This window comes from Anolis sagrei, chromosome 5 (assembly GCF_037176765.1).
Source record: "Anolis sagrei isolate rAnoSag1 chromosome 5, rAnoSag1.mat, whole genome shotgun sequence".
Taxonomy (NCBI): domain Eukaryota; kingdom Metazoa; phylum Chordata; class Lepidosauria; order Squamata; family Dactyloidae; genus Anolis; species Anolis sagrei.
In genome coordinates this window covers 178,777,873-179,254,045 of record NC_090025.1, presented here as the reverse complement: position 1 = coordinate 179,254,045, position 476,173 = coordinate 178,777,873, and the positions used below count along the sequence as shown (strand labels likewise).

Here is a 476,173-nt window from a genome sequence, read left to right as displayed (position 1 = left end):
TTTTCAAGGAGGCTTGAACTTGGCTCATAGCTCAGAAATTCCAAACTGGTGGAATTTGTACTCTAAGCTATTTCAATTGTGCCCATTTTGCAGAAACATACAATTTGTGAAGTCTTCTGGAAGATCGCTAATGTTACCTTGTACTATAATATGCTGTCAGCCATCTGAAGTCTTCGAGATTAAGAAAAAAACATTTTAGTCAAGTAATCTTGGCACAATTGCACTTGCAGGTGTTCAGGAAAACTAAATCAAAGCAGATCCTGACAGTAAGTGTCCCCCAAAATCTGTTCCCTAGAATTGTTTATCTTTTGAGAGTGCATCTGCTCCTACTATCCTTCAAATGACAGATTTTACAAGCTCTCCTAGACATAGGCTGTCACCTAGACAACATCTTGAATATGGGGGAAGCGACTGAACAAATATGTATTTAAAGGACACGTCATGAGTGCCTTTCGTAACTGGAATCTGCAGTTTCCAGTTTCTCATCAAGAGGCACGACATATTATCAGTCTAGTTTCAAATTGGCTTGTGATGCATCTCCATATGGCTTAAAAGCTGTAATCTGCAGTGTAAGGTTCATTGGAGAGGAAATACATTTTACCAAAGCAATTAACAAAAGCAGAACATAGTTGTATTGGAGTATACTCGGAAAATACACAGACAGTTCAAAACATAGACTCCGGCAGTTCATTTCAGAACAAAAATCTTTTTCAGGGGGAAAATATGTGGAAGTACACCTTTCTGAGGGGTGGGAAGGCTTCCCCATACATCACATGAAGGTAGTTAAAAAGGACAGCAAAAGCACAGCCAAAATAGAGGGAAGAGAGTGCGAGCACGAAAGAAAAGCACTCCAGGAAATTTTATGTAAGTACTGTTTTGGCAGAAAAGAACAATTTATTGTAATCTCTATGACTGGTTTTACTCAAGTGGCAAAAAATATAATTTCAACCACTATCAAAATTTTGCCATTTCTGGAATATTTCTGATTAGAAACAAAGAGTAATGTTGTATTTTCCCTTCTGTGAGTTAAGGTTCATTTCAAAATAGGATTGCTGTTCAGGGTGTCTATTATCCTGTAAAGCATGCTTGAGACTCAGCAAAAAAGAAGGCCTGGACCAAAAAAACCATGAGTGGATTTGTGCTTGCACAGCGGGGTTTCCTCCCCTGTTATTCTTATAGCTACCCACATACTCTGTACAATCACTCCTGAAAGTCAGCCAAATCTCCGCTTCCACCAACTTGCATCATGAACAAGTACTGCCCAAATGTCAAAAGGCATACAGTTCACGGTAGCTGCAGATAAAATTAATTAATGTTGTTTAATGAATTACTTTGCTTAGCAAAGGCCAGACTCAGCAATTAGATCTCTAATGCACCTTCTCTTTTTATCTGCTGGCATGTATTTAATTTAGCTTGAAGGATGAAAATTTGGATTCAGTGGGTAAACACATTAGTACAGCAAACTTTCATCTGATTGTACTGCAAGTCTTGCATAAATATCTACTCTGTTATATTTGAGTAAGTCCTGGAAAATCATGGAATCGCTAAGATGAAACATCAAAGTAGAACAAACCTTTAAGTGAACCTGGATTTAGAAAACTTATTATAAGTAAAGTTCCAAGATTTGAGATGAAGAAATTTTTGTATCCTACTCCTCTGACATATGCATCTAACTGATATCGCATCTAGTTTGGTCCTTTAGGCCAACAAGCATCTTAAGCTTATACTTAGTAGATACAAGGTTATATTCACTGTATGATTGACATCTATCCAATTGTTAAATGTAATGTTCCAACCCATCTGTATTATGAGCAGGTCATCAGCCGATATCAGAGTCCTCCTACAACAGCTCTGTCACTACTGATGTCCCCAGTTGTGTTTAGTCAATGTGCACCGGTGCCACTAAAATCAAGTGAGAGCGAATGGTTTTGTGAGCCAAAGAGCCCTTTTTAGTTTGTCTTCTTATGCCTGTGGAGAACTCCAAATCACCTGTATGTAAACACCAATCCATTGACAAAGTGGCAGGTGATCCATGCAATGTTAACATTTCTCACCTGTGTCTATCTACTCTTTATACCTACCTGTGTCTATAAGCTTTGAGGCATAAGCATTTGCAACAAGTAAACTTTCATTTGTCAGCAGGTTTTCTCTGGCAGTGTTCTGCAATTTGGTGTGAATATTTATACACCGAGAACAGCCTGCAATCGTAGATTGCGTGTCAGAAGCCAAAAGTATCCATATACCCCAAAGTTTCTTCCATCTGCCTGCTCTCCTAGTTTAGAAAACGCAACCTGTGTGTGGCTCTGTGGAAGAAAGTGTAAAGAGAAGTCTCTCCATGATCTCTACGCATTTCTCTGTCTTCTCATGTTCCTCCTGCAGTAGTGGGAGAAAAGCAATATCTATAGAATCAGCAGGAAATTTGGTGACAGAAGGAGATTCAACCATGGCAGTAATGGGATCAAAGACATCCATCTCTTACAATGTTCCATGCAGGTTGTGTACTCCAGCTCTAGATAGATACTTCCAAGATATATCAGCTTGTTTTGATATCAAAGCTACTTCTCATTTTTCCTAAATTTCCTCATGAGCCAGCCTGTGTATTGTGAAAGCCACAACTTTTGGATGCCTTTATCTAGGTCCTTATCACCCAAGCAACTATCCCACATCAGTTGCACAATTACAGATAGGAGCAATATACAATGATTTATTTATTTATTTATTTAATATCAAAAGCACTCATAAATTAGTATAAAACTGATAAAAATAGAAGGAGCACAAGTGGCTAAATATTTTTGACCAAAAACGGGCAACAACAACGGCATTTTCTGTAGCCTCCAACAATTCTTCCTCTGAACATGAGGCAGGGCATAGTGGACAAGCATACAGATGTGGAGTTGTCTGTTCTCCACAATCACACAAGGTAGGGGATTCTTTCAGGTAGTGCCATTTTGCCAAGTTGTCTTTTGATCTGCCCACTCCGCTTCTGAGTCTGTTCAGGGACTTCCAAGTTGCCCATTCTTGGTTTGCTCCTGGAGGAAGACCCTTGTGGGGAGTCATCCAATTGGGATTTCCTGGCTTAGTTGCCCAGAAGGTTACTCTTGCTGTTGCTGGGGGACATTAAGCGGAGTGGTGGTTCTCATGAAGCTTTTCCTTGATTTGAGTCTACTGGGAGGAGGCTGATAGCCATGCAGTGGGTGGCTTTCACAGTGTTCAACCTTATTTCTTTCAGTAACAGTTAGCAGCAACTTCCCATCGCACATCCAGGGGGAGGGGGGGGGGACTATGCCAACTAGCTTGTAGAGTTTATCAACAGGTGTAGGTTTAAGACATCCTGTGATTATTCTGCATGTTTCATTCAATGCTATGCTCACCAGCTTCCGACTTGTGCCAAATAGGGCAGGCATACTCGGCAGTTGAGTAAGATAAGGCTAGGGCTGATGTTCTTATTAATTTTGGGTCTGCTCCCCATGTGCTGCCAATAAGTTTCTGCAGGATATTATTGCCTGCAGCTACTTTGTGCTTGGTGTTCATGCAGTGTTTCCTATATGTTAGCGTTTGATCTAAGGTGACACCGAGATTTTTAGGATGGAAATAATGTTCAAGCTCTTGACCTTCCCAGGTAACTTTCAATTTCCTGTTGGCTTCATGGTTGTGTAGGTGAAAAGCACACACTTGTGTCTTGGCAGGGTTAGGCTTCAGGTGGTTATCTTCGCAGTAGCTGGAGATATCTTTCAAGGCATTAGGAAGTTGGATTGCAGCTGTTTCAAAGTCTTTTGCTTGTGTTAGGTCAAGGTCATCGGTATATATAAAGCTCTTTGTGAGTGGTGGTTGTGGCTGATCGTTAGTTTTTTTAGTCGTGTCAGGAGTGACTTAAGAAACTGCAAGTCACTCCTGGTGTGAGAGAATTGGCCGTCTGCAAGGACGTTGCCAGGGGGTGCCCGGATGGTTTGATGTTTTATCATCCTTGTGGGAGGCTTCTCTCATGTCCCCACATGAGGAGCTGGAGCTGGTAGAGGGAGCTCATCCGCCTCTCCCCGGATTTGAATCTGCGACCTGTCGGTCTTCAGTCCTGCCGGCACAGGGGTTTAACCCACTGCGCCACCGGGGGCTCCTGATCATTAGTAAAGATATTAAACAAGGTCGGTGCAAGAATGTTGCCTTGGGACATGGAAAGAGCCTCCTCGAAGACTGAGTAAATACAGTCAGGCAACGTTTCCTGTAAACGGCTAATATTTCCAAACCGAAGAGCATTGCTTTAAAACATTTTATACCATGATTATTATCCTTGCTATCTAATCTCTCATCACTTACACAACTGTGCAGATGTGCTGCTACATGGTCCTGCAGTTGTACTTTTGCTTAACAACAACAACACCAACAACAACGTATTTATTACCCGCCTCTCCCTTTGGATTGAGGTGGGGTACAATAGTATTAAAACAAAGCTCAAACACTATTAAAACAATACAACAAGAGACACGGTGTTAAAATGCAAGTTAAAATCAACTGATGAAATGCAGATTAAAATTCACAGCTTAAAATAGACCAGGTAGATTTGCTGGAAGATTCTTCAGCTAAGTCTTACATTCTGACAGCTGATTTAGCTGTCAGAACTCTTCTGGCAGGCCATTCCACAGTCTTGGGGCAGTCAATGAAAAGGTCTTCTGGGTGACGGTCACCAATTGGGTTCTGGCCGGTTGGAGTAAACACCCCCACAGAGAACCTAAGTGTGCTTAGAGTCATAACTCTGCCCTCTCGCAGTTCTGCTGCTCCAATATTTTTGAAAAATAATTTTTACAAAGCAGTTTCAGTATTCTAGTGAAGATAAATTAAAAACAGGACAAAAACAACCTGAAACTGAATTAATTACTGCGAGAGAAAGAATCCCGCCCCCTGACATCACTTCATCACTGGCATGCCAGCACAGAAGCAGAATGGACTCGTTGCAACTGGCAAGTGATTTGAATATGGCATGATCTGTTACTATTGACAGGTTTTCCCATCAACAGCAGAAGATGGGTATATCACACAGAAGTGGCATATTGGCAACGGTCCCATTTCAATCCCAGTTTGCCAACTGCATGTGATAAGCAGCAGAATCATACAGCTGAGTATTTGAGGCTGTTATGCCCTTAGCAAACAAGCAAAAAGGGGGAAAGGAAAAAAGGGGAGAGTTAACCCTATCTATTATTCCTACAGCTTTCCAACCATTATCTAAGGCTCCCAATGGAGCAAGAAGCAGAGTACTGATGCAAGGTTGGTACAGATCAGAAGCAACACACTAATATTTCCCTGCAGACTCCTGCAAATGGTGCTCACTGGGAATCTCTTCCAATCAGATGAAATAGCAGCATGGATCATGCTTACAGCTACCATTTTACTGCAGTAATATTTTTTATCCTCATTTTCTCCAAGTTGCGTAGAACAACCTTCTAGCTTCACAAAATCCTTATGAGGCTAATTAGGATGACAGCGTGTAACATGCCCACAACCACTCTGAGAGCTTCATAAACAAGCAAAGATGTGAAATTGGATTTTCTAGTTCTGTGGCTGCTACATCACACCACTTCTAGTGAATTGGATCCCATGCCAAAATATGTGGAATTAATGCCTCTGCTGTCTTTTTATGGTAATCAGTTATATGATTCTTTCTCCAGCATGATGTCAGCAAGAGAAAAGCTGCACAAAATAAGCCTGTAGGAGGCAAAAAATTCTTAGTCAAATGTTTGTGATGTCTCATGTTTGACATTTAAAAATAACTGCAATCACATAAAATGATTTCTATAAACCTTGATCATGGTGTTCATTGGCAAGTATATGTCATGCCAAGAAATTAAAGAGCATCAAACGTAACAGAGCCAGTGTGGTATAGTGCTTTGAGTGTTGGATTACAACTTTGGAGACAAGACTCGTGGCTCAGTCACGGAAACCCATTGGGTGACCTTGGCCAAGTCACATTCTCTCAGAGGACAGTAAAGGCAAATTCCCTCTGAACAAATCTTTCCAAGAAAACCTCATAATAGGCTAGGTTCACTTTAAGTCAGAAATGACTTGGCAGTGTGGGCAGACCAAAACAACCACAGCAAACCCATAACACTATGTAACATGATTTGTGTTCCTGGGTTATAACTGTCGTGTCCTAATTAGTTCTATCATAAAAAACTTAAAAAATGTTATTAAACTGCAAAAACATTGTTTCTGTATGACATCCTGCAGCACATTTTGCTATAGATTTTCAATTAATGCCTCGAGTCTTAACCAATTCAACACAATTTGTGGCACAAAAACAAAGTTGCTTGAGTATAACAACTGCTTTCAAAGGACATACCACATAATTAAACAGGAATAACCCTTTCAAACAAGGAACAGAAACTTTGTTACATTGTGTAATGCTTCCCTGGGATTGAGACTGGGCCACAACTTTAAATATCCTACAACCCTTTTCTTAGGTTCTGTATCAGTTTGTGGTTTATATCAGTTTACAAAAAGATTGATATTTTGTGTCTGCTACTCTCATTCTTTGATGTATTTCTTTTTTTAAAAGTGGAATTTTTCTTTAACCTAGGTACTGTGTTAGATTGTTGTTTTCCAAGGCAGATATTCTTGTATTATGCAACAGGGAAGGCTATCTGTTGGTGAACACAAGATGGCAGGCTAGGACTGTTGTTTAGGAATATAATGCTGCTGTGAAAGCCCTTGATGGGGACAGATTGCTTTTCAGAGAATTAAAACTGGCATAAAGGAACCATATGCCAGTCCCCTTGGGGAGATAGGACAGGATATAAATAAAGTTTTATTATTATATTATATTGTGGCTGGTGGTTTGCCCACTGTAATCTCAATACCCAGGTCTAAGTGATTTGGAAACCTAAAAACCGGTTCCATCAGAGAGGACAGCAGGGCAAAAGAAATAACGCCATACTATATAGCACACGAATTGTGCCTTTCCCCTTTCACTTTTACTATTTATTTATTTATTGTATTTATATGCCTCTTTTCTCAACCCCTGGGAAGACTCAAAGCAGTTTTATAACATACGAATGGCAAAATTCAATGCCAGATATAAAAAAGGTAAAGGTTTTCCCCTGACATTAAGTCCAGTCATGTCTGACTCTGGGGGTTGGTGCTCATCTCCATTTCTAAGCCGAAGAGCCAGCGTTCACCATAGACACCTCCAAGTTCATGTGGCCAGCATGACTGCATGGAACCTGTTACCTTCCCGCTGGAGTGGTACCTACTCACATTAGCATGTTTTCGAACTGCTAGGTTGGGAGAAGCTTGGGCTAACAGCAGATGCTCACGACGCTCCCCAGATTCGAACCTGCAACTTTTTGGTCAACAAGCTCAACAGCTCAGCGGTTTAACCCACTGTGCCACCGGGAGCTCCAGGGGCTCCCAATGCCAGATATACATGTAGAAATTCATAAAATCTAAACAATAACATATAACTATGAGTTAAAATCAACTAAGACCTTAAACATAAGACATAAACAACTTTTAACATTAAAAACATAGCATTAAAACATCCTAATATAAACATGAAAATCACATGATCCAAAATCGTAAACCGTTGCTATTTCAAATTGTCAATTGAACATATTCCCTAATTATTTCTTTCACTGCATTACTTTACTTTTGTAAAAATGATAAATAAATTGGTTTCCATCCATTGGCATTTTGCAGCAAGAGACTGTTTTTTCTTATTATTTTTAATGTCATGGCATGAGACAAATCGAGGCTCTTCCTGCAGAGATAAAATGGGAAGCGTCACACATCGGGCTGCCAGCAAAGAGTAAACCAGATCCTGAGATTCTGGGTCCAAACATGAGACCTAGGGCTTTTCTACACAAACTAACAAAATTGTAGGGGCTCTGGTCCTGATACATAACATCTGCAATTATTTCTTTGCAATGTGGGTTTTAAAGCATTTCAAATAACCTTGTCTTTCAGCATGGGGTTTTATAGAAAATCCAGACTTCTGGGCATGTGGCTGGCCATCCAAGTGACATTACTTTGGGGGAAGCATTAGTGATGGTCAGAACTGGCTGGTGAGAGGTGAGCATTCCTGCCAGGAAGTGGCCCCTTCCTGGGTCGATTTTTCATTTTTTATAATAAAATGTTGTGTGTGCAGATACATGCTTATTAGTATATTAGCATTAGTGCACCTCCACTTAGCAGAAAATATGTTTATTTGCATGAATGAAATAAAAACAAAAATAAAAGTGGAGCATCCACAGCCATGTGGCTGAAAATAACACATAGAACTGGAAGTGCGGACAGTCCCTTAACAGCAAGGTGAGTTCGACAGGGGAAAATGTGTAGCTGATTATGGCAAGCTGACTCTAATGTTTGTGATGGAGTTAACAGGGTCACTGCAAGGCCAATGTGTACCAGGAAAATGCAGAATTTTTTTTGCTAGCGTCAACCAGCCCCTTAGGGACCACCCCAAAATGGCACAGGGGGTTGGCCCTAATGATGCAGTTCCAGAGAGTGTCACAGAGGTGGGAGTTAGTGATATAATTAAGCAGGATGCATTACACATTAATGACAGTTACTGAGTACATGTCACTCAAATGTCTATAAATTCCTATGGGGGGATTTTACGTTTTTGGCATTGAACTGCATGTGGAGAAAAAAAATACCAATAAAATCAGTGGGAACAGTTAAGATTCCCACTGATTTCAACTTCAAAACAAAACTACAAAACCTATCTTGTTTATATCTTGGGGACTGCCTGTATTTGGATTACCACTGCACAGCCCCACATTTTTGTCTTTTCAAAAAGCTGCTTTTGTAAAAGAAGCAATTCTCTTTATTTATCAGTTATATTAATAACATATGATGAGATTAGGAGCCCCCAATGGCGCAGTGGGTGAAAGCACTGAGTTGCTGAGCTTGTTGACCGAAAGGTCGCAGGTTCGAATCCAGGGAGCGGCGTGAGCTTCTGCTGTCAGCCCCAGCTTCTGCCAACCTAGCAGTTAGAAACCATTCAAATTTGAGGAGATCAATAGGCGGTAACGACGCTTCGTGCAGTCATGCCAACCACATGATCTTGGAGGTGTCTAGGGCAACACCATCTCTTTGGCTTAGAAATGGAGATGAGCACCACACCCCAGAGTAGGATACGACTGGACTTCATGTCAGGGGAAAACCTATGATGAGATTATATTCCTGAGAAGGTGACCATTTGCTTGTACCTGTTCTTGCCATTTTGATGTAAAGGTCAGTGCCAGAGCATGATGCTTCTATATGCGTTTTATGGATTGCTGCATTACTTTTAAATGACAGAACTAGTAAAATGATAAATAAATTTATTTCCACTGTGTTTTCTATGAGCAGATTGGACAACCTTTCAATTATTTATTTTGTAAACAAAATAAAATGGATCACATAGCTTGTGCTTTGTGCTTTGAATTCAACGTATTATGACAAGGACTAAAAGATTTTGGGCTCTTGGTTGAATGCTTTTTAAGAGTTATGATTTTAAATTTCAACATACATAACACTTGACTAAACATAATTCATAAGGTGCTTCTTACATTAGTGCAAAGCCATTTATAATGGCACAAGAAGCAATATTTTGAAGTATATGATTCTTGTTTGTTAAGAAGAATTATTTGCCCACCTTGGTAGCTGTAAATTATTTATCTATAGAAAATTGTGGGACTTCATCATAGGAGAGGGATTATATCAAAGAAAGTTTTTTGATCTGAAGAAAAAAATTGAATTGTTGTTAAGGACAGAAGCATAGTTTTTAATTCAACATAGGATAACAATATCTATTGCTTTCAGAATTTGCTCCATTTGGGCTTAAATATGACACAAGGTTTCCTGAAGCAAAGGTTGCAGGATATTGCCCTGGGAAAGCTTAGAGCCCGCTCAAATTCACCATGCTCCTGCAGAATCTTAAACTTACCATAAAGAGAACCATTTAAGACACGTGAATACCTGAAAAGCCTTACAGTGATTAAATATTGCAGATTCTTTAGAAAGGCGAGACTAAATGTATTCCCCTCAGAGCTGCTATGAGGCAGACTGTCCAGAATTCCTTACTCCCAAAGACTATGCCCCTGTGAAGGAAATGAAGTAGAAACAACAGAACACATTTTATTGCAGTTCCATTATTACACAGTGCAATGTAGCCAACTTTTATATCCAATTATGTCCCACATGACCAGACTTCCCACGCAGAGGATTGTTAGCTTTTTTTAGAGGACAAGTGCCACAGGTTGACTCTCATAGTGGCAAAATTCCTTGCAGTGGCAGCAAGGATGAGAAAGAAACTAACATCCAATAGGGGTATTACTTGAAACCATGTAAATATATCTCGTACAATGAACTTTTCCTAAGATGGGAGAATTTATTAATGACTGTTTGTCCACTGGTGGATCTATGGACCATAATAAATATTGCTGCTGTTGTTGCTTTGTTGTTGTTGTATTGCTTAAAGCTGTGCTTCTTTGGAATGATTCAGAATAAAGTATGAGGATTAATAATGGATGCCAAAGACTTTTGGATAATAATTTGTTTTAAGAAAGTATTGAAAGAAATAAGACAGGGATTCTGGGAACAACTTTGATAGCCAAATGTGGTGAAGTTGTAAGGTACACCGAGAAAAAAAGTGTGGAAAATATTGGGAGAGTTTTAATGGCAGGTGAGCTTTGAAAAGAGGAGGAATAGACTGAGTGGGGCCTTTGATCTAAATCCCTTTGACTGCACAAGGAATTGTACCCTATGAAGCTCATATGTGTGTAATGTTGGAAATGAGCAAAGAACTATGATTAGTTCAGTACAAACTACTTCTTTTTACTCAGGGCCGTAGCCAGAAAAAAATTCTGGGAGGGTTGAAATTTTTTTTGGGGGGGGGGGGGGTTGAAACCTGCCTCTTAGTTCACACTGATGCAAAGAGCACAGCAGGGGCAGAGCAGCTTTCAATAGCCTGCAGCTCCGCCCCTGTCAACCACCCCCACCAAGTCTGGCCTCCTTAATGAGAGCATTCAACACTCTCCCCCCCCCCCCCCCAACTTGGTTGCTTCGCTACATCAGCTTTTGCTACAAGTAATGACAGTGTAAATAAATTGTCAATATTTGCTTGAGATAGTGCTTGCAGTTCTGGAGGAACTCTTAATTTTTTGCGTCTCATAGACTTAGCATGGGGATTTGGTTAACCAGTGAAATTTCGGGGGGGGGGAGGGTTGAACCCCTAACCCTCCCCCCTCGCTACAGGCCTGTCTTTACTATACTTTTGATTCTGCATTGTATTATTTTGTGTTGTTTTGTTGCATTGTTATGTTTTTATTTATTTCATGGTGATGGTTGTTTTGTTGTTTTGATTTTATTTTGTTGTAATGTACTGTTGGGCTTGGCCTCATGTAAGCCGCCCCGAGTCCCCTTTGGGGAGATGGTGGCGGGGTATAAATAAAGTTTATTATTATTTTTATTATTATAACCAAATCAGGATGCCTGGTGATCCAACATAATGTAGCACAATGCTTGAGAGTAGTTTATATTCTGGATAGACTAGCACCAGGTTAGGAGAAGGCAGTTTCTATTTCATGTATTACATTTCCTGGCAGCTTATTTTTGTTTTTTGTTTTTGTTTTTTTTTTTGGTTTGTTTAGAAATATTTAACAATTGGCTTTTTCAAAATTGTACCTGGAACTCAGGCAGCCTTTCTTCCATCATCCTGACACCTCTTTCCCCATGTCCTCTTTAAAAACAGTTTACCTGTGACTTGAAGGCACACACACACACACACAAGCTCACATTTTTTCCCTTTTGTACAAAACAACAGTGTCTTGGGGGACCGTTAGGGCCAACAAATTTGTTATGGCATAAACTTTCATGAGATGCTGTGAAATGGTCTGTAACTACAAAAACTGACACTATAATAAATCTGTTGCCTTTTAAGGTGCCACGGACTCTTGTGCAGCTCCTAACTTTAAAGAAAACATAAACCTTTTCTCTATGATATATGAACAAGGTTGCATGGATGTGGCAGGGCAAGGGAGGAATGGGACTGAGGCAGGTCTTGGAAGTCAAGACTCATTGCTTTTGAATCAATTTTCATTTCTTTCAGTGAATAACTACAAAATTCATTCATTGTTTTCTCTAAATATATTTTCACCATCTTGGCTACGTATCTACTACCTCATAAGAACAGTCTTTTCTGTTGCTTCAAACCATCTCCTTTTATAGCAACCAATAAAGGTTACATTTATAATCATCTCATGATATTTCCATTTTTTCCAGAATTAAAAGAAACATTCTCACTAATCCATAAAACCAACAGGGAGATTTTGGACTAATCTAAACCACCTCACAGAACTATTGTGAGGATACAATAGAGAAGACAAGAGCCATGTGTATTGCATTGAACATAGTGGAATGCAGCATGATATAAACAAAATGAATACAAATAATAAAATCATTCTGTTCATTAATTGCTCCTTCCTACTGGATTTTTTTATTTAAAAAACATGAATTTCCAAACAAAAGATATCTATCTGATTGATATTCTGTCATAATTCCCCCACTTTGATCAAAATTCCCCCACCCCACAACACACAATAGTGACCTGAAGAGCTTCTCTCAGAATTGTCCTTAGAATTTAGCTGGGATTTTATGCTTATTTGCAGGGGCGTCTCAACCCATTGCGCAAAGTAAGCATTTACAGTATAGTTTATTTTGCCCAGGGGCACTCTTGAAGCGCTCTTGGGGGAAAATAGACCTTGACATATGCGAGTTGTAGTTACTGAGATGTATAGTTCACCTACAATCAAAGAGCATTCTGAACTCCACCAATGATGGAATTGAACCAAATATGGCACACAGAACTCCCACGATGAACAGAAAATATATATCAGTGATTGGTTGGTGGGGGGAGGGGGTGCAAAATACTGTTTGCTTACCATTGAAAATTACCTAGGGCCGCCTCTGCTATTTGTAACTGTCAGCATTCCACCATTTCATCCGGTTGACAGACTTTCTTCTACAGTATGTGCTAACAATTAGCACATTATTATTAGCACATTCTTGAAGCTTCAATAAATATTTACCCTCAGTGGCTGTACAGATATTTGTGGGACAGTTTCAATCCATCTTGTCTGTTTGTGGTAAATCCAGAAATACAACCTCCATGTCGCGGGAGGATATATTCCAAGATTCCGTAGATACCTGAAACTGTGGATAATAACAAACCTTAAATGTTAACTCTACTAGTTACATCTCAAATAGACTACTGCAATGTGTTCTACGCAGGGTTGCCTTTGAAGACTGTTAGGAAGCTTCAAGTGGTCCAAGGGTGGCAACCAGATTTCTCACTGGAGCGGTGTACAGGGAGCATACAATTCCCCTGTTATGTTAGCTCCACTGGCTGCCAGTCAGCCAAGCAAAATTCACAGTGCTGGCTTTAGCCTATAAAGCCCTAAATGATTCTGGCCCAGCATACCTGTCCAAACGTATCTCCCTCTATGAACCATCTCAGAGGTTAAGATCTTCTGGGGAGGCACTGCTCCCGGTCCTACCTCCTTCGCAGGTATGGTTGGTGGGGGACAAGAGACAGGGCCTTCTCAGTGGTGGCTCCTCCTCTATAGAACTCTCTCCCCAGCTAAATTAGATCAGCTCCCTTCCTCCTGACCTTCAGAAAGAAATTAAAAACATGACTGTGGGACCAAGCCTTTGTACAGTAATGCAGTGCTATAAGTGAAGATGGAATATGTGCAATTACGACTGGAGAGGCTCCTGGACTCTGATTTCACATTATGTGGTCGTTAATAATTGGTTTTAATTTTTATATGTTTTTTTTTAATTTTAGGTTTTTTCATATATATGTTTATTTTATTATATATCTGTTTTATATGACATTGAATTATTGTCTATTTTAAGGCCGCTCTAAGTCCCCTTCAGGGTGAGAAAGGCGAGATATAAATACAGTAAATAAATAAATAAATACTTGAGCTGGAGTATACCAGAAATCATTCTGAAGAACTTGGAGAGGCACACAAACATTTGCAGAGAGGAATATTTTTCTTGTGTGTGGATTTGTGAAACTATGGATATCTAATACATGGATAAGGGAGCCCTACTATATAGGTAACAATGAGTTAACACAAGTGAAAATTACCCTGACTTATCATTTATTATTTTCCAACTGCAATCTCTTAGTTCATCTTTTATTTTTATTGTGTTCTGATAAACTACGTATTTTTCCTCCAATTCATGAAAGGCGCCTCAAGGAGTTCATTCCAATTAATGCCAACTGACAGGTGCTTTCCCGCACTGTGATCTAAATATAGATTTGTTTAAGTAGTCCAGCACAACGCAGGCGTTTTCTCACCCGCAGCATCTTCAGTCCAGGATATCCATTGTTATTCTTAGCAACAGCCGCAGGAAACCCAGAGCAAGAAGGGGCAGTTGGGGGAAATACCAAGTGAGCACAGAACCTAGGGAGCAAAGAAGCATTTGTCATCATTAACTGAATTAAAATACATTTTTTTTCAAATAAATAAATAAAATAGGGAGAGCAGATGTTTCCATTTTTTTTTTCGGTTGGGTAAATGGTAGCTCCTTCTACGTGCTGTAAGGCAGACCCTCCCTTCTCCCTGCCGAATCAGTGGCTCTCTCCTTATCTAACAGCCGTGCAAAGCTCTAAACCTAATCTCTTTCACTTCATGTCAACACAACGAAAGCACAATGTGATTGCTAAGGGGAAATGCATTTTAAAAAATAAACATAAAGATTAATATCTGCTCTCAAGTGGTAAAACAGATATTTGGAGAGAGAATGGAAGTGTGTTGCTTAGATTTCTGATAAGACAGCATCATATCGAAAGCCTATTCCGAGCCGTATAATTTGATATGGAACAATGTTATAATATGGAAGATTTACAATTGTTATACATAAAAATATGCTTGCTTTTACAGTGCGAGATGATCACAAGCTAAAGGTTTGATCACATCTGAAAACTAGGCCATTACCACCTACAAGGTTGGAAGCTGCTCAGCCAACAGTTGCTGTCTTCTCAGAGTTTGTACAGCGTAGCGTTGAAACCTGGACTCACATGGTTTCCAAGTGACTGGTTTCCTGCAGAATGACATATTTGGGTCTGCTACTGCAAACCACTGTAGTGGTAAGATAAATCTCCCCACAGCCATGCTCTCCATAGGAAAAATCCTCAAACACTGGCAGCTGTATTGAGTCACATCAAGAAACCAGTTCTGGCAATTTTAATATCATAGAATGACAAACATTTACATGAAAATTGTTGCTGCTGTGTGTGTCTTCAAGTCATTTCTTACTTATGGTGGCTTTAAGATGAACTTATAATGGGGTTTTCTTGTCAGAATTTGTTCAGGGGGGTTGTCCTTGCCTTCTTCTGACTTCTTTAAGTCAGAAGAATTTGATTTGACCCCTGGTTTATTTGTGTCTAACCAACACTCAAACTATACCACTCTGGGGTCTCAATTTAGATAATCACTCTACATTTTATTTTATTTTATTATTTATTTATTTATTTACTTATTTACTTTGAACATTTTTACCCTGCCCTTCTCAACCCCTGGGGGGACTCAGGGCGATTTCCAATTGGCAATAATTCAATGCCGCATCATAAAATACAGAATAACAAATATAACAATTAAACATGAACATTAATAAATAAAAATTAAAACAGTATACTTAGACTATGATTAGCTATTGCCTGTCTGGTGGCTGTTTAGCTAGCCATCTACTACTGATTACTCTGCTTAACTTACCCAAATCCTCTTCCATGCCATAGTCAACATTATCAATTGTCCTTTAACCTGATTGCCCGAAGGCCTGGTCCCACAGCCACGTTTTAACATTTTTTCTAAAGGTAAGGAGGGATGACAATGACTTAATTTCCCGGGGAGCAAATTGCCCATTCAAGACTAATCTACTCCAAATAACCCCCCTAATGAGACAGGTCCCAACACTATATAATTCCTATAAGAACATGTAACCATCTACAGTAGTGGTTCCCAATCTGTGGTCCGCAGACCACAAGTGGTCCACAAGAACTAAAATATGGTCCATGAAACTTTTAAACCTTTATTCATTTTAATGAATCTGTTGCTACGCAGGTGGCATCAGTGAGTAGGACATCAAGCAAGCATTGGAGGCCAAGGGGAGGGCAAGCAATTGATGTCACATGTCACGTACTCACGCCACCCAGCGTCAGTCAGTCTTTTGTCTTGCTCAGCTGTGTCAAGTGATTCTGTTTTGCTGTTTAGTGATTCAATGGCTCCAGTAGGTTTACTGACTGTGAGTCCTCAATATTCATATTCATTTTTGACTTATTTAATTATGATTTAAATGAATTTCATTTAATTATGATTTAATGATATTATTTAATTATGATTTAAATGCCTCTAGAACATGGCCATATAGCCCGAAAAAACCTACAACAACCCAGTGATTCCGACCATGAAAGCCTTGGACTATATCTTTTGTTTGTTCCATTATACTTAATTGTGTCCAGGAAGAACTCATTGAATTTCAAAATGATATAAACTGCAAGGGCGTGCCATAATCTGATTCTCTTGAGGAGTTTTGCTATAAAAAAACAATTTTTATACTAAAATTCAGTGAATCGCCTTGCGCTATCTTATGCTCTTCTCTACAACATAGTTATTAAAACAAGGGTTTTCTGCTTTACTGGTAATTAAAAACAAGTCCAGGAATTAATTGAAAGTAAGTGATGATATGCATGTAGCTTTGAGCAATAATATTAGCCCCAGGATTGCCCAACTTGTAAAGAAGATGCAAGCTCAGAAATCACATTACTGCAAACCAAATTTAAAGTTTGGAGAAGATAGTGATGCTGGGGGAAATTGAAAGAAAAAGAAAGATGTTCTGACCAAGGACAAGATGGATGGATGGTATCCTTGAAGTGACTGGCTTGACCTTGGAGGAGCTGGAGGTGGCCACGGCCAATAGGAGCTCTGGCATTGGCTGGTCCATGAGGTCACAAAGAGTCGGAAGCAACTCAACGAATCAACAATAACTAAAGAAAATTTAAAATGTTCTTTTTTATATTATAATAGTACTATTAAGTTTAACAAGTTTTGGTTAAAGTTTACTTTTAGATTAACATAGTTTATTATTCTTGAACATCGTGGTCCCTACTAACAATTAAAAAAAATCAAAGTGGTCCCTGGTCAAAAAAAGGTTGGAAACCACTGATCTATACCCAGCTAGTGTGAGGTCTCATGTTTTGAGAGAATACAGATGAATGAAGATCTTGGTGGAGGATATAAAATTAAAACAGCATGGCATTTTGACCTCATTAGCCTGGGCTACACTACACTACTGTTTTAATATATGAGGTCCATTATGACAGACAAAGGGAGCATTTGGTAGTGACTAGTCCTTAGTTATAAATGTCCAGTCCCTAGGTCACCAGATAGTACTCTGTTCTCTGCATTTCATCCAATTCCAAGGTCCTGTGTTATGTTGTTTTGCACTATCCCATGACCGGCCCTTTTTATAGCATGGTCACACACATTTTAATATCTCTGGTTATTGGGCCTTGTCGAGCATTGTTTTCATAGAGTTCAATGCTACTGTTTTATACTCTTATTTAATTGTGTTTTTATCTGTGTTGTTATATTTTATTATGTTCTTATTTTAATTGTGTTTTTGTTTTAATCGATTGTTTTGCTTTTGTGTCTTGTGGACATTCTGTCCCATATGTAAGCCACCCCAAGCCCTTTTGGGGAGATGGTGGTGGGGTATAAGAATGTTATTACTACAAGAAAGGAGATTCCATCTAAACATGAGGAAGAACTTCCTGACTGTGAGAGCCGTTCAGCAGTGGAACTCTCTGCCTCAGAGTGTGGTGGAGGTTGGGCAGGATGGCCCATGAGGTCTCTTCCAACTCTTTGATTCTGTGATTCTATGATTCTACTATTGTTGTTGTTGTTGTTGTTGTTGTTGTTGTTATTTATCATTCTCTGCCAAATACTGCTGGTGCCTCACCAAAGTACACCTCCCATAATTACATAGCATTAAGCCATGGTGGTTAAAATGATGTGCCACTGCTTTCATTCTACAGTGTCGATGCACCCATGGTCCAAATGCCTTCCTTCTAGTTAGCAAAGACAGTGTTAAGGAGATGAAGTTAACATGGGTGTAACTTTTTAAAGAAAATGTTGTTACCTGACATGGTTCCTACACCAAGAAGGAGTCAAGATCTTAAATAAATAACACGAGAAGGGGATTCTAAGGCCTTCCAGATGTTGTTAGGTTGCAACTCCATCAACCCTAGAAAGCACATCCTGTGACAAAAATGATGGGCATTATAGTTTAACAGCATATGGAAAATCAAATAATTGCCTGTCCCTGTTACAACATTTTAAAATAAACCCAAGCAGTCATAGATAATAGGAACCCACATTCATAAAATTGCAGTGTTTCCCTCCAGCTGTCTTGGGCTGTACTTTCCAACATTTCCAGTATGATGCAACTGACATATTTGGAAGATGGTAGCTTTGGAAAGGCTGCATGAATACATTGGAATCTTTGGCATTAAGTGATGGCTTTAAGTTCAGCTTGCTTGAGCAATATTGGAATTAACATCATTGAACATTCTTTTTTCTGCCTTGAAAACCAGGATGACCTCTGCTGCTTGTTAAGACTGAAAATCTATAAGAAATGAGAATATTACCTACTTCTTTGGGTGTACTTTACTGAATAGGTATTTCACTTTGACAACTTCTAAGCTATTTAATATCTGCAGAGTGGCCAGAATGCCAGAATATGCTGTAAGGAAATACGGGTACCATGTCACCTTAGTCACAAATAATAATTTTGACAGAGTTCTCCTGCTCTAAAGACTTATGAGAGATGTTTAACACTCCAGTCTTCTTTATTCATTTTCAAAAAGTGTATTAAGTAAGGAATGAGGAATAAAATATAAGTGTGTGATGATGGCTTGAAGCAAACAGCCTTTAACCTACAGAGAGCTCTGGTCTGCATAATTTAGTCAGGCAACCCTTTACTAAACAACTTGCTCAATAAATAAACTCCAATTCAGATTTGTTTGTTTTATTCAGACATTAGGCACAAAAAGAGACCATGTTTATGACAAGGAACTCAAAGAGCAAATTTGTAAAATGAAGACACACAACATAATGGATGATAAATAAAATCAAGTTCAACAGAAGACAAAAAGCAATGTCAGAGGCAATAACAGATTGATGCAAAGCCAGAAGAAATAGCTTGTCAAAGCAGGTTGAGCTCGAAAATGTAAATATGTTTTTCTATAACTATTGCGAGGAGTAAAAGGAGAAGCATGTGACCCCTGAACCCCACTTTTGCATTCTTGAACCCTCTTGTGACAGCACCCCTACATTCTGGCAGTTTAGGAGCAACTGGTGGTTCAGTAAAGGTATGTAAACTGCATATAGATATAGTGTTGAGATTAACTTCAGAATTCAGAAGATCAGTTGCACAACTTCAGCACTTTCCAGTAGCTTCTTCCTGCACAGTATTTTCAGTCAACTGCTCCCACAGCCTGCAGTCACTCTGGAACCTTTTACAGACACTTGAGCACATGCCCGGCAATTATCAGTTTTACCATTGTCTTTCCCCCAGTTTAGATGACATTACAAACTTACCACAGCATACAGCTATATCTTGTCTTAGCAGACAGGTTCTTTTAATTACATACAGCCTTTGACGAACAACATCACAGCACAAGGAGAAATATACACTGTACATGACTTCCTTATATACAATTCTATACAATTACACATAGCAACCTCTGATTGGTTCCCAACTCATTAACTTAACTCAGACCCAGGATTACATCATTCACAATCACCTGGACTAGGCCAGATCACATTCCCCAAATGATTCCCTATATACAGTTAATGCATGACTCAGTATTTCCAATAGAAGCCCATTAGCAGTGCATGACTCAGCTATATTACAATACATTGTAAAATCTGACATATGGTGATTTGCCTTCCTCCCAACACCCTAAATGCCCCTCCCCCACTTCCAGTTCCAAAACGTCCAAAATTGTGACTGTGAGTATGGTGTCACCTTTGGTATGTTGTAAATGCCAGTGTCAGCAAAAGGTGTGGCTGTGTGAAAAGTGTTCTCTGTCCTCCAGTTACTTGCCCACCACTAAATTATGGGATAACCATATCCTGCAAAACTTATTGGAGTCAAATACAAATAATTGGTTCCATTGCTGAACTACTCTTACTATCAAGAAGTTCCTTCTAATGTAACTTCAAATTGCTGTAACTTCGAGCAATTAGACCTGAGATTTCATCCCATGAGTTGTAGAAAGCAGGAGGAAAGTGAGGGGTATCATCTTTGTACCATAGGGTATCGTCCCATTGTGTTTGAAATAAAATTGGATAATATTTCCAACCCATCACACACACTTATTTTTTTACCCTTTCTACCAAAATAATCTGCGTTCTGAGCTCTCACACGAGTGAGTATAGTCTGCGCCCATTCTGCATCCCCCCCCCCCTTTTAAAAAAAAGCGGGGGGAACTTTAAAATTACAGAAGTCTGCAACATTGCATTACTGGGAAGATGGTAGATTTAAGGCAAAATTAGGTTGTTATAAATTGTTCCAGGACTTTCTAGAACACAGGCACTAGTACTTCCTATACTTGTAATGAAAAAAGTTTTTTAAAGTATTAACAAGTTAGATATAGTGTAGTTGTTTAAAGTTTGAACAGGTTAGATATAGGGAAGCCAAGGCTTCAGGGAAGGAGAAAATACAACAACAGTGATATCTTGTAATTGCAACATGTGTGATGATTAATTTATTTTTTTAATTACCATGAAATGATAATGCAACAGGGTTTTGGGCAAGAAATGGAGTATCTCGGCACCCTTGTTTTCACAATTGATCTCTCAGGTGCACCAGAGTGAATTCTTTGAATCCTTATTCCATCAGCCCGCTTTGGTTGGGATTGAATATTTACTTTTAAGCTTTTTTTGTATTTATATTTGAAGTATTGTATGTTTACTTTTAAGCTTTTTAATTGTATTTCTATTAGAATTACTTTTAAGCTTTTTATTGTATTTATATTCGAATTATTATGTCATGTTTATTATTGTATGTTTAAATTGATGTGTTAATTGTTTAAATTGATATGTTATGTTTATTATTATATGTATAATGCTGCATTGTATGCCATGGATTGTAAGCCGCCCTGAGTCCCCCACTGGGGTGAGAAGGAAGGGGCATAAATGTAGAATAATAATAATCATCATCATCATCATAATCATCAATGCTTAGTTGGAGACTGCCCATAGGAACACCCATACCTCAACGTCACTGAAACGAGGTAGTACGGGCAAATCTGATAGATCCCATCCCAGGTGTAAATAAGTGCCTTCTGGCATTTCTGCATAAATCAGGAGGTCAGAAGAAAATTCCCCCACTCCACCCCCCCCCCCCCATCTCCATACTTTTAAAACAGTTCACATATGAAATAACACAGAGGACAGGCCCATTCCCTCCATAAGAAGATATTGAGGCTGAAGTCTCTTCTAGCTTGTATTTTCTTCCTCATTAATCTGCTGCTGTGTCTGAGTCTGCTGTGCTGCTGTAAGGGGCAATAAAGATCTCCAGCCTGCTCCCAGGACTCCTTGTGAGTAGCCAGCAGCCCAGGTCTCCTCCAGTGGGGTCTGACTCAGCACCTGGAAGGAGGCCTCTACTTCTATAAAGCTGAGCCCACAGGCCTGCCAGGGACTGAGTCTGCTGTGCTGCTGTAAGGGGCAATAAAGATCTCCAGCCTGCTCCCAGGACTCCTTGTGAGTAGCCAGCAGCCCAGGCCTCCTCCAGTGGGGTCTGACTCACCATCTCACCATCTGAGACGCCTGTCATCGCGTCTTCCATCTCCACTGTCATCGCGTCTTCCATCTCCACTCCTGGAAGGACTAGCATTGACCATCCCACCATCTTAACTTGCTGCCATCCGACTGTCCATCTCCATTTCCAGTTAAGACTGGTGATAGAGTTTTCCCCCCTTGGAGCCTGCACTGGTTGAGGACCGGCGACCACCTACTTCAGCCGGCGGGGTTGTCTGCAGCAGCTAGAGGCCAACTGGTCGGGCTGCAATACCTACGACGACTGGTGGTGCTGTACTATTGGGGCTGTGACAGTGTGCTCCATCTGCAGTTAAGAACTTCTTGTGCAGTCCTCCAGGACCCCCTAATGTGCGGTGGCGGCTGCGGGCTTGCTATCCATCCTGGCTTGGTTGTGGTGTAATTGTGAAGCTGCTTTTTTACTGCTTACTGTTTGTTTGAGACCAGTCGCCAGTTGCCAACTGTCATTATAGACACCCTCGGTTTGCCAAGGGTCAGTTGCCCTTCCATCCACCCAACAAACAGGAATATATTCCAACCTCCAGTAGTACAGCCGTACTCCATCCTGGGCAGTGGCTCTAGGGGGGTTATTGTGTGTTTGGTGCTACTGTTCCACCTATGTGCAGAGAAGACTGTCAACAGCTGCAGATTGACTGAAGGCATCAGTAGAGGAACTATACGGCTCCCTCCTGGAGCCCGAGGTCCTGCTGCGAATATCTCTCAAGCTACTGTGATTTGCACCTGGCACTTTTTCCTATGCCCCTACTTAATGTCAATTACACTGCCAATCTGCCAATTTCTTGCCAATAAGAATTGCACTGTGTAGGAATACCTCTGTAGTCTAATCCCTCATTGCACTGTTATGAAAGATGACTTGTTAGCACTCCAGCACTTTAATTAACGGTGAGATCTCTGTTAGTTACTAATGTCAATGGTGCTATTGTGCGGTCACTTTAATTTTGCATTTGCACTTTACATCATGTATTATATAATCACTCCCAACAATGGTCGAATGGCCGGGGAAAATTGGAGATGGTTTTATAAGGCGGAGGAATTGAACTACAACAATGGCGGAAATGATGGTTTAACAACCGCCAGGGCTATTGACATATCATATAATAGCGCACTAGTGAACTACCAGGATATGGAGAATGATAGAGGGGGGAGGGAGGGAGGGAGTTCCGGTGCTTGGGGGGCCCCCATCGAGGTGATGATGGGGAGGGGGAGATACGGGAAAGGGAGAGTTAAAAAACCAATTCGGCCAATTCGTGAGCAAACCTTAAGAAAAATTCCAAAATGTCCTCCCGACATGGTAAACTTGGGTTCCAAGGTAGACGGTCCTCCCGGATTAAAGGTGGTGCTGTTGAACGCCAGGTCTGTCAATGGTAAAACATCAACCATTCAGGATTTAATCCTGGATGAAAAGGCAGACCTGGCGTGCATCACGGAGACCTGGTTGGACGAGGCTGGAGGGGTTAATCTCACCCAGCTTTGCCCACCAGGTTATGCCGTGCAACACCAACCGAGATCCGGGGGGCGGGGAGGCGGAGTTGCAATAGTCTATAAAGATTCCATCTCCTTGGTCAGGGGCCCGGCCTTACAGTCGACCTTGTTTGAATGTGTCCACCTGAGGCTAGGAGACCGGGACAGAATAGGGCTGTTGTTGGTGTACCGACCACCCCGCTGCACCACGGCCGCCCTACCTGAGCTTGCAGAGTTGGTCTCGGGCCTGGCATTGGAGTCCCGGCGGCTTGTAGTGCTGGGGGACTTCAATGTCCATGCAGAGACCACTCTTTCAAGAGCGGCTCAGGACTTCATGGCTTCCATGGCAACTATGGGGCTGTCCCAATTAATATCTGGCCCTACCCACTGTGCTGGACACACACTTGACTTGGTCTTCTGTCAGGGCTGGGAAGAAGGTGGCGGTGTGGAGGAGTTATCAATCTCCCCTTTGCCATGGACTGACCACCACCTGATCAAGTTTAGACTTGCTGCAACTTCTAACCTCCGCAGGGGTGGTGGACCCATTAAGATGGTCCGCCCCAGGAGGCTTATGGATCCAGAAGGACTCCTGATGGCTCTTGGGGATGTTTCCGCTGCCTTGGATGGTGATTCTGTCGATGCCCTGGTCGCTCACTGGAATAGGGAGTTGACTAGGGCAATAGACACGATTGCTCCGGAGCGCCCCCTCTTAAGTCGCCGAGCAAAACCGGCCCCTTGGTTCAACGAGGAGCTGGTGGAGCTAAAGCGAACAAAGAGGTGGCTAGAGAGCGTGTGGAGGAAACAGCCCAGAGAGTCAAACCGAACACGCCTACGCCTCTATCTAAGGGCGTATGGCGCGGCAATAGAGGCCGCGCAAAATGCTTTCTACTCGGCCAATATTGCGTCCGCAAGGAACCGTCCGGCAGAGCTGTTCCGAGTAGTCAGAGGGTTGTTGAATCCCACCTTGAGTGGGTCCCCTGACGACTCGACAGCGCGCTGTGAAGCATTTGCTCAGTACTTTGCGGACAAAGTCGCTTTGATCCGCGTGGGCTTTGACACCACATTAACTGCAGTCTCTGAGGATGTAACTCAAGCATCTGCTTGTCCAGTTTTGTTGGATTCGTTTCGATCTGTTCAACTCGACGAGGTCATCAGGGTTCTGGGAGAGGCGAGGCCCACCACATGCATCCTAGACCCCTGCCCTTCCTGGCTGGTAAAAGAAGCCAGAGGGGGGTTGGCAGAGTGGGTAAAGGTGGTGGTTAATGCCTCCCTTCGGGAAGGCAAGATTCCAGCCAGCTTAAAACAAGCTGTCATCAAACCGCTGTTGAAAAAACCATCACTAGACCCCACTCAATTCGTCAACTTTCGGCCAGTCTCCAATCTCCCCTACTTGGGCAAAGTCCTGGAACGTGTGGTGGCCTCGCAACTCCAGGAATTCCTGGTGGACACGGACTATCTAGATCCGTCACAGTCTGGCTTTAGGCCGGGACATGGTACTGAGACAGCCTTGGTCGCCTTAGTTGATGATCTGCGCCGGGAACTGGACAGGGGGAGTGTGTCCCTGTTAGTTCTGCTGGACCTCTCTTCGGCCTTCGATACCGTCGACCACGGTATCCTTCTGGGACGCCTCGCGGGAATGGGTCTCGGGGGTACTGCCTTGCAGTGGCTCCGGTCCTTTCTCGAGGGTCGCTCCCAGAAGGTGTCACTAGGGGACTCCTGCTCGACTCCTCGGCCATTGTACTGTGGAGTCCCGCAGGGCTCAATACTGTCCCCTATGTTGTTTAACATATACATGAAGCCATTGGGAGAGATCATCCGGAGTTTTGGGGTGCGATGTCATCTGTACGCAGATGATGTCCAACTCTATCACTCATTTCCACCTGCCACTAAGGAGGCTGTTCAGGTCATGAACCGGTGCTTGGCCGCTGTCACGGACTGGATGAGGGACAACAGATTGAAACTAAATCCAGACAAGACAGAGGTACTCCTGGTCAGTCGTAAGACCGAACAGGGTACGGGGTTACAGCCTGTGTTGGACGGGGTCACACTCCCCCTAAAAGCACAGGTACGCAGTCTGGGAGTTCTCCTGGATTCATCGCTGAGCCTGGAACCCCAGGTTTCAGCGGTGGTCAGGGGAGCATTCGCACAATTAAAACTTGTGCGCCAGCTGCGTCCGTACCTCGGGAGGGCTGACTTGGCCACGGTAGTACACGCTTTGGTTACATCCCGCTTAGATTACTGCAACGCTCTCTACGTGGGGTTGCCTCTGAAGACTGCCCGGAAGCTGCAGCAAGTACAACGCGCGGCAGCCAGATTACTAACGGGTGCGGGATACAGGGAGCACACCACTCCGCTGTTACTCGAACTCCACTGGCTGCCGATTAGCTTCCGAGCACAATTCAAAGTGCTGGTGTTAACCTATAAAGCCCTAAACGACTCCGGCCCTGTTTACCTCTCCGAACGTATTCTCCCCTACGAACCATCAAGACCACTAAGATCGTCTGGAGGGGCCCTGCTCTCGGTCCCTCCGCCTGCACAAGCACGGCTGGTGGGGACGAGGGACAGGGCCTTCTCGATGGTGGCCCCTCGACTTTGGAACTCCCTGCCATTAGAGATTAGAACTGCCCCCTCCCTCATGACGTTCAGGAAACTAACAAAGACCTGGTTGTGGAACGCGGCATTTGACAACTGATTTAATTCTTTGCCCACATGAAAGGAGGATGATGAATGTGATTGTGATGGTGTTGGACGATTTGGCTCTTTTAACTAGGATGTTAATATTTTAATGTGTATGGTGCTGATATTTTAATCGTGTAATGAAGTGGCATTGTGTTGTTATTGTATATTTTTTGTATGTTAACACATGTTGTGAACCGGTCCGAATCCCTCTTTGAAGGTGAGAGGGTCGGTATATAAAACCTCGAAATAAATAAATAAATAATAAATTAATAACCTTTACCTTCATGACCACACTCTGATGTTGTTTGGCTGTATCTATGAAGTGTTGGAGGGTATGCCTTGTTGGCAGGTGAGAGCTTTAAGCTAAAATATGTTAGTATATTAGGTGCCCTCTTTTGTCAAGAATGTTGTCCCATAAATTTAATTTGGCCTTCATGTTGAAGGACAGTCCCAACCTTGTACTTAAATGGCGAAAAAGACTGTCTCAGAAGGTAGTGAGCGCTCACTCCTTAAAGATTTTGACTAACCATCAGGGATGTTTTTTATAGCACTGGTTTTCCTGAATAGGCAGTAAATTCTTAAGATTCTATTTTTTGCATTTTACTGTAATCTACCTTCCCATAATAAAACTCATCATTTCTGTAAAAAATATATTAGAGAAAATGAAGGCTTATAATCTCTTTGAAACCTTTATTGTATTTATTCCACTCTTGTCCTAAGGATTTATGATGTGCCACATGTGAAAGTGAAATATACAAATATATATATAGATTTAAATGAATGTTACTCTTCAGACTCCTGAATACACTTGACAAGAAGCAGAAAATCGGTGATGAGCAAAGTGCATCAATCAAAATGAATTATAAACCATATGAGCCATGAAATCTAATTTCAAAAATTGAAATGTGTATGAGCCAGTCTGTAGAAAGATCAAAATTCTTTATGTATATTTGAATTGTAAATATACTGACAAGAAATGATGTAAAATCAGAGATTCTTTTCAATACTTCACTGACATTTTGGTACCATCTTCTGAATGCAGCTTAAAATATACAAATCCTCACAGGAAATGTTAGAGATAAATGCTGACAATATAGGTGAGCATTAATGCTAAGATTCAGATATTAAGCAAATAAACATTCCTGAATTATCTCCCTCAACCCAAGCAGTAAATCCTATCAACTGAAATTAAACTCATTGCTTGTCACTGGATTTCCACTTCTGAAAACTTAGGAATCAGCTTCCTTGGCAACATGAAAGGCTGCAGCGAGGCTACTGCTCCAACATAGGTAGGCAAGGGGCCAATTGACCAGAAAAAACTTGGTAATAGACAGGTTGGAGACCAGGTGGCAAGGTAATCTAGATTAACTATTAAGTTCAACTTGTTTTGCAGAATGAAGAGCTGGCATAGAAGAAAAGGCTTCAATCTATGGTATAATGTTGGTTTTATCTTGAACAGGCATGGGTATCACACTGATCTTCAGAGGTTGTTGTATTGCAACTTCTTCATCCCCAGCCTTTGTTGTTGTTAACTACTTCCAAGTCAACTTCACTCAACCACATGAATGAACATTGCAGGTTTTCTCCTAATTTTTATCAAAATTTTGCTGGGGTTTGCTCTTTGCTAGGGTTCTTGGGTAATTCTGCAGATACCTAGAAAAATATGCACTGGGTTAGGGCCATGTTCCTCTGTTATCTATTGTGTATGGCATTTGAATTCTTCTCATGTCTGAATATCATTAACATGCCTTTTCTTTCTCTCTTCCAAAAGAATGATGAGGAAGCTAAATGAGAGGGATTTCACAGCGATAACTGCTGCATCTCCCTGGATGTTTCCCACTAATTCAGCCACCTGCTGTGGGCCATTACTCTTCCGTTCAGTCTTCCAAACAGGCTTCAAAGTACAAAGCTGGCCAGCTAGGCAGGCCATTTTTAAAAATTAAATTTCCTTTGGACTGTAAATGATCTAATATGAGCAGAGAAGAAGGCAAAATGGATTCTGTCTTTTCTTGCAACCATACAGGGAAAACACAGAACCACAAACCTTCCAGTCACAGATGAGCAGCCATATTAATCTACGAAGGCAGTGGAGCAAAATACAAAATAATATGGAGGCTAGAAACATTATATATATATAGTGTGTTGGCATAGGTACTCCTATGGTGGTATCTGCAGCAGATAGAAAAAAAACAGTTCAAATTAGTTTCATTATAATATTATAGTATTTTTTTGTGTCAGGAGTGACTTGAGAAACTGCAAGTCGCCTCTGGTGTGAGAGAATTGGCTGTCTGCAAGGACATTGCCCAGGGGATGCCCAGATGTTTTTGATGTTTTACCATCCTTGTGGGAGGCTTCTCTCGTGTCCCTGCATGGGGAGCTGGAGCTGATAGAGGGAACTCATCCGCGCTCTCCTTGGATTCAAACCTGCGACCTGTTGGTCTTCAGTCCTGCCAGCACAAGGGTTTAACTCACTGCACCACCGGGGGCTCCTAACATTATAGTATAATGCAATATAATACAATTTATATAAATGATGGCATGACATAAAGGTTTGAATGTTGACACTGGGAGGCCCCATAGGCTATGGAAACCTACTGGTTGACTTTGAATGAATTATACTCTCTGCTGTTTCGATTGTAATTTTCTTTATGTATTGGGAGTATTTTTATTTGTTGGTTTTTTATTTGTTGTAATGGTAGAGATAATGGGAATGTATTTTGATCCCCCCATCCCTAAAAATGCTTGCATCTTTGTTGCAGTAATACAGACTGTTAGACGAGAATGATTTAGAGGCAATTACATAAAGCCTCTAAAGTCAGAGGCAGCCCTTTTCTGTTTGGAAGCTGGGAATCCAGCAGCCAGTTATTTAGAGTTACGTGCAACTAATAATTCATTAAAATTGAAAGCTCAAATTATATTTTGCCTCACATGATTTTTTTCCCTCTTTGCTTTCACTGGGATTATACACATCTCTTCATAAACAAGATTTTTTTTTGCAGTCATATATTTAATACTTCCAAGGAGATGAGAAAAGGCATAGAAATAAAGAATCAAACTAGGTTTGGAGGGAATATGGAAGGTAAGCAAGCTGATGCTGCCTGCTATATCAAAAGCAAGTGCAGGGATCAAAGGTCATAAAGCTTTTTTATTTTTGAAGCCATGATGCCGTGTCCCTTTAAAGTAGGGTTGGAGTTGGCTAGTTCCAAGCTCTGATTGGACAGACTGATGCCTGTCTTTGAAAATCAGAGTAATCCTGGCTGATTTTATCCCACTCCAGTTCCCTAAATCTGCTGCTGTTGCTGCTCTACCAGAGGATTAAAGGGCCGGCAGTGGATTACGTAGATACTGCTGCTTCTGCTGTTTGCAGAGTTCCCCTCTGAGTCTGCCATTTCTGCAGGGCATGGAAGCTAAGCTCCCTCTGTAGTTCATTGCTGTCATGGGGTGGTGGATTTCTTTGAGTTTCCCTGTCTAATTCTGGAGATTCAGATGCTGGGCCCCTCAGGGAACTGCAGCCTATTTGGAAAGAGGTGGGAAGAAGTGGTATTTCAACATAACCTAGGATGAAGACTTAAATGTTCCCAGGCCCCAGCTCTCCCAGCCTTACCCCAGCAGAGCATCATGCTGGGGCCTGCACAACTGATGCCAGGACCATCCTGAGGGAAGGAAACATCACCAGGAATTTCTGTGTCTATGCCATTGATCCTGCTACTGAAGGTTTTGGTGTGGAGGATGCTGCCAGGTGGCCCCTTGTGGCTTTTTCTCTCACTCACCTGCCTCCTGCCCTTCACCAGGTCCCAGATAAAGATACCACTTGAAACGTAAGTGGCCTTCCCTTTTCCCTATTCCCCATGTCCCTGCTAGTTAGCCCTGGGCAACCACCACTTTTGTTGGTATTTTGTGTGTCCTCTGAACAATACCCAGTCTCTCCTTTCACCAAATGGAAAAAAGGTCTTCCCACCCCGCTATCCACTTTTATATTGTTGAATGCAGTTGTTCCCAACCTCTGGTCCTTAAGGTGTTTTGGACTTCAGCTCCCACAATACCAAACAGTTGGTAAGGTGGCTGGGGTCTCTGAAAGTTAATGTCCAAAGCACCTGGAGGGCCAAAGGTTGGGAACCACTAGTTTCAGGTGTGTAATGTCAGATTTCTGTCTCAAGCACATTTACTCTTTCTTCTGGTATTAAAAATGATTGGGTAGTCCCAAATTCTCATTTTTCTTCTCCTTTTCAAAAAAGCAAATGACTATTATGAATTGGTTTATACATATTACTGATTTATTCCAAATGATTTTGTATTTTATTCAGGACACTATGCTGGCGTTTGGAGGACATGATAGTTTAAAGGGGAATTAAACAGGTTTTCAGTGTTGAGCCAGTACAATGCACCCAATAACCTCCCTTTTTTGGTGTAACGGTTGTACACAATTAGCCAGTCCCAGAAATGATCACTTTCTTCTCTGTAATTTGGTCTGCAGTTACTGCGAAAGGATTTAAGGGAATGTACAGTTCTATATACATTTTGCAGTTGACAAGGTACAGACGTTTTTAAAAAGCTTATACCTGATCAGATCCAGAAGTGAATCATTTAATCAAGTGGTGAAACATGGCATGTTTTTTGCAGATCATAAGAAAGAGTGATTCGGTAGTAACAAATGGGCTTTCTTCCCACCTCTGCTCAAAACCACTGATACATTCAAACCAATACAGGCAACAATGTTTAAAAGCTTGGGAAAATATACAATAGCTTGCAACAAGAGTGCAAATCACTTTAGTTTACAATATATTAATTTTCATATGTGTTTCTGAAGGAGTATGCCAAAGCTCCCATCCAATTTCCCTGTAGTTTCAAAGAATAATTTCCCTAAGGGCTTGCTGTCTATTTCTGATTCTGCCTTGTATTTTAACTTAGAACTCCAAAAAGCCAGGAAGAAGATTTGCGTCTTGAAGTATTCAGCATAAACATAATGGCCTACAATTTGCAAATAAAAAAGGAGAGAAAATGCTTCTGCATTGCCTTAGATGGCTATGCTTAGATTCCATGTTCCCAAACATTTCCAGATGAAAAACATGACAAGATGTCAAGATAGTAAACATTATTAATGAAGAAAAATTGGCATACTAGAAGAGGCTGCAGTAACTACCTTTTGCATGAGCACACTGGGAAGGGTAACCATCTGACTCCTTCTCTCCTCACCTTTGCCCTTTGAACTCAGTGCCCTTCCATACAGCCCTATATCCCAGAATATCATAGTAGAAAATCCCACAATATCTGCTTTGAACTGGGTTACCTGAGTCCACACTCAGATAATGTGGGATTTTCTGCCTTGATATTCTGGGATATAGAGCTGTGTGGAAGGGCCCTCAGTTCGCAACAAGAAAGCTGAGAATAAAAGGGGAAAGTGAGAAAAGGGGAGAGTAACCAGGATGTTTTAACACAACAGAAAAGTGGAATGACGGAAGATTTATTTGGATTATCACTGCCAATATTTTGTGAGGTTCCCTCACAAAATAGCACTTTATAGTCGTAGGGCCTAGTTGTCCTTAGCTTTTTGGTGAGACAGTTTAGAAGTAATGTTAGTGGTATGCAGGCATGTAGCCGGGGGGGAGGGGAGGCTTGAGGGGCTTCAGCCCCCCCTCCCCCAAAATTCTCATGGTGGTTCGCAAAAAGGCCTTACTGGTGCATTATTTAAACTGTTATGTTTATTCATATCATGATCTGATCACCATACTCAATATATCCCATATGCATGGGGGTATTGGGGTAACGATACAAAAGGTTTGCTAGGCTAGACCCTCTTTCACTTAGACTCAGCCCCCCCCCGAAACTCATCCCCCCCGAAACCCCCCCTAAAAAATTCACCCCCCACCCCACCCCGAAACAAAATCCTGGCTACGGGCCTGGTGGTATGGAAACATAGGAAACAGTACAGCAGTGGTTCTCAACCTGGGGTCCCCAGATGTTTTTGGCCTTCAACTCCCAGAAATCCTAACAGCTGGTAAACTGGCTGAGATTTCTGGGAGTTGTAGGCCAAAAACATCTGGGGACCCCAGGTTGAGAACCACTGCAGTACAGGAACACTGAAAATGAAAAGAAGGGTATTTGTTTTGGTTTTTGGGTTTTTTTTAACCAGCATGTAATAATTTATTTATTTGACCAGTCATATGACCCTTTCAAAATACAACATGAGTAAAAGACAAGGCAAAAAGGAGAGAACGGCAGCTGACCTTCTATTTACTGTCAGAAAGAGTAAATGTTATACTACCTTTTTCATTGGCACCTCCCAGATTTCTTCAGCATTGCTTCTGAGAATACAATTTTTCAATTTGCACAATTCTGAACTCTGTGTTACGATTGTATCGATGCTAGGCCTATGAAATTAGTTCCTGATTCTGCTTTGGTTACAGCTCGATACCACAGAAGATAAAAAATATTATGAAACAAACCCCCCACTGTCTTGATTTGGCAGGAACAATCCTGATTACGTAATTCTCTGTTGTTCCTCTTTTTGGTTGTTTTTCAAATATCCCAGTTTCTTTCTCCTCCTCCCACTTTCTTCCATTGTCTCAGCATACTTCTGTTTCTGCAAACTGATACAAAATGCAAAATAGCTGATATTCAATTGAAAAACTACAAACATATATCACACTAACAAAATACTGTCTAACAAAATAATAATAGAAGGGATTTGTTGAACTACTCTTACTGTCAAGAAATCCCTTCTGATGTTTGAAATCTACCCTTCTGCAATTTAAAACCATTCGACTTGGGCCTACTTTCTGGGCTAGGAGAGCACAGGCCTGCTCCCTGCTCATGCCCTACATTAGGCCAAACTACCAAGGCCTGATGGGAGTTAGAATCTAGTGTGTATCTGGAAAATCACACTTACTCTACCTCCAATATCAAAGAAAGATGGCACTATTTTCAAACTATTCCAGTTTTTTCATCTGGAGTCTGGGACATATATTTGAAATAGGAAATTAAAATGAATGAAAAGTTCCACTGACTTTTGAAAAGGCTAGAGTCTCAAAGTTTTCGCTTGCTGAGGAGATGAGGTGAAGGGAGTGCAAATACCATACCCTCCAACAATTCCTTTTTGACAGGGGCAATCTCAATTTGTTTTCTGTCATCCAACACTTTTGCTGCTTTAACATTTTTAAAATGTCCCAGTTTCTCTCCATTCTTTCCACTTTCCTCCTTTGCCCTTGGTTTGCTTCATTTGTTGCAAACTGAATTCCAATCTGAGAAGTAGTTGGAAGAGAAGAGGGTGGAATTTTGTCCTTTATATTAATTTGGGAAAATTAAGTACTGCTATTTTCATTGTGCTCTGATCTTGGCTGGTCACATGTATTCTGATTTTCATCTATGAAATTTTTCAGAGTATGAAATAAATTTCTTTTTTACATAGAGAACAAGAGTTTGGGGGTAACACAGTGGAAGTGATGGCAAATTGCTTTAAAGATATTGTTAATGGCCACTAGAATTGATGGTGTTAGAAAAGTACACACACACACGTGGAAAAGTTACTCTTCGTTTTTTGAGCTTCTCAATTATATTGTAACTAATAGCAACAGGAAATAGGCAGGCGGCTCAAAGACAGAGTAACTTCCCTTCTGGTTCAAGTTGCTTCTGACTTACTGGGTTCCTCTGAGGCTGAGAAAGTGTGACTTGTTCTAGGTCTCCAAGTGGTCAGAAGTCCAATTGGTTCATAGCTCAGCAGGAATGTGAACTCTAGTCTCCAGAGTAATCATCAAAACTCAAAACGCAACACCATGCTGACTCCTACTGCATTCCCTACCCACTGTTAGTTGGAGTTGTTGGATAAACAGGGTTCCTGTACCTTTAAGAGTTGAGCAGAAGAAGGAATTTCAGCAGCGGTCACTTCAATGATAAGTGACACCTGCTGGTATTTCTATACAGCCCTTTGAAACAAGTAACTTTGTCCTGTATCCCACTTGGAAACCCCAGTCACTTACTTAGAGAATGACATCCAGTAGTTTGAATGTTTTTGGGGAGCGAGAATTTTTTCTGAAGTTGTGAATTTGTTAATTTCTTGGGACATGCCTGTGATTTTCCAAACAGTTGAGGGATATGGCATTTTCTGTGAAAAGCTACTCATTTACCTTCATTCTGACTAAGAAGGATTTTGCATGGGTTTTCAAAGCTAAAGCAACTTCTCATTCTGCATTGCAGGGCCTTTGCGCTCACTTTATATGATCAGTGCTCCCATTTGTAGATTCATTATGAATTGCTACAATTACTATTCTGCCTCAGTTGGGTAATACGTTGGATGTAATATTGCTCCCTATGTAGTTAGAACTATTATAAGTTTCCCTCTATAAATCTGCCAGCAATTGATCAGCCTTTACTGCCTTTTGCCACATATACATTGCTTGTTCCTAGGAAGAACTTCTAATCCTGTTTTGGCCTGTTTTCCTTCAATAGAAAGGAAAGACTTTCTGTGCCATTATGTGATGCAACTTTGAGTTGCAGGCTTGACATTGCATTGACTTTTCATCTCATCCATCCCATTGTTTCTACTTCCATCAACTGTTTTTCTCTACTATGGTGACTGACTCATAACCTTCATCTTTTGCAGAGTCCACTGTAAACACTACACAGTAAATTCATGTAAATGTCTAAAGCAATCCCTACGTGATGTTCAGATGTTGTTGGACTTCAACTCCCAGAAATCCCAGCCAGTTTACTAGCTGTAGGGAATTGTGGGAGTTGAAGTCCAAAACACCTGAAGGGCCAAAGTTTGCCCATGCCTAATCAGGAGTGATCCACTGTCTCATTAAGTTAGAAAAAACCCACCGGATTCTATGGGCATTTGAAATGGAATAACAGCAATGTAGTTGTGAAGTGTGAATAGATCCCTGGTTCAGAATACAACAGGGCTCTTGGTTCTGATTGCTCCTAAATGCTGAGATGCAGAAAACATCCATTTACTCTCCTTCAGTGACAGCAGGAGTCAGTATTGCCAGACACATATTGCAGCATGCAGGTCACTACTGAACCCCATAATTAATCATCCCTCCTCACTTCTATCTCTGCCTTGGCTTCCTATCCAAGCAATATTGTGATTTGCATTCAGAGGGAAGGCAAATGAATAGTGGTTGAAATGAAGGAACAGGTCAAATGAGAAAGTTTTGCACAAGGACACCTCAGAATCTGGAGATGCCAAGAAAATCATAATATTTGGAATGACCAGATGGACCTTCCTGAGCAGAGCTTGGAAATAATATTCATTTGTATCACAACTTATACAATACCATCTAGGAAGTAGTCCAAAAGGGCAAAAGTATGATAGCTGGGACCCTACGCATAGCTGAAACCTGTACACTGGTTGTGCAACACTCATTGTAATTAATGAAGGGAAGTCTGCTTGGACTGCTCCCAGCTGCTGGGGCTGTTTTCTTCGAAGGGCGGAAAGTGTGTTGGTGGCTGGGGAAGGTTTTTACAAGGCCCTGGTGTGAACAGAGTGGCAGGAAACGGATTCCCCCCTTCCCCTCTTCTTGTGCTTTCCCCTGCCCGCTTTCTGATAGTGGAGGAGCCATGGCTCTGGTAGAGCAGGACTTGTGCGCCATACACCCCCTCCTCCTCCCTCCCTCACAACTGCATCTCTCACTCTCTGTGCTGTCTCGCACACATGTTCCCTTCATTAATTCTAACCTGCAGTGCACAACCAGCGTAGGGTTCCAGCTATCATACTTTTGCCTCCAAAAGTTTGTAATCCACTTTTTTGTAGTCCAAAAATGTAGTTGGCCAAAGTTCTGCTTTTGATCAATTGTCTAATTTGAGATTATTGATGCTACTTTTATTTGTTTTTTTAATGTAGAGTGAAATCCTGGGCAGATGCCTTTGGTGGGGACTTATTTTACCTTGTTTCGAAATATTCTGGTTCTCTTCTATTGCAGAAGGTAAGTGATATGTCAGTTGCATAAACAAATACTGGTAAATATCCACAGAACAGAAAGTACTCTTTTAAAAGTATAGAAAAGAAAATGGTAAGATGCTCAGCTAGTGTACAGAGCCTGCTGCATTCATTTCAATGTTCTTGCCTTCAAAATCCGAGAGTTACTCAACACTGCCATTCCAGTACAGAACTGCTTAAAAATCGAAAGAGTGCAATGCAGTAGTCAGAGATCTTGATTTAAGGAGCAAGCATACCAAAGACTTGGAGAAAGAAACTAAGCTTTATTGCAAAAACTCCATTGTAAAAAGCCGTACTAAATCAGGAGGTTGATCTAACTTAGCTACACCTTGGAAGGTCACAAGAGAACTCATGGGGAGATGAAGAGGTGGAAAAGATCCCCAAGAATATCAGTTTACATCACAAAGAGGTCAGGATATGTAGATGTAGAGGGAGGACATTTTAAGGACTTCTTCACATGTGCTGCTGGAATTATTCTGCATCACCACAGATTCCGGAGATCTCGGCAGCACCCACACAGGGTGCATGGAGACCTGTTGCTCTGCACCCTGCTGTGTCTTGGCTTCCCCCCTGCCTCATTACATTGGAGGAAACCTTCTTGAGTTGGCTCAACCCATCTTTCCTAATGGAAAGATGGGGAGCCTCTCACAGACCGCTACTGGTAATTTGGCGGCGGCGGCGGCAGGGTGTTTGTAGTAGTTCAGCCACAGAGCCACCCTGGAAATACTTTTCCAGGTTGTGATGGGAGCCATCAAGATCCATGGCTAAAGTAAAAAAAAACTGTCAGCACCAAATTTTGGACTGTGTGAAGAAGCAGTAGGTCACTCAGGCTATCTAACTCTATTATTACTGTCCAGCGCCTTCCAAGTCACTCAGTCTTCTGTGTGCCCAGGGGGGGAGTCTCTCATCTGGTATCACCCACGGATTGAGGTGCTGGGTTTCAGCCTGCCACTTTTGAACTCTCGCTTGCTGAGGTGTTCCAGCAAGTGTCTCTGTAGATCTAAGAAAACTATTTCTTGATTTAAGTCGTTGACGTGCTGGCTGATACCCAAACAAGGGATGAGCAGTGCTAAGCATTGCTGTATTCACAACAACAAAAGGATATTATTTTTATTTAGGTGAAATATTCATGCCATATCCTTTTTATGAGATTCTCAAGTAGATTTATAAAACTTCCTCAAAAGTTAAAAAGCCTGAGAAATGGGAAAGGTCTTTATCAGGTACTAGATTCAGTATAAATCAAACCTACTGGAGATTTTTCTATGTAGGGCATCATATCTAAGATAGACCACATTCAACAGAGGTTAATATAAAAAGAATGGGAATACAAGATGTCGTGATTTAATATCTTTTTGGATATTTGAGGATCTGTGAGTTTATGGGTCAGAGAAAACAGTCTATCTCAAATCACATTTTGGTGGAATGTGATTTTTTTAAAATCCAAGGAAAATGACCTTAAATGTATATGTTTTAAATATATAGTCATTACAGATTATGAAATACTTTATGGCTTGAAGTGGCATTGTTTGTTTATGGGAGAAGACTGGTTTTACTAGATAACATAGGGAGCACCACCTCTGTTATGTCCCTGTCTGAATGGATTACTACATTTTGATTAGTTGACTGACTATATAAATTAACAAATACCACTAAAAGGGGAGAGAGGGAGAAGGAACCCCAGGTTTTGACATTTTTCAAGATGTAAATTATATTTCTTACCTACTGGGAAAAAACAATTGTTAGGATATCATAAGTCCATTTACTTTGTTTTAATTCCTTTATGTTCACCATATGTTGTTACATGATTTTTTTCACCTGGCTACGTCACACTATTTCTGTGCAGAATAATGTAGAATGCATACATATTGCAGAGTGTTATTGTATTTTTGGAGAAATAAATGCAATAAAAACTACTGCCAATAGCTTAAGCGGCTGAGGGGTAAAAGAAAAAGGCCTGAGGCTGTTAGGAATTCTGGGAGTTGGAGTCCAAAACACCTGGAGGGTCTAAGTTTGCCCATGCCTGAGCTAGAAAAATGTATGTAAAAAGAAAATGGTATGGAATGAATATGAAAAAATATGCAAAAATTGAAATAAACAACCAAAACAATCTTGGCATTGACCTTGTGATATTCTAAAATATTCCAGTTTCATGCTTTCATCCTTAAATTCCTCCCCTTTTGTAGTTTGCAAGAGGAAATGTTGTTCTCTTGCAGTCTTTGTAATAGTACATTTCTGTCTTCCTCCTCCTCTTCTTCCCATTATTATTATTTGGTTGCTTCTTTGCATCATTCCATGATATGGTAAAGAAAATTGCATGATATTCCAGTATTAATCCTTGTCATTGTCATTCATGCCAATAAAATTACCCGATTTCATGACGAGATTAATTGTACATTCCTTAATTTAACTTGATTTTTACATTTATTTATTTTTTTAGCAGAGACTTTGTTATTTGCAGCTAAAAGGAATGGTCGAATGGTCTAGTCCATATCCCTGAGATAGTTTACAAAAATAGCAATAAAAGAAAACTTTAATTTATGCCTAGTCAGGATGTTAATTCTGTCCAGATCGTTTGTGCAGCTCTATGCTGGCACCACATACAAAAGTAATTAGTTTCTTGGCATTTCCAAGACTCATTAATATGGAAAAGAATGTAGAAAAGAAATCAAATGCAAAATGTAAGCAGTGGATGGTCTGATTTTTCCCCTCCTAATTCTTTTTAATGCTGGTATTATTATAGCTTCTTTTTCTCTTTTTTTTCTTTTTCTGTTAACAACATCACCAGATACACATTGGTCCAACAACAGTTAAGAGCATCTGAAGTAGGATTGCTAGATTGAAAACTAGAGAAGGCCCTTATTCCTTTCATGGTTGTGCAGAAGAGTGAATTGAAGCAGGCGTTCCATGCTATCTGGCCTTGTGACAAACAACACCTGCTGAAATTCCCTTTTCTACACAACCACTAAAGGAACAGGAGTTGTTTTCAATTTGACTCTGGCAAATGATATCTGAAAGACATTTCCTCTGCACTACTTCCTGCAGGCATCAACATTTGTGTCAGCCATCTTGTTAGTTTCTTACTAGCATGTAATGTAACTTAGGTATATGTAATTCCCTTTCAGGACAGGGAATAGAAGGCTATTCACTTTTCATTGTGCGCTATTGGGTCCCTGCTACTGTCACTCACTGGTAGGCAGAGAAGGGAGAGGGGAGGTGGTTCAGACCATAAAGACCTGGGGCACACCTTCACTGATCACTTATCATGAAGAGTGGGCAGATCAGATCCATGGTGGACAGATTTTTTTCTGTATCATGAGCAACTTGAGAAACTGCAAGTCGCTTCTGGTGTGAGAGAATTGGCCATCTGCAAGGACGTTGCCTAGAGGATGTCCGGATATTTTGATGTTTTACCATCCTTATGGGAGGATTCTCTAATGTCCCCACATGGAGCTGACAGAGGGAGCTCATCCATGCTATCCCCAGATTTGAACCTGCAATCTGTCAGTCTTCAGTCCTGCCAACACAATTGCATCACCCGGGGCTCCTTCAGACAGAAATGATTCAGATTAATGAGGCTCAAGGCCACCTTAATATGGCCTTGGACCATGTTAACCAAAGTTGCAGGCTTCTCTGAATTCTTCAAACAGTGGGGCCAATTGGAAAGTGGTTGCAACTGTCCACATGGTCATCTCATGAACACAGCATTGCTCATGTCAGTCGCTCATCTCCCGACGTGAAGATGGCCGAAGTGACAAGGGAATGGAGAAGGAAGGAGGAAAGGGAGGAAGCAATTCCTCCTCTCTCCCCCCACATCTGCTGCTCAGGCTGGTGTTATTTAGGCAACGAGTGACTGACACAAGCCATGTTGTGACCACTAGTCTAGCTGCAGCAAAAGGAGAATGGAGAGACAGTGAGGGTAGCTGCCTAGCAGTACAGGACCATGTTTTGTGCCATTGGATAATCAGGACTCCCTCCAGTTTCCACCTTGGGAGTGATCTGGCATTTAACACTCTGGATCAGCTTGAGAATATGTGGTCAATATAGATATGCCCCTGGCTGTTCTGAGTTTTCAGGGAAAGGGAAAGGCAGATGCCTTACATTGAGAGCACACTCTAATTTCTTCTCTCAAGCAACCTGAGACCAGCTGCTTCTCTATGGTCTGAATATCCTCCCTCTCTCTGCATCAATATGCAACAGAAATAGGCAACATTTTTCAGGTAGCGGGAGTGCACAGAACTACATGGATTCTTATTAGAAGAACTGTAATTCTTATTCTACCTGTCTTGTTTCATTCTGCTTAAACCAGGCATCAAAACCCACTCATTTTCAGCAGTTTTAAGGCTGTTTGTTTTCTTTTAGATGCTGCCATTTTTAAACTTAATTAAATCTTCATAAAGGAACAGAAGCAAGTTTTCTAGATTTATAATGTGTGAATTGGTGCTGCTAAGCCCTGTCAAAACCCTCCAGTGCTAAACTTGTATCTATTGCAGCTTACGGGTGAAACTGTCTTTTGGTAGATATATTACTTGATCAATCCTCTTTTTCTAAGCTAATCAGTCACTTTCACTGTCATTGCTTTGCTGCTAAATTTCATCATGGGACTGAGGCACTCTGCTCAGGTGGTTTGGGGGAAGCAACATATATCATCTTTGCTTTTGTCCTCATTTCTCTGGAATCATTAGAGTTGGATCCTGCAAGCCACAAATCAGATTGTTGTTTCTGACAAATTCTTATACTTCCCAAACTATCAGAGGGACTGATGGAGAATCAAGGTGCCTCCTGCAGAACACATTTGTTTGCTTTCTCGTGGAGCCCAGCATGATGTTTCCATTCTGAGTTTTACCTTTTTCTCACAGTGGAGTAGCAAATTGAGTCCTCAGTTGCTGAGCTGTTTCTTGGGCTCAAACTAAAAGTCATGACAGACCAATTCATTTAAAGGCCCCAAATCACATAACAAGTAAGGGATGAGTGTTGGTGATTGTGACATGATGAATGGAAATAATGTTAAGAGAGCAGGTTTCCTGGGGGAAACACTATTGGAACAGCTTCGTTTTGAACAAAGTGTTCACTTTCAGTAAATCTTTTCTAACACACCAAGCCTTTTCTGCATCTTTCTGTTTACAACTTGAACAAGATGGTTGCAGTGGGAAATATAACTTCTGGAACATGGCTGGGCAACTGGGGAAGGAAAGGGGACATTTTTCTATATTTTTCTTCTTAAAAATGCACACCAAGGTACAATCGCTCAAAAAATCACCAACCAGCTTCTCCATATCCACCCTGACTTGTCTTTATAGCTGAAAACATGATAGCATAAAGGAGAACTGTCCAGCATTAAGACAATGCTGCAGGGGAAAAGACAAGCTGAATCACTTTAGTAATATCTGCAAAAGCAAAAGAAAGCATAGGATGGGGATGACTCATCAGTCACTAGTGATAACTGAAGAGATGCCATTAGTCATGGAAATGGCATATTGAAAAGTGCAATATTTCAACAAACCTTCTGGAAACTTGGATCTTTACAGTCCTTGATCTAAAATAGGGATTGATAGGGTATGGTTTGCTGTATGTTCCCCTCGACTATGTTTGTGGATCTCAACCCCCTAATCTCTGGGGGGGGGGGGGGGGGAATTGGCAAAAATTGATTTTCTATTGTGTGTCACCTTCAACAGTGGCAGACTGACTGACTGAAAGATAGACTGGACTAATCTGATAGCCCGCTTTCTCCTTAAACAGGACCCAAGGTAGCTAACAACAACTATTAAATTTTTAAATCTTAAAGCAAAAAGTGAGTAAGTGAATGGCAAGAACTTTTTCTATTATTACACTTGGGGATCTTATATAGTTTTTTCATAGTTGCCCTTCTGATTTCTTGACTTCAGTCTCCATTTTAATTAATGACTGAGTTGGGATGTCTAAAACCTTTATTTCTATTCCAGTTTCTTCAACATAGAACACTTGTGTTAATTATCCTACCTCGCCACAAAACATTTGACTGCAACCTTGTTGTTGAACTTTCTTCTTTAATGTTTACCGGTAATCATCCAATGTTTTTGCTGTAATCAGGCTATTGTAAATTGTTTTACCCAATTTTCTTTTTTTTTTCCTGAAGAGTCTAATCTTACTGTCTGCATGAAATACATTAAATGGATGAGGTGAAAGAGTTTCAGGGTTCAAAAGCAAAAAGAACTCAGGGCATTTTATTAATTATCCCCATTTGAGGGCACCACTATTTACAGGAGTGGGCAACTGCAGATAACCTTGGTGAGCCACTTATCTCATTCTTGTAGGCCTTTGCAGGTCAATTGTGTGTGTTTCAAAACAAAAGTAAGTAAAAGACCAAATCCTATTTTCAAAAATGGAGAGATAGTGATTAAATGGAGAGCCATGCCCCTTTATTGTATTGGACTTCTGTCTTATTCAGATCCCACTGGAAAAGAAAGTCATGCCCTAGAGATTACCCATTAATTGCATGTATTATCCTCCCCCCCCCAAAAAAAAAAACTTAGACAGTACCTAAAAATTAACCTATTTAAAGTTTACACAGATCAATGCCCTCTTTTGTCTGTTTGATTTTGCTTTTCATCATCTCCTCTGTTATGTAAATCTCTGCTTAGAAGTGGGTTCTGTCTATCTTTCTTACCTTTAAAGCTCAGCTTAGCTTCGCTTACTCAGCTCAAAGTTCTGCTGTGATTTGTATTCAGGATAAACATTGAGAATGCATAGTCAGTGTTGTGACAGGGAATGCTAGCGCTAATGATTTTTGTATCTTCTGAACAGGCAGTACACCTGAAGGGTTTACTTGTGCTCTGCAAGTTATCAGGTTTTGAACAATAAGTTTGAATTGAGACTTAACTTTTTAGTTGATGTTTTCTTAAAACTGGGAGTAGCCTTCTTAGGGGCAGAGGGTGTACCCATTGCTCTCTGACATTTGCATGCAGCCTATAATGTTTGTTTATAGGAAGGCCATTTATAACTGCAGGGTGGGAGGAATCAGGCCCAATTTCTTTTTCAAATTTTGTGCCCAATTGTATTTTCTTCTTGAGGTCAGGGAGAATACAGGATTACTTGTTCCAGGTCTCATACGTATATGAGATGAGTATCATACCTGGAGAGAGTCACATCATCATTGGTATTGCTTCATTGCTCCTTACCCTCTCCAGCGGTGGCGCAATGAGTTAAACCCTTGTGCCAGCTGGACTGCTGACCTGAAGGTTGGGTTGCTTACATTAAAGTTGCCGATTCGAATCCGTGAGACAGGTCTGTCAGCTCTAGCTTGCAGGGGCATGAGAGAAGCCTCCCAGCAGGATGGCAGCACATCCAGGCATCCCCTGGGCAATGTCACTGTAGATGGCCAATTCTCCCTCACACATAGCTGGGCAACTTTTTTTTATTGCATCAGAAGTGACTTGTGAACAAGTCACTTCTGACACGATTTTTAAAAAGTTGCCCAGAAATGTTCCAGAAGTTATATTTTCAGGCACAACTATATTGTTTAAGTTGTAAACAGAAAGATGCAGAAAATGCTTGGTGTATTACAAAAAAAATTACTGCAAGGGAAAACTTTGTTCAAAATGAAGCTGTTTGCTTAGAAATAGTGTATCACCCAGGAAACCTACTCTTTTAATGTTATTTCCATTAATCATGTTAAATCATAAACCCATTCCTCACTTCTTATGTGATTTGGGGCCTCTATTTCAGCATAACAGAGGACTTTCGCATAAATTGTTTTAATGATTTTCCTCCTTTTTAGTCTTGAGTTGTTTTGGAATTGAGGAGGAATTCAGCAATGGATTTAGACCATTCTTATATCTCAGTAACTTCTTTTATTTCATAAACACTTATGTTTAATCACACCCCATTTATATCAGTACACGTTATAGTTGAATATTCCAAGTATATGCTAGCTGCCCACGTAATTGGCTTCTCATATGGCTTGTGAAATCTCTTCTTCGCCAACTATTTTCCTTATTTCTTTCTACAGAAATACAAAGATGTGGAACCAACTCTGAAGATTAAAGAAGTAGATGGCTTGGAGCTGGTGAAGAAGTTCTCCGAAGAGATGGAAAGCATGCTGCGGAGAAAAGTAGAAGCAGTTGAGGTAATTCATTTTTCTCCCAAATTTTTTCCAAGGCAATAGTGAGAGAGGACAAGAATGAATGAGAAGAAATCATGCTCCTATTCAGCATGCACTACTTTTACCAAATAGCATTGAAGGATGTTGCTGAATCAAAATCCAGTATGGATTTTTGATTTATGAAGGAGCCATAGCTCAGTGTTATGGGTCATGCTTTTTATGTACAAGGGCCCAGCTCAATCACTGGCATTTCTAGTTAAATGAATCCAACATTGACACTTCTAGTTACATAAATCAGACCCTGGAGAATTGGTGCCATCAAAAGGGCTGATGAAACTGTGCTAGATGGATTATTACTGTGGTATAAGGCAGTATTTTTATGCCCAAATGAATCATAGGCTCTGTTTTTTCAAAACCATATGTTATATTACTGTCTTTAATAATTGTCTATAAAATTTTTGCTGACACTAAGCAGCTCTGCCAAAATTCCCTCTCCTGCAAACTATTCAGGAGTTCAGGAGGGTACTGGGGAGGTGTTGTAGCTTAAGTGTTATTTATTTATTTATCGTGTCAGTAGCAAACCAAACAGTTGTATTGTATTAAAAAAAACAAGTTTGCAAACCTGGCATTCTATTAAGTGTCCTTTAAGAAGGTCCTCCATTGTGCATGTAGGTTGCATTGTAGTAGGTGGTCTGTGGTTTGCTCTTCTCCACACTCACATGTCGTGGATCCCACTTTGTAGCCCCATTTCTTAAGGTTGACTCTGCCTCTCGTGGTGCCAGAGCGCAGTCTGTTCAGCGCCTTCCAAGTTGCCCAGTTTTCTGTGTGCTCAGGAGGGAGTCTCTCATTTGGTATCAGCCATTGATTGAGGCTCTGTATTTTAGCCTGCCACTTTTGGCCTCTCGCTTGCTGAGGATTTCCAATGAGTGTCTCTGTAGATTTTAGAAAACTATTTCTTCATTTAAGTCATTGGTATGCTGGCTGATATCCAAACAGGGAATGGGCCAGAGATGTCACTGCCTTGGTCATTTCACTATTGGTTGCTACTTCCCAAATTATCAAATTGGTAGTTTTCTATTGTTTTCTTTTATATGGTTTCTCTATATCCTCTGTAGTTAAGCTCTCAGTTACCCATTATAAAGCTGTACATTGCCAGTTGTAAAATTTGGTTTATACATTCCAAATATAGTTTTACTACATGTAAAATACATTTCTACTACATGTACAGTGGCTTAGCTGATATGGCTAGTGACATTTATAAATTATGCTTGCTCCTGATTTACTAAACTCAGGCAGACTATTCATTGAAACTTTCACAATGTGGGGAGAGGGCCACTTGGTTGTTTTTCCTCTGGCTTGCATTTCAAGAGAAAAATACATGTTGATGTTACTTCTCTGGTACATTTATTTTCTCTCTATAAATAGTGTACTCAGTACATTTGTAACAGTCCATGGCACTGTTGGAACCAACCCTGAGATATTCAGAATACAAGCTGCTAAATTTAGCCATGCAGCAGGACAGACTTGCATAACATTTGAAAACTCCCTCTAGTTTTTTATACCGCCTTTTGAGGAAGTTGAGCCAGATCTGGAGACAGGCATGAAAGTACCATGGTTAAGTTTTTCCTCCCCAACAAACATTTCATTCTTTTAGCTGCCTTATGACAGATATCCAGTAGGTGAGGCCTTCTTCAGCAACTACCACATCTCCATTTTGGAAAAAAACTGAATCTGACATGAAGCTGTGAACTGCACAGAAATCTCCATTGAGCGAGAAGTTGATTCTCCTAATCAAGGATCACTTGTCCTTTCATTAGTGTTAATTTATGTTCCTCTCTGTGGATAATGCTTTCAAAAATACTTTCCCATCTCTTCCTGGACTGATTTTCTTTGAATTGTTTAAAATATTTCTTTTGTAGCGGTTGGTTGAAGCAGCAGAAGATGCAGATCTGTACCACGAATTCAACGCATCGCTGGAGGTAAGCTGTGCATTTATTCAAGTGTTTATGTCCCATGTACATATCTTGCAATGTCAAGGACATAATTTATGTGACGTGTAGTGCTAGGGAGGCACATCAGAGAAAAGAAGACCATTTTGATCACCTGATCTCTAAAGTTATCTATGACAGTTTTGGGGAATATTGGACCCTCCATATTTTGCTGGCGATAAGGTCCAGCAGCTCCAGCCATCTTAACTACCATTCTGAGATTATAGCAGTTCCTTATACCAAATTATGGCCTAGTTTTCACATGCCTAGTACAGTCAGCCCTCCAGCTTGAAAATACTTGAAACAGATTCCAAAAAACAAAATCTGATTTTGCCATTTTATTTCATTTTACTATGGCATTGGATTGAATGGGACTTGAACATTCACAGATTTTGGTATCCACAGGGAAGGGGAGTCCTGAAACCAAATAGTAGCATAGACCAAGGGACCTATATCTGACCTGCATTACTTCACTCTGCGAAGCCACTGTATTTACTGATGTTTGATTTAAAATAATCGTGCCACGTTACCATTTTAAAAATGATGTTGGGGCATATTTGGAACATAATGTTATGGCATGAAGGAATTTAAAAAATCTTAATTCTTCTGTATTCCACCCTTCAGTCTGAATCAATACAGTCCAAACTAAGTATACAGAGATCAGTCTGATTCTAGTCCATGACAATTTTGTATCTACTTACTCATATATCTATGGATGGTATCCTTGAAGTGACTGGCTTGACCTTGAAGGAGTTGGTGTCTGCCGACAGGGAGCTCTGGCGTTGGCTGGTCCATGAGGTTATGAAGAGTCAGAAGCAACTGAACAAATGAACAGCAACACTCATACATCTGTTCAGTCCCACTTCTGCGGGATCTGCTATTTTTTTAAAAAAATGGACAAAATAGCATAAGTTTTTTTCCTTGCACAATATATCATGTTTGCTGCAAATGCAGTCTTTTTTACACCCAATATACAACATTCCCCCCATTGTTGCAACTACTAAAAACATTGGTGTTTTGCTCTCATGTGAGGCTGAAAACATCCCATGTTGTGCTATGTCTAATCTATCAAAATACCCCTTTTAATCCAGGACAAGCAAATATGTGTATATTCAGCACAACCATACTAAACAGTAAGCCATAGTGAATAACTGGGTGTTATTTTTGTGCTTGCAGCCCTTTGGCCACATTACTTAGCTATTTTGCTTCCAGGACTCACTGTCTAGAGGATGCTCACAAAACTATTCATTATTCACAAAGTTTGTTTCACAAATGATGAACAGCCCACACCTAAATGGTCTGATTCCTGGATGACACTCAGAAACAACACTTGGTTCTTGTGGGTTTTTTCGGGCTATAGGGCCATGTTCTAGAGGCATGCCTCTAGAACATGGCCCTATAGCCCAAAAAAAACCCACAAGAACCTAGTGATTCCAGCCATGAAAGCCTTCGACAATACATTAAACAACACTTGCTTATTGATTTTAACAAAAAGTGTGTGTGTGAAGAGGGACTAGTACTTGTAGTATGAATATCCTCAGCCAAGTAATATTGATGTGACCCCTGGGATAAAAAACACTGCTGTAGGCCAGGCTTATTTGAAAGTTTTGTCTATGCTATTGGCTCATTTACACCTTACCAGCATTGGGCAAGTTATTAATCATGTATGTGTGAACCCTTCCCCAATATGATTTTGCTTCAGTGTGGAATTATAGGAAAGAATGTCTATTTAAACAACGTTTTGCATTTGACTTGGAGATCTTTCATTCATGGGGTTGCCAAAGTCAACGTCTGATTGATGGCAGTTAACAACAAACCATAACATTTATCTCATCCATATGGAAGTGGCATTGGCTTTTCTCAGTAGCACATTGGGGGCCTTCCCAATCCACTCCCTTCTGATTGTGGAAATGGCTTTCTTGGTAGAACACAATAACTGGCTTTCCCAAACGCAGAAGTAAAAAACAATATTAAATTAAAGAAACGAGATCTAAGAACAATCCTAGCAAAGATGGCCAACTTGCCATCTTTTGATTTATCTTTCCTGTAGTGCATGAATTACTATTAATAGACCTATATACATGGTATTAAACTCAATTTCCAATTACAGGAACAAAATGTAATTTAAAATAATATGACTTTTCTTTCAAGTACTGCTCTGACAACTCAAGGTACATCAGGTATTCTACTTGCAGTGACATATCTTTAAATAGAATGATTGAATCAGATTGTTTAATGTATGACCTCATCACATGGAGCATTTTCCCCATCGTAGGACACTTTATCTCCATTTCAAGGACAAAGAGGCATGGAGCCCATTACATGACGATTGCCTATTTCAGTTGTCATTCATTGCCCTTCATCCATGAAATGGAGATGAAGTGTGCTGAAAGGAGGAAGCTCAGAACACAGATAAGTAATCGTGTTCTGAGTCCCGGTGCATCACAGAACAGTAGCCAATGCGAAAAAACACATGTGATGGGAACTGACAGATTTGCCTGTGTTGAATAGTTTCAGTGATGTGGAGGAATGGGTGTTCCTTGCCACTTTGCTGGCACTATATTTTCTCCGTAATAGTAATCTAGGCTCCATAGGGAGTGGTGGATTTCTTTGTTACACTCCATTATAGGAAGTGCCTCTTCATGATCCTTCTGTTGTTTAAGTGGCTTAAAGACAGTGTGGGTCCTATTGAAAGAAGAATTTTTAGAATGTGCTGATCTCATCTAGAGGGAGACCACCAAATTGAAAGGAGTGTTAAAGTGGAGGGAAGATTTCATTGAAAAAGTGTTAAAAGTGGAGTTAAAATTATGCTGGTATACTCAAGGGGAGGAGGTCAAACAGAAGAGGGGAAGATCCCATTGAAAGGAATGTTTTAAAACATGACATGGGTGGAGACATTGCCTCCTCTGGTGTTCAGGGCTTTGGGGTGGGCAAGGGATCCCATTTAAGGAAGAGTTTTAAGAACTGTGTACAATCTCCTTCAAGCTGACTTGAGTCCCCTCGGGGTGAGAAAGATGGAGTATAAATGTGCCTTTCCAGAATAGGAAACCCCAGCAACACGTCCCAAAAGCACTTTATTAGAGATTGAGATTGTCCGCACATTGCACCTATCCAAAAATCCTTATATATCACTCAGCATACTCAGCACTTTTTAATCTGTACCCATTACATTTGCCCGGCCTAGTTTTCATTGTATCACGTTGTGCTGTTTTACTGTTTACTGTTATTGCTTTAATGTTTTTTATTTGCCTTTGGTTTATATGCAATTGTTATATTGTTGTTTTAGTGTGGCCTTGGCCTTTGTAAGCCGCATCGAGTCCTTCAGGAGATGCTAGCGGAGTACAAATAAAGATAATAATAATAATAATAATAATAATAATAATAATAATAAATGAAGCAAATAAATAAATGTAAGGGGTTTGGGGCAGGTCAATTTTATCCCTTGGAAAGAAGATGTTTTAAAGTGTTGCCAGTCTTCTTCAATGTAAGAGGCTTTGGGCAAGGCAAGGAATCTCTTGGCTTTTGGATACTAAAGTTTTCCCTGATTAAAAAAATTAATATGGAGAGAGGGGAGAAAGGATTCCCTGTGTGATGCGTCCAAACACAGGCAACAATGGGCGGAAACCTGAAGAGAGAGATGTGTGATGGGAAGACAGAACTTGAAACAGGATGATTGGGGAATTTAACAGTACTATTTCCTTTATTTGTTTATTTATTTACCACATTTGTACACGGCCTTTCTCAGCCAGAGGTGACTCAAGGCAATTCACAGTCGGCAGCAATTTGATGCCATAACAAATATCAAAATACAGTTAAAACAATTATAAAAACAACTCAACGTTTAAAATGTAATATAAAAAAGCAAATATATCTGCAAAAACAAGATCCTCGGCATCTCCTTACTAAAATCGTTGGCCAGTTGCATCGTCAGTCAATCCATATATTCATTTACCTCTAATTATGCTCCAGTAGAAAAAGCTTGCTCGAAGAGCCAGGTCTTAATCATTTTGCAGAATGTTAGAAGGGAGGGAGCCAATCTTATATCCCTGGGGAGAGCGTTGCAGTAGTCTGTATGGGATGTAACCAAAGTGTGGACTACCATGGCCAAGTCAGACTTCCCAAGGCACGGGTGCAGCAGACAGACAGTCTTTGCTAGACAGACAGTCTTTTCTTTAACTTCGCCTGGTTTGGCATGGTTCTGTGAGTGTCAAGTCTTAGCAGAAAAGGATAAAAAAAGATTAAATTAACTATTTAACATTATTATAATTACATAACTAGCATTTTACCATATTTGATCAGTTGTATGGGAAAGCCTCAACTATGTCTGCTGTCCACTCTCCTCATATCCAGGTGGAATCTGAAAGACTAATTGGAAACTAGCCATCTATACAAATGCATCCTCATAGGCGTTGCACACATAGGGTGCATCTATATTGTAGAATTAATGCAGTTTGGCACAATGGCTAAAAGTTATGGGTTCGTGGGATTTATAGTTTGATGAGGCACTGGTACTCTTTGACAGAGAAGGCTGAAGCCCTTGTAAAATTAGAACATGCATGATTCCATAGCATTGGGCCATGGCAATTCAAGTGGTGTCGAACTACCTTCATTCTACAGTATATAGATGCATCCATAGTTGGGCCCTTTTATAGTTGGGTCCTTATTAAATAAAATTGATCTTAATAGTTAAGCTCCAATGAAATTTGCTAAAATAAATTCCTCAAAGTATTTGGGAGAATAGAATTTCATAGTCTGTTAAAGGCTTGGAGTAATGAATGAAAAAGCAAATGAAAAGTATTATTGGTACCAGGTGCCCTGACAGTAAGTGGAACTTTTGGAGTAGGAGATGCAAGCAAGATTTTTGGATGAAGGGTTAAATAAACGGGGTGGGGGAGGGGAGATGCATTCTACTGTAGGCTGACATTTTGTTTGTAATCAACTAGTGCGTTCATGATAGACGCAACAGAAAAGATTTGGAATTGTTTGATAGGAATAGGGTAATCCCTAACAATCTGAGGTCAGTCTGGTTACAGCTGTCAAGATAATGAACTGATGTATTAAATTGAATCCTCTGTGCTTGTTTGCTTTGATGCAGACCTTAGTTCACTGGTTCAATGTTTGAGCCAAAGGCAAATAAAGAAATGATTCAGTTAACTGCCAAGACCCAGAAATATATTTTTGGAAGGTCTAAGCAGGATACTGATTCAAAGGTCAACTTAAAGAGGGTCTACAAATATATATAATGAATCATTCACTCCTAACTGTTCAGGTCCCTACTTATTTAATGAACTTTTGCTATGCTTTCTTGCATCTGCAGGCAGCCAGTTAGCAAAACCGCCAATTATCTAGGCATTCTGTGTTACCAAAGTTGTCTGAAGGATTGGAATCCAGCTATATGTTCAGCAAATTCGTCAGTGTTAAATCCAGTAGAATATAATATGAGTCTGAGAATGTAGGTCAGTGGAAAATATCCAGCATCTGTGTGGAATTTATAGCACAGGCAGGAGAAGCATAGCTTTTTTCAAAAATGAGAGGGTTCCTATATATTTAAAGGGAGAGGGAATTTCACTTAGTGCAAGTTAGTTCACCTCTCAATGACTATGAAGTGCAGTTATCAAAAATCCAGCAGTAATGCATTGAATGATATTGAATATTACCCTCCCTTTTTCTATAGTAAATAAATTAGCAGTAGCCAATGATAGCTCCATTTTCCAAGAATCTTGGGGCTTGATTAGATTTGCTAAGGGCTGCTGTAAATTTGTCTTAAGTGAACAGGTGTTATCTATGTTTTTATTAGCTCTGAATCAAAATGTTGTATAAGCAGGGATACAGATTTTTTGTTTTAGTATTGTGAAAGATAATGGTGCTCTCCAGGATTTATTAATGCATGGAAGTATCTGAAAAGGGACATGCTCCAAGTCACTCCCATCTCTGTACTGTTTGCACAGAGCCATATACATATGTACACACTGGAATATGGAAGTCCAGACTCTGAAAAGAGGAGGATACCAGATCACACAAATTTAGGCACACGCATGTAGATGTGATGCCAGACCTAAGAGAACAGGCACTCAAGGCTCAAACTCAAATCATAAAACGGGTGATTTGGGGAACAGTCTGTAATAGTTTTGGAATTACATGCTCAACTGAAATTTTGTTTAGGCTTCTTTGTTGTGGGATGCTGGTACATGAAATGATTTATAGTTTCCAAATCACGACCTCTCTGAACTACTGCACTCTGGATAGCAAGTGTTCCAGAAGGAACCAAAAATACAGCAGAGTCCTTGAACAGCAAAAGGCATGCTTCAGCCCATCTATCAGCAGAGTCCCAACTGCCATCATCCAACCTTATCTACACATACTGTTTAGTAAACTCACAGATTCAGGTTTCACCCAAAATATCCGAAGGCTTTAATCTTCACTGTTGTAATATTTACAAATATACAAATTAGGATTCATAGATCCTCATTCCTTGTACTTGCAAATTGCACTTTTCATTGCTATCTCATCCAGAGTTTTATCATTTTATGTTATACATTTGGCCTGCCCACTGTGTTTGATTTTATTATATTATTTTGTACTATCTATTTTATTTGATTGGTTTATTTTTATTGCAATGTTATTTTGTTGTTTATATTTTCTGTTGCTGTAATGTATTGTTGGGCTTGGCCTCATGTAAGTTGCTCCGAGTCCCCTTTGGGGAGATGGTATAAATAAAGTTTATTATTATTATTATTATTATTATTATTATTGACACAAAACCACAGTATGTCACAGCAAACGAGATCTATATGCTGGATTTCAGGATTTTGTATCAAAAAAATCACAAGTCGAACACTTCCCAAGCGTCTAGGACTGTGTGATGTATTTCCAAATGATGCATGCAGATCCAAGTAAGGTGGCCTTTTGCAGTTGACAGATGGTGATTTTGTCAATGTTTATTGTTTCCAAATGCCAGCTGAGATCTTTTGGCACGGCACCCAGTGTGCCGATGACCACTGGGACCACCTGTACTGGTTTATGCCAGAGCCTTTGCAGTTCAGTTTTGAGATCTTGATAGCGGCTGAGCTTTTCCTGTTGTTTTTCCTCAATGCGGCTGTCACCCAGTATGGCGACACCAATAATCCAGACTTTTTTCTTTTCCACAATCGTGATGTCTGGTGTATTGTGTTCCCCCCACCTTGTTGTGGCGGGGGGCTTAACTACTCCAAGAATGCTGAGAGCTGTGCTGCCGGTAGTGTAACTACCAGCAGGTCCAAACAAGCCAGAGAGGTCTCAGCTGAGAAGTGGAACCAAGAGCACCTGACTCATTAGCATTATGGAGAAACAAATCAAAACAAAGTCTATACTGGCTCAGTCGTCACCCAGGATAAAAAGGGCCATGGTGGATGCTGCTGATTCTGGACATCCATCGACAAGTGGGCTACAGAATCAAAATACAAATGAACAATCACAGAAGCAGCAGAAATATACAATGCAAGAAAAACGCACAATTATTATTATTATCATCATCATCATCAGACAGTCACATACAACATAGGCAGATACTCAAACTGAGTCATACAGGAGAGATGGAGAGAGAGAGAGAGAGAGATTTATTCTTTCATCCTCCTTATAGCCACCTGCTGATAGGTCATCAGTAAGGGACTTTGGCTGATGCCCCCCCCTTGCAATAAACCTCACATAGTTATGATTCAGCCATTACTACACCCCCTTAGGTATTGTATCATGACATTCACAGTAATTATCCAGGTATTATCAATATACTACATGTTCATCAAACAGTTTTTTTCTATGATTACAGTTGCTATGCCATTTCTATCTACCATTCTTCTCAGAATAAAGAAGGCTGGCTTGTAATATATAGAAAAGAGCACACACAAAACACTGGAATATTAGTTTTCACAATTTTCCAGAGAACATCGGCTTCCCAATATTGAGCTTTCCTGAGCCTTCGACTTTGTTATGAGGCCTTCTCTCCCCACTCTGTTATTTAGAGACTTCATATTCAGCTGTAGCTTATTTGTGTGTGGTAGTGGCAGGGAACTGGATTATATGGAGTACCTGTGGATTTGCTCTTGATCGATACCTGTTCAATAACTTTTGGCTTAACCTTATTATAAGGTTGTGTTGAGGATAAAATGACAACTATGTGCACCTTAGAGAAAAGACCACCTTGTAATGATAATAGTTATCACAATAGTATAGACGTTAGATTAATTAGCTTTAAATCTAGTTACTAATATCAAGTAGAGTAGGCTCTTTGAAAATTGCTTAATGCTACACAATAATAGCATTCATTGAAGGTAGGTTCAGGACCCATGGAAGCTGAACAATGCCACCTGAAATGTCATGTTTGTCTCTCACTCATCAATTATTGATGTCTGAAGGAACCAATTTTGATATTTTTCCCATTCATCAACACTGGTAGTCCAATCCATCAAAAATTCCTCATGCGTTTAACCACTTAGACTGAATATCTGTACTTTAATGCCAAAGAATAAGCTTCACTGAATTCATGGAGGCTCAACTCTGAGTAACAATATAGTGCAATGCAGTCTTAAACCTACTTCTGGCAAGCCTACTCACTCAATTTCAAACGAAGAATTCTGCCTTTATATTTTATTTGTATTGGTGTTTGTTCTATGTATTTTAAAATATGCAATTAATGTTAATGTGTTTTCTATGTGTGTTTTAACTATGTTGTACCCTGCCTCAAGCCATGAGAAGAGGTGAATAACAAATACAATTGGTTGCTGTTGTTATTTTTCTGAGAATAAACTCCACTGAACCCACCAGGCCATTACATTGGCAAATATTCTATTTGTTGAGTTACCAAATTATTGTTATCCATATGCTTGGTTTCAACTGGACTGAAAATTTCTTCTGAAACTCTCAAATTAAAGTAGTGTACATAAAGTTATATGTAAAAATTTAGTAGTGAATCATATAAGCTGTCCCATATTGATTGTTTAAACTACTCTGTGCTTTTCTTCTTTGGCAGTTTGATTATTACAATGCTGTTCTCATTAACCAAAGGGATGAGAAGGGTAATTATGTGGAGCTTGGTGATGAATTCGTTCTGGAACCAAATGAACACTTCAATAACCTGCTGGTGAACACAACGTATAGTGATATACAGCTTCCTACAAATGTTTACAACAAAGGTACAGCATTTCGGCTTCCTTTTTGTTGACAAAGTGACAGCAAAGCCATGGAAGAAAGAGAATATAGCTTGGCAACCTTAGGAATAGACGTTTACAGGTTGTGTGCTGTATCTATTCATGAATTTATTCTTGTTCAGTTTCTGCCTTGAATGTGGGATTTCTGAGTATTAGGTGCCAGGTGCCCACCTAAGAATGCTTCTTCATTCAAGGAAAGGGCACATGCTTTGTGCCTTTAGACTAAAGCAGAGATGTTTTGAGCTTCAGCTCCCACAAACAATAGTTAGCCAGAGGGAATTATTTTTGTGATAAATCTGTGCCATTTGCCCTTTAGATTCCAAATATAATCACAAACATTGCCAGTTAAAAGATTTCAAATACCAATTCAGAAAAAGACCTGAAGCCAGAGCCAGTGGAGAACCTTCACCTTTTATTCCTTCATAATTCACTTTTGAAAGAAATTGCTGCATTATTTCCTTGTTTTGGCACAGATCCTGCTATTTTGAATGGGGTATATATGTCTGAGGCATTGAATCCTATTTTTGTGGACAATTTTGAAAGAGATCCAACTCTCACGTGGCAATACTTTGGCAGCTCTACGGGATTCTTCAGGCTTTATCCAGGTACAAGATCTCATGCTTACTTGATCTTTTAACAGAAATCTGCATTTTTTAATGCTGAGAAAAGGACTACCCAATGCTGGAATCAGTTTAGAGATGTTATGGTAGAAACATACAGTGTAAGTGAGCCAGTTATTGTTTACACCTTTGAAGCTATAATGCCCTGTGAGTACTGACTTGGCAGTTGTTAGTGAACATGGATATAAACATGCTTATGACATGAAAATCCTGTCAATTTCAATAAAAGAATTGAATGGATGCCTAAGAATGCCTTTCTGAAATCAATATAATTTAGAAGAGCTTCACTTTGCCTTCTTTGTGCCTGTTTTCTGTCAGTCAAATGTGGAGTATAATAATAACTTTATTTTTATACTCCGCCTCCATCTCCCTGAAGGGACTCGGAGTGCCTTACATGGGGCCAAGCCCAATCAATAGAGTTAAAAATGTAGCACATTAGAATGCATAACATCACTTTAATACAGTGGTTCTCAACCTGGGGTCTCCAGATGTTTTTGGCCTTCAACTCCCAGAAATCCTAACAGCTGGTAAACTGGCTGGGATTTCTGGGAGTTGTAAGCCAAAAACATCTGGGGACCCCAGGTTGAGAACCACTGCTTTAAAACAACATTATAACAAAATATAAAACAAGCATCAAATCCAACAACAATTGGATAATTCAGGTATCATTGTGGGTGAGCAGACTGGTGCATAACAATTCAAAGGATAGGGCTAGTGAGTAAAGTGCATAGGTCATGTAGCAGCATTAAGGGTAAGAGCAATATAACAGGGTCATTCTAACTTTGGATATAGCAATAGTAAAGTGTGTGGCCAAGATTTTAGATCCTAGTTGGGGCCAGTTAGTGTTGCTGTTGTTATTTGCATCAAGTTGGTTTTGGTTAATGCTGAACCTGTGAATGATGCAGATCCATGAGTTCCATTCATTATAATTATTATATCTTTATTATACGTCGTTGTCATAGCAGCTACAACATAGTTATGTAATGGAATTACATTCACTCTTATTAGAGAAGAAAGTCAGCCCTCTACATTCTTGGAGGTTAGGAGGACAGGAACCATGCAAAAATGAGGAAAATGTGAATGCCCCTTGGCCCTCCCAAACTGCCATCTATGGGGAGCCTGCTAGTCTCTCAGTTGTAGCACTTCTGCTTATTCCTTTGCAAGGGAGCTGGCATGCTCACCAGATGTGGGGAAGCATAAAAAAACAATAGCTGGGGTTTGTTATCCTTAAACCTTTCACTCTGCAGGAATGGGTCCTGCCACAACCACAGTCTATGCCCCATCCCCAGTGTCATTATTTCTCCTGTTGCCCCAGTATAGTTTTGCATTTTTAAGTGTAACTCCAACCATCCATATATATATATATATAGAGAGAGAGAGAGAGAGAGAGAGAGAGAGAGTTTTGGATAGCACAGGGAAGGATGAATACCCCTGTGGTGTTTGTTTTGCTATCTGTGCCCCTGTTCAGAAGATTTCACTAACTTTCTGTCCCTGTGATAACTGGATTTTGAAAAATCTGGCTTGTTGTGAAAGCAAGGATTGGCAATAAAGCTTCAGTGGAGACACCTTTTCCCCATGATAACTCTTCCAGGAGTGGATTTCCCTTCTGAGGGGTAGATTTCTCTCACTTCCTTTGTCTCACCCCCATTCTTAACTATGAGTCATTTGTAAGTTGGATGTTTGTAACTCTGAGACTGGCTGTATAGCTATGCATACATACAACTGAAGGTCCAGATACCACACCGTAAACATAGCCATGGGATCAAAGTAATTGCAGTCCAACAAACTGGGTAGGCACCAGGTTGGGAATGTCTGATTAAATACATATATTTCTCTGTGTTGCATTTACTCCTAGTGGAATTAATGTGCTTAGAGGGAAGTCACAAAACATTTATTTGCTTTAAATATATATATTGCTTTATAAAACCAAAATAATTACTCTTGCTCTTGGACAATTAATTGTGACTTTAATGTTTTCTGATTTTGTTCTGCTCTAAGGCGTAGAGGAATTGCCGTTATGCAACTCATGCCAAGAGAGAGTTGTGTATTTATCTAATTAATACATTTTTATCTTTTCTGTATAATATTGAGGACATCTCACAACGCATTAAGAGCACTCAAAATGAAAGAATGTCAAAAGTCATACAATCACAATTAGAACAGCTAATAAAATATTCAGTGGATGGACCACATGCTAACTGTCAAGGGCCTGCTTTGACCCCGCTTTAATGTAGAAAGGAAAAGTCTGTTCGCTTTCCCCAGAAAATGCATTCCAGATTTAGATGTCTCCATGTCAAATACCCTGGCTGTCATGCTTGGCTTGACTAGTGATGAGCCTTCTTCTGTGAATCAATGCCCTGTGGAAGGTGATGGGCAGAACCAGAGCTGAAAGCAGATCTCTCCATTATGCACAGCTCATATCTCCTAGATTGGGATGATACGGGATAATAAAGTAGATGGTTTGCATGGAGAGGCTGAAAAAGAAACCGGGTACAAGGTAATCTTGTAATAGATAATTGCTAACTAGATGACCCCACTAGTTTAAGATAGTTATAATATAGGGCCCTTCCAGACAGGCTCTATATCTTAGGATCTGATCCCAGGTTTTCTGCTTTAACTGGATTATATGAGTCTGCACTGGCAGATAATCTGGGATAAACAGAAAACCTGGGATCAGATCCTGGGATATAGGACTTGTCTGGAAGGATCCCTAGTAAGTAGGACATGACCCACACGTTTTTGTGCTGATATATCCTTACAACAGGGGTGAGAAATGGAGAAATTGTGGGCTATAAGATGGTTTTGGACTGCAAATGCTTTTTGTTATTCTAGATAGGATAAGAGTTACAGACAACAACAAAAGAACTGTTGTGGGGGACATGTAATTGTCCTGCAATTATAAGATTTCCATTGATTTTAACTTCTTGCAGCTGCCATAAAAATTTACTCTCAAGATGGGCTTCCTCTATAAGACTCATTTTCTTTATAAAACTTTAGATACATGTGCTAGCATTCATTCTTTGTCATCCTCACTTTTTCTCTTGCCAAATTCTGGCTGTTCCTTCAAATCAGTTTGTGAGTTCTTTGGATACAAGCACCTGTTTCTTGTGCATATATAATTCCTTAAAGCAACATACTAGTATAAAGGCAGGATAATCTCAGGATACTGAAAATGACATTGTGATAGAAAAAAGGCAAATTCATCCTCAGGAATTGCTTTTAAAATTAGCATAATTCATAGAATATAATAAGCATTTACATTTGCTCCATATCAAGAGGACATAGAAATAATGATATTATAATACTGTGAAGTGTCACAAATAATAAAATCATAGAGATGGAAGAGACCTTGTGGGCCATCCAGTTCAACATCCTGCCAAGAAGCAGGAATAGCATTCAAAACACCTCCTACAGATGGCCATCCAGCCTCTGTTTCAAAGCCTCCAAAGAAGGAGCCTCCGCCACACTCTGGGGCAGAGAGTTCCACTGGGGAACAGCTCTCACAGTCAGGAAGTTCTTCCTCATGTTCAAGTGGAATCTCCTTTCCTGTAGTTTGAAGCCATTGTTCCTAGTCTCCAGGGCAGCAGAAAACAAGGAACCACATTCCTGGCTTAAAATGTACAGTGTATTGTTTCCTTTGTGCACCATATCCACAGCAAAGTTATTTTTTCATGTTTCTTCAGGAATAAAATGGACACCAGATGACAACGGAGTCCTTTCTTTTGACTGCAGAAATCGAGGCTGGTGAGAGAGTTGGAAAAGATTTCATGTTTTTCTCTTTAATTTAAGTGATGGTATTTCTGTATCTTAAAAATATCGATGAAATCTTATCCTGTGGATGTTTAACTTAACTGTTGTCTTCTCTGCCTCCCTTAATATTATTTCAAGAATAAAGAATGGCAAAGAAGTATGCAAACTTTGACATGAAAATATTCAACAGAGTGTATAAAGTGCTCCTCATTGCCCCTTCTTTCAACATGCAGAGTTTAAGTGCTTAAGTCTCTTTCTCAACAAACTGCATGAAGATATACTTTTCTACTTTTCACTTCTGAATCATGACCTAAATATTGTCAAAGTGCTCTGTTCTGTTTTATCCTTTCCTCCTTCATGTCATCATAGGCTTCCTAGAGTCTAAAGGGAATGTTGAAATTTCTTTCTATTCATGTCCACACTGATGCACACACACAAACACATAAAAAGTGGAAATAGCTCTTCTACCGCTATAGGCAGATGGCCTAGTCTGGATTTCACTACTGACCTTATAACACCTTTTCTGCATGACTCTCCTTACAGCCACCCACCTCTGATTTTTGTAATAATTGCAGCCAACTAGCCCCAAGATTACATGAGGACAGTCGTTCCCATCCTGTGGGTCCCCAGATGTTTTGGCCTTCAACTCCCAGAAATCCTGACAGCTGATAAACTGGCTGGGATATCTGGGAGTTGTAGGCCAAAACACATGGGGACCCACAGGTTGAGAACCACTACATTGGAGGTATTCTCAGAAGGTTCAGGATATTTAACAGTATAGGAAGGAGACAAGCTACTGTTCTTTCCGTATAGGAATATATAATATAAAGGCATTGAAAGTCACTTTCAAGTTATTGGTTTCTCTTGGTGGAACATTATTTGTTAAAAGTAGACTTTCTCTTTTAGTTACCCAGATATCATTATTTTTCTTTTGTTTGCTAAGCTCTGCAGCACTCCAAAGGAGCAGAGAAATTACAGTAGCACTCCAATCCTGCATATGTTTGCATAGAAGTACAATTCATTGATTTCAATGGGACTAACTTTCTAGGGCAGTGGTTCTCAACCTGTGGGTCCCCATATGTTTTGGCCTTCAACTCCCAGAAATCCTAAAAGCTGGTAAACTGGCTGGGATTTCTGGGAGTTGTAGGTCAAAACACCTGGGGACCTACAGGTTAAGAACCACTGCTCTAGGGTATGGATATATGAGGGTTGAATGAAAAGTAATGCCTCCACCTTCGTAACTCCTCAACATATGACAGTACTGGTATGTGGCAGGTACTGGCTTGTTCAGTAGACTCTCCTCTATAGTTCCATTTTGGTGGGAAGCCTTAGCATTGAATGGTTGTGTTGTTAAAGTGCAAAGTATGGAACCCTGCAAAGTATGGAACCCTGCGTTGGTCAGTGCAACTTAAGCAACATGCAGTCATTGAATTCTTGACAGCAGAAGGTGTCACCCCAAAGGAGATTCATCAGAGAATGCAGGCTTTTGATGGTGATTGTGTTGATGTGAGTACTGTGTGTCATTGGGCAAGTAAGTTTAAAGATATTGAGGTGGGAACATCTGGCTTGCATGACGAACAAAGAGTTGGATGTCCTGTGACAGCAACCACCAAGTTTCACAAGCAAAAGATTGACAGATTAATTCAGAATGATCGTCGTGTCACTTAGAGAGAAATTTCAAGCGTAATCGGCATTTCACAAGAACGTGTGGGTCACATTATTGCTTTGCTTGACTATTGGAAGATCTGTGCACGATGGGTACCCAGGATGAGAGAACTGTGAGACGCTGGTTGTGAAAACAGAGTGTTGACTTCTTCCGTGACGGCTTCAGAAAAATCGTTCATCATTGGCAGAAATGTATACAATTGTCTGGTGATTATGTGGAAAAGTGAATAGTGGTAGTTAAAGAGCACATTCTAAGAATTATTTCTGCGTTTGATTTATTAAAATATTCCCATCCAAACCCAAGTAACGAAGGTGGAGGCATTACTTTTCATTCAACCCTCGTAGGATTGCATCCTGTATCAGTAGGAGATACATCCTAGAATCATCAAGTGAAATGTGAAAGGAACAAATTACTTTTGATTAAACCTTCCTTTGGTCAACCAAAGGGTGGTAGAATCTACCATGGTTGAATCTACCATACTTCAGGTATTCATCCTTTCTAATCAGTGTATTGTATTCCATGATATCCATGACATCTTCCTGTTTGCCTTTCTTGCACATTTACTTTATATTGATTGCTTCCTTTTCCTGTTCCTGACAAGGTATATCCAGGCAGCCACATCACCCAAAGATATTGTAATTTTGGTGGATATCAGTGGGAGTATGAAGGGACTTCTGCTGACCATTGCCAAGCACACCATTGTCACTATTTTGGACACACTGGGAGAAAATGACTTTGTGAACATAATTGCTGTAAGTGTTTAAACATCCTCTTTGTAAATGAGACCCTTTTGAGTTTTGGTTTCACCATTTTGTGAAAAAGCTTTCTGCCCAGAAAGGACCGTGAACTCAGAAAACACAAGTTTCTTAACTGAAACCCTTCCCTTAGTTTGTGCTTGTTTCAGGCAGAAAATGTTTTGGAACATAGACCCCAAGGCACCTCAGTTTTTGGCTGTCTATACCAGAACCTAATGCCAGTTGCTAAATTTAGTCTGTTGCTATTTGATTAAGACTTTGAACAGGCTTGGACAAACCTTTTACTCTCAAGAGCAATTTTCGTGGGATTAAAAGACAAGAGAATCCTCACATCCTCAGCCTTCAAAAATACAAATAATAATGAACAAAGCAGCTAGTTTGAACTCTCTGTCATTCAGGAAGCAGAAAGGAAAGGCACCTGGGATGGGACAGATAAAGATGCCAAAGATTTACTTTCTAAAGATCTCCTTTGCCCTTGGATTTGGAAGAGACCACAAGGGCTACTCAGTCCAACCCCCAACCATGTAAGAGTACACAATCAAAGCACTCCTAACGGGTGGCCACTCAGTCTCTGTTTAAAAACCTCAAAGAAGGAAAATCTACCACACTTGGAGGCAATGAATTTTAAATTCTGAGCAGCAGTTTAAAATCTGAGGCAGCAGTTGTTTTGTCGTTTTACACAATAAAGCTCTAAACCAGAGCTTTCCAAACTGTGTGTCGTGACACATTAGTGCGTCAGCTACAGTGTGTAGGTGTGTCACAGGAGTGTAATGAGAAACGGTGAGCCTATGTGAAATAAGTAACAAATCATATATTTTCAAAAATATAAATGAAAGGTTTTCATAAGATACGTTACATCCCCATGCATTTAATTATTATAATTTTAGTATGTGTCCATATATTTTATAAGGGGTTGGTTTCACTTCAGTTTACTAGTAACACTGAATTACTGTGTCGTGAAATGATGCATGTATAAAAATTATGTCACCAGCATGAAATGTTCAAAAAGTTCTGTGTTAATACATTGGCAGCAGTGTGTCAATATGTTGTGCAAACATAATGAGAAACCTCTGAGTCTGTATGAAATAAGCAATGTCAAAGGACTTCTTGAGAGATGTGTCCGTGTAGATTTCATTGTTCCAATTTATGTATGTGGCCATATCTCTTATAATTTATTTGTTTGTTTGTTTACTTCACTTGTATATCACTTTTCTTACTCCAGGGGGGAACTCAAAACGGTTTCCAACATATTTATGGCAAAACTTAACATGAAACAACAATAACATATAACTATCAATTAGTTCATTAAAATGTAACAACATTAAAACATGGAGTTAAAAGCATATTAATATAAACATTAAAATCACATAATCCAAAAATCATGGTCCATGGCCATTTCAAATGTCAAATATCAATTGCACATAATCCCTGATCATTCATTGTATTGCTTACTGCCCAAAGGCTTGGTCCCATTGCCAAGTTTTTACTTTTTTCTGAAGGCCAGGAGGGAGGGCGCTGATCTAATTTCATTGGGGAGAGAGTTCCATAGTTGAGGAGCCACAACTGAGAAGGCGCTGTCTCTCATCACCACGAGTTGCACCTGGGAGGGGGTGGGACTGAGAGCAAGGCCTCCTTGGATTGTCTTAAGGGGTTTAATTACTGTGTCACAAAATAATGCATATCTAAAAATATTTCACGCACATGAAATGTTTGGAAAATATCTGCTCTACACATTGAGTATGCAATTTCTCTGTCAACATCTTTCACATATAAGCACACATATATAATGTTGTTGTAGGCCTTCAAGTCTTGTCTGACCTATGATGATGCTAGAGTGAACCTATCACAGGGGGTTCTTAGCAAGATTTATTCAGAGGGGGTTTGGCTTTGCTTTTCTCTGAGATTGAAAGAGGTTATCAAATCATGCCCAAGGCCACCCAGTGGATTCCCGTAATTCAGTGAAGCATCAAATCCTGGTCTCCAGGATCATAGCCCAATGCTCAAAGCACTACACCATACTGGCTGTATACACACAGATGTATTTATATTCTGATAGATAGGCATAACTTTGTCCTGTTCTCCGGGGCCACTGCTCGGTATTCATTCCCTTGCTCACCTGCGGTCCAACAATCATTGGAATCATTTGCTGGTCCTTCCTTCCTCTCTGTGCAGCATGGGGCTCTCTTTCATTTCTGTGCTTCTTGATGATAGCAGTCAGTTGAGCATGTATTTTAATCCTTTGGCTAGTCAAGCTCTTATGGATGATCAAGGCTGGAATGACCTTGCATTTCTTGCTCCAAGCTGAATAGGAACTCTGCTGCTATTGGAGTGGTGCCTGACACTAGCAGAGCTCCTGTTCAACCCCTTGTAAATGCAGGTGTGGTCGCAGTTAATCCCAAGTGAATTAGCTGCCCCATGGCAGCAGATCTACCAGCTGCGCTTCTCCTCCTCTACACTTTCCTGACCCCACGTCAGGAAAAGCATAAGCAGTGTTTCAAGCTTCTGTCCTCAAGTAACCAGCTTTTCAAAATTATCCTCATTTGCTACGTAAGTAGCTTGCTTTGAGACAAAGCTGTCTGCAGAAAATTATCCTAATGTGTCCCAACCCACAGAATTGGCTCGTTTTCTCTTTGGTTTAGGTTTGCTCTTGCTATTTGCTGTGAATTGTTCAAATTTTAAGAGCTTTCACCACAATAACCTCATTCTTATTGTAAACTACGTCTCATAATATTAAAAATCTGCATATAATTTTTGTAATTGGATATGTAGAACACTCTTCAGACATTTTCTCTGTTCTTTGTTGCTTTTGAAAAGAAATGAAATCCCACAGCAAATTCCACATGAACATCAAGTTGAGGCTCTCTTTTCTCAGCAGTTCTTACAGTTTGTATCAGCTTAAGGAAAGGAAGGAGGCAACACCCAATAATTCCCAACATCTATAGATTCAATGGGGAAAAATAATAATTGTGGGACTGGAAGAGTACATTTAACTGTGAGAGAGGACTGACTGGAAATGATGGGACTGGAGGACATGATTATTCTGTGATCACAATGTTTCTCATAGTGATAGTTTATCCAGAATAATTATGTGTTACTTTAGAATAGGCACGGACAAATGTCGGTCCTCCAGATGTTTTGGACTTCAACTCCCACAATTCCTAACAGCCTACTGGCTGTTAGGAATTGTGGGAGTTGAAGTCCAAAACATATGGAGGGCCAAAGTTTGCCCATACCTGCTTTAGAAGGTGCAAAAGTTCTACAAGCAACATACACAATTGTATCACAATATGGTCACATTCAAACTACAGCCAAGTAGCAAGATGTTCATTCAGAACCAAATTATTCAGGTGTCATCTCCTGTTCTCAGTGCCCCAGGTATTCCCCATGTTTTCCAGTGTTGTCCTAACTCTCTCAATTTCTGAATACATTTTGCACCAGCAATGGTAATAGCCACCAACTGAGTCAGAAAATATTCTGTAAGAAGCAAACTAAGCTGCTTAGTTCATATCAGGAATGGTAGGGAGACAAACACAGTCACAATTCTTTTTTATAACCAGGGAAATTTATGTGAGGAGTTGGAGAAAGAAAGAGAAGATTAGCAGCCCATTTTGTTGCCATTGCATACTCTTGCATTTTTTCTGGAAAAAAAACTGTTAACTATGCACCCACTTCTAGATTTATTTCAAAAAAACACTGAGAGGTACTTTGTAGAATCCTTCATTGTAAAATATGTACTTTGCTGTAAAAGCTATGAGAATAGTGTGCAGCTGTAAGGGCTATTCTTTATTCATGACAGTATCTGCTAATGCTTTAGTAACTTTAAAGAAATCCTAATATTGAGTGCATTTTTTTCTTTTTGTCTTTACAGTACAATGATTATGTTCATTATGTTGAATCCTGTTTTAAGGGGATTCTGGTTCAGGCTGACCGAGATAACAGAGAGGTAAGTATTGGATAAGTTTTTAATTGCAGCCTAGAGATGCATAAATAAATCAATGTGCAAGCTAAGAAAAAACGAGGGAGATAAATAGCATGGACAGTTGGACACACTAAAACAACACACTTATACAGTAGAGTCTCGCTTATCCAACATAAACAGGCTGGCAGGACATTGGATAAGTGAAAATGTTGGTTAATAAGGAGGGATTAAGGAGAAGCTTATTAAACGTCAAAATTTACAAATTAAGCACCAAAAACATCATGTTTTACAACAAATTGACAGAATAAGCAGTTCAATACACAGTAACGTTATGTAGTATTTACTGCATTTACAAATTTAGCACCAAAACATTGCAATGGCTGTGGATCCAGGTGGGAGGCAGACTGCGTTGGATAATACAGAATTTTGGATGAGTGAAGGTTGGATAAGCAGGACTCTACTGTATTGGCTTTCAGGCGGTTTAAAATGCACAGATTTCACCTAAAGCTTATAAAAGGTACTTTGTTGTACAACAACTACAAAAAACTCCCAGGAAGAACAACAGATCTTGCAATCTTACTATAGGCTCATGCTTCCCTGGCATGGAAATGCCTCAGTACCTGAATCAATGGAGATGCCTACTTGTGCATTATCTCTGTGTTAATACACAAGGAGACTAGAATATTTCCCCCCTCCTGGTATGTAACTGTCCCTGCATTGTCCTGTGTTTTATGCTTCTACTCACTGCCGTAAGAATATCTTTCTGGTCTTGTTTATTTAGCATTTCAAGCAGCTGGTGGACGAGTTACAAGCAAAAGGAGTTGGGACAGTGAACAAGGCCCTGACAGAAGCCTTCAGAATATTGAGAGAGGTAAAAGAAATTGTAAAAATGTGGGCTTTGGGATTTTTCCTTTTTAAAAAAGGACATGCCACCTTCCTTCTACGTCCTGAAGCACTGCAGTGACCATGGCAATGCTTGGGCTTTGAAGGAAGGGTGACCATGACGGAAACCTTTTGTGACAGCACCAAAAGCTGATGATGAGCATATTGGCTGAAACTACAAGGGAAAGTATGATGGTGACATGATCGGACACTGTTATTTTAGGAACATTGATGTATGAATATGTGTGTGTGTGTGTGTGTGTGTGTGTGCACGCACACACATACACATAAATTTATTAAGGGTATGTCTCAAGATAGCTTTGAAGTGGTGATGTCTCTGTGTTGTAAAGTCTCTGATAAAGAAAGATGGTTTATAGATTTGACTTGTGAGGTCAAGCAGTAAATCCTGTAACTAACAGTAAACTATGTGAGAACAGGTGACTTCAATAGGTCTTGGCACTTCCCAAATTTTATTTTCTCAGTGCTGATATTGTTAAGTTGGGCACTGAATTTAATTGGAACACTGTCCTTCCTATTTCAGCATTGTGCCAATTCTTCAGTGGTTTGTGAGCATATAGAGATTGATTGGGTCTGTTTTCCAAATGACAGGAGAGGTGAAAAGGGCTAGAATGGAGGCATTTGACAGCGTGAGGAGTCTTTCATTGCTAAGACTGTCAGTGGCATAATTAAAGTGCATATATTCCCTGAGCCAAGTTCACTCACACAGTCAAAACCTGGATCCTCAGCCTAGTATTTCGCGAATGGAGTGAGCTAGCTTGGAACTACTCTGTTTTGCAACACTAGGACTCATTTGCACTTTTAAATAATGTACAGCTACACCAATTGTGCTTTCTTTTAAAATGACATAATCAAAAATATTTCATTAAATTCATACCCATAAAAATTCTGATCCCCCATTATGAAGATATTTGCAAATGTATTTAAGAACCATAATGTTCCAAAATGTCATGGGGAGAGATAAGTGTTTGGTGGCAAAATTATTACTCTTGTTCCTGACTTGTAGGAATATTTGGCCAGAGGTCAGGTATATCTATCCTGCTTTCCTATGGAGAATAGGCACTTAAAATATTCTGTAGACTTAACAAAGAACTGGTATTTCTCACTGCCAACTGTCAAATCATTTAATACGTTGTTGTTCATTCGTTCAGTCACTTCCGACTCTTCGTGACCTCATGAACCAGCTCACTCCAGAGTTCCCTGTCAGCCTCACCACCCCCAGCTCCTTCAAGGTCAAGCCAGTCACTTGAAAGATGCCATCCATCCATCTTGTCCTTGTCCAGCCCCTCTTCCTTTTTCCTTCCATTTTCCCCAGCATAATTCTCTTTTCTAAGCTTTTCTGTCTTCTCATTATGTGGCCAAAATACTTCATCTTTGCCTCTACTATCCTTTCCTCCAATGAGCAGTCGGGCTTTATTTCCTGAAGTATGGACTGGTTGGATCTTCTGGTGGTCCAAGGCACTCTCAGAATTTTCTTCCAACACCACAGTTCAAAAGCATCTATCTTCCTTCACTCAGCCTTCCCTATGGTCCAGCTCTTACATCTATAGGTGACTTTCGGCTTTGAGCTAGCTGCACATTTGGGGCTAGTTGAACTTATCCTCTGCTCCTCCCCAGTAGCATTTTGACCATCTTCCAACCTGGGAGTCCCATCTTCCAATGGCATACCGACATATCTCTGGTTGTACTGGTCCATTTAGTTTTCTTGGCAAGAATACTGAGGTGGTTTGCCATTGCTTTCCCCAGGGATTGCACTTGGTCTGACTTTTCTGCCACGATCATCCCGTCTTGGGTGGCCCTTCACAGTTTCGCTCGTGACTTCATTGAGGTGCTCAAGCTCCAGTGCCACAACAAGGCATTAATCCTTTACTGAAGACATTTAGTACACTGCTTCTTAAACTATGGATCCTGACCCCAAATGGGTCCTCTTGGCTCAATGTTGGGGCCACAAAATATTTGGCCACAGTAAAAGATTTCTGTATGCGACTCATTTACACAAATCTATTATCAACAGCATACAGTGTTTATAGTGGACTCTGCTGAAAATGCTTCATCTGTACTCCACAAAAAGGAAAATCATTCCGTTTAGCAAGCTTTGCAAATGCTAATTTATTATCAGGAAATAGTTGATTTGTATATACATTATATATACCTGTAAACACAGGTTTCTGTATAAATATCTTAGAATCATAGAATCATAGCGTTGGAAGACACCTCATGGGCCATCCAGTCCAACCCCTGCCAAGAAGCAGGAATATTGCATTCAAATCACCCCTGACAGATGGCCATCTTGGGCAGAAAGTGGTCACAAGTGAAAAAAGTTAAAGAAGCCCTGATTTAATAGACATCAGTCTTGCAGAAATTCACATTAGCAATATGTATTCTATTTGAGAGGGTGCTTTAATTTTTGCATTCACAAAATAATGGATTTTGGTTGACGTGCCTGCATTAGAAGAGCAACTTTGAAAAAAAAGGCACGTATGCTTTGCCAAGCAAATAAGATTCCCTGGAACAGGGCTTAGGTTGAGCCTGGGCTGAGTCCCAGGATAGATTTTCCATCCCACAGCTCATTTGAAATAATCACTAAACACGCGCCTCTAGAAATGTGCAAAGTTCTTCCTTACTCCCCACAGTAAGTAATCACAGTAAGCCCCAACATATCTTGGATTAAAGAGAATTTTCACTACAAATGCCTTAGTTTCTCAGAAGGCCTTTCAGAAATCAATCATCAGTCTGGATCCTTGGGTAATAATGCATTCTGAATCATGAGGTTTTTAGCAAGGCCCTGTTTCACAGCAGCATTCTCATTGAGATAGATGGGAGTTTTCCCTAGGTCTTAATTAAGGGTTTTTAAATAACTGTATAATCTAGCAAACACTCTTAATAACCTTTCCAAGTACCTTTCCAAGTGAACTAATTTAATCCTCTTCTGTAGCAGTCAGATAAATGCCAAACAGTGTAAGTATTTCTCACTGTAGTTCCTTTCTGTTTGTAGTTCAGAAATGCTGGTCAAGGAGGCCTTTGTAACCAAGCTATCATGCTGATCACAGATGGCGCTATGGAAGACTATGAATATGTCTTTGAAAAATTTAACTGGCCAGATCGAAAGGTTAGTTTGCAGAGTGACAAATGGAAGAAGGGCTGCTTTGATGATCTGAATCATGTCTGCAAAACGAGGAAGGAAAGTGTGGAGTAGCATTTGAGATGTTTATGTTCCCAACTAAATATTGCTTTAGATTCAATGTGAGATTAGTCTTGCTAATGCATTTCAGCAAGCATTCGATTTATATGGCATAAGAAAAAGGTTTTAACACTTAAATCTTCTCAACAGCAAATAGGAATTCTTGATTAATTGATTTATAAAATTACTCTGTGTTATAAGTGACTGGTTTTAAGCTATATGTTACTTTAATACAGTGGTTCCCAGCCTGTGGTCTGTGGACCATCAGTGGTCCGCAAGAACTTAAATATGGTCGGTAGCCTCACCATTACTACACCGATGCCTCAAAATCATGCAGCAACCCTCTTATCGTGCTGAGACAACGGGGATGTTGGGAGGGGAGAGGCTGACTACCAACAAAAGATTACTATTACCACATCAGCTCTAGATTATTAAATATGGTTTTCTGTGGGTGTGCAGATGGCAACTAATGGATGGCATATGTTCTGTATCAGAAACTGTTTTCTGAATCAGCACCCCAGATAACCAAATCTAATCTAAAGTTGACCAAAAACTAATTTGTAACCCTTTTGGAACTAATGTTGGAGAGTGGTCCCTTGTCAAAGCGGTCCCTGGTCAAAAAAAAGGCTGGGAACCACTTTTTTAATGTTATGAGCCACCCTGCATCCTGCAGTGAGAGAAAGGCAGGTTAAGAAAGAAAGAAAGAAAGAAAGAAAGAATAATAATAATAATAATAATAAACTTTATTTATACCCCACCACCATCTCCCCCAATGGGGACATGAGGCCAAGCCCAAACAGCAAATTACAATAAAATAAAAACAAAAACATAAGCAACAATACAGTAAAATAGATAAAACATAAATAAAATGGTCAATATACAATATCCACAATCACAATGACAATGAGTGGGCCGCATGTGCACGATGAAATGTTAAAACTCAAGGTGAGATAAAAGAGGAGTAGGTTATTTGCGAGGGAGAGCTCATAAAGAAATGAGGCTGTAAAAGCGGGCCTTCATACAAGTGGGGGAAGTGTACTCTAGGGACAAGAAAGAAAGAAAGAAAGAAAGAAAGAAAGAAAGAAAGAAAGAAAGAAAGATCTTATTATAACAACTTCACTGGCTGTAGAGCTGTTTATAGATGCAATTCAAAAGGTTTGATCTGTAAACCCTGTATGACGCAAACTCAGGCTAATAAATGGGAGGTATATCTTCCTACCTATATGTGACAGCATGAGCTTTATTTGCATCTTCATGTATACATATACACATGATCTTCATAACACAGATTTGGATCTTTAGCCAGTATGGAGAAGCAGGATTTGGCATGTCCATATGGGAAAACAAGCAGTAGATGGAATCAGAATAATATAATGTAGTGTCTTATAAACATAAGAAGCATGTAGAAAATGGACAGGCATGCATATGCATGAGACCATTATCTATTTTGTTAGGTCTGTGCAGGAATTTGGCAATGGACAGATGAATTGAGAATGTTTTGGAAGGGAGTAGAAGAGGCTGTCTCCAAACTGAGAAATGGGAGAATTCAAGGTGTACAAGACAGACGTGTATAAGATAGACAGGACTAGACATGTGAGAGGTCTAATTAGGTAGAGATAGTGCAGAAAAGTAAATCCACAGAGTTGTGGGTAAATCTTATTAGCATGTGTGGGAAGAAGGAAGGAAAGATTAAAGGGAAAGGGGATTGAAATGCAAATTTCAGCCATTTGAAAGGGAAAGAATAGAAGTGAACCTATTTCTAGCTTTGCTATGATCCAAGAATTTGCTTTGTGGGCCAAAATTCTCAAATATCATGAATCACTGAGTTCACATGATGGGATATTTAGGGTACCAGCTACTGTCTTGTGCCTAATTCAGATAATTAATCTTATCAAATGCTTCTTGGGTATTAATACTTTCTGGCATAGTGTTTTTCCATTGGAGGGCATGAAATGACCAGTTAAAAGGGTGTATGTGGGATGGCTTGAACATGATAAGAGCTAGGCAGAGAATGAGTCATTTACATTGATCTAGATGTCTCATACCTACAACAGAATGAGAACCCTACCTGTTGTGTATCTTAAAAGGATACATCCTGTGTACATCAGCTTTATTTTTAAAGTGTTTAATTTAGATACTACATGAAAACTAAATGGAAATTGCTGAAGATGGTATGCTAGGAGATACTTAAAATGGTTGGAGCTCCTCTTGGTCGGAAGACATTTTGATTCCCACTTAGATCACATGGACTGTGTAGTAAGTGTTCCCATCTGGGACAGATTTCGGTTTGGGCAAGTCTTGGTGACCATCTTGTGGAGTATGACAATTTTGCAAAACATTGCACAATCTACCCAAAAGTGATGTGCATATGATTGGGGAGATAATTCTTTGAACAAGGAAGAAAGGGATTTCTATAAGCAGAGCAGTTTGGTTTATGTTTTTTACCTGATTAGTTGATGAGAAGGAGACCAAAAACCTCCCAGGGAATGAGATGATCCCATAACATCTTGAAAAAATGTATTAGGTGTGCCATTTGACAATGAAAATCTAGATAAAACATGAAATTACTAGGTCAAAACAAACATTCCCGGGTTAATATGACATAGGATTTAGTCCATCCAAGGAATAGCATTGTTTTGCTTCAAGGTGAAATATTTATTTATCAAATTTATATCATAACAACTGGATTACATGCCTTTGTTTTATTTCTCACAACAATTCTTGGAGATTGACTGAGGTTAATCAAAGAAAGGATTATGGTGGAAAGCCACAATATGCCTATGTTTAGTGTTTTTAATGTCTAATGCTAATATCTGTACTCTTGAAACACAGGTTCGAGTTTTTACATATCTTATTGGGAGGGAAGTCAGCTTTGCGCAAAATGTCAAATGGATAGCTTGTAATAACAAAGGTAAAGTACATTTCTTTGCCTTCATATTTTTCTGTGAGTCATTCATTGTAAACAAACAATAGTCATCGGTTTTTGGACTGACCTTTGCATCCAAGCATAATTTGAGCCTGGAAATGTTTTGAAGAAGGGACTAGAAAGGGAATAGATTCTCAGCCAAGTTTTCACTCTAACTCTTGAAACTGCATAAAAATGGGAATTGTCCTCACAAATTGGCTGAGATGCTGAGATTCTACTCTGATGGATACCCAAATTAGCTGAAATCACACTTGCCAGAATATATGGAAACATCTAGGGGTGTGTGCTAGCTAAATGGTTGCATGTACTTATAATGTTGCCATATTTCCAGATATGCAATTAACAGAAATTAACTATATTGTGTGTGTGTGTGTGTGTCTGTGTGTGTGTGTGTGTGAGCAAGTTTGGGCAAGCTACCTGCGTCCCGATTTTGGGTCCCTTAGAATCCCATTTGGGGTGGGGGGAAGCATGATGGTAATGATGATGATGGTGATGATGATAATAACAATAATATAATATTTCTTTGTTTAAGGCTATTACACACAGATATCCACTTTGGCTGATGTCCAGGAGAATGTAATGGAGTACTTACATGTACTCAGTCGACCGATGGTTATCAACCATGATCATGACATCATATGGACTGAAGCATACATGGACAGTGCAGTAAGTATTTTTTGAAATAACTTTCCAACTGGCAGATATTAAGACATATGAAAGAGAGAGTCACCACATAATGTTTTCTGAAATAAGCAAACAATATTGCATTCCAAAAAAGTATTATAGATTCATAGAGATTGGGAAGTATTCCAAGGGCATCTAGTACAACCTCTGCTATGTGAAAGAATCCACAGCTAAAATATCCTTGACAGAAACATTTGTCACTCTTCAGTTCTGATTTATATCCTTCAAATTCCACCGTGATAGAGGAACTCAGATCTAATCACCTGGCATAGCTTGATTTAAGTAACATCCCTGTCTCCTGTGAACTATATAGAAACACTTACAGGGGATTACCTACAGGAAGAGAGATTAGTTTTATCTCAGGAAATGGGTCATTGACTCTCCAGACCATTGCAGCTGCTGGAAGGCACTCCGTTATCTGTTATACAGGGAGAGGTGACATGCATTGAGGTGCCATGTATTGTCCTTAATGATCATGGCTAGGATTGAAAGGAAAGGTTTGTCTCAGGGGAAAAAAACTACAAACAGCTGTATACTCCTAGTTTTATGGCATTTGTTTCTTCCACTAAAGAGACAAGCTACTTCTAAAACTAAGCAGTGGCTTGTCTCTCTGGTAGTGCGACTACTGTGACACAAATTAGTGCTCCTGCTTAAGTTTAACCTCAGGTGAAATATGTGGAAGTGAGGTTTCATCTTAAACTAAATTCTGAATTAAGGTAAAAATATTTTAAAGTGAGAGAAAGTTCTTTGGTGGATTATGGCCATCCCTGGCAAAAAGAAAAACTCATTTGATCTTATTGGATATTGTTTTTCTTCCAGCTGGAAGAGAGTTATTGAGAAGCAATGCCAATGTGAGGTTTACCCTTCAGTTCTGCTACATATGGAAGTTTTGTGAGCCAAAGAGATAGCCAAAGATGGTATCAGGAATGTAGTCCTTTTGGAAGATAGGATATGGATTTTTAGCTACTTGGCAGTTGGGTAGCTTTTGTCCAAGCCTCTATTTTATGCCCTATAAATTCCTCAGTAGCACAGAGCCTTCACCTTGGCTCATTTCAGTGTTTAGCCATTAGTCCTTTTATAAGGGATATATCTCTTGCACTCAGTGTGTCTGTCCCTGCCCATCATGCGTAACTGAAACAACCACATAATTTCTCTCTTGTCTGTGAATTCATGGACATCTAGTCTTTATATATTATCCCAATTTTAGCAGATTTTCTAGGGAAAATTGATCATTTCTATTCTAATCTCTTCTTTTAGTTTCCATAATTGAAATTTCATTTGTGTTTTAACAACTTCTATTAGGTATCAACTTATTAAAATGTCTTAGTAATTTTACCAATACCAGTAGGCTCTAATATGTTCCTTACACTTACGTTTCTGTCACAGTACAAGGGGCTGCTGATAAGTCTTTGGCTTTGCGTTCTTTTTTTTTTTTTTTGTTTCTATGGTAATGAATGTTACATCACATGAAAGCCTTATGTGTCTCATATGTGTTTGCAAAATTTTGTGGTTGAAGCTTATGGCAACAGTGATCAAGGCACGTGGGAAAACAAAATGACGGAGTCTAAGGCAATATTCACAGCAAATGAGAGCAGAGGAGTGATAAAATTCTTGTTTCTGCAAGGAAAGAAGGGATATTCATGGTGATATGTCGCAGACATTGGGAGATAAATGCCCTTCATATTTTACAGTTAAGAACTGGGTTGCCAAATTTAAAATGGGCCACTTCAGCACCAATGATGAGGAACGTCCTGGACAACTGAGAGTGGTTGTTTTTCTGGAGATCATCGATGCTGTGCACAACCTCATACTGGAGAATTGGCGAATTTCAGCTAAAGAAATAGAAGACATTGTGGGGATTTCTCGTGAACATGTTTGCGTCATTATCTATGAACATTTGAACATGAAAAAGCTCTCTGCAAAGTGGGTCCCCAAATGTTTGACAACAGATGAGAAAAGCATGCGAGTGAAAACTTCCCGGTCCATTTGTCAGCGTTTCCGGACTGATAAGAACTTCCTGAATTGACTGGTCACTATGGATGAGATCTGGGTTTATTTGTATAACCCCGAAACAAGGAGCAGTCAAAAGAGTGGAGGCACAGTGGTTCTCCTCGTCCAAAGAAGTTCAGGGTGCGAAAATCAGCCACTAAGGTGATGGCGTCTGTGTTCTGGGATAAGGAGGGTGTGCTGCTAGTGGACTACCTTCAAAATGGTTCCACCATCAATGCAAGGTATTACACTAAGCTTTTGGAGCAATTGAAGGCAGTTCTGAAGGTCAAAAGGCACTGCAAGCTGTCCAAAGGAATCTTGTTCCTGCAAGACAACGCCTCCGCTCACACTGCACAAGTGACCATGGCAAAACTAGTGGAGCTAGGCTTTCATTTGGTTGACCACCCACTTTATTCACCAGCTCCCTCCAACTATCATTTGTTTCCAAACCTGAAGAAACACCTCAAGAGTACCAAATTTCACACTATTTCTGATGCCATGGCTGCGACGGATGAGTGGTTTGAGGCACAACTGAAATCCTTCTTTTTGCAAGGCTTACAGAACTTGGAATACCAATGTAAGAAGTGTGTTGATATCAGTGGAGAGAATGTGGAATACATGTAAAGTTTCATCTTCCTATCTCATTTCTTTCTGGGTAAAACCAAAGACTTATCAGCACCCCCTCATACACAGCCTGGAAAACTCACAGCAACCCAGCATAAACATACCTTGGAATTTTCCCAGACATGTAATTTGTACCTGATAATTTTAATATTATTTATTCTGTAACTATGGATATATGTGGCTGTCATAAAGTGACTGACACACAGACACAGAGGCTGGTCTTTGGACTATAATTAAGTCATATATTCATGTGTTTGATATTTAAAATGCAAATCGCTGCTGGGGTGTACTGATAATAACCAGAATCAAGGCAGGTGAGGAGGAAGTTTGTGTCTCTGACAAAAGTCACTCCTCCCAAACCAGAGAGGGATTTCATCTGAATGAAACATCAGTTTCCAATGAGTTATGGCTCAGGTTGCAGCAAAGTAGTAAAGAGTTAAATGGCAGCTAGAGGCATTTTTCTGGACCTGGTTGGGGTATTTTTAATGTGTCCCTTGTCACAGTTGTCACATAAGCCCACAATTAGGGAAGGGCTCCACCAAAGAGCCCCTCTCATTAGACCTGAATTTGACCTTGAAATCTGTGTAGCTATTTCCTTATCTAGAAAGCAGAGATGAAATTTTCTGTTTTGCCATCCTTTGTGTACCTGAGATTATCAGATATGCAACCTGCTATTCGTCTTGGCTCTGGGCTGTTTGGAATCTGCGTGCAATGGTTTTGCTCATTAGTAATCAGTCTCTTCCTATTATGTTTCTTGCTTGCATTTGTCTTGTTGGCTGCTGCATGTTTCATTAGCTTGCCATTCATCCATTCATCTAGTTGTCTATTCATTAATGTGTCCATTCATTTGTCACCCACATCTCTCACTAGCTGCCACAATCCGAGGAGGTAACAACTTGCTCTGTGTTCTGTGGACAGCATCTGTTTATTTATCTTGTGTCAGTCTGTGTTCTGTACTAGTTTACCTAGATGTAGCCTAATCATACATCCAAAGTGGAGAAACAAAAGGCAGTGCAGCACTGATAGAGCTGTACAGCATTGGAAGGAAGCATTTAGTTCTGGATGTATCTGAAAAGTTGTACTGTGGTGTGGTAGTAAACATGTGTCTGTTCAAATGTCTACTCAGCTTGGAACTCATTGTATTGTCCTAGGGTGCATTTATAAGCCCAGTTACTTTGGAGTAAGCCCAGTTAAACTCAGTATGTTTTTTAGTATGTATAAGACTGTGTTGCTATTTACTATCGCTTTGACCTTCTATATCTAATGATAGTGCTCTACTTGAATGTATTCGCAAGGATTAAAGAGATAATGTGCTTTGAAGACTTACAAAAGTGTCTCTGTAGACACTACAATAGTAATAGAATTAATTAAGGAAATGCATGAGAGGGACCTCTTAATATTACAGCATAATTATTTATCTCGAAGTGCACACATGCGTTTGTGCAGGTAATAGGCACTATGTATTGGAGCATAATAACATAATATATTTTAGACTATGCTCATTTGTGCTGCAGTATTTCAGTAATATGTACTCAACCAATATAAATTGAACTATATTATATACGTTGCTGATAAGACTTCCTTCAATTTGCTCTTGATTTTGCTGAAGGAAACCTTAAAAGTAGCTTGTGAGATCCATATCAGTAGGATGGTGACTCTGTTCTGGGTTTTGTCCAAACTTTAAAGGACTTATTCTACTTTGTGGCTGGGATCCATATTTTGCCTGGCTCCTTTAAAGTATAGAATAAGTCCCAGAATGGATTCACCACCCACTGCCATCCATGAATATGTTTTCCTAAGTAAGTTGCATCTCCTCTGAGAGTATATTTGTTGTGATATTTGTGTTCATTTTTTCCCCACACAGACCTTCCATTACATGTTTCAGTCTTCTGTTTATCCAGCTGCAATTTCCCTGTGTAGTCCAATGTTATCCTTTCATCACCAGATCTTGTCGGACTTAACTCACAGCTGTCCTCATAATTGGTTATGCCAACCAGGGTTGCTGGAACTTGCAATCCATCAACATGAAGGGCTACATAATTTGCATCCTTGCTTAAATCCAATTGTTTGTCCAGCAAACAATTAGATCAAATGAATCAATATTTTCATCAGATTTATATATACCTTGTCTTTCCACACAACACATTTATTTAACAAGTCTCACTGATCCAGTGGATCTCCTCTTGGGACCAACAATTGGATTTAGTCCACTTTTCTAATGTTGTGGCTGCCGCTTTTTCTTGTAGAGGGTTTGTATTGCTTGAATATTGCCATTTGTAGTCCACCATGTCTTTTTGTATTGTCATTTGTTCTCTGCCTTCTCTTTTACTTGTTTGGCTTTGTGTTTGTAAGTATGCTTGGAATATATTATTAATTCTACATACTTGAACGATGCATCTGTGCCTCTGACTATGCTATGTTAACCTGAACATGCATATATGTGTGGTTATGTGTGTGTGTGTGTATATATATATTTGAATATTGTCTTGAATATTTCTCACAAATGCCTTTTTTCCTTTAACAAACCAACCATACCCTTAGCATCTTTTTTTCTTTTTTTGAAGTGTGCTTTTCAATTATGCTTTTCAGTGATTGGCATCCTTCATGTTATTACGACTGTTCCACTGACTAACGCACTACTCCCTTTTATTTTCTCTCCCCCCCCCCCCCCCTCCTCCAAACTGGATAGCTCTTTGCATCTCAAGCTCAAAGCCTCTTGCTCATGACAACGGTGGCTATGCCAGTCTTTAGCAAGAAGAATGAAACGGTAAGCATGATGCTTTCAGGCAACTTTTAACTCCATTTAGAATAAGAGAAGATATAAAGATACATATATACAGGCTAGGTAAGTGTTAATGATCCTCTTAGGCACAACTTCATTTCTTAAATACTCCATCTTAACTTGTTGTGTTGCTGCGTCTCAGTGCTGCTGATTATGGATACCATCTATATAAATAAAAATGTAATGTTCGTTTGTGGGATTAACAGAACTCAAAAATCACTGGACGAATTGACACCAAATTTGGACACAATACACCTACTAATCCAAGGAGTGACCATCACTCAAAAGTTGATATTGTCATTTGGGAGTTGTAGTTGCTGGGATTTATAGTTCACCTATAATCAAAGAGCATTCTGAACTCCACCAACGATAGAACTGAACCAAACTTGGCACATAGGACTCACACAACCAATGGAAAATTCTGGAAGGGTTTGGTGAACGTTGACCTTGAGTTTGGGAATTGTAGTTTATCAACATCTAGAAAGAGCACTGTGGACTCAAATAATGATGGATCTGGACCAAACTTGGCACCAATATTCCATATGCCCAATTGTGAACACAGATGGAGTGGAGGGGGGGGGGGGAGAGACCATGACAGTTGGGAATTGTAGTTACTGGGATTTATAGTTCACCGACAATCAAAGAGCATTCTGAACCCAATCAACAATAGAATTAGGCCAAACCTCCCACACAGAACACCCATGACCAACAGAAAATACTGTGTTTTGTGGTGGTCTTTGGTGACCCTTCTGACACCCCCTCACGTCCCTCCCCAGGGGTCCCGACCCCCAGGTTGAGAAATGCTGCCTTAAGGCCACCCAGTCCAAACCCCTTTACCAGGGCAAGAAAACATAATCAAAGCCCTCCTGACAAAGAGCCATCCAGCCACAGATATAGATAGATATATATGACACACACACACACATGTATATGACAGATATAGTATCATAGAGAACTTCATTAGCACCTTTGAGTTGGATAAGCTTTTGTGGACTCAGTCCACTTCATCAGATGCATCCTTCCTCTGGTGAAGTAGACTGAATGTACCAAAGCTTATGTAAGAATTTTTCTTCCCAAATGTATTAATGAATTTTGATGTCTTTTTATGCAAAAACATATTACTTCTGCTATCTCTTTGACTACCAGCCTTTTAAGGTTCTGTCTCTGCTGAGTCTTACTATACAGTTTATCATCTCATAGGTATAAAAATATAAAAATTACTCATAAAATGTGGGAAGCAACTTTTGGTATAGTGTCCTATTTAAATATTCACAATGCTTTCCAAACCAGCATTTGTAGGTATGGACAACATTCTGGATATTTAAGAGAATATAGTAAATTACCGTTTAAATGTTCAGAATAAGTAAAGGTAAAGGTTTTCACCTGACATTAAGTCCAGTCGTGTATGACTCAGGGTTGGTGCTCATCTCCATTTCTAAGCCGAAGAGCCGGTGTTGTCTGTAGACACGTCCAAAGTCGTGTGGCCAGTATGACCACATGGAGCGCCGTTGCCTTCCCACTGGAGCAGTACCTATTGATCTACTCACATTTGCAAGTTTTCAAACTGCTAGGCGGGCAGAAGCTGAGGCTAACAGCGGGAACTCATGCCGCTCCACAGATTTGAATTCAGAATGTAGTAGTAAAGCTATCTCTATTATTTATTTATTATTTAATTCATACACTGCCTTTCTCACCCCTGGGGGGACTCAAAGCAGTTTCCAACATAAGCATGGCAAAATTCAATGCCAAACATACATGTGAAAAGCCAGAACAAAAGAATCAAACAATAACATGTAACTATAAATTAAAACTATTAAAAACATATAAAACCATAAAGCATAGGCAACATTTAGATATTAAAACATAGGATTAAAGCATATTAGTATAAACATTAAAATAACATAATCCAGAATCATTATCCAAAGCCATTCCATTTGTCAATTGCACATTTTCCCTATTCCCTATTCATTTCTTTCACTGTTCACTAACCAAAGGCTTGGTCCCACAGCCATGTCTTTGCTTTCTTTCTGAAGGCCAGAGAGGAGGGGACTGATCTAATTTCACTGGGGAGGGAATTTCAAAGCAGAGGGGCCATCACAGAGGTGGCCCTGTCTCTCATCCCCACCAACCGTACCTGAGAGGAGGTGGGACCGAGAGCAGAGCCTTCTTCGAAAATAGGTCTAGCTGGTGAGGTGGACAAACATTTAAAAATCAGCACTTAAAAATCAAAATGGACACATCTGCATGCAATTTGCACTAATGATAAGACTCACTGCAGATATTGCTTATCTCCAACATTATAGTGTTGTGAGTTTACTGGTAAATCCAGTGTGCCCTTCTTTGTCTGTAAACAACTACTCTGTTAGACTCAGATGATGGTTGAAACAATAATGGTGGCTTTAGCTTATGGAGGATGGGGTCTATGTTATTTGTTCTCACTTTTCTATTATTTTTCAGAGATCTCATGGCATTCTCCTGGGTGTGGTAGGCTCAGATGTTCCTCTGAGAGAACTCCTGAAACTTGCTCCACGATACAAGGTAAGAACCAATATAATACCATCCAACTATTACTGTGATATTCAATAACCTACACAGAAAGCTACATTATCATGACAAAAACATCTTGCAGGGTTCTTCTTCTGCCCGTACAGTACATAGCTACAAGATGTGGTCCCTACTTCAGGCCAGCATTAGGCTTCCAGCCAAAACTGAAGCAAGTTTTGGCTGGAAATTAGCAAATTAACCAGGTTTGTTTACATAAGCTTCCATTGACTGCAACAGATTTTTGTTGCTCTTTTTTCCCCAAGGGTTTCATTACTTTAGTTCCAGCTAGCAATCCCCAATGTGGCATTGATGGGCTCCAGTAATACACTGTTTGACCTAATGTCAGTTTCTAAAACCTTCCTGACTGTCTAGAGTTTGACTACAGTGGACCTGTAGTATCCACGGGGGTTTGCTTCCATCTTGCATTACAAAAAAATCAATGAATGCTCAATTCCCATTATATACAATTGCATAATAAAATGGTGCCTTGTATAAATGGCAAAATTGAAGTTTGCTTTTTGCTTTTTTTTGTGGGGATAATGTTTTCACATCATTAATAGTGGAATCCATTGATACAAAGGGCTGGCTGTAGTTTGTTTGTGCTGCTTTACAATGTTATAAATAGATTAATTCAGCTGAAGTGCTTGAATGGTGATGTGCGTTAATATTTCACCTGTGACCAACCTGCCTTGTGGGATTTGTATTTAGGGACTGGAATCCTGTTGATGCTCTGCACTTTTTCATTATTGTGTAGCAGTGGAAAGAAATGCAGACAAATGCTGTTTGCTCCTAATAGTTTAATTCTCAGGTGCCTTACTTGCTCCATGGCAGCAGCCCCTATGGCTCTGATCCTTATGCCCCTACAGTAGTTACATCTGCAAAGTGCACCATAGTGGCTAAGAAATTAAATTACAAAGCAGAAAGTTCCTAATTCAATTTCACTGCTTCCATGAACTGGAAAGAACAAGGATAAATACAGGAAATACTGGCCATATACTCCTGATTCTGTTTAGACACCATACATTATTCCTGTGCTAAACTTCTGAGTGTAAATTGCCCTTGCCTCCTGAAATAGAATGAACATACTACAAGGATACAAAGAGTACAGTGTAATTTTACATCTGCAAGTATTTTGATGCAAAGTTATTGTAAACATTGATAATGCCCAGTCACATTCACTGATTTCTTAAAAGCTTTATAGATACGTTGATTTCAGAAATGTCAGAACTGTAATATTCTGCTTATTGGTATGAAAATCTAACTGAAATCTATTGCTGGTGTCTGAGTTTTGTAGAAAGAGATGATGTCATAAACACTTGTAAATATATTTTTAAGTAGTTTTTAATTGAAATATGAATTACAGCAAAAGAGGACGAATATTTAAAAGATAGAACAGTAGGAAATAAGTGAATAAAGAGAGAGGAGGGGAAAAAAGTGCACCACAACCCACCCCCACCCCCAAGTTCAAAAAATAAAAGGGGGGAGTGAAAAATGAAAACAAAATGAAAATAAAAAATAAAAATAAAAATGGGTTGACTTCCATCTCCTCATCAGGTTTTGTGTCTCCTAAAAAAAAAAATGCTTTCGTTGCTTCCACCAAAAAAGTTCCTCTTACTTTCTTCTTTCTTTTTTTTTGTAAATATATTTTTGAGGAATTGTTTTGTGTCATTTTTCCTCTTATGTAAGGGACATAAACATACTTAAACATACTTAATTCATTATGTTTTATTTAAAGCTGGGAGTCCATGGATATGCCTTTCTAAATACCAACAATGGCTACATTCTGTCTCATCCAGACCTCCGACCATTGGTAAGTAACACAGAAAGGTCTTTTTTTTCTTTCATAGGATACACTGGTATCCTTCCACCACATTAATGTAAACATAATAATTCTGTATATTGGCATTGTGATATTTGAAGTGGAACCACCATATTACCTTTAGTATTGGATCCCTGGGATGGAAAGTTTGGGCATCTGGACTTGTGTGTTTCTGATCTTTTCTGATCAATAATTAAATACATTGGGAGTGCAGACAAACAGACCGATTTATTTATTTATTTATCATGTCAGGAGCAAACCAAACAGCTGTATTGCATTTTTAACAAATAAACAAACAAAACACAAAGTTTGCAAGCTTGGTAGTTGATTAAATGTCCTTTGACCAATAGCTGGCCACTTTTAGTGCATCTGGTGTTACTATAAGAAGGTCCTCCATTGTGCATGTGGCAGGGCTCAGGTTGCATTGCAGCAGATGGTCTGTAGTTTGCTCTTCTCCACACTCACATGCCATGGATTCCACTTTGTAGCTCCATTTCTTAAAGTTGGCTCTGCATCTTGTGGTGCCAGAGCTCAGTCTGTTCAGCGCCTTCCAAGTCGCCCAGTTTTCTGTGTAAATAAAGAGAGGACTATCTACTGATCAAGCTCCTCTTTGCTATTGGAGGGGTACTTCACTCTTTTGTAACACACACTTCGCTGTCCAAATGATTTAAGGGTTGCTCTGCCTGACTCATTGACTTTAAGGTATATTGACTTCACCACTGTAATACTGTCTACATACTTGCATTAATCTGTTGCAATGTTGAACATACTCTTATGCTCCTGAGCTCGTCTCACTAATTTGATTGTCTTGCCAAATTTGTGCATTTTTCTCTGCACAAATATACATAGAAGCTGTCAGACCCTGAAGATGTGTTTCAGTTGTTTGGTTCTGAATGAGATTTAGATTTGTGTTGTCGATTGTGTTCATTGCTGGAAGGCTTTTGTGGCTGAAAGTTTTCAACAGCCTGGAAAACGCAACAGCAACCCAGATGTAGATTTCTTTTTAATGTTCTTGTGACTTACATTTTTATTTATGTTAATGCAATTCCCCTAGTTCGGAACACAAAGCAACTTAAAGATTTACCATATAGTAAAGTTAAAAGCGTTATTAAATTACAAAGTCCAACAAAAAACCTCACAACCTCTGAGGATGCCTGCCATAGATGCAGGTGAAACGTCAGGAGAGAATGCTTCTAGAACATGGCCATACAGCCTGAAAAATCTACAACAGCCTAGTGATTCAAGCCATGAAAGCCTTCGACAATACATTCAACAAAAAATATATTGGTGTCTTGGTTTTTAAGCCTGTTCCTGGGCTTATTTGAGGTGCTAATTAAGAAAATTGCATTTGATATACTGCATCAGCTCTAGTTTCTTAGATATGGTGATCATGATTTTCTATGGGCAAGCAGATAAAGATTGGTATGTGACATACATTCTGTATCTCAAAAACTAGAGCTGATAGGGTGAAAGTGGTGCCACTTTTGGAATCAGCAGGTCATATATACCCAGAAACAAGTCTAACATTTGAAGCACCAAAATGTGTGTTGGCTAGTGCTATCAAAGAATCAAAACTTGCTGAAACATAAACCATTGATGGGTAAACAGCAAATAGAAAACATTGCACATTATACAAGGCCCTTTTCTCGTGAACAGTCTTCCAATGGCTGCTGAAACAAAAATAAGTTGTTACTACTCTGTGGAAAGATAGCAAAAGTAGTGCCAGACTAACCTCTTTGGGAAGGGAATCCCAGAGGCTATGGGGAGGCACCAGGAAGACCTTTATTCCTACCAGATGTATTTGTGAGAGTGGGTCACAGAGAAGGACAGAGAGAAGAGCTTCCCTGCCAGGTTCATGTGAGATAATACAATTCTTCAAATGGTAATTGTATGTTTGAGTTGATTTTTTAATGAAAGGTTGAGATATAACAAATGCAGAGTCAGTGAATTAAATTATAAATAAGTGCCAGTCTGATGAAATTGCTAGTTTGATTGGAGTGCTAAAATTTGTATTGGGTCCAGTGCAGCAAGATAACATCCTGGGACACTGTACCACGGTGACCTTCTTTTTTGAACTTGAGTGTTGTGCTGGGAGAATAATTGATTTTCACAAATTACAATAGCTTCACAAAATGACATGCATTGGTTGAGAGAAAAGCTCTTATCTCCCATCGCCAGTAATATTATGTGCGGCACAGCTATTCGGTTGTTCCTCCACATAACCTTTAAAAGTTCAGTGGCTGCAATATATAAGGCGTGCAGCTCAGTCCTTGTGCAAGGTGTTTGTTGAATGCTCTGTGTAGGGATGAGCAACAACCCAACACTGAAAATAATTTTGTTTTTGTCATTTTTAATTACTCAAAATGCTCCCTTCTATGGAATGTGAAGACAATTTTGAATGCTTTATATTTATTGTTATTTCTTCTTATGCTGCCTTTCTGCAGTTTAGGACGGATGAGGTCTACAGTAGTAAAAACAAGCATAGTTTGAACATTAATAACACAAAAGTTGAAAAAAATCTGTAACCAAAAATAATAGTGTTTGGAAATTACTCAGGCTCCTCATTTCTCTCAGCTAAGTAGACAATAGTTGACGTTAGATTTGCCTACACTGGAGCTCCTGGTGATGCAGCGGATTAAACTGCTGAGCTGCTGAACTTGCTGGTCAAAAGATTGGTGATTCAAATCCATGGAGTGGGGTGAGCTCCAGCTGTTAGCCCCAGCTTCTGCCAACCAATCAGTTTGAAAACATGCAAATGTGAGCAGATCAGTAGGTACCACTTTAGCAGGAAGGTAACGGTGCTCCATGCAGTCATGCAAGCCACATCACCTTAGAAGCATCTACGGATAATGCCAACTCTTTGGCTTAGAAATTGAGATGAGCACCACCCTCAGAGTTGGACATAACTAGACTTAATGTCAAGGAGAAACCTTTATCTTTTTATTGCCTAGTTAGATAAGATAAATTAGTAGCATCTTTGTACAGTATTTTAAAGAAGAAGGTTATGTTTAATGGATTTTTCTGCTTCTTTTCTGAACTTCAGTATAAAGAAGGGAAGAAGCTGAAGCCCAAGCCAAACTACAACAGTGTTGACCTTTCTGAGGTGGAATGGGAAGATGTGGATGAAACTGTGAGTGTCTAAAGTAGAGTAGCAGAGTTTTGTCAAAAGGTGTAATGGGAATAGGGCCATATTCTCAAGCTGTTCCACTTTGGTAAGAACAGTTAATTAATTTTTTGTATCCCATTTTTTCAGCTGTTTTAAAAATGTCCCAGTTTCCCCCTCCCCCTCCTCCCACTTTTTTCCTTTATCTTCAGTCTACTCCAGTTGCTTCAACTTGAGTTCAGAGTGCAAAAGGAGTTTGCACTTAGTTCACTCAGCAGGAGAGGAGGAGGCAGACTCAGCCTTCCTTGAACATGGCCCACATGCCTCCTACTGAGACTTTCATTGTGATTTATGTCGACACCCAGACTTCTCTCCCACATCCTAATTTTGCCATCACTGAATTCTTTCAAAAGTTATGCTCCAATAGGCTACTGCTTAGATGTTTCACAGGCTTGAAGGAGCATATCTTTCTCAGGCATTAAGCTGTTTGGAAGTGACTCTTCCAGAGTGCAGACCTCTCCGTGTAAATTACTTTTTCCAGATGCCAAATAGGTCTGTAGGGAGTATTGCAGACATGGAACACATGGACATATACACTTGGTGTCTTGACCATGAAAATTGTGCTCCACTAGCCTGCCAGACAACTGCTTTGCAAGCTGGAGAGAGCAGTTTACATGCAGCATATTGAGACTGGGTGGTTAATAATTCCTCTTCATCATGAGGGTGTATTTGTGTATGGGACAGAAAAAGAGACATATGGACTAGATGCATATGGGGAATGTATATGAAGTGTGTATGAATTTGAGAAAAGCTCTGGAAGGCAACAGGTATCACAATCCAGCCAACTACCATCTTAGACTGTCCAACATTCACTCTAACCACATCTATCAAGAAATCATAATTGTTTGTATCTTAAATCTGCTAAGTGTTTCAGGACACTTGAAGACGTTAATAGTAAAATTATATTCCCTTGGCAGCTACGGACAGCAATGATCAATGGAGAAACAGGTTACCTCGCAATGGATGTGAAAGTGCCGGTAGATAAAGGAGTGAGTATTCATACCTTTGTATGTTGTCCTGTCTGTCCTGTCTGTCTTTGGATCCAGTCCACTTGGACAGAATAGAAGCAAAATCACATAAAATTGAAAAATAGCAAACTATATGTGTATTACCCATAATTAATTTTTTAATTCTTATATATCAAGCAGAAATGAGTCAATGACTACAGTACACCAAAATATCACAGCATTGTAAGAAAATGCTTGGGTTCTTTGCTTCTCCTGGACCAGCTCTAATCAGAACACACAAGTTCTGAAATTTAATTTTAGGTGGTGGTGCACAGGGAGAGAATGTGGTAACTATCACATACAGAATATGCAGATATGAATTGTTGTTAATGATCTTCAAACTGAGTGTGATTTATGGCAATCTTATGAATGAGAGATCTGCAAATCACCGTATCTTCAGCAATCCTGCTGAGATCTTGCAGACTATTGCTTCCCTGATCGAATCTATCAATCTGGAATGTGGCCTTCTCCTTTTCCTACTTCCTTCCAGTCCTTTCTAGTCATCTCTTCCCATGATATGGCCAAAGTCTCAGTTTAGTTACCTTGGCTTCTTGGGAGAGTTCAATTCTGTTTTTTTTCCTGGGACCCATTTATTAGTCTTTTTAGTGGTCCTCGGTATCTATATGAGTGGCACGCCTAACATTTTCCAAGGATATACTCTGATAGGTCCCCTTTGGCTGAGCAAATCAACACTTCAGAGTCAAATTGGATGGCTCGGTCCTTCTCTGTTTTATTGAAAGAATGGATGTATGAATGAACAAACAAACTCTTCTATATTGTAAGATGACCTTTGAGGGTGCATTTTATTGTTGTTGTTTTTAAATCTGTTCATCAAAACATCTTCAGTGACATGATTCCTACACCACCAACCAACCCATTTTTCTGTTGAACTGAAATAGCTGTTGCACAGTTCTTCTGCTGCAGAAGTTTAAGAATTATTCCTCACACAGCTCCCTAAACGCAGTGCAATGTTTCATTTCTAATTGCTGCGTGACATTTGTAGACATCTAATTAGCTCTCTCCCATACCTACCATCAGGTCTCTGCCTCTGTCTGCAATATTGTTCTTCAGGGTTTTCTTTCTCGTTATAAAATGTGTTTTAGATAATGTTTTAAAAATCCACTTTAAAAACTGGATTTCTCTTGCCTGGAAAAAGCCAGTTTTTGTTAAGAGAGCTGAAAAATGGTTCAAGGAGAGAGGTCAGTTTTTATTGTCTTATATACACACTTTTTATTTCTCCCTCTCATACCTCTGCTTAAGCAGACCTTGCTGGTTATGAAAGCAATACATAAGATTGTAATGCCTGTTGAATCAGAGGTCAAGATTAGAAAAGTGTATACGTAACACAATCAGCAACTCTCTTTTAGCGTGTCTACAGCTGTCTTACAAAGGCCAACAGTCTGAACTACTATATATATTCACGTCAGGCATGTAGCCGGGGGGGGGGGGGGCTTTGAGGGCTTCAGCCCCCCCCCCCCCCGAATCAGAATCCTGGCTACAGGCCTGATTCACATATAAGTCTACCTCATGTATAAACAGGGGCGGCTCAACCATTACGCAAAGTAAGCACTTGCAGTATAGTTGATTTTGCCCAGGGGCGCTCTTGAGGCGCTCTTGGGGGAAAATTGGCCTTGACATATGCAAGTTGTAGTTACTGGGATGTATAGTTCAAATCAAAGAGCATTCTGAACTCCACCAATGATGGAATGGAACCAAATACGGCACACAGAACTTCCATGACAAGCAGAAAATATATATCAGTGATTGGTGGGGGGGGGGGGGTGCCAAAATACTGTTTGCTTACCATTGAAAATTACCTAGGGCCACCTCTGTGTATAAACCAAAGGTAGGTTTGGGGGCCAAAGTTATGGACTTTGAATCGTTATGTTATGTCAAGAAAGGAATAAAACAATGCCACTTCGGAGGAATGGCCACCCCTGGCTGCCCCCACCATTTATCTTCCCAGGTTTTCAAAAAGGCAATTTAAACAGAGGCTGGATGGCCATCTGTCGGGGATGCTTTGAATGTGGTTTCCTGCTTCTTGGCGGGGGTTGGACTGGATGGCTCACAAGGTCTCTTCCAACTCTTTGATTCTATGAAGAAGTGGAACCATGTCAGAAAGACATGCTTCTATTATTATTATTATTATTATTATTATTATTATTATTGGCCTCCTGGGATGGACTAAGCTCTTGCCTTTCACCATTGCACTCAGGAAAGCAGCTGAGGGGGAAAAGACCCCTTCCTTTCCCCCCTCAGCCACTTAAGCCTGAGGCTGTTACAAGTTGTGGGAGTTGAAGTCCAAAACACCTGGAGGACCAAGTTTGCCCATGTCTGCTATAGAGAATAGTCTTTGTTGCCCACACCCCTCTACTGTTTTCTTTTGGGAGAGTGACATGCATTTCTTTCCAATTCTGCATGGATTTAATTAACTAACTCTATATGCCTCTCCTCTCCTAGATAATAATGAAATTTATTTTAAAGGTTAGCCATGAATCCCAAAGGAGATCCTTATTATTCCTGACTTGTATTCCCTTTCTCCCCCACACATACAAATACTTCAACTTTGTTTGCTTTCACTTTATGCTTTTTGCAGATCTTCAACTTTCACATGTGCAAAAGCTTAACTGACCTCTTCACCTACATTAATTATAGTTATTAATTAATATTGAGATTTTGAGAAGGCAGATCAAATCCTCTGTGTAATTCCAGCCTTAACCTTGTATGCCTCACACTTAATAAAGGTGGTTAGGAAAAATAATAATAAAAAATATGGAATTTGTTAATGTACTTGTATTTATAGTTTTATTGTATATGCACTGAATGTTTGTCTTCTGTTGTTGGAATTCGCCCTGAATCCCTTTAGGGAGATCGGCCGGAATACAAATAGTTATTTAATTTTTATTAATTTATTAAAGTCCTTTCCTTCTTTAATAGTAAACAAAATATTATGAACCATATTACTATTGTCTTCCTTGGCTTACCATTATGATATCTGGCAGAAAAAAATACTCAGAAAAAAATTAACATAGAAATAAATTATGGAAAAATTATTTTTCACTCCCTGTAAAACAGAAATTTAATATTTTTGAGTAATCCAAAAAAATCATGCTTTTAGCAAATATAAAAATTAAGATGCAAAAATTATTCATTCATAATTTCTGGAATTTCTATGGTACCTTTCAGGACAAAAGAGGCCTTTACAAGATAGCTGGCATACAGAATTGATATACCATTTGTATGATTACAGAACTAAAGGAGCAGTCTAAAACACTTTCTAGATTTTTTTCTGATTTTCCCATCTGCTTTATTTTGATTATTTTAACATGCAATGTCTCCCCACTTCCTTTTAGTATTAGTTCTCTTCAGACCCATTTTTGCTTCACAGCAACCCATTGAGAATTCAGTGAACCTTCAAGTTACCTTAGAATCATAGAGTTGGAAGGGGCCTCATGGACCGTTGAGCTCAGCATACTGCTCAGTGTAGTATCTACAGCTAAAGCATTCCCAGCAGATAGCTATGGCAACTACATGAATTCCATAGAGTTTTCTTAGGGAGAGACTATTCATATGTGCTTTTAGCAGTTCTTCCCTCTGAAATATAGCCCACAGCACCTGGAATTCATTCGCAGTCAACCATCAAAATACTAACCAAGGTTGACCTTGTTTAGCTTCTAAAAATAGACAGGATCTCTATTTAGGTAAGACTGAATGAAATTGGTTAAGAGGCAGTAATTTTTCCCAAAACAGAAATCCAAATTCACAACTCCAGGTTTTAAACATCTTAGTGAGAAGACAACCAAACCCAAGCCAGGGGTAGTCTGCTTGATATTCTGCTCATATCTGTGCTTCACATCTGACATAATTCCAGAGTATCTACACAACAGACATTTTCATAGAATCATAGAGTTGGAAGAGACCTTGTGGACCAACCAATCCAACTCCCTGCCAAGAAGCAAAGCACCCCTGACAGATGGCCATCCTGCCTCTGTTTAAACGCCTCCAAAGAAGGAGCCTCTACCACACTCCAGGGCAGAGAGTTCCACTGCTGAACAGTGAGGAAGATCTTCCTAATGTTCAGATGGAATCTCCTTTCCTGTAGTTTGAAACCATTCTTCTGCATCCCAGTCTCCAAAGCAGCAGAAAACTAGCTTGCTCCCTCCTCCCTATGACTTCCCCTCACATATTTATATGTGACCATCATGTTTCCTCTCAGCCTCCTCTTCTGCAGCTGTTATTTTCTCTTTTATCACAAGTTTATTATTATTATTGTATTATTCTGTTTATTTTAAAATGTTGTATTTGAGTTGTGCATTGAATGGCTGCCTTTTTTGTGCGTAAACCGCCCAGAGTCCCCTTGGGGAGAGAGGGCGGTTTATAAATATAGTTGTTGTTATTGTTGTTGTTGTTGTTGTTGTTGTTATTATTATTATTATTACTATTACTACTACTATTAACATGCCCAGCTCTTTAAGCCGCTCCTCATATAGCTTGTTCTCTAGACTCTTGATCATTTTAGTCGCCCTCCTTTGGACACATTCCAGCTTGTCAATATCTCCCTTAAATTGCAGTACCTAGAACAGGACACAGTATTCCAGTTGTGGTTTTGAAACTATGGATATAACATGGGACAGTCCCGTTATGATCTGCCTTTTTACATTCCTCTGCTTACTCAAGCTTAGATTTCATTAAGAAAACTTATAAGAACATTTCAATCCAGCAGATGTTATAGGGAATCTTTATTATTCTCAGTTCTCAATAATTGAGCTATAGCAAATATATATTATCTCTGCTGGCTGCTCTTGTGTCGCTTTCATGCTGTTTTAGAAGAGGGTTTCAGTATGTGTTTTTCTTGTTGTGGCTTTATTGGTATTTGTGAAATATATGCTGTGCGGCAGGGTAGAGATCCCAGAAGACATAAAATATTAATAGTGATCAAAATGCAATAAGCAGAATCAAATCGACTTGTGGCTGTAGGTGAGGCCAGGCCTTTCCAACTCGGCAGGGTGGAAATGGGGGAACCAGCCGATGTGTATGGGAGCGCGCGCACAGAGTTGTCCCTTGGGGGCTATTGGGCTGGCCCTCCTTGGCCAGTCAGTGAAGTTAGCCGAGATATTTTTGAAATGCTCAGCTGGCAGCCAGGTTACAAATCTGCCCTGCAGCAGCAAGCTGTCTTTGTGAAGCATGGCTGCTCTTGCCTCGAGTCCCCTTGATGCCTGCTGTCACCGTGCCAGATGGATTTCCAGAGCGCTGCAGATTAGTGCTTTATGGACAGAAGGAAGGGTAGCAATAGGGTGAGGGGGAAAGCAGCCTCATGTGACTGCAGCAGGAATGGGAACGAGCCACAAGGATAGACAGTCGTCCTGCTGTCTGCCACCTTCTCTTCTGTGTCTTCAGCCAACCCCACCTGTGCTCCATCTTGCCCAGCTGCTGAGTGAGCAGCTCTGCTTCAGCCAAGTTACTTGGGAGTGCAACATTTGAGGCATTAGAGCAGAGCCAAGGGATATTTCATCCAGGCGTATTGCTGTCAGCTGGCTTTTCCTTTCTAAGCCTTCCTATTTCTCCAATGAGGAGGGTGCTGCTAGTGAACTAGAGATTGCTTGGGGATAGTTTCTTATCACCACAGGTATTCTTACAAGGAAAGATCTCTTCAGTGAGTTATATATTCCATTTGGGTATATTTGATAGTACAAATATATCTCCTTGAATTGCTGTGCACAATATTGAGTCCCCCCCCCCCATCCCTTCCCACCTGCCACCTGCTAATCCTTCCCTGCAGACAAAAAAAATCACCTTGGGAGAAAATGATGGATTGATAGATAGCAGAGAGCTTGTCTGTTGGTGAGGGACAAAAGAAGGTCTCCTTGAACAAGAAATATATCTTCCTGCAAGGACAAATGCATTGTCTGCATTGACTGCATAGTTTCTACTTGGAAGAGAAGCTTGTTCAGGCTGCTTCTGTTTTTGCTGTGGCCCTTCACCTCAACCTCCTCCTCTGCACACACACACACACACACAAACACACTTTCCAGAGAGAGTTGTTTCTCTTCTTTAGGAAGCGATTAGTAGGCAGGGGAGGACTGGCTTTGCATCCCTTGAGCCATAAAGATGAAAGCTCAGAAAACTCCCTCAAGAAATAATTGATTTTAACATCCAGTGTGGTCTCGAGTTTTGTCACCCACACATTTCTCAATTTTTCATTCTCATATTCTTACACTCCTTATAATATTATCCTAATTATTTGATCTTTCAGCATGGCTATTACTCTTGTTTATCTGCTATGGTGGCCCAGATAGGAGACATCCATGATATGTATGACATCAGCTGCTTTAAAGGGCTGTAGATTATGTATTTGAGTGTTAAGGATGACTATAAAAACTTTAGAGTTCAAATTATGTTCATTGAACTGCCTGTACATATATTGATATTTCCCTCTGGGCTTTCAGATGGTGCCTTCCTGGTGATGATTTTTTGAAGCTGTTTCTATAAACCAAAGGAAAATGACACATGGTGTTGCTGTGATATGTGCTGAAAATGTACCAAGTCATCTTTCATACATAATAAAATACATGCATTTTGAATAAGACTGTGGTCTTTAGTGAGATAATCTGAAAAGTATCTGATGCATTTTAAAGGCAGACTCAAATAGTTGAGCAATATACGTTTTCAAAATATATGTACAACAAATGGCTAGAAGGTACTATCCAAAGAGACATTTCCACTTTCTTTTCTTATGCAAGGTGATGTTTGTGTGCAACATGTTTGTGTATCATCTAGGATAGGCATGGGCAAACTTCAGTCCTCCAGGTGTTTTGGATTGCAACTCTCACAATTCCTAACAGCCTACTGGCTGTTAGGAATTGTGGGAGTTGCAGTCTAAAACACCTGGAGGACTGAAGTTTGCCCATGCCTGATCTAGGAGCTATATAAAGATCCTTGGCTTGCCATTTGCAGCATGCAATGGGGAAGAATAGGAGTCTATACATTTTTCCTGGCACTGCAGCTTTTTCCAAGGTCCTCTGCTATGGGGCAAATGACTGTGCCATGGTTTCCTCAAGTGCTGCCAAGTCAGGAGCTGACTGGGGCCAGTCAGGGTCACGCCTCCCCAGATGGACAAAAGAAAGAAGGATCTACTTAAGGAACATAAAAGTGCTCCTAGCTGTGCAGCTGGCATATTCGTTTGTGTTGTCTTAAATACAGGCTTAGTAAATTAATATCTTAAAATGTATGCAGTTAATTGACTAAGGATGCAGATTTGGATAAATTTACCGCATTCCTGCCTAGAACTAAATCTTCCCAAACTCAATAGGACTTAATTCTATATAAACATGTAAAAGATGTTTATCTAGTAAGACTTCTTTAAACATTGAGGTTGTTACCCATATGATGGGATTAACTAGTGCATGTGCCATGACTTCTAAATTCAGCTCCCATCTGGTGTGGAAAATGCAAACTCTCTACATGGATGTTCTGATATGAACATTCCACTTGTTAGATGTGCAAATATGCCCTTTGGAAGATGCCAGCTGTCCCTTGAGATCTACTACTTGGACATGATCAGCAATGTCATTCAAGGGACAAACTTCTTTTCTGCTTCTGACTGTACTACGCACAGCTGCACTGCCTTTGTATCTGTAAAATAATAATAATAATAATAATCATCATCATCATCATCATCTTTGTACCCCGCCACCATCTCCCCATGGGGACTCGGTGTGGCTTACATGAGGCCAAGCCCAAAACAACAATTACATAAAATAAAACAAACCCAAAAACACAAGCATGGCTGGCGGGGACGAGAGACAGGGCCTTCTCAGTGGTGGCCCCTCAGCTGTGGAACGCCCTTCCCGCAGACATTAGATTGCCCCCCCCTGCTGGCGTTCAGGAGAAGAGTGAAGACCTGGCTCTTTGAGCAGGCGTTTAATTAAGCAGTGCAATTAATTGATTGATCATGGAACATGGAATAATGGACAAGGAGATCGGATTATAACTTTGCTGATGAGACGTGATGGATTAGTTATATGGATATATTGATGTTATATTGATGTATCGATGTATTGTTATATTAATGTAGTTGCCTTGGTTACTGTTTTAAATGCTAATGTTGTGCACTTTGTATACTGACTTGGTTGTAAACCGCTCTGAGTCACCTACGGGCTGAGAGAGAGCGGTATACAAATGAAGTAAATAAATAAATAAATAATGAACAATAATAACGCAATTACATAAAACAAAAGACAACATAACAATATAAGATTACAATAAGAATCTAGCCTTTCTCTTAATTTGCAATGTAGTGTTCCTTTTAGAAAGTATTTATTTACTTACTATATTTATATTCCGCCTTTCTCGACGCCGAGTGGGACTCAAGGAGGTTACAGCATAGGCAAAAATTCAATGCCGTAAAAAATATACCTCCAATATACAATTAAATAAATATTTCAATTAAAAAAATGAGATTAAGAGAATTAAAACTTATAAAACATTGCAATCCCAAGTATAAAACCAGTGACTTACAGGATTTTTTATTATTTTTCTGTTTTTCCCAGAAACGGGTTCTCTTCCTCACTAATGACTATTTCTATACGGATATCAGTGACACACCCTTTAGGTAAGTAAGCAGACCCTTCTCCAAAGGGTCTGTGGAATTATTTCTTAAGGGAGCTGATATTGGCTTTGAGGGGTTGGCTTAATTCAAGTGAAAAACACACATTCAGTAGAGTTTCACTTATCTGACATAAACAGGCTGGCAGAATGTCGGATAAATGAAAATATTGGATAATACGGAGCCTCCTATTGTTACCTGCCCAACGTGGCGCTAGAATACTAACAACAGGGACACAAAGAGTTAAGGCAAGGCAAGGCAATGCCTCAAGGCTAGAGCAGCCCAGCAGAAAGTGTCCGAATGCAGAAGAGGAGTGAGGATATCACAGAAGGAAGACAGGAGGATGCTTCCGCTTCCGGTCCTGCCTCTTTTCCCCTTTTTCTCCCTCCTCATCCTCGTTCTTTTGCCTTTTCCCTTATTGGGAATGGAGAGAGAGTTGGAATGGAGAGAGGGGAAAAGCTGGAGGGAATGGGGGGCATCGCATAAGAGCGTCAGATAGTACAGAATGTTGGATAAGTGAAGGTCAGATAAGCGAGACTCTACTGTATATGTGAATCAACAAGGCTGTCATTACCAACCAACTACGGCTCCTCACTCTATTATAACCTTGGTGAATAAGTAACACTATGAAAGTTTACCTTCCCCTGATGTCTGCTTCATATATGAGAAATCTGTGCTTCTCCTTCCCAAGCGAGATCTGGGCAATAATGTGTGGGTTTTCTTGTCACAATTCTGTGAGTAGTAGGGCTGCCAGTAGTGGAACCATGCACTTGCAAAAAGGGAAGAGTGACTGTTACTAGCACTGCCATGTGTTTCCATGGGGACAGATTTAGACCACTTTCCCCCAAGTCCTCACTACTTCTGCTCAGTGTATGTGATGCATTTCTCCCCCTCCCTAGTACAACCTGTCCGCCTACTGAGATGATCATCTTATTTATCTGGCATTCAGAGGGTTGGTAAATTATGCTCTGGGAGATGATGTCATTGTCCCTGCTGTGAAAAATAAAAGTAATTCTCCGTTTGTGCCACTCCATAGTATACTCGTTGTATTTATGTGTAGCCAGTAAAAGGGTTATTGGGCACATGGGACTACAAATAGAAGCCAAAACGCAACAGCAACATGGAAGAATAATATGCAATTTCAAATTATTCCTCTCCTTTGGCATCTAGGAGATTAGTACTATGAGTCTAGGCATTAATATCAGACTAGGATCTTAGTTGAGATTTAACTTTGAGGAGGCCTTTTAAAACATAACAGCAAGCAAATTCCTTCTATATAGCATGGATCAATATAAAGGCCATCTTGGGTAGAAAATCTGTGGATGGGCAGATTTGAGTTCCAGGATGTCGAATTAAAAAAATAAAACACTTTCCAGATTGTGTTGAATAGCAACAAGGAGCCATCTGCGTGTCATATGGGTTATTGAGTGAACACATGAGAAATACGCTTCAATTGTTAAATGCTAATGTTTCTTACAACAATAGTTTCAATATGTCATGTAGGTCTTTGTAAGTCTACTCACTAGAAAATATTTTTCCTCCAAACCACAGTTTGGGCGTTGTTCTTTCACGAGGGCACGGTGAATACATCCTGCTTGGGAACACTTCAGTGGAAGAAGGTATGTTGAATTGACACTGTTTCATCAAGCAGTGGTGTGTGAGAAAAGGGGGAGCATTTCTTTGTTATAGTACACTTGGGCTTTAATTATATTCCAGTTTGCTCATTGCTGTAATCTCCACAGCTTTCTGAAGTATTTATTTCCTTATTTTAATTAGTGGCTTGACAACAGAAACAGATCCTGCTAAATACCCAAAGCTTGATTCCTATATACTTTGGAAAAGCTGTGTGTGTTTAAGTGTGAGTAAAATGTAGACATGAATCTAAAACATGGGAGTTTTTAGAGACATTTCCCGTATCTCTAAAATGGTATGAGCTTGACCTCCACCCAACTGTCTGGCCAAGATTGGTTAGGATAGTCTTGTACTGACTATAGTCCTTTTGCAAGTGATCTGTAAGAGCAAAGCTTTTAAAACAATTTGGACTTTGACTTCTGAATTTTCTCTACCATTCGAATTTCTTTTCCAAGGCTTACAACAACAATCTGTTCCATAGATGAATGGATACTTATGCATAGGCTCACATGAACACTTCTGGAATGTGAAGTGCCTGAGTCCCCATTGGGGATATAGAGTGGGATACAAATAGATTATTATTAGTAGTAGTCCACAGCACACAGGATCACTATGCTGGCTTTTGCATTGGATCACACGTCGGGCACCTCCCAGGTGTCTACGGCTGTGTGATGTATCAGCGAATAATATGTGCAGATCCAAGTAGAGTGGCCTTTTGCAGCTGACGGATGGTAATTTTGTCAGCGCCAATTGTTTTTAAGTGCAGGCCAAGGTTTTTAGGTACTGCACCAGTGTGCCTATTATTATTATTATTATTATTATTATTATTATTATTATTATACCAGCTATTTAGCTACGGTACTTCAGTCAGTTTGTTAACCATCAGAGGAGAGATAGACATGTACATAGAATCATAGAGTTGGAAGAGACCTCATGGGCCATCCAGTCCAACGCCCTGCCAAGAAGCAGGAAAACTGCATTGAAAACACCCCCGACAGACGGCCATCCAGCCTCTGTTTAAAAGCTTCCAAAGAAGGAGCCTCCACCACACTCCAGGGCGGAGAGTTCCACTGCTGAACATATCTGAAACCAAACAAAAGAGCTTTCATCAGGAAAAAATAGCCCACTTTCTTAACCTCTTCTTCTTTTTTTAAAAAAACCCAGATTTACTGATGAACGTGGTGTTTTTTAAAAAAGGTGTTTTCTCATACCTCATGCATTATTTGAATGTACCTTCAGCCTGAACTTGAACCTATATTGATTGAAAGTAGGAGAGCTCATCTGCCATGCCCATTCCCCCTTCCCCAGATTCAACATGAAACGTGTGCAGAAATGAATAGGATCAACAAAAGTTGTGATGAAATAACTAATTACAGTATCATTTGTCATTTGACTTCAGGTTTGCATGATCTGCTGCAGCCAGATTTGACCTTGGCAAATGAGTGGTAAGTGGAGAATCTTGAAATGAAGAAAAAATGCCTGTAGTTACTGTTTGACTTTGAATGTTCTCCATTGAAAGGATCAAGAAAAAAATAGTTCAATGGTTTCCAGGAACCATCTTTAGTGATATTATTCCAGTTAAAATTTAACCATATTCAAGAAAAGGAGACATTGCATATCCCATGAAACAGTATTGAGTCTACAAAATAATTGTATTGTGTTTTTAATTTTTGTAGAGCTTACTCATTTTAGTTACTAATACTGAAAAATCAGCAGATTGACTTTTTTCTCATGTCAGGAGAGACTTGAGAAACTGCAAGTCACTTCTGGTGTGAGAGAACTGGCTGTCTGCAAGGATGTTGCCCAAGGGATGCCCGGATGTGTGAGATTCACTAAACCCAGTCCATCCTGTGGGAGGCTTCTCTCGTGTCCCCGCATGGGAAACTGGAGCTGACAGAACGAGCTCAACCTGCTCTCCCCGGATTCAAACCGCTGACCTGTCGGTCAACAATCCTGCCAGCACAAGGGTTTAACCCAGTGTGCCACCGGGGGCTCCTGCGGGGTTTAATGAATCTCTTAGGAAGTGTTAGCACTGGTTCTTAAGCTTCTTTAATCTTACTCAAACTGAAGGGATTTCCGTCTCTCTTTCTTGTGTACACACACATATACAAATGCACACACAAATACCAACTGAATTAGTGTAATAAGCAATAGTTACTTCTCAGACTTCCATTTCCGTTCATGGAAGAAGTTCTCAAGTTTTAGTTACTTGAGTGTGCGTGATGTAATTTTCAAGATGGGACCCTACAGATCTCAACCACTGCAACTTACTTTGTTTCTGAAATGAACACTGTTGTTGTTTCAGCTGGAGTTTATTTTGGTCCCAGGCATGTAAATCTGCCAGAATAGCTCGTAGTAGTGCACAAAGGTAGCTCAAGGGAACATCTAAATCATGTTTTTTCTTCTGCTCCCTAGGATTTATTGCATTACAGATATTGATCCAGATCACAGAAAGCTGAGCCAATTGGAGGCTGTAATTCGTTTCCTTACAGGAGAAGAAGCTGACCTAGAATGTGAGTGCTGAAAAGAGTAGATATTGGCCTTTTTCCTGCTAGAGTCTTTTACTTAAATTGTTAAGAACAGTCTTTTTATGATAGCAAGGTATTCTTTTCCTGATTTTAACACCCAGAAGTAAAAAAAAAATTGAAACAGAAAAGGGGCTAAATGAGATTATTGGTTCAAACTAGAATAGATGGGTTGAATCAGTGGGAATTCTTATTTTTTCAGTAGAGTCTATTCTAGTTGGGAATAACTATTTCATTTAGTCCAAGATTCCTAACTTGCATGTCTTACCCATAATTCCTTTATGATTAATCAATACAAACACAGGTTGTTTCACTTCTACTTCCAGATTTTCCCTTCAACTTTCTTGTTCATTTAACACAGCGGTTCCCAATCTTTGATATTCCAGTTGTTTTGGACCTTAAGTCTCAGAAATCTCAGCCATCTTACCTGTTGTGGTTCAGCACCAACTTGATGGGAATGGGAGTGAGGAGCTTGATGGGAATGGTAGTGCAGATGTGGGCTCTCAGTTTTCTTCCCATGAATTTAGAGACAGGCAATTTAGAGACAGGTCTGTGTCTTCAATGCTTTCACAAGATCGGAATGTGGTTGATAAGGCAGTTGCTGGGAAGCAAGGTCAGACAGTTGCGGGGCGGCAAGGCCGCCCAGGCCAGGTGTTGCAAAGGAGTTCGCGGCTGGCAGAGAAGTGTTGACCTCATCTGTGGGAAAACTGCTCGTTAAGGCTTGTTTGATGTTTGCTGTTTTGAAGTGTAACGTATAAGTAATCTGCCTGGAGATTTCTCCTGTGTTAGTTTCAACGTTGCAATATGGCTTGCAGTAGCTCCAGCTCGGGGGCTAGGGATTTAGAAACGGCCGGCTTCATGTAACCTTAAGCTACTTCCTGGTGTTGGCTTCCTGCTTTGCTCCATGTCTCCTGCTCAAACTCCAAAGGATTATATTGAACTTTTTACCTTGTAACCACTGAATTTGTACTGCTTTTACTTGATTGCTTCGATAAACTTCCTACCTCTCAAGATTGGCTGGTTTTGTCAGAGAAAGCAAGGTGAATCTATTCTGAGGCACAACATTACCAGCTGTTAGGAATTGTGGGAGCTGAAATCCAAAACACCAGGAGGACCAAAGGTTGGGAACCGCTGATCTAACCATTCCTGCTGTTTGCATTTCAGCATGCTCAGAATCATATATATCCTGGTGTATTGGATCATAGTGTTGGAGTAGATCCCAAACATCACTACATCCAAAACTTTGTGGATAGAGGAAATCCACTTCCATAACACATCCCTTGTTATAAGATCTTTAATGGAAGAGGCCTCGGCACCTTACATGGCCTCCTTTCCCATTCCTGAGTAGCCTGTACCTTTAGGAAGGACTTCCTGCTATTTCTGCATTTTTCTTCAGCATGTAATTTTAAACCTATTGGTTCAGGTTTTGCCCTGTGGAACGCCAGAAAACAAATTAACTTCATAATCTATCTGCTAACCCTTCAAATATTTGAAGATGGGAGTCATATCACCTCTTAATCATCCCTTCTCCAGGCAAAACGTATCAAACGATTTCATCAGCGCGCTGCTGTGGCCTAGTCATAATTAATTCTGACTTTGCCTTGATTTTCAAATTAATTGGAACTGGAACTGGCCTGGCCCAGGCTTGGGCAGATTGTGACATCTACCTCTTGTCATTAATCTCCCAGCTCTTTTTGGCTATTCATTGCTTTCCTAAAAATGAAAGTTGAGCTTTTCGCTCTAATGGTTTGGCGGTTAGCAATCAACTACTGATTTGCTGATTTGTCTCTCATCTGTGTATTAATTGAACCTTTTAAAAGTTCATACCTTCCAATGTTACAGACTTTTTTTCTTATTTATTCCTCTCTATAAGGCACCTTAGGAATTGTGCTGTCTTGAAAGCCAGCTAAGAAAGGCATTAAATAAACAGAACTTAGGAAACTGCCCTTATATTGCACTTGCTGTCAATCTAGCCCAGTATTATTGCTGTTGATTGGCAGCATCTACCCAAGGTTTCAGACAAGATTTTTCAGTTTTGCTGGAGATCCCTGGTAAACTCTAGTGGTCTCTCATCCATAACAGACCTGAGCCCGGTAAGGCACGGTTTCCCAAACTGAATGTTTTTAGATTTATTCAGATAGTATTTTATGTGCTTCTGATCTTCACTGTCATTTCCTTCTCTCTGATTATACTGTAATGATGCTGTTGTGGTGCATAAATGATTCAAAATCCACTTATAAAACCTTTCTTCCCTTCTTTTCCAAACCCTATCCCCAACTGCCTCATATCCTAAACTAGCTGAGCTTCATGGCAGAATGTAATACCCAGTCATTCTGTTTTTGTTGGATTTTGGTTGTAGACAAGCTCCATCCAAGCAGTGCTCCTCACTGATGGTAAAGCAATAGCAGAAGAGGACAAAATGAGAGTTTTGTTCCCAAATAAGAATCTACCCCCATTATAATTTCCTTCAGATCCAAAATGTCTAATATTGCAAAGAGTGAGAACTGCAAATTATACACATCTAGAACTTTCATCTAGAGCCCAGAGGGTGCTCACCAATGCTTCCTCTTCATCCTGGAAAGAAGTGATGAGTGGAGTGCCGCAGGGCTCTGTTCTGGGCCCGGTCCTGTTCAACATCTTTATTAATGACTTAGATGAAGGGTTAGAAGGCATGATTATCAAGTTTGCAGACAACACCAAATTAGGAGGGAGAGCCAATACTCGAGAAGACAGGAGGAGAATTCAAAATGATCTTAACAGATTGGAAAGATGGGCTAAAACTAACAAAATGAAGTTTAACAGGGAAAAATGCAAGATACTGCACTTAGGCAGAAAAACTGAAAGGCAAAAATACAGAATGGGGACACCTGGGTCAACAGCTGTACATGTGAAAAATATCTTTGAATTCTCATGGACAAGAAGTTAAACATGAGCCAGCAATGTCATACAGCAGCTTTAAAAGCCAATGGGATGTTGGCCTGCATAAATAGGAGCATAGCGTCTAGATCCAGGGAAGTCATGCTACCCCTCTATTCTGCCTTAGTCAGACCACACCTGGAATCACACTGTGTCCAATTCTGGGCATTGCAATTGAAGAGAGATGTTGACAAGCTGGAATGTATTCAGAGGAGGACAGCTAAAATGATCAAGGGCCTGGGGAACAATTCCTATGAGGAGCAGCTTAAAGAGCTGGGCATGTTTATCCTGCAGAAGAGAAGGGTGAGAGGAGACATGATAGCCATGATATGTGAGGGAAGTCATAGGGAAGAGGGAGCAAGGTTGTTTTCTGCTGTCTTGGAGACTAGGATGCAATGGCTTCAAATTGCAGGAAAGGAGATTCCACCTGAACATTAGGAAGAACTTCCTAACTGTGAGAGCCATTCAGCAGTGGAATATTCTGCCCCAGAGTGCGGTGGAGGCTCCTTCTTTGGAGGCTTTTAAATGGAGGCTGGATGGCCATCTGTCAGGAGTGCTTTGAATGCAATTTTCCTGCTCCTTGGCAGGGGGTTGAACTGGGTGGCCTACAAGGTCTCTTCCAACTCTATGAGTCTATATTTATTGTGTTTGCACTCCCTTGATATCTTTGCCTTGCTCTTTTCTTTTGATGGCTAAGCCCAATACTCACAGGACTGGTATCAGTGGTTTCACTTGTCTATGTATCACAAAATATGTGCTCTATAGGCATTTTCTAAGTCTTTCAACATGACTATAGTAATCTTGGCCTGGAAGTCTTTAATTTCATTAGAATTTGCTATGATCCATGGTTTTCTGTATCCACTCAACATCTGAGAACATATATCCTATGGATATGGTGCTTGTACTGTATATCTAAATGCTGAGTTGACATTTTAGGTAACTTTGATGATTGAAATTTGGGGAGTGCAACACTTTTCATGGGCTGGCAGAATTCTTCTTTGGGGGGCAATGCCCTTACCCTTTCCTCCATAGAGCATCAACATGGCACCGAACTCCTACCCAGCCATCAATACTAAGAGGATGTTTGTAGGATTGTACTGTAAATCAAAGATTATCATATCTACGTGCACCATATGAAAACAAAAATTTAGTCACTCTCTTTTTAAATATCAGTCTAGCTATGCTTTTATTTTACATACGCTTTCATTCATTTTTCACTCATTTATATGGCTATGGCTATGTATTGACTTTTGTTCCAAGATATAATATAATTTGACAACCTTCAACAAGTCTGTTATTTTCCTGCCTTTCTTCCCTTACCCTTATTTTGACAGTTAAATTTGTGATTAATTATGAGTATGTTAATTTGAATGCTTGTGCCAAGTGTTAAATTGCAAATCAGCAGTAGAAAAATCTGTTAGTGAAGGAGCATTGTTTTCCTTCCTTTTATGGATTATAGCTATCCTGCCAATGATTAACAAATGTAGCAGCTTGCGGGTTGTTTTCATATCTACATAGCTAGGATAGATCTGTTCCATAAAAAAAAAATTACAAGGCTTAAAAGCAATGTAGTCCTTTTGTATTAAAAAAAATCTTTATCTTTATACTGTCATTCAGTTTATCTCTTCATCCTTCCTTTTGCCCAGGTGATGAGGAGTTAGTTCAAGAGGTGCTCTTTGACGCTGTCGTGACAGCGCCCATGGAGGCCTACTGGACAACCTTGGCTCTCAACCTGTCCGAGTAAGTTTGTGTTTTAAGACTGAAGATGAATCTTACCAATCACACAATGCTTTAGTAATTCTCAGGTTACATTGGTGAAGGAGTGGGAAATCTTTGGCCCTTCAGGGAGGTTTTGGATTATAATTCCCAGAAGCTGTTAGCAATAATAATATTAATAATAATAATAATAATAATAATCCAATTTTATGTGTATACCGCTCTATCTCCCCCAGGGAACTCAGGGCGGTTTCCACATAAGCAAGCAACACAAAAAACATACAGAGTAGCCATTTAAAACATAGATATAAAACTATTAACACAATCCTATATATTAAAAACCAATTCCAACACTATTCTTTCATGCAAAATAAGCAGCTTGCAATTTGTTTTTACATCTACATCGCTAGGATAGATCTGTGTCTTTTAAAAAATTACAAGGCTGAAAAGCAACATTGTCCCTTTGTTTCACCGAACCATCTTTGACTTTATACTGTTATTTAGCTGTGCTGGCTGGAGATTTGGCCTAAAATTTATGGAAGGTCAAATGTCCCCAACCCTGGGATGGTCTAATCTGAAATAAAAACATGAATAAGATACTGTACTTATTCTATTATTAGCCTATTGCAATCAGATAGAGAGTCTGGGATTAGATACAGAGAATTTATGTTTTATGTTTTATTGATGTTATTGTTTATGGAATTTTATGATGCTTATATGCTTTTAACTGTTTATATTATTGTGGCATCGAATTGTGCCGGTTCTGTAAACCGCCCTTAGTCGCCCTTGGGCTGAGAAGGGCGGTATAGAAATATAGTAAATAAATATTATTAAGAAATGTTTAGAAATGCAACAACTACCCTGCTGTCAGAAGCTACTTTTGGGTCATGTAACATATATAACATCTGTTTATGGGACCCCCTATTGGCACAGCAGGTTAAACCGCTGAACTGCTGAACAAAAGGTCAGCAGTTTGAATCCGGGGAGCAGGGTGAACTCCTGCTGTTAGGTCCAGCTTCTGTCAACCTAGCAGTTCAAAAACATGCAAATGTGACTAGATCAATAGATACCACTTCAGTGGGAAGGTAATGGTGCTCCATGCAGTGATGCTGGCCATGTGACCTTGGAGGCATCTACGAATAACCCCAGCTCTTTGGCTTAGAAATGGAGATAAGCACCATCCCTCAGAGTCGGACTCAACTAGACTTAATTCAAGGGGAAACCTCTACCTTTACTTTAACATCTATATTACATGAAGAATCGCCCCAGACCTTAGGAAAATTCCCAGTCTTTGGTCTTCCAACCTTTCTAGTGTTGTCGAAGTGTACATTACTTAAAGACAAATCGAATTTGTCACCCTATACACATGCATAGTTTCTTCTCTACCACTGAGCTTGGGCTTTTGCCTTAACTGGATATCATTTGGCTGGAAATTGCAATAACTCTACTGACCCCTAACACTCTTTCTCTCTCCAACTATGTCCAATAGTGAGACTGAAGGGGGAGTGGAGATAGCTTTTATGGGAACTCGGGCTGGTCTCATGAGAAATTGCCTCTATGTTGGCTCTGAGAAACTCTCTAACAGGTAAGTCCTCTAAATGTACATTTCTCTGTTGCCCTTGTTTATAGTTTAGATAGATAAAGATGAGAATGAACTAGCTCCAGGTTAATTGTTCAACGGTGATACGATGTCACATTTGAAATACTTATATAAGTTTTCATAAACACTTATTTCTGAAAGTAGGGCTTTCTATATTGTTTTGTGATGAATAAAATCAGTAAACATCAGAATTGGTGGAAACCAGAGAAAAGAATTCTGGGCTTTCAGAAGTTTTTGGAGTGCAAAAACATCAGCCTAAGTTAACAGGTAATTGCTGATGAGGTCTAACGACATCTGTAGGATGACATATTTGCAAACTCTGATATAGACTGCAATAGAAGGCACTTACGGTTCTTCTGGAAAGAGCAAAAACTCATTTTGGGACTGAATTAAAAATATGTTTGTCAATTTTTCACCCAAGCGGTAAAAAAATGTGTTCGTCATAGCATATGGTTGCCCTCACCTGTGTATATTGCATTTTGTGAGTGTTATTTTGTCGTTGGTTTTAGGAAGTTAAACATGAATTGAATTTGTAAGTCTGATAGCTGAGGCATGTGTCTCCAGGAAACAGTGTTATGGAGTGGGAAATGAATTAATCACAGAAAACACATATTCCCATTAATGTCTAGTTTGACCTCCAGCCTTCCTTCTGAACCTGGTCAGTGCTTCATTGAATTCAGATCCGTATAACTATGGAACCATGGAGCTGTCTGCAGTTTCACTTACTCATGCATGGGAAAACTCTCTTTAGGAATTTGCTAGGTCCTCCAGGTTGTAGATCATCACAAATTTGAAGAGAGAATAACTCTCTATAAATTTCCACATCTTCCAGTACAGTTCTCTTGTATGTATGTTGCTTTTGCGGTATATGGATGTGTTAGAGTCTTTCAAATACACTAAATTTTTCTAAAGATTTTGAGCCCGAAGGGCTGCAATTCTGAGCACAGACAGATGTAGATAAAGGCATTTCTTAAAGGGAAAACATGGATGAAGAAAGGGCAGTGATTCCCTGGGGACAGGTAGCAGAAAATAGGCAGTGCCCTTGGTGAATATATTCAATGGAGCCTGCAGGAAGCTGAGTTTCTGTGTCAATGAGCATGTCTTCCAAGCAGGCTTTTCCTCTCCCTTTTTCAAATAATGCCTTGTTAAAGACAGGAAGGAAATAATTGGCAACCCGTTGGCTGGCTATTCAAACACTCATTCATGGAGTAAATGGATGCCTCCCACCTGCACAGTGAAACCTGTCAGTGCAGCAGTCTTTTTCTGGAGTAACTATATATCTCAGCTCGAATGTGATACTTGCTGCGGCTGCAGTATTCTCATCACCAGATCCCTTCCACTTACCTGTGGCAACATCTGTTAGTACATGCTCAATACAAACGTCAGAAACAACATCCCTCAGGTAACAGACATTACTACAGCTGCTCTTGCATAAAATGACTGGACATTCTGGTCAGAACAAGAGAGTCCCACGTTGCATGTCGTGTCTTATCATTCAAACAGCTTTTGGTGCGCTGACAAACCATCTCAGTCAAAACATTTACAAAACATTTTGGGCAAGTCTGCTTAGCAGAATCACACAAGAAGACAGGCAGCGAACAATATGTATCTATCTGTAGTTAGTGTAGACAGAGTGCAAATCCAATCAACTGAGAGTTTGGTGTGAAAACTGCACCTGAACTAACGTAGCAATTCAGTTGTGTTTCTCTGCTACATGTATTTGAACGTTGTGTCGGCTTGATAGCTTTCCTTGCCATCCTGTTGGGGAAATGTTTAACAATGTTGCTGTGGAAATTTACACACATTATAAGCATTTCTACTAAGCTTGACTCAAGGAAGCAATTCTTTATTTATTTCCTATATTTATACCCCGCCCTTCTCACCCCCAAGGGGAGACTCAGGGCGGCCTCACAAAAGCACCATATGGTGTCATCATCACAAAACAATCAACAATACAATAAAAATATTTTTTTAAAAAAAACAATTAAAACAGTAGTTAAAATAATTGATTAACACACACCTATTAAAATCAAAATCCAAAATCTATTCCGGGTCGAATCATTGCCATAAGTGTTAAAATCTTCTTTCACTTGCTGCTCACTGATCGAACGCTTGGTCCCAAAGCCAGGTCTTGATTTTCCTTCTAAAAGACAAGAGGAAGGTAGCCACTCTGATGTCTCTGGGGAGAGCGTTCCACAGGCGTGGGGCCACTGATGAGAAGGCCCTGTCTCTCATTCCTGCCAGTCGTGTTTGCGATGTTGGTGGGATTAAGAGCAGGGCCTCCCCAGATGATCTTAAGTTTCGTGATGGTTCGTACCAGGAAATACGTTTGGACAAGTGGTCTGGACCAGAACCATTTAGGGCAGTGGTTCTCAACCTGGTTTTAAGCCTACAACTCCCAGAAATCCCAGTCAATTTACCAGCTGTTAGGATTTCTGGGAGCTGAAGGCTAAAAACATCTGAGGACCCCAGGTTGAGAACCACTGATCTAGGGCTTTAAATGCAACTTGCAACCTAAAGCAATGGCTTTAGGTTGCAAGACCTAAACAGGGCATTTGATGACCAGGGCCCTAGATTTTATTTTATTTCATATCAAAAGCATTGCATAAATTAGTATAAAACAGATAAAAATAGAAGGAGCACAAGCGGCGAAATATCTTTTGACCAAAAATGGGCAACAGCAACGACATTGTCTGTAGCCTCCGAACGTTAAGACGAGTGGTGGTTCTCATGAAGCCCTAGGTGATCTCTCATTCTTAGGGTCACTGGAAGTCAAAGTTGACTTGCTATCAAATAATAACAAATAATAACACACAGCTTGCCTAAGAGAGCACATCCCACAGTAGCTACATTTCAGACAGCTTGCATGCTACTCTGTGTGTGTGTGCATGTGTAGTGGTTTCAATTCCAACGTGTTGCACGTGAGCAATCCGGTTTGTTTGGTGTGGGCAACAGCTCCACCTAGTGAGGGAAAATATTTCACTCCGGACCTTTGCCTGAGGGCTTAGGGATTCTTGTACAGTGAGGCATGCCACCTCTAATATTCAAAAGAGAAATAGGTACAGTAATGTATATATTTTTTTAAAGAATGAATTAGATTTGCTGCTTTCTGAAGAAGATTTATTTTTAGTCTGATTGACTTGCTTGCTGGTTAGATACAATCTCAATGGAGGCTTAAAAGCGGCTGTACCAGTAATAAGTAGAGAACAACAGACCTCATGCAGCAATGCAGAAACTCATCTCTTTCTGCATACATTATCTGATGCAAAACAAATATGCAGCAGCAGTATGCAAATGTCACCATGCGCTTACGTCTTCCTCCTGAAGGGTATAGTTGATTGCTCGCTGCGGCTCTTTCCAGTCTCTAGATTTGGGCAATTTGCTATGTTTACGGTCCTCAGAGAAAAACAACTTACAAGGATGCAGGTGTAACTGTAGCAAGACCCTCCTGATCCTGTGTAGGAATTTCAATAGTCGTTTCATTTATGTATACACAAGATGAATTATATTTGCTCTTTATGTTGGCAAATGTCTAATTGACAAACACTTAGTAGCATTCAGCTCAAAGCTTTAATCTTCTCCCTTTCTGTCCCTGAAGGACAGGATTCTGGCATGGAGTTATTATTGTAGCATAATTAATGGGAACATCTCTTACACAAGGCCTCGGTTGATGAAAGCAAGTCGCTGAGCTTTTCAGGAAGAGACAAGGAGCCCGTCAAATTTTGCCATGACTAAATTCTGCCACATTCTTCAGTGGGATTTAAGCATGACTAACTTCAGCTGGATCAGGCCTGAAAAGTCAATGGCTCTTGAATTAAAATGGATTCCTGCATTCATACATCAATTCTATTGATTTTATTAGCAGGGAAATTGTGCTAGAGACTGAAGGCTTTTCTACCAACAGAAGGTGACCTAATATTTCTCTTAACTCTAGCAGTATTTGTAAAAACATATCTTCATACCATCACCCCTCCATATCCACGGATTCAACCATCCATGGCTTAAAAGTATCCTCCCTACCCCCAAAAAATACCAAAGAGCAAACCATTATTTTGCCATTTTATATAAGGGACAGCATTTTACTATACCATTTTACTATGCCTCTGGCAGCAAAATATCTTTGTGTGGCCCTACTCCATTGGCAAACATCTCATCTGGATATATAGAATGTGAAATGCATTTGCCATAGTTATACAAGACAATCATTTCTGTGAGATGGGCAGCTAGACCAGGCATAGGCAAATTTCTAATTTATGGGCCGCAGGTGGGCCAGAGCGGGGTGGGTGGGCCAGGAGGGAGGTGGTTCTTCCCAAGTCCCCTCCCTGCCATTTCCTCTCCTTCCTCTTCTCTTTCGGAGGCAGAAAGTGAAGAAAAGATGAGAAATGTTTGGATCCCAAAGGGGTTAGCCTTGTTCAGGATGAGATGGTGGATAGGAGAGAAAAGGTGTATCCATTAGACCCTGTATTGCCTGATAGAGAATCCTAGAATCCTAGAACTAGAAGAGACACCCAACGGCCATTCAGTCCAAACCCCTGCCATGCAAGAAGGCACAATCAAATCACTCCTGATAGACTTCCTCTGCAGAAAAGGCTCCAGAGGAGACTTCACCACACTCCCAGTCAGCCTCGTCCACTCTCTAACAGCTCTTACACTCAGGAAGTTCTTCTTAATCTCTTTCCCTGTCATTTGAACCCATTGGTACCTTGGACCTGGTCTCTAGAGCAGCAGAAAATTGGTTTCCCTCCCCCTCAATGGGACACCCTTTTAAATCTTGGTTCTCATGTTCCCTCTCTACCTTCTCTTCTCCCAACTAAACATCCCCCAGGAGAAAAGAAGGAAGGAAAAAAGAAGGGAGGGTGGGAGAGAAGGATGGAAGGAAAGGGTGGAAGGGAATGGAGGAAAAGGAGGGAGGGATGGGGCAAATAAAATGAAGGAGAAAGAGAGCGGGGGAAGGAGGAAAGAAAGAGGGAAGGAAGGATGAAAGGGTGGAAGGAAAGGAGGAAGGGAAAAAAAGGACAGAACGATGGGACAGTGAGAGAGAGGAAGGCCTGAGGAAAGAGCCCAAGGGGCCACATCTAGCCCCTGGGCATGGGTTTGCCCATACCTGAGCTAGACCCTTGTCACAGATGCAAGCTTAGAAATTATTTGATGAATTTTTAACCCAGGCATGGGCAAGCTTCAGCCCTCCAGGTGTTTTGGACTTTAAATCCCACAATTCCTAACAGCTGAAGTTTGCCCATGCCTGATGTAACCAGTTCTGTCAGTCTTTGTTCCTACAACCCCATGTCTCAGAACTGTTTATTTGAGCCAGTTATTGTGTGCCCCAATATTTTGCTTTTGCCTATTGTGACATTTAGAAGGTTCTGTCAAATAATCCAATCCTGCATGTAAGAATGATGGGTATTGTGGACTCATTAATGTAAGATTGTGTATTGGTTCTGACTGGAGACGGATGACATTCAGAGAAATAGCAGGAACCTGGTATAAGGAGCGACAAGACGGAAAAGTTATCAATTTCCTATTATGCCTGTGTTTCTGTGTCACCTATTTCCAAGGCTCCCTGTTGGTGCCATAATCAAAGTGCCTGTCAAGCATGCATTAACTATGTCACCACAATGGCTGGTGGAAAGCTCAATAGTGACATAAAAAACCCATACCGTGGCAGCCTTATAAGGCAAACAGAGTTCCAAAAGATAAAATTGGAATTGAATGTAAGACACCCAGCACTACATTGCTCTGTTGTTATAATTCTAAAAGACCCAAGATCAGGGTTTCTGAAGGTTTATGGGGAGAACCAACAGTAGCAGGCACTTTATTTACATGCATGTTTTTCTTTTCTCACAACCAAGCATTCATAGAATCATAGAATCAAAGAGTTGGAAGAGACCTCATGGGCCGTCCAATCCAACCCCCTGCCAAGAAGCAGGAATATTGCATTCAAATCACCCCTGACAGATGGCCATCCAGCCTCTGTTTAAAAGCTTCCAAAGAAGGAGCCTCCACCACACTCCAGGGCAGAGAGTTCCACTGCTGAACGGCTCTCACAGTCAGGAAGTTCTTCCTCATGTTCAGATGGAATCTCCTTTCTTTGCATCTCTTTATTCTGCACATTTTCCCTTCTTTTCAACTGCAAAGAGAGTATCCTTTAAAAATGTCAGGTGGATCTTTTACGTTACCAGTACCCATGACAACTTGAGGTTAAGAGTACAATTGTGTATATGTGTAGTCGAAATAAGGTCAATTGAGTGTAATGGGATTTGTCCCAGACAAATATTTCAGGATTAGGCAAAATGTGATCCCCACTGCTACTGATATTTGGTGATGCTACATTACAAAATACCAAGAAGGAAGGGTAGAACAAGAACTCTTCAAAACATGGGTTTCTTTTCAAGCAAGGGATAGAGCTCCTATGCAACTAACTTGGTTTTAATGTATTGTCAATTCTTTCATGGCTGGAATCACTGGGTTGTTGTAGGTTTTTCGGGCTATAAGGGCATGTTCTAGAAGTATTCTCCCCTGACGTTTCACCTGCATCTATGGCAAGCATCCTCAGAGGTTGTGAAGTTGTAACTTGGTTTTGACATGGAATTCATCCCTCACCATCAGATAGATGTACAGCATCATGGATTACAAGCTGCATAGTAGCCATGGTGGGGACTGGGGGCTCCAGGGGATTGGCTGGTTACACGCTGGTGTTTTGTATCCTGAGAATAGGATTGCTGCCTAAAAATGGGAGCATGAAAAAATGTAAACAGAACCTTGTCTGGGCTGTTGTGAGTTTTCTGGGCTGTATGGCTATGTTCCAGAAGCATTCTCTCCTGATGTTTTGCCTGCAACTATGGCAAGCATCCTCAGAGGTTGTGAGGTCTGTTGGAAACTAGGAAAATGGGGTTTATATATCTGTGGAATATCCAGGGTGGGAGAAAGAACTCTTGTCTGTTGGATGTTGGAATGTTTCAATTGGCCACCTAAAATAACATTTAATGGCCTAGCAGTTTCAAGGTTTGGCTTCTTACTGCTTGGGGGAATAATTTGTTGGAAGGTGATTAACTGGCCTTGATTGTTTCTTGTCTGGAATTCCCCTGTTTTGGAGTGTTGTTGTCTCTTTTTCCCTCCGTGTTATTCCTTTGTGCTTTACTTTATCTTGTTCACCCTCACATTTACAAAAAGCAGCAGACAAAAATGAAATGCCATGACTATTAGACAGAAGCAAGGCTTGGCGCTGACTGGATGGACTAGAGCCAATGAAAATGAAATAACCTTTATTTAGTTTCTAGAGTGCAAATATTCATATCAGAGAAACAATCAAAATGGTTCTTCCTTGACAAAAAAAAAATTGTCTTTAAAATCAGCTTATGGAATATTTTTGCAATTGTAAGTGCAGATTTAGCATGTTTGCAATGTGATCTAATTAGATTTTATGTTCTTATAATTTTTTAAAAAAACCTCTAATTATAACCTGGGTTATATTATTATTTTCTTTCTAAATATCACTGCAGGGTGAGGTCTGGTTAGTACTCGGACTGGGGGCACCAGTAAATGTTAGCTAGTCTAAGTTACATTTCAGAGGAAATTAATGGCAAATCACCTCTAAGTGTTTGTTTTTTACCTAAAAATTCCAAAGGGTTGCCAAAATTTAGCAGGTAACTTAAGCAATATATGTGCACGCACACACACATTCTCAAAATAGGGCTTAAGAATGTTCCATAAACATAGGAATGATGGGATAGATTGATCTGGTTACTTCTCTGCTGTTGGCAAAGCAAGTTATTTCAATAAATCAGTTAGATAATGGTAATTTTATTGATCTAAACAGCTTTTGTGGATTCCAGACACTCAATAATGAGGGGAACAGATGAATGTAATTTCTCTGTATATGAGGTACATACCAGGAGCCAGTGTAGTTTAGTGGACTGAGTAATGAACCGGGACTGTAGAGAAGAGGGTTTCCACCCAGCAATGGAAATCCACTGGGCAATTCTGGTCACACACTCTCAACCTTAGAGAAACACAAGGGCAATGCCTCTCTGAACAGATTGTACCAGGGAAACCCTGTGATAGATTCACCTTGGGGCCGACATCAGTCAGAATTGACTTGAAAGCACCCAAGAATACCAAGGAGCTCTCTAATAAACCAAGAGTTCCTACAGTATTGTCATACACAAGGATTTTGCTCTGAACATTTTGTTCCCATCTCTTACTTTGATTGCTTCATGTGCTTTTAAAATAGCAAGGGCTCCTAATGTGAAGAGGGAAACAGACCTTTTTACATAGCCAAAAGACCAGCTTGTGAGCTTAACATGTCTCTCCAAATCTCCCCTGATAGGCACAATTCACTTTTTGTGTCCTCAAATGTTTGTACAGCATAGCTATGAGCTGTTTTTAAAAAACAAGAACTGTCCTTCTGTGCCGTAGTTCTGTAATGGACGATGAAGTCACTCTCATTTCTGCATGCAGCCTGGTTTTTAAAAAGTGATTTACGGTCTTTTAAAATAAGAGATGGATTTGACTTTTCAATTCACCTTGTAGGTAGTGTTATTATTCTCATTAGTGTTGAAGGGCCACTGGTGCAAACAATAACAGAAAACGAATGAAACTGGCAAGGCCATTCCTGAGTATTCCTTGCCTAAGAAAACCTCATTGAGTCAACAGGCAACTTGAAAGCACATACACACACAATAGAAGGCAGTGTAGTATAAGAGTGTTACGCTATATAGAAGTAAGTCAAACATTGTGCATGTGAGATTTGCTGCTAGGTAACTGCAGTGTTTAGACTGCACTATGAACCAGGACATCTTTGGTTCAAAACAGATTTCTTTTCTACCACGACCTCACCATCTGCAGTGTCATTCCTCGTATTAATCAGTTGAAGTGGATGTGCCGAAAACAAAAATAGCTGCATAAAGAAATTGTTCCTTATAGCAAGAAGGGACCCACAAGGTATGCAGAAAAAGCCCTTTGTTGGACAGAGTATTTCATTCAGTTTATCCTTGAACTCCAGCCATATATATTAAAGTACCATTCACATACTTGGTGTGTTTCAGGTATGTTGGACCAATTCATTGGAAGGCACTAGACTAAAGAAAGATTTTTCAAATCAGAGTGAGGGCTGTTTTAGGTTGTAAATGTTAATAAACAGAAGCTTTACCACTGTTCCTGAACCAAAATATACTCTGCAGTATAATAATGTGTCACTCAGATTGGTGTAACGAGTAACAGTAACTTTACTTCAGTTCAAAAGGTCAAACAGAGTAACAATATATACAGCAGTCTCTCTGAATTCTTACAGAGAACAGAGGGAATAAACAGTCCCTTTAAACAGTCTTTAAAATACGCTTCATGTTTTAGAAATGATCAGGCTTCAGAGAGTTGGCAGCCATTTCCTTCCTGGTTGTTTCCAGTCAGTGCTCTCTTCACTCTCTGAGGTGAAAAATGGCAGTTAAAACCATTTCTATCAGCAGCAAGCTAAAGTAGCCAATCAGAATTCTGGCTCCTGGCATACTCAGCCAATCAGTTGCCGACACATGACTTTCCAGTCAACCCATTACATCATGGTGCCTTTTTGCAAATCCCGACAAGGGCTGACAAATATATATATATATATACATAAACCTACATTTCTGAAAATGGTATATAAATAAAGATATATATTTATATATATCATTACATAAATTCACATTTCTGAAAATGTACAGGGAGATAAACAGAGTTTGAAAGTATTGGAGGCCTACAATGAAATGATCAAGCCAACTTGGGAGTGGGAATATTTTGTGATGTGGGTCAGTATAGATTACTGAGATAATAATTTGGAAATAATGGGTATCCTGGCCTTGTCAGCACAGGAATTAGCAGGGGTATAACCTCCAAACGTGATGTTGGGAAGAAATCGATGTGTGTCCAGCAAGGAGGGAAGATTAGGACACACAATACAAGAGATAGCTATTGCAGCAACAGGGAAACTGGCTGTGAGTTAGTTAACACAACAAGCTGATGCAATATATATTGGAGCAATACAAGCCAGGCAATAACTGTAGGCCGTGCATTTGTGTATTTCCTGGTACTTTCTTAGAAGCTCTGTTATTCTAAACATTTATCACCTGGAAGACCTTGTCCTGGCAGGGCACTATGTCATCTAATGATGATTTCTACCTGGTTTTATTTCCATCTTGAAATTCTGGGTTCTGTGACAAGGAAAAAGTGCAAGGGTAGAGGCTGTGTGTGTGTGTGTGTGTACCCATACCCATATCCATGACCCTTGATTTAGCAGAATCTTTCAAAATGGAATTTCCTTCACAGTTACCCAATTAGGGTGAGCCCTACACTCTTTTTATCCCAGCATGTACTGTGATCCATGGGAAGCTCTTTCTCCTGTGGAAACTGGATCTATCTCTGAACCTGGGAGGCAGTAGCAAATCCTGACTATGAACCTGAATGGGAGTACTATAGATTTGCGTATGCTGTAGGGCCTGTGGAGGTGTTTCTTGTCTAGATGCACAGCAAAACCAACAATAGATAAACACAGGGAACATAGGTGGTAAACAAAGGAGCAAAAATGCAGCATTTTGGTAAGTGAATGACATTTAAACAGTTTGCCTGTAATACCATTTAGCAATAAATGGAATCTTTTAAGATGTCTTAGACAGTGGGTGTGAGCAAGCAAAATGAATGAATCCTTTAAAACAGTGGAGCAAAGAAAAAAAATAGTCAAAGTAGATGTGAAAAAAGAAGATCGCTGATTAGATCTTGTAGCCTCCTGTGGTTTTATTAAAAGCAGCTGCATTTGAGGGACTGTGGGCTCTAGGAACTGACAGAAATCTAAAAGGGAGAACTTCTTTGCACAACATATTTTAGAGTATCTAAAAAGGTTCGTAGATGTTTATAAAGTGATTTGAAGAATGTTTTACAGCACAATAGGATTCCTAAAGGAGAAGAGAAAACCAACACATTATGTTTTCCCTCTTTTCCAGAAAGTTCTTTTTTTTAAAGTTGTTTTTATTTAGAATATGTTGCTCCTCGAGATTAGAGCAGAAATAAATAAAAATAAAAGATTACTGGTTTTCCCCTTAATTACATAGAAAGAGTGAGAACAATGGATTATAGTAAAGTAGAAAGAAAATAGATAAAGAAAATGAAAAATGAAAAAAAGAAAGAAAAAAAATGAATGGGTGAGGTGAGTAAGGTACTCCCAGGGTCCTCCTGGCTAAAAAAGTTATCATAATTTTACTTGTCTTCGTGTAGTTAATCGTCGGTTTCTTGGTGGTAATCCTTCAAGTTTCGTTCAAAAGTTCCAATATAGATTTCTTTATTTTTTTTCCAGTAAGTTCTTGACCCGTGAAGATAAGGAGAGCATTTTCACCATGGACCACTTCCCCCTTTGGTACCGTCGAGCAGCTGAACATCCACCAGGAAGCTTTGTTTACAGCATTTCTTTTGAAGGAATTTCAGGTACATAATCTCTTTTAACACAGTAAAAAAAATTGATAATTTTTCATCACTATTTGAATCCCAGCTGAAGAATAACAAATTCTTGCTCACAGTTCTCTATGTGTATAGTCTTCTTCTTCTTCTTCTTCTTCTTCTATTCAAGCAAACATTACTTAAATGGGTTGTTGTAGGGTTTTTTTGGGCTATTTGGCCATGTTCTAGAGGCATTTCTCCTGACGTTTCGCCTGTATCTATGGCAAGCATCCTCAGAAGTAGTGAGGCCTGTTGGAACTAGGGAAAAGGGTTTATATATCTGTGGAATGACCAGGGTGGGACAAAGGACTTTTGTCTGCTGGAGCTAGGTGTGAATGTTTCAACTGACCACCTTGATTGACTGAAACATTCAACCTAGCTCCAGCGGACAAAAGTCCTTTGTCCCACCCTGGTCATTCCACAGATATATAAACCCTTTTTCCTAGTTCCAACAGACCTTACTACCTCTGAGGATGCTTGCCATAGATGCAGGCAAAACCTCAGGAGAAAATGCCTCTAGAACATGGCCAAATAACCCGAAAAAAACCTACCACAACCCAGTGATTCTGGCCATGAAAGCCTTCAACAATACATTACTTAAATGGATGGAAGTGCCATATGTTTTGTCACCACCGGTACTTTGTGCCTCCCCATCTTCTGCCTACAGGAAAATTATTGGGCCATGGGTGAGGCAGGGGAATTGGTGGAGACTGAAGCCAGCAGCTCAGATATTCATGAGAGTTGTGTTTGTACTTGGAGTGGATGCAAAAGACGTGAGCTCCTTTTTGAGTGGATAGTTGTGCTATTCTCATTGAATATACTTTTTGTGCATATAAGTTTTTGTGCATCAGAATTGTGCCTGCTGTCTTGTGTATACTTGTCTGTGCAATGACCTATATATGTAGGGTGGAACATTTTCTATGCATCACAATCACAACAAAGAGGCACAGATTTATCCTCAGATACCCTACCCATGTTAGGTTGGATTTTCAGAGATATCAGAGAAGACAAGATTTTTTTGAACCTCATGAAATGCAGGGATGGTGAAGGTCCAGGGATTATAATCCTATCCTCAATTGAACAATTTTGCCTGAAAGTCATCTTACTCTTCAAGATATTAGTATTCTGGATGGCGGATTGAAGCTGTGAAGACAGAAGAGAGTGGTGGGCAGACCTATTAATCACTGCAATTACTTGGCAACAGGTGGTATGTTGCATAGATGATATCTTAGTGCCTTTGAAGATAAGAATATGTTTTTCATAGTTTTAGTGTACATTTCAGCTTTTCTGCTAAAAGAAAACTGCTATGGCACCATCAGATTTCAACCTTTGCCATAGCAGTGTAGTAATGTCGGTTTTGCTCACCATGAAAAATGACACAGTGAAGGGTACATCAAAGCAGCCAAAATTAGCCCTACGCAGAGGTGCTTTGGGGGCAATTTGTGCCATATGCTTCCATTAATCAAGCAGTAGGTGTGACAAAATTCCACTAAAGTAATGGATGGATTGTGAGGCAGCATGTTCAGGATTGAAAAGAGGAATTGCACATGTCTTTCTATCAGTCACTTAACAATTTGACATGTGTTTACCCCCAAGGTTGTACATGTCAGGTAATCATTAGAAACCCTTTTATTCTCTCTCCCCAAGTCTGCAGCTAGTTTTCAGTGGATGAAAATGCCTGTGATTGAATTGTGGGAGGGGAGGGGGGGGGTATCACTAACGTCAGTTTTTTAACCAGCCTTAGTATTTCAATGCAAAGTCTTGGAGTTCATAGCTTCAGGAATTGAAAGAAGAGATGGTGTTGTTAAATGAGCAACAACAGCAACCAAAGAATAAACGGGGGATCTAGTTTGATGTCTGGAAACTACATGGCTGTTTAAAATTACTTTGAAATGCTTATCTCTGGTCTCTTGCTCAACCCTTCGGTGCTTTGGCTCTGTCGTCTCAAAGCACAATGCTTTAGCTGTAAGGCTTTTTTTGGCATAATAGTGGGAGAGAGGAGAAATCAGCCGCAAGGAAGGCAAGATTTAGTGGGGAGGGTGAGGAAGAACATGAACCAGGCTGTAGAAATGTGTGTACATATGCATATACATATATACGTGCATTTTGAGACAAAGCCCCCATACTCTGCTTTCCTTGATAGAAATAAGAAGTAAGATAAACAAGTACTATTTAGTGACACAAACAGAATGGTTCACTGCTACTTTAATACCAAGCTGGTGAACATGTATTTGTTGAATACATATTAATCTGGTTTGGCACTAAGTGAGGTCTATCCAAAGTCAGACATACGTGCATTCTTTAAAACTGTGGTTCTCAACCTGTGGGCCCCCAGGTGTTTTGGCCTCCAATTTCTAGAAATCCCAAACAGTTTTCCAGCTGTTCGGATTTCTGGGAGTTGAAGGCCAAAACATCAGGAGACCCACAGATTAAGAACCTCTGCTTTAGAAAAAATGAGAATCATTACTAAAGTAAATAAATAAATAAATAAATAAATAAATAAATTACTGTTCTGTCATGCGCTGGGCCTGTAATAGCTGTACTTTTCTATAGGACATATACTTTAAGCCCAGCGGGAAGCCAGGGGCACCTCAAAGAGAGGTTGTCAGGGATTTTTCTGAAGTGATGGTCTTTAGAGTCTTTAATGATGCAACAAAGTCTTTATTATGGAACAAACAACAAATCTTCAATAGTTCAAACAACACTTCAAGGCTTTCTTAGTCTAGTCTTCAATGGACTGGCACCTGACTTCGATCAACTGAACCTTCTCGGTAGGAAAAACCCTTTTAACCTCTCCCAGGCTGCTTTCTTTCTATGCCTCATCGGTGTGGGACCTACTACCGACTCCAAATGCATCTGGGTATCGAGTAGATCTACCAGCCGAGGCTTGAAGATATTTCAGCTGGAGTTCAGTGGATCTGTAATGCTGTCCTCCCTCCGAGAATTCTTTGAAACTTCAGGGCTGTTTTCCCTCTGTTGCTGTGAGGCTGAGAGGCTGTGAGCTCTCAGCCAGAGCCTTTGGGACCTTTCTCCTGGAATTTCTGTTTCTGTATCCCCGGACGTTACTGGAATTCCCTGGACTTCAGTTTCCCTGGATGGTCTTAAGAAAGGAAGCTTTTCTACAGGACGAGCTGGTCTACGTCCTATAGCTTAGCTACCTTGTGTGAGACTGTCCAAAAAATGGCTCCTTTCCCTCCCAGAGCCCAGAACAAGGGGTGGAACCAAAGCTTAATTATGATGGAGAGGGGGCCTGCCCTATGACTGCAAATAGATAACAGAAAGAAAATTAAGTTGGAGCTCCTGGTACAGCCGTACCAGCACAATTACAGGTAGATTAACTCTTTGGTCCCATTTCATAATTTCTGGAGGCTCTCTCTGCTTTATATAAAATATTATCTTGAAACAATAAACTATGGAAGAAAAAAACCTCCCAGATAATTGGAGACATATCCAAAGAACACCTATTAATATTAATATTCGGTGTGAAAATTAAATGCATCTGAGGAGGAATTTATGAAAGCCAGAAAAGAATATGAGTAGAGATTGGCAACAGTGGGAGATTATGTATGCATGTATCTGTCAAAAGGACTTTCCAGGTTTTTATGCATTTCAATTCAGGCTGCAAAGCATGCTTAGCCAGATTTGATAGAGAGAACAAAAAAACAAACAAAATATTAGTAAACTGTAGAGGTTTTGCTTGCATTTCTTTACACTGTCTTGAAAACTGTCTGTTTCTAACCAGAGTATGAAGGTTGTCTTCAACTACTCTTCAGTTAGGCCATGGACATACATTAGAATATATATTTACAGGGCAGGGTATGGTAGGGAAATGTCATGTTATTCTTGTTATGTATTTTCTCCTGGGGATATAATATGTAAAAGGTTAAAGTCCAGAAGCTGGAATTAGCAACATGGCCAGTGAATGAACTTAAATCTCATATTTCCTATGCTTTCTGTTGTTTCTATATGTATAACTCACCAGAACATCACATGGCATCTGCTAGAGGCTTTTGATGTCCTTTGCCTGTCCCTAAAATTGCACATAGGACTGAGTCAGGGAGGGAGAGAGGATTTTTGAATGCTACAAGGACAATGTTGAGGCATATAAATCTAACTGGAATGAGAGTCCTTGAAATGAGTATATTCTCCCTTAGGTCTATGTAATGCCCTTCCACAAATCAACTTAATTTTGGATTTTTTAAAAAAATAATGTACAAGACCTTGAGTTGAAGCAGGATGCAGCTGCAAAGTCATGTTCAGGACACATGGGGTGATCAAGACGAGAATGAAATGAAATGACAAGTGCTGGAATTGTGAAGAAAGAAAAAGGAATCCCCTCATGTCGAGACAGGACATTTTGTAAAGCAATTCCCCTTGGAAAGAATAGAAATAAGAAAAACGCATGTTCAGAAACTGTGACCTGGAGAAGGTTCTTGTTCTCACAGGAAACAGAACAGTTGCAGAGCACAATGAAATATAAGCAAATTATCCTACACTTGTTCTTTTCCTTCAAAACAGCAGAATTAGGAGATGATCCTTTTCATCAACTTCGGACTGTATATGGGTGCTGACATGCCTGAACCCACCTTTGTACCCCCTACCCAGTGGCTCAATGGGTTAAATCCTTGTGCTGGCAGGACTACTGACCAAATGGTCAGCGGTTCCAATGCAGGGAGCAGGTTGAGCTCTTGTCTGTCAGCTCCAGATTCTCATGCGGGGGCATGAGAGAAGCTTCCTACTGGATGGTAAAACATCCAGGCGTCCCCTAGGCAACATCCTTGCAGACAATTCTCACACCAAAACCTTTGTACTACAGTGACAACATCTTGCACTTAGAAGAGTAGATGCCAAGGAGTTCAAGTTCAGTCTTTTCCTTGATAGTTTTGTGTTGGATGGATTTGAAGTATACAAAAGCACATCCAGTCATTGAGCCCCAACCTGCAACCTCAATTTTTTTCCCCAGATTCAAACTAGCAACTTTTCAGTCAGCAGTCCTGCCGGTACAAGAGTTTAACCCATATAGCAGAGTTTCAAAAGTGTTCTTTCAGTAGCCTCAATAAACCTTCTCTCCCTTACAAGATCAAGAGACAAAATAAGTAGACTTCTTAAAAATTGAAGAAGAAATGAACTTTTAAAGTTGTTTTACTCACAAACTTCATACATTCAGCATACAGGTATATTGCATATCAATCCAGTTACAGATAGAATTTGAAGTAGTTTCTCTGTGTAGAGAACACAGGGCATCTTTCTTATAATCAACAGTCCGTAGTCTAAAGCAGGGGTCCTCAAACTAAGGCCCGGGGGCTGGATGCGGCCCTCCAGGGTCATTTACCTGGCCCTCACTCAGGGTCAACCTAAGTCTGAAACAAGTTGCAAGCACACAACAACAACAACAACAACAATGTGTAGGCATCGAATTGTGCCCTTTGTAAGCTGCCCTGAGTCTCCCCTCGGGGGTTGAGAAGAGCAGGATAGAAATGCATGAAATAAATAAATAAATAAAATAAACAACAATAACAACAATCCTATCTCATCAGCCAAAAGCAGGCCCACACTCCCCATTGAAATACAAATAAGTTTATATTTGTTAAAATTGTTTTTCATTTTAATTATTGTATTGTTTTTATGTGGTTTTTGCACTACAAATAAGATATGTCCAGTGTGCATAGGAATTTGTGTTTGTTTGTTTGTTTTTTCAAATTATAATCCGGCCCTCCAACAGTTTGAGGGATTGCAACCTGGCCCTCTGTTTAAAAAGTTTGAGGACCTCTGGTCTAAAGCATCGCTCTGTTCTGAAAGTCTAATAGAGTCTCTGTCTTCTAAAGCATTCTGTTTCTACTGACTTCTAAACTGTACTGTTTCTAAAATGGAATCTGAGTCTTGAACAGTCCCAGATCTGATCACATGGTTTTGCAGCCTCTCCCACAACATAGAGTTAAGGAAAACTGCAAACCAACACACGCATATACAATACAGTAAGCATTTATATGCATAACAAATAACTAGTGGAGGCTTGAAGATTGCTATTTCCAACATAAGATCCTGGGGTGAGGGCTTTCTCTCAACCTCACCACCATCAAAGATCTCTCTGGTGCAGATACAAGAAGGAGCATTTTCAGTGATTGTGGAGAGTCTTTTTACATATGCGTGCTGTATTTTTACTTTAAAATTATTTTGCACTTTTTAGTATTAATGGCATTTTAATATAACATCATTCTTAATTGTGTTTTAACTTTTTATCATTAGACTCTTCGCTTTATATTGATTTAATTTTGTGGTAAGCTATGGTGGGTCCCATGTCAGGTGAAAGGTGGAACATATAAAAAATATATACATGTTTGAATTTTCAATACTGAGTGTATGAGAAATAGATATATACCCAGTGACACTTGTCCTAATTTTGGACAGCAGCCCTTTTTGAAAATTGAACAAGCATGAGCTTCAAGACATTTACACAGACCATACATGACAGTTCCCTTAGTCATGTTTAAGAGCAGCTTGGGCGACACAAGCAGAAGGGGGAAAGTAAGTATTAACATGGAGCATCCTTAACTAAATTCCATAGAAGCTGCAGGCAGTTCTGTGGTTGTCCCTAGCAACCAGTTAGGCTTACCTGCATCCCTTCCAGCTAAAGCCTATGGTATTTATTTCTGTGAAATTTCATTAGTAACTATAGTTGAAACTCATAATAGTTCCCTGTTAAGGACATTTAGGGTCCCATTTCAGGGAATGGAATGGATGTCTGAAGCAGTACACACAGTGACTATTTCTCAGAAGCCTTCACAGGCAATTTTACAGCTCACTATACATGAATGTAGAAAGAGAGATTTCAGCTGAGTCCTTTGGTTCTTGCCAGAGAAGATCGCTCTGCTTTTTCTTTAAAGTGAGAATTTTCCCAGCATTTACCATAAGTCATTAGAACTTTCTAACAAGAAAACCACAGATAGGGCTAGTTCATCAATAAGGCAGGAGGGGTGTTGGTTTACTTTGGGAGATGCAATTGTAAAAAAAATAATTATTACAGTATTCTTGCTTATCCAACCTCCGCTCATCCAACGTTCTGTATTATCCAACGCAGTCTGCCTCCCTCCCAGATTGGTTTCAATACATTGCGATTCCTGACCAAACTCTGCATAAAATGTCCTTTGAAGCACTTTATTTTCCGTTCTGTGCAATTAAATCCTACCTTATCCCCTGGATCCCCTGTCCTGATACATTACATTGCCCTATCACCCAGCGTTTAAAAAAAATATAAAAAAATGCATTTGGCCCTGCCCATTGTGATTATGTCAGTGTTTTAATGTTCTGATTTTATATTGTTGTGCTGTTTCTTTATATTGGTTTTTGCATCTTATGTTATTTTCTTTTCTTATTTTCTGTTGTGTTCTTGTGTTACATTGTTTTTCTGTATTGATGGGCGTGGCCTCATGTAAGCCACACCGAGTCCCCTTGGGGAGATGGTGGCAGGGTATAAATAAAGTTTTTATTATTATTATTATATTATTGGTGCTAAATTCATAAATACAGTAATTACTACATAACATTACCGTGTATTGAACGGCTTTTTCTGTCTATTTGTTGTAAAACATCATGTTTTGGTGCTTAATTTGTAAACGTAATTTGACGTTGAGTGGGCTTTTCCTTAATCCCTCCTTATTATCCAACATTTTTGCTTATCCAACGTTCTACTGACCCGTTTATGTTGAATAAGTGAGAGACTACTGTACTACAAATTAAAAATCGAGTAATGCCCATTAAGGTGATATCACTGATAATTTAGACTCAGAATTGATTTAGATCTAGTTTACCAACTCAAAGAGTAATGCTATGTCTATATCAAACTTGGGCCCTCCAGGTATTTTGGACTTTAACAGTTAGGAATGGTGGGAGTTGATGTCCAAAATATCTGGAGGGCCCAAGTTTGCCCATGCCTAGTCTATACCAATTCCAGCTGTAGCTAGGAAAGTAAATGCATGCATAGTTTCACTTGGGAAACATCGATATATGTAGACAGCAGGAGAAACATCTGAGGCTAGCCACCTCCTTAACTTTTTTGTTCCTTGAATAGATACAGGATTTCTCTGCTGCAGTACCAGTCAACTGAATCATCACCAACAGTCTCGGAAAACACACCATCTATATTTGAGTTTGCCACCTCAGCTGTTGTCTGTGAGGATGAGGCCTCCATCTTCCCTATGTTTGAGTTCTGTGCTCAATTGTGAAAAGTGTTGGCAGTGTCACCATTCTGAAACCCACTTCCCTAAGGATATGGGCTCAGGTATTGAATGTGTTACATCTATTTCTTGACAGAAGGAGGTCTGCCCGAGGCGGTAACAGTGAGCACATCCGTGGCTGTGACTGTGGATGGAAAGACAGGAATCGCTGCAGGTAGGAGCTTGTTTCAATTCACTTGAGGCATCATGTTGGGGATATCATTTCATGCTAAAAGATGCCCCCTTTAGCTTGAAATGATATCAAAACTAGTAAAAATTCATTTCAATTGACAAAACGTCTCCAAAAATTGCAAAAAAAACCACCCCACAAACAAATTAGAATTGAGTTTGTGTAATTGTGCTCATTTGTATGGTTTCAGTGACATGTTTCTTTCAGCAAATGAAACGTATTCTTTTTTCTGATTATTTTTACAAGTCCACCCTTCAACCTCCATGCTCCCAAATGAAAACTAACACCTATAGTGGGGAAAACATTGCTTAATTTTCATTGGGAAGTATGGAGTTCCCAGATGTGGCTGAAAAGGAGAAAGCGCTGGCTAAGAGTCTGGGATCTTTAACATCTCCAGAAAATATCATTTGCTTTTTCCGTGATTGATTCTCCTTTATTAAAAAAGCAATTTTCAGAATAAAAACTAAACCTAAAATGCTGAGTTAATTCTATTTTTATGTTTTTGAGCATTTAATCTGGTAGAGAGTTTCTTCTGCAGTGTGCAGTGTTTCTTTCACATGCAGCATGTAGTTTGCAGGCATCCAAAGATATGTTTTTGTTGTCTCCTTGAAGTGCCCCCTCCCCTTTGAAACCAAGTTGTAAAAGTAGGGTAGTGATTGGTGAGTCAACGCAAGGTAGGTATCGGGAAACAAGAGGAGACATTTCTTGGAAGAGCAGTGTATGAATAAAGCAAAAATAAACCCATTACAACAGTTGCTAAGGCTGACTTCAGACATTTCACAGTCCTAACAGCCAAATGCTTAGTCACTTTTCTGGTCGCAGTTGTCTGCAACATCTAAAGAGGAACCCAAATAGGAGATATATACAGGCAGGTGACATAATATAAGTTTATGTGAATTTCGATTTACTATGAAGGCACCCAGCCATATGATCCATGATGAGGGAATCACTTGGGCTACCGCTTCAATAGCCATTGCAAAGCTGGGGACCTCGTTCTGATCTCAGACCAAGTAACTTTGGATGCAGGGCTATGGCAGGGATCATTTGGCCGGGAAGATAGCAGGAATATATACGAGAAGGGAAAGTTAAATGCAAGGGCAAAGAGCAGCTACCCACCAGGGACTGGTTTTCTTTTTCCTGTGTGGCAGGGGGTTGAGAAGCTCCTTTTCATGGAGCCAAAGAGAGGAAGAAGATATTGCCTCCTCTTCCCATTTTTCTTGTCCTTCATTCTCCACCTTTTGTTCCTTTTCTGCCCATCATTCCTCAGCCTACCATAGTTTTGCACTTTGTCTATCTCCAGTTGTATTAGTCTTCAATGGAAATTGATCTAATGGGCAAAGGGCAATAATGTATATCAGGCATCCTCAAACTACCCTCCAGCTCTTTGGGCCTCCAACTCCCAGAAGCCCTAACAAGCTTGTTCAATTGTCGGGAATTCTGGGAGTTGAAGGCCCAAACAGTTGGAGGATACCTGATGTAAATAATGAGGGCTGGTGCCACAGTGTTCATGGTTGCTGAAGAAAAAAAGTAGCACAGATCTGAATTTGGGCAAGGAATATGTGTGCAATCAATGCAATTTCAGTAGAGTATACTATGAGCAGGTGTAGTTCTAACGGGATGAATATGCGGCAACTCCAGGACAGAACTCGGGAGACGACCGCACATTGGAGCATTGTGTATTATAAATATTGATCTGTAGTACTCATATAAATATTATTTAAAATGCTGAATCAAACAGAAAAGAGAAGCATTTCTCCTTTGCTACTTTGTACCCTGAATGTACTGAATTTTCTGTCCATAAATCTGATCCAGAGTTGATTAGGGCCATGTCTAGAGCAAAACTATATGGTGGTAGCTTTGGTTGCTGCGGCCTCTCCTGCACCTTTTCTAGTGATTTAAGAATTTCCTTGTGAATTAGGAACCCATTAGTTACTATACGATGCCTAACATCTTTTTGATCACTGTGCAAACATTAACTAAGACATCATTATTAATTATAGTTTAATTGAGGCTATTTTGTCTCAAGAGAGATAAGCCTGGAGCTTTTTTTGCTAGCAAGATCCGCTCTCTACATATGACAAATATGAAGTTGTATAATATCTGGAATTCCTAACCCCACTTCAACTAATGTTACTGACTGTTCTCTCATGTGAATCAATAACCTGGGGCTTTATTCTTCACTGGGGAAAACTGCTGCAGTTACATTGCAGCTGATGACAGATTTAAAGTCCCAGTGAAACTGCTGGAATCTATGTGGGAGTTCTGCTGTCGCCTTGGTCTTTGTATATGATGTTTCTTTTTACTGGGTGACCTTCTCAAGTGAGTTATTTGCTTGGCATCTTATCATTATTCCAGGCATGTGCAAACTCTATGAGTGTGTGTCCATGCGCTGTTTATTTTAAAGAGTTGCTTTTAGTTGCTGCTGCATATGGGAACAGAGTTTGTGGTTCATGTCCTTATAGATCCGCCCTCCGCAGAATACAGAATTTCCAGATATCAGGAGCATTTGGTTTTCTGTCTCCTCAAACCGTTTATCTTTTCATCTAAGGGCCTTTCTTTTATCGCTCAGAAAATTGAAGGCAACGATCAGTGCAGTTATATGGGCAGAGAGAGGTTTTTTTTTTCTTGAATAGCTGCCCTACATGGTACTTGGCCAACTATTTTTGAGTTTAGATCAATTTCAAAAGTAGTTTATGAGACAGAGCAAGAAAGTACTGCAGGGAAGAAAAATGAAAAAAACTTTCCATCCGCACAATGCATACTACTGCAGGCTCTGTGAAAGTCCACAAATGCAGAAGATTCTCTGTTCCAAATTTAAAGGGATTGTGCCTGCACTAGATGACCACGAATTTGTCAGGACCAGCATAGACAGGGTCGGCTGTTTAACTGCAGCTATGTAGAATGGGTTGTCGAAGGCTTTCAGGCCAGAATCACTGGGTTGCTGTGAGTTTTCCAGGCTGTATGGCCATGTTCCAGAAGCATTCTCTCCTGATGTTTCACCCACATCTATGGCAGGCATCCTCAGAGGTTATGAGGTCTGTTAGAAACTGGGCAAGTGAGGTTTATATACAGTGTTCCCTCACTTACTTCCAGGACCACCCGCGAAAAGTGAAAACCCACAAAGTAGAGATGCTATATATATGTATTATCACATTCCGAGAGTGAGGGAAAAGTGAGGAGAGATTTAAAGGCACTGCACACTTTTTTTTTTTTTGCTAGCTATCTCTCCTTTGCTTTGCAATCTCTCTTGATTGGCTGCCTCTCTCCTGAGGGAGAAGGTGAAAAGGTGGGAGGCAAAAACCCACAAAACAGTGAGTCCGCAAAAAGTGAACCATGAAATAGTGAGGGAACATTTTATCTGTGGAATAATATCCAGGGTGGGAGAAAGAACTCTTGTCTGTTTGAAGCAAGTGTGTATGTTGCAATTCACCACCTTAATTGACATTTCATGGCTCTGCAGCTTCAATGCCTGGCTGGTTGCTGCCTGGGGAACTCCTTTGTTGGGAGGTGTTAGCTGTCCCTGCTTGATTCTTGACCAGAACTCTCCTGTGCTTTTTAAGTGCTTTTTTACTGTCCTGATTTTAAGAGTTTTTTAAATACTGGTAGCCAGATTTTGGTTATTTTCATGGTTTCCTCCTTTCTGTTGAAATTGTCCACATGCTTGTGGATTTCAATGGCTTCTCTATGTAGTAAGACATGGTAGTTGTTAGGCTGGTCCAGCAGCTATGTAGTATTATAACTACAGTATGACCTTGCACCTGTTGAGGGATATGTTCCAAGACTCCGTGAATATGTGAAGAGAATGGCAACCCCTATATTTTGAGTGGCTTGGGCTAAAAGCATAGCATGGAATTATCCTGAAGGACCTAGGGAAGCCTACAAATACTTTTGGGGCATAATCTTGGATAAGTGACACTGTGGATATTGAATCTATTGATAAGGGAGTGATAATCTAGGTTTTTTTGACATACTATTCTTGTGTTTTTCGGACGGGAATGTGTGATCAAATTGCTTCTCAACTTTTGGGGAGGGGCAATGGTGGTGTGGGAGACTGCCATGGATTCTTATACTTACAATTCTTTCAGGTATACTTTCCATTAAGAAGCAATTTTTTGTTCTATTGTATTTTTATCTCACTTTAAGGGAAAATCTGAAATCAAAGGGCTGCCTTTTCCATTAAGAAGTAAAAGCAGAAGCTGGCTTTAGATTTCGATTTTCCCACCCAGGAAATTCTATAGATATAAGGTAAAGTTAAGGTTTTCCCCTGACATGAAGTCCAATTGTGTCCGACTCTGGGGTGTGATGCTCATCTCCATTTCTAAGCCGAAGAGCCAGCATTGTCCGTAAACACCTCCAAGGTCATGTGGCCGGCATGACTGCATGTAGTGCCATTACCTTCCCACCGGAGCAGCACCTATTGATCTACTCACATTTGCATGTTTTCGAAGTGGTAGGTTGGCAGGAACTGGGGCTGACAGCAGAAGCTCACGCTGCTCCCCGGATTCGAACCTGCGACCTTTCGGTCAACAAGCTCAGCAGCTCAGTGCTTTAACCCACAGCACCATAGATGTATAAACCCAATTTTCCTCATTTCCAACAGACCTCACAACTTCTGAGGATGCCTCCCATAGATTCAGGCAAAACATCAGGAGAGAATGTTTTTGGAGCATGGCCATACAGCCTAGAAAACCCACAGCAACCCTTGATTCTGGCCATGAAAGCCTTTGACAATACATAGATTTAGATTCTTTGCCTATTCCTTGTGTTTTGAATTTACGTGGGATGAGAATCATATAGTGAGTCCAATTTACTAGAAATGGAGTTATTTTGGGTTTGGCCTTTTGATATTTGTGGGGAATTTCCTTGGGAAATCTCCGTTTCCAGTCCACTGGCTGAATGCCCATTCCGGATTTGGGATTGCAGCCCAGGAGCTGGTTTAATCTCTCATGCAGCAGACACTGTCTCGCTCAGGGTTATCTGTCTCTTGCTGTCCTTGTCAGTTTGTCTCCTGATTGCTCCCGTTGTCATGCTTGAAGGGGAAAGAGACCCTCCGCGGCCCAGAGGAAGCTCACATACTGCAGGACATTCTGAGACGACAACCCCACAGACGTTGCCACATTCCCTTTGCTCCCAAATTGTTTGAGATCGTTTTTAATACGAAGGAGAATTAGAGCAGTGAGAGTGGTTTCTATGGCAACTGTTTCCTTCTGCCTTTTGGTCTGACTCATTTCAGACAATTACTCTCACGCTCCAGGATTCACAGATGTGATAGAGGAAGAGTCATGTGCTGGGCTTTCAACTTTTCACTTTTAATTTCCTCTTCTTCCTTTCCCTGATGTTAACTCCTATAATAGTGCCCACCCTTTGGAAATGTCTATTTGCAGTGCAGTTCCTCTCTGAAGGTAGTTGTTTTGGGAACGTCAGTGGGCATTGTGATGGTACAACTCTGTGTTCATGGGATTTGTTGTATATAGGACACACTCTGAGGTATTTGAAAGCATAAATCTAATTGCTAACATAAACCTATGCCTTGTAGTTTGCTTGTGGAGATAGCATTATTTTGATACACAAATATATTGTTTCTGTGGGTCTTCTGGGCAATACATGGTCATTATACAACAGGTATGAGGCAACTTGGGCCCTCCAGGTGTTTTGGACTTCAACTCCCACCATTTCTAACACCCTCAGGCCCTTTACTTTTCCCCCTCAACCACTTAAGCACTGGTATAGACTATATTGATTTAGATCGATGATACACACAATGTGGTCCTCCAGATATTTGGGACTCCAACTACCAGAAGCTCTAGCCAGCTTGTCCAATGGTCAGGAATTCTGGGAGCTGAAATCCAAAAAACCTGGAAGGCCACAGGTTATGCACCACTGATTTAGATGTACTCTCCATCTGACTCGGTATACACTTTCTGTATTCACTATTTGATGACTACAACTTCAAGTGATGTAGAATGTGTGATTGAACAATTTCCTAGTATGACAGATCTTTCATGTGCTTTCAAACATAATGCTCTTCAATAGCTCATGCATTCATCTGGCAGTAATCAAGTGTCCAAAAATCTACATGAGTCAGGCATTCCTAGGATCTCTTCGCACTTTCCAGAGCTGTCCACACCATTTCCAGTAAGTTTAAAGAATAAGGTTAGAGTGGTCCTAAATATACCACCTAACCAAGCAATTCTCGCATGGTTAGCTGTAGTGACACACTTTTGTGGTGTGGCTTGCAGTGACCAGATGTGGTGAAACCAAGGCTTCAAAGCAGGCATGGGCCAACTTGGGCCCTCCAGGTGTTTTGGACTCCAACTCCCACCATTCCTAACAGCCTCAGGCCCCTTCCTTTTCCCCAGAAAAGGAAAGGGCCTGAGGCTGTTAGGAATGATGGGTGTTGAAGTCCAAAACATCTGGAATGAAGGCCCAAGTTGACCCATGCCTGTATTCAGTCATTGGGCAGAATGACTATGCAATGGTATATGTATATGTACATGGTATATGTATGGAGGTACAAATATGTCTTATTTCAGGCTTGTAATAACCATTTGCCCAGTTAGTTCTAGAGAGCAAAAGCAGAGTAACCGTTTTCTTAATGATTTCTGATATATAGTCTTTAGAAAAGGCCATTGCAGTCTTGGTTGTCGTTCTTCTTGCAGTTTACAAGGGTAACAAATAGGCTGTTGAGGAGTACAGGACGTTTCAAAGCGATAGACCCAATTTCAAAGCAGTATATTTCACAATGGCAACGTGTTACAATTACACAAAAAGTTACACATGGTTTAATAAGTTATCAAGTTTTATTAAATATTTTGAGCCAGTAATAAATCTACAAAAATTAATAATAATAATAACCTTGCAAGTGGAGAATAACTGGTTTGTATTGTCAAAAGCTTTCATGGCCGGAATCACTGGGTTGTTGTAGGTTTTTTCGCGCTATATGGCCATGTTCTAGAGGCATTCTCTCCTGACGTTTTGCCTGCATCTATGGCAAGCATCCTGGTTTGTTTATTTATTTATGTACTCTATTTATACCCGCCTTTCTCAAACCTGTAGGGGACTCAAAGTGGCTTACATATCAGCAATTATTCAATGTCTTAAAGTAGTGTTTCTCAACTTTCCTAATGCTGCAACCTCTTAATACAGTTCCTCATGTTGTGGTGACCCCCAACCATAAAATTATTTTCGTTGCTACTTCATAACTGTAATTTTGCTACTGTTATGAATCATAATGTAAATATCTGATATACAGGATTTATTTTCATTTACTGGACCAAATTTGGCATAAATACCCAATACACCCAAATTTGAATATTGGTGGGGTTTGGGGGGGGGGCAATTTTGTCATTGGGGAGTTGTAGTTGCTGGGATTTATAGTTCATCTACAATCAAAGAGCATTCTGAACTCCACCAATGACGGAATTTAACCAAACTTGGCATACAGAACTCCCATGACCAACAGAAAATACTGGAAGGGTGTGATGGGCATTGATCTTGAGTTTTGGAGTTGATCTCTTCATCCAGAGAGCAGTTCCCAATCTTCAAACAATGATGTTTGAATAGACTCAAACAATGATGTATTCAAATAATGATGGATCTGGATCAAACTTGGCACAAATACTCAATATGCCCAAATGTGAACACTAATGGAGTTTGTGGAAAATAGACTTTGGGAGTTGTTGTTTCTAGGATTTATAGTTCACCTATAATCAAAGAACATTCTGAACCCCACCAACGATAGAATTGGGCCAAACTTCCCACACAGAACCCCCATGAAAATACTGTTTTCTGATGATCTTTGGTGTCCCCTCAGACATCCCCTGGTGACCTCTCAGGGGGTTCTGATCCCCAGGTTGAGAAACACTGCATTATAGCAACATACAATTCCAATGAACATAATTATAATTATAATTATAATGATTAATGCATATTAAACATTTTAAAAATTACATTCAATATTAAAAATTATGCCATCCATAATCGTAGTCCAGGGCCGTTCCAGTAGTTATTGTATTTATTCCATATCTATTATGGCACTGCAACTATTATCTGAAGGCTTGATCCCAAAGCTACATTTTCACTTTCCTTCATAATTAAGCCTTATGTTGTGGGGTTGCCATCTTGTGAATGACTGAGGCTAGTTTGTTTGCTGATCTAACAGTAGTCATTTAAAACTCTATTCCCTACCCTTTCAAGTAGTAAGAGTTAAATTCATGAGTGGTTTGTGGTTGCAGAGATATAGCAATTTCAAACTAGGCTCGTCTGTTTAAAACACCCTGTACAATGTTTTATGAACTATGATTTTTCTGAATTAAGTTGGAAGTTGGCACGATTGAATGCACATAAATATATATATCAGGTGCTTGAATGAATTCATGCATTAGAATCCAGTTTACATTATACAAATCTCAGAAGTATTCTTTTTGGGTCAATCCGAAGGTCAACACAGCCCAGGATCATGCTTTCCAGAGTGGTCTATTAGTCTTTGGAATGTCTTCCAGAACATCATGAAAGCCTATTATATTTACTCTCCTAAGCAACTAGTGTTTAGTAGTATGTTGTGTATGAATATGAGGTTTTCATGTACTCATCATAGCAGCTGTTAGTAGATCTGACCTTCATGGATTTGTCATCATCTCTTTAAGCCATCTAAGATAGGTGCCATATTACAGCAGTACATTCCATAAGATGTTTGGATCTCATTTGTAGTTCTTTTAAGCTTTCATCTGTTATATGTTTGTCATGGGCATGTTTTGTTTTCTTAATTCCAGCAGAGCTTGAAGCAGAAGAATGACTTTAGAGTGCTTTATGTTTGGATGTTATCTTCTGCTTCCATTAGTAAGCCTTTGTCATTTTTATCAGCTCTGCTTCCTTTCTGGTCGTCTTCTCCTTTGTTCAGAACCTAACTCACACTATTTTGAAACATCTGCTCAACATTGTATGGCTTTGTTCTAGTTGTGATGTTTGCAGAATGTGTGCAACCACGTTTCAGGAGCAGATTGCAGATTAAACATAGGTACTAGTGAGAATGTATGAAGTGCATAGGAAAATACAATTCTCCAAGTTTTTTTTTAAAAAGATGCATTTTAAATAAAGAACAAAACAAGGAGGAAGATGAATGCAGCATTAAAATCCAATACAATTATTCTATTTGTTCTTTCAACATATGGAGCTTCCTTCTGCTGTGCGATTTGTCCGTATCTCCCAGTACTGCCTACTTCAATTGGCAGCATCTGTGCAAGTCCTCAAGCAGAGGTCTTTCCAAGCGTGGAGGCTTTTAGATACTAGCAGTTGAAGATACTAGCAATTAAACATTGTACCTTCCCCATGAGGATGGAGAATGACTGTGGACAGAGATACAGAACTTACGGTTCTGTTAATATCAGTGGCAATACTGTGTGGACAAATATAACCCATTTGAGTTATAGCTATTCCTTTGTAATATAAGTAAACCTGGGGTTCTCTGTAATACTTCCTTGTAGTGCTGGGACCTATTACAGTTTTTTACTCAAAAGGCCACGTGGCTTCAGGGAACATATTTTCAATTTCTTTGCATCCTTCATATCTTTGTTTAATCAAAGATTACCCTTGGCTAGCCTAAAGGCTAGATAATTTTAGATTGAACCTTGTATCTGAATTTGGATCCAGCCCAAAAGCACCTTTGTGCGCCTCTGTCTCCAATAGCCCAGATTTATGTCAAGCACAGAATGTCAAAAGAATAGCCCTGCCTGTGGAGGAGAGCAACCTTTTTATAAAGCAGATGGTCTGTGGGGGTTGAAATGGTCTGTTACAATTGATAAATGACAGTTGAGAAGATGAGAGAAAGGAATATCTGAAGAGCAGCTGCTCATGAAGAGGGATAAGAGAGAGAACATGATGATGAAAGAAAGAGCTAAAAAAAGGAGAGTGAGAAAAGAACAATCCCATATGCTGGAAGTGAGAGATTTGAAAGTACAAATGGATATAACTCTACATGCATTTTTGCCAGTGTACTTCTAATTTATTGAGGAATACATGGGAATGTGAATATGAGACCACTGACCATCTTCATTGTCCTCCTCTGAACTTGTTTTGTTCTTGTTGCTCATTTGTTCAGTCGTTTCCAACTCTTCATAACCTTATGGACCAGCCCATGTCAGACCTCCCTGTTGGCTGTCACCACCCTCCGCTCCTTCAAGGTCAATCCAGTCACTTCAAGGATGCCATCCATCCATCTTGCCCTTGGTAGGCCCCTCTTCCTTTTTCCTTCCATTTTCCCCAGCATAATTGTCTTCCCTAAGCTTTTCTTACTTCTCATGATGTGGCCAAAGTACTTCAGCTTTGCCTCTACTATCCTTTCCTCCAATGAGCAGTCGAGCTTTATTTCCTGGAGTATGGACTGGTTGGATCTTCTGGTGGTCCAGGGCACTCTCAGAACTTTCCTCCAACACCACAGTTCAAAAACATCTATCTTCCTTTGCTCAGCCTTCCTTATGGTCCAGCTCTCATGTCCATAGGTGACTATGGGGAATACCATTGCTTTGACTATGCGGATCTTTGTTGCCAGTATGATGTCTTTACTCTTCACTATTTTGTCGAGATTGGACATTGCTCTCTTCCCAAGAAGTAAGCCTCTACTGATTTCCTGGCTGCAGGCTGCATCTGCAGTAATCTTTGCACCTAGAAATACAAAGTCTGTCATGGCCTCCACGTTTTCTCCTATTTCCCTGGGAAATAGAAGGAGAACTTGTTTGTGGTATGCAGAATTGGACATAGTACTGTGTGACCTCTGTATCCATGAGATTGATACCCACTGTTTCACTTACCCATGTCTGAAAGATATATTCTTTCTAGGCCAATGTTTCTCAAATTATTCTCTTCCAGGTGTTTTGGACTTCAGCTCCCAGAAATCCCAGCCATCTTGCCAGCTGTTTGGAATTGTGGGAGCTGAAGTCCAAAACATCTGGAAGAACACAGCTTGAGAAACTCTGCTCTAGGCGTTTTCTAGATCCTCCAGGCCAATTCTACGATATGCTTCTGCCAGAAGTTGACCATAAAGTCAACCAAAAGATCTAGAAAAGCTAGAAAAGTATTCTCTTTAGCATTTTCTAAGGCCTCCAGCGTGATTCTGTGGTATGTTTTGGATAGAAGTAATTAATTTCAACAGTGCTTGCTATTTATTTATTTATTTATTTATTTCATTCACTTATACCCCGCCCTTCTCACCCCGGGGGGGACTCAGGGCGGCTTACAGGGGAGGGCACAATTAGATGCCCGAACACATAACAAGTAATACAAAAAATAACAATTCAACACTTAAATTAAAACATCAATACATAGTAAAATCCTAAAACCTAAAACAATCTCATGTCAGGGTCCATATATCAGAGTCCATAAGTCCGTTCTACTCCGTTTGTCTTTGCCTATTCCCAGGTCCTTGAGTTAATTGACAGAGTGACCAAAAGCTTGGTCCCACATCCAGGTCTTTAGTTTTTTCCTAAATGCTAGGAGGGAGGTCGCCGATCTAATCTCCCCGGGGAGTGCGTTCCACAGGCGGGGGGCCGCCACTGAGAAGGCCCTGCTCCTCGTCCCCGCCAGCCTCGCTTGAGAGACTGGCGGGGTCGAGAGCAGGGCCTCCCCAGAAGATCTTAAAACTTCGAGGTGGGATGTATCTTCATTTTCACATTTCCATGATAAGTCCAAGAATGTATTCTCCCATGGATATGGGATCTTACTGGATTCCAGATACAGCCTGACTAGTGCAAAATAAATTAGATCCTTCGCTACTCATGAATTGTAAATTATTGTTCTATTAATGAAGCTTAATATACTACATTAACCTTTTTTGCTCCATCACACTGCTGACTCATGTTTTATTTGCGATGTAGACTATAATCCTAGGGTCTCTTTCACAAGGTTTCACACTCTTGCTGCAAATCTTCATTGAGAGGCTGGTATTCAACCTTAGAGAATGCTGTAGCTTTATATTTCCGTTGTTCCTAATATGAACAAATCCTTTTTAAAAAGCTCTTTCGGATTGGGATGACCAATGAAATGTAGCTCATCTATAACAGTCACACTACTTCGATGTCTCTGGATAAATGTTTGAATGAAGCATGGCTTGTATGAATGGTCTCCTATCTAAATTAAGCTGATGATTCTCAGATTGCCGGAAAGTCTTGCAGTGTGTTAAAAATAACGTAGAGTCTTGTGTCACCCTAAAGGATTTTATTCTAGGACATGGCTTTTGTGGGCTAGAATCCATGAGATGTTATTACACATGGTAAAACACATTGTACATAAAAAGCACATTGTGCAAAGATTGGAGTGGTGTCTCTGTATGCATGCTTGTGTATATCAAATGAGGGTAAACAAACAGTCTAATGAATCCATGAAAGCTTATGCCAGCCTTTAAAGCAGTGGTTCTCAACCTTTCTAACACCGGGACCCCTAAATATGGTTCCTCATGTTGTGGTGACCCCCAACCATAAAATTATTTTTGTTGCTCCTTTATAACTGTAATTTTGCTACTTTTACAAATAGTAATGTAAATATCTGATATGAAGGATGTGTTTTAATTGTTACAAATTCAACATAATTAAAGCATCACGATTAATCAGAGAGAAAAATGGATTTGCAGTACCTTCAACCAATTCAGCGCTGACTTCCACAGACCACTGAAACCTCCATAAAGAACTCCCGGATGGCGAGAATGCGAGGCAGGTGAGGCAGGCTTTGCACGAGGCCAGGCCTTGCGTGGAGGACCCCTCGCCTGCCCCACGCCCTCGCCAATGGTGAGAACGTGAGACAGGCGAGGCAGGCTTTGTGTGAGGCTTTGCGGAGGACCCCTTGCCTGCCTCGCGACCCATCCGAAATGGCCAGGCGACCCCCCTGGGGGGTCGCAACCCCCAGGTTGAGAACTCCTGCTTTAAAGTATAGCAAGACTTTATTTTTTGGTTGTAACATGTCTGCCTGCCTTTTATTCACAGGCACATGATTTAATCAAAATTAAGCAATTCACTTAGCTTCACTTCTGAATCCTTGTGTATTTGTGGACATCACTTTTATGTCAAAGAGCCTGTTGTTTTTATGGAATTCCTACAGCAAACCTCCAAATAAGTAAAAGTAAAGGTAAAGGTTTCCCCTTGACATTAAGTCGAGTTGTGTCTGACCCTGGAGGGGGTGGTCGTGCTTATCTCCATTTCTAAACCAAAGAGCTGGCGTTGTCCATAGACACTTCCAAGTTCATGTGGCCTCATGACAGCATGGAGCGCCGTTACCTTCCCGCTGAAGCGGTGCCTATTGATGGACTCACATTTGCATGTTTGCAAACAACTAGGTTGGCAGAAGCTGGGGCTAACAGCAGGAGCTCACCCCACTCCCCAGATTCAAACTGCCAACATTTTGGTCAGAAAGAAGTAGGAGTGTGTTACTTCCACAAAATAAAACATGTAAAACATGAGATGCTTAGGAAAATACATTCTTTATTATTCTTCTAAAACAACAAGCCAGAAATATAATATACCTTCAGCTGCTTTTTTAAAAAACAACAACATATTGTTCTTTCTTAAATTCTAACAGAAAGAAAAAGGATTGTATGCACCACCTGTCCATCCCTCTTGCCCCTTTCCCCAGGAGTTGTGCCTATCCCTGTTTCCTGGGTCTTTCTAACCGTATTAGAGAGAGATACATTTTCTCTGGTTGCTGTATTGACCTACCAGCACAGGAGAGCATATTTCTTGCTTATGACACCTTTCTTGGTGGAATTAAATGGTCCTTCATTGGGGCTTCTGGCCAGCTACCAAGAGCCATTTTTTGTTGTATCCTCTCAGCTATTTGTTATCCGTACCTGATAGTCTGGAGCGCACAAAGAACATTTTCACAAATGATGTTGAAATCTGTATTGATATTCTATGCATGCATATTTCCGCAGTGATATCACATGCCGCATGCATTATAGATGTTAATATTGCAGCATTTTCACATTTATAATAATCTTCCAATTAGTTCTTATTGGGACAGGTCAAGGTATTAAAGCAGGCTGTTTCATCTTCAGTGATGTCATGGCCATTTGTTTTTTGAAACCTGGTCTAGTTCATACATAGAGTGGGAGGAAAGCTTTTGTTAGATTGTTACAATTATTACAATTGATAGCTGGATAGTTACAGGCTTCTGTATGCAGTTATCAAAACTGTTTCCCATGTTAGACCATGCAACAATAACGTTCCAAAGTGCCACATTAATAATCAGCGTGCATTGTTTTCATCATTTGTGAAAATGTCCTTTGGACTTGTATATACAAATTCTAACAGTGGTGTCATCTTATCACCAAACTCCTGAAAAAAACCTCCTTCACATATGCTACACAACCATGCACTGCTGGTAGTATTTTGGACTTAGTATAGGTACTTTGTTACAGCCATGCATACTAGAAGGATTATACTGACTCTGCTGAAGGGCCCCATTGCTGAGGTATTTACCTTCTCCGTTCCACCTGACTGTCAGTTCTGAATTATTCTACATGTGAGCTTCTATTCATATGGAATACATCATGTGGATTTGGAAAATCCATACTTTTATCTTAATTCTTTACACTGTCGACACCTATGATCAATTCTAGTTGCATCAATACAAAAAAGATGATATTCTAAATTCTTGCGTTCTCAGCAGGTGGATCTTGGCCGATGGGCTGGGAAGATGATGAGATGCAAGAACGTTTAAATAATTTCTGTGGTTTTAGATCTAGTTCAAGAGTAGTAAATTATGTATGCTCTAGAACAGAGGTGTCAAACTCATTTTCATCAAGGGGCACATCAGCCTTGTGGTGGCCTTCAAAGGGCCATTGAATCAATGGACAGAGATGCCGTAGATAGAGAGACAACTATAATTTTTTCACATAGTGGTCAGTACTCTTTAATTTTTACTCAGATGTTATTGAATGACAACTCCAATCACTTTTGATTATCCACCACGCAGATTAAGGATAATGGGGATTGTATCCCGGCAGCACTTGTGGCTCTGAAGTTGGGGAAAAGTTAAAGGGCGTTTTAAAGTCAGACATCATATCCACAAGCCTTGTATTTAAATTCAGACTCAACTATCCTGATTGAACAGAAGAACCGGAGCCTTCCAGATGTTACTGTATCACAACTCCCATCAGCTTGTCATGATGTCTGATGATGAGAAATACAAGAGTCCAACATCTCGAGGGCTACATAAAAAGACATCGAGGGCCAGATTCAGCTGATGGGCTTTGTGTTTGACACCTGTGCTCTAGAACTTCAAATTACAACTGAAGGCACAGTTTCCCAGTAAATTCAAAAGGACATTTCCCAGATCAGTTTATTGCATTCTGCAGTCACTTAAAAGTTTCTCCACAAACAGTTGTGCTCCCAAAAATTCTCTAGCATATTTGGGACCAACCAATGTCCATTCGTCATCCTCTACTTTGGTCTACAAGCTATTACTTTATCCCTTCACTTACTTCCCTTTTATGAATTTCTAAATGTGGAAGTATCAGGGTCAGCTCTACGCCATATCAATGAGAAATTAGAACAAAATTTAAGGTTGTAATTAAACACAAAACATGGAAAACAAGAGATTATTGGCAGCAAAGGGGAATGTGTCATAGGTGAAAATAGGGGATGGGAAGAGGAAAGGGTTTTTCTCGCCTCTCGCTTCCTCTTGTCATTTCATTTTCCCAGTTCTTCTCATCCCCTAAACACAAATGCGCACATCATTTCTTTTTGTGCAAACATGTCATCATTATTCCTTACAAGTAAAATAGAGATCTATAAATATACAGCTCTGACATAAATCCCATTTCAAGTATGATTGTGCTGTCCAATATGTTACAGAGGTAAGTTCCTTTGGGAAAATGATAAAGACAGTAATGTTGGAATTGTATATCCAGCAAGCAGAGTGCTAGTCCTGTTTTGCTGGGTATATAAATAGTAGAAGCAGTATAGACATAACACACACTGTCTAGATTACCCATCAGATAGGGATGAAGCAGGAGCGGAGTTGGGTGTTTGGAGGAACTGCAATATATAGATGGTACATAATAGTTAGACAGTCCTTATGCTCCTTCCTTGGAGTTTGTCCCTTGCCCTAATGTTGACTTTCTTCACATGCTCCATAAACTGAAATGCCACAATTAGCTTCCCACGGTGGCCTCCCTGAAGTTCCATGGGATGTTTTCTCTGTACTAGAAGTATATTCCATCTTTTTGGATCTGGTAGTCCTTGGCAAATAGGATGAGAAAGGGTTGAATTGTTGCTCCGTGAAGGAGTCTCAAGTCTTTCACAGTGTTCCTGTTTGCTGATAGAGCATTTGGGGATGAATTAAAAGGCAGCGAGCACTACTTCTATTCAAAACCATCAGGAACAGCCAAAGTAAGAACTACAGATCATCTAAAGGCATCAGAAATACAAGAAAAGAAGGAAGAACTCTGGTAACCGGGTCCCTGCCCAGCTCAGGTGATTGCTGGGCTCTGCTCCTGAGTTGCTGGAGAGATATTTCAGAATCTGGGCCAGCTGCCAGGTTGTTTCATGACTGCAAGGATCACAGTATCCAGAAAAACTGCGGCTGCACGACCTCTTGTGTCAGCCTCCTATCCCAGGAATACCCGCTGTGACGGGCTAGAGCAGGTTACCATGGTAATATGTGCTCTCCCCTGGAGACAGCACTTTATCCCACTTCCACTGATATAAAATGCGTCCTTATGCTGATTCTCCGCCCCTCCCCTTCCGCACCTCTGCCATCAGTTGGAAAAGAGATGAGGCTAATGTGATGTGCTACAGACCTGTAAAAGGTATTCAGGGCAGGAATTCATATGGTCACGGAGGGATGTGCAAATGCCTGTGCTCATATGTGCCTCTGTGTGTTTGAATGCATTCATGTATAATGTCCATAGATGTTGCTCAGAACATTAATTTCATCCATGTTTTTAGGTGGACTCTTACATGGGTTCTTGGTATATTAACCCACAAGTGAATATATTATATATGTATGCCTGTATCAGCTGTTTACATGAAAAGCTGACTAACATCTTCAGGTCCATGAACAGCTTCTCCTTTTTTCATTTTACACAGAGTCCCCTTGTTTTTCCATTTTTAGCTCTAAATCATGCCCCCAGTCCTCCCCATCAGACCCACCCTATGTTGCACTGCATACGTGGAAGCAGCCGCATGGCTACACTAATGATTCTTGCTATGACCTCCAGGGTGTTTGATATACTCACAACCACTTCAGTATTTCTCCCCAATATACTAAGGAGATCAGAAAGGCAAGAGCAGCCTCTTAATCCTTAGAGAGACCATTTCTGCCACAATGACTGGTAAGAGCCTTTCAGATTAATTCTCCAATGTCTTGGGGAAAAACATTTTCCCTTGTGCACCAATCATACTAGCCTTCCCAAAGTAACTGCTTGTTAAATAGCATTCTTCGTGTTTCCTCTCATGTACCGCCTTTCCTTTTCCAGCACTGTTAAATGATAATTGCCGGGTTCATAAATTATCCATACGACGAGGATGAGCTGGTACATCTTTTGTGTTTAACAAATAGGCATGTACAGGTGGTATGCAATGCAACATAGGTATGTATAGGCATGTTTGTATACATAAGTGGTAATCAGCCTGTGTGAATGTATTTGTCCCAGTCCTTTAGTATGTTGACGAGGGTGCATCCAGGATGAATGTGCAAAGTGCTGCTTTTGATTCTAAAGAATGTTAATTCCTGTCTTGTGTCAAAAGTAGGGAAGTCAGGCTCTCTGTTGCTATAATGCACTCCTGGAGTTGTTGTGAAATGAGTTGCTCCCACCCATATAGCTGGTGGGTGTAGTGGATTTCCATCTGGCAATGTCAGTGACCCAACTCATAGTGACCTGTGAAGTTTTAAGTCAGATTTAACAGGAAATGTCTCAGTGCCTTGAGCTGCTCATTTTGTTTGCACAAGGCTCTGTGATGCTATGGGAAAGTGAAGCAGGGATGAAAAGTAGTCTGGGTTGCCTGAGCTCCCCAGGTGAAATTATTAATGGGGAGCCTTCTGCAAAGAAGAGAAGTGATGATGAGCCTTTGAGGTCTGACTACAATTTATTCTCTTGGAATTACATGAGAATAGAGAAAAGTGAGATGGACTGAATCCCGAGCCAGTATCCTCATAAAGCATATTTGACTAATTGAATAAAGAGAAAGCAGCACAATCCATCTCCATGTCTGGGGAAAAGCAAAACTGCCCAGGCTATAGGCCTCTGTTGTATCCTGCTCTTTTCTGCCACCAATTTCTAGATTCATGCCACAGAGGAGATCTGTTTTTGTTCCTCGTGTTCACCCTCAGTATCGCCCATTAATGGCTGCCTCTTCTTCAGCTCCCGATGGTACTTAGCCATGAGGGATGCATAGATACAACCATAGGCTGCTGCCACTACCATCATGATACACACAATGCCACAAACCACTCCTGCTATGATGACTGTGCCAATGGCTCGGCGCACACTGACAGGTCGGTACCTTTGCTTCTGGGGGCAGCCCACACTGGGCTCCTCTTCTGTTTCAGAACTGGCTTTAGGTTTGGGAGCAGTTGTTCCTTTACTGCAAGGAGGGCCAATATTGTCCAATACAGTAGAACTGTTCTCATCCTCCAGCTGGGAGCAGTAGTTAAACATCTCCATGGGCACCATGCGCATGTCCTTCCCCCGCAGCTCCTTAGGAAGAGTACATGCCAGCTGGTCTATCTTGCCTCCTATCCCACAAAAAAAAAGTTCACTTAGTACCTTATTTTAATGTCATATCATACTATATTCAATGTAGCAATTGACTTCAATAAAAGTATCATGGCTAAAGACTTAAATATATGATGGTTTTCACTTCTCTACACTATTATAGTATTTAATATTGTAGAATTACAGAATGAATTATTTCAAAAATATTTTGCTGTTTAATTCATTAGAGTCAAACAGGTGTTCCCTGCTTTTTTTATAGTGGTAAGCAATAAATAATTGAAACAACAGAAATAATTAAAACAAAATAGCAACCAGATAAGTAGGAACAAACATTCCAGAGCAATACTCAGTTTACACAATCACTGATAGCCTTCCAAATAAAGCAATGTATTCAGCAAGCGGTGAAAAGTAAGTGATAATGCTGCCAGGTAGACTTCATTAGGAGAGTCAGTGTGGTGTAATGGAATGAATGCTGGATTACAACTCTGGGAAACAACGTTTTGAGACCACAAACTTGGGCAGGTCACATTCTCAGTGCCATAGGGGAAGCAATGGCACACCTTTGAATACCTCTCCCCAAGAAAGTCTATGACAAGTTTGCCTTAGCATCTCCATAATTCAGAAACGACTGGAAGGAACATGTCAGCCATAAGTCCTCATTGTACAGCAGTGGTTCCCAACCTTTTTTTGACCAGAGACCACTTTGACCAGGGACCACTCTCCAACGTTAAGACCAAAAGGGTTATGAATCAGTTTTTGGTAAACTTTAGATTCGGTTTGGTTATTTGGGGTGCTGAATAAGGAAACTGCATTGGATAGACCACATCAGCTCTCGTTTCTGATACAGAACATATTCCATTCAGTAGTCGCCATCTGCGCACCCACAGAAAACCATATTTAATAATCTAGAGCCCACAGGTTGGGAACCACTATTGTACAGGGATTTCATAGCATAAGTGACACACCTCAAAAACCCCATCTCTGGATCTCAGATGGCAGTGACACAGAACAGGATATATACAAAGATGCATATAGTACAGGAGAAAGTATATAAGGTGAACTGGTATGAGGTTTTCAGGGCTAAGATTTAAGACTAGCTAAGAAAAAAATTACTATTTGAATAGAGGTTGAATACTATGTGGTCTGCCTATCCAGCACCAATAAATATTCAAAGCATCATTTTGGACCAGCTTTTCAATAGCAGCCTCTTGTAGAATCTAATAATACATGAATGCACAGGTCTGTTTTCTTCAAATCTGGCTGCAATTTAAATAGTCTGTCTTAAGAATGTAAAAAGCAATCTCTGTTGTATGAATATCCAAAAGAAGTACTGTATTCTCTTGTCGCACTCCTGTATTTTTATGAGAAGTAGCCCATCAAAACTAGGGAGTACCTATATTCCTGTTCTTGGTTTATTTGATTGCAACTGGTAATGGTTCTATCTCACCCATTAAGTTTCAATATGTTGACCAAAATCTAGTTCCTCATTCCACCTCATAGTTATTAAATGTTTCCACTGTCTCATTAGTTCTGAAAACACTTCAGCCCAAAGAATACTAACTCGTCTATGGCTCATACCAAGAATGATAGTTTGCTCAGGTCACAATTACATATACATTGTAGATATGCAAAAATTACAAAGAAATGGGTAGATCTGGAGAGATTCAGGACATGTCTGAATCAAAGCAAAGTTGCTTGAACATGGACCAAATACAAATACTTCTGATTTAATGGAGACACAGAGACAGAGGGCATCCCCCAAAAGTAATAATTTTTCTCTTAAGCTTTCCATACAAGAGAAGAAAGAGGATGCGGGTGTTTTTATGAGTGACAGATCCATCTTCTGTTGTTAGCAGATTGTGTTGACATGGCTTTCCAATATTCATGCTTTGAAGAAAGGATGCTGAAGTACTATAGCAAGGACTATTCGAGTACTCAGTATTTACTCCTGGGACTAAGAGCCACAGAATAGGAATGTTTACCATGTTTTTGTACAGTCTGTGGTACTTGAGAGAAAGTAGCAATGAGTTCTTCTTTACAAAAAATGCAATCTTTCTGCATTTGTCACTGTGCCGTACCTATTATCCCCTCCATCCTTGCACGTTTGGTGAGGTTGATGCCAATTGAACAGAACACAAAGTCCTGAGCAGTTTTTAAAGTCATCATAACTCCCTAGCCTGCCACCTGTCCTTCTAAAATTCTGCCTAGAGACAACAAATATGCAATTTTCATAAAAAATGTCAGAACATGACCAAACATGGAAAAGGTAACAAGAAGTGAAAATTCCTTTTTCAATTAATAACAACAACAGCAACCATGCCTGTTTGGCTACAATTTTAGCTATATTAACTGGGGCCACTTCTAACCATATTTAATTTTCAGAACATTTTCATACAGAAAACCTAGTCGGAATAAATATATCCTGTTTGACAAATCTCTGTACTATAACAGGTTGCTTTGATATAACGCCCCCAGCCATGGCTTGATCACCTGAGAAAGGACAACTAGCCATGCAGATTCTATCCAGTTCTGCCAAGAAACAAATGCTGATAGTAACTGCTTTAGAAAATATATAAAATCATGCGGTGGAGGTTCTTCCTTTGGAGGCCTTTAAGCAGAGGCTGGATGGCCATCTGTCAGGGGTGCTTTGAATGTGATTTCCTGCTTCTTGGCAAGGGGTTGGACTTGATTGCCCACAAGGTCTCTTCCAACTCAAGGATTCTATGTAGTGCAATCATTCATGTGCCTACTGGGTTCCATTTTGGAATATATAATATTCTGCTAAGTGGCTGTTATGCTTACACATTTTATGGAATCCTGACAAACCGAAAAGTTACTGTCTTGGAGATATGAAGGCTTGAATTTTGAGATCAAGATTCATATTCAAACAGGAATCAAAATTAGATTGTCCTTTAATTGATCAGCTGAGGTGAAGTGGGTTACAGGCATACCTCAGTTAACAAAGCATCTGCTAAAGAAGACCCTTTTTACAAAGTCCTTTTCTGCTGATCTATCCCTCCACCTTTTCCCTTTAGTCCTCCATATAGCTGTAATATTTAAACTGTATTATTGTTGCGTGGGTGGTGATAGAATGGAGAAATATAGATACTCGATTCGCAAATTGCAGAAGAATGTCTGTAACAAACTGTGCAACAAAGCTTGAGCTTGGAAAAGTGATATATTTCTCAGCTAATACTCCTCTAGTTGTCTGTGCCTGCCTACTACAGGTAAAGTAACCACAGCTGCTTCTAGAGCACTGGTTTTCAACCTGTGGGTCCCTAGCTGTTTTGGCCTACAACGCCCAGAAATCCCAGCCAGCTTACCAGCTGTTAGGATTTCTGGGAGTTGAAGGCCAAAACATCTGGGGACCCACAGGTTGAGAACCACTGTTGTAGAGCATGAGTGAACAGCAAAACAGAAAGGAAGAGTGAATTAGCTCTCAAAAGCCCTCACTGGTATGTTAAAAACACATTGCTCTGTGGCTTTTAATGAAGGGGTTTGTGGAGCTTATTAGGTGAAGAGATGTTAAAAATGCTGAAATACAAGCCTAAGAGAGAGGTTTGTCCTTTGGCCTACAGAAGAGCAAAAGAGAAAGAGAGATAAAAGTATTTGGAAAACACAGGATGATGCTGTGTGGTTCAAGGATACAGAGAAGGATGACATCCAAGAAAGAGTCTGATGTCATAACGTGTATGTTTGCTCTAAGTGTGTAGAAGGTTATCAGTTTTAAGAGGCGCCGAAGTGACAAGAAGGTGAAAGTACATGTTTTTGAAACATGGATCCGGAGGTGGATCCGGAGGTGGATCTGTTTCATGACACAGCAAGAAAAGTGTATAAAGAATGAACTGAAAAATCAAATGGCACACACAGCCTTTTTGATAGACATATGACTTGTCTGGCTGTCTGTGCTAGTGTGGCCACACTTGAAAATAAAAGGATTTTGCTTCATTCATGGAGATTGTTTGCCATTCTTTGTCACCAACCATTGGTAATTAAAATAGTTCCCTACATTAAAAGATCTGTAGAAGATTAAAATCCTTTTGTTTGTTTACTTATGCAAGGCTGACCTGAACTGGTTGTTTCATTTCTCTTGTGTATACTGATAGCTTTGAATAAAAATCTTGGTGAAATATACTGAACTGGTCTTCATTTTTGTGGAATAGGAACCTAACCCTAGTCTTTCTATGTTATTTGAACTTCAGATACAATTATTTTGTTCAATATGTTATTCCAGAAAACATCTCCTTTGGTAACTGAGGTATATCTTATTTTTCTAGTCGCCAGATCATAGTCCCTGCTGAATCTTGAAGGGAATGCAGACCCCTACCCATAATACTACAGAGAGACTTGGTATTGCAAAGGATAGCCAAGGGGCATTTGTTTAGCTGTCTAAGTACAAGTCACGTTAAAATCTCAAGTTATTTATGGAATATCCAGTTAGACATTGAAAATGGGAGCTTAGCATGCTTTTTCTTTCCATCGAATGTCCTTTGAATCACCAAAGTGGAAGTGCAGGTCTTATGGAAATGAGATTCTCCTCCATGGAAGTAGGAAGCTTTAGACCCCAACAGGTCAATCTTTTGAACAATCTCTAGCTAGAATAGAAATCCTCTTTATCCATTATTTAAAAAATTAAGTATTTGACACCTCCACTCTTGCCCATTCACTTTGTGTTCAGTACAATACTAGCAGGATGCCCCCAAAACTGCCACTGGCCCCAAAAATGAGCTTTCATAGATGAAGAGTCTAAATATAAATCATTAAAACAATTTTAAGAAAAAATAACTAGCCAGTAGCAAAAAAAAGTAGCAACAACTGTAATCACAGAAGATGGTGAGCTAGCAGTTAGAAACACTTAACCTTAATCATCCAGTGATAACACATACATTGCCAATTAATTGACTGAGAGGTTACTTCCAATTAACACATTATCAGTGACATTTGTGACACTGGTATCCTGTATTTACAGAACTAAATGGGGGATCCCTGTTAAAAGATCAGAAGCTACAGTTCTGCTGTGAGCATCTTGCATGTGAACGGTACAGCTATGCTGACATTGTATGAAGTCAAAAGCCTAGCCACAGAAAACAACTTCCAGTTTAACCCTGTTTTGTTTGACATTTGGTATCAACTTAAACCTTCCTCTTTATGAAAACTATCTAAACACACTTGGTTCCGTTCTCTGTGCACTCTGGTAGTCTTTTTCCAACATGATGATCTACCATCAGTAAGTTCGGAAATTTCTAAATGATCAGATTTAATGTTCTCCCTATCTTGAGTCCCTCAAAATAAATCCACCTCTGGGAGGCCGAGTGACTGTCAAGCTCTGGCAAGAGAACAATGGCTTAAGAAGGCACTTGCTACCTAAATAATACCATGCATAGTACATAAGGTATTGTTTAGATAGCAAGAGCCTTCTTAGTATTACATACTATGTCTTATAGGTGGATTACAATACATTGTGGCTATTCTCCTGGTCCAACAACTAGAATTTAGGTCAGCCTGACATGTCTAAATTGTTTCTCTTTTCTCTGTATGTGTTTATTTCAAGCTCCCTATTGCCACAAAAGAATAGCTGCAAACAATTTTCTTCATTAATAACCAACCCTTTCCCCCAATAGTACTTACCTCGATAAGAGAACCATTCCATCCAGTATTTGAAATCTCTGAGGTTACAATCACATTCCCAGGGGTTGTCCCCTATTTGCAACTGCTGCAAGCTGACTAATGGCTCAAAGGTTACCCTGTCCAAATTCTGCAGGCGATTAGACCTGAGAGAGAGCCAACGAAGAGAAGGGAGGTCATCAAAAATGCCTGAAGGTATTTCAGAAAGTCCATTGATGGAGAGATCCAGCTGACGCAGAAGGACAGTGTTCTGCAGAATATCTTTGTCCAAACTCCTGATGCTGTTGTTTCTCAGTTGTAGTTCAGTGAGGTTCCCTAAGTCTCTGAACACATTCTCAGGAAGTTGGTCCAAAAAGTTGTTGGAAAGATCCAGTCTCTGGAGAGCAGTGAGATTGGCAAAATCTTGTTCTGACAAAGTGCTTAGTTGGTTGTTGAGGAAAAAAAAGGTCCTAGTATTTGAAGGAATATCTAAGGGGATGGATGAAAGGCCCAAGCCACTACAGTCTACCTCCAGAGTACCACTGTTGCACTTGCAAGAGGACGGACAACCAATGAGGGACTCTGCTGCACAGAATGAAAGCCAACAGGCAAGCACTGCAAAAGAGAACAAATACAGATTAAAACATTCTTAGTGACTATATTGATGTGCAGCTTCATTTATGGAAGTTATCTGGCATTGTAGAAAGTTGCAGAAGTATCTTCATCATAGCGATATACAGTGAGCAGAATCTGTTTCCTGACTCAGGTCTCTTAGTTCTAGCTTTAGTTCACCAGTTACTCACCACTTTGTTTTAACTCTTCTATTCAGGTGAATAGCAGTATATTCACTTTAAAACAAAGCGTTCCCTTCTGTCTTAAAATAATAACATGAATCAGATTGGGAGCCAAATGAGCTTTCTCACAGATGAGTCCTTATACTGCCAGATGGATTCCCACTGTGTGAGCTTCCTTTCGGTCTTTCGTTAGCTAGCGGGACTAAGGAGTAAACATCCTTACAGTAATGTGGAGAAGAAAGGTCATTATGCTCCAAAGGGCTTTGCTGCCCTAATGTCATAGCACTCCAATATCATAGATAAAATGAAGTCAAGCATGTTTGAGGGACAGTCCATACATAACAGTCAAAAGACCAACTATATCTAAATGCCTTTGAGATACAGTTTAGGGCACAAATTATCATTTGATGTTTTCCTGATGATGAAAAGTAGAATGGATAAGGATGACTTGGAGTCCAGGAGCTGCTTGGTTTAAATGTATGTTTTGGTTCATATCTCAAAAAGGCCTAGTTGCCTGCAAATTACCAAAATATAGTTTGAGTATTTATCCAACACCAACTAAAGGTCACAAAGATATGAAAGGCAGCCCTTAAAAAGTGTTGCATGGTTTCCTTAAGGTCAACAAATACCATACTCAAAGGGCAGAACACAGCATGCAGTAAATTCCAAAGACACAATTCCACCCAAGAGAAGGTACTGTCTCATGGCTCCCATAAGGAAGGAGACAACTATAACAAAAAGAATTCAACCCAGTTTTTTGGTGGGGAGATTACTTGCTTCATTTATTTGATTTAAGACAGAAGTTTCTACTGCATTACTTGCCTAAGCCTTTGACAAAGCTGATTTTAATTACTATAAAGACAAAAAATGTGCTCCGTGTTTACTCCTCTTGATCTATGTTTTTGAATATATGAATTTCAATCTGTTTACATTTTCTAAACACGTCACAGATATTGGTTTAAGCCCAAAGTCACTGAGCAGGACTACAAATTTGTATGTTGGTGGTTCTAAATCACAGTTAAGCTTTTATCCTCTTTATTATTTCAGAATTTTGATACTCTAGGCAATATTTCCATTTGTACCTAAAATATTGGCATTATTTCAATTACGTGATATAGAATCATAGAGTTGGAAGTGAATTCATGGGCCTTCCAGTCCAACCCCCTGCCAAGAAACAGGACAATTTCATTCAAAGTACCCCCGACAGATGGCCATCCAGCCTTTGTTTAAAAGCCCACAAAGAAGGAGCCTCCACCACACCACTGCTGAACACCTCTCATAGTCAGGAAGTTCTTCTTAATGTACAGATGGAATCTCCTTTCTTGTCGATTGAAGCCATTGTTCTGAGCCCTAGTCTCCAGGGCAGCAAAAAACAAGCTTGCTCCCCACTCCCTATGACTTCCTCTCACATACTTTTACATGGCTATCATGTCTACTCTCAGCCTTCTCTTCTTCAGGCTAGACATGACCAGCTCTTTAAGCCTCTCCTCATAGGGCTTGTTCTCCAGATCCTTGATCATTTTAGTTGCCCTCCTCTGGACACATTCCAGCTTGTCAACATCTCCCTTTAATATTGATCCTTACAATATTAAAGTTCCAAACAGAGGAACTTTAATTTGTACGATTAATCATAAATTTATCTCTTGGAATTAATGGAATTCTTCTCTGTGTATGTCTATAGGAGATTTGATTTCAGGATGCTATATCATCTGTCATAAAGGAAAGTAGGAACAAAACAGGGAGGCCTGGAGTGTACTTTCAGAGACCTCGGAGCTGCTTTCTTTCCAAACAGAGGTCATCTCCACAGATATCACAAAAGATGCTATGTATCCTGAAAGGAGATCCTATTGGCACCAGAGCTGATATTGTCTGGCCAGAAGGATTTAATTCCCCTTGAGGCCTCTCACTCTATAGAACTACGATGATGCTTGAAAGAGCACGAAGGAAAGGAAAGTGACATGAATCGTTCAAGTGATCCTGTCTCTCTTGGATGCTTGACAGAACTGCCATATTAATAATACAGTGCTACCTAGGATGATGAGAGACATTTAGCTGCTTTAAGTACAGAAAGGTGAGAATATATCAGGAAATGCTATATGGGAGCCACTGTTCTGTGTTCATTTAATCCAATGTTTTCCTGTTTGCTAGTATTTCACTATGTTCTCGTGGAATACTATCATGTACTTCTCTCCCTTCCAAAAACCTGGGTGCATAATTTATGTCATCCAAATAATGGCCTAGAGAAGGAGTGTCCCTGTTACATAGTGAAGCACAGTCTCCAACTTTATCAGCTATCCAAAAATACTGATAAGACTATGGTCTGATTTAGTAAGAACGAAGGTAAACGCATTTAGATCTCAAAACTCATTTTACTGGTGAGTGTTCAGCTACAGAGTTTTCCTCCCATGGAAAGCAGTGCTGGCTACCAAACAATAGTCTAAGTGAAATATTTAACATACTGTATGTCAAGAAAAGGTAATGTTACTGCATGGGGCGTTCAGGACTCTAGTAAGCTGATCTCGGAATATAAGATTAGGCCAGGGCTCAGTGGCATTTAGAGTAAATAATTGATAACAGCAGTCTAAAAGGCAAGGGCGTATAACAAAGGCAAGACTTCTGGGCGAAAGGAACTAATTCTCTTAGCAAGTTTCATTGACATCTAGCATTCTGACCTCGAGTCACACCTTTCGAAGGGAGTCTCTACCTCCTGCTTGGATTAACTGCATGTATCCTCACTAATGAACACTTTTCACAATGCCCTGCAAAGATTGCTGGATGGTTCACTGAAGTACACTTAGTTTCCCTTTAAGTTCCAGTGCTTTTCATTTGGAGTCTCATCAGCTCTGGATCTGAGGGTCCAGGATGGATTTTGCACTGTAACGATGGGCAAGATAGATTCATGTTGAAGCTATTAGTTGAAAAAGGGAGTTGAGGTGCTTGCACACTTTTTAGTGAGCATATCAGTGTTAAATTCTTACAGGTAGTGGCTTAAACATTTCTTCTGCCCTATTCAGAGTTCTTCGTACATAATTTTTGTGTTAGGAGTGACTTGAGAAACTGCAAGTCAATCTGGTATGAGAGAATTGGCCGTCTATAAGGACGTTGCCCTAGAAACACAGGGATGTTTGATGTTTTACCATCCTTGTGGGAGGCTTCTCTCATGTCTCTGCATGGGGAGCTGGAGCTGACAGAGGGAGCTCAACCTGTTTTCCCTGGACGAACTGCTGACCTGTCGGTTAGCAATCCTGCCGGCACGAGGGTTTAACTCATTGCGCTACCGGGGGCTCCTCAAACACAATAATATGGCATCTAAGCTTTATTCCCTGAGAATTTCCCTACAATATAAAACAGCAATTGTGTGGTTTGTTGTTTTCAAGAGAACAAAAAAGCATAACTGAAAAATGAATGGCAGGGGTTTGTGTTTCATGGGCAAAGAACATTTTAGAAAATGAGTGTTGATTATGAAAATTTAGGGAACCTTTAAAGCTTGTTGTATATTCTTTTGATATTAGGAGCAAATTGTATCCACAATTTTGCAGCTCTCAAGTTCAGTCAGTCCAGAAGCTTTGATTACATATTATTGGTTTTAACTCATGAACACACTGTAACTTCACTCCCTGAAATTACACTTCTTGTCATTCATTATGTAGAAAAGGTCTGGGAACGACACCAGCATTATAATTCTCTTGTTATTAAAGGAAAACGCTGGTTGTTCCCTGTCCCCACGCATTTTTACTCATTATTTGAGAAGCAGAGAGTGGTCCCCTGTCTGAAAACAAACAGGACAATACTTACAGCTGGTTTCTTTCCATCTTGAGGAAAGCCTGTTGCTGCACCAGTGGCCTCCACTCAGAGACAGCATGATGGGTGCTCTTTCCCCACCGTGCCTTGTGCCTGCCTGCCAGGCTGGTACGCGTTCTTCCAGGATTGAACAACAATCTGGCTAATCTAGAAGACAAAAGCAGAGCACAAAGCATATGGCTGTCAGGTGTCTAACATATAGATCTAGAAGAAACCCCAGTACCACTGGATGGCTGTTAAGGCAAGAAAGGTACCTATAGTGGCCAATGGTGGATTAGAAGGCAATCGAAGTGCCTCCAGAATGGTGCTAGGTGGGCATGCTGCCCCCAGATGTTCTAGAGCAGTGGTTCTCAACCTGTGGTCCCCAAATGATTTGGCATTCAACTCCCCGAAATCCTAACAGCTGATAAACTGGCTGGGATTTCTGGGAGTTGTAGGCCAAAAACACCTGGGGACCCACAGGTTGAGAACCACTGCTCTAGAGCATTCCCAGCAACTGTTCTAGGCTATCTCTTTGCAGGGGTAGGTATTGCATCCCAATCGCTGGAGAAGGGGGGAAAGTGGGGTAATTCACCCAGAGTGAATTGCACTCTGAGTAGCAGATATATCACATATGGGTATGATAAAATCAGGTTTCATGCATTGAAAGCAGAGAGCAGGAATGGCTGAAATGTATTGAACAAGGGATGTCCACAGTGCTTTAAAGGCCAGATCAGTGAAAGTGTGTGAGAGTGGCATGATTTATATTGAATGTAATGTTTTAAAATGTTTTAAAGGGTTAATATGCATTAATTTTAATTTTAATGTTACTGGAATTGTATGTGTTTTAAGGCATTGAATAATTGCTTCTATGGCATCCGCCTTGAGTCCCCTTTCGGATAGAGAAAGGCAGGGTATAAATAGAGTAATTAAATAAACAAACAAATAAGTGTGTCAGAGTTTTACAATATGGAAATGTTCAGATGTGTAAGGATTTTTTAATGTCACAAAATGAGGTAGAGATGGATGGGAGGGATTAAAATGTAGTGTTATGTGGTGTTGGTCACTAAACATATAACAAATGATACCCAATGATTCTTAACATTCCTTGTATCTACATTTGAAATGAAAAATTGCAATGACTGTAAACGTGCTACCTGGAGAGAATATTGTGTTTACAAAAGAACACTTCTAGAGTGGAAACAATGCATTGGATCTGCAGGAGAGACATGCATTATTGAGGGAAGATGAGCTAATTACAGGCAACAACTCAGAAACAAACACGACTTTATTGACAGGAGTGGAGTTAATTGTGCAGAAAGATCTCAGCTACCCCCTTTTCCACTCTAGGCAAGCCATGCCTCGCTGGATCCTTGTTTTCAATGTCTTGCCCACTTTTTTGAAAATCACTGTACAGAATATGAGAAAGCCCTCAAGGAAATATCTGGATCTGCCCTGTGCCTGTTTTTCATGTGGAGTATGAGTGCAAGTGAAATTCAAAATAGGATGATATATCATTAAAGATCTTCCTTACCACATTGAAATAACCCTCTATTCAACAGTTTTTTTAGCAACCCAAATTGATCTGCTTCCCAGTAAGTGCTACCTTATTCCTTATATGCAAATAGGGGGGGGGGGGGCTGTGCCTTCACTAATTTGCAGCAAGATAACTCTTAGTCATGTTTAAGCCTTCCTGTGAGAGGAACTTTCTGATTTGAATATCACTGGCACTTTAATCCCAGATATGTGCCAATATTTGAGGAGTCACTCTGTGGTGGTCGTTTCAGATGTCCTTCATGAAGAAGATTCCAAGTCTGATACCTGGCATTTCTAGTTGGGTATGGGGAAGATTCCTATGTGAACTCCTTAGAAAGCCATGGCCCGTTAGTATAGACCAGCACTTCTCAACCTGGGGTCAGGACCCCTGAGTGAGTCGCAGGTAGGGGGGTGTCAGAGGGGTCGCCAAAGACCATCAGAAAACACAGTATTTTCTGTTGGCCATGGGGATTCTGTCTGGGAAGTTTAGCCCAATTCTATCATTGGTTTTGTATTGTGTATATTTAAACTGTTGTTGTTAATCGCTGAGTCACCTAAGGGCTGAGAAGAGCGGTATACAAATAAAGTAAATAATAAATAAATAAATAAATAAATAAATAAATCATTCTTGGGGTTCAGAATGTTCTTTGATCGTATGTGAAATCCCAGCAATTACAACTCCCAAATGTCAAGGTCTATTTCCCCCAAACTCCACCAGTTTTCACATTTGGGCATATTGAGTATTTGTGCCAAGTTTGGTCCAGATCCATCATTGATTGAGTCCACAGTGCGCTCTGGATGTAGGTGAACTACAACCCCTAAACTCAAGGTCAGTACCCACCAAGCCCTTCCAGTATTTTCTGTTAGTCATGGGAGTTCTGTGTGCCAAGTTTGATTCAATTCCATCATTGGTGGAGTTCAGAATGCTCTTTCATTGTAGGTGAACTATAAATTCCAGCAACTGCAACTCCCAAATGACAAAATCAACCCCACTCCAACCCCACCAGTATTCAAATGTGGGCGCATCGGATATTTGTGCCAAAATTGTTCCAGTGAATAAAAATACATCCTGCATATCAGATATTTACTTTACAATTTGTAACAGTAGCAAAATTACAATTCTGAAGTAGCAACAAAAATAATTTTATGATTGAGGGTCACCACAAGATGGGGAACTGTATTAAGGGGTCGCGGCATTAGGAAGGTTGAGAGACACTGGTATAGACTATATTGATTTAGATCGATGATACACACAATGTGGCCCTCCAGGTATTTGAGACTCTAACTCCCAGAAGCTCTAGCCAGCTTGTCCAATGGTCAGGAATTCTGGGAGCTGAAATCCAAAAAACCTGAAGGGCCACAGGTTATGCACCACTGATTTAGATGTACTCTCCATCTGACTCGGTATACACTTTCTGTATTCACTATTTGATGACTACAACTTCAAGTGATGTAGAATGTGTGATTGAACAATTTCCTAGTATGACAGATCTTTCATGTGCTTTCAAACATAATGCTCTTCAATAGCTCATGCATTCATCTGGCAGTAATCAAGTGTCCAAAAATCTACATGAGTCAGGCATTCCTAGGATCTCTTCGCACTTTCCAAAGCTGTCCACACCATTTCCAGTAAGTTTTAAGAATAAGGTTAGATTGGTCCTAAATATACCACCAAACCAAGCAATTCTCAGATGGTTAGCTGTAGTGTCATACTTTTGTGGTGTGGCTTGCAGTGACCGGATGTGGTGAAACCAAGGCTTCAAAGCAGGCATGGGCCAACTTGGGCCCTCCAGATGTTTTGGACTCCAACTCCCATCATTCCTAACAGCCTCAGGCCCCTTCCTTTTCCCCCTCAGCCGCTTAAGCAGCTGAGGGGGAAAAGGAAAGGGCCTGAGGCCGTTAGGAATGGTGGGAGTTGGAGTCCAAAACACCTGGAGGGCCCAAGTTGGCCCATGCCTGCCTTAAAAGGGTGGGAGTCGATGGTGGGAGTGGAAACTGGGGAAGGGGAGCAAAGAAGTAAAGGAAAGAAATCTTAATTATGCACCGGTAGTTGAATTGCTGAAGAATCAAAAGAGGGTTTTTCAAGTGCCGAGAGAATGGCAGGAATTGTGATTTAATTTAAAGGAGGTGTGTGAACACTTCACTGTGAGTACATGCGCACATCCTCAATTGAAATCCCCAAGATGATCAATTTTTTTTCTCCCTTGATGATCAGAATGAAACACCATGACAACAGGTCCTCCCCTTGCCCTTCCGATGCCCAAAACAGTAGGAGGGGGTGCAGGCAGGGGTCTTCGCTTCTGGGAAACATCACTTGCAACTCCTCCTTCTGCTCTTTCATGTTCGTTTTGGGGGGGCCTTTAGGGGTTGTTGGCTCAGGTGGGCAAGAAAGCCCAGGAGCATCAGGCTTCCTTCCCCCATCCCTCCTTTTGCTTCCTCTCCCCTTGCCCCCACCCTGGTCCTGGAAAATGTTATGTCTCCTTTTTGGTTTTATTTTTAGATTTGTATAATATGCCTGGAGCTGGGTCCACATCCATCACTTTTCCCTCATTCTTTTATGTTGATGGGCAATCAAATCCTCCCAAAGGCTCTTAAATTTACACAGTACTGAGGGCGAGAGGATTTGGTGCGGGTCCTGTAAGCTTTTCAGAGATAATCAGGCACAAGAACACAGGGGTGAAAGATATTAGGAATATTTACAAAAGATTTGCTGTTGGTCCTCTGCCTTAAACACACACACACATCACCTTCCTCCCCAAACCTGATTTGGAATCTGTCCCTCCACTTCCCTGCAAAAGGCAAAGCCTCAAGTCCTTCTTGTGCCTTCCAGACCTCAGAGATCCCACCCAAGGCTCTGAGCCAACCGCTGAATTGCCCCTCACGCATCCCTCTTAAAAAATCAACACGAAGCAGGAGCGTTTACCTGGAGATGCTCTCTTTGCCAGCCTAGGCTCTGGCCAGATTCCACCTTCTTCTCTCTTCTCTCTCTCTCTCTCTCTCTCTGCCTCCTTAATTCCCAGCAAACAGGCTTGCTTCTCTCCGAGTCTGTGTCCTATTTAACTCCCCTACCACACAGGAACCAGCAGCAGAGTTAAGCTGACAGCCACAGAGACTTAGCCGGCTGCTCTGGATGGCTGGGCGAGAGAGTTGATCAGTTTCAAATCCTGTTGTGGAATGATCCGTCCTTCTTTCCCTGAGATATTAGGAACTGCCTGCCACTCTCTTTGCCTGTTTTGTTCCTACCCCTACCGCTCAGCTCTGGCTGTGCCTGGGGTATTGCTGTTACAAGCTGGCTCTGATGCTATCGCTGACCCACCTGTAATGCTCAAGTGCAAACAAAGGGATGCCTTTTCCATTTGAAACTCCCTCCTACCAGGCTGTGTTCAGAACTTGGAGACAGAAAATGTCCATATCTCAACCAAAAAAAAGTGTTGGAATTTAAGGCTGCCTGGAAACCATGGTATTCTCTAGCCTGGAAACTCTGTACTTGATCTTGTTTAAACAGATCGTTCTTGTTGCCAGTTCTGATTTACACACATGAGGATTTGCCTCTTTGAACAGGCCATTACACAGTGGTACATTACCTCACATCACATTGAATACAGTACTTTCCAAGGGAATCCACACATTCACACATATTTTGGGTTTTTTTAAAGATATAATAACATTCTATGGATGCATTGTTGTTGTATTCAGGCACTGAATGTTTGTCTTTTATGTTTGTAATCTGCCCTGAGTCCCTCCGGGGAGATAGGATGGAATATAAATAATGTATTGTCAAAGGCTTTCAACAGAAAGGAGGAAACCATGAAAATGAACAAAATCTGGCTACCAGTATTAAAAAAACTCTAAAATTACAACAGCACAACAACATAGAGGAAACAAACAAGAACATCTAATCACCTCTCAACAAAAGTTTGCTCCAGGCACTGTCAGGCCATTATATGCTAATCAAGGTGGTCAGTTGAAACATTCACACCTAGCTCCAACAGACAAGAGTCCCTTGCCCCACCCTGGTCATTCCACAGATATATAAACCCCTTTTCCTAGTTCCAAGAGACCTCACTACCTCTGAGGATGCTTGCCATAGATGCAGGCGAAACGTCAGGAGAGAATGCCTCTAGACCATGGCCATATAGCCCGAAAAAACCTACAACAACCCAATATAAATAATGTTTGGGTTGTTTTAAGTTTTTTGGGCTATATTCTAGAAGTATATAGCCTGAAAAACCTACAACAACACAATGATTCCAGCCATGAAACTCTTTGACGATACATAAATAAAGTTTATTATTATTGTATTGTCGAAGGCTTTCATGGCCAGAATCACTTGGTTGTTGTATGTTTTTTCGGGCTATATGGCCATGGTCTAGAGGCATTATTATTATTATTATTATTATTATTATTATTATTATTATTATTATTACACTGACACAAAAACACAGTATGTCACATCATCATCATCATCATCATTATTATTAACACAAATTGAAGGAAAAACACCCTGTAAGTTCTTTAAGGATCTGTTTCATTATTAACTGTATATTCTTTAAAGATCTGTTTTCATTGAATCCTGAATAAATCCTGCCCCCATTCAAATGCCATGATCCTGCTATGAAACGTTTGAAGAAATAAAAGCAAACAGGCTGCTTCTGTGCGCATGGAAGGGGTATTTGCTGTATTATGAAGTGACAACACACTTTTCTTTTTCAAACGCACACATACCAAAATATCTCTGGTCAGACAACATGGCTTCCAGGTTAGCAAAAGATATGACATCCAAACTGCTCTCAGCCACATCATCTTCCTTCTTAGCAACATGATGCTTTCCAAGTTGCCATCCTTTCCCTAGAAGTTGCTATAAACCTTTTTGAAACAAAGTTTATATCTTAAGACATTCTATAACAACTTACCAGGAGCATGTTATATGTAAATAGGAATAGTTTTGGCTGACAAGAAAAGAGATTTAAAGATGGGCTTAAAGCCAACCTTAAAAACTGTGGCATAGACACAGAGAACTGGGAAGCCCTGGCCCTTGAGCATTCTAACTGGAGGTCAGCTGTGACCAGCAATGCTGCAGAAATCAAAGAGGCATGAATGGAGGGTGAAAGGGAGAAACATGCCAAGAGGAAGGCGCATCAAGCCAACCCTGACTGGGACTGCCTTCCATCCGGAAACCGATGTCCTCACTGCAGGAGAACATGCGGGTCAAGAATAAGGCTCCACAGCCACCTACGGACCCACCACCAAGACACCACATCTGGAAGACCATCATCCTCGATCTATGACGGATCGCCGAAGCAAAAAAGTTTTGAAATGGCAGTGCTCCACTATTATAATTGATACATATTTCCATCCATCATCATTATTATAGTTTATTATTGCTACTAATGACTTTTACAGTCCGTATGCAACATTATAGTGCTAGCCGCCCTGAGTCCCCCTTAGGGGGATTGAGAAGGGCGGGGTAGAAGTACCCGAAATAAATAAATAGTCCTTTGACTAGCATACATATTACAAAATAACAAAGTAATCTGGTTTTTGACAGTATTGGAAATATACCTTATCTAAACATGATCAAATGCTTTTTCAATAACTGGAGAACTATTCTTTCAAAACCATGCATTGACTTTTTCTCTGTTGGCTGGGGAGTCGGTGAGTTATTTATCATGTTCATCCTTCACAGACATCTTCTACAAACATCAGCAAAATTAATGTAATGGAAACAGAATATCTTTAATATCTGTGGTTTTAATATCCATATGACATGAAGAAAGATAGCTAGGGTAACCTTGTGATGGAATAAAGATACAGTCCAGAGAAAAGCTGCATCTGCCGAATGTCTGATTGTTATACCTGAAGATAAATGGAAGGAGCAGCACAACCTTGTTCTGTTGAGATCTGTATTAAGTGGTTGGTGCCACCAGTGTGGTAACTCATGATGTCACTCTCTTCCAGATCTCCTCCAGACCATAGAGAATTCTTAGTAATGTTTTTATATTAATGATTTTCACAAATTGTAATTCCCATATATCTCTGAATGTAATGACAAAAGTGGTGATTAAAAAAGCACCAACGACAGACAGAAAAGTGTGTGCTTATAGCATGTGTAGACAAAACTACATGATTTGTAGCGTCATTGTACAAATCAAACCCTAATTGACTGTAAGATTGAATCTCAGCACTTTACCCAAGGCCTGGCCCTATATAATCTGTTTTTTCACAAGCCCTCTCTAATTTTGATCTGCCCACCATAGTTCTGGTTCTGTTTATTGAGACTGGCTTTGACTTATTCTAATTATGTTTTTTATATTTGACTGTTTTGTGTAATTAGATTGTTGTATGTTTATTGTGTTTTTAATGTGTTTTTACTTGTTTAACTTTGTGACGCAGTGGGTTAAACCACTGAATTGCTGAACTTGCTGACCAAAAAGGTTGGCAGTTCGAATCCGGGGAGCAGGGTGAGTTCCCGCTCTTAGGCCCAGCTTCTGTCAACCTAGCAGTTTGAAAACATGCAGATGTTGAGTATTTATTTATTTTCGTATCAAAAGCATTGCATAAATTAGTATAAAACTGATAAAATAAGAAGTGTGCAGGCAGCTAAATATCTTTTGACCAAAAACGGGCAACAGCAACGGCATTGTCTGTAACCTCCAACAATTCCTCCTCTGTACATGAGGCAGGGCACAATGGACAAGCGTACAGATGCAGAGTTGTCTGTTCTGCTCCACAGTCACACAAGGTATGGGATTCTTTTAGGTAGTGCTTGATCTGCCCACTCCGCTTCTGAGTCTATTCAGAGACTTCCAAGTTGCCCATTCTTGGTTTGCTCCTGGAGGAAGACTCTTGTGGGGCCCATCCAGTTGGGATTTCCTGATTTAGCTGCTCAGAGGGATACCCTTGCTGTTGCTGGAGGGACACCAAGAGGAGTGGTAGTTCTCATAAAGCTTTTCCTTGATATGAGTCTATTCGGAGGAGGCTGGTAGATCAATAGGTACTGCTTCTGCAGGAAGGTAACGGTGCTCCATGCAGTCATGCTGGAGGTGTCTTTGGACAACACCAGCTCTTCGGCTTAGAAATAGAGATGAGCACCACCCCCCCAGAGTTGGACATGACTAGATTTAATGTCAGGGGAAACCTTTACCTTTACCTCACTTTGTTGTGATTGGGCTTGGTCCCACTTGTAAGCCATTCCAAGTCCCTTCGGGGAAATGGTGGTGGAATATAAAAATAACATTATTATTATTATAAGTTGTTATTATAATAGAGTAATAATGACAACTCTGACCAAAGCCTATGAGCATTAGAATATTCAAAACTAAATCAGCTAGAGCAGAGGCCCTAAGGCCTGGGGGCCAGATACGGCCCTCCAAGGTCATTTACCCGGCTCTCGCCCAGGGTCACCTTAAATCTGAAATTACTTGAAAGCCACAGAAACAACAACAATCTTATCTCATCAGCCAAAAGCAAGCCCACACTTCCCACTGAAATACAAATAGGTTTATATTTGTTAAAATTGTTCTTCATTTTAATTATTGTATTGTTTTTAAGTGTTTTTCACTACAAATAAGATATGTGCAGTGTGGATAGGAATTCATTCTTTTCTTTTCTTTTTTCAAATTATAATCCGGCCCTCCAACAGTTTGAGGGACTGTGACCTGGCCCTCTGTTTAAAAAGTTTGAGGAACCCTGAGCTAAGAGTATGAGGTTTGCATGCAGGGGCGGCTCAACCCATTACGCAAAGTAAGCATCTGCAGTATAGTTGATTTACCCAGGGGCGCTCTTGAGGCGCTCTTGGGGGAAAATAGACCTTGACATATGCGAGTTGTAGTTACTGGGATGTATAGTTCACCTACAATCAAAGAGCATTCTGAACTCCACCAATGATGGAACTGAACCAAATATGACACACAGAACTCCCACAACAAACAGAATATATATATCAGTTATTGGTTGGGGGGAGGGGCGCCAAAATACTGTTTGCTTACAGTTGAAAATTACCTAGGACCGCCTCTGTTTGCATGTATATTGATACAAGACGTGGAAGCTCACTTACACTAACTGTTTTGTTGACAGAACTAATTACAGGGAATTTTATTTTTAAAAGATCAGCTGAAACAATGCACAGCATTTTTATATAGTCATTTTGGCTCCACTCTCCCTCTTATGGTATCACCTGGTACCCCACACACTTCCCTAGTGGCAGCACTGTCTATATTACATCAGAGGTCATTTTCATGGAGTGGATGTGTGCAGGACATGTCCCATCATACACTTTCACTTCCTCCCTCTCTTTAAATGGATCATCATCCCACATTCTCTCTATGTCACTCCAGCCAATCATCCCTTTTCTCAGTGTATCATGTACGTGCAAACTTTCTGCATAATGCTGGCCTTCTGTAAATGCCTCAAATTCCTGAAATTGTAGTATATTATTCCCTCTCTCCTCTATCTTTTTCCTCTGTTACCTCTCTTTGTTTGTTTCTTGCCTTCTGCATTTTTTGGGTGTCGCCAGTGCACATTGATCTATATGTTGCTGCCACAATAGCAACAAGAGAGACCAGGAGAAAGAAAACAGAATGTTGTAGGACAGGAAAAGAGATTTAAAGATGGGCTCAAAGCCAACCTTAAAAACTATTGCATAGACACTGAGAACTGGGAAGCCCTGGCCCTTGAGCACTCCAGCTGGAGGTCCGCTGTGACCAGCAGTGCTGTAGAATTTGAAGAGGCATGAATGGAGGGCAAAAAAGAGAAATGTGCCAAGAGGAAGGCGCATCAAGCCAACCCCGACCGGGACCGCCTTCCACCTGGAAACCAATGCCCTCAGTGTGGCAGAAGATGCAGATCAAGAATAGGGCTCCACAGTCACCTACGGACCCACCGTAAATACACTAATCCTGGAAGACTATCCTCCTCGGACAATGAGGGATCACCTAACAGCAACTACATGCAAGTCTGGATGCCCATCCTTGCAGAGGGAAATCAGGTTATCTTCCTGAAGAATGCTGTGCTGCTCTAGCTGGTGTGTCCTGTGGTTGGGCCTCCTAGAATCATAGAATCATAGAATCAAAGAGTTGGAAGAGACCTCATGGGCCATCCAGTCCAACCCCCTGCCAAGAAGCAGGAATATTGCATTCAAATCACCCCTACAAATGGCCATCCAGCCTCTGCTTAAAAGCTTCCAAAGAAGGAGCCTCCACCACACTCCGGGGCAGAGAGTTCCACTGCTGAACGGCTCTCACAGTCAGGAAGTTCTTCCTAATGTTCAGATGGAATCTCATCTCTTGTAGTTTGAAGCCATTGTTCCGCGTCCTAGTCTCCAAGGAAGCAGAAAACAAGCTTGCTCCCTCCTCCCTGTGGCTTCCTCTCACATATTTATCCATGGCTATCATATCTCCTCTCAGCCTTCTCTTCTTCAGGCTAAACATGCCCAGTTCCCTAAGCCGCTCCTCATAGGGCTTGTTCTCCAGACCCTTGATCATTTTAGTCGCCCTCCTCTGGACACATTCCAGCTTGTCAATATCTCTCTTGAATTGTGGTGCCCAGAATTGGACACAATATTCCAGGTGTGGTCTAACCAAAGCAGAATAGAGGGGTAGCATTACTTCCTTAGATCTAGACACTATGCTCCTATTGATGCAGGCCAAAATCCCATTGGCTTTTTTTGCCACCACATCACATTGTTGGCTCATGTTTAACTTGTTGTCCACGAGGACTCCAAGATCTTTTTCACACGTACTGCTCTCGAGCCAGGCATCACCCATTCTGTATCTTTGCATTTCATTTTTTCTGCCAAAGTGGAGTATCTTGCATTTGTCACTGTTGAACTTCATTTTGTTAGTTTTGGCCCATCATCTCTCTAATCTGTCAAGATCGTTTTGAATTCTGCTCCTGTCCTCTGGACTATTGGCTAACTCATGTTTGTGTCTGTCTGGTCTCTGGTTCGCCTCACAGCATCAGTTGATGTGGTAATGTTACAGGAAACTTGAGAGATGCATGAAATAATTCTCAGAGCCACATGTGACCTATGCAATAGAGCTTTTGCAGAGGGAAAAGGCAGTGTGGCAAATTGAGCCTTCATCCTCTAGTATCTTTCACATCACTGGTCTGCATGCGGTGAGTAGGAGGAACAAGACTGATACACAGGCTATGACTCAAAGGATATCTGGCATCGGGAGCTTATTACTATTCCTTTTTCATTTGTTTGTTTCTTGCCCATTTAGGCAAGAGAGAAAGACAGCAATTGGGTGCCAACATCTAAATAAGTCTTCTGCCTTAAGTAATTCTGTAGAAAATGGGATTTCAACAAGGCTAGCTTTTTCCTACCCAGCATATAACATAATTCATTTATCCAGATCTACTCTTCTGTATGGCTATTAGAAGTCTGAGACAGCCTTACTATCTTTTATTCCTTACAGCCTCAGAGACAAAACACAGGAAGGTTTTAAACTGAGGGCCTTTCCACACAGCCCCATATCCCAGAATATCAAGGCAGAAAATCCCACATTATCTGAGTGTGGACTCAGATAACCCACTTCAAAGCAGATATTCTGGGGAGTCCCTGCTCTCTATCCCGCCGGCTTCACAAGTGCGGCTGGCGGGAACGAGAGACAGGGCCTTTTCTGTGGTGGCCCCTCGGCTTTGGAACACCCTCCCCATAGAGGTAAGATCAGCCCCCTCGCTGATGGTGTTTCGGAAAAGATTGAAGACATGAATGTTTAAACAAGCATTCGGTTAATCCGTTGCAACGAATTATGATGACTAAAGGACTGGTAATCATGGACGATGAATTTGGATTGCGACTCCAGTTACGAGATGCATTGGATGGTTATTGGTGGCCCAATAATTTGTATTGTATATGTGTTTTATGCTTTTAAACTGAATATTGTTGTTTTTTAAGTGTTGTAAACCGCAATGAGTCGCCGATTTAGGCTGAGATATTAGCGGTATACAAGCGCATTAATAAATAAATTAATTAATAAATAAATATTGTGGGATTTTCTGCCTTAATATTCTGGGATATAGGGCTGTGTGGAAGAGATCTGAGTCCTATGTTGCACATTGTGGTTCAAGGAGGGTCCTTGTTCTGAAACATTGCTACTTTCCATAACCTTTCTCACAATTCACAAATGTGAACATCTAGATCAGTGGTTCTCAACCTCCTTAATGCCGCGACCCCTTAATACAGTTCTCTCAAGTTGTGGTGACCCCCCAACCACTTCACAACTGTAATTTTGCTGCTGTTATGAATCATCATGTAAGTATCTAATATGCAGGATGTATTTTCATTCACTGGACCAAATTCGGCACAAATGCCTGATACGCCCAAATTTGAATTTTACTGGGGCTGAAGGGGAGATTGATGCTGTCATGTAAGAGTTGTAGTTGCTGAGATTTATAGTTCACATACAATCAAAGAGCATTCTGAACTCCACCAATGACTGAATTGAACCAGTCTTGGCACAAAGAACTCCTATGACACCCAGTAAATACTGGAAGGGTTTGATAGGCATTGACCTTGAGTTTTGGAGTTGTAGTTCACCTACATCCAGAGAGCACTGTGGACTCAAACAATGATGGATCTGGACCAAACTTGGCATGAATACTCAACATGCCCAAATGTGAATACTGGAGGAGGTTAGAGAAAATAGACCTTGACATTTGGGAGTTGTAGTTGCTGGGATTTATAGTTCACCTACAATCAAAGAGCATTCTGAACTCCAACAAGGAGAGAATTGGGCTAAGCTTCATACACAGAACCCCCATGACCAATAGAAAATACTGTGTTTTCTGATGGTCTTTGGTGACCCCTCTGATACCTCCTGGCGACCCCCCCCCCCCGGGGTCCCAACCCCCAGGTTGAGAAACACTGATCTAGATTAAACCATGGAGAGCACATGCTAAGACCTTATATTAAAAACTGAGAATTGGTTGGGAATTTAGTGTACAGATTCAAATACCATTACTACCAGCATTAGTAATAGAGAGAACCATGTACCCCAGCAGAGCATGAATTGTGATTTTAAACACTTTTCCCTGAAATACACTCATCTAAAACTTTAAGCTTGTAGTTAGGCATTACTATGCAATGACGTTAGTATGCATAGTCATATGTCTCTGAGCATACAGGGTATAAATCTGGAGAAAGATATAGCATAAGGTTGCAGACGTAAACATATTTGATGTGAAAAACCTCTCTTAAAATCAGAATGAGTCACATCAAAATAAATGTATTAAATCAATGCAACTGACATATGTATATGCAGTCATCCATAGGTATATGGTGATTTTGTAAGCTTGCTTCAGAACAGGTACTTTTATTACTCATAGTTCTTCAAATGTAAAAATTCTGTGACTTCCATGGAATTTACACCCTGATCTTAAACAGTTTTACTTAGCAGTAAGTCTTGCTTAGTCTAGTAAGACCTTTTCCTAATAAGTTTGCAATACTGAGTATGTTTGTTAGAGAGTGAATTCCATTGAACTGATTTGTTTCTGAGGAGTGTTTCAGTATTGTACTGTCCATGTGTTTATAATTGCAGTTGTAATTATATTTTTGATAGTTCTTGGTACATGGGCTTGTTCCATATTTTAAAATTATTCTCATACTGTAGAGTAAAAATGTGGATATAAAGAGTCATCCATTCATGCTGAATCTATACAGACACCCACCCACTTGAAATAATTCAAATATTCATGTGTAAATACATGACGAACCATCTTGTCTGTTGATATATCAGGAAAAATTACAGAGACAGCTGCTCTTTGAGCTTTGGATCTGTGGATGCCAACATAATTACTAGGGGTAAAGAGAAGCAATGGTTTTTGAAAAAGTTAGAAATAATTTGGAGGGGTGCCACTTCCTGTGCTATGCACACATATATAGTTTGTCCCTTCTTGTGTGTAAATAAAGACATTTCTCCATTTTTATGCAAACAAACATCAACTGTGGGGTGATGTACACATCATAAGATGAGAAGCATCATTAAAACTCCACCAAATCCATATAGTCTCATTTTAGCATCTTTGCTGTTCTGTGTAAGTGTAAAGCTGCAGGATGTAATCCTCTAAAGATTTGGATGGAAATGTCATCTGATGCTGATAGAGTCATCTCTGTTGTTTGTTTTTGCCTGGTGCTGGGAGGATATGGAAGTGCTGCACTGTTGTCTGAACGTAGTAATGAACTAGAAGTGAAACAGCAAACTGAACCTTAAGCCAGAGAAAGACTGGACCTCCACTTAAAATTCTGATTGTTGATGAGTACTCTTGGAAGAACTTTTGGATTGCAGCAGTGGTCAAAACTATGGCTTATGAAGCCGTGTAGATCTGTAAAGACTTGTTTTCTCAATAATGTAATTATTGTTCATTGTATTGCTTTTAATAAGTTTGGATTTTAATGTTTTCATATTGAAGGAACTAGCAGCAGTCATTTCAGAACCACTGGCAATAATCTGAGAATTATTGGAGAACAGGAAAAGTCCCAGCAGACTGGAGGAGCACAAATGTTGTCCCTATCTTCAAGAAGGGGGGGGGGGGAAGAGGACCCAAATAATTACCATCCAGTCAGCCTGACATCAATCCAAGGAAATACTTAAGGAGGCAGACTGTATTCACTTAGAAAAGAATGCTGTGATTACTAAAAGTCAACACTAATCTTATCTCTTTTTTCAATAGAGTTACAAACTTGGTAGATGCAGGGAATGCTGTGGATGTAGCATATCTTGATTTCAGACAAGGTCCCCCATGACCTTCTTGCAAACAAACTAGTAAAATGTGGGCTAGATAATACCACTGTTAGGTAATCTGTAATTGGTTAAGTGACCAAACCTAAATGGTGCTCACCAATGGTTCCCCTTTATCTTGGAAAGAAGTGACTAATGGGATGTCGCAGGGTTTGGTCCTGGGCTCAGTGCTGTTTAACATTTTCAATAATGACTTAGATGAAAGTTTAGAGGGCATGCTTATCAAGTTTGCAGATTACACCAAATTGGGAGGGATAGCCAATACTCCAGAAGACAAGATCAGAATTCAAAATGACCTCAACAGATTAGAAAGCTGGGCCACAACTAACAAAATCAATTTTAACAAGAACATATGTAGGATACTTCGCTTAGGTAGAAAAAAAATGAAATGCACAGATACAGGAGGGGTGACATCTGGTTCTACAACAGTACATGTGAAAAAGATCTTAGAGTCTTAGTAGACAACAGTATGATGTAGCAGCTAAAAAGCCAATAGGGTTTTGGGCTGCATTGTAAAAAGTATAGTGTCTAGATCAAGTGAAATCATGATTCCTCTCTGTTCTGCTTTGGTTACACCTCACCTGGAATACTGTGTCCAATTCTGGGCACCACAGTTCAAGAGAGATATTGACAAGCTGGAAGGTGTCCAGAGTAGGGCAACTAAAATGATCAAAGGTCTGGAGACCATGCCCTATGAGGAGCGTCTTAGAGACCTAGGTATGTTTAGCCTGCAGAAGTGAAGGTTGAGTGGAGACATGATGGCCATGTATAAATATGTGAAAGGATGTCATAAGGAAGAGGGGATAGGCTTGTTTTTTGCTGCCCTGGAGACTAGGGTTCAAGTTACACAAAAGGAGAGTCCACCTGTTCCACAGTGCAACTTTCTGCCTCAGAGTGTAGTGGAGGCTCCTTCCTTGGAGGATTTTAAACAGAGGTCATTTCTTGGGGTTGTTTTGATGGTGCGTTTCCTGCATTGCAGGGAGTTGGACTAGATGGCCCATGTGGTCTCTTCAGGGGCGGCTCAACCCATTACGCAAAGTAAGCATTTGCAGTATAGTTGATTTTGCCTAGGGGTGCTCTTGGGGGGAAAACAGACCTTGACATATGTGAGTTGTAGTTACTGGGATGAATATTTCACCTACAACCAAAGAGCATTTTGAACTCCACCAATGATGGAATTGAACCAAATATGGCACACAGAACTCCCATGATGAACAGAAAATATATATCAGTGATTGGTTGGGGGGAGCGCCAAAATACTGTTTGCTTACCGTTGAAAATTACCTAGTGTCACCTCTGGGTCTCTTCCAACTCTGATTCTATGTTTCTATATTATAAAATACCATTCCTCATAACCATGTCTGTTTGCAAACTTAAATGGTTAAAATAATTGTTCAGTACAATCCTTGTACCAATGGGACTGATATCCGTGGTTTCATCTAGGTCCTTCAGCCATTTTAGGGTGTGCGTCTTCTGGAAGCTATCATAATGTTACCCTGAAGGGCCTGGGAAATTCCTAGGAATTTTCTAGATCCTCCAAGGTGTCTTCCTGCAGAAGATATTCATTTGAGCAGAGTTTGCTATTATCTATGAATTCCTGCTTCCACAGTAAATTCAGAAATGTATCCCCCACAGATACAGGGATCATACTATATTAATTTTCTCACTCTCTGTCAGTGCAATGTAATGTCTATATTATGAACACTGAAATCTCAATCTTTACTTCTAGCTTCCACTTTATATGAAATCTAGCCTCTGGACTTTCACAGCTCCAAAGTTAAAAACAGGCAGACCATTTGACCTGTGGTCCGTCCTGCCCAGCATGTTGTCTCCACCAGTAAACAACAGGGTACTTTAGAATATTTGTAGCAAAGTGTATTGAAATACCTTTCATTTTGTGCTAGTTCAAGGTTCTCTAACGCATTAGGAAGACTACGGGGAGCGTTGTATATTGGTGCCCTTCGTGTTTCTATTCTGTAGTCATCTACTGGCCATTACTAATTCTGATAGAAGAGAGTTTTGCAGTTCAGCTCAGTATATAAAAATCCTCTGGTTTCATATGTCAAGAATGCTACAGTTTTTACCTTATGTATTCTTGTAATCTCTTCATGTGGTATAAAACTAACCCACTAATAGACAAGAAAGGGAGATGTACTGAACTATAACCAAGCAGGGGTTAATATTCAAGTTAACAAACTGTAATCTCAGATTCTAACATTGGCCCACATACACTATGAATATGAAAGATAAAGTAATTTGATGATGGGGGATAGAATAGGAATCCAGGAGAGTGCCCAAATCTTGCATTACAGCAGTCTCCAAAATCTCAGCAGAAAAATTCATTTGTCAAAGGAGCAGAGATTATGTCTGGAAGACTAGTGAGATGTAGCTTTAAAAGGCTGGAGCAGATGCTAGTAATGATATAACACTGAGTGCATGGCAACATATGCACACACATCAGAGAGTGGCACTAAAGTCCTCAATTGCTTTAGTCTTTTATCAAGAATCCAGCCGAGTTAGACATGGAATAGAGAATGCTTTAAGAAGATTATCTCCCACTCTCTCTCTCTTCCTTCCCCCCTCCTCCCGTGCACATGTAAACATTTGGATGCTCTTGCTTGTCTTTTCTGTGTCATAACAACCCCGGAGCTATTCACAGAGGACAGGGGGGATTTGTAACATCCTATTTGTAATGTCCTCTTTCAGTGCATGAAAATATGCACTTGGCCAGTATAAGGCAGAGTTTGGGTCTCTTTGGAAGGTTTTTCAAGCTGTCATTCAACATGCAGGTCCTTCAGTGGAGTAAAAAAAAAATGAATATCTGACATTCTAGGAATCCTTTGAATGTTCATAAGTTGCTAATAATTTCATTTAGGGCAAAATGAACTCTTTTTCAGATTTTTCTTTCCATGAACGGATTGGCTTGTTGTTCTTATATTTACCTACAGTATCAGGAAGTGCCAGGTTTTATTCCTGAACAAATTACTTTAGGGTTTTATTTTGGAAGTTCCATATGATATTTTCTCCATCTTAAGCATTTCCTGGGTATCCCCATGTTATCACTTCCCAGATCATTTCAAATTGGGCCCAGTTTACCTGTCCGAACGGATTCTCCCCAACAAGGTTGTTAAGATCTTCTGGAGGGGTGCTGCTCTCAGTCCCACTACCTTCGCATTTGCGTCTGGTGGGGACAAGCGACAGGGCCTTCTAGGTGGTGGCCCCTTGGCTCTGGAACTCTCCCACTGGAGATTAGAACTACCCCTTCTCTCCTGACTTTTAGAAATCTGGTGAAAACTTGGCTTTGGCATTTAGCATTCGATGAGTGAGTCAATAACTCTTGACAACACAGACGGATGGTGATGAATTGTGATTTCATTCTGATGACTTGGCCTTATGTAATTATATGTTTTTATTTTAATGTATTTTATGTATTAGTGTATTATGAGATGTGATGTTTTGTTTATGAATCTTTTGTTGTGAACCGGCCTGAGTCCCTCTTCGGAGGTCAAGAAGACCGGGTTATAAAAACTCTAAATAAATAAATAAATAATAAATTAACCTAGTATTTTCTAAAATGAAACGCATTGGAGACTTCTCTCTCTCAGGCCAGTAAAGTTGGACACCAAGTCAACACAAGTAATGCTTTCAAGCTCAAGTGAAAGAAATATCACTGAAAGAAAACCATGCTAATGTTTAGCTAGTATCACATTGAAATAAGAGAATGCTCAAAAAGTATTGACTTCTTACAAAAGAGATAAAACTTCAGTTCCTGCATATACTAAAGCTATAAAATATAAAATGCGGATCCCCCAGCACTTTATTATTTTTATTATAATTTGTGAATTAAAATAGGGCTCTGTAAAATTGGAGAAAATTAATTTCTGAAATTATGCATGGGTCATTGAATGTAACACAGTAGTAGTGGGAGGAGTAAGAGGAGGAACACTAGGGAGGAAGGGAAATGAATCATACTGTATATCAAGAGATGAATCCTAAAATGAGAAACTCTCAATGTTTTGAGATGGTCTAATTGTGCTCAAAGGTAATTTTGAAGGCCAGAAAAAAAGTTGCACCAGTGTTGCGGGAGTAAATATAAACAATCAAAACAAATACCAAACAATCAGTAGATAAACATTGTAACACTATTGTAAAACATTTCACTGATACAACATCAGTAATACAAATTGTATTATTGATATGGAAATCTTCCACCCAACCTACTGCCTGATTGAGAACCTTATCAGGATTTTCTGATAATAACTAAACCCTCGGCTTTATTATGTAATAGTCGGTGGAGCCATGGGGTTGTTTGTCTGCATGCAGATCGCTCTGAAAAATCCTGGCTTATGTTTTATGTGCTTTAATGAGGAAGGGGTGCTGTATTGTAAATACCATCTTCTTCCTCTTGAGTCTTAGATTTTTTATTATATGATTTATTCATAAAAACACAGAGCAGCAAGCCTGTAAACTGTGGAAGTCACCATTTATCAGGAACAAGCTACAGTAGTGCCTGTTCACAGGAGCAGAGGCTAAATCATCTGTGGAACTTTGCTCAAGAATTGATTTACTGCATCACCTAGCAATTGAGCCTCCAGTGGCACAACGGGTTAAACCATGTGCTGGAAGGACTGCTGACCGAAAGGTTGGCGGTGTAAATCTGGGGAGCAGGGTGAGCTCCCATCTGTCAGCTCCAGCTCCCTATGAGGGGACATGAGAGAAGCCTCCCAGAGAATGATAAAACATCTGGGCATCCCCTGGGCAACGTCCTTGCAGTCAAACAATTCTCTCCCACCAGAAGCAACTTGCATTGTCTCAAGTTGCTCCTGGCATAAAAAAAACAACCTAGCAATAGACACCTTCCCTTCCTTTCTTTGCTCCCCACCTGTTTTAGGTATATTTTATAAATGGTTGCACTATTATAATTTGCAAGAGTGAGCTGTTCTAGTACAGTGATTTGAGTATTTAACAAAGCCTCTGGGAAACCAACGTTGAAGTCCTTGTTCAACTATGGAAATCTCCAAAGTGACCATGGGAAAGTCAATATCTCTCAGCCTAAGAGGAAGTCAATGGCAAACCTTTCCAAGAAGAAACTACGATAGGGTTGCCATACATCATAGCCAGTTAGAAGGCATGTGCTGATGTGCTCATCAGCATCCAAAATATTTCTGATTAAGACATCTCCAGCCTTGATTTTCTGACTGATGTCTGCAAACATTTTTGTTGTATAGGCTTCTTGGCCACTGGATTTATGTTTTTGATTACTGTTGTTATTCTTGAGTCCAAGTATTTGTCCTGATTCCAAAATAATTTTTTCAGACCAATTTGATGTGAATTTTCATATCAATCTGAATAGGAGCATCTATTCTTTCATGTTTCTAAGAAAACAGGTTGAAGGGAAGAAATGGGTGTTCTCATTTATTTGTTTCCCCCTCGTGTTGCACAAAATCCCTGACGTGGTCATATTTCAACCTTCCATGGTCCACTGTTTATAATAATAAAGTTTAGTTGCATCAGTAGATATATAGGGCAAGCACAGCTCTTGCTGTGACCTTTCTGGTGCTAATGTAAATTCCGTTTTCTGTGGCACTTAGAGCATGTAATTTGCATGGTGATGAAAACCCCTTACAAAAATGTTTCCTGAAACTTTCACACCGTGTTCATACTCAAAGACTTCTTAATTTTGGGGTAACAGTATGTCATTCCTACATATATTATCTTCAGTTTAGTTTTATCTAAATGCTTCTAAATTTTATGTTACCATTAGCCTGAGAAATTGAAGAATTAGATATTATGTATATCTCACCATGGTTTCACTGCTTTTCTATGAGCAGCTATGAGCTACAAAGCCTCCAGTCTGAAACTTGCTTCAGCCACAAACTCTCTAGGCCACTGCTTCTTACTGTGGGTTTCAACTCCAAATGAGATCCTCTTAACTGGTTTTCCACTGGACCATGGACAACCAGAGGTCCACAAGAACTAAAATATGGTCTGCGGCCTCACTGTTACTACATCGTTGCAATGAGTGCGACTAGTCTCACAAAACCCTTTTACAGTGCTGAGGCTTATTAAATATGGGTTTCTGTGGGCGAGCAGATAGTAACCACTGGATGGCATATGTTCTCTATCAGAAACAAGAGCTGATGTGGTATATCCAATGCAATTTTCTGAATCAGCACCCCAAATAACCAAACCGAATCAAAGGTTGACCAAAAACTGATTCGTAACCCTTTTGGTACTAATGTTGGAGAGTAGTCCCTGGTCAAAGTGGTCCCTGATTTTAAAAAAAGGTTATAAACAACTGCCTTAACTCAATGTTGGCGTCCCTAAAAATATGGCAACAGTCAAAGTTTTCTGAACATCACCTAGTTGTTGTTTTAGACATTTGCATGAATCTGTTGTTTACAGTGGACTTTGCAGAAAATGCTTCAGGTGTACTTCATAAAAAGGAAAAGCAGTCTCTTTAGCAAGCCTTGGAAATGCTGATTTTTTAAATCAGTAAATGCTTAGTTTTGATATCTATTTTATATACCTGGGGTAGTGTAAAAATGTATCTGCCTGAAAGGGATCTTGAGTGGAAAAGTTAAAGAAGCCCTGATCTAGGGGACTTTAACCAAACCACTGATATGTCAGATTTAATTCGCTCTTTCTTATATAGAGATAATAATATTGTTCTATCTATCAGCCCTGCTTTACAGAATTTACAGAATTGCTAAGATATATGAGACACTTTGAACATTTGAAACATAATGTATAAATGTGCTAAGCCATGAAGTGCCTCAACCAAGAGGTTTTTAAGGTGATGTGGGTCAAGGTGCTGATGCCTACAAAATGTCCTCCTGGCAGCTAGAATAGCCTCTGGGGTTCCTACTGCAAGTGCATCTCTTACTGTCCTCTGTAACCAAAAGAATGCTGCAGATGGCACCTCAGAAACTCCTCACCTGAAACACTGTCTTATTGAAAAGGTAGGCCATGTTTGGTCTTTAACAACTATAACCCTGAATCCCCAAAGTTATGAGATCATAAGTGCAGCTTACAATCTCATAACTGCTGAACAGCATGCCAGCCATTATGTATATCAAATAGAGCTATTAGTTAATGCTTTAGAAGGGTAAGAAATAGAATGTGAGCCATTTAGGATTTGAAATAGCTGTTCAGTTTTAAAGCCCAGACCTAGAGTGCTTAGCTTGGCATTCCTTCTTAATAGTTATAACTCCATGGTCATCCAGGGCACTGATTTGTTGAGTGGGTGGATTTGTAAGTCCTCCCTTCATAAAGCAGTGGATCTTTCTTTAAGCAGAGACGTGAATCCCACTCTACCACTGTAGGACAGGACAAACGCCTACCTGGTTTGGATCATTAGCAGGAGAGAATGAATCAAAAGTTTAAAAACAAAATGAAAACAATGCTGTTGGAACAATATTTTCTTTGCTTGCCTGCATCACTCCCTTGGAATCCTTTCCACAGAGTTGCTGGGATGCAGAGCGTCTCTGAGAAACCAGAGCTTTAAGAATAGTTCAGAAGGAACAGGGTTAGTTTTCAGTTCTGATAACCATGCTTTCTGTCCCTTGCTTCAGATCCAAGAGAATATTGGTGAGACAATGCAAGAGCAATGGCACTCTCAAGATTTGTAATATCAAAACAAAGAAGTCAAATATCGTATTTATAGTGTGCAGTGGAGTCTTAAAAGTTTTGCAAAACCACATTGAATTGCCATACTTGATCAAAGCTTGAACAGAAGACTTTTTTGGACAACTCCCAGAATGTGCAAGTTGAGTATCCCTTGTCTAGAATTTTGAAATCAAAACTACTCCATAATCCAAAATTGTCTCCATGAATGCTTGAGATCATGGCATCTTTGCTTTGTGGTGGTACAATGTACATAAACTTTGTTTCATGTACAAAATTATTTAAAACATTGAATAAAATGACCTTAAGACTATGTCTGGAAGGCATCGGTTAATATTGTGTTTTGACTTGGGTGCCATCGTATTATATACATATATGATTTTGGAATATTGGTATTCCAAAATCAGAAATCCAAACACTTGTGATTCCAAGCATTTCAGATAAGGGATACCCAGCTTGAATACAACTTTTAAATAGAACAAAGACAGATTGGCTGGGCAGGTCACTGCTTGTTTTCCTCTTGCTTCGGACAAATATAGTTCTCTAAAAAATAATACCCATTGAGGGACAGGGAGAGGGATTCCATGTGAAACTGCAGAGCCCTCTTTTCACATTCAGATAGCAACTGTCGCATGTGGGTGACAGTTTCTCGCTGGCCCTGCCAATTCTAATCCAAATCCCAATTTTTGTCTCTGGGCTCCAGAGGAAAGGGCCTTTGCGGAGGCACTTTAATTTCCTGCAGAGGTTAATCTCATGGTCAGTAGTGGCTCAGGACTCTAATCCTCCCTTTTAGCCCTGGACAGAAGGTTTTGGTGTCCATTCTGAGCTCAGCAGAAATGATGAGATTGGCGCTTTGCATGTGTGCGTTTGTGCAGCGGCACCTCCCCGCTCATGTTTTCATAGTTCCTGCCCACATTTCTCTCTACAAGGAAGGGATAATTATTTCTCATTGCAATAAAAAGAAAAGCTGTCCTAGCTTTGGTGATACTATTTACTTATAAATTTGTATTTCGCTCTCGTCTTTGTGGATGCTAAGAAACATTTGCTTATTAATACATTGGAAAACTTGGTGAAAAGTGGGAAGAAAGGATGGTTCAATTACTTCTAATTGTGTTTTACAAATTACTAACCTCAGGGCCTTTCACTACTGTTTATTGTTTCTGTTACTTGATATGTTTGGTTTTAAATGTGTTGTTGGTTTTAATGTTGATATATTGTATTTTATGTTGTATGGCACCATTGTGTGCTTTGTGAGCTGCCCTGAGTCCCTATGGGAGATGATGGCAGGGTATAAATAAAGTTTATTATTATTATTATTATTATTATTATTATTATTACTATTACTATATTAAAAAAAATTAATCCAGCCATTTGGGTTGTGAGAATAAGAGAGGTAAAGGGAGTTGAATTGAAACTTTTCTTAACTCAACAAAGGTTTAAAATAATAGAGAGTGAGCTCTCATACTGTATTTCTTAATGATGAATGATTGGTGGGCATATGTGTGTTGGAAGGACATAGATAGACAGACGGACAGACGGCAGGAGATTTTTATTTATTTATTTTTTGTCGTGTCAGGAGCGACTTGAGAAACTCCAAGTCGCTTCTGGTGTGAGAGAATTGGCCATCTGCAAGGACGTTGCCCAGGGAATGCCCGGATGATTTGATGTTTTTATCATCCCCCGGTGGTGCAGTGGGTTAAACCCCTGTGCCGGCAGGACTGAAGACTGAGAGGTCGCAGGTTCAAATCCGGGGAGAGGCGAATGAGCTCCCTCTATCAGCTCCAGCTCCTCATACGGGGACATGAGAGAAACCAGGAGATGATAATAGTCCTTTTCTCAAACTCAAAAATTTAGTGGGGAAGTTTGAGTGGACATTTGCAAAAAATCTCCATGAATGAAAAATTCAGTCCCACTTGTGCAGCAATTTGACATTTATTTAGCACCCAAATTTGTGCTATTGCTTGTACAGAATATAGACATGATCCCTATTAAAAATACTGTGTGGGGAAAAACATGATTCCTATTAATTGGACTTGCATGAGATATAGTTTAAAAGTCCACACACAGCTAATGCTTGTAGGAGTGGGATATGCTTCCTTGTTAGCCAGAAATGAAGTAATCCTCTGACAATGTATATTGTGCCTCTTGCACTGAGACATCAGTCATGCGTCTCTGTAGTCAAGATTGATGAACAGATCCACCATAGAACACAAAGAGGGAAAAACATTTCGTAAGGGTGGCCTGTCAAAATCTCATGTCAGAGCACTGGCCCAGGCAACGAAAGGAGAAAGGAGAGAGCACATTTGAAGAAGAATGCCAACAGTGCCCAAATGTATACTTGGACTCTGATGATAACTGACTTTAGGCTGCAATGCTTTTGCTATTAGTTTTTGTTGACTGGCATGTGGGCTACTAGACCATTCCTTGGCTCTGTGACATATTTGTTGCTTACCGAAATCTCCTACTGTGACTTTTGGCGCTGTGCCTCAGCCGAACACAAATAAATGGATTTCCATGACAACACCTGCCTGTTCTTATTAAATCATACAGGTGGCCAAGCAATTACGGGGTTAGAAAAGCTCCTGTACCCTGTGCCCATGATGAAAACAGTCATTCTTGCCAGCTTATTTATCTTTAATGTATACGTACTATGCACAGAACGCTGACTGTGGTCCAAAACAGAAAGTCATAGATGGGGATGGGAACAGTGTAGGGCTGTGTGAAAATTTCACTAAGGGTAGAGACAAAGTATAGTTTCTAGATGAGAGAATAAAAAATATTTTAGAATATGATGAGTAAGTCAGTAAGCAAGGAAATGAATATTAATTTTAAGATGTGATATCTTGGTAGACAAACCAGATTTATCACTAAAATTCATACCTCCACCCCAATACTATATTCAAATTATAGTATTTCTGAATTATTTATTTATTTATTTACTAGCTGTCCCCTGCCATAGCTTCCATAGCTGAGGGGCCACCACTGAGAAGGCCCTGTCTCTCATCCCTACCAGCGCGCTTGTGAAGAAGGTGGGATCGAGAGCAGGATCTTCCCAGAAGATCTTAATCTCCAAGGTGGTTCATAGGGGAAGATACATTATGAAAACATAGGCCATGCTCCTATAGACAGTCACCAGCTGAAGCTAATGAAGCTTATTTTATGGATAGATATGTTTTGGATTATTCTATCCAGCACCACTTATGAAATATGTCATATTTCTCCTCAAACTACTGATTTATCCTGTTTCCATGAATTGGTGTTATATATTCTTTCAAATTCTGTGCACCTAATGATACATTCTCAACTTTTGATGTTAAACCAATTTTCAGTCTTCAAAAGAAGGTCCCTATGTCTCTTAAAACCAGAATACTCACTGTAAAATGGTGAAAAATAGAACATATGGACACTTGAAACAATCCAAAACATCATGCAGAGAGTGTGATCACAAAATCCACAGGTTTCTCCTCTTCTTCTGCACATAATGGCTGGTTCAGATAACATGGAAAACAGGAAAGTTGTGTGGTAGTTTGAAGAGAAAATCCCAGCAGAGGTATACCCCAGTGCTGGAGGAAGATAGTACTCAGCTGCCCAATAAACTAATGTTAATCTTTTGTTTAAAACAGCAAATGCTCACAAAGTGTTAGATCAGTGTTGTGGGAGCTGTGATTTGCTATGGATAAATAGATGGATGGAATACATTCTCCGATATTTGAGTAAAAACATGAAGCTACTCAATAGGGAGCGGTCAACCCTCCTGTTCAAGGAGCTCCACTGGCTGCCATTCATTTACTGGACCCAATTCAAAGTGCAGGTTCTTACCTAAAAAGCCCTGAACGGTTTGGGACCCGCCTACCTGCATGACCACATCTCTGTATACGAACCCACACGATCCATTCGATCATCCTGGGAGGCCCTGCTCTCAATCCCACCAGCATTGTAGGCACGGTTGGTGGGGATGAGAGAGAGGGCCTTTTCAGTGGTGGCTCCTCGACTCTGCAACTCACTCCCTAAAGACATCAGACAGGCCACAACCTTCGCAGTCTTTAAGAGGAGCTTGAAGACGTGGTTGTTCCAGTGTGCCTTCCTGGAATAATGATCCCATAGCACTTTGTCCTCCAAAGCACTTTACACTTTTTAGATCTACTCGTATGCCCTTCCACAAACGCCACTATCACCTTTCGTCCATGTCCCAGCATTATTTCCATTTTAACTTTACATTTGGCCTTCCCACTGTTTTTAATTGTGTGTTGTATTGTTGATAATGTTGTATATTTTATTGTCTATGTTTTATTTTAATTGCTTGTACTGTTGTTGTTTTGCTTGTATTGTTGTATTCGGGCTCGGCCTCATGTAAGCCACACCGAGTCCCTTGGGGATATGGTAGCGCGGTACAAATAAAGTATTATTATTATTATTATTATTATTATTATAGTTAAACAGTTCAAGGCTGTCAAATATTGCAGATATTGGGGAATGGGCAGAGACAGGATTAAACAATTGTGCTCCATAAAAATGCATAATTCTGGTTTGTTGTAAGTTTTCCGGGCAATATGGCCATGTTCCAGAAGCATTCTCCCCTAACGTTTCACACACATCTATGGCAGACATCCTCAGAGGTTTTGAGATCACATCACAACCTCCGAGGATGCCTGTCATGGATGTGAGCAAAACATCAAGAGATAATGCTTCTGGAACATAGCCATACAGCCTGGAAAACTCACAGCAACCCAGTGATTCCGGCCATGAAAACCTTCAGCATTCATAATTCTGTTGGTGGTGCTAGTAGTGGGCAGTTGACATCACTTCTAAGTAATTGAATGTTTTAATTTGATCACCTCTATAAGAATAACTGCATTGTTTAGCAATGAGTTTGGAGTAACAACGCTAGACTTACTGTCCCTAGTCCCCACAACTATCCAGAACCACATGAAAAATCCCCAAATGAATCAAATCTCATTTTCATTTCTTGGAGCAGAACGTGTGGTAGGAAATCTCATCACTTTATAAGCTTTCTAATTTACCATAGAACAATTCCGGTGCATTTCAGAGTACTCCCATTGGCTGTGATTCCCCTGGATTTCTTCCTGCTCAAATCAGACTATCAGCAGCATGAATAGTTATGAACGACTCTGTGTGCCAGGGAAACAGGAGGCTTGGGAATAGCAAATGGCCACATTTAGGACTTGGAGACTCGCAGAGCCTGGATTGTTGCCTTTTTGTTGGAGGCTTTTATGCATAAAGGCATAATGGCTTTCAGGGAACGGTGTAGCAAAAGATGTCAATGCCTGTGTGGCAGCCACTCTTCATTTCTAAGAGGTTATTAAAAATTGCATGTATAGCTGCTAGCAAAAATCCTGGAGGACGGCTCACCCCTCCTTAAAATACACTGTATTTATACTGAACCATGAAAAGGCCTTTTACTTGTTTCCTTTTCTGCCTCAATTATCTTCATTAATTTACTTTGCCTGATTAACCTCTGTAGCATAGATGCCCTGCGTGCCACACCTCAGGGGGAGCCCTGGGGCATCCACGGGGGACATTTCGAGGCTCCTAGAGCATCCCCTGAGGTCACATGGTGCACTTCAAAACCAGCTTCTTCAGAAGATAAAATGAAAGGCTATAAGGAAAATTGGAAGTAATAATAATAAATAATAATAAACTTTGGGTTGTTGTAGGTTTTTTCAGGGTATATGGCCATGTTCTAGAGGCATTCTCTCCTGACGTTTCGCCTGCATCTATGGCAAGCATCCTCAGAGGTTGTGAGGATTTCACAGCCTCTGAGGATGCTTGCCATAGATGCAGGCAAAACGTCAGGAGATAATGCCTCTAGAACATGGCCGTATAACCCAAAAAAACCTACAGCAACCCAGTGATTCCGGCCACGAAAGCCTTCGACAATACAATAATAAACTTTATTTATACCCCACCATCATCTCCCCAATGGGGACTCGGGGCGGCTAACATGAGGCCAAGCCCAAAAATACAATACAACACAATAAAATACAGAATGCAGAGAACAAAAAAATTACATCAGAAAATAGCTACAGTAGCAAAATAAAATAAATAAAGCAAATAAACACAATATAAAATCAAAACAGGATGAGCAGGCCAAATTGACAAGATAAAATGATAAAATCCTGGATGAGGTATTAATAGAAAATATGGAAGTGAGGGGAGCCCAAGAAGGATAAAACAGTGGGATAAGGCTTTCAGTTTAGGATGGGGGGAAGTGCATCACAAGGGCCACACTATAGATGGAGCAAACAGAATTGGGATAAATGGTTACTCTCCAAAGGCACATCGGAAGAGCCAGGTTTTCAGGTTTTTCTTGAAGTCTGCTACGGAGGGGGCTTGGCAAATTTCACCAGGTAGTGAGTTCCAAAGACGGGGAGCCACAATGGAGAAGGCTTTCTCCCTTGTTCCCACAAGTCTTGCCTGTGATAGAGGAAGAGGCGAAAGGAGGGCCTCCCCAGAGAATCAGAGAGATTGTGCAGGTTGGTGGTAGGAGATGCGGTCACAAAGGTAGGCAAAGGTACTCTGAAATGTTGAGTAATGTAACAAATGGACTAGTAGGGCTTTTGACTGTGGTCACAGCTGGAGCTGTAGAAATTGAAATGGGAGAGCTCTGTAGTTCTGGAATCTGCCCCCCTGATACCAAAGCAGCAAATAAGGGCTCGTTCATGCCAATTTGAGGGAACACAAGGGCTATTGTGTGCCAGCATACCATTACAGCTTCACACATGCAATAACTGACTTCCTCTGTTCTCTCAGTACTGTCATCATAAACCATATGCTTCCATCTAGCCTGTTCATCACCCACCATTCCATGGTTGACACTTTCACACCTCCTACTACAGAATCTTGTTGCCGCAAAGGGCTTAGAAAACAACTTAACACAGGTTTGGAATGATGAATGGCAGTAATCTTGATATTAAGGAATCAACAATTAATCTATTATACTGGCAGGCAGAGCACTGGCTGAGTGCAAAGGCATATTACGAGGATGGTAAAAACTGAACTTTCCTTCACTCGGGTTTTTCCCCCCTTGGATTTATCTTTACCTGCTTTGGGTGAGTGACGTTTGTTTATAATATCTGCAATACTGTCAGTCCAGGATGCAATACCCTCGGGGCCTTTGCTCACTTGGAATAAATTCACTAGCAAACATTGTCCACTCTCAGCAGTTAGGAAACAATCCAATCTTCCAAAATGGACCCTAGAAACAAAGCTCCTATGCAACATATATCTCCTTCTGGATTGAACTCAGCTGATTAAAGTTTGGGGACCTTTGTTCAAAAATTGTGTATACCATTGCCAAAAGTATATAACAACAGCTACCTTGGCTTTTAGGAAAAACCAACTCTGATAAGAGAATCGAATACAGCGATGTTGTTTGTTAATTGGTTTATTATAACATTTTGCAAGGTCCAGTGCACCAGAATATTGTCAGAACATGGAGCAACTTGGATTTCTGAGAGGTGACATGGCTAAGAATGTGAATTAGGAAAATAAAGTTCTTGTGTTGGCTGAAATCAGCTGCTACCTCCTTAATCCTGGCCTTAATGGGTAGGCTGGCATTTTAGGCTACCTAACAGGCTCATTATAATGATTACATAAAATTCAAAATAATCTGACGTAAGGGTCAAATCACTACCACAACCAGAAATTGCAAACCAAACGGCACTACTATATGATAACATTCCCAAATTCTTAGGTGGATGCTTGGCACAACATCCAAACGAAGTCTAAAGCATGTTCTGCTTTTTAAAATTAATTAAATCATTAATGATGGACAATGAACTGGATCCACTATGGCATTCTATTATTAGGAAGGCATGTATATGTGCACTGTCTTATGCAGTATACTGGTGTTGTTACTGCTTGTTTACATAGACATCTTCACATGTAGAAATATATTGGGGGGGGGTGCCTTTTGCTCCCTTTACTCTCTCCCACCCCCACCCCCCCTTCTCCTCAGTGCCTTCTCTCTCCTCTGAGCAAATTCTTCCTAACTGCCTCAAAAGGGAGCCTGGGTCTTTTCCGTCTCCCTGTTTCCTCTCCCAGCATGACACCTTCTCAAAGGTTCACTGATCTCCGAGACCAGCCTCTGGGGCAGCAGCGGGGGGCTGGCAGAGGGAGAGGGATGTCTCCTTAGACAACTATTTTTGGCTTCTCTTGTGGCAAAGCATCTCTGGGTTCATGTTTTGGAGCATGCATCTCCTGTGGAGAATAAGGGCATGAAAAAGCAAACCTAAGAGGAAGTGTCGTATCCCATTAAAATCCAGTTAGCCGGGATCTCAACTTTCTACGGACAAGCCACACAGACGCCTTACTTTTTCTTCCATCATCTTCCTTAGTCATAGGTTAATTTGACCCAGCTATTCTACCTGTTTAGAAAATGTCCCCGTAAAACAGATACAGGCTGGACTGTGACCCTCCACCCTCCATTTCATTACTTAAGTTACTTTATTAAATTGCTGATTATGAGGACATGTAAGGAAACAGTGGTAAGGAGAACAGAATGAGCTTGCAATGAACATCTGAACCCAAAACAAACGACTCATATCTGCATTTTCATAGTTGGCATGCCTCTGCCACAGAGAAAGTGGAGTACCTTCTCCATGACTGGCAGGCATTGTTTTTCTAGCCCTTTTCATCCAACTTGGATTAGCCTTGAGTGCCTGCTCTGAAATAATCATCTGTCACTCTGTCAGTCAAACGGCTGTCCAGTGCCCTCCCCCAGCTAAGTTTTTTTCTCAGAAGCTCCCTCTCTCTCTCTCTCTCTCTCTCTCTCTCTCTCTCTCTCTCTCTCTTTCTCTCTCTCTCATACATACAGAGTATTTCCTCAATGTCTGGTCAGTTCCTCCCTGTGACAACAGGCAATAGGCAAACACATGTGTGGAAGCATTTCCCCCCAGATGTCAGATGACACCACAGAGACAAGACCCTCTACTTACAGTTTTCCTTTGGCTGGGATGGAGTCTCTTTAGAGTTGCCAAATTCCAGCGCAAGCAGTCAGCAAGCAGGCGGGCTTGGCATCATCATCCCCCTTCACCCTGCATGATGCTGAGGCTCCGGAACCATTGGAAGTGCGGCAGAGGAGCAAAAGGGAAATGCCTGTGTGCAAAAGGGACGGCAGTTCAGTGAACAATCGAGAAATCACTACATGGGGAGGAGAGAGAGAGAGAGAATGAGAAAAGAAGGAAGGAAAGAAGGAAGGAAGGAACTGAGAAGGGTGGAGTGACAGCTCGGGGTACATCTGTGATGACAGCAGTGCACATACACACATACACATAGAGGATCATGCATGCATGCATATTCAAACACACTGGCTTACCCACAGTGAAGGAAATGATTCTGACAAACAGGCAGAGTCCATTCTCAGATCGTCTACATCCTCAAAGTCTGGCAGAAGCATCAAAGTCCAGCATTGCCTTCATCTTTTCTTAGAGAAACAGCAGGTGTAGCCGTGGGGTTTAAAGTCCGTTCACCTCTTTTTGAAACAGATCAAGTAGGAGCTGATTATCAGGAGGGGTTTGAACATCATCTTTCCTTCCTTCGTTCCTTTTGTTATGAGGGGAGGAGCAATTCTGCATAATAGCAACTCCAAAGTAAAGAGTGGGGTAATTAGCTTTGTGTCCCTGTTAGTTCCTGAATGAAGTTCCTGAGTTGGGGGGAGCAGCACAAAATTGGTTGGCAGAGCAGAATGGAAGGCAGCTTCTGGCCTCTCTGGTAACCTGGAAGAGATGAGGCAAACTAATTGTGTGCCAAAGCGGAGACTGAAACACTGGACAAGGGACAATTATACTGACTTCATAGGAAAAGCATCCCTACTATGAAGCTTGAAAACAAATTAGCAAAGAATACTCCTGGAGCAGGAGAGATCTGTGCAACATACTTGAGGCACGAAGCAGGCTCCGGACAGATAGAAACCCTAAATTTGCTGGACATTAGTGGATTAATAAATAAAAACACATTGACCTGCAGTCTAAATGCTACATTCACACTACTCTTAATCTAGAGCGTCTCCTGAAAAAGCTGAGGCACCTTTGGGTTGTTGTAGGCTTTTTGAGCTATATGGTCATGTTCTAGAAGCATTCTCTCCTGATGTTTCACCTGCATCTCTTGCCATAGATACAGGCGAAACGTCAGGAGAGAATGCTTCTAGAACATGGCCATATAGCCTGTAAAACCTACAACAAGCCAGTGATTCCAGCCATGAAAGCCTTCGACAATACATTGAGGCAGCTTTGTTTGCTTCTTTGTTGTTCACTGTTGTGGCTGATTGCTGTGCCTGTACTTTGTGCCCATACAACTGTACCTGCAATCATTTTGCCACTTTAATCTGCCACCTTAGTCTACGTAATCTGCAGCCAGGCTCTTAGTCCAGGAACTTGGCCAGCTGCCTCTTGTTGTATGGCTTGTCGTTTCCTGATTCCTGCGTGTTTTCCTCCCTGACTCAGCCACCAGCCCCCTTCCTCTGTCTCCCCTGCCCTTAATTTCCACTCCCCAGGGCTAAATCCTGCAAGAATTACTCTTCATCTTATCAGCTTTAACAGCCTTCCCTCCAACTTCCCCCCTCTCTCTTTTGGGCAGATTGCATTTGCTTTAGTTGCCTTTTATTATTTTTAGGCTTTCCTGAAGTTACTTTTTAAGCTAAATGGCTCTTGCACATTCAGCAACAATAGGGCAAGGGCTTGGGGAGGAGAGCTGATGGGTAGATACATTTCACTGACAGAAAGGATGAAAGAGATCAGAGGTGTCTTTCTGCTACACCGAGGTGCTCTTTTCTGAAAGGATGCTTTTTAAAAGAATATGGGCAGGCCAGCTGCCTTCACAGTCGAATGAGGGCAAGCATGTAATGAATTCACAGAATGGACTCTGCTGTTAATATATAGCCTTGGGTTTGCTGTGCTTATTCAAGTTAGAAAAACAATGTGTGGTTGGAGCACTTTGTAGTCTAGTTTCTGACTTGTTCCTTCCCAAGGATTTAAATAGGTAACAGATATTAAACCAGATTTTATTTCATATCAAAAGCGTTACATAAATTAGTATAAAACTGACAAAAAATAGAAGGAGCACAAGCGGATAAATATCTTTTGACCAAAAATGGGCAACAGCTGTGCCTGTATTATGTGCCCGTACAACTGTACCTGCAATCATTTTGCCACTTTAATCTGCCATCTTAGTCTACATAATCTGCAGCCAGGCTCTTAGTCCAGCAACTTGGCCAGCTGCCTCTTGTTGTATGGTTTGTCGTTTTCTGATTCCTGCATATGGCATTGCCTGTGACCTCCAACAATTCTTCCTCTGTACATGAGGCAGGGCATAGTGGACAAGTGTGCCGTCGCGCCTGGGGGCTATAATTCTTAATGAAGGAGGCATGGATGCGGCATCTTTCCCCAGGGGATTGCTTCTTGCCCTCCTATAGGAAACTGGAACTCTCAAAAATCCAAAATGCTGTAAATAACTCAAAATAAGTTTTATTGGTCACAAAGAGTTATTTCTTTAAAGCAATGAGCTGGAAACTTCAGAGGGGTGAAGGAAAATATATGTTACAGTCTCAGTTAGTCCTGGGTCCAAGGTGTTTGAAGCTGAGAAGCCTTTCCAGGTTTCCTCTTTCCTCAATGGCTGTGAATGCCAGAGCAAACCACAACCCCAGTTCAGATGGCCTATGTTTGAAGACTCAGGATCTTCCTCTGGTGCCAAAAGAACCGGATGGAAGGCGCTTGAGACTTCCAACGTCGTTCAGGTTGGTCTGAACATGAAGCACAAGTCTCAAGGGTAAAAAACCTCAGAACTGGTGCTGAGAGGTAATTTAAATCAGGGTCTTTTAGAGTCAAGTCTCTTACTCACGTCCATCTGGTAGAAACTCTGATGGCAGAATGAAAAGAAAGGAAGCACTCCCCTCCTGCAGGAAGAGGTGGAGCCAAACAATACTGATTGACAGCTATAAGTAACCAATCCATACAACTATACATAAGCAGGGTAAAAAAGGCAGGATTAAGCATGATACAACAGTTTAAACCTTGCAACTAACAGTTCTACACATAGGTACGCGACCACTTGCACCGTCACAACAAGCATATAGATGCAGAGTTGTCTATTCTGCTCCATGGTCACATAAGATGGAGAATTATTTTAGGAAGTGCCATTTTGCCAGGTTGTCTTTTGATCTGCCCACTCCACTTCTGAATCTGTTCAGGGACTTCCATGTTGCCCATTCTTGGTTTGCCTCTGGAGGTAGATTCTCATGGGGGGGGGGGGGCATCCAATTGGGATTTCCTGGTTTAGCTGCCCAGAGGGATACTCTTGCTGTTGCTGGGGGAATGTTAAGAAGAGTGGTAGTTCTCATGAAGCTTTTCCTTGATTTGAGACTACTGGGAGGAGGCTGATAGCCAAACAGTGGGTGGCTTTCACAGTGTTCAACCTTATTTCTCTCACAGCAGCAACTTCCCATCGCACATTAGAGGTTGGGGGGGGGGGGCATTGCCAGCTAGCTTGTAGAGTTTATCAACAGGTTAAACCAGTCGAAATACATGATTTTTAAAATGCCCTGTTAAACTGCAATTATTACTTTATAAAGTCGTAGCCTGATTGAGAATCCTTTGTAGTATTTCAAGAATGGAGAAGAACTAAAAGTCTTATGAAACAGAATATTATTCTGTCTCAAAAAGATAAAATGGCAAAACAAAAGTGTCTAGCCTAGTAAGAAGTCAGTGAAATGATGGGCAATGTCTATGCCATAAACCATATGGAATGAGAACATAGTTTAGTGATAGAAACTGAAAGACAATTGTGCAGACTTGCTTAAGTCTGAGTGAATGTGGACATTTGCAATATATCATTAGTAGGGTTATTATATAAAATTGAAGAATAAACTAGAGTTGTGTGATGTCTTGCTGCTTTTTCTCTACTCTTTCTGTTTCCATTTCTTCACATACATTCACCTTTTATTTGGAGAAATATATTAGAAGCTCTTAATAAGTATGTGACTGCTAAGCCAAGATTCAGTGGAATAGTTCCCGGTAGCTTCTTGTGCACCCCATAAATGGACCTGGCTGTGATGAGGGGAATAGTCCCTATTTGAAATTGTTTCAGTATATAACAGGGGATTTAATGTATTGTCGAAGGCTTTCATGGATGGAATCACTGGGTTGTTGTAGGTTTTTCAGGGTTTTATGACCATGTTCTAGAACCATTTTCTCCTGATGTTTCCTCTTCATCTAGGGCAGGCATCCTCAGAGGTTGTGAGACCTCATAGATGCAGGCAAAACATCAGGAGAGAATGCTTCTAGAACATGGCCATATAGCCTGAAAACCCTACAACAACACAAGGGGTTTACTTTGTATATCATACCCTCCCACTGCCCCAGTTTGACAGAAACAGTCTTGATTAATCTTTTGACATCCCACTTGTTCATATGCCTTTAAAATGTTCCAGAATCTTTTTCCTCCTCCTCCTTTGTTCCCAGCTTATTTTAATTGTTGCAAATATTTATTTATTTAATTTATATATCGCTTCTCTAAATCCCTAGGGGGACTCAAAGCGGTTCACAACAAAGCAAATGGCAAAATTCATTGCTTCACAATATAATAGAGTTCAAAATGCAGAAATGGGTTGCACTCATTTCACTCAGTGATGAGAGAAGACGGGAGTAGAGTCATGCCATACAAAAGAAACCAAATCAACACCCTGCAATTTAATTTGCAGTGCATAATGTGCGCCTCTTACACATGCATAAACTTGTACTATAGAGATGGCAGGAAAATATTTCCTATAGTTATCTTCACTTTCAGCAAGACTCACCAGCTTCATCCCAGAGGGAGTTGGGAGGGTCGGACTCTATCTTTGCTGAATGCTGCTTAGCACTCAAACTAAGATTGCCTTTTTCTTATCTGCTAAGATTCTTACTGCATCCCCAGAGCAACTCAATTAATATTTAGCGAAGAGTGCCTTGGCAAAATTCAGTTCTATCTGTTCAGCTTCCATTATGTCCTTAGAACTTAGATCCAGATGAATCTTGTGTCTTGTCTTGTTGTGCATGTTCTGGAGTTCAGGAAGAAGGCAGCTGTAGGAAGTAATCCCTTCCCCATTTCACAGCAGTCAGATTCATTTTATAATAAGGATGCTCTAAGATGTACCAGCAGTAGAAACATGACATGAAGGACACTGACACCATGGCTTTAAGAGTAGGAATGATGTATTATGCCCCAGATCCCAGCTGCCAGGCTCAATGGCAACATAGCACGGAATAAAGATTTATCTGTAGTTTCTTTCCCTCTTTCTGAGTACTGTGGGACCAACTATTCAAACCAAGTGCATGTTAAATCTCAATATATCACTGGGATATTGTATCACTTTTTAATTAACTTTTAGTCTACTTAGCTAAGTAGCAGAGACACCAAGTGACATTGATAGTGAAATGCAAAGATGCATATTGGGACACTGGCAAGAGATACTGATGTACATCAGTTTCACTGTGGATTGGTCACTGTGCCTGTTCTGCTGTGTAGTAAAGTAACAGCAGCCCTGTAAGGGATACACACCTTATGAAACTGTCCAGTTCGTATTTCTGCATATTTAAGTCTACTTATGCAGGCATAACTTATATACAGGATGTTGTTGTTCATTCGTTCAGTCGTCTCCGACTCTTTGTGACCTCATGGACCAGCCCACGCCAGAGCTCCCTGTCGGCCGTCACCACCCCCAGCTCCTTCAAGGTCAGTCCAATCACTTCAAGGATGCCATCCATCCATCCTGCCCTTGGCCGGCCCCGCTTCCTTTTGCCTTCCACTTTCCCCAGCATAATTGTCTTCTCTAGGCTTATATATACAGGATACTAGCCTATATATTTAACAACAAACACCAGATTATGTATTAGATTTGACATATATGCACTGCCCCAGAATTCTGATGCAGGACGTGATTACCCATGTTGTTCAGTATTACTTCAACACTTGGGTGCAACCTTAAATTCCCTTTTCAAAGTAGAAAGGCCCTTCTCCATAGCCCTGCAAGTGCAGCTCATGTCCAGCTCTCCCCTTCCTTCTTAACCTAATCAGGAAATACAGCCCACTGGTTATTTGTGTTCCTTGAAAGCAGCATTCTTATATCAAAGACTTGAAAAGACTAATGCAGTCTCATAGTTGAGAGGCCTAGCTGTCGTTTCAAGGCAAGTTCAGGAAAGCAAGAGGCACAAGGGGTCTTACTGCAAATATAGGCTGAACAATGGAGTCCACCAAAGAAGTCAAAAGACAATCAGCTTATGCTTTATAGATGACAACAAAGCCTCTGATTGTGTAGATCAAGAGAAAGTGTGAATTGCTTTTAAAGCAATGTAAAGAAACAGAATAGTTTCCAGTTGGCAAAGGGATCAGGCAAGGCTATGTTTTATCACTGAGTACAGAGATACCGTGAACCTGCAAGTATAGTTATCCCACTGTTTCCACAGAATCTGTGTACACAGATTTAACCATCTATGGAGTGATAACATCCCAAAATAAATTAATAAAGGGAAATTTTGATTTTGCCCTTCTACTTATGTGCTGGCACGGCAGTGCCAGGAGATTTGAATTTCTTTTTCTTGCACTGCTAGTTTGAATGAATTTATTTAGCCACACATTTTGCAATCGAGTAGCTTCCCCAGTTTGCAGTCATAGGGCCAGCAACATGGCTATCGTTGTTAGAGTCTTTAGACCCGTCCCTTTTCCCAGGTTTTTGGAGGTAAAAGAGGACTTTTGTTCAATCTCACTGTTCAAAGCCTAACAGCAGGACGTGTGGGTTTCTCTATCCCACCTGCACAAAGGCTTCACTTCTCACAGCTCTGCTGGGGGAGTAAAGGAATTTCCACAGCTTTTGCTAGGGGTAATACAGCCAGCCTTTGCTGGGGCAACAAGACAGTTTCTATAGCCTTTGTGGAGTAATCTAACGGACACCTTTCAGCTTGGCAGATCTACAGAAATCTTGTCTGGTAAGGGACCACTCGGGCTATCCATAAAGTAGCTTGGAGCCGGGAGTAGGGGCCTCACGCCAGCAAGGTAAAGAAAGATTGCCCAGGGAAGGGTCAGAAGATTTCCCTAAGGAAGAAAGGAACAGTTTACCACCAGTTGCCTGCCCTTGATAGCAGATTGAGGAAGCTACCCGTTTTCCATGGTTATAAAGTATTTAATTCATTTGTTTGAAGATTTAAGTCCAAATAATGAACTTTGTTGAACTTATTTTGAGCCTCAATAGAACTTTGTGTTGGGAAATCTAAGAGGCCCTTCAGCTGAGGCACCCCGGCGTCCCGTTGGGCATACAGAAGGCACGTCCTGTAAACAGACATTATTTCATGCCCAGTATGCGACAGCACAACTTAAGAAACACAATTTTACAACTTTATATATAAGGAGCATCCATGTATTTTGGGATCCACAGGGAGTCCTGGAATCAAACTCAGCAGATCCCAAGGGTTCACATTAGTTGTGCACTAGCCTTCCTTATCTAAGTGAAAAAGATGTTATACAAGGTAAAGAAAAGAGGACCAAATACTCAAGAGGCCAAGTCAGTGAGGGAAAACCATCCAGTTTAGGGATTTATAGATTCAAAAAGGCTGCTAAGCAGACTTGCAAAAGTGTATAGAATTATATGTGGTGTCCAGATAATGGATGGAGAATATACTTCATAATTGTGAAGTCTGAAGTCACCCAATGAGGCGAAATGGTGAGAAGTTCAGGGCAGACAAAAGGAAGCACTTTTTTACATGGCATGCCATCTAACTATTTCAGTTTTGAATCAGGCTTATATCTGGTGGCTTTTATTATCTTCTTCACCAATCAGAGGGGGGACCATTTTAGCAGTGTTTGGTGTTTAGTGGGAGGCAAGTGTCAGTATTTCAGCACAACAGTTGACACTTGCATTTCCATTACCTTGTTAAACCCCTGACTCTCACTTTATGGGCTGATTTAGCACTTTCCTGTCATTTACACTGGGAAGTAGTGTGATTTCTTTTGGTTGCTCCATAGAAATATTTCTTTCCTGTTTCTATCACACATCTATATTTTTTCTGTAACCCTTCCCTTCTTGTTTTGTTTCCTCCAAGCTGTGGGCGTGCAAATTAAGCGGGAATTACTCCAACGCAAGTTGTGGATGACTGCACAGCAGGTAAGAAAGCTGATATTTATGCTGAGGCACTGTATAAAACAGAGAGGCCTATTTCCCTTGGCTAGTCTCACAAATTGTATGTTGATATAGTTTGGGACAGATGTTGTTGTTTTTTTCTTTGCCACATTCCCACAAGAATCGTTGTGGAATACGTATTAAACAGATTTGTGCACTAGATTAGTTTTTAAATTACACATTTTGCTAATCCTTTGACAACTTTAATGCTGTATCAGCTGCCAGTTTGTTCTGAGAATATCATGTTAACTGTCACAAGCTTGGTGTGGCATTAAATTCACTGGAGCTGACACATTTAATTGTGGAATTATGCCAGTACCAGTTCAGGCATCCAAAATCCTCTTCCTTTTCAGGCAGGGTGTGTATACCTGTTCCCTTCTACTACCTTGATTGCACTGTGCTACATTACTCTTCTTTTGCTTAATTTAGATAGCTAATCTTTTTCTCCCATATAATTTTCATTAGCCTTAATTCAAAAGATTCGCAGTGACACAATCCAGTGTTATTGTAGTGCATTTTGGAGTGTTTTTATACCGGTGATTGCTCAACTTGGAATTTACTTTTCCTTGTTTACATTTAAGATACTGAAGCCCATTTAAATTCAAGACCAAGAAAAAGTGCTTGACTACGTAGATGCAGCTGTCAGGATTCTAGTGCGCTGCATTGTAAACAAGCCTTGAATATCATAGCCTGACACAAAACTTCATATTGAAGGACAGCCTAGATGTGGTGATACATATTTTTGGATACATGTTTGATAGCTTTCAAAAAGGCCACGAGTGGGGCAATTACACATAGTGGCAAGGATTGTGGCCCATAGAGCCAGGGGATTTACCCTCCTCCTGTCCCCACAGCATCCAAGTGATTCAATGTTTATGTATGTATGTATGTATGTATGTATATAATCTATTTATGTCCCAGCATTGAATGTTTACCGTTTGTATGTTGTGCTCTGCTCTTCGTCTCCTTCAGGATGAGAAGGGCATAATATAAATGTTTTAAATAAATAATAAATAAATATTTTTATTTATTTACTGCATTTATATGCTGCTTTTCTCCCCCCTGAGTGGACGCAAAGTGGTTTCCAACACAATGATGGCAAAAATTCAATGCTGTACACATGTGAAAAGGAATGTGTCCAGAGGAGGGCGACTAAAATGATCAAAGGTTTGGAGAACAAGCCCTATGAGGAGTGGCTTAAGGAGCTGGGCATGTTTAGCCTGAAGAAGAGAAGGCTGAGAGGAGATATGATAGCCATGTATAAATATGTGAGCGGGAGGAGAGAGCAAGCTTGTTTTCTGCTTCCCTGGAGACTAGGACACGAAACAATGGCTTCAAACTACAAGAAAGGAGATTCCATCTGAACATGAGGAAGAACTTCCTGACTGTGAGAGCCGTTCAGCAGTGGAGCTCTCTGCCCCAGAGTGTGGTGGAGGCTCCTTCTTTGGAAGCTTTTAAACAGAGGCTGGATGGCCATCTGGCAGGGGTGATTTGAATGCAATATTCCTGCTTCTTGGCAGAATGGGGTTGGACTGGATGGCCCATGAGGTCTCTTCCAACTCTTTGATTCTATGATTCTAAGGCATATCACAATAATATGTAACTATAAATTGAAAAGCCTAACCATATTAAACATAAAACATAGAATGACATTTGAGCCTAAACATAAAATTAAAACATTGATAATACAATAACATTTATATTAAAAATCCACCTGTTAAACAACACAATTAAAAATCATGCCATCCAAAATCAAATCTGTGGTCGCTCCATTGGTCCATCTGACTTGGATCGCATCTCCAAGATATCTCATTATGTATATGCGAGCATTTCAAAATCTGAAAAAAATCCTAAATGTGGAACCCTTCTGGTTCAGAAGACTTCAGACAAATAATACCTTTCGACTATGATAAAAATCAAAAGTAATAGCTGTGGCAGATGCAACTAAATTTTAGATGTTGTTCTTGTTACTGATCATCAGTCCATAAACCAAAATACTAGTAATGATGGTAAAATATTTTATAGTAATAATAATAATAATAATAATAATAATAATAATAACTTTATCTTTGTACCTTACCTCCATCTCTCCAGAGGAACTCGGGATTCCTTACATGGGAGCAACCACAAACAAACATAAATTAAAAACGCAACACAATAAAATTTTAAAACAACATCATAATAACATAAAACAACATCATAAAACAACCAATAGCCTGAATAGTAACAAACATTGGTTTTGGCTATCAGAAATATAGACATTGGCAAAGTAAAGTAGGAATCCCTATACCATTTTAATGAAATGAAATGAAATTAATCATTTTTAATTGAATAAGATTTTGTGGCAGTTATCCAAATTTTGAAAGCAAATGGTATCCCTAACTCATCTACATTATATAAGAGAACCCAGCAAGTTTTGATTCAAATCCAACTGCATAATATCAAACTGACACAAAATTAGTACATAAATGTGGACACTTAATTTTACAGAGAATGATGTGTCTAAGTGAACTGAAATCAATACTTTTGTTTGTTATTTCAGTAAAGCTCAAACTGGGTAATAGTGGCCTCCTGGTTGTCAACTCTGCACATCATGGATTTTGTCTGTTCCTTATTGCTATTTTGAGCAATATCCTCTGTTATAGTGATAGCTTTTTGTCAGAGAATTGGCAAAAAAAAAAAGCCAATGAGATTTTGTCCTCTATATATAAGAGTATAGTGTCTAGATCCAGCAGTGGAACTCTCTGCCCTGGAGTGTGGTGGAGGCTCCTTCTTTGGAAGCTTTTAAACAGAGGCTGGATGGCCATCTGTCAGGGATGATTTGAATGCAATATTCCTGCTTCTTGGCAGGGGGTTGGACTGGATGGCCCATGAGGTCTCTTCCAACTCTTTGATTCTATGATTCTATGATTCTAAGTCATGCTACCCCTCTATTCTGCCTTGGTCAGACCACACCTGGAATACTGTGTCCAATTCTGGGCACCACAATTGAAGGGAGATGTTGAATTTAGTCGCTGGAGGGTGACTAAAATGATCAAGGGTCTCAAGAACAAGCCCAATGAGGAGCAGCTGAAAGAGCTGGGTGTGTTTAGTATTCAGAAGAGAAGGCTGAGAGGAGACATTACTGTGGTCTCATCTGCCACATAGTCTTTACCCTTTCTTTACCTTGAGACTAACTATTTGTAGTTTCCATGCCAATCTTCTCAGTCAGCATGTGGAAAGTCAAGGTACAACATGGTATGAACATAGAGGGAGAATATTGCATTGCTCAACATCAGCTCCTTCTTTGGAGGCTTTTAAACAGAGGCTGGATGTCCATCTGTCAGGGTGCTGTGAATGCAATTTTCCTGCTTCTTGGTAGTGGGTTGGACTGGTTGACCCACAAGGTCTCTTCTCTGACTACAGGAAGCTGCTTATAGAGAACCAGGACATTAATTGATCAGCTCAGTATTGTCTTCAGGATTTTAGGCAGTGATCTTTCTTGCCAGAAAGTGGCTGAGGGGGAAAAAGAAAGGGACTAAGACTGTTAGGAATGGTGAGAGTAGAAGTCCAAAAAACCCGGAGGGCTGAAGTATGCTCATATCTGCATTAGTTGAACTATTTATTCATAACCATCCAAACCCTGCTTACGTTACTCCTCCTTCTGTGTAGGAAAGTGACAGGGCTGATGCTGTTAGGAATGGTGGGAGTTGAAGTCCAAAACACCTGGAGGGCCGAAGTTTGCCCATGCCTGATCTAAGGGGAAAATATACTAACTGTATATCACTCTTGAAAACCACAATTTAGGTATTTATCTTTATGAGCTATCAAATCTGAGTACACGTACGTATGTATACTTATATACTATATAACATTTTGCTTTGGGTGATGGTTAAAAGGTGTTTTGTTCATGTTTCAGTCCTTCTATCGAATCTTTGTGGTTCATGTGTAAGGAGCATGAATGTTCCTGTACTCACTTGCTCTCAGTAGTGATTCAACAAGGAGTGACTAATACACATGTTTCTCTCCCCCTCCCAATTTCTCTTCTATGTGCTCTGTATGCTGATGCTTCTTCACTTTATCATCTTCCAGCCCAATGATACTGATGTAAGTAAAGAGCTCTCAAAGTACAAGAGATTTCCCAAATGCCCTTCCTTGTGTGCTTTGATAATCATGTGTCATTTGTGTCAGATGTTAAGTCAAACACATTTCTATGTATAAGTAAATGCAGCCTGGAAAGCAGAACAAGTATCGGAAGACATGGAAAGTTGTGAGCCCAAGAAAGTGTGTTGGATCCAAATTTAAAGCAGTGTAATTGTCTTCATTTACTCCTTTCATGCCAGTCCTCACTCCCACACCATACAACACAGTTGTGGGTTGTTGTTAAATGGAGCATGCAGACTGAAATCCTGAAAATCAAATGGAAGCCTGTCCTTAGAGTATAGGCCTGCAGGGAAGGAGTAAAATAAACCACGTGTAGTTCACATTTGATAAGTCCACACACTGTCTTGCCAGAGAAAGAAAATATGCCACACAGGTGATCAATAAAGAACAAACAGTTTGTTGTAGGTTTTTTCGGGCTATATGGCCATGTTATAGAGGCATTCTCTCCTGACGTTTCACCTGCATCTATGGCAAGCATCCTCAGAGGTACTACCTCTGAGGATGTTTGCCATAGATGCAGGCAAAACGTCAGGAGAGAATGCCTCTAGAACATGGCCATATAGCCCGAAAAAACCTACAACAACCAGTGATTCCGGCCATGAATGCCTTCGACAAAGCAGTTTACTCTTCATAATCCAGAACAACATATTTGCAATCATGTGATCAGTTATGTTGACTAACATAATGTCCTTTTTGAGAGATTTAAAATGCTCTTTTTTTGTCCATGTTGAGAATTTTCCTCCAGCAGCTCATGTAGCAAGAATACACTCCAAACTCTGTCTCTCTCTGCTTCTTTCTGATAGTCCCTTCACAGCTCAAACCTGAAAAATGTAACAGCATCCAAAAGTCCCAGGCTCAGCCAGCTCCCCGGGCATAGCCTAACCAATTGGCTTCGTGCATCTTATTTTAGTTGTCCCTCACAAACACATTATTTAATTTCTTACATGCTCTAACAGGAGTCCCCCCTCAGGGGTAAAGAAATGATGGGGTAGAAATACAGGAAATAAATAAATAAATAAATAAATTTTCCCATACCACTGTCTGTCTCGATCCTCTGTGTAGGTCTTCCCCTTTTTCTTTCCCTCCATATTTTCATTTTTAGGGGTTTTTTTCTTTCTTTTATTCCTCATTTGGTAGACCAGAGGGGCTGCCGTGAGAAGAAGGGGGGCAGGGGAGAGAGAGGTTTGCTCACCAGTTCAGATGTATGTGCCAGTGCCTAAATCTGAATCCAGACCAACGGCTTAAGTAATGGGGAAAATGTAAAATTCAGAAATGGATCCAAACCTAAGTTGTTGCATAGAAATAAATGGTAAACTACCACTGCCCTAGAGGGAATGCACATCTGAGCTCACATTCCTATTTGATCATGTCTTACTGCTAACTAGCCTTGCAAATACATTTACAAGAGTGATTTGTGGCACATTAACTGCTTGAATGAAAGAGAAAAAAGAATATATTTCAGCAGCAAAAAAAACCCTGCATCTGCCTATTCTCTGGAAGCAGCACTTGTTTTCTTTTGGCAGTTAGGCTTGTGCTTATTCACAGGTATCTAAGACACACACAAAAAAAATCAGGGAAGAACAAAGTAATACTTGGATCACTATATACCGCCCTGAGTCGGTATATAACTCATATCTGGGTTCAAGACAAATTAGTATATGGATATTGGAATTCTTTACAGAACAAAAGAAAACACAACATCTATATTGTAGACTTTATGCAATTTTACCCCAGTTATAGCTCAATTCTAAGGAATCCTGGGAGGTGTAGTTTGGTAAGGCACCAGCACTCTTTGGCAGAGAAGGCTGAAGACCTTGTAAAACTAAAGCTCCCATAATTCCATAGCATTGAGCTGTGGCAGTAAATGTACTGTATATGACTATATCATTGTGAACCTTTCTCTATAATAATAATAATTTGAGGATTTAAAGATTGAACTGCAAAGACTCTGGCACAAGCCAGTATTTATTATTTATTTACACTATTTATATTACACCCTTCTCACCCTGCAGGGGACTCAGGGCGGATTACAATGTACACATATATGGCAAACATTCTGTGCCAAAGACACACAACAGATGTGCCAAAGACACACAACAGATATAGACATACAGTCAGAGGCTATTTAACTTTTCTGGCCGCCAGGGGAGCTGTCGCTTTCATCGTCCATCTGTGACACTGATGAAGTACTTCCGCATTCCGCACATGATTTGCTGGAGTGCTTTGCTGGAGTCTTTTTTATGGCCTTGTAAAGTAGTTAAGTTAGCCTCCCCACACATAGGTGGTACCTAATTTTCCTACTTGACAGATGCAACTGTCTTTCAGGTTGCAAAGGTCGACAACAAGCTACAGAATTGGTCGGAAGCTCACTCCGACCTGGGCTGGCTTCGAACTCATGACCTTTGGGTCAGAAGTGATCTTAATACAGCTGGCACTCAGCCAGCTGCGCCACAGTCCCGGTGCTAAAGGTGGTCCCAGCAGTGACCGGCACACTGGGTGCAGTGCCTAAAGACCTTGGCCTGCACTTAAACACAATCGGCGCTGACAGAATTACCATCTGTCAGCTGCAAAAGGCCACCTTACTGGGATCTGCATGCATTATTTGCCAATACATCACAAAGTCCTAGACACTTGGGAAGTGTCCAGCGTGTGATCCAATACGCCAGCAGAGTGATCTTGTTTGCTGTGGACTCATCTTGTTGTGTTTCAAATAATAATGATGATGATTATGATGATATCATAGCAATTAAAGTCATGTCAAACCACATTCATTCTTCAGTGTAGATGCACCACAGAGGGCCTTTCTGAATGCACTCTTGTCTTCCAAAAGAACGTCATCTAAGTTGCACTGAATCACTAAGGCTGAAGTTATCTGGACAAGAGCTTCAAAGTCTTAGAAAAGATTTAGCTCTGTGTCTTCAGACAAAAGGTCCATATGGTCCAGCAATCTTCTTCCCAATGTCCGTGGGAATCCAGTACCATCTCTTCTAGAATCTTAGATTAGATATTGAAGAGTATAAGTACTTCCGCATTCCGCACATGATTTGAGTATAATAATAATAATAATAATAATAATAATAATAATATAAGGCAAAAATTCTTGTTTTGTATTCCTAGATTTTAGGACTAGCATGTCACTTTTTAATCTTTACTCCTTTTGTCATGTACCAGCAAGGGTTTAGGTGCAACTAATCATAAAGAAACACAGCTTGGCTGAGGGAAACAGCCTTTATACAGAGGTAATTTTGTCCATGTAATACATACGCCGTGTGGTACAAAGCCGCAACACAAAAGGCATTTTTATTAAAATGCACAGATGGGCACAGGAACAGTAAACAGGCTACTGGGAATCTGATTATCACAATCAGATCTTGTCTCCAGGAGATATTTGCATTCCTATTTGACAGGATGGTGCAGTTTAATCAAAAGAACAGGACACAGTAAGTGCTGATTTGAATCTCTATCTAAAATTAGCTTTGTGGATTCCAGAACTTCTTGGTCTAATATACAGTATCAGGACAATAAGCAAGCAGACAACAAGAAGGACAGCTTGGCTTACCCAATGCAAATCAAGGCAATGCCTATGTGAAATGAAAGGCCATTGCAGTATCTGTGCCATTGGGAGCAAAGACCAGGCTGGAGGAAGAAATAATTGAGGTTGTTGTGAGTTTTCTGGGCTGTGTGGCCATGTTCCAGAAGTATTCTCTCCTGACATTTTGCCTGCATTTATGGTAGGAATCCTCAGAGGTTGTGAGGCCTGTTGGAAATTAGGAAAATGCAGTTTATATATCTGTAGAATGTCAAGGGTAGGAGAAAGAACTCTTGTCTGTTCAAAGTAGGCGTGAATGTTTCAATTGGCCACCTTAATTAGCATTGAATGGCCTGACAGTTTCAAGATCTGGCTTCTTACTGCCTTTGTTGGGAGGTGATTAGCTGGCCCTGATTGTTGCTTGTCTGGAATTTCCCTATTTTTGAGTGTTGATCTTTATTTACTGTTATGATTTTAGAGTTTTTTTTAAATACTGGCAGCTAGATTTTGTTTATTTTCATGGTTTATTTCTGTTGAAATTGTCCACATGCTTGTGGATTTCAATGGCTTTTCTGTGTAGCCTGGCATAGTAGTTGTTAGAGTGATCCAGCATTTCTGTGTTCTGAAATAATATGCTATACCCAGGTTGGTTCATCAAGTGCTCTGCTATGGCTGACTTCGAAACTGGCAGGCCATTAAATGCTAATCAAGATGGCCAATTGAAACATTCACACCAACTTCGAACAGACAAGACTTCTTTCTCCCATCCTGAACATTCTACAGATATATAAATCCAATTTTCCTAGTTTCCAACAGACCACACAATCTCTAAGGATGTCTGCCATAGATGCAGGCAAAACGTCAGGAGAGAATGCTTCTGGAACATGGCCATACAGCCCAAAAAACTTACAACAACCCAATGATTCCAGCCATGAAAGCCTTCGATGATATAAGAAATAGCCTGCTAAGAATACTGGACTGGAGCTTGTTCGTTCTTGCTCCCATTTTTCTTTTTTTAGACTCTTTAATGTCCCTGATTTTTGAGGACTGGAAGTTAAATTTTAACTCATTTCTTTCTTGTCTTCCTTCAGTTCACACTTTTGAATTTTTATATTATAAAGAACCACTAATGAAGTATTTTAAAACTTTTGTCCTACCCAAAAAAATGAAGGAGCGGGGGGAGAAGCTCCATTGTGATTCAGCCACCCACTTTTCTGTATATCTTTCCAAAAGAATGAACAGGCCTGTCTTTTCTGTCTCGGTTGCTGTAAGTCATCTGTATACCTTCCCACTTGCTGCCTTGATTGACAGGAATCAGTAGAGGACCAATGGTGATATTTTTTATCAATATAGTCTTCCAAGCGTTTGAGTCAACCTTATATGCTGTGCTTTCATTTTAGTTTTGAAAAACAACATAGCTGATCAGCTTTAAAATGTTTTCTTTCATTACTGTTGCTCCTTTTGAACTGAGAAAAGGGCAGGATTTTAATCAGCTTTTTCATTCTGAAGCCAATACTACTATTGCTCTAGTTTCTGCATAGTAAAGTAACACAAGGATAATTATGAAACACACAAGCGCTGGTAAGATTTTTCTTACCATTTAACCCTTCATACACTATTCAATTCATTGTTTTGGCATATGTCAACATTGGTTTGTTGTAAAGCTCCAGCTGAAGCAAATAGGCAGCGCCAGAGGCCATTGTACACTATTCATGTATAATTTGTCACAATGTTACCAGAAAACTAAAAGAAGCCAACAGTGCCACTGCTCCCTCCACTTTTGCTAATGCTGAGCAGGTCTGGTTTTGCCATGTTTACGTTCCCAGGAAATTTCTTTGATGCACGGAATATCCCTTGGTCCTTATTGAGCAGCCCACTGAAGTCACAATCAACTTCCTACCACAAGCATGAAGCTGCTTTCCTAAAACAGTTACCTCTACTGTTGTTCCAAGAGGAGAGAATAGTTTTTTCCACATCCAACCAGAGAAAAATGATAAAATTCTCTGCATTACTTTTTAGAAGAAAAGATATTAGAAACACACCTAAATGTTTACATATTTCCACTTGGTAAATAGTTATCTGTGTTATTTATTTATTTATCTATTTATTTATTTACAGTATTAATATTTAGTATTTATATTCCGCCCTTCTCACCCCGTAGGGGATTCAGGGCAGATTACAATGTACACATATATGGCAAACATTCAATGCCAAAGACACACAACTGATATAGACAGACAGTCAGAGGTTATTTAACTTTTTCTGGCCGCCAGGGGAGCTGTCACTTTCATCGTTCATCTGCGGCACTGATGAAGTACTTCCACATTCCCCACATGCTTTGCTGGAGTCTTTTTTATGGCCTCATAATTTAGTTAAATTAGCCTCCCCACAGATAGGTGGTACCTAATTTTCCTACTTGACAGATGCAACTGTCTTTTGGGTTGCAAAGGTCGACAACATGCTACACAATTGGTCGGAAGCTCACTCCAACCCAAGCTGGCTTCGAACTCATGACCTTTTGGTCAGAAGTGATCTTAATGCAGCTGACACTCAGCCAGCTGCGCCACAATCAAGAGTCTGAAGTAGCATCATGATAAAAAGGCATTGGTATTTGTGTTTAAAACTAGAGGATTTAGACATTGATTGGCTTTAAAAGAATTTACATATGACACAGAGTAGTCTTGTCAAATCAAGAGCATCACATTCTCAAGGTTTCTTGTCCTAAATCTGAGACCAAAAGCAGGTCTTTATAAAAGCATGAATATCGGTCCCAGATATGTCATAGAAGCAGAGCAGACAAGGGTTGACACATGGACCAGAACGGCTTCTGGGTAAGCTGATCGTGGAAAAAGGGATACATGGGCAGCCTAGGCAAATGGGCATATAATATGGTTAAAACACAGAACATTGTGATTGTGTGGTTTTAATAATGTGTTTTAATCTTAAATGATTGTTCCCTTTGTAAGGCCACTCTCAGTCCCCTTCAGGATTGAGAAGGGTAGGGTCTAAATACTGGAAATAAATAAATAAATAAATAAATAAATAAATAGGTACTATGGCAATACATATTCCCAATAGGGCTGATATACTATGTAACATACATGCCACAGTGCAGGTCACACGTGGAGAGTTTTTCTCGGCATTGTCTTGGTGCTAATGGCAGTAAAAGTTCCATTGCTTTCTCTCAAGTAGTTTTCTCATTGAGTCCTTTGTCACTACTGCCAGAGCTTGAATGACAAGAAATCAAATGCACATTGGTCCAAATATATCCATTCACCGTCTTTTTCCAGGCTTCACTTCTAGTATTTTCATGCAGGAATTTTGAAAAAAGCCAGAGAGCATCTGGTGCCAGCTGAATTGAGAAGACTTCTGCAGTATTTGTTTGTAGCTTTACTACAAGATCTTCCTTGCAGGGAAAACAATAGGGCATCCTTTCTCAATCTGGCTCCTTCCTGCAGTTCTCATTAATCCCAGGTGGTCAAGAAAGAAAGGAGGTTTATTTTAGAACATCTGGAGGAAGCTAGGTTGTCAAGCAAGATTTGTGCGCCAGTTGTGCCCATACCTTGAGAAGTCAGACTTGGCCATGATGGTCCATGGTCTTTTTACATCGCCTATAGACTACTGCCACACGCTCTATGTGGGGCTGCCTTTGAAGACTGTTTGGAAGCTTCAAGTAGTCCAACAGGTAACAGCCAGATTGTTCACTGGAACGGAGTACAGGGAATGCACAACCCCCCTGTTACGCCAGCTCTACTGCCTGCCCGTCTGCTACCCAGCACAATTCAAATGCTGGCTTTAGCCTATAAAGCCCTAAATGGTTCTGGCCCAGCTTAACTGTCCGAAAATCTCTCCCTCTATGAACTACTTCGGAGGTTAAGATGTTCTGGGGAGGCCCTGCTCTCGAACCCACCTCCTTCACATGTTCGGTTGGTGGGGATGAGAGACAGCGGTGGCCTCTTGGCTGTGGAACTCCCTTCCCGGAGAAATTGGATCAGCTCCCTTCCTCCTGTCCTTTAGAAAGAAACTGAAAACATGCTATGGTACCAAGCTTTTGGAGAATAGGAGGCCATGAAGTAAGCGTAAAATGATTGGAATGGCTCCTGGATTATGACTTCTGATCTTGTGTAGTTTTAATAGCTGATTTTAATTTATTAATATGATATGACTTTTTACTTTTTATTGATTTTAATGTATGTGTATATTTTATTTGTATATTTTGTTTGCATGGCATTGATTATTGCCAATTTGGAAGACGCTTTGAGTCCCCTTCAGAGTGAGATAGAGCAGGTAGAAATATAGCAAATAAATAAATAAATAAGCACTGCATCCAGAATGTAACTTGCCTACCTGAGTTATATCAATAACAGATCTACTTCCTAATACCTGTAGAAGTGCTTAATGTTCAGGTAAATGCAATTTCAAATGATAACAGTATTTGTTTTCTCTTCTCTTCCAGTGTAGTGGTGTGGAGGGTCTCTGTCCCATGAACTGTCAGGATGATGTAAGTTGCTAGGATTTTAACATATATTTTTTCAGATAAGTATTTCAGTGATCAAGGGCTATATATAGTTTTTTTTTTTTTCATTTGATTACATTAGGCACAAGAACACTTTTATCTGTTGTTGAATTTTGCTTGTTTTTCTGGCTTTTATTTTATGTTTAAATGAGGTAAGTAGCCCGGCGACTTGCAAGCCATTCTATGTCTCCTTTGCCTGTGGCCAAATTAGATGTGTGGAGCAGACATCCATATGCCTGCTTCTTTCACTGGTAAACTAGGAGAAACTACTATTTAAATGTAAAAAAGTGCTTGGGGAAGGAAAGCGAAACCTATTGTGCTCTGTTGCTTCGAGCAGTGTTCTTCCGCTTCATCTTTGATACTGGAAGTGAGCTGGACTGGGAGAAAATAGCTTTGAGCTCAGAGAACCAAAAGACGGGAAGGGGCAGACATATTCTTTTGATGTAAATAATAGACCTCACCATCCATCCATCCATTCATCCTTTATATATGAACGAGAATTAGATTGTCTGTATTCCTTTTTCTAAATTTCTGTTTAAAGTGTCAAAGAAGCTTGCAGACTAAATCAGGAATGCCTTCATTTTGATTTATCTTTCAACTATAAGATTCCCAGGAAAAGGCAGGGGTCATCGTGTTATCCCCTCAACAGTTCTGTTAAGCTGTTTAGGAAGGGAGTATGTAATTTTTATCAGGGGGTACAGGCAGGGCCATAGACAGAAAAAAAATTCAGGGAGGGGTTTGAAACTTATTTTTAGCAAATCATGAAGAGTAGTTTCACAACACAAAATAATTTAAATAAAATGCCAAGGGCAGAAACTGCCCGAATTGTAAGGTGAATCTCTGGGCAAAGGCATAGCAATAGGAACCCTACTATCTGGAAAAGTGGATGGGAGGGAGCAAGGAGGGAAAGGCCTAATTCCTCATTAGGAACGTACCTCCTACCTCACACTGGGAGGAACAGTAGCCTGGAGCTCAGCTCCTGTCAACCACCCCCACCAAGTCTAGTCTCCTTTATGCTCTTTCTAGTCTCCTTTATGAGGGCCTTAACCCATGCCTTAGGCTTTGCCTGCCCGTTGGGCCAACTTGGTTGCTTCCACTATATTGGCTATTGCTGTAAGTAATGACAGTGCGAATAAATTGTCGATATTTGCTTGAGATAGTGTTTGCCATTCTGGAGATACTTATTTAATTTTTGCTTCTCATAGACTTAGCATGGGGATTTGGTTAACCAATTAAAATGCATGAGTAAACCTGAAATTTAACCTGAAAAAAAATCAGGGGTGGGGAGTGGAACCTCTAAACCCCCCTCCTCTTGGCCATAGCCCTGGGTACAGGGCACCTTGCTAATACACATTGCTTAATATGTGCTCTTGGAGCCCCCGGTGGCTCGGTTGGTTAAACTGCTGAGCTTGTTGACCAAAAGGTCGCAGGTTCGAATTTGAGGAGTGGCATGAGATTCCGCTGTTAGCCTCAGCTTCTGCCAACCTACCAGTTCAAAAACATGCAAATGTGAGTAGATCAATAGGTAACAGGAAGGTAACAGTGCGCCATGCGGTCATGCTGGCCACATGACCTTGGAGGTGTCTATGAACAATGCCAGCTCTTCGACTTAGAATTGGAGATGAGCACCAATCCCCAGAGTTGGATATGACTGGACTTAATGTCAGGGAAAAACCTTTACCTTACTTTATCTAATACGTACTCTGCAAATAATATAATTGATCACAGGTCTGCTTGTGATGTGTTTGTTGTGATATATGAGCTCAACACTGGCTTTTCCCTTCCTGGACAAGCCACAGAGAAGGAAGCCATGGTGGGTGGGGGCAAGGAGGGGGAGACAGAGCAGAGAGCTGGTTTCAGGTATCACAATAAACAAACCATGGATAGAAGATACAAGGTGAGTATTTCCTGGTTCTACCTTGGAGTAGCAGCAATAGGGCAGCGTGCACAGCCAGGGTTCTTCGGTGTGGCTTGGAAAGGCTCCAGGGTTATCTGGTGATCTGACAAGATATCTGAGCTCCTCTAGATCCTTTCCAACCAGGGATTTGCTTGGTTAAAAAGCAACACATCCAAGGCAAGACGCCAGGAAGATAGATCTTTGAAGTGCCTCATCAGACAATTAGGCAATTTGCAATGGGAGAGAGCAAAAGAAAACTCTGAGTCTTCAGTGAGAACTGAAAGGACTTTTAACTTCCATTACAATTCCAGAATAGATTTAGGAAATGTAAAAAAAATTATGGCATCCCGTTTTTTCCAGATGTGAAATGAATATCAAGAGTGTTGTTACGCTTAATGAATTTTTGTGAAAGCATTTTGAAATCCATAGCTGTGACTAATGATGGGGATAAACATGAGCAAGTGAATTTTGTTTACAGATGCTCTTTAAATATTATCCTTGTACATTGGAGTAATATACTACTGTGTTTACTATGTTCCAAAGATGGCACAGTGGGAGTGTGGGGAGTGTGGGGGGAGGAACTCTTGTTGTTGTTGTTGTTGTTGTTGTTGTTGTTGTTGTTGTTGTTGTTGGGGGCAGTATTCGTTTTAGAGAGTAATATTTGAGGAACTGCTCTCTGGGGGTGGGCACTATCACAAACAGCCATTGGTTAAAACAAAGTGGATTTGATTTTTTTAACACCCCAACTTTTTTTCAGAAAAGCAAGTGAAGAAATATCATCCCATGAATTCAGATTGTACCCTGCTGAGAGAATAGATAATGTAACATTGTATTACCATAGTGACATAGGAGCACCTGTAGTCATCTAACTAGTTTCAAGAAAGGTCTGAACAAAAGTATAAAACAGCATAGCATCATATATGAAGACCCTAGCAATTAAGGGAGCAAAACTGAACCTTTTAAACTGGCCAAACGCCAATACTGGCCTCTGCAGAAACTGACATTGTTTCCTCACTCTTGCTTCTCTCTAGAATCTGAACTGCTTCCTCATTGATAATAATGGATTCATACTTGTATCTAAAGTTCCCAAACAGGTAAGAATGAATTAATGAATGATCACAGTTTTCTATGCCTGTTTGAAAAATAACAGGGTGGGGAGAACAAAAAGGAGTAGATGAAAAGGGAAGGAACAAAGTGAAGAAATCTGCATTTTTTAGATTTCTGAAAGCTCTTTGGAATTTTCCCAGAGGAGTAATGAATGCCTGCCTCAGTCACATTTAGACTTTGTACAAACTACTGAAACAAATTGATTAATGGGGAGAAGGCATAATTGCATTCTGCTGTTCCTACAAGGTGTTCAGATTGGCTTATTTGAAACTTTATGAGTCTGGCTGCTGCTCTTTGGACCAACTGAAATTTCCAAGCACTTTTGAAAGACAGCCCCATGTAGAGCACATTACAGTTGTCCAACTGGGATGTAACCACGGCATGTACTTTTTTTTTTTTTGGTCGTGTCAGGACTCCTGGTGTGAGATAATTGGCCGTCTGCAAGGACGTTGCCCAGGGGACGCCTGGATGATTTGATGTTTTTATCATCCTTTTGGGAGGCTTCTCTCATGTCCCCGCATGAGGAGCTGGAGCTGATAGAGGGAGCTCATCCGCCTCTCCTCGGATTCAAACCTGCGACCTGTCGGTCTTCAGTCCTGCCGGCACAGGGCTTTAACCCACTGTGCCACCGGGGGTTCCGGCATGTACTGCTGTGGCCAGATTTGACTTCTCCAGGAACAGGCACAGTTGAACACTAGCTTTAACTATGCAAAAGCACTCCTGGCCACAACCAATACCTAGGCCTTCGGGTTCGTAGCCAAATCTAGGAGTACTCCCAAACTGTGAACCTGTGTTTCCCTATTCCCAGATCTTTCTTACGACTAACTAGGAGCACCTCTGTTTTGTCTGGATTAAGCTTCAAGTTGTTTGCCCTCATCCAGTCCATTACAGCTGCCAGGCACCAGCTTAGCAAAGGAACCCCTTACTTGGAATTAGGTGAAAAGCAATGATAGAGTTGGGTGTCATCTGCGTATAGATGGCACTACACTCCAAAACTCTGGATGACCTCTCCCAGCGGTTTCATGTATATATTGAATGGCATGGGGGATAGCACAGAGCCCCGAGAGACCCCACAGGCCAATGGTCAAGTAGTCAAACAAAAGTCCCCCGGCATCACCCTCTGAGAATATCCCTCCAGGAAGGAATTGAGCCACTGAAGAAGAGTACATCTGAGTCCCATCCCAGAAAGGCAACCCAGAAGGATACCATGGTCAGTGATATTGGAAGCCTTGGAAAGGTCCAGGAGAACCAATAGGAACACATTCCCCCTGTCTAGTTCTTTGCGTAGGTCACCAACCAAGGCAACCAAGCTGTTCCTACTGGGAGCTCCATTTCTCCATCCTGCAGCATTCCAGGACAAGAGTCAAATACTACTCCCAGGCCTACTGTCTTGGGGGACTTGAGGCCAACAAATTTGAAGTGAGGAATGTGGGGCATTCTGTCAATCCAATGGTAATACAATCCAGACATCCCCATCATCAATGAAAACATATTGGTTATGCATTGTCCTATAGCTACTGGCCTGTAGATCGAGGGATTGCATCCGAATCTGAGGTGACCTGGGGTTCTGCAGACCTTTTCCAGTGAGAATACTCCTTCCTGGGGTGGAACACATCTTCGGAGTGTTCTGGGGTAAAGTCTTCGAAATTGGGAGTTTGTTGTTTGGGGATAGATCTATGGTACCAGAAGAGACTATGGCTGTATTACAAGTTGCCAACAGGATTTCTCTGGAAGACATCCAGTCATTTGATGATATCAGCCTGTTCTGAGAGAGTAATGAAGGAGTTGATACTACTGCCCAAGTCTGAGAGACAATGTGAAGAAGTGTTCGAACCCATAATTGCCATAGTTAAACCTAGTGAGAAAGCCTGGGATCTGATCCAGCAAATTTCTTCTTGTATTGTTAAAACAAAGTATTCTTATTTAAAATACATAGTGAAATTAAATCAAAGATGTGAGCTGCTCCTTGCTGAATAAACACTTCCCTTTGAAAGAGTGAGTGCTTTCTCCAGAGCTACATGTACATCCAAGTCAGAAGTGGACAAGTACAGTGGGTTTGCAGTGTAGCAGACAAGCTCTGATCTATGGAACAACTGGACAATGCGATTGGATGATGATTTCAGTAATGAGATGCTGAGAATTTATTGGTTTTTACTGTTTCATCTGATGTTATTTATGCTAAATGTTTTAACTGTTTTTATGTTATTGGGGGCATCGAATTGTGCTGTTTGTAAACCACCCTGAGTCTCCCTCGGGTTGAGAAAGGCGGTATATAAATATGGTAAATAATAAATAAATAAATTTGGGCTTCAGTTCTGCAACAGAACTTTCAAGAAACCCCTAGATTGGTAAAATTACCAGACAAAAAACCAAAACCAAAAGTTGCTAGAACTCTACCTTCAGTTTTGTTTAATTTTCAATAATGTTAAAACAGTTTGGTGGCTGGAATGCATTTAAAAGTGAAATGCCCTTCCTGGCGACATTTAAGAAAATAAACCATTCGTGAATTTTTTAAAAGTCTGGAGAGTCTGGAGGGTTCAAGTGCCACAAAGAAAGTCAGGGGACTGAGCCTAGGTTAGGGTTGCACTTTGCCTGCCAAAGTCTAAATGTCTCTTTTCTTGTGGCCCTGCCATTCTGGATTTTGACACAAGCAAGGGATTATAAATCAGGATGTAGTGGTTTGAGTCTTGGACCAGGAGTTGGGATATTAGGGTTCAAAAAATCACTTAGCCATGGAAGCACAGTATGTGACTTTTGGCAAGTTCCATTTTCACAGCCTTGGAAGTAAACAAAGGCAAACCCCCTCTGAACAATTTTTGCCAATAAAACCTTCTAATAATAGCATAGTCATAAATTGGAATAACAAAATGGAATAAAGTAGTGTTTATGGGTTTTAGCTGGAGCCCCAACTTGGAGGGCTATTTCCCTAGTTGCTGCCCACCTAATTTCAGAAGGCTTCCAATAAGTATATAATAATAACAATAATAATAATAATAATAATAATAATAATAATAATAACAACAACAATAACAACTTTATTTTTATGCCCCACCTCCATCTCCCCAAAGGGACTCAGGGCAACTTATACATGGGACAAAATGTCCACAAACATCAAGGCAAAACAATCCATTAAAAACAAGAAACACAATTAAAATAAAACACAGCAAAGCATAACAATCAGATAAAACACAATTAAATAAAACATAAGGTTATAAAACAGCAGCCTTAAAACTCACTCAAACAATACACAACCAAAAAACCAATAACCAGAAATACTAAAATGGGCATGATCAGGCTATAAAAAGGACCAGGTATGGAATAGTGCAAAACAGCATATTATAGGATTGGGAGATTGGCAGAAGTACAGAGTACTATAAAGATTGGTTGGTGTGAAGATAGGCATTCCTTAAATCTCGAGTTCCAAATCATGTTGGGCTTTAAAAGCATAAGCACTTTATATTGTCCTTTAAAACAGATGGTATCACTAAATCTATTTCAGAATCAGTAAGATATTTTTCCAGTGACTGATGTTTGTGTTTTGAATGAGCTGAAGTTTCTGAATAGTTTTCAGTAGTGGCAGAGGCGGCCTTAGGTAATTTTCAACGGTAAGCAAACCGTATTTGCCCCCCCCCCCCCCAACCAATCACTGATATATATTTTCTGTTCGTCGTGGGAGTTCTGTGTGCCATATTTGGTTCAATTCCATCATTGGTGGAGTTCAGAATGCTCTTTGATTGTAGGTGAACTATACATCCCAGTAACTACAACTCACATATGTCAAGGTTACATATGTCAAGAGCGCCTCAAGAGCACCCCTGGGCAAAATCAATATACTGCAAATGCTTACTTTGGAGCCGCCCCTGAGTAGTGGATCCATGTATGTACATGTATGTACATTGCAAAAACAGATTACATATTATGCTGAAATAGGATTCATGCAAAATATACATATAAGAAAGTGGTAATGAATTGGAGATGATAGCAGTAATTTTCCAACATCGGGAACTGGAAACTGGCAGAAAACTACACCCCGTTACCTATCCCATAGATCAAAACTCTCTGGGTGAAGTAACTTTAAAATATAAAAAACAAAAGTTGGGCATGCATTGGTATTCATATTTCAAGTGTTCAGATACTTTGCATATTTTCTTTCTGTAATCCTTACAACCCTCTTTTGAAGTTAACCATTATTATTATTATTATCATCCACATACTGCAAATGGCAGACTGTGGCTTGCCTAATCCTTTTCTAAATTTATGATTGTCTCTGTATCACCCAATAAATTTGAGGCAGAGCTAAGATTTGGCTGTAATATTTCCTAACTTATGTGGCACTCTTCTCTATCACTCTGGATTAGCCAGAGTAATTCAAAGCTGAGAAGATTTAGTACCAACAATGTTTTTACCTCTCTCATTATTATCTCCCTCTTCATGCAGACTGGAAAATTTTTTGGAGAAGTGGATGGCTCTATTATGACTCAACTCATAAACATGGGAATGTTCAAACAGTAAGTGCCAACATCTTCTATGTGACGGTCTCCTTTCAGAGGACCAACTGATAGAAACAAATTGTCTTTTCCACAGTAAGACTCATATAGCTATAGAAAGAGGTAGGATGAAAACAGTGGTATGCAGCATATTGCCTCGGTTATTAAGGTTTGTTCATATTCAGCATCCACAGGAAGCCTCCCAATACAGCAAACCTCCCAGTATTTGCTCACTTTGGCAAATATAAGGAGAGAACAGAAGTCAACAATTGGCAGTGATGGCAGGAACTGAAGACAATTTTCCTGTGATCATAAGAACAGATACTGACTACAGCTGTGATCACACTGTTCATGTGTCACGTGAGCAAATCCACCGTGTTACATGCAGTATTCCCCTACCTATTTTCTGAAAATACATGACGGAAGATGGCAGGGAAATAGCTACAGGCACATATCTTTTAAATATGGAAACTCTCAGAAGTGAGCTTCCTAATCCTGCCTTAGTTAAACAAAAGAGCCAATGTTTTATTATTTATTTTCTCTGCTAGTCAGATGGTTTTAGTCCCTTCGTGCATTGCCAGAATAGAATTGGAACCTAGAGTGAAATAGACAGGTCTGATTGAACCTACTCTTCTCTACCGATGATTAGAAATGGGTTCATGTTTTCATGTTGTATAACATTGCTTCCCACTGTTTCTAAGAAACTTCTGTGTTGCTGATGTAGCATAAAATGGTCATGCATATATGGCACAAATGGGTCTCAAAATTCGACCAGATATATCTGAAAGATTTCATATGAATCTGGCCAGAGAAAACATATATAATATCACATTTTTGATAGCTTGGAAAACTTTGTAAAGATGTTATTAGTTGATAGAAGGATATATCTGGACCTTACATGAATAAATATAACAGCTGAGGATACTCAAGTGCATATAAATGAAAACATAAAATTGTATTACTATGAGTGGCATGCTGTGAAATCAGTAAGAAATATCTTCCAGAAATACAGGAAATGTTTTATAGAATGAAATCATGGTGTGAAACATTCATCAAGCATAGGGTGAACTAGATTTTAAGCATAAGGACATTTGTCAGTACTGTTTCTGAATGTATGCATGATATTTGGATATATTTCCTTCTCCTGTGTTCAGAGAAAAGTGCTATAACTTACCGTATTTTCTGGAGTATAAAACTACTTTTTAACCCAAGAAAATCTTTGCAAAAGTCAGGGGTCGTCTTATATGCGGGAGTCGTCTTATACATGGGAGTAGTCTTATACGCTGGGAGTCATCTTATAGAGTGGCTGCTGAAACTTCCAATCCAGATTGGAGAATCTGTGGTTGCTGCATGTGGTGGGGGAGCTCAAAAATGGCAGTAGCCGTGTCCCTGCCGTATTCCGCGACTGTATGAAAGCATTAAGGGCAACGTTGTATAAGTACGGTAGAAGAAAATCCATTCATCAGGATTCATGGACTTAATGCGGTCCTGATGGTGAGGTGAAGGGGCGCCTCACCGGGAAGGTGTAAGTGAAGGGCGGAGCAAACTGCAGGTGCCTGGGGTATGGAAAAAAGAGATAGAGTGGCTCTAGGCCCAGAAAAACACACGTCTTTTACCTGTCTGGCCCGCCCTTGTATCCTATTACTGTACCTCCTCCTGTGCCTCTCAGATCTCGCTCCTGAAGACTGCAGTGAAGTGGTGCAGGTGCGCATGTACAAGATCTGAGAGGCAGAGAAGGAGGTACAGTAATAGGAAAATTACCATATTGAAATCAAATCTGATGCTTTTAAAAAATTTATTTTGTGTGCGTTGGAAGAGGGGTAGTCTTATACGGTGAGTATATCCCAAACTCTATATCTTAACTGGAAAAGTTGGGGGTCGTCTTATATGCCCGGTCATCTTATATGCCCAGTCATCTTATATACTGGAAAATACGGTAGTTGTAGAGCCAATCAGAGTAGATAGACACAGGCTGGATACCCTCGTAGCTTTTCTGTATAAAGCAGTTTCCAAAGTTCTACTCTTAGACTCGTTTGTCACTTTTGTCTCTTTTTAGGGTGAAAATGTTTGATTACCAAGCGATGTGCAAAGCACCGCACCACCACCATAGTGGTGCCCGACCTCTCCTTAGTGTAAGTATCTCCTTATCAAAAGCCAAGAGGAGCTTCTATAACAGATCAAAATCTTATAGCAGTTTGTGTGTTTACACATCATACTCAAGAAACACTAAACAGTATATTTCATATTAAAAAAACAATAGAGTACTCCCTAAGCAGTTTTGTTTATTGAAGGCAGAAACATTTTTACTCATCAGTTCAGTGAGGATGGTACCTCTCCTGCTACTGTTTTGAATGTGAGTGGTTTTCCTGAGCTCCTAAAGGACCAATCAAGGGAGGAAGTTTTTTTTTCATGTCAGGAGTGACTTGAGAAACTGCAAGTCACTTCTGGTGTGAGAAAATTGGCCATCTGCAAGGACGTTGCCCAGAGGACGTCCAGATGTTTGATGTTTTACCATCCTTGTGAGAGGCTTTTCTCATGTCCCCTCATGGGGAGCTGGAGCCGACAGAGGGAGCTCAACCCGCTGTCCCCAGATTTGAACTGAATTTCTCTTCCAAGGGGCAGATTTGTCTCACTTTCTGTTGTCCCACTCTTCGTTCTTAACTATGAGTTCCAAGTTGGATGTTTGTAATCCAGGGACTGGCTGTACATCTCTGTAGCTATATCAGCATTTAGATATGCTGAGAAGGAAAGATTTTAGCTGCTTTGACAACACAGCACAGATTTTGACTGTGTTCCACAAATGTTTTTGTTCTGGGATCATAGATACATTACTGCCATAACAGAGATAGAAATTAAAACTTTATGTTGATGCAAGCTTAAACTCACACATTCAAACTGCTGGGAAAGGACATTCACGTTTATTATCCACAAATAATTTCTGCTTCTTTTTGCACTTATCTAGTTGATAAGGCCAAACAGAATAGTTCCATGCAAACAAGAAAATAAAATAGGAAATAAACTTTAATATATATAAAAATGAAAGAGAATTGCAGAATTATAAATCAGCAATCAGCATCTAATATAAAATGATAGGCTTTATATCAAAAGGTAGCTAATATGCATAAAATAAAATATCATATAGTATTGTCAATATCATTCATACATGTATTGTCGAAGGCTTTCATGGCCGGAATCACTGGGTTGTTGTAGGCTTTTTCGGGCTATATGGCCATAGTCTAGAGGCATTCTCTCCTGACATTTCACCTGCATCTATGGCAAGCATCCACTACCCATAGATGCAGGCGAAACGTCAGGAGAGAATGCCTCTAGACCATGGCCATATAGCCCGAAAAAACCTACAACAACCCACCATCATTCATACATATTTGTTTCAGCTTAATCAATGAAAATAATCATGCATACTGGGGGTGTATGTCATATTTCTTATAATTACCATCTATATAAATAAAAATGTAATGTTCATTTGTGGGATTATCATAACTCAAAAACCACTGGGTGAATCGACACCAAATTTGGACACGACACCTCTCAGGCCAACGAGTGACCACCACTCATAAAAACACTGAAAAACACAGTGGAAGGCACTTCAAAAGCAAAAAAAATGCATTACAGTGCATGCACAAAACCACATATACACAAATATATACACACACATATACACAGACTGAGCCACAGCAACACAGGGCAAGGGATAGCTAGTAGCTAATAAATAGCTGAATATAAAGTGATACCAAGAAAGTTTCAAATCAGGATCACTTTAATTGATCACTATTGGATTTGCTTGTTAGATTTAGATTAACTAATTAGCTTTATATGGTTGAAAGTAGTTTGAATTGGATTACATTATATAATTAAAGTTGTATTAGCTAAACAGAGAAACTTTTGGTAATTACAGTTGGACTGCTATGGTAAATCTTTGTAAGTAGTTAGGTTCACTGTATTTGCTCTAGAGAGCTAGGAAACTTTCAGGCAGAGCACTTGCAAAGCACTGTGCAATTCAGTATTCAATCTTTCTTTTAAAACTGATTTTTCATGATGAAGAAAATGATGAAGTACTGAAGGAATAAAAGAAGGCTACAATCAGAAGAGATTTTCATGGCGATCCAATAAAATTCAGTGTGATGGTGAGATTGCAGCCTTGTCAAGAACTAATCCTGGCCTCTTCTTTCTAAAACGAAGTTGGAAATCATGTTGTCTTCCACGTGTTGTCGAACTACAAAGGCTTGCAGCTTTAGCCAACATAGCAATGGTGCAATCCAACAATTGCAGGAGGAATATCCACCTGTGTTTAAAAGGAATGGCAGACTGCAGAGCCTTTTTTGTCTGTGGTCAGTAACAACCTATATTTTATAAATGATAGTCAGTGATTTACCATCAAATGAGTTTTGGCTGAAGGAGTAAATTATGCAGATTTGCAGAAGACTAGTAAGAGTTTCCTAAACACCCCTTGTGGGGAACTGGTCATATAATAAACCATCTATATGTGGTTGCGAAAAATGGACAGTGAAGAAAACCGATAGGAAATAAATCAACTAATTTTAAATGTGGTGGTAGAGAAAAGTTCTATAGATATCATGCACTGCTCAACAAAAGGAATGGTGCATAGAACAAATCAAGCCTGAATGTTCACTAGAAGCAAAGATAACTAAACTGAAGCTATTGTACTTTGGATTTGGGAGACAATATGGAACTCATTAGGAAAGAGAAATAATGATTGGTTAAAGTGGAAATAAAGTATGCCCTGGAGCAGCCCCAGATCCAGGGCCATCGCATAGCTCAGTGGTTCTCAAACTGGGGTCTCCAGATGTTGTTGGCCTTCAATTCCCAGAAACCCTAATAGCTGGCAAACTGGCTGGGATTTCTGGGAGTTGTAGGCCAAAAACATCTGGGGACCCCAGGTTGAGAACCACTGACATAGCTGGTGCAGCACACATCATTGTTGTTTATTCACTTGCTTCCGACTCTTCGTGACCTCATGGACCAGCCCACGCCAGAGTTCCCTATCGGCCGTCACCATCCCCAGCTCCTTCAAGGTCAAGCCAGTCACTTCAAAGATATCAACCATCCATCCTGCCCTTGGTTGACCCCTCTTCCTTTTTCCTTCCATTTTCCCCAGCGTCATTATTTTCTCCAAGCTTTCCTGTCTTCTCATTATGTAGCCAAAGTACTTCATCTTGGCCTCCAGCTCCACATTGGTCCTTCTCTCCAATGAGACCAGTTCTTGCATCCATAGGTTACTACGGGGAATAGCATTGCCGATCTTTGTTGCCAGTGTGATGTTGCTACTCTTCACTATTTTATTGAGATTGGTAGTTGCTCTTCTCCCAAGAAGTAAACGTCTTATGATTTAATGTATTGTCGAAGGCTTTCATGGCCGGAATCCATGGGTTGTTGTAGGTTTTTCCGGGCTATATGGCCATGTTCTGGAGGCAATTGCCTCCGGAACATGGCCATATAACCCGGAAAAACCTACAACAACCCATGTCTTCTGATTTACTGGCTGCAGTCGGCATCTGCATTAATTTTCACACCTAGAAATACAAAGTCTGTCACTGTCTCCATGTTCTTACGTGCTTTATATTGCCACCATGCCACTGCTCTTAACTAGCTATAGAGCTCCATACAAGCTCTTAGCCATTACACACACCTGGACTGGCTTCAGAACAGCAAACTCCAGAGTCCCCCTGACTTTGCCCAGGGCAAATCAGGGCTAGTTTAAACCAAAAACCCTGTCCTACTCACTGGAGGTAGCTGTGCACCATGGAGACATTTGAGGTGAGTGAGTATGAACTTTTTGGCTACTAGACAGGTCCTTACTTGGTTGACTTAGGTACAATTCACTCTGGTTCTTAGAGTCTACCTTCTACTTGGTTGTTTTGATGAAGGAATGAGTGTGGAATTGTGAACTAATACTCCTTTTCTTCTAAGATAATTATCCTTTGTTCTTTTTGGCAGCCTCTTTATGCCTTATTGGCAGCAGTAAGGTGGCTTATAACTGACCTCCTCATGTAAGTACAAAACTGGGGGGAAGGGGGGTTGCTGGGAGGAAATCACAGCAGTGGCTGCCGTTTCATTAGATTTAATCAGTACATTAATCAACAAATGTTTGATTGTATTGAGGGCAAATTATAATTGGCAGGGCTCCAAGTTCAACCTGCGCTTGTGTTTTTTCATACTCAACTTTTGCTGTTACCGAAAAAGAACAAACAATGTTAAAGGAGATTTGAAGTTGAGGACAGTTTTAACTTAATCATATAAGTAAAGGGAAAAATATAATTTTAATAAATATGTGAGGGGAAGTCATAGAGACGAGGGAGCAAGCACAAGAGTTTTCTGTGTGGGAAAACGAAATGCCACTCCCTAAATTGCAGATCCCAGTTTTCCATAGGATGTCACCAGAGCAGTTAAAGTGGAATCAGAGCACTATCATAGTGTGGTGTGAGAAGTCCCTGTGTGTCACTGAATTTTGAGTTTGGGGTCCAGAGGATGGAAGTCTCATATTTGACTCATTAATAAAAACAAAGTTATGTCATTGGATCTGCTTAATAACCTAACTAGAAGATATTGACACGTAGGCCTGCTACTTGCCTTGCTCTGTGATTTAGCCCAAATGCCAGCAGAACTGGAAACAGACATGTTTTCCCTTTCTCAGTCCTGAAAATGCTACAGTGCTTGCAGGGGTAGAGTGTGCTGAATATTTCCGAGTTTGGCCTCATAGTGTGCTGCAGAATGAATTTAGCCTCAGTGCACATGCTGACTCACATGTACATGTATTGCTTTGGAGCTCTAAGGAGGGCAGATCCCAGCTTGGCTTTTTATAAAATGAAGACATTCTAGAGTACCACAATTCCTGTGAGATCCAAGAAGCTTACAACAATGTATCAGAAAAAACAGCCTAATTGTCTTCATCTTCCAGATAAGGAGGCATTATTTTTCCAAAATCATATGAATGCAATATGTTGTATATTATGTAAGCCGCCCCGAGTCCCCATCAGGGAAATGGTGGCGGGGTATAAATGAAGTTTATTATTTATTATTATATTATTACATATCTATGGAAAAGGAGACCAGAATACCTAACTTCCAGTGAACGTCCACATCTTAATATACAAATCTACATACTAGAGTTGAATTTTCCCATTAGGATTTGCCTTTTCAGTGCATCTGTTGTGTGTGTGTGTGTGTGTTTGATCATCCCATGGGGCAGGGATGCCATCCATCACAAGCCACAGAGAGCTTGCTGTGTCCCTTTAGGCCTTCTGCAGCATTTACAACTCCATGAAAGCAGAGTTCCTCATTCATCAGGGAGCCTTCACAAGTGCAGCAAGCTCCTCGCTGTAGATGTTCATCTTCCAGCTTCTGAGTAGAAAGGGAAGGGATGGAACTAGCTATTCATCCTGGGTTTCCTCTTAGAATCATAGAATCATAGAATCAAAGAGTTGGAAGAGACCTCCTGGGCCATCCAGTCCAACCTCATTCTGCCAAGAAGCAGGAATATTGCATTCAAATCACCCCTGACAGATGGCCATCCAGCCTCTGTTTAAAAGCTTCCAAAGAAGGAGCCTCCACCACACTCCAGGGCAGAGAGTTCCACTGCTGAACAGCTCTCACAGTCAGGAAGTTCTTCCTCATGTTCAGATGAAATCTCCTCTCTTGTAGTTTGAAGCCATTGTTCCGCATCCTAGTCTCCAGGGAAGCAGAAAACAAGCTTGCTCCCTCCTCCCTGTGGCTTCTTCTCACATCTTCATCCCACTAGATCACATGGAAAAACAAATACTCAAATGAGACTAAGATAAACATGGGAAAGGACCTTACAGGAATGACATGTGAAATCAGAAAGTCATATATATGAACCTGAGAAGGCAAACCTATCCCTTTTGCCTTGGAAAAAGACCTGCACCATCTTTCCGACGTGATATATCTTCCTTGAGAAATGTTTTTATATACAGATTTGGTATCAATTATCCAAAATGCTTAGAACTGGAAGTGCTTTGGATTTTTGATTTTTTTCCCCATATTTTGGGATTCCTATATTTCCATATCGATACATAATATGATATCTTGGAGATGGGACTTAAGTCTGTCACAAAATTATTTTTGTTTCATATATATCTTATATACATAGCCTAAAGGTATTTTTGTACACAAGTTTAACAAATATTTTTATGCATGAAACAAAGTTGATAGATATTGAACTATTAGGAAGCAAAGGTATCACTGTCTCAGTCACCCATTTGGGCTATTTTGGAATTTGGAGAACTTTAGATTTCAGAATTCCAAATAATGGATGCTCACCTTGAATGATCCATATTTATTTATTTGTTTGTTTATTTTTTAAAGCATTTTTATTCCGCTCTTTTCAGCCTGAAGGCGACTCAGGGTGGCGTACAGATTGGCAACAATTAGATGCCATAAACATACATACATACATATCAATTAAAAACATTTAATATCACATAATAAAAATCCATATAAAAACCAATTAAAACTATAATAATTAATGTCTACCAGTTTGACTCCTAATCTATTTGCTTCGTCTAAGCCGTTCCGTGTTTGTTATTTCATCTAATTACGCCGAATTACCAAAAGCTTGCTCGAAGAGCCAGGTTTTTACTCTTTTCCTAAAGGTCAGGAGGGAACGAGCTGATCTAATATCCCTGGGAAAGGAGTTCCACAGGCGAAGGGCCACCAATGAGAAGGCCCTGTCTCTCGTCCCCGCCAAGCACACCTGTGAGGAAGGCAGGATCAAGAGCAGGGCCTCCCCAGACGATCTTAAATTCCTGGATGGTTCATAAGGAGAGATACGTTTGGACAGTTAAGCTGAGCCAGAACCATTTAGGGCTTTATAGGCTAAAGCCAGCACTTTGAATTGTGCTCAGTAGCAGACTGGCAGCCAGTGGAGCTGGCACAACAGAGGAGTTGTATGCTCCCTAAGTGCTGCTCCTGTTAGCAACCTGGCTACCTCCCACTGGACCATTTGAAGCTTCCAAACAGTCTTCAAAGGCAGCCCCACGTAGAGCACATTGCAGTAGCCTATACGCGATGTAACCAGAGTGTGGACTACCATGGCCAAGTCAGACTTCCCAAGGGCTGAGTATATTTCCCATATACTCACTTAATTTGAGTATTGCATTGTTCTCAAATATGTCATAGCTCTGGACCACACAAAAATATAAGTTGAGAGTTTTATATAATCTCATCGGAGTGAGCCCTACATGAGTGTCAGCAGCAAGAAAGGCAGCGTCTTGAGTACATCTGGTACAGCGGAGGTCAGTGATTACATTGGGCCCAGACTTCAGTGCTGGATCCAAACACCTCTGAATGTGGGACAACAGCCAGCTCCCAAGACTTCGATTGAGACGAGCTTGCCAAGCATATTCCACAGCTGTTGCTGTGCAGCAAATACCAGCACTGCATTGCCGAGCAGATGGCTTTCAAGGTGACTGAGTGCATTTCCCTCTCAGTCCCAAAGAGCACAATGTTAATGACAGCCTTGCCACAGGAACTGCTAGTAATTCATTTTCAGGTTAGGGCACAATTATCCATTATTTAAAAATAACAAAAAACAATTTTAAGTAACTGGATCAGATGTGAACTGGAAGGAACTGCAAGGTAGGTTTTAGACTCCCTCTGAAGGCTATTAAGTCAAAGTACAGCCAGTCATCCAGATTGGCTGCCTTTGCAACACCTCTACCCCTTCTGGGCTAGTATAAAAAACATCTTCTTTTTCTTATTTTGACAGATTCCTTTTGGAGTTTAATATATCTAGCTTCTGGCATGCAGACAACTTGGCAGATGGTGAGTATGTAGAATTACAGCCAGCCCACAGCACACAATTTTTGCAACCACCAGGCTTGGATGAAGACGTTACACATAGTAACATGATTTAGCACAGCTCAAAGGCATAAGTTGGCAGTGAGAATGGAGTCTCCAGGTTCCATTTCACCTGTGTTCATCCCCACTGGAATACACTAGTGAGATTTGATATTACTGGTAACTATGGCAGCTCATGCATATAATTTATGGTAGGATGTTCACATGGTGAGAGCCAACATGGTGCAGTGGCTTGAGCATTTGACTACAGCTCTGTAGACCAGGGTTCAAGTCCGCACTCAAGCATGGATGGACTTTGGCAAGTCACATTCTCTCAGTTCCCAGAGGAAGCCAAAGGCAAACACCCAATCCAGCCTCCACCCAAACAAACATTGTGGGGAAAAATCTAGTGATATGAACACCTTGGGGTCACCATCAGTCAGAAATGACTTGAAGATGGACACAGGGTGGATGAGAGATGACGGGTATCTGGTTACTGTAACAGCTTACCAGTCCTATTTCCCAACCTCCAATGAGGTGTTTTGATTGAACTGTGCAGTAGCGAGATACTCAAAAGTCTCTGGTGCTTCGCCTAAAACAGTGTTGGGAAATACAATCACCTATGGATTAAATGTAATACGAGTAGGTCTTGCTTCCTCTATGAACTGTAAAAACTACATTTATTTCTTTTTTTAAAATTATAGATGTAATTTTGCAAATATAATTGCAATGTATTCTAAAAGTAGAAAAACACAGGCTAACTTTTAACTTGCCAATTAAACTTGTTAAATATTTAAGTTCAAGTCCATTTTCTTTACATAAAAATTAGGTAAGCATTTCAAAAGAAACAAAATTTGGTGGTGTGATAGATGCAGATGCACCCAAAGATTGGGAGCGATCAGATTAATCACATAATAATAATAATAATAATAATAATAATAATAATAATAACAACAACAACAACACTTTATATTCCACCCTATCTCCCCAAGGGGACTCAGGGCGGATCACGGCAAACGTTCAGTGCTGTTTTGGATAGACAAGATAAAGACAGACCAGTAAGGAGGTATGTTGTGTTGACATCCAGCTTTTTGGCACCTTGGAGGTTGTGCTCGAATTCAGCTGTTGTTGCTCCATCCTCCATGACAAAGCGCCATCAGGACTTCCTCCTTCCTTTTGGTCACCAGGCATTTTCTGATCTTTTTCTTTATGGTGTTGTAAAATACCTTCCCCACTTGTTTTAGTGGTACCTAGTTTCTCTACTTACATCTCAAGCTTCTTTCGAACTGCTTAGGTAAACAGTAAGCTGGGTTGACAGTCAGGAGCTCACGCCAATCTGGGGCTTTGTATTGGCAACCTTTTGGTTCATAAATCTTATAATTGCTGGTGATGTACCAGCTGTGCTAAAATTGCTGGAATTTAAGTGGTGAGAATAGTTATGTCATTAAGCAGTCAGAGTAGGGTATATTTCCATCATCATACTGTTCTTTATGTTTTTGTTTAATTTATAGCCTTCCTTTCTCCCAGCATGGACACCAAAAACATCTTACTGCATAAGTTAAAACAAATGTAGGAAAAAATATCTAACAACAGTAAACAAACAATCGTACCAAAATATTAATTTAAAAGTGTTAGAAGTACGCACAAAACCTTTAAAAAGGGTAAAACCTCAGCACTTCATTAAAAGTCCCTTCTGTCACTGCAAGTAAACAATGACCTTTGTTTTTTTTAAAAAGGCATTGCCTGTTTTTTAATTTGAAGCTTTCATTTCTTAAATATGCTCTGCTTCTTGAAGCGTACTACATAACCCCTCCCTTAGAAGTGAAGGGAGCACTGAAGGAAATAGGCAACTGAAGGCATCACTCATGTAACTACATCTCGGTTAATTGTCAAGCATGTGAAAATTACTTTCATAGATGAGTATTCTTCCATCAATCATTGCTGTCATCAAAGCCATTTCACCATCATGTCATTTTTTCTCTCTTTCTCCTTTCATTTCCCATTCCTCTCATGTGTGTGTCTTCACAATGACATTGTGACAACAACTTGTGAACATGTCATCATGAATCGACATCTTCTTCATTTCATATGACCTACACAGCCAAGGCTGTTTTCCATCATGGTAAGTAAGTATTAATATAGCCAAAAAAAAATCTGGAAACAAAAGCACACCCATAACAGTTTTTATTCAAGGCAGTTTCTAATTATAATTGTTCAGACAGAAACAGATGTAACTTTGCTTAATGATCAGGCAACTGCTCAGGTTTTGGTATACGTACAACAAACAAATATTGGAATATTTATTGATCCAGGTATGACCTTGAAATAAGGAGGCATATACTTGCAGGGCTGTATATGTTGCATGTAGAAAGAACAGCAAAGCGTGGGCTTCTTCCACACAGATCTTATTAAAATGAACGAATGTTACATAGCAGCGGAAGGTTGTTCTCCATATGAACTCAGGTAATGTAAATATGGATAATGCAAATTGAATGTAGGTAGAGATACTCTGCTAAAATGAACACATAAGTAAAGGTTTCCCCTTGACGTTAAGTCTAGTTGTGTCCAACTCTGGGTGTTGGTGCTCATCTCCATTTCTAAGCCGAAGAGTCGGCGTTGTCCACAGACACCTCCAAGGTCATGTGGCCCTTACCTTCCCGTCAGAGCAGTTCCTATTGATCTACTCACATTTGCATGTTTTTGAACTGTTAGGTTGGCAGAAGCTGGGGTTAACAGTGGGAGCTTACCTCTCACAAATTTAGAAAAGAAACAATGCTGTGATTACATGTTGTGCAATTCTCTCCAGGGTTAATTCTACTTACTAGGTGCTGCTCTGAAAATATCAGGAATGTGAGCATTCAGCTCAGAAAGGGCATTCTTGTACTTTCTATAGGTATAAATTATAAATTGAAATCAATCAGTCAATTGAATGTATGTCCAGGTTTCCCTTAGGAAGAATGAAGAATCATTGAAGCATTTCTTGACTAGGGATAAAGGCCCTATGTTGTTGAAGGCTTTCATGGCTGGAATCACTTGGTTGCTGTGAGTTTTCTTCTGGAACATGGCCATACATCCCGGAAAACTCACAACAACCTAGATATGAAGGCCCTTTCTCAACAACAGCAATTACAAAGGTTTCTTTGGTTATCATTACACTAAAAATCACCATATTATTTTTGATCAACGGGATTCATTGTATTATCGAAGGCTTTCATGGCTGGAATCACTAGGTTCTTGTAGGTTTTTTTGGGCTATAGGGCCATGTTCTAGAGGCATTTCTCCTGACGTTTCGCCTGCATCTATGGCAAGCATCCTCAGAGGTAGTGAGGTCTGCTGGAAATGGGGAAAAGGGGGTTTATATATCTGTGGAATGACTGGGGTGGGGCAAAGAGCTCTCTGCTGAAGCTAGGTGTGAATGTTTCAGCTGACCACCTTCATTAGCATTTGAAGGCTTGGCTGAGCCTGGGAAAATGTTCTGTTGAGAGGTGTTAAGATGTGCCTGGTTGTTTCCTCTCTGCTGTTTTGCTGTAGTAATTTTAGAGTTTTTTAATACTGGTAGCCAGATTTTATTCATTTTCATGGTGTCCTCCTTTCTGTTGAAATTGTCCACATGCTTGTGGATTTCAATCGCCATGAAATGACCATGAAAATGAATAAAATCTGGCTACCAGTATTAAAAAACTCTTAAAAGGTGGTCTTTTGCTTCCTTTTGGTGCTCTTACTCCAGCATAATGTTAACAGCCGTCTCTAGAGAGAAGCTGAGGCATGGAGTGGAAATCCTGCGCTCTATCTGTTGTGATGGCAGCCCTGCCTCATAGCCCATCATTAGCAGCTGAATGAATTCCTTCCAACTCTTCAGGCTCAATGGTGTGCACTCTTGTCATTGCCGTTACTGTGTACGAGGAACTCCTCGGTCTGTTTGGGGGGAAATTACCTCTGCTCCAGTTAAAAAGTGGTTAGAGGGCAGAGAAAAATGATCTTGCATAAAATCAATCTCTATCACTTTAAAAGCATATGTGTCTGGAGCACAATACTTGAATGAAATAGCCAGGATCCTCTCTGTCTTCTACGCCTTTACCTTTGCAAAGAATTCGTGAAGAGGGGAGATATTTTTTTTCCTCCTTCTGCCAATCTGGACATCAATTGTTCCAAAAACTCCTCACAATAAAACAATTGTTTCAAAATGAATATGGTGAATGTACATATATCTTAACTAGCAATAATGATGATTAGGGTTTTTGGAAAATGTTCTGGTTGAAGTGGTTGGTATTGATAGTGCTGCTTCCTATGTGCAAATTACAAAAATTACCAATGCTACAAGGGAAAAGTCTGGGGATCCAGCTGAATAGTTATGAGGGTTGGCTGTGTTTGTGCAGAAAATGAGTTCCACAAAATCTGAACTGAACATACAGCTCAATCTGAATACAACCCATCATTCATAATTAAGGAGTTAATGAGCTAGGATCCCCCAGGTTCTGTGTAACTATGAACTCAATAGGTAAATGTTAGCAAAATAACCATAATTATAAAAGAGGGATGGAAAATGTCCTGGTGGCAGAGTCAGGTCTCAAAAATCTCTTTTTTATTGCACAGAAGACTTGAAATGAAACTTTAGGGAAAAGGTACTGTTTATAACACTAACTGCTGTGTAAAGATAGCCTGCCTTCTTCCTTCCCATTTTAAAGACTGAAATAGAGAAGTTACTATATAATTGTGCTGTAGGGAGATTTGGTTTAAAATGTTATGAAATTTTAGTAGTGTAAAAAGTAGAGTGAGTAAAAGGGAAGTGAAGACTAAGGCAGGAAATAGAAGTCAGAGGATGAGCTGATAGTTTGGCTTCGAATGATCATTTCTTTCAAGTATAAAGGGTTGAAAGATTCGAATTAAGACCAAAGCAACACGCTTGTGTGCTAGCAGGTGGGGCAGAATAATTTCTGTGAAATTTGAAACAGGGTAGATTCTAATAGTGAGCATCTACAATGTGAAATCTAGCAGAATTAGGACAATATTATCTTCATTTCCATTGTCACTCTGTCTGGTCCTCCATAACTATCACTATTGTGGATTGTTGTAGGTTTATTCGGGCTATATGGCCATGGTCTAGAAGCATTCTCTCCTGACGTTCACCTGCATCTATGCCAAGCATCTTCCGAGGTAGTGAGGTCTGTTGGATCTAGGAAAATTGGGTTTATGTATCTGTTGTCCTAATTTTCCTAGTTCCAACAGACCTCACTACCTCTGAGGATGCTTGCCATAGATGCAGGCGAAATGTCAGGAGAGAATGCCTCTAGAACATGGCCATATAGCCCAAAAAAACCTACAACAACCCAGTGATTCCAGCCATGAAAGCCTTCGACAATGCATTATCACTATTGTGTCAGGAAATCCTCCAGAGCCAGTTGTGGGTGGAAGGGCTAAAGGAGAAGTAATTCTGTGTTTTCAATATCAGCATTAGTTAGCTAATAGATGTATTATTTGAAAAAGATTGTATGTATATCTACAAAGTACTGCCTTGAGAATAGAATTATGGATGACCCTTGCACCACGAGGAACCTCAGTCATTTGGATGTATTGTCAAAGGTTTTCATGGACAGAATCATTGGGTTGTTGTAGGTTTTTCGGGCTATATGGCCATGTTCTAGAAGCATTCTCTCCTGACGTTTCGCCTGCATCTGTGGTAGGCATCCTCACAATCTCTGAGGATGCCTACCGCAGATGCAGGTGAAACATCAGGAGAGAATGCATCTAGAACATGGCCATACAGCTCAAAAAACCTACAACAACCCAATTATTTGGATGTTAAGGCCATTGTTTTCATGTTACCTGTGATAGGCAACTGCTTCCTAATGTTTACTCTCCAATGGAAGTAAAGGAGGTATAGAATTTTACAGTTTCCACAAGTTGTGCAACAAGATGGCAGAATATCAACATTTATGAAAACCAAGGGCTTAGATTAGTCTAGACCAACACTTCCTAGCCTTTGGTCCTCTAGGTGTTTGGACTTCAACACCCAGAAATCCCAGCCAGCTGACCAGCTGTTAGGAATTGTGGGAGCTGAAGTCCAAAACACCTGCAGGACCAAAGTTTGTACTCAGTTTGTACTCGGTTGTACTCAGACATGTAGGTTCACTCTCTTGTTGGCACTACAGCTCCTAAACAGTGGTTTTGGAGTAGTCATTCTCTCACAGTCTAATCTACCTGATGGGATTTGTTGTGAGAATCAAAAATGTGCTTAATCTGGTATCATTTATTACAGCAATTCTGCTTGTTTAAGAGTGCACTGTGTTTAAATTATCCAGCATTTCATTTGCCCTTCTCAGAGAGAGGTGGAGACCCTGAGGAATACGAGTATTTGTTGTACTATACTTCCCATCATTTTTTATCACTGGCCAGTCTGACTGGGTCTGATGGGAGTTATAATCACAAGCTTCCCGCCCCATTGCATAGGGTTAGGCTCTTACACTTCTGAATTTGCAATTTCTAAAACAGAGAGATTTCTAGTAAGTCCAGTCGTGCCTGACTCTGGAAGTTGGTGCTCATCTCCATTTCTAAGCTGAAGAGCCGGCGTTGTCCATAGACACCTCCAAGGTCATGTGGCCAGCATGACTGCATGGAGCATTATTACCTTCCCACTGGAGCGGTACCTATTGATCTTCTCACATTTGCATGTTTTTAAACTGCTAGGTTATTTATTATTTATTTTATTTATTATATTTATATACTACTCTCAGCCCAGAGGCGACTCGGAGCGGTTCACAAATTGGCAACAATTGGATGCCATAAAACTTATAACAAATAAAAGCAATAATAAAATTCAGTTAATACAATAGCATATGATATAAAAATATAAAAACCGTACAAAGCCTTAAAACGATATCATGAGCGTCTCTATGTCAAATCATAGGTTGGCACAATTAGGAGCATATATAAAAAAAATAGCTCATCTTAAAGATGCTGATACATTTCTTTGTTTCAGCCTCTCTCCTTAGTAGAATTAGCATCATTTTACTAAAATTTGGAACTGTGATAGTCTTTTTCCCCTTCCCCTTTGCAACCATAGTTATGAAGCTAGAGGAAATTTCCTTTGATGAAAAGGGAACCCTTTTCCACATTTAGACAATATGCTTCTTTAATTGATACTGAATTTTCACTTGTCCGAGCTTTTAGTTGTAACCTCACATGTAGTGACTTTCTAGAAATGGAAATCTTGTCACAGGTAGCTCCTTATATTCCCTTTTTGCCTGGAGTGGAGAGGGTCCACAGTCATGTTTCCAGGACATCCTCATAGACTGGTTCTTTTGCGCCACCCAGTGGCTTCTAAAATCCATGCGCTTTGTTTTGGAGGTCAGTTACCTTCTGCTGCCTTTTTACATCTCCCCTGCCTCCAATCTGTCTCAAGTCCCAGCTATATCACTTGTCTGATTTTTTTTCCACTCTGCCTCTTTTTTTCTGTTGCAGCTCACAAGCATAAGAAACATGACATGCTGCAGCCTTGTGATACAGAATACCCCGTGTTTGTGTACGAACCTGCAATCCAAGAAACGAATGGGATCATTGATTGTGGAGGATGTCAGAAGTAAGAAATGTGCTGCCTCCCCGCTCCTCACTCTTTCCTCTTGAGTGTCCCAGGTTAATTTGCTTTGAAAACTGGCAAACTATCCCTTGTAATCTGATCCAAAACATCCCATTCCTGTCCACTTCAATGTGGTCATCCCAGTATTGCAATGTTTTTATGTTCTATTTCTTGTTTTGGTGGTCATCTCCATTTCTAAGCCGAAGATGTCTGGCTTTACCCATTTATGTCTGGCTTTACCCATTCCATGTTCCTATATGTTATGCAGTTTCTGACTTTTCTTTAGTCTCTGAGCATGTCGACTGATTAATGCCTTTTCAGCTTGAGTCCAGTTAGCCAAAACACTACTTGCATTTGTCCTTTGCTGTATTTCACTGTGTGTGTGCCACGGTGGCGCAGTGGGTTAAACCCCTGTGCCAGCAGGACTGAAGACCGACAGGTCGCAGGTTCGAAGCCAGGGAGAGGCGGATGAGCTCCCTCTATCAGCTCCAGCTCCTCATGCGGGGACATGAGAGAAGCCTCCCACAAGGATGATAAAAACATCAAATCATCCAGGCGTCCCCTGGGCAACGTTCTTGCAGACGGCCAATTCTCTCACACCAGGAGTCACTCCTGACACAACCAAAAAAACAAAAACAAAAAAAAACAAAAAAAACTGTGTGCCTTCTAGCACTATCTCTTGTTTCATTTTGGATTGTTGCATTATAGGGCTTTCATGGTAAAAGACATTCAAAAAGAGTTTTCCATTCCTGCTTCTGCAGTATTAAATGTTAGCTATGGTGCCACTGCCATTGTAGAATCATAGAATCATAGAGTTGGAAGAGACCTCATGGGCCATCCAGTCCAACCCCCTGCCAAGAAGCAGGAATATTGCATTCAACGCACCCTCGACAGATGACCATCCAGACCCTGTTTAAATCCTCCAAAAAGGAGCCTCCACTACACTCTGGGGCAGAGAGTTCCACTGCTGAACAGCTCTCACAGTCAGGAAGTTCTTCCTAATGTTCAGATGGAATCTCCTTTGTTGTGGTTTGAAGCCATTGCTCCATGCCGTAGTGGAGCCCCCGGTGGCGCAGTGGGTTAAACCCCTATGCTGGCAGGACTGAAGACCGACAGGTCGAAGGTTCGAAGCCAGGGAGAGGCAGATGAGTTCCCTCTATCAGCTCCAGCTCCTCATGTGGGGACATGAGAGAAGCCTCCCACAAGGATGATAAAAACATCAAATCATCCAGGCAACGTCCCCCGGGCAACATCCTTGCAGACGGCCAATTCTCTCACACCAGAATCAACTTGCAGTTTCTCAAGTTGCTCCTGACACAACACAAAAATGCCGTAGTGTCTAGGGCAGAAGAGAACAAGCTCGCTCCCTCCTCTCTATGACTTCCCCTCACATATTTATACATGGCCATCATGTCTCCTCTCAGCCTTCTCTTCTACAGGCTAAACATGCCCAGCTCTTTAAGACGCTCCTCATAGGATTTGTTCTTCAGATCTCTCAGAGATCCATCAATTTCACCCCCAACTAATGCTGATGCTCATACATTTAGCAAAACCCATCTCACATAGGAGACCCTACCAATAGCACTTAGTACGACACAACTATTTGAACAACCTTACCCAATGAGATCTCCTTAAAATACCTCTAACTCTGTTTGGACAGGGGCCTTATATGCTCTGTCTTGTGCCTTTTGCCATTCACCGTTTTTATAAATGATTTTGGGAAAGTGGTATTAGGAATGCTTGTCAAATTTCGAAAATATATTATATCAAGACAAATATCTTACATCACAAACAAGATAATCAAAATTCAGAATGATCTCAAGAGCCTGGAAAACTGCATTTAAACAAAAAATGAAAGTAAACAAAGATAAATTGGTTTGGTAAATAATTAGAAGATGTAGTTCATGTTCATGAAGGATCTATATATCTGAGTAAATTACAAGCTGTGAGCTTGTTTAGGAAGTTAATGTAAATTTGGATTTTTGTAAACAGAAGCATAACGTCCCAATCACACATAGGAAAGTTTGTGTACTAATCAGGCTATATTCAGTGCACTGTTGTCCTATTCATCCCTGGTACCTTTCAAGAATAATATTGAAGGTGTCCTACAAGGTATTCTTGAAAGTGCTGGATATATTAAACCTGGGGGGGGGGGGGGGGGGGGGAGAGAGAGAGAGAGATTAAGGGGTGAAAAAAGATTGGTCTTCAAATACCTAAGATTTGTTCATGGAAATGTTTTAATGTTGATATTATTTATCATGTCAGAAGTGAATTGAGAATGCAGAAAAACCACAAACAAAGTTTTAAATTTTCTTTGACCAGAAGCTGGCCACTCCAGGTGTTTCTGGTGTAGCTGTGTGAAGGTCCTCCACTGTGCATGTGGCAGGGCTCAGGCTGTGTTGTAGTAGGTGGTCTGTGGTTTTCTCTTCTTCACACTCTCATGTCATGGACACACTTTGTAGCCCCATTTCTTAATGTTAGCTCTGCATCTCGTGGTGCCAGAGCACAGTCTGTTCAGTGCCTTCCAAGTAGCCCAGTCTTCTGTGTGCCCAGGAGGGAGTTTCTCATTTGGTATCAGCCACTGATTGAGATTCTGGGTTCTAACCTGCCACTTTTGGACTCTCGTTTGCTGAGGTGTTCCTGCAAGTATCTCTGTAGATCTTAGGAAGCTGTTTCTTGACTTAAGCCATTGGCATGCTGGCTGATATCTGAACAGAGGAGGGGCTGGACATGTCAACGCTTGATCCTTTCATTACAGACTCCTACTTACCAATGGATGTCCGGTGGTGCAATACTGGCTAAACAGTATAATTTCTCCAGTGGTATAGAGTGTTGGAGATAGTGATAGTCACAACATTATAACCACTATCATGTTGATAGTGACAACATTATAACCACTGGATGGAAATCATAGAAAAGCAGATTTTCAAAAGAGTTAGTTGTAACAGCAATGAAGCCGACTACACCAGGAGATGATCGCCTCTCTATCACTTGAAGGATTGAGCAAGGACTATCTGGTTATGTTGAGGGGGTGTCAGAGCTGTATGCTGCACCCCAAATTAGGCACAGAGCAGGGGGTACACTTTCATCTCATAATACATATCAAGAATTCCACATGTTATCATGACACATTTCTTCTAAATATAGTCTCCACTTAAATTCTTTTTAGAAAATTCCAGTAACACAGACGATGTTCCTAGCCATACCAAGCTGGCACATCAAGTTGCAAAGTCTGTTGGAATGAATGAAACCTACAAAAAGAGTAATGCAAAAAACTGGAAAGGTGGTGCCAAATATACATATCAAGCTAGCACCCTCCCTTAGCTTTTCGGGGGACTTCAGTGCATGATGTACTCATCACCAAAGGGTTCCCACAAGAGGGCAGCAAAACACCATTGCAATCTCTGGCTGCCAGAAATAGCAGAGATCTGACACGTCCTCTGTATTTCTGTTATCGAAACATCAGGTACACTTTCCGCTTTGTGGTGCATTAAGTGAGAAAATAACTCAAAGTAACTATGCAGCAAAAAAGGCAATTCAGTACAACAAAAGCACATGAGCCCAGGGCTCAGACACACTGTATGCCACTCATAGCCTTCTGGCCCTAGCAATTGCAACAGCTTAAAATAGAGATGAACCCTTTGCACTGTAATCCATACTTAGTCAACCCACTTCACCCTCAGACCAAATACTGTTTGGATGCTTTTTGGCTTTCAGTGGAAAGGACACTGAAGTCAGAGTACACTGGATGCTATAATCGTGCTTTGAATGTAGCTCCTCTTCTGTAGATTGACTCATTACTTTTTATATCCTTCCTTTTCCCCAAGGCGCTCAACTCATGGTACAAGGCTCTTTCTACTTCTCCATTGTATCTCTACAACAACCCTGTGAATTTCAATGATTCAGAGCCAATATCCAGGAGTCAAAATATCATTTATTAGCATAGGGGACTTCAATATGTGTCTCCTCAATCCAAGCCTTGCGTACTAAGCATTAGACCATGCTGACTGTATATAATTTAGCAGGGTTGACCATCCATATGTGTGATTTAATATACAGATACATGTACAGATCTGTATATATTTATCTTAGGGACACGCTTGGAATATACAGTCTGCCATGAGCCACTTACATGGGCACATAGAGACAGGCCTGGCCATCTTTTTACCCATTACTGTGTATGCTGATCAGGCCTGCTGATGATGGAGTGACCTGGAGATCTCTCATTCATCTAGTCCCTAGAAGTCGAAGGCCACTAGACAGCAATTAACAAAGTATGTATGGATCACCTTGCTTATAATACTAAATCTATTGATTGCAAACACACTTTTAAGCCATAGTCAACGAAATACATGCACACATGCGGTGCACACAGAAATATATAATTTATAAAGATGTATCACAGAGTCAGCTGCATACAGTCTACCATATTACCTGGGACTATGATTTTACAAAAACTATCCAGGCACTCCTAGAAAACTGCAACTTCTATGTGGAGTTTCAAAGCAGGAAAAGTAGATGGAGAAGGCCAAATAATGTTTACCTCAAGGCAGCGTTCTTGCACCGACCTTGTTTAACATCTTTACTAACAATCAGCCACAGCCACCACTCACAAAGAGTTTTATACATGCTGACGACCTCGGTCTAACAACACAAGCAAAATAAGTTGAAACAGTTGAAAACCAACTTACTAAAATAACTAAAATAATAAAATAATAAAATTACAAAAATAACCACTTGAAGCCCAACCCTGCCAAGACACAAGTGTGTGCTTTCCACCTACGTAACTGTGAAGCCAACAGGAAATTAAGTTACCTGAGAAGGCCGAGAGCTCAAACACTTCCCATCCTAAATATCTCAGCATCACCTTAGATCAAACACAAACATTTAGGAAACACTGTGCAAACACCAAGCACAAAGTAGCTGCATGGAATAACATTTTGTGGAAACCGCATGGAGTGCAGACCCAAAATTAATAAGAACATCAGCCCTGGCCTTGTCTTACTCAACCGCTGAATATGCCTGCCCTATCTGGCGCAAGTCTGCCCACACGAAGCATGTGAATATAGCACTGAACGAAACATGTAGAATAATCACAAGATGTCTTAAACCTTAAATTGCTGCCAACTGTGAGAGAAATAAGGTTGAACACAGAAAGCCTTCCATTGCATGGCTGTCAGCCTCCTCCCAGTAGACTCAGATCAAAGAAAGGTTTCATGAGATCCATTACTCCTCTTAATATTCCTTAAGCAATAGAAAGAATATCCCTGTGGGCAGCAAAATCAGGCAATTCCAACTGGATGGCCCCCAAAAAGGTCTTCCTCCAAGGGCAAACCAAGAATGGGCAACGTGGAAGTCCCTGAACAGACTCAGAAGTGGTGTTGGGAGATCAAAAGACAACCTGGCTTAATGGCACTATCTAGAAGAATCTTCCACCTTGTGTGACTGTGGAGCAGAACAAACGACTCAGCATCTGTATGCATGTTTACAATGCCCTGCCTCACGCACAGAGGTAGAACTGTTTAAAGCTACAGAAAATGCGGTCGCTGTTGCCCGTTTTTGGTCTAAAATTTAGCCGCTTGTGTTCCTTCTATTTCATCTGGTGGGGAGGGAAGTGCAAAAACATGTTTTATCTGTTTCCATACAATACCTTGTCTAAATGGGGGCACTTTCTTACCCTTACAGGATGTTTGTAGTGCAGCAAATTATAAACAGCAACCTCCTGTTCCTGGTTACCGATGCTGTTTGTGACTGCAGCATCTTCCCGCCAGTTCTTCTGCTCCCTAAAGAAGTCAAATATATCCTTTTGTTTGCAAAGGCTGTGCTGAACTCTATAGCTGTTTGGCTTTTAAGTTCTCAAATGTCAATAGATTTAGAAACAGAGTTGGCTCTTAGAGGAAGTGAGAGTACAACACATTTTCTAGTGAAAAGCATGACATAGCCGTTGTTTTGCAAGTGTTTGCTGTTACTGAATGTTGTTTAAATATGCATAGGTAACTTTGTTGACCATAAGAGAGATTCCAAATTCTATGTTGTAGTTTCTTCATTAGGTAGGCCAACCAGAAGTTCACAAAAGTCTTGGTGCTAGCCTTTGAAACCAAGTTCTTTCGCCAGGTAAAGATGTTGTTTTAAATATCATACAGGAAAAGGAGGGAAGAGTAAAAAGTCACAGTATACATCTTGTTTGAGATCCCGAATGGAACATGTAGCTTTGATTCTCCAGCTATGGATCCATCTCTTGATCTAACCGTTCCCAAATCCACCTTAAAAGCCAGGCAGCGATACCAACTGAAGTACTTCTACAATGCCGTTAAGTGCAGCACTGAAGGAAGAGGAGGATGGAGAGAATGATCATGATATTCAATGTATTGTCGAAGGCTTCCATGACCGGAATCACTGGGTTGTTGTAGGTTTTTTCAGGCTATATGGCCATGGTCTTAGAGGCATTCTCACCTGACGTTTCACCTGCATCTATGGCAAGCATCTCACTACCTCTCACTACCTCTGAGGATGCTTGCCATAGATGCAGGCGAAACGTCAGGAGATAATGCCTCTAGACCATGGCCATATAGCCCGAAAAAACCTACAACAACCTATCATGATATTTATTTCTTACCCGTTTCTTACTGTGGATCGAGGTATGAAACAACGGATTAAAATTCGTGATGCGTCTTTCCTCTTCCCCTTCCAGCAAGCAATGGTGCAACAAACAGAGGTCGAGACCCCTGCAGGGTCCTGGCAAACTACTCCTGACACTTAAAATCACTGATGACATTACCCTTCAATGCTGGAAGCATCATCCTTCAATGCACCCATTCACCAGCACTGAACTGTTTGGTGTGCTCTCTTGATTTTAAAGTAGTTTTCAGGAGGCATTAATAATAGTGGCAATGTGTTGTCGAAGGCTTTCATGGCCAGAATCACTGTTTTGCTGTGAGTTTTCCAGGCTGTATGGCTATGTTCCAGAAGCATTCTCTCCTGATGTTTCACCCAGGCATCCTCAGAGGTTGTGAGGTCTGTTGGAAACTAGGCAAGTGAGGTTTTTGTATCTGGAGAACATAAACAGATGCGTAAACCTCACTTGCCCAGTTTCCAACAGACCTCACAACCTCTGAGGATGCCTACCATAGATGCGGGTGAAACGTCAGGAGCGAATGCTTCTGGAACATGGCCATACAACCCTGAAAACTCAGAGCAGCCCTATAGTGACAATGCTTCTACAAATGTAGATATGACCTGCAAAATTTCAATGTTGTAAGTTGAACTTAAATAATCATACATGATGCCCAACATGCCAGTTGTCTTTAATTGACTTTACCTTGTTGAGAAGAAAAGTGCATGAAATAGCAAGTGAGGTTCCACAAATCATTCCCCTAATGGCACATAGTCACAAGAAAGAAAAAAATAACCATTGAAGTGGAGCTGCATATTTGGATCTGTTTCAGAATATTAAGTGTACCTCTGGAAATTGAAACCCATTACACATTTTTGCAGAGTCATTTTGTCTTTTCTAGATTTCCTGTACTAAACATAAGAAACTGAAAAAAATGGGAGAGTAACATTGAACGCAAGATCTGGCAAATCAGATATGATAAAGTTCCCTGGCCTTTCAATGTGTTTACTTGTGGCTTCCTTCAGTTGGGTTATGGCTTATTAAGTGTGATGGCTACTTATGCAAGCTCACATGATACACAACCACACAAGACAGCTCCTGTCCAATTAAAGTCTGATTGACATCAGCAGAACAAGTGAGTTGTGACTAACTTAAGTCCCATTGGCTTCAATAAACTCTAAGTACTATTTGTATTTAGTCAAGCTTACAGACTTTAGCTGATCTCAGCAGTAACCACATACATGCCAGATGTGACTTAAATATTTGAGAAACACCTTTCCTCTGGAGGCACTGCCCACCTCTTTGCTCTTGTTTCAGTCCAGATTTATTGCCTCTGCTATACATGTTGTGTAATACATACCCAATGCTCCATGTGAGCAGAGGGCTCCTCCCTCAGGGGAAGTTCTGTCCATAGACTGGAAATGTATTTACTTGGGTATTTCCATATACCTAGCTGAACACTGAATGCCTTGGGTGATAGTATTGTAATTTCCCCTTACGGAATTTTATGAAGGGCTGTTAATGTCTTCTCCATTTTCCACAATTGCTCTTAACCTTAACAACAATGTACATAATGCCTCAGTAAAATGTGACAGGATGCGCTCCCAGAAGCTGAGACGACGACCAGATAGCTGCCATGCATTTCATCCTGAGGTAGGAAAAGACCTGTTACATTTGACAAAGTACGGTCTGTCCCAACACAGCTACAGTAACATTAGCTATTAACTTAAGTAATACTTGTAATTAAGATATTATCATTTCCTTATAACCGTGCAAGAAGCTTGAGGAAACTTTTTGACTAAAGGGTGGGATACAAATGCTTTAATCATTAAGCATTTGTATATTGTTGTTGTTGTTGTTATTATTATTATTAGTAGTAGTAATAGTAGTAGTAGTAGAATTACAATAATAAAAATGTAATGTTCGTTTGTAGGATTAACATAACTCAAAAACCACTGGACTAATTGACACCAAATTTGGACACAATGCACATATCAGGCCAACGAGTGACCATCACTCATAAAAACACTGAAAAACACAGCATAAGACTTAAAAGCCAAAAAAAAAAACATACAAAAATACATTACAACACATGCACAAAACTACACACACACATACACACACACACACACACACACATATATATATGCAAACACACATATACACAAATATATACACACATATATACAAACACAGAACACATATACACAGACTGGGCCACAGCAACGTGTGGCAGGGGACAGCTAGTAATAAATAAATCTATATAAATAAAAATGTAATATTCGGTGGGATTAACATAACTCAAAAACGACTGGACTAATTGACACCAAAGTTGGACACAATGCACATATCAGGCCAACAAGTGACCATCACTCATAAAAACACTGAAAAATACGGCATAAAAGACTTAAAAGCAAAAAAACCTCCACAAAAATACATTACAACACATGCACGAAACCACACACACACACACACACATATATATATGCAAACACACATATACACACATATATATATACACACAGAGAGAGAGACTGGGCCACAGCAACACGTGGCAGGGGACAGCTAGTAATAAATAAATCTATATAAATAAAAATGTAATATTCAGTGGGATTAACATAACTCAAAAACCACTGGGTGAACTGACACCAAATTTGGACACAATACACCTATCAGGCCAATGAGTGACCATCACTCATAAACACTGAAAAACACAGCGGAAGAGACTTAAAAAGCCAAAAAATAAAATAAAAATACATTACATTACAACATATGCACATAACCACATAAATACACATATACAAAAATATATATACACACACAAAACACATATACACAGACTGGGCCGCTGCAATGCATGGCAAGGGACGGCTAGTAAAGTAATAAAAAGACAACTGGGATGAACATTTTCAGATTTTAGTAAAAAGGAAGAAGGGGGGAAGTCTGTAGAAGCCAATATAATAACACCTTTTGTGAAGGGCAAATTTGCTTCTTCATGGCTGCAACCTCACTAAGATTAATGTGGCTCATGGACTGGTTAACAGTCTCTTTTATTCAAGGTTATGGAGGTGTTGTATCTGTACATTATGCCCCAGTATGAGCTCAGAAGGAAATAAAGTGAAGACATAGGCAGTAAGAAAGTTTACAGCTGTTTTCCTGTGGATGCTGTCCTTCATGCCATATGCTACTAGCAGCTTCGTGTGAAGGCATACTGGTCCTGATGCTTGGATGCTTTCTGTGGCCAGTTTCCTATTCAGAGTTCAAGCTATTCAGCTATTGGAGCAGGTCTTAGGCAAGACAGAGAGGCGCTGCCCTGAGGCAAAGTAAATCCTTCTACTTTCTCCCTGCAAGTCAATTACTACTGCCATATTATGGTGCTTTCTGGCACTGGTATCCTTGTTATGCAAGATTATTAAAGTCTATTACCTTTATTTCCTTGAATCTTTTAGGAAAATGCACAGGACTGCGGAGGGGCAGCAGAGATTTCTGCTTCATTGAACTTACTGCTTCTTCCTCTTGGAGCCACAGCTCTTCTCCTGCGATGACAGCATCCCTCATTGCCCAATTCAGAGGCAAAAACTTATAGACCATGGTATTCTAAAGCAAAATCTACTTGGGTGTTTATTTGGTTATTGCACATGTGCTGAGGACAAAATAAGTGGTCCATTCGCTATATGAATTATAGCCTTCCCAAAGTTTGCGTTGCCTTTGCTGCTGAGGCAACTACAAGAAGCATGGCACTTAGATCGAGACATTGTGCCAATTGGAGCAAACACTGTAATCTTGTTACATGATCTAGATCACAGACGACCATCCAGTCCTCAGCAGCATAGAGACATTTACACAGAATCTCTGACGATGACCAATTCTTGCCAGAATGGATGGATTTTTATTCTGCCATTTATAGTACAGTGGCTTTCCCTGCAACAACAGAAGAAGAGGTACAGACTTCATACTGCTATCTGCATGCAACTTGTTTGAGCAGCACTATTTGGATATATCTCACCCTGATGAAGGCAGTGGACCAATTTTGTTCCCAAAGTAATTTCTCTGATTTGGCAACCAGCAATGGATTTGCACTGTGGCTATCAAAGAGCTGGAGAACAAAGTTGCCAGGCCATACAGCAGAAGGAAGTTGCTGCAGGTGCTGGTTCTGCAACTATGGAGCCTCATGATTGGTCACTATGATTTCAGCTGCTTGATCTATGACACTCTAAATGGGATTCTTTCCAGGACTGGCATATTTTTTATATCAGTGCATATAATGTTTAGAGATACTAGTATGGTATAAAAACCCCTCTGTTCCACTTCAAGAGTCATAAAATACTGGTTGGGCCCTCTTTCTTTTAAGCTGTTGAAATTTCCAGTCTGGGCATATCAATGTTCCTAGAATCCATTATCTCTCAAAGTTTCTGACAAGTTCCATTCTATGGATCTAACAATTAACAGCTTTAAACATGGTTATACTGATATAATATTATGAAGCTAACAATGGTTTGACATTTGAAACAATCTGAAAATAGATTGGGGAAAAGTCAACAGATGTGATCCAGATTTAATCCCGGAGTCTCATCTTCTTAGGGCCATTTTTTTCTGAAGACTGCATGGATAGGCAGGCTGCAGGAATGGGCATGTATGGCAGTTTTCTTCCTGCAGAATCTGCCAAACACTGCCAAAACACCAGTGGGAGGAACAAATCCAGAAGTACCCAAACCACGTCTGGGTTTGAAAAACTGGTGATTTGTAATGCTCCATGGAGAAGGGCAATTCTGCTAACTTTATGTAAACTGAAACTTCTGAAGGCTTCAAAAAGAGGGTCACTTTGTTGCCAGAAAAATGGTCTGAGGACTCTGGAGAGGCTGCATTTTGCCCTTCTGCTGCAAAGTCTTTTCAAGGAGGGGATTGCAAACACCCAAAGGCCTAAACTGTGTTGTGTCCTAACTTGAGTAGACCCATTCAATCAGTAGGATTGACTTCTGTATTAACTTACCATTCAACAGTTAGTTGAATGGGCCTATTCCAGTTGGAATTAACAGGATGCCAGCCAGAGAGTGACGTACAGTACCAAACGGTATTTCAATGTCTGAAAGCCATTATGCCTTATGAGAGGATGTGAGGGAAACCTTGATCAGATTAAAATCTTGTCTGTTTCTCAGGAGTCTTAGTGCCAGTGCTGGGTCACTGACCAAAACTTAGGACAGCCAAACAGCAGATACTCGTATCATAAAAATCTCAAAAGTTTCTCATCCTCTGAACAGGACGACGCTACTTCCTAGAAAGTAATTACTGAATGGCTTGCTTAAACTTGTTGACGGTACTAGAATCTCAATCCCCAAAAGATTGTCTACACAGGAAATTGTTGGGCTTTGGGAGGGAGGTTGTAAAATTATTCGTAACATGGCTTTTTTAAAAATATAGCATTTTCACAACAACTTTTGTGTCTTTTTTCATGTATGGTGTAACATGATATATCTCAAGACCTTTACCTTTAGCCAAAGATGGAACAACACTGATTTTTATCTCATACTTCCATTATTTCCACCAAGATGTAGTTTGACATGATTCACACTATGGCTTACATAATAGAACTCTTTATAGATTCAAGTCAAATCATGCAACATCCCTCTTACTTAAATTCTAATATAGCCATCTCAATCACATTGACGAATATATCAACCCCATCCTAGAAGAAGAAGAAAACACCAAGCCTTCATTGCATTTCTTCTTTTTATTAGAAGTCAATAATACAACAAGGAATGAGATCCCATTGCCTGGAGACCCCAATCTTCAGAGTCCAAGATGTGCTTTGTTGCCTCCAACAGTAAGCAATTTTTAAAAAACAAAATACTGAACAAGGCCACTAGTTAATGGGGGGAGCTGAAAATCTCAACTATATTATGCTGAAAACCTGCACACACAGAAACAGAAAGCAAGCCAACCTCCAGCTGCTGAGAATAAGGCAGTCAGGTGCCAACCTGGGAAGAAGTCTCAGCAAGCACCCATAAAAGTGCACAGCTAAGCATTATTTTTTTCAAAAATAGGGATACAAAATGTCCTAAACAGAAACCAATGAGGATTGAGAACAGCAAGTGGGGTGTTGTGTTTTTGTACATGTTATGTGCTGTCAGACCAGGCTATAAAAACCCCTTTATAAGAGTGAACATGAGAAGATCCAGAATAAAGAGATGCAGCTTTTGCTGGTACATACAGAGGTACTCCCCCTCACATGCACACATGTGAAAAAGTGCTTTTCAGACAGGTAGGTTTGGGTCTGATATGTATTCAACTAACATCCTTCATTATGTAAGCCATCCTTCTGCAAACTGGCTGCATAAGCCCTTTGAGAGGTTTCAATCATCACTGCACTCCATTTTACGGAAGAGTTTCAATTAATACTGTTCTTTTTTTTTATTTGGGGAGAAAAAGCCCCAACATATTTGAGTACCATTCTGGTCTATGCATTCAACATTGTGATCCTACCTAGAACACACACACACACAGAGAGAGAGAAGTTGCCTACAAGCACCAATTAAGCACCTCTTGTAGGTCTAAAGATTTCAAAAAGTCTATTTGGAGGGAGTAAACTTAGAAGAATCCATTCCAGAAGGGACTGAAAGACTTTTGCTGTGATGATCCCAAGTAGTATTAAAATGTGACCAATTCTACCATCTTACAAATGAAAAAAAAATCTTGATACCTTTTTCTACTATGAACAAAAGCAGTTGTCCTTAGCATGAGATAAACCCATACTCTATGTTTTGCCTCAAAGCTTGTTTTCAAATCCAACAGGCCACATCAGTCCCAGCAAGAAGTAATAACTACATTTCTCACTTGCCTGACTGAGTATTGCTTAATAAATAATTCTCTTCATAGATGTACTTCTGACCTTAGTGAAGCTTTCAGAGAAAAACGGGAAGGAACTAACAAAATTCATTTAGGCTTTGTGTAGTATTTTAACGAAGAGAAAATCTTTTTACATCCAAGAATACTTCTGTGGGCTTTTTAATTCTATTTTTGTTAAAAAGAAGTGCACAGGGCCGTCCTTGATACCAAAAGGGAGAGGAGGAATGACAATGTTACACTGGGGGCAAATGGAGTTAAGTGGATTTAATACAGGCAACCTTAGTGCTATTGTAATTCAGCAGCACATACAATAATCCAAAACAGGTTTAACAGCCAACCAGTCCTCTTCCTTCAAGCACACATCTCCTTTCTGGTATATTCCTCTGGGCCCTTTGAGACAATTTCTTACTTGCTCACCTAGAAGGAAGGTGCCTGACTCTCACAATTGCACTTGGATAAAGGGAACAGCAGGCTCTGGTGAAACACCGACAACCAACCCTCCCACGAGGTCAGGATATATACCACACTGAAACTCAAAGCAGGAAAGGACTGTTGAAAGAAAGACGACCTAACAATATTCCACACACACACACACAAAAACAGAGGTCCCAGAAAATCTGCCTGCAAAGGGAATGAGCTCGGATGCCCAGTGCCTCCTCTGCCTTTGCCTTCTGAACACACACAGGCCCCAAAAGCAGCCTAATTAAATGGTTAAGTGTCCATTTGCTCCCAACCCTGTGTGTAAACAAAACCTATTGGGGTAAGCTGCCCTATATATACCAGCACTAGAGGGAACCTACGGATCCTGATGCTGACCCTACAGGGGTTTCACCTGGCCTTCTTGCACTTAAAAAGTCAGTGCAAAATTGAAACAGTGTGTGGCAATTGCATGTTGTAATCTATACAAAACCCTCTCTTCTCCCCTCCCCCAATTTTTAAAACATTTATATAAACTTTTCAATTCAACAGAAAGTTAGAAATCTTATATACATTTTGTCTCCCAAAAGATTATCTAAAAATCAACTTACCTGAACAAGATACAAGTCTTAAGCTAGATTTCTTTTAAAGGAAAAAAAATCACTAAGCCACCTCCCCATAACAACCTCTTTTGTTTTCTACAAATAAATATGGCATTGAATGGAAGCTGCTGAAGAAAGGACTTTCTGTAGCTTAGGCTGTAGATCCAAAGAATAAGTTAAGCGTTTAAGAATTTCCAGATTTTCAGAATCAATTCACTCCAATGCTTGAGGTATGAATTTCTCTTCCATTTTATAGTTCAATTTCCCACAAAAGCTACCACACCACTCCAGGCAAGGCGTTGCCTCGCTGTTCCCACTGTTCTCTTTTGGTTATGATGCTTGACACAGGACCAGTTCTAGAGCATCTCATCTTCTGAGCAGCCTCCCCCAACGGTGAAACGGAACTCCTGAAGGTTGGAAACACCATGGAAGTGCACAAACGCACCAGCCACTACAAACACATGGAAGAGCTGATGGGAATGGAACTATAGGAAAAGAAAGCAGAGCAGTGGATCACCATAGAGAACAAGCATCTCCTACTTTACAGAAAAAGCATCTCAGAATCATAGTGCTTTGGACTAGTAGCAGCAGTGACCGCATAGTACTGGCCTGCAAAAAAAAGCTACCAGTTTGATTTCTAAATAACAATGCAAATTCCCCATGCAAGCGCCTGGAGCACCATTTAAACCTTCCCAACCTTGGTCAAGTTGGCATAACCATCTGGAGAACAAGAAAAGTGTGCACAGCTTCATCAGTTCTGTATCAGAATAGTACTGATTTTTCAGTTGTACACTGTTCCACTTCCTCAGCCAGATATGCCAAGACAGGAACAGTGCAAATGTTTTTCATTGCTGCAAAGCCCAAGATGAAAAGGCTGCCACATTTTGTTAGGTGTCAGTGTTAGCAGCTGCACAACTGGGCTCCACTTTTGCCTAAAACTGAGCAATTGGAAGACAATTTCAGAGTTGTAGTGTTGTTTCTGTTGCCTGCCACAGACCTTCAGCTGTTTTGATCCATCACTGGGTGCCTCTCCCCCTCTTTGTGTTGTATACCTGGCACCTATCAGCCATACTTACCCAGATGTCACACTTCCCCGGGAAGAATCTCTCCGGGATACGAGCAGCATACAGTGCAGCGCCAGTGATATAGAGGCAGGCCATGAGTGCCAGCCACCCTATCTGCCCCATTGTGGCAGCCTTAAGGAGCCCTTCCGAGATGACAAAATGCAGGGTGGGGATGACCCCACTAAGGCCCAGAGCCAGAAACACGCCTAGAAGATAATAAGGGAAGTGTGACAGTTTCAGCCATGGAGACAAGAAAACCAGGGGGAGAAATGAGGGCACTCTGCCAGCACTTAGGATCCCAACGCAAAATCATGAGGGCTTCTGGTTTCATCTCTGTTTGTTTGTTTACCTGATCACGTTTACTAGTTAAAATTGAAATTCTGATCAGCTAAAGAGGTGCCCTGATCAAACTGATAGTAGGCATCGTATCAGAAGAGACATTCTCCCTTCCACCACAAGCAAAAGGCAATGAATACTTAAAGAAATTGGGCTGGGAGTGTTCAACCATGAATTACAACTATCACTATAATATGCTCCCTCTTCTTCTCCTCCTCCTTCTCTTCCAGCACAGCTAAGAAGAGAACAACTTAGGCAGAGGGTATTTTCACTTATCAATACTCATTAAATCTGATATGTTATAGTGATCACATGTGTTTGTTTAGAACCAATTAGAACCGGTTTATAAGCCAACTTTAATTGTTAAGTTATGAAGCTAGTGTTGTTAACTAATTGAAGTTTGTTTTAAAGCCACGAAATGACAAACCAGACTAGGTAGGAAGGGAAACTAATAATCATACCAGAGGAGTAAATGGGCACAATGTTGATGAACATACTGGTAAATTAAGTTCAATCTGTGCATGTACTAGTAATCCATGGTTTAAGATTGTGTAGGAACACAGCCAATGAGTTCTACATACAAAACATATATAACTGCCTAAACACAAAGTATTTTTCTCCCCAAAAATAATTTTTTTACAAGAGTGTAATAACCCAGAACAGCAAAAAATAGTACATAAACCTAGGATTTCTTTAATCAGGCAAAATTGTATGCATTGCAAAACACACACAGAGAGACAGCATATTACTGGACTATAATTATCCCAAGATTACTACTGTAGCAAGTAAGTTCATAAATATACTGAATGCAAGCCAGAAAACAAAGAATTATTGTCAGTAACCCATAAGAGGCCTTTACATCCTACTCTCAAAGAAAGATAATCACTGCAGTCATTCATGGAAACAAACTTTGAAGGCACTTGCCTGTTTCACTCCAGGATCTGAACTGAGAAATCACAGAAGATATTAAAATGCTAAATATTTGGGCAATACCTACAGTATAATTTGCCTACTACGCATCTTTTCTTTAGGTAATTTGTATCATTGTAATTTAGAGCTTCCTGAAACATTCCAAACCACTGGGAGGCAACTCACATTTTACCACATGAATTTAGCAGGAGGTAGATGTTCCTCCATACCCTTCAATCAATCCCTCTTCTTCTCAAGTCCCACACAAACTGTACAGAGAGTCTCTCAGGAGTTCTTCCTGTGCACTGCAAATTTGAGTTATGCAAATCACTATTCCAGGTATGCCTCCTGGCTGGGAGGGCAACACAGATATGCAGCAAGAGGACTCCACTCTCTGGACTGATAATCCTGTTGACTCTGCCCTGGCATATATCAATAATGTATACATCTGTATTGCAGAAAGGTGGCAGGACTATGCCTTGATACTGTCATAAGGTGTAGAAGATAGAAGGACCAACAGAACAGCAGATATGTACAGAGATATAGCACATCACTTCCCCTAGGAATGGATGCCATCAACTCTTTTAAGCCCTTACTTTCTTGCAGCATGCTAACAGTTCTTACAGCAGACAGTTTGGGAATAATTGCACTAATGCATCTTCTTTGTTTCTGAAAACCTATTTTTGCACTAAATTACCCCCTCTTGGGAAAACAATCTTCCCTTAATACATACTCATTAATATTATGAAAATAAAGACCAAGATATGTGCATGGATGATTTTCACTAACTGCATCCGTCAGATATTCACAGCCAGGTTCTTGTGTTTATTGCCATAATCTGCCATCTAATAAGCTCTACAATTTCACCATAAAGAAAAAAGATGCAAAGTAAGCATGTATAATACAACAATACTGTGTGGCATTGTGAAATACTAATGGGAACACCGTTGCACAAGTGTGCATGTCAAAAGATGAAGCAGGTGTTACCTAGAACTGGCATATTTTCTCTCAAAACAAGTATATACATTATCATGCTTTTTTGTTGTCTTTAAGATGCCACAAAACTTTGTCGCAAAAGGACAGACACGGTTACCTCTTTTGAATCCAAAATCAAATTGAATCAACTATTTACTAATATCAAAAATTCTGCTACACCCGAGTTGGGGAGCTGTTAGGGACACTTATACAAAAATTGAAAAAAAACAAACATTTTTTACTCCAATGCCTACGTCATTTCCTGTTGGAAAACAATTTCTCTTCAGGCCCTAAAACTGCCCTGGGTCAGCAAAAAACAGGGCAAAATTACCCCCGTGACCCATAAAAATTAGCTGAAAAAACTGGATTTAAAAGACAGCAACACCTGTGTGAAGTCTAGTATTTCAATCCAATCCAGCTGATTAAACTTTCAAACAAAACCACTTCCTGTATATGTAGATGTGGTAAACCATGTCAAAACTATGAATCTTACCTGCTCGAAATCCTCGGTACTGAGGTGTAGCAAATCTGTCCCACTGGGAAACTATAATGGCTGCGATGCCCAGAACACAGATCACAATCAAGTAGATAAAATAGGGCTGAGGGTTGCAGTAGAATGAGTAATACAGCCATGGGACAAAGCTGCCCATAATGAGGAGAGCAATGCCAGAATAGTCTAACCTAAGGCAGAGGGAAACAGAAATGAATCTGGAAGCTCCCACTTTTCATTCCTCTTACCTAAGAGCCTGTCCTCCAGCCCACTTCTACAGCATGGAATAGTCTCAGGGAATTATGGGACTAATAGTAGCAAAAATTACCACAGTAGGAAGGCTGATTATGCTAACACAGAATAACCCCTGTATCCACAGGGATACATTCCCAAGCTTATTGTGGAAATAAGAAACCGTGTATAATAGCAAAACCTATTGAAATGAATTACTTCTGCCAGAAGTGAACAGTGTGTCACTCTGGAGGACTGGCAGAAGCATACCACAGAATTGCCTGGAGAAGATAGAAAATTCCTATAGAGGACATTTTTGTTAGATGCAAGTGAATACCAGTCTCGCAGCTACAAGGCTCATGCTTTTTTTCATTTTCCACCTTGGTGCCAAACAACTAAACATTTTGAAAATTGCATTTTCCAAACTGCTTCACATATATTCAATCAGCAATCTTTAAAAGAACCCCCTTCAACAATTGGGTGTGATGGATACTTTGGGAGGCTGTTTACCTATTAAGCCTCAACCATCAATCGTAAGTTCTTTACAGAGGTGAGATTTCAATTATGGATCTTCAGATTCAAAACTCACACTGAGAGTCTATTACACTTACTTGGAGAAGACCCTCGAGACACCTTCTGAATGGCAGTAAACTGTGTGAAACAGCCATGAGAAGGAGAGGCAGAGGATGGCTCCCAAGAAGAACACTCCAACCACCACCTTCTCTTGCAAAGGTGCTACAAAAGTCATGTTTGGCCGGAACATGTAGAAGATTCCCAGACACAGAAAGAAAACACAACCTAGGCAAAGAAAAACAAGGTTATGAGAGCAATCCCAGTGTAAGAGGGCAAAGAGAACTCAATACACAAAAATAATCATATTGTAGAAAAATCTGTTACATTTGCCTCCACAGACTGGGGATCCTGCACTTCCTTACTTTATGTACATATTTTATTTAGTGCCTCAACTTTCTCTTGGCACAACATCTAAGATGGCTCACCAGCATCATCAACAAGGTGCAATTAAAATTATTAATGCAAACATTAAGATAAACAAATAATCAATCTAAAACAAGTTAAAAAATAGATTTTAAAAATAGAAACACAACAAACACGTGCCCATCATAAGTTCCACTGATCACTCAGGGATTTCACAACTACTTATACACAGAGTTTTCCAGGTGTTACTGATGGCTAACTTCTATAAGCCCCAGCTGCTATGGATAGGTCTGCAGTTGTTGCCCATCAGTCTTATGTGAGCCAACTAGGTCCATCTCTGTGACTTCTATTTTGCCCTAAAATGGCCTTGAATACACTATAGTGATCATGGGGAGACATTTTCACTATGGCAGGACTGGACCTTTATAGGGTCAGGAGACGTCTTTTTAAGAAATAGGAAATTGTTTTCTAAAGGTTTATTTATCTTGGGCCTTAAAAACTGAAGAACTAACAACATCTATAAGATGCCCCACATACAACAATGAAATGCACCACACCATCTTGAGGTAACTGGGGCATCTGAGGTGAAAAAAACAAACATTTTAATTGGATTGCAATAGAGAAGGAGAAACCCTCCAAGGCCTACTGGTGGTGTATGTGGCCCTTGTTGCTCCCACAGTTACCCATCCCATTGTAGACCGAGGGAGGACAACTAGTACCTCCAGATGTTTTTTTGTATAGGTCTCTCAAGTTAATTGTGTGTGTGGAATGATTTGCTTCTACTGCTGATTTTATTTGAGTGTTTAGTTTGTAAATCAAACTACTCCCCACTGCAGGCTTACTTTCAGGTGAAAAATAGGAAGTGGCAACAGTATGAACACCTAAAGATGGCAGATCTTGTCTGATCTTGGAAACTAAAGATTGTTGGTCCTAGTTAGTATTTGGATGGGAGAGTATCAACAAATACCAGTTGCTGTAGGGTGTGTTTTAGAGGAAGAAACTGGTAAAACCATCTCTGAGTATTCCCTGTCTAAGAAAGTACCGTGAAATTTGTAAGTGGACATGCAACCTGAAATGCTGACAGGGTTTAAACTACAAAAATCAATCTGTTTTGGGGCCAGCCTTTATAAGGTAAGTTTACTTTGTGAGTCTACTGCTCGGCCCAACCAGAACTAAGGAAGAGCGGGTGCAATGCCAGCCCCATTCACAGCTGAGGGAGTGGCCTTATTCCTTTCCTTTCCTTTCTTCTTTCTTTCTCTTCCATTTCCTTCCCTCCCCACATTCTGTACCACCACTAATAAAGCAATGGCCAGAAAAACAAGTATTTGTGGTGTCCATGTTCTTCCCACAGAAAATTGTATATGCTGCACATTCTAAAAGTTTTTAAGAACAGTGAAAAATTATAGGCTCACCTCTCTGGTTGAACCATCCCTAAAATCGAAAAGCTAACAATGAATATTTATAATAAATATCATTAGAAAATTTATTCCATTTAGTCATAAAAGATAATAGCACTTTTAATATTTATACGAAGTTTGATACCTAGTAGGTGTGTCCAGATGTTGCCAGTCTCTGTATGTATTCTGAATATGCTTTTGAAGCAAGCCCGGAAAGAGGGCATGGGTGGCCGATGCCCATGTAACAGGTAGTCATTATCCTTTAGCCAATCAGGCAAGACGTCAAAGGGAATAACACGCCACCGACCCTCCCATACCTAAAAAGGAGGAATAAGGAGATATATTAAATCTTCAATCTCTACCATTCCAAGATTTCCATGGTATAATTCTAGAAGATAAAAAGAGGTGTTCCAAAGAATGGTTTAGCCACCACACAAATATACACAACCCACAGCAATTATGTTATTTAAATTTTATTTAGCCTTATCTGAAGCTATTTTTGTAGGGACAAACATGGGAGGGGAGGATGAGTGAGAGTAGGAAAAAAACAAGCAGTTCTTTAACGTGGCTGATTTTCATCTTCTTTTACAGTAAAGAATCTCTGGAATGACTGTGAAGCAAGCTTTTGAATGCTGAAGAAACCAATTTAATCCAAGAGCACAAAACCAATTAGTGATGCAATCAGTCATGACCAGGCATCTTTCAAGCACATCAGTTATAAGGAAAGCCTAGTACTATGTTAGTCAAGACTCTGCCTTGACAAACCCTCTATGATTACTAAATTGCTGTGGAAAGTCCAACACAAATGGAGATGATGCAATGGAACTTCTCAATTCACTTCTTTAAGGAGTAGCTCAAGAGTACAAAGGAATGGGCATGCTAAGAAGTCCCTGACTGAAGCAAGAGTCTTCATGTATGCTGGAGATTCAGATGTATATCCTGAGTTCTCCTATGTACTTCCAGAGCAGAGTGATCATGCTTTTGCTTGGTCAGAACATATTTCAGAGTTGTTTTTTTATGTACTCCACAGAGGCAAGAACAAACATCACAGCAAGAACACAGTTGTCAAAATGCATTATATCACCAGAATAGGTCAAAAGAGCACAAATACAAGAGCTTATCCACATACAAATACACAGGCTTAAAGCTTATAAGATAAACTTTGTGGTTTTTCTAGAAACACAAGATCCACCTGTATTTGAAAACCTGTGGATCAAAAAATTATTATTTATTTATTTCGGACATTTGTATCCCGTCCTATCTCGACCTCCGCAGAGGAACTCAGGGCGGCTAACAACCGGCACACCATGGTGCCCACAACCAAAAGCATAAATATACAATTTAAATAAAAACAATATAAAAACAGCATAAAAATATTCAACAATCGCCAATTTGAGTCATCATCCCAAAAGTTGTCCATCTTGGAATAAATATTAGTAGGCCTAATGCAGTTGAAAAGTCTGAAAGTTTAAATGTCGCTTTAATTGTGACTTTAGTTTATATCCTGTTTGCTTCTCTTGACTTTTCTTTTGTATTCAAGGAAAGGATTGTCTCATACAATGCTCCAGCAGTAGTCTGACAGCATTGACGGAGTCCATTTACCTTGATACTTTTTTTCCATAGTGCTTTATTTACACACGTGCGAGGCATAACTACAGTAAAAAGAACAATGTAAAACAATGTTTAATGATACTGCCTCAGTCTTCAACTGACTGACCCTCACCGTTCAAAAGTCTGGCCTTATATAGGGCTTTCTGGCTTTTGCACACGGCACTAATACTGCGTCATCAAACTTTCTAGAGTATTCTAGAATCTTCCATAGTGTAAGTTGCAACATGCATTTTTTTCAACCATATGTGATCACGTGATTGCTTATATCATAAAAACTAGAGCCAATATACATTTTTAAATGTCATTTTCGTTTTCAGCACCCCAAAATCATAAAAGAACAGCTATTTTCAGGCCCGCAACTTTCTAGAATCTTCCATAGTGTAAGTCGCAACATGCATTTTTTCAACCTTACGTGATCACGTGATTGCTTATATAATAAAAACTAGAGCCAATATACATTTTTAAATGTCATTTTCGTTTTCAGCACCCCAAAATCATAAAAGAACAACTATTTTCAGGCCCGCAACTTTTTCTCCGTTGAACAGTGTTATCAGATCCAGATAGCACTCTTATGCAAGTAGAGGAGTTTGTGAATCATCAGCAAGAGCCACCCGAATGCCTATTACAAATCCTCTTGCTAAACTTCAAAACATTACTAATTTTTCTGTTAAACTTTCACCCATTTCAAGAACAGGCAAAAATAAAAAGTAGCTCAAACCATCACTTTTCTAAACTGGGGCTTATCATAAACTGTACTGGATATCCTGGGTTGCCAGGGTCACCCTTCTAATGATGGGTGGACAACATTTAAGCAAAAACAGAGTTTACTCTAGTTCTAATGTTGAAGTTAGCACCAGCAGCTAGACTTGAGTATGAACTATTCCCCTTTAAGTCAGCTAAGGAAAGTCAAGACCAGTAATATTTACACAGATCACAAAGGATTTATCCAGGGTGGAATTTCATTAGAACTTGCTTTTCCCCCACTTGGAAAGTGGATACAATGAGGCTACTACGCAAAGGAGATAAATGGTAATCCGAAAACAAAGATTTGCAAGGCCTGAAAGACAGAGTGTGGAAAAAAAGATGACCTTGTAAATTAAAATTCTTTGACCCAGAAACACTAGAAGCTGAGAGTATTATTCTGCTTGGACTTCTACAGATGTTTCCAAAAAGAGACCCAACAATTGTACCATGATGTTTAATCCCACATTTCAACATGTAATCCCTATCGTGCTAAACTTTCTAATTCATCCAATTATGGGAGGCCCACAGTCTTCCCCCAACACACATAGAGTGACAGAATCACTCAAGACAAGAAAATGCCTTGGCGGCCACCCAGTATGGCTTGGCTCTTTTGTTGCCAAAAGTGCATGGGCTGCTAGTCACAGGCCCACCAGCTGCTTCATGTTCACCAGTGCACAGTGGATTCTGCTTGCAACCTCTTACCTTAAATACAAACTCTTCCATTCTTTCCATGGCATGGTGTGCTTGGAGAAGTGGCAGTCTTGCCATAAAGCCCTCATCTTCCTGTGTTGGACTGTTGCCTTCATCCTTATTAGAATGCTGAAACAAAATAAGTAAAGATGGCTAAGCAAAAACATGTTTAAGTGACTCAACACACAGTGGAAGTATTGAATGTGAAGCAAAAGAAGCATAAATATATATACACACAGAGAATCCACAAAAGACAGATTCTCTGGCCAGATGAAGAAATCTGTGACTGATGAGGCATAATAGGGCATAGCTTCCTCTCAATGCATGTAGCAAAGTTTTCCAATGAAGACAAAGCCCTGGAAATTATAGGGTTAGTTTTAAAATGAAAGCAAAAGAAAGGCACACAGCATGAACATATTTTATTATCTCATATGTTTGCTTATTTAAGAAGAAATCCTAACAAAATACAATTTGCATTCACCTTTCCTTGGGAAATGCAGTTAAACTAAAATAATGTTCAGGAAAAATCAAAGATATGCTAAACATATTTGCTTTTTAATTAATCTTTGCTTTGCAGATACTGTATAAAGTGCCTAGTTCAAATTGTACATATTACACATTGGCCTATCTAGTCTAATACTGTCTAGCATACTTTAAACCAGACAGAGGTCGTTCTTCATCAAGCCAGTTGGAAACGATGAAATAAAAATGCCAAGCATTTGACCTGGAACTTTCCGCATGCAAAATTTATGTAGTCACAAAAATTATGTTGTTGAGTAACATCAATATTTCCATCTTATGATGACCAAAACACAACCCTAAGAAAACCCTGAGGAGTTTTCTTTGCAAAATTTGTTAGATGAAGTTGCCTTTTGACTTCCTTTGAGACTGAGATCATGTGATTTGCCAAACGTCACTCAGTGGGTTTCCACAGCCTAACAGGGATTCTAATTCTGGGTTGCTGTGAGTTTTCCGAGCTGTGTGGTCATTTTCCAGAAGCATTCTCTCCTGACATTTCACCCCCATCTATGGCAGGCATACTCAAAGGTTGTGAGGTCATACTGCCCGGAAAATTCACAGTAACCCAGTGATTCTGGCTAGGAAAGCCTTTGACACTTCTAATTCTCATCACCAGTCATAGTTAAATGCTCAAGCCACATTAACTTTTGAAGTTCAATTCGTACTTAACATTTCAGCCTCCTATTCATAAGGAGCAAGTGCATCAATGCCAACACTTATCCTTCTTAATTACTGCTGGCTCATATCTAGTTTGCAAAAAAGAAAGAAGTTGAATATGTGCACGCCTGTACTGCCACAAACTCCTCTCACATCCATTCTTCTCACAATTCTTTATTCAAATAGAACTAATTACTAATTTTAAAAGATACAAATAACTATGATAAACCCAATTTTCCCAGTTTCCAACAAACCTCACAATCTCTGAGGATGCCTGCCACAGATGCCGGCAAAATGTCAGGAGAGAATGCCCCTGGAACATGGTCATACAGCCCAAAAAACTTACAGCAACCCAATGATTTTAGAGCCTTCAACAATACACACCAATCCAATTATGATATTATGTTCATGATAATTACTAATTAGACAAACATATAAATGTTTAATCATCAAAATATTTTAAGTAGTAAACTCAAAGGGAACACATTATCATTATAGCTTATCATATTTAGAGAACTATTATCTTGGATATATTTAATCAGAGAAACCTAACTTGGCTTTTAACATACGATCTGACATGTTGCTCCTGCCTTTTGTTTATTAAAGACCACACTACAAGGGGGAAAACAGATATAACTTTGTTTCATTAGCCATATGGCTATGAGGTCATAAATAGATATATCCTATATGTCCTGTTTTTTTAGCAAAAAAAAGCTGCCATTTCTAGAAAGAAAGAAAAACAATGGCAATGAAACACAGCCTACTTTCATAGAGCTAGAAATGTTCCAAAGCTATAACAGAGAATCCATTATCTTGCAGCAGCAATGTGACTCTGGAAGCTGTTCATCTAATTGATCACAAGGATATTTTGAGTGACTGCCAAATGACTATATGGGCTTGTTCTAACTCTAAGGGACTCTGCAGCCTCATCACAATAGAGGTGAAGTGGGTAACATGTCCCTTTGCAAACATACATCTGCATGCAGTTAATTACAATTCTCAACTCAAACACAAAAGAGAGCAGCCCTTCCCACTTTTTGCTAGATCCTCTTTTAAGTTTTATAATTTCTTAAGTATCAAAAGGTTAAACAATGAATTTTCTCATAGTTTTCGGGAAGAAAATTAACTAATGGCTTTGAGCAGAAGGATAGCAATACTTTGCAGCGATGATGTAAAGACTAGGAATTGGAACTCTTACAGTTGGCATTTTTCAGACCAATCAAGGTGCTTTCTTTTGGAGAGGTGAGAGCTACCACCTGTATTCTAGATCCTTGCCCTTCCTGGCTAATCAAACTGGCCAGATGCAGTCTGGTGAAAGTGGTGGTGGTCAACGCCTCCTTGGAACAAGGCAAAATTCCAACTTATTTAAAGGAGGCAGTTGTGAGGCCTATATTTAAAAAGTCATCCCTGAACCCCTCCAATAATGGACAATTATCAGCCAGCGTCCAACCTTCCATTTTTGAGCAAGGTTTTGGAGTGTGTGGTGGCCTCCCAACTCCAAGAATATCTGGATGAAATTGATTTAAATCTGGTTTCAGGCTTGGCTATGGAATAGAAACAGCTTTGGTTACCTTGGTGGATTACCTACAAAGAGAGCTAGACAGGGAAAATCTGTCCCTATAGGTTGTCCTGGACCTCTCGGCAACTTTCGATACCATCAACCATGGTATCCTTCTGGGCCATCTTGCTGGGATAGGACAGAAGAAACTGTTTCACAGTAGCTCCATTCCTTCCTGGAGGGCTATACCCAAAAGGCCACTGTCCTGTGGGGTTCCTCGGAGTTTTGTTTTGTCCCCCACGCTATTTAACATATATATGAAACCACTGGGAGAGGTCATCCAGAGTTTTTGAGTACAGTGCTACCTATATGCAGATGACACCTAACTCTACTACTCTTTCCAACCTAAAGCCAAGGAAGCTGTCCTGACTCTAAACCAGTGTCTGTCACAGTAATGGACTGAGTGAGAGCAAGCAAAATGAAACTTAATCCAGACAAGACAGAGGTGCTCCTGGTCAGTCAGAAGGCAAAACAGGGAATAGGGATCCAGTCTGTGCTGAATAGGGTTACAATCCCCCTTAAGACATAGGCCTGCAGTTTAAGTGTTTTCTTATGTGCCAACTGCTCCTGTTCCTTGAGAGGTCGGTTCTGGCCACTGTGGTACATTCCTTAGTTAAATCCTGTCTGAATTACTGTAATGCACTTTACGTAGGGCTGCCTTTGAATAGTGCTTGGAAACTTCAGCTGGTCCAAAGAGTTGCAGTCTAGTTGCTAACTGGGGTTAGCAACAGGGAGAAAACAACCTCCTTGTTGTAGCAGCTACGGTGGCTGCCAGTTTGTTTCCAGGCACAATTCAAAGTGCTGGTTATGACCTTTAAAGTCCTAGATGGCTCAGGTTCAAGCTATTTGGCTGACAGCATCTCCTTGTACAAATCTGCCCTGGCCCTGAGATCTTCAGGAGAGGTCCTTCTTTCAGTCCCACCTTCACCTCAAGCTCAGTTGGTAGGAACAAGAGAGCAGGGCTTCTCGGCAGCTGCCCCTCGGCTCTGGGACTCCCTGCCCAGGGAAGCCAGAATGGCCCCCTCCCTGCTGCCCTTCTGGTGGCAGGCTAAAATCTTCTTATTCAGGCAGGCTTTTAAAGGAGAAGTTTAAAAAATCAAGTCAGGGGTGCTGTGGTTTTCAGCTTTGAATATGTTTTTATGAATATTAACTGTGAATGTTGAAATGCCATTTACTGTATATTTAATTCTGTTTTAATGTTTGTATATTTTAGATTTTAAATTGTATTGAAATGCTTTTTATGTAAGCCATTTTGAGTCTCCTTTTAGAGAAGAAAAGCGGGGTATGAATAAACATCATAATCATCTTTTTAAATGGAGACACTTAAAAACAATATTTCCATTTTCACTAGTTATAACTACTAAACATTAACATTTTAGTACAGAATTCATTTTCCTTACCTACTAAAGACTTGGAATCCAAGAAAATGAGGAAAAACAAAATTTAGGAAAGGAGTGAATAGGGATTGAGCTAAGATGGTCATTAAAATCAGAGAACTGGCTTGATGGAGAAGTGCCCATGCCCATTATGGAATAAGAAGCAAGTCATTTGAAAGCAAAAATAAAAGCAAGTGATTGAAGAAAGGATAGCCAATCAATTATAGGTTTTGAGAAAGAACTATGGGGCTTTTTTTAAGTCAAAAGAGAACAAACTTGGTCAGTCAGATTTGGACATAAGAAACCATGTTATAATCTTAATTTCAAAGATTTTTCCCTTTGTGCATTCATGACATGTCACTACAGATAGTTTGTTCAAGTTCAACAGCAATGCAATAGGAGGCTGTGTATCTACTTTATGTAGAAAATGAGAGCGAGAGAGGCATTCTGACACTGGGTTGGCTGAAGAATTGCACCTGCCCCAGAAAGCGTTCAAAAAGTCTTCCCCCACCTCTTTTGTCCATATGCTAATTCCAAAAGCAGCTGTGCATGAGACTGACAGGCAGCCTAGCATTTGACTTGCTAACTAAAACTATTCTGTGTGCAAATGAAAGACAGTTGCAAGGGGGAGGGGAGGGGGAGGAAATCAGAATTATGAAATATGCTGAAAGGAAAGATACGTAAAGGATACAAACTGTTTTTGACAGGCCAACAGTTGTTGAAATGTCTTTGCTAGTTCCCCTTCCTATTTGTGGACAAATGGGGAAAGTGTGATCTGGGAGTAGGCATGCTTAATGTAGTTGGCTTTAAAATATTGCTACAGAGGGGGGAAAGAAATCTGATTTTTAATCCCAACTCATACTCACTGAATTAGTGGAACATATATGTGTGTGTGGATTTACTGATTCAGTGGCTTTACTATAGTTGCAGGATAGCAACTTGATTTAGGTTAACGTGGCTACTGGTGTTTATCCTAAGACCACATATGCATCTCAGTGAGGAAGAGTTTATAGAACAGTCTTTCCCCAGCCTGATGCCTGCCATATGCAGGATGCTCATTCCCAAACAAGCTGCCTGAATGATGTGAGTTGAATTCTGATGCCTGAAAAGTACAAAGTTGAGAAAGGCTCATCTATAAATTCAATAGAAGGACAGATTTTGCAACATAGGCTGGGATTTCCAGAGCAGTGCTAAAGCATCTCTTAGATAACCAGCTCCATATGTCAACATTTGCAGTTTTGAATTTTTTTGATTTGAATATTAACAGATTTGTTCTCACTAAGGCACTCTAGGTTCTCCAGTGTAATTCTATGGTTGATTTTCTCAGGTCATGCTGGAGGACCTAGAGATTTCTAGAGAACACCTAGGAATCTCCAGGTCCTCCAGTGCAATTCTATGGTCAGCTTCAGCAGAAGTCAACCGCAGAGTCATGGTGAAAAACCTAGAAATTTCTAGAGAGGTGTTCTCTTAAGTTAAAAAAAAATACCAATTTCTTTATTCAAGTTTTTCACATCAATGGGATTCCTGTATCACTGACCCCAGTGAAAATGGAGAGTTGTCTGTAGTGAGGTGTAATTGGGTTTCAACAAGTTAAAAACAAGAAATAACCAATTATGCAGATTTCTAGGTAAAGTGAATAACTGTGTAAGAGTGATATGCAATAACAAAATGATTACTCAAAGCATCAACCTGCTGTGTATGGGGATATGCTCAAGAGGACAAAATGGAGAGATTGTCCTCTCCTGGGCTGAACCGCACAAACTATTGCTTATTCATGATAGTAAGCTCCCACAATCCTACAAGAGTAGGAGATGACACCAAGGATATAACCCAAACCTCCTACTTGTGAGTGACAGCATTGTGCAGCAATGCACTAAATTAGCGGGACCACCAGTACCAAACTCACAGCATTGGCCAATAGTATGCCAATTGTTCCCAACTATAAGGCCTCAGGAAGTTCGATTTAAATGAAGATTCAACTTCAGAAAGGCAGATTGGACTAAATTCGCAGACATGTTTGATGACATGATCATATTGGTTGCCCCAATCTGGTAGGAATACAAGAACTTTATCAACCTGCCCTTAAAGGTGAGGTTCTGTTCACCCAAATTAGGGCTGAGCAATTGCATCAGGTTCACTCCAAGTGAGTTGCACAAACCTCCTTTTCCAAACTCGGAAGCAACATGTCATATCTCAGTTTTTATCATTTGCCAACCATTGGGGAGATGGAGAAAAGTGTAAAGCAAACGGGTCATCATTTTTGGATGCTGTACAGCATTTGAGAATGAAAACTGATGGCTGGAGATTTGGGTTGCTATTTTTGTTGCTATTTTCTGCTTATTTAAAAAAATACCTAGATAGTTCTTCAGTCACTATTTAGACCAGTGATTCTCAACCAGTGTGTCCCCTGGTGTTTTGGCCTACAACTCCCAAAAATCCCAGCAAGTTTAGGATTTCTGGAAGTTGAGGGCCAAAACATCTGGGGACCCACAGGTTGAGAAACACTAATTTAGAATGAAGAGTGAGTTAACTTATTTTTCTTATCTAGCAGATTTTCTTTTGTAGAAAGGGGAAAGAACTGCATGAACCTGTTATTCACATTAATACAAAAAAATGAGGGAGAGAAAGTGCCAACTGTAGTACAGGCCTACTACATTTCAGATCAGGGACTGGAAATATGTACCTCTTCAGATATGGTTTGCATAAAACTCACACCATCCCTTTCCATTGGCTATGCTAACTATGGCTGATAGGAGCCACTCTCACATAAATTTTAAGAGCAAAACTGGGGTGGAAATGTTCTTCTCTATTAGTACACTAAAACAACTAAAAATCTCCAGGTTCTTCCTTACACAGAATTCAAAGTATCAGTGGGGGGAGGCTATCTGCTCTCCTGTCTTCTTTCTCTAACCTATAACTTACACATACTACGGTATCTCTCACTTTGCAAACAGGCTCATTGATAGACTCTTTTTGAAAGGTCAAACAGCTGAATTCAGAAGTCACTGAAGGCCTGGTTGCTTAACAAATGTTCCAGCTGGGCTTTTGCCATGAAGAAGAGTCAAGTGCTGTGCTTCATTATTCTCTGCATAGTGCCAAATGCTACAGAGCAACAGATCCAAAATTTCACAGATACGCTCCTAGGCCACACACTGCAAATGAACGGAGAACCACAGATGCAGGCATTTTAGACAAAAGCCATCTTCAATTAGGAGTTGAAGGGTCTGGTAGCTAGAAAAAATGTGACGAAAACAGCCTTTTGTCCCCTATCTGTCACTGGAGGATTATAGTTTTTAAAAAAGGAGACTCAAGTGCAGGTTTTCAAGGCTGTACATAAAAAGCCCATTCATCAGGTGATAAAAGTCAAATGCATTTGATTGTGTCAGTTTAACAAAGTCACAGTAAGAGGCATTTCTTTAGGAGGTATCAGTGACTGGAGAACAGCAGGGGGAACAAAGACACTTCAGCCATTCAAACTGCAAAGGCCAGAGCAAGATAAATGCCGTGAAGGAGGCCAGACAGTCCGGCACAGGACAGAAAGCAATGACTGACAAGAAAATTAATATTCACTAGAAGTGCCAAAGAAATTAAAATGAAGAAGTAACCCAATCACCGCTGGTGTGCCTGAAATTAGTCTAATTTCAAATCTTTACTCTATACTCTTTCCATACTTAACACAAAAATCTACACTGTGGACTGCTAAGCATTCAGCTTAGAAGAGAATATAATGAAATGCTACATTTTTCCCACCCCATCCCTAAACAGAAATATACATTCTTTACCTTACAATAACTTGAGAAAAATCCTCATAGATTTTAGCCTGAAAGCCTTACTGTTTTAAAACATAACTTAATCAGGCTGAATACTACAGTTTTGAAAATAAACACTGAAATTTCACCTTACAATGCAAGCAATGCCAAGAACAAGTGCATAGTACAACATCTTATGACAACAATATGAATAATTGATATTTATTTTTTCAATATATTTTGTACAATGCCTGAATATTAAATGGGAAAATTGTGTCTAGTCTGCAAACTAACAGAAAAGTTACGATAAAAAGAGCTTTTCATTTCCTATGTTTACAACACAACCCTTCAACAGGAAACAAACAATAGTGTCACAAAATTAGAAATGCTCATTAAACATTCATGTTATGGGTGTCTATGAAATGTATCTGAAGTCTTGAAGTATTGCTTTACCTTTGAAAATCTATTTTCTATAAACATACAAAAATATTTCATATATTTTGAGTCTACTTGATTGCTTTTTAAACTTTATATCCAGCCTGATTGCACTACCAAATGCAGTGAGCAAGCAATCAAAATACATTTTTAATACAGAATTATTTTGGGCTGATCATTTTTTTTCTTATAGCAACTACACAAGCAGATAAACATTTTGCACTAGTAGTGTTCATATTCTGAACACAAACCAATGTAGCTAGCAACATATATTTTCAAATAACTAAGGTATACAAGTTGTAAATAGTTGTAACGTCAGAGGAAAAAACTACTCTTTTTGTTGTTGTTAAGCTTATTATTACAGAAACGGCTTGCCCACGCTGATTTTTTTAAAACTTTTTTTTAAAAAAAATTAAGTGGGACTGGCTAAGTGGGTAAGGGAAATGATTTAACGACTCTGTATCAAGAAAGATGCACTTAATAAGTCTCTAACTTCCATTTTGGAGGCATGGTACTAGAACACTGGTGTCTTCCCAACTCCAGGCAATGAAGAATAATGGATTATTTTTTTCACTGTCTCGACAAGGTGGATTCTGTAGATCCATTTTAGTCAGATCTCAGGGCTGGACAGATACAATGCTGGTCACCTATGCAGATGACCAAAGCAAGGAACTGGATAGGGAATGTGTGTTCCTATTGGTTCTACTGGACCTTTTCAGTAGCTTTCACTACATCAATCATGATATCCTTCTGAGTTGCCTCTCTGAAGGAACTTGCAGGTACTGTTCTTCACTGCTTCCATTCTTTCCTGGATCAAGCTCTCAGAAGATTGTGCTAGCTAGAGGATTCTGGGTCAGTGGAGTCCCCCCAAGTTCAGTCTTGTTCCCCCCATGCTATTGAACATCAACATGAAACCTTTGGAAGAGGTAGTCCAGAGTTCTGGAGTAAAGTGTCATTATTATACTGATGACTCCCAGCTCTTTTCCATCCAATTCAATGTGAAGTGGCTCCATTTTCAACATGACATCCTTTCAAATATTTAAACAAGACAATCATATCCCCTCTCAACCTTCGTTTCTCCAAGCTAAACATACCCAGCTCCCAAATTCGTTCCTCATAGGGCATGGTTTCCAGACCTTTCATCATTTTGGTCAATCTCCTCTGGACATATTCTAGCTTGTCAATATCTTTCTTAAATTGCGGTGCCTAGAACTGGACACAGCATTCCAGCTGAGGTCTGACCAAAGCTGAATTGAGGGGTATTATAAAAAGAGCAGTGTGTACAGTCATGTTCCTGGAACCATAGCTCTACAAACTAATTCATAATATATGTATGCATGGCTTTACAAAAAGATTCATGGTAATGTGGGTGTGAAGTTTTAATGTATTTTAATATTTTAATGTTTAATGGTTTTAAGGACACAAATGGCTAAACTGGTTTTTAATGTTTATATTTACATGTTAATGCATTTACATTGTACTAATTTGAATCATTTTATATTTATTGTTAGCTGCCTTGAGTCTCTATATCGGAAAGAAGGTGGGATAAAAATAAATACATACAAAATAAATAAATACACAAATAGCCACTGCAGATATCCATACTACTACTATGTCTTACACAAGCTCAAAAGTTTCCCCTCTGTTGCAATCGACAAAAGCATTCCCATAAATAAGGGGGTCTCCAAGTAGTTTTGGGGAACAGTGTGCACTCATCAATTTGGGGGAATACCAACAGGTTGTGGATTAGCTTATATTTATTTCGAACATTTATATCCTGTCCTTCTCAACCCCCAAAGGGGGACTCCGGGCGACTTACTGAAGGGGAGATACAGACCAAAGGTGGGGTTTTTTTCCTTGTTCTTGGAGTGGGAACACTTACAAGCCTCTGTGTTAAAATGGGTTGCCCTGTTCAAAATCACTTCAGAATTGGAGGACGTTTTTAAATTTGTCAGATACATTTGTAGGTTGCGTGTTCAAATTTTGACAAGCATCTGGTAGATGCTGAAGTTTATCCAAGTGTGGTGCAGCATTGTGGAAATGGAATAAGTATCTCACTGATTTAGAAGGCTATGAATGTAATCCCGCACCCACTTAATTGAGATTAAGTCTCACTGAATTTAACTGGATTTATTTCCAAGTACACATATACAAGGTGTGAATTTCTAGAAAACAAATGTGAGCAATCAACTTTTTCTTTTACTGCATTTCCTCTTCCAAAATTTAGCTCAGAAACAATTCCTCTTCTTGTGTGGAGACTTCTACTGATATACTGTAATTATGTTCCTGATAATTTTCTGAGATAAAAACAAGATCTCATATTTCACCCTTCCATCCAAATGAAATGAGAGCTGAGCTGCCATCAGCCACAAACACCACTGGAGGCAAAGGTGAGAGATTATAAGTGTTGCAATTGAACAACATCTAAAAGGTTGCACATTCTCCTATCCCTATTTCAAATGTCCAGTGACAAGGATCCATATGGACATCTTTCTTTCATAGGAATCCATACCGTCATAACTATCAACTCATCTCAATCAAAGGGATGGTGTGGTTCACTATAATGCAGCATAAGAATGATTTACCTTTTCATTTTGAGAAGATGTAGTTGGCTCCACTAAGAGAGACCCCTGCTCGCTTGACTGATCACTGGCATGATTTTCCTGCTCAGCAGGATCTGGTATATGTCCCTTCCTGAGCCGCAGGACTGGCTCCAGAAAGTTAGCATCCCCGAGATCTGTTGATTCGTTCATGAGACCAGGGATCTTTGTTGAAATGTCGTTATCTTCTCCAGTAAGAGTTGATGACAAACAACTAGCTCTGAAAAAAGTAAACAGAACTGATATTAATAAACAGTCCAACACATGCAACATGGCAGTATATTCAAGATATGGAAGCCATAACCAATTGGAAACAACATTTTGGTTAGAATGAAGCATTTTCTGGGGAGTTTTGGCATTACTCCTGGATAAAGTGAGTAATGAACACTGGATAATCAAAGCAACACTGAATTATTAGACATTCCACTATGCACAGCACTCTCCACTTTGTCTCCTATTATCAGTCTAACATAATGTGGTTTACTGACTACTTGAATTTTCTATGATTAGCAAGGGCATGTTTTGTGAGCAGGATGTGCTAGCCAATATGAGTAATTAAAAGTAACGGAGAAAGGTCTCCCACTCCACATCTAAAAAAATACTCTAAATGGTAAGAAGCTATTGTAAGTAGAAGACTTCTACTGTAAGTAGAAGAAAGTAATACCAGACTCTAAAAACAAAAGTTGTGCCTTTACAGAAATGTGTTTTAAGGCAAGACAGTTAACTACTTTTTAAAAAACCTCAACCTTACTTCTGCAAATAGGGTGGCTCTAGAAATCCTCAAAACCAGAATTTATGGATCACCATGCTCCTGACATATTAAAAAACAAAAACTTCCCAGTCTTTTAGCTTTATTGAGCACCATATCCAATGTGTTCAGCAATCATTACAGATTATGATACTTTCAATCTAGAGTAGTTTTAAAATGAGAGTACATGTGTTCTCTTAGCAGCTGGAAAGGGGAAAAGAAAACACTTTACTAACAGACAGACATCAGCAATACCTATTCTCCTGCAGAGGGAATCAATGTTCCCAACAGTTGCTTTTTTGTCATCTGTAAATTGTCAATGCATACTGCACATTGTAGGCAGGCTTTCAACAGCATGTTGCCTAGGTACACAATGAAGCATTCAGCGAGAACTAAAAGGAAGACAAGGACTACCATTTTCACTAGCAAAAAGAACGTATGTAAACATGGTTCCCAAGAGCTCTTTCAATGCAGCATGGGCAGTAAACCAGCTTCTAATGTCTGAGGTTTCTTTTAAGAGATAGGTTATTTAATCAAATGCAGGGATATTTGACTAAAGAGAAAAAGAAGAAACAGAATCTACTCAACTGACTAGACCTGCAGTCTTTGCCCAAAATGGGAAAAACTTGGGTGCTTAAAATGGCTTTGAGGAATTACATATGGCCCACAATTTCTCCACATTATTTTCAAAGATTCAGAATAGGCAAGGTCACCTGTATGGTTGCCAATAGATGGCTTCTATATAATACAGCTATCTCTCAGGATTTTCTAGCAGTACTGACATTTCAAGTGCATTTTAGCAAGATAACTGCAGTCTTCTGAAGGCTCTCGGCTCTTCTAGCAATCAAAAGAGCTTATGTCTATCAGAAGAATACAGTCATATCACACTTCCTGTTCAAAGATATGCTTACTCTTCCTTCCCTGTCACTCAGAATTATACTTTATCCATAATTCTCTTTTGCTCTCTTGGTCTCAGCTCTCCATTAATTATATATCCAATTGATTTTTGTAAATTGTGTCGATGGGAAATTGGAATTTTTACCCTGACAATGTTACTTGTTCATTACTTAAATCTAGAGAAAACTACAGATTCATTTAACAATTTAAAATTGTGAATGTTCATCTTAGAACATCTTTCTTTCGCCAGTAAACAATGGAACAACACCTGTGCAACTCAGCTAACAACTTGATATTTGAGTACCTAAAGGTACTCAAGGGACCCTAAAGGGAGCCTGCGGTGGCACAGTGGATTAAACCCTTTAGTAAAATTAAACCCCATTTAATTTCACATTTTAGTGAAATTAAACTCCATTGTTTGTCCCATCCGAACCTCCCACCAGATACACTACCCTATTCACCCCAGGCTTTTAAAATTCTATCCTTTGTAATTGTCCCTGCCCACTCGGCCCAATTTTTTTGTTATTTTATGTTATATCCTGTGTTTATTTTGTATTGTATTCTTTTCCTATATTTTATTGTATTTTGTTTGATATATTATTGTATGTTTGTATTCTTTTGCCTTGTTCTAATTGATGGGTTTGGCCTCATGTTAGCCTCTCCCAAGTCCCCTTGGGGAGATGGTGGTGGGGTATAAATGAAATTTTATTATTATTGTTATTATTAAACCACTTAGCTTCTGGACTTGCTGACCAAAAGGTTGGCAGTTCAAATCCAGGGAGCGGGGTGAGCTCTCGCTCTTAGTCCCAGCTTCTGGCAACATAGCAGTTCGGAAACATGCAAATGTGAGTAGATCAATAGGTCTCTGATGGGAAGGTAATGGTGCTCCATGTAGTCAAGCCAGCCACATGATCTTGGAGGTGTCTACGGACAATGCCAACTCTTCGACTTAGAAATGGAGATGAGCACCAATTCCCAGAGTCGGACGCAACAACACTTAATGTCAGGGGAAAGCCTTTACCTTACCTAAAGGTACTAGATCTGATCTTGGAAACTAAGCAGGGACAACTCTGAGTAATATTTGAATGGGAGGCTATCACAAATATTGATTTTGTAGGCTATATTTCAAAGTATAGTTGAGTTTTCCTTGACTAAAAAGACCCTACGAAATCCTTGGTTTGCCATAAGTCAATAGGCAAACTGAAGACTTGCACAGATGTCACCACAAAACACCAGTTTGTGCCAGCTATATAAATCATGCCATAGTATACTCGTATAATGCTGACCAATAATGTGTGGGGTGCCCAATCGTTTAGCTGTACAAGTACATGAGGACACTGTTTCATGGAAATGTGTTTTCAGATGGCACAACTTTTTAAAGTTGTGGAATCATGCACCATAGCCTTCCCTTCCAGAATTTTGCAGAACTATTCCCTTAATCTGTCACAATTACGAAATAGTTCTGTAATCCTAGTGAACATATAAAACCCAACTAACTCAGTACTCTAAAATTACCTTGTCGAGCATAGCAAGTTCTAACTAATCAGATCTTTAACTAACTAAAACAGAAATATGTAATGATGCACAGCAGCTGAGAACAGGAGGGAGAATATTTGTCCCCTGTAAACCAGATCTATTTGCTGTAGCTTCTTGCGTGCTATTTTAGCTATAGCTTGAGTTTTCCCTAGGTTGCAAATTTAGGATTGAACAGCATATGACATAAAAATGCAATGGCCAAAATTTACACAACATAATAATTTCTATAAACTATTTCTCAGATGGCAGTGAATGACTAAACTAAAGGCACAAGGACAAGGGTTAGTGTCCACCAGGGCAGAATGAGTAATGAAATAATCATTTTATTATAGTGATAAGATTCAAAAAACATTTTCATGAACAACTGAGGCATAATTATTACCTGAACTTTAGCCCCCACTGCCTACACATCAAGATAAGCATCACTGGGTGCATTAAAACACACACACTTTAATCATGACAAATAAGCACAAATAGCTGTGAGCAGAAAAATTCTTCAAGCATTTCAAGTTTTCTCAATTTAAAGAAACAAAGGCCTTATAACTGATATTAGGCAAGCAATTAAAAGGAGAGATCTGAATAAAGAAAACGTAAATATACTGGTAAATTATCTTGGTTTTTAAAAAAAACCTATAGGATCACATTTTCCCTCTAGTGAACATTTAAATATCAAGAGTAACCTTGAAATCCACACAGTCAAACAAATGATTACTTACATACACATAAACAATGATTTCTACAAGTCCTGAGACCTAGATCTGAAATAGCAATTTTGCTTAAAAATAATTAATAAAACTCAAGGCAAAGAAAAAAGTAGTCTCAACAATCACATGGCTCAACAATCAGTTCGTTCAAAAGGTACAGTAGCAAAGTCTTATAAAAATCCATTGGGGCATCAAACCACATAAAAATGATTTACAAGCTAGTATATTTCACAAACTCTGTGGTCATTATTATTTAAGTGAAAGTTGCACTAAGAATTCAAACCTATCCACATTTACTGGAAGTGAATTCTACTGATTTTAAGAAAATGTACTTTATGTAATGTTAAGAAATTGAACCACACCTGAAATATTAAACACCAATGAAAAGTGAGAAGGGGAAAATAAACAAGCAAACAGCATGCTTGTTTATTTTCTTTTAGGAAGTGTTTGCCTATTATATGCTAGACATTGCCTAGTAAGGAAATTTTTTAGAGTAACTTACCACAACGATTGTGTCAAATGAAACGCCACTTCTGGAAAAAAAACTGAGCCTGGCATTCACTATGTGGGAGAGATTACTACTGGTCATCAGATAAAAGGCAAAGCCCCACCTACCTAACCACAGAAAAATTCTATTGGTGCTGAAGCTGTCTTTTCCCCATGACATACTGTGCAACATTCCTATGTATTATGCCTGTTAAGAATCAGAGTCGTCAACACAGAACTACACCTCCAAACCAAGACTCTGTAACCCACATATGCAATTATATTTGATTTATCGTATTAGTTTACTAGGTAGTTCAGCACACTGTCATTAAGGATGGTACTATTGCAAAGCTAGTCATTCAAATGGATTTAGTCAGTCTGAGGGTGCTATTATTCTAAACTACATGCTTGTACAACTAAATGTATAGCAACCATTTCTGCAATTATGCAGGTAAAAATTGTGGCAATCCCTTCACCCTGTTTGGAAATACAGGTGGCATCTGCCCAACATGGTAAACCAAATGAAATGAGTAGTTCTATGTCTGGTCATGAGATGAGTGTAAACATATGTCTAATCAACTCATATTTAAGTGATTATGCGCAATTTTTAATATGCAAGTCTAATTTGAGCAAGCTAGGGAATATTTTAACTCAAGCAGAGAGAGATGAGATTGTAAGAGTTAAAATATAATCACAGAAATAGTTGAAGTCATCTTTATTTCTTTTTGTGAATCTTGGTTTTAGTTCTACCTTTACGTTGTTTTGTTTATACTGGTTATATGGTAGGTTTCTTTTTTATTTTGTGTATCTCTTAGCATTTATAACTCGGTTTTGTTACATGTTGTATTCAAATGTTATTCTATTTCAATTTAAACTAAAAATAATTTGAAAGGTAAAAGAAAACTACCATTTTCTAGATTTGTCAAGACCTTTTACTATTTGAGCCCTCCCTAAGGTCAGGCTTCCTATATGAGTCCAAATACTATAAAATTAGTCATCACTACGAATCTATATAGTTGCCCAATTCAGAACTTTATTATTTATTTAATTAATGCATTTATGAAATAATCATCCATAATCTTCTTTAGAAGCCACCGGATATGGGAAAGGATCGTGATTTAAAAGTACCTAGTCTTTAAGTCTACTTGGGAGTAAGCTTTGAGTTTAAAGGGACTTATTTCTGAAGAGGCAGGCAAAGGATAGCACTGTTAGTCACTGTAACTGGTTTCTCATTTCAGCTGATCTGTTGCTTGTTGCCAAGTCACTACAATGGTAAAATCTTAACCTGACTGTGAACAAATCTAAGATATCTTTAATTCAAACATTTTTAAAAGTCAAGCAAAACAAACATGGAAATCTTCACATATGATAGAAATCTCAGAGAATACAAAATAAATAAACATTAAATAGACTGGACAGCCCATAAGTCACAATGTGCAAAGGATGCTATGTTGTGATCAATCGGCCGGACATTTCATGAAAATGAGCTGACATATGCGAAGTTTTATTCCACAACCAAGATTATCCTTATATCTTACATAATGCATCAGGAAATGTTTCTTTAACATTAGTGGCAACACAGAAGTTTTGGGCAAATTATTTTCTAGTTGTTTATGCAACAAAAAATTAACCAGATTTCCTTCTAAGCTTTGACCTAATGAGACTTTAATACTACTAGGAGGCTGTTCAATATACTGCTACAGCACCTTCTTCCCCTGTTTACACATGCTCATATTCCTGTCAAACAAGGCCACTAAGCAAACAGGAGGTTCAGGAATTAACACTTTATTTAACACCAGTACTGTGAAACTAGACCACATGAACCCTTAGTCACATTACTTTATTCGCTTTTCAACTCAACTAAGGGTCCAACTACACTGCTATATGAAATCCGGATTATCTGCTTTGAACTGGATTATACTAGTCTACACTACCATAGAATACAGTTCAAAGCAGATAATCTGGATTTTATATGGCAGTACATCGTTTGACTCAACATTATATTATTTAAACTGAAATGCAATCAAAAGACACATGACGAAACCCTTCCCTTCTTTGAACGGCAATACTGTACTAATTAAACAGTATCAGTGGTGATGTAAGCACTATCCTTTGAACCCAAGATTACATACTATGCAGGTTGGAGACAGTTTTTAAACACATTTAGTTCACTGCATTTTTTTTAATTTCTCAACCTTTTTGAATTTATAGCCCTCTTACAAACTTACTACCCTCTTGCTGTGCAGGTATTACTGTACATGGCCAGCAGCCACTAGTTTTTATTTGGCCATAGAATAGGGAAAATAAATTTACTATGCCACTGTATTAGAAGTCAAATGTAACAACCCTCCTGATACATACAGGTTGTAAAAAAAATAGTGAACACTGCATTTTTAAATCGAGCCTAGCAGTGAGGGTAGACAGAAAGGTGATATGCATTAAGATGTTGACATTATTCTTTCTGGACCAAACAAACCAAAAACAAAAGTAAAACTGAGACTTCGCTGTAGGCCTCAAGCAAAACTGCATGGAATGTCCTGTTATCAAGAAGACCAGATACATTTTAACTTCCAGTTGAAATTAGAACTCATTTGCACTACTGGCACAACAGGGATCAGTCGCTTAGTTCTTCTGGCAACAAAAGACTCACGGGACGTAAAAATTGTGCAGATAATTTGGAAAACAAGGAATACTAATGATATTGTTTGCTATCAATACAACTTACTACAGCTTCACAAGTGTAAAAGAAATGCCAATTTTCTGTCATTATTATCTACATACACCAACCTAAACTCCTTGAAGAAACAAGTCATATTCAGCACAATCATATACATATACACTACAGTAAAACTGGGTAAATATGCAATATACTATGGACTGTGAGCATGCTCTCTAGACAAGGACATATACATTTGGTCACTGAAAAATGCGTGGAGAAAACAAAGAGTGCACTTCTATGTCAAATAACCTGTGAATTTAATTTTCAAGCATCTCACAATTTGGGAACTGAGCATATATCCAGAGACACCCAGTATCACGGAGGAAATCTGCCCGTCTGCGCCAGGAAGTGGTTAGTAGATTTCTAGGTTCTAATAAAAAAAAGTTTCAAATTCTTCTGGTTTGCCCACACTATTATAAAATGTCACAGCAAAATTATTCTTTATTGTTACAACCAAGAGTGACTAACTTATAACTGATCAAAGTTATTACTGACCAGCTAAGTTAATTTAGTCCTTATGACATTTATAGCTGCTAACTTTAAGCACTTTTGAGGCTTTACTCTGACCACATGTGGATACCAAAAATTCCACATGGATGTACACATGATATGAGTACAGTCCATTTGACATTGTAAGAAAAAGATCACTATAATATCTATTTTAAAAAAGAGACATGTTGAGGCATCACTAGATACATGGGATTTCTAAGAGAAGTGTTGTATTTCTCTTGAGGAATATAGGCTAGCAATTCACATTTATAAATACTATCCCTACATATAGATCATCTATCACCATATGTAAACAAAGTATTTTTTGTCAAAGATAGTGAGGAAAACTGGAAGCTGAGATCCCAGAACTCAGCCTTCAAAACCAAGTTCTACTCAATTCAATAAGCCTTACTCTAAAGTAAGTGCACAAAGATTACAGTTAGACGACTACTAGACATTTTATTTTTCCCAAAAGTTAACAATGGCAACAATCTTTTAAAATATTAGTTTTTTCCTTGAAAAGCAACACCAGCTATAAATGTTTGTTTGTTTGTTTATTTATTTACTGTATTTGTATACCACCTTTCTCAGCTAATCGGAGACTCAAGGCGGTTTCCAAGAAACAAGTACATATAAAACATAATATAAATTAAGACATTAAACTGTATAAAACACCACAAGAGCAATAAAAACATCATTAGCGTCTCCTTGTTATCAAGCTTTGTCCAGTTGCATTGTCAAGTCATTCGATTTCCTGTATTAGCTACTCTGCATTTGTTCGAACAGCCATGTTTTTACTTGCCTATGAAACGTTAAGAGTGAGGGAGCAAATCTGATCTCCTTAGGCAGGGTGTTCCATAGCCGAGGGGCCACGACTGAGAAGGCCCTGTCTCTCGTCCCCGCCAAACGTACTTGTGACAAAGGCGGGACCGAGAGCAGGGCCTCTCCAGACGATCTTAAAGTTCTTGATGGTTCATAAGGGGAGATACGTTCAGAAAGGTAAACTGGGTAAATTGGACAAGAACCGTTTAGGGCTTTATAGGCCAAAGCCAGCACTTTGAATTGGGCCCGGTAGCAAACCAGCAGCCAGTGGAGCTGGCACAACAGGAGGGTTGTTTGCTCCCTGAGCGATGCTCCAGCTAGCAACCTGGCTGCTGTTCCTTGTACTAGCTGAAGCTTCCGGACCGTCTTCAAAGGCAACCCTACGTAGAGCGTGTTGCAGTAGTTTATAGGGGATGTAACCAGAGCGTGGACTACCATGGCCAAGTATGTTCTAAGTTGGGGCAGGAATGATACAGTCTCCAGAGATTGCTTGGACTGATGCTCCCAGCATTCCCCACCATCAGTTACACTGGCTAGGCTGCTGGGAATAGTGCTCCAACATCATCTGAAGGGATGGATGACTCCTATTCCTGTTTTAAAGCAAAGGTAAACATTCACAACTAAGGTAAAGAAAAAATACCCATAAGACTTTATGATGCATGTTGTATTCTATTTACGCAGAAGCTATCCACACTGTTCAATGGCATTAACTTCTTGGTAAGGGCATATAAAATTACAAGCTTGGTTACTCAGAAGGTAAAGAACATGTGAAGGCAGTTATTTTAGAGTTGGCTTACAGATCCAGTCCACAAAAGGTTCATACTGTTTATTAGAGTTTAAGACTCTCTGCACATTGCACTTGTCCGGAAATCCAAAATACCACCTGCCACACCCAGCACTTTTTAACCTGTACCCATCACTGGCCCTGGTTTTTATTGCGCAATTGATGTATTGTTTTGTTATTGCTTATGTTTTAATTTGCTTTAAATTGTATTGTTACTGTTTTGCTGTTGTTGTGTTGAGGCCTTGGCCTTTGTAAGCCGCACTGAGTCCTGCGGGAGATGCTAGCGGGGTACAAATAAAGTTTAATAATAATAACATTGTAAGCATTGAATTTTACCCTGTTAACGGGCTGAGAAAGGCGGTATACAAATACAGTAAGTAAGTAAATAAATAAAAATACAGCAAATTATCCTATGAACCTTTGGCAGGCTCTGCTCTGGTGCTCTATAAGTTAAATTAAGCCAACAACTTTCTTTTACTACCTTCAGTGAAATACCCACATAGAATCATAGAATCATAGAGCTGGAAGAAACCTCATGGGCCATCCAGTCAAACCCCCTGCCAAGAAGCAGGTATATTGCATTCAAATCACCCCTGACAGATGGCCATCCAGCCTCTGTTTAAAAGCTTCCAAAGAAGGAGCCTCCACCACACTCCGGGGCAGAGAGTTCCACTGCTGAACGGCTCTTACAGTCAGGAAGTTCTTCCTCATGTTCAGACGGAATCTCCTCTCTTGTAGTTTGAAGCCATTGTTCCGCGTCCTAGTCTCCAGGGAAGCAGAAAACAAGCTTGCTTCCTCCTCCCTGTGGCTTCCTCTCACATATTTTATACATGGCTATCATATCCCCTCTCAGCCTTCTCTTCTTCATGCTAAACATGCCCAGCTCCTTAAGCCGCTCCTCATAGGGCTTGTTCTCCAGACCTTTTATCATTTTAGTCGCTTTCCTCTGGACACATTCCAGCTTGTCAATATCTCACTTGAATTGTGGTGCCCAGAATTGGACACAATATTTCAGGTGTGGAACTTTCCTTGTAACTCTTGAGCATTTTAAAAGCACATCACCCAGAGCAGAGGTTCTCAAGCTGTGGGTCCCCAGATGTTTTGGCCTTCAACTCCCAGAAATCCTAACAGTCACTCTCATTTCAACAGCGTAATAACAATGAGTTGGAACCACTGCCCTATACAGACAGGTTCCCCCTTCCTTTTCATGTCCACATTTGACAGAACCCCAAATACGTTTACATTGGTAATACTCTTGTTTCTCTTTCCAAGTTGCTCATAACTAGGGTTGCTAGGTGGAAAAAAAACCAGCCCTCTTAATAGCTATGTAGAAGAGGGAATTTCAGCAGGTGTTTAGTGTTATGTATGTATCATTTGCTGAAAATCCCTGTTGCTGTTGTGAGTCTTTGAGTCATTTCCAACTTATGATGTACCTACCATAGGTGTGTGTGTGTGTGTTCGGACTTGTCCAGAGAGAACTTGCTTTCTCCTTCCTCCGAGAATAAAAAAGTGTGACTTGTCCAAAGTCACCCAGTGGCTTTCCTAGACAAGCGAGGATCCAAATCACAAATATCTTCACCAGTGGTTCTCAACCTGTGGGTCCCCAGATGTTTTGGCCTTCAACTCCCAGAAATCCTAAACTGGCTGGGATTTCTGGGAGTTGTAGGCCAAAACACCTGGGGACCCACAGGTTGAGAACCACTGACCCAGAGGTTCCCAATCTTTGGTCCCTCCAGGTGTTTGGGACTTCAACTCCCAGAAGCTCCTAACCTTTTAAGAATTCTGGGAGCTGAGGTCCAATCCAAAACACTTGGAAGGGCCCAAATGTAGGAACCACTGACTGGGAAACTTCCCCAAGGTCAGCAGCAACAACTGACGAGGAGGGAGGCGAAGGAAGAAGGAGCCATGGCTCCTGGCTGCGGCCTAGGCCTGTGTCCCTCGCCTGGGCCCACCGCTGACTCCCCAGACCCACCTTACCACGGGCTTCAGCTGGGAGACTGCTCTGACGGGGCTCGGAGGGAGGGAGGCAGGGCGGGAGGGAGTCCCCACGGTGCCGCCGGCGCCTCCGGGAAGCCCGCCCCCTCCTCCTCCGCCGCCTCCTTCTCTCCTCGGTGCAGGCCGCCGCCCCTCCCCTTCGCCCTCACGGCGTCATCATCGCAAGAGGCACCGCCAGCCAATCGGAAGACGCGTTGAGAGGGGGCGGCGCGTGCGCCAGTCACGCCGTCGAGACGTGGCCGCCGCAAATAAGGGGAGGGGGGGAGAAAGAGAGTGAGAGCGAAGGTTTGCCCCGGTGCATTCTGGGAGGTGTGGTTCTTTTCCGGAGAGGGGCTTTGAGCACGTGACATCGCGAGCGCGCTGAGTGGGAAAATAGGGCGCCGTTGGTTACGCGAATTGCGTAACAGGCTACGCCGCCTGCGGAAGGAGCGACCGTTGGAAATGGAACGCCTCCAATGGAGGGGGAGGGGTGGATCCAACGGTCGCTTCTCCAGATTGGCTCTTTCAAAATACAGTTAAAAAAAAAACCACTGAAAGGGAGGGGCAGTATCCATGACATGGCTACCAGTATTAAAAAAAAAACTCTAAAATTACAACAGCAAAACAGCAGAGAGGAAAAAACCAGGCACATCTTAACACCTCTCAACAAAAGATTCCCCCAGGTTCAGCCAGGCCTTCAAATGCTAATGAAGGTGGTCAGCTGAAACATGTCACTTAGAATCATAGACTCAAAGAGTTGGAAGAGACCTCATGGGCCATCCAGTCCAACCCCCTGCCAAGAAGCAGGAATGTTGCATTCAAATCACCCCTGACAGATGGCCATCCAGCCCCTGTTTAAAAGCTTCCAAAGAAGGAGCCTCCACCACACTCCGAGGCAGAGAGTTCCACTGCTGAACAGCTCTCAGAGTCAGGAAGTTCTTCCTCGTGTTCAGATGGAATCTCCTCTCTTGTAGTTTGAAGCCATTGTTCCGCGTCCTAGTCTCCAGGGAAGCAGAAAACAAGCTTGCTCCCTCCTCCCTGTGGCTTCCTCTCACATATTTATACATGGCTATCATATCTCCTCTCAGCCTTCTCTTCTTCAGGCTAAACATGCCCAGCTCCTTAAGCCTCTCCTCATAGGGCTTGTTCTCCAGACCCTTGAACATTTTAGTCGCCCTCCTCTGGACACATTCCAGCTTGTCAATATCTCTCTTTTATTTATTTTATTTGTCGTGTCAGGGCAACCAGTCAATTGTATTACATCTCTAACGGAACAAAACAAAAAAACAGACAAAATACAAAATTTGCGAGTTTGGTAGTTGATTAAATGTCCTTTGACCAGTATCTGGCCACTTGGAGTGCCTCTGGTGTTGCCGCAAGGAGGTCCTCCATTGTGCATGTGGCAGGGCTCTGGCTGCATTGCAGTAGGATGTCTGTAGTTTGCTCTTCTCCACACTCGCATGCTGTGGATTCCACTTTGTAGCCCCATTTCTGAAGGTTGGCTCTGTATCTCGTGGTGCCAGAGCGCAGTCTGTTCAGCGCCTTCCAAGTCCCCCCATCTTCTGTGTGCCCAGGGGGGAGTCTCTCATCTGGTATCACCCACGGATTGAGGTGCTGGGTTTGGGCCTGCCACTTTTGGACTCTCACTTGCTGAGGTGTTCCAGCAAGTGTCTCTGTAGATCTAAGAAAACTGTTTCTAGATTTAAGTCATTACCCAAACAGGGGATGAGCTGGAGATGTCACTGCCTTGGTCCTTTCACTATTGGCTGCTACTTCCTGGTGGATGTCAGGTGTAATTTCTAGACAGTGTAATTTCTCCAGTGGCGTAGGGTGCAGACACCCCGTGATTATGCGGCATGTCTCATTAAGAGCCACATCTACTGTTTTAGGTGAGGTGTGCTCCACACTGGGCATGCATACTCAGCAGCAGAGTAGCACAGCACAAGGGCAGATGTCTTCACTGTGTCTGGTTGTGATCCCCAGGTTGTGCCAGTCAGCTTTCGTATTGTAGGGGCAACAAAACCAGAATATTTCCCAAAAGACAGAAGCCCCCTTTCCAATAGGGAGGGCAAGGATGGACACCACGAAAGTTGAATCTTTTAAACTGCAAAAAAAAAACTATTTATTATTGTGTGGCCATAGCAATAACGACAAACAAGCATACAGGGATGCAATCAAAGGGTTTGTCGCAACCCCCAATGGGGCTGCAGAGCATTTATAGTAAATGAAATATACATTTTAATTGGTTCCCAAAGACAAATCATTTCATTGGTCTAAGCTAGCTATGCTGTTGTTCATTAGTTGTTTATGATTTTGATTGACATTATAGCACACGTGGGATCCTAACAATGGCACAACTATGGCACAACTATGGTCCATTGTTCTCTGACCATGACTGTATCTTATCTGTTAGTCTGTTGCAAACATGGCTCCAGAGCGACTGGGAAACTTGGGGGTTCTAACTAGCCAACTGCTAGCTGGTTTTGTCCGGATATACTGTTATCCTTGAATAGTAACTTCTTCTTTGGAGTACTGATTTTTCAAACAATCAGCATTTTCTGTGAACATAGGCCTACTGCAGAAATAGGCCAATATGGCAGTAAATCATGACATATGGGCATTGGGAAGATCTCTGAAAATTCCCTTTTTAAAACCACGTCCCCTCCAAAAATAGGTTGGGAACCACTGTTGTAGAGTAAATGCCTGAAAGGCCCCCTCTGATCTTGAAACCTAAGCTAGCCTTGCTTAATACCTGAATGGTAGGCTCTATTTCAGAGGAAGGAACCAACAAAACAACTTCTGAGTCTTCCTGGCCTTAGAAAACCCTATGAAATTTGTGGGGTTGCCATACATCAAAAAGAGATGTGAAGAAAGGCCGAAACCAAGAGAGAAAGAGCTGTTCCTTATGGGAAGGAACAAGGAAGAAAAGGAACCAGTGGGAGGAAGCTGGCCCTGCCCAAAGGATGTCTTGGGAGTAACCTGTACCTGCCTGGCAATTATTATCTGCTTCTGTATTGTTATGTACACTTTCATTAATTGATGGTGAAATCTGCAACCTGTATCTTCAGCAATTCATGCCGCAGGTAGGAGCTCTAAGGATTGGATGTTCCTGTCTCTGTGTGTGTATGCCTGTATGCTTTCAAGTTGCCTGTTGACTTCTGACAACCTATTAATTTCAAGGATTTTGCCAGTTCCTTCTTCTAAAATATAGCCTACACCACTTGGTATTTGTTGTTGGCTTCCCATCCGTGTACTGACCACAGCTGACCCTGCTTAGTGTCTGAGATCAGGTAAGATCTTGAACCTTTAGAGTACATAATAATGTAATTCCCAAATACTGAAAAAGTAATGCTGTGATCCCACGTGTGCTTGGTGCATGCCGTCACATCCGCTTTAGTTTATAGCAGCCCTATGAATGATTAAATGCTCTAAAGCATGCAGTTAGGAATTGTGGGAGTTGAATTCTAAAACGTCTAGAGGGCCGAAGTTTGCCCATACCTGCTCCAAAGGCATCAGATTTCAAGAAAATCCTATGAAATTCATGGGGTCAACATCATTTGACAGGTGAATTGAAAACATGCGCAAACAACATCCCTCCAAATCACCCTCTTTTCTACTATCCTGCTCAGATTCTTGCACACTCAGGACTGTGGCTTCCTCTATTGAGTCTGGCATGTGGTCTTCCTCCCCTGCTTACTTATGAGTAAATCACATTAGGCTTAAGGGATCTTACTTCTGAGTAAACTCTGTTTAGTGTATTGTCATCTGCACACGGGAGTCATTATATGCTCACCTGCTTGTTAAGTCACACAAAACATAGATCTTGAGAAACATGATTCACCATCTCTTATACAGCAACATAGCATAGGTTTTTAATAGTGTGTTTTAAAGCACAGTGTGGCTTCTGAATATAGAGCCTCGTCATTGTTGTTGTGTGCCAAGTCTTTTCTGGTCTATGGTGATCCCAAGGTGGAGCTTTCATGAGTTTTTCTTGGCAAGATTTGATCGGGATGGGGGGGGGGGGGGAGGTTACATTTGCCTTTTCCCTCTGAAGATTAGAGAATATGACTTGTACAAGTTATCTAATGTGTTTTCATCGCTGAGTAGGGGTTCAAATCCTGATCTCCAGTCATGGTCCAGTACTCAAACCAGTATACCATTTTGGCTCTAGCACCTTTTGCCTATAAATATTCTTTATCATTGATTTCCTGGAAACAATTAAGCCAGAGTGTTTCTGGAATAAAGGTTGAGATCACGGGGGCTAGTAACAATATTTGGAAGCTGCTGGCTGTGGCTCTAACACACACACACACACACACACACACACATAAAATCAGAGAACTGTAGAGATGGTTTGTTTGCAAAATCTGTAATCAATTCACTTATTTTAATAGCATATGGAATATATGGGATCATATACATACTTTTAAGCATTGCCCTTGTGGATTTCGTATGAAGGTAGCCTGTAGAACTATGATTGTGTTTGCATGAAGAGTTCTGCAAGCAAATCAGTAGTTAACCTGTAGAACTAAGACTGTGTTTGCATGAATAGTTCTTCAAGCATATCATCTTCCTCATGCTCAAGACCTTTCACAGCATGCGGTAACAGCTGACTAGCTGCTGCAATTTAAGGCCAAAGCAAACATAAAATCCAAACAAAAATGCAGTTAGTGCTGATTCTATTGTTCAAGTAACTCAGGTAACCCAAGCAATATTCTTTAAAGGGGCCAATGGAACATCAGTTCCAAAAGTTGCGCCTCATCATGTAGAACATTTTAAAGGATACAAGAGAGTAAATTTCATGGATGGTGCAATCCACCTGAGACGTCAAAGTATGGTAACTTGAGCTGAACCTGACTAGAGTTAATTTATGTTATTATCACAACCAGGAGGAAAAGAAAACTTACGTGAGCATAATGGTAATAGGAAATGGAAAATGAAGAGGAAGAAAACAGTCTGTTCCAAGGATCATTTGTAGCTTGCACTGAGACTATAGTTTACTTTAATGTAAGCTCTACTGAGTTCTATGGACCACCTGACGCAAAGGTTTGCAGAACTTTGTGGCATCGGAATGAGACTAAAATGTCGAAATAAGTTATTTTTCAAAAAATTAGAATAAAACGGTGTATGAGGTAAAGGTAAAAGTTTCCCCTTTACATTAAGTCTAGTCGTGACCGACTCTGGGGGTGGTGGAGCTCATCTCTATTTCTAAGCCAAAGAGCCGGTGTTGTCCATATACTCCTCCAAGGTCATGTGGCTTGCGTGACTGCGTGGACCGCCATTACCTTCCCACCTATTGATCTACTCCCATTTGCTATGTTGGCAGAAGCTGGGGCTAACAGTGGCAGCTCACCCTGCTCCTGGGATTCAAACCACCAACTTTTCAGTTATCAAGTTAAGCAAATCAGCAGTTTAACCTGCTGCATCCACTGGAGACTCCTAAAACAATGTATAAATAAAGCCAATAATTGAAATGTTTTATGTAGAAAAATGTTAGTTGGCCTCCTTAGTTATGTGACTTCCTATGTGAATATCTGATTTCCATTCATTGCAACGCAGCAACAAATACAAGGGTGCATCTTGAATAAAGAGGTACTGGAGAAACAACTGTAGCTCAAAGTCGAAATAGACTCTTATTAGTACTCAATTACCTTCTTATACAAACAGAGAGAAGCATACGTTCACACCTTCTTTGAAGTTCATGCCCTCACCTACTTAGCATATAGACTCTATTCATAAGAACTTTTCATCTACAAAGTATTTCCTGATCTACTAATAGGTCTGTCACCATACTCTAGACCAGGGTTCCTCAAACATTTTAAACAGAGGGCCAGGTCACAGTCCCTCAAGCTGTTGTAGGGCCGGATTATAATTTGAAAAAAGCATGAATGAATTCCTATGTTCACTGTATGTATCTTATTTGTAGTGCAAAAAAATTAAAAACATACAATGATTAAAGTGAGGAACAATTTTTACAAATGTAAACTTATTAGTATTTTAATGGGAAGTGTAGGCCTGCTTTTGGCTGATGAGATTGGATTGTTGTTGTTGTTGTTGTTGTTTTGTGTGCTTTCAAGTCGTTTCAGACTTAGGTTGACCCTGAGCGAGGGCTGGGTAAATGACCTTGGAGGGCTGTATCCGGCCCCCAGGCCTTAGTTTGAGGACCCCTGCTCTAGACTGCCTTTAAAATTTTTCAAGCATCCATTCTCATCTTTTGTACTTCTTCACCAAAGCCCTCTCTCTCATTTTTTTACCTTTGCCCCCTTCCATGTAGAATCAGACAACTAGATTATGTCAACACTTTATGTCAACACTGTATTTTGTAAAATGTCTGATAGCTGCTGGCATTAAACCAATAAAGAGAACATTTTGCCCTGTCTGGAATCCTGGGTCATGCCTTGTATTAGGCAGAGAAAGCCCTCTGCCTTGGACAGCAGATTTGGGGTATTGTGAAAGCAGTAAGCATTTATGTAATTTATCGTTGTTGTTTCACTCCTAGAGATGGGGAAATTGCTTGTCTGCCTCTTATGGGGGGAAAAGGCAATAAAGAGAAGCAGAGTAGGTAAGTCTTGCTGCCTATAGCATACATTGATTTGTTGAACTCACAAATTAACAAGAAAAATAGAAAATTCAGCTAGTTTATCCAACAAGCTAAAACATATTTCCTATCGTGTTTGTCAGGCCCCATTTAATCCAGTTCAGTGTAGTACAATCTGCATTATATGAGACATATATGTTTTTAAAAATAGCACTGCTATTAAATAATGACTGACAACTCCTTTATCACAGAATCATAGAGTTGGAAGAGACCTCGTGGGTCATCCAGTCCAACCCCCTGCCAAGAAGCAGAAAAATCACATTCAAATCACCCCCGATAGATGGCCATCCAACCTCTGTTTAAAAACCCCCTAAGAAGGAGCATCCACTGCTGAACAGCTCTCATAGTCAGGAAGTTCTTCCTAATGATCAGGTGGAATCTCCTTTCTTGTCGCTTGAAGCCATTGTTCTATGCCCTAGTCTCTAGGGCAGCAGAAAACAAGCTTGCCCCCTCCTTCCTATGAGATCACCTCACCATCATGACATGGCCATCATGTCTTCTTTCAGTCTTCTCTTCTTCGGGCTAAACATGCCAGCTCTTTAAGCCGCTCCTCATAGGGCTTGTTCTCAAGACCCTTGATCATTTTAGTCTCTGAACACATTCCAACTTGTCAGCATCTCTCTTAAATTGTGGTGCCCAGAATTGGACACAGTATTCCAGGTGTGGTCTGACCAAGGCAGAATAGAAGGGTAGCATGACTTACCTGGATCTAGACACTATACTATTGTGTCTGTCAAAATCCCATTGGCTTTTTAAGCTGCCACATAACATTGTTGGCTCATGTTTAACTTGTTGTCCACAAGGACTCTAAGATCTTTTTCTGTAACTTTGCATTTAATTTTTTTTTCTGCCTAAGTGGAATATCTTGCATTTGTCCCTGTTGAACTTCATTTTGTTAGTTTCGGCCCATCTCTCTAATCTTCATGAAAAATTCATTTTCATGAAGAATTGCCTGTGCTGTCTATTAAGAACTACAATGAATCATTGAGAGACTTCCAACTTTATTAATGTTATTGATTGATGAAAATACCTTCCTATTCCAAGAGCCAGTGGTTTAAAATGAAGATGTGTGTGGTCTTAACTCAACGGAAATTGTTTAATCTAGAAAGCATAGAGCAAGTTGCATTCAGTACACATTATTACTGAAAGAAAGCAAAGAAGGCTGATCCTTTTACATATGACATATTTTAGTGGAGACCCAAAGTTTTTTTCTGTTTGAGAAGAACATACATTATATTCTGGGCACATATATCTTGCAGCCTTTGTGGGATTTGGGGACCATTTTACTTCCCAGTGAGCTTTTAAGAGATCTGGATCACACCATTATCCTCTCAATTTTTCCATGAGTGGAAAACAGTTTTCATTGCTTGGAATAACTGTAACCATTGGCTTTGGATTTTATATAAAAGAACATAAATCTCTTTCACTTGATGCATTCTAATAAATTTCTTTATGAGATGACAAAAATGCATGGATTAATATTTTTAAAATAAAATAATATTTTTAAATTCAAATAGCATTCTGAAAGCACCTTAATGTGCCCTTCTTTTGTATTGTGGGTCTCTTATATTTATTTCCTATGACATATGCATTATTGATATAATTAGAAGCAGTGACTGTAAAAAATAATACTTAAATCATGCAGGCATAAAGAGAGCCTCTGAGATTCAGAACTACATTTTGCTGCGTTCTAGCTTTTATCTTCGATTTTGCACTTCTGAGCTCAATTCAAAGTGCTGGTTTTGACCTATAAAGCTCTATATGGTTCTGGCCCAGCTTACTTGTCCGAATGCATCTGCCTCTATGTCCCACCTCATAACTTAAGATCATCCGGGGAGGCCCTGCATCTCACTCCCGCCAACATCACAAATACGGCTGGCGGGGACGAGAGACAGGGCCTTCTCGGCTGTAGCCCACCATCTGTGGAATGCGCTTCCAAATGAAATATGATCGACCCAATCCTTCCTGGCATTTAGGAAGTAATTAAAATCTTGGTTTTGGGACCAGGCTTTCAGACAATAAACATAAAGCAGCACTTTGACTGGAAATGGATTGGCAAGACGATATATATGAGGATACGGTTTTATTGTTCTATCAATGGGTTTGTGGACTGAGTATTGTTTTAATGACTGTTATGATAATTTGGTTATAATTAATTGCTATTGTTTTAACTCTGTATGTATTTATGGTTTTATACCATGTTATTGATTTGTGGCATCAAATTGCTTCCTTTGTTAGCCGCTCTGAGTCTCCCCCCCCCCCCCCCCGGGGGGGTTGAGAAGGGCGGGGTAAAAATTCTGTAAATAAATAAAATAAATTTTTGTCCTATGAAGGTTGTTTATTTTTAAAAGGGACACGTTTAAAATGAAATTTGTACATCTTTTTGATCATTCGTAATTAATTTATAAAAGGAAAAGAATTCAATTTTAACCCAAGACCAAGCTTAGGATCCTATTATATATGGTAAAGCTCTAAATCTAACATTGTACTGGATCAATGGTTCCTCAACCATCTGATTTAACAAACCAGCAAGTTTCTTTTTTCCACAGTGCGCGAAGGACCAGCTTCATACTGTGCCATTGACTACAATGCCCTTTCTTTTTTTCTTTCTTTCCTGAAAACTAACCACCTAATGGCAGTCAATAGCTCAAGATTAGAACCAACCCAAGGACCAGCACTTTGAATAGCACTGTGCTAATTTCTATTTCCAGCTCCATTTCAGCCCCACAGTATCCTGTGTTGTATCAAATACTGTCCTTAAGAAATTCACAGCCATTCCGAATCGGATTTGAAGGGCTGGAACAAGCCCACTGGTTGATAGCCAACATTTTGTTCATAAAGCATAGGAAACTTCATGAATAAGATCTAATCAATGACCCACTAGTCCAGTACCATCTACTTTGACAAGCTCTAATGCCCCCAGTGGTGCAACAGGTTAAACCCTTGTGACAGCAGGACTGCTGAGCCGAAAGTTGGGTTTCTGACCTGAAAGTTGCCAGTTGAGTTTGAATGAGCTCCCTCTGTTAGCTCCAGCTCCCCATGCAGGACATGAGAGAAATATCCCACAAAGATAGTAAAATATCAAAACATCTGGGCGTCCCTTGGGCAAAGTCCTTGCAGATGGCCAATTATCTCACACCAGAAGCGACTTGCAGTTTCTCAAGTCGTTCCTGACACACACACACACAAATTATATTCTTAGGCTTAAAACCAACTGAATGATGTATACCCACTGAATCAATGGGATTTACCCATGTGTTGATTCTTTATTCAACAATTTCTTGGTCTACCATAATTGGGAGTAACCAACAGAATACAAACATTAATGGCTCTCAAAAATTGGCATAATGTCTTTTATTGCCGTATGACTTATATGTGCACATGCTTCCACAATCAATGCTGGCAAAAGCAATAGTTAATTCATGGTATGCAGTATGACCTATCCTGTGAAAAGTACTGGGTAAATCAATAATGCAAGGTCAAAGCACTCAGAGGCCAATGCACTCTAACATTTCCTAATCTCTATTAAAATGTCATTTGTCATGCCACCCCCACCCCCATTTGTCTAAAACAACTTATATTATCATCCCCAAAGATAAATAGTTCAGACTATTTAGATCAGTACTACTCAAGGTAGTGGTCCACAGGCAGCTGTCAGTAACTGAGCCATCAACTGCTGGTCCCTGGTGAGTTTTCAGTAAAGAAAACGGTTGAAGCATGGGGCACAAAAATGTGGTACAACTTTCTGGCACATTGGGTGAGGAGGAAGATGCACTCCCCCACAATGAATAGCTTAAGATGCACTGATTTAAACTATCACTTAGACCAACTATTTCCCCATAATCCTATACATTCTTTCTCTATTTTAGGAACCTGTTGGAATTATAAACCTTTGGACACTTGAGTATCCAAAGTTTCCCTGCCCCCCCATGCCATAACTCTGATCTGTCCAGGCCTCCTTCAGCAATTGGACTACAATATTCAAATGATGATATGATCTCTCCCTCTGACTCTATTCTCTATTTGACCTTGGAGGATATTACGTACATGTATTCTATGAAGTAAACCGGAGGGCAAAGGGGATTTGATGAGTCTGAAGCCAATTTTGCCCAGCTGGAGCTAGCTGTCTCTCTCTCTCTCTTGCACACACCCATACACACACATACAAAGTTAATGTAAACCCACTTTGTGGTGTTTCCTTTAAATCATCTTTTTTTTCTTTTTCTTTTTTTTTACTAAAGACTATGCCACTGTGCACCTTATTTTGACAATGAATAATGATTCCTGGAGTGTCTTTCTCAATGTTTACATCAAACAAAATTGGTGGTAGCATTCCAGGGACTGCAGAAAAGTTTGAGGGAGTTGAATGTGTTCTTTTTAATGTGTCTCTCACCTTTGGATTAATTCTTTCCCTGTGTGCTTGACAGAGGGCTGAGGGGACTCTGGATATTGCAGAGACATAGAATTGTTTGCTTAATTCTTACATGCTAACCAATAGTGGACAAACATTAGTGGTTGGCCTAAATACCTTAAAAGCAGCAGATCCTGACTGATCTTGAAAGCTAAGCAGTCAATTCTCCTTCATAGTTTGGTGACAGATCAATAAGGAAGACCAGTTGCTGTAAATTACATTTCAGAGGAAAGAACTGACAAAACTACCTCCTGAGTATATCTGGTCCAAGAAAACCCTATGAAATTGTTAGGTCACCATAAATTGACAAGTGACTTGAAGGCACACACAGAGCGAAGCTGTTCCTTAAAGGAAAAAAAAAAAACAAGGAAGAAAGGAGAACCAGTGGGAGGAAGCTGACCCTACCCAAATAATGCCTTAGGGGTAACCTGCACTTGCCCAGCAATTATTTGCTTCTGTACTGCTATGTACCATACACTTTACTTTATTATAAAATCTGCAGCCTGTGTCTGGGCTAAAGCAAGTGACTTGAAGGCACATACTCACCCACACACATCCTGTTAGTGACATGTATATATGCAAAACTCAGATATATTAATTTTTGAATGAAGCACTTGAGAGACTATTCTCTAGCTTCTTGGGCCCATCCAAAATCTCATCTCACATCAGTCAACCCTTATGTAGTCAATGCTATGGAAGAGGAGATGGGTGACTGGGAAGCCAGGACTCCCTGTCCCCCTGTGGTTTGTATATATGGGAGGCACAATACTGACACAAGAATGTTATCCCTCTGTCCCTCTCTGTAACAAACTACAGAAGAACAAAGGTAGTTTCCCTGCTACCCAGGCACTTGCCTCCCTCTCCCATACCATTTAATAGAAGCAGTGGTAGCTCCATGGGCTAAAGCATGGTGATGTTAGTGGAGGAAAGGCATGGATCTATTCATGAGTAGTAGTTATGCTCTATATTCCCCATTTAGGATCTCAGTCAACATACTGGGCAAAAGGTGGAGCAACTGCCTAAAGCACCAGCATTGATATTCAATGCAGAACAGCTATTTATGAGACCATAGGCTACTGAACAGGTTACTGTCATTGTTTACTAGTGAAGACTGGGAATTCCTGCATACTTTTAATGCCCTGACTGAGAAGAATAATTCCTGTCTGCATTGATAAGTCTGAGGATGTAACCGTGGAGCTGTATAAGACCATACAGTTACGAACCAGCTTGCTATTCTTGGGAGCAAATAAAAGCTGTTGATATCGGTGATTACAACGAATATCAACAGCATCAATGTTAAGATGCATCTACATGTAGAATGAAAGCAGTTTGACACCACTTTAAGTGCAATGGCTCAATGCTACAGAATCATGGTGGTTGTTTGTAGTTTCTAAGGTCTTTTGCCTTCTCTGCCAAAGAGTGTTGATGCCTCACCTAACTATGAATCCCAGGATTCCATAGCACTGAGCCATCGCAGTTAAAGTGGTTTCCAACTGCATTCATTCTACAGTGTAGGGCCAACCTAAGTCTTATAAGATAGCTTTAATATATCCACTCCATATGATGAGTATTTTGTTCTGCTTCCTCACTATGAGAAATTTATCTCAATATGTTGAACACCAGCAAGAAAGAATGCAAACCTCTTCAAGTAACATGTAACACTGACATTTAAAAAAAGGCTCTTGGTCATATTACCATTTTAAAAAAGTAACATGAGAATTGGGTCTGGCACTCAGAAAATGTCCAACTTGGCAAAAGGCGCCTGTCCTGTGAAATACATCAGTAAGCAACAGAACACAAACATGTGCACAAAACAAGGGGAAGGGTGAGAACAAGGGATATTTAATGTCAAAAAGAAACTGTACATCTAGGACCGTGGCAAGGAGAATGGAAAAGAGTTTGTCAAAATGATCATCCAAGTCGAAGTTCACACAGAAAGTGGGGTGTTGTGTTTGTTGAGTCCCCTGTGTGACACTTACTTAGAACATAGTCTCTATTGCAAAACAAGTCAGTCCAAGAGACAGATAGCCAGTTCTTTCCCCACTAGATTCCCTCTTGCCTGCATTCCACCAAATGCAGAAGAACCAGATGCTGGAAGCTGTGACGGGATATAAGGGTAAAGCAGCACTTGTAGGTCAAAGGTAATGTTTTCCTTCCCCATTTGGGGCGGGGAAGCCATCTGTCACTGTGCAACAGTCTTTCTTCAATCCTCATGTTGACTGCACCATGCATAGGCTCTGTCTTCGAAGCCATCTTTCAACATTGAACACAGGTCATTAGCCTTGTAGTTTGGTATCCCACAGTGTGTTTTGACAAGAAGCAGAAAAAGTCTCAAAGTCCTTTTGAAAATCAACCTGAGCATCTACAGCACTTCCTTTGGCAGTGCCCAAAAAGCACTTAACACCCAATATGAATTTTAGCCGTAAGGTGACAGAGACAACCTATCTCATCCTCCTGGTTTTGGAATAAAGGAGCTTCAGTCAGATCTTTTTTCTCCACTGACCCTCAGGTTTCCCTTTTATCCCGACTACATTATTTCAAAGATAGAAGGAAACCAATACACAAATTCCTCTCTGTTTTGTTGTTGTTGCCATGTTTTGGCTCCTCAAATGATTGAAGAAGGAAAAGGAGCAACCCAACCAGCCACCTCTTCTAAAGGAAACATTTTTAGGCCCTTTCCCCCAAAATGTCTCTTAAATAAGATTCTTTAATTATTATCATTAACATCAACATCACCATCTATTTATTTATACAAATATATAAAATATATTTATATAGATTTATATAATATAAATTTGTAGCTCTTGTGGACCTTTCATTTACAGACGTACTGGTCAACGATTTCTGTGCACTTTTTACACTTGACGTAACAACACCAGTGAAACTTGCAGTGGCAGCGTTCCACTTGCACGCTCTTGAATTGGTCATAGCCCCGGCCACAGCACATGAGCTCACAGCCGTCCATGCCCTCTGAGGTCTTATTGCAGAGCCGTCCTTGGGTGCCCAGGGACCCAGTGGTCTCATTGCGGAGGCAGTAGTCAGGGCTGGGATCAATGTAAACTAGGTCTTCTGGAGTCGGCGCATTGAAGCGGCTGTTCACTAAGTCCAGCTTGCCCTTGCGGTTGATTCTCATAGCAGCAGCACTGTCATACTTCTCTTTCAGAAGATCACCCACTTTGCGGAAGTCCGCCAGCTGCAACCAACAGGTCTTGAGGCTGCAGGAACCTGAGACACCATGGCATTTACAGGCAACATCTGCCAGTTTGTATACTGCCTGCAGATGGGAACAGAGAAAATAGAAGCAGATAAATACCTCACCAGCATTAAGGGCTTTATTAAAATTATCAAATAATAGTGCAAAGTGATGCATGTTTACACAGAAGTTCCACTGAGATCCATAGATAAATGTCCATGAATCCCTTCTTTGCGTTATTAATTTTTTTTGTTATTGTGTGCATTCTAGTTACAATAGAGTCTCACTTATCCAATCTTCACTCATCCAACATTCTGTATTATCCAGCACAGTCTGCCTCCCACTCGGATTCACAGCTGTTTTGATACATTGTGATGTTTTGGTGCTAAATTCGTAAATACATTAATTGCTACATAATGTTATTGTGTATTGAACTGCTTTTTCTGTCCAACTGATGTAAAACATTATGTTTTGGTGCTTAATTTGCAAAATCATAACATAATTTGACGATTAATATGCTTTTTCTTAATCCCTCCTTATTATTTTCATTTATCCAACGTTCTGCCGGCATATTTATATTGGATAAGCTAGACTCTGCTGTATTTTTGATTTATGGTGATCCTGTAGTGAACCTATAATGGGATTTTCAGAGAAGATTCAGAGAAGATTAACCATTGTTTTCCTTTGAGATTGAGAGAGCGTGATTCACCAAAGCCCACTCAGTGGGTCTCCATGGCAGACTGCAAATTCAAACCTTGATGCTAGTCTAACGCTCAAGCCACTATAACCATGCTGGGTGTGTATATCTGTATACCGAGAGTACATGAGGTGTGCACAACCTGTTTTGGATTTCAGCTCCCATAATTCCTGACCATTGGCTAAGCCGGCTAGGGCTTCTGGGAGCCTGCAGTCCCAAACACCTGGAGGGTCACAGATTGTGCAGGCCTGTTCTACATGAATACTATGTCTAAGGATCTGCATTTTGGTCATGTCAGGAGCGACTTGAGAAACTGCAAGTTGCTTCTGGTATGAGATAATTGGCCGTCTGCAAGGATGTTGCCCAGGGGACGGCTAGATGTTGCGATGTTTTAAGATCCTTATGGGAGGCTTCTCTCATGTCCCTGCATGAGGAGCTGGAGCTAACAGAGGGAGCTCATCCACACTCTCCCCAGATTTGAACCTGCAACCTCTCGATCTTCAGTCCTACCGGCACAGGGGTTGAACCCACTGCGCCACCAGGGGCTCCACTGGATCTGCATGGAAGATATAGCTATGGTGATGTGACTATAACCCATCTCCCAATTCAACTGCAAAAATTTGACTGCAACTTAAGTTGTAGGTTTGGTTTACTGGATATCAGACACCACTATATTTAAATTCACCCATCCTCCAAGACAAGTAGCAAACATGGCTTCTTGTTCTTCATGAAAGCCTTGCACATCAGGATTTATTGTATTTACTTTATTTTATATCATGCCCTCTCTCCCTCAATGAGGGACTCAGAGCGGCTAACAGCATCAATTCAACATCATTCAAACATCTATTTATTTCTCTATCTAACTATATTTATATGGCTGTCCTTTATTTATGTTCTCTATGTGGCTCCAAGGCAACTAAGCTGAGAGCTGTCATAGACCACCAATTTCACACAATAAATAAATCCTGGGGGAGAGAAAAGGAAAGGACTCAGAACCCCTCCTGCCCTTTAAATCCCAGCCACCCACCCATTGCATAGGAAATTGGCAAAAACCACATGTTGGGGGAATGTCACCTTCATGTCTATGTACTTCTTGAGCTAGAGATAACACAGACACAATCAACAAGAGTGTAGATGCAGCAGCTACAGTAGTTGCATCTTGCTCGCCATCTGGTGGTAAATAACCTGTTTGGTCCACATTATTACTTTTATAGCTTGGAATGTTTGGTGCTTAATGAATTTTGTAACAGCAGATACACGACATTATTTGAGCTGTTCCAGACACAAGGATCAAAGTCAGTCCAAGTACGCTGACTTGAACCTTGTTTCCAAGAACAATTTGAATAAGAATTGTTTGAAAATAAATATTACACTTTGGAAGCCCCAAACTAAAGTCTACCACTGAAAATATATACTTTGATGAAAATGTACACAAAGGAGAATGTTTATTTCTGTTGAATCATCTCCATGCATTAAAATTTTAGGGTTTTTTATTGTGTAATACTGTAATTTGAAAATAAGAGGAATTCTTTACATTTAATATATCCTCTTAACAGTTATAATCACGTACTGTTCTGCATGGATAAAAATGCTTCTGGATAATCAGGAAGGACATGTTTTGTAAAATACTTTCAGACTGAGTATGCTGTGCAGCTCCAAAAATTTCACAGCCAGTGACCAAACTGATGATGTGCTAGAAGTTGTAATAACTAAAAAAGTAGCTTGCCCAAGTTCTGTTAAGTTTGAAAGCACATAACATACCAAATTTTCTGAAGTTACCAGTCAGTACATCTTACTACCTAAATAGGATCTCTCAGTAGAATTCCACAGATATCACCTTATGGTTTTCATGAAAGATGAGATATAATATAAATTTATCTTACAATCAATTAATATGCAATAGTGATTTGTATAGAATTATTTGCTAGCGTGGTGGGTACTACATGACCTTCAAGTAATAAATGGGCCACTGAAGATGCCAGCCACAGATACAGGAGAAATGTCAGAAGAAAATGCTGCTAGAACATGGCCATACAGCCTGGAAACCATGTAACACCCCAATCTTGTAATACCTTTAAAACTAACCCAAACATAGCAATAACGTTTGTTGACTCTAGTCCACTTCTTCAGAAGGACTGGACCCAAGAAAGCTTATCTTGAAATAAATGGTGCCACTTCCTTCTACTTATATTGAAATAGACCAACACAACTCTCTCTCTCTCTCTCTCTTTTTTTCTCCCTCCCTCCCTCTCCCTCTTTCTTTCTCTCTCCCTCTGAAAATTGTTCAGTGTTATATGATGCTTAAATCAGAGATGAGAGATCTGTGGTAAACTGCTGGATGTTTGCTGCTCCAGAAGTTGTATTAGCCCCATGGCAGACATACATGCATCTTTTCATAAATCTGCATTTCAGTCTGGAGACTTTATGATCATTTTTCGTAAGGAAACTGACATTAATCCTAATGGGAACAAGAGCCATGGGTTCTTTTTAAATCCACCTCAGGAAAAAGGAGAGCTGACTTGGCTATAGTCACAAACATCCTGAAACAATCTCTCTTCTCTCTGGCAAAGTTAAGCTCTGCTCCATTTAACCATGGTGTGATGTGTGGCTTGCATCCATCATGAGCAGAACCGTGATAATAAGAACAGTCTACAGAGCAATTTAAAATGATAGTTGATACTTGAAGGATGCAAATAAAGCTTTTGGAGCTCTCTCTGGCCTGGGAATGGGTGGGTTGGAACAAGTCATTCATACACAAAAGTGGCACATTTCGAAGTCTGCAAGCAGCAGAGAAACTTGGAAAGCATTTTTCCTCTTCATGAAGAAATATTGATATGCTCTGAATATGAGCCCTTGCTTTATGAGATCACCACATCTTTTCTTTTAGCAACAAATATTCTGCTTCACTTGGGGATTTTTCTTCTTTTCTGTTCATACTAGCTGCTCCCACCAAGACAGGAAACCTAAGAGCATTCCCTTCTGTTTTTTCCTTGCAGCATAGCTTTAATCTAAGCTCAGCTTTGCAATGATAATAATTGCTCAGTAAGTTTTTAGCCTGTTATGTGACTTTTTTAAAAGTCTGAATAGTTTTAAACTGTTTAATGATAGCATAAGCTTTACTTTTAGTCTCAATTAGAGTACAGCCATTTGATCTACTGGATTTATCTGTGTATCGATTCAATGAGTTTATTCTAGTTGGGATGACACAACATGATTCCAACCATGACTTGTATGCCACCCTGAAATTCCACTGTAAAAAGCAGGATATATATGTTAATACAGACAGACAGACATATGAGTGGAGATATTTAGGAGAATGGAGATGTTCTATTGAAGCAGTTTCTCCTATTTGTTATGAGCCAGCAGAACATTATTCTGCTGAGCTAGACACTAGACATTTTAAGAATGCTCTAGATAATCTTATGATGCTTAGGGCTGTATGCCATCAAGTTGGTTCCAACTTATGGTTACCTCAGGCAAAACCTATCCTAGGGTTTTCTTGGCAAGCTTTAGTCACAGGATGTTTACCTTTGACTTCTTCTAGGGTGACCCACTGAGTGATCTTGAACAAGTCACAAGGTCTCAGCCTCAGAGAGAGGCAAAATCAAACAAATTTTGCCAACTCTTACGGTCACCATGAACCAGAAATGACTTGAAGGCAAAAAAACAAAAACAAAAAAACAGCATTAAGCTTTGGAGAGGGTTCAACAACTCCAAAATTAAAGTCTTCAAAATAGCAGAAATGGACAAATTAGCAATGATGAAAACTTTATCAAGGATTGGGAAACATTTCTAAACTATGTAAAAAAAAAAAAAAGAAGGAAAAGTTTTGATAGAAGGCTTTATAATTTAACCTGTACGAATCTGTGTAGGGAATTTATAAATAATAAATATCAGGCCAGAAGGAAAAATAGAAAAACAATGTCATAAGAAGGAAGAACAGATTTATATATGAATGTCTCCAACCCAAGGGGCAGAAAGTCACTAAATTGGGAGGGGTGGAAGGAGGGGAGAACATAACCAAATATGAATATTGTATGGATGTTAGAAAGTATTGTATTGGTTCATGCATAGACACATGTATATACATTTATTTCACTATTTTATGAATATGTAAATTGAAAATAAAAATATATTAATCACAGAAATGTCAAAATAAAACCTCAAGAATTCTGCAACACAAAAGCAGACGTACTAGGATCTACAAGTATCTATTTTAAAACTTCTCTTCCCCCCCCTCCCCCGCCCTATTCTCTTTCTCACCACTTCAAATTGCTTTCTCCTACTTTCTTCCTAAAGAGCGAGATGCAAAGGAAGTTAGCAGTGACTTCCTGGGTGGTTGATTAGGAAAGTCTCCTTTCAACCTTCCCTGGCTGAGAAGATGACTGATGATGGAGGTCTGCTACATGTTCAATGGGTAAACGAAATGGCAGGGCTGCCAAAGCCTGAGACTCAGAGGGACAGATAAGGTACAGAGTGGTGGGAAAAGTGGGGGAAATGGACACAAAATAGAGAAAGGGACTGAAGGAAAGGGCAGACTGAGATAGCCGTCAAAAGACAAACAAACAAGGGCAATAAAACTAAAAGCTGGGCCCCAAAAAATCTGAGAGTGCAATGAAGCTGTGATGGGGTCAGGACCGTGTCTAAAACTGAAGCAAACACAGTTCAGTTCCCACCACCACCCAGATAGCTTTTCTGCCTGAGAACCAAAGTGGAATAGAATTCTTGGTCTGCAAAAACATCATGGAAAGATGGGTGCAAAGTGCTACTTGGGAATCAACAATGTTAGCCTTGCTAGTCTCAACAATTTATAGCCTCCACGTGAGAATGAACCTAAGGGAGCAAAACTGCTCATCTGATGATCAGAACATCAGATGTGAATTTGGGAAGGCGGAGGAGAGAGGAGGATCTTGGAGGAAAGGAACCTAGAAAATCCCAACAGACTACCCTACTACAGTAAAAATGGCACAAGCAGCAGTTTATTTCATATCATGTAGTAAACATTTAATCTGTTATTTTTTCTGCTGGCCATACACTGTTAAAAGTTTTGAATATGTTTGTATGGATGTTAGCTGAATGTTTTAAAACCAATGATATTTAATTTTGTTTTAATGTTTATATATTTGTAGATTTTAAATTGTATTGAAATGCTTTTAATGCAAGCCACTTTGAGTCTCCTTGTGGAGAAAAAAGTGGAGTATAAATAAACATAACAAGAACAGCAACAGAGCAAACATTTTATCACCAAAATAAGGGGATCAGCATTAAACGGAGAATACATTCATACAGTATGTATCCAGAGAATTTTATCATAGTTGTTCATTTCTTAGAAATTACTCTATATATTTAACTGGGAAATAACTATCCTCATAAATATCGATCCACACTGAATAAGGTTGGTTCCATGAAGACTGAAAAAGGCAATGGTGTGGGGGTATGGTTCCTAAACCGTCTGCTTCTGTTTTGTTTTGTTACATTTTTCAGGTTGAAATGAAGTGTTGGATTCACACTGGCTTTACTAGGAAAACAACATACTAGTCTCAATTTAAACATGTTTCTTCTGATTTGAAAGTTCTACAAATCCATCTTACCCTGCGTCCTGCCTCATTGTTCTGTAGGTTCATGAGAGTACGGGCCTGTTCATCCGATCCCTTGGCATAGTTTCTTTCCCTCTCCCTGGCATCCACAAATTCCTTGGCGAACCGGTAGCCATACTCCACATTGTCCCCGCATCCACCCCACAGCCAGTCTCGAGGCAGGTCCTTTGGCCGGGGTGTCCGGCTGCAGCCACAGGAAGAGAGCTCCCCTTCGCGACAGGCACGGCTGATGGCATTCACCACTCCGGCTGCGCTGACCGCATATGTGAATGCAGTCTCTCGGCTACCTGGCGGGAAGAATGGGGAGATGGTTAGAAGAGAACCCATCTCAGGTAATGTAGAAGCTGAAGGACTAAAGAGGGAAAGTAAAACATGAATGCAAGAAGATCAATGTACCGTAGGATCAGAACGAAATTCTTTTATCAGGGATAGAAAACTGTGAGGGGCTCAGGGGCCACAATAACTTAGTTCAGTGATTCTCAACCTGTGGGTCCCCAGGTATTTTGGCCTACAACTCCCAGAAATCCCAGTCAGTTTACCAGCTGTTAGGATTTCTGGGAGTTGAAGGCCAAAACATCTGGGGACCGACAGGTTGAGAACCACTGCCTTAGATGCATATATACTATAGAATTAATACAAGTTGACACCACTTGAACTGGTCTGGCTCAGTGTTATGGAGTCACGGAAGTTGCTATTTTGCAAGGTCTTTAGCCTTCTCTGCCAGAGAGTAAGGGTGCCTCACCAAACTATAACTTTCATAATTCCATAGCATTGTGCCAAGGCAATTAAAGTGATGTCAAACTGCATTAATTCTACAGTGTAGATCAGTGGTACCCAACCTTTTATGACCAGGGATCACTTGACCAGGGACTTGACCAGGGACTACATGACCAGGGACCACTTTGACTAGAGACCAACATTAGTACCAAAAAGGTTACGAATCAGTTTTTGGTCAACTTTAGCATCAGATCTAGTTTCTGATGCAGAACATATGCCATGGTCGGCGACAAGGAAAGAATGGCAGGCGAAAGGAGCAGAAATAAATAAAATAAAATAAAGAGGAAGGAGGCTGGCGGACTAGATTTTCCTGTCTGCAGCCCACAGGTTAAGAATCATTGGTGTAGATGCACCCCTAGAAGGCTGCACCAACTTCCTTTAAAAAGCCCTAAAAATCAAGTCCCCAATTGCCAACTAATATCTCATAGGTAGTAGAAGAGATACCTTCGCGGCATATTTCATGTCTTCTGACTATTTTAGAACAAGGGGAGGCCTGAACAGAAGTCATTTGTGGTTTGATTCCAGTTTTAAAAGGTATTCTGAACTTGGTAGGGGAGGGGGCATGGCAAAAATGGTCCCCAAGACCCCAGTGGGTATTCTGGGGGAGAAAGAGTGCAGCCTAGGGCCCCAGTTTTCCCAGAACGGATACATATAGTCCAGCATTCAATTCACTATCGCTGACAACATCTCCTTTGGGGAAGCCTACTATGAGAACAGGAGTACAATTGCATTTTCCATCTCCCACGCTACAGCAACCACTGAACAGGAACATATTGCTCTTAATACAAGAAGTGATATATAGCCATTCTTTCTCCATCGTCCTAATCTCGCTCCAACTTGGCAGCCATAAGTTGGACAATTCTGGCAATGAATTCCACTTTATGTGCTGTATGAAGAAGTGCAGATTAACAAAATAAATGTGTTCATAGCCTTACTTATTTAAAAGAACATTTGGTACAAATAATATGGAAAATTAGGAATAGGTTCCTATGCTACAAAAAAGATCAGTTCAGTGTATTTCGCCAGATCTTTACATCAAAACAAATAACACACACATGTGAAACGAAGCAACATTACATATGCAAACAAAAACATTTTGAACCTTCTAGAGACCACTAGGAAACTTCTTCCAAAATTCATCAAGAGATGAATTATTGAAACCACCACCCCCATACTTTTCTTATGATTTCCATTTTGGTGGCTAGATCTATGCTTTTTAACCAAGGAGTGTATCCACACTGGAGGATTAATGCAGTCGGATACAGCCTTCTCTGCCAAAGAGTACTAGTGCCTCACCAAACTACAAATCCCAGAATTTCATAGTATGGTAGTACAGGTGGTGTCAACCTGCATTTATTCTGCAACGTGTGCACAACTGGTAGAGCCATCTTATCCCCTGTCTTCTTTTTACTTTTGCTGTTTCTGCATGCTCAGTAAGAGATTGTAGTGACAGGTAGCATTTACCTTGCCTGTTGTTGGCAGCTGCACACACAACTACAGTAGGATGAAGTAGAATGCCATTCTTTCCTGGCATAAGTTTGCTTGCATTGTTTATTGTAGACACACTGCTGCAACCTGATACTAAAAGTCTGTGTTTCTATACCCCTCCTTCCCTACTCTCTTAATGCTTCTTTTCTCGTGTCAGGTGCAACTTGAGAAACTGCAAGTCGCTTCTGGTGTGAGAGAATTGGCCATCCTCATTGCCCAGGGGACACCCTGATGATTTATGTTTGACCATCCTTGTGGGAGGCTTCTGTCATGTCCCCGCATGGGGAGCTGGAGCTGACAGAGGGAGCTCAACCCACTCTCCCTAAATTCAAACCCCTGACCTGTTGGTCAGCAGTCCTGCCGGCACAAGTCAGCATCTGTTGCACCACTGGGACTCCTTTTAATGCTTATGTTGCAAAAAAAATCGAGCTTGATAGAGGACAAGGACATAAAGGGCCTGGGCCAGCAAAAAGCAATTTGGAAATGAAGCTTTATGCCTGTAGTATCTGCTTTGAATTTTTCATCTGGCTTCTGTGGATAATCCTAATATTATGAGAAAAAGAAACCCTGCATATGTGAGGTAGACATGTCCTCCTATTTTCTACACTATACTTGATTTTATATACCTCTACCATGACTTTCTTGCATCTCCTCAAATGTTAGTGTTGTTGTTTTCCTACCAGTAGTTTCTGACTTATGTCAACCCTGAGGTGAACCTATCATAGAATCATAGAATCAAAGAGTTGGAAGAGACCTCATGGGCCTTCCAGTCCAACCCCCTGCCAAGAAGCAGGAATATTGCATTCAAATCACCCCTGACAGATGGCCATCCAGCCTCTGCTTAAAAACTTCCAAAGAAGGAGCCTCCACCACACTCCGGGGCAGAGAGTTCCACTGCTGAACGGCTCTCACAGTCAGGAAGTTCTTCCTAATGTTCAGATGGAATCTCCTCTCTTGTAGTTTGAAGCCATTGTTCCGCGTCCTAGTCTCCAAGGAAGCAGAAAACAAGCTTGCTCCCTCCTCCCTGTGGCTTCCTCTCACATATTTATACATGGCTATCATATCTCCTCTCACCCTTCTCTTCTTCAGGCTAAACATGCCCAGTTCCCTAAGCCGCTCCTCATAGGGCTTGTTCTCCAGACCCTTGATCATTTTAGTCGCCCTCCTCTGGACACATTCCAGCTTGTCTATATCTCTCTTGAATTGTGGTGCCCAGAATTGGACACAATATTCCAGATGTGGTCTAACCAAAGCAGAATAGAGGGGTAGCATTACTTCCTTAGATCTAGACACTATGCTCCTATTGATGCATGCCAAAATCCCATTGGCTTTTTTTGCCGCCACATCACATTGTTGGCTCATGTTTAACTTGTTGTCCACGAGGACTCCAAGATCTTTTTCACACGTACTGCTCTCGAGCGAGGCGTCCCCCATTCTGTATCTTTGCATTTCATTTTTTCTGCCAAAGTGGAGTATCTTGCATTTGTCACTGTTGAACTTCATTTTGTTAGTTTTGGCCCATCTCTCTAATCATGGGGCTTTCTTGGCAAGATTTGTTTAGAGGAGGGTTGCCTTTGCCTTCCCCTGGAGCTGAGAGAGTATGACTTGCCCAAGGTCACCAAGTGGGCTTCCATGTGTGAACAGGGATTCAAACCTAAGCTAAATATCCCCAAATATTGTAACCTTTACTCACTTTTGTTTCAATCTCTTGATCATTTTGGTTAGTGTTTTACTGTACAACTGCAATATCCTTGGGCAGTCATAGTGAACAAAACATTGCAAAGTATTCAAGACGTTGTTACACTGCAGATTAGGCAGTTTTCTGTTTGATGATTTTATTTATTTTTTCCAGTTATGACCAATGTGGCAGGGTATAAATTATTATTATTATTATTATTATTATTATACTTATTAATAAACTTAATCATCTAACTACACACCCCAAATTCCAGATAATTTATATTTTAAAAGTACTGGACCCAATTGGTTGCATAATTGATATGTAAATACAGTACTGCTTCTATGCACAAGGCATTCTTCATTAACCGCAATGAACCAGAGTCATCAGCCTACAAGAATTCACATATACATTGAATCAGCTATCCTAAACTACACTATTCTTCCCTTGAATCACATATTGCATCCCATTTTCCACATGATTTGTAACACATCTTTCACTGCTGTGTCCAGTTTGTCCTTAAGCCTTAACTTCTCTGTGCAAGCTCCAGTGAAACTGTATTTGACAAATATCTCACAGTAATTATAATAGTAAATATTGACACTAACATGTAGTTGCAAAGCCTTGTATCTTTACAGAGAATACTATGTAAGCAGACTGTTGATTTAGTGGGCAGCCTCAACTAATACGAAATTCCATACATGCTTTGAAGCCTCACAACTAGTGTGGTATCATGGTGCTGGACTGGGACATGGCAGATCGAAGTGCCAGCAGAGCCAGGAAACTCACTGTGTCCTTGGCCCAGTCATTCCATGTCAGTCTGACCGACTTCACAGGGTTGTGGTATAAGAATGTGTCCCTATTTTTTCCTATTTATTTCTACTTCTGGTTTCAAATCTGTTGCTAAAGAATATCCAGGAACATATCTACTTCCTGAATTGGGGTATACCTGTAACAGAATCACCCTATCTGTGTCTTTCGCTAATAGAGATAATACAACAATCCCACACAAGCTCTGGCAATGGTTGGTTTTGCATACATTGAGCCAAAAATACAGAAAACTGTTCCCACAAATCTGCATCATGACTCATGGTTTTTGAATCTTTGGGTGGAATTGACAATGAGGAGACAGATGGTATCTGATTGCTTTACTTCATCAGGCACTCCCTTATCCTCTGATGTTTTGTTCCTCTGAGTTGACTTCTCTCGGGATGACTTATTGACTCCTTGCTTTGGATCCAAACAAAGGATGGACCACGCCTTGCCGACACTGGGGAGTATGCAGATTGGGCTAGTTATTAGCATTGCACATCTCCGGCAGAAATAATTGTGGCTGAAATCATGCAAATATGCATGCATTGCATTGGAATTTTATTGAGGCTCTTACAGTTTTGCTTCATTCTGAACAGCCCCAAGCAGCAATGAAGAGAGATGTGTCCTCCAAGATATTCAGAAATAAAATAAATAGTGAAAAAGACATCATTAACCTTGGAGAAGCATTTTGACTTCAAACCAACTGGGACCAAGAATTGCCTTCATACTTTTACTTGTCATCATCCCAGAAGAACATTGTGAGAAAGAGAATGCCAACAACAACATTTGTTGTTGATGATGTTTAACTGTCCTTCAGCTTTTGAACAAATGTATGTAAGGACGTATGAGTCTACAAGTTATAAACAAGATAGGCTCTTTAGGTTTGTTCCTTAATTGAATTAATATGTATGTCCAACAGGTACATTTTTAATATGTAAGTCCAGCCATAGATAGATAGATAGATAGATAGATTACATTTTTAGCGTTGAACTGTTTTTATAATTGGTTTTAACTGTAGCCTGATATTTGTCATGGCATCAAATCGTTGCCGATTGCCGATTGTGAATTGCCTTGAGTCGCCACTGGCTGAGATAGGCGGTAAACAAATGTACGTACACACACACACACACATATGTATAAAGCTTTGTATAGCATAGGGAAGGGTTAAAACACCTGTGACGTTTATTTCGCTGTCTATGCCCCTGTTCAGAAGATTTCACTTTCTGCCCCTGTGATAATAGGATTTTGCTTTTGTTTTTCCCCATAACTCATTCAGGAGTGAATTTCCCTTCTGAGGGGCAAATTTATCTCACTTCCTGTTGTCTCACCCCCGTTCTTAACTATGAGTCAATTGTAAGTCATATGTTTGTAACTCAGGGCCTGCCTATATGTATGCCTATATATATGTCTCCACACACACGAACACTCACACTCACAGTGTGTGTGTGTGTGTACATGGACAAAGTGTATGTTTATACATACCTTGTTCTTCACTAAACAGGGTATGGATAAGATCCAAGCTGCCTTGGATCTTGTACAAGAAGAAACATGAGATATAAACACTTTTAAATAAGTAAATAATGTGTGTGTGCGTGTGTGTTTTCAATTCACTTGTCAATTTATCGTAACCCCATGAACCTAACATATAGTTAGTTGCACCAAACCTGACATTCCTGATCTCTCTTCCAAGGAGAGCCTTTCCTCTGCTGATAAAATAGTTACTGAATTCCTTTCCCAGGCAAGTTCAGCAAGAACCCAAACCTATTTTTCTTTAGGGCCAAGGCTGCATCTTTAGAAGGATCAAGGAGAAATTATTCCAAGGCTACACTTTAGGCCAGCTTTGACATTCTTTGACCTAATTTTATATGGCCTGTAGTCTGAATTCAAAAGCCCTCTGCAAACAATGAGTTTGGCCCCTATGGCAAAACCAATCTGTCTGGGAGGGAAAGAAAGACAATGATAAGAAATAAGGAGAAAGGGCTGACCCTGCCCATTTTGGGCTCTGACTTCAACCATAGGCTGTCTACAGATCCTAACAGATTACTACTAATGCCCAAGGGAATGCAAGGTACTGAAAAGGTTCAGGGCATAAGCTCCTAAGAATGTATCTGCTAAGAACAAATATATATTCACTCATATATACATATGCTTTTGAATAAAAGATTTATTTTATCTAGTACATTAAAGGTAAAGGTTTCCACTTGACATCAAGTCTAGTCGTGTCTGACTTTGGGGGGTGGTGCTCATCTCCATTTCTAAGCTGAAGAGCTGGCATTGTCCGTAGACACCTCCAAGGTCATGTGGCTGGCATGACTGCATGGAGCGCCGTTACATTCCTGCCGGAGCGGTACCTATTAATCTACTCACATTTGCATGTTTTCGAACTGCTAGGTTGGCAGAAGCTGGGGCTAACAGCGGGAGCTCACCCCGCCCCCCAGATTCAAGGGTGTTAATTCTGCCACACTGAATTCACTGGATCAATATGAAATACCGACCATATATGCTGGCCCGCGATTCAACAATTGTTTCTATGGGCCTAATCTAACTGAGATTAATCAACAGCATTCCAGCTAAAGTTACTCCAATCCCTGCCAATATTTCTCTCTCCTCTGCATAGTGTTTAAATCATTTGTCTCTGGTCTGCAATAAAGGAAAAGCAAAAAAAGTGAGAGTGACTATAACACAAATGCTTTTTGCATGACAGTGCATGACAGTGCCAAGCCATGTTTGTTCCCTATATTTACTCTTCCCTCGCTGATTGCTAAGTTCCTCTTTCCTCCTTTCAATCTCCTAAAACAGCACCATTTATTCATGAAAGTGGGACTGAGGAAACAGGATGAGCAAAAGGTGTGGAGATAATTTTATCCATATCCAGTTAAGGGTGCATTTAGACTGCAGAATGAATGTAGTTTGACACCATTTTAACTGCCATGGCTCGGGACTATGGAATTCGGGGATTTGTAGTTTGGTGAAGTACTAGCCCTCTTTGTCACATAAGGGTAAAGACCTTGTTAAGCTGTAACACCCATGATTCCATAGCTTAGGCCTATGGCAGTTGAAGTGGTGTCAAACTGCATTAATTCTACAGCTCAGATGTATCCTAAGAGGAAATATAGAATGTAGATTACAGCTACAATCTACACACTTGATGACACAAACTATATACTGCATATTTAGCACAAGGGCTCTTCCATCTCACTTTACTTGTTAGCTACTTAATCCTGTACATATCTATTCTGAAATAAATTCTACGGAGTTCAGTGGGATTTATGCTCAATTACTCAGACAGAAGACGGCAGCCTTGAACAATGATTAGCAAAGGGGAATAACACTTGATACTGTAACATAACCCTGGAGCATCTTCAGAAATCATAGGGTCCCTTATTAATGCTGGGTAAATTGTTCCTAAGAATAACACTAAGAGCCTTCCATCTAATGCAGGCACTCAAGGTATTTTTCTGCTTGAAGCAGATTGAAAATGCCCACTCCTCACGCATTGTCAAGTGGCACCAAGGGACTGGCTTCATTTATTCTAGAGCCTGAGACTGAAAATCCCTTAAGCACATCTCTTAGGAATAAAAACTGAATCTATAAACAACGCTGTGTCTTATCAGTTAGTCCCAGCTAAAGTAGATGGATTAATTCAAGTGCTGGATGGTGAATCAATATCTACAGATATATCATTGGATCAATGGGTCTACTCTAGTAAAGATTAGCAATAGGATTCAGACCATAATACATTGAAATACACAACTGTTGTCCTCTTATGACAACCCAAATCACTTGCCTGAATTGACTGCTTCTGAGGCTGGATCTATACTGCCCTATATCCCAGAATCTGATCCCAGATTATTTTTTATCCCAGATTATCTGGCACTGTAGATTCATACAATCCACTCCAAAGCAGATAATCTGGACTCAGATCCTGGGATATAGGGCAGTGTAGATCCAGCCTGAGATAAATCCAGACAACTTTTTTTGTTGTGTCAGGAGCAACTTGAGAAACTGCATGTCACTTCTGGTGTGAGAGAATTGGCTGTCTGCAAGGATGCTGCCCAGGGGACACCCAGATGTTTTGATGTTTTTACCATCCTTGTAGGAGGCTTCTCACATGTTTCCACGTGAGGAGCTGGAGCTGTTAGAGGGAGCTCATCTATGCTCTCATCAGATTCGAACCTGCGACCTGTCGGTCTTCAGTCCTGCCAGCACAGGGGTTTAACCCACTGCGCCACCGGACAATAAGCTGCATCTACACTGTAGAATTTATGCAGTTTGGTACCACTTTAACTGCCATGCCTCAGTGCTAAGGCATCAGATAAATTGTAGTTTTACAAGCCTTCTCTGCCAAATACTATGGGTGCCCTGCCAAACTACAACTCTCAGGATTCCACAGTATTGAGCCATGGCAGTAAAAGTCGTGTCAAACTGCTTTAATTCTACAGTGTAGATGCATCCCAAAAAGGGCATGACAACAAGTACTTTTTCTCTCTAGAAAAACTAAAGAAAGTAAAAGTGAAACTTTGAACAATTTGCCTCTTTCAGCCATTCCTCCCATGCAAGCATCCAAGACACTTTGCAGTTTGAGACAGATAATGGAAAGGCCTCCTCTATTGCACTTAAATCAAAGCTAAAATAATCCTTGTGCAAAACATGCCTCAATTTTTCTGAACAGTGAGATGAGTTTCAGAGGGACCCTGGTATTCCTTTAGAAGATTTTCCTTCAACTCTGGGAAGTCCTTGCTAGGAGGGGGAATTTGGGAGGAGTGGAGCTGGCTGCCGTTTTAGCACCTTGTCGCTATTATCCTCCCCGTCGGGCACATCAAACCTGATCCCGGATTTCTCCATTTCTTGCCCGTCTTGAGCTGCATTTCAAACAGAGCTGGGACAATGTCACCAGCTCACACCTCAATTCAAGTCCAGCAATGACCTGTCAATGAGCCTCTTTGCTGCTCAGCAAATGGCACCCTGGGAAGCCCAGCATCCTCCTGGCAGCGGAGGCAAGACTAGACTCCCCGCTGCACCCGAGCCTTGAAAGGGAAGAAAACATTCCTCAAACTATCCTTGCCTTCTTGGCCAAGTGAAGCCAGGCAGAATACATCATATTTTGGAGAGGGGACAAGAGGGATAGAGGTAAATGCCGACTAAAAATGACAGAGAATAGTAAAAAGTCAGGGATTTCTTAGCAGGCTCCCTATTGAGAGTGCAATGTGTTTTTTGGCTAGACCAACAGTCCAAGCAGTAGCAGTAGATAAATAACTCATGAAAGTGAGTTCAGAGTTGCAGATTTAACTTGTGACTGTTCCATTCCTTAGCATTCTTGATATCTAACTTTCAAACATCCCAACTTGGCATCTTTCTGATGTACTGGACTATACATCATCCCAAATGAACATGGCAATGCTGGCTGGGGATAATAGGGTTAATAGTCCAGCACATCTGGAAAGTCCCAAGTAGAGAAATCTGCACTAATGTCTGTAAAAACCTTCTACTGTTGTGCTCATGTTATACTCCAAGCTGATTTCTCCCTCATGCTCTCCTTCCCATTTTGGGTTACAAAACCTCCAAATGGGTGGGGAGGATGGAACTGATTAGCAATAGCTTCCATTTAGCAGTGCCTCAGAGTATGATGGAGTCTCCTTCTCTGGAGGTTTTTAAGCTGGAGCTGGATGGCCATCTGTTAAGAGTGCTTTATTTGTATTTTCCTGCAAGACAGGTTGCTGGACTGAATGCCCTTGTGAACTCTTCCAATTCTTATGATTCTATGGTTACAGTGAGTTACTGGATAGGGAACAATTCTGAATGGTGAATCTGAGTGGCATATGCATATGTATAGTTAAGGTAACGGTTTCCCCTGATATTAAGTCTAGTTGATTCTGACTCTGGGGGGTGGTGCTCATCTCCATTTCTAAGCCAAAGAGATGGTGTTGTCCGTAGACACCTCCAAGGTCATGTGGCCGGCATGACTGCATGGAGCGCTATCTTCCCACCAAAACAGTAACTATTGATCTACTCACATTTGCATGTTTTTGAACTGCTAGTTTGGCAGAAGCTGGACCTAACTGTAGGAGCTCACTCTGCTTCCTGGATTCGAACCACCAACCTTTCAGTCAGCAAGTTCAGCAACTCAGCAGTTTAACTCGCTGCAGCACCCAGTATACATTTCACCATATGCTGTTTTCTCACTACAACCATCTCTAACCCACTCCTTTTCTCTGGTGACTTCCAGATGTGTATTTACCTTCAAACCAGACAGATAATAGAACAAGATACCCAGGTATATTTTGGAATCAACTCCCAAAGTGCTTGTTACATTCACATTGAACCTACAAGACTCAGGTACAAATAGAGAAACTCAAACCTGGAACCGGTTTTCACTGTTAGGACTAGGCCCTGGAACAAATCGAGCAAAATAATGTATCTGAGGATATGCCAATTGCATCTCTGCTGGTGGTAAAAATTGTAAGGCCAGTGGTTTTGCAATTTTTTGGCACACTTTTGAGAGATTTTTGAGCCACATTTTGTTTAAAAAATAATTAATATATGTTCATGTGTTAGCTTACTGGTAAGCACTTAAAGGTGCATCTGCACTGTAGAATTAATGCAGTTTAAGGCACCACTTGAACCACTATGGCTCAATACTATGGAATCATGGGAATTGTAGTTTTACTAGGTCTTTAGCCTTCTCTACCAAAGAGTGCCGATGCCTCACCAAAATTTAAACCAAATGTATCATGTTCTTAGATCAGGCATGGAGGGTGTGCACCCATTCAGATGTTGTTGGACTGCAAACCCCAAAATACCTCGCCATTGCATACACTTGCTACAGCGAATAGGAGTTTCAGACCAACAGTATCTGTAGAGCTATATAATTTATCTAGGTTACAAATAGAGTACATATAAATACAAATACAAACTAGATACCAAGTCCACCTGGGGAGATAGGGCAGAACACAAATAAAGTATTATTATTATTATTATTATTATTATTATTATTATTATTACTACAAACACAACAAGATGAGTCCACAGCCGACACTCTGCTGGCTGTTGTATTGAATCACACGTCAGACACTTCCCAAGTGTCTAGGACTGTGTGATGTATCAGCAACTAATGCATGCAGATCCCCGTAAGGTGGCCTTCTGCAGCTGGCAGATGGTAATTTTGTCAGCGCCAATTGTGTTTAAGTGCAGGCCAAGGTCTTTAGGCACTGCACCAGTGTGCCAATCACCACTGGGACCACCTTGACTGTCTTGTATTATTATTATTATTATTATTATTATTATTATTATATTATTTTAATTATTGAAATTAAAATAAAATTAAAAATATTTTAATTTTTTTATTATTGTATTATTATTATTATTGTATTGTATTATTATTATTACTATTATCATTACAAATATAGCCAACGGACATTACAGGATTACATCATAGAGAGGGATTTCCCCAGAATGTAATTTCTGATGCTGTCTCTTATCCGTGCAAAAAAAGTTGTGCCTGCACTGTAATAAATGTCAAAGCACATATACCTAGCATGTATATTCACTTCTACTGTAGCAATTTCTATCACATCGCTTTCCACTCTGAACAAAGGCAGCTATTCTATGCATCTAGAGAGGGCAACAGGGGTTTTCCAATGTAAATGTTTAAATCACTTCAGGCAAGTCACTCCCTCCCTTTCAAAAAAGTTGAAAGAAGAAAACTTTTAACACTTCCAGTAAGTGACACCCCAACCAGCACGAGGTTGCAGACAACTGAAAAAGTGACTCACAGTTTCTATTCAATCCATATCTCCTCTCTATTCAAGGTGGGTGAGCTGCAATCCCAGGTGTATCTTTTATATACATTTTACAGATCTTCTTAAAATAATAACTTTGAGGCCAGAGTGAAAGTGGTATGCTTACATATACCTTGTGAGAACAAGGGTGGCAGAGCTGCTTGAAATCTGGCACCACAGAATCAGGGATTCACCAGCTTTTACGAATATCTATTTCCATTATTCTAATCCTACCCTCGAGGCAGGTTTCTATGGTTCGCTCACCTATCCATGTCAGGTTTCACAATTATACTTTCGCCTTTCTTTTTTCACAGCAGTGTTCCTGGGGCTTTATTCAGCTCCCTTTGTTTTGTGGCTGTTTCTCTGTCCTTGCTTTGGAGATCTCCCTCGCACAAACTGGTTTCCCCTTGGCTTTTTAAGGACCATACCATTTTTCCTATGATGTGTATGCCATCTGCAGTCTGTCCCTTTTCTTATAGGTGCACTATATTTGGAAAATACACCTTCTTGCCTACTTATACAGACAGTCCTTGAGTGACAAACATCCGACCTACAAACAACTCCTAGTTAAGAACGGGGGGGGGGGGGGTGAGGCAACAAGAAGTGAGAGCAATCCACCCCAAGGATGGGAAATTCACTCCTGGAAGAGTTATTCTCATGGGAAATAGGTGTCTCCACTGAAGCTTTCTCACCAATCCTTGTTTCCACAACAAGCCAAATTTGTCAAAATCCAATTACCACCGGGATAGAAAGTGAGGTTAAATCTTCTGAATCAGTGAACAGACAGCAAAACAAACACCACAATGGTGTTCACCCTTCCCTATGGTAGCCAAAGCTACATATAATTATAACATAATATGATATGTTATGATATAATATAATTATCTATACACATAATAAAAGTCCACTTACACAGACAGCCTCCTGCCTCCACAAACAGGCTTTAGTTCCAAGTGCTGAGAAACCTCCAAAGGCACTCCCTCAACTGACATTGCAGGTAGCCCAAATGCTGCCAATGTCCTCCCCAAACACTACGGCCCACCACCCAAGGAATGCTTTCATTCGGGGAGAATTTCATCCTAGATTTGACATGTTTCCTCCACCACAGACAGGCATCCCAGGGTTCCTTGTGTGGAATTTGCATGACCTCACCCACTGCATCTTCCTTAACCCTTTCCTACCCTTTCCTATGGCACGCAGCAAACACAGAGGAATTGGTCAGCAACTGAACACACTGGAGGAGTTTGGGGGACTCAATAGGATGGAAGTTGTAGTCAAGGCAGAGCACTGTGACCCCCTTCATTAATGCGCCTGGACCACATTAGGCACTCAGAACTCCCATGACCAGGTTTGGAGAAATTGATCTTTGATTTATTGGAGTTATAGTTCACCTACATCCAGAGAGCACAGAGAACTCAAACAATGTTGGATCTGAACCAAACTTGCCATGGATGGTGGGACTTGCAGTACCTTCATTCGCTTCCAGAGACCACTACAACTCACATGAATGATGGATTAGGACCAAATTTGGCACACAAATAACCTGGGCACCACCTGGTCCCCAAGCTAGTAATATAATATAATATAATATAATATAATATAATATAATAATATATACTGTATGGCTGGAGTGACACTTGAAAAATGTACCTGTTCTGACTTACATACAAATTCAACTTAAGGACAAACCTACAGAACATAACATGGGGACTGCCTAAACTTGTGCCTATCACTGTCTAGCCGCCTTGAGTCCCCTCAGGGGTAGAAATGCCATAAATAAATAAATAAATAAATTCTTCCATTCATTTGTACCACTTTCCTCTGGCTTGAAAATTTCTCATCCATCACTCCTCCCTCACTATCTTTGTTTTTAGAGCTCATTTTTCTCTGTAGTTTGTTTAAACACATCCTTTCCGCTCTGTTCCTAGGAACACCCTTGATATTGATCAGAATAACCCCCTTCTGCCTCACTTACCAATGCTCATGACTCTGCCGAACACAGAAGTGTTGTCCACCGTGCTGCAGTTCCACCGCCTCTGCCGAAACTGGTACTGGCACTCCTTGATGGCGTTCTTGGCCCCCTCGCCAATATACATCATGTGTTCCTGGTAAAGCTGGCACAACTTCCTCTGGCCTGGAGACAGCCCTGGCAGTTGGCTGCAGACTGGCTGGGCTCCGATGATGTACATCTCAGGTCTGTGGATTGGATTCATCGCCAAGGACCTGAAAGGAGGGGCAGAGGGAAAAACACAGGGAAGGAAAGAAGAGGAAGGAAGCACAGTGAGACCCGGTCTCAGAAACCTATTGCTCTGCTCTGTCTCGGAAGCTTCTTGCCTCTCAAAAAAGAAGCCAGACTACTGGAAAATGAGAGACCCTACCTAAGTAAAGCACAAAGAGACCTCTCAGTCAGTATCAAAGAGGTCTCAAAGGAAAGAAAAGAGAACTGGAAATGGATAACAGCTTTACCTTTCCTTAGGCAACAGTTTCCTAATCTGTTGCACTTGGTCGCCTGGAATTAATTAAAGCAGGAGAGGCAAAAAAGTCACATCTGACATTCTTCCCTCCAAAAAAGAAACAACTACAGGTCCCATCTTTAATGTCTGCACTTTGGAAAAGCACCATCTTGGTGTGGATGAATGGGTTAATAAAGAGAGGTAAATAACAACAAAGGCAAGGTGATAAAGCCCCTGGAGCTCACCGTCTGCACTCCAACGGGGAGTCCAGAAAGGGCTTAGAACAGCCATGGGCCAGCTTGGGCCCTCCAGGTGCTTTGGACTTCAACTCCCACCATTCCTAACAGCCTGAGGGAACCAAGTTAACCTATACCTGCTGTAAAAATCAATGAAGTTTGATGCCTCTTGCACTGCCATGCCTCAATGCTACGGAATTATGTTGTTGTTGTTCAATCGTTCAGTCGTTTCCGACTCTTCGTGACCTCATGGACCAGCCCATGCCAGAGCTCCCTGTTGGCCATCACCACCCCCAGCTCCTTCAAGGTCAATCCAGTCACTTCAAGGATGCCATCCATCCATCTTGTCCTTGGTCAGCCCCTCTTCCTTTTTCCTTCCATTTTCCCCAGTATCATTGTCTTCTCTACGCTTTCCTTTCTTCTCATGATGTGGCCAAAGTACTTCATCTTGGCCTCTACTATCTTTCCCTCCAATGAGCAGTCATCATACAAGCTGACATTTTACGAAGAGTGCTGATGCCGCACCAAACTACAACTCCCACGTTCCCATAACACTGAGCCATGGCAGATAAAATACAGTGTTCCCTCACTTATTGTGGGGGTTACGTTCCAGGACCTCCCACAATAAATGAAAAACCTTGATCTATGGACGCTATATTTATTTTAATATTTATGCATTATTTTAGTAATTATACACTATTTTAAGTCTTTATAAACTTAAAATAAAGTGAAGGAAAGGAAGGAAAGGCCCTTCAAAGCTGGACTGAGGAGGGAAAGCACCTCAGAGAATGGCGGCGGCATAAAACAGTGAAAATACCGCAATATATATTTTAAATTAATTTTTTTTAAAACCACGAAACAGCGAGTCCGCTAAAAGCGAACCGCGAAGTAGCAAGGGAACACTGTAGTATCAAACAGCATTCATATTGCAGTGCAGATGCAGTCTGTCTCTTAGGAGAAAAACTCTTTTAATTGGTTCCCTAGCCAAGGAACCGAACAAAATGCATACAGTTTAGTTTCCCAAGGACTTTAGCCTTCTCTGGCAAAAACAGGGCGAAATTCTTGGGGAAACTAAACTATATGCATGGTTTTGTTAGTTTTTTGCTGGTGCCTAGGCTAGAGACATATGTATATGTCTCTAGCCCAGGCATGGGGGTAATTTGGGCCCTCCAGGTGGTTTGGACTTCAACTCCCACCATTCCTAACAGCCTCAGGCCCTTTCCTTTCCCCCTCAGCCGCTTAAGCTTAAGCGGCTGAGGGGGGAAAGGAAGGGGCCCGAGGCCGTTAGGAATGGTGGGAGTTGAAGTCCAAACCACCTGGAGGGCGCAAATTGGCCTGAGGCTGTTAGGAATGGTGGGAGTTGGAGTCCAAAGCACCTGGAGGGCCCAAGTTGGCCCGAGGCTGTTAGGAATGATGGGAGTTGAAGTCCAAAGCACCTGGAGGGTCCAAGTTGGCCTGAGGCTGTTAGGAATGGTGGGAGTTGAAGTCCAAACCACCTGGAGGGCCCAAATTGGCCTGAGGCTGTTAGGAATGGTGGGAGTTGAAGTCCAAACCACCTGGAGGGCCCAAATTGGCCTGAGGCTGTTAGGAATGGTGGGAGTTGGAGTCCAAAGCACCTGGAGGGCCCAAGTGGCTCATGCCTGGCTTAGAAGGAGATCTGAATTTTGGTTCCAGCAAGCAGAGGACTTCCAGGCAATTTGCACAGAATTGGGGTCATTCTACTGAGGGACAAGACAAGAACAGTAGAAGAAAGCTAACCCACCCAAGATCACTTTCCAGGAATCCTTCAAACTTTGCCCTGTCCATCCAGGGGGACAATGCGCCTTGCAGGTCTGTTTTCCCTCCCTTTTCTTTCCAAGAATCCCTGCTACACTGTCTAGGTGAAAATGCGCCTTTGGGATAAGTTTTTCCTCCTTCTCCTCTTCCCTTCGCCTTCCCTCTTCTCCAGAGCAGCGACTTGGTCTTGGTCCGGGAAAGGCACCGGTGCTCACTCACTTCACCTCCCAAAGAGAGAGAAAGGCACAGAGCAGGGAGCCAAGGAAGCCCCCGCGTGTCCGAGGTTTCGCGTGGAGACCAAAGCCAAAGCTTCTCCCCGGCTGTAAGGACAAAGGAAAGGGGGGATTGAGGGACTGAGGGAGGGGAAGGGGGGTGTCACTCACCACCAGGAGCTGGCTTCGGCCACGAGCTGCGTGCATCCGCAGAGCAGAGCCAGGCGGAGGAGCAGCCGCGTCCCGGGCATGGTGCGCCTCCCGAGCCTCTGCCTGTCCGGGCGGGGACTCCGTGGGCTTCCCTGCAAGGCAAGCAAGGAGCAGAGGGAGGGGGTCAGTGTGGAGGGAGGGAGCCAGGGAGGGAGGGGTCTCCTTCCACCAGGGAAGCGCCCGCCAAGACCCTCCTCCTCTTCCCCCTCCTCCGCTGGCCAAGAACCCCCTCCCTTCACACACACACACATCATCTGGGTTGTTACAGGTTTTTCGGGCTGCATGGCTATGCTCCAGAAGCATTCTCTCCTGACGTTTCGCCTGCATCTATGGCAGGCATCCTCAGGGGTTGTGAGGTTTAACGTATTGTCGAAGGCTTTCATGGCTGGAATCATTAGGTTCTTGTGGGTTTTTTCGGGCTATAGGGTCATGTTCTAGAGACATTTTGAGTCCACAGCGCTCTCTGGGGATAGGTGAACTACAACTCCAAAACTCAAGGTCAATGCCCACCAAATGCTTCCAGTATTTTCTCTTGGTCATGTGAGTTCTGTGTGCCATGAACAAAATCTGGCTACCAGTATAAAAAAAACTCGAAAATTACAACAGCAAAACAGCAGAGAGGAAACAACCAGGCACATCTTAACACCTCTCAACAAAAGATTTTCCCAGGCTCAGCCAGGCCTTCAAATGCTAATGAAGGTGGTCAGTTGAAACATTCACACCTAGCTCCAGCAGAGAAGAGCTCCTTGCCCCACCCCAGCCATTCCACAGATATATAAACCCATTGTCCTAATTCCCACAGACCTCACTACCTCTGAGGAGGCTTGCCATAGATGCAGGCGAAATGTCAGGAGAAAATGCCTCTAGAACATGGCCCTATAGCCCGAAAAAACCCACAAGAACCTAGTTGTGAGGTTTGTTGGAAATTAGGAAAATTGAGTTGCTATATCTGTGGAGTGATGTTCAGGGTGGGAGAAAGAACTCTTGGTTGTTGTAGGTTTTTCGGACTGTATGGCCATGTTCTAGAAGCACGTTCTCCTGACGTTTCGCCTGCATCTGTGGCAGGCATCCTCAGTGGAGATTTCTCCACCTGTCCTCTCATTTTTTTGGTGTTGAACTCCACCCCCCAGAATTTAAAAACAACCCCCCTCCAACCCCACTAGTAATCAATGTTGGCCATGTAGGTAGTGTGTCAAGTTTGGTGCAGATCCCTTGTAGGATGGGTTCAGAGCACTCTTTGATTTTAGGTGAACTATAAATCCCAGCAACTACAACTCCCAAATATCAAGCTCTATTTTCCCCAAACTCCACCAGTGTTCACATTTGGGCATATTGAGTATTTGTGCCAAGTTTGGTCTAGATCTATCATTGTTTGAGTCTACAGAGCTCTCTGGTTGTAGGTGAATTACAACTCCAAAACTCAAGGTCAATGCCCACCAAATGCTTCCAGTATTTTCTCTTGGTCATGGGAGTTCTATGTGCCAAGATTGATTAAATTTCATCATTGGTGGAATTCAGAATGCTCTTTGATTGTAGGTAAACTATAAATCCCAGCAACTACAACTCCCAAATGACAAAATCAGTCCACCCCGCCCCCCACCCAACACCACCAGTATTCAGATTTGGGCATATCAGGTATTTGTACCAAATTTGGTCCAGTGAATGAAAATATATCCTGCATATCAGATATTTACATTACAACTCATAACAGTAGCAACATTACAGTTACGAGGTAGCAACAAAATAATGTTATGGTTGGGAGTCAGCACAACATAAGGAACTGTATTAAGGGACTGCACCATTAGGAAGATTGAGCATCACTGGACTACTCTATTCCTCTTTGGCCTGACGACACCTAAAGTGCATTCATTCAGCACTGAAGAATGAATGCTCCTTGATACCACTTTCACGACCATCGCTCAAGGCCATGGAGTCCTGAGATTTGCATATATTTTAGTTTCCCAAGGACTTTAGCCCTCTCTTTGCCAGAGGCTAAAGTCCTTGGGAAACTAAATGATATGCATTTTGTCTGGGTCCTCTGCTAGAATTAAAACAGCTTCTCTCCTAAGAGGCAGACTGCAACTGCACTGCAACATGAATGGTGTTTGACACTACTTTAACTGCCATGGCTCATTGCTATGGGATCTTGGGAGTTGTAGTTTGGTGAGACATCAGCACTCTTTGGCAGACTCCAGACCTTATGAAATATCAACTTCCATGAGTCCATAGCATTGAGGCATGGGAATTCAAGTGGCATCGAACTACATTGATTCTACAGCGAAGATGCACCCCTGGCTCATAATAAAATTTTATTTACATCCCGCACCCGGACTCAGAGTGATTGGAAGAGACTCCAAGGACTGCCCACACAGAGGCTGGATAACCATCTATAGCAGGCCTGGACAAACTTGGGGCCCTCCAGGTGCTTTGGACTTCAACTCCCACAATTCCTAACAGCCTAAGTCCCCTTCCTTTTCCCCCCTTAGCCATTTAAGTGAGTCTGTTAGGAATTGTGGGGATTCAAACCCTGTTCCCCAAAGTTTATTCCAGTATTCATGCTGGCTCTCTGATGACATGATACTTACGTGTAAATAATCTGTTTGACGACCGGATGCCCATCTATCGGGAGTGCTTCGATTGTGTTTTCCTGCATTGCCAAATGGGGTTGGACTGGATGTCCTTTGAGGTCTCTTCTAACTCTACCATTCCAGGTATAAAGTAGTAAAAGAAAACTTCACTGTAGAATAATGACTCCAGATGCACTGCAATTGGGGAACTAAGGTGCAATAAAAGGCCTCGGAGGTATTTGTGCCTTCTCTGTGCCATTCAGCCAGATCCAGTGGCTCACAAAACTCTTCAGAGCTGACCATATATCAGCAGGGATGCTGGGTTGGAGTATGTGAGATGTCATGGCCAAAAGCTCTGGAATTAGTTAAAAACTGGCAGTTTGACAAGGAAAAGGTTAAAAGGGGAAAGGGTTTAAAAGAGTGTGACATGCTTTTTTCATGGTCTTTGAGCAAGTTGTCAAGTGACACCGCATTCTCGCCTCTTTTTTTCCTTCACAAATACTGAAGTGTTGGATGCCAGCTTTTGAGTTATACATAATTCATGGTCATTTGCTGTATGTTTCCTTCCTCCTTGGCATAAGGAAGCCTATTCTGGGCACTTTCATGTTGCTTTCCATCTCCAAATCATCACATTCACCACCATCATCATTTCTTTATTTTATTTACTATATTTATATCCCACTTTTCTCAACTCCGAGAGGGACTCAAGGCAGCTATTATCATAACCATCTTTATTAGCTCTAAGAGGGGAATGGGATGAGGAAGTACTTTTGGGAAATGATAGATTTTGACCCTTCTGGAAATCAATTCATGAATTAATACAGAATCAGAACTTAAGGAACGTGGATGGAGAGTTCAAATAGATCCCATACTACCCAGCACTTGCAAATCATGGGTATTTCTATCTTCATTATCATGAATTTCACAAAGTTGAGTGCTGATAGGAATATAAAAAACAAGAAGGCTAAGGAAGTCCAAGTATTTATGGAATATAATTCACTTTGTGGAGTAAATTCATCAAATGCAAATGATCTCTCTCCCCCAGGTCAGCTGAAAATTATAGAAGGGTTGCTGATCTAATTGCTTACAGCAATATTATCCAAACCAGTACCCTGGCATGGCAGCATATTTAGGATTGCAACCCATAAACTGTATCTCAGGCTGGATCTACACTGCCATATAATGCAGTTTGGAACTGTATTATATTTACTTATTATTTATTATCCAGTTATTATTAATAACTGGATGGCCCTCACAAGGGTCTTCCTCCAGGGGCAAAACAACAATGGGCAACTTGGAAGTCCCTGAACAAACTCAAAAGTGGAGTGGGAAGATAAAAAGACAACTTGGCAAAATGGCACTACCTAAAAGAATCCCACACCTTGTGTGACTGTGGAGCAGAAGAGACAATTCTGCATCTATATGCTTGTCCACTGTGCCCTGCCTCATGCACAGAGGAAGAGTTGTTGGAGGCTACAGACAATGCCATTGCTGTTACCTGTTTTTGGTCAAAGGATATTTAGCTGCCTGTGCTCCCTCTATTTTTATCAGTTTTATACTAATTTATGCAATGCTTTTGATATGAAATAAAATAAAAAATATAATATTTATTTATTTGCAACATTTCCCCCCACTTTTCTCACCCCGGAGGGGACTCAAGGCAGCTTTACATACAGGCAACAATTTGATGCCCTAAAACACAATGTACACTTAAATATTAAAATAGAATTTAAAAATACATAATTTAAACATTTAAAAACAATGCATTCTGAGTTAAAAACGTAATCCGGGCCATTTCAATGGTCATTGTACATTGTTCCAAGCCCATCTATTGCATAAGTTCTCTAAAGCAGACATGGGCAAACTTGGGCCCTCCAGGTGTTTTGGACTTCAACTCCCACAATTCCTAACAGGCGGTAGTAGGCTGTTAGGAATTGTGGGAGTTGAAGTCCAAAACACCTGGAGAGCCCAAGTTTGCCCATGCCTGCTCTAAAGATTTGGTCACAAAGTCATGTTTTAACTCTCTTCCAGAAGGTCAGAAGGGAGGGGGGCTGATCTTGTATCGCTGGGAAGGGAGTTCCGCATGATCAGTGTAGACCAGGCATGAGCAAACTTCGATCCTCCAGGTGTTTTGGACTTCAGCTTCCACAAGTACTAACAACCAGTAAGCTGGCTGGGATTTCTGGGAGTTGAAATCCAAAACACATGAAGGGCAAACAATGAAGTTCTATCTGAATTATATGGTAGTGTAGATCCAGCCCCAGGCTACCTTGCAGACTTGCAAAGGACTCTGAGATGCAATGCTGCATTACGCATGGCATAAGAGGCATTGTGCTGTGTCCCAGTATGTTTTGCAGCACTGACCCTCTCAGATGATCCAGCCAGAAACCACAAATAAAGGAATGATAGGTAAAGAGGAAGAAGAGCCAGTCCTCTGAACTGAACAAGGGAGGGGAGAAGCTTCGCCACAGACACCTTTCTTTGGTGGCTAATCATCAACTCCATCCCAAACGCACACACCAAGAGAGAGGCTGGGTAGATACCATCTTTACAGACCTGATCCTTCTACAATCTGCTCATTTCCTTTTAAAGACAGCCAACTGTCAGGGCTTAATTTGTGGCAAGAGTTCAGACCTGGAACCTATTTTGAAGTTAGGAAATCCAGGCCTACAGCCTGCGAATTCTTAATAAAGAGGAGAAACCAGCCGGATTTCAGCCCTGTTTTCTCCCACAAGATGCACAACCAGATCAGCTGAAACTGGGGTGGGTGGGGAATACACCCTCCAATGGCACAGCTTCCAGGAAAGCTTTGCTTTTCCTTGGTTTAAACATTAACCAAGGAGGAGAAAATGGCTTTCATGGTTTATTTTCTGTTTGCTCTATCCGGGAGAGGGACATCCTTTTGTCAACGATGCTGCAAAGCAATTTGTCACTGTTGCTGCTGTTACAGAGCAATATTGGCATTGAAGGTAACACTGTTAATGCATTAAAAACGGACCATTAAACGTGTATCCAAAAGTTTAGGAATTGCCATTTCAAAAATATCTGAAGATTTGTAAACATAGAGTCTTTATTTATGTATTGTGGGCTCAGCCTCATGTAAGCCGCACCGAGTCCCTTGGGGAGATGGTAGCGGGGTACAAATAAAGATTATTATTATTATTATTATTAATGTACTTTAAAAAAAACATAATTTCCAGAGTATTTTAATCTAGTACAAAAAACCAAAACAAAACAATAATTTTGTGGCCCCTTACACAAGAACATTTAAGATTTATGCTTTTTGTGGATTGCAAAAAAGCTTATGCCAAATAGGATTTCTCAGCCTTCAAAGTGTCAGAAGACCTGCATAGATTGATTATAACATATTGTTGTTGGTACTTGAAATTGCATCCAATGAATTAAAGTGACTTGGCCATGATGGTCCATTCTCTGGTTACATCCCGAATAGACTACTGCAACACACTCTACGTGGGTTTGCTTTTGAAGACTGTTTGGAAGCTCCAAATAGTCCAATGGGCAGCAGCCAGACTGCTCATAAAGGGAGCATGCAACCTACCCCCCCCCCCCCCAACTCCTTATGTCGTTTCCACTAGCTGCCAGTCTGCTACCAAGCACAATTCAAAGTGCTAGCTTTAGCCTATAAAGCCCTAAGCAGTTCCGGCCCAGCTTACCTGTCCAAATGTACCTTCCCCTATGAACCATCTTGGAGATGGGGTGTGGTTTATAGTGATTCTAATGTTTTAAAAATATTTTAATGTATTTTAATTTTGATCTAATTGAAATACATTCTGTTTAATTTAAACTTTTATTTTAATTGTATATTGTTGTTAAGTCATTGAATTGTTGCCTATCTGTAAGCTGCATTTCTTCAGGGTCGAGAAAGGTGGGATATAAATATAATAAATAAATACAACAAAACTGCTCAACATTGTCTCAAGGTGTCATAGGAAGACCTAAGTCTGTTTAGTTTTGTGGCAACATAATAGAAGCACTTTAACTACCTGTTAGGTTGCTCTCCCTACATTTCTTTTAAACCTCCTACTAGATACATCCTACCTCTGTTTATGCCCAGCCTTTATTTTTAAAATTTTACCTATTACATTTGGCCCGGTCATAGGTTTTAAATTGCTGTGTGTTATTGTCTATATGTAAGTTATATTAATTTTATTGTTTTATTTGCTTTTTGCTTTGTTGTTTTTACTGATGTCTTGTCGGGCTTGGCCTCATGTAAGCCACTCCAAGTCCCTTTGGGGAGATGATGGCGGGGTATAAATGAATTCTTCTTCTTCTTCTTCTTCTTCTTCTTATTATTATTATTATTATAGCTGCCCCTCTGGAAACAAACGATCTATGCATTCTTAAATGAACAAATGCAGATTGTACAGTATACTATCCATCTGGCAGAAATCGCCTCCAAAAGCACATTCTCTCTGACTAGGCATATGTCCGGTTGGGCCTATCAAAAATACTGAGAATCCCATTTTGCAGTGCCTATTGTGTTAGTTCCAAGAAAAAGGCAATGCAAATAAATTCAGTGATAACATTTTATTGGCTCGTCTATAGTCAGGAGTAGCAGAATATGAGCTCTCAAGAGTCACAAGAAAGCTAGACCAACAAAGAGCACCTGTTCCTATTTGAAACTTGGAAGTGTTTCTCTTTCGAATGCCAACTCCTAACATTTTCTAGCCAGGCTGGGGATTCTGGGACTTAAATCTTTCCAAGCTGTGACCTACATACCCTCACCTCATGTATTCCCTAATTGAGCGGCAACCGCAATAGAATTAATTATTTTTAGTTCTCAAAGAATACAGTAGTTCCTCTGTATCTGCTAGTGTTTGGTTCCAGGATCCATCATGGATACAAAATCGGGGATGCACAAATTCCATTATATATAATGGCTTTGTAAAATGGTGCCCCTTAATATCAAAATTAAAATGAGCTTTTTTGGAATACAAAACAAAACATTTCAAGCTTTAGATAGTTGAATCTGTGGATACAGAGGGTTGACTGAACCTCATGCTCAGTAATCAAAACTCCACCAGGAGGGGAAGTTGGAGGAGAAAGGGCCTTTTTACCAAGGGTGCAAAGAATGGTTCAGTTCTTCTCCCCAGAACTGAGTAAGAGAAAGGTCTACTACACATGTCCATCCATCACTTCATGGACAGAAGCACCGAGTGGCAAATTGTATGAGTGAAAAAGAGCCTTTCCAAATCAAACCCCACAGAATGAGGTCTCCTAATACCTGATATCAGCTCAAATGGGGGGTGCGGGGGGATTACGGTACTTCATTTTATTAGACTCATGAAGAAAGGAGATCATCTATACCAGTTGATAAGATAAGATAAGTTGATAAGATAAGATAAGATACTTGATAAGATAAGTAGTAAGATAACAAATCTTGATAAAATAGTGAAGAGTAGAGACATCACACTGGCAACAAAGATCCGCATAGTCAAAGCAATGGTATTCCCCTTAGTAACCTACGGATGTGAGAGCTGGACCTTAGGGAAGGCTGAGCAAAGGAAGATAGATGCTTTTGAACTATGGTGTTGGAGGAAAGTGCTGAGAGTGCCTTGGACTGCGAGAAGATCCAACCAGTCCATACTTCAAGAAATAAAGCTTGACTGCTCACTGGAGGGAAGAATAGTAGAGGACAAAATGAAGTACTTCGGCCACATCATGAGAAGAAAGGAAAGCTTAGGGAAGACAATTATGATGGGGGAAATGGAAGGAAAAAGGAAGAGGGGCCGACCGAGGGCAAGATGGATGGATGGTATCCTTGAAGTGACTGGATTGACCTTGAAGGAGCTGGGGGTGGTGACGACCAACAGGGAGCTCTGGTGTGGACTGGTCCATGAAGTCACGAAGAGTCGGAAATGACTGAATGAATGAACAACAAAAATGGATATTGAATGCAAAGAGGCAATCAACTGACTTGGTCAATTTTGGGATTAATTCCCAGTTTGTGAAGGGAGCTTCCCTATTGAAGTTGAATATTCCCCTTTTATATGTTTTCAGTGAATAAAATACCCTTGCTTAAACCCACAGTCCTTTAGGGCAGCCTTCCTCAACATGATGCCCTACAGACTGCTAATTTTCTCACTCCAGAAGCGACTTGCAGTTTCTCAAGTCGCTCCTGACACACATACATAAAAATATCCCACAGATGTGTTGGATGATAACTACTATGTATCCATATCCACCATAGAGTCAAGACTTACTTTAGGACTGATGTTATACCAGAGATTACAGGCATTCCCAGAAAATACATAACATCAATTCCTGATTTATTATGCCTTTCCCTAAGTACAACTATTCGAAATACACAGAGTATGTGTACTGGTTAAAAGGTCTGTAAACTGGTTAGGAACCTGGGATTTATTTATCGTGTCATCAGCAACCATTGTTTTACAATTCTAACAGAGCAAAACAAACACAGAGATTAAAAAGAAAAAGAAAAAAAAAACCACACAGATTTTGTAAATTTGGTATTTGGTTAAATGTCCTTTGACCAGTATCTGGCCACTTGGAGTGCCTCTGGGGTTGCCGCAAGAAGGTCCTCCATCGTGCATGTGGCAGGGCTCAGGGTGCATTGCAGCAGGTGGTCAGTGGTTTGTTCTTCTCTGCACTCGCATGCCGAGGATTCCACCCTGTAGCCCCATTTCTTAAGATTGGCTCTGCATCTCGTGGTGCCAGAGCGCAATCTGTTCAGCACCTTCCAAGTCGCCCAGTCTTCTGAGTGCCCAGGGGGGAGTCTCTCATCTGGTATCACCCATGAATTGAGGTGCTGGGTTTGGGCCTGCCACTTTTGGACTCTCGCTTGCTGGGGTGTTCCAGCGAGTGTCTCTGTAGTTCTAAGAAAACTATGTCTTGATTTAAGTCGTTGACGTGCTGGCTGATACCCAAACAGTGGATGAGCTGGAGATGTCTCTGCCTTGGTCCTTTCACTATTGGCTGCTACTTCCCGGCGGATGTCAGGTGGTGCAATACCGGCTAAGCAGTGTAATTTCTCCAGTGGTGTGGGTCGCAGACACCCCGTGATAATGCGGCATGTCTCATTAAGAGCCACATCCACTGTTTTAGTGTGATGAGATGTGTTCCACACTGGGCATGCATACTCAGCAGCAGAGTAGCATAGCGCAAGGGCAGATGTCTTCACTGTGTCTGGTTGTGATCCCCAGGTTGTGCCAGTCAGCTTTCGTATGATGTTGTTTCTAGCGCCCACTTTTTGTTTGATGTTCAGGCAGTGCTTCTTGTAGGTCAGAGCACGGTCCAAAGTGACTCCCAGGTATTTATAGAAGCAACCGGAACCTGGGATATAACCCATACAATCGAGTATACTAACTGCAAAATGCTCATTAGATCTCAATTCATCTATCAGAATAAGCCTGATTTGGTTTAGATATGCAAATATATGTCCTATAGAACATGTCCTATAGAACATGAGTCAACAAATTCAAATTACAAAAAAATGCCCCTAAACTTTAGGAATAATCTCTTTATGGTAAGAGTTTTTCCAATTATGAAATAGACTGCCTTGGAGAATGGCTGACTCGCCTTCTTTGGAGATCTTTAAACAGAGTCTGGATGGGTACCTTTTAGGAGTGTTTTAGTTATGTATTTCCACATATCAAGAGGCTGGTTTACACATTCCCTACAGTCCCTTCCAAGTCTTTGATTTTGTGAGATCGATTTGGAAGCTGTCTGATTTTATTTGAGTCTGATATAAAATTTTGAAGATCTTTAAACCTCATTCACTTTGATTGGAAATCAGAAAATGGCTTTCACACCATTTATGTTTGTCAGAAGTGAATTAAATATGTAGACATAGTAAGCCCCCTTTTCCTGCAAATGAAAAAAATCAGGCACATTGGTGCAGTGCATTTTGTAATATGGACCCTTACCTTTCAATTTTTTTAAAAGGAGAGCTTCCAATGCATTTCTTGGCAGACTAGGGTGAAATTGACAGGAAAGATTGCTATTTCTAAAGGAGCTGAGCTTCCTTCAGAGAAGTGGTTTCCAACCTGTGGTACATAGACCACCAGTGGTCCACAAGAACGAAATATGGTCTGCGGCCTCACCATTACTACACTGTTGTCTTGAAACCACGCAACAATGAGAGCCACTGGTCTCGCGAAAATCTCTTACAGTGCCAAGGCAATGGGGATGTCGGGAGGGAAGAGGCTAACTACCCACAAAAGATTATGACTACCATATCAGCTCTAGGTTATTAAATATGGTTTTCTGTGGGTGTGCAGATGGTGACTACTGGGTGGCATATGTTCTGTATCAGAAACTAGATCTGATGTGGTCTATCCAATGTAATTTTCGGAATCAGCACCCCAAGTAACCAAACTGAATCTAAAATTGACCAAAAATGGATTTGCAACCCTTTTGGTACTAATGTTAGAGAATGATCCCTGGTCAAAGTGGTCCCTGGTCAAAAAAGAAAAGATTGGAAACCATGGCTCCAGAGGAAGGGCTTCAGCTCAGTGATAGAGCCCATACTTGCATACAGGTTTGGTACCTTACATCTTTAGTTAGACAGAATCAGGGTTTGGGAAAGGCACTGCCAGGGAGGGAACCAGAAGAAATAGGTCATATGGTCCCAAAGAAATGAAATGTATAGAAAGAAGTTGTAGAAAGAGATATCCAATCCACATTAAAGTTGCATCCAGCATGGGCAGTTGGTTCAAACTATAGCTATAGCTGAAAAATGAACATTTTCTGAAAACTGTCCTCTCTACATTGAGCTTGGAATCAGCCCAAGGGATGATTTCAAGCTCAAGAGATTATTCCATGTTGAGTTTCAGGGGACTCCTGAGAGACTTTGCTTCTGCCGCCTTGTGAAGCTAGTTCTCTCCCACAGCTGTGCAGCATAAGGTCTGCTGTAAGCAGATCAAAGGGAGGAACCTTTATGTCCATTGTCATGCAGAGCCTTCCCAGAAATGACCAGGCCTCTATGGCAAGGGACTAACAGCTTACCCATAGTTCCTCCCAAATAAACTTCCTCTTCAAAGGACTCTCTGTTACAACCCCACGCATGCACCAGCAAGCCCGCTCTCCAACACTGAGAGTAGGAGGTCTTGCGTATGTACCAGGCAATGGGGAAAGCAGTCAAGATGGAACAGAGATAGGACTGGCACCATCACCAGAGCCTAATGGCTTTATGGAGTGGGGGAGCTGGCCCAGGGAGGAGGAAAACATCAAAGGCACCTCTTTATCCAAACATCAGATCAAGCAAGCTTGACCAGAGACTTCCCTGCACCATTTCCTAATGCCGCCTCCTCGCTCCTAAATGGCACAGACCTTACTGTTAACTTCTTCAAAACAAAACAGTGCTTCTAGAAGCCATTCCATATACAGCACACAGAAACTAAGAGTGATTCTTGTGTGGGATTGTGCTTTGTAAATGCTCTTATGTTTGTAACTAATCCAGACACTCTAGCTTTGTTTCACGGCTGAATGCGGGAGTCACTTCATGATTGTGGCATCAAGTTATTAGTTGCTTTTGGATCGTGCCAACAAAACCAAACATCTGTAGCAAAAACCTTCTGCCCATTGCACATCACCTCAAAAGTATCATATTCTTCATGATACAGTACTTGTTGCCTGTCTAATTTTTGAATGGCTCTCTTTTCCAAAACTGACCGCAAGGGATCTTTGGCTTTGGAAAAAATGCATAGAGAAAATAATAGAATTCAGAGTTAGGAATTACCTAAGAAGTCATCAAATCCATCCTGTCAACAATGCAGATAGTTATTGTTGAGGCATCTCTTGCAGTTGTCTATCTCTTTGAAAAATATCTCTTTGAAAAAGAAAGCAGGACCCACCACCTTCCAAAGTGTTATACATCTCCTCTCATCAGGATATGTTTTCTAAAGTTTTGTTAGCTCTTCTTGTAATCTGAATCATTATTTTGGGTCTTGTCCTCTAGGGCGGCAAAAATAAGCTTACTTTATCTTCTGCATCAGTGCTCTCATGCTATTTGATGTGGGGGACTGGCAATCTCTCCCCACGTGGCAGAGAATATTTGCTCCCATTAGCTACAACTGTTTCTTTCTTTTCTGGTAGCTCTCTGGATAGCAGCTAAGTGGCTGAGGGGGGAAAGTAAAAGGCCGGAGGCTGTTAGGAATGGTGAGAGTTGAAGTCCAAAACTCCTGGAGGGAGGGCCCAAATTTGCCCATGCTTGAGCTAAAGTCTTATAGACCAACACTGGTCCACCAACCACCACTTTGAATAGCACTAGTTCGAAAGATATCCCTTCCGCTATTTAAACATGACTATCATACCTCTCTACAATATCTTCTCCAAGCTAAACACGACAATTTTCCATTAGCATTTGTTTCCAGACCTTTTACCATCTTGGTCATGCTCTCCTAGAAATATTCAAGTTTATCAATATTCTTCTTGAACTATAGATAAGAAGTGAAGCAAAACAATGACAATATTACTTTTTCTGATTGGGGAGGCTCAAACCACTGTTACCATTCACTATTCACAAAATTCATATGTCGTGGACAAGATATTATTTTATATTTATTTTTTGTGTCATGGGCAACTTGAGAAACCGCAAGTTGCTTCTGGTGTGAGAGAATTGGCTGCCTGTAAGGAAATTGCCCAGGGAACGTCCAGATGTTTTGATGTTTACCATCCTTGTGGGAGGCTTCTCTCATGTCCCCGCATGGGGAGCTGGAGCTGACAGAGGGAGCTCAACCTGCTCTCCTTGGACATGGGTTTAACCCATTGCGCCACTAGGGGCTCCAAGACAAGAGATGACAGTGGGGTTTAGGTCCTCTTTTAGAAAGGGCTATGCCTCCAACTCAAGTTTTGCAGAGATTTCTGTGACAATATAGTATATTGGGAATGATCCTACATTCAAGCTTGGAAAGGTGCCATTTTCTCTACACTGTCTATGGACAAAGTAAGAAAGAACTGCCCTATGCATACTATGAAAGACACAAATTCCAAGGGATAATATCACAGGCCTATTAAACAGCTCCCAAGATACCAGTAAATCACTTCAAATACTGCCATGAAAACATTTTTTAAACTGTTCAAGTTGTAAAGGTGCCATGTTTTGTAAATATTGCTATAAGAGGTAGGACATCTGCCTGGGTTCCAACTGCCATGCAGTTCTTAGTTGATTCAATTCTACACTCATAATAAGAAAGGTGTAGACATGGTATCTACCTTTAATACAGCAAGAAAAGCTTGGATTGACCTGAAATCTCTACAGCATCAGCCCTGAGTGCCTTTTCAATACTAAATGGTAGCAGCCAGGATGAAAGCACCCCGATCATGTGCGGAATGCATTTCCATCAGTACTGAGAACATCCCACCCTGATAGATCTGAGATTAGGAAGGAAAGGAAAGATCAATGCAAAGATCATGTGAGTGCTAGGAATACTTCGTATGTAACTTTTTTATCCTTTTTGAAAAAATAATCACTGCTTTGTAACAGCAAGAGTTATATTTCCATCCCATCCAGTACAATCCTGGTGGTCAAACCAGTTGGGCTATCACCCTTCAATGGCAAGCTATGCCCCCTTTACTAGCACCATAGGGTTTTGTTTTGTTTTTGTTTTTTTCGTGTCAGGAGCAACTTGAGAAACTGCAAGTTGCTTCTGGTATGAGAGAATTGGCAGTCTATGAGGACTTTACCCAGGGGACACCTGGATGTTTTACCATTCTGTGGGAGGTTTCTCTCATATCCCTGCATGAGAAGCTGGAGTTGACAGATGGGAGCTCACTCAGTTCCCAGGATTCGAACCGTCAACCTTAGGGTCAGCAGTCCTGTCTGCACAAGGGTTTAACCCATTGCGCTACCGGGAGCTCCTTAGGTAATCCCACCATTTCTCTAAGGAGCTCAGGGCAACATCTTATAGCAGTGTTTCTCAACCTTCCTAATGCTGCGACCCCATAATATAGTTCCCCATGTTGTGGTGAACCCCAACCATAACATTATTTTCGTTGCTACTGTTATGAATCGTAATGTGAATATCCGATATGAAGGATGTATTTTCATTCACTGGACCAAATTTGGCACAAATACCCAATATGCCCAAATTTGAATACGGGGGGGGGGGGGGGGGTGATTTTGTCATTTGGGAGTTGTAGTTGCTCGGATTTATAGTTCGCCTACAGTCAAAGAGCATTCTGAATTCACCAACAATGGAATTGGACCAAAATTGGCACACAGAACTCTCATAACCAACAGAAAATACTGGAAGAGTTTGGTGGGTATTGACCATGAGTTTTGGAATTGTGATTCACCTACATCCAGAGAGCACTGTGGACTCAAACTATGATGGATCTGGACCAAACTTGGTGTGAATACTCAATATGCCCAAATGTAAACACTGGTGGGGTTTGGAGAAAATAGACTTTGACATTTAGAAGATGTACTTTCTGGGATTTATAGTTCAACTACAATCAAAGAGCATTCTGAACTCCACCAACTATAGAATTGGGTCAAACTTCCCACACAGAACCCCCATTAGCAATAGAAAATACTGTGTTTTCTGATGGTCTTTGGCGACCCCTCTGACAACCCTCGCCCCCCGCCCCCAGGGGTCCCGACTCCCAAGTTGAGAAACACTGTCTTATAGACTTCTTGGTCCATATACTATCACCCACTTGATAACAAACCGGTGAGAATCTGATAGGTTAACTTAAGAGACTTTGACAAGTACAAGGTCACCCAGTATGCAACATGCTTGAGTGAGGATTTGATCATAAGTCTTCACACTTCTAACCTGATGCCCTAACCATTACATTACATTATATGGAGAGATCACAGGCTAAACCATTTCAGACCTGCTTCAAACTCTAACCTCAGGGCTAAGACTATTCCTTTTCTATCGTGATGTGAATTAGCACTCAACGACAGGTGCTTGGAAAAGTAATGTCACTTGTCAGTAGCCCTTAAGACAGAAAAACACACAAACTCTAGCAGCCACGATGCCAAGCTGTGTATGCAATTAACTAATTTATCTGGCCACTAATTAATACATGAAGCTCAGCTATGAGGGAGGGAGAAATCTAGGCTGAAGTACATTTCCAAACATCTCATGTAGATTGGCGGTTACTCAAGCTTCTTCCTGTCGATCACAGCCAACCTTTGCTGCCAGGTTGGTCATCATCCAGAACAATAGGGAACTGGATCTTTCCCTGCCTAAGCTTCTCCATGCTTGTGATATGCATAGATAATAATACACCTTTTGTTTGTAATTCATATCCTCTCCATCTACATTCATAACCCATCTGTTTCACTTATATGCAGAAGGTATCTAATGAAAAGTGAGGTTAGATCTGAAGGAATGAGGCATAAAATAGGAGGAAGGAACATCAACAATGTAGGAAATGCAAAATTGTTGATGTTTTGCATTTTCTAAATGGGGCCGGGCTTTAGCACAGCAGATTAATCACCAAACTGCAAAAAATCTTGCCAGCTGGAAGGTTGACAGTTCGAAGCCCAGGTCAGGGTGAGCACCTGACCTTTAGCCCAGCTTCTGCCTACCTAGTAGTTTGAAAACAAATGTAAGTAGATAAATAAGAACCATATTAAAGCAGAGAGGTATTTTGGGCATGGCGTTTCGATCAGAAAAAAGGAGGAAGATTTCGAACAAGGAATGCTCTTCAGCAAGGAGATGGAGCGACAACACCCCCTGTAGCTGGAACTGATGCCTCCAAAGATGACGAAAGATGGGGAAAGCCGTATATATACACATATACCTCTATCTGTTGTCTGTCTTGTCATTGTATAATCAGCATTGAATGTTTGCCGTATATGTGTGTTCTGTGATCCACCCTGAGTCCCCTTCGGGGTGAGAAGGGCAGAATATAAATACTGTAAATAAATATTGTAAATAAATAAATAAATAACTAGCATAATACAATGAAAACTTGGGATATCTATTGAGGAAAGTTAAGGAAGAAAGTGCAAATGTAGGTTACAGTTGAATATTAAAGGGGGGGGAATAATCATCATAGATGATGTACATAACTTTAATCGCACAGGTACCACATAAGAGATTAAGATTAAGAAATCATGACTATTTTATTACAGATTGTAAGATTTGTATGTAAAGCTTCCTAGTCTTGTTTCAGAGAGCAGAGGAAATTTCTGGCATGCTTTATGGCTCTATCATAAGAACGTCCATCCGTGCCCGCCAGAAAAACCCTGCTGGATTAGGCCAAATGGCTGTCTGGTTTGTTTGTTTTTTTAACCTTAATCCACGCTGTATTATTTAATTGGTTTTTAAATGTTTGTATTGTGTTTCTTTAAACTATGGCCCAAGTGTTGGATCGTTACCTGCCTTGAGTCCCCGCAGGGAGAAAGGCTGGGAATAAATAAAGTAAATAAATGAAATAAAACAAAGTGAAAGTTGGAAACTCACACACAGGACATGATACATGAATATTAGTGGATATTTACCACTAAGAATAAGGTTGACTCAAACAAGTTTTTAACTTTTCTCAGGAGATTCCTGTTTTCCCCCAAATGGTTATGAATACCATTTTCCAAAAGGTTATGTGATGCCTAAGAAAGGCCTAAGAAAGGCATGATCTCTAAAAGGTCATGCCTTTCTTAAAGGACACAAATACGGTATCACTCTCTCACTTGTTTTTACAAGCAATTTGTAATACTACTCCTGGGATTAGATGACATTTAAACCAAGATATTCTGTGGGAAGTGGGAACACATACTTTTTCATTCTAGGACAACCTTCTTTTGGCCAAGGCTAAAGTCCTAATTTTCCTCTTTCTCTTACACACTCATGTGTGCACACACACACAAAGCTGTATTTATTAATTTTCTCCTGGTTGCTTCCATGTTTGTGAAGCAGTAAATAGGACTTTGAATTTTCTAATTTGAATTTTAAAGAAGCAAACCTAGATGCTTAATTCTATCCCCAAAATGTGTTTAAAACTTGCATCGCTTCTTTAAAGTTTAGAATAACGCATCAACCCACCAACTACCATGAAAGACACACACCGTCACCATTCCTGATTTTGCCCTTGGTGTATATTAGCCAAAATGCAAGTGCTTCTCATGACTGTGTGAGTTTAGACATGAAGAGGGGAGGTCCAATAACTTCTCCTATTCTCCCTAAATAGCGTCCCTGTTCCGTTCTTGCAGTTTACAGGGCCAGCTAGCACACATCAAGGTGCAAGCACAGCGCCTCCACAAACCTCCTTTCTTTCCTTCCCTTTGCCCCACTTCTTCCGCTAAGGTTGCAGATCGCCCTTGTGGGCATGGTTTCATGAGACCAAATTGGGTCCTGGCAAGTTCAAGCCTGCTGTTCTTCCTCTTCCACTGCTTTCCTCTGCCGTGATTCTTGGTCTGGGACCAAATCACTTCTGTTCCAAAGTATGCAAGTATCTTTCTTTCATAGATAACCTCATAAACGCCAGCAGGGACCATCAATCACCAAGGCCAGTGGTTCAGAAACTGTAGAGGGTTTTTTCTTTCTTTTCAAAAGCCCCCACAGGCTGCTACAGAAAAATTGCTGTTTGTTTGCACCCGGGCATTGCTTCCTTTCCTTCACTGCCTTAAATGTGCTGTACCTGCTGCTTTTGGTGGCCTGTTACACCTGGCAGGCAGATGTGAGGTTTTCCAGTAGAAGAAGGGCCTTTGGAACAAAACCCTCCTTGTAGGACCAGGCTCCCCGAAGGCAAGGCAAGGGACACTGCCCAGGCTCAGCAGGAGCCACACGTGAAGAAGAGGGGGCTAAATTATTCCCATCTTTCTCATTCATAGATCTATATAAATAAAAATGTAATGTTCGTTTGTGGGATTAACATAACTCAAAAAACACTGGACAAATTGACACGAAATTGGACACAATACACCTAAGAACCCAATGTATGTCCTTCACTCAAAACATTGGGCTGAGGGACCAAGCCTTTGAGGCAGTGCAATGAGGCAATAATTAGCCGGAGCCAGCATAGTGTTTTGAGATGGTTTTAAACAACTGATTTAAAGTAGATGTACCTGTTTTTAGTGTTTGTGTATATTGATAGTTATTTTACTTTCCGGCATGCAATGCTTGCCGTATATATGCTGTGCTCCACCCTGGGTCCCCTTTGGGGTAGAAGAGCAAAATATACATGTTTCAAATAAATAAATAAATGATCACACTTGTCCCTCCACATTTGTGGATTTAACTTTTGCAGATTTGATTATTTGTAGGTTTGATGAATATATTCACTCTAGGAATCTCCAGCATGGCTTAATGGGCAACGCTGTTCTAATTTCAAAAGGCTATGCCTATATAACAGCCAACATCATTAATATGTACAACCGTTTTGAAAAAAAAAATACATCTCTCCCAAATCTTACAATTTAAAATTTGACAATGGGAAGAGCTAGCAGGAAGAAGGGGATTGGAGAAATTGAGGCAAGGAATGAACACGAGTTAAACATCGTTAAAAGTACTTAAGTTTCACCATAGCGGAGAACAAATTCAACGTAATGAAGCAAGTGCTCCACGGATCAGGAAAAACAATAGTGTTATGTTTTACTCAGAACTTCTGAATGCCTAATAACTGGGAAAGGACAGAGCAAAATGCATTTTGGCACAAGGGATTGATATTATAAGAGAATTCCAGGAAGACATGCCAGAGCAACTGTTTAGGGTTGTATGGCAGAAGCTTAGAAATACAGGAATTACCACGATGGGTCAGAGCAGTTGTGCCTCTTTTCCATTCCAGATTCTAATCTCCCGAAGGCCAGAAGCAGGTGACTGAGATGAGGATCCAAGGAATCTATCAGGAGGTTTCCAGCACCAGGGCTTTTTTTTTTTTTTACAAGGAACCTATTACCCTGAAGAAGCAGAACATCTCAAAAGTCATTCTTCCTCAAATGTTTTGCATACTGCATACATGGCCCTAGAGAGCTTTGTGGCAGGCAAACTATTTCACTTTAGCTCAAGAAAATGAACAGAAGCAACCCACCCAAACTATGTATTCTAGGCAACCCTTAAGTGGTGGACTGCAAACAGCTGCATCTGCTCCTCCCCCATGCCATCTGTTGTCAAATTGGTCTGCAATATTTGCAAGAATGCAATTTTAATTTAATTATAAGGACAAATCACTAGCATAGTGGGTTTGCTAAACTACTCAAGTGGGAACGCTTTCAATCATGTGTGAGCCAGTTTAAATAGTCCTACGAGGACCAAAGATTTGCATTAGCCTATATTCTAGATTACAGAAATGCAAACTTCAGATAAAAAAATATCATTAATATTAGTTCTTGAAGTTCATGGGATTCCCTAAAGTGACTTGAGGAAGCATCAGCAATTTTAAATATACAGATATCTCATATCACGAAATGGCAAAGATTTGGAATGATTAAGAACGGCTTCTCTACGGCTTCTCTCTACGGCTTCTCTCATATCTACGGCTTCTCTGTAAACTACAATTCCCGGGATTCCATAGGATGGAACCATGTTGCCATGGTCAAAGTAGATACACGACATCATAGTTTTATGTAGTGTAAAGGGTCCTAATGTGAATGCAGATTGGTTGATACCAGGCATGGGCAAACTTCGTCCCTCCACTTGGAGGGACGAAATTTGCCCATGCCAGGTATAAACCAATCTGCATTAGCAGTAGGACCCTTTACACTACATAACACTATGATGGCTGTTAGGAATTGTGGGAGTAGAAGTCCAAAGCACCTTGGAGGGCCAAAGTTTGCCCATGCCCGGCATAAACCAATCTGCATTAGCATCAGGACCATTTACACTACATAACGGTATGACGGCTGTTAGGAATTGTGGGAGTTGAAGTCCAAAACACTTGGAGGGCCGAAGTTTGCCCATGTCTGGTATAAACCAATGTGCATTAGCATCAGTACCCTTTAGACTACATAACACTATGACGGCTGTTAGAAATTGTGGGAGTTGAAGTCCAAAACACTTGGAGGGATTAAGTTTTCCCATGCCCAGTTTAAACCAATCTGTATTAGCATCAGGACCATTTACACTACATAACACTATAATGGCTGTTAGGAATTGTGGGACTTGAAGTCCAAAGCACCTTGGAGGGCCAAAGTTCACCCATGCCTGGTGTAAACCAATCCGCATTAGCATCAGGACTCTTTACACTACATAACACTATGATGGCTGTTAGGAATTGTAGGACTCAAAGTCCAAAGCACCTTGGAGGGCCAAAGTTTGTCCATGCCCAGTAAAAACCAATCTGCATTAGCATTAGGACCGTTTGCACTACATAACACTATGACAGCTGTTAGGAATTGTGGGAGTTGAAGTCCAAAACACCTGGAGGGCTGAAGTTCGCCCATGCCCAGCATAAACTAATCCGCATTAGCACCAGGACCCATTACACTACATAACACTATGACGGCTGTTAGGAATGGTGGGAGTTGAAGTCCAAACACCTGGAGGGCCAAAGTTTGCCCATGCCTGGTATAAACCAATGTGCATTAGCATCAGGACCCTTTAAACTATATAGCACTATGATAGCTGTTAGGAATTGTGGCAGTTGAAGTCCAAAACACCTGGAGGGCCGAAGTTTGCCCATGCCCAGTATAAACCAATGTGCATTAGCGTCAGGACCTTTTACACTACATAACGCTATGACGGCTGTTAGGAATTGTGGAAGTTGAAGTCCAAAACACCTGGAGGGATGAAGTTTGCCCATGCCTGGTTTATACCTTATCCAAAATGCTTGGAACTAGAAGTATTCTGCATTTCAGATTTTTTCCCCCCATAATTCCCTTTACTTGTATGTACATAACAAGATATCTTTAAGATGGGACCCAGGTCTAACATAAAAAGCATTTATGCTTCATATGCACCTTACACACAATGCTTTGCACATTGCTTTACACACAAAGTTTTTGCACACATTGCTTTACACACAAAGTTTTTGCACACATTGCTTTACACACAAAGTTTTGCACATTGAACCATCAGAAAGTAAATGTGACAGTATCTCACCAACCCATGTGAACAATTTTGGATTTTGTCACACTTTAGCTTTCGGAATTTCAGATAAAAGACGCTCAACCTGTATTTGCATGTTATCTCTCCCAACTATCTCAGTGCCATTTTAGTTTAGTGTGTTTCCAGGCTTTCAACAGCTACTATTGTTCCGGGATCACTGTCACAAAGGTCAAAGGCAGTGCAGTTGGAAGTGCTGAGATACACCTGATGTTCTTCAGCAGCTTTATGACAGCCGTCCCTGGGGTCCTCAGCTAGAAGAGCAGAAAAGTAAAGATAATACTATAAAAAGCCGCTTGTGAAGAAAAGCAGGAGGAACAGGAGGGGGGGGGATGGATTGAAGGCAGCCGTGTTGTTACCTGGCTTAGACACAGCGGGGCCAGAGAAGCTGGGCTGTAATAAACCAGTCATAAAAATATTTAGCACTTATATAATGTCTTCCACACACTGGCTTAAAAGAGTTTTATGAACAGTGGGCAAATACGAGCTGTGTTTTCTTTTACTCACAAGACAAGGAAAGGACAGGAACACGAAGAGAGGTGAATGAGGTCAAAAGGCCTTCGAGTGACAAACTCAGCGTGAGTCATCTTGATACATCTGAAAGGCTGCTACAGATAAGAGGGAGGACAACTAACATATCAATGGTGTTAAGGGTGAGGGGTTGCAAGTCACCTTGATAAGCTTATATGATGCCTGGAGACACCATACAGTTATGATCGGGAGAGATTTGCATGTTATGACCACTATAAACAAGAATAATAGATATCCCCTTTTTTTCTTTTTGACCATCCCTTTAATTACTGCAATTACTCATTGATGCCGCAGTTGTACTTCACAATCCTGCCACTTTTTAAAAGTTCGAAGTCTCTACTTATTCCTGACACCCACACAGACAATGTAGAATGGCAATTGGGAGACCAAATCCCACTCCGAAGAACTAGCTTTTGAAAGAACAGTGCTGTGCCTAGAACGTGTCTCTTCGGAGAAAACTTGGAGTAAGACACCAGCCTCTCTCTGGAGGGTTCATTGATGAGTGGGATCTTGTAATATGCAGAGCTTGTCTCTCTAAGATAGGCTTAAATGATAATAGCAACTTCTCCATTCGGAGTAGTTCTCTTAGAGCAGTGGTTCTCAACCTTCCTAATGCCATGACCCATTAACACAGTTCCTCATCTTGTGATGAACCCCAACCATAACATTATTTTTGTTGCTACTTCACAAATGTAATTTTGCTACTGTTATGAATCGTCATGTAAATATCTGATATGCAGGGTGTATTTTCATTCACTGGACCACATTTGGCACAAATACCTGATATGCCCAAATCTGAATATTGATGGGGTTGGGTGGGACGGGACTGATTTTGTCCTTTGGGAGTTGTAGTTGCTGGGATTTATAGTTTACCTACAATCAAAGAGCATTCTGAATTCCACCAATGATGGAATATGCCCAAATTTGAATACAGGTGGTGTTGGGTGGGTGGGTGGGGTATTGATTTTGTCATCTGGGAGTTGTGGTTGCTGGGATTTATAGTTTACCTACAATCAAAGAGCATTCTGAACTCCACCAGCGATTGAATTGAACCAAACTTGGCACATAGAATTCCTATGATCAAGAGATAATACTGGAAGGGTTTGGTTGGCATTGACCTTGAGTTTTGGAATTGTAGTTCACCTACATGCAGAGAAGCACTGTGGACTCAAACAATGATGGATCTGGACCAAACTTGGCATGAATACTCAATATGACCAAATGTGGAGTTTGGGGAAAATAGACCTTGACATCTAGGAGTTGTAGTTGCTGGGATTTATAGTTCACCTACAATCAAATAGCATTCTGAGCTCCACCAATGATAGAATTGGGCCAAATTTCCCAGACAGAATCCTCATAACCAACAGAAAATACTGTGTTTTCTGATAAACTTTGGCGACCCCTCTGACACCCCCTTGTGACCCCCTCCCCCGGTCCCAATCTGCCTTAAATGATAATAGCAACTACTTCTCCATTAGGAGTAGTTCTCTTAGAGATATTGAACTAATTGAGAGAAATTAATGAGAGGAAAAGTTTCGAAGCAATTTCCTCAGTTTTATAGGTCATGGTGTGGCACGATCTCCAATGTCATATCTAGGTGCTCTCTGATGGTACAGTCTGTGACATTTTTATGAAAACCCCAAAAGCACTCATGAAAGGTGTGCTGGTATGGCTGTACCAGGAGCTCCAGCTTTATTTTTTTTTCTGTTATCTGTTTGCAGTCATAGGGCAGGCCTTCTGTCCATCATATTTAAGCTTTTGTTCCGCCCCTTGTTCAAGGCTCTGGGAGGGAAAGGAGCCATTTTTTGGGGGCAGTCTCTCATAAGGAAGCTAAACTATAGGACGTAGACCAGCTCGTCCCGTAGAAAAGCTTCTTTTCTCAAGAACATCCGGGGAAACAGAAACAGAAGTTCCAGGGAAAAGGTCCCAAGGCTCTGGCTGAGAGCTCACAGCCTCTCAGCAATCAGAGGGAAAACAACCCTGAAGTTCTCAAAGAATTTTCTGAGGGAGGACAGCACTACAGATCCACGGAACTCCATCTGAACTATCTACAAGCCTCGGCTAATAGGTCTACTCGATACCCAGACGCATTTGGAATCGGTAGTAGGACCCACACCAATGAGGCATAGATAGTAAACAGCCTGGGAGAGGCTAAAAATGGTTTTTTCCTACAAAGAAAGTGCAGTTAGTCAAAGTCAGGTATCAGTCCATTGAGGACTAGACTGAGAAAGCCTTGAAGTATTGTTTGAACCATTGAAGATTTGTTGTTTGTTCCATAATAAAGACTTTGTTGTATCATTAAAGACTCTAAAGACCATCACTTCAGAAAAATCCCCGAGAACCTCTCTTTGAGGCGCCCTGGCTTCCCGCTGGGCTTAAAGTATACGTCCTATAGAAAAGACAGTTGTTACAGGCCCAGCGCATGACAGAACAAAAGGACTGCATGCCATTGATATTAGTAGGAACAGGTGATACAATATTCCAACTATTTTCTTCATATTTTGCAGGTACAGAAACAGTGTGTTTTAGTAGTTACAGTTGGGCTGCCTGGGAATTAAAGGAGCTGTCGTCCAACACATCTGGTAAAGCACATAGTTAGGGAAGGCACAGTTCAACACGGAGACAAATCTCCACTCAAAGGACCACTCCACTTCAGCTAGTCATTCTCACTGCCCTTCCCCACAAAGGACTGGTTGCTCAAAATGCAGTTTGTAATGGATTGGTTCCATATCTTTTTATCAACATATATTTACATTGCTTTTACTCCCAACCATGTTTTAATATAATTTTCTTAATAGTGTTTAAAAATTCTTGTGTGTTTTTAAAATCTATTTTAATCTCTTTATGAGCAAATGTGAGCCCCATTTCTAGGAGAAAGATCCTATGAAAAATAAACAAATAAATAAATTGAAGAGCATTATATACCACTCTGAGCCTTCTAGAGGAAATGTAGAATCTAAATGTAAGCAGGAATAGTATTTGGCTAGTGAAAGTAGCATTTCATATGTCTGACAAAGAGGGCTTTAGTTCATGAAAATGCCGACCACAACACATCCATTACATGCCACAAGTCTCCATGTTGGTTTTGTTAGCACTACTGGGAATTTACTTCTTCTTCCTGAATTTAGCCTCCCTGCTTTCAACAGCAGCATGACTTGTAAAACCCAACCAATGCATATTTCCTCATTAACTGCTTTGTTGCTGTTATGTGCTTTCAAGTTAACTTTGACTTATTGCCATCATCACAGAGTTTCCTTGGCAAGATTTATTCAAAGATTTGCTACGAGAGTAATTTGCCCCAGGTCCCTAGTGAGTTTCCATGGCTGAGGAGGCATTTAAATCCTGATCCTAGAGTCCACACACAAATCCTTGCACTAGGCTGGATCCACCAACTTCAAGATGTGATGGATTTATTCCTGCAATAATGTTGTTCATGGGTGGCAAAAGAGAGATGGCTATTTGCGAAGAACAACCCTAGGTTTCCTTCTCAATCATGCTGGGATCAACTTGGTAATGGAGTACAGAGAAGCAAGAATGGAACCACAACAGAAAAGAGCAAGGCGGGATAGATTTTAGTAAAGGTTTCCCCTGACATTAAGTCCAGTCGTGTCCAACTCTGGGGTTGGTGCTTATCTCCATTTCTAAGCCGAAGAGCTGATGTTGTCCGTAGACACCTCCAAGGTCATGTGGCCAGCATGACTGCATGGAGCACTGTTACCTTCCCACAGAAGCGGTACCTATTGATCTACTCATATGATCTACTCGCTGGAACACCTCAGTCCAAAAGTGGCAGGCTGAAACCCAGCACCTCAATCCGTGGGTGATACCAGATGAGAGACTGCCTCCTGGGCACACTGAAGAGTGGGCGACTTGGAAGGTGCTGAACAGACTGCGCTCTGGCACCACGAGATGCAGAGCCAATCTTAAGAAATGGGGCTACAAAGTGGAATCCGCGACATGCGAGTGCGGAGAAGGGCAAACCACAGACCACCTGCTGCAATGCAACCTGAGACCTGCTACATGCACAATGGAGGACCTTCTTGCGGCAACACCAGAGGCACTCCAAGTGGCCAGATACTGGTCAAAGGACATTTAACCAACTACCAAGTTTGCAAAATTTGTGTTTTTTAATCTGTTTGTTTGTTTTGTTCTGTTAGAAATGTAATACAATGGTATGCTTGCTGATGACATGATAAATAAATACTCATATTTTGCATGTTTTCGAACTGCTAAGCTGGCAGAAGCTGGGGATGACAGCGGAAGCTCAGGCCGCTCCACGGATTCGAACCTGCAACCTTCCAGTCAACAAGTTTAGCAGCTCAGCGGTTTAACCCACTGCACTACTGGGGGCTCCTGGCATAGATTTTAGGAATATAAAAATAGGATCTGGGCTAGAGGGAGGTTGGAATACGAACATCCAGAATGACTTGTTGGATCTCACCAAAATTTTATACCTAGCCCGCTTCTTAACATTTCTAAAACATTTTTAAATGTAATTAATTGGAGCCCATCACATGATGGAGGGAGACACCTCACATCCCACCCTCACATCTGTCAAGATCTGTTACTGAAGTGTTTTGAAAGTGTTAAGAAACTGGGGGAGGGGGGGCAGGAAGAAATTGTCTTCTGTGCTCAGGAATTGCTTTGAAACACATGGCATTGGTCAGATTCAGCCACACTGAATCAATTAAGTGATGTGGGTAAATGGGTATTCCAATGGACGGTGTCCTATGAACAGTGATGCTCAGGTAAGTCCCCTCAAATTCCAATTGCTTGATCCTTGCTGAGCTGCTGAACTGAAAGGTCACCAGTTCAAATCCGAAGAGTGGAGTGAGCTCTCGCTGTTAGCTCCAGCTTCTGCCAACCTAGCAGTTTGAAAACATGCATTGTGAGTAGATCTATAGGTACTGCTCCGCTGGGAAAGTAACGATGCTCCATGTAGTCATGCTGGCCACACGACCGTGGAGGTGTCTACAGACAATACCGGCTCTTCAGCTTAGAAATGGAAATAAGCACTAACTCCCAGTCGGACACGATTGGACTTAATGTCAGGGGAAAACCTTCACTTTTACCCAATCCTAGCTTTGCACTGTATTTTTATTTTATTTTATGTACGCATTACTTCAGGAGATCCCAACTTCAGCACCTCAAAGTGCCAAAACTCAAATCCTTGTGAGATTTTGATCTTTCACAATTTTGAAGATCTCAAGTTTGGTTTGTTTTGGGGTTTTTTAAAGGAAGTGGCAGGAACTGCGCTCTGAAAATGGATAATTTTGGAACATGGGGTCAGAAACAACAACATGGGATGGGTAATGAGAAACTATACACTTTATTTTCCAATGCTATGGGACATAGCACAAGAGTAATGTGACACTTCCCCCTCGCTCTCCCCATGGGAGGAAGGCCAATAAGGCAAACCACACAGCAATCCTAGGAATATGTCAGTTTACAGATCAAGATCGTCTGGCTCAACTGGCTCATCTGTCCCTCTCCTTGCATAAAAATCCACTGTCCCTTCTCATGTTGACTGCACTATTTAAAGTAAATGCTTGCAGGCAGTGATGGCATGTGAGTTGACGGCTACTGGGTTGGCATCCATCTGCTAAATTCTTTCCACACCTACAGGCTGAAGGACCAGGTTGCCGTGAAGTATTTTCCACTGGTACATTTTGTATCAGTCCCAGACAACCACATCTCAAGCGTCTCTGCGTTATTACTTTAAAAGGGATTCATCTTAGTTTGTTACTGGTTTGTTACCTCCTTTTAGCTGGACTTTGCTTTTGTTCTTCTCTCAAGTGTGGGACTCCTATCTGCAATGCAAGTTTTGACAGCAGCATCATCGTAAGTATTTTCTACCAATCTTTCCTCAGAGATACTACTTGGGAGTAGATATATTTAGAGCAGGAGACAGGATTCTGCTAAATGTAAGTGTACTGCCAACTTTTGAATGTGATCTAATAGCTGAAAATATACTGATGGCTCTCTTCCAGAAAGGCAGGAGTAATGCTTACAAAGAATAAAGGCATATATGATGATTATTTTAAATATCAAAAAAGTCATACTTTGCTTTTGCTTTCATTTACATCCACATTTCTTGCAACAATGTAAGAATTTTTCTCTTGATTAGTTGCTGGAAGGGAAAGCTCTCTCTCTCTCTCTATTATTTATTTATGTTATTTTATTTATTTTATTTACAGCATTTCTACCCCACTCTTCTCACCCCCGCAGGGGGACTCAGAGTGGCTAACAATAGCAATGATTCGCAATAATTACAATTATAAAAGCAAAATAAAATCATACAATATAATAAATTAAAACATTAGTTATCCAATCATAAAGGCATTTCTATTATAACAACCATCCGGTCCAATTCACTGTTCAGGTTATCTCCATTAGCCAAAAGCCTGGTTCCACAACCACGTCTTCAGTTTTCTTCTGAAAAAAAAGGAGGGAGGACCCCGATCTAATTTCGCTGAGGAGCGAATTCCACAGGTGGGCCACCACCACAGGGGGCCACCACCAAGAAGACCCTGTCCCTTGTCCCCACCAGCCGCGTTTGCGAAACTGGTGGGACTGAGAGCAGGGCCTCCCCGACAGATCTTAGACTATGAGGTGGAACGTAGAGGGAGATACATTCAGACAAGTAAGCTGGGCTGAAGTCGTATAGGGCTTTATAGGCCAAAACCAGCACTTTGTATTGTGCTCGGAAATGGACCGGCAGCCAGTGGAGTTGATGTAACAGGGAGGTGGTATGCTCCCTGTACGATGCTCCAGTGAGCAATCTGGCTGCCGCCCGTTGGACTAGTTGAAGTTTCCCAACAGTCTTCAAAGGCAACCCCACGTAGAGCGCATTGCAGTAATCTATTTGGGATGTAACCAGAGCGTGGACGACCCTGGCCAGATCAGACTTCCCAAATATATAACATTTGTGTATCCAACAGTTCTAAGTATTCATTCCCCAATTTCCCTGGGAGTTTTTCCTAGGGACCATCTGAAGCACCAATATACTGTTAGGGAACAGTCTAAGAGCTGAAGCTATCATTAAACTGAAGTTAATGGGAAATGAGAAGAAAAACAAATTAGAAATTTTGAACAGTTCAGTAGGCACTAAACTACACTTTGCCTGGAAGCAAGCAACTAACAACCCTACAGGCAGACATTAACAGCAGCTGGAAAGTTAGTTTTTATTCCATTAAGCTGCATCTACACATATACACACCACTTCACTGTGAAAAAACCACTTCTGAATGTCAAACAGGGATATGAAGAAGAGTCTGGTCCAGCCACTGTAGGCATGATGCGACCAGCATTAAGTGTTCCTCTGATGTTTCCTGTTTCTGTGGGAGAGGTTTAAGCTGCAATTATTTCCAAGTATGTTCCACTGAATCCAGTTAGGTTTTACCATTGAGAAAACAGGCATAGGATTGCTGTGCACAGCCCATGTCTAACTTTCCCAATGAGATCAATAGGATGTAAAATCGTTCTACTATAGTTGGATTATGTCCCATCTGTTATTCTTATATGCTTTTATTGTACTTCTTAAACAAAATAGTTCCAAAAGTTGCATTTCTCTTGAGCTGGATAGGCGAAAAGCAAGAAAAAAGCACTAAACTAAGCCACAAATCATTCAATGTGATTGCAGAAGAAGAAGAAAAAATCAAAACAGGAAATACGCTCTTCAGACTTGAACATCTGCACCAGCTCTCTGCTGCCAAATGGTAGCAAGGCATCAAACTTTCCCCAACCGGGCACCCTCAAAATGTTATAGACTACAATGTTGCCCCAGGCAACAGAACAAATTAAGAATGAAGGGAGATATAATCTGAAACATCTGGAAGAAACCAGGTAGGAGAAGGCTGCTCTATGCTGTGCTGGCCAAGCAATCCATCTGTCCCTCTCCCGCACTGGTTGACAGCAAGTCTTAGGACCATATCCAAATATTTTTTAAAGATTATGTTTCTATATAAACAATTAAGTGTTTTTATTCCAAATGATATGGCATCCCTCGTAAATCTAACTTTCCCTCTTGGTTTAAAATATTTATGTTCAAATATGGGTTAAAGGAATGCCTCGTGAAGTTGGTTGAGTTCCCATTAAGGGAATACTGGCTCAGTTCCAAATAATGTCATCTTGGTAAGAACTCGTACATACCTTTCTTCTGTTACTGTTGTAATAATCATTGGGGATCTTCCTCACTAAACGTATAGCTGCCCACAAATAATTGTGAATATTTCTTTCTCCCAGTGACTTTCCCACAGGGAAGGTATGTCTCTGTACATGTCTGAGGAACTCAGCTAAAGTTCACAATGCATATGCTTTAAGGTGCCACAACGCTTTAGGTGGGTGTTTTTTGTTGTTGTTGTTGTTGTTGCTACTTGGTAATAAAAACACAGAGATTACTCATGAAGGGATTATATTTATTTAGCAAAATCTGACTCTGTATTTCTTCATGATCACAATATAAAAGATTTAACCTTTTGTGAATTACTTTACAATGTGTTTAATTGGTATATAGCCACATTTGTGCTGTATTGTTTCAGTACAGCTGAAACAATACAACTACACTGAGAAATAAAACTGGATTGGGCATCCAGGAAAAAAAAGATGCAACAATGAATCAGATTCCATGGTCCAAATATTCTAAAATCCTCAGATCTTGTCTGATCTTGGAAACTAATCAGAGTCAACGCTGGTTAGTATTTGGTTGGAAATTGCCAATGACTCTCAAATGCTGTAGGCTGCATTTCAAATTAAGGAACTGGCAAAATCACATTTGAGTATTCCTTGCATAAAAAAAAAACTCTCTATGAAATTAATGAGGTTACAAGATCAAGGGTAGACAATGAGGTTGACTTATTAAAAACTTTTCTAAACATTAGTTTAGGTAACATGTTCATTCTTAATTTTAACAAAAAAGGATGGAAAGTAGTATATCTAAGCTATGTACAGTGGACAATTGTTTTCTAGTTGCCCAGTGCTATGTTTCTAGGTCCAAAACAGCAGTATGCCTCAATGTCTTTCAATTTTCCAGCACCGAATAAGCTGAAACAACTGCTGCAAAAGTAGAAGATTTTTTAAAATGCTATCTCACAGGAAAAAAGGGTTATTAAAACAGCAACACACCAGTTATGTCCTGTATAATATAATCATTAGGATTGGGATGGAAGTACATGAAATGATGCTGATGGAAGGAGGAGGAGGTCAGTTGCCCAACCTTTGTGGAATATATTTTTAAATAAAGTTTTGAATACATTTGATTGTATATCCTGAATTGGGACCCAGAAGGCAATATACTACAATAGCCTTATTAGGGCAAGTCAATAGTATGTGAAGCTCAACGTGCCATCTTTTATTCTATTCTGCCTACTCTAAAGAGAATACAACAACAAGACAGTACCATATTATTCTATTCTTATTGACTGTTTCTGGCTTCCATAGGTGGTTCAAGGAATTCTTCCCAACTTCACACTCCAATGCATATGAACTTTTGCAGTCACCACTTACTGGAAATAAAAGACCACATTTTTACAACAGTTTGTCAACTTTTGTTGACCTTTTCTCTACCAATAGTTTGGATTACTCTGAGATGCAGATCACAGTTTAGCACAGTGGTTCTCAACCTGTGGGTCCCCAGATGTTTTGGCCTTCAACTCCCAGAAATCCTAACAGTTGGTAAACTCGCTGGGATTTCTGCGAGTTGTAGGCCAAAACACCTGGGGACCCACAGGTTGAGAACCACTGATTTAGCAATATAAGAATTAGCCTGCTTGCATCTTTCAATGAAGGACTCCCTCTTCCCTCTCCTCCTGCAGTGTGACTGTAAGAAAACCAAAAAGTCATTGTACCTGACTAGGAAATGAGATTGGACTATTGCTTACTAGTGCAATCAAAAGCAGAAAACATAGTTTGAATGCACCCCTCCAATAAACCCTGAATAGGACCTGAATTGGTCCTGGAAACTGGATTTATCCCAATACCAATTTGGTGACCCAGATAAAATAATGGCCCCACATCCAACCTCTACCACACCTTTGTCATCAAGTGAGTGTTGTCCCTGATGTCCAATTTCCATTTTATTTTCATAAAGAGGCATGAAGAAAGACACTTGGTGACAAGGGGAATTAGAGGACCACCTAAGTTGCATACCTGCTTTGCATGCTACTTCACATCCCAACTGGATTTAGTGGTGTGTGAAAAGATCTGAGTAGCATTTAATTATCCAGTTAAGACTTGAAGAAGCAACCTGGGAATACTCCCCAGTTATCTTTGGTCACTGGTGGAGATAGTAGTGGGCTTTTATCTCGCAAAGCTAGAGTTGGGAAAGGAGACTCTGAGGAGACTTCTGCAGGATGGAGGGAGACCATCTGCTGGCTAAATTAGGTTCCTCATCACTGCACTAAAATATAATTTAGTCAGTTTGGCCTCATTTATATGTAATGCCAAGGCAGGTTTTTCTTAACATGTTGTGTACAAATTAGAGAAAGTCAGATAAATTCCTTAGGCTCATATATTAACATCTTCCTGTTCTTCTTCTGACACAGTTGAATTTTGCTCTACACCAGTCTTCCTAATCTGGTGATCTCCAGATGTTTTGGAGTGCAACTGCCATCAGCCGCAGAAAATATGAAGGATTACAGGGCCTGATCTACAACATCTGGAGGGAATCTGGTTTGTGAAGGCTACTCCACATGAAGATTGGCTTGAAATATTTGAATAAGACATTGTTCTTAAAAGAAGTTTCAGATCAAGAGAACTTCAAACTCTACTCTATTTAATCAGTTTGCTTGAAACTGAAGTCTCTAGTTTGAAAGACGTCGCCTTATTCTTCTTGTGAAGGAAGTTTGAAACCATGCTAAGCTCATTACAGTTTATACATGTAGTACTAAAACCTGGCTTAGTGTTACATGTGAACCAAGCCAATGGCAAATTAATTAATTCAAAATAGGAAGTTGATGCTTTCAAACTTCTCCATGCAGTAGCATCAAAAGATGAAAGGGCTGAGTTCAAGGGCTGAAGAAAGCTGATTTCTGTTAATAGTAAGCTATGGTTTAATATGTATATCCAAAACAGATCAGGGCATGACATAATAAATCTTATGTATGTATGTACTGTATTTAATAGGTCGCCAGGTACCAATGTACTCAAGACAACTGAACAGAAGAAGCAACACAACTACACATAGATTCTGGTGCCTGAGCAAAGGAAGCTACAGACACAAACAGTTGCTGTGTGACAATCTGAACTATGATTATTAGTTTCAAGAGCTGACCAAATAAGTTTTTTAAACACATGAATCACCTCCAGCTGGGAAAAGATCCAACAAGAATGAGCCAACCACCAACTGCTATTGGACAAACTAGGACTTTAAAGCTCATCCAATGAATAGTGGTTGTGGACATTTTCCTTTCCTTTCCAAGGCACAATGAGACCAAAGCCTAAAATAAAAATGAGGTAGTGTAAATACATCCATAGGCACCTAACATGGAGAGTGAGTGTTAATGCAATGTTCTCAAATAATCTACTCAAGAGTCCTATTGATACCCAAAAAATAGGATGTAACTTTGAAGATATTCATTGAAAATTGAATATATTATTACCTCATTATGGCCACACAAGCAGTTTAACTTAAATGATGTGTGAAAGGCATCATGCAGTCAAGTTCAATTACTAACCAGTAAACCAAGCCAGTGCCTTCAAATAACTTCCAATAAATAAATGTCTTATTCCCTTTGAAGATTTGTATAAGTTTAATGAAGGGAAAAGAACAAACATGGAAATGATAAACTCTTTTATAACAACCCTCTCATTTAGAAAGTACTGAAGGGGCTAAAATGTCAGAGGTTATCTCAGATAGCTGAATTAACAGCTTCTGAATGGGTAAAAATAGTACAATATTAGTAGTGGGTGCAATTTATCAACCAGACATTTCATTCTGTATACAGCTATTACTACCCACAATGGTGTGCATTAAATATTCTTATTATATGAAGTCTCCCAATAAAGGGTGGAAGTGGAATAATGTTTACTCAAGATTCAGCAGTACACTTAATTAGAAAGGCTAACATGCTACAATAAGATGGTTTCAAATATTTTATATACTTGGTGATTACTTTTCTATCCAAGTATATATTTTTGTTCACATGTAATGAGGTCTTAGTTCAGGTTACATTTTGTTGGACTGTAAATGCCAATGGCCTCAGCCAATCTAACAAATGCAAATAAATCCTAGGAGTTGCGCTCCAACAACATATGAAGGGCACAATGGTTTTGGAGTTGGACCAGGGTTCAACTCTCTCCTCAGACATGGAAACCCACTTAGATGGGTCACCAAATGCTTTCAAAACTAACATGCATTTTAAAGTATCATTTCTTGTGATTCTAGTAGTCTTAAAGGTAAATATGAGTGGAACTCTCTGCCCAGGAGTGTGGTGAAGGCTCCTTCTTTGGAGGCGTTTAAGCAGAGGCTGGATGGTCATCTGTCGGGGGTGCTTTGAATGCAATTTTCCTGCTTCTTGGCAGGGGGTTGGACTGGATGGCCCATGAGGTCTCTTCTAACTCTATGATTCTATGCTGAAAGAATGCCTTCAAGGTCTCTAATTTATAGCAAAGCCAATGTAATCAGAAGTGTCTTGCCGCCACTTGGGCAATTGAGGAGGCGGTGGTGGCGTCGCGCGCCCAAGCGGTGGCAAGAGGCCCAGGCAGTGATGAGGAGGAGGAAGAGGAAGGTAAAGAGGGCGAGGGGGCGGCTCTTCTTCCCTCCTCGCCCTCTTTAACTTCCTCTTCCTCTTCCTCTTCGCCACCTGGGTCTCTTGCCACTACTTGGGCCCCATGATTGAGGAGGCGGTGGTGGCATCGTGGGACCCAAGCGGTGGCAAAAGGCCCAGGTGGTGATGAGGTGGAGGAAGAGGAAGGTAAAGAGGGCGAGATGGGGATGGAGCGTCCCTACTTCGCGAAATTTCACTTATCGCGGCTGGTCCTGGAATGTAACACCCGCGATAAGTGAGGGACCACTGTTGATATATATTCATTTGTACATTAGTCTTCCAGCTCACACTGGATATTACAAATACATACAATGTTTCCTAGTATTATTGAAATGAACAGCCATCTTAGGAGGCAGCAAATTTTAACAATACAGGAACATGGGAGGCCTTAACAGGCGCGATTGGTGGGGACGAGGGAGAGGGCCTACTCGGTGGTGGCCCCCTGACTCTGGAACTCACTTCCAAAGGATATCAGGCATGCCCCAACATTGGCAGTCTTTAAGAGGAGCCTGAAAACGTGTGTGCCTTAAAGGAATAACTCCCAGCAAAATGTCCTTACAAATGCACTTTAACCATTGGGTTGCGTTGGACTGAACCCCTCACTTTTTTAAAACCCTCACTTTTTAAAAACCCTCCTACGAGATATATCCTATCTTGTCATACCCAGCGTTATTTTTTAAATTTTACTCATTACATCTGGCCTGGCCATAGGTTTTTTAAATCCTGTGTATTATTGTTATATGTGAATTATATTATTTTGTATTGCTTTGTATTGTTATTGCTTTTCTGTTGTGATGTGTTGTTGGTCTTGGCCTTATGTAAGCCGCTTCGAGTCCCTTGGGGAGATGGTGGCAGAGTATAAATAAAGTTATTATTATTATTATTATTATTAACTTTGACTGTGATTTCCAGTAAAAATAACTTTCCTGCCTTAATGGATTGGGTATTCTGATCAGAACAATCAAAATTTAGGTATGAACTGGTATATGCAACTCATTGAGGATAGTTTCAATGCAAAATAAACAAATGAAACCAGTTTTATTGTTGTGTGCCTTTAAGTCATTTCTGACTTATGGCAACTCCATTGCAGGGGGTTTTCTTGCCAAGATTCTTCAGAGGAAGCCTGCCTTTTCTGTCCTCCGAAACCGAGAGAGGGTTACTTGCCCAAGACCACCCAGTGGATTTCCATGGTTGAGTGGAGATCAAACGCTGGTCTCCAGAGTTGTAATCCAACGCTAATGCCACTACATCATGCTGGATTTCTAAACATATCCTTACATTACTTTAATGTACAAATGACAACATCAAATCCCACTATAGGGTTGCTATAAGCACACAAGAACAATGCGTTTCAAGGTGAATCATTATTCAGCTTTCCTGTTAGGCTACAAAATGACTCTTTAATGTATATAAGGGTTTATTATATATTCATTGTCTCAAAGATGCCTTTGATACAGCAATTGTGGTTACTGCAGCTATTGTATATCTGTAGTAAATATATCCTCTAGGAAATAAAATATGTGGATGCAGAGTCCTGTCTCAACGAGGTTACATTTCTATAGTTTAATAAAATGGTACACTTTTCCAGATCTAGTTGGTAGACATGGGACATACCAAGATAAATATTTTTATTAAAATTATTCCAAACCATTTAAAGTTTTAAGAATTATCATTTGCTTCTTCTCAATATAACTACTGCTAGAAAACAAGATTTCCATAGAAGATAAACAATATCTAGGGTATGCTAGGCAATGTACACACACAGAGTTGCAAAGAAGCAATGCACACCAGTCCAACATAAAGATTTTGTTGGCTCTCATTCAGCCTGACTTGCTGGATTTCCTTGATCTTACGCCAATCATGAGTAATGTCGATGCAATGCCAAACCTGAGTAGAAAGTGAAGTTAGCCTATCACTACCCTTTTTGTACTACACAGTGGCATTAGGGTGCAGTCAAGTTGATTTAACTTCAAATCTCTCATAAAGCATGCATTCCATAAATAATCGCTCCACCAAAACTGTTTGCCCTCTTTACATCAGTGGCTTTGGTCCAGGCCTAAGTGGTAAAATCACAGCCTGAGGCTGCAATCTGAATTTAGCAGGATGCAGGAGCTGACCTGGCATGCTTCACTGAAACTTGGCGGAGGGTGGGGTGGCTGTGGCTTTATTTACTTATTTACTTTATTTATACCCTGCCTTTCTCAACCCTGCAAGGGACTCAAAGCAGCTTACAAATTCTGGCAAAAATTCAATGCTGCAGCATACAACAACCATGGGACAAGCCATATCAAACTATAAAACAATTAAAATATAAAAACAAATCAGCACACGTAAACTCTCAGTGGCGCAGTGGGTTAAACCCCTGTGCCGGCAGGACTGAAGACCGACAGGTCGCAGGTTCGAATCCAGGGAGAGTGCGGATGAGCTCCCTCTGTCAGCTCCAGCTCCTCATGCGGGGACATGAGAGAAGCCTCCCACAAGGATGATAAAACATCAAAAACATCCGGGCATCCCCTGGGCAACGTCCTTGCAGACAGCCAATTCTCTCACACCAGAAGCAACTTGCAGTTTCTCAAGTCGCTCCTGACACAACAAAAAAAAAAGTACACATAAAAGCAGTAACTGGACACATTACTCCAGCTGTGGTCTGACCAAGGCAGACCACACCTGGAATACAGTGTCCAATTCTGGGCACTGCAATTTTGACAAGCTGGAATGTGTACCGAGGAGGGGAACTAAAATGAACAAGGGTCCTATGAGGAGCGGCTTAAAGAGCTGGGCATGTTTAGCCTGCAGAAGAGAAGGCTGATAGCCATCTAATGACTTAGATGAAGGGTTAGAAAGCATGATCATCAACTTTGCAGATGGCACCAAATTGGGAGGGATAGCCAATACTCCAGAAGACAGGAGCAGAAGTCAAAACGATCTAAAAAGGTTAGAGAGATGGGCCAAAACTAACAAAATGAAGTTCAATGGGGACAAATGCAAGATACTCCACTTAGGCAGAAAAAAATGAAACGCAAAGATACAGAATGGGGGACGCCTGGCTCGAGAGCAGTACATGTGAAAAAGATCTTGGAGTCTTTGTGGACAACAAGTTAAACATGAGCCAAAAATGTGATGCGGCGGCAAAAAAAGCCAATGGGATTTTGGCCTGCATCAATAGGAGTACAGTGTCTAGATCCAGGGAAGTCATGCTACCTCTCTATTCTGCCTTGGTCAGACCACACCTGGAATATTATGTCCAATTCTGGGCACCACAATTGAAGGAAGATGCTGACAAGTTGGAATGTGTCCAAAGGAGGGTGATAAAAATGATCAAGGGTCTGGAGAACAAGCCCTATGAGGAGCAGCTTAAAGAGCTGGGCACGTTTAGCCTGAAGACGAGAAGGCTGAGAAGAGACATGTATAAATATGTGAAGGGGAATCATAGGGAGGAGGGAGCAAGCTTGTTTTCTGCTTCCCTGGAGACTAGGACGCGGAACAATGGCTTCAAACTACAAGAAAGGAGATTCCATCTGAACATTATAAAGAATTTCCTGCCTATGAGAGCTGTTCAGCAGTGGAACTCTCTGCCCCGGAGTGTGGTGGAGGCTCCTTCTTTGGAGGCTTTTAAACAGAGACTGGATGGCCATCTGTCAGGGGTACTTTGAATGCGATTTTTCTGCTTTTTGGTAGAGGGTTGGACTGGATGGCCCATGTGGTCTCTTCCAACTCTATGATTCCATGAGTCTAAATTTAAACACTGTGGGCCAACCTAAGCTCAGGCACTCCCAGCCAGGTACTGTGTTAGCAAGCAGGTGAGGGAAAGTGGACAGGGAGGTGGGATAGCTGTGGTCTGTAAAGACTATCTTAACCTGCCCAGATTACCTACTAAGGAGTTGAATCACATTGAGTGTGTGTACCTGGGTCTGAAAACCAGAGATAGATTGGGGATTCTGTTAGTGTACCATCCACCCCGCTGCCTAACAAATTCCCTGGCCAAGCTCAAAGAACTGGTCTCAGAGGTACTGTTAGAGTCACCCAGACTCTTGCTTCTGGATGACTTCCACACTCAGGTCATACCCTTAATTTGATTTTCAGCTCGGAATAGTTCTTTCAGAAACCTGGACCTAGGAAACCTGTAAAATATTTGAAGAGATGTTTTTGACTAGAACATGCTTAATGAATATTATACTACATGGACATAGGACCTCATTCAATGGATTCTGGGCTCCATTTCCATGCACTTTGGAAATAGAGTCCCATGGAGGCGATCACATGACATTGGAAAGTTCTGTCTGCCAAATTTAGATTGTGCTTTCATAGACATTGTTTCAGAAGTATGTGTAAATATCAAATCAACAAATTAATGAAGCCAGTTATCTATATTGTCTTGCCAAATATTGAAACAAATCTTAGCACGCCCTTTCTGATCAAATGTGAAAATGTGACAATTGTAAAAATTTTCTTCTCTAATGAACAACCAACAGAGCCTAGATGAGATCACAGAAATTACTGGCACACCAAAATGTGCTCTGTGTGTGATTGTGCCTTCAAGTTGCCTGTTAACTTATGGTGACCCCATAAATTTCATTATATTTTCTTAGGCAAGGAATACTCAAGAGGTGGCTTTGAAATACAGCCTACAGCACCTGCTATCCATTAGCAGTCTACCCTTCAAATACTGGCCAGGGCTGACCCTGCTTAGCTTCCAAGCGCAGACAGGATCCAGGGTCTTTGGGATATTTAGGCCTCCACAATATAAGTAATAGTTGCTTATATGAACCTACACAGAAACATACTACAGTCTAGTATGACTATTTAGTATAAAAATTGATAATATACCTCCTATTATTATTATTATTATTATTATTATTATCATCATCATCATCATCATTATTATTTATTATTATTATTATAAAATGATAATATATCTGCTATTGGATATAATTTGATTTTTAGAGTATTTTTGAACACAGTGAAAAAAATCATACACCAGTAGTAAAAGGTGGTGAAACCCCCATTTCATGAAGATGTGCCAACTGTCTCATTTGGCCTGGCCACCTTGGATTTGGGCCATTTGCCTGCTCATAAAAATCTATATTAGTCTGAGAATTCTACCAGCATTTGGGTCCAGGGATATGTGACAAGCAAAACCCCTTCATTTCAATAAGCCTGGATAGGAGTAGCAAAAGCAGTTATTTCAATTATTATTTCCGCAATATTGACATTAACCATTTGCCTTTATTCCCCTCATCCTAAGTACAGTGATTTACATATATCCTTTTGTTGTCAATGCTTGCATTTTATGTCCTTCCAACTAATAGAGAAACCCTAAGCTAAACTGATCACAGGGGTTTCTTGGTACCATTTGTTCAGAGGGGTTTCTGCTTTGCTTTCCTCTGAGGCTGAGAGAATGTTTCCAAGGTCTCTAGAGTAATAATCTAATATTCAAACTGCTACCCCATGCTGGCTGTCTAGACATACCCTTACATTCATTTAATGAAGAAATTATTTATGTGTTTGTCATTTTTATTCAAATGCTACTGGGAAGATTTGGCTGATGCCAATCAACAGCCAGGCATAATTTTATAGAGATGGGAATGAATATGTTAAATCCAAGTTGTACATAGTATATATAATATTATATATGTGTGTATATATGTGTGTGTGTGTGTGTGTAAAAAATGCACATTGGGACTGCAGTGGCGCAGTGGGTTAAACCGCTAAGCTGCAGAACTTGCTGACTGAATGGTCAGCGCTTTGAATCTATGGACAAGGCGAGCTCCCGTTATAAGCCCCAGCTTCTGCCAACCTAGCAGTATGAAAACATGCAGATGTGAGTAGATCAATAGGTATCACTTCTGCGGGAAGGTAACGGCACTCCATGCAATCATGCTGGCCACATGACATTGAAGGTATCTATGGACAACGCTGGCTCTTCGGCTTAGAAATGGAGGTGAGCACCACTCCCCAGAGTCAGACTCAACTAGACTTAATGTCAAGGGGAAACCTTTACCTTTACCTTATCATTACACATTATAGGAGCCAGTGTGGGCGAGTGGTTTAAATGTTGGACTGTGATTTGGGAGGCCAGACTGTCATACTGCCTCAGCATCAGAGAAAAGCAATGACAATCTTCTTAGCAAATCTTGCAAAGAAAAACCTATGATAGATTCACATTAAAGATGCCATAAGCACATAACAAATTTACACACACACACACACAGACACACACGAGAGAGAGAGAGAGAGAGAGAGAGAGAGAGAGAGAGAGATTCTGTTAACCAGCACTTGTGGGGATTGGCAGATGCCAAATAAATGCAGTCTCTTGAGCAAATGTTTTATAAGTGACTGCCAATGGATTGACCTGGACTATGATTCTGAACCAGCAAACTGTTTTAAATTGAATGTATATAACGGTTTTAAATTGCTGTTTTAATTGTAACTGTGTATTTTAATGTATTTGTTTGGCATCGAATCGCTGCCCTGAGTCCCCTTTCTTGGAGTGAGAAGGATGGGGTATAAATACTCTAAATAAATAAATAAATAAATAAATAGTTTCTGGACGCTTGAGAGTCACTATTAAAAGCAGGTCTAATACTATGGCACATTCTATATCCTACCACGACGTCTGCATTGACTTTATATTAGTATTGAAATACAGCAACCAAAAGCAAATTAATACAAATAAAGAAAAACTCAATGTAACACATTGTTACTGTATTATATATATATATATATATATTGCTGAATATGTATTTATTTATTTAATATACTTGTACCCTGCCCTTCTCACCCCTGAGGGGGCACTTGGGGTGGCCTCACAGCAAACACCATTCGGTGCCATCGTAATGATAAAAAAAATTCAACAAATTCATTAAATGAAACATTACATAAACAGTGGGTTGTTGTAGGTTTTTTGTAGGTTTTTTGTAGCCGTATTCTCCCCTACGAACCATCAAGACAACTAAGATTGTCTGGAGGGGCCCTGCTCTCAGTCCCACCGCCTGCACAAGCACGGCTGGTGGGGACGAGGAACAGGGCCTTCTCGATGGTGGCCCCTCGACTTTGGAACTCCTTGCCATTAGAGATCAGAACTGCCCCCTCCCTCATGACATTCAGGAAACTAACAAAGACCTGGTTGTGGAACGCGGCATTTGACAACTGATTTAATTCTTTGCCCACATGAAAGGAGGATGATGAATGGGATTGTGATGGTGTCGGACGATTTGGCTCTTTTAACTGGGATGAGAATGTTTTCATGTGTATGGTGCTGATATTTTAACCGTGTTATGAAGTGGCATTGTGTTGTTATTGTATATTCTTTGTATGTTAACACATGTTGTGAACCAGTCCGAATCCCTCTTTGAGGGTGAGAGGGTCGGTATATAAAACCTCGAAATAAATAAATAAATAAATGTTTTAGAGGCATTCTCTCCTGACGTTTCGCCTGCATCTATGGCAAGCATCCTCAGAGGTATGCTTAAGCGGCTGAGGGGGGAAAGGAAGGGGCCTGAGGCTGTTAGGAATGGTGGGAGTTGAAGTCCAAAACACCTAGAGAGAGGGCCCAAGTAGGCCCATGCCTATAGTAGTACTTAGGACACTCTCTCTATTATTATTATTATTTTCAGAAGAGGAAGCGAGAGAGATTGTCTTATTCTTTTTCTATCCTAACTTGTAACAACTTCCCCTCAAAGGAAAGGCCTCCCCATCTTTTTGGAGACAGTCCCTGAGCCTTGGAGGCCTAAAGAAGCCTGGGAGGCGGCAGAGAAAGGGTTAACCTCTCCTCCACCTCCTCCTCCTCCTCCCCCCTCCCTCCCAGATTCCCGAAAGGAAGAGGCGGGGGAGGAGAAGAGAAGCCAGAGGAGAAGGAGGGGGCGCTGTTGCCTAGGCGACGGCTCGGAGTGGTCCGGGCTGTACCACTGCGCAAGGGCCGCGGGGGGAGAGCGCTGCATTCGAGGCCTGCGCTAGCAAAGAGAGGCGCAGGCCCGGCCTAGCTGCCTCCCCCGCTCCCTCGTAGGCCTTGCCTTCTCCCGCCCGCCCGCCCGGCAGCCAGAAAGGACGAGCGAGAGAAGGAAGGAAGGAAGAGAGAGAGGAAGGAAGGAGCGTCGAGGCGCCTGCTGGGCCTAGACGGGAAGGAGGCGGATCCACAGCGGCGGGATCTCGGCGACGGCGCTTGGCAGGCCCTCCTCCTCCTCCCTCTCTCTCGCTCTCTGTCTTCGGGAAGGGAGACAAAGGCCTCGCGATGCCGCGGCTGAGGGAGAGGCGAGGCGGCGCGGCCTGGCGCGGGTAATCGAGGCCTGGTCTTGGCGCAGAGCAAGGCCGCGGCGCCGGCTTTTCCTTGTTTTCTTTTTCTTTTTGAGAAACTGCAAGTCGCTTCTGGTGTGAGGGAATTGGCCGTCTGCAAGGACGTTACCCAGGCGATTTGATGTTTTTATCCTCCTTGTGGGAGGCTTCTCTCATATCCCCGCATGAGGAGCTGGAGCTGAGAGAGGGAGCTCACCCGCCTCTCCCCGGATTTGAACCTGCGACCTGACAGTCTTCAGTGCTGCCGAAACGGGTTTAACCCACTGCGCCACCGGGGTCTCCTGCTTCTCTCATATCCCCGCATGAGGAGCTGGAGCTGAAAAAGGGAGCTCACCCGCCTCTCCCCGGATTTGAACCTGCAACCTGTCGTCTTCAGTGCTGCTGAAACAGGGGTTTAACCCACTGCGCCACCGGGGGCTCCTGGTTCTCTCATATCCCCGCATGAGGAGCTGGAGCTGATAAAGGGAGCTCATCTACCTCTCCCCGGATTTGAACCTGCAACCTGTCGTCTTCAGTGCTGCTGAAACAGGGGTTTAACCCACTGCTCCACCGGGGGCTCCTGCTTCTCTCATACCCCCGCATGAGGAGCTGGAGCTGATAGAGGGAGCTCACCCACCTCTCCCCAGATTTGAACCTGCGACCTGACAGTCTTCAGTCCTGCCAGCACAGGGGTTGAACCCACTCCGGCAGAGCCAGAGCGTGAGGATGTGAGGCGTGGGCCCAAGCGGAAGCCCAAGCGGAAGCGGCTCCTGCTCTTCCTCCCGGGCCGGGGATGGAGGCGCACGTCGCGTGCCTGTTCCCGGAGCTGCTGGCCATGATCTTCAGCTACCTGGAGGTGCGCGACAAGGGCCGGGCAGCGCAGGTGTGCGTGGCCTGGCGGGACGCGGCCTACCACCGCTCGGTGTGGCGCGGCGTGGAAGCTAAGCTGCACCTGCGGCGGGCCAACCCCTCGCTCTTCCCCAGCCTGGCGGCGCGTGGCATCCGGCGGGTCCAGATCCTCTCCCTGCGCCGCTCGCTCAGCTACGTGATCCAAGGCATGGCCGAGATCGAGAGCCTCAACCTCAGCGGGTGCTACAACCTCACCGACAACGGGCTCGGGCACGCCTTCGTGGCGGAGATCGGCTCGCTGCGGGCGCTCAACCTCAGCCTCTGCAAGCAGATCACCGACAGCAGCCTGGGCCGCATCGCGCAGTACCTGAAGGGCCTGGAGTCACTAGAGCTCGGCGGGTGCAGCAACATCACCAACACGGGCCTACTACTAGTGGCCTGGGGCCTCCCGCGACTCAAGAGCCTCAACCTACGCTCCTGCCGGCACCTCTCGGACGTGGGCATCGGGCACCTCGCCGGCATGACGCGCTCTGCCGCCGAGGGCTGCCTTGGCCTGGAGCAGCTCACCTTGCAGGACTGCCAGAAACTCAGCGACCTCTCGCTCAAGCACCTGGCCCGCGGCTTGGCCCGCCTGCGCCAGCTCAACCTCAGCTTCTGCGGCGGGATCTCGGACGCCGGGCTGCTGCACCTGTCGCACATGAGCAGCCTGCGCGTGCTCAACCTGCGCTCCTGCGACAACATCAGCGACACGGGCATCATGCACCTGGCCATGGGCAGCCTGCGCCTCTCCGGCTTGGACGTCTCCTTCTGCGACAAGGTGGGCGACCAGAGCCTGGCCTACATCGCCCAGGGCCTGGACGGCCTGCGCTCGCTCTCGCTCTGCTCCTGCCACATCAGCGACGAGGGCATCAACCGCATGGTGCGGCAGATGCACGGCCTGCGCACCCTCAACATCGGCCAGTGCGTCCGCATCACCGACAAGGGCCTGGAGCTCATTGCCGAGCACCTCGGCCAGCTCACCGGCATCGACCTCTACGGCTGCACCCGCATCACCAAGCGGGGCCTGGAGCGCATCACACAGCTGCCCTGCCTCAAGGTGCTCAACCTGGGACTCTGGCAAATGACGGAGAGCGAGAAGGTCAGGTGAGAGGAGGGGAGAGGTGGAGGCCCCGTCCCACCCCTCCGAAGGGACCTGCCAAGCGAGGCTGCTGCAGCAGAAGGAAGGAAGAGCCAGATCAAGGAAGGAGGAGGTGCCTCCAGATACTAAAACTTGGGCATGAGCAAACTCTGGCCCTGCAGGTGTTTAGGACTTCAACTCCCACCATTCCTAACAGCCTCAGGCCCCTTCCTTTTCCCCCTCGGGAAAAGGAAGAGGCCTGAGGCTGTTAGGAATGGTGGGAGTTGAAGTCCAAAACACATGGAGGAAGCAGCTGAGGGGGAAAAGGAAGTGTCATGAGGCTGTTAGGAATGGTGGGAGTTGGAGTCCAAACACCTGGAGGGCCCAAGTTCGCCCAGGACAAGGGGACAGAGGAAAGGGAGAACATCCCCAATGTTTGGCTTTCTTCTCCCAGCAGTGGAGGGAGAAGGAACCCTCCTTTGCACTGCGTGGAGATGACTGCACTCTTGCTCAGCCTTCACTGTGGATGGATACAGTCTCACTGTCCTTATGCTTTCTGTTGGGAATGCAGCTTCTCAATCTTATGCACTGGGGATGGATACACGACCCCTTTCTTCGAGTCCTGATTCCACCCCCTTCTGCACTAGGGATGGAAAGAGAAGAAAACAAACAAAAAAACTAGCCCGCTCTTACTATCTCTCTCACACACATGCAGTCTCTTTTTTCCCTAATTTCTCAAGCAAACATTTGATTCCTAGGCCCTTTCCACGCAGCTGAAGAAAATCCCATATTCCCTACTTTGGGCAGTGGACTCAGTTCAAAGCAAATATTGTGGGATTTTCTCTCTTGATATTCTGGGTTATATGGCTGTGTGGAAAGGCCCCTAGTCCTTTTCCCATTCTGCTTGTCTTCTAGTTCCCCATAATTGCTAATGTAGTCAGCCATCCCTTTCTTTGCATAGCATGCAGATACGGGAATATAGGAAGTGGCAGCCTACCAAGTCAAACCATTGGCCCTTCAATATGGAGTGGCACGATCTCCCACCCTGTCTTCCTACCTCTCTTCTGACCCAGAATATCCCACCATCTGTCCAGGACCTTCCCTTTTCCTGTGCTTGCAGCTGAGCAGGTAGTTTTTCTTTAACAGCAATGCCAATTCTGAGTGCACTCATCCTGTTCACTGCTGCTTGGGGAGAAGGTTCCTTAAATCATAGTGTTTCTCTTTAGACCAGTGGTTCTCAAGCTGTGGGGCCCCAGGTGTTTTGGCCTCCAACTCCCAGAAATCCTAGCCAGTTTACCAACAGTTCGGATTTCTGGGAGTTGAAGGCCAAAACATCTGGGGACCCACAGGTTGAGAACCATTCCTTTAGACAAGTGGTTCTCAACCTGTGGGTCCCCAGATGTTTTGGCCTACAACTCCCAGAAATCCCAGCCACTTTACCAGCAGTTTGGATTTCTGGGAGTTGAAGGCCAAAACATCTGGGGACCCACAGGTTGAGAACCATTCCTTTAGACCCATTTTACACTATATCCATCCAACTTCATGACTCATTTTCCTTTGTTGCCAAACCCCTATAGAGGTTGAAGTCACTTTGTTGACATATTGTCATCCCAACCACTTCTGCGTCTTCCTCTTTTGTAGCATGTGATTTCAAAACAACATATCTATCCACACATTTTTTTTTCCATTTGGAGGACTGGGGCATAGGAACAATGGAACTGAATGCCACTTGTACTCCACAAGAAATGCTGTAACTGGCTTTTATTTAGCAAAATGCCTGACAGACAATAACATTTGCAATGCTCCCTTCAACTTCCCCTTTCTTAAAGTCTTGTAATGGTTCTCTTCCTTCTTATCCATTCACCTCTCTTCAGTATTCATCTTTGTGTACGCGGTATGTTTTTGAAAGATCTTTGAAGTGGATGTTCTTGTGGATTTTTAAGTACACTTTTTCTGTTAAATATATTTTCTCTACATAAATGTTTGGCTACCTCGGGTTTTTCTCTTTTTCTTTGTTATTGTTCAGCCCTTAGTCCCCTATCTCCCCCCCTCCCCGGCCCATTTTTACAAGAAAGAGAAGAGACTGACATATTTTTGTGCCTAGACTGGAAAGATATCCCTTAGGTTTCTAATTGGGAGAGGGGCAGGGAGAAGAAAGGCTGGCTGGAGTTTCTTTCCCTGTGTCCCACGTAAAAGATGTTATCTTGTGCCTCTTCCCCTTCTGACTAAGGTTCTGCAGTGCTCTTGCATTTCTTCTCTTCTAGCACAAACATAGCATCCAAACTGGTGACCGAGTAGTGGTTAAAAGAAATGTGAAGTAGAAGCTCTGTTTCTTTAAATATATGCAAATTCCCACCTCCCCTTCTCTCAAATGGCCTAGGTCAAGTAAGGAGCTTCCTGCGTGGAAGCAGAAAGAGGAGCAAGCAAAACAGACTGCCTTGCGGTTGTAACATGATGAACAGGAAAAAAATCAACTTGAACAGGAAAAAAATCAACTTTGTGTGTTTTTCTTCTGTTGTTAAAATAAAGCCACTTCTTGACTACTTGTCTTTAAAAAAAAGGAAGAATAAGACAGCTCAGAAGATGGCAAAAGTGATCTGGGGGAGGGAAGAAGAAGGGGCAGCTGTGCAGATTTTCCAGTCCTCCACAGTCACAGGTCCTGGAACTCAAGACAAGCCCAGACCCACAAGCTCATCATGGAATAAATGTACTGTTTGTGAATTTGTATAAAATGAAAAGATCCTCTTAAAACATTTTATATTCTTACAGTAAAAGGTTAAACTGATATTTATATAATAAAAGAGGAAATATGAAGTATGTTTTTGAAAAAAAAAGTTGCACCTGTCTTATCTTTGTCTTATCTTAGTTATATTTAATCTGAAGTGGTGGGTTGCCGTATTCCTTCTCTGTCAACGACCAGTGTGGTCCAACAAATCAAAACAATTTCAGGGCAGAAAGCTAAACAATTTCAAAATAAAAAGTTGCCAGGTTCCATTTAGAAAGATCAGTAAGAAATCATAGATTCTCCTACCCTGTGTGCCATTGGTGACTGAACCGGATCAGTAAAACCTATTGGTGCGTGCATAGGACCACTACTTTGACAAGAGTTTTTAAAAGAATGATTTTACAGAGACTTTTATGATCTGAAAGTGTTAAAAGTTCAGAATGCAGTTTCTGAGTTAACACATAAGAAAGATAAGTGCTTGAGATTACATTTACAATTTCACTTGTATTTAGAACTTAAATTATAAAAATGATTTTTTGGGCACCCAGAAAATTATTAGAGACTGAGCTGGGGAAAGGATGAAAACCATGCATGCCTTCCAGGGTTTTAGATAAATGTGAAAGTCAGACCTGGATGTCAAAAACTGTCTAAACTAGACGGGCAGATAAGTTTTTTTCTTTTCATCTTTGACTTTTGCCCTGACAGTGATCTTTCTAAAAACTTCTTTATTTTTTTCCAGGGGGGGGGGGGGGTGTCCAGCAGTGCTTGGAGAGAAAAGCTTTGTTTTATGCTCTATAAGTCATGCAGCATGGCTTTCTTTCCCCTTTTCGTATTGGGGGGGGGGGGGGGGAAGCAGCAGGGAGAATGTGAAATGGTGGAAGGAGCTGAAGCCATTGTTCAGGAAAGTTAAAAGAGGAGCTGTCCTTGCTTGCTTGCTTGCTTGTTCAGTCATGCATACTGAATCTTTCTGTGTCAGGGTCCCTATGGAAGGGAGGAGGGGTGTTTCGTTCCCTCTTTTTAACATTCCTCTCCAGGCCTGGCTGTATTTAAGCTGCTTTTCCTCCATGTGGAGGGCGGGCAAAGGGGGGATGGTCTGGAGTTTCTGTGCATTTGCATTTCAAGCACTTCCAGGGCTGCAGAAAGGCTACTCTTTGCCATTCAAAAGGTTCTTGGAACTAGTCTTTAGAAGTGCCCCAGGTAAACTATCTCCAACAAACTCACAATAAAAAAGCAGTGTTTCTCCAGCTATACTTTCATTGAACTTCCGTTCCCCCTTCAGTACCTAAAAGTAATGGCTCTGCACCCCCTTGTTCTAACATAAGAAGAGTTATTCTCCTTAAGAGACTGGAGTTGAGTGAGGAGGAAACTACCACTACTGGTTTCCTCTTCAGATTAAGGTTTTACTGGACCTGCACTGTGCCCTCAAGAGGAAACCAGCACCTAAGCTGTTATTGCTGCTTTTATTTAAAACCTTTCATGCTTTCTGCTGGGAGCTGGATACAAAAGCTGCATTGTTCTCATTGGCAAAAGCCAGTACAATTGGATCTAATTGAGCCTGACACTACATCCATCTTCTTTTACTTGGAGGGAGGTGTAAGGTCTGTTTCTATGTCTCCCCCCACCTTGGCCTTTAAAAATTGTAGTCAGTTCATGGGTGAAGAGATTATGAACCCTATTAAAACAAGAGTGCTTGACAAAGTTAATAGTAGACAATAAAGTGGCAAGTTTTGTTGTGAGTGCCAACCAGAAATGGACTCTATTCAACCATACGATATAAACATAATGTAAACAATATTAATATTTTTTCATTGCTCTTGTACAGTGCTCTTTATATCTTGATTGGCTCCATAGATACTTTTTGAAAAGAAAAATATGCAGGAACCGAAGCTTTCTTGATATTTGATATTACAGTATTAAGAAGCACCACCCACAGTGCCTTTAATCCATCACCGCCACATAAGAGTTTAAAATTATCTTTTTAATACTGTAGAATATACCCCTATAGATCACAATTCGCACCAATAATTCTGACTTGAACCATACCTGTTACCAGTGAAAGAGTGGATTTATACAACCCAATAATGTATGCCTAAGTAGCATTTTGAATCTGAATCTTACAATCTTAAAGACGTGATTTCTGGTCACCAAAGAGCCACAATATTTTTCTGAGTAGCTGAAGTCAAACCCATTTATTCTAGAAACTAGGTTGGGGCATGTGTCACCTGTCAATTTACAAGGACCCTATGCATTTCATTGGGTTTTCTTAGGGAAGGAGTACCCTGCGTATATTCATTCCTAACTCACACAATGAGCCTCCTGCACATCAGTACTCTCTCCCTTTTGGTCATACATAACATACTTTCCACACTGAGGAGCTACGAGCTCTTTCTGATTCCATCTTGGTTAGCTCTTGAACCAGTCAAGAAGCCATTCCTTCCTCTCACAAAAAGCAATGTTCCACGTTTCTTAAGGGTCCTGAATAAATATGTAACCAGGTAAAAATATGACTGGACTGGTTTTTCATTTTGTTTTGTTTCTGCTGGAGGCTTACATATCAGCACTGGATTGTTTGATAAGAGGGGAAAGGTTGGTGGAAGTAAAGTTCACAGCCACAAACTTGCACAACAATATCTAATGCTCCAGTCTTGTGCATGTGTACCTGAACATTATTCAAACTAATATAAGTGAAAAATGTTTCTGAGTAGATATCCATAGGGTTGTATTTAGGATAGTTTTTCAAAGCACTTTACAAAGATTTTAAAAAAAAATCAAATACAAATGACTTGTGCCATTTTATTCTCTAAATCAAGTGGATAATTTTATAATTCAGAGACCTCACAAACAACAAAAGTAATGGGACTAACTTAGTGCATCAACTCCTATTTTACTTGAATATTGCCTCTGAATATTAGCAAAAAGGCCCACAGCAAAGATATGGGGTTCCCTCCTATTCCTGGAAGAATTAAACAGAATTGTAGCTCCAATATTACACTCACACATGTTCTTCAAATGTGCTCAAATAATGATTACGATCTCAATGTTTGATTTTACTGCCAATATTATATTTCTCTTGGCCCTATCCCAGCCCAGATGAGAACAAGCTCTTACTATGTTGTTTCTTAATTGAATAAGAGGGAAGTTTGCCCTCCAGCCATTGCTACTAAACAGACATTTGGGGCATTGCAGAATTCCCAAACATGACTTGGTTGGGTAGGACAGGGCAAAACCTTTCCTCTTACGGCTGGTCGTGGGATGCCTCAGGCATCATTTGACACTTTTCCAGTAGCATCCAAACACTGGTGCCCACATAAAACCTGTTTTTGCTTGTTGAGGATTTTAAGGTAAAGCAACTGTATTGAAATCAACCACTTTGTGGTCACTGGGCAGAGTTTAGGAATGTTACTACTCTTTCCCAAATGCTGCACCCAACACGGCCTGGTGGATTCAGCCTTAATTGTGATATATAGTCTTACAAGAAGCTGGTGAGATATCTGGTACTAAAAGAAACTGATGTGACATACTGGTTAACAACATAAGCCAGGAAATCCAACATTCAAACCCTGCGATAGCCATGGGATAGCTCTATGGAAGCCATGACCTCTCAACCCTACCCTACAGCATCTAGTAGAGCTGACCTACTTTATAGAATGAAGATGACTAAAATATAGGTTTTAAAGCATCAATACTTATTATTATGATTACTGTTATGATTATTATGATCATACAGAAGCAAGGTAACAAAACTCCAGGGAATTAACTAGTGCTTGACTATGCCATCTTTTCTATATGTCTCAGATGAGGATGGGCCTAAGGTGATGTCATACAAATGCTAATTCTCATTATAGTTCACCTCTTCCCGCATAATCCTACATGCCAAATGGTTTTGTATAATGCACAGTATCTTAATGCTTGAAAATAAACAAGCTAAGCAGTGAGGAATGAAGGAGGCACATGTTGTCCCCAAGTGAGAGATATTTGGGAGACGAGGGGAAAGGGTACAAAAATTGTAAATAGGCAACGTGCCTCCATGCTAGCACTTCAAAGGCTTCTGCAAAAAATCCCAGTCTCAGGAATAGGCAACTGGTCCCAGTAAAGAGAGGTCTTTGTATCTCCCCTTCCTCCAGCAAAGCCGTCTTCTATAGGCAGCTGCTCTTTCCTGCTGTTGTCTGCTAAGAAAAGATAATCGATAAACTCTACTGGAAGAGCTGAGGGTCTTTGAAGATGACGGATGCCTTCGAGGCGCGGTGCCAGGGCTGTTGCCCCGATTGCATAATGCTTCCCCCCTAGTGTCCAGCTACTGTCCTTCCTGTCAAATGCTTTAGTCTTAAAGCTGCACGGAGTGTGCAGAAGGGAGAGGGGGGCGAGGCAGAGGTGGAGCTTTTCGCTTTTCTTCCTCTGGCAAGAGTTAGATTCCTTCCACATTTGTGTTGCAATATCGCTAGCACATTTTCCTTCCCTTCCTCACTCACACATGCCACATGCACCATTAAATCTAACATACTCGGTAAAAACAGGCTCCTGTGAGAACTGAGCCTAAAATAGCTGTGTTACGATTTCATGTTAACTTAGAACAACAGTTCTCGCACACTTTTTGGAAAGGAATGAGAAAAGTGGGAAACCACTCTAATGTGTGTGTATGCGTTCAAGATGTCTGCAAAGATGGCTACACCATTAATTAAGTTTTCTCAGGCATGGAATATGCAGAGGTGATTTTGCCAGATCCTTCCTCTGAAATTGAGCCTACAGCACCTGGTATTCATTGGCCTCCCATCCAAGTACTAATCAGGACCAGCCCTGCTTAACTTCCACTTTCAGGCAGGATCTGAAGCCTTTAGAATATTTAGGCAGTTGCATAAAAAGTGACATCATTTCAAAATGTGAATATGCCCTAGTAGCATCTGGAACTAAGGGCTGGGCCTTAGACCAGTGAGAACACATACATTACCAGATAGAATTGTTAAAAAGCTCCTCTTGGAATCCTAGAGAGCTGCTTAATTAGTGAAGCAGAGGATATGGAGCAGAGGGAGTATTAATTAGACTTCCATGTCAACATCCTATCCCAATATAAGCAGTAGTTTCTCCTGAATATAAATCCTGGTTCTCAAACCTGGGTCCTTTCTTCATCTTGGACTTGAGCACCCAGAATCACTCAACACTGGCCGTGCTAGCTGGAGCTTCTGAAAGTTGAAAAGGTCTACATCCATGTTAATACTCCATGCATCTGAGGAAATGGGTGAAAGTCTACAAAATCTCACAGTATACTAAATTTTATTAGTCTCAAAAGTGCTCAAGGGGTTTCTGTTGTTTTATGTAGAACACAGTAATATGGCCACCCCTTTGGAAATTGACATGTGGAAGCTTCTTCAGTCTCAAAGTGGGATTGCTTGATGAACTTCTGTATTTCAAATTTAGGCATTATCTATGACAGACCTTTTGGAGTGCATTAGACTACAACTCCCATAAACCCACACAGCTAGCCCTCAGATCGTGGAAGTTAAGAGTCCGACACATTCAGAAGTCAACAAGTTGAGAAAGGCTAATTTACAACAATAATGAGAATATGGCAAATAGTCCAAACAAGAGCAAACTTCCTTGTAGTCAACAGAATAATCGTACAGATATAAGGATTTCCAAAGGTAGCCTAAAAATGGATCTCACCTTCTTCTTCCCTCGGATTTTATAGAATGCTAAACTGGGGTGGGCAAAATGTATCCTCCATATTTTGTTGGGCTGCATTTCCAATCCACCTAAACCAGCTTAGTCAAAGATAAGGGACAGTGCTATCTGGAGAATTATGTTATGCCACCCATCCTAAACTAAGATTTGTCTGTACTATGTTGTTGTACCACTAATCCATGATTCATTGCAAATAGTGCACTAAGAGTGGTCAAATATAATCCAAAACAAATGTCTGTTATAGAAACATAAAGTTGGAAGGGCCCTCATGGGCCATCCAGTCCAACCCCCTGCCAAGAAGCAGGAAAATTGTATTCAAAGCATCCCAACAGATGGCCATCCAGCCTCTGTTTAAAATCTTCCAAAGAATGAGCCTCTACCACACTCTGGGGCAGAGAGTTCCACTGCTGAACAGCTCTCACAGTCAGGAAGTTCTTCCTAATGTTCAGATGGAATCTCCTTTCTTGGAATTTGCCCTTTAATAGGACTGCAAAATTACCACCTAACATAAACTACACTTTGCCTAATGCTAGACCTGGCCCCAAATGACAACCATGACTTGGGATATTGCAGTCAGACATTGAGTCCTTCTCTAGCAAGGTCAAGTAGTATTGCAACTACTATTGGCTTCAAGTGAAGAAAACAGAGTCTTTCACTGCCTCAAGGTTCATACATCTGTATGGAAACAGTGGAGAGAAAGAGAAGAGAATATGTATATAATATACAATTTTAGGAAGAAGCTATTGATGCAAGTACATTGAAAGCACTAAAAAAAACCCCTTCATTACGTGCATACATTAATTACATAAGAGTTTTCGTAGGCAAGGAGTATGCAGATGTGGTTTTGCAACCTGTACCTAACTGGAGGGCTTGCTGATGAAAGATGGCACGGAAAAGAAGGGCCTCGGCAGAAGGAGAAGCTCAAGGAGGAGAGCAGGTGGCCCAGTCACCAGTAACAGATATTGACAGGGAGGCCGCAGCTGAGAAATGGGCTGAGTGATTTATGGACTGGGGTGCCTGAGATGTTCATTCAAAAGCTGGACTCTAATTGTGGTAGAGTCCTCCTAATTGCACATGCGCACAGAGCACCAGCTGGTCTCACTCCATAAATGGGGGGAAAGTATTTCCAGGAAGCCCAGTCCAGACTGTGGGGGGGGGGGGGGGGGGGCAGCCCTTTCATTCTCCATTATCGCCACAATTAGCTGACACAGGAGTCAGAATCCATTCAGAGTCAGAAACAACACTAGAGTTTCAGAGATGCAGACCGCATCCTCCCGCCAGTTCATTATCCTCTTCTACAAATGCATCAGCATCCCACTCTTTGCCCCACAAAAGGGACCGAGCTTTAGTAAATGGAGCATTCCTACTGAACGATTTAAAGGGCTCAAAGATACTCATAAAGCACCTCTTTCTATTAGTTGCTTTTCTATTCCACTTTTGCTCCTGTGAGTATATGTGGCTCAGCTTGTCTGAGACTGAAAGAGAGTGGCTGATTTTCAAGGACACCCAGAGAGCTCCCTTGTGCTTCTGCAAATGTAAGGGTTTCCCTAAACCAGTGGTTCTCAACCTGTGGGTCCCTAGATGTCTTGGCCTTCAACTCACAGAAATCCTAACAGCTGGTAAACTGGCTGGGATTTCTGGGAGTTGAAGGCCAAAACACCTGGGGACCCACAGGTTGAGAACCACTGCCCTAAACCATCTGAAACCATTACTGTCTTGAACATCGGTGGTGGTGTTTATTTATTATTTATTTATTTATTTGGGGTTCTTGTACCCCGCCCTTCTCACCCCGAAGGGGACCCAGGGCGGCTTACACAGTAAAGGCAACAATTAGATGCCAGCATCACAACAATCATCACAACTTACAGTAAAATTTCACAATTACTAACAGCTTCATGCATTATTCCAGTAAAAATCAATAAAATCAATAAAATCAATACAAACCTAAATTCCTCCCTTACATTGTCAGTGTTTGCTGTCTCATAGTTCCGTTTTTAATACCATTTTGTCCATCCTGCTGGTCTTTAATTGCCTGGTTGCCCAAAGGCCTGGTCCCACAACCAAGTTTTTACCCTCCTCCTGAAGGAGAGGAGGGATGGTGATGCTCTGATTTCCCCGGGGAGTGAGTTCCACAGGTGAGGGGCCACCACTGAGAAGGCCCTGCTCCTCGTCCCCACCAGCCTCACTTGTGAGAGTGGTGGGGTCGAGAGCAGGACCTCCCCAGATGATCTCAAGCTCCGAGGTGGGACGTAGCGGGAGATACGTTCGGACAGATACACTGGACCGGAACCGTACAGGGTTTTATAGGTCAAGACCAGCACCTTGAATTGTGCTCGGAACTGAACCGGCAGCCAGTGGAGCTGGCATAGCAGGGGGGTGGTATGCTCCCTGTATGTCGCCCCGGTGAGCAATCTGGCTGCCGCTCGCTGGACTAGTTGAAGTTTCCGAACAGTCTTCAAGGGCAACCCCACGTAGAGAGTGTTGCAGCTACTTGAGCAATCCCATCTATGCCTAAAATTGGAAATGGAAATAAATGCTGGGGGGAAATGGAAGGAAGAGGGGCCAACCAAGGGCAAGATGGATGGATGGTATCCTTGAAGTGACTGGCTTGACTCTGAAGAAGCTGGGGGTGGTGACGGCCGACTCTGGCGTGGTTGGTTCATGAGGTCACAAAGAGTCGAAAGCAACCGAATGAATAAATAACAACATTGAAAATGGAATGGGGTTTTTTGTAGTGAAAGAAGAAGCAAAAATTGAAGGGAGATGTTGACAAGCTGGAGTGTGTCCAGAGGAGGGCAACTAAAATGATGCAGGGTCTGGAGAACAAGTCTTATGAGGAGTGGCTTAAAGAGCTGGGCATGTTTAGCCTGCAGCAGAGAAGGCTGAGAGGAGACATGATGAGGGCCATGTATAAATATGTGAGGGGAAGTCATAGGAAGGAGGGAGCAGGCTTGTTTTCTGCTGCCCTGGAGACTAGGACGCGGAACAATGGCTTCAAACTACAAGAAAGGAGATTCCACCTGAACATGAGAAAGAACTTCTTAACTGTGAGAGCTGTTCAGCAGTGGAACTCTCTGTCCTGGAGTATGGTGGAAGCTCTTTCTTTGGAGGCTTTTAAGCAGAGGCGGGATGGCCATCTGTCAGGGGTGCTTTGAATGCGACTTTCCTGCTTCTTGGCAGGGGGTAGGACTGGATGGCCCACGAGGTCTCATCCAACTCCATGCTTCTATGAACTGATTGATATCCAAACCCTTTTGAAAAGATGGCGTAAATATAAACCTCCTTCTTTTCCACAAACCTACTATTTTGTCCTACCTCCAGAAAAGTGGACATCAATGTGATTGGGTGAGGGAAGGCAGCTGCAATTCATCTGTCTGCAACTCATTTAGTTTGGTTCACAGAATTTAATCAAAATCCTTCTGAAACTCAGCATGCTCTGATCTGCCCAAGCCCTGCCCTGGAGTCTGTGTCCTTCACTAATTTCTATGACATATGAGGAAGACACTGAATTAAAGGAGAGGAGGAGATTATTTTATTCCAAAATTCCAAAAATTGAGAATTATTTAGGTGGTCTTTTTGGTAGAAAAGTCTTGAGACAGCTAGGAAATTTATAATCACATGCTTCCAAATCTTCCAAATGATAATTGGGAAAGTCTGTGGAATTAAAAACCCTCTCCTGCCCCAATTTTAAACATTCCCAGTGTTGATCTCTAGAGCAGGCATGGGCAAACTTGGGCCCTCCAGGTGTTTTGGACTCCAACTCCCACCATTCCTAACAGCCTCAGGCCCCTTCCTTTTCCCCCTCAGCCGCTTAAGCGGCTGAGGGGGAAAAGGAAAGGGCCGGAGGCTGTTAGGAATGGTGGGAGTTGGAGTCCAAAACACCTGGAGGGCCAAGTTTGCCCATGCCTCGTCTAAGACATTGTCTATAATGCCCAGATTCTCCAGACAGCATGATTATATTATATTGTGTTGTAGACATAATTATTATTCTTTGGGAGCAGCACAATCTCCTTCTAAGAAACCTTGGACAGAGAAGAGGAAACCATGAAAATGAACAAAATCTAGCTACCAGTATTTTTAAAAAAACCTCTAAAATCAAGACAATACATAAAGAGGAACACTCAAAAAGCAGGGGAATTCCAGACAAGAATCAATCAATGCCAGCTAACACCTCCCAACAAAGGATTCCCCCAGGCAGCAACCAGCCAGGCCTTGAAACTGTAAGGACATTAAATGCTAATCAAGGTGGCAAATTGTAACACTCACATGTGCCTCAAGCAGACAAGAGTTCTTTATACCACCCTGGACATTCCACAGATATATAATCCTCACTTACTTAGTTTCCAACAGACCCCTCAACCTCTGGGCTTGCCTGCCACAGATGTGGGTTAAAGCGCCAGGAGAGAATGTTTCTGGAACATGGCCATACAGACCGGAAAATGCACAGCAACCCAGTGATTCCAGCCATGAAAGCCTTCGACAACACAGAAAACAACAAAACATCCTCCTTCATACTGTTGTAGCTCTTCTGTGTTTATAATAAAAGTTTGTGTGTGGCACTAAGGGTGTTTAGGTGCTGCTGCGTCATAACATTTAGAGCAATAGTTCTCAACCTGTGGGTTCCCAGGTATTTTGGCCTACAACTCCCAGAAATCCCAGACAGTTTACCAGCTGTTAGGATTTCTGGGAGTTGAAGGCCAAAACATCTGGGGACCCACAGGTTGAGAACGACTGATTTAGAGCATTCTATACGTAATGTTGGTGGACAGGAAAAGAGATTTAAAGGTGGGCTTAAGTCAACCTTAAAAACTGTGGCATAGACATTGAGAACTTGGAAACCCTGGCTCTTGAGCACTCTAACTGGAGGTCAGCTGTGACCAGCAGTGATGCAGAATTCGAAGAGGCACGAATGGAGGGCGAAAGGGAGAAACGTGCCAAGAGGAAAGTGTGTCAAGCCAACTTTGACAGGGACTGCTTTCCACCTAGAAACTGATGTCCTCACTGCGGAAGAACATGAAAATCAACAATAGGTCTCCACAACCACCTATGGACTGACGATCAAGACTTGACTTGGAGGACCATCATCCTTGGACTATGAGGGGTCGCCTAAGTAAGTAAATAAGGAGTGTTCTATCTTCTAGAATTACAAGAAAAAAAATACAAGAATTCAGAGGTCAGAGACATCTTGCGGCCCCAGATGCCTATATTGCACATGGCCAGAGGTTCACTTTGGGGTTCGCTGCAGTGCTACAGAGATCCTGGTGTTCTAACCCAGTCCATACAGAGCAATTAACAATTTAAGAGATCAGTTAGAGATCTCCTGTGGTATTTGCCATGATAAACTGGCCCTAGAGTCACCACAAGTTGGAAAGGACTTGATGGCACACAGCAACAACAACAACAACAACAACAACAACAACAACAACAACAACAAATACAACCACACCTTTTAAACGATATGTCTAAAAATATTAACATTCCAAATGACTCCTTGACTTATCCATTGATGCTCGATAAAGACAAACAGAAGCACAGACATCCTCACAACCTCTGGGGATGCCCGACATAGATGCAGACAAAACGTCAGGAGAGAATGCTTCTGGAACATGGCCATACAGCCTGGAAAACACACAAAAACCCAGTGATTCTGGCTATGAAAGCCTTCAACAATACATAGAAGCACAGTATGGTTTACAAAAATAATGCTGGTATTTTTAAAAGGTGGGCTTAAAGCCAACCTTAAAAACTGTGGAATAGACATCAAGAACTGGGAAACCCTGGCTCTTGAGCACTCTAACTGGAGGTCAGCTGGAGGTCACAACTGGAGGTCAGCTGTGACCAGCAGTGATGCAGAATTCAAAGAGGCACGAATGGAGGGTGAAAGGAAGCAATGTGCCAAGAGGAAGACATATCAAGCCAACCTTGACAGGGTTACAAAAATAATTGTGATTTTTTTTCTCTTGCCTAGAGAGGACTTTGGCCTCCTACATTCATTCCATAGCAAGGCGTTGCGGAGGCAAGGCTCTCAGGATCAAAGTACTAAGGCATATTGATGATAATCATGACGATTGGGACATCTGCCATGTGCACACATATACGGCATCTCTGTTTCCTCTAAGCTTTCAGTTGTACTTTTACAGCAGGGGAAGGAAAACTGGAATTTCCCAGCAATAATTGCATTGTAATCTAAAGTACAACAGACTCTCAGTTAACTGGCACCTGAGAGAATTGGTAAATGCTGGATAAGTGCAATTTCTGGTTGCTCGAAACCCACTATTAAAAATAAGCCAAACTAATACTATGCCCCATATGATGCCTTGCATCTCCTTGCAAATGCTGCTAAATCATGCATGGGCAAAGTTTAGCTTTCCAAGTGTTTTGGACTCCAACTCCCACCATTCCTAACAGCCTCAGGGCCCTTCCTTTCCCCCCTCAGCCGCTTAAGCCTGAGGCTGTTAGGAATGGTGGGAGTTGGAGTCCAAAACACCTGGAAGGCTCAACTTTGCCCATGCCTGATTTTAGCCTTTCCACTCTGCATTCAACACACAGCTCCAGAACTGAAAGCAGCTGCAACGACGCCTCTGTCCAGCAGGCGGCAGCATTGTACGCTGATCACAGCCGCAGAGGAGGACTGGAGCCCTGTTTGTAGAAGGCTGCATCATCCTGCTCTTGGAAGCTAAGCAGGGTCAGCTCTGGCTTGCATTTGGATGGGAAACCAACCATGTTGCAGAACCTGACAAACCCACCTCAGAGTACTACTCATGCCCAGCTTTTTAAATGTTAACCTTTACATCTGGCCCTGACATTGGTTTTTAATTGCGTCGTGTTGTTATTGTTAATGTTATTGCTTGAGTTTTATTTACTGCTGTATTGTTGTTGTCTTGTTTATTGTTGTATTGGGTTGCCTTGTACATTGGATTGCCAGAAGTCAACAGCAGCTGGAAGGAACATATTATATTTCAGAGGATAGAACTGTGGAAAAGCCGTCTCTGAGTATTCCTTGCCCAGGAAAAACCTGTGAAATTTGACAGGTGACTTGGAAGCATATGCACACAAACACATGCTCGAGGTGTTGAAGGCTTTCATGGCTGGAATCACCAGGTTGCTGTTAGTTTTCTGGGCTGTATGGCCATGTTCCAGAAGCATTCTCTCCTGACGCTTCGCCCACATCTATGGCAGGCTAATCAACGTGGCCAACTGAATTGTGCTCGGAAGTGGTCTGGCAGCCAGTGGAGCTGACACAACAGGTATGCTCCCTGTATGACGCTCCAGTTAGTAATCTGGTTGCCGTCTGTTGGACTAGTTGAAGCTTCTAAACAGTCTTCAAAGGCAACCCCACGTAGAGTGCATTGCACTAATCTATGTAACAAGAGCGTGAACCACTGTGGCCAAGACAGACTTCCTAAGGTACGGGCAAAAATCTGTTGGCAAAAAATTACATCATTTAATAATGCCCCCGATGGTGTAATGGGTTAAACTCTTGTGCTGGCAGGACTAAAGGCTGACAGGTTGGAGGTTCGAATCTGGGGAGAATGCGGATGAGCTCCCTCTGTTAGCTCCAGCTCCTCATGCAGGGACATTGGAGAAGCCTCCCACAGGGTAGTAACACATCAAAACATCCGGGCATCCCCTGGGCAATGTTCTTGCAGATGGATAATTTTCTCACACTAGAAGCGACTTGCAGTTTCTCAAGTCACTCCTGACACACACAAAAATATATAATGCCCTGTGCAAATATAACTTTAAACTGATACCTAGCCTAATCCTCACAGTGAAATATGTACAAAACTGCCAATTAAGCAGCTGAAGGGGAAAAGGAAGAGGCCTGAGGCTGTTAGGAATTGGGAGAGTTGAAGTCCAAATCACCTGGAGGGCCCAAGTTTGCCCCTGCCTGGTACAACTGCTTAATCTTCTTGCTAACTTTCAAAGTGAAGCTCTATAAAGGAAAGTTGGGGGAAATGTAGAGCACAAGGAGACTGCCTTTCGATCACCAAACAGCAATGCCTGGAATCCTAATATTCGCTCGATTCCCCATATTCAGCCCCAATATTGTCTGTAAACCACACCTGCAAGAAATTAACTGCATAAAAGGGAAACCTTAGGCGATTCTAGGCTCACCTTCTGCCAGCAGGAGTCATTATAAGTAGGTACAAATGCACACAAATGTGACTTTCCCTACAGCATAGTTTTTCATCTCCTGGGGTTTCAGACAGCATACCTTTTATTTCATGCAATGCAAATTACTAATACAGCTTCGTTATGTGCATACCTGAGAGGTTCTCTGAATTTAAAAGAAAGCTATGAAAATATTCCTGTCATTATAGCTGCTTCTACAGTTTAAGAAACATGGTACTGTGTTGTTGAAGGCTTTCATGGCTGGAATCACTGGATTGCTGTGAGTTTTCCGGACTGAATGGCCATGTTCCAGAAGCATTTTCTCCTGACATTTTGCCCACATCTATGGTGGGCATCCTCAGAGGTTGTGAGCGTTGCACAAAGCGTGTTTCTAAAACAAGACATTGTATTCCCACTGTGAACTAACACATAAAGTACTTTACTGCACAGTTTATGCCTATAGTTTATACTTGTAGTCATACTTGGGTGTTGAAATCGAACTGAGTTTCTTCTCATGATAAATCTGTCAAGAGCACTGTGTCCAACATGAAAATGACACCAGAGAGCCTCAGAGGACTCATATACTTTCTCCTTTATGTAATCATTTGTTTCTCCTATGAATAGTGTTACAGTAAAAGTATTTAGTAATTAATTATAAGCGGTCGTGGTGGCGCAATGGGTGAAACCCTTGTGCTGCTGAACTGCTGACCTGAAGGTTGACAGTTCGAATCCATGGGACAGCGTGAGCTCCCACTGTTAGCCCCAGCTCCTGCCAACCTAGCAGTTCGAAAACATGCAAATGTGAGTAGATCAATAGGTACTGCCTCAGCGGGAAAGGCAAAAATGTGCTCCATGCAGTCATACCAGTCACATGACCAGGAGGTGTCAATGGACAAAACAGGCTCCTCAGCTTGGAAATGGAAATGAGCACCTCCCCCAGAGATGAGCACCACCTCTAGGGCTGGAGATGAAAGAGGGAGACTTTGCCTTTGTTTGTATTTGTGTGTTTCATTGTATTTCATTGTAACAAGGCACTGAACGGTTATCTGCTGTAATCCATTCTGAGTACCCCTGGAAGAAGGGGGAAATATAAATAGAGTGTTGTTTGTTTGTTTGTTTATTATTTCCAGCATTTCTACCCTTTCCTTCTCAACCCTTGAGGGGGGACTCAGGATGGCTTACACTTGGCTTATACTTGTTGTTTTTATTTGATACATAACAAGATAAGTACACAGCAAACAAGATCACTATGCTGACTTTTGTATTTGATCACAAGTCGGACACTTTCCAAGTGTCTAGGACTGTGTGATGTATCGGCGAATAATGTGTACAGATCCGAGTAGGGTGGCCTTTTGCAGCTGACAGATGGTAATTTTGTCAGTGCCAATTGTTTTAAAGTGCAGGCCAAGGTCTTTAGGCACTGCACCCAGTGTGCCAATCACCACTGGGACCACCTTGACTGGCTTGTGCCAGAGTCTTTACAGTTCTATCTCTAAATCCTATTATTATTATTATTATTATTATTATTATTATTATTATTATTATATTAAAGGTGATTAACGACTTACACAGATAAGGACTTTGTATTTCTCCCTAATTAGGACCAATACTGCTAAGCTATCTTTGCCTTTCTTGCTTCCTTGATGCAACATGAGGCATGCCCACTATTTATTTTCTTATTTGAAGTCAGATTTGGTAATCACCTTTTTCCTACAAGTTGCAAGACCTGTTACAAAGAAGTTGTGAGACACGCAGCATCAAACCGAGGGCTCGTTCTCCTCCAATTTGTGAACTCATCCCGTGTGGCTAGGGGTGATCGAACAATTTTGTCCTCATGTTGCAAACTTGCTGCACTTCAGCAGTTTTTAAAATGTGAACATAAAGATGAGAAGGGGCCCTGGGTTTTCCCACAGAAGTCCTACCATTATTTCAGATGGTTTAAACTCAACCATCAATTACTTTTTTCAACCCATGACTTGGTTAAGCACTCAAGAGTGCCAGAAAAGTATATACATAGTACTCTGTGAGATGTCTGGTGCTTTCCGTTTTAATTATTTGGGATAGTCCAAAGCCCAGGTGGCAATGTATCACCATGTGCCAGTTTCTGGAACCACACAGGGCAATGCATCAGATTATGTCTTGGTCCCTCACCCATCTAGGAGGCAATAGGGAATGCATATGCACCACTTCTCTGCTTATCCACGGTGCCAAAAAACAAGCCCATTGATGCTAATCTATCCCTGTCTCACGGCTCAGATGCTTTTCTGTGGCTAAGCCCCTTATAATGGTTTTACTAAAATCCTCTTTTGATGCGGAAAAAAAATCCCAGCTGGAAGTTTCAGGCAACACCACAATGTGCAAGTCTGCGGGTCTCTTTCCCCAGCCACACAAAAGCCTCTAACCAAGTGGAAAATTTGCTGGAGGCCAGAAGTTTGGGCCTGCAATTATTTTTTAAGGGATTATCAGGAGAGAATGGGAGGCGCGAAGCACCCCGAGCTTTCCCTTCCCTTTCTATCTCTCCCTGTGTTTTGTTCTGTCTTGCTTTCAGACAGATTCGACCAGGTCCCTCCAAAAGTACAGCTGAGGAATGGAGCATCCCGGCTGCGTTTGCCCAACATCTTTTTCTCCAAAGACTGTAAGTCAGACCTCCAGCTCAAACAGGCCACGGCCGAAACAGAAGGTTGCCCGATTTTTAACTGCCCTGTTCCTGCAAATATTTAACAGATACAGCTGTTCTTGGCATGAGGTCAAAGTGATAGGGAAAGGACACCATGGAAGAGCCAGGTGGAGAAGAGTGAAGCTTGTCCAAGGCTGTGGTTAATAGGAAAATATACAAAATGCACCCAAAATGTAACTGGGGTAGCTTTGAGGATTTTTCTGCTGCTTACTTTGCTGAACATATGGCTCAACTGGCAACTCTGGTGGACACTGACCATTTATAACCCAGATGATGTTGTATGAAGAGATGATAAAAATACAGTTAAAATTCAGAAATAGCAACAATATAAACTTAATATTGGTTTGGTACAGTCAAGGCCTTCCACGTGTATCATTAGGTCAATTCTATAACTCTAATGCATAAGAAAAAATGAATGTTGCCATGGCCTATATTTCAGATTAGGAGTCAGTGGGTATACCTCTGAAGCACAAACCCCAAAAATATCAAAATCTGTGGATGCTTAAATCCCACAATATTTCATAGTGTTTGTTATATAAAGAGGCAAAATCAAGGCTAGCTTTAAGGAAACATATAAGTATATAATTCAAGCTGTGGATGGCTAAATACCTAGATGCAGAATCTGTGGCTATGGAAGGCTTGTTTATTTATCATGTCCGAAGCAAGTTGAGGGTACAGTTAAAATGCCTTTAAAAACACAAACAGCATTATACTAAATGTCCTTTGACCAGTAGCTGGCCACTTGGAGTGCCTCTGGTGTCACCTTGAGAAGGTCCTCCATTGCGCATGTGGCAGGGCTCAGGTTGCATTGTAGTAAGTGGTCTGTGGTTTGCTCTTCTCCACACTCACATGTGGACCCCACTTTGTAGCTCCATTTTTGGAGATTGGCTCTGCATCTCTTGGTGCCAGAGCGTAGCCTGTTCTGCCCCTTCCAGGTTGCCCAGTCTTCTGTGTGCCCAGGGCGGAGTTTCTCATCCAGTCTCAGCCACTGATTAAGGTGCTGGTTTTAACCTGCCACTTTTGGACTCTTGCTTGCTGAGGTGTTCTCTCGATCTTAGGGAGCTGTTTCTGGATTTGAGCTGTTGGCATGCTGGCTAATATCCAAACAGAGAATGGGTCAGAGATGCCTTGGTCCTTGCATTATTGGCTGCTATTTCCTAATGGATGTCAGGTGGCGCAATACCAGCTAAACAGTATAATTTGTAACAGTACAGTACAATCTCGTTTATCCAACCTTCGCTCATCCAACATTCTGTATTATCGAACGCAGTCTGCCTCCCACCAGAAATAATGGCCAGAGTGGGAGAAAGAAAGAGCACTTGTCTGTTTTGGTGCTAAATTTGTAAATACAGTAATTACTACATAACATTACTGTGTACTGTACTGCTTTTTCTGTCGATTTGTTGTAAAACATGATGCTTTGGTGCTTGATCTGTAAAATCATAAAGTAATTTGATGTTTAATGGGGTTTTCCTTAATCCCTCCTTATTATTCAACATTTTTGCTTATCCAATGTTCTGTCAGCCTGTTTATATTGGATAAGCGAGACTCTACTGTATATGAAAGACACTCGTTATTGGAAATTTATACACAAAAGCTAGTTGTCAATTGCTCCATTGCCTTAACGTCTTCTACATAACTGGTTTAGTCCTTAGTGAACAGAGAAATAGGGATGTAAGCAAACTCCCACATGCAGATCTCTATCAATAATGAAAATACACACAGAGGTTTTCTGGCTCGACAGAGAAGACCTCATTATCCATAACCTGGGTGGATTTCCCCTGATTTTATGCCAATATTTATTATCCAGAACCATAGCAAACATTCCTGGGGGGAATACTGTAATAGCACGGGAGGAAAACATCCAAGTGCCACCTACGTCTGTGGGAAAACACGCAACCCAATCAAATGCAGGTGTTGCTCCTTGAGGCACACAGACAGCCTGGGCCTGAACGGAGGGACCACTCCCAGAGGATGAGACTCACTTGCCAGCGGGCCAAGATGCCAAGATGCTATTCCCAGCATTAGAACAACATCTTACGCCGTTTCTTCATTCAACTCCACACAAACTCACAGACAAAACAGTGGCTCCTTTGCTGGCGTTCGGATGGGGTGTATACAAACCACAAACTTTGGGATAAGTTGTGTATCCACTGGACAAAAGAGACAGTGTGAGGAAAATTATGTACACAAGCTACCTGCAAGAAATACTTATTGCCGGGGTGTGTGTGTGATTTTACTGCGCTCAAATAAGAATTCTGTCCCGCAAATGAATTTTTCTCACTCCTCAAATTTCTAGCATTTTATTCACTTCAGCTGAGCATTAAAAAACAGACTCCAGACATCCAAACGAAAAAAGAAAGGCAAAGTTACCAAGTGAATGTGGAAAAGGCAAATTTCAGTATCTCACTCTTAACAATGCTAGACATTTGCAGAATGAAGGAAAATCCCATTTGGATTATGGTACACAATCTACACAGGCTTTGGTGACTATTCTGAAAGTTTAAAGGGTGAAAGTACTGCAGCCATGTGACGTGGTGAGATTTTTTATAAGGAGCATGCAACTTCCTCCTTGAAGCAGTTCCACTGGCTACCAATCTGTTTCCTGCCAAAATTAAAAATGCTAGCTATGGGTGCATCTACACCATGCATGGGCAAACTCCAGGTGTTTTGGATTTCAGCTCCCACAATTCCTAACAGCCTCAGGCCCTTAAGTGACTGAGGGGGAAAAGGAAAGGGCCTGAGGCTGTTAGGAATTTTGGGAATTGAAGTCCAACACCAGGAGGGCCAAAGTTTGCCCATGCTTGATCGACACTAGATTATGCTGAGAGAAATCACAGGGCACAGCAAGTTAACCACCAGCTGAAATAAAACTTGCCAATTGAAAAGTTGGCAGTTTGAAGCCCGGTCCAGGGGTGAGCACCCAACCTTCAGTCCAGTTCGCTGCTCACCTAGCAGATCAAAAACGGATCTGGATGCGGATAAGGCCCCGGGCCCAGATGGATTTACAGTTGGCTTTTACAAGTCAATGAAGAAAACTGTTCTACCAATGTTAAAAAATGTCTTAAATGAGGTATTGACATGCCAAATAATCCCAGAATCTTGGAATCAAGCCGAAATTATAATGATACACAAGGAAGGATCAGCTAATGTTGACATTGAGAATTATAGACCAATTTCCCTATTGAATGTTGATTATAAAATCTTTGCTAACATCCTGGCCACAAGGCTAAAAGATTTTTTAAACGAGTGGATAGGGGAGGAACAAACAGGATTCCTCCCAGGAAGATATATGAAAGACAATATTCGTACAGTTTTAGATTTGTTAGAATATTATGACTCGAATCGTCAAAAAGAATTTGCTATCTTATCAATTGACGCAGAAAAAGCATTCGACAACTTAAACAGAAAGGTTGGCAGTTTGAAGCCTGGGCCAGGGGTGAGCACCCAACCTTCAGTCCAGTTCGCTGCTCACCTAGCAGATCAAAAACAGCTAGATAAGCAGGTACCGCTTAAGCGGGGAGGTATTTTAATGACAACATAAGGAAATACCAGAAAAATGCCGGTGATTCGATCAAAAGAGGAAGTCTGCAAACAGGACTCTTCAGCATGGTGGATGGAGCGACATCACCCCCTTGTGGCCAGAATCAAGCACAACCTCCAAGATGTCGAAGATGGGAAAAGCTATATACCTCTATCTATGTATTATGTCTGTCCTGTCAGTGTATAACGACATTGAATGTTTGCCGTATATGTGTTTTGTGATCTGCCCTGAGTCCTCTTCGGGGTGAGAAGGGCGGAATATAAATACTGTAAATCAATAAATAGTAGATTACTGCCATTCAACATCCATGGTTCAACGCTATAGAATCATGGGAGTCATCATTTTACAAGGTCCTTAACCTCCTCTAGCAAAGATGCTGTCGCCTCTCCAAACAACAACTCTCATGATCCATAGCAATAAACCATAGCAGTTAAAGTGGTGTCAAACTGCATTAATTCTAGCTTTTAGCTTTATGGATACTATGGACTGCTAAAGAAAGAAAAATATATGGATACTAGAGCAAATCATGCCCAGATTCATCCTAGAAGCCAAGCTGATTAAACTGAGAGGGTTGTATTTTGGTCATTTCATGAGAACGCATGACTCACTAGACCATGATGTTTAGTGGGACACAAGGCAGTAGGAAAAGAGGAAGCCCGGATTCCAGAGAAATAGACTTAACCAAGGAACTCCATCTGGAAGTCCTGAGCAAAGCTGCTGAGGACAGGGTCACTTGAAGGTCTCTTATTCACAGGATGGCCATAAGTTGAAGTCAGCTTGACCACAGTTAACAACAACAGCTTGGGTTGTTAACCATCTGGAAGACCATAATGCTGGGACCCCTAAATACAGTTCCTCGTGTTGTGGTGGCCCCCAACCATAATATTCTTTATGTTGCTACTTCATAACTATAATTTTGCTACTGTTATGAATCATATGTAACTACCCAATACACCCAAATTTGAATACTGGTGGGGTTGCGGGGGGGGGGGGGATTGATTTTGTCATTTGGGGGTCGTAGTTTGCTGGGATTTATAGTTCACCTACAATCAAAGAGCATTCTGAACTCCACCAACGATGGAATTGAACCAAACTTGGCACACAGAACACCCATGACCAACAGAAAATACTGGAAGGTTTGGTGGATATTGACCTTGAGTTTTGGAGTTTTAATTGCTTTTAACCTCGTTTAGATTTTTAACTAAATGTTATTTAATTGTTGAAATGTTTAAGGCATTGAATTTTGCCTCTGCTGTGATCTGCCTTGAGTCCTTTTTGGGGTCAAGAAGGGCAGGATATAAATATAATAAATAAATAAATAAATAATAGTTCACCTCCATCCAGAGAGCACTGTGGACTCAACCAATGATGGATCTGGACCAAACTTGGCACAAATCCTCAATATGTCCAAATGTGAACACTGGTGGAGTTTGGTGGAAAATAAAACTTGACATTTGGGAGTTGTAGCTGGGATATATAGTTCCCCTATAATCAAAGAGCATTCTGAACCCAACCAACAATAGAATTGGGCCAAACTTCCCACACAGAACCCCTATGACCAACAGAAAATACTGTGGTTCTTGTGGGGTTTTTTGGGCTATATGGCCATGTTCTAGAGGCATTTTCTCCTGATGTTTCGCCTGCATCTATGGCAAGCATCCTCAGAGGTAGTGAGCATCCATCACCTCACTACCTCTGAGGATGCTTGCCATAGATGCAGGCGAAACGTCAGGAGAAAATGCCTCTAGAACATGGCCATATAGCCTGAAAAAACCCACAAGAACCTAGTGATTCCAGCCATGAAAGCCTTTGACAATACAGAAAATACTGTGTTTTCTGTTGGTCTTTGGTGACCCCTCTAACACTCCCTCATGACCCCTCCAGAGGTCCCGACCCCCAGGTTGAGAAATACTGTTCTATATGAACTTAGAAGTGAAGCAGAATCACTTTTCTTTTCGGCCATGCAATCTGAGGCAGACACAGATAACTCTTGCAGATGATGGCAATCCCCAAAGCCAAGAATGGGAAATCCTTGTTGACTTGGAAGCTACATTTTTATGCCCAGCAATCACTGCAGGTGGCACCAGGTACAGACATGCAAGAAATCAACCTGAATAATCATGTCAGTTTCTCTCCACACTTATCAGAGTGCAAAACTCAGAAATGGGACACTAGCTAAAAGCATGATACAGGCGTGCCTCGGTTAAGTGCTCTCTAGAAGGCTGAAAATGTTTTTGTTTATTTACGCAAGCTTACCAGACCTGGTCGTTTCATTTCACATGTGTGTATTGTTAGTTTTGGATTAAAGGCTTACTGAAATATGTTGAGCTACTCTTCTTTCCTGTAACATAGGAAACCTGTAACCTATCTCTATTCTTCCCATGTTATTTCTGCCTCTAAGGTCTGTTAAAGATGTCCAGGAACACACCAACTTCATTAACTGCGATATACCTGCTGCTATTTTGGCTGCTGAGGCCCCTTCCACACTGCCCCTATATCCCAGGATCCGATCCCAGATTATCTGATTTGAACTGGATTATACATGAGTCTCCACTGTCAGATAATCTAGGATAAGCAGATAATGTGGGATCAGATCTGGGATATAGAGCCAGTGTGGAAGGGGCCTGAGTTTGTGCTCAGCAGAAGTCTTGAGATCCATTTCACATGCAAAACTTCTTAACATTTGGGTTCATTTACTGTATTTCTAAAAGGCAGAGATTTCCATTTGTCAATGCTGAATTTCATTTTAATTTTCTGATATCCTAATGTGTGAATGTTGTTACTCAGTATATCCAGACCCCTGGTGTTTTGAATCTGCTCCATGTTGTCTTTACGCAAACACCAACTGAAACCTGGAGGAGGAAAATGCCTCTTTTGACACCTCAAATGGGGTTGACAGAAGCCACCCACGGCTTATATTGGATTTCAGGATGGGGTGAAGTGGGGTTCAGGAGAGGCTCGTAATGGCGGAGGCTTTATTTTTATAGATAAGCAGGACTGCAGGGGCAAAACCTATGTCAATACGAATCCTATGGAAAATATTGCTCTTGTAGGCAGAAGAGAGAGACTGGTGGTGTTTGTGTATTCAGGCACTGTATACATGAAGATATTTTAGAAGCCTCTATACTTAGCCATTGTGGTTTAGATCTTTTTCCAGGCCAGAGATAATTGTATAAGCCTGGAGTCAGGACTGGCCAAACAGGGACTTTTAAACTGTGCGATCCCTGCCAAATCTGCGAAGAAGAAATTTTTACATTTGAGAAATGTGGAGCCTAGAGTCAATTATTAACGAAAATAACAAAATCCAACCAATCCCACTATCATTCTGCACTGTTCTTTGATACCTCCCAATCTTTAATTGGCCATCTGATGTCCAGGTCTTGCTAAACTGGCCAAGTCAAACTAAGGGGTGGACGGGCCACAGGAAGTGATGACGCAAGCGACTGAACTAGTGGCTGAGCTTCCTCTCTGAGTCAGACCTGAATCAGTGCTACGCTCTGATGCTAGGAAGTGGTCTCTTTCGGTCAGAAGATAAATGAGGACAAGTCAACTGCCTGTGGTCACAAGAAGTAGAGTCAATTTTCATGGCTGGGAGAAGTGGAGAGGAGTGATCGTTAACAGGCCAAATGCTCCCAGTGGCAATTAGGTTTTGCTTTGCAAAGTTTTTCCTAAGCCGGCATGGTGGAGAGAGTTGGACTTCACTTTCTTTCCAAGGACACTGGTGTTTACAATGGTTTAGCAATATATGGAACTGGATTTAACTTGGGAGCTGGCCAGAACCATTCATATGGCATCGACCGACGGGGGTTGAATGAAAAGTAATGCCTCGACCTTCGTTACTTGGGTTTGGATGGGAATATTTTAATAAATCAAACGCAGAAATAATCCTAAGAATGTGCTCTTTAACTACCACTATTCACTTTTCTGCATAATCACCAGACAATTGGATACATTTCTGCCAACAATGGACAAGTTTTCTGAAGCCGTCACGGAAAAGTCGACACTCTGTTTCCGCAACCCATCATGCACACATCTTCCGATAGCCAAACAAAGCAATAATGTGACCCACACATTCTTGTGAAATGCTGATTATGCTTGAAAATTATCTCTGAGTGATACAATGATCGTCCTAAATCAATCTGTCAACATTTTGCTTGCAAAACTTGGTGGTTACTGTCACAGAACGTCCAACTCTTTATTTGTCACACAAGTCAGATGTTTCCACCTCAACATCTTTAAGCTTACTTGCCCAACGTTACACAGTACTCACATCAACACAATCTCCATAAACACCTTGCATTCTCTGATTAATCTCCTTTGGGGTGACACTTTCTGCTGTCAAGAATTCAATGACTGCACATTGTTTAAGTTGCATTGACTGACCGTCTGCGCAGGGTCCCATGCCTCGCACTTTAACAACACAACCGTTCAATGCTAAGGCTTCCCGCCCAAATGGAACTGTAGAGGAGAGTCTACTGAACAAGCCAGTACCTGCCACATACCAGTACTGCCATCTGTTGAGGATTTACGAAGGTGGAGGCATTACTTTTCATTCAACCTTCATATTATCCCCTACAAAGAAAATATATTCAGCCCTGGATGAATAAACATGCCTCAGTCTGACCACAGTTAAACATTTGGGGAGCTGAGGTGGAAAATCCCAATGGGGACCCCATCCCATATTGGGGTGAAGGCGGGAAATGGGAATCTAAATCAGGCATGGGCAAACTTCGGCCCTCCAGGTGTTTTGGACTTCAACTCCCACAATTCCTAACAGCCGGTAGGCTGTTAGGAATTGTGGGAGTTGAAGTCCAAAACACCTGGAGGGCCGAAGTTTGCCCATGCCTGATCTAAATCAGGACTTTGCCAAAAATTAGCAGTGGTGGTATGGCTATAGCTGGTAGCCTGTTGCCAAACATACTAGAAATGAGACGATAAGCAAAGCTTGGAAGGCTACTTTTTGTACTTTGACACTTGTCTGCTAGCCAGCACGGCCACTATAATTTTCCAAGCTTTGCTGTTGACCCAGTTTAAGGCAGTGTTCTCCACTGAAGTGATAGGACCAAGATTACTGTCATTTCCAGGAATTCTTGTGACATCTGAGTAGCTTAATAGCCTCCTCTGAATATATGTTGGCACAATATATTGGAATCTTCGAGGCTAAATGCTCTGAAATCAGCATGGCACATACTCATTATGATAACTACTCTTCGAGGTAATTGAATGTGATTTGGTGTTTCTACTGGTGTCCAAGTGAACATGTGATATACTATGGGCAGTCAACGCTGTCCTGAACTTGGTGTGGTGCCTGTGTGTGAGTGAGGATTACATTCAGTGTGGAGCTGGTGCGGTCAGTTCAGAAATGCTTATAAACACATTTTCCTTTCACTGTCTCTGAAACCGAAAGCCACACGGATTACTCTGAATCATGTATGGTGTTTATCCTGTTGTTGATTTTCAACAAATAAATAGCTGGCATTGGAGGCTGAATAATTTTAGGGCCTCGGTGGAGAAAAGGTGGAGCTTTAAGCCTTTGTCCTAGGTATGATCCTGTTCAGGACCATCACATAAACACATGCACATCCCACATGTACATGGCTGTAGTTTTTTCAGTGGAACACAAACTCCAAACAGAATTGATCTCCAATTGAAAACTCACACTGGGCCCCCTTGATGGATTGTCACCTACACCATCAACTCTGCTGGGCTGGCCATGTTGTCCGAATGCCTGATCACCATCTCCCAAAGCAGTTACTATACTCCCAACTCAAGAATGGGAAACGGAATATTGGTGGACAGGAAAAGAGGTTTAAAGATGGGCTTAAAGCTAACTTTTAAAACTGTGGCATAGACACACAGAGAACTTAGAAGCCCTGACCCTTAAGTGCTCTAACGGGAGGTCAGCTGTGACCAGTAGTGCTGTGGAATTCAAAGAGGCTTGAATGGAGGGTGAAAGGGAGAAATGTACCAAGAGGAAGGTGTGTCAAGCCAACCCTGACCGTGACCGCCTTCCACCTGGAAACCGTTGCCCTCACTGTGGAAGAACATGTGGGTCAAGAATAGGGTTCAACAGTGACCTATGTACCCACCGCCAAGACACTACACTTGGAAGGACATCATACTCGAGCAACGAGGGATCGCCTAAGTAAGTGTCCCCGGGGTAATTACAATCAGAACTGTGGGCTGGGGCAAGTTATATATATATATTAAAGGATATTTTTCTATAATAAAAATGGGGGGGGGGGGGGGTAAAAAGAAAAGAGAAGAGAGAAAAAAATAAAAAAAAGATAAGGGGTGGGCTGTTGTAGGTTTTTCTGGGTTATATGGCCATGTTCTAGAGGCATTTTCTCCTGACGTTTCGCCTGCATCTATGGCAAGCATCCTCAGAGGGTGGTTTCTGAGGATGCTTGAGGGTGGTTTCTTCCGTTTCTCATCATAGTGGCGTTGTCTGTATAGAGTCTTATTTCTTCTCTTCCTCTTCCCTCCTCTAGTGATGGTTCTATTTGTTTAGATATTATCTCTCCTGTTCTCTTTTTATATTAATAGTTATTTTCTTTTGACCAAGTCTTCAAAGGTGACCAGTCTGTCATCTTCATGTGTTTGTCCTGTGTCTTTGAGAGTAAAAATGTCAGTTTATTACATCAAAGGTTTTCATTATCCAGTCTTCTTTTTGGGTCTTACTTTTTGTCTCCATGACTTTGCGTATATTATTCTTGCCGCTGTTGTCATATATACAAAAAGTTTGTCATCATTGGTGTTCCATAGAGTGTTTGTCATTCCTAAGAGAAAACATTCTGGTTGGAATGGGATTTTCTTCTTCAATATTTTTTGACAAATGTCAAGTATCTCCTTCCAAAACGCTTTTGCTGCTGGTTTGTTTTGCTGGATGGTTTGTGTATGTGTGTTTGTTTGTGTATGTGTATTTTTTTGCAACGTATATGTTTGGTGTATTATCTTTTTGAAATAAAATTTATTTTAAAAAAAACGCTTTTGCTGCTTCACAAGTCCACCACATGTGCATGAACGACCCTGTACATTTCCCATATTTCCAACATTTATCATTCATATTTTTTATTGAATTTGGCTACTTTGTTTGGGGTCATGTACCATTGATAGAATATCTTTACCAAGTTTTCTTTCGGGTCATATGCGTAGGTATAATTCATTGTCTTATTCCATAAGAAGTTTTAAAGCTTCCCTTTCCCATATTCCAGTCAAGATCCAATTGGTATCTTCTTTAATATATGGCATGGCAAACTGCTTGACAAATTTTACGTATTGTTTGGCTTTATACTGATGCTGATTCTTTCACCATGGCTCCCTCTCAAGAAATCACTTTTGAAAACATTTCTCTTTTTTGGTACATATCCATATATTGTTATTCACTTCAAATGTGAAGTAGGAACAGGAAGGCATCTTAGGCCAGAAATGAAAGTCTGTATTTGAAATAAAATCTTGCAGAAAAATAGACAAAATAATGGAGGGAAGGGAGGATAAAACTACTATTATATTTATCATGTCCTACAATATATTCCCACAATCCCAGATGTACATGGCAAGGGCCTGCAAACTACTCAAACTACTCATAAATCAAACCTTGATCTATTATATAAGAGACACTTTTTCACTATACCATTGTATATAATGGGACTTGATATTCCATGAAGGTTCTGGAACCAAACCTCAGCAGATACCAAGGGCCCACTGTGTGGGACACAAGAAAAGACTTATTGAGAAGCAACAAACTTCTAGCCCCTTACTGCAGCAATGGGAAACAAAAAAAAAGTCTGGAAGCTTAGAGACACAGGGGTGATGGTTCTCCATATATGGATTTTGTGCACTAACTCTCACTTTATTACACCACTTGTCTGAAAAGTCCCAAGTTCAATATTAGCTCTTCCAGAACCGGATGATAACAACATGTAAGTGGGAAAGAGATCCCAGGCTGCCACTGCCGGTCAGTGCAAACAACATTAGGCTATGTATTGTCGAAGGCTTTCATGGCCGGAATCACTGGGTTGTTGTAGGTTTTTCCGTGCTATATGGCCATGTTCTGGAGGCAATTTTTCTCCTGACGCAGATGCAGGCGAAACGTCAGGAGAAAAATTGCCTCCAGAACATGGCCATATAGCCCGGAAAAACCTACAACAACCCAACATTAGGCTAGATGAAAAGCTTCCTGAAACAATAGAAAATCTGATTCTTATGAGTCCAAATTTGGGAGGAAAGGCAGGATATAAATTCAGAGAAGGAGGAGAAACATTAGGTTGGATCCAGAATCAGTTTTCCACCAGCAAAAAATCCTAAATCATAGAAAGAATGACTCAATTTCCAGGTAGTTCTCCTCCCTCCAATATATAGCAACATACAACTGTCCTCTCAACCCTCTGCGTAGCACTTTCCAAGGAGCTATAGCGGGAAGACAAAGATGGAGAAATCAGCTTCTCGCATCCCAGTTCCTGAATCTGCGTTCAATGCTGCAGATTTTTCTTCCTATCTATCCTCCCACAAATTCTTTCCCATCTTAAAAAATACTTCTGCAAAGTAAAGATGTTGGAATAGAGTGGGAGTAGGAAAACAAAAACAAAAAAAGTGATGAGGTAATTACATAAAATGTGACACTTGTTAACAAGGACCAGAGAGCTTGAAATGTTTAAAACAAGACAAAACAGATGTGAATAATTCCACAGAACAAATTAGGAAGTGGAGGAGGAGACTAAAAATGCACTTTAGACAAAACACCATCTATCCAAAGAGTGTCATAAAATTGCAGGAATATTAAATGTGAGTGTAAATCCATCTTACTTCATGGTCATCATTTAATACAGTAGAGTCTCACTTATCCAACATAAACAGGCTGGCAGAACAGTGGATAAGCAAAAATGTTGGATAATAAGGAGGGATTAAGGAAAAGCCTATTAAACGTCAAATTATGTTATGATTTTACAAATTAAGCACCAAAACATCATATTTTACAACAAATCAACAGAAAAAGCAGTTCAATACATGGTAACATTATGTAGTAATTACTATATTCATGAATTAAGCACCAAAACATTGCAATATATTGAAACAGCTGTGGATCCGGGCAGGAGGCAGGCTGCATTGGATAATACAGAACGCTGGATGAGTGGAGGTCAGATAAGTGAGACTCTACTGTATTTACAAATACTTTAAGTCGTTCCCCCCCCCCCCCCCCACAAGATGACACATGGACATTTAAAACTGCACGACTCCCTTTCATATACAGGCAGTCCCCAAGTTATGAGCAAGATAGGTTCTATAGGTTTGTTCTTAAGTTGAATTTGTGTGTAAGTCAGAACAGGTACATTTTGTAAGTGCAATCCTAGCCCAATATATGTGTGTGTGTGTGTGTGAAATTGGATAACACAGGGAAGAGTTAACACTGCTGTCTGTTTCCATGTTCAGAAGATTTCACCTCACTTTCTGTCCCTGTGATAATTGGATTTTGAAAAATTTGGCTTGTTGTGGAAACAAGATTTGGCAATAAAACTTCAGTGGGGACACTTTCCCCCATAACTTTTTCAGGAGTGAATTTCTCTTCCGAAGGGTAGATTTCTTTCACTTCCTGTTGTCTCACCCTATTCTTAACTATGAGTCATTTGTAAGTTGGAGGTTTGTAATTTGGGGACTGCCTGTATACTTATCAAAAGAGGGAGAAAGTAATGCTCAAAACATCTTTAAATGACATGTCTGAAATCTGCCATGTTACCATGACTTCTCCAGCTTGAAACCATCCGTGGTATAAATCTGTTACACCTTTATCTACAAAGTGTAGATATACTATAAATATTTCAAATTGTTATTGCATACACACACACACAGTCTCTTTTATTGATTTATTTATTTATTTAGTACACTTGTATACCGCTAATATCTCAGCCTGTGTGGCGACTCATTGCGGTTTACAACATATTTAAAAATACAATATTCACTTTAAAAATATAAAATAAAATATAAAAATACATACATATACATACATAGTATTGGGCCACCAATACAGACCGGAACATCTCATAGTTAAAGTCTTTTGTCAAATGTCGTCCTAGATTATGAAATACAAGTTATAAATTTCAATGTTATTTTTCAACATCCTTCTTTACTCAATATAAAAACCCTTCACACAAACTATGGCAATATGAGAGCTAGGAAAAAGGCCATGACAATCTAGATTAGAGTAGGCAAAGGGTGACTCCTTTCTCAGGATGCTGAATTCCCCACTTGGCCATGGAAACCCATTGAGTGACCTTGGGCCAGTCACACACTCTCAGCCCCAGAAAATCCTGTCCATAAGGCAATTATAATTCAAATGCAACTTGAAGGCACACAACAAAGACCACAGTCCACAAAGACTCCTAGGAGATAAAAGCGTCTCCCAGACAGGTTACAATTGTCCATCCTTGGATTAGATCAGTGGTTTCCAATCTTTGGGTCCTCCAGGTGTTTTGGACTTCAACTCCCAGAAATCCCAACCATCTTACCAGCTGGTCCTCCAAAACATCTGGAGGACCAACGGTTGGGAACCACTGGATTGGACCAATGACAGAAATGTGTATTATGATAGCTACACAGTATAAGAATACAAAAATAAAACCAACCACCCATAACACATACTCAACCCTTGATCACTTGCTAGTACTATACACATAGTTGTGTTTTTTTACAAAATGTGTTAGCAACCATGCTGTTATTTTTATTCACTCCTCCTTACTGAGATGTCAAATAGTACCTGTTGCACAGCATAATACAATACAATACAAAATACTCTTTATCTTGTTAAAAGCTTTAGAAACCATCTTGAGCTGTAATTCATATTGGAATCCAGCTAGGTCACACAGAAAAAGCCTTTGGAATTTTAATTGCCCCGATACTTAGTTTTATTTACTACTTGAAGCCAAGGAGAGGGGTAAAGCTCCAGGAGAATGGGGGTGGGTGTCTATATAATTCAACAAACGGAAACTGAGTCAGTATTAACATAGGGGGGTTAAAGCCATTACCAGTTGAGTCATCCACCCAAGTGGCTTCAAGCCACTTTCTGAAGCCTTCTGGAAATTCCTTGAATGCTTCTAGCCCAGACTGAGTAGCCTCATCAGTCCTGACTTAGGGAGAAGTCAGGCAAGGAACAAAGCCTACAAAGGGATCAGGGAATCTCTGAGAGAGAACAATTAAGTTGTGATGCTTAGCTTTTAACAATACATTTTGCTCACATATGTATATATCCATGCTTCCACATTATATCATACTTGATATTTCGTTACCTGTGTGAGATCCTATCCCGAGCTGAAGACATTCATTAAAAATGCTCTTATCAAGAAAAGAAAAGCATTGTTGGAATTTAAAGGTTAATATTAAGAAGTAAATTTAAAAACACGTGTTGTAGAAAGTAACTGAAACACTGTTATGCTTAAGAGTAAACTGGTAAATAATGAGGGATTCTGGGACTTGTAGTCCACCATATCTGGAGCACACAAGATTGGAGAAGGATGTACAAAGGGATGCTCAGCAGTAATGATCTGGCTGAACTTAGGGCTGCTTCTCTCTTCAAACTCTCTCTCTGTGCAGCTTCATAGCTCAAGCCTGAACAAAAATGTAATAGTATCCAAAAATTCCAGGCTCATCTATCTCTCTGAACATTGCACAACCAGCTTCATTATTCTTATTTTACAGTTGACACACACTGATTCCTTGCATGCTCCAACAAATTTCCCTTCCTAGGGGTAGATTTCTCTCACTTCCTGTTGTCTCACACCATTCTTAACTATGAGTCATTTGTACGTCGGATGTTTGTAACTTGGGAACTGCCTGTATACACTTCTCATGATGTGCTTTGCTTGCACATTTACAATAAATAAAGAGCCATCCAATGATTTCCAGGACCCTCTAGCATTAGTTTCTGAAAGACCTGGTTCCTTTTCTTGAATTTGACTCATTTCCACCTGGCCTGGGAAAGCAGGGTCTTATTTATAATTATCACTATGTTGTCCTTGCTCCAGCTGCAGCAGTTGCAACCCATGGAGCCACATGGGGGGAAAAACAGTACCTCTTGAAATATAAAGCATTTTCTTTATTGAATATCTAATTCTTTTAAGCAAACCAAAGGCCATTTCAGTTAAATATTGTGTTTAATATAGTTATGCCACTAATGTAAGCTTGTTCAGTAGTTCCTCCTTTTCTGTCTGCATGTATCGCAGCATATTAACTTTGTATGTTTAAAAAGATACATTGGAGGGAAGGATACTAGAGACAAAGTTGAAGTACTTTGGCCACATCATGAGGAGACAGCAAAGCCTAGAGAAGACAATTATGCTGGGGAAAGTGGAAGGCAAAAGGAAGAGGGGCCGACCAAGGGCAAGATGGATGGATGGCATCCTTGAAGTGACTGGACTGACTTTGAAGGAGCTGGGGGTGGTGACGGCCGACAGGGAGCTCTGGCGTGGGCTGGCCCATGAGGTCACGAAGAGTCGGAGACGACTGAACGAATGAACAACAATGTTTTTTAAAAAACTGATGTTAATAGATGCTCATGAACAAAACTATATTCTTCTGAGAAATTAACTGGATAGTCAGTATGGCTGGATCCCATATACCATCACTCTACCTAATATACATACTCCAAAGCTAGAAAGATAACTCCTTTCTGAACAAATCATGATATGTGGCTTACGGTAGCCATAAATTGGAAACCATTTGAAGGCACCCAACAAAGCTGGCCTTGGGTTGTTGTAGGTTTTTTCGGGCTATGTGGCCATGGTCTAGAGGCATTCTCTCCTGATGTTTCACCTGCATCTATGGCAAGCATCATCAGAGGTAGTGAGGTCAGTACCTTTGAGGATGCTTGCCATAGATGCAAGTGAAACGTCAGGAGATAATGCCTCTAGACCATGGTCATATAGCCCGAAAAAACCTACAACAACCCAGTGATTCCAGCCATGAAAGCCTTCGACAATACAAAGCTGGCTAAATCAGTAATATTTGACTGCTGAATCAGTTAAATACAACAAGACCCCCATAACTTTGAAAGCCACTTTCCTGTATTTGGTGCTACAGGTAATTCAATGATACACTTCCACCATAAATTAGCATAGATTCACCCTGGAGTACCTAGCAAATTCCTAGAGATTATATCTCTTTATAAATTTCTAGATCCTCCAGGATGACTCTAGTACGCTTGGACTGGAAGTCAAATATTTTAATGTTGTTTGGTTGTATCTGTGGTTTTTGGTCCAGCCAGGAATGTATCCGCTACATATATTACCTTAGTTATTTCCATCTATGGAGTATGTCTTTTAGCTACAGTTAGGGGATGTAGGATCCAACCACAACACTGATGTGTCACTGTGTTGGAATTCAATTTGGTTCATGACCTAATGGATGAGTCTGTTAATCAATGAACTAAGATTCATAAATGAATCATTGCTTTACAGTAGATAAGATCTCTGTGGAGAAACTGCTACTGTCACAGGATACTATCAAGAAGGGAAGCATTCTTTGGCTATTTTTCCCTTCCGTGTGGGATGCGGAATTTGTGCAGTTGTAAAATCTGCTTGAAAAAAAAAACACCCTGATTCAATCAATCTTGTCTTTAAGCTTTATTTTTTCACCTTTTTCAACTAGACTTCTGCATAGGTTTTGTATTTGTTTACAAGTATTTCTTGTGTGATTATGCAATCAGTGTAATTCCGACTGGCATTCTCTTTGTTTGGCACACACACACACAGTTTGTGAGCACTTGGAAGTTGGTTTTCCTCTCCTACCTTAACAGTTCCCAAAGCCTCCCTCCCTGGAGTTACTGTACAACCTCTGGGGATAGCAAATGAATTATTGTCATTGTTGTTGTTGTTGTTGTTGTTGTTGCTGTTGTTGAGAGCGAGCAGGATTGGTGAGATATCTGTGTCCTCAAAACCAGTCACAAAATGATGACATCAGCTTTGAGATTTGCTAGTGTCCTCTGGAGATCTTATCAGTAGATGTAATCATTTTGTATCTGGCTCGGGGGACATTGTCGGACCCTGCCTACTCCCTGTGGAAAACAGAATGGCCGGAGGGACGACTTCAGAGGCTGCATAATAAGTCTGGGAGGTGGTTTATGGTCCAGCCTAGCACCGGTCTACATGCAGAACTACTATGCTAGCTCAGGGAAGGAAGACTGCCGGCAAAGTGCATAATTTCTTCTGACCAAATGTGGTTTAGTAACTTGGCTAAGACATCTGGGGATTTTAAATTTGGTTACATTCCAAACAGCCAACTTGATCAACCAAACTAGAACCTGGAAGTTGGTTGATCAAGTTGGCTGTGTGGATTGTCAAGTTTAGAATTCCCAAATGTTCTTGCTCAAACCAAGGCATAGAGAATCTGTTGTTCAAAAATTGTCAACCCTTACTTTGTGGCTGCTTTGCTTTAGCTTTTGCTAGCAAAGGTGCAGATGGACAGAAGAGTCACAAGAGAGAGAGGGAAATATGTTTGTATGCCAGACCAAAGTTTATTTTTATACTTTGTCAGACTCAGAATATGTTTTCATAATAAAACAAATGTCACTTTTTATAGTCATAGAAGAACATAGGGACAAAGTATTTTGCCTCTTTGGGGAGGTTTTTTTTTTTTACTAGATGAAGAGATGCTGGATTAGAGTGAGAAACCTAATTTAACATGAGTACCACTCCATCCCTCTGCCATGTACTTCCTGGCAACTGAAACACTCCCTGTCATCCTGGAGATGCTATACAACCACCCTTACTAATGGACATTGGTTAACCTAATCTCCATCAAGGAATGAGACAAGGTCTAGCCTTCCCCTCTGTAACTTATGGCAACCAGAGTTCTCCAGTGGCTACTACAGCAATCAAGGGAATAATTTCAATCAGGTTTTTTTTTTTTTTTGTCATGTCAGGAGCGACCTGAGAAACTGCAAGTCACTTTTGGTGTGAGAGAATTGGCCGTCTGCAAGGACGTTGCCCAGGGGACACCCGGATGATTTGATGTTTTATCATCCTTTTTGAGAGGCTTCTCCCATGTCCCCGCATGAGGAGCTGGAGCTGATAGAGGGAGCTCATCCGCCTCTCCCTGGATTTGAACCTGCGACCTGTCGGTCTTCAATCAGTGATATGGCAACTGCCATGTAAGAAAATCACGGTGGTAGTACTAAAATATAATTGATACAGGTAACATCTGTAACCAAGCAGAGACTTGCATTACAGTTGGGAGATGCTCAAGGATTACCAGGTACTGCAAGCTATTTTTCATAGGAAGGAAATGGCAACCCACCTCTGATTACCCCTTGTATAGGACAAATCTTATGAAGGGCATGGTGTTGACACAAGTTGACAAATGACCTGAAGGCACAAACACAAATACCAGCCACATCTCTACTCATACTTTAAGTAAAGGTAAAGGTTTCCCCTTGACATTAAGTCTAGTCGTGTATGACTCTGGAGGGTGGTGCTCAATTCCATTTCTAAGCCAAAGAGGCCGTTGACGCCTCCTGGGTCATGTGGCCGGAGCACCATTACCTTCCCAACAGAGTGGTATCTATTGATCTACTCACATTTGCATGTTTTTGAACTGCTAGGTTGGCTGAAGCTAGGGCTAACAGTGGGAGCTCACCCCGCTCCCCAGATTCAAACTGCCAACCTTTTGGTCAGCAAGTTCAGCAGCTCAGAGGTTTAACCTGCTGCACCACTGGGGGCTCCACTCATACTTTAGCTGTGCTCAAATACCCTTTATAGAATATACATTTATACATATTGCTCTCTGTAAAAAGCATCCAGAAACAACTGATACAGAGTATAGTGATATGATCCAAAATGTTTGCCAGAAAAATACCATAGTCAGTAGACCTTAAAGAGGCAAGCAGCTCCATCTGGATTCAATCCAGATTCAAGAACTCCAAAATAAGGGAAGTCAGTTTCAAGTTTTATACTGCAATACAATATTCATACACACACACACTTTTGAAATGAATTTAACAATCTTATTTGCATCTTATGCCTCATAGAATCATTGAGTTGGAAGAGACCTCATAGGCCATTCAGTCCATCCCCCTGCCAAGACGCAGGAAAATCGCCTTCACAGCACCCCAACAGATGGCCATCCAGCCTCTGTTTAAAAGCCTCCAAAGAAGGAGTCTACACCACACTCCAGGGAAGAGAGTTCCACTGCTGAACAGTTCTCACAGTCAGGAAGTTCTTCCTCATGTCAAGGTGGAATTTCCTTTCCTGTAGTTTGAAGCCATTGTTCCGCATCCTAGTCTCCAGGGCAGCAGAAAACAAGCCTGCTCTCTCCTCCCTATGACTTCCTGACTTCCCCACACATATTTATACATGGCCTCTTACCTATAGTAATTCATATTTGTTGTAGCCATAGTAGATATTTTTTTAAAAAAGATTGTTTTTAGTATTAGTAAGCTTTTATGTTGTATTATGTCTGCTGGTATGTATTGGAGGTATAAAAATTGCAATGTCCATTAGAATATACTTACTTGACAATATCAGCTACTTGAACAGGTTTTCAAAATTATTATCCTGCAAAAGGCAGGATACGAACAACAAACAGCTGCTCTTTCCAGGAAAAAGTAGGTGTGAAATGTTTGTTTACAAAGGAAGTAAATTGGTATTATTTATAAATTACCTATTTGCTTTTCGGTTTTTAAAAGTCACTACATTTTCCAGCCTCAAGAGCATGGGCGTTATCTATTTTAAAAAGAACTGGAGTTCAAGAATTTAAAACAAAACAAACTGGGATTTTGCTTTCGTTTGGCAACTGAGAGTTAAAATGAAATGCAATTTGCCATAGAGGTATCCAGCACGAATATTACTTAGTTATTCCGATATCTGCAATGTTAAGAGATGGTGCAACCTGTATGACTTTGCAGATTGCCTGGCATGCCGCTCAATCTCCCTTTCATTTCAAGCCTCACGTATCTTTGAGTGTCTCAGCTTTCATCTAAATTAGGTAACTCTGAGCACCGCTAGTCAAAGTAGCATTCCTTCCCTTCTAAAGATTATGTATTAGTCAAACAAACAGTAGGGCCCTTTAACTTCAGATTCCTTTTGATACACAAAATCCACTCTAAGCTCCTGTCTTCTCCAGTTCTGTTCCTTCTTAGGCTCCTTGGGGCTTTGCGAAGAGATACAAAGTCTCCTCCACTATCACGCACATCCAGTTCCTATTTCATTCTTTCAAGTTTAATCCAAGACTTCGGCAGCTGGTCACTTGACTGGCCTTCACATACATTCAGTGAATCTCCAAGAAGCCTGACCAAAGGTCCATCTGAACTATAGGATTAATGCCAATTGACAGTACTCTAACTGCTATGGATCATTACTATTATGTCATGAGAGTTGTAGTTTGGTAAGGCACTAACACTCTTTGGCAAAGAAGGTAAAACTACAACTCCCACAATTCCAAAGCATTGAAACCATGATAGTTGAAGTGGTGTCAAACTGCATGAAGCCTACTGTATAGATCAGTGGTTCTCAACCTGTGGATCCCCAGATGTTTTGGCCTTCAACCCCCAGAAATCCTAACAGATGGTTAACTGTGGGGGAACCCACAGGTTAAGAACCACTGATGTATCCTGTCACACAGAAATTATGAGATCCTGCTGGCTCCCAGTCATCCATGTTATATTCGAATACCTTAGGTAAAAAGGTAAATGTTTTCTCCTAATATTAAGTCCAGTAATGTCCGAGTTGGGGCGTTGGTGCTCATCTCCATTTTGAAGCCAAAAAGCCAGCATTATCCATAGAAATCTCCAAGGTCATGTGGCCAGCATGACTGCATGGAGCCCCATTACCTTCCCGCCAAGGCGGTACCTATTGATCTACTCACATTTGCATGTTTTCAAACTGCTAGGTTGGCAGGAGCTGAGGCTAACAGCGGGAGCTCACGCCGCTCCCTGGATTTGAACTTGCCACCTTACAATCAGCAAGTTCAGCAACTCAGCGGTTTAACTCACTGCATTTAATAAGGTATTATATTTTAATCAAACAAGACATTAACACAATTTAAAAGTATTCAGTCTATGCATTTTCAGAGCCAATTTGGAAGATGCCAAATATTGTAAAGGCACCATATTCTGTCTGATTTTGTAAGCTAAGCCAGGTCAGCCCTAGTTCATGTTTAGATCATAGAATCAGAGTTGAAAGAGACCACAAGAGCCATCCAGCCACATCCTCTCCCATGCAAGAATACCCAATTAAAGCACTCCTGATAGATGGTATCCAGCTTCTCTTTAAAACATCCAAAGAAGGAGACTCCAACACACTTCCAGGCAGTAGTTTCCATTGCCAAACAGCTCTTACCATCAAGAAGTTCTTCCTAATGTTCAAGCGGACTCCCTTTTCCTTCAGTTTGAATCCAATGCTCTGAGCCCTTGTCTCCAGAGCGGCAGAAAAAAAAACTCACCCCTTCTCCAATGTGTCATCCTTTCAAATATTTAAACATGGCTACCATGTCCCCTCTCAGCCTTCAAACTACAAGAGAGGAGATTCCATCTGAACATTAGGAAGAACTTCCTGACTGTGAGAGCCGTTCAGCAGTGGAACTCTCTGCCCCGGAGTGTGGTGGAGGCTCCTTCTTTGGAAGCTTTTAAGCAGAGGCTGGATGGCCATTTGTCAGGGGTGATTTGAATGCAATATTCCTGCTTCTTGGCAGGGGGTTGGACTGGATGGCCCATGAGGTCTCTTCCAACTCTTTGATTCTATGATTCTATGATTCTTTCCTCCAAGCTAAACATGTCCATCTGCCTAACCTCCTCCTCCTCATAGAGCTTGCTTTTCAAACATTTGATCATTTTGGTCGCCCTTCTCTGGGCATGATCAATCACTCTGAGTATTCCTTACCTAAGAAAATCCTATGTAATTCATGGGGCCGCTGTAAGACAACAAGTGACTTGAAGGCACATATACACAAAAACAAACTGGAAAGAAATGAGATTAAATACCATTATGTCTATCACGACTCCAAATCACTGAATTACTCCAAATTAGCTCCTTCTCAGGGTTGTTGTTTTTTAAAGCATTTAGGCTTCATCAATCACATGTCCCTTTGCAACCAAAGCAAATGTAGATTTGGAAAAAAAACATTCATTAGCATTATGCCAAAAAGCAATCCAGGCTGGATTCAGGTTGTGGCTAAAATGTGGACTCAGCCAAATGCAAACCACAGTTCCTAGAAGCTGAAACAGTTGTGTAAAGGGTACACTTGGCACATTAATTTCTGTGCAATCATGGGATATCCTGGTCTCTTTAAAAAGCAGGACAAATTGCATTATGTGCAACACTGTGTGCATGAAGCATTCTTTATTATTCAGGAACAGGGCTTGAGACATCTATTCCTGAATCTTTCAGCCATCACGTTTTTTTGCAATAAAAATGTAACTTTCTGAAACTCTCCTTGAAAGACAACTACAGCGTTAGTGTTCTTAATATTCAGCTTTTTGTCTCTTAGAGGTTCAAAGTGGCCTTTTACCTTCCAGCAAGCCACTCCAACAAATTCATCATACCCAAAGTGATGTGATCACTCCTGGCTCACATTCTGGCCTATTTTCTGCCCACTTTTCTTCTTTTTGTGTGTGTGTGTGTATTGTGGAGCTTTGCAGAATTTGAGGAAGAAACACTGCATTTTTAGGCAGTTTGAGGTATTTGATTAACTCTTTCTAAGTTGGGTTGTTGTAGGTTTTTTCGGGCTATATGGCCATGTTCTAGAGGAATTCTCTTGCCTGCATCTATGGCAAGCATCCTCAGATGCAGGCGAAACGTCAGGAGAGAATGCCTCTGGAACATGGCCATATAGCCTGAAAAAACCTACAACAACCCAATGATTCTGGCCATGAAGGCCTTCAACAATACATTGAACATCTTTCTAAGTTGTTTACATTATTTTAATTGTTTCTGATATCGAAGACCTCCGACCTCCCCCCCTCCCCATTAAAAAGGAAGACATAGTTCAACCTGTGGGACTTATAGTTTCCCAAGGACAGAGGGCCAGATGAACTGGAAATCGCCCCAAGTCTCCACATGTGGGCTCTCACCCCCAGTTCAGCTATTTGGTCCGAGCCAGCTTGCTAGAGTGGATCTCCGCAGGGTCAGTGGAAACTGCTCAAATGGTTTCCCCCTTTTCTCCCAGCCAAGGAATGAGCTGGATGGACACAAAGTAACTTAAGCACCTCTATTCCCACAAACGTGTTACCATGTATCACTTTCCTTGCTACCAGGCATTTCTCTATATTTCTTAATTTTTCTCATTTTCTCTTCTGCAAATGTGTGCATAATCAAATAAGTTAAAAATATAACAAAACACTACAGAGGACCTCTTCAGCTGCTGCTCAGCCTTGGCAAGACCTTCACTCTCCCAACTCTCCTTCTCTCTGGTTCATAACAAGCACCATACAGGTCTAATCTTTATTTTTCTCTATTTTTGTTATTAAACTATACAAAATGAAGGCAAATGTGCACGAACCTATAAACACCAGTAATCTCTCCTGAGCCATTCCAGATACCACATTCCATGCCCTGTGTGAGAACCTGAGATGGGACATAATCTGTGGGACAAAGGACCTTCCTGGACCTCAGCAGGAGTCCACCTGCCAGCTGTTCATCAATTCCCCTTTAGGAATCCCAGGTACCCATGGAACAAAGATCCAGGACGAAACTGTGATTGTGATCCCATCACCAAATATATATCTTGGGGACTCTCCCTTTTTCCCCTGGCATGGGGAGATGTCTGGGATGACAGCTCTCATTGTGGACAGTGGTATCTACATAATCCTGTCAGGATCAGCTTTTGGATATTCCTTTGTTTGATACATTCCATCACCACACACCCAGGGGCGGGCAAAGCCTCTGGAGCACCCTCCCTCCCTTGGATCACCTCCACAAGCCCACTGGAAACCTCAGAGCTTCCCAGCCCAACTGGGAAGAATTCCCCAGCTACATCACCAGTACCTCCGCCAATCAAAGCAGGAGTCGGCATGGACCCAGCAAACCAAAGGCTAAGGAGAACGGCAGATGGCTTATCAAAGCTGGCCAATCATGGAAGAGGGAGGGAATTTTCAAAATTGGACCATGGTGATGAATGGAAACTTATGTCTATAAAAATGTCTGCTTTACGAGCATGCTTTAAACTTTGTACTTTGGAGCATCCATGCTGTATGAGTGCCCTTTCTTTGCAAATTGAATAAAGCCTCTGTCGTTTGCTTTCATCCTGCTGAGATTCTCCATTTCTGATTCCTGATTCATCCCACAGTTTGCAAAGCTTAACAGGCATTCCTCAGCTTTCTATGGACATAGAAATCCTGCAAATTTCGGCATCAATTCCATTTGAATAGCTGTGTGTCATGGATTTTAAATTGTATAGTATTTTAATGTTGTGAACCACTTTATGTCCTGATCAAAAGATAAAAGCAGGATAAATGAAGTTCAACAGTGACAAATGCAAGATACTCCACTTTGGCAGGAAAAATGAAATGCAAAGATACAAAATGGGGGACACCTCGCTCGAGAGCAGTTCGTGTGAAAAAGATCTTGGAGTCCTCATGGCCAACAAGTTAAACATGAGCCAACAATGTGATGTGGTGGCAAAAAAAAGTCAATGGGATTTTGGCCTGCATCAATAGGAGCAAAGTGTCTAGATCTAGGGAAGTCATGCTACCCCTCTATTCCGCTTTGGTTAGACCACACCTGGAATATTGTGTCCACTTCTGGGCACCACAATTGAAAAGAGATATTGACAAGCTGGAATGTGTCCAGAGGAAGGTGACTAAAATGATCAAGGGTCTGGAGAACAAGCCCTATGAGGAGCGGCTTAAGGAGCTGGGCATGTTTAGCCTGAAGAAGAGAAGGCTGAGAGGAGATATGATGAGGGCCATGTATAAATATGTGAGAGGAAGCCACAGGGAGGAGGGAGCAAGCTTGTTTTCTGCTTCCCTGGAGACTAGAACGCGGAACAATGGCTTCAAACTACTAGAAAGGAGATTCCATCTGAACATGAGGAAGAACTTCCTGACTTTGAGAGCCGTTCAGCAGTGGAACTCTCTGCCCTGGAGTGTGATGGAGGCTCCTTCTTTGAAAGCTTTTAAGCAGAGGCTGGATGGCCATCTGTCAGGGGTGATTTGAATGCAATATTCCTGCTTCTTGGCAGGGGGTTGGACTGGATGGCCCATGAGGTCTCTTCCAACTCTTTGATTCTATGATTCTATGATAAGAATAAATGTATAATAATAGTTTAGGGGAGAATATTCAGGGGTCCCAAGGCCTGCATGCATTAGGCTTTCTCATGTTATATTCAGTGCAGAAAAGCATAGTTATACCATGTGTATATTTGTCTTCCAATTGCCTGTCGATCTATGGCTTGAAAGCACACCCTATGCATTTATAACATTTTCATAAGCAAGGAAAACTCAAGATGTGGTTTTGTCCATTTCTTTCTCTGAAATACAGCACCTGATATCCATGAGTGGTCTCCCATCCAAGTACTGTATGTACTACCAAGGACTGTCCCCACTTAACTCCAAGATCAAATGGGATCTGATGCCTTTAGGGTTAGTACAAATAAATATTGTGTGTGCATATTTATATAAGGTTTGGATGTTTTCCCTTGAATGTCAAACGTCTGGTCTAAATATGAAATCTTGGGTGAGCTGCTTTAACACGGCACATAGGCCCAAAGTTAGCCAGAAGAATTGGCTGCCCGCTTTAATTTCCACGCTAATTTTGCTTAATGACACATTGACCCACACGGCAGTCCTGAGAAAGCTCTGCTATATTTAACTCTGTGCAGCCGTCCCAAAGAGCAACAAGGGCCGTAGCAGACGGAGCAGCTCTGAAAGAGTGATTTAAATAAACTGGCAAATATTCTGATTTTTTTTCTTTCGGTTTTTGTTTGCAATGCTGACTTAAAAGAGGGCAAAGCCCATTAAACATGAGGTAAGTGTTCCTTTGGATAACAGCTTTTCTCTCGGGACTGTGTGAACAGATCACATAACTGCCTATTTAGAACAAAAGGAAATTTCCAGACACAAGGAAAAACTTGGTGGTGGTGGTGGTGGTTGCTGCCAGTGGTTTTTCAATGTACAACTCAGATTTTCACCTGATTCATTCTGCCTTATTTTATCTACACCAGTGGTTCTCAATCTTCCTAATGCCACAACCCCTTAATACAGTTTCTTATGTGGTGATTCCCAACCATAAAACTCTTTTCATTGCTACTTCATAACTGTAAGGTTGCTACTGTTATGAATCATCATGTAAGTACCTGATATGTAAGATGTATTTTCATTCACTGGACCATATTTGGCACAAATACCTGATACGCCCAAATTTGAATACTGGTGGGGTTGATGGGGGGATTGATTTTGTGATTTGGAGGTTGTAGTTTTTGGGATTTATAGTTTACTTACAATCAAAAAGCATTCTTAAGTCCACCACCAATGGAATTCGACCAAACTTGGCACACAGAACTCTCATGACCAACAGAAAATACTGGAAGGGTTTGGTTGGCATTGACCTTGAGTTTTGGAGTTGTAGTTCACCTATATCCAAAACACAGACATGTGCCTTTCATCTCAAGAACAGAGAAGCATCCCGAGCTCTGAAGATCACCTGGGAAGGAATCCCACTGGAGCATTGCAGCGCACCCAAATACCTGGGAGTCACTCTGGACCGTGCTCTTATCTATAAGAAGCACTGCCTGAACATCAAGCAAAAAGTGGGTGCTAGAAACAATATCATACGAAAGCTGACTGGCACAACCTGGGGATCACAACCAGATACAGTGAAGACATCTGCCCTTGCGCTATGCTACTCTGCTGCTGAGTATGCATGCCCAGTGTGGAACACATCTCACCACACTAAAACAGTGGATGTGGCTCTTAATGAGACATGCCGCATTATCACGGGGTGTCTGCGCCCTACACCACTGGAGAAATTACACTGCTTAGCCAGTATTGCACCACCTAACATCTGCCAGGAAGTAGCAGCCAATAGTGAAAGGACCAAGGCAGAGAAATCTCCAGCTCATCCCCTGTTTGGGTATCAGCCAGCATGTCAACAACTTAAATCTAGAAATAGTTTTCTAAGATCCACAGAGACACTCGCTGGAACACCGCAGCAAGCGAGAGTCCAAAAGTGGCAGGCTCAAACCCAGAACCTCAACCAATGGCTGATACCAAATGAGAGACTCCCCCCTGGGCACACAGAGGACTGGGTGACTAGGAAGGCGCTGAACAGACTGCGCTCTGGCACCACGAGATGCAGAGCCAACCTTCAGAAATGGGGCTACAAAGTGGAATCCTCGACATGCGAGTGCGGAGAGGAGCAAACCACTGACCACCTGCTGCAATGCAACCTGAGCCCTGCCACATGCACAATGGAGAACCTTCTTGCGGCAACACCAGAAGCACTCTAAGTGACCAGATACTGGTCAAAGGACATTTAATCAACTACCAAACTCACAAATTTTGTATTTTGTCTGTTTGCTTGCTTTGTTCTGTTAGAAATGTAATATAATTTGACTGGTTGTCCTGACACGACAAACAAATAAATACTATGGACTCAAACAATGATGGATCTGGACCAAACTTGGCACAAATACTCCATATGCCCAAATGTGAACACTGGAGGAGCTTGGGGAAAATAGACTTTGACATCTGGGAGTTGTAGTTTTTATTGTTCATCTACAATCAAAGAGCATTCTGAATCCCACGAACGATAAAATTGGGCCAAACTTCCCACACAGAACCCCCATGACCAACAGAAAATACTGTGTTTTCTGATGGACATTGGCAATCCTCCTGACACCCCCTCATGAGCCCCCCAAGGCTCCCGACCCCCAGGGTTGAGAAATACTGATCTACACCAATGAGCAATATGGTATATGATGGGATCTACAATATTCAGATTTTAGTTTCCTGTGCCTTATACAGGGTGCTTCGAGACTGCAGTTTGACACCACTTTAACTGCCAGGGATTAACGCTATGGATTCATAGGAGTTGTAGTTTGGTGACACAACAGCACTGTTTGACAATGAAGACTAAAGACCTTGTATAACTACAACTCTTATGACTCCATAGCATTGAGTATGGCCATTAAAGTAGTGTCAAACTGCATTAATTCTATGATCTAGATGCACCCTTAATCTCTCCTTATTCTATTCAGGGGCTGTTTCACACAATATAATCACTTTACACAGCTAAAAATGTAGAAATGCTATTGGGAGGAATGGCAGGGAAATCCCTGTGCCTACAATGTTAATATTTGATGATGATGATGATGACATTTACAAAGCTACTTTTCAAGTAACATATTACAAGCTGCTAAACCAGGCATGTGCAAACTTTGGCCCTCCAGGTGTTTTGGACTTCAACGCCCACAATTCCTGGCCTCAGGCCCTTTCCTTTTCCCCCTCAGCCGCTTAAGCAGCTGAGGGGGAAAAGGAAGGGGCCTGAGGCCAGGAATTGTGGGCGTTGAAGTCCCAAAACACCTGGAAAGCCAAAGTTTGCCCATGTCTGTGCTAAACCATGGAATGTACAATCCCAAAATAAAGAAATGCAGAATGACAGAAGAATCAGAGGATCTGTGCCAAGTGCTCAATGTGTTTCTTCCCAAACAGTGTCTCCGCAGAACTGCCTTAACACCATGTTTTGTGGTACAAGCGATACACTCGGCCTTAAGCCCTTATTTGCTGTAGCAGCGAGATTCGGGAGCAGATCAAAAGGAAGGCACTGAACCCGCAGAATTAAGGCGTGTGAGTCAAGTGCTCTAATCATACATGACACCAATACAGAAGCAAGCAGATGCTCAGCAGTTTCCAGACAATGCCATTCTAACTTGGGATCACTCGCACGCATCGGTGCAAAAAATGTGTGCCATGTGTGATCTGATCTCCTGTATCTTTTTCTACCCCATCTTTCTATTCCAGTCAAGTGATCCCTGATTCATACAGTATATACAAATGTCACAATGCAGGGAAAATTTCATCTGGTTTGGTTAGTTTTGAAACATATGGACCACAGATTCATATTTCATGAATGATTGTAGAGAGTTCAGGCACTCCACTGAGGTGTTTGCCGATGTGCCTTGAAACATTTCCTCTGTAACAATATGGTGGATCCTTGCCATTGCTGGCTTACAATTCAGCTACAATGTGTTGTCGAAGGCTTTCATGGCCAGAATCGCTGGTTTGCTGTGAGTCTTCCGAGCTGTATGGCCTTGCTCCAGAAGCATTCTCTCCTGACGTTTCACCCACATCTATAGCAAGCATCCTCAGAGGTTGAGGGGTCTGTTGGAAACTAGGCAAGTGAGGTTTATATTTCTATGGAATGACCAGGGTAGGAGAAAGTACTCTTGTCTGCTTGAGGCCAGTATGAATGCTGCAATTTGCCACTTTGATTAGCATTTAATGACCTTGCTCTTTCATAGCCTGCTGATTGCTACCTGGGGAAGTCTTTTGTTTGGAGGTGTTAGCTAGCTCTGATTGGTTCATGTCTGGAATTCCCCTGTTTTTTTAGTGTTGCTCTTTGTTTACAGTCCTGATTTTAGAGTTTTTTAAAACTGGTTGCCAGATTTTGTTCATTTTCATAGTTTCCTCCTTTCTGTTATGATCAAGATTATGATTAATAATAATAATTAGTAACACCAGAGGCACTCCAAGTGGCCGGCTACTGGTCAAAGGACATTTAATCAACTACCAAGCTTTGTGTTTTGTCTGTTTGGGTTGTTGTAGGGTTTTTCTGCCTCTAGGAGAAAATGCCTCTAGAATATGGCCATATAACCCGAAAAAACCTACAACAACCCAGTGATTCCGGCCATGAAAGCCTTCGACAATACATTTTGTTTGTTTGTTTGTTTGTTTGTTTATTAAAAATGCAATACAAGTGTTTTGTTTGCTCCTGACACGACCGCCCTGAGTCGCCTGCGGGCTGATATGGGCAGGATATAAACAATGTAAATAAATAAATAAATAAATAAATAAATGTATTATTATTATTAAATTTTATTTATACCCCACCACCATCTCTCCTCAGGGTCTCGGGGAGGCTAACGTGAGGCCAAGCCCAATGAATACAGTAAACAATAAGATACATACAGCAAATAATAATAAAATCAAAATCAAAATAGAAATTAAAATAAAGTACAACCATAAAATAGGATCATGCAAACAAGAAAAGGAAATAAAGGTATATAACAAGTCGCTTCTGGTTTGAGAAAATTGTCCAACTGCAAGGACATTGCTGAGGGGACGCCCTGATGTTTTGATGTTTTACCATCATTGTGGGAGGCTTCTCCCGTGTCCCTGCATGGGGAACTGGAGCTGACAGAGGGAGCTCATTCTGTTGAAATTGTCCACATGCTTGTAGATTTCAGAGGCTTCTTTGTGTAGTCTGACATGGTAGTTGTTAGAGTGGTCCAGCATTTCCCAAATAATATGTTGTGTCTAGGTTGGTTCATCAGGTGGAATTTCAACAGAAAGGAGGAAACCAGGAAAATCAACAAAATCTGGCTACCAGTTTTTTAAAAAACTCTAAAATCAGGACAGCAAACAAAGAGCAACACTCAAAAATTCCAGACAAGAATCAATCAGGGTGAGCCAATGCAAGGAGAGAATGCTTCTGGAACATGGCCATTCAGTCCAGAAAAGTCTCAGCAACCCAATTCAGCTACTGCAGGCATGGGCAAACTTGGGCCCTCCAAGTGTTTTGGACTTCAACTCTCCCAATTCCTAACAGCCTCAGGCCTCTTCCTTTCCCCCCTCAGCTGCTTAACTGGCAGTTTTATACATATTTGACTAGGTATCAGTTTAAAGTTCTCTTTGCACAGGGCATTATATTTTTTTTCGTGTCAGGTGCGACTTGAGAAACTGCAAGTCACTTCTGGTGTGAGAAAATTGTCCAACTGCAAGGACATTACCCAGGGGATGCCCAGATGGTTTGATGTTTTACCATCTTTGTGGGAGGCTTCTTCAGTGTCCCTGCATGGGGAGCTAGAGCTGACAGAGGGAGCTCATCTGCGTTCTTCCCGGATTCGAACCTCCAACCTGTCGGTCTTCAGTCCTGCCAGCACAAGGGTTTAACCCATAACGCCACCACAAAAGCCTGGTCCCAGAACCATGATTTCAGTTTCTTCCTGAAAGACAGGAGGGATGAAGCCAAACTAATCTTGCTGGGAAGCGTGTTCCACAGGCAGGGGGCCACTGCCCAGAAGGCCATGTCTTAAATGATGCAATTTTTTGACAACAGATTTTTGCCCGTACCTTGGGAAGTCTGTCTTGGCCACAGTGGTCCGCGTTCTTGTTACATCCCAAATAGATTACTGCAACACACTCTACGTGGGGTTGCCTTTGAAGACTGTTTGGAAACTTCAACTAGTCCAACGGGAGGCAGCCAGATTACTAACTGGAGAGACATACAGGGAGCATACCTGTTGTGTCAGCTCCACTGGCTGCCAGTCCACTTCCGAGCACAATTCAAGGTGCTGGTGTTACTTGTCCAAATGTATTGGCTTACTTGTCCGAATGTATCTCCCTCTACATCCCGCCTCGCAGTTTAAGATCGTCCAGGGAGGCCCTGCTCTCGGTCCCGCCAGCTTCGCAAATGCATTTGGCGGGGATGAGAGACAGAGCCTTCTGGGTGGTGGCCCCCTGCCTGTGGAAGTCGCTTCCCAGCGAGATTAGGTTGGCTTCATCCCTCCTGTCTTTCAGGAAGAAACTGAAATCATGGGTCTAGGACCAGGCTTTTGGACAGCAGGCATAATAGCACTTTGGATGTGGAATTGGACTGGGATAGCTATATGGTTGACAAATATTTTTAATTGTTTTTAATTTAATGATTTATTTATTGTTTTAAACTGTTGTTGTATTGTTGTATGCTGCAGCATCGAATCACTGCCGAGTGTAAGCTGTCCTGAGTCCCCTCCTCGGGGGTTGAGAAGGACAGGGTAGAAATGCTGGAAATAAAATAAATAAATAATACTGTGGGGGTCACTACTACACATATCCATTAAAAGGTTGTCTCTAGTGTGGTGCTACACAGAGTGTTGGTTCTTGAACGGGTACCAACTCATAAGCCTTTAATTGCCAGTCCCTGGTCAATTTTTGGGAACTCAGGAGGGATGGGCAAAGAGAGAAACAACTGCAGCTAGTGCATACAAACATGATATGGGGGTGCATGGGGGGACGGGGCAATTGCTCAAGCTTGCCATACTTTAAGAACCCTACTTTAGTGGGTTACATAAAAAATAATCACAGTGGTGGCTAGCTATGACAGACACGGTTCAAGTAAAATGGCCTGTTTTCAGGCACATCGTATCTGATTCTGGCGTTCTGGAGATGGACAACCACAAATGGAGACCCCTTTACACATCCTGCTTGTGAACTCATCCATGGCACCAGACTGGCTGCTATTTGTGGACAGAATGCTGAACTAGACTGACCCACAGCACAATAATTATTAGTTTTTGTGTTCTGCAGATCGCTTCAACCGTTTTGGTTATCCGGATTAATTTTGGTTGCTTTCTAAACAGTCAGTTAGGATGAAACATCTTGGGAAGACAATCACTTCCCCAAGCAGATCCTAAGCGTCCCCTTGATTTCAATGGGGATTGCTTCCAAGCAATGTGGTTGCAATTCGAGCATTGTTGACCCAAGCCAAGACATCCTAAAGGGGCTGGATGTTCTCAGCAGTGTTATGGATATCCGCCCCCAGAGAGGTAACGTAACTGCAAATAATTTTCAAAAGACAGACCTTAAGTCCATTAAACTGAATTTACAGCATTAGCCACAACACCAAAAACACAGGGATGGAACAGACAAGGCATCAAACTGCTTATCCCCACATAGCAAACCACAGCAGTAGCCACACAATTGATGGGTTCCCCAGGAAACAGAAGATCTAAGCAGAAAAGCATTTACATTTTCCTTGAAGTAGCTGTAAAGGTTTGCCCACAGAATGTCAAAAGCTACAATCAACACAAGGAACAAAATCTCAGGTTACAAAATGATAGGCACGGAGTCAAACAGCTGCCAAGTTGCATCCCTTAAGTACTAGTGGTGGACTGTAAAAAGGGGACATTACTCCCTTTGAGGATTTTCCCAAGGTCTCTTTTGAAACCCATCATATTTGGTTCACAAGCTGCTGAAAATCTAAAATGGTACATTGGAGGATTCCAAGTCCCACTGTACATATTTATTCAGGGAAAGTGTCGCCAAATTGGAAGCAGAGAACAGTCTAGAGAGCTGTTTAATCATTATTTTGCAGTCTCATTTTGATCGTGTAGCCTGTGTGTTTTAAAGAAAAAATCAAAGAGTAGGAGATCTAACTTCCCCAAATCCTCCTGGGAAGCAAAATCTAAGTTGCATCTACTGGGGAAAAGGTGTGAGCAGCAGCCAAGCACAGCTGTCCCAAAACAGGTCAGGAAATGCTTCAGCTCACAGCCAGAACCACAACGCAGGCCTCCCCACATGTCAACCAGGGACACAGAAGTCCGGCTGGGGAGATTAAATTTAGCAAGGTAAACATGCCTGGAGGAAGGATTGGTGACTATTCAGTTCTAGATGTGGGCAGGGGGGATGAAACAACAAGGCCACTGAATAGATAGAACCTACAGCCTTTCAGTGTCAAGACATGGGAACAAAAGATATTGGGATTGAGTAGCTGCTATATATCTCCCTGGAAATGCCTAGTCAACGAAATGTATGCCATGACTATAGCTCACCCTGAATATCTGACTTGCTGCAAGAGGCAACTAATAAACCAAAATGGAGGAGGAAGTATATAATTAGACATAATCAGAGACACTTGGTGAGTTCTTTAGTTGACCACGTATGATATTGCCTACATCAATGGTTCCCAAATTTTTTTGACCAGGGACCACTCTCCAACATTAGTACCAAAAGGGTCACAAATCAGTTTTTGTTCAACTTTAGATTAGGTTTGGGGTGCTGATTCAGAAAATTTCATTGGATAGACTACATCAGCTCTAGTTTCTGATACAGAACATATGCCATGGTTAGCAACAGGGAAGGAAGGGCAGGCAGCGTAAAAAGAGCGGAAATAATATAAAATAAAGAGGAAGGAGTCTCGTGGACCAGATTTTTGTCTTTATGGCCCACTGGTGGTCCACAGCCCACAGGTTAAGAACCACTGGCCTACATGGACACACAGTGGTTCTGCAAACTCTCCAAGCAGAGCTCCTTCCCCTCACCTACTACTAGATCTTTAGAACCAAACCTGTGACATACTTGCCAGCTTTACCACATATCCCAGCACAGCAGCCTAACCCAATGCTGCCCATCTTTGTTCTCCCTTCTTTTCCACTGCCCTGTCCAAGATTGCCACTTCTGCCTCCTTGGCCAGCAGCCCTTGCCAGGTCCAGAAGGGCCCGAATGCAGCAGTAGCACCCACCAGTGACAGCAGCAAATGGGTGACAGAGATACCCTGCCCAATGAAGAGGGGCTTTTGAAGGTCTTGAGTTGATATGTGGGCAAATGCCTCACCTGGTGTCTACATGCCCTTCCCTCTGATGTGTCATCCAGTGTGGTCCGCCACCCCCTAATGACGCCAGTGAATAAATTCCAGATATTGGCCATCTTCAAAGGCAAAAATTACACTGGATGAAATTCAGCCTGGCACTTACTTCTACATAAGTGGACCTCTGTCTGTGGAACACAGAACTGAGTTTTCCAGTGCCCGCCTTCAGCAAAGGGCATGGTTCTTTCTTGAACAAATCTGTCACTTTTTCATCTCTTTTTTATAGTTCTTGTATGTATTCTTTCCATCATCTTTTTATTTCTCCTTGGTCATGTAACTGTTCCTCTGCTAGTTGTAGATCATCTCCTGGCCCTTCCACACAGTTCTATATCCCAGAACATCAAGGCAGAAGATCCCACATTATCTGAGTGTGGACTGTTCAAAGTGGATATTGTGGGATTTTCTGCCTTGATATTCTGGAATATAGGGCTGTGTGGAAGGGCCCTCCATTCTTGTTGTAAATTTCCATTTGATTTCTTGGATCTTGTGGAAGAAGTTTCTTGTTCTTCATTTTGTTGTTGCTGTTGTTGTCATCTTCTATCTCTGTGTTATTATTTCTCCTTGGGTGTTGTGCACCAGTTGCGGAACAATTGCATTCTGACTCTATTTCTGCACTTTTGTTATTTACTTTGCTTCTTGTCTGCCCTTAAGCATTTGAAGAGTTTCATCTGTCATCCATTGAGACTTCTCTTTCCTTTTGGCTACAACCAGTGTCTTTTTTTCATTCCTCCTTGACAATGTCCTTGGCTTCAATCCAGAGTTCTTCTGGCTCCCAGTGAATTAGGCTTAATAGTGCAAATATAACAGCATATACATAACAGTAAAACAAATGCAGGTGTTGTGACATTTTCTGTCACATGACCCATACTTGGTTTTTTTCACTTATATGAATGCAAAGACTCCAACCTGTCCTAATACCAGAACATAGATGCTGCTATGGGAAATTGTACTTGTTGTCACATTGGCCTGACTATAGATAAGAAATCATCTTTGAATATTCCAAAAACCATCTGTGATGGAGAAAGTATAAAAATATGAAACAGTATGCAAACATTTTGCTGCGTGGCATTGCAATTAAGGATTAATATACTCAAATAGTAGCATCCAGCAGGAACGAAGACTGCCAAAGGAGATGTGTTATATAGTATTACACCAACCAGATGAACGAAGGAGGCACTTCTTTCTAATAGAGTGGTCTTTTTCCAATACCTTTAGGGATAGAAACATGAGAAGGTTCCTGGGAATGCAGGAAATCTGGAGTTGGAGTAAAGCCAGTTTGCCTGTCCAATTCTGCCTCCTACTCTGAACTGGCACTTAGATCTCACAAAGTTTCCTTCTTTATATACTATTCCAATTCCTTCGACAGAATAAATGAAAACCTGCTTTCATTAATTGCTGGCACATTTACGTTTATGTTCCACGTATTTTTTTTAATGCATTAATTCTCTCAGTCCTGAATTTTTCGATTTCTGCATGCACAGCTTTGCTTTCTCTTCCCCCCCTTCTGCTCTCCTTGCCATTCGGCCATTTGGCAACTCCATCCCAAGCGTGACATGAAACACATGGGCTATCTGATACAGACAGGAGCTATTTGCAGGCTGCTCATGTGAAAAACCTATACAAAAAGTTGGATGTGGATTTCATGTGTTGTTTAAGAAAGAAAATGCTTAAAGTCCTAATGGCTTGGGATTTCAATACACAAGGAAATGCCTTACAATGTCTGCCTGAGATGGAAGTCCACTGGAGATCGAATTTGGTGAGCAATGCCATCTGTGTGAGGATACTGAAAGAGGGTTTCTCTATTATAACCCTCTGCTTGGAGACCAGTGGGTGTTTATTGTTTTGCTGGTGAAGAAATATGAAAAAATTATGATTTCATTTGTGTACATAACTAATGAGAAGCCCCCGGTGGCATAGTGGGTTAAACTGCTGAGCTGCTGAACTTGCCAACTGATAGGTTGGTGGTTTGAATCCAGGGAACAGAGTGAGCTCTCACTGTTAGCCTCAGCTTCTGACAACCTAGCAGTTCGAAAACATGTAAATGTGAATTGATCAATAGGTACTGTTTCTGCGATAAGGTAATGGTGCTCCATGTAGACATGCTGGCCTTGGAGATGTCTACGGACAACGCTGGCTCTTTGGCTTAGAAATGGAGATGAACACCACCCCCCAGAGTTGGACACGACTAGACTTAATGTCAAGCGGAAACCACTTCCTTTACCTTTAACGTAACTAAACCTGCAAACAGGTGTCTAAATCCATTTGTTAGTCCTAACTATAACTGATTTGTTGAATCCCTAGAAGTCATGAGTTGACTTGTCAAATTCCCATTGATTCAATAAGGCCCCTTCCACGCAGCTGTATAAAATCCACATTGACCTGGATTATATGGCAGTGTGGACTCAGATAATCCAGTTCAAAGCAGGTATTGTGGAATTTATGCAACTGTGTGGAAGGGCTCTAGATTTGACTGTAGTTGGGACATATAATTGAATCTAGTCTGGAACCTGGAAGATGTTAAACAAATGAATGGTAACCACCCCAATTGTGCCAAGTGTCTGTACTCTTAGGAAGTGTTTACTTTGTCATATGACATTGAAAAGGCATCTGCATAAGTGTACCAAACATACACAGTCTCAGGAGAGCAGACATCACGGCTGTATTCCCAGTGAACGGAGAAGAAAGCTAATGTGCCAAGGATTTAACAGGTTCTTTTATAACCTTGAAAATCGATAATTTGTATGTTCCTTTTAGTATGAACCAACTGGATATACTCCCACAAAAGAAGCCTCCAGGTATTACTCATGTAACTGGCTTTGGGCCATCCCAATAAACAGCAAATAGGGTGGTCTTTTAGAAAGGAGGCCCATGAACCTCATTAGCCAAAGGTGTCCTCAGGCGGATTGTGACAGCTCTCACCATGAAACACATAGCAATCACAAGGGGCGTAGAAGACATAACATAGTCCGTCACCTATTGCAGACTACAATGGAACTAAAAGGCTCCCATTCCCAGTTTCCTCCCCTTCTACCATTTTGGCCATCCATCCGGCCCTTACCTAACCACTGAGGAACTTTTTACAATTCTCTCGTCATCACATAGTGACAACCATCTATACCAGGGAGGGGGAAATGCATTGAGGACCATGAAAACTTATACCTGCTAAGAGTGATTATGGAAAAAGTCAATGAATATAAGACAAATAATATTGGGTTGCCGTGAGTTTCCTGGGCTGTATGACCATGTTCCAGAAGCAGAGAATACTTCTGGATTGTGGCTATACAGCCTGGGCTGGGCTACAGCAGACTTCAAATATGGGCTCATTATTTTATTTATTGTATACAGGTTTTCCTCTCTTAAAGAGACTCAGAGTGGTAAACAGTGGTAACAACAATGCAACTCATATAAACAGCTCGCTCCACAAAGGTAACAGGTTCTAGCTCAATTACCTCCAGACACACATTTTCTATCTGGTGGGGCATCAACTTGCCATTTGGAACTGTAGTGTCACCCGGATAAGCACAATGGGTTTTCCATAGTGTAAACCCTAGTAGGGAAAACTCTAAAATTGTAAAATTAATGCAATCATACCCTACTTACCGACTCACAGTTTGCAAAGTTAAACCACTGAACTGCTGAGCTTGCTGACCAAAATGTCAGAGGTTCAAATCCAGGAGGTGGGGTGAGCTCCTGCTGATAGCCCCAGCTTCTACTAATCTAACAGTTTGAAAACATGCAAATATGAGTAGATCAATAAGGAAGGTAATGGCGCTCCATGCAGTCATGCTGGTCACATGACCTTGGAGGTGTCTACGGACAACACCGGCTCTTTGGCTTAGAAATGGAGATGAGCACCAACCCTCCAGAGTCGGACACGACTGGACTTAATGTCAGGGGAAAACTTTCCCTTTTCCTATGGCCAATTGCAACATTCACAGATGAGCACCGCCTCCCAGAGTCGGACATGACTAGACTTAATGTCAAGCAGAAACCTTTACCTTTAACTGCCATGACTCAATGCTTTGGAATCATGGGAGATGTAGTTTGATGAGGAACCAGAACTATTTAGCAGAGAAGGCCAAAGACCAGTAAAACTACAACTCCCGTGACTTCTTTGCACTGCATTAATTCTACACAGTAGATGCACCCTGGATCCGTAACAAAACTAAGCAGAATATAACTAAGGTCCAAAGAATCACGCAACTTAAAATTATTTCAGTCCTTGTTGTTGTGTTTCTATATAATTTCTGACTTATGGAAAACCTAAGGCAGGCATGGTCAAACTTTGGCCTTCCAGGTGTTTTGGACTTCAACTCCCATTATCCCTAACAGCCTCAGGCCCTTTCCTTTTCCCCCTCAGCCACTTAAGGGTCCTGAGGCTGTTGGGGCATATACCAAAACTAGGGAATATAAAAAAGCAGGGAATCAAATTTTGAATCCTTAGGTTGTAAAGATTTCCCCCGACATTAAGTCCAGTCGTGTCTGACTCTGGGGGTTGCTCATCCCCATTTCTAAGCTGAAAAGTCGGCATTGTCCATAGACACCTCCAAAATCATGTGGCCAACATGATTGCATGGAGCGCCATTACCTTCCCGCTGGAGCATTACCTATTGATCTACTCACATTTGCATGTTTTTGAACTGCTAGGTTGGCAGAAGCTGGGTCTAACAGCAGGAGCTCACCCCACTCCCTGAATTTGAACCTGAGACTTTTCGATCAGCAAGTTCAGCAGCTCAGTGGTTTAACCCACGGCACCACCGGAGGCTCATTATAGAGTCATAAACACCCTTGGACAAGTCATACTATCTCAGCCTTAGAGAACAGCCCTGGCAAACCTTCTCTAAATAAATCCTATCAAGAAAAGTCTGACAGGCTCACCCTAAATCAGAGTTCTCTTGAAGGCACACATTCAAAACCAGTTGATTTACAATCAAATTCCAAACCTTTTAGTCTAGCATGGCTATGCTCTTGCACTCTCTGTTAGATTTGGCCAACATGACATACAGCTACTTTTGATTTCTTCCACAAAAGGCAATAAAGCCAAGCTACATTTAATGTAGGAGATGTGTTTGCCTCTCCTTGACATCTCTTTTCAAAGCTTAAAAGCAGATGCCGGTGGATGGAGCGAGGGCCTTGCACCTGGAAAGGGTGTGCTTTTTGTTTTCCTCTTTGTTTTTCTAAGCAAACTCCCTGTCCGCCCTTTCAAATGGTGCAGGGGGAGGTTTTACACACCACCTAACCTTTAGGCTGATTTCCACACTCCCAAAGGCTCCTTTTAAGTCTCATCCGCAGACGCCAAGAAATCTGATCACTCTTAACAAGGGGCTGAAGAGGTCACACTTCAGCCACAGTGTCACACGCCTGACCTCTTGGGCACCAGCACACTGCTGACTCCTTGTAGCTGCAAATGCATGCATGGCTTTCATCAATTATTGGCCCACCTAACCAGGTACCCTGACTGAAATCAAGTCTCTGGAACAGGCATGGACAAACTTCATCCCTCCAGATGTTTTGGACTTCAACTCCCATAATTCTTTGCTCCAGAGTGCGGTGAAGGCTCCTTCTTTGGAGGCTTTTAAACAGAGGCTGGATGGCCATCTGTCAAGGGGACTTTGAAAACAATTTTCCAGCTTCTTGGCAGGGCTTTGGACTAGATGGCCCATGAGGTCTCTTCCAGTTCTATGATTCTATGAATTCCTAACAGTGTGTGCCATGTATAAATATGTGAGAGGAAGCCACAGGGAGGAGAGAGCAAGCTTGTTTTCTGCTTCCTTGGAGACTAGGACGCGGAACAATGGCTTCAAACTACAAGAGAGGAGATTCCATCTGAACACGAGGAAGAACTTCTTGACTGTGAGAGCCGTTCAGCAGTGGAACTCTCTGCCCAGGAGTGTGGTGGAGGCTACTTCTTTGGAAGCTTTTAAACAGAGGCTGGATGGCCATTTGTCAGGGGTGATTTGAATGCAACATTCCTGCTTTTTGGCAGGGGGTTGGACTGGATGGCCCATGAGGTCTCTTCCAACTCTTTGATTCTATGATTCTATGGTAGGCTTTGTTGAAGGCTTTCATGGCTGGAATCACTGGGTTGTTGTACGCTTTTCGGGCTATATGGTCATGTTCTAGAAGCATTCTCTCCTGAAATTTCACCTGCATCGATGGCAAGTATCCTCAGAGGTTGTGAGGTCTGATGCTTGCCACAAATGCAGGCGAAATGTCAGGAGAGAATGCTTCTAGAACATGGCCATATAGCCCGAAAAACCTACAAGAGTCCATCTGGTAGGCGGTTAGGAATTGTGGGAGTCGAAGTTCAAAGCACCTGGAGGGCCGAAGTTTACCCATTGCTAGTCTGGAGCCTCAGACAGGACACTTCATTGGCTGCCTTGTGCAAGATCCTTTGAAAAGGAGATGGAAGGGACTGAACTGGGAAGCTCTTACATGCAAAGCATGCCCTATTTCCCAAAGAGAAGGTAAAGGTAAAGGTTTCCCCTTGACTTTAAGTCTAGTTGTGTCCAACTCTGGGGGATGGTGCTTATTTCCATTTCAAAGCTGGGGGGATGATGCTTATTTCCATATCTGTAGACACCTCCTAGATCAGTGAATCTCAACCTGTGGGTCCCCAGATGTTTTGACCTTCAACTCCCAGAAAGCCTAACAGCTGGCAAACTGGCTGGGATTTCTGGGAGTTGTAGGCCGAAACACCTGGGGACCCACATGTCGAGAACCACTGTCCTAGATCACGTGGCCACCATGACGGCATGGAGCGCCGTTACCTTCCTGCTGAAGTGGTACCTACTGATCTACTCACAATTGCAAGTTTTCGAATTGCTTGTTTGGAAGAAGCTGGGGCTAACAACAGGAGCTCACCCCGTTCAAACCATCAACCTTCTGATCAGCAAGTTCTGCAGCTCAGCGGTTTAATCCACTGTGCCACGAAAGGGAAGAAAGTCCCTAAATGTCACTGGAGAGACAATGTCAGATGTGACCTCTCCTTGGTTCCTCTATCTAGTTGAGAGTATCTACGCAATGCTTTGAGTAGGGTTGCTCTCAAGCCCTCTCCTGTTAAAGTAGAGACATCATTGCTTTGCTCCTAAAATTAAATAACACTATGTAACACAATTTTTGTTCCTGGGTTATAAATGCCATATCCTAATTGGTTCTATCACAAAAACCATGGAAAAACTTTATTAAACTGCAACAACTTTGTTTTTGCAGGACATCCTGCAGCACATTTTGCTATAGTTTTTCAATTAGCATCTCACAGAGCAGGCATGGGCAATCTTCGGTCTTCCTGGTGTTTTGGACTCCAACTCCCACAATTCCTAACAGCCTCAGGCCCTTTCCTTTTCCTCCTCAGCCGCTTAAGCTTAAGCGGCTGAGGGGGAAAAGGAAAGGGTCCGAGGCTGTTAGGAATTGTGGGAGTTGGAGTCCAAAACACCAGGAAGACCGAAGTTTGCCCATGCCTGTCATAGAGTCTCAACCAATTCAACTTAGCTTGTGGCAGCCACAAAAATGAAGTTTCTGGAGTATAACAACTACCTTTACAGTAAGTACCACACAATTAAACAGGAATAACACTTTCAAACCACTTTCAAATGTGTGTCTTCAGTGACAGAGGCAGCATGCACAGCACCCACGTCCCAAGAACTGAACAATAGCTGGTGGAAAACCCCATCTGCAGGGCTATTTAACCATAATGGCAGCTCTGAAAGCTAAAGGAACCGGCAGCAGAGTTTTGAAAGCTCACAGCCACTTTTCCTTCCATGTTGGAAAGTGCTTTGATCTTCCTGAATAGGAATCCAAAAGCTGTAAAGAAAAGAGTTCTGGAAACTGCCAGGGTATCCTAAAAGTGACATTGTCAGAACCTACAACCCAGGACAGCCATTGGAAGATATATGGTGTCAAACATGATGGGAGTTGCACTAAAGTTCTTCCAAGCTCTAGGAAATGCAAACTGCTTGTCAGCACACTTAGTCCAGCTTCACTGGCCAGAATAGAAGTCCCAAATGCAGATGGAAGAATCATAGAGTTGGAATAGACCTTGTGGGTTGTCCAGTCCAATCCTCTGCCAAGAAGCAGGAAAATCGCATTCATACACCATCGACAAATAGCCATTCAGCCTCTGTTTAAAAGCCTCCAAAGAAGGTCTGGGGCAGAGAGTTCCAATGCTGAACAGCTCTCACAGTTAGGAAATAATTCCTCATGTTAGGGTCGAAGCCCCAGCCAGAATAGTTGGCAAGGAGGGATCTATTTGCAGTCCAACAGCACCTGGAGCCTATGTGTTCCATCACTCTCATTTATGGATTAATAGAATTGGAAAAACCTTGTGGGCCACCCAGTCCAACCCCTTGCCAAGAAGCAGGAAAATTGCCTTCAAAGCACCCCCAACAGATGATCATCCAGCCTCTGCTTAAAAGCCTCCAAAGAAGGAGTCTCCACCACAGTCCGGGGCAGATAGTTCCTCTGCTGAACAGCTCTCACAGTCAGGAAGTTCTTCCTAATGTTCAGATGGAATCTCCTTTCTTGTAGTTTGAAGCCATTGTTCTGCGTCCTAGTCTCCAGGGCAGCAGAAAACTAACCTGCTCCCTCCTCCCTATGACTTCCCCTCACATCTTGATCCAGGGCCCTCATCCTGTCTCTCAGCCTTCTCTTCTTCAGGCTGAACATGCCCAGCTCTTTAAGCCACTCCTCATAGGGCTTGTTCTCCAGACCCTTGATCATTTTAGTCACCCCCCTCTGGACACATTACAGGTTGTCAACATCTCCCTTCAACTGTGGTGCCCAGAATTGGACACAGAATTCCAGATGTGGTCTGATCAAGGCAGAATAGAGGGGTAGCATGACTTTCCTGGATCTAGACACTAGACTCCTGTTGATGAAGGCTTTTATTCTGCCGCATTACATTGTTGGCTCATGATTAACTTGTTGCCCACAAGGACTCCAAAATATTTTTCACACGTCCTGCTGTCAAGCCAGGCATCGTCCCCCATTCTGTATCTTTACATTTCATTTTTTTCTGCCTGAGTGGGGTATCTTGCATTTGTCCCTGTTGAACTTCATTTTGTAAGTTTTGGCCCATCTCTCTAATCTGTTCAGATCATTTTGAATTCTGCTCTGTTTTGAAAAAGCCAGTTTGTGCAAGATAGTGGTTTGAGCTTTGAAGATTAGGGTTCAAATCCCTGCTCTGGCATGAAAACACACTGCATGACCTTGGGCACAAAGTTACACTCTCTCAGCCTCAGAGGAAGGCGAGGGCAACCCCTCTGGACAAATCTTACCAAGGAATCCCCAGCTATAGGTGTCCAAAAGCTGGAAATGGCTTGAAAGCACACAGCAGCAAACAACAAGAGGCGCAGGAACTTGATCTAGTTTGTCAAGCAAATTATTACTTAATTTATTGTACAGTTTTACTGTCAGGGAGGAGGAGAGACCCTTGACAATTTGACTGGCCTCTGATACTAGGCTTCTCGAAGGGAAAGGACCATTTGCTGCTCTTCTTAAGCAAAGTCCTGGGCTGGCTGTCCTTCACCTGTCAGGAAGGCAAAGCACTGACATTGAGGTAAGGATAGCAGCGGAGAGGCAGCGATCATGACGTAAGGGTTTGATTATGGTTCTGGGAGATCAGGGTTCAAATCCCCACTCAGTCATGGGAAAAGACTGTGCGGCCTTGGGAAAGTCACACACTCTCAGCCTCACAGAGGGAAGCAATGCTAAACTCAGCGAGCATGATGTAGGGGTTTGATTATGGCTCTGGGAGATCAGGGTTCAAATCCCCACTCAGTCATGGGAAAACACTGGGCGGCCTTGGGAAAGTCACACACTCTCAGCCTCACAGAGGGAAGCAATGCTAAACTCAGCGAGCATGATGTAGGGGTTTGATTATGGCTCTGGGAGATCAGGGTTCAAATCCCCACTCAGTCATGGGAAAACACTGGGCGGCCTTGGGAAAGTCACACACTCTCAGCCTCACAGAGGGAAGCAATGCTAAACTCAGCGAGCATGATGTAGGGGTTTGATTATGGCTCTGGGAGATCAGGGTTCAAATCCCCACTCAGTCATGGGAAAACACTGGGCGGCCTTGGGAAAGTCACACACTCTCAGCCTCACAGAGGGAAGCAATGCTAAACTCAGCGAGCATGATGTAGGGGTTTGATTATGGCTCTGGGAGATCAGGGTTCAAATCCCCACTCAGTCATGGGAAAACACTGGGCGGCCTTGGGAAAGTCACACACTCTCAGCCTCACAGAGGGAAGCAATGGTAAACAATGGTAAACAATGGTTTCCCTCCAATCTTACTTTGGAAGGAAAGAGTGATAAGTTCAACTTAGAAGCATGTATGGGCAAACTTAGACCTTCCAGGTGTTTTGGACTCCAACTCCCACCATTCCTAACAGCCTCAGGCCCTTTCCTTTTCCCCCTCAGCCGCTTAAGCGGCTGAGGGGGAAAAGGAAAGGGCCTGAGGCTGTAAGGAATGGTGGGAGTTGGAGTCCAAAACACCTGGAAGGCCAAAGTTTGGCCATGCCCTCCTTAGAGTTTCCATAAGTCAGAAATGACATAGAAACACAACTAAGACAAGCTGAAGAGGGATGGGAGTGTTTGGTGGATGCTCATGTTGCTCCAGAAGAGAAGAGGAAAGGGGGCTGGGAGGAGACCCTCCTCCCCAAACAAAACCCAATGTGATTTGTCTCTGGCATCTTGCAAACCCAGCCTCCCTGCTTTTTCTTTCTTTCTCTGGGCTGCTCCCAGCCCCGACCCCCAGCTCAAGCAACACACTAATAGAATCCAGATTTACACTGTAAATTTTAAACTGTACTCGTGAATGTTTGCTTCCACCCAACGGAGTCCCCTCAAGTTCAGCAGGGTTTATTGTCAAGGAATCATTCCCATGCTTCAGCCTCAAAAGGGGGGAAAGGAAGGGGGCCAGGTCTTCCGACTTACAAACTCTTCTCCCAAAGCAACCCCTCCATTGGGACAACATTCCCAGACAGGTAATGGAAAGGTCTCTGCACTCCCTCCCTCCAAGACAATCATGATCATTTATAATGATAATACATTAATAATAGTCCTAATAATAAGTTTTATTAGTTACTCGCCTCTCCTCAAGGTGGGGTACAACACAGTTAAAATACATAGATCAAAAAGTAAATATTAAAAGACATACAGTCCCTATATCCCAGGATCCAATCTCAGAATATCTCCTTATCCCAGGTTTTCTGGCAGTGTGGACTCCTATAATCCATTTAAAACAGATCAGATCCTGGGATATAAGGACTGTGCGGAAGGAGCCATAGTCCAAAGATTAAGGAAGGATCTGCACTGCCATATAACCCCCATGGCCAGGTTTGGGTGGAACTGACTCTGATTATAGGAGTTGTAGTTCACCTACATCCAGGGCCCTTTCCTACTTCCCAAAATATCAAGGCAGAAAATCACACAATATCTGCTTTGAACTGCGTTATCTGAGTCCATACTCTGATAATGTGGGATTTTCCGCCTTGATATTCTGGGATATAGGGCTGGGAGGAAGGGCCCTGAGTGTACACTTCGATAATGTGGGATTTTCTGCCTTGATATTCTGGGATATAGGACTGTGAGAAAGGGCCCTGAGTCCACACTCAGATAATGTGGGATTTTCCATCTTGATATTCTGGGATATAGGGCTGTGAGGAAGGGCCCTGAGTCCACATTCAGATAATGTGGGATTTTCCGTCTTGATATTCTGGGATACAGGGCTGTGAGGAAGGGCCCTGAGTCCGCACTCAGATAATGTGGGATTTTCCGCCTTGATATTCTGGGATATAGGGCTGTGTGGAAGGGCCCTGAGTGTACACTTCGATAATGTGGGATTTTCTGCCTTGATATTCTGGGATATAGGACTGTGAGAAAGGGCCCTGAGTCCACACTCAAATAATGTAGGATTTTCCGCCTTGATATTCTGGGATATAGGGCTGTGAGGAAGGGCCCTGAGTCCACACTCAGATAATGTGGGATTTTCCACCTTGATATTCTGGGATATAGAGTTGTGAGGAAGGGCCCTGAGTCCACACTCAGATAATGTGGGATTTTCTGCCTTGATATTCTGGGATATAGAGTTGTGAGGAAGGGCCCTGAGTCCACACTCAGATAATGTGGGATTTTCCGCCTTGATATTCTGGGATATAGGGCTGTGTGGAAGGGACCCCAGAGAGCACTGTGAACTCAACCAACATTAGATCATCATCTGGACCACACTTGCCACGAATGATGAGACTTGTAGTACCTTCACTCACTTCCAGAGACCACTGCGACCCCCGCGAATGACGGACTAGACCAAACTTGCCACACAGACCCCCTCATGATCCTCTTTACATCCTGGCACTCTTTGGGGGAGGATGGACCAAGGATTATGGTATTTGCAGTACCTTCATCCACATCCAATAACAGATATGGAATATGTGCAATGAATTCTGGAATGGCTCTGGATTACGAGGGTGGATGGTGTGATGTGAATAGCAATTGTAATGTTTTAAATGTTTTAATATGTATTAATTTAAACGTTAATGTTTATTTTAATTGTATGTTGTTTTAAGGCACTGAATAGTTGCCTACATGTAAACTGCCTTGAGTTCCCTTTGGGGTTGAGAAAGGCGGAGTATAAATAGGGTAAACATATAAACAAATAAATAAAATAATCCAATTCAATCTGCATTCAGAAATTGGATTATATGGTAGTCTAGACGGGGCCTAAGACACATTCAAATCATTCCTACCAAAAGGTCCCCTAACTAATCCCTTTTCCTTCCTTTGTGGAAGCAGGGAAGAGGGCAAGGACCAGACGTGGAGAGGGGCTTGCAAAGGGGGGCAAAAACAAGATGCGGCCCAAAACTAGGGTCAGGAAATCACTCAATTGATTGATTGATTGATGAATGGATGGTGGAGGGAGCTCTTGGAATCAAGTGGGCCTGGAAGGAGAACTGTTCATCTGGCCGAGAGAGTTTGGCATTTCCTCAGATATACAGCTCTGTTCCCTGCAAAAGACGCACCTTGAGGGGTAGCTTTTCCTACCAACTTCTTTAGCCTCTAAGGTGTTACAAGGGGAAACCCTGATGCAGTGGTTCTCAACCTTCCTAATGTTGCAACTCCTTAATACAGTTCCTCATGTTGTGGTGACCCCCAACCATAACATCATTTTTGTTGCTACTTCATAACTGTAATTTTGCTACTGTTGTGAATTGTAATGTAAATATCTGATATGCAGGATGTATTTTCATTCACTGGACTAAATTTGGCACAAATACCTAATGCACCCAAATTTTAATACCAGTGGGGTTGCGGGATGGGTTGATTTTGCCATTTGGGAGTTGTAGTTGCTGGGATTTATAGTTCACCTACAATCAAAGAGCATTCTGAACTCCACCAACAAGGAAATTGAACCAAACTTGGCACACAGAACTCCCACGATCAACAGAAAATAGTGGAAGGGTTTGGTGGGCATTGACCTTGAGTTCTGGAGTTGTAGTTCACCTACATCCAGAGAACACTGTAGACTCAAACAATGATTGATCTGAACCAAAATTGGCATGAATACCCAATGTGCCCAAATGTGAGCACTAGTGGCACTTGGGGAAAATAGATCATCATATTTGGGAGTTGTAGTTGCTGGGATTTATAGTCCAGCTACAATCAAAGAGCATTCTGAACCCCACCAATGATAGAATTGGGCCAAACTTCCCACACAGAACTCCCATGACCAATGGAATATACTGTGTTTTTTTTATGGTCTTTGGTGACCCCTCTGACACCCCCTTGCGACTTCCCCGGGGCTCCCGACCCCAGGTTGAGAAATGCTGATCTACAGTATGGTATATGACGGGATCTAGGATATTCAGATTTTAGTTTCCTGTGTCTTTTATTTCCTTTCAGGGTGCATTCGAGACTGAAGTTTGACACCACTTTAATTGTCAGGAGTTAACGCTATGGAATCATAGGAGTTGTAGTTTGGTGACACACCAACACTCTTTGGCAAAAAAGGCTAAAGATGTATTGTCGAAGCATTCTCTCCTGACATTTCACCTGCATCTATGCCAGGCATCTTCTGAGGATGCCTGTCATAGATGCAGGCGAAATGTCAGTAGAGAATATTTCTAGAACATGGCCCTATAGCCCAAATAACCTACAACAATAGAAGGCTAAATACTTTGTATAATTACAACTTTTATGTAGAGGTCTCACAACCTTGAGGATGCCTGCCACAGATGCAGGGGAAACATCAGGAGAGAATGCTTCTAGAACATGGCCCTAGAGCACAAAAAACTTACAACAACCGAAGGCTAAACGCCTTGTATAACTACAACTCTTATGTAGAGGTCTCACAATCTGAGGATGCCTGCCATAGATGCAGGTGAAGCTTCAGGAGAGAATGCTTCTAGATCATGGCCATACAGCCCATAAAACCTACAACAACTGAAGGCTAAAGACCTTGGATAACTACAACTCTTATGACTCCAGAGAATTGAGCTATGGCCATTAAAGTAGTGTCAAACTGTATCAATTCTACAATCTAGAGGCATCCTCCATCTCTCATGTTCTAGAAGCATTCTCTCCTGATGTTTCACCTGCATCTATGCCAGGCATCCTCAGAGGTTGTGAGGTCTCACAATCTCTGAGGATGCCTGCCACAGATGCAGGTGAAACGTCAGGAGAGAATGCTTCTAGATCATGGCCATACAACCCGTAAAACCTACAACAACTGAAGGCTAAAGACCTTTATCTACAACTCTTATGACTCCAGATAATTGAGCTATGGCCATTCAAGTAGTGTCAAACTGGATCAATTCTACAATCTAGATGCAGCCTCCATCTCTCCCTGTTCCATTCAGGGGCTCTTTCACACAACACAATCCACAATCAGGGAATCTATACTCAGCTAAAGACTGGCAGTTGGGTGAGGCACCCGTACCCTTTGGCAGAGAAGGCTGAAGACCTTGTCCCAACACAAAGCCCTTCAAAGTGGCGTCAACCTGCATTCCTCCTCCCATGGAGATGCGCCCAAGCTCCCTTGGCAAACCCGGAGCTCCATCCGAAGGGGAGACTGACGGGGCAGGGGCTTCTCTTCCGAAAGACACCCCCCCCCCCCAGAGCCCTCTTCCCTCCAGGCTGCCCTGAGCGCATCTACCAACTAATACAGCCCGGCTACTATGGCGCCAATGCCACAGAATCCTAAGAAACGTGGACTATCTACAGGCGTCACACTCAACGTCCTTGTGGTGGACTTCCATAAGGTCTTCAACCTTCTCATGATTCCATCAGGGGTGTCAAAGCGCGTTCATTACACGTGTAGAGCCATCCTAACGGAGTCCGCTCGCCTCCTCCCACCGACCCGGAGCCTCCTTCCTTCCCTCCTTCCTACTTTCCTTCCTTTCCTACCTGCATGGGGGACGCTGCAACTTCCCAGGCTTCTCCTCCTCCTCTTCCTCCTCCTTTACTCCTCCAAGGGGCAGGTGAGGCTGCGTCCTGGGGATCAAGGAAGGCGAGGCAGGGACGGGGTGGCCGCTTCTTCTCTTCTCTTCTTCCCTCCGGATCCTGCCTGGCTGGGCTCTTCTTCCTCTCTTCTCCCTTTCTCCTTCTCCTTTCTTCTCTCTCGGGAGTTTGCAAGAAAGCTTTGGGACTGTATTAGGAGCCAAGGAAGCCGGCGGAGAGGAGGACAGAGGGAGAGAGAGAGAGAGAGGGAAGGGAAGGAAGGAGGGGGTCGCGAAAGAGGAAAGCAACGGAGGCAATCCCACGCCCACGCCACGCCCACAAAGCCCTCCCTCCCTTCCCTCCCTCCCTCCCTCCGCCCCAGGCAACGCCAGGTCCCGTTCCCCCCCCCCCCATGCCTTCAATGGGGACGGAGCCCTCCCACGCCCCCCTTCCTCGTCCTCTTTCTCTTCCTTTTCCTCCTCCAAGGGCACCCTCGGAGAAGGAGGCGCATTTCACCCCTCTTTGAGGGAGCAGATATGCCACTCCACCTCACCACATCCCTATTCCTACAAATCACTTAAAATACTAAAAGCTTTCCCCAGTTCCTGTTCCAGTGGTTCTCAACCTGTGGGTCCCCAGGTGTTTTTGGCCTATAACCCCCAGAAATCCCAGCCAGTTTACCAGCTGTTAGGATTTCTGGGAGTTGAAGGCCAAAAACATCTGGGGACCCCAGGTTGAGAACCACTGTTAGGCGATCCATCGTAGCTCTTCCAGATGTGGTGTCTTGGCGGTGGGTTTGTAGTTGGCTGTGGAGCCCTATTCTTGATCTGCATCTTCTCCTGCAGTGAGGACATCGGTCTCCAGGTGGAAGATGGTCCTGGTCAGGGTTGGCTTGATGCGCCTTCCTCTTGGCACATTTCTCTCTTTCGACCTCCATTCCTGCCTTTTCAAATTCTGCAGCACTGCTGGTCACAGCTGACCTCCAATTAGAGCGCTCAAGAGCCAGGGTTTCCCAGTTCTCAGTTGGCTTTAAGCCCATTTTTAAATCTCTTTTCCTGACCACCAATATTATGTTTCCCATTCTTGAGTTCGGAACAGAGTAGCTGCTTTCATAAAATCAAAGAGTTGTAAGAGACCTCATGGGCCATCCAGTCCAACCCCCTGTCAAGAAGCAGGAATATTGCATTCAAATCACCCCTGACAGATGGCCATCCAGCCTCTGTTTAAAAGCTTCCAAAGAAAGAGTATGTGTATATGACTCTATATCTGCTAGAAGCTGACCATAGTGTTACACTAGAGAATGCTTTAATCAAATCTGTGAATAATCATATACACAAAAGGCAAAACTGTAAACATGGAGGGACAACTGCACACAAAGGCCAAGATCTGAGATAGTTCTTGCATAGTGTAAATCTACAGGTACTTCCATAATGGAGCTATACCACTCTTCTGCATGCCAGACACCCAGGTATATGCTCATGGGTCTACCCATTGTCCCATTATGCAGTAAGGATCATAGAATCATAGAATCAAAGAGTTGGAAGAGACCTCATGGGCCATCCAGTCCAACCCCCTGCCAAGAAGCAGGAATATTGCATTCAAATCACCCCTGACAGATGGCCATCCAGCCTCTGTTTAAAAGCTTCCAAAGAAGGAGCCTCCACCACACTCCGGGGCAGAGAGTTCCGCTGCTGAACAGCTCTCACAGTCAGGAAGTTCTTCCTCATGTTCAGATGGAATCTCCTCTCTTGTAGTTTGAAGCCATTGTTCCACGTCCTAGTCTCCAAGGAAGCAGAAAACAAGCTTTCTCCCTCCTCCCTGTGGCTTCCTCTCACATATTTATACATGGCTATCATATCTCCTCTCAGTCTTCTCTTCTTCAGGCTAAACATGCCAGCTCCTTAAGCTGCTCCTCATGCTTTGGGAGATGGTGATCAGGCATTCAGACAACGTTGCTGGTCCGGTGGAGTTGATGGTAGAGGAGCATTGCTTCAGTGCTGGCGGTCTTTGCTTCTTCCAGCACACTGACATTTGTCTGCCTGTCTTCCCAAGTGATTGGCAGGATTTTTCAGAGGCAGCGCTAATGGAATCGTTCCAGGAGTTATGTATGACATCTATAGACAGTCCACGATTCGCAGGCGTATAGCAGGGTTGGGAGGACAGGGTTGCTGTCCACCAACATTACTTTCCCCATTCTTGAGCTGGGAGCAGAGTAACTGTTTTGGTAGATGGTGATTGGGCATTCGGACAATGTGGCCAGTCCATTGGAATTGATGGCATAGAAGCATTGCTTCAATGTCCACCTGTCTTCTCATGTTAGAGCAAGCCTGGGCAAATATTGGCCTTCCTGGTGTTATGGACTTCAACTCCCACAATTTCTAACAGCTTAATGGCTGTTAGGAATTGCGAGAATTGAATTCCAAAACACCTGGAGGGCCAAAGTTTGCCCATGCCAGTGTTACATTATACCTATTAAGGCCCTTCCAGGCTTCTTCCCCACAGCTGGAAAAAAAAGTCCCACATTTTCTGTTTTGAACCGAAATATATGGCAGTATGGACTCAGATAACCCACTTCAGAGCAGATATTGTGGGATTTTCTACCTTGATATTCTGGGTTATATGGTTGTGTGGAAGGGCCCTCAGACAGGCCCTATATCACAGGATCTGATCCCAGGTTTTCTGATTTAAACTGGATTATATCAGTCTGCACTGCCAAATAATAAACAGAAAACTTGGGATCAGATCCTGGGATATAGGGCCTGTCTGGAAGAGCCCTTAGTCCAGTGTTTCTCAACCTGGGGGTCAGGACCCCTGGGTGGGTCACAAGGGGGTGTCAGAGGGGTCGCCAAAGACCACCAGGAAAACACAGTATTATCTGTTGGTCATGGGGGTTCTCTGTGAGAAGTTTGGCCCAATTCTGTCGTTGGTGGGGTTCAGAATGCTCTTTGATAGTAGGCGAACTATAAATCCCAGCAACTACAACTCCCCAATGTCAAGGTCTATTTTCCCCAAACTCCACCAGGGTTCACATTTGGGTATATTGAATATTTGTGCCAACTTTGGTCCAGATCCATCATTGTTTGAGTCTACAGTGTTCTCTGGACGTAGGTGAACTACAACTCCAAAACTCAAGGTCAACGCCCACCAAACCCTTCAAGTATTTTCTGTTGGTCATGGGAGTTCTATGTGCCAAGTTTGGTTCAATGCTATCGTTGGTGGAATTCAGAATGCTCCTTGATTCTAGGTAAACTATAAATCCCAGCAACTACAACTCCCAAATGACAAAATCAGCCCCCCACCCCACCAGTATTCAATTTTCAGTGTGTTCGGGTATTTGCGCCAAATTTGGTCCAGTGAATAAAATACATCCTGCATATGTGAAATTTACATTACGATTCATAACAGTAGCAAAATGACAGTTATGAAGTAGCAACAAAAATAATTTTATGGTTGGGGGTCACCACAACATGAGGAACTGTATTAAGGGGTCGCGGCATTAGGAAGGTTGAGAACCATTGTCAATATGGTACCATATGATTCTTGATTGTTTTCACCTGTGTCAGCAAACACCCTGTGAATATGCATAACTCTTTTTCCAAGCTGAACACTGCAGGGCTTGTAGGAGGCTTGCAGGACTCCTCTCCCATCCTCACCTAAGCAGAACTCCTCTCCCATCTGACCGCCTTCCTCCCTCACATGCTAAAGACTGAGCCATCCTCATCTGCCAAGTGGGATCCGGGAGGTGTGACTTCATGCACCTCCTGCTCCCCCAAAGAAGCAGCTGCATCTACAACAGGAGGGGAAGGGAAAGAAGGGGGTGGAGGGGCGAACATGTGTTGCAATCAGTGGGGCCCCACCCACAAAGGGGGCCAGAGGTGTCCCGGTGATGGATAGTGTGCTACAAGGGAGACAGCTTGGTGTATAGGTGGGATGCAGCAGGATTCGTAGGAGGGATGGCGGGTTAACAAAACCAACTGAGGATCAAGTTGGGGGGCAGGACTTCAAATTGGCCTGAGGAGTGGATATGTGCAGGAAAGCTAATCATGATAGTCATGATTATCACATTGAGGAGGGGGGCAAGTTTATTCTCTGCTCTTTTAGATTCTAGGGCAGAGCAAACTTTGACCCTCCCTCCAGGTGTTTTGGACTTCAGTTCCCACCATTCCTAACAGCCTCAAGGTTCTGTCCTGGGCCTGGTTCTGTTTCACATTTCTATTAATGACTTATTAGATGAAGGGTTAGAAGGCATGACCATCAAGTTTGCAGACTACACCTAATTGGGAGGGATAGCCAATACTCCAGAAGACAAGAGCAGAATTCAAAATAATCATAACAGATTACAGCAGTGGTTTCAAGCTGTGGTTCCCCAGATATTTTGGTCTTCAACTCCCAGAAATCCTAACAGCTAGTAAACTGGCTGGGATTTCTGGGAGCTGTAGGCCAAAAACTCCTGGTGACCCACAGGTTGAGAACCACTGGATTAGAGAGATGGGCCAAAACCAACAAACTGAGATTCAACACAGACCCTTGATCATTTTAGTCGCCCTCCTCTGGACATTCCATCTTGTCAACATCTCCCTTCAATTGTGGTGCCCAGAATTGGACACAGAATTCCAGATGTAGACTGATAAAGGCAGAATAGAGGAGTAGCATGACTTTCCTGGATCTAGACACTAGACTCCTGTTTATGAAGGCCAAAATCCCATTGGCTTTTTTTACTGCCACATGATATTGTTGGCTAGTGTTTAACTTGTTGTCCATGAGGACTTCAAGATCTTTTTCATACGTCCTGCTCTCAAGCCAGGTATCATCCCCCATTCTGTATCTTTGCATTTCGTTTTTTTCTGCCTAAGTGGAGTATCTTGCATTTGTCACTGTTGAACTTCATTTTCTTAGTTTTGGCCCATCTCTCTAATCTGTTAAGTGTCAATGAGTATTGTTCAGTTAGACTGCAAAAGAAATGCAAAACACTATTACTATGTATTTTTACTGTGGGTGTTGATGCTATCCTTCTTTTTCTGTGGACATTCATGGTTTTGCAGTTGGCATTACTGGTACTAACATCGGTGCCATTGCATCAGTTTTTGCATCACCCTGATGCAACTTGTGCTTCTTTGTATATCCTCAGCAAGGGTTATCGATCTGGGAGAATGCCGACAATCATTTATTTTATTCATATGTAAAGTGCACCAAGAGTTTTTCTCAAGTTTTCCCCAAGTTAGAGAAAAAAGCTCAACATTTTACACTACTAGAATAAGGCAATATTTTTCTAGTTTAACAGAGAAACACCAACCAAACTGAATGCTGAGGAAACTGATTCCAAGTTCCAAAAGGCAGTTCAGAGATGCAGCCATGATTAGAAAATGGGATTTCTATGATCCACATCCTCCCAAATAAGCAAATTACATCCTGTTTTTAGGAGTAAGGATCAGTCTCTCTTATTGCCCTAAATAGGGAATCATGTCTGCTCATTTGACCCTTTCATATTTTCCCTACAAACACTGGGCAATCCACTTACAGGTTGATCATTACATTAATTACGAACGCCAGCTTGCCATTTCTGAAAAAAGTGCTGCTTAGTGTGTGGGATCATTTTGCATTTTTATGGCATGTTGTGTATACTGAGATGAAAAATTAATGTTTAAATCAAAGGCCAAGATCCTGTAAACCACAGTGTGTGTAGCATCACAGTTCCATATACAGAACTAGGCTCCATATTTCCCCTCAGCATTGTTAGACCCCCCCCCCCCCCACTTGCAGCCCCTTCCCTTAGTCATTGCACGGTCTTGGAAAACCATCTGGCTATGTCCCTGTAGTCAGGCGCAGACTGATGACATCATCCTCTGAGATCTGCTGGTGTCCCTCAGAAAGTCTTAGCAGATCATGGTAATCATTTTGCATCTGACTGTAGGGATATAGGCTGGATCTACACTGCAGAATGAATGCAGTTTAACCACTTTAACTTTAATTGTGAGAGCTGTGGTAGCACAGTGGTTAAAGCCTGCTGACCGGAGACTCAACAGTTCAAAGCTGTGAGTCGGGGTGAGCTCCTGACTGTCAGTCCTAGCTTCTGCCTGCTTAGCAGTTCGATAGCATGCAATGTAAGTAGATCAATAGGTACCACCTTGGGTGCCCCATGCAGACATGCCGGCAAAAAGATCAGAGATGTCTATGGACAGCACGCTCCTTCAGCATGGAAAATGGAACAAGAGCATCTCCCCATGGCTGGAAGTTGAACATCGTCTCCAGACGCCAGAGATGGAAAAAGGGGGGAGCCAGTATTGTATGTCGCTGTTCGTGTAAAATGACATTGAATATTTGCCCAATATGGCACTGCTCTGAGTCCCTCCAGGGAGATAAAGCAGAATATAAATAAAGTGTTATTGTTGTTGTTATTATTATTTTATACAGATATGTTTTAATATATATCCCTTATAGAAATTTATTTATTTATTTATTTACTTTGCTTCTATACCGCTGTTCTCAGCCCGAAGGCAACTCACAGCGGTTCACAAAACACAGGACACAGCAGAATTCAACACCAATATAAACAATTAATACCCTAATCTAATACACAATTAATACACAATTACTATGATAACCATTCACTAGTTCCATATACCGCCTTTTCTGCGGTGGCCCCCCGGCTTTGGAATGCCCTCCCTACTGAATTAAGATCAGCGACCTCGCTAATGGCATTTAGGAAAAAACTAAAAACCTGGATGTTTGAGCAAGTCTTCAATTGACCTTCGTCGTGATGTTCTATCTGACCATGGATTAGCAATCAAGACAACGAATTGGATGACGATTTTAACTATGAGATGTCCCGATCTGTATTGGTGGCCCAATACTGCGTATGTTTTTTGTATGTATTCTTAATTTTAATTTTTATATGCTCAAGTGAATTGTATTTTTTAACATTGTATATTTTAACATGTTGTAAACCGCAATGAGTCGCCGCACAGGCTGAGATATTAGCGGTATACAAGCATACCAAATAAATAAATAATAAATAATAGTGTCTCGTCATTAAAAACATGATCCAAATTCGTCATCGATTGTTCCATTCCTATGTCATTACCAGTCTTGCACTAATTATTCGAACGCCTGCACAAATAACCAGGTCTTTACTTTTTTGCGGAAGACCACTAGAGATGGTGCTAATCTAATATCTGTGGGAAGGGCGTTCCACAGCCGAGGGGCCACCACCGAGAAGGCCCTGTCTCTCGTCCCCGCCAGCCGCGCTTAAATTCAGTTTAATATGCGTATTTGTAGAAAAATTGCAATGTTTATGTGCTTTAACTATGCTGCAACCCACCTCAAGCCACAAGGAGAGGTGGGTAAGAAATAAAATAATAAAATAATAATTACTATGCAACTCTCTTTGAACATGTATATTTTCTCCCTTCAAATTAATCTCTTCCTTAATTTAATTCTCTTGATCTTTGTTCCCAAGCGGTCTGAATATTCACTGAAATTCCCCCTGAATTTGAACTCTTCCTAACTGTCATTTTTAGACTGGGAATCTGCCTTCATTGCTTATGTAACTGTTAGCTACCATATACATTGATAAAATGGCATAAGTAAAACAATAATATTAATTTAATCTTTGTGCTTAGTGCTACTTTTCTTTTATCAAAACTTGGCAGCATTTCCTCATGTCAGACAATGAGTTAATTGTAATGACTTGGGTCTCATATTTCTAACATAATTAGTCATAATATATAATAATATAAAAAGCTCATAATATAAAAAGCACTCAGTGCTTTTTATATTATGGTGTTTGTAGGTTGGTGCGGTACCAGTCCTCTTTGGAGGAAAAAACTATAGACTTTGTAATACTACAACTCCCATGATTCCATAACATTGAGTCTTCTTTTTTTTTTGTCGTGTCAGGAGCGACTTCAGAAACTGCAAGTCGCTTCTGGTGTGAGAGAATTGGCCGTCTGCAGGACATTGCCCAGAGGATGCCCGGATGATTTGATGTTTTTATCATCCTTGTGGGAGGCTTCTCTCATATTCCCGCATGAGGAGCTGGAGCTGATAGAGGGAGCTCATCCGCCTCTCCTCGGATTTGAGTCAAGACCCATTCTATTTATTTATTTATTATTTACTTTATTTGTATACTGCCCCTCTCAGCCTTGTGGCAACTTGAGGTGCTTTACAAGGCAAAATTCAATGCCACAGAATACAAATACAATTTAAAATATTAACATCAATTATAACAACAGCAATAAAAACATGTCAGTAAATCCTCTAGTGGAATCCAACTGTGTAGATGTACAGAATGGCAGCTGAATAGTGGATCTTGCAGAATGCTTTGGTTATTGCAGTTATTGGAAGAGAGTATCAACCCTAATAATGACTGGGAAAAGACATATGCTTGCCTAACATTCACTTATGCCTGTGCAAGGCTGTAGCAGGTTGCCAGACCATGTGTGTCAGCACAGGAATTGTGACTGGGTGTACTTTCGTATGGATGCTGTTGACTGCAATTCCTATAATCTCTCACCTTCTGCTGTGCTAGCTAGAGTGGATAATTACTGCATCTTGGTAACATCTGGAGATCTAGATATTCCCTGTGTTATCGTAACATTCAAAGACTACTGTTTTAAGCAGTCAAAACCCAAAGTCGCTGTGTGGTCCATTAGAAAAAATACAAAATTCGTTGTTGGCGAATGCCTTTATTAGAACCACTAAAAGTTACCAAAGTGGTATATATAAAAAGTTATAATAACAAGTTAGAATAAGTGGCAACAATAATACATCACGTTGGTAACTTTTTATAGGTCTTAATAAAGGTGTTACCCAACTCTAAATCCTACTGGCCAAGATTCCCTTGAGGGCAGTGATGTTTGCTTATGGATACATTTGCTAGGAACACACTAGTTGCGCTTAAAACGAGCCCACCAGAAGAACGGACCACCAGAGGCATGTGGTGCTGGAATCTATACAAATATGAACTTCAATCCACACCCCAAGTTTGAGAGTCAACAGATGAATTCGGCAAGAACAGCACATGGAAGCAATGAAACAATGCACTGGACAGCTGAAGAGCTGATATGTTCGTTTTATTGCCCCTCTGACAATAGTAATCTGCTTGTCAAGACTGAGTTGGGGCATCTGCAGTCGGGTACATGCGTACTGCAACAAACCCATAAACTGAGCAGAGCATGAAGGGGAAACTCCCCTGACCAGAGGAAAAGTTGAGAGTAAGAGGCACAGAAGGGAGGAACACCAGGCCGTGGGCTCCGTGCCCAACTCTGGAGTGCCAAGATTTACACACTGAAGGCAAGAGAAACTGTGCTCTCCTACAGTGATTTACTAATACAACTGGCTCCCCTTCCCTCCCTGCCCCAGTCCCCCTCACATCTGTTTCCCTGAATGCCTGATTCCTCTTAGTGTATGTCAACAGCATCTACCTCCTATCAAACCAGCCTGTAGTAAAACAAATGCAAGGGACTGCAGTTGAAAGTTTAATTTCACAGCTGATGTCAATGGGCCTCCAGGGATCAAAGCACAGAGAACAGCAGCACACCTGTGCCTCAGAATTGGGTTTCTGTCAGATCCCCAGGAAGCTGGAGTGGATTGAAAGGGTACGTTTTCTCTCCTCTCCAGCCTGTGTCCTGCAAAAGCATTTTTTGCCCTGGTTGACTTCCAACATCCCTATTTATTCTGAAATATTTTTACCCTGCTTTTCCACCCCATTATCTTCTGGAACAGCTTTCATACATACCATTGACCATTAAAACACCACAATGTTGCTCAAGTCATGGCAATTTTTAATTTATTTTTTCTGTAGAAGCCACTGGACAGTGGAATAGATTGCCTAAAGGGGAACAGACTTTCCATCTTTGGAGGTCACGAGATGGGTATCTGTCAGGAATGCCTTATAGTCAGTGCATTATTCTGTTGTAATGCACTACTGGGCTTGGCCTCATGTAAGCCGCCCCAAGTCCACTTTGGGGAGATGGTCATGGGTATAAATAAAGTATTATTATTATTATTATTATTATTAGGGTCCACTTTCTACCTTTACTGTAGTTAGCAGCACAGGACTCCAGCTCCTTCAAAGTCAAGCCAGTCACTTCAAGGATAATCTCCATCGGGTTGTTGTAGGTTTTTTTGGGCTATATGGAGGCATTCCCTCCTGACATTTTGCCTGCATCTATGGCAAGCATCCTCAGAAGTAGTGAGGATGCTTGCCATAGATGCAGGCAAAACGTCAGGAGAGAATGCCTCTAGACCATGGCCATATAGCCCGAAAAAACCTACAACAACCCAGTGATTCCGGCCATGAAAGCCTTCGACAATACTTAATCTCCATCCATCGTGCCCTTGATCAGCCCTTCTTCCTTTTTCCTTCCATTTCCCCAGCATTGTCTTCTCCAAGTTTTCCTGTCTTCTGAATATGAGGCCACAATACTTCATCTTTGCCTCTAATATCCTTCTCTCCAGTGAGCAGCCAGGCTTCATTTCCTGGAGTATGGACTAGTTTGATCTTCTTACAGTCCAAGGCACTCTCCAAATTTTACTCCAACACTACAGTTCAAAAGCATCTATCTTCCTTCACTCAGCCATCCTTTTGGTCCAGCTCTCACATCTATAGGTTTTTACGTGGGATACCATTGCTTTAACTATGAGGATCTTCACTGCCTCTAGTGTTCACTATTTTATCGAGATTGGTCATTGCTCTCCTCCCAAGAAGTAAACTTCTTCCGATTTCCTGGCTGCAGTTTGTGTCTGCAGTAATCTTCATGCCTAGAAATACAAAGTCTGTCACGGTCTCCACATTTTCTCCCTCTATTTGCTAGTTATCAATCAGTCCAGTAGAGCCCCTGGTGGCGCAGTGGGTTAACTCCTGTGCCGACAGGACTGAAGACCGACAGCTCGCAGGTTCGAATCCGGGGAGAGGCGGATGAGCTCCCTCTATCAGCTCCAGCTCCTCATGTGAGGACGTGAGAGAAGCCTCCTACAAGGATGATAAAAACATCAAAAAATCATCCAGGCATCCCCTGGGCAACATCCTTGCAGATGGCCAATTCTCTCTCACCAGAAGCGACTTGCAGTTTCTCAGGTCGCTCCTGACACGACAAAAAATAATCAGTCCGGTTGCTATAATATTGGGTTTTTTTATGTTTAACGGCATCCCAGCTTTTGCACTTTCTTCTTTTACCTTGGTTAGAAGGTTTCTCAGCTTCCTCGCTTTCAGCCATCAAAGTGGTATCATCTGCATATCTAAGGTTGTTAATGTTTCTTCCAGCAATTTTAACTCCAGCCTTGGATTCATCCTATGGACCTAGAGATTTCTAGAGAGGTTTCTTCCTAGAAAGTTCTAGGTCTTTCATCATAACTCTGTGATCAGTTTCAAGTAGACATTGACCACAGAATCGCACTGGATCGGATGACTTAGAGATTAGCAAAGAGAACATTTTAATCAAATTCATTCAATTGTATTTATTGAATGTAATTGCTGTTTTGATGTTTTATTGCAATATGAAGTATGATGTTTTATTGACTGTATGTATATTATGGTTGGAAACCGGTCTGAGTCCCTCAAGAGAGGTGAGAAGGTCGGTATATAAAACTTTTAAATAAATAAATAATAAATAAATAATCAAATCCACAAAAGTCAAATCTGGAAATATGGAGGGTTGATCACATTTGCAAGTAGAATGTTGGGACTAAATGGTTCTTGTTGTCCGTCCAATTCTACGGTGCTACAATGGTATGATTTTGACACCTCAACAGTAACAATGAAGAGGAGAGAGAAGATACTCACTTAATAAAATCAAAACATGTCAATGTGACAAAAGGAACCACTGAAGAAAGGTGTGAGAATCAAGTTTTGTCTTTATTTCTTGGGTAGCAGCTCATATAACAAACATCTAGAAACCCCAGTGAGGTGGAGAAGGTCAGCAGTGAAACTGGTATTCCTCAACCATAACGGAAAGGAATACTCTTTCTTTCTGTCTCCCATCACAACAGCTTGATGAGATGACTGTAGTCTGATGACATTGAAGGAGGACTGCTGTGGAGCTGGTCTTTTAGAAGACCTGACAGAATGACTGTTTTGCCATCTCTTTTTACTGCTGCGTGGTGGAAAGCCCATTCTGCCTTGGAGAAGCAGCCGAGAGGGAAATCAGCTCCCACCTCCCTCTACTAAATTGTCCCTCCAAGCTTTGTAGGGATTTAAAGCTGTTTTGCATCCCATTTTTGGAGAAAGTCGGGTTATAAATCAAATAAATACACAAATAAGTTCCATCATACTTGTTTCTGGAACAAAAGGAGCTCAATCTATGGCTCTGACTACCTCAAGTCCCTCATTTAACAAGTCTCCTTGCAATGTAGAAACTTTAAACTGGCCTCACAATACACATGGATCATGATGACTTATCACTTGGTAAAGGGACATCTTTATGGAGCCATTGTTTCCTGAAACAACAAAAACAAAAACCTCTCAACAAAAGTTTGCTCCAGGCACATTCAGGCCATTGTATGCTAATCAAGGTGGTCAGTTGAAACATTCACACCTAGCTCCAGCAGACAAGAGTCCTTTGTCTCACCCTGGTCATTCCACAGATATATGAACCCTTTTTTCCTAGTTCCAACAGACCTCACTACCTCTGAGGATGCTTGCCATAGATGCAGGTGAAACGTCAGGATAGAATGCCTCTAGACCATGGCCATATAGCCCGAAAAACCTACAACAACCCAACAAAAACTATCTGTTTATCACAGCTCCTTCGAATACTGTAGAAAATAATTCACATTTGCTGTACCAGCCCTGCTTTCTGATTTACCAATCTTCTGCTATTGCTGCTTTATGTTTTTCTTTTTCCTCCCTACTTGCTTTCTTTTTCTTTCTTATAATGAAGATACAAACCATGATGTATTTATTATTTTATTTATTTGGACTGTTTATACTCTCCTCTTCAGCCAAAAAGGCTCCCAGAGTGGCTAACAAATAATTAATTGGACAGTTCCCTGCCCCAACAGATTAAATAGGAAAGGACACACAAGAAAAATGACCTTAGAGGAGTGGATTGCGTAGTTCCAGCAGACGCTGGCTGCTCTTCTCTCCTCTGAGGCCAAAGCAATGGCAGCTGGAATAGGAGGAGAGGGCCTCTCACCCACAGCTTGGCCAAGACATGGAGCTGGGCCTGGCTTCTCTCCTTCAGAAATGGCAGTCGGAGCAGAGAAAGGGGGCCTCTCATCTCCTGCTGGACCTAAGCTGTGCCTGGTTGCTATTCTCTCCCTCTCAGACTAGAGCAATGACCATTATAGAAGGAATAGTTAACAAGATACTTAAAAAGACATCAGGAGTGGACAATATATGGCCTCCAGAGGCATTGTAACCCGCATCAGCCCCAGCCAGCATAGCCAGCAAGGAGGGATCTATTTACAGTCCAACAACACCTGGAGCCTATGTGTTCCATCACCATCATTTATGGAATCATAGAATTGGAAGAGACCTCGTGGGCCACCCAGTCCGACCCCTTCCCAAGAAGTAGGAAAATCACCTTCAAAGCATCCCAACAGATGGCCATCCAGCCTCTGCTTAAAAGCCTCCAAAGAAGGTGTCTCCACCACACTCCAGGGCAGAGAGTTCCACTGCTGAACAGCTCTCACAGTTAGGAAGTTCTTCCCAATGTTCAGGTGGAATTGCCTTTCCTGTAGTTTGAAGCCATTGCTCCACGTCCTAGCCTCCAGGGCAGCAGAAAACAAGCTAGCGCCCTCCTCCCAATGGCTTCCCCTCACATATTTATACATGACCCTCATCATGTCCCCTCTCAGCCTTCTCTTCTGCAGGCTAAACATGCCCAGCTCTTTAAGCAGCACCTCATAGGCCTTGTTCTCCAGACCCTTGATCATTTTAGACACCCCCTTCTGGACACATTCCAGCTTGTCAATATCTCCCTTCAATTGTGGTGCCCAGAACTGGACACAGTATAGAGGGGTAGCAGGAGCCCTCAGTGGCGCAGTGGGTTAAAGCACTGAGCTGCTGAGCTTGTTGATCGAAAGGCCGCAGGTTCGATTCCAGGGAGCGGCGTGAGCTTCCGCTGTCAGCCCTAGCTTCTGCCAACCTAGCAGTTCGAAAACATGCAAATGTGAGTAGATCAATAGGTACCGCTCCGGCGGGAAGGTAATGGCGCTCCATGCAGTCATGCTGGCCACATGACCTTGGAGGTGTCTACGGACAACGCTGGCTCTTCGGCTTAGAAATGGAGATGAACACCACACCCCAGAGTCAGACATGACTGGACTTAATGTTGGGGGATTACCTTTACCTATAGAGGGGTAGCATGACTTCCCTGGATCTGGACACTGTACTCCTATTCATGCAGGCCAAAATCCCACTGGCTTTTTTAGCTGCTAATCTTACAATTGTTCTTTTTAAAAGTGTATTTCTGTGTGTGTCAGGTTCAAAATATAGTTAAATACAATAAATACAATTAAAATGCATTTTCAAACACACAACCCCCCGTCCTCCCAAAAGGAAAATCCCACTTGCAACCTCCCTGGCAACGTGCCCCTTGTCCTTCTTTCTTTTTGTTCCTTCTTTCGGTTTTCCATGATACATACATTCTACTAACAAGGCTACCACCCAAAACTAAGGGAGGGGTGCATTTGCACAACTGAGGGTAGTGTGCCAAGCGTATTTGTTCCCAGAGATGTCAGCTTTGACCACAGTGACACATGCTTTTGTTACATCCTGTTTGGACTACTGTAACATGCTGCATGTGGGGCTGCCTTTGGAAAAAGCCCGGAAATTTCGGCTTTGGTCAAGAATGTTGTGGTCAGCCTTTAAACCAGGCTGGTTAGAGGAGCATGTGACTCCCTTGTTACAACAGATACCAGGCTGTTTCTGGCACAATTCAAAGCTCTGGTTATGACTTATAAGGTAATTGAAAGCACTTGAAAGGCTGCATTCTCTCTTGTCACCCTTGCAGAATGTCAATACTTGTTTGATACTTAGGAAAATATCGCACTAAGATGTCATGTATGTCAATGGTGGGCCTTAATCTGATCTTATGACTGAAATATGAGTTGTATTAAGACCGTGTTTCTGCAAATGATTTTTTTTTTATTTTTCAGCAAGGAAATATACCAAAGAGGTGATGGAGAGGTTTGTTTTGAAGGCACATTTGGTGGAAATAAGCAGAGATCACTTGGGATCTATCTACATTGCCATATAATGCAGTTTGAAATTGCATTATGTGGTCAATGGGCAAACTTTAGCCCTCCGGGTGTTTTGGACTTCAACTCCCACAATTCCTAACAGCCTATTGGCTGTTAGGAATTGTGGGAATTAAAGTCCAAAACACCCAGAGGGCTGAAGTCTGCCCATGCCTGGTCTACACTGACCATATAATACAGTGTGAAGCTGCATTATATAGCAGTGTAGATGGAGCCTTGGTCTCAGACTCCAGAACCGCCTGCTATGGAAAACTGGGTTGACTTTTCACCAAGAAATCGGAATATTTTTATTTAGATAGGTATTTGTATTCAGGTTGGGTTATCATGACGCTGTTTTTCAAGTGCAGTTGTGGGTTTTTGTTAACCTTGAGTATTGTTTCCTTTCTACAGAATGGTAGACTATAACTTTATTTGTGTCCTAGGAACCCCTGTAAAAAATTAGCTTTAGTATTTCTATGAACTGGAAATTACTCAAAGGTACATTCTCTCTTGTCACCCTTGGAGAATGTTAATACTTGTTTGATACTTAGGAAAATATCACAATAAAATGTCAATAAATTTAGACAGAGGGGATTTTTTTCTTAAACACAGAAGAAATTGTAATTGAAAATCAATCCACGGTTACCAGATATTTTTATTTTTACAGTAATAATAAATAATGATAAACTTTATTTATATACCACCACCATCTTCCCAAAGGGACTCGGGGTGGTTTACAAAGGCACTCCAGGGTGCAGCGTATAACATAAAATGGTACATAAGTATAAAACAATAACAGATAAAATTATAACAACCACTACCAACACACACATCATAAAATAACATTGCTCAATTTTAAAATGCAGAACAAAAAGTAGCTACCAGCAATTCACAAACTAAAGTGCCAGAGTGTCAACCTCATATATGCCCATTATAGCCAACTTGAGGTCAAAGGTCTGTTTAAAAATCCATGTTTTTAGGTTGGATCTAAAGGATTGGAGGGTGGGGGCTAACCTAATCTCTTTTGGGAGGGTGTTCCAGAGCTGGGGAGCCACCATCAAGAAGGCCCTCTCTCTCATTCCCACCAACCATTCTTGAGATGGTTGTGGGACCGAGAGAAAAGCCTCTCCTGCAGATCTCAAAGCCCATACCAGTTCATAGAAAGCGATACGGTCTTGAAGACTGGTTGGACCCAAAGTGTATAGGGCTTTATAGGTAATAACCTGCACTTTAAATTGAGCCTGGAAAACAGTCAGAAGCCAGTGGAGCTACTTTAGTAGAGGCAAGGTAAGGTAAGCTTCCTATAGCTAGCCTCAGTTTGTAATCTGGCCACCAACCTTTGCACTAGCTCCAGTTTCCGAAACATCTTCAAAGGCAGCCCCAGTACAAATAGCATTTTGATATCACTTTGACCACAATGGCTACGTCTTATGGGATTCAAGGATTTGTAATATGATAAAACAATAGACATCTCTAGCAGAATTTTCTAACTATCTGAAGAAACTACAAATCTCAGGATTCCATAAATGGAAATCCATTTCAATCATAGTGATATCAAAGTGCTATAACAACTCAGACTCTCCTTTCAAATTAGATTCCTTTAAAAGCCAAGCAACTTAGTTCTTGGATTATGGAAAATCACATAGCCAGCCATATCTGTAATCTCCCTAATGCCTTTCCAAAAACCTACAGTCATTCGACATGCCTGAAACATGCAACATCTGGAGATAGATAACACTTTCTCTTGCTGTCTGCCTAACTCTTCCTCGTTCCTTTCGCTGCTTTTCTTCAAGAATGTCTGGTGAGCCCTGATGGCCACATGATCCATCACAATTAAAACCAATGCCTGTATCTAATGGCAGTACTATCGTGCATCCAAGCTGAGGTTTTTGTTCTCGGTTAACCTTGTTATAAGCAAGAAACAGAGCTCCTGACTTGATGCCAAACCATTCCAGGACGAAAGCTGTTCTCAATGATCTCAGACACCTGAGGCCTAGGGCTGCTCTAATTGCTGCTGGCACGTTTTCATGCCATTGCTATTGTTACGATTGGCTCTGCAGAACTGAGATGACTGTTTTATAATTAGCAATTACAGATAGATTTAATTAGTGTTTTTTTACAGATGTAATTACTTAGCACTGTAAATAAAATGACTTTCTGGTCTAATATGGCTGGAACTGGAAGTAACGTGCTTGCATATGGTACACACATATTTATTCATGTTTAGTCACATCTTTTAGGGAGATCAGAATCACATGGATTGGATTTTCCCCCTTTTTTGTCTTTACAGCAAATATTTCAGGAAAGTTGAACTGGTACATACTGGTTTACTCAAAGTATTTGAACCTCGCCTTCCAAGCTGAAGTCCCAAATTCTGTCCGCTAGACACACGTATTGTTGTTATGTGTCTTCAAGTTACCCTTGCCTAAGAAAATCCTATGAAATGTCATGGATCCACCATGAGTTGACAGTTGATTTGAAGGCACATACATAACATGTGGTCCTAGAGATGATTCTGAATGTCAGCGGTCATCATCCTTCTCCACTGGTGGTGCTGACCGGTGCTATTGTTGTTGTGTGACTTCAAGTTGATCTTGCCTATGAACATCCTATGAAATCCATGGATCCATCATGAGTTGACAGTTGACTTGAAGGCACAAACATAACATGTGGTCCTAGAGATGATTCTGAATGTCAACGGTCATCATCCTTCTCCACTGGTGGTGCTGACCGGTGCTATTGTTGTTGTGTGCCTTCAAGTTGTTCTTGCCTAAGAAAATCCTATGAAATCCATGGATCCATCATGAGTTGACAATTGACTTGAAGGCACACACATAACATGTGGTCCTAGAGATGATTCTGAATGTCAACGGTCATCATCCTTCTCCACTGGTGGTGCTATTGTTGTTGTGTGCCTTCAAGTTGTTCTTGCCTAAGAAAATCCTATGAAATTCATGGATACATCATGAGTTGACAGTTGACTTGAAGGAACACATATAACACGTGGCTCTAAAGATGATTCTGAAATTCATCTGTCATCATCCTTCTCCACTGGTGGTGCTAATAAGAGCCCAGCAACATCTGGTTGGACACAAGTTGCCCACACTGGACTACAGTGTGATACCATTTCTCCCAATTTAATACCCAGTAGTATATGTTGTCTGGAGTATGACTTGCTGTTCAGTAAAGAAATATTAATGGGACTATTTTTGAAGGAATAGATGAATCTCAGTGCTAGTTGTTATGTAACACATTAAAATAGTAATGGAAGGCTTTGTCTGGTTTCTTCTACAACCTCAGTCACATTTTCAGCGGGGCTTCTTTCTCTTCCTCGTTTGTAACAAGAATGGAAGGGGATGTGCCTGGGAAAAAGTAATAGTAACCCAGATCTCCCTTCATCCCCCTACCCGCCCTTGGGTAAGAAAGAAGGAGCCATTGTCCTCGTGATTTTATAACCAGAAACATAATAGCTATTATAGCAAATACCAGCTAATTAGAGGGGAGCGTTGCCTCAGCTTTGCACTGGCTGGAGCGAGTGCTTGGTGCCAGGTTTTCTCACCCCGAGGTAAATGTGTTTTATGAGATGGGATGTTGGGCTCTCTGCATGTCTGTAGAAACTTAACACTTCAGCTCCCAGGCATCTCAGAGCGGAAGTACTTCACCACCAGTAGTAGCACCGTGGTGCAGATCAGCTAAAGATGGCCAAGTTCCACGGAAGACAAAACTTTGCCTACACTTTGCAAAAGCATGGAGAAAGAAGAAGACTTTTAGCAGAGGCATTCTTCTTCCATTGCTTATGGCATTGCAATAAGACATCTTTCTCTTTTCCTTCTACATAGATTTTGAAAAGAGTATGAAGACCTGCTGCGTATTGAACCATGGCACAATTCCATACAGTTGGTGATAGGTTTCCATAGATTTTACATCCACTGATTCAACCATCCATGGCTTGAATTGTTGTTGTTTATTCATTCAGTTGCTTTCGACTCCTTATGACCTCTTGGACCAGCCCACGCCAGAGCTCCCTGTTGGCCATGGCCACCCCTAGCTCCTTCAAGGTCAAGCCAGTCACTTCAAGGATACCATCCATCCATCTTGCCCTTGGTTGGCCCCTCTTTCTTTTTCCTTCCATTTTCCCCATCATCATCATCTTCTTCAAGCTTTCCTGTCTTCTCATTATGTTGCCAAAGAATTTCATCTTGGCCTCTAAAATCCTTCCCTCCAGTGAGCAGTCAGGCTTTATTTCCTGGAGTATGGACTGGTTTGATCTTCTTCCGGTCAAAGACACGCTCAAAACTTTCCTCCAACACCACAGTTCAAAAGTGTCTATCTTCCTGCTTCTTGGCAGTGCGTTGGACTGGATGGCCCATGAGGTCTCTTCCAACTCTTTGATTCTATGATTCTATGATTCCTTCGCTCAGCCTCCCTTATGGTCCAGTTCTCATTGCTTTACCATGGCTTTAATATATATATCCAAAAAACATGCTTTGATTTTGTTACCTTATATATGGAACAACACTGTATATAATAGGAATTGGACATCCATGGATTTTGCTATTCACAGGGCGTCCTGGACTCAAACTTTGAAAGATACCCAAGGGCTGATGTACTTCTTTTCAAGTGAATGAGAGGTAAGGGGAGAGGTTGTAAAGGTTGTCAATGTGTTTTGTTAAAAGAGTAATGAAAACCTATGTTCCTTTCATTCCCCCACCACCCCTTCCATTGCCTCAAGGACCACTCATGTACCCTTTCTGTTTATGCACTACGTAAATACAGTAGATGAGAGCTCAGAACAATTATTTGTTCTGCCGGGGGACAAATGTCAGCCAGGGGATTCTGTGAGTTGCAGTCCAATTTTTCATCCAAGATTTGGGTTAGATGTATAAGTCTGCATGCACCAATGTGTTGTCGAAGGCTTCCACGGCTGAAATCACTGGGTTGCTGTGAGTTTTCCAGGCTGTATGGCCATGTTGTGTACATCCTTTGCACAATCTTATTCTTTGTAACAGCATAAGAGGAATCAAGCTGCATCAGACTCTCTTCCAGTAGAAAAACCGCAACTGTTTCAGGGGAGATGCTGGGAAACAAAACAGTTTATTCTTATTGTTTCTAATGTTGTGCTGAATGGCTGGGTATTACTACTGAGAAACCTGAATTTAATTCAAGCAGTACATTGCTGGCCTTACTTTATCATATTTGAATTACTTTGAAGTGGTGGGAATGTGTTTGAGATGACCTTGCGTGAATCTACAGCAAAAGGACTGTCTGTTCACAAGGGGACAGCTTCTTCCACCGTGCAGTCAACTACATGCTTACATTGTCTTCTATACTTCTTACCCAGTAACTTTTTGGTCATTGGCAGGTTTTTTTTCCAAAAAAAAAATATATCAATTTCAAGTGAAGGAATTCTTAGCCCAGAGGAACAAAACAATGACGGAGATGGAACACAAAATGCTGAGCCTCTGAAAACATTTTGAGAGGATTTCAGAAGAAGAGTGGGAACAGTATCTTGTCCCATCTGCTGAAAGCAGATCAAGAAACAACTCATATCGCTTTAGGTAGTGAAGGCATGTAGAAGTTAGATGTTCATCAGAATGACCTTCTATCAGTGACGACCACAGTGCAGTTTACTCTGGGAAATTTCCAAGAGCCTGCTGGGGAACAGGTCAAAAGGTCAATTTTGGCTGGCTTCCATTTTCCATAATGACCAACTAGGTACCTCTGGCAAGTGGATCTAGGCCAGGCATGGGCAAACTCAGGCCCTCCAGGTGTTTTGGACATCAACTCCCACTAATCCTTACAGCCTCGGGCCCTTTTGTTTTCCCCCTCAGCCGCTTAAGGATTAGTGGGAGTTGATGTCCAAAACACCTGGAGGGCCTGAGTTTGCCCATGCCTGATCTAGGCTGAGTAAATTGTTGGATAATGGATCTAACACCACACAATTGCTTGGAAAAGAGGGAGAGATCTTGGGGTGTATCTACACTGTAGAATCAATGCATGGCTTAATGCTATGGCATTCTGAGAGCTTTTTGTGATCCACCAGCACTATTGGGCAGAGAAAGTGGAGCATTCATTCTATAGTGTAGATGCATCTCTAGAATGTTACAGAGGAACCTAATAGCAGATGAATTGGACTAAGTCAGTGTTTCTCAACTTTCCCAATCCTGTAACCCCTTAATACAGTTTCTCATGTTGTGGTGACCCCCAACCATAACATTACTTTCCTTGCTACTCCATAACTGCAATTTTGCTACTGTTATGAATTGTAATGTAAATATCTGATATGCAAGATGTATTTCCATTCAGTGGACCAAATTTGGCACAAACCCAGGACTCCCAAATTTGAATATTTTTGGGATTGGGAATGGGTGGGTTGATTTTGGGAGTTGTAGTTGCTGGGATTTATAGTTCACCTACTATCAAAGAGCATTCTGAACTCCACCAGCAATGGAATTGAACCAAACGTGGTACACAGAACTCCCATGAACAACAAATAATACTGGAAGGGTTGGTGGGGATGGAGTCTGAGTTTTGGAGTTGTAATTCACCTACATCCAGAGAGCACTGTGGACTCAAACAGTGATGGATCTGGCCCAGATAGTCAATATGCCCAAATGTGAACACTGGTGGAGTTTGGGGAAAATAGACCTTGACATTTGGGAGTTGTAGTTGCTGAGATTTATAGTTCATCTACAACCGAAGAGCATTCTGAACCCTACCAATGATAGAATTGGGTCAGACTTCCCACACAGAACTCCCATGCCTTGGAGGGAGTTGCTGGTGCAAGCCTCCCTCCGGCCTTGCATGCTCTCTCTCACCTGCACATGCTGCCATGCACTGAGCACGCCTACTCTCCCCTCTCCACTCAGAGTCTCAGAAACGGCCCTCCCCTTGGCTGAGAGGCTGGCTGAGAGGCCAGCCAATCATAGCAGGAGGAAGACTTTTGGTGCGAGGATTCACCATCTGCTTCCAAAAAGAAAAAGGACAGGTGGAGAGATCTTGGGCCTTCTCCGCCAAAGGGGTTCCTAAGACCATCAGAAATATATGTTTTCTGATGGTTTTTGGTGACCCCTCTGAATCCCCCTCTCACAAAAACACCCAAGAGTCTCAACCCCCAGATTGAGAAACGCTGGGCTAAGTGAATGCCGTGAGCATCAAATAGTATCTGACTATTTGAAGTAGGAAAAAAGGAGATGCGAATGGGAGAATGGAATAGGAAGTCTTAGAAGACATGGCTGTTTGACTACAATTCTGAACAGAAATATTACATATGCTGCAACTTTTTGCTGACAGGTTCAATTTGTGATGACTACCAGCCAATGATAGGTTTATATTCCATGAGGAAGCACCACAAACGGACTAAATGCCATACCAATGCGAAGAACTGAGGAAGGACTGGTCAAACCGTCTCCAGGCATTCATTTCCTATGAAAATCCTATGAGGTCACCATATGTCAACAGGTGACCTGAACGCACATACACACACCATTTGGATGGATTGGCCCCAGCTAAGTTATAAGTATGATCACATGATAAATGTGAGTCCTTTTGTGCAAATACGTGTCTAAGTAGAACCTGGGTGCTAGTCTATTTTAGAGAAGGACACACCTGAAATAAGAAAAGGGTACACATTTTAAACATTTCGCCAAGTCAATGGAACAAAGGCAGAGACAACTGCTGCCCTTATGCTACCCAACATGTGATCAGTTCTTCAAAAGGGATTCTCCTAAAATGATAGTTGCAAGCACATTGAAGACATGCAACTAATCCCATTTGGTTTTAAAAACCCACAAACAACAAAAGTGGGAGAATGAGTGAACTTTGTCTTGAGACCTGACTCTGGAATGTGGCTGACTAGTAATTACAGCAAGGAAACCTTGTCCCTGCAAGTCCATGGCTGGTGGCAGAAGGAAGAAAGGTCTCGCAGCATCAGATTATTTCCAAGATATTTACTGCATTTATTATTATGTGCATTCCAGCTGACTCTGAGTTATAGCAACCATATCAAAGAGATTTGTTCCGAGAAGGTTTGCCACCCTTTACTCTAAGTCTGAGAGAGTGAAACTTACTCAAGTGGATTTACATGGCTAAGAGAGGGCGTAAACCAGATTTCTTGAAGTCTGAGTACAGCATTCAAATCATTGCACCACATTGGTGAAAAAGTGTGCTAAAGCAGTGGCTCCCAACCTTTTTTTGACCAGGGACCACTTTGACTAGGGACCACTTTCCAACATTGGTACCAAAAGGGTTACAAATCAGTTTTTGATCAACTTTAGATTTGGTTTGGTTATTTGAGGTGCTGATTCAGAAAACTGCATTGGATAGTCCACATCAGCTCTGTTTCTGATACAGATACAGAACATATGCCATCCAGTAGTTACTATCTGCTCGCACACAGAAACCACTGTGCTAAAGAGAGGAAACCGACTCTGTCCCAATAACACATCTCTCTTCCTCACAACAGAGGCTTATCAGAAAAGAGATGTATAGTAGTATGCCCTTCATTTCCATGCCACCTTATCATAACTCAGCAGGCAAGTCATGTGTTTTGAATGCAAAAATTCCCATTGTTTCACTCCCAGGAAAACAAATTACAACTCTCAGAGAGCAGACTGAGATAAGATTCCTCCTTAAAAGCTTGAAGAGGCAATGCCAGTCACACTAGATGGGATGGAAGTGGTGTATAGAAATGCATTGCTATTATTGTGTGCTGTCAAGACTTATGGTAAACTTATCATGAGTTTTATAGGCAAGATTTGTTCAAAAAGGGTTTGCCATTGTTTCCCTTGTGGTGCAATGGGTTAAACCCTTGTACTGGCTGAACTGAACTGCTGGGCAAAAGGTCAGCGGTTCAAATCCAGGGAGCAGAGTGAGCTCCCATCTGTCAGCTCCAGCTTCTCATGCAGGGACATGACAGAAGCCTCCCACAGGATGGTAAAACATCCCCTGGGCAACATCCTTGCGGACTGCCAATTCTCACATACCAGAAGTAACTTGCAATTTCTCAAGACAATCCTGACACGAAAAAAATTATCTCCCTTTGAGGCTGAAAAAGTTGTTCAGTGGCCAAGAGGGGATGAAAACTTTGGTCTCCAGAGTCATAGTCCAATGCTCAAACCACTATAACACAACTCCCAGAAACGCATAAACTCCAGCATTTCGTAAGTGAAAACCAGGAACTCATGTGCCTAAGCAACATCACAATATGGTCAAGACTCCGAATGTTATGAATATTTATTTATCGTGTCAGAGGCAGCCAGGCATTTGTATTACATTTCTAACAGAACAAAACAAACAAACAAACAGACAGACAGACAAGACACAAAATTTGCAATTTTGGTAGCCTGCAAATGTTATGAATGAGGGAGAACAACAGGCTTCTGCATTTTGAACTCAGAGTGTAGCAACTGGAGTAAGATGAAGACAAAGGGGGCAAATAGGAGGGCACCTGCACTGGACCATACAGCCCAGGTCTCTGTCCTCTGATAGATGCTTTAAACATCTCTGTCATCAACAGGTACTGTGCATCTTGCTGGACTGGAAGAGCAAAGCATTCAGTGAATCTACAATTGAACGACAGTGCTGACTATAAGCAATAAAGCAGCATGAAAAAGACAACTCTCCACACTTTGCTCTTACGTGCCCTCCTCTTTCCTGCTTTAGGAAGTGTAACAACAAGGTGAGAAAAGGCTGAACGTTTCTAGGTGGAACTTTGGAGGGGGGAGTGGATTTCTCATATGAGCCTGCCTGAGCTTTCAGGTCTATTTAACATTGCTTTAATTTTACTTCTATCTGTTTTAATTGTATGTGTTAAATGGTGGTGACTGGTGACAGATAGACATGAGGCCCTGTCAAACTTTTCTGGAACTGGTAAAGAAATGGGATGTTCTGTAGCCCTATGGAGGCAGATTGCATTCAATTCAGGCCATCTTCCTGAAAAATTCATTTTGGTGAACTGGCTTCAAGTGCAGGAGAACAGGAAGCCCCAGGAAGCCATGGTGCACAAGTGGGAAGGAGCCTAAGAAGGAGATCTTTGCACTTGAAGAGAGGGCACTCACAGGACACTGTTGACATGTTTGTAGTCACTGCCCTTCATTTTCATAACCTTCCTCTGAAGGTACCACAAATATTGCGCAATAATGGCGAGGGAGGCAGAAGTGTGGTGATGGTGGCACTTTAGTCTTCTACAATGTTGTGTTATCCTCTGCTGTTCCTCATCAATACAGGACAATGGAAGAGGGTTGTGAGCGGTACAGATGTGAAATTCCCTTTCTATTGAAGAATTTCTCTCTCTCTCATTTCACAATCAAGTACAGTGTGATCCCAGTAGCTATAGAAAGGGGATATGTTCCTGAACTTTGTGTGCTTACGCAAAACATCTGACCCAAGACTATCATAGAATCACAATGGAGGACCTAGAAAGTGCCTGGAGATTACATTTTTTATTACTCATGGTTAAATAAAACTAGAGGTAACACTTGCGTTGATATGGAGGTCATATTGTAACAGGATTTTAGCAATGGACTCTGATGGGCTATAAATGGAGTGTTGGGCTGTTTGTTGGTGTGTAGATATATTTTAATGAATTATAGCTTCAACTTAAGACATTGTTTTATTGTTTTTAAAATAACATTTGTCTTTATATTTTTCATGACTTATTTCATATAGTTTTTCAATCTGCATTTTTACACTGTTGGGAGAAAGATGGGGTATAAATGAATACATAAATAAATTTTATCCCCCACTCTTTTGTAAGCAACCTTGGGTCCGAGGGGAAAGGTGGGATATAAATGTGGTGGAGCATGTAAAAATCAGTTGGTGAGTGTGTTAACTGAAAAATGCAAAGCACAAAGCTGACTGGTTGGGCTACACCAAGAGACTAGCTGAGCCTGGGAGTTTTGGCAACAGTTACATGTTTAGGTTTTCTGTGCAGGAGCTTACCAAGACAGTTAGTATTTTCTGCTTCTGAGCTGCTGGAAGAACCTTCACATGGACACCTGAGGACAATCTGAATCTCTCTCAAAGGACATTGTGTGAGTCAATGCAACTGTTCACATGACTGTATATTTGTTGCTCTCCATAACGAAGAGTAAACACCTTGACACTTTCACTATTTTGAGCCATGGAGAAGAACTCAACAGGTTCCTGGAACATCTTAACAGCATCCACCCAAACATCCAATTCACCATGGAAAAAGAAAATGAAGGAAGACTGCCTTTTCTAGATGTCCTAGTCATCCGCAAACCAGACCAACAATTGGGTCACACCGTTTACAGAAAACCCACACACACAGATAGATATCTACATAAAAACTCCAACTATCACCCAAGTCAAAAAAGAAGCACCATTAAAGCCTTGGCAGACCATGTAAATAGAATCTGTGAACCCCACCTCCTCCAAGATGAACTGAACCACCTAAACTGGGCTCTACAGGCCAATGGATACTCCACATCAGACATCAGAAGAGCTGCAAGACCAAGAACAAGCCAGGAGAGTTAAGACAAAGATCCACCCAGAGGAAAAGTGTTCCTGCCATACATCTGACCGCATAGGGAAGCTGATGAGTAAACACAACATACAAACCATCTACAGACCCACCAAGAAAATCCAACAAATGTTATGTTCAGCAAAGGACAAGAGGGATCCTCTCACTTCTGCAGGAGTCTACCGTATACCATGCAGCTGTGGACAAGTCTACATAGGGACCACCAAACGCAGAATTGCCCAGATACGAATCAAAGAACATGAAAGGCACTGCAGACTACTTCAACCAGAGAAGTCAGCCATAGCAGAGCACCTGATGAACCAACCTGGACACAGCATTTTATTTGAGAACACAAAAATGCTGGACCACTCTCACAACCACCATGTCAGACTACACAGAGAAGCCATTGAAATCCACAAGCATGTGGACAATTTCAACAGAAAGGAAGAAACAATGAAAATGAACAAAAACCAGTATTAAAAAAACCCCCAAAATTACAACAGCAAAACAACAGAGAGTAAACAATCAGGCACATCAAATCACTCTCAACAAAAGATTTCCCCCAGGCACTTCCAAGCCATTAAATGCTAATCAAGGTGGTCAGTTGAAACATTCACACCCAGCTGCAGCAGACAAAAGTCCTTTGTCCGACCCTGGTCATTCCCCAGATATATAAACCCATTTTCCTACTTCCAACAGACCTCACTACCTCTGAGGATGCTTGCCATAGATGCAGGCAAAATGTCAGGAGAAAATGCCTCTAGAACATGGCCATATAGCCCGGAAAAACCACAACAACCCAGTAAACACCTTATTCTTTACTGATCATCTGCATATCTTTTCTCTAGCAAGACAGTGTGTGGATTGGTAAGGATGTGAACTACGCATGATTTTTCATTCTGCCACATAATGAACACAACCAACCAACCAACAAGCCGGTCAATCAATTGGTCAATCAATCAATCATATACCCTGCCTTTATGTAAGCCATCCTGCGAGAAAGATGGGATATAAATAAAATGATGGATAGATAGCTGGATGGATGGATGCAAGTAGGAAGGATTTCCAAAAATGCAGAAACCAAGAGGGGAATTTCCATTCCCTCACACAAAGTGGACTCCCTCCCTTTTCAAAATCAGCACTGTTTTTAATTTAAAAGGCAAAGAACCTCCCCTTGACAATTATCATTGGTCCTTATCTCTCTCTGCAAATAAACCATTTCCCTTCATGAGAACATTTTAGCTTCCTCACCACAGAAAACCTCCCATGACCTAAGAATGAACAGCATGCCATCAAGGGGAGATTCTGAGTGACACTTCCTAATGCTAATGCTTTTTAAGTGCCGAGGAGGTAGTTTGTCTGCAGATGCAAAAGAGGTAATGGGCTCTTTGCTCTTGGAATTAGGACCGGCGTTGTCTATTGTCCTTAACTTTTCCACACTGACTGGGGAAGAGGGGGGGGGGGGGGGTCAAGAGAAAGATGGACTCCGCAAAGTAGAGACTTTACCAGCTGCATACAATTTGCTTTGCTGTCGTTAATGGGGCTTTCCAAGCCGTAGGCACAACATTAAGTGTCCCGGGCAATGTAATTTCTCATCCGCTATCAGTTAAACAAAAGTGTCCTAGACAATACTGCATCATGAAAGATAAACTGTCTGGCCTAAATTCTGGGAAACAAGGATGATGAGACATTGAGGTTACTTGGGACTGGCTGACATTCTTTTTAATTAATGACAAAATGAAGCATTTCTCTCTCTCTTCCCCCAGCCTCATTGCCGTAAACGGAGTCTGAGAAAATTATACACCCAGACATCTGAAGGTAACCCTGGCCTTCCTTTGATAAGGACAAGTCTACAGAGAGTCACAAAGGTGCTTTAGCAGTGAGATCAGAATTAAAAGTGACACACATCTCATGGGGGGGGGGGGGGGACCTCTTAAGAGCATCCTAGGCATGAACAAGCTAAGGTTTAATCCTTTATCTTAACTGGATTGTAGTGTAAGTATGTACAGTGGGCCCTTGGTATCTGTTGGGGTTTGGTTACAGGACCCCCTGTGGATACCGAACTCTGTAGATGCACAAATTCCATTATATGCAATGGTATAATATGTGACCTTCCATATGTTGTTGGACTGCTCACCTCAGAAGCCCCAGCCAGCATAAATAATGGTAAGGAATGATGAGAGCTATAGTTCAGCAACTTCTGGAACATTGCATGAGTCCTACCTCCGACAGGCCCCCGGTGGTGCAGTGGGTTAAAGCCCTGAGAAGCTCAACTTGCAGACCGAAAGGTTGCAGGTTCGAAATCGGGGAGCGGCATGAGCTCCCACTGTTAGCCCCAGCTTCTGCTGACCTAGCAGTTCAAAAACATGCAAATGTGAGTAGATCAATAGGCACCACTCCAGCGGGAAGGTAACAACGCTCCATGCAGTCATGCTGGCCACATGACCTTGGTGGTGTCAAGGGACAACATTTGCTCTTTGGCTTAGAAATGGAGATGAGCACCAACCCCCAGAGTCAGACACAACTGGACTTAATGTCAGGGGAAAACCTTTACCTTTTACTACCTCTGTCAGGCAGGGTTTTCAAACAGATTTGTTCCCAACCCCTACCTGGAAATTATGAAGACAAAATCTGAGATATTCTGCAGACCACCAGTGGTAACTGTGTACCCCTCTAACCATCACAGAATTTGAAACACTCAGCCAACATGTTGATATGGTTTATGGATGCCTGTAGCCAACGGCCAATCACCCCGTGAGTCATTCATCTCTTGCAATTATGATTCCTGAATCTACAAGACGGAAAAACATGGCATGGAACTGATGCAGGTCAAACCAACCCATGACATGCATAAAAAGTATATCTACTGTAGAGTCTCGCTTATCCAACATAAACGGGCCGGCAGAACGTTAGATAAGCGAAAATGTTGGATAATAAGGAGGGATTAAGGCAAACTCTATTAAACATTAAATTACATTAAGATTTTACTAATTAAGCACCAAAGCATCATGTTTTACAACAAATGGACAGAAAAAGCAGTTCAATACACGGTAATGTTATGTAGTAATTCTTATATTTACAAATTTACCACCAAAACATTGCAATGTATTGAAACAGCTGTGGATCCAGGCAGGAGGCAGACTGTGTTCGATAATACAGGACATTGTGTGCTGTCGCATGCTGGGCTCCTATGAAAGACTGTAAACAGGACTTAAATTCTGTTAGCCCAACAGGACGCCGGGGTTGCCACAGAGAGAGGTTTTTTGGGATTTTCCTGAAAATATGGGCTTCAAAGTCTTTAAAGATGCAACAAAATCTTTATTACTGATCAAATAACAAATCTTCAACGATTGACTTCAAAGTTTTCTTAATAAACTATTGGCTTTCTCAATCTTGTCCCCAAGGGCAGGCAACTGTTCCTTCACTGTTGGGAAAAGCCCCGACCTCTACCTGGGCAATCTGTCTTCTCTTCTGTTGGTGTGGGACCCCTACACACGGTTCAATCTGCTTTATGGTTGCCGCGAAGGGCCCTTACCGAACAGAGACCTTTGCAGAACTTCCAGGAGGAGGAAGATGTTCACTTCCCAGTGATGGCTGGCTGAAGCACTGTAGGACTGACCCCTAGCAAAAGAGCTGTGAAGCTGTATCTGTATGTCCTTGGCCAAGCTATGGGGCCTTCTCTCCCCGGCCAAGCTGTAAATGATGAAGCCTTTTACAGGAGGCCCTGGTTTTAAGTCCTGTAAGGAAGGCTTCTCTGTGTGGACTGAGCCAAAATGGCTCCTATTCTCCCCAAAACCCAAAAGGGGGTGGGACTAGGGAACCTAATGATAATTGACAGGTCATTGACCCAATAACTGCAAAGTAAGGAAAGCCATCTAACTGCAAATGCACAGAACCTTAAAACATATGCAACAATTCACAAATGGCAAGGTAAGCTGGAGCTCCTGGTACGGCCGTACCAGAACACATTGGATGAGTGAAAGTTGGATAAGCGAGGCTCTTCTGTATATAAGTATGTGCCTTTAGATTGCCCGCTGACTTACAGTGTTCCCTTGATTTCTATAAGACTTTCTTAGGCAAGGAATACTTAGAGGCAGTTCTTTCCTCTGAAATACAGTCTAAAGCACCTGGTATTCATTGATGCTTTCCCATCCAAGACTAACAAGAGCTGATTCTGCTTAGCTTCAAAAATCAGATTAGTCTGATGCCTTTAGGGTACTCCAAGAGCAAATGAATCTTTTTCAGCACCTTTTTATTTTAAAATGATTCTGAAACATCTGAATGGGCAATTTTGCATTCTCAGGATGTGCTTAAAGTATGTAGAAATATTAGCCACTGAGTAATTAATCATAGTTATATAATTAAAATGTGCAAAATGAGAGATGAGCTTCTTGATTCGCAATGAACATCTCTCTTTCTCTCTTATATCCTTGACTCATGAACCACTTTTTTTAGTCTTGTTCAGGCCAGAACTATCTAGAACCAAACAGACACTAATATGGATGCAAAACCAAAATATGGGTTACTGAAGTGAAGCTAGTACCATTCTTCTACTTGAATAGAATTCAACCACGTCCAGGCCTCAAACACCCCCCCCCCCCCCCCCGCAACTCCTGCGGCCCTGTTTTCTCTTTATCAGGCAACCATCTGCTCTGCAGGAGGATCTTTCTACACCTGGAGGAAACACTCCATCAAGCTGACATACAACATCCCTAATGTTCAGTTCCCACTGATTTCGTGCCAGGAACTTGGACCTTAGGGACGACATGTGTCAGCTTGATGGGGTAATGATGGACATTGCCATTTTTATTTCACCTTTCATTAATAATTTCAATGATATTTGTAATCAGCTGGTTCGGGACACAAAATTGCCCAGTTTGGAAGTTTGTAACATATTACAGGTAAAGCACCTTTTCTCCAAAAATGTCATCTCCCAGCTCGAAAAAATGAACAACATGCTGTTTTAAGTATGGTCACTGGTCAACAGACCAGGCATCTTGGGATAATCAGTCTGTAGCAAAAGCACAGATGTTGCTGCATAGGCACACCTTACTATTGACTAAGTGCCTGATGATATGCAAACTTGAAAATGTTTCTGTTTGGACTGAGTTCTCAGAAGCCCAGAGGATTCTGAGAGCTGCAGTCCCAAAAGTAACTTTTCCAGACTTTGCTGATTGCTGTGAACTTTTTTGCCATATACCTTCTAGCTGCTTCTGATTTATGGCAATCCTAAGGTGATTTTACCATGTGTCTTTCTTGATATGATTTATTCCGGGGGAGTTTGACATTGAGGTCCTTGAGACTGAATGTGACATGCCCAAAATCTCCCAGCGGTTATCCATGGCTGAGCAGAAGTTCAAACTCTTGTATCTTGGAGTCCTAGTCCAACTTGGAGACTCCCTCCTAGGCACACAGAAGACTGGGTGACTTGGAAGGCACTGAACAGACTGCACTCTGGCACCACGAGATGCAGAACCAACCTTGAGAAATGGGGCTACAAAGTGGAATCCTTGACATGCAAGTGTGGAGAAGAGCAAACCACTGACCACCTGCTGCAATGCAACCTGAGCCCTGCTACATACACAATGGAGGACCTTCTTGCAGCAACACCGGAAGCACTCCAAGTGGCCAGATACTGGTCAAAGGACATTTAACCAACTACCAAACTCACACGTTTTGTATTTGTCTGTTTGTTTGCTTTGTTCTGTTAGAAATATAATATAATGGACTGCTTGCTCTGACATGACAAATATAGTCCAACTTGCTGACATCTTCATGCCATTGGTTCTCTGACATGGATTGTGTAATCACATCAAGTTGCCTCTTGTTTCTTATTTTCTCTAGCTGGTTCAAAATAATATATTGGTTCCCATTTATGAAACTATTTATATGACAATTGCTATTCCCCAAACAACCTACATTCAAATCAGATAAGAATAGTGTGTTTCCTCTGAATGAATGCCTGGATGTGTTGGATGAGGAAAACAAATTGAAACCAAATTCAGACAAATCAGAAGTTGCTTGCCATCGGATTGGTTATAGGAACTTCTAGGAGCGAGAACATCACACCTATCCTAATGTCACTCCACTGGCTGCCAATTAGTTTCTGGACAAAGTACAAGGTGTTGGTTTTGACCTTTAAAGCCCTTCAGGATCACCTTCTCCCATACAATCTGCCCTGAACACATTGCTCCTCTGGGGGGCATTTGCTCCAGCCTCCCAGAAACCAACTGGCAACCATCACCCAAAGGAACTTTTTACCGGCCGCCCCAAGACTCTGGAATGACCTGCCAGTAGAGCTCCGACAGCTAGATTAACTGTTGGAATTTTAAAAAAATCTAAAGGCACATTTCTTCCAGCAGGCCTACCCAGACAATTTTTAACTATGACTCTTAAACTCATGTCTTTTGTCTGTTTTGTGTATTTTAAGCACCGGGATGTGGCGCAGCTGGCTGAGTGTCAGCTGCATTAAGATCACTCTGACCAAAAGGTCATCAGTTCGAAGCCAGCCTGGGTTGGAGTGGGTTTCCAACCAATTGTGTAGCCTGTTGTCAACCTTTGCAACCTGAAAGACAGTTGTATCTGTCAAGTAGGAAAATAAAGTACCACCTTAAAAGTGTGGGGAGGCTAAATTAACTAATTTATGAGGCCATAAAAAAAGACTCCAGCAAAAGCATGCGGGGAATACGGAAGTACTTCATCAGTGTCGCAGATTGACGATGAAAGCAACAGCTCCCCTGGCGTCCAGAAAAAGTTAAATAACCCCTGTCTATGTCTGTATATGTTGTATGTCAAAATTGGCATTGAATGTTTGCCCTATATGTGTACACTGTAATCCGCCTTGAGTTCCCTGCGGGATGGGAAGGGCGGAATATAAAAGCTGTAAATAAATAAATAAATAAATAAATGAATAAACTTAATATGTATTTTATAGAAATGCAGTTTTAATGTACATCTTTTATAGAAATATGCATATTTGTTGAATTTTTGCAATGTTTGTGTTTTTTTAAATGTATTGTAACTTGCCTGAAGTCACAGGGAGAGGTGGGTAAGAAATAAAATTATTATTATTATTATTATTATTAATAATAATAATAATAATGCCAGGTTTTACTATCTGTCAGATGAGTTGCAAGTTGAGGGATCTATCCTTTTTTGAACCATAGCTCTCAGAATCTACCAGCAAAAATGTCATTACTCAAATTCTGCTTCCACTGGTCATTTTACTTAGGAGTGTTACAGACTGAACATGGCATCCTACATTTGCCAACCATGTGTTGTACCATTGGAATTTGGGTCCCCTTTTGGGCTCCTCTGTTCTGTATACCATTCAGATAATTGGCTGTATCCTCTTTTCCCTTTCCCTCCCTGTTTAATGAAAAAAGGGGAATACACACCATCAGGCAAAATTGCCAAGCAGTCATTTTACAGAGTAGCTAAGAATTTAAGGCTCTTGTAGAATCCAGAGAAATCCCAAGAGCGGAGTTTCTGTTTTTGGGAAGCTTAACCTTAATTGTACAACTGGAAAGGCAGCATAATTTATCCAAATGGCCCTTGAGATAATATCCAAATATTTGGATAATCAAACGTTTATGTAAAGTGGAGTTCTGTGGGCTTCAGCTATTTATATGCATCACATTACTAAGCAGGGAATGCATTGAGAATATTGAAAGCAAACAGTTTTGACCAGACACAGAAGCAACAAGAATTCTCCAGCATCAGGAAAGGAAGAAGCAGCGTTGTCCTCTATCTCTTTGATCACTAAATGCACTTTTCTGTGCACTTGTTTTCATGTTTTGCCTTATCCATTTTATGAGGAACTCGGTGTTTGTTCCCAGCAGGTAATTCAGGATGAAATAAGTTCATTTGCCTCAAATAAACCAGTGAGCAGAATTATGAACTCAGTGATTTTGTGTCCTGGCCAAATGCTCTGAACAGCGACTCCCACCCCTTTCTCCTTAAAGAAATCGGGAACAGACTGCTTGTTAAGATGTGGCATTTCCCCTGTATCTTGGTCCCTTGACAGCTGAAATGAGAAGAATGAGGCAAGGCATGACGTTTAGTGTTGGAATTGTTGCATATAGAAACCCAGTGTGGACAGATAGTTTTACCCATGCAGTTGCCCAGTGTGCGTTCATAACATATGATACTTAACAAAACTCAAAACAGACGTTCTCATACAACTGGCATCCCAAGCTTATTTTCAACTCCCCTTGGGAAAATGTATGTGTCCAAGCTGGGTGCAAGAGGTACTGAAGGTCCGCTTTGTAGGCTATAATTTGGTGCATTTTTCTAGCAAAATTGAAAATAATTACAATGGGCAAACGTAAGAATGCAAAGAGAGCCTGTTGAATCACTCTAGCATTTTGTTTTACGTGGTGGCAGGTGTGAATCATGTCATACAAACTATATGTCCTGCATGAGCCTACTTAAAGGGCAGCACCTGATGTGAGACTGTTTTCAAGTTGCCAATGTGTGCAGACTATAGAGGTCAGATACACTGCAACCCTGATCTCAGATCCCTGGTACTTTTGGGGTTCAGTTCAAGATGTTGGGGTGACCTTCAAACGCCTTAATGACTTGGATCCAGAATTCCTAAGTTTGCCTCTATCTCTGTATTCCATTACACTCTTTAAGAACAGAATGTCCACATCAGCAAATCACTCACATGCCAAATTGGGTCCACAAAGGTGAACAGAGAGATTTCCTTGGCTGGTAGCCTTCAGCTGATATTCAATTACATGGAGACCTGCCAAAACTCATCTGGAGGAATTTATGGAAGCTGTTTTAAGGCATGTTTTACAACACTTATTTTTGGGTGGCCACTGGGACAGGAGATGGGAACATGTATGGTTGATCTGTGTAACTTTGTGGTTTACATATAGCTGCACCATCTGCCTCAGGTATGATGCCATAGCTTGGTAATAGAACATTGCATGTGGAAATTTCCAGGTTCAGCCCTTAGTAGTTAGGAAGACTACAAGTAATGCAGAAGGAATTAGGAAGAACTTTCTGACTCTGAGAGCTGTTCAGCAGTGGAACTCTCTACCCCAAAGTGTGGTAGAGGCTCCTTCTACGGAGGCTTTTAAACAGAGGCTGGATGGCCATCTGTTGGGGGTGCTTTGAAGGCGATTGTCCTCATTCTTGGCAGGGGGCTGGACTGGGTGGCCCACAAGGTTTCTTCCAAATCTATGATTCTATGATGCTAAGGATTAGGGGAAATCCAACCCCAAGTCCTCCAGGAATACCTGGCCAGTCTAAACGTATTCAAATCCTTGGGCCAGATCAACTACATCCAAGAGTATTGAAGGAACTTGCAGAAGTCATTTCAGAACCACTGGCAATCATCTTTGAGAGTTCTCGGAGAACAGAAGACATTGGCCTAAAAACTACATGGACCAAAGGCTGAACATAAGAGGTCAATTTAATATGATCCTATGACGTCTTGTGGTGGAAGACTCTATATGCTTAATGAGTACAAGAGTCTTATTTCAACTTTTGTGTGGTCAAGATGGCCGGACACACAAGTAGTTAAAAGTCCCTTAATTTAGGGTTTTATCAGCTTCTTTAAACTAGCATGACTGGAGTGCTATAATGCATTCTTAGTGGGCGCCGTAGGGCTGGTCCCTGTTTTATTGCCATCATTAAGTTGGGGTGGGAAGGGGGTTGTCTATAAACAGCACACAGAAGGGATCTGTGCCCTCACTTCTTCCTCTGATTCATATCCTCTTTCTCTCTGCCTTACTCTTTTCCACCCCTGAAACTAAGTGAATGGGTTGTGATAAATCACTTTCCAAACTGACCTATGACTTCTTGTGAGCTTGAGGGTCTGTTGGACAGACTTTGTGTGCATCTTCTTCTGCCTCCATTTTTAGCTTCCTTCCAAATGAAGGTAATTCGTATCTTCCTCTCCCCATTCTATAATTACAGTTCTGAATGTCTCAAAAAGGCAAACTAAATGGTGGAAGTAGAGCCACATCAAAACATTAGGGCTGGGATTTACCTGGTTGACACCAATAAAAATGTAGCTCATTTAGTGCAAGAATAAATTCCAATTATAGGCAGTGTGTGTGTGTGTGTGTGTGATGCTATTGCAATAGCTTACTGCCCCCAACATATGACCACTGGAATCCTATATGACCTGTTATGATATATAACTTTATATATGCATATGTAGCAGTGGCACTAATTTATTTATTTATTTATTTATTTACTTCGCTTATATACCGCAATTCTCAGCCTAATGGCGACTAAGAAACCTTTTACTTTTAATTCTTATTTGCATAACACTTTCAGATTGTCATAGCAAACATATAATCTACAGTAGTAGTTCTCAACCTGTGGATCCCCAGATGTTTTGGCCTTCAACTCCCAGAAATCCTAACAGTTGGTAAACTGGCTGGGATTTCTGGGAGTTGTAGGCCAAAACACCTGGGGGCACACAGGTTGAGAACCACTGATCTACAGCAACTTTCAACATCATTGAACCTCAGTCCTTCAGTACAGATGGGTAGAGTCTTTGAAGTTATATTGAATAAGCCCTGTCTTGTCCTATCTTCTTTACCACTAGTCACTCTGTTTACCTAAAGCAGTGATTCCCAACCTGTGGTCTGTGGATCACCAGTGGTCTGAAAGAAGGAAAATATCGCTTGTGGCCTCACCATTACTACAACGTTGCCTCGAAACCACACGACAATGAGAGGGACTGGTCTCGTGAAACCCTTTTATAGTGCCGAGGCAAAGGGGATGTTGGGAGGGGAGAGGCTGACTATCCACAAAATATTACTACTACCACATCAGCTCTAGATTATTAAATATGGTTTTCTGTGGGCAAGCAGATGGTGACTACTGAATACTATATGTTCTGTATCCGGAACTGGACCATAGGGAAGCTGAACCATAGGGAAGGCTGATCGAAGAAAAATAGATGCTTTTGAAATGTGGTGTTGGAGGAAAGTTCTGAGAGTGCCTTGGACTGCGAGAAGATCCAACCAGTCCATCCTCCAAGAAATAAAGCCCGACTGCTCATTGGAGGAAAGGATACTAGAGACAAAGATGAAGTACTTTGGACACATCATGAGAAGAAAGGAAAGCTTAGAGAAGACAATTATGCTGGGGGAAATGGAAAGAAAAAGGAAGAGAGGCCGACCAAGATGGATGGATGGTACCCTTGAAGTGACTGAATTGACCTTGAAGGAGCTGGGAGTGGTGACAGCCGACAGGGAGCTCTGGTGTGGGCTGGTCCATGAGGTCACGAAGAGTCGGAAATGACTGAACGAATGAACAACAACAACAAATCCAAAACTAGAGCTGATGTGGTCTATCCAATGCAAATCTCTGAATCAGCAACTAAATAACCAAACCAAATTGAAAATTGACCAAAAACTGATTTGTAACCCTATTGGCACTAATGTTGGAGAGTGGTCCCTGGTCAAAGTGGTCCCTGGTCAAAAAAAGGTTGGGAACCACTGGCCTAAAGCAACCAAGCGAGTTCATGAGAGAAGTGATTTTTGAAATAAGGACTTCCTGATTTTCAGATAAGTCTTTTACCTACAGTGGTACCTCGATATAACCTTTCCACTGCAGTATAACTATTTGTGAATTGCTGTTGATCCCACACTGAGAGACCCACAGCATATAAATGCAATACATAAATAAAATAAATGCCAACCATTCCTTGTAGTTTTTCATCATATTGATGGGGATATGCTATGGTGCCCTGGCCAAATGCTCAAGGTGATCATGAGACAAAGAGTGAAATCACAGACTTTTTCAAAAGAGGTAAACTTCCATAATTATCTCTTCCATTATTTTTAAAATAGCATTTTATGTATGACATCACAGTGGCTACAGCTTGCAAAAGTGTATTAGCAAGTGCTTTTATTAGTACTTGCTTGGGATAGTTCATGTAACTCATGGCTTTACTCCTTAGTAAAGAAACACTCATATCCATAAATATAATCCATGTCATTACGGATCTCTTACTCAAAATTTACAGACCAAATAGAAAGTGTAATAATTGTATCTCACAGACAGGCTGGTTTCTAAGAATGTGCAAAAACAATGTAATAGCAGAAAACTACTGAGTTTGCAAAAAATGTTTAGAATAAAGCAGGTCAGAGAATGCTTCAAAGCTTGTAAAAGGCAAGAAGAAATAAATCATCATGAATATATTTTGAACTATAGAAATAAAACCATTTCAAATTCTAAGACAAATTTGCCAACAAATCCAGAATCCAAAATAATGGCCCACTGATCGGAAGCATTCAATATAATTTTGAACCTCAAAGAAAGTCGCTGCCAGGACCACCGCAACTAATCCGTGCAAGCAAACGGAGGTTAAAATTTTAAAAGAATTATTTTGTCCAAGTTGTGTTTAGAAAAGGAAGAGATCGTGGGGATCATATTGTAAATATAGATTGCATAATAAAATGCTCCAAAGAATTCATTAAAAACAAACCTGTGTTTTACAGATTGCAGCAAAGCCTTTGATTGTATATCATGGGAAATTATGGTTCACTCTAAAAATATTGTCCTGATATGCAACATATACCCAGGATAAAACAGAATCATTTCCCACTGGACACAAGGCTGCATTTTATCTTTTATCTCTTTCATGTATATGCAGAGCGTATCATACAGAAAGAAGAGTTGGATTTGGAAAAAGGGGGGGGGGGTAGGGATCTGGGAGAAGAATCATCAGCAATTCAAGATATAAACACAACACCACAATGGGTTGTTTTAGGTTTTTGGGGCTGTATGGCCAAGTTCTAGAAGCATTCTCTCCTGACGTTTCACCTGCATCTATGGCAAGCATCCTCAGAGGTTTTGCGGTCTGTTGCAAACTAGGAAAATAGGGTTTATGTATCTGTGGAATGTCCAGGGCGGGACAAAGAACTCTTGTCTGTTGGAGGTAGGTGTGAATGTTTCAGTTAGCCACCTTGATTAGCATGTGATGGCCTGACATTTTTTAGGTGTAGCTTGTTACTGCCTGGGGGAATCTTTTGTTGAGAGATGATTAGCTGTCCCTGATTGCTTCTTGTCTGGGGTTCCCCTGTGTTTGAGTGTTGTTCTTTATCTACTGTTATAATTTTAGAGGTTTTTTTAATACTGGTAGCCAGATTTTGTTCATTTTCATGGTTTCTTCCTTTCTGTTGAAATTGTCCACATGCTTATGGATTTCAATGGCTTCTCTGTGTAGTCTGACATGGTAGTTGTTAGAATGGTCCAGCATTTCTCAGTTCTCAAATAATAGGCTATGTCCCCTTTGTTTCATCAGGTGCTCTGCTATGGCTGACATCTCTGGTTGAATTAGTGTGCAGTGCCTTTCATGTTCCTTGATTCGTGTTTGGGCAATGCTGCATTTGGTGGTCCCTATGTAGACTTGTCCATAGCTGCATGGTATACAGTAGACTTCTGCAGAGGTGAGAGGATCCCTCTTGTCATTTGCTGAGCATTTGTTGGATTTTCTTGGTGGGTCTGTAGATATTTTATAGGTTGTGTTTCCTCATCAGCTTCCCTATGTGGTCAGTGGTTCTCTTGATGTATGGCAAGTACACTTTTCCTCTGGGTGGATCTTTGTCTTTACTCTCTCGTGGCTTGTTCTCGGTCTTGCAGCTCTTCTGATGTCTGAGGTGGAGTATCCATTGGCCTGTAGAACCCAGTTTAGGTGGTTCAGTTCATCTTGGAGGAGGTGGGTTTCACAGATTCCTTTTGCAAGGTCTGCCAGGCCTTTAATGGTGCTTCTTTTTTTCATTGTATTGTCGAAGGCTTTCATGACCAGAATCACTGGGTTGTTGTAGGTTTTTTTTTTTGGGCTATAATGACATGTTCTAGAGGCATTCTCTCCTGACGTTTCGCCTGCATCTATGGCAAGCATCCTCACTACCTCTGAGGATGTTTGCCATAGATGCAGGTGAAACGTCAGGAGAGAATGCCTCTAGGACATGGCCATATGGCCTGAAAAAACCTACAACAACCCAACTTCTTTTTTTACTTGGGTTGGAGTTTTTATGTTGGTATCTATCTGTGTATGTAGCTTTTCGGTAAACTGTGTGACCCAATTGTTGATTTGGTTTGCGGATGACTAGGACATATAGAAAAAGGCAGTTTTCCTTCACAATACTTGCAAAGAATAGCAAAGATTTGGAACACATATTGATCAAAGTTAAGGAAGAAAGTGCAATAGCAGAGTTTTGTTGTATTAAGAAAACAAAAGTAATTTACATAACTTTAAAGTGGGTGATAAGGACACAGAAATGGTTAAAGACTTCCGATATCTTGGCTTAGTCATGAATCCAAACTGAGATAGATATTAGAAGGAGACTAAGACTTGAAAGGGTGGCTAGATTAGCTGGAGCCCATATGAAGAGTTGCATAATACCATTGCAATACTGAAAAATTTAAAATATAAATGGGAAAGAACAGACTATTTCCTCACATGGGGATCTCAACAGAGTAAGGCTGTTGCTTTCAAAATAATGTGGCAAAAATTGTTCTCGTGACAGGGATTCATGCAGTAGAATTCAGTAAACTGGAAGTCAGAAGATGCTTTGGGTGCTATGTAATTTAAGAAAAGAATATTTCCTAGCCTCCCCTCCCTTTCTCCCCTCTTCTCTATTGGATCCTTTCCCCCAGCCATCCATGTCAGAAGTTTACCGCCAAATATCTCACTCCATATCAGTGTCTCCTTGTAAATCCTATAAATGACACAAACCTATGTAAACTCCAAACACTCTCTCCCATTACAGGGCCAGGTGGGACATTGGTTTTGGGATTAAAAGCAGGTTTAGGCTTTTAGCTGCCTTTGTGGCAAAGCTCAAGTTATTCAGGACTTACCTGAAAGCCTCCAAAGGCAAACAAAAACAATGGGGGTTGTTTACACTTTCTGGCATGAAATGGGAAACTACCCGACTCCAAAAATCCCCACAAACAGACGCTGCTGCCCCACAGTCTGTTTGAAAGTAGCCACTTGTGCCTCTCCATTTACATGCTGGACTGACTTTCAGTGTTCACCTCACCTTTCATCTCTTTGCAGGAAAGCTCAGTGTCCTGTGCCAGGCTTAGGGCAGAACTGTGGAAGTCAGATTCAGCAGGTTCTGTTTGCAAAAGATGTCTTTGGCAAGGAGCTCTAGGACCCCACAGGATCAAATATAAACAATTAAACTCAAACCTAGTTCCTATATGGATGGGTGTCTCACAACACTCACCAGGAGTTGAGAATAATTTATAATTTTGCTGGAAAATACTTGTTACTCTATGTTTTGTTTTAGATATGAGTCTAGAGTCACTGTTCATATCAACTCCTGAAGAAGAGGATTTTTTCCTCAAAACAGGGTACAAAAAATACCCAGGCACCCCTGTTGATGCTATTTGGATTTTCCCTACAAAGACGTTTTTTGAGAGCGCTGCTCCATTATCACTGGACTTTACTTGGATTTTGATGCTATTTGGACTTTCCTTTGGACTTCATGACTCTTTGCCTGCTTACTTTGAAAAGTTTCTTCATTGAACACGTATCACTGAAGCCTAAATATACTGGGAACTATCAGTCTTAGAATTGTTATGTTTGAGAGAGGTTGCTCCTTTTCACTTTGCTTTATGCCACTGTATTGAGCTGTATACTGGGAATTCTGCTAAAATTATATACTATATGCTCTTTGGATATTATATATTCTCCTAACATAGATTGCTTTGTGTTTGTTCTGACATCCAACAAGTATTATGGAGCATTGTATAGTAGACTAAGAGTTGATGCAAATATGAACAGCAGCAAACCCAGGTTTTGCCCACTGATCGTGAATCTTCTTTGACAATACATTCCTAAATCACCTAGACCACAGCTCTCAGTCAACTTTTCCAACGTGCATCTTTCTCTATTGGGCACAACTGGTACCTTCTACTGGGCACAACTGTTACCTTCAAGCCCACCAGTGCCTGATGCAATACTCCTGCCTGCCTGTTCTCCTTGCCCTGGACATAACTTCTGCTAACAGTTGGAGAACTGCCTGCTAACTTTCCTCCAATGCTTGCGGGGTGTCCAAAGTGGCTTTATTCTGGAGCATTGTAGGAAATTAAGCTTACATGTGCTTCCCTAGCCTCTGCAATGAGAAATGGCCATGAGTGACCAAATGGTTCACCCACCCTACCCATTAAGTAGCCCATGTTAGTGAAAGTACAGCAAATAACCATTGCAATACTCTTTTCACTTAAAGATCTTTTCAAATTCACTTGAAAATCTTAAAAGTGCAATAGGTGAAGATTTCTGAAATGATTAACAGCTATGTGTGTGAACTGAATCTACTGACAGTCATTGGCATGCATCCTACTGTTAGTCCTCAGTGGAATCAATAGTGCTTACGTAAGTTGACTCATCACTCAACCATTCATCCATTGATCCAACAGGCATGCTCTAGTTCTACCAACCAATGCTACTAATCTTGCTAAGCAACAGCCTCATGTTTGCAATACAGGCATGCTTCAGCTAACAAAGCTTGAACTGAGAAAAATGAGATCCTACTCTAGCTGATCCTACTAGATGTATGTATATGTATGTATGCACTGAATGTATAGCCTGCCTTTCTCTTGGAATGGGATTCCATGATAAACAGCAGCTGCTCCAAGAATTCCATAGTGAACATTCATAAAGAGTAAAACACAGAGAAAATTGCAGAACTGGAACACTTGCCTCACCAAGTAGCCTTTTGAAACCTTTGCCGAAGCACTTCTCTTTTTTGTAGCATAGGAACCTATGAATATTGCTTCCATGTTATTACTGCCCAGATGAAGTTTAAAAGAGGTGGACAGCCAAAATTAACAAAAAAGTCAGAGAGTGAGTTGATACATGGAATAGATAATGGAAGGAAAGAACAGCAAGGGTGAAACGTAGTTACGCCCTTAGATTAATTTTCCTCTTGAAATGTTTGATTTCAACCTCCACGTTCATTCTGTCACCCATTATCCTAACGCCTCTAGTTTTGAGCAAACCACTAACAACCTTTTTGGAAGTCTTGTTTGATAGAAATATATCCAAACATGATTCAATGTGCATAATGTTGACTCAACCCAGATTTTGTTTTCCTTGGACTAGAAACTGAAATAAGAACTATAAGATGGGGTGAGTAACTGGCCTCCCAGATTTTTTGGCTTACCACTCTCAGCAGGCCAGCCAACATAGCCAATAGTGAGGGATTATGGAACTTCCAATTCCCAAATACAGAGAGGTTGCCCACCTCTATTTTTGAATGTCGTTCTAGAAACTCCATCATTCACTTCCATCCAATTTTACGATGACTTTGTGGGTCCTTTCCTTTACAACGGTTCAGTCTTGGCCTGTGAAATTCTCTGGGAAAGCATCTACTGACCTTTCCCCTTTAGAAGTAGAGTATTTATGTAAGCAATGTCAGAAGTACTATGAGCAGCCAAAGCTGACAAACACTGAAATTAGATCTGGTTGGTTGGCTTCAGAGGTGATATTTCTTTGGAAAGCGCACACTCATTTAAATATATACCCAAACAAATTCACCCAGACACTTAACTGCACAGCTGCAGACTACAACACATTCTACCTTGATATAATTCTCAAATATATCAGTATCGCGTCTAAACATGCCTAGAAAAATAAACAGCATCAGACTGAATGGATGAGCCAAGTGTCTTGACCAAGAAACAGAAAAGAAAATGGAAGGAAAAAAGAGCGACAAGAAAGGAAGAGGGCCATCTCATTCCATTTTTACTGCTGCTCTGTTGTAGTCAACACAAATACAGAGGTGACACCACTCATCATTTTTGATGCTGAACTTTAATACAATCCCATGACCAGGATAATAATATTTTGGGCACTGTTCTCATAGTACAGATATGGTATGATTGCCATGGGCACCACTCCTTGCAACTTTAGTCATGGCTAGGGGCAAAATAGGAAAAAATGTAGGCTCATCAATTGAGAGCTTGGTAACAGCTGGAAAACACTTTCAAAACAAACGTACCACCACATTCTTCTTCCCCTTAGGCATGTAGAAAGCTGAAGCTATTGATTACAACACTATGGATAATTTATTTATTTATTATTTATTTAGAACTTTTGTATACCTGTCTTCTCACCTCCGTGGAGGGACTCAGGCCGGTTTCCAACAATAATATCACAAGTAATCGTTTAAAAACATCACATTCTGTAATGCACTATCACATTAAAATACCAAAAATACATCATATAATTACAATGGCCCAGTCATCACAATAAAATCGTTGTTCATCACCATCCATCTATATAGCCACGAGTTATTGACTCACTCGTCAAATGCCATTTTCCAGAGCCAGGTTTTCACATGTTTTCTATAAGTCAGGAGAGAAGGGGCAGTTCTAATCTCCAGTGGGAGGGAGTTCCAGAGCTGAGGGGCCACCACCGAGAAGGCCCTGTCTCTCGTCCCCACCAGGCGCGCTTGTGAGGCTGGTGGGCCCGAGAGCAGGGCTCCT

At 41.2% G+C, this 476,173-nt stretch overlaps 5 protein-coding genes across 9 annotated transcripts; 2 read left to right on the top strand and 3 right to left on the bottom strand.

Annotated features, from left to right (window-relative positions):
* The first annotated feature begins 29,319 nt into the window (after positions 1-29,319).
* CACNA2D4 (calcium voltage-gated channel auxiliary subunit alpha2delta 4) lies at positions 29,320-244,462 on the top strand. Of its 2 annotated transcripts, XM_067469273.1 has the most exons (39): positions 29,320-29,842; positions 35,863-35,944; positions 43,943-44,059; positions 45,955-46,014; positions 55,028-55,190; positions 55,679-55,810; positions 59,509-59,569; positions 61,843-61,993; positions 65,865-65,939; positions 66,697-66,786; positions 69,811-69,924; positions 72,829-72,907; positions 73,455-73,588; positions 78,909-78,986; positions 81,459-81,539; positions 83,281-83,355; positions 86,408-86,494; positions 87,445-87,516; positions 96,084-96,145; positions 97,691-97,758; positions 99,171-99,216; positions 100,187-100,284; positions 104,859-104,952; positions 106,418-106,513; positions 117,846-117,973; positions 126,296-126,373; positions 195,255-195,316; positions 199,403-199,417; positions 207,460-207,504; positions 210,448-210,510; positions 214,961-215,031; positions 217,067-217,142; positions 220,987-221,039; positions 224,774-224,829; positions 226,946-226,966; positions 232,303-232,420; positions 238,103-238,218; positions 240,604-240,683; positions 242,480-244,462. In XM_067469273.1, the coding sequence occupies exons 1-39, from the start codon at positions 29,715-29,717 to the stop codon at positions 242,573-242,575; spliced, it is 3,321 nt and encodes a 1,106-aa protein (XP_067325374.1). In that variant the 5' UTR covers positions 29,320-29,714; the 3' UTR covers positions 242,576-244,462. The 2 variants fall into 2 exon arrangements, with proteins under 2 accessions (XP_067325374.1, XP_067325373.1); XM_067469272.1 differs by lacking the exons at positions 29,320-29,842; positions 35,863-35,944; positions 43,943-44,059; positions 45,955-46,014 and adding an exon at positions 77,090-77,107 and having other exon boundaries at positions 55,111-55,190.
* LRTM2 (leucine rich repeats and transmembrane domains 2) lies at positions 139,832-187,931 on the bottom strand. Of its 3 annotated transcripts, XM_060776709.2 has the most exons (5): positions 187,508-187,931; positions 187,128-187,287; positions 155,282-155,434; positions 150,717-151,307; positions 139,832-145,108 (listed from the first exon to the last, which is right to left on the bottom strand). In XM_060776709.2, exons 3-5 carry the CDS (start codon positions 155,346-155,348, stop codon positions 144,657-144,659), a joined length of 1,110 nt encoding a protein of 369 aa, XP_060632692.1. In that variant the 5' UTR covers positions 155,349-155,434; positions 187,128-187,287; positions 187,508-187,931; the 3' UTR covers positions 139,832-144,656. The 3 variants fall into 3 exon arrangements, with proteins under 3 accessions (XP_060632692.1, XP_067325375.1, XP_060632693.1); XM_067469274.1 differs by lacking the exon at positions 187,508-187,931 and having other exon boundaries at positions 187,128-187,478; XM_060776710.2 differs by lacking the exons at positions 187,128-187,287; positions 187,508-187,931 and adding an exon at positions 159,726-160,096.
* Positions 244,463-244,743: 281 nt separating the features above from the next.
* Positions 244,744-278,482, bottom strand: ADIPOR2 (adiponectin receptor 2). Of its 2 annotated transcripts, none has more exons than XM_060776712.2 (8): positions 278,327-278,482; positions 267,155-267,389; positions 256,288-256,404; positions 253,376-253,547; positions 251,509-251,695; positions 250,670-250,857; positions 247,969-248,162; positions 244,744-247,377 (listed from the first exon to the last, which is right to left on the bottom strand). In XM_060776712.2, exons 2-8 carry the CDS (start codon positions 267,320-267,322, stop codon positions 247,249-247,251), a joined length of 1,155 nt encoding a protein of 384 aa, XP_060632695.1. In that variant the 5' UTR covers positions 267,323-267,389; positions 278,327-278,482; the 3' UTR covers positions 244,744-247,248. The 2 variants fall into 2 exon arrangements, with proteins under 2 accessions (XP_060632695.1, XP_060632694.1); XM_060776711.2 differs by having other exon boundaries at positions 278,332-278,482.
* Positions 278,483-291,158: 12,676 nt separating this feature from the next.
* Positions 291,159-431,352, bottom strand: WNT5B (Wnt family member 5B). The gene is made up of 5 exons (XM_060776713.2): positions 431,002-431,352; positions 316,207-316,337; positions 313,334-313,581; positions 298,819-299,111; positions 291,159-292,611 (listed from the first exon to the last, which is right to left on the bottom strand). The coding sequence occupies exons 1-5, from the start codon at positions 431,005-431,007 to the stop codon at positions 292,153-292,155; spliced, it is 1,137 nt and encodes a 378-aa protein (XP_060632696.2). The 5' UTR covers positions 431,008-431,352; the 3' UTR covers positions 291,159-292,152.
* FBXL14 (F-box and leucine rich repeat protein 14) lies at positions 359,027-363,301 on the top strand. The gene has a single exon (XM_060776714.2). The coding sequence runs from the start codon at positions 360,149-360,151 to the stop codon at positions 361,349-361,351; it is 1,203 nt and encodes a 400-aa protein (XP_060632697.1). The 5' UTR covers positions 359,027-360,148; the 3' UTR covers positions 361,352-363,301.
* Positions 431,353-476,173: the final 44,821 nt, after the last annotated feature.

What these genes read in the sequence shown, in the direction of transcription:
- CACNA2D4 (XM_067469273.1), top strand. Translation starts at nt 29,715, where the DNA reads ATGCCATTGATCCTGCTACTGAAGGTTTTGGTGTGGAGGATGCTGCCA. An exon ending in CAAGGCTGTTTTCCATCATG is followed by an intron (nt 226,967 to 232,302) that starts GTAAGTAAGTAT and finishes TTTCTGTTGCAG; the next exon opens with CTCACAAGCATAAGAAACAT. An exon ending in GATTGTGGAGGATGTCAGAA is followed by an intron (nt 232,421 to 238,102) that starts GTAAGAAATGTG and finishes TTACCCTTACAG; the next exon opens with GATGTTTGTAGTGCAGCAAA.
- LRTM2 (XM_060776709.2), bottom strand. Translation starts at nt 155,348, where the DNA reads ATGCTGTCTCTGAGTGGAGGCCACTGGTGCAGCAACAGGCTTTCCTCA. An exon ending in AAGATGGAAAGAAACCAGCT is followed by an intron (nt 151,308 to 155,281) that starts GTAAGTATTGTC and finishes TCTCTTTTGCAG; the next exon opens with TGCTTGCCTGTTGGCTTTCA. An exon ending in GGAATGGTTCTCTTATCGAG is followed by an intron (nt 145,109 to 150,716) that starts GTAAGTACTATT and finishes TTTGTGGGATAG; the next exon opens with GAGGCAAGATAGACCAGCTG.
- ADIPOR2 (XM_060776712.2), bottom strand. Translation starts at nt 267,322, where the DNA reads ATGAACGAATCAACAGATCTCGGGGATGCTAACTTTCTGGAGCCAGTC. An exon ending in CATCTGGACACACCTACTAG is followed by an intron (nt 251,696 to 253,375) that starts GTATCAAACTTC and finishes TTCTTTGCCTAG; the next exon opens with GTTGTGTTTTCTTTCTGTGT. An exon ending in GTACCGAGGATTTCGAGCAG is followed by an intron (nt 248,163 to 250,669) that starts GTAAGATTCATA and finishes ATTATCTTCTAG; the next exon opens with GCGTGTTTCTGGCTCTGGGC.
- FBXL14 (XM_060776714.2), top strand. Translation starts at nt 360,149, where the DNA reads ATGGAGGCGCACGTCGCGTGCCTGTTCCCGGAGCTGCTGGCCATGATC.
- WNT5B (XM_060776713.2), bottom strand. An exon ending in GCCGAAGCCAGCTCCTGGTG is followed by an intron (nt 313,582 to 316,206) that starts GTGAGTGACACC and finishes CCCTCCTTTCAG; the next exon opens with GTCCTTGGCGATGAATCCAA. An exon ending in ACAATGAGGCAGGACGCAGG is followed by an intron (nt 292,612 to 298,818) that starts GTAAGATGGATT and finishes TCCCATCTGCAG; the next exon opens with GCAGTATACAAACTGGCAGA.